We start from the raw sequence: 491218 nt of genomic DNA on the forward strand, positions 1-491218 counted from the left end.
GACTTGGAGGGGCACTTGCAACTGATGGTGTATCCATTGTAGGTTGACTTATTTTTGTACAATTCTTTTGCAATAAGGCCAAAATGTCATTTTCCTTCCTAATTGTGCGTTGTATGCAAACTTCCAGTGCTCCTTGTAAAAATACATCCAAGTCCCTCTCAGCACTAACATGACAGTTTCACACCTCTTTAAAAGGTTCCCCTTTTCCATTCTTATGAACAAAGTGGATAACCTCACACTTCCCATCACTGTATTCCATTTATCATCTTGTTGTCCATTCAGGTAATCTATCTATATCTCTTTTCAGCATTGTTGTGTCCTCCTTACAGCTTGCATTCTCACCTAGTTATGTACTATCAGCAAACTTTGATACATTACTGTTTGTCTAAATTCATTTTCCATCACCTATGCCATATCCCAAATAGTATGGTATACCAAGGGTTCCTTCAACTCCCTTGTAAGTGTCATAAGGTAACTGGCTTCCACTATTGTCCCAGACAGTGTACTTCAGAAACTCATTACCCACTGAGTGCAAACTGTTTTTTCAAATCCCTTTTTGAGACTCCTGCTCCTCACACTAAAACAATGCCCCTTCATGATTGACCTCTCAACAAAGGGGAACAGCCACTCCCTATTCACCGTCCACACCCCTGGTGAATTCATGCACCTCAGTCATACTCCCTGTAGCCTTCTTTGCGCTATAGAAGACAATCCAAGCCCATCCCTCTCTCTATAGCTCAAAAGCCCCAAGCTAGGCAACATCCTAGTGGCCCCTTCAGGTGCATTCACTCCCTTCCTATATTGTGAAGTGACCAGAACTGCACAGTACTCCAATGGTGGTTTAACCAACATTTCATACAGCTCCATTATAACCTCCCCGCTTGTATACTCTGTGCCACAACTGATGAACACAAATGTCCCATATACTGTTGCAATCACTTTATTCACCTGCCCTGCAGCCTGTGATTTGTGAATAAAGACCCCAAGATCCAGTCCACTGAGCTCCTCAGTATCCTGCTGTTCATTAAATTCTCCCTTGTTTTGTTACTCTCTCCAAATGGCATCACCTTGCAATTATAATGGAGAAATATCACTTGCTACTATCTCACCCATCTGACCAACCCATCTATATCTGCCTGTAGCCTACAACCACCATGCGCCGCCCTACCAACCTTGGTGCTATTGGCAAACTGACTGACCATTCCTCCCATTTTAACATCTACATAATTTATGTAAATAACAAACAATAATGGACCCAGCACTGAACCTTGTGGTATGCCACTGGTTACTGTCCTCCAGTCATTTGAACAGCCCTCTGCCACCAGCCTTTGTGTTCTGTTATTAAGCCAGTTTTGGATTTATCTTGCCAAGTTCCCCTGCCTTCCATATGCTTCAGCCAATGCAATTGTTCCCATGTAGCTATGAGGAGAGATTGAATAGGTTGGAGTTACTTTCCTTGGAACAAAAAAGGCTGAGGGATGGTTTGATAGAGGTGTACAAAGTTTTGAGGGGAACTAGTAGAGTGGACATGATAAAATTATTTCCCTTGGTGGAGAATTCTAGAACCAGGCAACATTGATTCAAGATAAGTGGCAGTAAGTGTAGAGGGAACATGAGGAAGAATCTTCTACATATAGAGTGGTGGGTGTTTTGAATTCACTGTCTTAGTTGGTGATGGAGGCAGAGACTCTACTCTTAAAAAGTACTGGATCTGCTCCTTAAATGCTGTAATCTATAGATCATGGGCCAAGTGAAAGAAGGTGGGATTAGAAAGGGCACTTGGGTGTCCTCAGGCTGGCATGGACAAAATGGAGTGAATAGCCTTCTTTTGTGCTGTAACTTTTCTATGGTGCTATGTGGGACCATGTCCAAAGCTGTGCTGAAAGTCATTTGAACTACAGCATTTGCATCTCCCTCAACCACTCGATCGCTTTTTCAAAACATACTATCGAACTCATTAAGCATGACTTCCTCCTGCCAAAGCCATGCTGACTATAGCAAAACAACTCACGCCTTTCCAAGTCAAACACTCTCTTTCTGAAATTTCTCTAACCACTGACGTGAGACTTACCAGTCTGTAATCTTCTAGTTCATTCTCCACCAGCCCCCATGCAGACCCAGTTCCATGGATGCCCACATAGAGTGACAGCCTGGAATGGTTTCCTTATCTAAATTCCTCACCTCCCACCTGGAGCATTGGGCTGCACGGTGGTGCCCCCCAGCCCTCACTCAGACATGAACACGGATGTCTGTGAGCCGTCAAAATGCAAGCAAGAGTCAGACTTCAGCAGTAGCAAGGCAGCAGCATGGTTTGCCTCACAGTGAGTCATCATCATCCTCCTGACAATACAAGCTACTTGTTCACGCAGCCAATCCAGAGAAATAGCACAAAGAGAGGCAGAGAAACTAGTTCAAACAGCAGGGGGAGAGAGAGCAGCTTCAGTGAGAGAAACAGTGTGGGGAGAGGCAGAGAAGCCAGTTAAAACAGCAGGGGAAAGAGAAAGAAACTTCAGAGAGAGAAACAGTGCAGAAGCAGAAAAATGAGTTAAAACAGCAGGGAACAGAGAACAGCTACAGAGAGAGAAACACAGTGTGGGGAGAGGCAGAAACTTCAGAGAGAGAAATAGTGCAGAGAGAGGCAGATAAGTGAGTTAAAACAACAGAAGAGAAAGAAACTTCAAAAGAAAGTGCAAAGAGAGAAGAATTATAACAGCAAGGAGGAAAGCAGCTTCAGGGGGAGAATCAACATGGAGAGAGGTGGAGAAGCCAGTTAAAATAGTGGAGGAAGAGAAATAAGCTTTAGAGAGAGAGGTGGAGAATTGAGTTGAAACAGTGGACAAAGAGAGAGCAGCTTCAGAGAGAAACAGTGCAGAGAGGTGGAGAAGTGAGTTAAAACAGCATGAAAGGAGAGCAGTTTGAGAGAAAAACAGCACAGAGAGGAAGGAGAGAAGCCAGTTAAAACAGTAGGGGAAGAGAAAGAAGTATCAGAGAGAAAAAAGCAGCTTCAGAGAGAGATGGAGAAGTGAGTTAAAACAGCAAGAAGAGAGAGTGTCTTCAGAAAGAGAAACAGTGCACCTACACTGCACTCCTAAATCGTGTTGAGTCCTAAATAGCTAAGGACTGACAGTTTGCCTAATATGAGGGTGAAAATGGAGCCTGTATGCCATACCAGCAGAATCGGAGGCCATGATGGAAGCAGCAAAGGGCAAGTGGCAGGTAACCAATTAAAAAAGGATTAAGATCAATTAACAAAGGCTGACTAAAACTGTCCAATTGGCCTGCCTTCTCTTGAAGTTTTGGGGCAGACCAGGTGCCTGTAAGTGGCCTCTCCAAAAGAGACCTGCACTCCAGTCAGGCTTTGAGGCTTTCTTCACCTAACTGGATACAGGCTACCCTGTGGCGGGGCTACCTCTCCACTATGGTGGCCTGGCAGCCAGAGCCATTTTTAGCTCAAGTTCCTTAAAGTTGCCAAGGCTGCTTCAAGATTGAGGCACCTTCTCTCTTCCTTACCTGCAAAGGCATTGTCTGCACTGAAGAACCTCCTATTGGCTCTCTGCCTTCAATATCCCCCCACACATTATCCTTAATGGAAAGGCTTATGTGCCATTTGGCCACTAATTGGCCAATTCAGAAAACACCATTGCCATGTGACAGTTCCCCATGCAGTGCAAAGTTGGGAGACCCATTTGAAATCAATGTCAGTTTCCCAATCCAAAATTCCAAATTTCACCCTAAGTTTCACAGTGACTATGATGTATATTTGAATTTGGCACACTGATAGTAGAATAAAAATGTTTGATGGGAAATGGTGATAGTACTGTATCTTTTACATTTGTTATAATTAGCTGTCAACTTACAAAACAACTTCTTATTCATTCATCTTTATTTATGTTAATTTCTCAAATATTTAGTAGCATTATAATAGTTTCACATTTTGAAGTAATATTTCATATTCTAGAAATTTCATATCAAAATCACCATCCATTAATACACACGCTATAATTTTTTAAACATCACCTGCAGTTCTATTTTCTAATTACTTTTCAAGTGGATTTTGGAATACTGTTATGTAGAAAATTAAAAACACAGAATAAACCCTCATTTTATGCAAAAATGTAATCACAAAATAATCAAAAAAAACCCTAACATTTGCAGTCAGTCAGAATCCAAGTATTAATGTCAGTTTGAAGTACCTTATAACGTGTATACTTATTTGTGGATGGCATGTTGAACACAAGATATAAATATTTTGGGCAGGATTCTCTGGCCTCCCACAGTGCTTTTCTCATGTCAGGAGGTGACATGCCATTGGCTGGTGGCAGGATCTTCTGTTCCCGTTACTGTCAATAGGATTTCCTATTGGCTTCACCCGATCTACCAGGAAACTCACTGTCAGACGTGCACTGTCAGCAGGACAGAATATCCCGCATGCGTGAACGGCCAGAAAATTCCAGCCTTTATCTATAAAGATAAAAAAACTCTTGTTCACATTTGTGGTCATTGTAGCATAAAGAGTAGTATACAAATGATGAAAATACTAGAATAACAAAAATAGATATGAACTCTGAGTGACACAAAAAAATAAGTTTTTAAGTACTTTCTATTTGCTGAGGAAGTCTGAGTTACAGTTGCTGCCCAGGGAGATATTTAAGTAAGCCATTAACTATTCATGAACCGGTACCTATTTCAAAATACCAGTGTATTAAGTCACAGGAAATCTATTGCTTAGTTCTGCCAAGGTGGTCTTTGCTGTATCACTTTAGTCTTGTTTTTCTGGACTGGTTTTGATGTTCGTTGACTGACATATTTCTCAGAGTTGCCCTGCTCAAAATCTTGTGATTTTAAAGTAGTATTTATGTTTTTGGTGGTGGAATTAGACATCATCAGCGCCCCAGATTGATGTTTTAGAGAAGAAGCTGTTGTAACAGTGGAGCCTTCAGCTGTTAAACTGTTAAGCTCTTCTCCTGTTGCCTCATCTTGTGGTGTGTTAGATACCTTATCTACTTTTATTTTTCCATCTGGTTTGTCTGGCTTTGAGGCAGATTGTGATGCATGTCCACCATCAGTTTGTTTTCCCATCCTCTCTTTTCGCAGATTTTGAAGCGTTTCTAGGGCATGACTGAACTCTTCCTTCAAAGTTTCAAGTTCACTGGTCAATGAGTCTTGTTGTTTTGCACAATCTTTGACACAGCATTCCAAGGAAAGGAAGAAATCTTTCCCAAACTTGGACAGGGCCTCATCACCTTTAAAAAGAGAAAAAACAATACCTGTGTTCAGATTAGAGCAGACATTCTATTCCAGGAGGAACAAGAAAGCATTCTAAGAAAAACATAAATCAACTGTAATTTTGACAGGAGTAGGTATGTTGTTCAATGTTTTTAAATTTCTGCTTTCAATTAACTTTTATAGACACTGGTACAGAACAAAATTGGGAATCAAATTACAAAAATTTTAAATCCTACAGTGTTAACTGTGGCTCAAACAGCCACTCCATGACTTGAGGACAAAAATCAAAGCTGGCACTCCAGTGCAGTACTGAGGGAGTGCTGCATTGTCACAGGTGTCTTCTTTTTGATGAAATGTTAAACTGAAACTCCTTCTGTCTTCTCAGGTAAGACATAAAATGTCCCACAGCACTTTCCAAAAAAAGAGTAGGAGCCTCATCCTGTGTCCGGGCCAATATTTACTCAACAAAAACAGATTATCTAGTCATTATCACATCGCTGTGTGGAAATTTGTTGTATGCAAATCAGCTGCTGCATTTCTGCCACTACAACAATGATGCCACTACAAAAGTACTTAACTGAACACAAGGAATTTTTGAGACACCTGTTGGTCAGAAACAAGTGGCATAACTGCACATCTTTCCTTTTACATTGTTGATTAAATTATAGGAATCAATTAAATTAAATAGCTTGATGGCAATATTCCACAAATATGTATGGTAGAATGCATTATTAAAATCTACACAAGCAGGACCTATGAAATGATCGTTGTTCGGTAGCACCGCATTAACAACAGCATTTGAAGAACTAATAGCGTGTAGAATGCTGGATTTTCCTCAGTGATAAATAGGAAATAGAAAAAATTGTAAAGAAGACTATGGAAAGAGAAATTCTTCTTTGATGAATATGCATATGAACAATAAACAAGAATAGGCCATTCAAACACACAAACCTTTTCCACCATTTAATAAGATAATGGCTGATTTGAAAGTAACCTCAAATTTAAATCCTGCCTACCCTAGATAACTTATCAACATCTTGTTTACCAAGAATCAATTCACTTCTGCCTTAAAAATGTTTAAAGACTCTACCTCCACCATTTTTTCACAAAGAGAGTGCTAAAGACTTACAGTTAGAGTTTAGAAGAATGAGGGGAGATCTCATTGAGACGTATAAGATGATGAATGGGATGGATAGGATAGAGGTGGAGAGACTCTTCCTGCTCAAAAAAGACAGTAGGACTAGGGGGCACAGCCTCAAGATAAAGGGGAGGTGGTTTAGAACGGAGTTGAGGAGGAACTTCTTCACACAAAGGGTGGTGAATCTCTGGAATTCTCTGCCCGTTGAAGTGGTGGAGGCTGCCTCGCTAAATATTTTTAAGAAGCGGGTTGATGGGTTCTTGATAAGAGAGGGGATTAAGGGTCATGGGAAGAGGGCGGGAAAGTGGAACTGAGCCACGACAGATCAGCCATGATCTTATTGAATGGCGGGGCAGGCTCGAAGGGCTAGATGGCCTACTCCTGCTCCTATTTCTTATGTTTCTTATGTTCTTATGAAACAAATGACCACATCTCCATTTTAAATGGATGCTCCCTCATTCTAGATTCTCCCACAAGAAGAAACATACTCTCCACACCACCCTGTTTAAACCCCCCAGGATCTTCTATGTTTCAATTAATTTGTGTCTTACTCTTCTAAATTCCAGTGTTGTCTAACCTTTCCTCATCAGACAACTCACCCATTTCAGCTATTAGTCTGGTAAATCTTCTCTGAACTGCTTCAATGCATTTACATTCTTCCTTAAATAAGGTGACTAATACAATACATGGTTCTCTAAATGTGATCTCACTTGTGTCCTGTACAATATGTAGTATGACTTTTCTCTTTCTTTTAAGTCCTGCTTTCTTCTGCAAGAAAGAGGGAAATTTGCCAGGGAATTTCGCGTAATGTGGTTATCATGGGCTGGGTTTTTCCCTCCATTCACTAAGTGCGTTGGCAGATGGGAAAAGTGGTGCTTTTCTTACCGGTTGCAATGGTGGGATTTGGTACCTTATTGTTCAATTTCCTGCTCATTAGATATCCATCCACCTGAAACCTGTTGGATCATGGGTAGGTGGCCTCTGATTCGTTCCTTAACTTCAGTGGATTAGTGCGTCTGGCCCCATGTTTAAACTATGAACAGCTTTCTCAATTTCTGCATCTCAGGATTGAGATGGCCCCAAAGAAAGAAGCATTCTGCCCTCAAAATCAGTGATGCCTTGCTGAGCCTCTTTCTGGATGCCATGGAGGTCTACACGGAGGTGCTCTACCCCTGTAATGGCTGGTGGAGTCCCACAAACCTCTCAACTGCAACTTAGGAGGCAGTGGCCATGGCAGTGAGCATGTCACCAGCTCATCACTCTCAGCTCCCACGCTCACCAGCCCATTGGACTCCACAGGAATCTCACACACTATCAGCTCAAGGAACATCACCAATCACTCTCTCACACACACCTTCACCTTTACGTCCATCTGGGTTTATATCATGTGTAGCTTGTAACCTCATCTATAGACTGCTCCACTCAAAATCTGTACAATGCAAACTTTCTTATCCTCTGTCTTGCCATGTGCCCTTGTATTCTCTCCAACTGTCTTTATGGAAGACAAGCTCACCCACAATAGATGGGAGAGGTCGCAGGCTGGTGGTGGCATGGGTCACAGAAGATTAGGTCTGTTCATGTGATGACAGTGAGATCGATGGCACACAACCGAATGAGGGTCCTGCACTTTCAATTAATTTTCTGATATCCTGGCATTTGCCCTGTGTTGCAGAATAACTTAGGACACAATACATATGCTGCTCACGTGTCATTTCTTATGTTGATTTTGCAATGGCGTCAGAGAATTCATTGCATCTTGCATTTGTTCAGCATTGTTTTTAAAAGCTGTTAAAAAGTCTCTTCGTGCTGCTTCAGAGGTCATCTCCTTAAGGTTCATATAGATAGGTTATGTGAATGGACAACAAGATGATAAATGGGATGATCTTACAGAGGTCTAGAAAATAATGAGGGGCACTCATCTGCTAGACAGTCAATATCTTTTCCCAAAGGTAGGGGAATCTAAAACTAGAAGACATAGGTTTAAGGTGTGAGGGGAGAGATACAAAAGGGTCCAGAGGGGCAATTTTTTTCCACACAGAGGGTAGTCAGTGTCTGGAACAAGCTGCCAGAGGTAGTAGTAGAGGCGGGTACAATTTTAAAAAGCGTTTAGACAGTTACATAGGTAAGATGGGTATAGAGGGATATGGGCCAAACACAGGCACTTGGGACTAGCTTAACGGTTAAAAAAGGAACAACAAGGACAAGTTGGGCTAAAGGGCCTGTTCCCATGCTGTAAATCTCTATGACTCTGACTTTTCTTTTAGCTGACTTTTCTTTTTACTTCAAACACTCTTATCCTTTCTCTTTACTCAGGTTTCACTTTCCTTGCTCCTGTAGGCAAATCTCAAATAAGAAAAGATGAATTATGTTGTGAGGATGGTGTATTATTATGGGGAGCAAGGGTGGTTATTACCACTCCTGCCAGAAGTTGGTATAAGAGATATAGTGTGCACATCCTGGGATGGCAAAGATGAAGATGCTCATAAGTAGTTACGTGTGGTGGCCCAGGATAGACACTGCCGGTGAATATCCAAGAGTTTACTTAATTGTTGGTGAGGCTTAAGATTGGCAATAAGATAGGGAAGGTGGTAGCGTAGTGATATTGTTACTGGACTAGTAATCTAGAGACCCAGGGTAATGCCCTGGGGTCTCAGGTTCGAATTACCACAGCAGATGGTGAAATTTGGGTTCAATAAAAATCTGAAATTAAGGGCCCGATTCTCCCATCGCAACCCACAACTTTTCTGGCGGACCCGATCGGGAGAAACGGGTGTCATCCTTTTTCTGGATTTGTGCGTGCGCATCTCCCAGAGTCAGAGAACAGTCACAGTCGAGACCACAATGGAAACCGGCAGGAAGAGAGGTAAGTTATTTGGATCCTTTTTAAATGTATCTTAAATATATTTTGCATGTCATTATCGAGCCCAGCTCAGAACTTGCCGGGCTCAATTGCAGCTCCCACCCTGCCAGGAGTACTTCATTTCGGTGGGATTTAGAGTAGCTCCCCACATTCGGGGAGCCAGCGGAAGACCCCGCTGGAATGAAGGGGAGGCAACTGGAGCCCTCCAGGGGTAAGGTGGCAGAGGGTGATGCTCCCTCGGCATAGGCACCCTGGCAGTGTCAACCTGTGCCCCTGGCACTGCCCAAGAGGCACACTGGCACCGCCAGCAGGCACCGGGCAGTGCCAAGGGGATGAGACCTTTAGTGAGTGGGGCCTACTGCTACTGGTGGGGCTGGGATGGTCCCGTTGCCTCTCTGCATTGGGATTGTCTGGGCTGGAGGGAGGCCAGCAATCAGGGCAGGCTGGGGGGGATGGGGGTGGTCTGCCAGGGGGCGGGGAGGGGGTGGTCTGCCAGAGGGGGATGGGGAGCCTACTAGGTGGAGGGGGGTGGGGGGGATCGCCACTGCTGCGGGGATGGGCTGGACAATGGGGCGCTCCAGGGTGGGTCATGGCTGGCCGGGAATTGTTGTGGGGGCCGTGTTTGGGCTGTAGGGGCAGCATTGCAGTGGTTCCAGACTGGCCAGCAACTGAGCTTATACAGATTAGCTGGCAGACTTCCTGAGCTGTCAGCTGCCGGTGCGAATAGCGCCCCCCACCCCGACTTTTTAATAAGATTCCTGATTGTGACCTCTGCCATGCACAGAGTGGGGAGATTCGAGTGTGAAGAAACAGTCGTGAACTAGAACAGTTTTCTCACCAATTCAGCACTTTTGGGAGAATCGACCCTTAAAAGTCTAACGGTGACCATGAAACCATTGTCAATTGTAAAAACCCATCTGGTTCACTGAGGTCGTTTAGAGAAGGAAAACTGGTCTCTTACCTGGTCTGACCTATATGTGACTCCAGAGCCGCAGTAATGTGGTTGACTCTCAACTGCCCTCCAAGAGAAAGTACGGATGAGCAAAAAATATTGGACAGCCAGTAATGCCCATGTCCCAAGAACGATTAAAAAAAAAACTAGTCAAACAAACATAATAAAAGTGAATTACTGCGGATGCTGGAATTTGAAACCAAGAGAAAATGCTGGAAAATCTCAGCAGATCTGGCAGCATCTGGTGAGAAGGAGAGAAAAAAGCTGATGTTTCAAGTCCAGATGGGCCTTTGTCAAAGCTGTCGAACAAACAGTTGTTAATGTATGAGAACAGTGGGTGTATAGTGGATAACAGGATAACTCATAGTTACACATGATCGTGCACACACTTGTCTTTTGTTCATTAGGGAAAATAGAGAGGTTTGTGTCTTTAATTCAACATGAAAAGAGGAATGTTTGAGTTTTGAAATACAACAGTGTTATACACCCTAGTTGGCTTGCTGTTGTCATGTGACCTCTGCCATGAAGCAATCTTCTGTGAGCTGCCATTTTAAATCTGTTCAATAAGGACTCATATTTGAAGGCACTGAGAATCTCTGCAGTCTTTCAACACAAAACAACATGGAAGTAAAATGTTGCACCCATTCAAACTATCAATGCCACACAATATAGTTCTGTAACATTAAACCATTCTGGACGGGACTTTCCGGCCGCGCTTGCCCCAAAACCAAAATATCCCTCCTGAGGTCAATGGATCTTTGCATGGTCTGCCCCTGTCTGTTATGATTCCCTTGGCGGGCAGGACAGGAAAGCTCCCTCCACCCTGTCTGTAATGTTCTGGTTGCTCCTTTACATATCAATTGGTCTGAGATTGGTCTAGAAATGCCTGATATACACTTTCAATTCATTTTCTGGTATCCTGGCATTTGCCCTGTGTTGCAGAATAACTTAGGACACAATACATATGCTGCTCAAGTGTCATTTCTTACCAGCACTATGTTGATTTTGCAATGGCATCAGAGAATTCACTGCATCTTGCATTTGTTCAGCATTGTTTTTAAAAGCTGTTAAAAAGTCTCTTAGTGCTGCTTCAGAGGTTGTCTCCTTAAGGTTTGTATATGAAATTAACACTTCTGCAATTAAAAATATGTTCTTAATAATTATTGTGGTTATACAGAATAAACAAACAAAATTACATTTATAATTGAAGGACTAAGAAATAACGAAGCTCATAAATTATAGCTGTCTTAATATTTTGTGCGGTTGTTGCTTCTGAAAAATAGCAATGCAACACTGTCATGCACTGATCCTTAGGATAACATTGAAAATAACTGAAGATGGGAGCATCATAGAAAACGTAAATCTAGAACATTATCACTGTTACGAATCTGTATAGTAATAGCAGGAACAACAATTTAGCAAGGAGTGATAGGATGATTGCCCAGCAACAGGTGAAAACCTGCTTAATGACAACAGTGTCTAGCATTCAAAGGGGATGATGAGATGCAACCTTTCCCAACAACAAGATTAGAAAGCACCCAGACACTATCAGGTGTAAATAACCCTATCATCAGGAAACAGCTTACCTAGATGACTGAGAGATCAGAAGAGATATACTGGTGCTAATTTTGAATCACAGAATGTGAGAAATGCAGCCAAAGTACATTGAGGAGAAAATCCAACATGAACCAGAGTAGAAGGAGGGAGTTATTTTACATATCACAACCAAGAGGCATTGTAACATCTAAGAGCTAAGAGGCCAGTTTAACATCTCAGAGTCTGAGAGGCAGTTTATACCTCAGAAATCTTCAAGTCAAGATAAACATATCTCGCTTGACTTCAGACTATTCCATTTGCTCTACAGAGTCTGTAGCATGGTTGTTGATGCCATTATTACATTAGTGTAACTATTAACTCATTATACGAGATTTACAATCCATGAAAAGGCCACATAAAACAAGCACTAGATTGGGAAGGAAGAGAAGATCAATTTTTGCAGTGAGAAACTGTTTCAGCTTTACTGATTCCATTTCCATGTTTTCAGGAGATGAAAACTCAGCCCCACATATCCACTACTCTGGGAGCAAAAATCTTTTATTAAGTCTTCTTTCAGGCTCTTAAATATTGAATCCATATTATTTTGTTTTGTGCTTATAATTCATAGGATGATTTCTAACTCACCAAAGGAATGGGTTTGGTCTGGTGAGATACTAAAATTTTTAAAAATCTCAACACTAACCCTCCCACTCGCAGGTTTAATGAGGGACGGATAGGAGGTAGGCAATCAACTCACATCCAGGAGTTTTGCTTCCACTGAGCGCTGATCCTTTTTCTCCTTTTAACATATTCTGCTATTTTACTTTTATGCCACCATCAGCACCTCTTTTAGTCCTTACTGCTATCACTAACACTCCCTTTGCCTTGTGTCATGATATTTTTGAAAATCTCTCCTTAATCCTGACCTATCCTTGACCTTCAATTCTGCCCCACCATCTCCGTCCCCCTCTCCAGCTATATAATCCATTAGAATTCTAGTCCTCTTCAGTTCTAAAGAAGTCATATAGACTCAAAATGTTTACTCTGTTTCTCTTTCCACAGATGCTACCAGATCTGCTGAGTTTATCCAGCATTTTCTGATATAATTTCAGATTTCCAGTGCTTTTACTTCCTGGAAATAGCAAGGCAAGTTCAATATTTTAATGAGGCTGGCAGCCTCGGATTTAACCTGCTCCTAGCCAGCTGAGTCTCTCAGGCCTCAGGAAATCTGACTGCTCAATACAGGAATACAAGAAGTAGGAGCAGAAATAGGCCATTCAGCACCTCAAACCTGCTCTATCATTCTATAAGATCATTGCTGATCTGATTGTGGCTCCTCTCCAATCCCATAACCGTTGATTCCCTTGTTCATCAAAAATCTATCTAACTCAGCCTTGAACATAAGAACATAAGAAATAGGAGCAGGAGTAGGCCATCTAGCCCTTCGAGCCTGCCCCGCCATTCAATAAGATCATGGCTGATCTGTCGTGGCTCAGTTCCACTTTCCCGCCCTCTCCCCATAACCCTTAATCCCCTTGCCTATCAAAAACCTATCAACCCGCGTCTTAAAATATATTTAGCGAGGCAGCCTCCACCACTTCAACGGGCAGAGAATTCCAGAGATTCACCACCCTTTGAGTGAAGTTCATATTCAATGAACCAACCTTTTGACCAGCTCAAGAAGGCAGGGACAGCTTTACAGAAAATGTATGCACCTTTCATGCACTGCTTGTGAGCCAGGAGGAGAAGGAAGTGTTTGCCAACCCACCCAAAACTTACTCCTTCTTTTGGATCAGACACAACCTTTTTCATTTCAGAAGACTATTTTGTCTTTTTGAAGTAGATTAAAGCTGTTAGTACTATGTATTTTCAATAAATACTCCAAATCATGTATTCATGATCATAAATTCTTGATCTCTTTGTGGCTATATAATATTTGTTGCACACTATACTTGGGATTTTATTTAAAGCAGCCGATACCTACTAAACATACACAGACCCCACCACCTCCCACCCCCCAACATCAGAAATCAGAATCCTGTACACTGGTATCACATCACTCCTTTTTGGCTTACTCCCAAACTCCCAGTAGCTCCTGTAGGTCTCCTACCTATGGTTGCATTCATGAACTATAACATTCTCAGCCCAACTGAAAGCCAAGGCTGTCAAACAAGCTGAGATCCAGGTGAGGATTCTGTCAAAGAGTAAAGTTGCATGCTGTTGAGTTAAAACTCCACCACACGTTGGGAAATCTGCTCTTCCGGGGTTCCCTTCTGCCACCTATGCCATCCGCCCATGTAAATATTAGGGCGCATCTTTATTTTGTCTTCTTCTTCTAGATTATGCTTCTTTTCAGTGTTTTTCTTCTAAACAGACAAATACAACCTCTAAGTTTTCCTTTATAATTGAAAGTTCCTTGCTCCAGAATCATCCTTGTTATTTAATATTTCAAAAGTGCCCAGGCAATGGTCCATTTAGAATTAAAAAATATGTAGATTGTACATAATTTGACTTCTTGTATTTGAATTTAGTGGATATGTTAAAGATAGCCACTAATCAAGATTTTTCAGCCAAAAGACCTTACTTTATTTGACACACTTTTCATACTTCTTGTCCCAATATATATAACCTTCTTTTCACGTCCATTATTTCTGTTTTCTAATTCTTGGTCTATCCATTTGATCAGTCTGGATCCTACTGAATACAGTGTTATTTCACTGGAGGATGTATGTTTACAATGTTTACTGAAAAACTACAGTAAAGCTGTGTTTTTTTTAAAGATATCCTAGTTTAAATTAAAGAATCTGTTAATTCACATCCACAAAACACAATAAAACTTGAAAATTTTAATCAAAACCATAATGACATGTTTGAACATAGCCCAGATTGCTGGGTTGAAGATTTGTTGCTGACTGTTAGAATCTAAGCTGAAGATGAACAATCTTAAGCAACAAAAATTACTGTGATTTTAGCACAAAAATTATCAGAGGCACAATAATGGTGGTTGATGCAGGAAACAGAAGTGTCACATTGCTGCAGTGGTTCATGGTCTTTTGCATTACTGGAAACAATGCATGGTTAGGCCACAGGAGTGGGAGATTTACTGACTTTAATCCGTGGCATAGTTCACCTGAAAATATTTGCTGCTCACACTGAATGCCAAAAGTGGAAAATGATTCAATTTCCTTGCACTGACTGATCTGGATAAGAACAGATCTTCATCACAACAAGAAAGTTATAAAATCCCGAATTACAAATCACACTGGCTTCTGTGCTAATTTAGGATCAAGTATAAGGACACATTCAGCAGAAAGCTCAACACATCTTGTTTCTAAACAAAATGTTGCCAGTAAAATAGGGTCAGGCTATAGGGTCAGCTCATTTAGCTGTATTAACTCCATGGTGGCAAACTTAAAGTAGGGACAAGTAGGACTCTGTTCGCCATGTTTTAAAGAAAACATTTTCAACACTCTGTAAAGTTTATGCCTGCAATTTGTTAGTTGCCGAATCTTTACAAGTAATTTTATTGCTAATAATGGCAAGGAAATTTTGGCAAAGGATTTAAGATAAAGTTTCAGCACTTATAAATAAAATCATCAAAATAAATTTAGATATTACACTGCCATTAGAAACTAATTACATCTCCTAATCCAAACTAAGATCAGATATCAGCTGGCAACCTTTCGAAATACTTGTGTTGCACAACGAAAGAAAATTAAACAAAGCTGTAAAAAGCACACTCTCATTTATAAATGTTGCCTATACAAAATGAAAGAGGTTTGTTTTCAGAATACTTTTTAACTTCGTTTGCTAAAGGTAACACTTTTCACTTTCATCTGTGCTAGTCACAAGTTTGTCTTATTACCAAACTGATGATTGTCTTTTATACTCCCAATTATTGAACAATTATTGTTCATTATTGATAATAACTTCATTACTTAAATAGCTTCCAGATTTTGACTTTCATTACGACATTAGAAAGGTAAAATGCAAGAATTGCTGCTAAATTTAGATCTTCATTTGTTCATGTGAGGAAAACAACTTCATTACTGAAAAAGCAGAGAAAATATAGAGGTCTTTAAAACTTAAATAATGTTCCAGTCATCCATATTTGAACTGCTTAAAAACCAATCATTATTTTCTTAGATTCACTTTCAAGTATCCTTTCTTTATTTCACAAAAGTACTTTCAGATGTGAATAGGAGTACTAGTTGTAAACTAATGAACACTAGATATTTCCTTACTCAAGGGAACTATAAAACTGAAATGAGTGTTATATAGGAAGGCCTTGTTGACTGAACGATAAATTATAGTGCTGCACTGTTATGAGAATACGATGCAGAACCAATTGCAATTTTGATCAAATGATTGGGTTTCTTTTTCAGTTTGTTTTTGTAATGTCTTCCTTTTCTCTTTTGTGGTTTCAATGCTTGGCATCCACTGCAGGGTGCATTTTCATCTATCTAATTGTAGTTAGAAACTCACTTGCAATAGATTCTCTTCCTGCACCCATACCGTTGCCACTTGTGTTCCCCAAGGATCTAACCTTGACCCCCTCTATTTCCCATCTACATGCTGTTCCTTGCAACATCACTGAAAGTACAGCATTAGTATTCACATCTGTGTGCCTATGCGAGGATCTACTTCATCACCATCTCTTTCAGCTCCTCCATCGCTGCTATAGTATCAGATTGCTAACTCAACATCTAGTACTAATGAAAAGAACTGTCTTCCAATTAAATATTTGAAAGACTGAAGATATTGTTTTAAATCCCCATTTCAAACTCTGTTTCCTTGCTACTGATTTCATCCCTTTGTCTGACAACAATCTGAAATTTAGCAAGATTGTTCTTAACCTTTGTGTCTCATTTGATCTTGAGATGAACTTCTAACCTCACATCCATGTTATTACTCAGATTGTCTATTTCCACCTTTGTAACATCATTGAACCTTGTACCTGTCTCAGGTTATTTGTTGCTGAAACTTACATTCATGCCTTGTTACGACTCAACTATTCCAACAAATTCCTCCCTGATCTCTCATACTCTGCCTATTGTAAACTCTGTTGCCCACATTTTTAATCACCGCTAAGTCCTGTTCCAATATCACCCTGTGCTCGCTGATCTACGCTGGTTCCCGGTCAAGCAACATCTTGATTTAAAAATTTTTGTCCCTGCTTTCAAATTCTGCCATGGCTGCATTTCTCTCTCTGTCTCAGTAATGCCTTCCCACACCACAATCCTCTGAAATATCTGTGCTCCTCTAATTCCATCCTCTTGTGCATCCCCAATTTTAATTGCTTCACCATTGTTGACCATGTCTTCTGATGCCTCGGTCCATGCCACTGAAATTCTCTCTCTATGCTTCACTGCCTCTACCTCACTTCGCTCCATTAAGACACTCAGAATCATAGAATTGTTAAGGTGCAGAAGGAGCTATTTGGCTCATCATGTATGTATCAAATCTCTGAATAAGCAACTCACTTAGCACCACTTCACTACAACCTCCTTATAACCCTGCACATTCTTCTTTTTCAGACATCTAATTCTCTTCTGAATGCTTCAATTGAACCTGCCTCCATCACACTCAGGCAGACCATTCCAGCTTACAACCACTTATTTTGTAAAAAAAAGTTTCTATTTGTATCACTTTTGTTTCTTTAGCTGATTACTTTAAACCTGTGCCCTCTCATTATCAATCCTTTCATCAGAGGGAACAGTTTCTTTCTATCTACTCTGTCCAAACCCTTCATGATTTTGAATACCGCTATCAAATCCCCTCTTCACCTTATTTTCTCCAAACTTTTAAAATCAATCTCCATAACTGAAGCTTTTCATCCCTGGCCATTACGGAAACGTGGTTGTAGAGTGACCGGGACTGGGAACTGAATATCCATGGGTATCAGACAGACAGGAAGGATAGATAGGAGGAAAAAGGAGGTGGGGTAGCTCTGTTAATAAAGGATAATATCAGGGCAGTAGTAAGAGAAGATATAGGGTCCAAAGAGCAAAACGTGGAATCGTTGTGGGTGGAGATAATAAATAGTAAGGGGAGAAAGTCGCTGGTGGGTGTGGTCCATTGGCCCCCAGATAATAATTTTGAGGTGGGGCGGGCTATAAACAAGCAAATAATTGATGTGTGCAAAAACGGAACGACGATAATTATGGGGGGTTTTAATCTGCATATTGATTGGTTGACTCAAGTCGGACGCGGTGAGCTTGAGGAAGAGTTCTTGGAATGCTGTTGGGATAGTTTCCTTGAACAATATGTAATGGAACCTACGAGGGAGCGAGTTATCTTAGATCTGGTACTGTGTAACAAGGCAGGTAGAATTAGGGATCTTCTTGTGAGGGATCCTCTTGGGACAAGTGATCATAGTATGGTTGAATTTCTGATGCAGACGAAAAGTCTGATGCAGAGAAAGTAGGGTCCCAAACCAGAGTCCTGTGTTTGAACAGAGGGGAGTATGATAAGATGAGGGCGGAATTGGCTAATGTAGATTGGGGGCGCAGATTGGTTGGTAGGATAGCTGAGGAACAGTGGAGGGTTTTTAAGGAGATCTTTTTCGGTACTCAGCAGAAATATATTCCGATGGTAAAGAAGGACTGTAAGAGAAAGGATTATCAGCCGTGGCGATTGAAGGAAATAGAGGAGGGTATTAAATTAAAAGCTGATGCATACAGAGTGGCTAAAAATAGTGGGGAATTAGAAGATTGGGAAAGATTTAAAACACAAGAATGACTAAGAAAGAGACAAAGAAAGGAAAGATAGAGTATGAAGCTAAACTAGCTCTAAAAAAATGATAGTAAAAGTTTTTACAAATATATAAAGAGGAGACTGGCTAGATGAATGTTGGACCCTTGGAGGACAAGAGGGGGGATTTAATGGTGGGTAATGAGGAAATGGCTGAGACTTTAAATAATTTTTTGTGTCGGTCTTCACGGAGGAGGACACAAATAGCTTACCGAATATTAAAGATAGAGGGGTGGTAGGAGATGAGGTCCTTAATACAATTACTGTTACTAGAGAGGTAGTGCTTGGTAGATTAACGGGACTGAAGGTAGACAAGTCCCCGGGACTGGATGGAATGCATCTCACGATTCTGAAAGAAATGGCAGAAGAAATAGCAGATGCCTTAGTAATTATTTATCAAAATTCGCTGGTCTCTGGGGAAGTGCCGGAGGATTGGAAAACAGCTAATGTTACGCCACTGTTTAAAAAAGGTAGCAGACAAAAGGCAGGGAATTATAGGACTGGTTAGCTTAACGTCCATAGTTGGAAAAATGCTAGAATCCATCATCAAAGAAGAAATAGCAGGACACCTAGAAAAGAACAGTTTGATCAAGCAGACGCAGCACGGATTCATGAAGGTGAAGTCATGTTTAACAAATTTACTGGATTTCTATGAAGATGTGACCACTGCAGTAGACAGAAGAGAACTGGTGGATGTGGTGTTTTTAGATTTCCAGAAGGCATTTAATAAGGTGCCTCACAAAAAGTTACTGCAGAAGGTTAGGGTACACGGGGTTGGAGGTAAAGTGTTAGCGTGGATTGAGGATTGGTTATCTAACAGGAAGCAGAGAGTTGGAATCAATGGATGCTTTTCTGGTTGGCAGTTGGTGACTAGTGGAGTACCGCAGGGATCGGTGCTGGGACCTCAACTGTTTACCATTTACATAGATGATCTGGAGGAGGGGGCTGAGTGTAGGGTAACAAAATTTGCTGATGACACAAAATTTGCTGCAGCTGTATAGGGCATTGGTGAGGCCGCAACTGGAGTACTGTGTGCATTTTTGGGCGCCGCACCTGCGCAAAGATATTTTGGCCTTGGAGGGAGTGCAGAGGAGGTTTACTAGGCTGATACCGGAGTTGAAAGGGTTGAGCTATGAGGAGAGGCTGAATAAACTGGGCTTGTACTCGTTAGAGTTTAGAAGAATGAGAGGAGATCTCATTGAGACGTATAAGATGATGAATGGGATGGATAGGATAGAGGTGGAAAGACTCTTCCCGCTCAAAAAAGACAATAGGACTAGGGGGCACAGCCTCAAGATAAAAGGGGGGCGGTTTAGAACGGAGTTGAGGAGGAACTTCTTCACTCAAAGGGTGGTGAATCTCTGGAATTCTCTGCCCGTTGAAGTGGTGGAGGCTGCCTCGCTAAATATTTTTAAGACGCGGGTTGATGGGTTTTTGATAGGAGAGGGGATTAAGGGTTATGGGGAGAGGGCGGGAAAGTGGAACTGAGCAGCGACAGATCAGCCATGATCTTATTGAATGGCGGGGCAGGCTCGAAGGGCTGGATGGCCTACTCCTGCTCCTATTTCTTATGTTCTTATGTTCTTAAGAGTGGAAAAGCGAATTGCGTGGAGGGTGTGGAAAGTCTGCAGAGAGATCTGGATAGGCTGAGTAAGTGGGCAAGGACCTGGCAGATGGAGTATAACGTTAGCAAATGTGAGGTTATCCACTTTGGTAGAAATAATAGTAGGAGGGATTATTATTTAAAGGGTGAAAAGCTGCAGCATGCTGCTGTGCAGAGGGACCTGGGGGTCCTTGTGCACAAATCGCAAAAACCCAGTCTGCAGGTGCAGCAGGTGATCAAGAAGGCAAATGGAATGTTGGCCTTTATAGCGAATATAAAATCAGCGAGGTCTTGCTGCAACTGTAGAAGGCACTGGTGATGCCGCAACTGGAGTACTGTGTGCAGTTTTGGTCCCCTTATTTGTGAAAGGATATATTGGCCTTGGAGGGAGTACAGAGAAGGCTCACCAGGCTGATACTGGAGATGAGGGCGTTAGCTTATGAGGAGAGATTGAATAGACTGGGCCTGTACTCGTTAGAGTTTAGAAGGCTGAGGGGGGATCTTATAGAGACTTACAAGATAATGAAGGGGCTAGATAGGGTAGAGGTAGAGAGATTCTTTCCGCTTAGAAAGGAAAACAGAACTAGAGGGCATAGCCTCAAAATAAGGAGGGGGGGGAGCAGTTTAGAACAGAGTTGAGGAGGAACTTCTTCACTCAAAGGGTGGTGAATCTCTGGAATTCTCTGCCCATGGTTGAGTTTTTGATGCAGATGGAGGATGAGGAAGTAGGGTCCCGAACCTGTGTCCTCTGTTTGAACAGAGGGGAGTATGATAGGATGAGAGAGGAATTGGCAAATGTAGACTGGGGGCGCAGATTGGTTGGTAGGACGGCTGAGGAACAGTGGAGGATTTTTAAGGAGATCTTTTTCGGTGCTCAGCAGAAATATATTCCGATGGTAAAGAAGGAATGTGGGAGAAGGGATAACCAGCCGTGGTTATCGAAGGAAATAAAGGGGGGTATTAAATTAAAAGCTGATGCATTCAGAGTGGCTAAAAGTAGTGGGCGATTAGAAGATTGGGAAAGGTTTAAAAATCAACAAAAAATGACTAAGAAGTTGATAAAGAAAGGAAGGATAGACTATGAAGCTAAACTAGCACTAAATATAAGAAAGGACAGTAAGAGTTTTTACAAATATATAAAGAAGAGGAGGCTGGCTAGAGTGAATGTTGGACCCTTAGAGGATGAGAGGGGAGATTTAGTGGTGGGAGATGAGGAAATGGCTGAGGCCTTAAATAAGTTTTTTCCTCGGTCTTCATGGAGGAGGACACGAATAGTTTGCCGGAGATTAAAGATAGAAGGATGGTAGGAGTTGAGGGCTTCAATGTGATTACTGTCACCAGAGAGGTAGCGCTTGATAGACGAATGGGACTGAAGGTGGACAAGTCCCCAGGACCGGATGGAATGCATCCCAGGGTTCTGAAGGAAATGGCAGAGGTGATAGTGGATGCCTTAGTGATTATTTATCAAAATTCACTGGGTTCCAGGGAAATGCCAGAAGATTGGAAAACGGCTAATGTTACACCGCTGTTTAAAAAAGGTAGCAGGCAAAAGGCAGGGAATTATAGGCCAGTTAGTTTAACATCTGTAGTTGGAAAAATGCTTGAATCCGTCATCAAAGAAGAAATAGCGAGGCACCTAGAAAGGAATGGTTTGATAGAGCAGATGCAGCACGGATTCGTTAAGGGGAAGTCGTGTTTGACAAATTTTTTGGATTTCTATGAGGATGTGACTAGTGCGGTAGACAGAGGGGAACCGGTGGATGTGGTGTTTCTAGATTTTCAAAAGGCATTTGATAAGGTGCCTCATAAAAGGTTGCTACAGAAGGTTAGGATGCACGGAGTTGGGGGTAAGGTATTAGCATGGATAGAGGATTGGTTGCCTAAGAGGAAGCAGACAGTTGGTATCAATGGGTGCTATTCTGATTGGCGGTTGGTGACTAGTGGAGTACCGCAAGGATCGGTGATGGGGGCTCAACTGTTTACCATTTACATAGATGATCTGGAGGAGGGAGCTGAGTGTAGGGTGACGAAATTTGCTGATGACATGAAGATGAGTGGTAAAGCAAATTGCGTGGAGGGCGTGGAAAGTCTGCAGAGAGATCTGGATAGGCTGCGCGAGTGGGCGAGGACCTGGCAGATGGAGTATAATGTTAGCAAGTGTGAGGTTATCCACTTTGGCAGAAATAATAGTAGGAGGGATTACTATTTAAAGGGCGAAAAGCTGCAGCATGCTACGGTGCAGAGGGACCTGGGGGTCCTTGTGCATGAGTCGCAAAAACCCAGTCTGCAGGTGCAGCAGGTGATCAAGAAGGCGAATGGAATGTTGGCTTTTATAGCGAGGGGGATAGAATATAAAAGCAGGGAGGTCTTGCTGCAACTGTACAGGGTACTGGTGAGGCCGCAGCTGGAGTACTGTGTGCAGTTTTGGTCGCCGCACTTGCGCAAGGATATTTTGGCCTTGGAGGGAGTGCAGAGGGGGTTCACTAGGCTGATACCGGAGATGAGGGGGTTGGACTATGAAGAGAGACTAAACAGACTGGGTCTGTACTCGTTGGAGTTTAGAAGGATGAGGGGGGATCTTATAGAGACATATAAGATAATGAAAGGGATGGATAGGGTAGAGGTAGAGAGATTCTTCCCGCTTAGAAAGGATAGCAGGACTACAGGGCACAGCTTCAAGATAAGGGGGGGGGAGGTAGTTTAGATCAGAGTTGAGGAAGAACTTCTTCGCTCAAAGGGTGGTAAATCTCTGGAATTCTCTGCCCATTGAAGTGGTGGAGGCTACCTCGCTAAATATATTTAGATAGGTTTTTGACAGACAAGGGAATTAAGGGTTATGGGGAGAAAGCGGGAAAGTGGAACTGATCCACTTCAGATCAGCCATGATCTTATTGAATGGCGGGGCAGGCTCGAAGGACTAGATGGCCTACTCCTGCTCCTATTTCTTATGTTCTTATTGAAGTGGTGGAGGCTACCTCGTTGAATATATTTAAGTCACGGGTAGATAGATTTCTGATGGACAAGGGAATTAAGGGTTATGGGGAGAAAGCGGGAAAGTGGAACTGATCCACTTCAGATCAGCCATGATCTTATTGATTGGTGGGGCAGGCTCAAAGGGCTAGATGGCCTACTCCTGCTCCTATTTCTTATGTTCTTATGGAACCATTTTCTCTACATTCTCTAAAACCTTCATATCTTTCCTAAGATGCCGCCCCAGAACTGCACCCAGTACTCTAAATAGCTGAACTAGCGACTTATATGAGTTCAACATAACCTTCTTGCTCTTGTGCTCTATCCAAATTAATAAAGCTCATACAGTATGCTTTATTAGCTGCTCTCTGAAACAGTCCTGCTATGTCTTCAGTGATTTATGCACATACAGAAGTTCCTCTGTTCCTGCACACTTATTAAACTTGTTGTCTATATTTACATTATGCCCTGTTCTTTCTATTAAGATGAGTCACCACACACCGCTGCATTGAACTTCATTTGCCAACTGTCTATTTATTCCACTAACTTGTTTATGACCACTGACACTATCCTCCATATAGTTTACAATGCTTCTAAGTTTTTTATCATTCCTTACACCCTACCTCTTTGACCACGCTTATGATCATCTAACCTTTTAGAGTACCAAATCAGAAACCTCAAGGTATATTATGAAGCCAGACCAGACCCCAACACTTTTCTGTTTCGGCATTAATGTGAGGATAAGATGTTTCACTCCAGGTGCAATTCTACTGACCAACTAGTGAGCTTTTATCAAAACAAACTTTATTTTACAACTATAACAAATGGATTAACTTAACTTTTAACAATTGAATAATACTTAAACATGATAATATACAATTTCTAACTGCTAACCTATCACAAAATGTTCTAATCAAGCAATATTTCTCTTATTGACTTAAACCCCTCTTTAAAATTAGTCAGCAAAGCACAGTGTTTGTGCCTTAGGTTAAGTCTCGGAGCTTTCAGAAAGCTTCTGGGGGAGACAGACAGAGTGACACTTCTTTCTTCCACAGCTTCAGGTAGCAATGGCTCTTGGTTTTAAAATGAAAATGAAACTGTTTTTTCCTGCAAGCTTAGCTCTTCCCATGAACTACATTACTCTGTCTCTATCAATCAACCTAATAAAAACTCACAGGACTCCATATACCTTGACTAAAATCCCAGGAGAACCAAAGTAAACAAAAGGTCTATTAACTCCAAAAAGCAATACCTCCCTTGCTAAAATCAGTTGTTATCCTGTAGTCTTAGCACCTGTGACATGCTTCCTTGGACAAATCGACTCCTGTAACAAAACACTGCCTATTAAAGCTGTCCCACCTTAAACATAAAATATATCAAAATAACACAGTGTCATCACAGACCTAATATCTCTTTATGTGGCTTGGTCTCATACTTTGGATGTGAGTGTTTCCGCCTATCAGTAGGTACTGTTGGTGGTGACTATCACTGTTGGGATGGGGCACTAGACAGGGAGGAGAGTAACAAAGAGGTGAGGCGGGTTTGTGGGCCTTAGAAGGTGACAGGGGAAAGAATATAATTCCTCGGGGTTCATGAAAAAGAAGAAGTGGTTTAAGAAGTGGGAACAGTGGGAAAGGATGTATTGGACTAAGCGCGATATGGCGATGCCGGTGTTGGACTGGGGTAAACACAGTAAGAAGTTTCACAACACCAGGTTTATTTGATAGCAAAAGCCACTAGCTTTCAGGCCTCTGACCCTTCGTCAGGTAAGTGGAGAATTCTGAAGGACAGGGGTGTGGGTGTGCAGACCAGAACAGGAAGTGAGGGGGAGGATAGGGGAAAGGTTTCAGAGGCAGCTGTGCTAGCAACAGAAAAGATCTGGGGGACGATACTGAAGGATTTGTTAATAGGAAGGAATCGTGAAGGTTTAAGGGGCAGTGGGAGCTGTAGGGTGAGGGTTTCAAATGGCAGTTGAAGAGGTGCTGAGGGTTGTTGAAGGGGATTATGGAGGGAGCAGCGGAATCCAAGAGTTGGAAAAAAAAGGGCAGACGGGAAATGGGTGTGGATTCTTCAGGAAGGTAAGGGACTTAGATTTTCATCTGCATGGGACAGGCAGTGATGGCAATGAGCTCTAAGGTAACTGGGGGAAAGTCAGATGTTACCCCTGAGGAAGGTCAATGGTTACAGCATGGGGACCGGGCGGGGGGGGGTGGTGGGGTTAAGGTATTTGACTGTACTTCAATCATAACATGAAGCACCACTGCTTGCAACTATCCATAGCCTCATGGTGGAGATGTTAAGTTGTAGTATGAGAGATGGGTTAGCAGGGGTGGGTGGACATACAGAGGTCATCTCAACTGGATAACTGAAGGGAAATCAAACAATGTAATACTTACAATGTTAGGGCATTAGAACAGATAAGGATGTGATGGGCAAATGCTCAGGTTTCTTGCACATAATTTCAAAGGGCCCTAGCAAACACCTTTGCCTTTCCTGGTGGGGCGGCATGATGGCACAGTGGTTAGCCCTGCTGCTTCACTGCCCCAGGGACCAAGGTTCAATTCCAGCCTTGAATGACTGTCTGTATGACTTCACGTTCTCCCTGTGTCTGCATGGGCTTCCTATGGGTTCTCTGATTTCCTCCCACAGTCCAAAGATATGCAGGTTAGGTAGATTGGTCATGCTAAATTTACCAAAGATGTGTAGGTTAGGTAGATTATTGGAGTAAACATGTGGAAGTACAGGGATATGGTTGGGATGGGTCTGGGTAAGATGCTCTGTCAGAGACAATACAGACTTGTTAGGCTGAATGGACTTCTTCTGCACTTCAAGGATTCAATGATTCTTCCACACAGATGATTCTGTGGAACGTAGACCCCGCCTGGCTGTCCCTCTGAAGATTTGGAGGTGCACAGGCTTAATGAGTGAGAGTCGCAATAAAACCACATTAGACATGATTAAAGTGAAAGTATAGTCTACTTATAAAACTGTATGACCATTCATACCCTAACACTGCACTGAGGTGTTCTTTGACCACTGCAGCAGAGGTAGAGGCAGCCTGCTGACCAATATGCCCTTTTGTTCATGATGACTTTGGCAGGTGTCCTCTGTCCTTGAGGTTAGAGGTCTTTGAGTCTTTCAGTCTTTCACTCTGGTGCAGCCAAATCCTCTGCACTCACAGGGGGTCAAGTGCCAAAGTGCAGCCATGCACCCTCCTGCCCTTTCTCACTTTTGCTTGTTGGGTGTAATCCTCTAGTTACTTTTCACCATGTGGAAGCTCCACTGCACCTGGACCACGAGGGTTCTCTGGCAGCATCCTCCAGAACCATGAGCTCATGTATATAAAAGGAATACGGACAAGAAGACATGGCATCTGCTGCACATAGTGAACCAACACCTAGCCAATATTTCAATGATCAGTTGCACTGCATTGTCCATATTGCAAAGGGGAAGGATTCAGTTATAAGCATTCAGCAAGCAATAATAGACCAATGCTGAGAACCAATACTACATCATCGTTAACTAGACTACTTCATTGACAGCTACTCAGATCAATTAAATGTATATGGATGAATATTTGTTAAGGATATGAATATTGTTAAGGGAATGAATATTGGGCGGGATGTCAGAAAAACTGAATGCTCCTTTCAGAAAGTTGCAAGGAGATCTTTCATATCCACCTCAAGTGGAAGACAGAAGCTTGTTTTAATCTCTCATCAAAAAGAATGATATCTCTAATAATTCAGCATTCTTTCTATACTGCACTAAAAAGTCAAACTAGATATCTGCTCAAGTCCAGGTTTGGTATTTGAAGCTGCAAACTTTTAATCAGAGGCAAGTATGCATTTGAAACTGTTCTGAATAAGGTGGCTATATAAAACAGACAGATAGACCTTCCTGCTGACCTTCCATCTTGCTTTCTGCTGTTCAAATATGGAAATAAGGTGGGACTGACATAGGGTGTCCATGCACTCACCTGCACCACCAGATTCAAAAATTAAAATTAAAATTCTCATCCAGGTTTTCAAATTACTCCATAGCCTTTCCCCTATCTTTGTAACCTCATTCAGCTTTACAACAACTTCTGTTCCTCCAATTCTGGTCTCTGGTGCATCTCACTTCATCACACTACCATTGGCGGTCATAACATCAGTGTGTATACCCTAAATTCTGGAATTTCCTTCCTAATACTCTCCGTCACTCTACCTCTCTCCCCTCTTTTAATACAATCTTTAAAACCAATCTCTATGATAAAACTTTTATCACCTGTCCTAATATCTCTTTATGTGGCTCAAATGTAAAATTTTATTTCAAATGGTCCTGTGAAATGCTTTGGGATGTTTCACATGTTAAAAGTGCTACAAAAGTGCAAGTTACTGCTGTATACTAAGAAACAGTGTTCTTTTCTTGTAGGGGTAACTGTGGTTGGAGTTCCCAAAATTTGGATCAAAAGTGATTTTATCAGGAAGCTGTCAGGAGTCTACAGAAAAATGAATATATACTAACACCAAAAGAATTCCTACTCCCTGATTCTTAGAAACACTGGCACACTTATCCCACACTACCAGCACTTCCTGACAAAAAGTAAATGGGAGCTATAGTTAAGTTGTAAAGTTATCATAGACAACTGCTGAGTACTTTAGGTTGCATTTCTCAAATCTGATTTGACCATCAGAGGCCCATAATTCAGAGCAGGAGCAGGATGAGGTATTGAAATGGCAAGTGATAAAGAATTCAGATTTATCACCACCTTTATCACACAGAACAGGAAGTTTTGGATGGAGGGTTGTCTCGCCCCACCACCCCAAGAGTAACCAGCTGCCTTGGAGAAATTTAATGCTTGACAGGATGTTAATTTGCTAAAGGTGAGACTTCTGCCTCATCTGGGGACAAAGCCTGGGAAGCAGCTAGCCTATCAGATGATTGGCAACAATGTAGTAGCACCAATGCCAAATTCCAGAAGTGGCCACTTCCAGGACTGCAGGCTAGTCTTTAAAGAACATAGAACATAGAAAATAGAACATTACAGCACAGTACAGGCCCTTCAGCCCAGTACTATGAGCTATGTTCAATCCCAAGATCAAGCTATCCCCTCCCTATCATTCTGGTGTGCTCCATATGCCTATCCAATAACTGCTTGAAAGTTCCTAAAGTGTCCGACTCCACTATCGCAGCAGGCAGTCTATTCCACACCCCAACCACTCTCTGAGTAAAGAATCTCACCATGAACCTTACAGCTATGTCTCCTAGTAACAGCTACATCCACCTGAGGAAACAGTCTCTGCACGTCCAAGAAGTGGAGCTAGTGAAGCTGGACTGAAGGTAAGCCCAGGATATTGGTGGGACCTGGTTAACCTGCTTCAACACGAGGAGTGATGGGGTTGAGGATTAGGTTTGAGAGGCTACGTAGATCAGGGATCAAAGGGAAAGTGCATTCAATATGCACAGGGGATCCCTCAGGGATGTACTCTCTTCTCTGCCCAATACCAGCGTGTGCCAGCTAAAGCTGCTGGGCTACCTGATTAGCATGGCCCCAACCCCACCCTCCCCCCATCTAAAAATGCATCAGGGGAAAGATAAGGCCATTAATTGGCCATTTAAGGGCTTCAATAGCTACAAAGGTTGGTGAGCTGGCCAAAACCTCTACCTGCACTTGACAAAATAGGAGACAGGTTTGTTTGGAAGGGGGAGCAAAGCAAATGGTTACGCAGCTGGCAGGCTATTGGTGCATTTTACAAGCCTCCGTCCTTCCTTCAAACATGCTCGCCATGGAGCCAGGCACAAATGAGTGATGCTGAGAAATGGTGCTGAGGGGTGGGAATCATAGGGGAAGGGGTCAGCAGTAACCCCCAACCCACCTCGGTGGGGTCGTTCAGTCAGACACTGAGTGCCTATATCCTCTGGATGCATATAGGCAAATTCACTAGGGTTTACTTTCTGGGCTTCTTACAAGGCAAGTCTCCTGTCCTCCGCGTGGTGAAAGCCAGTGGCAAGGTTGTGAGATGTGAATTACCTACTTTAGAGCCTCAATTGATAGAGGACTGTGAAGGCTATCTATGGGTGGGACATTAAATTCCAAATAGAGAGGGAGGCTCAGTAACAAAAGAGTCAGAAGTGATCAAGGTCGGATGGGAATTAGAATTAAAATCACTGAAATTCATGAGAGATGGTAAATCTACTGATGGTCCAATAAAGTCTTTATTCTGCTACTTTCCAAATTGAAGACTAGAAAGAAAATGACAAAACAGGTGATCAAAATATAGTAATATGGGCTTTCTGATCAATTCCTAATTTTCTTTAATTGGAACATAGGAATTAGGAGCAGAAATAGGCAATTCAGCCCTTTGAGCCTGCTCCGCAATTCAATCAAACCATGGCTGATCTCGCCCTGGTCTCAAATCCCCCTCCCTTTCCCATATCCCTTTAACCCTTTTTTAAAATCAGAAATATATATATCTCCTCCTTGAAATCATTAAATGATCCAGATAATAGGCAGTTTAAGGCACATCTCTTATTATCGTAAGGACACAACTATGGAGATATCAGACTGAAAAACTCAGAGGTAACAAACAACCAGAAATACTGGGGGCGATTCTCCTATCGCACTGAACTAATTTTAGCGTGATAGGCCGGGTGAATCGTGCTTAGGCCAATTCGCACATGCAATCCCCCCGTGCGTGCATCTGCGAGTGCCGGATATCTGGCACAGTCGGGACCACGCTGGAAACTGGTGGGAACAGCAAGTAAGTATCTATAATGGGTAAATTGTTAGAAGGTATTGTGAGAGTCATGATCTACAGGCATTTAGAGAGGCAAGGACTGATTGGGGACAGTCAGTATGGCTTTGTGAGTGGAAAACCATGTCTCATAAATTTGACTGAGTTTTTTGAAGGGGTAACCAAGAAGATCAATGAGGGCAGTGCAGTTGATGTTGTCTACATGGACCTTAGCAAGGCCTCTGACAAGCTACTGCATGGCAGGTTGTTGCATAAGGTTGAATCTTACTGGTTCCAGGGTGAGGTAGCCAAATGGACACAAAATTGTCTTGATGACAGAAGAATGAAGGTGGTTGTAGAGGGTTATTTTTCAAACTGGAGGCTTGTCACTAGGAGTGTGTCTGAGGGATCGTGCTGGGTCCACTGTTAGTTTATATCATTTATATTAATGATTAGGATGAGAATTTAGGAGGCATCATTAGTAAGCTTACAGATGACACCAAGATTGGTGGCATAGTGGACAGTGATGAAGGTTATCGAGGATTGCAGCAGAATCTTGATCAATTGGGCTAATGGGTTGACGAATGGCAGATAGAGTTTAATTTAGATAAATGCAAGGTAATGTATTTTAGTCGATCAAACCAGGGCAGTTAATGGTAGGGCGTTGGGGAGAGTTATAGAACAAAGAGATTTAGATATGCAAGTTCACAGCTCCTAGAAAGTGGAGTCACAGGTGGATAGAGTGGTGAAGAAGGCATTCAGCATGCTTGGTTTCAACGATCAGAACACTGAATACAGGAGTTGGGACGTCTTGTTGAAGTTGTGCAAGAGATTGGTAAGGCCACACTTGAAATACTGTGTACAGTTCTGTTCATCCTATTATAGGAAGGACATAATTAAACTAGAAAGAGTTCAGAAAAGATTTACTAGTATGCTACTGGGACTTGATGGTTTGAGTTATAAGAAGAGGCTGGATAGACTGGGCCTTTTTTCTCTGGAGCATAGGAGGTCTAGGGATGATCTTATAGAGGTCTATAAAATAATGAAGGGCATAGATCAGGTAGATAGTCAATATCTTTTCCCAAAGGTAGGGGAGTCTAAAACTGGAGGGCATAGGTTTAAGGTGAGAAGGGAGAGATACAAAATGGTCCAGAGGGGCAATTTTTCACAGAGAACAGTGAGTGTCTGGAACAAGCTGCTCGAGATAGTAGTAGAGGCAGGTAAAATTTTGTTTTTTAAAAACTGTCTTTTAGACAGTTACATGGGTAAGATGGGTATAGAGAGATAATGGGCCAAATGTGGGCAATTGGGACTAGCTTAGTGGTTAAAGAAAAAGGGGCAGCGTGGACAAGTCAGACCGAAGGGCCTGTTTCCATGCTGTAAACCTCTATGACTCTAAGTGATTTAAATCTTAAAATTTTAAGCCCAGGGGTCTCAAGCTTGCCAGTAAACTGCAGGCTGAAAGCTTGGGGCCACTGTGCATGCGTAGGGCCCGGGACAATCAGCCTCTGGTGTGAATAGGCCCCGCCCTCCCGAGCTTTTAATAATATTCACAATTGTGACCTCTGGATTGCGCAGAGTTTGGGAAATTTGAGTGTGAACTCTCATTGAAAAAACAATCATGATTTATATCAGTTTTCCCATGAATTCAGCACTTTGAGAACTTTTTTGGGAGAATCGCCTCCATTGTTTATGAGCACAGACAAAAGTCGTCAACTGTAAGCCATCTTACATTATGGCATTAATTAAAAGTTTCTTTGAAGCCAAAGGCTTTGGTGTCTGCATAAAAAAATGAGGATCTTTATGAAAATTCAAATTATCTATGCAAAAACAAAAATAGAGATTTAATATACAAAGGATTCATTTATCAATTGATGGTCAAAGTACTTTGGTAGTCATCATTCACCAATAGCCTATATTTGTTCCCACGTTAACTTGCAGAAAGTATTTCACTAAAATGTTACTCTAAAATATCCAGTTCATTTCATTAAAAAACATTAGTTATTGAGAAGATGGAGGCTATTTACCCATCAGGCTGTGCTAATTTTTTAGTGCCACATCGGGATAAATGCATGTCAGCCGATTCATGGGATTCCTGCGAGCGTTCATGCCGCACTTACATCTCCCAGGCCTGCATTTCTGGCAGCATCTCTGTGGTGCTGGAAATCACTGGGAGGTGGGGTTAGCATGTAAATATTATTTTACATGCTATTAGTGGGCCTGGGACTGAATTCTCCAGTCCTGCTAGCATCTCCCAGCCCTCCAGAGTGTTTCACTCCAGCAGGGATTACACAAATTCCCCACTTTCAGGCTGGCACACTAGCAGTGCCAGTCTGTGCCTTCTGGCACTGCTCAAGGGGCAAAGTGCCCATACCCAAGGGGGCCCCTTGGCACTGCCCACCAGGCATGGGGCAGTGCGAAGGGGGTAGGACCTATTGGGGTGATTGGTGGGGTGGGTCATGCTCCTACTCTGCATAGGGATCGGTGGGCATTGGAGAGAGGCCAGCAATTGGGGTGTGCTGTTGAGGGGAGGTGGAGATGGGACTGGGGGGTTTGCTGGGGGAGGAGGGAGGCGGTTTGCTGTGGGGGTGGAGTGGTGATTGTCACTGCTGAGGAGCGGCTGGAGATCAGGGTGGGCTGCGACCGGGGGGGCGGGGGGGCACAGGCAGGCGGGGGAGGTGGTACGGGGCTGGTCCATGAATGGACTGGGGTCTGCGATCATACCACTGGGGGGAGGGCAGCACTATGGGGGTCCGGGGCTGGCCAGCAATCAAGAGGATAAGAGGATGACACTTCAGGGTCACTACACACGCGCAGAGGCCCACTGGCTTCAGTCTCTCCAGTGTGAATCGACCCCGACCCCTGAAATTTAATGATATTCACACTGGTGGCCTCTGCATTGCACAGAGTGTGGGAGATTCTATTCTGAATTCACACTGAAAAAACAGCCTGAATTACTCCAGTTTTCCCACTAATTTGACACTTAGGATTCTTTTATCAGAATAGCCCCCTATACTTGGACAATTGTTTTCATATTTAAAAAAAGGAATTGCATTGGTCCTTAAAAAACAGAAAGATGATACAAATCAGAAATCGATAGATAACAAAGGGTTGATTTTTTTGTGGGGAATCGTGTCCCTGTTCTTTCCCTCATAAAGTCAGAGGTGAGCTTGTCTGTACTTGGCTGGCTCGCCGCTAGATATTCAACGGCCATAATGCTTTCAGTTTGCTTGAGGTGATATTTCTGCCATTATCTGAGGGAAGTTTTGATTCCAAGTGCTGACAACCAAACAAAAGAAGAGGAGCCAGGAGCCCGTACAAGGTGAGGCCAGGGTCTCATCAAGGATATGCTGCAAGCCCCTGCAAGAGAGGTGAGGAGTTAGGGTAGACACAGTAGAGAGGGCATGGGTTACTGCAAAATTTGAGGTCCATCAATGGGCACATGTGCCCAAACAGGGAGCAAATCCCCACGCACCAGATTTTATAGGACAGCCTGTATTCTTGATGTATGCCTCCCTGGTTGCAGACGAATACTAGTGGTGGTGAGAGGAGGCCTTTAAGTAACCATTTAAAGGCCTTAATTGGCTCACAGGTGAGTGGATCGCCCAAAACATTCCCCACTACAGGTAAAGTACCCACAAGGACAGATAGTCCACGGGCACAGTACCTTTCCATGCCACTTCATTTTATGCCCATGCCACACCTGCCGTTCTGCCCCAGAAGTAAGATTCAGCCCTAAAAATAACCATCAAGACACATTTTCCAGAGATGCAAGTTGATCATTTCACATTAATTACCATTCTCCAACATACTTTGGTTACAATAAACAGTAATATGAAACGCAATCTCTTCAAGTTTGTTGCTATATGCAGGTATATTTAACAATGTATGGAACATGGAACCATTCTGTATCATCATATTTGCAAGTCTGTCTTAATATATTTTGTTTGAATCCAAATTGTTTAAAAAATAGTTCTGGTCATTCCTCATTGTGTATGGCCTAGATCTTGCGACAATCATCAGACAGCTGCTACTTCCTAGTTTTGCCCACCCCAATGTTGCTCTGCATTTTCGGCAAGATCTTCCAAGACTGTCTTCTTCAGAAATGCAGAGTGCAGCTTCCATTAAAGCGCCGTAGCATCAGAGGGAAGCTTGGACACACACCTTTTTATGGCATTTGCTGCTGTAAGGTATGCTGACATGTCTAGCTTGAATACCAATGAATGGATGAATGAGTGATTGGTAGGATGTGTAACTGGGGAGGGCATAGGATGTAAGGAGCTGGGTGGGTGAAGTGCCAGAGTCAGGTGGATAGGTTAGCAAGATGGTAGGGTGGGTAATTGCTTCAGAATGAAGTCAGATTGGGGTGATTATAGGTAGACTGATAATCCAGTGACTGGAAGATTTAGGCTTATGTTTATTATCATGAATTGGTACTGAAATCTAGTGAAATTGTTTCAATTTATATAAACATGTACTTACCTTGCAGTGGTAAACAAAGGACTTTAGCGATATTTTCTTGAAAAGCATGGTACGCCTGCTTGATTGCATGGAGCAGTGCCTCTGTGGATTTCACCTGAATAGAATATATGGACTTCTGGAAATCCAATTCGACTTGCTGAGCTTTAATCTGTGACAGGAAAGTGTTTATATGAAAGTTAGAATATGTGTTTGCTCAATGAATTATCAGTTCTGATTGCAACAATTGATGACACAATATTGTAAAACTGGGATAATGAAATCAGCTCAATTTAAACCTCCATGTAATATTTAAACATCAGTTAAATTCAATGTCAACCCTTCCAAACCCCTTCAAAACCTTGTATGTTTCAATGTGAGCACTTCTCACCCTTTTAAACTCCAGAGAACATCGGCCCAATTTACTCAGCCTCTTATTGGCCAAATTCCCCTCCAATTCGATTTTCAAGTTCGCTGACGACACCTCCGTAGTGGGTCGGATCTCAAACAGCAATGAGACAGAGTACAGGAATGAGATTGAGAATCTAGTCAACTGGTGCAGCAACAAAAATCTCTCCCTCAATGTCAACAAAACGAAGGAGATTGTCATTGACTTCAGAAAGTGTAAAGAAGAACATACCCCTGTCTACATCATTGGGGATGAAGTAGAAAGGTCAAGAGCTTCAAGTTTTTAGGTGTCCAGATCACCAATAACCTATCCTGGTCCCCCCGACACTATAGTTAAGAAAGCCCACCAACGTCTCTACTTTCTCAGAAGACTAAGGAAATTTGGCATGTCAGCTTTGACTCTCACCAACTTTTACAGATGCACCATAGAAAGCATTCTTTCTGGTTGTATCTCAGTTTGGTATAGTTCCTGCTGTGCCCAAGACGGCAAGGATTTACAAAAGGTCATGAATGTAGCCCAATCCATCACGCAAACCAGCCTCTCATATATTGACTCTGTCTAGATTTCCCACTACCTTGGCAAAGCAGCCACCATAATTAAGGACCCCATGCACCCAGACATTCTCTCTTCCACCTTTTTCCTTCAGGAAAAAAATACAAAAGTCTGAGGTCATATAACAATCAACTCAAGAACAGCTTTTCCCTGCTGCTGTCAGACTTTTGAATGGATTTACCTTGCATTAAGTTGATCTTTCTCTAGCTATGACTTTAACACTACATTCTGCACTATCTTGTTTCCTTCTCTATGAAGGGTATGTTTTTCTGTATAGTGTGTAAGAAACAATGCATTTCTGCAGACTCGATGGGCCAGAGGCCTCTTTCTGCGCTGTAGGGTTTCTATGATTCTATTCTATGATAATACATGTGACAATAATAAATCATATCAAAACATCAGCCAACCTCTTCATCCAGGTATCAATTTTGTGAAATTTTGCTGCACTGCCTTCAGTGCAAGTATATCCTTTCTCAAATATGGAGACCAGTTTGCCAACTAAAATCTAGAAGTGGTCTCACCAAAGCCCTGTACAACTACTGAGGTTATAAATTATGGTTATATAAAATTCTTCTGATGGCCCAGAGTATCTCATGGGTGTCCAGTTTGGAGCTGCTAAATCTGAGACCTATACCATTTAGCATAGTGGTAGTGCCTCACAACACAACGTGTAGTTACAATTAATTGAAAAGTACTGGGATCAAAAGATTTTTCTAACGCATTAAATATTTCAAAGAACGAGAATTCATTAAAATGTTGTTTTAAGATTACAGACCATGAGATATGGGATTGCTGAGTAACACATCATTTTATCTCATTAAAAAACATTTTAAGTTCAAGTAGCACATTGTGTTAGTCAATGCCTTGAATGAAGATGCCAACTTTAATAGTAAAATTTCTATTTTCTATGAATTTTATGATAAGTAAATATAATGTTCATATTAAAAGTTGAAATAAAAAGTTCAAGGAGCTAAATTGAACAGACCATAAATTTGGGCAGAAGGCTTGTGATATGTGATTATCATGTGTCCGATGGCAGTGATGCAGGTAGCATGTACACTTTATGCTGTCTGCTCATTTCCATGAAACTGATAAGACATTGCACAACTCACCAGAGCACCTGTGTTCATGCAAGGTTACTGGACATGGCTTTCTCTCATACAATCTAAGTCATTAACAAATTTGATAAATAGTTGAGGTCCAAAGTACAAATCCTTGAGGGATAATACTAGTCACTAATTAGTGTATTTGTTCCTTGTCTCTGCTTACTGTCTGTCACCTAACATTGTCAATTTCCTGTTCAGGTCAAGAATTTACCTGGAATTCTATATGCTTCAACTAGTCTAAAGCCTCTTTATAAGGAAATGTATCAAATGCCTTCTGGAAGTCCATACAAGTAACTGTTCCCTGGTTCACGACTTTAACATCCTCTGCAAAAAATTCAGTCAAGTTCATTAGGCATGATTCAACCTATACAAATTGATGCTGTCTTTCTTATCAGCTGAAATTTTTCAAACCTCTGCCACCTAAATAGATAAGGGCAGCAAATGCATGGGAACACTACCATCTGCAAGTTCCCTTCCAAACCACACACCATTCTGACTTGGAACTGTATTGCTGTTGCTCCACAGTTGCTGGGTCAAAATTCTGGAACTCCCTCCCGAATAGCACTGTGGGTGTTCTTATAACACATGGACTGAAGTAGTTCTGGGTGGCAGCTCATCAACACCTTCTCAAAGGCAATTAGGATGGGCAATAAGTGCAGACTGAGCCAGCAATGCCCACATCCTGTGAAATAATAAAAAAAACTGGTCTATAATATAGCATAAACAACATATTAACCAGGAGGTCAAACCCAGCTCAATGAGGTATATTAAAGAACATGTCAGGACCCACATCTAGCATACCTAAAAATGAGGTTTCAATCTAATGAAGCTGTAATATAAGGCTATGTGCAGGCTAAGCAGCTGAAGCAGCATTCTGTGGATCAAGTTAAGTGATCCCAGGCCAGTGAATCAGATCAAAGCTCTTCAGACCTGTGGCAGTCCTGCTATATCCAGTCTTGATTGGGGGTATGCAATTAGACAAATAATCGAGGAGGAGGTTCCATGAAAATCACCATTGTCAATGAAAGTGCAGCACAGCATGAGGGCAAAAGACAAGGCCAAAGTTATTTTCACCAACTTTAGCCAGAAATGACAGGAAATGATCCCTTGCAGCATCCTTCTAAGTTCCCCATGATAACTAAAGACAGTCTTCAGTTCATGTGATTTCAAGAAAAAAACAAAAAATACTAGATACAGCAAAGGTTATGGCCCAAACTTCATGCCAACTGTAGCATTAAAAGACTAAAGCTCCAGAACTGGATCTGCCTCTAGCCTAGCTTTTCAGTACAGTTATAAAACTGGCATCTACCAAATAAAGTAGAAAATTGGCCAAGATGTCCTATTTACAAAGAGCGGGACAAATCCTTTTCACGTGTTGGTGCAGATTCAATGGGCCAAAGGGCCTCTTCTGCTCTGTAGGATTCTGTAATTCTGCAAAATCCAATCTGACCAATATTACTCCAGTCTACTCTCATTCGTCAGCAAAATAATGGAAAGTGTCACCTACAAGTCTAGCAATTGATGCTTGCTCATCAATAATTTGCTTATTGATGCTTGGTTGGATTCTACAGTGACCACTCAGTTCCAAACATTATTACAAGCTTTTGTCCAAACATGGACAAAAGAGCTGAATTCCAGAGGCGAAGTCAGAGTGACTGCCCTTGACATTAAGGCAGCATTAACCAAGTATGTTATCAAGGAGCCCTAGTATGGAAGAGTGGATTATCTGTACAGGTGTGGTGAAGATGAAGAACGGAAAAATAGAATGGAGTCCTTATGGGAAGCAGGGTGTGAAGAAGTGGAGTTAAGGTAAATCTGCAAGTCAGTGAACTTATAAAAATTACTGATTGATAGCCAGAAATGGCGGCAGAGAAGTCAAGGAAGGGAAAAGTTGGAGATGAACCATGTGAAGGTGAGAGAAGGGTAGAAAGTTGATGACATTTTCCAGATCAGGACAAGAGTAGGAAATAGCACCTATACAATTGTCAATGAAAAAGTGAAGGAGAAGACCTGAACAGGGCTTGGATAAAGGATGTTCCGCACATCCCACAAAAAGGAAACGACAGTTAGGATTCATGCGGCTACTCAAAGCAACATTTCTTATTTTCACGAAGTGACTTCAGTTGAAGAAGTTGGTATTCAATGTGTCAACGGGTTCAACTAGTCAAAGAAGATGGTGATGGGGACTGGCTAGGCCTCCATTCAAGACAAGTAGTAGAAGATGGGGTCCAAACTGAAATCATGGGATTCTGATTTATATGTTTGAGTGAGGCTCCATCTGCCGCTAATGATGTGGTTAGGATGGCAATATGTTGGAGCACATCTAAGCATTGGTAAGTATCCTACTGCTAATTTAAACACCCACTAATTATGTTGCCAATGTGTTAAATTGACCCTGAGGACATATATTTCCCTGAAACCCTAGAATACTTCATAAAAGTGCAGTGACGTTATGAAAACCATAGAACTCATGTTTTTCTTCAGATAGTGCTGTGGATTTTTAACATCCTCCTCATTGGACCTTTAAGGTAGGCACCTCAAACAATCTAGCATTCCTTCAATATTGCACTCAGCGTACATTATACACAAGTCCAGTGATAGGACCTGACCCTTAGTCTTCTAATAGAGAGAAGACTAAAAGAGAGTGACAACATTTAAATTGACATGGAAGTGAATACCAAGAAGTGAGTTATCAAAGCAGAAAAGTAAGACTTTCAGTTTTGAAGTTCAAAATATGTCAGTGCATTTCTTTAGATATTATAATCTTAAATCTATTTCTGATACAATGCTTCATAAGTTTTAGCTTGGTCACCTGTTGCATAGCCATTAGTCTGGAGTAGTTAGCTGCTTTCACCAAGGCTTCAACAGCCCTCTTCACCTGACGTTGAGTAGCACCTTTCGGAAAATGAGGCAGCACTGAAAGCATATTCTCCACAGAGAATTCCTGGCAGATTGGATATTTCAATTTTGCCTGTAAAAGATTACATAGCCAACCATAATGAATACAGGGTTTCACTCTTCAAAGAATTCATACAAAACTTAAACAAATATGAAAACAAACACATTTTGTACTGGGAAGAATTATGCACAGGGATAGTGAACAACTGTTACAGAAACATAAGAATTTTTTTTCTTTTTGACAGTCCACTATTTACATGAAGCATAGGTAGTACACGCTGCATTTTCAAACACAGGGTTAAATCTTCCCCATGGAAACAGGAAACAGGGATGAGGATTGTTTTAAGATTCCAAACCTAGGACCAATGGAAACCGATTAAAGTCAAGATTTTTCACATGGGTGAGGCTTTAATCAGATCAGAAAAAGGTTCCCTGAGGAATTTAGGGCGGCAGATGGGCTCACAAAGCAGGAGGCCAATAAGAGGCCCACCAGCTTCAGAGAAGCACCCAGCTGCAGTACAAGCTAAGTAACTGGAAGAGTGCTTCAACAAGAATGTGCCCTCACTGCCATTTAAAAAAAAAGTTATTTAAAAATACAAAAGGAAGTTAGGCAACAATTTAGGCCTATGGCTTGGGGGTCAAGTGTACCTTTACAGAGCAGCATTTGGCCACACTCCCACCCTCGTAGGCCTTCCAGAAGTGCTGGCACCCAATCTGCCACATCCTCTGGATTCAATATGAGGACTGTTGAACAAACACTAGCGTTTTTAGAGCCAGCTCCACAAACATTCAGACAAAACTCTTACAAGATCAACTGCAATTGCCTTGACACTGTTTCCAGGTGGCCATGAAGTGTCATCCCTGCCAGGTTTTGATTTCTCAATTCTAAAATGGCTAACATTTCCAGGGAGAAAAAAAAATGTTAACGACACTTTGAAGTTCTTCTTTAAACAGTGACATTGACATTAACAACTGGGAGGAGCTGACTATCAATCATTCAGGATGGTGACAAGCTGTTCATCAGAATACATCATGTTTTTAGTTACAATGTCTTAATGGTGAGACACAGTAAAAGCAGAGATGAAAGGTAGCAAATCCTGCACTCTGGATCACACAATTACATGGGATGTCCTGCCCTTCCTGCCCAAAGATTTATGGGTCAACAATCTGCCTGTTTTGAAGATCCTTGGCAGAAACTGTGACCGAGAAGACATCATCCTCATGAATTAAGAAACATCTGCTGCTAATTAGAATATAAAATGGACGGACGGAACTGAAGCACTTAATAGCTGGATAATACATAAGGTGATGAGATGTGATTTTAGGAAATAAAGAGTAAAATAAATACAAAGCTGTACTCTGTAAAGTTAGAAAAGTAATGGGAAGGAAGGCAGTAAAGTTTTAGATATTGAATTGCGCCGGATCTTCTCTTAATATCCAACTCTATACTGAACCTCTGAGAAGAATGAATCAAAGGATTACTGAATGAGTTGTACACATTATACTGAAGCTATTGCTGGCAACATGAGTTATATATATTTGGTATGGACAGAGAGCGATGCAGGGTAATTTCTCCATTTTCCCGAGTTCTCAACTGACCACACCAAGATGTATATTAGAGAAGAAATGTTTTATCTCCTTGAGTGCTGTGACTTTTAAGAACAGGTGCAAAACAGGCTTCCTTGTAAGAAAATGAAACCTTAAACATTTATTTTTAACAACACTTGAAAATGTATGCAAGAAATACCCACTTCTTGATTCACACAGATACACAAAGATGGTTTCTAAAGGTGTAGCATACATTTAAGATTATTTAAAGTTCCAAAAGTCAACATTACTTTGTTTCTCCAAGACAGTCGTTGTAAGTGTTGCAGACATGGAAATTCTCTTTCAGTCCTTTGAAGAATAGAAGAAATAAGGCCGCAAGTTTCTGGCTTTTCAGTCAAAAACGGTACTTGAGCCTCTGTGTTGAAGAAATATAATCTTATAGTAAAACCAACAAGCTCCTCTTCTCCATCTCTGATGAATTTTTCAATATCCTGTTTTGTACTACATGAGATGGCTTCTTTCTCATCTTCATATCCGAGACTAACACCCGCTAGGCTTCCTTAGAATAAATAGGACAGTTGCTATCTTAGAACAGTTTCTGTTAGCTGACAACTGCATCAATGGCCTGAAATTTGCACATCAGGCATGTACGGCAGGTGGGACCAGAATCAGATGTGACATTTGTTCCCGCCTGCAATCGTAGCCCAACCCTGATTTCACACTGGCTGGCCAATTAAAGGGTGGTCAGCGTGAGTCACAGCCAGTTAGGCCCCATGCTCATGACACGGGTGAGAGTTTGGCAGACAGCAGGTGATTCAGAGGGAGAATTAAAGAAGGTCAAACAGCTGTAATAACGCTGCAAGAGGTGGGAGGAAGGACCTCGTAGCTGGACCAGATATATTTGGAAGTGATCCTTCAGATGGTCTTTGCAACAGGTGGATATGGTAAATGGGCTTCCAATGTTGATGGGCACTCAGCCTCATCCTGCACAGATGTCAACCTGCGGGCATTGGTGAAGGCTTTGAATCTCTGGTGCGATTGTACTAATGCTGCAGGAGGAGACCACTTTGCTAGACCAAGAAGGTTTGACAAAGGTAATGGCCTTGGTGAGCGGGCATGACATAGTGTGGCAGGAGCACCTCAATGATCTGCACTTCACAAGAGTGAGTGCCATGGTGCTCAGTATGGAGACATGAAAGATGAGCACCAGTAGGTGTGCTCAGGGGTTGGAAATGCATTGTGCCAAAGGGTACATTTTGCTGTGAAAGATAAGCATCTTTAATGTACGGAAGGGTGAGGAATCACAGTCTGCTCAGCATTCATGTGGGAGGCTCATGTGGCTGGAATGGTGTCGCTGGAAAAAAATTCACTAATTGGAACACTTACCCATGCTCAGGAAAAGAGAAGCTATAAGACACAGGAGTACACATTATGAATAGTGGAGTGCCCAATCTTGCCATAGTCTTCCAATCTGAGATGGACGCCCTGGACCTTAGGGCAAGTGAGGAGCATAGTCCTCAGCAGTCGGTGAGGCTGAGTGTTGACGGACAGTATGAATTCAGCAAACAAAGGAGAAAGATGGGGAATGTATGGAAATGGCTGAGTTGGTTCATTGTCACTGAGAAGGCCACAATCAGCGATTTCGCCATAGATTTGCTGCTCTGAAAGCCTAATTGAGACATGGGATTGTTGAGAAAAGCTATCAGTGTGCTTAACAAATACTTACTGTACGTTCTTAATGAAGCGCCATTCCCTGAACGCACCGCTGAGCCCGATGACCATCCTATCACAATAGAATATGAGGCTTCAAAGGATGCACCAGCATCACATCCACTCTTAGCATCAAGCACAAGTGCAAAAAGCAGCACTTCGGTGGGGCACAGGGAGAACTGCAGAAGCAGAGAATGTCCAGGCAGCTGGCAGTTGGTGGATTGTTGCAAGCACTCAGCTGCCAGCTGTTGCCTCAATAGCCACATAGGCGCAATCGGTGGAACCTTGGATAATCCTGCATTATCTGTAAAGCTTCTGGCCTGTTCAGCCTTGTTGTCTTGGTCCCTCCCAAAATGAATGAATTAAGGTTGCAATTCATAGATGCTTGTAATGAAGTGATTCCTTACCACCCTTTTTAGTTAAATTTCAAGTTTGTATATGCCAGTTTGAAGGCAACCACTTCATTTGAGTTTCTGGGGATCCAGACAATAGTAACTGTAAGTTCCACAAGCTACCTTGCATTCTAATATTTCATCAATAGAAGGTTCTCTACAAGGACATGCACATTTTAATGACCTTCCAGAGGCACATTCAGATGTGATTTAATCCTTGTCTGTAAGAAATTGAAGCGCAAAGGGACTTAGGGTCCTAGTTCAGGATTCTCTTAAGGTTAACTTGCAGGTGGAATTGGCAATTAGGAAGACAAATGCAATGGTAGCATTCATTTCAAGAGGACAAGAATACAAAAGCAGGAATGTACTACTGAGGCCTTATAAGGCTCTGGTCAGACCACATATGGAATATTGTGAGTAATTTTGGGCCCCACATCTAACGAAGGATGTGCTGGCCTTGGAGAGGGTTCAGAGGAGATTCACGAGAATGATCCTGGGAATGAAAGCTTTGATGTATGAGGAGCATTTGAAGATTCTGGGTCTGTACTCAATGGAGTTTAGAGGAATGAGGAGACATCTCATTAAAGCTTAAAAAATATTGGATGGCCTGGATAGAGTAGGTGTGGGAAAGAAGTTTTGATTAGTAGGAGAGACTAGGATCCAAAGGCACAGCCTCAGCGTAAAGGGATAACCCTTTAGAACAAAAATGAGGAGGAATTTCTTCAGCCACAATCTATGGAATTCATTGCCACAGAAGCTGTGGGGGCCAAGTCATTGAGTGTATTTAAGACAGAGATTGATAGGTTCTTGATTGGTAAGGGGATCAAAGGTTATGGGGAAAAGGAAGGAGAATGGGGTTGAGAAACATATCAGTCATGATTGAATGGCAGAGAAGACTTGATGGGACAAATGGTCTAATTCTGCTCCTATATCTTATGTCTTATGGTCTTAAAACCACAAAAGAAGCCACTTAATCATCTAGAGCCAATTTTGTCAGGGTAAACCATCCATATTTTGTGCTGCATTTTAAAAGTAGTGTCCATCTTTCTAACAGCTTTAACGGAGTGTAACATTCAAAAATCACATGATTTGATTTTAATAAGTCAACGAAGTGAACGAAACCTATGATTAAATGATAATAATACAAAGCACATCCATCAACATCCGAAGAAAAGGCACCTTACCTCAGAATGTTTGCGTTAACATAAACTCTATATTCATGCCCACATTTATTTTTAAATTAGTATCACAAGTAGGCTTATAGTAACACCGCAATAAAGTTATTGTGAAAATCTCCAGATCGCCACATTCCGGTGCCTGTTCAGGTACATAAGAACATAAGAAATAGGAGCAGGAGTAGGCCATCTAGCCCTTCGAGCCTGCCCCGCCATTCAATAAGATCATGGCTGATCTGTTGTAGCTCAGTTCCACTTTCCCGCCCTCTCCCCATAACCCTTAATCCCCTCTCTTATCAAGAACCCATCAACCCGCTTCTTAAAAATATTTAGCGAGGCAGCCTCCACCACTTCAACGGGCAGAGAATTCCAGAGATTCACCACCCTTTGAGTGAAGAAGTTCCTCCTCAACTCCGTTCTAAACCGCCTCCCCTTTATCTTGAGGCTGTGCCCCCTAGTCCTACTGTCTTTTTTGAGCGGGAAGAGTCTCTCCACCTCTATCCTATCCATCCCATTCATCATCTTATACGTCTCAATGAGATCTCCCCTCATTCTTCTAAACTCTAACGAGTACAAGCCTAGTTTATTCAGCCTCTCCTCATAGCTCAATCCCCTCAACTCCGGTATCAGCCTAGTAAACCTCCTCTGCACTCCCTCCAGGGCCAAAATATCCTTGCGCAGGTGCGGCGCCCAAAACTGCACACAGTACTCCAGCTGCGGCCTCACCAATGCCCTATACAGCTGCAGCAAGACCTCCCTACTTTTATATTCAATCCCCCTCGCGATGAAGGCCAGCATCCCATTCGCCTTCCTGACCACCTGCTGCACCTGCAAGCTGGGTTTTTGCGACTCATGCACAAGGACCCCGAGGTCCCTCTGCACCGTCGCCTGCTGCAGTTTTTCGCCACGTAAGTAATAGTCCTTCCTACCATTCTTCCTACCAAAGTGGACCACCTCACACTTGCCAACATTAAATTCCATTTGCCATTTCCTGGCCCATTCGCCCAGCCTATCTAGATCCTTCTGCAGACTCTCCACACCCTCCGCACAATTTGCCTTTCCCCCAATCTTGGTGTCATCAGCAAATTTCGACACCCTGCACTCGGTTCCCTCCTCCAGATCATCTATATAAATGGTAAATAGCTGAGGCCCCAGCACCGACCCCTGGGGCACCCCACTAGTCACCAACCGCCAATCCGAATAGCACCCATTGACCCCCACTCTCTGCCTCCTATTTGACAACCAATCCTCTATCCACGCTAACACCCTACCCCCAACTCCATGTCCCCTGACCTTCTGCAATAACCTCTTGTGAGGTACCTTGTCAAACGCCTTCTGAAAATCCAGAAAGACCACATCCACCGGCTCTCCTCTATCCACTGCCCTAGACACATCCTCATAGAACTCCAGTAAATTTGTCAGACACGACTTCCCTTTAATGAAACCGTGTTGCGTCCGCCCTATCAAGCAATTCCCTTCAAGATGCCTCGCAATTTCCTCCTTAATGACGGATTCTAACATTTTACCTACCACAGACGTTAAACCAACCGTAGAAGAATTTAGCATTGCCAATGCACCTAACCAGCACATCTTCCCGAATGTAGGAGGAAACCGGAGTACCCAGCGAAAACCCACACAGACGTGGGGAGAATGTGCAGACTCCGCACACACAGTGACCCAAGCCAGGAATCAAAACTGGGTCGCTGATGCTAAAAGGCAGCAGTACACTGTGCCACTGTACCACTTAACTGAGAGGGAACCAGGACTCTATAATAAGATATGTAATTTTTGATTTTTAAAGTATACTTTAAAAGGAGCAGACATTGGTCTGGATATTCCTATCACTGGTGAAGTGTCAATGTTCATCACTGACTGCACAAGAAAGTCCGTACATACTTTGTCTGCAGGCTGTGAAACTTGCTCTTCCAGTTGGCTCCAGTTGTGAATAACAGTGAGACATTCTCAGCAAAATATCATCCCCCCACCATGTCATTACTAGAAGAAATCATGCCCCTTTGCTGTGATATCATTTATATGTATATATCTTTAAGGGGGCATTTCTTAAACTGCCGTCAATCACTATCAGCTCAACAGGATATGATGTTGTAGTCCCATAATTTGTCCCATGACTATAAGCAGAAGCAACTGAAATCAAATGTACTACAGCCTCTTGGTAACTCTATTTGTATATATTTCCAGCTTCAAATAAAGAATCCACATTATTGTTTCACCAATCTCTATCATATGATTAGTACATTAAGATCAAAGAGAAGAATGTAACAACCATGATGTCAAGCAGTCAGTCACTCTTCAGGTTGATACTTTAAAATGATTAATAATCGTAGAATCCCTACAGTGCAGAAGGAGGCCATTCGGTCCATTGAGCCTGCAATGACAACAATCCCACCCAGGCCCTATCGCTGTAACCCCATGTATTTACCCTGCTAATCTCCCTGATATTAAGGGACAATTTAGCATACTCAATCAACCTAACCCACACATCTTTGGCTAATGATTTAAAATAGTTTTGGACTTCATTTAAATGTAATCCAAAACTTTTAAAATTTATACAAATATTTAAATACTTTTAAAAATATTAAAAACCAGAGAAAAAACCCTGATGATTTTGACTTTGGGAGGGACTGAGGAATAAGGGAAGCCAGGGGTCAAGTTGAGAGGTGGAGAGGAGCCGTAAGAAAAGATGGGAGCAGGTGAGAAGTGCGTATGAGAAAAAGAGATGGAAGCAGACAGGAAGAGGAGCTAACAGAATCACAAACATTTTTATTGCTAATTGTAACAGTTTACAGCAACAAAGCTTTCATCTACCCTGCCAATTTGCTGACTTATGCCTGTACTTACCAATCGTATCTTTTTGTCCTTAAAAATCTGAGCAAAAAACAAAATTCTCACAAAAACCACCTGTGCTGTATTAAGAATAGGAATGACTGGGCTATCAGTGGGCCTGTCAAGGCACACCACAACTTCCAGATTTCACCATAAGTCATGTCGTTGGAGATTATGATGATATTGTGATCCACAATAGTGGAGAACTTCTCAGCATTTCTGCTATTGAGAAAGGAAAATCCAACCCAATTATTCTGCCAATTTGCTACAACCAGATTTGCACTATGGTCCAAAAGCAAATTCTAACTTTCATTGCAAGCAAACTGAAGAAATAATTACTTGATATGAAGAAATATAAATAAAGGTGCCAATGTATTACATGTTATTGGTGGTTGGACAAACAATTCTATTTCCTGCTGAAAAGTAATTTTAAACATTCACTTCAACCATTCTGGTTCCTGAAGTGAGGAGGATAGCTTTGACCTGAGGCAACAGTTGTTAACATTGCAAGTATTTATTTCTGAAAACTAAACAGTGTGTTTATCCTGTGGTACAATAGTTACCTTTTTATTTGTTCAGAAGGAGTATAATAAACTAGAGTATCATAATATGGTAATATTACAATAATCTCTCATTGAAGAATCACCTTTGATATGGAAGAGGCTGAATTTCAAGTTTATCTGCTTAAGGCATGGTTTTGTTGCTGTTTATCATCATTTTATTTATTTATCAAGGTTGAAGTGTTAACACATAATTTGACACAAAACACAAAGAAAACTGAATAGAAACAAAAACTATTAATCTAGAGGTTAGATATGAAATCTGAATGAATCAAGGCTGTCAAATGGAATTTTAATTCTTCTAAAATTAGATTTTAATTCTAACCTAATAGCAATAGATTAAATAACTTGTCTACCATTCTCATATAATTACTAACTAGACTAGATGGGAAATTTGGCAACAGATGTGAAATTCACAATACATCATTAATGCCTGTTAGCACAATTTAAAGCGATCATTGGCTACTTTCAGATTGATTCCTACAGGAATTTTTTAATTCTTTCATGGCAACTGGGTGTCATGGGCAAAGACAGCTTTTGTTGCCCATCCCTAACTGCCCTTGAACTGAGTAGCTTGCCAGGCCACTTTAGAAGGCAGTTAAAAGTCAACCACATTATTGTGGATCGGGGTCACAATTGACAGTTTTCATAGTTACTATTATTGAGATGAGATTTATTTACTAATTAAGGTTTAATTCCACCAGCTGCTATGGTGGGCTTTGAACCATATCACTGGAACATCAGTCTGGGTCTCTGTATTACTAATCTAGTGATCAAGTGACATTACCACTGCACCACAATCTCCACTGCTGACATGAATGTCTCCAACAAAACTCTTTCCCACCAGGCTTTTGCCCCAGATATGGTCCTTATTTCTGCCCCCATATATCCAAGGGGTACAGGCTTGAGAAGATAAAGAATAAATCTAGCTTTGCCATTCAACCTCAGAACTGGCTAGATCACAAAGTACTCTGGGGTCTGTTCTCATCTGTTAAAACTACTCATAATTCCAGGATCATCCTGAACTGTTAAGATAACCCAGTCTTCTCTTTATTGTAAACCATCTTCAGCTTTTGCTGAATTCTGGGAAAATTCCACCCAATGGCTTTAATCTTCCCAATAATAAATCGGAAGAAATTTTTGGTCATCCAATATTGGATCTGTTCAGGATTTGATACTTTAGTGATGGTGAACATTTGAGAAAGATGGTGGTGAGTTAGAAATGGATGTAATCGGTGTTCGTGTGAAAACTGATGCTGTGCTTTCAGATGATGCCACCGAGGATAGCAGGGTAGATGAGAAATAAAAGGAAGCCAGTGATTGATCCTTGCAGGATAACGGAGGGAACGATCTTGGAGCAGAAAGAGAATTTCTCTGGCTATGATTATATAATGGGACCAGGTGAGAAGACTCCAATGTAACTGGATGTCAGTGGAGAGGAGTTGCAGGAGGATGTGTGATCAATCATGGTTGCAGACATGCTGAGAAGGATGAGGAGGGATAGCTTACTTTTGTCACAGTCACATACGAAGCCTTGTGACTTAAATAAGAATTCTTTTGGTCCTATACCAGGAGAGGAAACCTGATTGAAGAGACTGACATTTAGAAATAAAGGAAAGGTGAATATGGATTTGGGAGGTGACAACACATTCAAGGACTTTGGAAACAAAAGGGAGATTGAAAATGGGATGAGATCTTTGAGAGGATCTTGGCGAGCTGCCTTCTTGAATTGCTGCAGTCCCTGAGGAGTAAGTACACCCATAGTTAGGGAACAAGTTCTGGGATTTTGACCCAAAATCTGACAGCGAAGGAATAGTGGTATATTTCCAACTTAGGATGGTGAATGACTTGAGGAGGAACCTCCAGTTGGTGGTGTTCCCAGGTAACTGCTACTCTTGTCCTTATAGATGGTAGTGATCATGGGTTTGGGAGGTGCTGTCCAAGGAACTTTCATAAGTTCTTGCACTGAATCTTACAGATGGTACACACTGTTCAGTGATGGTGGAGAAAATGATTTTTTGTGGAAGGGGTAGCAATCAAACAGACTGCTTTGTCCTGCATGGTGTCAAGTTTCTTGAGTATTGTTGGAACTGCACTCATCCAGACAAATGAAGAGTATTCCATTACACTTCTGACTTGTGCCTTGCAGATGATGGGCAGGTTTTGGGAGGGTCAGGAGGTGAGATACTCGCTATAGGATTCCTAGCCTTTGACTTTCACTGGTAGCCACGGCATTTTTATGGGTGAGGTCCAATTCAGTTTCTTGTCAAGGATAACCCCCAGATGATTGATATTTCTTATTAGTTTGGAGTCCAGAAATTTTTCAAGCATTGGAGAATGTTATCAATGAATTACATTTTTTCAAAGTTTTTTTTTCCATTATACACTATGGTGTCCATAGTTCATAAAATGGTGTCCATAATTCTATAAAATGTACAGTGAATCAATTGGAATGGAAAGGCCTCAGGGTGGGTGGATAGATATTGAGGGGCTAGAAAAGACACCCTAACATGTCTGCTTCATTTTCCTGGTCAGCAGGCTACAGCTGCAAAGAAAATATCAGTGACATCAGTCAGCATTGACACATGAAACACATACACCCTCATGGACAATGCCACAGCTTTAGATTTGAAAGAAGAACTACTTTTGTCTAAGTACAACTTCCAGATTTCCACCCTTAGACAGAGCCTATCTGAGGAAGTTCAGGTCAAGGAAATCAGTTCAGGTTATACATACTTTTCACATCTCTCCAGACAGAATGAAGGTCTACTTGGACATACTTTGCGATTTCCTCTTTGCCAATGACAATGCAGAAACTGTTGGTTCAGAGCTGAACGTGCAATGTAGCAAATGGCTGAGGGTGTTTGTGTTTTTCTTTTGTTGGGACAAGGTCCCACAGCACTGAGACAGGCCTTTTAAACAGTCTGCTTCGCAGCAACAGCTCCTGTGACGCTTCCCCACTTCTTTCCGGTCTAGCTGGCCTGACTCTAGCCAACACCATTCTTTTTTAGGATTACACTGCTCACCGCCTGAGTATGAAGAAGGGGCTAGAAATAACACCGTAACATGTCTGCTTCACTTTCCTGGTCAGCAGGCCACAGCCACAGAGATTCTATTAACATGGTCATAAGTCAATCTCAGGAAAAGAAAATATCAATGACACCAGTCATCGTTGGCACATGAAATGCATACACCCTCACGGACAATGCCACAGCTTTCAATTTGAGACAAGAACTGCTTTTGTCTAAATACAACTTCCCAATTTCCACCCTTAGAGAGAGGCTATCTGAGGAAGTTCAGGTCAAGGAAATCGGTTCAGGCTGCACATTCTTTTCACATCTCTCCAGACAGGGATCAAGGTCTGCCTGGCCATACTTTGCAACTTCCTCTTTGCCAATGACAATGCAGAAACTGTTGATTCAGAGCTAAACATGCAATGTAGCATAGATTTCAGCCTTATGATCAACACAAAGAAAACTGTAGAAACGTATCATTCTGCTCCAGGAAAGATCTATCTCGAGCCAAAAGTTTCAGTCCATGGCCAGAATCTGTCAGCATGTGTACTTTCACTTATCCTGGCAGTATCCTCTCTCAAGCTGTCATTACTGATGACAAAACACATGCAAGAATTACGAAAGCAAGTGGAACCTATGGCAAACTTCAAACATTAGTCTGGGAATGCAGAGCAATAAACCTACCTATTGAGCAATAGTCCTGCCACACTGCTCTATGCATGCAGGATTTAGGCTGTGTTATCAACATCATGTCAAGAAGCTTAGCTCCTTTCACTTGAGCTGCTGCCATAAGCTTCTAAAGATCAGACGGCAGAACAAAATACCAGGCACTGAGGAGCTCATCTGGGCTGTCATATCAAGCATCCACAGCATATTGAATAAATCGCAACTGAATTGGCTTGATCACGTAGCCAGAATGTCTGACGCTCATTTACAAAAGCAAAACTTCTATTGTTGCAAATATCTAGTTGCTATTTCATTTGTTTTGGAATGTAACTATTAGTTTTGGGAATTAAAGCTTAACAATAGATAAACAGATGCACCATGCTGAGAAGCTGATTAGCAAACCTGAAGTAAATGCAACTCAAACAAGCTTGGTGTTAATTATATTTAAAAATTTGGGTTCATGTTTACTTATGAGGTCATAGCCAACAATTCTTAGAAAGAGGATCACAAAATGCCTTTAGAAATAGAAATTATTCATATGGAAAGCTTTGGAATAGAAGGTAATTAATTTACATTTCTACCTGGGAACAGGCCATTAATGTCACTTTGCCATAGAGTTGGCAATCCAAGGTGGAGCCTTAGTTAGGAGGTTCTTTTATTTATCTGAGTGTCTTTGCTGACAGAAGCAAGTAGTTTGGTTTGGAAACAGAGAGTTGATTTTGAGAACAAAGAGAGGCGGTTATAGCTTTGCTTTGGTAAAGACTGCATGTGACTGGATTGAGACAGCCAACAATAGGTTATAGTCAGTTGTGCCAGCATTTCAAGCAGAGAAGGTTCTAACTTTCACCACATGGAGTGTAGGAAGGGTTGTATTGCATTTTGGATTTTGTCAGAGAAAGGCAGAGGGAATCCAGCTTGTAGCTAGTGGAAGAAATGTACTGTGGTCTTCACAGAACCTTATGGCAGAAAGCGGTCAGCAAAGTTAGTTTGGTAAGCCATGAGAAGTCAGTTGGATATCTGCTGGCAATTCAAACATTTTTCTAAGGCTGGTCCCAGGAAAAGTGAATGACTCTTCAAAGTTTCATCAGATAAAGGAACTCTTGGGGCCCTGGTAAGGAAAAGTAGATACATGAGGTGTTGAAGAAGCAGCAGCAAAAAAGAAAGAGAGAAACAGCCATCATCAGGAAACAGCTCAGCTTGAGATGAAGTATGAAAGGCAAGCCAGGTCGTGTTACTGATTGTTTTCTTTGCTGAAACTTTGCTGAACCCACGTCCTGGTTACTTAACAATATAGTGTGATAATCACTGACCAGTAGGTTTATTGTTGTTGTTTGGGAAAGGAGGTTTCAGGATAGTTTTAGGTGTGGGGGAAAACATATACTTCTGGGTTTTCTGTCTTTGAGGGACTAGGTGCTTACTGTTAATTTACCAAAGTATAAGAGCATTCATTGTAGTGTTTTATTATGTTTCTTCTAATAATACTTTCATTTGTTTGTTTAATGAGAGAGAGGTCTGAGTTTTCACGGTTTCTGCAAATGCTTCTCATTCATAGCCAAAAAATAAATACACCATACAAGACCAATGTTTCAGGTTGGAACGCTCACACATAACATCAGCGAGGTTTCACAACACATTATATGCACAAGAAGTTTGTTTTGTTTCTTAAATTAAAATGAAACCTTGTGGCAAAATCTGGCTAATAAGTGTTTGGATTTTTTTTTTAAATGTTAAAAGTCCCTAACAGGATCATAACACTGTGGAGAGCTTGGGTCCAGGATCTGCTCTCATGCTGGTCAAAGGGAGTGCTATTAGGGCATTGTTATGAGACTTCACTTACAATTTTTGATATCATCTTCAAGTCCTGAGAAAAGCTGGCCGAGGATCACTGTATTATTGCAGCAGTATAAAAAATGTTTTGGCCTCCTTTGAAAAGAAGTGCATATCAGAGGCAGAAAGAAAACATATTGAGAGGAAATTCTGAAACTTATTCAAAAGTTAATTATCCTGTCCTATTTGTATCAGATACTTCTGGGTGTAGATCAGTCTCAGCAGTAACTTATGTACCCACCAGAATCCTATCAAATTCTCTAGATGATGAACATGGTCACCTTCATCTTGAAGGAGGAACAAGATAAACATTATTCATAAACATTTGAAATATCTCACAGTTCTCTGAAAAATGTCTCTAAATACAAATAACATTAGTGAAGAAACAGTTTGAAGACCATAAAGCAGCTAAGCACATACAAATTATACAATGATATGCAAGAACAACTTCCACAATTAAAAAAATAACGAAGTACAAGTTTTGTTCTCAGAGGAATGGAGGGTCTGCCCTTTATCACTTGTGCAGTTTAACCAGATAGTAGAGATCAGACATTACAAAATGCTACATTGATGAAAGAATACAAATGACTGTTGGTAAATGAAATATAAATTCATTTTTAAAATGCTATCCAATTATTTCTTTATAGGAATGCAGGAAAGTATAGTACTGGGAAAAACTATGTAGTCTAGCTGGCTGATCCTAAAAGTGAATAATTTTCAATTGGCTACTGCCTAAAATATCTCTTTTAATTTTTTGCATGCTCTATCCACTGTCTAACTGACACCACTGAATAAAGTTGTGAAATTTATACTTCTGGTGCATCTTCCCTAAGCTGAAACACAAGTCCACTTTAAGAGTCTGTGACAATCTCTAGCTTAATCTATTTATTCATTTAAGGAGGTTGAAAAGCTTAACAATATCTCCACTGATGTATACCTTGTAGTGAGCTAATTCAGCTTTCCAGTTTTTCACTCCATTAAATATAACAAGATGGTTTACATTTTAATAAATAATTACATTCAGTGATACTATACTGATACAGTTCTCTATCATCCTAAGTTCTGTTGAGCCCTGCTTAATGCAAGTCATCAATATGGTCTAATCATATGTACCTTCAAATCCAAGAGGAAATTTATCACCATCACAAAGAATGCTGTGATATTGACGTAAATAATGAGTTACTGCTCAGCAGATTTAACAAGGTGTGTAGTCAATTCATTGTTTGCACAGGACTCTTTAATTAAGTTCTTGAAAAAGTCAATATAATTCCTACTTTTGTTTCCAGAATGTCCTGCTGGACTGATGATAAATCATGAAAAGTCAACCACTCTGCTGATTATTCTTTTTACTGTTTATTATTTTAAATTAGTTTTAATTGTAACCTAAGATTCTGGTTAGACATTTTGTACACGGGAGTGACCTAAATTCTTTGTTGTAATTCATTTTCTTTTCAATTTCAGTACAGTAAAATCAAACTAATACTTCACTCTTACATTTTAAAGAGCATCCAAATTAAAATTCAACAACATAAGTCTTTCAGTAATACACCTAACTTTTGTCAGTAAATTGCAATGTCTTCCTCGTCAAGAACCATGGTAGTCTTATTCTTGTATAGTCCCTCATTTGGTTAGCTGTAGCATTATATGAAGCTCTGTACTAGGAAAAGGAATTCACCTGAATTAGCACTGAAATAGAAGGTACTTCTCTGAAAAGAAGCTGAAGACAGATAAGTTGATTTGAGACTTTAAGCAAATCGCTGAAAAAAAGTACAGGTTTAATGTTAGTAAAAAAGTTGACAAATCATTGTTTTCAATTAATCAATTTGCCTTTCTGATGAGAGATAGAAGTAGAAAGTGAAATTTTTAATATGAACTTCCTTAATGATGATTAGCTGGATGTTAGGGCCTTGTGCCTGTTTACTAAAAAAAAAATCATGTTCTAGGTGAGAGAAGAACAAAACATTTGTTGTCCTTTCCCACCAGGCATGGAGGTCGGTCAACAATGGAGTGCCCCAGGGATCTGTTCTGGGACCCTTGCCGTTTGTAATTTTCATAAATGACCTGGATGAGGAAGTGGAGGGATGGGTTGGTAAGTTTGCCGAAGACACAAAGGTTGGTGGTGTTGTGGATAGGCTGGAGGGATGTCAGAAGTTGCAGCGTGACATAGATAGAATGCAAGACTGGGTGGAGAAGTGGCAAATGGACTTCAACCCGGATAAGTGTGTAGTGGTCCATTTTGGCAGATCCAATGGGATGAAGGAGTATAATATCAAGGGTAAGACTCTTAGCAGCTTAGAGGATCAGAAGGATCTTGGGGTCCAGGTCCATAGGACTCTTAAATCGGCCTCGCAGGTGGAGGGTGTGGTCAAGAAGGCGTTTGGTGTACTAGCCTTCATAATCGAGGGATTGAGTTTAGGAATCGGGAGATAATGCTGCAGCTTTATAAGACCTTGTCAGACTCCACGTGGAGTACTGTACGCAGTTCTGGTCGCCTCATTACAAGAAAGATGTAGAAGCTATTGAAAGGGTGCAGAGGAGATTTACAAGGGTGTTGCCTAGATTGGGTGGCATGCCTTATGCGGATAGGTTGAGGGAGCTAGGATGAGAGGTGATGAGAAGGGTTGAGGTTTGGAAGAGTTGAACGGTGTTAGCATGAGTGGGCGAAACGACCACTACGGACTCAGGGTGAAGTTCAATAATGGCACAGTTTTATTTCCTTTTACGCCGACGGAGAAGCACAGTCAGGACATACAATCGGACTGTCCCGAAAGTGCTCTGCCCGTCCCTCGCAGCAGACTATAGTTATGCCTGAACTTCAGTGCAGTATGCGATTCAAATGCTAATACTTTATTTACAGTATTCGACCTTAGCCATCCTGTCTCGATGTTTCCAAGTGTTGAGGAAGTTGTTTTAGGTGTGTGTTAATTGTTTTGTCTGATTGGTCATTTAATAGCCTAGAATGTCTGGGGTTTGAACCATAGGCATGTCATTGATCTCAAAAGAGGTTTTGAGGGGTCAGGAATGTTTCCTTAACTATGCTAATTTTAGGTGTCTCCATGGGTTGTTTGACTGTTTTAAAGGTGCTGATTTTGATGGGGTGGAGATTTAGTTCCTGTAGGTGCCATCCTGTCCAGCTTCCCTTATGTGCTAGCCCTCATTTGCATTCTAAAAGCATGCTCTTGCCTACTGATCGGTGTCTGTTACTTTGTGATTCTCAGTGGAGGGGCTCTGAGGGTAGCTTTAGTTTGCTTCCATTTTGTGTGCCCAATTTCATAAAATTTGTTGTCCGATAACAAAAGGTATAGATCAGGTGGATTCTCAGAGGCTATTTTCCAGGGCTGAAACAGTTGCTACGAGAGGACAGAGGTTTAAGGTGCTGGGGAGTAGGTACAGAGGAGATGTCAGGGGTAAGTTTTTCACTCAGAGGGTGGTGGGTGAGTGGAATTGGTTGCCGTCGGTGGTGGCAGAGGTAAACTCATTGGGGTATTTTAAGAGACTTCTGGATGAGTACATGGGATTTAATGGGATTGGGGGCAATGGGTAGGCCTAGTAGGTAGGGATATGATCAGCGCAACTTGTGGGCCGAAGGGCCTGTTTGTGCTGTAGTTTTCTATGTTCTATGTTCTATGTAATCAGTGGAAACGAGAAAGGAATATTCACATCAATCTATCCTACGGTCATTGTTTGTTTTCAATTCTGAAATTAAACCATTTGAAATTATTTATTTTGCTGTTTGCAATGGGAGTACTGCCTACTTACAAGAGGGGGAGACAGATGAAGAAAATCTAGTGATTTGAGGAAAAATCAAACAGCATTTTCATCTGAATTTGGAACATTAGAACAAGAAAAGGAGTCAAATGGAAAAGTGGATTGCAAGACTGGACTTGGTTGGATACTAAGCTCTCTCGTGATAAACGTTGATCTATTTCATTTTAAGGATAGACTGGGACTAAAAGCGTTGGAATTTGGCACCTAAACTATGCAACTAATGCAAGTGCTGGAACTTTTAAGTAGAGCTCCAGGCTTCTTATGCAGTGTGGATGGGTACAGTGAAAGGGGGAGGGAGAATGGAATAAAGTATACCAATGTCCTAAAACTGATAATCAGACTTTATTCATCATTCTGTAATACCATGAGGAAATATTTTTAGTACTACATAAAGAAATGGAAAAGATTATTTTTTATTATTGCCAGCAAGAACATCATTGCAAAACAGACTATGATAAAGGGGGCGATTTTCCCAGCTTGCTGCGCTGCTAAAGCATCTCTGGCCCCTGCCAGGAGTGTTTTACTTCCGCGGGGTTTACAATAGCTCCCCACTAGTGGGGAGCTGGCAGCCTGACCCTGCTGGAGTGAAAAGGGCCACGGAGACACCCAGGAAGTCAGGAGCCAGGGGGGTATGCTCCCGGGCATTGCCAGCTTGACAGTGCCAGTCTAGTCCTCCGGTGCTGCTCAAGGGACGAAGTGACAATACCCAGGGGGCACCTTGGCACTGCCCAACAGGCACTGGGCAATGCCAAGAGGGCAGGGCCTGAACCTAATGGGGGCAGGGCTTCTGGGTGCAATCAGTGGGGGTGGGGTGATCCCGCTGCTACTCTGCATTTGGAATCATAGGCAGAGGAAGGGAGGATAGTGATCAGGGCTGGCCAGCGATCAGAAGCTAGCAATCACGGGGCCAGCAGTGTGGGACTATTGCGCATGCACTGATCTCAGCGCTGAAAAAAGCAGTGGGATTTATTCCAGTTTTTATGCAAAGTCGGTATTTAGAATTTTTTTGGGAAATTCCACCCAAAATACTGGCAATGTCAATTGATACTATTCAGCTGTGATAAACAATATTGAGGTTTGCATTAAATGTGATTTTTGCTAGTTTGCAGTGATAAAAAAAATCTAAACTAAGACTACACAAGCAGGTGAGTAAAATATCCTAATATAAAAGTAAAATATTGCCGATATTGGAAATCTGAAATAAAAACTAAAAATGCTAGAAAAACTCAGCAGGTCTTGCAGCATCTGTGGTTAATATTTTGAGGCTGTATGACATTTTGAGCTAAAAAGAGGGGGATTTTGTACTGTTTAAGAGGGGGTGGAAGCAGTGAAGCAAAGTAGGACAGGGTAGGAGGGAGCTAGGAGAGATTTGACAAAGATGTTATCGGCACAAGAGAAAGGGAGTGTTAATGATAGTGTTGAAGACTGAAGAAGTGCTGATAGTGGCATTAAGTAAGGTAGCAGAATGTTTTACATCTTTAAATGGATTTAAAATTTTTTCAGTTTAAAAGATATTTTGAAATATCTATTTGAATGAGTACCAATCCACCTTTTGTTTTCAATCCACTTAAACAACTCAAATTGGGAGAAATACATTATTCCCAATAGAAGTTCACAATATCAATGAGTCAGGAGTTAACTTTAATTTGATTTATTATTGTTACATGTATTAGTACACAGTGAAAAGTATTGTTTTTTGTGTGCTATACAGCCAAAGCATACAGTTCATGGAGGAGGAAACGAGAGAGTGCAGAATGTAGTGTTACGGTCACAGCTATGGTGTAGAGAAAGATAAACTTATCGCAAGGTAGGTCCATTCAAAAGTCTGATGGCAGCAGGGAAAAAGCTGTTCTTGAATCGACTGGTATGTGACCTCAGACTTTTGTATCTTTTTCCTGAGAGAAGAAGGTGGAAGAGAGAAAGGCTGGTGTGCGTGGGGTCTTTAATTGTGCTGGCTGCTTTGCCGAGGCAAAGGGAAGTATCGATGAGGGGCTGGTTTGCGTGATAGATTGAGCTACATTCACAACCTTTTGTAGTTCCTTGCGGTCTTGGGCAGAGCAGGAGCCATACCAAGCTGTGATACAACCAGAAAGAATGCTTTCTATGGTGCATCTGTAAAAGTTGGTGAGTCGTAGCTGACATGCCAAATTTTCTTAGATTTCTGAGGAAGTAGAGGTGTTGGTGGGCTTTCTTAACTATAGTATTGACATGGGGATCAGAACAGGTTATTGGTGATCTGAACACCTAAAAACTTGAAGCTCTTGGGTAAGAGCAAGCATTGAAAATCACAAATCAGCTAGGTCACACTATACCCCCTTTATCCCTAAATTTAAAGACTATCATTAAAATAACTGAGGCTTCACAAATACATGTAGTTAGGATATAATAGGATAATAAGAAACAAGAAAAAGGGATGCAAAATTTAGGCGATGAGAAAACATAATGGTGGCAGCAAGTTGTGAATGTAAATGAACATCCTTGCATTAGAACTACATTTTTTGTGTTAGTGTAATTGATATTATTTTCATTCTTTGTTACTTGAGGGTCCTCTGGAAGATTACAAACATGTACAGCTAATTTGAGTTGGAAACAAACACTCATGCCTCAAAATAAAAAGAACAAGGAGATCAAATAAGTAGTGAGGGATCAATACATTGGCAACATAATTCTCCCTCAACCCTGGGAGATATAAGTAATCCTGGGTGCTAGATTTGGTGTAATGTATCTCAAGCAATTTTTAGATTAATTTCATGTTATAATCATTAATAACATGTTAACAAGATCAAGGAACCATTTTGTACTAACACTGAGATAAGGAGCCATCTTGTGTTCTATCCTTTATAATCACTCACATGTATTAATTAAGGGCTATTACATAACTAGGAACCAGACCAAAACAGATAGACCAAGTGCTGTACCTGAATTAAGTTATAATTGAAGAAACAGTAATTAACCAAATAGTTATGTTAAACCTGGATTTAAAACTTTTTCAATTTAAATGAGTATCAATTGTATTCAGCTCAGTAAAAGCCATGACCCAATAGACGACTGTGCAAAGTCAGATAACAAAAGCCGCTGCAAAAGTAATATTGTCCTTTCAAGAGCTGATGCACATAGATAGTCAATCTTCAATTAAATTAATCAATTATGAAATTACACATACATGATCTGAGATAGGTATTGATAATTTAGGGGATAAAAGCTTTGAATGACATCTTTGCTCGCTGGTCATGAACTGATAGCTCTCGAGACAGAATTTGAAAGAATTGTTGTCAACAAAGGAATGGCAGAACAACCTTATTCTTCAGTGACCTGATCATCATTGGAATCAGTGAAGTCTATGGCGGCGGCGGCGGGGGGGGGGGGGGGGGAAAGGAAGGAAGAAAGAAATTGTCCCACTGTGCTGCTCTAACAGCACGACAGGCTGGTAGACGTCAGCATAGGCTATTCGGCAGGCTCCCAATAGGAGCCACGGTCTCTGCGCAGCTAGGGTTTTTAGCGTAATCAGCCCTGCATCAGAAATTGTTGCAAGGCTGACTTAAATCTTAATGTTTGAACTTACATCCCATTACTGGGTCCAGGACTGAAGTCTCCGGGCCCACTCACATCTCCCCCCTACCAGGAATGGTTCATTCCAGCTGGATTTACAACATCTCGCCACTGATGGGAAACTGGTGGCCAACCCACTGGAGGGATCACAGGCCTTGGGGGCCCCTCAAGAGGCTGGGGGTAAGTGGGGGCAGTGCTCCCTGGACATTGCCGGCCTGTGCCCTGCCACTGCCCAAGGAGAAAAGTATCATTGCCCAAGGGACACCCCAAGCATCAGGCAGTGCCAAGGGGTGCATCAGGGGGAGATTAGTGAGGGTGAGGGGTCCTACCACCAGTCTGCATTTGGAATCAGTGGCAGAGGGAGAGAAGTGGGTGATTGGAGCTGCCATCTGGGCTTGTGTCTGGCGGAGAGGGGAGTAGTTGGGGCTGCCAGGTGATTGAGCTGGCCAGCGATCAGGAGGCCAGCAATGCACACGCGCCAATCTCAGCACTGACAGATCAGCGTATGCGCAGTGGCCTCCTCAGCACTATGCTGCTGGCCTCTCTAACTGCAATATTTGTTGCCCCCTGATTTTCAGTGTGTATTTCTCTGAGACACTCTGCAGTGCTCACAGTGTGGGAGATTTAATTTGAAAATCCTGCTAAAAAAATCGACAGGAGTTGCTTCGGTTTTTCAGCATTTGGAATTTATTTGGGAGATTTTGTGTTGTTAAATATACTTTTTTCCTTTTTAAAATAAATATTCTCTTTTACTACTCAAAAGTCCATCTTGCCTTCTGATTATGTCTTTCAAGACATAATCAAAATATAAACATTATATTGCTTTTGTGAGGGTAATCTGAAATCAGGTAATTGCATAATTAGACTATTATTTAAATGGTAAAAGATTGCAGTACGCTGCTGTGCAGAGGGACCTGGGTGTTCATGTGCAAAAATCACAAGGAGTTGGTTTGCAGGTGCAGCAGGTAATTAAGAAGGCAAACAGAATTTTATCCTTCATTGCTAGAGGGATGGAGTTTAAAAACAGAGAGGTTATGTTGCTGCTGTATAAGGTGCTGGTGAGGCCACACCTGGAGTACTGTGTACATTTTTGATCTCCTTACTTCAGAATGGATGTACTGGCACTGGAGGGGGTGTACAGGAGATTCACTAGGTTGGTCCAGAGTTGAGAGGGTTGGCTTATGAGGAGAGACTGAGGATATTGGGGCTATACTCATTGGAATTCAGAAGAATGGGGGGAGATCTTATAGAAACATATACGATTACGAAGGGAATAGATAAGATAGAAGCAGAGAAGTTGTTTCCACTGGCATGGAGGGGGGCATGGCCTCAAAATAAAGGGAAGCAGATTTAGGACTGAGTTGAGGAGGAACTTCTTCACACAAAAGGTTGTGAACCTATGGAATTCCCTGCCCAGTGAAGCGGTTGAGGCTACTTCATTAAATATTTTTAAGGCAAGTATAGGTAAATTTTTGAACAGTAAAGGAATTAAGGGTTATGGTGAGCTGGTGGGTAAGTGATACTAAGTCCACAAAAAGATCAGCCATGATCTTATTGAATAGCAGAGCTCGATCGAGGGGCCAGATGGCCTACTCCTGCTCCTAGTTCTTGTGTCCTTTTAATTAAGGATTAAGATAAATTAAAATAATCCACATTGAAAAACCTATATTTTGAAATTGTTACTTGGATTTTAGTAAAATTAGTATTGATGCAATTATGATAAAAAATACTAATTTAAGGAAGTGGCTACCTGCCTCAATTTGACTATGGTGTGGACCTTATATGCAATAATGTTTGTACATTTGTACATTTTAATTTATTTTGTATAACTGGAGTTTGTCTTATAGTTATGGAATCAGTGCAGAAGAGGGCATTCAGCTCATTGAGTCTGCATCGATCACAATCCCACCCAGGCTTTATCCCCATTACCCCATGTATTTATTCCAGCTAGTCCCCCTTGACACTAAGGGGCAATTTAGCATGGCCAATCCACCTAACCTGCACATCTTTGCACTGTGGGATGAAATCAGAGCACCTGAAAGAAACCCACACAGACACGGGGAGAATGTGCAAACTTCACACAGTTACCAATCCTGGAATTGAACCAGGGTCCCGAGGGCTGTGAGGCAACAATGCTAACCACTGTGCTACCTTGCCAGCCGATATTCAAATTGCAAGAACATCACATATGAAGAGATTATGTTGCCTACCTATGCTTTATTGCAGGCTTATCAACAGCACCAACATGAATTATCTGGGTTTATGTAATGCTGACAATGCAATCAAACCTTCCAAGATTTTCCACCCTGTGATTCCAGTCAATATGGCCTAAAATTCATCAAGTCATTCAAATGGGTTTTTCACTTACAAAAGCAGGAGTAATAACTATTGTGATATGCCTTTAAAGGATAGCAGAATGACATTAGAAGAAACAATGTATGTCACGAGATCAAGTTTTAATTTCACTTTTCCTTTTGAGCAGAGCATACATACCTATTTCTGCTGCTAATGTCGCCAAATTTTCAAGCCAAATGCCAAAGCCAAATGGCCTCCTTCTGCACTGTAGGGATTCTGTGATTCTATGATACCTATATATAAATGCTCCCTGATGTGCCTTGACTCAGTAAATGAACTCACATGTTTACTCTATTCCTTATGAGTGATATTTATATCATTGTGACATTGTGTGCCTTTATATCATTGTGACAACACAACAAAAACTATCACTCATCACTTTACATTACTGAATGTAAAGTCCCCAAGTCCTACAACTGTTCACCACCTTCTATCCCCAAATTCTCCATTCCCTCAACTCGGGTCTCTTATATAAACCCTCCCACACCTCGTCATAGGTAGTCTGTCTTCAGCCATTTTTTTTCTAAACTCTGGAATTTCCTCCTTAAGCCTCTCTGCTCTCCCTATTTAAATTCAATTTTTCTGACAAAACTCTGGGCTATTCCTCCTAATATATTTCTATGACTTAGTATCCATCTATATCTGATTATGCCTCAATAAAGGACCCTAGAAAGATTTTCTAAGTTAAAGGCATCGTATTGCCTAGAAAGTGTTGTTGATATTGCACATCTTTCTATCGTATGTAACCTTAGGTTAATAAAACATTTCATTTTAGATTTCTGTTGCATTACCCTTGATTTATATAAGTAATTTATTATAGCATTTCTTGTAGGTGCTGTATTTGGAGTTGGCTATTCATGGTGAGGGAAGCTCCTTATATCTGCTGATTCTAATGAAGGGTTGTCTTAACCTGAAATATAAGGCTAGGTTTTCATGCAGTCAGGGACACTCCATGGACAAAAAATGATGACTGGGACCCGATTTCTGACTCCTTTTGCAGGTTTTCCATTTTAACCAATGCCCTTCAACGGCCAAACTGGTTTGGATTACAAGATCGCATGCTACACTCCTGACCTGGCTGGCTACACTGTGGGGACTGTACAATTTTTATGGAGGCAAATCAGTTTTTAAAGAACTTGTGATTCTCAGCACTTCAAAGATGTCATATATCATAGTCTTTATGAAGAAGCCTTTTGAAAGTTAAGTTCAAAAGGTATTACCCATGCCCTCATGCCAAGATATACCTCCACCCATCTCTATGACCCCTCATACTCTCCATGCCATCATGTCTGTCAACTCTCTGAAAGAGAATTGGCCCATTCTAGATAAAGATGTACTTTGTAAAAAAAAACCCTCTAGATGACAGTTTCATGCCCATTTACCTACTGTACACTCTGTATGGAACCAATAAACCCTATTGTGACAAAGAATGTATTAAAAAAGCTTAAAACATCATTCATTCATAAAATTGCTTTTATTACAGCCAATGAATGTGTCAATCATCCAGATCCTTTAAAGTATTAATAACTAAATTGCAAGCGTGTGATATCTCTTTCTTTCGTGTAAATAAGCATTGTGAAATTGACAGAATAGATCAGGGAGCCAGAGCTGTTAATCAAACAATATTATTCTTGGGGCCAGTTGTTTTAGCATTCTCATAGAGGTCTGGGCTGTCAGCCAAGAATACATAGAGGTTTGGCTGAGAGCCCAGAAATTATTTTTGACACCCTGTAAGTTTGATGAGGCACCTTAAAAATTCTAGTTTATTCTTTCTTTAAAATATACGCTGTAGGTACAAAACTAATCACCTTCAATTTTACAAGCCACCAAAAAAACATAAAATATCCCCCATTCACCTTATTTTGATCATTTCCACAGTTACTTTGATTTTAACTCAACTTCAGAAATAAATATCATTCCATGACAAAAACTTGTTGCATGCAAATAGCGGCAAAACACTGTTTAAAAATTAGTTTGTGTGAAAATACATTGTGAAGGGCAAATCAAAATTCAATTTTAGAACAATAAAGTATTCCAAATCATCTATTGGTATCTGCAGCCATCAAACAACTAGAACAGTTCTATAATTACTATACATGAAAGGTGGCAAACCAAACAAATGCACTCACCCAAGGGGCAGAAGGCACAATCAGTGTGAGGGTCAACAGATCTATGCAGCATTCTTCCAGTGATTGATTGCATCTGGTTGCTTGATTCAGCAACCTAGCATAGACGACACCAGGTAGGACGTGACAAATCTGAGCATGAGATCCTTGGCCTGGTGCAAGAATCAGATTCAGTGTATGTTTGATTGCGTTCAGATGTCTGTACAAAGTGCAGAGTTTTGATTCCAGGATACACTACAAAACATTGAAATTAAAAAGAAAAAGTTATGCAATTTAATGAAAATGAAAAATTGTTAAATAGAAGACAAATATTTACTCAATTCTTTCTTTTTACAAATAGAACAAAGGGAATTGAAAATATAATTTTAAAACTAAAAGATCAGAAAACTGCATGTTAGATATCTGAAATAGAATGCGAAAATGCTTGAAAAATACAACACATCAGCCAACATTTGTGGGGTGAACAAATAAGTTAATATTTCAGGCATATACTCCTTCATGAGATACTGAGTAGCCTGCTGTGTGAATCCAGTACTTTCCATTCCATTTCAAAAATAAAGACCTATAAGAGATTCATAGCATGATGTAAACATAATCTCAGGTAGTAGTCACACTGATACTTCAAGTGTAGAAACAAGTGAATTTAAAGAGCAAAAATGTCCTTGTTGCACATTTTTCTCTCAATCTGAAAGAACTATTGGCAGCCTAAATGAAATGAACAAAATTGACATTTTAAAAGACATACGGACTTGGGAAGTTCTGAATACTCATCAGTTTTGTTGAATAATGTTAAACCCACAGAAAATATAAAGAGCAGTCCAGAATTCTGAGTATCCCCAGCAACTCTCACAATGAATACTACCAAAAAGAGGAGTAATCAGCCAAATGCTGCATTTTTAAATCAATGGACATAAAAACCAAGAGAGGTATAAATGTAGTGCTAATTTGCTAACACCAATGGCAAGTAGTGTGAGACATTTTAAATTAGCAAGGCATTGATGCATATTTCGTAGAGAAACAAGCCTTAAAACAATCAGAGTTGAATTAAACACACTCGTTTCTCTCAGAGGGAAAAGTATTTAAGACCAGTGGGAGATACAGGCTGGGATTCAGTGGACTTCCTAGCCATTGGCTGGAATCCGATGGCCTGATGAATTGACATCAGGTCTGAAACAGGATTCGTGCTAGGTGCAGACCTGTTGCGATTCTCCTGGTCCACCCCACCTGCTCCGATCAGGTTCCTGTCCAGAGTGGGCAGGAAACTAATGAATACTCAAAATGACACAGGAAGTCCATTGGGCAGGATTTGGTGCAACTCTTGGACCTGGCACCATGAACTCGGGGGTGGGGGGGATGGAGCAAGGAGGTAAGTGCTGTGATGAACATGGGCCATTATCCAGCTAGTGCATGGACAAGAGGCCCAAGATTCATCATGAATCAGAGTTCCCCAACAATGAACTAAAAACATTAAGTATTTAAGTTTCATTACAAATGTGCTCCTCTACCCTGATAGGCTGCAGAGACAGAGTTCTCCAAGGGATCTGGGGATTGGCTAGGCTGGGCTGTGGGGCTCTCTCCCATGATGGTGGTCTAGTGGTTGCACTTGTCCTTGTCATCTTGGAAGGAGTGGTTTTAATTCTCAGGATGGTGATTTCAGATTCCATTTGGGGAAAGGGATTCATTATTGTCTCTCTCCTTTAAAACCTTTGAAGTTCCCTGGTCACATTCTTCATGGCAACTTTATGAAATATGTAACATATCAAAATGAGCCTGAAGACGCCTGTGCTGATCGGAATTTATCCTAACACCTAATATTTTAGAACATCTTGGGTCTGTTCGATGACATTCTGTAGGATCGAATGGCAGTCATTTTAACAGTTCTCCATGGAAAGCCCCACTAGGATAATCAGCTATTAGTAGCAGGGATAGGCTTTGCCATCAATTAACTATCCTGATACATGCATTAGGACTGGAATGGCAGATATTCACATGATCAAATAGTCATGACAGCTCCTTAAGTACTGGTAATAACATGTTGGTTATGGTGATTTGCATTGTACACTAGCCAGACACAAATGGGAGTCTTTACTGTTTGTAGAATAGATATGTTTTTCTAATTAATTTTGAGTGGCTTGAATTCTATCAATTACATCCTACAACCAGTCAGCTCACAGAATTGGACAGCTTTTCCACCCTACTTTTCTTTTCCTATTTATTAGGAAGAAAATAAATTATAAGTAACTCATGAAGACAGATTGTATGCATTTCTTGAGGCAGCAGTGACTTACTGACTTGATAAGTAACTTGACATTGCCCTGAAGTTGTTATGATCTTTGGCCAGACCTAGGTCATAGAGGGAAATCTGGTTAAGGACCAACAATCTTTGCTTAAAGTAAATTAAGCTTGAGATTTAAGACACTTACTAAGCGACTAAAGCCACAAAATGCCCCAGGTTTTGAACAATAAAGGATGAACTATCAGTTTTCAAAGATGAAACTATTTATAATATCTTTTTATCTTATATCATAACATTCAGGGTAAATAAGTGATATACGTGAATTAACAGGCAACTATGGTCAAACACACCATGCTACAGAATAAATCACAGATGCAACCAAAACAGATTCCATAGATCTATCAACAATACACTCAGACTTTTGCCACATTGTGAGCCAACCAATCTCACTGAAACTTCACCTTTCTCATGAGGATTTTCCACATTTGGAGCTCTGTCCAAAAGTCGCTCTCACTTGGATGACTTCAATAAGTGTTTCAATCTCACCTTCGAAGATTATTTTCCCTGGATCTCCAAGTACACTCAAACTTCAGTTTCCAAACACAATTTCAGAGCTTCAGCCATGCCAAGCAGAACACCACTGCTCCAAAGGGGTACCTTCACAATATGGAATCACCAACGTTCTACTGCCTTCCTGGATCTTCAGGGTTCCTCTCATGCTTACTCCCCACAGCTCTTTCTTGAATTCAGAGCCTAATATTCTGTTTCTTTCTTTAACTTCATTTAATGGGAACTTGCTCCTGTCCCCTGGCTTTGTCCCTTACTTGGGACTTCTATTTGGGATCTTTCCAAATTCCCCTCCCCTGGTTTGAAATCTCTTTCTGCCCATCTCCTCACCTATGTCTTGCTCCCCGGGACATCTACTAGATAATAGTGTTCCAATCCAAGCTATCTGACTTGCCTCTATGCACTATTTTCTCTTTTCCCTTCTGCACAGGCTGGCAGTGTCAGCCTGAAGAACACAAAAAAACATGAACTGCACAAGCCTCCATTTTCCAGTCAGCATATGCACAAGAGTCCCAAGATTCATCATGAATCAGAGTTCCTGACCAACAAACTAAAGAAATTAAGTATTTGAGTTTCATCTCAAAGTATTTAGATATAAAGATGTTTAAGGTAGTGGTGACTTTGACAGAGACTGGTGCTGCTGGAAATAGATCTTCAGTCAGAAGTTGATGCATTTCCCAATAGCTTCTCATATAAGCTGTCTGTGGTTTACGAAAAGCTAAATAAATCTTTTTGTATTTTCACATGTATGGAAGATATGAATTCCATGATGCCTCATTCTACAGCCTCTAACCTGATGATTGGTTGTCCTCATAATAGATAAGAAGGTTGTTCCGTGATGAGAGGCTGATTACATGGAGCCTATATCCTCTGGATTTGAGAAAAATTAGCTCTGATCATACAGGAGTTTAAGGGACTTGACAGAATAGACCTGGATTTTTGTTCCTGAGTCAGGAGTGCACACTGACTCCACAAAAATGACCTAGGAAAAAGTGCCCCAGAAGTTCTGATTTTTGTCCCAGGAAGTGCATGTAAAAATGGGACTCATGGTGGATGATCCCAGAAAGAGTTTTGAGACTCTCGACTCCAGGTGCGATGGTGGACTGATCAGAAGGCTTGCATCTTTTGGCACTTAGTCAAAGATATCAAGAACTGAATAAAACAAAACAACTTCTAGCATTCACCCCTCCTCCAAACACTTCCTTTGCCCCATCCATGACAACTCATGCCCTCCATCCAACATGCTGGCCTTTGATAGCCCCTAAACTAACTTAATGCTTACTCGTATTATTTGATGCCTCCCATCTTTTACCCTTACACCTACCAACTAAGATTAAGTTCTTAAGTGTCTATTAATGAATTACTCTCATCGATAAAAACCCATTTACTATATTTAACTTCTTTTCATTCCTTATGAAATCAAGCATTTGTATTTTCAATCCCATTTCAAAGAGTTTATACCCACCTGGTGCTGTCAATCAAACCATGATAAGTACTACAATGTAATGATAGGTTGTAAAGTCATTCATGCAGCACCAATTCTGTAATGATAGTCTTTGGGCTTATGTCAACAGAGTGAGATTGAAAGTACAATTTTTTATAACATTTAAAAGGAAGGATATTTAAATGCTTTGACAGTGTTCTTGACAGTTGTCTTGACAGTTGCAGTGAGTTTATATGCCTTTTACGCACATTCCCAAAAGGTATCCCAGGACTATATCCAAAAGAATACACTACCTCACCAAAGAACTCCAACTTTCAATCTTCTCTTATTAGGTTTAAAGTACATTTTTGAATCTAGCCCTCTGCTGCTATTTTCATCTCACCATGTGAAAAATATGACCTAAGGGTTGTTTCCCTGACTCTGGAATCTAGAATCTGGAACATAGCCAAGGGAAAAGGGGTCAATCACTTAGGACTGAAATGAGGATAACATTTTCACTCAGACGTTGTAGATGTTCCATTATTGAGTGTATTTAATGCTGGAATAAATTAGGCAAGCAACGGTTATGTGACCGAGTGGAAAGTGGAATTGAGGCTGACTCAAAAGGCCGTATGTCTATTTATGCACCTATTACCTATGCTCTTAGAAAAAAAGAGAAATCTATGTGAAAAATAGTACTTTGAGCAGAGTTTGTTAAATGTAGCAACAAAAGTCCTAATTCAATGCTCAAAGAACTTTAAAGAGCAGTATGAAGGTAAAAAAACTCCACCAATCCTCATTCTGCCAGAAAAACTGACTACCTCAGAGTTACATCTACTGTGGAAAATCTGCCATGGTTACATCTGTTGCACTTGTAACGACATTAATCATTGGAACTATGTGGAAGCAAAAATGGAGACAGTGAGGTAGGTCATGTCCCTTTGATTCATTTACATGCAGTAAAATGCACGTGTGGTGGATCCCTCAGGTGGACAGATAGTGTTTTGAGAAAGAATGCAGGCAAAGCATTTTTGGGAGTCAGATTTGATACAATTTCCTTAAATAACTGGTTCCCCACTTTTTCCTGAACCAAAATGGGTGTTAATTCTGAGCACAGTCCCTCCTAAGGGTAGACACATGGGATTGGATATGAATGTAGATGCAACAATTCTTGGTGAATTGGAAAATCTGACAAAAAGCCTGCACTCAACATTAAGGAGCATGGAGGAGTTCAGCACTAACTTAAAATTGGACTTTGAACAAACGTGGAACTCAGCACCCAGTATTTAAGAGGTGACCAACATTGTTCACACACTCATGGAGCTAACCATCATGTAGCATCTGATGCTCAGTCTGCTGTCACACAAGGCCAGCTTTCTGCCATCATGGCTACAGATTAGTGATTAGATAAAGTGTCACAGCAGCCCAGCAATCTGTCCTCTCAACAGATTTCTAGGATAGCTGAGGCACTATTCCAGCAGAATGGCAACGTCTCGTTGCGACACAAACCTGTTCTCCTTTCAGGATGACTGAATACACTGCATGGCTTCTTATGAGCCAAGTGGTCAGAAGCTGATTCTTCATTTTAATAGTCATCAATTAGTTTGCCATAATGTCTCAAATGTTGATGACACAGTTGCAGGACAACAGTATCATGATCACTGCCAGGAGTTGGACATTGACCTGAATGGTTTTCTGTATATGGTCACACAGTAGCTAGCTGCTGAGGAAATGGAATCCCTTTCAGTTTTCGTGCAAGGGAGATTTGACAATTGGCTCTCGCAACATAATTATATGTAGTCAATGGCATCCTGCACCACAGAAAGCCTGCAATCATTATGCAACAGTGTGTTTACTCTGTCTGCTTCTTTATAACAAGAGGGAATGGAAAGTAGCCAGCTTGCTTTCAGTGAAAAACTTCAGTGACTTCCTTTATGCAACAGGTGTCAGGTTGAAGAACCTACATTCTACATGTAGTTCCTCACTTTAATGTTTCATATCTTGACACTTTTTATCGCTGTTTCAGGAGCACTTTTTCACTATTTGAGGAACAGTTTTTTCCTATTTGAGGAATTATGAGGATGTGTTAGAGGTGTTTAAGGTTGAAATGCTGCCACAGTCCCAGCATGACCATAGGCCACTTGTTCCTTTGCAGGGGAGAGCTAACTCGTAGTGATTTAACTTGAAGGTCACCATACCTCAGGCAAAAGGCAAAGTTGAGAAGCAACTAAAAAGCATAATTATACCAGCAACTAACCTGTAAGTAGTTAATGATTCATTCAAAGTTAAAGTTTATTTATTAGTCACGAGTAAGGCTTACAGTAACACGGCAATTAAGTTACTGTGAAATTCCCCTAGTCACCACACTCCGGTGCCTGTTTGGGTCAATGTAACTAACCAGCACGCCTTTCAGAATGTGGGAGGAAACCAGAGCACCCAGAGGAAACCGACGCAGACACAGGGAGAACGTGCAAGCTCCACACAGACAGTGACCCAAGCTGGGAATCGAACCCGGGTCCCTGGTCCTTTAAAGTTGCAGTGCTAACCACTGTGCTACTATACCACTCCTGGTGGGGTGTCCTTTCTGCTGCTGAAGACATGTTCAGTTAAGTGAGGCTGAGAAAGGGCTTTGGTTGGAGTGTTGTGGTCAAAAATGGCACCATTAGCATCAAATCAGCCTTGCTCTCTGATTGACGTCACATCTGCTTGCGTTGCATACTTCAGGTAGACATCGGCTGTGTGCGTGCTAATGTTCTCACCAAGATGATATTTAACATGATTCATAGCAGAAGTGTGCACACAGACCTAACAGATGCTGTTCTGTACTACTTCAAAATCCATCTATAGTTTATATTTGTATGACTGTATTCAGAAAGAGAAATAGTAACCAAAAAGACTTGTAATGTCTCTGTAATTCCTCACTTTACTTTGTGGGAGCCATACATTTGTGTGGAAACATGTGGTCCCATTCTCCCATCATGACACGCTAATTTTTTGGCATATTGGTTGGGAGATACGTGTGTCGGCCATTTCATGGGATTTGCACATGCGTTCCCGATGCATGTGTGTCTCCCACCACCGGATAGCAGGCGCACCAAGACCATGCTGGAAACTGGAGAGAAGACTAGGTAAGTGATTTTAATCTAGCTGTAATGCAATTTAAATGTCATTATTGAGCCCTGGATTGAATTCTCCAGGCCTGATTGCATCTCCAACCCTGCCAGGAATATCTTACTCTGGCAGCGTTTAGAGTAGCTCCCATGTTGAAAGAACTAGCAGAAGGCACTGCTAGAATGAAGGGGGGTAATCAGGGCCTCCCCATGGGGTTGGGCAGCAAGGGGGTGGTGCACCCTGGGCATGGGAATCTTTGATGTGGAGATGCCAGCGTTGGGCCAGGGTAAACACAGAAAAAGGTCTCACAACACCAGGTTAAAGTCCAACAGGTTTACCTGGTAGCAAAAGCCACTAGCTTTCGGAGCACTGCTCCTTCATCAGGTGAGTGGGATTTCAGTTCACGAACAAACAGAGTATATAAAGTCACAAACTCAATTTACAAAATAATGGTTGGAATGCAAGTCTTTACAGGCGATCAAGTCTTAAAACGTACAGACACTATGAACGGAGTAATGGTTAAGCACAAGTTAAAGAGATGTGTATTGTCTCTAGCCAGGACAGTTAGTGAGATTTTGCAAGCCCAGGCAAGTTGTGCAGGTTACAGATAGTGTGACATGAACCCAAGTTCCTGGTTGAGGCTGTCCTCATGTGGCCATCAGTCTCTGCTCAGCGACTCTGCGTTGTCATGTATTGTGAAGGCCGCCTTGCAGAACACTTACCCAAAGATCAGAAGCCAATTGCCCGTGACAGCTGAAGTGTACCCCAACAGGAAGAGAACACTCCTGCCTGGTGATTGTCGAGTGGTGTTCATTCATCTGTTGTTGTAGTGCGTGCATGGTCTCCCCAATGTACCATGCCTCGGGACATCCTTTTCCGCAGCGTATCAGGTAGACAATGTTGGCCGAGTTGCAAGTATATGTACTGTGAACCTGGTGGATGCTGTTCTCACGTGAGATGATGACATCTATGTCAATGATCCGGCACGTCTTGCAGAGGTTGCTGTGGCAAGGTTGTGTGGCGTCGTGATCACTGTTCTCCTGAAGGCTGGGTAGTTTGCTGAGACGTGGAACTGTCAAACGCCGGCATGAACAGGCCTCACCCTCAAGCTTTTAATGACATTCACGATTGTGACATCTGCGTCACAGTTTGCAAGATTCAAGTCTTAATTTCCACTGAAAAAAGAATTGTGAATTACACTATTTTTCCCACCAATTCAACACTTAGAGGGCCCGATTTTACCATTGCGTTGTGCCCATTTGAGTGTGAAAACTTGGCAAAGTCGGGCGTGAGGTGAATAGTGTGATCTGTGCCCACATCCGTGCAGATTCTCACTTTACCAAGGCCCAAAAATGACTGCAATTGGCACCATAGCCAAAACAGGCACAACGTCATCTTAAACGCATTTGTATGCATTTAAATTGACTTATTGAGCTGGATGCCCAATCTTACCTGCATTTCCCCCTTCACCATCGCGTTTACTCGTCCAGATTCGACGCGAAACAGATGTGCTCGGCAAAGTTCTGTTTTGGGCACTCCAGCTTCTGAAGAGGTAATTCAGAGCTACAAGTGGTTCTCTAACTCTGGTGGTGGTGGTGGCCAGATCATTCTCTGGTGAGGGGGGATGAGGGAGGCGGGAGGCAGGAGCAGGGGTGTCTGCTGCCACTCTATGGGTGATTGATAGGGGGGAAGGGTGGGTCCGCAGCCATTCTGCGGGCAAATCAGGATGGGGGAAAGGGGTCGCGATTGTCTGGATAGCGGTGGGGGGGGGGTGGTAAATAAGGGGGACAGTTATGTTGTGGGGGTGGGGCGATAGCTATGGGGACCATCGCTCCCGGGCTACTTCATCTGCTTTTTGTGGCCACGAAGCGATGTGACAGGGAACGTTTTTCAAATTTTTTTTACTGCACACGCACAGCTGAAGGCTTCAATCAGAGCTGCAGCATTTTGGGCATGATAAGCCCTGCCCAAAGCGTGATTCAAACTTGCAACATTTTTTTCAGGCTGAGTGCGCATGGGTCGCCTGAGAACAGGTTTACAAGTCGGATCGAAATCACGCTCAGATTCAGCATTTAGAATCAAAATGGTAAAATAGTTTCCAGAATCTTTTTGGGAGATGTCACCTTTCACACACATGTGTGAAAGGTGATAATTTGAGAACCTTTTCTCAAAAGTTGCCTGAGTGTCTCAGGGAGATTTATCTGAAAACCTGTGGGCGGGGCCTATTCCCATTGGAGAGGCCACCAGCATAGCACGGAGTGGGGCACTGCATCCACTGATCTCGACTTTGACAGATCAGCACATGCAGAGTAGTCCTGCACTGTCGGCCTCCCAATTGCTAGCCAGCACAGCAACCTAGTAAGAAGTCTCACAACATCAGGTTAAAGTCCAACAGGTCTCTTTGGAGTTCAGAACTCCCACCCACCTGACGGAGGAAGAGCCAGTTCCGAAAGCTAGTGGCATTTGCTACAAACTAATCTGTTGGACTTTAACCTGGTGTTGAGAGACTTCTTACCGTGTTTACCCCAGTCCAACGCTGGCATCTCCACATCAGCACAGCATCCCTCCAGAGACTTCAGTCCCAGGCCTGCTAATAGGATTTAAATGCTCATTATAATATTCAAATCAGCCGCACGCCAAGTTCCAGTGTGAAGATGACGACTCTGGAAATCCTGGCCCCGGAGATGTGCGGAGGCCACGGTTCCCAGCAGGGTGCCTGCGAAAAAGCCTTCGCTGATGTCTCCCAGCCTGCTGCACTGTTAGAGCAGCACAGTGGACTGGGAGATTTGCCCCCTATTTTTCTACCATTCCTTATCCTTTCAGCAGCTGCATCCTGATAGAATCTCCAGTGGGTTTTGATAATTTTTCTTTTGTTTGTGACACTTATTAGGTAGTGTTAATTAATACAAAAGCTATCTTTGTCTTATTTCTAACAATTGTAGTTTTAGATTAACTTTGATAAACATCTTACACACGCCTTGTTTACAGCTAATATTTCCCTTCAAGATGTTGGCAATGGCATGAAGCTAAGCTACTTCAATTGAGTCCTTGGCAGAAGGTCTGAAAAGTAAATTATAGAACAGTCAAATACCACATGATTAGCAAATGGACGCATTTTAAATCATCTCCCATATAGATCTGGGATAACTTATCTTTGCAAGCATTGATGAATGCAGGACATAAAAAGAATTAAAAACCACTGAAAACCATAAAGCAACTGTGGGACTGCTATAATTTCTTCAGCAGGGATATTTCAGAAAACTTGATGTTATTTTCATTATCAAGACTTGTAACGTGTTTACAATTTTGGGTTTCATTGACTGACTTCAATGGTTGGTGGCTGATCTTTTCTTACTCAATCTGGAATGAGTTTAACTGTGTAAGTATCACACATGATATTATGAGGGATCTGCCTAGCAACAGCAGGAACAAAAATTTAAAAAGGCATGATAGGATGCTATTTGTCCAGTAGCAGGTAGAAATCTGCCTGGCAACAGCAGTAGCCAGGATTCCAAAGCATGATGAGATGCAATTTGTCCAATAACAGGATTGGCAAGCATCCAGTCAAAATCAGGTGTAAATTGCCCTATTAGTGAAACCAGCTTACTAAATGAGTGAGAGATCACTGGAGGTACACAAATGCAAATTTCTAGAGTCAAGGAATATGAGAGATGCAGACAGCCAAATCAAAAGAATGAAGTATCAACAGATATTTCATATCAACATATCCCCAATAGAACAACTGCTACACCCTCAGAGGGAAGAGAGCTAGTACATCTGACAGCTTGAGATAAGAGCAAAGTACTGTAGATGCTGGAATCTAAATGAAAACAGAAAATGCTGGAAAATCTCAGCAGGTCTGATAGCATCTGTGGGTAAAGTATAGAGTTAACATTTCAAGTCTAGATGCACTACATGTCAATCTATCCAAATCTTCATTTTATTTGTAAACAATAGAAGTTTATTTATTAAAACAGTCAAATTATGTCCAACACTGATAGGAAAACTTCCTCCTGGCTGGGCTAAAGAGACACAATGATCGAATTCACTTTGCTGAATCATATGAGCTACTCTGATGAGTAGCATCCAAAAGCCCAAGAAGCTAGTTACCATCTAACAGACAGACAGGTCAAGACCTAGGGACAGGCCAGTTCATCTGAGATTCAGAGACAGGACATATTGCAGACATTCTCCTCTTTCATACCTTTGCTGAATTGACAAAAGAAGGTATCTCAGGCATGGTCTTTTAAGCTGTAATGTGTGGTAACTAATAACTGGATTTTACCCAAACAAATACAAAATTGGATGTTGTTTGGGTAAGGGGATGTCCAAGTGAGTTCAGGGAGTGTGAGTATAGTTTGGGAATAAGAGATAATCACTGAGAAATGGTGCATGTTTAATCATCTATATACTTAATCGTCACAATGTATTATAGTCTTTCTTGTCATGTATTTTTATTACATTCTTTTACTTTATATAAACAATTAAGAACATAGCTCAGTTGACTGGACAGCTGGTTACTGAAGCAGAGTGATGCCAACAGCGTGGGTTCAATTTCCAGACTGGCTGCAGTTATTCATGAAAGCCTGCCTTCCGAACCTGAGATATAGCAGTCCTCAGGTTAAATCACCACCAATCAGTTCTCCTCCTCAAAGGGGAGAGCAGCCTATGGACACAGAATCATAGAAACCCTATAGTGCAGAAGGAGGCCATTCAGCCCATCGAATCTGCACCAACCATAATCTCACTCAGGCCCTATCCCCATAACCCCATGCATTTCCCTAGCTAGTCCCCCTGACAGTAAGGGGCAATTTAGCATGGCCAATCCACCTAACCCGCATTTCTTTGGACTGTGGAAGGAAACCAGAACATCCAGAGGAAACCCATGGAGACACGGGGAGAATGTGTAAGCACCACACAGTGTCCCAAGCCAGGAATCGAACCCAGGTTTCTGGTGCAGTGAGACTGCAGTGCGAACCACTGTGCCACCGTGCCGCCCAAGAAATATCTGAACTCCCACCAATCCCATCTGCCAGCACATAGACCTGAATGTTATGATGTGCCAAGTGCTCATCCAAATATTTTTTAAAGGATGTGAAGCAACCCGCTTTCACCACCCTCCCAGGCAGCACATTTCAGACTGTCACCACTTTCTGGGCAAAAACATTTTTCTTCATATCCTCCCGAAACATCCCGCCCCTCTCCTTGAACCGATATCCCTTTGTGATTGGCCCTTATCCACTCTATGTCTCTCATAATCTTGTACACCTCAACTAGGTCACCCCTCAGTCTTCTAATGAAAACAACCCATGCCTCTCTAATGTCTCTTCACAACTGAAATGTTCCATCCCCAGCAGCACCCTGATAAATCTCCTCTGCACCCCCTCCAATACAATCACATCCTTCCAATAATGTGGTGACCAAAACTGCACATAGTACTCTCACTGTGGTCTCACCAAAGTTCTATACAACGCCAACATGAATTCTCTGCTTTGATTGATAAAGGCAAGTGTCCCATTTGCCTTTTTCACCACCTTACTAACATGCCCTTCCGCCTTCAGAGATCTGTGGACAAAAACACCAGGGTCCCATTATTCCACAGAACATGCTAATGTCCTACCACTCATTGAGTGCTTTCTTATCAAATTACTCTTTCTAAATTGCATCACCTCACACTTTTCAGGGTTAAATTCCATCTGCCATTTATCTGCCCATTTGACCATTCCATCCATATCTTCTTGTAGCCCAAGAAACTCCACCTCATTGTTAACCACCTGCCAATCTTACTGTCATCTGCAAACTTAATAATCCTACCCCTTACATAGTCATTTCAGTAAAGAGTTTTGATTTTAAATCACCCTGAAACTTGTGCCGGTGTCAGTTTACAACGGCAGGTTTATGGGAAGCAATTAAATGTGCAAATTTTAAGCATAGGCTGAAGGAAAGTGGAATAAATGTGAAAACATGACAGTCTTAATTTGATAAGGTTAATTAAAATTTGGGATATCTTAAGTGGTTACGAAAATCGTCTGCTGGATTGATCAGAACTTCTTGTCAGCTTGAAAGATATATTCCTGATACAACTGGTAGTGAAAAGATAATTCTAGAATTAGATTCTGATAAATTAGAGTCCTGCATCCTGAATGCTTGATTTTTAAAAAGTGATGATGTAATGACGTCCATTTGAGAATTTTTACTCCGCCCCTTTTGAAACTAGCAGAGACAGCAGATATATTCATTTTTCCAGGAATTGGGAATTACAAACTTTTAAGATTTTGAATTATCAGGTATGTTCAGCTGAACTAATGATGTGGGTATGCCGGCGTTGGACTGGCGTAAACACAGTAAAAAGTCTGACACCACCAGGTTTTAGTCCAACCGATTTATTTGATAATAGACTCACAAGCTTTCGAGGTTTCCCTCTTCGTCAGGTAACCCATTCTGCTCCCAGCAGGATGGATTTGTTTCTTTTTTGTGGCAGCTAACTACAGAGGGTTTAAGATATTTGAGAATTTATTTGTATTCCAGCATGATTGTCCAGCATGGGCAGACAGAGTAAGTGAACCAATTACAATGTTGAGGAAGCAGCTGCTCACAGAACACAATCTGTTGCAAATTCTGAATATGGGAAGGTTGAAAACCATGTCAGATTGAAGTGCACTCAATGGGAAAGCCTCCTCCTGCCAGCAACTGGGTTGTTTACTACAATTAGGGACAATGGAAATAACCAAGTGGGATAGATGAACATTGAAGGAAAGGATCACATACGCAATATGCAGTTAAGATGTGAGGAAATGAACGGGGTAATAGAAGAACGAAGAACAAAGAAAATTACAGCAGAGCTACAGGCCCTTCGGCCCTCCAAGCCTGCATCGACCATGCTGCCCGACTTAATTAAAACCCCCTATCCTTCGGGGGACCATATCCCTCTATTCCCATCCTATTCATGTATTTGTCAAGATGCCCCTTAAAAGTCATTACCGTATCCGCTTCCACTACCTCCCCCGGCACCGAGTTCCAGGCACCCACTACTCTCTGTGTAAAAAATCTGCCTTGTACATCTTCTTTAAATCTTGCCCCTCATGCCTTAAACCTAGAAATTGACTTTTCCACCCTGGGAAAATGGTTTTGACTATCCACTCTGTCCATGCCTCTCATAATCTCGTAGACTTCCATCAGGTTGCCCCTCAATTTCTGTCTTCCCAGTGAGAACAAACCAAGTTTCTCCAACCTCTCCTCATAGCTAATGCCCTCTGTACCCAGACACCTAACCTAGAAAAGTAACCCCAAACAATATGCTCTCACACGGAGATAAGTTCTCAAGGAAGCTTGTGTTCCTGTCCAGTGGTGTCATTGGCAACCTCAACAGCATGCTGCATAGAGTCATAGAGGTTTACAACATGGAACCAGGCCCTTCGGCCCAATTTGTCCATGCCGCACCTTTTTAAAACCCCAAAGGTAATCCCAATTGCCCGCATTTGGCCCATATCCTTCCATACCCAACTTACCCATGTAACTATCTAAATGCTTTTTAAAAGACAAAATTGTACCCTCCTCTACTACTACTCTGCAGCTTGTTCCAGACACTCACCAGTACTCCACCAACAACATATGTAATGGGGAATGGGACCAAAGAGAAAGTGATCACCCCAAAAAGCGTCAGAAGATTCTTACTCTGGATTCACCATAGGACACAACATACCAGACAGAACAATGGATATAATGGGCCGGTGCTGGTGGTGAAAGGGAATGGGAAGAAAAACTGTACAATTTTGTCAGTAGTGCACTACATGTGCCCAGTACAACCCTGGAAAAGCAATAAAAATAAAACCACGTCTCCAGTGTTCTTTTAGAGGATCTTGGGCATAGAGACTGATTTTATAAATCCTTAAGTCCCATGAAAAAAGAAAGCAATATTGCCTAGTAATTATAGATCAATTTACTAGATGGGTGGAAGCATTCCACATGAGAGATTACTCTGCTTTAACAAATCATTGAAGGGGGAAACCAATGCACTGACACGTGGAGACAGAATTTGAAGGTACATTAAATTGAGTGAACAATTTGGTTAAGAAAGAAGTTAGGGACCGATAGGCAGTGCAGAATCTGGTGAGGGGTCAGCAAGTTGAAAAATCAAGAGTATCACAAGTGGGCCACAGGGTGATGGTAAAGTTGGGACTGGAGCATAGTAGTATCCAACTACGATGGCATGGACCATATGAGATAATTATGACAGGTGATACATGTGCGTTTGTAAATACAAGGACAGGAAGTGGGTGGAAGTATTATACTCTGTTAAAAAAGTATGAAGACCCTAACAAACCTGATAACCATCTGACTGGTGGAGGCCAACACTGATGTTTTCACAGGTTCCTATTTACTCTGTCACGGAATCGTGTACATCGGCTACCCACCGGAGGAACAGGAGAATGGATAAAGAAACCCAACATCTGGATATCCGAGGTTCTTGCGTCCTGAGAAAGGCCAGGTATGTCAATCCGAAACATTGATCCAGACTATGGATAGTCTGAATGGAACTCAGAGATGAAAAGGCTCATCGAGTGCAATTTGGGTTTTTAACAAATACACGATTCATATATTGGGTTTTTGGAAATATTTATTCAATGTCACGGGACCTGGCTTTGAGGGCCAGTATAGTCAAGAACTATGTAAACATATAATAGAGTCATAGAGGTTTACAGCACCAAAACATGCCCTTCAGCCCAACTTGTCCATGCCGCCCTTTTTTAACCCTTAAGCTAGTCCCAATTGCCCAAGTTTGGCCCATATCTCTAGACACCCATCTTACCCATGTAACTGACTAAACACTTTTTAAAAGACAAAATTGTACCTACCTCTATTCCTACCTCTGGCAGTTTGTTCCAGATATTCACCGCCATGTGTGAAAAAATTGCCTCTCTGGACCCTTTTGCATCTCTCCCTCTCTCCAAAAACCTGTGCCCTCTAGTTTTAGACTCTACTACCTTTGGGAAAAGATACTGACTATCTAACTGATCTATGCCCCTCATTATTTTGTAGACCTCTATAAAGTCACCCCTCAGCCTCCTACGCTCCAGAGAAAGAAGTCCAGCCTCTCCTTATAACTCAAACCATCAAGTCCTGGTACATCCTAGTAAATTTTTTCTGCACTCTTTCTAGTTTACTAATATCCTTTCTATGATAATGTGACCAGAACTTTACTCACAATTTCAAGTGTGGCCCAATTGATCAAGATCCTGATGCAATCCTAGATAACCTTCTTCACTGTCCACTATACCACCCATCTTGGTGTTATCTGCAAACTTACTAATCAAGCCTACTAAATTCTCATCCAAATCATTGATATAAATGCCAACTAACAGTGGATCTCTGAGGCACACCACTGGTCACAAGCCTCCAGTGTGAAAAACCACCCTCTGTCTTCTGTCATCAAGCCAATTTTGTATCCATTTGGCTACCTCACCCTGGCTCCTATGAGATTTAACCTTATGGAAAAACCTGCCATCTGATACCTTGTCAAAGGCCTTGCTAAAGAACATGAACACAACATCAACTGCACGGCCCTCATCTACCATCTTGGTTACTCCTTCAAAAAACTCAATCAAATTTGTGAGACATGATTTTCTACTCTCAAAGCCATGCTGACTGTCCCTAATCAGTCCTGTGTCTCCAAATACCTATAGATCCTATCTCTCAAAATACCTTCTAACAACTTAACACACTACAGATGAGGCTCACCGGTTTGTAGTTCCCAGGCTTCTCCCTGCAGCCCTTCTTAAACAAAGGCACAACATTTACCATCATCCAATCTTCAGGCACCTTATCTGACTTTCAATGATTCACATATCTATGCTAGGGAACCTGCAATTCCTTCTACAATGTCCTGGGATACACTTCAACAGGTCCTGGGGATTTACGTACCTTGATGTGCTTCAAGACTTCCAGCACCTCCTTCTCTGTTTCTCATATACACTCCTCAAGACATCACTATTTATTTCCCCGCCAGTGGATGTGGTGTTTCTTGATTTTCAGAAGGCGTTTGACAAGGTGCCTCACAAGAGGTTATTACAGAAGGTCAGGGGGCATGGAGTTGGGGGTAGGGTGTTAGCGTGGATAGAGGATTGGTTGTCAAATAGGAGGCAGAGAGTGGGGGTCAATGGGTGCTATTCGGATTGGCGGTTGGTCACTAGTGGAGCGCCCCAGGGGTCGGTGCTGGGGCCTCAGCTATTTACCATTTATATAGATGATCTGGGGGAGGGAACCGAGTGTATGGTGTCAAAATTTGTTGATGACACCAAGATTGGTGGAACGGCAAATTGTGCAGAGGGTGTGGAGAGTCTGCAGAAGGATCTAGATAGGCTGGGCGAATGGGCCAGGAACTGGCAAATGGAATTTAATGTTGGCAAATGTGAGGTTGTCCACTTTGGTAGGAATAATGATAGGAAGGACGATTACTGACATGGCGAAAATCTGCAGCATGCGACGGTGCAGAGGGACCTCGGGGTCCTTGTGCATGAGTCACAAAAACCCAGCCTGCAGGGGCAGCAGATGGTCAGGAAGGCGAATGGGATGCTGGCCTTCATAGCGAGGGGGATTGAATATAAAAGTAGAGAGGTCTTGCTGCAGCTGTATAGGGCACTGATGAGGCCACAGCTGGAGTACTGTGTGCAGTTTTGGTCACCGTATTTACACAAGGATATTTTGGCCTTGGAGGGAGTGCAGAGGAGGTTTACTAGGCTGATGCTGGAGTTGAGGGGGTTGAGCTATGAGGAGAGGCTGAATAAACTAGGCTTGTACTCGTTAGAGTTTAGAAGAATGAGGGGAGATCTCATTGAGACATATAAGATGATGAATGGGATGGATAGGATAGAGGTGGAGAGGCTCTTCCCACTCAGAAAGGACAGTAGGACTAGGGGGCACAGCCTCAAGATAAAAGGGGGGGCGGTTTAGAACGGAGTTGAGGAGGAACTTCTTCACTCAAAGGGTGGTGAATCTCTGGAATTCTCTGCCCGTTGAAGTGGTGGAGGCTGCCTTGCTAAATATTTTTAAGACGCGGGTTGATAGGTTTTTGATAGGCAAGGGGATTAAGGGTTATGGGGAGAGGGCGGGAATGTGGAACTGAGACACGACAGATCAGCCATGATCTTATTGAATGGCGGGGCAGGCTCGAGGGGCTAGATGGCCTACTCCTGCTCCTATTTCTTATGTTCTTATGTTCAAGTTCCCTAACATCCATGCTTTTCTCAACAGTGAATACTGATGGGAAATCTTAATTTAGGATCTCATCCATCTCTTGTGGATCTGCACAAAGTTGACCTTGTTGATCCTTAAGAGGCCCTACTCTCTCCCTAGTTAATCTTTTGGCCTTTATGTATTTCTAGAAGCTCTTTGGATTCTCTTTTGCCTAATCTGCCAAAACAATCTCGTGTCCCCTTTTTACCCTCCTGATTTCTCTCTCAATTCTACTCCTGCACCCCCTATACTCCCCAAGGGATTCACTTGATCCCAGCTGCCAATGTATGTTGTGTGCCTCCTTCTTCTTCTTGACCAGGGCCCCAATATCCTGAGTCACCCAGGGTTCCCTACTTCTACCAGCCTTGCCCTTCACTCTAAGAGGAATGTGCTTACCCTGAACCCCAGTTAACACATTTTTAAAAGCCTGCCACTTACCAGCCATCTCTTTGCCTTCCCACATTCCCCCCAATTAATTTTTGAAAGTTCCTGCCTGATTCAATCAAAATTGGCCTTGCCCCAATTTAGAATTTTAACTTCTGGGGCCAGACCTATCATTCTCCATAGCGATCTTAACACTAATGGAATTATGGTCACTGGTCCCAAAGTGATCCGTCACTAACACTTCTGTTGTCTACCCTTCCGTCTTTCCCTTATAATAGATAAGACTTGACTATAGAGACATTAGATGTTACCAGCTTAATACCTGCAGACATCAAAACCTACCCAATGTCCAAACATGACACAGGCCCTGAGATGGGATTGCGAAAGCTGAACTTTTCTACATGGTGTGACAATGGTATCTCTAGGAGTAATCGACAAAGTTTTGGGTTATTAGCAATATTACATTTCAACATGCCACGGTCATCCTTATGCCATTAAATGGACGTAAGTGCAACTTCAGGGAATCATTGATGATTATACTTACAGAATTGCTCTGAACCACGAATGCAAGATAAAGGGGCATACTGGAAGGTATTAGGGGATTGTTTGGAGTGCAAACTTAGTTAATTCAGTACAATTGTCTGAACTGAATAGCTATTCATGGTGGTACAGTGGTTAGCACTGTTGCCTCACAATGCCAGGAACCCAGGTTCGTTTCCCAGCTTAGGTCATTCTCTGTGTGGAGTTTGCACATTCTCCCTGTGTCTGCATGGGTTTCTTCCGGGTGCTCCAGTTTCCTCCCACGGTCTGAAATACGTGCTGGTTAAATACATTGATCCAAAGGTGCCAGAGTGTGGCAACCAGGGGAATTTCACAGTAACTTCATTGCAGTGTTAATGCATGCCTTACTTATGACAATCAATAAACATTACTTTTACTTTATTATTCATCCTAGGTTGCCACTGACGTTGAAAACGGACTTCGGTATGGAGCCTATGGAATTGAGTATGAACTCATCTTAATCAATCTACAGGGTGAGGGACTCCCAAAAACATTTAATCACGTAATTGAAGGGGTAATTAAGACCACTGAGACCCAGTCAAAGGGTTGGCGAGTAATAATCTCACCAGAGATCTGATAGGTGAGGTTAGGTGTGACATTGAAGATTTAGGATTTGGAATCATTCCCTCAACATTTATTTGTCTGCCTGTATAAAAATAAACTTTTTCAACATTCACGGGACAGACATGAATTAGTAGATACTCAACCAAGAGGAGGTCCAGTGAAGGGGCTATAATACTTATTGACGAAGATTTTGACAAAGGGTCATCTGGGACTCGAAGCATCAGCTCTTTTCCCTCCTTACAGATGCTGCCAGACTTGATGAGATTTTCCAGCATTTTCTCTTCTGTTTATAATATTCATTATGGCGGCGCCACAGGCAAGTACGTCCTATAAGATCTTTAAGGATGGCAACAGATTCAAATCAAACCCTAGAGGTAGAAGAATTGGCTGGGTTCATTCGGCCAAATCTAGAAGGATACTTGACTCATAAGGAGGGCCTGGCATATGTGAGCATGACAGAATGCTGTTCAGAATCAGAGCATTACATAGTGTGTGCTTGTTGGATCCTTGAGCCTCTAGGGAACACCAGCAAGATAACTGTTGAAATCTTACTATTGAAGGAGGCATTTAAAGCAATGTGGGTAGGCCCCATGTGATGGCATAACCAACCTGGAAACAGAAATCATTTCCGGGGGCTGACTTTGTGAAAGTAATTACAGCTTTTGTTTGCAAGTGACAGGACCCATTGACTGTGGGAAGGTTCCATTTGCCAGGAAAATCATTGGAATACGCATTTGGTGCTTGGTGGGATGATTCATTGTACACTGATGAGACACCGGGTAAAGTGGTCTGACAGGCCATGAGACAGGCTATGGAAATTACCCATGAATATGTCAGGAGCTTCAAAGAACAGACCCATAAGGGACATAAACAGGTGAACCTAGCCACTCCAGACTGCCAACAGACTAATTCAATCAGGAACAAACCATTGGTGGGACGTATTTATTCAAGGAACCGCCTAACCAATTGGTAGGAAATAATCAGGACGGAGATGACTGTAGGGACAGGGGTAGTATTGCCACAACACTCTAAATAAAAGGAGAGAAGTTAAAAGCTGAAATTTACAGCAGAATAACTTAAGATACCTCTCAACATCTGGACAGCTGACCACCAGAAGGATTGGGAACCATATTCTCAACATCATATTAGCCTTCTTGAGTGGTCACCCAATGGCCAAAGGAGGGACTGAAAGGGTTAATAGTCACACGAGTTTAAAAATAACACAGGCTGAAAAACAAAGATCTTCTTATAAAAACCTTCACAGACAGACACCAAGGCCATTAGTCTGGCAAAGCACATAAATCAGACATCTGTAACTAGAAAATGGGAGTGATCCACAGATTCAGAAGCAAGCTGACTTTGTAATCAAATATCAACGATAATCCACTACCATCAGACTATGACGTTTTCACGCTGATTGGATATTATAATGAAGTAAGCATAAAGTGATTGTAATTGCTTTATGCTAATTACACAATCGATTTTGAAAACTTATAGGCCTTTATATCTTGGAATATACCACTCTGGCTTGCTATAGGAATGTGAACTGTAGCTTCCCAGCATCCTTGCTATAGTTTGTACCAAAACAGCTGTTTAAGCGAACTCTGTTATTTACCTTGAAGGGTAAAGTTGTGATCAATTAAAAGGCTGACATCAAAGCCCGCACCATGGGTTATGGCTAAGGTTGAACAGCCTTTGACTTGGGAGTTCTGAGGCTTGACTGAGGGCGAGCAGCCTTTGAGTCAGGGCAACCAGGTTTGATTTGGAGGAAAATGGCACAAACAGGTGCCTAATCAGGGGAGGCTGAGGGATTACTGCAGGGTGGGACGGGGCAGGTTACTGAGGGGATTACTCATCAAGACTGGGGGAAAAGGCTCCAAGGAGGCTGGAGGAAGGCTTTGGGGTTTATGGGGGAAAGGAAGAGTCAGGGGAGTCAGGCAGCACAGTGGCACAGCGGTTAGCACTGCTGCTTCACAGCGCCAGGGACCCAGGTTAAATTCTAGCCTTGGGTGACTGTGTGGATTTTGCATATTCTCCCTGTGTCTGCATGGGTTCCTTCTGGGTTCCTCCTACGCTCCAAAGATATGTGGGTTAGGTTGGTTAACCATGCTAAATTACCCTTTTGCGTCAGGGAGACTAGCAGGGTAAATCTGTGGGGTTATGGGGAATGCATCTGGGTAGAACTGTGGTTGGTGCAGACTCGATGTGATGGGTAGGTGGGAGGTATCTGGTGGTGCTTCTGGAGGTGCAATATTCACAAAGGCAAGGCTAAAGGAAAGACACATCAGTGATCCTCATCAGCTGACCCTCATCAATTGACTACTTACGCAATTATATCCACTCAAGCACCATTTACATCTATGATTGCTGTGTTGTATTTAACCCTTGGCGCACTGACCTTCAAAATCACTGGCTGCCAAGATTTGAGAGCACTATGGGCCAGCTGGGCAAGAAAATACATCCCTTAGACAATTTGTAATGGCATACCACCTGAGGAGAGCGCTCCTACGTTTAACTGTGTGCTGAGGTGCATTTTGACAAGTGCTGGTTGCGTCCAAGACCTTGGACTGAAACTTCAAGCAATGCGTGAACCTCAGGTGAGAGCCCAGGATGCAATACTGACCAAAGTTGTGGCCACTCAGTCATTTGGTGTGACTAGGGTCAAATCCCCTAATCACTGACAGAAAGCAAGAAAATTCCACCTCTCCTAACCGAACGTTTATTTATTAGTCACAAGTAAGGCTCACTTTAACTTTGCAATGATGTTACCGTAAAATTCCCCTAGTCGCCACAGTCTGCCACCTGTTCAGGTCAATGCACCTAAACCAGCACATCTTTCAGACTGTGGGAGGAAACTAGAGCAACCTGAGGAAACCCATGCAGACATGGCAAGAACATGCAAACTCCACACAGACAGTGACCCAAGCTGGGAATTGAACCCCAGTCCCTGGCACTGTGAAGCAGCAGTGTTAACCACTGTGCTATCGAGCAACCCCTGAAACCCCATCTTTCATGAGCTATACCCTTGAGGTTTAGTGTCATCAGAGGCTGAAGCATATAGGATGAGGAGGCAGCCACAGTTCAAAATGGTGCAGAGGATACACATGGGCAATGGCTGGAATGAGTGATGCTCCAGTACATTGTGGGAGACATCAGTGAATCTAATGAGAAACAGGCATGACTGATGTGTTCATTCACTGTGAAGGGACATAGCCAATGCAGTGGCAATCTTGCAGAAAGCACTTGGAGGAAGCCATGGACCGATAACCCTGCCTTTTCCCTGTTCAGGCATCCAATTTTAAGATTGGGGCTGGAGGAACACACCTGATCAGAACAAGAAGCCATAGGAAAGATGCAATTAATGAGAATTTATTTACAGAAATGAATGTTGTGCTCAACACCTGAGCCCATGTTGTGCAACTGTTGTTTCTTAACTGTTTTAACATTACAGTTACGTCTTGCTGCATCCCCAACATCCACAGCAGAAGTGGAGGCAACCTATTGTCTGCCCCATTCTGCTGTCTATGATCTTGGCAGGAATCCTTTTTCTTTATTCATTTGGAGGACACGGGTGCCATTGTCTGGCCAGCATTAATTGCCCAACCCTATTTGCCCTTATTCACAGGGCAGTTGAAAATCAACCACATTGCTGTGGGTCTAGAGTTACATGCAGGCCAGACCAGATAAGGATGGCAGATTTTTTTTCTGACAATTGACAATGGTTTCATGGTCATCAGAAGATTCTTAATCCTTGAGGGGTCAGGGGGAAGAGAGACAGAGGGAGACAGTGGGGGGAAGAGACCTGGAGGATGCTGGCCTGCTTTAGGGAGCCTGCTGTGTGGAAGTGCAACCTTCATCAGCCTTTGGAGTTGAAGCTGAAGCAGTCACAGGAAGAAGGGATCCAGATGGCCTGGATACTCCCTTATTTAACTGGGTAGATGGCCCTGGAGTATTGGCCCAGCCAATCCTCCTCCCTATGGTGTCCAAGGGTCCCTAGCTTCATCCTTGGAATATAGGGGCAGCTGGAGTAAGCTGAAGAAGGCCCACCAACCTCTGGTTTTGATATTTGTGGATCCCCGCAAGTGCCCGCACCATGGAGTGCATGTCCTCCAGCAGTGCAGGACAAAAGTCTTGCCCCAGTGTCTCCACAGCAGCTACCACCCGAGCTGTGCTAACCTCATTGCATTGGAATGTCAGCACGATCAGCTCAGACAGGAGCCGGGAGGACTGCTCCATGCTGCTTTTCAATCCAAGGAGTCTAGCAGACATCCCTTCCTCATTTTCCTAAGTTTGCCTTTAGAGCTCCAGCAACTGAGGCATGACCGGGTCCAGAGGCCCATAATCTGACAGGGACTCAGCAGATTTCTGGCCTCCAGCAATCCTCGCAGTTCCGGCACCTGCTTGCTGTGGATTTGAGAGACTGATGTGCTCAACAGATAGTGACCCCAAGGCTGCTATAAAATGTCCCACCAAGGTGCATATGTCTGCGCTGATGGAGGGTGTGGGATAAACGATGCAACAGTTCAATTTCTGGGTGAGAGAAATCATGGTCCATGCTGTTATCAGAACTGGTGTCAAGGACTTGGCCTGCAGACCCACTCGGCTACTTCCAGATGTGCCTGTGAAAGATGGTTCATCAGTGCATGGCAGGGGCTTGCAGAGACAGAAGACATGATTCACAGCATTGTTGTGTTATGGATGACATAGTGCTGTATCCTCGCTTGGTTTATTGCCGCCAACCTCATTAACAGCACAGGAATGGTTAACATCCTCCCTGGCCAGCTGGAGGGCTCTCTTCTCAGTCTGTGAAGACCTTCAACTCTGGCATTCTTCTGCCCTTCTGGGGTCTATCCTACTTATTGTGGGCCAACTTCTCCTGCATTAAAGCAAATGTAGAGTGTAAGCATGATGCATGCCAAGGCAAATGATAAGGATGCCTGCATGTTTGGATGGTGAGTAGGAGCAGCAATGTGACGAGCACACAATCTGCAGGAGAAATGAAGGAATGTGTGGGAGAGCGAGTGGTGGTATCCCTTGAGCAGGTATTGAATGAGATTTTTGTGGATGCATGATAGGTGTGTGAGTTGAGAGTGAAGAGTGGCTTACTTGTCAAAATGGAGATCATTTAAACTTTTCCTGCACTGGATAACTGTCCTCTTCTGGCACCACCTTCAATGCAGGATTGGTGATCTTGCTGACGGATCTTGACCCAGAGCACAAGTATATTACATTATGGCGGGCCTTTACTGCATCCAGCAGGTTTTCCAGCGACGCACTGGTGAATTTCAGGACAGTACACCTTGTAGTTTTCATAGCCATGACTTTGGCAAGTGGCAAATTTGCTAGCAGTGTGTAGAGGCAGCCTTTAAATGTGGCGCCCCAATCATTAAAGTGCTGAGGTGATGGTGCAGGTGAATCAGAGACTGCCAGCTAGTGATAAGGCATGGAATTTGCAAATGAAAATTTTTGGCACTAAGTGCAGCACAACATAGGAAGAAAAACCATCAGTGTAAAACACCACATTTCCCAACTGCCATTGGCCTTTGACAAAAACAGAGAAAATCTTATCCAATATCTTTCTTATCACCAATGTTAAGCAGGTATACAGTACTCTGGACATGTTCTGTATCCCTTATTAAATATAGGTATAATGTTAGCTATCCACCAGTTCTCTGGAACTACACATTTTTTTAACAAATTATTAATTTTGCATTAACTTTCCTCTCGATTCCTATAAAATACACGGATGCAATCTGTCTAGACTAGGAATTTTACCCTCTTTGATGGCATATTTAATATTACTCATCTTTTTATTTTAAATGCTGTTATTGCACTGCCATCATCTTCTAAAGCTGCGTGCAGATTGATATTGCTCTGGTGCTAAGTTCCCAGTATGGTTCAATGTTTTCAATGGGCAGTGGCACAGTAAGTAATTTTCCTAGTTGGCACTGCCAGTAAGGAACCTCAGCTGCCAGCCATGCATATTGGAAATCATAGGCATACTGCACTTCATTCCCCCAAATGAGCAGGCAGGCAGCACAAACTCAGAAAATCTACCCTTGCATGTTTCTATGAGGCTGCAGCTATAGAAGGGTCAAGAAGACTGCGGCCTCAATTAGGGAGCCAGCCACCTTGCAGTCCAATTACATCTTTTTATTATAAATATATATATTTGCAAATAACTATTTTATTTTAAAGATGAATTCTATAGTTTATTTGTCTGACAAATATTCACTGATAAATCTAGTTAAGGCTTACTTTCCTTTAGTATCTCTATTTACCAAATTCCAAAAGTAACCGATAGCAGTGATATTTGACAGTAAGGTACAAAATGCAAACATACTAAAAACAATTAAATATATCTGAACCGAAATTATGTTGAGAGATAAAATTATAATCTTTTCAGTTACTGTGAAGATTCATATGATTATACTGTTTTCTATACCACAAGACTATTGATGTTATTGGTCACTAATAATGTACCATTATTGGTAGAAAATTAACAATTGGACCCCAGAGAATGGGAATAGCCTATTGAACTAGAAAGTTGCATTTTCAAAACTGGTGCTCAAATATAAAATAATACACTGTTGTTATGCTTTGTACATCTTTATGTTGTATTAAAATTAAAAAATAAATACTTTGTTTGAAATTCTAAAATAAAGAGAGGTCAGTTAAGTCTGCTTTGATTAATGATAAAGGGGAGAATTTTGACTTTACATCAATCACTGTTGGCTCTGCTTCCTTCCTACTTTTCTTTGGAGGAAACTTACTCCTGTCATTGGTTGAATGTGTCAAACAGGGATGCAGGAATTTAATGAACTCAACATCTGTTCTCACTGGTTACAGACTGTTTTAAGTTATAAAATGGGCACCAGTCCCAGTCAAGCACATTACTGAAGTATGCTGCCGTACAGAAACATATGGTTCACGGTGGCATTTGTACACAGTAATCATGATTTTCCCATGACGATGCACACAGTGAGACAATATCAAGTGTAACCTTCAGGTGAAATGGAGCTAGAAGGCAGAGGATAATTAGATCAAGGAGTGCAGATGTCATATAGTTAAAAGACTGATTTTGAAGTCAAAGGAGGCAAATTTTCACCTATGTTCACTGTCAGCGAGAATGGCAACGCGGGTGAAAAATCCCGCGAGAGTCAGGAATCAAGATTCTCGCCGGTGAGATCTCAAATCCCAATCTTCCCCGTGCCTCACCAGTGATGTACAGAGGTACGCGCCTGGAAATGACAGAAACCTTATTAACATACATTTTAATGAATTAGATTATTATTAAAGGACAGTCTGTCACATGATTTCTCCCCCCCTTACTGAACATTCAAACCTCACCATCATGACTTATGAAGACTGGAAACATTCAAAAAGATCTGGGGGCAGCAAAGTAAGCTTAGTCCCCAGAAGAAAAGGGACATGCACTTCCAGGTTGATAGGAAGTTCACACACATAAGAATTTTAAATGTATTCCTAGTAAAATTCCTGCATTATTGCATTGTCATTCTCTTTTCTCTTGCTTTTTCTTTCTCTCAAAACAGAAGAATGTGACATTCATTATTATATTGTATCTGCTCCTAATGTTCAAATGTCAAACAAAATAGATGTGAAAGGTAATATGTTATTTAAATCTAAGGAAAATTATAATCACTATAATTCTTTCCAAATAAAACCTATTCACAGGTCCCATCACAATTTTGTAATTTTATTTTCTCCCTTTTCGGATCCTTGTACCATTTTTAACTGAGGTAGTAGGCATACAGCTTTTGTCGAATGGCGCTAATAGGTAAGTGAGCATGCTGAGGGCTCATCTTTCATGCCCTTAAGAGAAACACTTCCACAGAATGGACAGAGACACTTATATCCCATTGCTTCATAATGTGATACTTTAACACTTTGCTGTACAAAAGCAGTTCTTGTATTGCTTACTTAATTTATGCACTAAAAGACACTAGTGAAACTTTCCACGAAGAAATTTATCATGACCAAGTTTGTATTCATTTGAAAATAATACAAAATTTACGGGATCTACTACAAATATTAAATATATTGATGGAATGTAATTTATTGCATATGCAAATACATACTTGAATTTTCACAGTTTTTATTTTCCACGGATACTAGCTTAGATTCAAAGGATAAGCTATTAGTTCATATACCTTAACTCCACAAAGATTAGCAATGCTATTTATAAACTAATATCAATGCATGATATGACTTCTGGCCCACTGAAGTGTTCAAGCCAGCATTTAATGCTGTAGTGTTAGGGAGGAACAGCTGCCTACAGCTGAACTAAGTCCATGGCCATTCCCCAAGGTATTTTTATTTTTTTATTAAGCTGTAAACTAGTTGGAATCTGGTAGGATGAATTCCGAGATATATAACATCATAGACAAGAGATCTTTTCTAGTAAAAGAATATATGTTCCTTACACAAAGAATGTGTGGGATTTTGTTCGTTGGGTAAATGCATTAAAAACTGGCACAAATTTATAAAACTATTATACAATTTTGAGTAGCAATGTTCTACTCTCTTTTTAAAATGCTTCACTCCAATGCTGAAATCAGAAAATCTACATCATTGGCAAAAACATATCTTAGCTCTCTGGGTAATGATATAAAGCAAGGAATCAATTAAAGAACAATGTATTACTTTTCAGACACATCAGAAGTGTTGGAAACGTCCAGAAATCATGATGGAGAGCACTTCATGAATAATTTAACATGGGAATAATTTACAACTTGATAGTCAAGATACAGGTTGAAATAGTGTACTCAAAAGTGCAATCTATGAAAACTGGAAAGTGTCACTGTGAATTTGTTCCAGTTGGAAATTGACAGGTTAGCTCCTTGATACAGGAAAAAAAGCAATGGGCTCTTCCCCCTAGTTTCTATGACATACATTTTTTTTCCCCATCAGACACTTCAAAGTCACTGCATTTGCAGTTAGTGGTGAACACAGCAGAGCTGAAAAAATTGGATTTTATAAAAATCAACAGCCATAAAGGTCACAGACACAGCTGCACAATTTGAACTGCATCTCCAACATTCAATTGTGATTATTGTCATCAGTTCAATTCCATCCCAACTAATAGTAGTCCAGGTAACTCTTGTACTGTGAAGCTCTCTTGCAGCCATTTCAAGGGAGTAAAAAAAATTCAGATTGTAATAGTTATTTGTTTCCTGTGGAATTTAGTGAAACAGCTGAATGTAAATTGTGAACCCCAAAGAAGAATTAAACGATCTGTATGATGCTAATGTTTATATTAGTGAGCAAGGTTGTGCAGTTCTTCCATTGGAAAATGCTGTTTTCCCCTTCTTACAATCCATATTCTAAAACCACGTTGTTCTGAACAATGCAGAAATAGTTGTTTAGCAATATAATTTAAATATGATATTAAATTTAGCATATCATACTAAATATGCAAACTAATCATGAAGATAATCAACAACTTGTATGGCACCTTTATAATCGCACCTCCAGTACAAAAAAACCACCTCAAAGTGCTTTGAAAAGTCTTGAAAAATAGACATTAAGTTTAAGAAAGAGAAATTATGAGGGGTGAACAAAAGCTTAGATAAGGTGGTGAATTTCAAATAGTGTACTTGAGAAGGGGAGGAAAGTGAGAGACAGTGACATTTAGGGAGGAAATTTCAGAGTAAGGGATCATACAAGCTGACAGCATTCCACAATTGGGATGAGGGAGGAAGGAATGCACAAGAAGTCAGAGTCAAAGGAAAGGAGTTGTAAAGCTGGAGGTGGTTATGGAAATTAGGAGGAATGAGGCCATGAAAGGTTTTAAACATAAGGATCCTAATTTTAATTTGTAAGCATTAGGTAATCAAGAGCCAAAATAGGCCAACAAGGATAGGGACAATGGATAAAATGGCCATGGATATAGGTTGCAGAATTTTGGATAAGCTGAATGTAGTAGGCCAACCAAGAAAACTTTGTAATATTGAATCCAGTAAACAGTAAATAATTGTAGGAACATTTTTATTCTTATAAAGTTCAATAATTATCTTGTTTCAGTCATTCATTCAATATTAAACCATTGAGTTCAATACTGACAGGCTAGTTTTAAATCTTAGATTTTCATTCAGACTCACCACTCGCTGAAGGTTCAGGTTATCAATCCTGCCATAACAGAGATCAAGGAGAGTTACAGGTTGATTAATTAGATTCCTCCCTGGCATCAGCCACATCATAGAAAGGTTTTCAACATTTGCTGCCTATAAACAAAATTTAAAGGATATTTGTATGAATAATTAACTTGGTTGGATTTGAATGCCAAAACAGAAAAGAAGATGGCTGCATGAATTCCCATGTACTTGCAACAAATAGCATAATGCAATGGACTTTAATTGTTTGAATTTGACAACCCAAAGTTATGAAATCTCATTTTAAATGTACCAATAGTAAGAGGTAAATAATACTTGCTACGTGATTCACACTTTTTCTTCCCCAGGGACAATCCAACATTTTATTTACTGTATCATTTAATGAAATTACAGATAAATAATTTTAAATCAAGTGAGAAACAGTTTTGTTACTTGAGCTTTTATAGGCAGAATGGCAACGGCAGTTAAACCAAATCAGCCAATGAGTTACTGTTAAAAATTCACAGAAAAATGTGAATAATCTGCTGAATCTGAATCTGTGCTTCCTATATCATCCAGAGTGAATCTGGTATTGTCTACACAATGAATAGACAGTCAAAGTTAAAAGGAGCACTGAATTTCTAAAATTTGAATTTCATGAGAAATGAATAAAAATGCAAAAGAAACAATGACGATCACATCTGGGGATTCCACACTGTGTCCTTAGGGGCTTGGTTACTAAATTGGCCTAAAGGATTCAGTGTTGAAAGAATACAAGCAAAACTATTCACCATATTCAAATGAAAGTTTACAAATATGATTTTCATTTCATTGGCTATCCTATTTGATGGATCAGAAAACATAATAACAAACCCATCAAGCAGTTTCAATTTTTGGTTTAGAGGAACAATTGTCTTGAAGCACTTTTTTCAAAGCCCTTTTCAAACCACCGGGCAAAATTAAGAATAGTCAATGCTTTTCAACCAAAAAAATGAATTTAAAAGTAATCATTCATTTAAGCATATTTTCCCCCTCAAATGTGAGTCACAAGAAACATGGGGAGGAGAAGCCAGCTTGCTAAATGTTTGATAATTATTCTGAAAGTATTTAGAAAAGCCCAAGAAGTCTGAGTACCATTTTCAATCATTCCTCATTCTTCGTGCAATTTTTTCAAGTGTTAGGATAAACGAAAAAGGCCAACATCTATTCAGCTGAATTTCTACTTTCTACTCAGATATACGAAAAGGTCTGAAAATTAGTAGCTGAAGATGATCAGATTTTTTTTTTGACAAGGAATCATGTAATTATAGCAGTTTATATAACCTGAGCCACTCCAATGAATTATTAGACTCCCAATGGGTAGAAACATTGGTTGGAATTTTCTGAATATTTTTTCCAGTGTGTCAATTGGTGGTGTGTAGATTGCCAGCTTCTGCTGCCAAATTTTTTAAATACACTGAAAAGAAATCTTTTAAGGAAGATGCCATAATATCATGATGGCAGAATGGGCTCATTCAACTTCTGACAAATCGGGGCACAGCTTTTAAAGGAAGCCCTAATGTAAAAAAAGATAATGATGAAATAAGCAACATCCATGGACACAGAACGTCTTTCTCCTCCACCTTGAACCTCCCCAACAGAACAACCACTCCCCCGCAGTAATGCCAAAGTACTGTCTGGCATGACTCTCTCCCCTGGGGTCTCTACTTACCTGTGCACCCCAACAGGTTCAGTTTGCCAGTTCCCTGTTTTTAAAACTCGTTGGAAACTCCAGCAATGCAATGTCACATCGGGTGGGAAGGGGCAGCTTTCCCAGTAAGGAGGCCCATTAGTTACACTCAAATGTATTACAGTAGGGTTCCTGACATGGGAATCCCATTACATCAGGCACTTGATCAATGAGGATGAGCGAGGACATGTGCCTCCATGCTCAACTTGCTCGGGGGGGATTGTTTCATAGTGGCCACATTGCATTTCAGGTTGTGGGAGGCCTGTGAGTATGTGTGGGGGGGGTGGGGGCCTGTTGTTGCTCATGGGGTCCAACCTTGGACTCCCAACACGGTCTCGGCTCAGATTGCTGACATCAGGTCTTATTGCTGATTCTGGGGTCATAGAACAAAGGGGGTTACCTGCTCCTGATGGCTGTGAGAGTGACAGCTGCCTTAAATTTTTATGCCAACGGGTCCTTCCAGACTGCCAGTGGAGACCTTTGTGGCACTTCCCAACCATTCGTTCACTAGTGTATCAAGATGCTCTGTATGCACATGGTGGCCAGTATATTAAATTTGACCTGGACCAGGCCCAGCAGAAAGCCCAAGCTGCAGGATTTGTGGCCATCACAGGGATGCCAAATGTGCAGGAGGCTATAGACTGCACCCAAGTTACCACCAAGTACCCTGATGAAGAATCCAGGAAGATTCATAAACAGAAAGGGTTTCCATTCAACACATTTATAGTTAGTGTGTGACCATCAACTGAATATCACATCTGCACCAGACACCCCAGCAACGGGCACAACAGCTTCATTTTGAGGAGTTGTGGTGTCCCAGAGGTCTTTGAGGAGGAGCCCAGGGCGCAGAGTGGGGGACATGAGATACCCACTTCGGACTTGGCTGATGACACCTGTGCTGAAGAGGTCGCCCAGTAGGAGCAGAACGACTGATGATGAACAACAGTACCCAGGCGCTAGAGGCTGGCAGCAGCAAGGATCAGACATGAGAGGGCGGTCCTGATCACCCATGTGCTTTAGTAACTAGGGACCTGTGTTGCTGCACATAGGTTCCATTTCCACCCCCCCAGTCCTTCCTTGGAGTCCTACAAACTCCTGCAACATTGTAACACCAGAGTGGTGGGCTTGGGCACGTTGTGTCAGTGCATTTCTGCGGCAGGCAGGAGGGTGATGATAACTCGTGTGTGCCATTGTAATGATGCCATATGCAAACTAGTCTGACTCCTATCTGAGCTCTGCATGCATGCTGGCACTTGGGAACCTGGGTGGTGGGTAAGGGAGCACTAAACCGCCATGCCCCTGGACGGGTGGTGAAGGGGAGGGGGGGCAGGGCAGTGGCTGTGAATCTCTCATGGGTTCTAGGGATACCATGGCAGATGCTGCCAATGCATGCCACCCGCTATAGCCAGTGAGTTATTTCAGCACCTTGATTTTCTCAGTAGCAGTGCGTTGAGGGGCCACCTCCACTGCTATCAACACATAGAATCCCTCCAGCGGCTGTCGGGATAAGTATATTCCTGTTAGAGGCTAACTAGAGACAAGTTAGTCACAGATGTGGGGTGAAATAATATTTATTGTTGCCAATAATAGTGCTTTCAAAATAAATGAGAATATAAAAATGTGAAAGTGAGACTTTAAACTGCCTAAACATTCTATCTACTTAGTGTTGCCCTTCACCTGTGCCATCTTAGTGTCATTACAACTTGTTAACCTTACGTGGTCCACCATTACATCTCAATGTCTCCCCACAATGTATATCGGAGGTAGCCAGCTGCCTACCACGCTCCATGGCATTTGATGCCCTTGGCTAGTGTCCTCTGGAGGGCCTGTACCTTGAGGGCCCTGGCCAGTTTCCAGGTGTCAGGGACGTATCCATGACACCTCTTCATCCCGCTGCCTCTGAAATGCCCCGGTGTCAGGAAGGTGGCGGTGGTGGGGTGTTTGGGGGATGGGGGGAGCAATCAGAAGGTGTAGCCACAGGCGTAGTCTCCTGCATGGAAGGCCTTGGCATAGGCTCGAGCTCTTCCTTGGAGTTCCTCTGGGCCCCTGGGTCACTCCATGGGGTGGTAGTGTTTTTGCAGTGAGATCCAAATGCTCCGGTGTCATCTGGCCTTGCCAGTCCTGGAGAATCACCTGCGTTCTTGTCATGGTGGTTGAACATTCTGCAATGGCCCTCTGAGTTGGGGATCATCTGTCAATGGTAGCAGCAAAAGCCCTCTGAGTCTGGGCCATGCTCTGCAGGCCCTCAGCCATGATCCTCTGTGACTAGGCCATGTTCTCAGGGCTGCTCATAGCCCGCTGTGTCTCAGCGCTGTTTCACTGGATCTCCTGCAAGCTCTCGAGCCTCGCTACCATGGGCCACAGAATCTCGAGAAACCTGTTGAGGCCTCCAGCTGTGGCCTGCAGAGACTCAGCCATCGCTTGGAATCTGCCACTCATGGTAAGGGATCTCCTGTCTCAGGCTTTCCACCATGGGTGCCATCCTTGCAGTGTTGGCCTGGGAAACACTCATGACAGACAATACCTGAAACTTTGGGATTCCTCCCAACAACCTCGCAGTTGGTCCAATGATGCTGTCAGCCCCTCCTCATTTCCTATCTCCATTGCTACATCTCAAGCAGCTGAGGGAGAATTGATCGCAGAGGCCCTACTTGTAGCCTGGGGCCAGCTGACTCCTCGCCTCCGGCAGTCCCCGCGTGACAGAGGCCTTGAATGTTCCCTCCTCCAACCGATGTACATCAGCAGATGTGTCATGCACATTAGAGTGTGCCCAGATGCCTCGCCACTAACTTGAGTCACCGATGTGAGAGTCTCTGGGATGGTGAATTGCAAGGTTGAAGCTGATGCAAAACTTGTGTCGGCTTCAGAGGTCTCTTCATCTGCTTTCTCCGAGGAGTCTTCTGAGCTGCCGGGGCAAAATGGGTGGGAACAGCAGTGAAGGCTGCAATGCCAGATGGCCCGGGAATGTCGGGGTCCCTTCTTGCAACTCAGGACACAAGGTTAAGTGCAAGGGAGGGAGAGGTATCTGGGCTGCACGTAACTTACTTGAGATTTCTCCAACAAGTGGAGGAGTGGCAGGGGCTCACTTCTACGCTCCAGCCTGACCCTGCTGTAAACTTTAAAGTTTATTTATTAGTCACAAGTAAAGCGTACATTAGTACTGAAATGAAGTTGCTGTGAAATTTCCCTAGTTGCCACATTTGCTCAAGTCAATGCACCAACCAGCACGTCTTTCAGACTTTGGGAGGAAACCGGAGAACCCGGAGGAAGCCAACACAGACACGGGGAGAACGTGCAAACTCCACACAAACAGTGACCCAAGCTGGGAATCAAACCCAGGTCCCTGGTGCTATGAGGCAGCAATGCTAACCACTGTGCCACTGTGCCGTCGCGAATGATCCACATTCGCTCCTCTCCCACAAGTTCAATGTCTGCTCCACAAAGTGGGTGAGGACCCAGATCTGGGCAGATCACCCCCTGTCTTTGCCCACTCCCAGCTTTCATGGGTATTCTTCTCCTATGGGGACAGAAGGAGCCATTCAGATCAGATGGCACGAGACTTGCAGGGTTTCGGGGGGGGCCCTCAGTACACAAGTGTTGTGATACTTTTGGGTGGGAGAAGTGAGGTACTTGGGGTGTCAGGGGCTGAAAGCATGCAAGGTCTGGGCTGGGGGGGAATCTGGGGGTCATTTAGGTGGAATCCTTGCTGCCCAGATTAGGTCATTCAGTTTTTTGCAGCACTGTTTCCCAGTTATTCTGCCCTGCCACTTAACACATGCTGCCACCGCCTCCCAGGAGGCGTTTCTGTCCCTTCCTCTGGGATGGCGTCCTGCTGGGGGGAAAAGGGTGTCCCATCTTGCTGCAATTGGTCCCAGCAACCTGGCCAAATTTGCATTCAAGAAACTTGGAGTTGCCAACCTGGAGGGCTTTTCCACCTGCACTGCCTGCCTGTCCATCCTTGGGGGTTTTATGGAGCTGTCTCTTGTTTAGGGAAGATCATCTGCAGGCAGTTTGGGTGAGTCACATGCCCGTTAGAGCAATCCAGCGATTTGATGCAATTTGCCTTGTTACCATGAAGGGGAAGCCAAGTCAGCACTTGCAGGTGTGCTGATGGAGGGGGAGGGGACTTTGTGCCTTTGCGATGATTGAGGACAAGGGAGAGAGAGAGTCAGGACAGTCAGCGAGCTGTGCCACGGGGTGGGTGGGATGCAGAGAGGTAAGAGGGTCAGTAATTTTGCGGTGTGCGTTGCAGGTAGGGGTGGTGGAAGGTGGGAGGGTGGAGAGGCTGTATCTGGCCTGGGGGATTCTGACAGCAGATCTGTTTTTTTTTCCCCAGTTTTCCTGTGCATGTGCAGTTTGTGGTTCTATCTGTGCTGCTGGCTGTCTGATGGAAAAGGCCCCACCCACTGCCTCTCATGGCTAAAAACAGTCTAGTCTATATTTTCAAAGACCAAGTGCATAAAATTGGGAGGGAAAACTTGCCTGAAAAATGGATCAGCAACTCTCCTGTTTTCACGGTGGCTGGACACTTCGAAAAAATCTCGTAAAATTCTGCTCACTATCTAATTTCCCATGCAAGCAATGGTTTGGCCACCTTTCCTACTTTATTCATGCACCGGACAAGAATAAATAATTGTTGCAGTTCATCCATGTATTCCTAGAATGTTTGCCATTGCCTATCCCTTTAAGTAACATTTCCCAATCTATCATTTCCAACTCATGCCTTATATCATTGTCTTTGATTTGTTTTGGTTTATTATTGTCACATGTATTAACATACAGTGGAAAGTATTGTGTAATTTCCTTTATTGAGCTTCAGGATGCTAACCTCTGAATGAACTATGTCACTCTATCATGCTATGGTTGCTCATCCCCAAGGGGTCTCACACAATTACATCGCCAATTATTCCTTTCTCATTATAGTACCCAGTCTAGAATGGCCTGCTCTCTAGTTGATTCCTGAACGTATTGTTCCAGAAAACCAATACGTCTATACTCCAGGAGTTCCTCCTGTATGGTACTGTGACTAATTTGGTTTGCTTAGTCTATATGCAGATTAAAATTTCCCACAATTAACACGTTTCTTCATCACATGCATCTCTAATTTCCACTGCAGTTTGGGGATCTTCATAAAACCCCTAATAACGTTTTCTGCCCCTTGGTGTTTCTTAGCTCTACCCATATAGATTCCACTTTGTCAGAGCTAATATCCTTTCTCAATATGGTGTTAATTTCTTTTTTAACTAGCAATGCAACTCCACTGCCTTTACCTTTGTGTCCATTCTTCCTAAATGCTGAATACCCCATGATATTCAGTTCCCATCCCTGGTCACCCTGCAGCCACATTTCCATAATCCTGTATGTATCATACCCGTTTACATTTATTTGTGCGATTAATTTATCCACTTCATTAGCAAATGCTCCACACATTAAAGCACAAAGCCTTTAGGCTCATCTTTTTAACATTACTGGTTCCACTCCCATTATTTTTCAGAGGCCAATCTTCACCAGCTACACATCCACCAAGATAACTGTGCTCCTTAAATTCCAGCTTCTTGAGCATCCCTGATTTTAATCGCTTTTACCATTGCCTGCAGCTTACAAGACCCCAACTTCGAAATTCCCTCTGTGAACCATTCTGCCTCTCTCACTCACTTTCCTCCTGTAAAATATTCCTTAAAACCAACTTCTAACCTTTTGGTCATTTCTGCCTCAGTGTCAAACTTTGTTTTATGATGTTCCTGTGAAGCACCTTGGGGTGTTTTATTATTTTAAAGACCCTTTTAAAATACAAATTGCTGATCTTATATTAGAGCTTTGAATCATTGTAAAGGGTTTCTCTGAGCATATGGTGGCAACCACAATTTCCGAACTTATTTAAGAAATGTTCCTAAAATTCATGTTTTCATCTCTTTTTGTAAACTACAAATTGATCACTCAATGGCTGAAATTTTCCAGACCATCCCCCATCCCTGCGTGATGGGTTTTCTGGCAGTGCATATGGCGCACCACTGGCTGCCAGCAGAAACTTCTGGTCCCACTAAAGTTCAAGACCATTTGCTTTGCATGCCGGACATGCTGCCAAGGCAACTGCCATGCGGAGGCAGGGTGTCACCTTTCGCAGGACCAGAAGATCCCGTTGATGGGAAGGGTTGGAAAATCCTGGCCTGCGGATGGAATTCTCCAGTCTTGACTGTGGCAGGACCCATTGCCAGCAAGAACAAGAATTTGGCTTTTCATCTGAAATTCCATTCAATGTCAATGGCACCAGAAAATCCCAGCTATGAATGAGGACAGACAATTCTGGCCAATGCCTATGGGGAAATGATAGCTGTATAGTTGTACCTCTGTAGGATGTTTGCAAACTGCACTCTCTGGAAGTCAGCTGCCAGCCATCAGCAGCAAGGCTCAGTGATATCCTGTCTGCCTGAATACTTCACACTGTAGGCTACATGATCTTAGAACTGTCCCCACACTTGTAGAATTCACACATCACATTCAATCTTTCCATCCTCAAGAGGCACCACATTCAACAGAGTGACAGGTCAATACATTACAAAGGCAGCAGGGACAGGTACACTGCACACACATCCTCCTCTGCCAGATTCAATAGCAAGTCTGTTCACTTTCTGTTGTTGCATTCATAAGTCTGAGTCACTTCAACCATTTTAAAATGTCTAAAGCACGTTATATTTAAAACGCAACTCTGCAAAAGTAAAGGCTGGGGAAATAAAAGGTAACTTCTATGATCCCAAAGCTTGAATTATGCCAAACAATCAAAATTTCTAGTGCCCGCATTGATAACCAGATGGGACATTTAATGGGGCTGCAGTGCAGATGCATCACAACCCATTTGTACCCCACACCGAGTTAATTTCAAACATTTCAGCCATTGCTTGCATTAGAAAATTATTTCCTAAACTTCCTTTCAAATTTGTGAAGTTGATCGGGAGTTGAATTGAAGATTCATACTTCAACTAAGCAGGCTAAGTGATTTGCTATTAATCAAATCCTGTCAGAAACTGGCACTTCCCCAGCCTTTGTCAAACTATGACAAAGTACTTGTTCCACCATAAATTATCTTCACTCAAAACCCGCCTAAAGTCAGTTAACTCCATCTTGTTAGTTAGGTGCCAAATCAGATGTTTAGAAAGTATGAAAACAGAATTATTTCAGCTTAATTGTAATTGGCTGCTTTTCTACAATTGCCAAACTGAATTCATCATTCATAAATATGACAGAGAGAAAATGGCTATCAGCCATAAATTTGATATGTAATCATCTTTGTAGAATCCCTACACTACAGAAGAAGATCATTCGGCCCATAGAGAGTGTACTGACAACAATCCCATTCTATCCCCGTAACCCCACATGTTTATCCTGCTAATCCCCCCAAAACCAGGGTCAATTTAACATTGCTAATTAACCTAACCCACACATCTTTGCACTGTGGGAGTAAACCAGAGCACCCTGAGGAAACCCATGCAGACACAAGGAGAATGTGCAAACTCCACACAGACAGTGACCCAAGCCGGGAATCAAAACTAACCACTGTGCCCAGTCACTCTCCCCCCATTCCAATTATGTTATATAGTTTAGTAGAGAAAATATTCTTTCTAAAAGAGGAAGAACTGACACAAAGTATTCTAAAACATATCACAAAGCAAAAATTACACTAATAAACCAGCAAAAAATTCTTAAACATAGGATTTACTGAGATAATTTTGAATTAGTGCTGCAAGTAGGAAATCTCACCTACAATGCAAATTAGAATCAAAGTACATGTTCTCTATGATTTTGATTGAAAAACCGTATGCAGTACACAGTTAAATTTTCAATTTGCGCTGCTGACTGGTGAGATTTAATTCCCATAAAAGTAGTCTTAGAAAATTTCCTCTTACATAAAACTATAGATATTTATTGGTAATGTGAACAAAGGCTTGCTTCTCAAGATGCTCATGAATCAAGAACAAAGGAAGCTGTTTCATCATTTCTGTCTGAGGCATCTAAAGCATCTAAACTGCAATAGATGATCGCTTGACTTAAATCCAGTTCCTATTCCAAAACTTGCCTTGGTGCCAAGATCACCATCTGGTATGTACCTCTGTGCTGAGCTGGAGTTCAAGCTCCTCAAGAGACTCATTTCCTGAACTCCTCACCCCAGCAGGCAAAAGGACGAGCCATAAACCTGTCAATTTACTGCAGGAGAATCTTTTTGTTGTCACCTGGCAACCATCACCTGAACCTTTTATTCAACTACACAGTTACAGTTATCACACATTATTAAAAGTAACATACAACAAAGTACACATCAGGAACTCACAGACATTACAGGTGGACTTCTCCCCATAAAATTGTAAGTGTCAAATTCACATGAAAATTGGAGTGAATCACGCTGGTTTTTCCAGCATGTTTCCTAAAATGACTTTCCCACACACTGTGCACTGCATAGGCCACTAGCATGATTATCATTGAAAGCATGGGGGCGGGGCCTCTTCCCACTGAAGAGGCTGAAATCGGCTCGATGAGGGGGACCCTGCGCACATTACCGGGAAATCTCTAAAATAACCTCTCAGCATTGAGATTGCTGGTCTCTCACCCCACTCCCACACACTACTGGCCTTCCCTCCACTTCCCGCTCCCCCAACCCCATCCATGAACAATGCTGGCACCTCTTCCCCGACATATATTGCTGCTTCCCCTTCCTCCCCTAGCATGGACATCGCTAGCCTCTATCCCCTCCACTCCCACTTCCTTTCATGACACACATAGCACTCCATGCATTTCAATATATCCATGCTTTCAATCCCCATTAAGTGTGCACAACCAGCGAGAGAGTGCACAGACTGGTGGCGGTGTACCTGAGCTGCAGCACCTGATGACCTGCAAGCAGCCTGCCCTGGAGCTGGCAGGGGGTGAATCAACGCCCAGAATGGTGACCAACAGCCAAGTCAGCGTCCGGCCTGCAAGTGAGTATCAGCTTAACCTTCGTCCTAAGTCTTCTTTGAAGTAAGTGCTATGTTGTACAGGCTGCTTTCCTTCCCTTCCCCTAATGTGTGTCCTTTGTTACAGTCCTGAACCCTGATGCACTAGACCCTTAGGGTATCAGCAACCCGCCTGTTGCTCATGAAGAAACTCTCCAGGACTCCTCGGACGAAACCTTGGAGGGAGGCCCTAAAGATTCGAGGGTTTCAGCACAGGCATCAACAACATAATCCACCATCACAGAGACTATCACGATGATGGGTCATTTTAGTCCTGAGGCTTCTTTGTCTCTTACTGGTGAGCACATCACAGCTGCTGATGCATATTGAGTGAAGGTAGGCACATCCAAGGGCTTGGGCACACAGAAGTCTTCTGGAGTTAAGGAATCAGCAGGCCCCAACCCAGATACCAGGCCTCACAGTTTGTTTGGCCTGAAGCTGGTGGAGATACATCAGAAAACCCATGGAGTTATGGATGGGGTGTCAGCAACCATGTTGCAACTGCAAGGCTGTTAGAGGAGTTACACAGAGTGCTGTCGCCGGAAGTGGTGCCGGCACAACATAGAAACCAGGCCAACACTGCAAGGGTGGCATCCGCAGTAGAAAGTCTGGGTCAGCGATTAGGCCTCATGGGTGACAGGATCCAGGCCATCCTGGAAACACAGTCGACCATGGCACAGAGAAAGTGGGCCACAGCCAAGGATGTCCATGGCATGCAGGAGGCACATCGGTCCATAGCCATGGATTTTGGGGGCATGTTGGAGACACTGTCGGCCATGGCTATGGTCCTCTACAACTTAGCCCAGTCTCAGAGGGCTAATGCTGAACGACTCCAAAGCTTGGCCCAGTCTCAGAAGGCCAGGGTTGAGGGATCATAGACCATGCAGACACATCTGGGCCTCCAAGATGGCAAAGCTAGATGATACTGGAGCTTCTGGAGCTCAGTCCAGCTACTCTGACATCCCGTGGAGTGTCCCAGGGCCCTCTGGGCACCCTGAAGGAAAAGGAAGGACTAGAGCCCATGTCAGGTCCTTCCGCCCAAGAGACTCAGGATGTCCCAAGACCTTCCTCACATTAGGCCATCTCGAGCCAGGTGAATGGACAGGGTGGCACAGAAACATCAGTGTCATCCGCAAGTCAGCCGGGGTCCTCCAGGTCTCGGCCACCGAGGGGACGGCAACCAAGGGCACCACAGGCAACCGGGCATGGATCACAGCTAGATACTCCACCTCTAACATTCATCCTAGCAGAGCACCTAGAAGCAGCATAGGCCACACAAGATTAGAAACTTGTAGAGTCACGAGAGTGCACGCGTGAAGGTCAGCAGTAGTCAGGGTTAAGCTTTGCTAAATGTTAAAAGCACTATAAACTATTATTTTCACCTCACAGCAGTGCCTAATCCATCTCTGATTTTCCCCCCAGAGAGCTGAGTGTTTCCCAATCCCAGGCAATCTGTAACATTTGGTTGCTGACTACTGTGCTGCACCCAAATGTTACAGATTGCCTGCCCTATTTTCCCCGCCATCCACTAGGCCCTTAGTCAAACAGGACCCCCTACCATGTCTCCCCCAGTGACGCCCCTAAGCCATCGCCCCACTAACTTGTGTTCCTAACCTTTATTGCTATGTGGGCCAAGGTGGCACTGTGCATTTGTAGAAAAGGTAGGAGTCATACTTGAGTAGCACTAGGGGCAGGATCCCAGTGCATTTTACAGTGAGTCATTATCCTCCAGCTTTCACCAAAGACTCGCTACCAGTACCAGCCCAGGCACTTTAACCAGTTGTGATGTTTCTCGGGGACGGAGTGGTGGGATGAAAGAGGGTGGGGAAGGGTGGGAGAGGGAGGTGGAATTAGAGAGAGAGGGACCAGTTTGAGGTTGTTGGGGGGTGGCGGATGCAGTATGTGGTAAAAGTGTGTTCAGACAGCCCCCACACTGCACAGAATCATCTACGTGAAGTGAGCTGATGTCAAGGCCTCCCTTGCTGCTCTGCCCTGCCAGGCACCTGCCATCTTTTCATGCTGTACATCCTCTGGCTCCTCATATGGCAGGATGTCCACTTCACCCTGTTGCTGCTCCCCCTCCTCTCTTACCAGCTGGTCTCTTCACTGCTGCACGATGTTGTGCAGGACGCAGCACACAATTATGACGCATGAGGCACAGACAGGATCATATTCCTACATGGGCCAAGGTGGCACTGTGCATTTGGACAAAAGGTAGAAGTCAGACTTGAGTGGCGCCAGGAGCAGGATCCTAGTGTGCCTTATAGCAAGTCATCATCATTGTCCAATCTTCACCAAAGGCTCACTACCAGTGCCAGCCCAGGCCCAATTAACCAGTTTTAATGTTTCTCAGACATGGGGTGGTGAGATAAGAGAGGCCGGGGAAGATTGAAGGGGCATGGGATGAGAGACAGTGAGGAAGGGTCATGTGGGTTGAGGGGTCAGTTTGAAGTTATGGAGGGGGAGTGGTGGCTGCATGGCTCCTGGGTGTGGTGGAAATGTATTCAGAGCAGCCCTCACACTGCACATCACCAACTAGGTGAAGCGGGCTTCCATCAAAGCCTCCCTCGCAGCCTTGCCGGACATCTGCCATTGCCGCATGCCTTCTATCCTTTGGCTCCTCATGTGGTAGGATATTCACTTTGCCCTGTCGCCACTCCTCCTCCTCATCCTGCTCCAGCTGCTGCGCGATGTTGTGCAAGATGTAGCATACAATTATGATGCGTGAAGTATGCACAGGGTCATACTGCAGGGCACCCCTAGAGCGGTCCAGGTAGCAGACCCGCATTTTCAGCAGTCCTACGCACCACTCTATTACGGACCGAATGGCAGTGTGGGCTTCATTATAATGGGTCTCTGCCTCAGTCTCGGGCCTCTGCACAGGCGTCATCAGCCAAGACGTCAGCAGGTAACCCCTGTTCCCCAGCTGGCAGGATGGGTTGGCCTTCAAAGAGCCCAGGGATGTCCAACTGCCTCAGCACAAAACTGTCATGGACACTCCCACAGTGACTTCAGACAGCAGCCTGGCCAGCACTCTGTTAAGGGCCCCACTGCACCGCACCCCACCCCATAGGGCTAGGGTACAGAACCCAAACATCTGCAGGAAGCTCCATACAGAGCAGCAAAACTCCAGGTCCTGTATACAACCTTCCTAACACTCCAGGGGCTGCAGCTTCATCAAATTTACCTCCTTAGTTCTGTTTAACACTGCCATGCCAACTCCCAATGTTGATATATCTAATGTAAATGCACCAGAGTGACATCACGCCAGAGAAAAGGGAAATGATATTGAGGGTGGAGATTGCTGTCTCGGACTCGCTAATCAGATGCTAAGATATGTAAAAGCTTACAAATGACGGTTCTGCTGATTTTTGGCATTGTATGTCAGCATCTATAAGGCGAGAAACCAGTTAATGCTTCAAGTTCACAAACTCTTCATCAGAACTGAGATGGGGGAAGAATGTGTTAGAGCTATAGAAACTACAACAAGTTCACAGATCCTCAAACTGCAGATCTTTGGTTACATCAGAGTGCAGAATTTCCTTTTTTTGCCCTTCTCTGCCATCACTTTGCATCACCATTGAGCCATATGGACTTAAGAGTGATGCAGCTTGATGACCAAATTATCACTATTTTAAATTTCTGGTAGCAAGCTCCTCCCATTCACTAAGGTTAAGGCTGTTGCACTCCAAGGAGAGTTTCAAATGTCTTTGTATCATTTTCTTTGTTCCTCTCTGTTGGTCATTTGATGATTGAGAGTCCAGGAACCTGGCAGAAGAGACAGTTTGCAGCCATCTGTTAATTTTGTAGCAGCTCTGTCTGAATGCTTGTGATTCCAAGAAGGACAGTAGTATTTGTTTGATGGTCCTCCCATTGAATCAGGAGGATGAAGCAAAGGCATTGCAAATGAAATTTCTCTAGTGCTCCGATGTGGTGCTGATACACATTCCATCTGTAATGGGCCTAGGAACACTCGGGGTATGAACGGGCTTGAGCTGCAAGAATAAATTCAAGATTTAGCGTAGGTTTGGTCTGCAAATTTGCACTACTGCAAGAGATCAGAGAGAGAGGGAGAAAGACCCTAATACTGAATACAGCAACACATCGGGGAGAAGTTTAGATTTCACAGTGTTTGGAGACCCTGGGGTTTATATGCTTTATCGGCTTGTTTTAGTTGATGGTGATGGAATACAACTAAAGGATTTGGAGTTAAGAAGGGAGGACATCAACAGGTCAAGATAAAAGCAATGTAATGTGGATGCTGGAATCTGAAACAAAAACAGAAAAGGCTGGAAAATCTCAGCAGGTCTGACAGTATCTGGAAACAGAATAGAACCAACGCTTCAAAGCAGGATGACCCTTTGTCAGAGATGAAAACAAAAAAAAAATGAGATTTATACTGTAAGTGTGAAAGGGTGGGGTGGAGGATCTATAATTGATACAGAGGCCACAAACAAAAAGGCAAAGTGAATGTAAATGACAATGATAAAGGCTAGGAATGGTGCTAATAGCATCCATTATGTGATTGGAATGTGTAAATGGCAGAACAAAGGTACAGAGTGTAGGAATATGGCAGATGGCCCTACTGGGATGAACCAAAACGGAAAGTGAGATTTTAGAAGTGGAAAAAATAAAAATATAAAGTAATAAAAATGGATTAATTACTTGAAATGAAAAATGAAATAAGGTAGAGGTAGGTGGCTTGCACAGAAAGTTCAAGAAGTTTTATAAAGTATTTTCTGTGTGCCATTTAGTTATTTCACTTTGGGTAGCTCAGCAACGAAGTACTGAATCTCCTGTTGGAATGCAGGTAGGAAATCAACAGGTCATGGTACTGAGGCAGCCTCTAAAGAAGCAGAGGGGGTAAACAAGACTAATTGGCGCAGGACACTGGGCAGATGCATGATTATATTACATGTTTATATTTTTCAAGATATAAATAATTCTAACTGTAAACAGAATTGTGTACTTAGGGAGCCAGCAAGTTTAAAGACAGAAGATGGTAGGATGCACTGACAGATGGAATAGCTCAGACTCACATCCTGCAGCCTGCAATGATTTAGGTTAAAGACGATCAATCACCAAGGGAAAGTGAGATATAGGACCTCACTTTCCTTCCAGGACTGAGAAACAGGAGACTGTTTTCAAATCTAAATCCCATCCATAGGAAGAAAGCAATCATATCTTGACTTTCACAGGGGCCAATTGTAAATAGGCTGGAAGGTGAGCTGGGCAGCCAATTGAAAGGGTTTGAAATAGAATGGGGATGATTAAAGCCACAACAATAGTCACAGAATCACAGAATACTAGAAGAGGCCCTTCGGCTCATCAAGTCTGCACCAATGTATGGAATGCGCTGACCTGCCCACCTAATCCCACTTGCCAGCACTTGGTCCATAGTCTTGAATGTTATAAGAACATAACAAATAGGGGCAGGAGTACACCATCTGGACCCTCGAGCCATCTGGCTGATCTTTCTGTGAACTCAGCTCCACTTACCCGCCCATTCACCATAACCCTCAATTCCTTTACTATTCAAAAATTTATCTACCCTTGCCTTAAAAATATTCAGTGAGATAGCCTCAACTGCTTTACTGGGCAGAGAATTCCACAGATTCACAACCCTTTGTGTGAAGAAATTCCTCCTCAGCTCATCCTAAATCTGCTTCCCCTTATTTTGAGGCTATGCCCCTTAGTTCTAGTTTCACCCACCAGTGGAAACAACTTCCGTGCTTCTTTCTTAGCTATTCCCTTCATAATCTTATGTTTCTATAAGATCTCTCCTCATTTTTCTGAATTCCAATGAGTCTGCTCAGTCTCTCCTCATAAGCCAACCCTCTCAACTCTGGAATCAACCTAGTGAATCTTTTCTGCAACCCCTCCAGTGCCAGTATATCCTTTCTCAAGTAAGGAGACCAAAGTTGTATGTAGTACTCAAGCTGTGGCCTCACCAGCATCTTATACATAATCTTGATGTTTTTAAACTCCATCTCTCTAGCAATGAAGGACAAATTCTATTTACCTTCTTAATTACCTGCTACACCTACAAACCAACACCTTGAGATTCCTGCACAAAGACATCCAGGTCCCTCTGCAGAGCAGCATGCTGCAATTTTTTACTATTTAAATAATAGTCCATTTTGCTGTTATTCCTACCAAAATGGATGACGTCACATTTACCAACATTATACTCCATCTGTCAGACTCTCGCACACTTACAGCATGCCAAGTACTCATCCAGGTACTTTTAAAAGGATGCAAGGCAACCTACCTCCACCACCCTTCCAGGCAGTGCTTTCCAAACTGTCACCATCCTCTGAGTAAAAAAAGCTTTTCCCTCAAATTCCCCCTAAACCTCCCACCTGTTACTTAAAACTGTGTCCCCTCGTAACTGATCCTTTAACTAAGGGGAACTGTTGCTCTCTATCCACGTTGTCCATGCCCCTCATAATCTTGAACACCTCAATCAGGCCTCCCCTCAGTCTTCCCTGCTCCAGAGAAAACAACCCAAGCCTATCCAATCTCTCTTCATAACTTAAATGTTCCATCCCAGGCAGCATCCTGGTAAATCACCTCTGCACCCCCTCCAGTGTGTTCACATCCTCCCTATAATGTGGTGGCCAGAACTGCACACAGTACTCCGGCTGTAGCTTCACCAAAGTTCTATACAACTCCATTATGATCTCTCTGCTTTTGTAATCTAAACCCCGATTAATAAAGACAAGTGTGCTACATGCCTTTTTCACCACTCTGTTTACCTGTCTTTCCGCCTTCAGAGATCAATGGACAAAGACGCCAAGATCCATTTGTTCCTCAGAATTTCCTAGTGTCAGATCTTTCATAGTATACTTTTTGTCAAATTACTCCTTCCAAAGTGCATTATCTTACACGTTTCGGGGTTAAATTCCATCTGCCACTTATCCACCCATTTGATCATCTCACCTATATTTCCCTGCAACCCAAGACACTCAACTTCACTGTTAACCACCTGGCCAATCTTTGTGTCATCAGCAAACTTACTGATCCTACCCTGCACAGTTATCTATGTCATTTAGATGGAGGCCCAGCGCAGATCCCTGTGGTATGCCAATGACCACTGCTCTCCAGTCACTAAAGCTGCCATCCCTCTGTCTCCTACCGCTAAACCAATTATGAATCCACCTCGTCAGATCACACTGTACCCCATGTGCATTAGCCTTCTTAATAAGTCTCCCATGTGGGGACTTTGTCAAAGATTTTGTTGAAACCTATGTAAACTATATTAACCACACTATCCTCATCTACTTGATTACATGTTCAAAAATTCAATCAAATTTGTTAGGCATGATCTCCCTCTGATAAAATCATGCTGACTACTCTGATCAAACTTTGCCTCTCCAAGTGGAGATAGATCCTCTCCTTCAGAATCTTCTCCAGTAGTTCCCAACCACAGACGAGAGGCTCACTGGTCTGTAGCTCCCTAGCTATTCTCTACAACCTTTCTTAAATAGTGGGACCACATTAGCAGTTCTCTAGTTCTCTGGCACCTTCCCAGTGGCAAGGGAGGAATTAAAAATTCGGGTCAGAGCCATTTTTGAAGCTACCATTTTAGAGACTTATTTGCTGGAATTATCATGGAACAGAAATAGCACAGGGCCACACCCAACCAGGGCTGCCCCTTGCTTTACAGATGACAACCTAGAGGTAGCCATGATGTGGAGATGCCAGCGTTGAACTGGGGTGGACACAGCAAGAAGTCTCACAACACCAAGTTAAAGTCCAACAGATTTATTTGGTAGCACACATTTTCGGAGCACTGCTCCTTCACCAGGTAAAGCTAGAGCTAGTGAGGGAAAGGGAAGGAGGGAGTTCCTTTCACCAGAAGGTTGCAAGAGATGGACTAAGCAGACTGGAACGAGATGGTGGAGACAGTGAGCAAAGGGTCACAGAGTATTAGCATGCCAGGGAAAACAAGATGGGTAGCCTTAATTGGAAACAGTGACTAGAAGTTAGGACAGATATTTACTGGGTGCATTAGACTCCTGCATAAAGATTCAGCACTACAGGATTCTCTGCTTTTAAAGGCTAGTTCTCATGATCTTTTATGTATCTCACAGGTTCTAACATTGAAGTGCAAAGACTGATTCCTGTACCATCACGGGCCAAGCACTGACAGAGCAATGTCACAGCAATCCCTGTTACCCATCATAAGCACACCCTTCACCAACACAGATAATATCATCTTGGTGGGTCCTGTTGCTCAGATAGATAAGGTAGCACTGGGTGATTAGAAAGTCATGAATGTGTGGGAGGGGTGAGAGAAGCAAATGCTGTGTGAGCAGACCCTGAAAAGATGGAGGAACCATGACTCTGCACAGCTGGATGCAGATGTAAGACCTCATGAGTCACAAGAAATGAGGCTCTATTTACATCAGACACATCAGTTATGCTCCCATATATCAGCGTTTCATGAAGCAGTATAGGGGTGTTGGCTGAGAATGGTAGAGTCCAATACGTTTGTGTGCAACTGTCGCTCAGGGCTACAAGTGCATGAACATGTCCACTGAGAGAGTGGCCAACTTGATGGACAGCCATATGTAGCAGCACTCAGTATGCATGAACACTACGCACTGATGTTCACATAATGAAAATTAAACTATGAAGCCTTGATTGTCAGTGGCACTGACAGTACAAATATATTTGGAGGGGGTGCCCATTTGTGCCAGAACTAGTGATATCTTCCAGCCATCTGAAACACTCCGGCAGTGCTTGACAGTGGTGAAACAGGAATCTACCATCTCCTGCTCCATTTCTTTTTCCAATGAGCTGCGTCCATTGGAGGACCGAAGGGCCTGTTTCCTGTGCTGTACTGTCCAGTGCTTCACCCCCTTCAAGTTCCAAACCTCACTACAGATCCATGTTCTGGAGAATGCAGTAAACCATAACCTTAGAACAGTGCGCTACAGGTGCCAGTCCAGTTGCCAGAACATATCTTCAGAAGCCCAATAGCCTGGGATAACCCAATAGGTTATCCACTTGGTAGAAATAATAGTAGGAGGGATTATTATTTAAAAGGCAAAAAGCTGCAGCGTGCTATGGTGCAGAGGGACCTGGGGGTCCTTGTGCACGAATTGCAAGAACCCAGTCTGCAGGTGCAGCACGTGATCAAGAAGGCGAATGGAATGTTGGCTTTTATAACGAGGGGGATAGAATATAAAAGCAGGGAGGTCTTGCTGCAACTGTACAGGGTACTGGTGAGGCCGCAGCTGGAGTACTGTGTGCAGTTTTGGTCGCCGCACTTGTGCAAGGATATTTTGGCCTTGGAGGGAGTGCAGAGAAGGTTCACTAGACTGATACCGGAGATGGAGGGGTTAGCCTATGAAGAGAGACTGAATAGACTGGCTCTGTGCTCGTTGGAGTTTAGAAGGCTGAGGGGGGGAGTCTTATGGAGACATATAAGATAATGAAGGGGATAGATAGGTAGAGAGATTCTTCCTGCTTAGAAAGGATAGCAGGACTAGAGGGCACAGCCTCAAGATGGGGTTGGTGGGGGGGGGGGGGGGGGGCAGTTTAGATCGGAGTTGAGGAGGAACTTCTTCACTCAAAGGGCGGTGAATCTCTGGAATTCTCTGCCCGTTGAAGTGGTGGAGGCTACCTCGCTGAATATATTTAAGTCACGGGTAGATAGGTTTCTGATAGACAAGGGAATTAAGGGTTATGGGGAGAAAGCAGGAAGGTGGAACTGATCCACTTCAGATCAGCCATGATCTTATTGAATGGCAGGGCAGGCTCGAAGGGCTAGATGGCCTACTCCTGCTCCTATTTCTTATGTGCTTATGCTTGATGGTTGTTCTAGCAAGAAATTTTGCTTGGAGTACCCTTAGTGAATAGGCAGCTTTGTCAGGAGTTCTCAAAGTGGTGTGTAGCCATCTCTTCAAGGAATATTCCTTGGCCCTTCAAATCCATCCATGGAGTCTAGGCTGGTCATGAGTGAAAAAGTCATAGCAGCTGAAAAGAAAGCAAGCGCAAAAATGCAGGAAACTTTTATTTGCAAACCAGCCGAGCATTAAAGGACTAGAAGCCCTTCCTGTTGCTAAATCGTATTGGGTGCTCTTAAGTCAATGCCTCAGTGGACACATAGATGTGATCAATGAGGTCCGGTTCCTGGGGGAATTCAGTGATGGATGCAAAACATACTGCTCCCTATACCTGCAAGGGTCCACCTGGTTGGAATTCTGTAAATTGTCCAGCCCTTGCAAATAGGGCATCAGCGACTTTTGAGATGCAACAATGGGCAGGCACTTACGAGAGGCCACCAAAGTTCATAGTGATCCTTGGAAGGAGCAAGAAACTAATAAGTCCAAGGCTACAGTGGCACTAAGGACTACTACTAGGGCATGACAAGCAGTGTTTTGAGTTGTGATGCCCGGACTGTGCTCTTTCTGTAGATGGGATTGATCCTCATCATCACTGGACTCGAAATTTATGCTTCCATTACCAGATACCGCCTTACTTATATTCTGGAGGTCTCACAATTATGTTTGGCAGCCTTGCCATCTCCTTTTATGAACTCTTGATGCCAGCAAAACCCTGTTCTACCTGAGCATATTGTGAAGGCATTGACAGATTTAAAGCCTGTATTTTTAATTTAAAAAAAAAACCTGAAAGGGGAACAAAAAGTAAAAACTGAGAAAGGAAACTGGTACTCCCAGTTTCTCAGGAAAACTGAGATTAGAAACCAAAATTTCTGGGTAGATTGAACCTAGTTAAAATCATATAAAAGAACACATGGAGTCCTCTGAGCTCAATGGCAGTTAATGAGTCAAATGATGTAGCACAGGGAAATTGAACAAGACAAGAGGCTAAATGCAGATGCTGAAAATAAACAAATACACAGTTCCTGTCATAGCTGTTTGTGTTTGGAACATAATATTGGTGGATCTATTCCATCCAGACTGAACTGAAGTGGTTTGGCAGACATGTGCTATTTTTGATGAAGATGGCACCCATGGGACTCAGATTGATTGTGTGCTGCTGTCAAATGGGGTTCAGGCTACAACCTGGAAGGGAAAGTCAAATTCTTTGTAAGGAAGTTAGAGCTTTGAAAGACTTTTTGTCTGAGTTTCACGATCTATTCACCAAGTAGATGTTCAACCAAATGATAATATCTGTCTTAATTGTATCTGTCATTCAATATGTCATTAATAGTTTATAATTTATTGCAATTTGCTTGTTAATTCATGTTTAACTAATGTTGATTTTGGGTTTTAGAGTTCAGGTGAATAACTAAGATAGTCTTTAATGTTTGCTTTGCTTGACTCTTGTATAATTTTTTTTGCTTTATAGCCAAATCAACTGGTATAAACCTTCATTATTTTAGTAAACAACTGGAATTTGCAATTTCTTCTGCAGTTTTTAAGAAGTTACTGGTCTGTACTGCAATCACAACAATAAACAGACCCCTCTCCCTGGCACCTGTGCTGATCTGAAGGCATTTGTATGCCCCTCTAAGGCATTGTCTCTTTTATGCACCTATCTAGTATGTGGCGGTGGTCATGACTGACTCCCTGTTGTGTCCATTTCGATATATCTAGTTTGTCCCTGATCAGCATGTAACCCATGAATCCCCAGCAAAATTTCAATATGCCTCTTAGCAAGACATCAATGAGCTTTTTAATTACCTTAATTGAACTTATTAACTGATCAGGCAGGTTCTCAGGGCTATTTCCACCATGCCCTTGTTAAACTCACCAGCACAAGAAGTGGACAGGTGGGCCAGCGCAATTTTTTTCATGTCCTGCCCGCTAGTGTTGAAAAAGCAGATAATGAAAGAGTGATAAAAATTCAAGGTAAATTGGACAGGGAGACCAAATACCCCACCTACAAGATCCCAATTTGGTCAACTTGGAGGGTCATTAGCACTTAAAAGTATCTGAGGAAAATCACCCCCATTGTTCTTGTTAATATTTATATTTAAAAAGTTTATGTTCAAAAAAATCAATCAATATTTTGTCTTTATTTTTTCATGGGGTTTGCGCATCATTGGCAAGGCCAGCATTTGTTGTTCATCCCTAATTTCTCTTAAACTATGTGGCTTGCTAGACTATTTTTGAGGGCAATTAAGAGTCAACCACATTGCTGTGGTTCTGGAGTCACATGTAGGTCAGGCTATTGGATAACTGATTTCCTTCTCTAAAGGCCATTACTGAAGCAGATGGGCTTTTACAATAATCAATGATTGTTGTCATGATCACCATTAGTGAAACTAACTTTATATTCCAGATTTATTCCTTAAATTTTAATTCCATCAGCTACCATTGTCCTAAGAGTCATCAACTCATACAGTGCAGAAAAGGCCCTTGGCCCATTAACTCTGCACTGAAACTAACTATCATGCTCCAAGGCAAATTGGTTTGCTCACTATGCGCTGGGGCAGCCTTCAAAAGTGGTGCCCTGATCCTTGTGCTTCTAATTTGATGGTGGGCCGGGCAAATCAGGGGCAAGTAAATTATCCCCTCCCCACAGTGATACATTGTAGAACCTGCGACTTCAATTTTTTTTCTAAGTTCTGCAGTACATAGGGGAGTAAGCTACCTTTGCCATCAATGACTCGAAAGCTACTTTTCCTCTCCTATGCCAACATTGGGAAAAATCCTGGCCTCAGTCTTTCTACAGTTTTACATTATAAAGGCAAATAATGTAGATAAAAACACAAAATAGACAGGAACAGGACTGGGAGCGCAGATTAAATTTCTGCCTGACTATGGGGTTGGGACTGGGGCGGGGGTGTTTAGAGATGTGTGGAAATAATAACATTATAATTATGAACAGAGCAGCTCAAAACCCCTTTCATGAATGGAGTCTGTGAAATAACTCTCACAATACTTGGTTAGCTGACCAACCAAATTGCAAGCTTATGTTTGCCTTGGTGAGGGCTTTCGATACAAAGAATTTGATTCCAATAGGTGGAGGTTCTAGTCCATATCAGCTGGTAAATATGTAGGGATATGGGGATAAGGCCTGGGTGGGATTGTGGTCAGTGCAGGCTCGATGGGCCAAGTGGCCTCTTTCTGCACTGTAAGGTTTCTATGATGAAGATACTATTCTCTACTCGTTGATCTCATACAGTGTTAGTCCAGACTGTTATAATCAGTCCCTGGAATAGGAACTAAACACACATGCTAACAACTGAATCATGGTTGACGCTATATATAATCTGTTCATTTATATAATTCACGTAAAGTAAACCGGTTGATTGGTTCACAAATGGCCTCATGTCACCAAGAATGCTTTTCACTCTGCCTTCTGAGAATACAGGATACACATTGTAACATTATCAAATGGTGTTAAAAAACTCAATCCCATTACCACTAACTTAGAAATTACTAACAGGAATGACCTATACCATTTAACTGAAGAAAATATTTAGTGCAGACCCTTGAACTTGTAACATTGACCCAAAGGTGAATATAACTACCTCAGCTGCAAAAACAGCATAGACCATTCTAGAACTTTTGCCCCATTTCCACCCCTTTCATAATTGTAAAGTTGTAACTACATTAAGTGTTGTGGATTTTAAACAAAATGAAAAGATGGGGTTTGCATTCATTGATTCTAACTTAGAACAACAGATTTATTCCAGGAGCTTTTGCCTGTGCAGAATAGAAACTTAAAAGCTCTTAAAACAAACAGGCAACTGTTCTAAATATATAAAATCCCTTCCCCTTTTCTTCTGTGGTCATAACAACAAATTACTACAATGTTATGCATTGGATAATTCTTCATTGGTTGTATATGACATCTTGGAATTTGGCTGTCCTTGATCCTAGAGGTATGACTTGGAACTTCAGTAGACACTTATCTTTGAACTAACTTCGAATATCATTTCCATGTTGTATAGTAACAAAAACACAATCAGGAAACTCAGCTTCAACTAAGCCTTTCATTGTAGCATTCACAACACTAAGGATTAAAGAAGTTGGTACTTCTGGAGATGATTCTAAGAAAAAGATGTTTCTGAAAAAGCTATTCACACACGTGATAATGACACCTTGCTCTCTTGAAGGTTTAACAGAATGTTTCAAGACTTGAATGAATCTTTCAGCTAGTCCATTGGGTGTGGATTTTATATGCTGAATACCATTTACTTTGAGATAATCATCAAACTCTTGTGAAGCAAACTGTGAACCATTATCTCTAACAATCTGTTCCATTATCTCTAACAATCTGTTTCTTGCAAAACTTTCATCAAGTTTTCCAATATTTGGTTCAGTTGTAGAAGATCTCATAATAACAAACTTTTGGCCACTTTGCGCGTGCACCAATTATGACTAAGAACAAGTAACCCTCAAACAGACCAGCAAAATCAATGTGTAATTGATACCATAGCATTTTAGGCCACTCCAAAGGGTGTAAAGAAGACAACAGTGGTGTATTTCTTATTTGTATACAGGATTGACACAGTCTCACCTTTCTTTCTATCTGAACATCCAGACTAAACCACAATGTCCTTCATCTAATTGTTCAAGAACTCTTCTACACAGAGTAGGAGGAATGATCACTCAGATTCCCCCAATAGACATCCAGCCTGGATGGTCAATTCCAAACTTCTTGAGACATATGGTTTCAAATCAGGTTGTGGACAATACATTACAGCCATAGTTCCTTGTAATACCATATCCATCACCTTCCCCATCATGGGATCAATTCTGCTACGTCTCTGAACTTGAGAAACCGTCACAGACAACTGATTTACTCATGAAAATAAAGAATATTAGCAAAACTAGATGGTAAAGCATCAGCATTAGCATGGCACTTCTGACTGACAATATTTTATAATGTAAAAGTCTGTGGATAAGTTCAGTGACAATTTTTGCAGTGGCTAGTAGCTAACGGTGGTATGCCTTTATATGGTACAAAAATCATTGTTAATGTGAAATGACAACCATATAAAAGAAACTAGAAGCAGGAGTAGGCCATTTGGCCCTTTGAGCCTGCTCCTCCATTCATTACGATCATGGTTCAATGTCCTAATCCCCTTTCCCCTCCATATCTCTTTAACCCCAAGAGGTAGATCTAATTTTTTTCCCCCCTCGAAATTATACAATGTTCTGGCCTCAACTACTTTCTGTGGTGGTGAATTCCACATACTCACCACTCTCTGGGTGAAGAAATTTCTCTTCATCTCAGTTCTAAAAGGTTTACTCCTTATCAGCAAACTATGACCTCTAGTTCTGGACTCCCCCAACATTGGGAACATTCTTTCTGAATCTACCCTGTCCAAAGCTGTTAGAATTTTCTAAGTTTCTATAAGATCCCCTCTCTTTTAAATTCCAATAAATAAAATCCTAACCAAATTAGTCTCTTCTCATATGACAGACCTACCATCCCTGGAATCAGCTAGTAAACTTTCACTGTACTCTCTCTATATAGCAAGGGCATCCTTCCTCAGATAAGGACACCAAAACTGCGCACAAGACTCCAGGTGTGGCCTTATCAACACCATATACAATTACAGTAAAACATCTCTATTCCTACACTCAAATCCTCTCACAATGAAGGCCAACATACCATTTGCCTTCTCTATTGACACACCATTTGTACACTAAAAATTATACTCAAAAGCTTCTTTTACTAGATTATTGTTAGATTCAACACAAATCAGAAAACGCAAAGCAAAAGTTATTGGCTGTTCTTCTCTCAAGGGCATAATGTGTGAAACTACTTCTCCCACTTCGTAAGGTAAAGCATCACAAACAAACAATAGTAGTCCCAGTCTCATGACTGTTTCACATATAGCTACATTATTGAAACTATTGCATAACTTACGAAGTAAATTTGCCATAATAATTTACTAATCCTAGAAAGGACTTCAATTGCATAAGAATCAAACATCAAAGGACAGTACAGCACAGAAACAGCCCTTGGGCCCACCAAGCCTGCACCAATCACATTGTCCTATCTAGGCCAACTGCCTGTATCCCTCTATACCCCATCTGTTCATGTGTCTATTCATCAGACAGTAGTATCCATCTTTTTGGGTGCTTTGTGGAGGCTTTTGCTATCAATGCCATGATCCAAACTAGATTGACATCAAAGTCTTGATACACAGATCTTATTCCAATGTTGCTTTTAAATTTTTCAAGTACTCCTGTCCACTGGACCCTGTAATTAGAATATCATTGTAAACCAGAGGGACCATTTGAAATCTGATCTACCAATCTTCTTAATAGGGCTAACACAGATGTTATTCCAAAAGTCAATCTTTTATGACGAAAAAAAAGTTTGAATCATCCTAGAATCCCTACAGAGGGAGGCCATTTGGCCCATCAAGTAGGTCCTGACCACAATCCCACCCAGGCCCTATTCCTGTAACCCCACATATTTGCCCTGCTAATGCCCCAATGCTAGCTCAGTTCATCATGGCCAATCAACCTAATCCACACATCTCAGGACTATGAGAGGAAACTGGAGCACCAAAGGAAACCCATGCAGACACGGGGAGAATGTGCAAACTCCATGCAGACAGTGACCCGTGGCCGGAATTGAACCTGGGTTCCTGCCGTTGTGAGGAAGCAGTGCGAACCACTGTGCCGCCATGCCTCATGATGGTAAGCAATGGTGGAAATTCAGCAGCGAGGTTCATTTACAAATATACTTGTTAAAGATAAATCTTGTTGAATTTCTGCCCATCTGATAACACAGTAAACAAATCTTCAATTAAAGGAAGTAAGTATTGATCAACACACAAGACAGGATTTATGGTTTTAAAATCATCTGGTTTAATGACAGGTACGATGGGTGTAGCCCAGTCACTCATTGTAACTGGCTCTACTACCAAGAGTAACAACTCATACTAATTCTTCTTCGATCTTGGGAATAATTGCATATGGTGCCGCTCTTGCTTTGAGACTTTTTGGTTGACTATTAGATATTATTTTGAGTTTCACTTGAACTCTCTTTATTGAACCCAGTGTCTCTTCGAATACACTCTTGTATTTATCCAGAAGGCGCTGTAGTTCTGTTTTGATATTAACCAATCTATTGACAGCACTCCAGTTAAGCTTTATCTTCACCAACCATGATCTCCCAAATAGAGTTACAAAAGTCTGAGGACACATACCAACTGACTCAAGAACAGCTTCTTCCCTGCTGCCATCAGACTTTCGAATGGACCTACCTCACATTAAGTCGATCTTTCTCTAAACCCTAGGTATGACTGTAACACTACATTCTGCACCCTCTCGTTTTCTTCTTTATGAACAGTATGCTTTGTCTGTACAAGGTGCGAGAAACAATACTTTTCACTGTATGCTAATACATGTGACAATAATAAATCAAAATCAAATCAAATGGAGCTGGAAAATTACCACTGACCACATGGAAAGGTAATTCTGCTGCTTGTCCACTCAACTCCACATTGATCGTAATGTAGCTTTTTTAAAGGCACAATTTATTTTGTGTATGCTCTAAAGTCAGATCAGCTGATTTTGAAGGAGGCTGCTTCAGCTTTTGTTGGTATGTAATCTCAGGAATTAAAGGTACAGTGACACCATTATCAACCTCCATCCTAACTGAACTTCAAAATCACCTAGAATCTACGTGGTTCACCTTGTATGGATAAGACACTCAGGTGGAGCTTTTCATCATATTCCTGAATATTCTCTTCTTCCACGTTTTTAAATCTTTTCGAAGAATACAACTTGTTCTTCTTCTTGAGGGTATCTAAATTCTTCTTCCAAATATCCTCATCAGGGATGCTGGTCTAGCCCAACAAACTTTTGCACTGTGACCCATTTTGCCACAATTCCTGCAGTGACTTTCCTTGCTTGAACATTCACGCACTGAATGGCCAATTTTGACACATCTGTGACATGCTTGTTGCTGTTTTGACTTCTTGTGAGGAGTTTCCAACTTGTGGATCTTCATTTCTGCACCAACTTGTGAGACTTCTTTAGCAGCACTTTAGCAGTTCGGTAAGCAATCTTCTTTGGATAACCTTATTTTAGAGATCACAAATTGGACAGTCTCAAAGTGTATCGTCAAATGGTTCAGCAAATCCACAATGTTGTGGCAGGCTTTTAAAGGTTGTCACAAGCTGAGCAATGATTTCACCTTCCACTTTGGCTTTGGAGAGTAATCATCTTCAAGGGCCTTTGTCAAACTATTGTAGGTTTTGGTTCCTGGCTTTGCCGGTTGAACTAAGTTCCAGAGCATATTGAAGGTTTTATTTCTTATTGTACAAAGAAAAGCTGGCACAAACAACTCATTTGCTATTCACTTCTACAAAGTATGGAAATCACTCAGCATAGGAACTCCAGTATTAATTTTCTTCATTGAAATGGCCTATGGAGCCTAATTAACCTACCATGTCTCTTTCAGGCACGTGATTTGAAACTGTTCAGTTTTTTTTTACTGTTTTCCCAGTATTCCTCTTTATATCCTGGAGACCGTCGATTTGCTGTCTTTTTCCAAATGACCCCAGCCATACAACAAACATCCCTCTTTTCAAATATACCAGATACTACCTGGAATCTCATCCTTTTCTGATCAGAAAAACCCCCTCTTAAAACTCCACAAAGCTTTTTCTCTTGCTTGGTCTTTGCCTTACTGGCACTTTAATCTTCAATCCTGTGGTTGCTTCTTCCCAGTCTTCTAATACTCAAAGTGCAAAGCCCCATAATGTTTTTTCTCCAATTTAGAATTTTCTCGATAAAAGTAGAGAAGCAAATTGAATGATAGCCTTCATTGCATAGGGGATGGAGTATAAAAATGGGAAGTGAGAGTTACAACTGCACAGGGCATTGGTGAGATCACAGCTCGAATGTTGTATGCAGTTTAGATCTCCTTACTTGAAAGGAATATAGTTGCATTAAAAACAGTTCAGAGAACATTCACTAGGTTGATTCCTGGGCTGAAGTGTTGTCGTCTGAAGAAAGCTGACTTGGTTGGGGCTATACTCATTAGAGTTTAGAAAAATAAGAGGTGATTTTATTGAAACATATGACACTGAGGTGTTTTGACAGTGTAGATGTTAAGAGAATAGAGAAGTAACGGAACAATTACAAAATGAGGGGTATCCCTTTAGCAGAGATTCGCTGAGCAGAGACTGATAGCCAAGTTCCACACACCAGGACGGCCTCAACCAGAATCTTGGGTTCATGTCACACTATCTGTAACCCCCATGACTTGCCTGGTCTGACAAAATCTCACTAACTGTCCTAGCTGGAGACAAAACACATCTCTTTAACCTGTGCTTAATCCTCTCTCCACTCACATTGTCTGTACCTTTAAGACTTGATTACTTGTAAAGACTCGCATTCTAATTGTTATTTTGTAAATTGAGTTGTGTCTTTATATGCCCTGTTTTGTGAACAGAACTCCCATTTACATAGAACACTACTGTTTGTCATTTTTATAAATGACCTAGATGAGGGTGTAGAAGGATGGGTTAGTAAATTTGCTGACGACACCAAAGTCAGAGGAGTTGTAGATAGCGAGGGTGGATGTTACAGTTTGCAGAGGGACATAGATAAGCTGCAGAGCTGGGCCGAGAGGTGGCAAATGGAGTTTAATACGGAAAAGTGTGAGGTGATTCACTTTGGTAAGAGTAACAGGAATACAGAATATAGGGCTAATGGAAGGACTCTTAGTAGTGTTGACAAGCAGAGAGATCTCAGTGTACATGTGCATAGCTCCCTGAAAGTTGGCACCCAGGTTGATAAGGTTGTTAAGAGGGCGTACGATGTGTTAGCTTTTATTGGTAGAGGGATTGAATTCAGGAACCGTGAGGTCATGTTGCAACTGTACAAAACTCTGGTGCGGCCGCACTTGGAGTATGGCGTACAGTTCTGGTCGCTGCATTATAAGAAAGATGTGAAGGCACTGGAAAGGGTGCAGAGGAGGTTTACCAGGATGTTGGCTGGTATGGTGGAAAGGTCTTACGAGGAAAGGCTGAGGGACTTGAGGTTATTTTCATTAGAGAGAAGAAGGTTACGAAGTGACCTAATTGAGGCATACAAGATGATCAGAGGGTTAGATAGGGTCGACAGTGAGAGCCTTTTTCCTCAGATGGTGATGGCTAACATGAGGGGACATAGCTTTAAATTAAGGGGTGGTAATTATAGGACAGATGTCAGAGGTAGGTTCTTTACTCAGAGTAGTAAGGTGGAACGCCCTGCCTGCAGCAGTTGTGGACTCGCCAACTTTAAGGGCGTTCAAATGGTCAGTGGATAGGCATATGGATAACACTGGAATAGTTTAGGTTAGAGGGTAATTAGATTGTTGCACCGACCAGTGGAACCATCGAGGGCCAAAGGGCCTGTACTGCGCTGTAATGTTCTATGTTCAACAGCACAAACAGGCCCTTTGGCCCACAAGTTGCGTCGATCATATCCATACCTACCAGGCCTATCTATAACTCTCAATCCCATTAAATCCCATGTACTCATCCAGAAGTCTCTTAAAAGACCCCAGCGAGACCGCCTCTACCACCACCAACGGCAGCCGATTCCACTCACTCACCACCCTCTGAGTGAAAAAACTTACCCCTGGCATCTCCTCTGTAAAGGAGATGTCGGGGTAAGGAGATTACCTGATGAACGAGCGCTGCTCCAAAAGCTAACGGCTTGTGCTACTAAATAAACCTGTTGGACTTTAACCTGATGTTGTGAGACTTTTTTCTGTGTTTATTCCATTTAGGACAAAGGTCAGGAGGAATTTCTTCCCTCAAATAGTTGATAATAGTCAGAAATCTCTACCCCGAGAGCACTGGGGATTGAGTAATTGAATATATTCAAGGCAGAGTTAGACAGATTTCCGATCTTAAGAGTCAAGGATTATAGGGGGCAGAAAAGAAACAGCAGGCCATAATCAGGTCAGCCATGACTTTATTAAATGGCAGTAGTCTTGAGGTCTGAATGACCAACTCTTGCTCCTATTCCTTGTTTTTCAAAGAGGCTGGCACTTTCTGCTTCCACTTTCATTGGGTCGATTTAGCACCAGAAGTGAAAAATATCACAAGTAGTGTTGATGCATTTTGCATCAACATGAAAATGTGATGTGCATGTCCCCTCTGCACCACCTCCAACCACTCCTGTCCCCATGAGTGACAGGCTGCATTTCCCAACATCAACATTGCGAACATTTACATAGCAATATCAACTTATATGCTGGAAACCGCTCCTGCTCCATCAAAAAAAAATCTATCCACTGCAGCATGACGGCAACAGTGTGATGCTGACTAGTCTCTAAAGGCCCACATCTGGCAAGCAAACTGCCCGGGGGAATTCAGTGCTCATACATCATGTTGCAAGTTTGATGCCCAGGCAATGCCTGGGTAGTAAAAACAGAAAATGAGGGATACCCTTTAGTTTGTAATTATTCCCCACTTCTCCATTCTCTCAGCATCTATCCTGTCGAGCTCCCTCAGAGTTTTGTGTTTCAATAAAATTGCCTCTCATCCTTCTAAACTTCAATGAGTATAGGTCCAGCAGGTCAGCTTTCTTCATGACAACACCTTCATCCCAGGAATTAACCTAGTAAATATTCAGTGAACTGTTTTCAATGCAAGTATATTCCTCTCAAATGTAGTAGGTCTGGTAACATCTGTAGAGAGAAAAACACAGATTTAATGTTTTAAGTCCATATGATTCTTCTACAGAACTCAGTTCCTCTCCCCATAGACACTGCCAGACCTGCTGAGTTTATCCAGGCATTTCTGTTTTTATTTCAGACTTCCAGCATCCATAGCATTTTTCTTTTATTTGAGTGTCTAGGTAACGTCAGCTTGATGCCAAGACAATGTGAGAGGAAATGCTGGGAAACAGCTGGCTGAACTGGTTTGTTTACTGCCTGCTAGGATGGTCTTTAAAACTGGCATCCTGGATCATCCAGTGTTTAAGTGACAACTGCTGCCACTGCTTCTCAGGCCACATTGCTGGCCCAAACGCTGGTTAACAATCGTCTTGGGGGAAAGAGGTTGGCCTTCCTCTCCTCCACGGCATCCTGCAGCCATCCCAACTCCCCTTCCAAAAACCGTGAAGCTGGTCTACAAGGGAACAACTTCTTGGTGTGACTGAGTTTAAATGCAGCTCCCCTTGTTAACAGTGTATAGCTGTGGCCACTTCAGAAAACTCACATGGCTGAATCCTCCAAACCAGGTTGATTTGCGTGGAAGTTCTTTCATTGCACTAAGCATTGAAAGATTGTGAAGTAGAGCATGCCAAAGAGGCCAGTGCAGAAAACTCCAGTTTTCCTCACTGATATGATATTTGTAAATTTTGGGGGAAAATTCAACCCCCTGTTACTTTGTAAATTAATATACAATGTACATACTTAATATACAATACAGAAATGTGAAAATAGAGCAGTTTACAATAAGTATGTTCCAAAGAACATTTTTTCAAAGAAATCATGGTTAACATTTATTCCGAAGTTATTAACATTCTAGCCACATCCTTCGAGAATGTTGAGCTACACAAAGAAATGAGGTCTCTGTAGCCATCTAGTGGAAGTGTAGTAAATAGTAAAGAATACAATGCAACAATGCAAACAAGACTACATTAAACAATGCAAAAGCAACAAGTTAAATCTACATATTATTAGTTCTAATCCAATTGGATTATTCTTTGCATTTAAAAGCAAAAGTTGTTTAATAAGAGACCACAGAGATTTGTTGATAAATTATGGTACACTGGACATAATAGTTTAAATCAAAGTGGTAGTTTCACCTATTTAATTTATTAATATTTTTGAAAATGTAGCAAAGGAGTCTGATGGTGTATGGCAACAGATATTGTGCCATAATATTCAATAAAGGCTATTTTAGTTCCTCTGAAAAGGGTAGAACTGGAAAAATACAAAGTGTAAATCAATGGAAACATTTTATTATAGAGCTGTAATTGGACAAGCAGTAGAACTAAGATGGTGAAGTTGCAGTATCTGCCATCAACAAGGGAAAATCTTCCCTAGGATACTGCAGGAGTTTGTTTTGTGATTTTTGCATTCAATATAAATCATTTAGATTTAGGATTCACAAGTGCAGATGGCTAAATGTGCATGTGATACATAGCTAATGAAGGTGACAGACTATTAAGCCATACAGCATAAGTTACGGAAGAATTGTACATACTCGAGAACAGGGAAAACAGAAGGCTGGTGGAATTCAGTGTAGGAGAATGAATTATGTTCCACCTACGGACAGAATTTCTGGCTGGGATCTTCCTCGATATCAGCAAATGTCAATGTCAGACAGTAAAAGCAACAGCTATGGTGGCTTTGTCCACCATGTAGTGCAAAACTTTCAAGAAAAAACCTCAAGTCAGAGGTCCCACAATGCATTGCTGATGGGCGCATCTGATCTGCCTGCCCTGTCATCACCTTAGACACTAAATGCTCTGGAGTGCAATTTTTAAAACAAGCAAACCAGTTCATTCAGATGCACCCACTGACAGGTATCTAGCAGACCCCAGGCATCAAGTAGGCACTGCCAGGGCAATTCCCAGGTAGTGCCAAATGAGACAAGTGTAGTGCCAGGGCACAGCCTGGGCATCAACACAACCAGGGCATGATTCTCCTCCTGCCCCCCATCTCACCTTCCCCCCCCCCCCCCCCCCCCCCAAGCCCCTGCCAAGCTCTGCACTCACCTGAGCACTCCTGGGAAGTCTGCTCATCAGGTGCATGTCTTTGGAGACCAGTAGGGCATCACACCATTCTGCTATTGCGCCACTGTGGATGGACTTGTTAACGAAGATGATGATTCAGGCATTCAGGCCTAATAATGCTGTTAATTTATCATAATTATGTTACTGACATTGAACATCAGGAAATGTGGCCCATTGATTATGAGGGGAGGGGACAATAATGTCCTACATTCATGCCAATGTAAAACGTGACTTTGCAGTTCTTGCAGTGTTTTCTCCCGTTTTCTCCCATTGCCAAACCTGCCCACCTTAACAGAAGTGGAAAATCCTGGCCTCTTGGTGGGAACTAAGTTACGATGAAAGAATATAATGTTTATGAAACATGAAAAAGATCTATGGGACACAACTGTGGTAGCAAATAAACAAAAATTTTTTTCAGATGTATTAAATGATCAATGTTGAGTCAAATGTGAGGTATTCCAACAACTCAGCAACTCATTATTGTGAACATGGTTAGAAAAATCACATTTCTGGTCACCAGAGGATAAAAGGGCAACGTGAATGACTGAAGGGATAGAGGGATTGTATTATGAGGAGTGATTATGCAAATTGTGCACATAATATAGACCAGTGGCCTCCAAATAGTTGATCATGAGTGATAGGTCGATCCTGGGGTCTCAAAAAGTCAATCGTCATTGGCTGCCAACACGCTGCTGAAAACGAGCTTCTCGTGATGATGAATGGCGGCCAAAATACAGTCAAAAATACGCAGGACTCACTTCTTGTGATGAGCAAATCAGTTCATTGGCCACTAAACAGCTGCCAAAAATGAGTAGGACTCCGGCTCCACATGATGAGTGAATCAGCTTAGTGACGGTCGAATTACAGGTGCAAAAACATGGAAGACGACAAAACGATGAACGAGGAGCTAGGGACCTAGGGCAAAAACCTATCATTTCCACCAGGAATGGGAAAGTGAATTGCTTTTTATGAATGTCAAAGGCATTTGTCTCATTTGTCAACAGAATGCAGTATTGAGTAAAAGAAATCATTTGGAACAGTACCACAAGACAATGCATACAAAATGTCAAGAAAATTTCTATTTAAACAGCGCGGTCAGACAAAAAAAGCTGGGGAGTTAAAGGGAATGATGCAAGCTCAACAGTCACTTTTCAAAATCTGTGGCCAAAGACATAGCAAAGCAGAGTTATTTTGTATTACTCATCTGCTGGCAAAATATAAGAAACCATTTACCAAAGGTGAAGTTGTCAAGGAGGCTACAGTGGTTGCTGCCAACACCTTGTTCAAAGACCTTAAAAACAAAGATGAAATTATGATAGCCATCAAGAGCTTTAGCAATATCTAGAAGACAGAATTGTTATCCAAAGATTGTTACATTATGGGGGGGATCTTAGCAAAGTTGATTCTTTAAGAGCAGATTTCCTGCTGCAATTTGATACTAAAAGTGATCTTGTGCCTAAAAAAGGTTGGAGACCACTGATGTGGACCATAACAATGATTTTTTAGAATAAATTATGGAATGAAGGCATCACTGGCTAGGCCAACAGTTATTGCGCATCTCTAGATGCCCTTCAGAAGATGGTGGTGAACTGCCTTCTTGAACCACTGCAGTCCCTGAGGTGTAGGATAAACTCAGTGCTATCAGACAGGGAATTCCAGGATTTTGACCAGGCCAGAGTGGAGAAATAGTGATAAAATTCCAAGTCAGGATGATGAAAGGGACTTCCAGGTGATAGTGATCCCATGTTTCTGTTGCTCTTGTCCTTCTCAAATCGGTAGTGATCAATGGTGCTGCATAAAGAACCTTACTGAGTTCCTGCAGTGCATCTTGTAAATGGTACATAAGGTTGCCACTGCCCAATGGTAGTGGGATTGAATGTTTGTGGAAGGGCTGGCAATCAAGCAAGCTGCTTTGTCCTAATGGTGTCAAGTTTCTTGAGTGTTAGAGCTGCACTCATCCAGGCAAGTGGAAAATATTCCATTACACTCCCGACTTGTGCCTTGTAGATGTTGAACAGGCTTTGGGCAGTCAGGAGGTGAGTTCCTCACTGCAGGATTCTTAGCCTTTGATCTGTTCTGGTAACCACAATATTTGTAGGGCTGGTCTAGTTCATCTTCTGGTCAATGTCAGGCCCAGGATGTTGATATTGGAGGACTGAGTGACGATAATATCACTGAAGGGGCAATGGTCAGGTCTGCTCAAGTTGGAGATGGTCATTGCTTGGCATTTGTGTGGCACTACTGTTACTTGTCACTGGTCAGCCCAAATCTAAATACTGGATATCTCCACTTTTGACCTTATGATAGAAGGAAGATCATGTCTAAAACAGAAATATCAAAGTGCACAGCCTGTGTTTGAAAAGGATCAAATTAAAAACTAACCTGAAACATTGAGTAATTTTAATCCACTCACAATGGATGGTATCAGGTCAGAAGTGTTTAAGTTGGTAAAAATGTGAATCCCAATCTCAGCCAGCTGAATACTCACCAACTTCCAATTTAACCATGGTGAATTTGAGTTGGCAAAGTATTCTGATCTGAAGAGGAAGATTAGTGGTTATAATATTTAAATAAATTTCCATTCAAAAAAATTTGACAATTGTTTGAATGATGTGTTCCCAAATTTTCATGAAATGTTCCCAGCAAGCAGTCAATTCAGCAATTGCTCATGCGTAGAAAGAATCTTTATTTTAAAGACAAGACCCTAAAGCCTGAAGGTCTGTCTTCTTCAGAGTTAGCATGCAAACCAGTCTTCCTTGGACTCAATGAATCACTCAGCACAGACCTCACTAGGCCAATAATCAGCATCAAGCAGGATTTGTGTTTTGTGCCTAAAAGACTGAGAACATGTGATGATTCCCCTTCAGCAGGGCTCATCCCATCAATGCTTGCAGAACCCATATTTTCTGAAGGGTTTAGAAAAACATGGAGAAAGAAAGGCTAGTATGGTGTTACAAATAAGCTGTAACAGATGAATTGCACAAAATGTACCAGGTTGTCATGCCAAGAATGCAAGTATGTTAAGTGGGAAGAGGAAAGAGAAAAAGGGCAATTATCCAAACATGCAGTTGTATATGTCTTTAGCTTGGCTATCTCTAATGCTGCATTCTCTATGACAATGTTGTCAATGGTTGTATTTTCCACTGGTGTCAAAAATTTCCATGGTGACAGGATCTCATCCTATTATTGTTCTCTCATTTGCTGTGAGCCATTATAATTGAATGAAATGCATGGGATGTGGGGGTTGGAAGAGGCAAAATAGGGTGCTTCAGTGCCTTACAGAAAGTAAAACAGTTTAAGAACATAAGAACTAAGAGCAGGAGTAGGCCATCTGGCCCTTTGAGCCTGCTCCATCATTCAGTAAGATTATGGTTGATCTTTTTGTGGACTCAGCTCACCATAACACATAATTCCTTTACTATTCAAAAAATTATCTATCCTTGCCTTAGAAAAATTAAATGAGATAGCCTCAACTGCTTCACTGGTCAGGGAATTTCAGAGATTCACAACCCTTTGGGTGAAGAAGTCCCTCCTCAACTCAGTTGTAAACCTGCTCCCCTTTATTTTGAGGCCATGCCCTCTCGTTCTAGTTTCACCTGCCAGTGGAAATAATTTCCCTGCTTCTGTCTTACCTATTCCCTTCATAATGCTCCATGTTTCTATAAGATCCCCCCTCATTCTTCTGAATTCTAAAAAGTCTACTCAGTCTCGCTTCATAAGCCAACCCTCTCAACTCTGGAATCAACTAAGTAAATCTCCTCTGCAACCCCTCCAGTGTCAAAATATCCTTTCTCAAATAAGACTAAAACTGTACACAGTACTCTCAGTTGGCCTGACCAGCCCATTACACAGCTGCAACATAACCTCTGTTTTTAAACTCCATCCCTCTAGCAATGAAGGACAACATTCCATGTGCGTTCTTCATTACCTGCTGCACTTGCAAGCCAACTTTTTGTGATTCATGCACAAGGTCACCCAGGTCCCTCTGCACAACGGCATGCTGCACTTTTTTACCATTTAAATAATAGTCCATTTTGTTGTTATTCCTACCAAAATGGATTACCTCACATTTACCAACATTGTTCTCCATCTCCCAGACCCTTGCCCACTCACTTAGGCCATCTATATCCCTTTGCAGACTTTCAGCATCCTCTGCACATTTTGCTCTGCCATCCTCCTTAGTGTCATCTGCGAATTTTGACACACTACGCTTGGTCCCCAACTCCAAATTATCTATATAAATCAAACAATTGCAGTCCCAACACTGATCCCTGAGGCACACCACTAGTCACTGATTGCCAACCAGAAAAACACCCACTTACCCCCATTCTTTGCTTTCTGTTAGTTAGCCAATCCTCTATCCATGCTAATACATTATCCATAACACCGTGCACCTTTATCTTACGCAGCATGGAAGGAAATTTTACTTTAGTAGTTCTGGTGACATTAAATTTCTTCTATTGTTTCCAGGTTCCTGGGACAATGCCATCAGTATTGGATTGCTTACTCACCATTGCGATTGAACATTTGTATGATTGAACATTTCCAGACGTCGCTGGATTCCGGGGAAGTGCCGGAAGATTGGAAAGCGGCTAATGTTACGCCGTTGTTTAAGAAGGGTACCAGGCAAAAGGCAGGGAACTATAGGCCGGTTAGTTTAACATCTGTTGTAGGTAAAATGTTAGAATCCGTCATCAAGGAGGAAATAGCGAGGCATCCTGAGAGGAATTGCTTGATAGAGCACACGCAGCACGGTTTCGTTAAAGGGAAGTCGTGTCTGACAAATTTACTGGAGTTCTATGAGGATGTGTCTGGGGCGGTGGATAGAGGAGAGACGGTGGATGTGGTCTTTCTGGATTTTCAGAAGGCGTTTGACAAGGTACCTCACAGGAGGTTATTGCAGAAGGTCAGGGGACAGGGAGTTGGGGGTAGGGTGTTAGCGTGGATAGAGGATTGGTTGTCAAATAGGAGGCAGAGAGTGGGGGTCAATGGGTGCTATTCGGATTGGCGGATGGTGACTAGTGGAGTGCCTCAGGGGTCGGTGCTGGGGCCTCAGCTATTTACCATTTATACAGATGATCTGGAGGAGGGAACCGAGTGTAGGGTGTCGAAATTTGCTGATGACACCAAGATTGGAGGAAAGGCAAATTGTGCGGAGGGTGTGGAGAGTCTACAGAAGGATCTAGATAGGCTGGGCGAATGGGCCAGGAAATGGCAAATGGAATTTAAATGTTGGCAAGTGCAAGGTGGTCCACTTTGGTAGGAAGGATTATCACTTATGTGGCGAAAAACTGCAGCAGGCGACGGTGCAGAGGGACCTTGGGGTCCTTGTGCATGAGTCGCAAAAACCCAGCTTGCAGGTGCAGCAGGTGATCAGGAAGGCGAATGGGATGCTGGCCTTCATAGCGAGGGGGATTGAATATAAAAGTAGGGAGGTCTTGCTGCAGCTGTATAGGGCATTGGTGAGGCCGCAGCTGGAGTACTGTGTGCAGTTTTGGGCACCGTACTTACGCAAGGATATTTTGGCCTTGGAGGGAGTGCAGAGAAGGTTTACTAGGCTGATGCCGGAGTTGAGGGGGTTGAGCTATGAGGAGAGGCTGAATAAACTAGGCTTGTACTCGTTAGAGTTTAGAAGAATGAGGGGAGATCTCATTGAGATGTATAAGATGGATGAATGGGATGGATAGGATAGAGGTGGAGAGACTCTTCCCGCTCAGAAAGGATAATAGGACTAGGGGGCACAGCCTCAAGATAAAAGGGGGGGCAGTTTAGAACGGAGTTGAGGAGGAACTTTTTCACTCAAAGGGTGGTGAATCTCTGGAATTCTCTGCCCGTTGAAGTGGTGGAGGCTACCTCGCTAAATATTTTTAAGATGCGGGTTGATGGGTTTTTGATAAGGGGGGGAGGAATTAAGGGGTTATGGGGAGAGGGCGGGAATGTGGAACTGAGCCAGGACAGATCAGCCATGATCTTATTGAATGGCGGGCAGGCTCGAAGGGCTAGATGGCCTACTCCTGCTCCTATTTCTTATGTTCTTATGTTATGTTCTTATGTTCCAGCAATTATTAATTTTATTTTTCTTGCTGATCACAGCACCCAAAAGGTTTAAATTTGGAATCTGCTTGCTATTTGTTATGTGAGCTGCAAAGAATATGCGTTATAGTCTCATATATAGAAGTTAGATTCATATTTATAGGTTAATCCAGTAGAAGAAATTATAGATAAAAATGCTAATGCCTAGCAAGTGTAGTGCTAAGAATACCATTCTGTCCAACAGCATCGAGTGCTCTGACCAAATATATATTTTGTATCATCTATGTGATTGTAACAGTTAATGGACTTTTCAGAAAGGGTGAAGCCATTTAATTCTAACAGTCCATGTGGCTGTCAACCTGGTGATTTTTTTTAAAATATAGGTTTGTTTAATAGCCAATCTGAGATGAAGGTATGAAATAGTTGAGAGAGGAGTATTGATACTTTGCAGCCCATTAGATAGGCAACTTTACAGCCAGTATCTGATTTTCACTGATCAGACTAATGCTAGGGATACAAGTCCAGTCTCAAAAACCTAAGTTAGCAAAATAGCCATATAATATGGCTAATAATATCATTACAAGTGTAAGAGAGATAGAGAGATCATGTTTCCCAATCCCCCTCACTTCTTGGCTATCAGCAACAAGAAAAACATTTTGGAAAGTTTTACAACCCTTTTACTGTTGTGACTTTTAGAAATAGAATAGCAGATTTTTGCACAAGTTCATTTCAGAAGAAAAGATAATGTTCACTCACATAACATCCCAAAATGTAAGTCCAACAAAAAAAAAACCTCACTTCCTCATGCGCACAGAAACACACATACATGAAAAGATGAATTTTGGAGAGAAGGCATGCATTTAGATTATTCACAGAAATACTGCATGTCAAGCAAGTCACACGTTTCATTTTTAAGCTACATACCTTCAAGGTCCGGATGTATTCCCTCTCAAAGTTCCTTGGATGAATGGAAGTTGGAAGCCACTGAGTTTCCATAGAGACATGTCTTTGCATGTAAAGATAAATTACCTCCACACTCTAACTGACTGGTTTGATAGGTTGTTCTGGCAGAATTTTATTTCTTTTGTTAAAGGAATGATGCTCTTGTCTTGTTTGCTTAGAGACAGCATATCTTTTCTCTAATCCATTTTTAAGGATGAGGACATCGCTGGCTTGGCCAGCATTGAATGCCCATATCAAGATGCCCTTCAGAAGGTCGTGGTGATCTAAGTCCATGTGATGTAGGCGCACCCAATGTGCTGTTAGAGATGGTGTTCCAGGGTTTTGATTCTGCGATGGTGAAGAAATGGTAATATATTTTCAAGTCAGGACCATGAGTGACTTGAAGGAGAACCTTCAGGTGCTGGTTTTCCCAGGTATCTGCTGTGCTTGTCTTTCTAGATGGTGGTAGTTGTGATTGGAAGATGCTCAAGGGAGCATTGGTGAAGTCCTGCAATGCATTTTAGATGGGGCACACTGTTCATCAGTGGTGGGGGCAATGAATGTTTGTGGAAGGGATCACATTCAAACAATCTGCTTTGTCCAGGATAGTGCTGAGCTTCCTTAGAGTCATTGGAGCTGCACTCATTCAGGCTAGAGGAGAATATTCCGTCACATTCCTGATTATACCCTGTAGATGGTGGACAAGCTTTTGCAAGTTAAGTGAGTAACTTACCATAGGATTCCTAGCCTCTGACCTGCTCGTGGCCATGGTATTTATATGGCTAATCCTGTTCAGTTTCTGTTCAATGGCAACTCCGAGGATGTTGATAGTGGGCGAATAAGCAATGTATATGCTGTTGAATGCCAAGGAGCAATGGTTAGATGCTGTCTTGTTGAAGATGGTCACTTGTCTGGTGCGAAAGTTATTTGTCAGCCCAAGCCTGGTTATTGTCTTGCTACGTTTGAACATGAACTGTTTGAGGATCTGAGGAGTTGCAAATGATGCCAAACATTGTGCAGTCATTAGTGTACACCCCCACTTCTGATCCTATGATGGAAGGAAGGTCATTGATAAAACACGTTGATAGACCGAGGGCAGTACCTTGAAGAATTCCAACAATGATGTCCTGGAGCTGAGATGACTGATCTCCAACCACTTTCCTTTGTAGCAGGTATGACTCCAATCAGCAGAGGCTTTATCTGAGTCCCACTGACTCCAGTTTTGCTTGATGTCACAATCGATCAAATGCTTCTTTGATGTCAAGGGCAATCACTCTCACTTCATCTCTGAAATTCAACTCTTTTGTCCATGTTTGAATCAAGGCTTTTATGTGATCAGGATCTGAATGTTCCTGACAGAATCCTAACTGAGCATCAGTCAGCAGGTTATTGTTGAGAAAGTCCTATTGATCACCCCTTTCCTCACTTCACTGATGAAGAATAGAATAAATGGGTAGTAATGGTCAAGTTGGATGTGTCCTGTATCTAGTGTACAGGACATACAGGGTTAGTTTCCCACATTTCCAGGTACATGTCAATGCTGTAGCTGTACTGGAACAGCTTGGCTACAGACGTTGCAAGTTCTGGAGCACAAGACTTCAGTACTATTGCTGCAATATTGTCAAAGCCCATAGTCTTTGTAATATCCAACGTCTTTAGCAGTTTCTTGATATCATGCAGAGTGAATTGAACTGTGGAGCCTTCTCCTTCAATAAGAGTTATTTAATTGTCCACAACCACTCAACAGCTGGAGAGTCAGGGATCTGCCTAGCAACAGCAGTAACAAGAATTTAAAAAGGTACATGGGATATGATTTGCCCAGAAACAGGTCGAAATCTATTTAACACAGCTGTATCTAACGCTCAACGAGATGCAATTTGTCCAGTAACAAGATTAGCAGGCATCTAGACAGCATAAGGTGTAAATTGTCCTATTAGTCAAAACAGTTTACCTAGACAACTGAGTGAAGATTTACACATGCAAACTTCTCAAATCAAGGAATTCAAGAGATGCAGAAGCCAAATCCACAAAATTAAACATCAAAGAGGCTAAATGGTATAATTGCCAGTGCCCCCAGAAAAGCAGGCCAGTACATCCAACAGTCTTAGAAGATATTTACATTCAACAGCCCGAGTGGCCTGTTCCATCTAACATTTAGACCCACAGCAGGTTGCAGATATTCTCCTCTACAAGGCGCAGTTTTGTACCTTTGCTGAACCAACAAGAGATGGTTTCCCAAACCTGGCCATCTAAGCTATATTGTGTGGTAACAATGAGCTGGATTTGGCTTAGAGTTACAAAATTGGTTGTTGTTTGAGGGTGTGCCGAATGAGTTCAGAAACATGCTTATAGTTTGGGAATGAGAGGTAATTGCAGACAAACAGTGTGTGTTTCATCATTCATGTACTTAAGTTTGACAGTGTATCATAGTATTTCTTATTGTGCATTTTCCTTTTCTTTAACTTTAATAAATATTCTCTCTTAATTGTTCATAGAAGGACTGGATTGTTTTCTCACTGGGTTAAAAGTGGCTCCTCACATTAATCCAGACAAATGTACACCTCAATGAACCAGTGTTTCATGTTGGAACACACTCACATATAACATCAACGGTATCCATAATAGCAGAGTTCAAATTTGATCCACTGGTTGTGGAATTGCCTGGCTCTACCTATTACATACCGCTTATGCTGTTTGGCACACAAGTAGTTCTAAGCTGTAGCTTCACCAGGTTGACATCTCATTTTTAGGTATGCCTGGTGTTGCTCCTGGAATGTCCTCCTGCACTTTTTATTGAACCAGACTTGATCCCTTGGCTTGGTGGTGGATATACTGAACCATGTGGTTACAATGGTTGAGAACAATTCTGCTGCTACTGATGGCTTACAGCGCATCAGGGTTGCCCATTTTTGAGTCACTACATCTGTTCACAATCTCTCTCATTTAGCATGGTGGCAGTGCCACACAAGATGATGGACAGTATGCTCAATGTGTACAGGGGACTTTGCCTCCACAAAGATTTTGCAGTGGTCACTTCTACAGATACTGTCATGGGTCTCTAGCAGGCAGGTTGATGATGATGATGACGTCAAATATTTTTTTCCCTCTTGCTTGTGCCCACACCACCTGCTTGTAATACACCGAGTTCTTCACACCTCTCTTGATTAAGTGCCAAGCCGGCAGAATCTAGGGGACCATTTTGCATTTCCATAAATAGCCAATCAGTAGTAGGTGTAAATTCACAAATGCTTTCACATTTTTAATGTCTTTACAAGGAGGGCTCACCTCAGGTTATTTACATTTTAAGAACTTTCCAGAGACCTGAGAAATTCTTTGAGCAAAAATCATAAAATGTCACTTAATCTATGGTGGTCATCAGGCAGCACGTTGTCCACTTTTAAAAATTGATTTCAAGAAGTCCACTTTGAACAAAGCATGTATCTTAAAGTTAGAAATATGATCTCTGTACTGGGCATGAAAATATGGTTAATGTAATGTTGAGGGTCAGAAAGGAGAAACATCTGTTAATTTAGTAAAGTTTCATTTAAATACACAGTTTCTCCTGAGCACGGTGCACAGGCTTGTTTAGTAGTATATATTGAGGCACAGTCTGATACACTGACAGAACACATTCTTCTTCCTACTGAATTTGTGGTATAATTGAATAAGATTATGGGTAAGTAGGGGACACTTTGGTTCGTAGAAGATGTGATGGTCTGTTTAGTAGAGAAAGGATCTTAGCTCAGACCATCAAGAGGCAGAATCAGTTTCAGAGGAGCTAAATAAAAACAACAAAAATACTGGTGGGAATAGTTTATATGCCTCACCAGCCTGCAGGTGCAGCAGGTGGTCAGGAAGGCTAATGGGATGCTGGCCTTCATAGCGAGGGGGATTGAATATAAAAGTAGGGAGGTCTTGCTGCAGCTGTATAGGGCATTGGTGAGGCCGCAGCTGGAGTACTGTGTGCAGTTTTGGGCGCCGCATCTGCGCAAAGATATTTTGGCATTGGAGGGAGTGCAGAGGAGGTTTACTAGGCTGATACCGGAGTTGAGGGGGTTGAGCTATGAGGAGAGGCTGAATAAACTAGGCTTGTACTCGTTAGAGTTTAGAAGAATGAGGGGAGATCTCATTGAGACATATGATGATGATGAATGGGATGGATAGGATAGAGGTGGAGAGACTCTTCCTGCTCAGAAAGGACAGGAGGACTAGGGGGCACAGCCTCAAGATAAGGGGGGGCGGTTTAGAACGGAGTTGAGGAGGAACTTCTTCACTCAAAGGGTGGTGAATCTCTGGAATTCTCTGCCCGTTGAAGTGGTGGAGGCTGCCTCGCTAAATATTTTTAAGACGTGGGTTGATGGGTTTTTGATAAGAGAGGGGATTAAGGGTTGTGGGGAGAGGGCGGGAATGTGGAACTGAGCCACGACAGATCAGCCATGATCTTATTGAATGGCAGGGCAGGCTCGAAGGGCTAGATGGCCTACTCCTGCTCCTATTTCTTATGTTCTTATTATAAAAGTAGTTGCAATGTCAGCCTATAAATCTGAAAATTAAAAAGGTGCACATAACAAGCATAATGCAATTATGGAAGACTTTTACCTTTGTATAAACTGGGGAAGTCAGATCTGCAATAACAGTGAGGACAAGTTAAAGGAATACATATAAGAATGTACACAGATAGTTTTTTAGATCAGTTGAGGAGGAGATGAAAAAGAGCCTTATAGTAAAGGAGCCTCAAGGAAAACTAAATCACAATAGGATAGAATTTTGAATTGATTTTGAGAGCGATTCATTTAAGTACTAGAGTAGGGCATAAATTTGAACAAAGCAGACTACGTAGGTAGTTTCTTCCTCAAGAGAAAAAGAATTATTTTTATCTTTGTCTTAAATAGGCAACTCATTTTTGAACGGTCACTCCTAGTTCTAGGTTCTCCCACGCAAGGAAACCTCCTTTCCATATCACCACTGTCAAGACCCAAGATCTTATCTGTTTCATTCAAGTCACTTCTTACTCTTCTAAATTTTAGTGGCTACACACCTAATCTGTCCAACCCATCTTCACAAGATAATTCACCCATTCTAGACCTTAGTCTCGTAAACCTTCTCTGAACTGTTTCCAACACATTTACATCCTTCCTTAAATAAGGAGACCAGAATTGTTTACAGCAGTTCAGATGTGATCTCATCAATGCCCTGTGTAACTTAAGCATAACCTTTTATCTTCTGTATTCAATTCCTCTCGCAAAGAAACAATGTTTTATTAACTTTCTTAATTACTTGCTGTACTTTTGCCATTCATGCACAAGGACATCTATATGCTCCTCCTTCTCAAAACTCTGCAATCTCTCATCATTTAGATATGCTGCTCTTTTATTCTTCCCACTGAAATAGATAATTTCACATTTTTCCATATTATACTCCATCGGTCAGACCTTTGCCCACTCACTTACCCAATCTACATTCCTTCGTAGCCTCCTTATGTCCACTTTACAACTTATTTCCCTACTCATCTTTGTGGCATCAGTAAATTCAGCAACCATACCATCAGTCCTCTCATCCAAAACATTTATATTAATTGTAAAAGTTGAGGCTCCCAGTGCTGATTCCTGTGGCATACCAAGAAAGTTTCAGTGGCTGCTGCTGGGGCTGTTAGAGCTGACAGCCAATTGGATTGACCAGCTGCTACAAAAGGTATCACCTCTGTCCCATTCCACCTTCTTTAATTAGCCCTACAGCACTTTTATGGCAACACAGCAAGTCAGTGTGCAGCACCCACCCTGCTGGTTATTTGAGTCCATTGAATGTAATCAAGATTAAGAAGCTGAGGTAAGGTAAAAGTGACTCATCTTGACATCATGGCATCAGTTGACTGACTGTTATGACAGAGACCTAGCAAAATTGAAGTTACTAGAAATCAGCAGGAAAGCTCTCCACTAATTAGTCATAAAGGTTTACAGCATGGAAACAGGCCCTTTGGTCCAACTTGTCTATGCCACCCTTTTTTTAAAACCACTAAGCTAGACCCAGTTGCCTGCTATACCCATCTTACCCATGTAACTGTCTAAATGCTTATTAAAAGACAAAATTGTACCCATCTCAACTACGACCTCTGGCAGCTTGTTCGAGATGCACACCACCCTGTGTGAAAAAATTGCCCCTGTGGAATCTTTTGTATCTCTCCCCTCTCATCTTAAATCTATGCCCTCTAGTTTTAGATTCCCCTATCTCTGGGAAAAGATGTTGACTATCTGATCTATGTCCTTCATTATTTTCTTGACTTCTACAAGATCACCCCCAAGTCCCCAACACTCCAGGGAAAAGAGTCCCACTCTATCCAGCCTCTCCTTATAACTCAAACCCTCAAGTCCCAGTAGCATCCTCAAATCTTTTCTGCACTCTTTCTAGTTTAATCACATCCTTTCTATAATAGGGTGACCATAACTGTATACAGTACTCCAAGCGTGGCCTTACCAACATCTTGTACAACTTCAACAAGATGTCCCAACTCCTGTATTCAATGTTCTGACCAATGAAACCAAGCATACAAAATGCCTTCTTTACCACTCTATCCACCTGTGATTCCACTTTCAAGGAGCTATGAACTTGTACCCCTCAGTCCCTTTGTATGTATTATCTCGCATTTATCTAAATTAAACTCCATCTGCTATTCAACAGCTCACTGGCCCAATTGATCAAGATCCCGTTGCAATCCTACATAATCTTCTTCACTGTCCACTATGCTACCAAGAAAATCATTCTGATTGCTGTCACTACAAGAGTTTCTCAGGGTAGTATCCTATCTGCAGCTTTTTTACTTATTCATAGATTGTGGGTGCCACAAACAGGTCAGCATTTATTTTCCATTGCTAAAAACCCTTAAAAGCTATTAGGGAGCTATCTTCTTAAACTGCTGAAAGCAGTGCTGCATTGGAACATCGAGGATCTTCACCTAGCAACAGTGAAGCAGTGGCAATATAGTTCCAGCTCAGAATGGTGCCTGACAACATGGAACTTGTGGGTGATGATGCTCCCATGTGTCAGCTTCCATGTTTCTTTTTAGGTGATAAGAGTTTGCAAGTTTTGAAGTCACTGCTGAAAGAAACTTGGCAAGTTGTTGCAATTCATCCAATGGAAGGCATTGCTGCCACTATGTATCAATAGTGGAGGAAGTGAAAGTTCAAGGTTGTCAACAGGTAGATTGTTTTGCCCTGGATGATACTGAAACTCTTGGAAGTTGCTGCACCTGCACTCATCCATGCAAGTAGGGAATCACACTCCTGAGTCGCGTCTTGTAGATGATGGTTCGGATTTGGTGAGGAGATAAAGGCCTTCACAATCCCACCAGAAATCAGTGGGAAGGTGCATAAATTATGATAATACTAATTACCATATATATTTAAATGTGATTAGCCAGCCCTGGACTAAAGTCTCCATGCCGGCTAGCACCTACCCCTCAGCCAGAATGGTTCATTCCAACAAGGATTACTATAGCTCCCCACTTTCAGAGGCCTGGTGGCCGAATGCCACTGGACTGAAGGGAAGAGCAATCAACACCTCCAACAGGGTTGGGCACTGGTGGGGTGGTGTCACCTGTGCTTTGGCACCTTGGCAGTGCCAGACTGTGCCCCGGCACTGCCATGGACCTATGGGTGCAGGGGATCCTGTTGCCATTCTGCATAGGGATCTGTAGGAGAGGGAGTGAGGCCAGCGATGCGAGTTGCGGGGGGCAGGGGAAGGAGTGGTGGTGGTCAGCTATCAAGTTAGCCATTAATCAGGAGGCCAGCACTGCGGGGCATCTGCCAAGCTGCCGGCCTCCTGGGGTACAAATTTTGTCTTTTAAAAAGCATTTAGATAGTTACATGGGTATAGACGGATATGGGCGAAATGCAGGCAATTGGGATTAGCTTACTGATTTAAAAAAAAAAGGGCAGCATGGATAAGTTAGGCCAAAGGGCCTGTTTCCATGCTGTAAACCTCTATAAAACTCTTTGGCTCTATAAATTCTGAAGCAAATCACGCTTGTGCACTCTGCAGTGTGCAGAATATGGAAGATTCTTCTCTGAAGTCCCTGAAAAAAAAAACGGCATGATTTACTCCAATTTTCAGGTGAATTCGACACTTAGAATTTTTTTGGGAGCATTTCGGCCATACCATTTTGAAAACGAGGAAATTGTTCTTCTGAATGTTTGTCCCCACCAATTTCCAGTGCAATTGTGAAGGCCTTATCTTCTGCTCCCCAAATCCGAATCATCATCTATAAGACGCGACTTGAGTGTGATTCCCTATTTGCATGGATGAGTGCAGGTGTGGCAACTTCCAAGAATTTCAGTATCATCCAGAGCAAAACAATTACTCTTTCACATTCCTCTCATATTTCTACACTCATTTTGCAGTTTTCTATACAAAACTGATGCTAAAGAATCCTGTCATTCCTTAACTCTACTCCAAAAATGGATATCTTCATATTCAACAGTCTCACCATTTGTTTGACCATGCTTTTACTTTTTGTATTCTTATAAAAGCAATAATTCACCAACTTCAAGAAATGGGCAAGGAATGCTAACCTTGCCAGAAATACCCATGTCCAAAGAATTTTTTTTTGAAAATTTGCTTTTCATTTATGTTCATTATTAGTCTTCATTCTTGTAGTTCATTTCTAAGCTATTCTCTAGATCCTACCACTTCAATAAAAGGATACCCACTGATGCTGAATTCTAATACTAAAAGTACTTTAACATTAAGTCATTAAAGTATAAGTCCAAGATTATTGATTTCCAACAAACACATGACAAATTTTCATATAAAAGGCAATTAAAGCAAAGCAATCTAAAAGAGAAAGCTGGAGTCTGTTAGCTTTGAAATAGCTAACTTGATTCTGTACCTCAGCTAAAGTCATGTTTTTATTCCACATTTTTATAACAAAATCATAGAATGGTTACAGCCCCTCCTGGCTCTTGGAAAAGAGACTGACCTACACCAACTCGCCCATATTTTCTCCATAGCTCTAATGTTTTTGTTTCCGATACATACACATACAAATTAGGAGTAGGCCACTCAGCCACTTGAATCTGCTCTGCCATTCAGTAAGAAGTCTGACAACAGCAGGTTTAAGTCCAACCGATTTATTTGACAGTAAACTCACAAGCTTTTGAGGTTTCCCTCTTCGTCAGGTGAATTCACCTGACGAAGAGGTTAACCTCGAAAGCTTGTGAGTTTACTATCAAATAAATCAGTTGGGCTTAAACCTGGTGTTGTCAGATTTCTTACTGTGTTTACGCCAGTCCAACGCCGGCATCTCCACATCATGACTACTATTGCCATTCAATATCATGGCTGATCAGTTTGTAAATTCAACACCACATTCCTGCCTACTGATAACCATTAACCCCTTGCTAATCGAAAATCTATCTAGCTCTGCCTTAAAAATATTCAAAGACTCTGCTTCTACTGCCTTTAGAGATAGAAAGTCCCAGAGTCTCACGACCCTAACAAAAAACATTTCTCCTCATCTCGGTCTTAAGTGAACAACCCCTTATTTCAAACAGTAACCCCTCATTCTAGATTCTCTTACAAGAGGAAACATCCTCTCCACATCAACTCTGTTAACATTCTTCAGGGTCTTTAAGATTTCGATCAAGTCACCTCTTTTCTTCTAAACTCTACAAATCTAATTTCTCACTTTTCCTCATAAGATTACCCATCCAACCCTGGAATCAGTTGTCAACCTTCTCTGAACTGCTTCTAACACACCTACATCTGCTTCCACCATGCTCTCAGGCAGAATACTCTAGGTCCTAACCACACACTATGTAATGTTTTACCTTGTGTTAACACTATTTCTTTTGCAATCACATTAAAACATGTCCTCCGATTCTCTCCAATGGGAATAGATTTTTTTCCCCCTCTGCTCTGTCCAGGCCCTCATGATTTGGACAAGCTCTATCAAATCAACTGTTAATCTTCTCTTCGCCAAGGAGATCAGCCTCAGTTTTTCTAATCGATCCACACTACGTTCACATCTACCTAAAATATGGTGCCAGAATTGATCACAATACTCCAGTTGAAATTGAACCAGGGTTTAATATAGTTTCCTTATAACTTCCTTCTTTTTGTACTACATGCTCCTATTCATAAAGCCAAGTACTGCATATGCTTTATTAACTGCTTTGTCAACTTGCCTTGCCACATTCAACAGCCTGTACACAGATATTCCTGGTCCCTCTGCACCTGCACCCCTTTTGGAATTCCACACTATTTTATGTTATGTTGCTTAATTTTTCCTACAAAATAAATAATTTTGCACTACTCCACATAAAATTTTATCTGTCACATGTATGCATGACCCTCGTTGACCATCTCTTAGCTAATCAAAATCAGTTAAACACTAATTTTCCTTAACAAATCTATGCTGGCTTTCCTTCATTAAACCACATTTGTGCAAATGTTTATAAGATATGCAACATTGTTAGCATTATTGCTAATAGTGAAAATGTTTTCTGTTCTTTCATATTTTTAATTAAGCCTTCTCTCAGCAGACAAAAGAAAGCATTTGTATTAAAAATGGTGTCTTTCACATTCTCATAATATAGCTAATGAATTACCTTTTACAATGTAAATCACTGTTTGTTATTTGGACAAATGCAACAGCCAATTTACATAAACCATGTTCCTATAAATAACAGTTAGATCAGTAGTTACTTTGTTTTGGTGGAGTTAATTGAGGAATAAATGTTTGTCCGAACACAATAATTTCTCTTCTCCTCCTCATTGTATTCAACATTGAATCAGATGTGTAGCCTGTTCTGAGAAAACTGGGTTCTGATAAAGGACACTTGACAATGGTTGATGTGAAAGGCACATTCCATTAATGTTGAGAGGTTTAGCTAATGATCCTTAAAAGGGATCACTGGAAACATCTAACAACAGACAATTTTTTGAGAGAGTTTTTGAAGATTTTTGAGTGTGTTCCTCTAAACTCCACAAAAATCCTCTGGTGAGCTTCCAATCTATTATGGCCCCCAAACCCAGCATCTTTGCGCCCCCCGCCGCCCCCACACCCCCTTACCTGCCAAGCTGCTGCATGTGACAACCAGGCAATTTTTCTCGCTAGGATGTCCCAAGGTTCAGACTAACCACTTACCTTCCTGGGAAGAAACTACTACAGCACTGCTGCCATCCCACCCATTCAGAGACTCAAATAGAAAGTGTCACTCATTACTAATCTCTGACTTAAATAACATTGTAATTTTTCAACCTTACTGTATAATACGTACAGGAGAAAAGTGGAATAGTCAATCCATTCCATGTTGAAGAGAATCTTTCAATTCACCTGTAATTTAGCATCACTGACGTAATTACTGATAAGTTATTTTTCATGTGTGATAATATTAATGTTTGCTTTGTTATTCATTATGCATTCTTTAGTTATAATCAATTTATATTACCATTTAGACCATTACATGATCAAGTGTAATATCCACAGGAAATTAAATAAGGAAATCATTATAGCCCATCACTGTACTTAGCCCAGCTACTTAGTCATACAATTGATATCATGTTTTTGTGTCATCTTCAAATTATGGATGGCAGAATGGTTAGCACTGTCTCACAATGCTAGGAACTCAGGTTCAATTCTGTCCTTTGATGACTGCAAAGTTTATACGTTCTCCCCATGTCTGTGTTGGTCCTCTCCAAGTGCTCTAATTTCCTGTGCAGGTTAAGTGGATTGGCCATGCTAAATTTCCCCTTAGTGTCCAAAGATGTGTAAATTAGGTGGATTAGCCATTGTAATATGCAGGGTTACATGGATAGGGCATCGTGTCAGCCTGGGTTAGATGCTCTTTCAGAGTCGGTATAGACTCAATGGGCCGAATAGCCTCCTTCTGCACTACAGAGATTCTATCCTGAAGTTGATCACTTATTTTGCTACTTGTGCAATTGCACAAAAAAATTAACACTACTCCAAATCTTGTTTGGCTTTCAACCTACCGTTTGCCATTTTTGCAGTCTTTGTTGGAGTGCTTGGCATGTTCCAATAAGCTGCATCAGTTCAGTGCGTGAAATTGGTACTTCAGATGTGGGACTTTCAAATCTTAATAAGGATCTATGGAGAGACCAAACATTAATAGACTGTTATGAAAACATATCTTACTCTTAGAGGACATTTCTACAATGAATGCATTATGATAAAAATTTACATTCACTGCATTATTTTGACACCATGAGATTATATTCACCTATACAGCATGTGAAAATATTTATATTTATTCATGCATCTAATCAGATGAGAAATTTCAACAAAATTTTGTTTTCTATTCTGCAGAAAATAATTAAGTTATTTGTGATCATATTAATTTTTATTACAAAACACCACATTAAGAAGTAAACCAAATACAAATAGGTCTGTATCAGTTAGGCTGAACCATGTTAATTTCTAACCTAGTTATCTATTTTTGAAGGCAAATGTATATTTTACTGTATTTAGTGTAAACCAAAAAGAGCAGATAAAAAATTAAGCATACTAACATTTAAGATTATAAATACTAAGGATGGAATTTTCCCAAATTTAGCAGAGTGCAATGGTGGGCAGGAAAAACAGCATTCAGCACACTGGCTGCAATGGTGAGTTTTCACAATGCTTTTCAGTGACATGGGAAAAAAAATTTCAGCATGGGTTTCACACCACCTCTGTGGCAGACAGCCTCTGGTCCATCTGACCCACTATCAGTTGAGTGCTTTAATCAGCGGGTCGCTCCCTTTAAAGGCTGCCTTGCCATTCCCGAGCCACTTCTTCTAGGTCCAAGGTATAGGATGGTAGCAAGAAGTCAGTGCCCTGATTCTCAGAGGCCTCCCTCACCAGAATGCTCAATGCCATGGAGGCACATCGTGATGTCCAGCTAGCACGGATACTTAAACAGCATGGCAAGTGCTGGCAACCCTGGTCAATGCCAATTCCCCACAAAGGAGAACTGGTACCCACTGCCAGAAAAATACGAATTATTTCCTTCGTTCCGCCATCTCATTACTCTCAACTCAGACACTCTCACACCCATCAAACACCTACAGAGAGTTCATTCACAGATAGCTCAAGAGAAACTTGCTCTCCCACACACATTTTCATCTCTCCAACAGGTCATAAACTCATTACGTTGCTGCTCCCTTTCACCTTTCTTGTATGTCAGGCATCCTGACCATCTGCCCTGGCAGGTGCTCTTCGTCTTCATGCAAGACAAGTACGCACATTTTTTAAAAAGTTCCCAGACAGGCAGATGAATGCCCAAGTTTAAAGTGCTCACTCAACTCGAGGAGGAATCCACCAGCTGCCTGAAGTGGAATGCAACCATTCCTACTCAGATAAGCTGGCAGTGATAAACCAAGTGAGGATCCAGTACAACATCATCTAGCACACCAAATTGACATGAATCATGCCTCTGTATTTGAAGGCCCCTACCATGAATGAATAAAATCTCCCTTTTCCTGCAAGCGTGAAATGGGAGCAGCCAAGGACTTCCACCAGCCAGGCACAAGACTCCACTCAGAGGCCAGTGATGAGGATTTCTTGGAAGTGGAGATTGAAGAGTTGTCACAGCCTTCATCCACACTCAACTGGTGCAGAGACAAACCTCAACTTGGTACTAAAGAGGTCTCGGGATCACAATCTAGTGAGCACTTCACTCTCTCTGATCCACAGTACGTGGAAGTAAGAGAATTGCTGGAGGCCAGGAATTTGATGAAACCCTATCAGATGACATGCCTCTGGGTGCGGTCATGCCTCAAGAACACCTCCATCGGAAAAGTCAGGAACAACAGGAAGGGATGTCAGCTACACTCCTTAATGCCACAGGGGTTACAGAACAATTTGGGTGCAGTCAATGGCACCCAGCACCTGTGGAAAGAGTGAAATCTAGGTGAATCCCATAGTTCCTCCATCCTGGATAGCCTGATTCTGGTCAAAACTGAAGCAGTACACTCTCGAAAAAATACATCCATCACCTCACTGGTGCACCTCCTTGGGCAGCATGGTAGCACAGTGCTTAGCACTGCTGCTTCACAGTGCCACAGACCCAGGTTCATTTCCCGGCTTGGCTTACTGTCTGTGTGGAGTTTGCACTTTCTCCCTATGTCTGCGTGGGTTTCTTCTGAGTGCTCTGGTTTCCTCCCACATTCTGAAAGACATGCTGGTTAGGTGCGTTGGCCCAAACAAGCGCTGGACTGTGGGGGCTAGGGGAATTTCACAGTAACTTCATTGCAATGCTAATGTAAGTTTTACTTGTGACTAATAAATAGACTTTAAAAACTTGTGTGCAGAAGTTTGTGAGATGCCATAAAAGGTTGTCTGAGAAATCCTGGAAGGAACCAGTCACATAAAAATTAATGGCAGCTGTTGTGACTTTCAAAGCCACAGGAAATGGATGGCCTCCTAGTTCCATGGCACCAACTCTGGTAGAAAGGTGAGCACTTCATTCTCTCTGATCCACAGTATGTGTAAGTTGGAGAATTGCTGGAGGCCAGGAATTTGATGAAGCCCTATTAGATGACATGCCTCTAGGTGCAGTCATGCCTCAAAATTTTATGCCAACATAAAATGCGATGCAGACCTCTAAGAACATAGAACAATACAGCACAGTATAGGCCCTTCGGCACTCAATGTTGTGTCGAGCTATGTCTGAACCCAAGATCAAGCTATCCCACTCCCTATCATTCTGATGTGTTCCATGTGCCTATCCAATAACCGCGTGAAAGTCCCTAAAGTGTTCGACACCACTATCACAGCAGGCAGTGCATTCCACACCCCAGCCACTGGCTCTGAGTAAAAAACCTACCTCGACATCCCTCCTATGTCTCCCACCCTGAACCTTATAGTTATGCCCCCTAGTAATAGCTACTTCCACCCGAGGAAATAGTCTCTCACATGTACTCTATTTCCTCCATCATCTTATAAACATCTATTAAGTCGCTGCTCATCCTCCTCCGCTCTAAAGAGAAAAGCCCCAGCTCCCTCATAAGACCTACCTCCAAACCAGGCAGCATCCTGGTAAATCTCCTCTACACACTCTCCAATGCTTCCACATCCTTCTTATAGTGAGGTGACCAGAACTGCACACAATATTCCAAATGTGGTCTCACCAAGGTCCTGCATAATTGCAGCATAACCCCACGACTCAAACTCAAACCCCCTGTTAATAAACGCTAACCGCTGTAAGCCTTCTTCACGGCTCTATCCACTGGAATGGCAACCTTCAGAGATCTGTAGATATGAACGCCAAGATCTCTTTATTCCTTCACATTCCTCAGAACCTTGCCGTTGACCTTGTAATCCACATTCAAGTCTGTTCTATCAAAATGAGTCACCTTGCACTTATCAGGGTTAAACTCCATCTGCCACTTTTCGGCCCAGCTCTGCATCTTATCAATGTCTCTTTGTAGCCTACAAGAGCCCTCCACCTCATCCACTACTCCACCAATCTTGGTGTCATCAGCAAATTCACTAGTACACCCTTCAGCCCCCTCTTCCAAGTCATTGATAAAAATCAAACAGCAGAGGACCCAGCACCGATCCGTGTTACATCGCTGGTAATGGCCTCCAGTCTGAAAATTTTTCCTTCACCACCATCCCCTGTCTTCTATGAGACAGCCAATTACGTATCCAATTGGCCAAATTTCTTCCTATCCCACACCTTCTTACTTTCTTCGTGAGCCTACCGTGGGGAACCTTATCAAACGTCTTACTAAAATCTATGTATACGACATCAACTGCTCTACTTTCGTTTACACACTTAGTTACCTCCTCAAAGCATTCAATCAAATTTGTGAGGCAAGACCTACCCCTCACGAAACCGTGCTGACTATTCCAGATTAAGCTGCATCTTTCCAAATGCCCATAAATCCTATTCTTTAGGACCCTTTCCATTAACTTAACGGCCACCGAAGACAGACACTCTGGCCTATAATTACCAGGGTCATTCCTATTTCTTTTCTTGAAGACAGGATCATTTGCCACTCTCCAGTCCTCTGGCACAATCCCCGTGGACAGTGAGGACCCAAAGATCAAAGCTAAAGGCTCCGCAATCTCGTCCTTGCCTCCCAAAGTATCCTAGGATGTATCCCATCTGGCCCAGGGGACTTATCGACCCTCAGGTTTTTCAAATTTGCTAATACATCTTCCCTCAGAACATCTGCCTCCTCCAATCTATCAGCCTGTATCACACACTCATCCTCAAATGTATAGCCCCTCTCCTTAGTGAACACTGAAGAAAAGTATTCATTCAACACCTTGCCTATCTTTTCTGACTCCATGCACAAGTTCCCACTACTATCCTTGACTGGGCCTAACCTCACCCTGGTCACTCTTTTATTTCTCACAGAAGAGTAAAAAGCCTTGGGGTTTTTCTTTATCCGACCCACCAAGGACTTCTCATGCCCCCTCCCAGCTGTCCAAAGCCCTTTTTTTTTAAAAAAAAACTCATTCCTAGCTACCTTGTAACCGTCAAGCAATCCAACTGAACCTTGTTTCTTCATCCTTACATACGCTTCTTTTTTCCTCTTGACAAGACATTCAACCTCCTTCGTGTGCCATGGTTCCCTCACCCGGCCATTTCCTCCCTGCCTGACAGGGACACACCTATCAAGGTCACGTAGTATTTGTTCCTTGAACAAGCTCCACTTTTCGTTTGTGCCCATGCCTGACATTTTCTGTTCCCATCTTATGCTCTTATGCAATTTTCCACTCCAATTCCATTCTTGCCTGGAAAAAGCAATCCCGGCCTAAGTACCAGCCTTGGTTCACTGGTAGCCTCTCACTAATGAGTCAGAAAGCTGTGGGTTTAAGCTCCACTCCAAAGTATTGAGGACAAAATCTAGGTTGACACTTAGTGAACTAAGTGAGTACAGAATGATCAGGGATGCTTTCAGCTGAGATGTTAAACTGAGATTTGTTTATCCCCTCATTCAACAGAAAGGATCATACAGAAAAATCAAAGGAGTTTCCTGGTCAATGTTTATGCTTCAACAACATAATTAAAACAGATTGTTTATCTTATTATTATTTGTGGTAGCCTTTGACACAGAAAACAGTAACACTAAGCAACAATTGTAATTTGATTGTAAAATGTTTGATGAGTCTGTAATTTTTTTTATAAATAGTTTGAAAGGACTTTGAAAAATCTGAACTAAGGAAAATGAAATGTGGAAGACAGAAAAAGCAGTAGTAGTGCAGGAGTTCAGATTGTTTCGAATGGCTGTGCACCAAACAGAAAGAATTATATACGTAGGACAAAACTGTGTGTAGAATCTGCTGCCTATGGAGAATCAGCTAAGTCCTTGAAGGAAAGAAACTGAAATTCTGCATGTGTCACTGAAATGGAGACATACAGGCAGAGTGGATTGTCTATTAGATCAGTGAGATAGCCTCTGTTGTATGTGCTATTCCTTGTGTAGTTTCTTGACCATACCAAGTGTAATTTGCCTGTTATTTAATGTTTAGTTTATGTTGATTCTGACTTGCATTAAAGTAAAAGTTACAAAAAGTGAAATCTTGTTAGTAATTTCTGCATTTGGGGAGTTGTTCAGAAAATTTGGTTTCTTTTCGTTTACAGGTCCCCACCAGGGTTGTAACAGTGCACTAACTGGCATCACATTTTCCTATATACAACAGTGTACAACTATCTATGGCTTGCGATTTGACCCTGAATACATGACCAGCACTAAATATATGCCATTTCTAAGAAGCAAAAGCACTAAAAATACAATAAGCTCCATAAGGATACGAAAAGAGAAAGTATGTTAATGTATCTAAAACAGCAACCAAAATTTTAAGTCCTTTGGAGATGGGCTGGAGTGTAAGAAGGCTAATGAAATGGTGGTGAATGGCAACAGGAGGCAAAGGCTGCAGTATTCCTGGCCAAAGAGGTAGGCCACTATCCTTGATGAGATAGTTACCTGAGCAAAATTCTAATTGGCCATTGCTGTTAAAGTTGCTACCGTGATCCCACTGTTTGTCATGCAGACTCAAGAGGCCAGATTTGTCATGACTTATGGTATGCCAACAAAATCACAGCCAATATAAAACTTTCAAACACAAGCAAAATTTAAAACAAATCCATACTAGACAGCAAAATAAACTCCCAGAAACAAACTTTTTCATCCTGGTGCTACTCTGTCTCTCTCTCTCTTTCTCTCCTTCATAGTGCCCATCTTTTTTCCCAGGGTTGGGATGCTTTTGTTCCCAAAGTTACAAGATTCTTCAACAAAGGAACAAGTATCCAAAATAAAGAGATGGCCATGTCCATTTCCTGATAACGCCATAGCACAATTTACATTTTGATTTAAAAAACTCAGTTTCTCCCAAAAACTACCTTATATAATACTTCCTGCATTGTATTTACCTGAATCGGCCATTTAAAAGTTCAAAGGCATTCTCTATCTCCAGCATTTGAGCAGCTCTTGAACTCAGTCCCTCTGTGAGTAGCACCACCTATTTAAAATGGTACAATTAATAATTATGTAGAATACTAGCACACTGGAGATCACAAAAATGATTAATAACCAGAATGCAGGATTAAGAAAACTAGGAATTGAGTTTAGGAGTCGGGAGATAATGCTGCAGCTGTGTAAGACCCTGGTCAGACCCCACTCGGAGTACTGTGCTCAATTCTAATCGCCTCATTACAGGAAGGATGTGGAAGCCATAGAAAAGGGTGCAGAGGACACTTACAAGGATGTTGCCTGGATTAGGTGGCATGCCTTATGAGGATAGGTTGAGAGAGCTCGGTCTAGACAAAGGATGAGAGGTGACCTGATAGAGGTGTACAAGTTGTTGAGAGGTATTGATTGAGTGGATTCTAAGAGGCTTTTTCCCAGGGCTGAAATGGCTGCCACAAGAGGACACAGGTTTAGGGTGCTGGGGAGAAGGTACAGAGGAGATGTCAGGGTTAGGTTTTTCACTCAGAGGGTGGTGGGTGCTTGGAATCAGCTGCTGGCGGTGGTGGTGGAGGCAGGTTCGTTAGAGTCTTTTAAGAGACTTTTGGATAAGTACATGGGATTTAGTAAGATAGAGGGTTATAGATAAGCCTAGTGGGTAGGGACAGGTTCGGCGCAACTTGGGGGGTCAAAGGGCCTGTTTGTGCTGTAGTTTTTCTATGTTCTAGGCTTGAATCTGAAACTTAAGTGGATCTTGTGTAATATTGCTTTTTTTTTTGGAAAATAACTTGTGAAAGGATGAATCTGGGATCAAAGTTGTGGGGAACCAGTGAACCTCAAAAAATAATTTATTTAATTTGGGCCAAAACTTACAAAATTAAAGCAGGAGTAGGCCATTAATTTAAATATTAAACTAGAGATTTTGAATATAAAAGTAATGAGCCCCATGAACACTGAATTCAGGAAGCCTGAGTAAGGATTCTTCAATCAGATTAGTGGAGAAAAACAGTTGCGTGCCCTTTTCACATAGATCTGTTCCACTGCAGAGGGCGTTGCGCTGAAATGGATTTCTAATTACTGCAAGCTCCAAACAGGAGCACGTAGAAAGTTTGTGTAATGAAAAGTGATCACAAAATTCAGACCATAAATTATTCACACTGAACTTGCAAAATGGAAAGCTGTTGACAATCAGATCAGGGCTAGTAAAAATTAAACAGCACGGTGGAACAGTAGTTAACACTGCTACCTCTCAGCGCCAGAGACCGAGGTCAATTCCCATCTTGGGTGACTGTGTGGAGTTTGCACATTCTTCCTGTGTCTGCACAGGCTTCCTTAGGATACTCCTGTTTGCTCCAACAGTCCAAAGATATGCAGGTTAGATGGATTAGCCATGCTAAATTGCTGTCCTGAAATGTGTAGGCTAGAGGGATTAGTGGAGTAAATGCACGATGTTACAGATTTGAGGTGGGGTGGGCCTGGGTGAGATGCTCTGTCAGAACTGGTGCAGACTCAATGAGCCAAATGGTCGTCTCCTGCACTGTGGAGATTCCATGATTCTAGTCTATGATGCCTTACAATCAATCTTGAAACAAAAAGTTAATTTGATCAAAGAACTGCTACAGTGCAGAAGGGGAACATTTAGCCCATCGAGGCTGCACCAACTCTCCAACAGTGCATCTTACCCAGGCTCTATCCCCTCAACCCAACATATTTACCCCACTAATCCCCCTACCGTACACATCCTGGGATACTAAGGGGCAATTTTGCACGGCTTCATCCTAGGTTATAAAATCATTAATTATTGAAACTGAACTTGGAAAAAGATCATTTCAATCTACGGTGGAAAACAGGTTAGAGCCAGAGCAATTCCTATAAAACATAATGCAAGTTGCACCTGATTGCGCTTCATAAGGCACTATTGCTATATAGAATGAAGTAAAAGGAGCAGGTTTAAATTGTTTGTTGTTACCTGGTGCAAATCATACAGAAGTGTCTCCAGTTGCCATTGTAAATAGAGCTAATATGGTATAATCTTTAAAAATGTTCCACATGTGTTCTCTCTCTCTTCCTCTCATAAAAGCTGTTGGCTTCTAAATAGGATTATTTGGGAGTGCAATTTGTACCATATGTGATTACATCATCTCAATGAAATAAAAAAGGTCAAAACATTGATATCACAATTGAAAGCAGACAGCTCAGTGGGTAACAAAAATCCAACAATTCAGAATCCACCAGTTTAGCTTTGAGTTTAAACATTTAGGAGGTAAAGCTTCTGCTTGGTTGTGTGGGTTTTTCTTGTGCAGTTCACAAAGTTAATGCAACTTGTACAAAAGATAGGGAAAGTAAGTGCAATTTACATTCAGTGCAAATTGAGTTTCTATAGGCTGTTGTGCTAGTTTTAAAATGTGTGCTAGAAGTGATCCCACCCACAATTGTGGCCACAGCCCAGATTAAACTAGTCAAAGACATTTCCAGTATCTTAAAATTGGGTGACCCACAAAAGATGGACTCATACTGTGATTAAGGGCTATGGGCAGCAGGCGGGAAAGTGGAACTGATCCACTTCAGATCAGCCATGATCTTATTGAATGGCGGGGCAGGCTCGAAGGGCTAGATGGCATACTCCAGCTCCTATTTCTTATGTTCTTATTAAAATGCTCATATTTGATAATCAATGCATTTTCAGTTATATTAATCCAATTGCACCAAATTACCACTCTTGAATACATAAAATGAGTAGTTATAAAATAAAAGCTAAATTCTAATAAAGTGCTGGATTATACTGCATTATGGCAGATTTCTTCTCATAGTGGGTGCAGTTTCAGGTGCAATTTTCACCCTGATTGTCAACAATGCCATTTAAAAATGACAAAAAAACAAGAACAACCAGCTCTGCACAAGAGGAGACAAAAATCTATAATATTCTCTTGCAAATTACTTTACCTGCCTCTCCAGCTGCATTATTTGAGCCTTCAGTAGAGTTACACGTCGTTCATCATAGCGCCCATTCCACCTTTCTTCCAGCAACTGCTGATATTGCAATCTTTAAAGAAAAAGGCAAACATAACTTTAACAGAAGTTATAATTTATTTTGTTGGAAATGATAGACATGTAAAAATGAAAAAAGTTGAATGTTTTGCTTCCAGGAACAGCTCTTACCTGTGAAAATTTAATAGGAATTTAAAATACAACGTAATAGGCTTTTCAAGTTGTCTTGCACAAAAGGCAATCACATTAGACAACTTGTAAAGAACAATGGAAAGCTGTACCCTCATTTTAGTTAATCTTTTTCCTCATGTTCCCACTAGCTTACTTTCAAACTGTATTTTCCCTTTATTAATCAATCCCTTGTTCCACCTTTGCTGAATTTAAAAAGGTAGTTTTATTTATTAGTCACAAGTAGGCTTACATTAACACTGCAAAGAAGTTACTGTGAAAATCCCCTAGTCATCAGACTCCAGTGCCTGAGCACACTGAGGGAGAATTTAGCATGGCCAATGCACCTAACCAGCGTGTCTTTCAGACTGTGGTATGACAGAGCACCAGAAAGAAATCCACGCAGACACGGGGGAGAACGTGCAGACTCCGCACAGACAGTGACCCAAGCTGGAAATCGAACCCAGGTCCCTGCAGCTGTGACCACCACTGTGCCACCATGCTGGCCATGCTCCTAATCCTCAGGCCTATTGCTTTTTCTTGCCTATCTGTATGCTTCTTTTTTGAATCCAATGCTATCTCTAATTTCTCTTGTAATTCACGGTTTGACCACAGTTCCTTTACTATTTTTACACCAAACAGGAATAAATAACTTTTGGGGTTTACTTATTCATTCCTTGAATGCCTGCCATTGCCGGTCCACTGTTCTTCCTTTCAGTAATATTTCCCAGGCCACCACAGCTAACTCATGCCTCATACCATCATAGCTGCCTTTAGAGAGTCAGAACCCTGGCCTCAGAATCAACTACCTCACTATCCACCTTAAAAAGAATTCTATCATCTTATGGTCTCGCATCTCTCAACTAGACTGCCAACTAATCCTTTCTAATATTAAAACTTTACAAAATTAAGTCCAAAATGTGATTGGCGCAGGCCTGGAGGGCCTAAGGACCTGTTCCTGTGCTGTTCTTTGTAATAACTCAATGGTGCACAAGAAGCTTGTGGCACCCAGTGCACATATATTTAAAGGTGGTATGCATTAGTCAGCTTTATGCAGTTTTGTCTGGAGCTTTCTTGACGATGTCTTTCTTAGCCGCCAGTTTCTTCGCCTTCTTCACCTTCATTGCCTGCTTGGTGAGTTTCAAGGTGCCAGAAGTGCCTTTGCCGGTATAAGTCTACAAATTCATTACTAATATGTCTGAGATCAACATTTTGTTGAACTCTGTGGCATAAGTTGGGGAGCTGGAGAATAACAACTTGTATGGAGACTCTGGGCTTACAAGCGCGAGTCAGCTGCGGGGGTGGGGGTAGGGTGTTGAGAGGGATCAGGAACAGAGCAGTGGAAGAACAATCCAGGGAGGACAAGAGTGGGTCGGGGCAAAGAGTGAAGTGAGAAGGGTCTGGCTTACTAGGTGAAGTGGGTCAAGGTAGAAAATAAGGAGCCTAAAAGACAAGTCACCACTGTCCACGTGGGTCCATCTCAGGATATTGGCTGGCAAGGGGAACATTCACAGTCATGTTCAATTGCTGGAATACCTATAGGTCTCATACACTCAATCTTCCACAAACATAGGAGCAGGAAGAGAGGATGCAACAAAGAAGAATTCTTGTTGATTAACAACTGAGGCTACAATGTCAGCAGTCAGGAGGGGGAGGTTGGTCACGGATGCAGCCATCCTGTGAAGGCATTGTAGAATTACAGAATTGTTACAGTTCAAAAGGAGGCCAGACTATTGTGCCTGCACTGGTTGCCGAAATGAGCATCATGACTTAGTGCCATTCTTCTGCCTTTTCCCAAAACTCTTGCACATTGTTCCAATCAAGTAATCACCTAATGCTCCTTTAATGCCTCGATTGAATCTGCCTCCAGTACAACTCCATTTCAGATCTGAATCACTCACATTTTCTCTCATGTCACTTTTGTTTTTGCAAATCACTCTAAATCTGTGCCCTCTCATTTCAATTCTTTCAGGAGTGGGAACAGTTTCTCCCTATCTACTCTGTCCAGAGCCCTCATGATTTTGAGCATCTCTATCATCTAACTCTAGAGCAGCACCGCAGGCTGGGATAATTGCCCCCCTTTTGTTCACCCTAATGCCAGAATCACCTTCTCTCCAAGGATGACAGTCCCAGTCTCTCCAATCCATCCTCATAACTGAAGTGGTTCACCTCTGGAACCATTTTTGTAAACCTTCCAATGTATCTACATCCTTCCTGTACTGTAGTGTCTAAAACTGTACACAATACTGCAGCTAAGATACAACTGGTGTCGTGTATTAGTGGAGCATAACTTCCTTGTTCTTGTAAATCAATGCCCCTATTAATTAAGCCCTATATTAAATGCCCTCTCCATCTGGTCTCCTACCACAAATGATATATGCATACATATAAATACGCAGGTTTCTCTGCTTGTGCACTCCCTTTTATATTGTCTAGCACTAGTGCATTACCACGTCTTCAGGCCAAGAATTAACAGCCAATATCAGAGAAGCAATGTCAATGACTGAGACTGTGCTGGGAAGCGACCACTGAAATACATGGGATTGTGCAGCAATATCTGCAGCCATGTAGATTTATCAGGAACCCCATTCTAAATGGCCCTCAAGATAACTACATAGCTCAATCTTTCATTACTCATGCTTTCCAAGGCTCCTCTAACAACATATGTGGCTTATCACAGGCTGCCACATACAGGTGCATAAAGGTGATCAATGCTCTTTTCCCTTGTGTTAGTGAAACCATCAATTACTCCACAGATAAGAATAGCCAGGCAGCAAGAGTTTTGGGCTTTGGGTCCATCACTCTTTTTCCCGATAGTGCAAGATGTCATCACCTGCATTCATGGTCATTAGCGAACCTTGGACCAAACAGAGGCATTTCCAAATTGCAGGCACTTTCATTCTTTGTCTGTGATCACAGATCACTTCAAAGAATCATGCTTGTTTCTCAGGGAGCTCTCATCACGCATACATTTTGTACAACTCCTATAGCTTTTTGACGTCTGTGATGATACTGTGTCTTTAAGAAATTTATTTTAGTTATATTTCAGGGTCTGTTCTATGCACTCAGGGCCATTTTGTCAGGATCCAGCAGCACTGTATTGTTATTTCAGTAGCATAATTGATCTTAATTGTTACAATGTTTGTTCTAATCTGGACTAATAACTTTTTTTTGTGTTTCCCCTAGGATGTTGCAAAATAGGGCTTGACAGTGAAGGTCACATGACTGGGTACAGCTAGGCTTTCACAAAGAACTCGAGGCAGTCTGCTTTTTGAGATCTTTAGAAAGAGGTCGCTTTCTCTGTATCTCTTGCTCTGTCTAAAGTAGAGACTGAAATACATCAGGAAATAAGTTTCTGTCTGAGATTCTGCTGTCTGGGGGTGGAGTTTTTCTGGAGGTTACAGCATGAGCATTGGAAGATAGGTGTTTGACTGGAACACTCTCCAGAGGTGTTAAGAGGCCAGATATCTAGTAGCTACATAAGAATATTTCATTTCCTGTGCTAACTGGTTTTAAAGAAAGGACTTATGTCTACGTGGGTATATTGGCAAATTGGAACAATTGAAATAACTAACTGTTAAGAATTACATTTTGCTTGGTTTCAGTCTTTTAAGTTATACTAATTATTTTTGTTACATTCTAACTGTGTTCTTAAACAAAGTTTGCTTTGATAAAAGCTTCCTAGTGGGTCACTTGAATCATTCCTGGAGTGAAATACCTTGGCCGGGATTCTCCCAAACAAATTCTAACTCCCCAATTCACATGAAACAGATGCAACTCCTGCTGTTTTTTTAAAATGGGATTTTCAGACTGAATCTCCCACACTCTTAGAATGACAGAGTGCCCAAGCAGGATTTCCTCTGAAAATCAAGGGGCAGGGTTTATTCCCATCCGAGGGGCTGGCAGCACAGCGCTCAGCGGCTACTGCACATGTGCTAATCTGTCATCGCTGAGATCAGTGCACGTGCAGTCGCTCTGCACTGCCAGCCTCCCGATTGCTGGCCTTCTGATCCCACCTCCCTGCCATCATCTTCCTCCCTCTGCCACCAATCCCAGTGTATACAGTGAAAAGGAAGGACTTTAGAAAAAGAAATAATCAGCCATGGATATCTCAGGAAATAAAGGAGTATCAAATTGAAAGAAAATGTATACAAAGTGGCAAAGATTAGTGGGAAACTAGAGGATTGGGAAATCTTTAAAGGTCAACAGAAAGCCACCTGAAAAGCTATAAAGAAAAGTAAGATGGGCTATGAGAGTAAACTAGCTCAGAATATAAAAACAATAGCAAAACTTTCTACTAATGTATAAACCGAAAAAGAGTGGCTAAAGTAAACATTGGTCTTTTAGAGGATGAGAAGGGGGATGTAATAACTGGAAATGTGAAAATGGCTGAGGCATTGAACAGATATTTTGTGTCGTTCTTCACAGTGGAAGACAAATAACATGCCAAAAATTGACGACAGGAAGGCTATTGCATATGAGGACCCATAAACTATCATTGTCAAGAAAGAGGTAGTGCTGGGCAAGCTAATGAGACTAAAGTTGGGTCAAGTCTCCTGACCTTGATGGAATGCATCCTAGGGTACTAAAAGAGATGGCGAGGGAAATAGCAAATGCACAAGTGATAATTTACCAAAATTCACTGAACTCTGGGGTGGTTCCCGCAGATTGGAAAACAGCAAATGTGACGCCACTGTTTAAAAGGAGGAGGTAGACAGAAGGCGGGTAACTATAGGCTGGTTAGCTTAACTTCTGTAGTAGAGAAAATGCTTGAATCTATCATCAAGGAAGAAATAGCAAGACATCTGGATATAAATTGTCCATTGGTAAGTCAAAGCATGGGTTCATGAAGGGAAGGTCATGTTTGATTAATTTGGTGGAATTCTTTGAGAACATTACATGTGCAGTAGACAATGGGAGACCTGTGGATGTGGTGTATCTGGATTTCCAGAAGGCATTTGACAAAGTGCCATACCAAAGACTGCTACATTAGCTAAAAGGTACATGGTGTTACAGGTAATGTATCAGCATGGATAGGGGATTGGTTAACTAACAAAAAGCAAAGAATGGGGGTAAATAGGTGGTTTTCTGGTTGGAGATCAGTGACTAGTGGTGTGCCTCAGGGATCAGTGTTGGGGCCACAATTGTTTACAATTTACATAGATGGTTTGAGTTGGGAACCAAGTGTACTGCGTCAAAATTCGTAGATGACACTAAGATGAGTGGCAGATCAAAGTGTGCAGAGGGATATGGATAGTCTAAATGAGTGTGCGAGGGTATGACAGATCTGAGGTCATCCATTTTGGTAGGAATAATAGCGAAATGGACTATTATTTAAATAGTAAATAATTGCAGCATGCTACTGTGCAGAGGGACCCAAGTGCGCTCGTGCAAGGATCGCAAGGAGTTGGTTTGCAGGTAATTAAGAAGGCAAATGGAGTTTTGTCCTTCATTGCTAGAGGGATGGAGTTTAAAAACGAGGTTATGTTGCAGCTATATAAAGGCACTGGTGAGGCCAACCTGGAGTACTGTGTACAGTTTTGGTCTCCGTACTTGAGAAAGGATATATTGGCATTGGAGGTGGTGCAGAGAAGATTCACTAGGTTGATTTTGGAATTGAGGGGGTTGGCTTATGAGGAGAGACTGAGTAGACTGGGGTTAGACTCATTGGAATTCAGAAGAATGAGGGGAGATCTTATAGGAAGATATAAGATTATGAAGGGAATAGATAACATAGAAACAGGGACGTTTTTCCACTGGCAGGTGAAGCTAGAACTAGGAGGCATGTCCTCAAAATAAGAGGCAGCAGATTTTGGGGTTGTGAATCTGTGGTATTCCCTGCCCAGTGAAGCAGATGAGTCTACCTCATTGTATGTTTTTAAGGCAAGGGTAGATAAATGATCGAACAGTAAATGAATTAAAGGGTTATGGCGAGCAGGTGGGTAAGTGGAGCTGAGTCCACGAAAAGATCAGCCATGATCTTACTGAATGGCAGAGCAGGCTCGAGAGGCTGGATGGCCTACTCCTGCTACTAGTTCTTATGTTCTTATCCCGAATACAGAATGGTAGCAGGGCCCCCCACCTCCACCAATCAGCCCCCCCAAATAGGCCCCACCCCCTTGGCACACCCAATGCCCAGTGGGCAATGCCAAAGTCCCCCTTGAGCATTGCTTGTTTGTTCCTTGGGCAGTGCCAGGGAGCCAGACTGGGGCTGGCGCTCACCCTTACCCCACACTGCCCAGGGGGAGGGGGAGGGGCCTCCATGATCTCTGTTCCCACCAGCAGGGTCGGACCGCTTGTTCCCCATTAGAGGGGAGCAATAGTAAACTCTGCTGGAGTGAACAACTCCTGGCAGGGAGAGATGCTAGCAGACCTGGAGATTTCAGTCCTGGGCCACTAATGGGATGGGAATTCAAATGTAACTATTGAAATGGCACTACAAATCTTGGCCTTGGAGACACACAGAGGCCGTGGCATCAGTAGGAAGCCTGCAAAATGGCCTCCGCTAATGTCTCCCAGCTTGTTGTGCCTCTACTGCAGTGCAGCAGGCTAGGAGAACTGTCCCCCCTCCGCCCGTTATGTTCATCCTAATGCCAGAATCAAATGTTAAAGTTGGGATCTAGATTACCTTCATAATATATCTGATCTGGTGCTTAACAAGCCACAATGCAGGTTGAAGGCTAGATCCTGAGTGACAAGGGCTGCCCTTCCAGACCTAGTTGGTAAAATCAAAGATTCAACCCAGATCGCAGCAGAAGAACTTGTCAATATAGTGCATAGCTCCACCAGAGCCATCAAACAAACCACAGGCCTGTTGAAAATGCACTTCCCCTGCCTTGACAGATCTGGAGAGTCTCTGCAAAGCATACCAGAGAGGGGATCACAAATAGTTGTAGCATGCTGTGTACTGCACAATGTAACTACACGATGCAGATAAAGAGGAATAGTACAGTAGGTCACCTCCTCAGATAAGCATGAATTCGATGTGCCTGAGGAGGCAGCCATGAATACGTATGAGCATTTGCTGGGTGCTAGGGCCATCAGGAGAAGTGCATGAGATACAAGGGAAATCCCATCACATAGTAGCTTCATGTTACCATGGTCCCAACGTCATAACTCTATTTCCAACTTTGAACATAGACCAACCCCTGCTAGCTTCCCTGCTGCAGCTTCCTCCAGACTTGCATCTGTTGTCACATGGAAGAGAAAAAGAAGCAGAGCTTTGTCACACATATTTGTTAGTTTGTACTTATGCTCCTTTTGGACATATATCAATCAGCCTATCAAAACTTAGAAATTCAATCTTGCACTACCTTTCCAGAACCTTAAGTTAACCTATAACATTTCAATTAGCCTTGCTGAAAGCGATCTCAGACACAGTCTCTCAAAAGCCACAGAAAGAAGGGCCAGCTGAGCCAGCAAGTTCAGCATTGTCCCATAGACTGTCAAGTACAAAACTTGGCACTAACATGAACATTCAATAAAGAGCAAACACTAACACAGAACATTGTTCCTTCCACAACAATGGAAATGTCCCTAACTCCCCTGTAACTATCAATGCGTGCAAACCATTAGATATGCCAGTACATTTAGCTCTTTGACTGGCTAGTCCCAACAAATGACAATAATGTACGCACGAATAAAGTGAAACCAATGTGATATGCAACATTTACAAAATGACACTTCAACTTGAAAAACATCTGTTCTACTTTTGTGCTCTTAAATCTTACGTTAAGTCATTAAGTCAATTTAAATGCATGCAAATACATTTAAATGGCCATTGCGCCTGTTTTGGGTGGGGTCCCTATCACGGTGATTTTCAAGCTTTGGTAAAAGGGGGAACCGGCATGGAGGCAGGCGCAGATCATGCTACTCACCTCATGCTCTGCTTTACCAAGTGTTCGCGCCCAAAAACGGATACAACTTGATAGTAAAATCTGGCCCAAAGACAATTGCAAGATAGTGGTCAGAATGGGAGTCTTTTTTAGGTAATCAAGTCTTTACAGGTACTGAAAAGACTCGCATTCCAACCATTATCTTGCAATTGTAGCTTTGTCTATATATGCTGTGCTTGTGAAACCTACCTCTCCACTCATCTGATGAAGGAGCAGTGCTCTGAAAAATCATGATTCTAAACAAACCAGTTGGACTTTAATCTAAGGTGGGACTTCTTACTCAAACCAGGTTAAATAAAAGATTATTATTAGTGAAGGCTGATTAGTTTTGAATAAAGGACCAATATACAAAAAGATAACAATAGTGTAACTCATGTTAGATTTTTTAATATAATACTGCTTGTTGAAGTATATTTATTCACCTCACACAAAGTCACTGTGTGAACAAACTGTACATGACTGTGGAGAACAGTATCATATGGTTCAACAGCCTAATAAAGGAACAAGAGCTTCTACACTGAATGGCAATTCCAAATGTTAGCAGATTACACAAACAATTGATAATGGGATGAATGAAATTGGAAGTCATTTTGGTAAAGAGGGAATGTTATGAGGAGAAGACAACGAGATTGGGAAAGACAGGTTGAGACGTGAAAAGGAAGCAGAGGCACCAAATATGGCCAAAAGGTACACGTGACGACCCAAGAAGCTCATGGTGGATAATAAACATCAAAAGGTGGGACTTTCAACCCAAAGCTTAGACAAAGAATTCACACCCCATAGGATATATTTTGAAATGAAGTAAATCTTTAAAAGACCAAAAAGATCTTGTTAACAATCCATCCAGATAAGTACTCCTGAGAAAGGGTATAATGCCTTGAGGGAAGATCATTGCAGTAGACAGTGGAAAGGACTAATGGAAGATCCTACTCAAAACCATCAGGGAGGGAGGGAGGGTTGTTAGTACATGCCAGCCATCCTGCCTTATCTGGATAGGCAACCTGTCATGATTGTATATTTTTGCTGGAGAACTTAGACTTAGCTCTTCCAGTGGAATAACAGGTAGCAAGACTCCACCACTTGCCCCAGTTCATCAAAATTTCTTTCATTCCAGCCCAAATGGATATACTACACCAGGTCTCCTTTGGCCAGCCCTAAGTATGGATGATGGTGTCCATTCTACTGTCACTCTAGCAGGCAGAAGATATGTTCTGTCAGCTCCAGTGTGTGTCTCTATCAAGAAGAACAGCAGACACCTCTAACCAGTCTTCTGTAGTACTTCTTTTCTGATGCTCTTTATGTGACACACAGAATCTTATGTAGGTAGTGCTAGTGAAAGATGTCAAACTTACCTTAGCCTTTCTGAACATGAACCTTCTGGAGGTAGGGGAAACGGTTGACATCCTTGATGTTCTGTTGTCTGATGTTAATGGGAGGGCCTTGTTGCCATCCAGTCATCATTAACTTTGACATCACACAGCTAATGCTTAAACCAATCTTGGCATTGCTACTCTCAAGACTAGCGGTCATGTTTTGGTGCCTCAGGATGCCAAAGTCTGCACCCATCATTGCCTTCTTCATGATGAGTGAAGAAGTGGAAAAGGAATGGAGAGTGTATGAAGTCTTGCTGTACTCCTGTGATGATGCTGAAGTAGTCAGTGTAGCCCATACTTGTCTTGATGCAGCAGGTGCTGTCACAGTGTAAGGCTTAGCAGATGTTAATATATTACTCCAGGGGCCATACTTTCTTGCAATGTACTGGAGTGGCTGTTCATGGATGCTATTAAAAGCCTTCTTGAAATCAATTAAGTTGGTAACAAATGGCTTCTGATATTCTAGATTCAGCACTATGATTTCCTGAATGTAAAGATCTGCTTATTAAATAGTCAGCCACCCCAGAAATCACCCTATTCTTTAGGAAAGGTATGGCCTACCTCTGCTTTTAATCTGTTGAGGGGTATAGTGCTGAGAACCTTGCCAGGTAATGACAGCAATGCTATGCCCTTTCAGCTGTTAGTCACTGAGGTTCCTTTTCTTTGGCAGCTTGATAATTTTGTCTCCCTCCACAGTCCCGATTTGCTGTGATGTCCTTGCATGTTTCAACAGCTCTGTTAGTATCTCATCAATCCCAGGTATCATGTTGTTCTTCAAGCTTTTGATGGCCCTTTGGCCCTCTGGTCATTTCTCCCAGATTGAAATTCAGCAACTGAGGTGTGATTGTCATCAAATTTGGATGTGAAACTGAGGTTGGGTTGGTTAAGGAACTCCTTAACGTTTTCTGTCCATTCGCCTCCTGCTCCTCATCAAATTAAAAGTGCTCAACTGTCCTTGCTGCTGATTGGTATAGTGATCTTGCTTCTTGCACCAGTCAACTCCCTTAAAACCCTGTAAGATATCTCAGAGTATTTTCATTTGCTGTTTTTGGAACCTCCTTGTCTTTTAACTCTATCCATCCTCATTTGGTACGCCTGTAGCTCCTCTTCACGGCTTCATCCAATCTTCTGTACTTCTCATTGTCCCCTCATCTTTACTAGTTTCCTTTCATCAATCAACTCCTATGTTAGGTCAATGATCCATCATTCTTTGTTAGTTTCTCTCCTACATCCAATGATGACCTCTACACTCTCCTTAATTTTGAAAATTTCCCACTATTCCTCAATCCTGCCCACTCACTATTCCTCAATGTTGCCCACATTCAGTGGTGCTTCATAATAGCAACACAAGGCCAATCAGAAACTGTCCAATCTGTCATTGGAACTTAGAAAATAGGAGGAGTAAGTCATTCAACTCATTGACCCTGCTCTGCCATTCAAACAAATCATTGATAATTTTACACATTCAGCACCATTTGCAAATCCTCACATACTGAAGTCGTTCATGTCCAAAATGCAGCAAGACCTGGACAATATCCAGGCTTGGTATGGTGAGAAACTTCCATGTCACACAAGTGCATGGTGATGAACATCTCCAACAAGAGAGAATCTAACCATCACCCCTTGATATTCAATGTTATTACGATCACAGAATCCCCTACAATCAACATTGAGGGTTACTATTGACCAGAAACTGAACTGGACCAACCATATAAATACTGTGGTTAAAAGAGCAAGCCAGAAGCCAGGAATCCTGCAGTACGTAACTCACTTCTTGACACCCCAAAGCTTATTCACCGTCTACAAGGTACATCTCAGGAGCATGATGGAAAACTCTCCCATTGCCTGGATCAATCGCAGCTATGTTTCTGGGTGGATTGCCTTGAATATCCCAGTAAATTTTTGTAGGTCACATTCATTCAGACCACATTCAAATGCTAAGATGTCCTTGAAAATCCATTTGCAGATGAGGTGCAATATCCTTTATTGGATAATGCAGATCCTGTTAAATATATAAACTTTTTCAAGAGAGGTCAAATTCTGGAGGCTATACTGTCAGATCACTCCTTTGATCTTTATTGCTGATAATGTTGTCAGTCCAGCAATTGCACCAATTGTCCTTTTTGTCAAAACCTGCAACACTCAGCATCCACAGAGCTCCACAAAGGTTTGCTTGATTTGAGTTGCATCTTCAGTAGGTTCTGAAGATCTTCATGAATTGGCAATTCTAGATTGGTTTTAATGCAGCTAATGCTTCCAACAGTTTTGCTTTCCAGTGCAGATCTGGAGGTGGGACTTCAGACAAGACTGGGGCCATTGTAAAGTATTGATTCCGGTATACCACTGTGTATCCTGATTTAACTCAGTTTATGCAGTAAAACACTAATAATACTACACATACTGAATAAACATGTCAACATGATGCTAGAAATGGGCCTTACCATTGTCTTTTATTATTTATATGAGGATGTGTCTAGGCGGTGGATAGAGGAGAGCCGGTGGATGTGGTCTTTCTGGATTTTCAGAAGGCGTTTGACAAGGTACCTCACAAGAGGTTATTGCAGAAGGTCAGGGGACATGGAGTTGGGGGTAGGGTGTTAGCGTGGATAGAGGATTGGTTGTCAAATAGGAGGCAGAGAGTGGGGGTCAATGGGTGCTATTCGGATTGGCGGATGGTGACTAGTGGAGTGCCCCAGGGGTCAGTGCTGGGGCCTCAGCTTTTTACCATTTATATAGATGATCTGGAGGAGGGAACCGAGTGTAGGGTGTCGAAATTTGCTGATGACACCAAGATTGGTGGAACGGCAAATTGTGCGGGGTGTGTGGAGAGTCTACAGAAGGATCTAGATAAGCTGGGCGAATGGGCCAGGAAATGGCAAATGGAATTTAATGTTGGCAAGTGCAAGGTGGTCCACTTTGGTAGGAATAATGGTAGGAAGGATTATTACTTACGTGGCGAAAAACTGCAGCAGGCGACGGTGCAGAGGGACCTTGGGGTCCTTGTGCATGAGTCACAAAAACCCAGCCTGCAGGTGCAGCAGGTGGTCAGGAAGGCGAATGGGATTGAATATAAAAGTAGGGAGGTCTTGCTGCGGCTGTATAGGGCATTGGTGAGGCCGCAGCTGGAGTACTGTGTGCAGTTTTGGGTGCCGTACTTACGCAAGGATATTTTGGCCTTGGAGGGAGTGCAGAGGAGGTTTACTAGGCTGATGCTGGAGTTGAGGGGGTTGAGCTATGAGGAAAGGCTGAATAAACTAGGCTTGTACTCGTTAGAGTTTAGAAGAATGAGGGGAGATCTCATTGAGACGTATAAGATGATGAATGGGATGGATAGGATAGAGGTGGAGAGACTCTTCCTGCTCAAAGGATAGTAGGACTAGGGGGCACAGCTTCAAGATAAAGGGGGGGCGGTTTAGAACGGAGTTGAGGAGGAACTTCTTCACTCAAAGGGTGGTGAATCTCTGGAATTCTCTGCCCGTTGAAGTGGTGGAGGCTACCTCGCTAAATATTTTTAAGACGCGGGTTGATGGGTTTTTGATAAGAGAGGGGATTAAGGGTTATGGGGAGAGGGCGGGAACGTGGAACTGAGCCACGACAGATCAGCCATGATCTTATTGAATGGCGGGGCAGGCTCGAAGGGCTAGATGGGCTAGATGGCCTAGATGGCCTACTCCTGCTCCTATTTCTTATGTATGTTCTTATGTTCTTAAAGTATTGTCATGATGGCACAAAGGAAGCCATAAATAATACATAGTTGTTTCATACTTGGAAAGAAAAGAGTAAGAAGACAAACTGCCCATTGATAACTAGATAATTTCATTAAATATTTGTCAATTTATAATAATAATACTAGAAACTAAAATAACAAAAAAAAAACTTTTTTTTGGCTGAAAAATCAGTTTATATAAGATATTCAAAGAACAAAGAAAATTACAGCATAGGATCAGGCTCTTCAGCCCTCCAAACATGCACTGTCCATGCTGCCCAATTTAACTAAAACCCCCTACCCTTCCAGGGACCATATCCCTCTATTCCCATCCTATTCATGTACTTGTCAAAACGCCCCATAAAACTCACTACCGTATCCCTTCCACTACCTCCTCTGGCAATGAGTTCCAGGTACCCACCACTCTCACGACAAAATTTGCCTCATACATCTCCTTTAAACCTTGCTCCTCGCACCTTAAACCTATGCCCCCTAGTAATTGACTCTTCCACCTGGGAAAAGCTTCTGACTATCCACTCTGTCCATATTTCTCATAATCTTGTAGACTTCTATCAGGTCTCCCCTCAACCCCCATCGTTCCAGTGAGAACAAACCAAGTTTCGTCAATCTCTCCTCGTAGCTAACGCCCTCCATACCCTCTCCAAAGCCTCCACATCCTTCTGGTAGTGTGGCAGCCAGAATTGAACACCATATTCTAAGTGCAGCCTAACTAAGGTTCTATAAAGCTGCAACATGACTTGCCAATTTTTAAACTCAATACCCTGGCCGATGAAGGTTACCATGCCATGTGCCTTCTTGACTACCTTTTCCCCTTGCAGTGCCACCCTGTGACCTGTGTACCTGTACAGCCAGAGCCCTCTACCTATCATTACTCCTAAGGGCTCTGCCATTTACTGTATTTTTCCTATCTGTATTAGACCTTCCAAAGTACATTAGCTCACATTTGTCCGGATTAAACTCCATTTGCCACCTCTCCGCCCAAGTCTCCAACTGATCAATATCCTGCTGTATCTTCTGATGGTCCTCATCGCTATCCGCAAATCCACCAACCTTTGTGTCGTCTGCAAACTTACTAATCAATCCAATTACATTTTCCTCCAAATCACATATACAAACAGCAAAAGGTCAAAGTACTGATCCCTGAGGAACACTACTTGTCACAGCCCTCCATTCAGAAACACACCCTTCCGCAGCTACCCTCTGTCTTCTTTGACCAAGCCTGTTTTGTATCCACCTTGCTAGCTCACCTCTGATCCCATGTGACTTTATCTTCTGCAGTCTGCCATGAGGGACCTGGTCAAAGGCCTTATTCAAGTGGCCACTTGCTCAATTTAGCACAAAATCTCTTTGTTACTGAGAAAATCACTAAATGATGTTAAATGATAGCAGTGAATGTCTATTTATCAGACTGGATGGAAGTATACAAGTGTGCTGCCTAAGGATTGGTATTACAATCTATTCTCTTTTTGATATATATTAATAATTTACATGTGCAAACAGGACATAATTGCAAAGTTTGCAAATGGCACAAAACTTGGATGACTCAAAACCCAAAATATAGTTAACAATGGGGGAGGATAGTAATAAACATATGGGAAGACACATGCAGCTGCCATTTAACCCGGGAGAAGTGATGCATTATGATAGGGTGAATAAAGAAAAGCAGAATATTGCATCCAGTTACAACCATTGCATTTTAGGGAGGCAGGGGGATCCTTGACGGGGTCCTCCTGCAAAGGAGATTGACCAGAATTGTTCCAGAGATGAGGCATTTTAGATTCAAGGTTGGGTCGGAGGAGCTGGGATTATCCTGCCTGGAATGAATGAGATGGAGGACAGATATAGGTACAAAAGATTGAAACAGATTTGGATATAATCATAGAATCCCTACAGTGCAGGTCATTTGGCCCATCGAATCTGCACTGACTCTCTGGCACAGTGTCTTACCCAGCCCTCTCCCCTGCCATACATTCACCATGGCTAATCTATCTAACCTACACATCTTGGGACACTAAAGGGTGATTTAGCAAGACCAATCCACCTAAACCACACACCTTTGGACTACAGACCACCACAGAGTGTTGAAAGCTAATTCAATAATAACTTTGAAAAGGCAATTTGATAATAACTTGAAGAAATAACACTCTGCGCGCCTATACTGAATGATGTGATTGGATTTATTATTGTCACATGTATTAACATACAGTGAAAATTATTGTTTCTTGCACCCTATACAGACAAGCATACCATTCATAGAAAAGGAAACGAGACTGCAGAATGTAGTGTTACAGTCATAGCTAGGGTGTAGAGAAAAATCAATTTAATGCAAGGTAAATTCATTCAAAAGTCTGACAGAAGCAGGGAAGAAGCTGTTTGTGAATCGATTGGTACGCGACCTCAGACTTTTATCTTTTTCCCCAACGGAAGAAGGTGGAAGACAGAATGTCCAGGGTGCATGAAGTCCTTAATTATGCTGGCTGCTTTACTGAGGCAGAGGGAAGTGTAGACAGAGTCAATGGATGGGAGGCAGGTTTGCATGATGGATTGGGCTACATTCACAACCTTTTGAAGTTCCTTGCGGTCTTGGGCAAAGCAGGAGCCATGCCAAGCTCTGTTACAACCAGAAAGAATACTTTCTATGTTGCATCTAGGAAAAGTTGGCGAGAGTCGTAGCTGACATGCCAAATTTCCTCAAGTCTTCTGAGAAAGTAGAGGTGTTGGTGGGCTTTCTTAACTATAGCGGTGGCGTGGGGAGGACCAGGACAAATTGTTGGTGATCTGGACACCTAAAAACTTGAAGCTCTCGACCCTTCCTACTTCGTCCCCATTGATGTGGACAGGGGCATGAACCCCTTTATGCTTCCTGAAGTCAATGACAATCTCCTTCGTTTTGTTGACATTGAGGGAGAGATTATTATTGCCGCACCAGTTCACCAGATCCTCTATCTCATTCCTGTACTCTGTTTGAGATCTGACTCATTATGGTGAAGGGGAATTTGGCCACACAGTCATAAGTGTATATGGAGTATAGTAGGGAGCTGAGAACATAGCCTTGTGGCGCACTGGTGTTGAGGGTGATTGTGGAGGAGGTATTGTTGCCTATCCTTACTGATTGTTGCCTGTGAGTTAGGAAGTTTGGGATCCAGTCGCAGAGGGAGGTGCTGAGGCCCATGCATGGAGTTTGGAAATGAGTTTTGTGGGAATAAATGGTGTTGAAGGCGGAGTTGTAGTCAATAAATAGGAGTCTGACATAGGTGTTCTTGTTATCTAGGTGTTCCAAGGTTGAGTGCAGGGCCAGGGAGTTGGCGTCTGCTATGGATCTGTTGTGGCAGTAGGCAAACTGTAGTAGATTCAGGTAGTTCGGGACACTGGAATTGATTTGTGCCATTATTAGTCTTTCGAAGCACTTCATAATGATGGATATCAGAGCCACCAGGCAATAGTCATTAAGGCATGCTGCTTGGTTTTTCTTAGGTACCGAGATGATGGTCATCTTCTTGAAGCAAATAGGACAGCAAATGAAGCTAATTGGGTTGCTTTTTTCCAGAGCCAACACAAGCACAATGGATTAACTGCATTCTTCATTGCCATCTCATGAAAGAAGGGATAGACAGGCTATCAACTCAAACAGCATATGCTCAGCCACCTAATTTCTGCAGTTCTAGAGGAAAATGCAAGAAACCTAAACATGCAAAATCTGACTTTTTTGAAAAAGTTTAAATTGAAACAACCAGTGTACATAGCAAATCAAATGCCAATCAAAAGAACTCACCTTAAATTTTCCAGCTCATATTTCAACTGTTTGTTCTCTGCTTTCAGTTTCTAGTGGACAGAATTAAAGCTTTATCTCAACATGAAATATTATAGATGAATATATCAATCACCAGTGTTTCAAATGTCCTTTTTTAATGTTTAGTTTTAACAAGATACAGCATTTCCCACAAGGGTGGCACGAACAAAGCAAACTTAAAGCATTTAATTGGGCATGATGCAGGGGAACAAGTAAGGTGTGATTCTCCCAGCCTGCAGCACTGCTTTAGCAACACAGCAGGCTGGGAGACTCAAGCGGAAGCTATGTAGCGGGCTCCCCGTTGGGCACCACAGCATCCATGAGTCTCCAACCACCAGATTTATGGTGGTGTCCGGTCCGTGATCAACATGAAGCTGCATAAATTATTTAAACGATTATCTTAATCTCACTGGCAGGCCTGGGACTGAAGCCTCTGGGCATGCTAGACCACCACCCCACTGCCACCCCCCACCCCCTCCGTGTTTGACTCCTTGGGGGTTTATAATAGCCTCCCACACTTGTGGGGAGTTAGCAGCCCAACCCCGCTGAAGTGAGGGGGGGGGGGTGGGTATGGAGGTCCCCCAGGAAGTCGAGGGATAAGTGGAGGTGCCCCTTGGCATTGCCAGCTTGGCCCTCTGACACTGCCCAAGAGGCACTGCTGTCCACTTGGCACTGCTCACTGGGCATCAGGGCCTCTGTGTGTGAGTGGGGGGGGGGGGGGGGGGGGGGGGGGGGGCCCTGCTGGCATTCTGCACTTAGTGGTGGCAGAGAGAGGCGCGCCAGTGATCAATGCGGGCCAGCCACAGGGGGGGGGGGGGGGGGGAAGAGGTAGTGCGAGTCAAGGCTGGCTCTGACAAATTTAGGGGATGGCCAGCACTCAAAATGGTGGTAATATAGTGGGGGGGGGGAGGGGAGGGGTCGCACGACCAGTTATATGGGGTTGTGGGGGGTCAGCAGTGCAGGGTTATTGCACATGTGCTGATCTGTCAGCACTGAGATCGACGCATGTGTAGTGGCCCACTCAGCACTATGCTGCTGGCTCTCCAACGGGAATAGGCCTTACCCCCGATTTTTAATGATATTTATGCTAGTGCACTCTGCAATGCAGCGTGTGGGAAGTTCATTTTGAAAATCCCACTGAAAAAACCAGCAGGATTTATTCCAGTTTTGAGGTGGATTCGACACTAAGAATCTTTTTGAGAGAAACCCACCCCTGGTTTGAAATTCAATCTCGTTGAATGACAAACAAGATAAAAACATAGAAATAGGTGCAGGCTGTTTAGACCCTTGAGCCTATTCCACTATTCCTGAAAATCATGGTCATTCAATGGCTTAAGTCAATGTACCTACCTTTGCCCATTCCCTTTAATACTTTTAGATAATAAATATCTATTAATCTCAGATATAAAATTTACAATTGATCTAGCATCAAGAATTTTGAGAATTCCAAACTTCTATCATATTTTGTGTGTGCAGAGGCACTTGCAAATTTTATTAAAAGGTCTGGATCCATTTTTTAATTATGCACCCAGTCCCAGATGGCTCAACCAGTAGAGATAGTTTATTTCTAACTACTCTATTTGTTCCCTGAAATTTGATCAAATCGCCCCAAAACATCTACATTCCAGGCAATGCACTCAATATTCCCTTTAATTCCTGGTGCTGTGCACAGGAGACTCATTGCACTGCTTTAAGATTGCTGTGCAGCAGCTGTGCGTGTGCCATCTTAAAGGGAACATTGCTGGTGTACGGTCTCTTTGCCTCCTGTGGGTTTCTTTTTTTCATTCATGGGTGTGGGCATCACTGGCTGGGTCAGCATTTATTGCCATCCTTAACTGCCTTCAGAAAGAAGGTGGTGGTGTGCTGCCTTCTTGAAATGGTTTTGTTCATATGGTGTAGGTATATACACAGTGCTGTTAGGGATGGAGTTCTAGGGTTTTAACCAAGCATCAGTAAAGGAATTGCGATACATCTCCAAGTCAGGATGATGAGTGACTTGGACTGTAGTGGTGTTCTCCTGTGTGGTATATCCCCAGTTGCTACATTGATATGTAGCTGTAGAGTTTAGAAAATTTTTGAAAACAATTCTAGTCTACCCTCATCAATTAACTCTTGGACTCCAGGTATTATTCTGATATATCTATGCTGCAGTCTCATAAAAGCCTTATATCCTTTCTAAGGTGTGGTGCCTAGAAGCACTGACAGTATGCCAGTAAGGTCTAACCAGGCCTTTGTATTGCTCAAGTATGACTTCTACCCCTTTGTGTTCTAGTCTTCTAGATATAAAACCCAGCATTTCATGTTGTATAACTTTTTTCATTATTTTTGTACATTTTCATGTACTTTAATCCCCAGCCATTTATAGTTTTTCATCACTTAGGAGTATTCTATTTTCTTCATTTTAGATACAGAATGAATAATCTCACATTTGCATACATTGAAATCCATTTGCCAGTTTTTGCCCATTCACTTAATCCAGCAGTATCTTTGTAATTTCATGCTTTCACCTGCAAAGATTACAATGTTGTTTATCTGTGTCACTGGAAAATTTGAATATGTGGCTTTCTATCCCATCATCTAAGTTGTTAATAAATATGGTGAATAAATATAGGTGTTTCCATGTCCTAATTTATCCACTATATCTTGGGTCAGGAGAGCTTCTAATTCCATCTACGATGATTTGAAATGTAATTTATTTTCACAAAAATATGAAGACGATGTGATTTCTTTCATTTTTCTTTTGTCAAGAAACATGAAAAGTCAGAATACCTGTAAATCAATGTCTGCCATTGTAGGTTTTCCAGACTGTAGTTGCATTTGGCTATTACAGCATTGCTCTTCAAAATTCAAGAATGATGAACCGTGGCAATTATTCATGGAAAGACCGCTATCTGGAAGATACTTGAGTGAACTTGTCCCAACCTAAACTATATTTTCAAAATATACATTTTAAAATTGATACTACATACACAATGTTAGTAGACATGATTGGCATGCAATCCAGCATAAGCAATATTACTAAACTGATTTGTAGCACATTTTTGAAAGCCGTTTGAAATAGTCTACACATCCATATCTGTCAGTTACTGAAAAAATAAATCTACTATATACTGTGACATTAACTATTCTAATCAGTCAATGCCTTTTTTAAATCTATTTCAGAAATGAATAATTTGAAGATGCTTATCATTTTAATATTAAAAATAACATTGAACTGCAAAGATAAAACTATAACAAAGACACTTAACCATTTTAAAATAATTGTCATATTTATATAGTCTACATAATCGTCATAATCGCAATGTGCAGCCTTAGGTGACTGGGATTCACCCAGCCCACCGACCCTTGGCGAAAATCCAGACAGCTCATTGAATCAGGCGTCGGATCTAAAATGGGATTCCTTTCAGGCAGCAAACACTCTGCGGAATGTGAAAAAAATCCAGCCAACATCTGCACCAATGTAAAAGTGAATTATTTTTCCTGATCTCGGGATTTTTACTCCTCAAAAGCAGGCTTTATGAATTTGTGTGCAAAGAAAAAAAATTGATTCAGCTTTCTTCAGTAAGAAAGTAAAATGTTAAACTCATGGAATGGAGAATTTATCTGGTCATAGTAATGTCAGCCAACTAGGGACATGAAAAGGTTGCAATCCAATTTTGTAAAGGCCTAAACCAATGAGCTGCATCAAGCACCCGACTGATATCTGGTTTTTATGGAATTGAAGCCCAATTTGGAGTGAGACTTGGGCTGACATTATGGGACATGCTCTACTTTGTTGCAATTTGTAGCACAAAATTAAGTTTCAGTTGTCATTTCTAAAAAGACATTTTTTAATGGTGTTGTCACCTATGATGATGTGTGCACATTTTTATGTTTAGTATATATTCTGTGTATATACAGGTAAAGCTGCGCCTGTGTGTTCCAGGGTAACAAAATGAGAAGTTGAGATTTTTTTCAGCATTAACAACAGTTGCAGTCATAACACATCACAGAAGTAAACATGCAGTATCTTGGTCTTAGATTTTCTGTAGAGTCTAAACGTTGAAAGACCACAGCTGAAAGGTAAAACCTTTTTGAATCCTGTAATGTGATTTTATGGTGGGTTTTGACCTACAAGTAGAGGAAGTTTAAAATTTGCATTTGGGGATAAGTGTTGAAATTAGTACATGGCTATTGCATTTCAAAGAAGTTTTGTAGGCAACAAAGATCATTTGCATCATTTATGAGATTTGTAAGTAAACAGGGGCAGGTGTTTTGAAATTTGATTGACTCAAACAAAGTGGTAAAATGGGAACATGAAAGGTTTTAATATTTTTGGATTCTGAGTTTACAAAGGTGTTAGAAGACAATGATAAAATAAGATGAAAAGGGTATTTATGACAACAGAACTTAAGCTCCAGTGAGTTGCTCTGAGGGAAGTCCCACTGAAAGCCATTTCCTGTGTGTTTGGAGGGTGCTAGAAAAGCTGTGAAAGTATTTTAACTGAAGAAAAGCAACTTATATTTTGTGCCATGAAAATATTTGTCCTGAGAAACAGTTGGTTTGAGTCTCACTTCGGTAAACCACAGCAGTGAGGATTTATTCTGGGAAGTCGCTAAAAAAACTTTTGTTTACAAAAAAGCAATTTTGTGCATTGGGTAATATTTCGTGGATTTTTTGGTTAACAGAATCTGTTGCTAAAGAGAGCATTTTATTGTGTGTCTCTGATAAAGCACTGTGGGGGTTATTTCTTTCTCACTGTTCATCTTTTATCTTGCATGTTTAAGTCTTGTTTTTTCATAAATATTTTAATCCTTCAACTTTTAAAAGTTATCATTTAGAGTCCTGTATTTTTGGATTCCGTAGTTCTTCCTCATTTCTACGATACAGAAAAAAAGATTGCAAAAGAGACGGATTTCAATCTGGGATCTGGTTTGTTCAGTATTAACAACATGCAGCATAATAGCCTTTGAGAGGGCTTCTGATCAACTATTCTCATCCAACATTCAAGCCAAGATAATAATAACTAGTTACTTATGATTGTTGATTCCCATGAAAGATGTATTGCTTTCTGCAATTGAAAACTACTTAGTAGGAGAAGTAGCAGTTCAAGAATTTAAGACGATTATTAATAGTGTGCATCTCCTCATCTTAATTAAGAGAAGTGGATTTAGTTGTTGCTGTGAATTTTTTTTTATTCAAATTCAAAAATTTCTTTTCTCCTTTCATTATCTGGAGGGAAAAGATTAAAATGCAACAGCCAAGGAACAAATTAGTCTTGAGTAAAAAGTTAAACACAGTTAATTAAAAGGCAGAACTGCAACTGGATAAGGATAAGCATATTAATAGCATAAAATATGCTAACTCCCTGATGTGTTTATTAAGTAAGTAACCAATCCATACCAATAAGGAAGGTCAGACTTTCAATTCCTAGTAGTTAAGGCAGCTGCTTTCATGTTTCTGTTATGAGCTTTCTTTTCAAGCAATCATAAAGATTGATAACCACAGAATCGTAAAATTCCTACAGTGCAGGAGACCATTCACCCCATTGAGTCTGCATCAACTCTCCAACAGAGCATCGTATCCAGGCCCTACACCTGCAACCCCACAAATTTACCCCACTAATCCCCTTAACGTACATGAATGTTGTGAATATTTCATGATAGCTACCATCTTACACCATTCGCTTTCCTGCCTCCCAAAATAAAAGCGCAAAAATACTTGCTACAAGAGCAAGTTACAGGCTATAAATCTTGCAGTGAGTAACTCACCTCCTGATTTCCCAAAGCCTATCCACGATCTACAAGGCACAGGTCGGAAATGTGATGGAATATTCTCCATTTGCCTGAATGAGTACAACTCCAATAACGCTTAAGAAACTTGATACCATCCAGAACAAAGTAGCCCACTTGATTGGCATCTCATCCTCAAACATTCACTCTCTCTACCACCAATGCACAGTGGCAGCTGTACGCACCATCTACAAAATGCTCTGCAGGAACTCACCAGGGTCTCACAGCACCTTCCAATCTCGCAACCGCTATCGCCTACAAGGACAAAGTAGCAGACACAAGGGAAGACCACCACCTAGAAGTTCCCCTCCAGCCACTCACCATCCTGACTTGGAAATACATTGCCATTCATTTACTGTTGCTGGGTCAAAATTCTGGAAACTCTCCCTGACAGCACTGTGGGTGTACCTACACTACGTGGACTGCAGCAGTTCAAGAAGGCAGCACACTATCGTCTTTCCAAGGGCAATTAGATATGAGCAATAAATGCTGGCCTAAATGAATAAAAAAAATCACATTTGCATTTCTTTGTATCTCATGAATATTAATTAAAAGACCCATTCACCAGAATTACATTCCCCCTTTAAATTAAAATCTGCTAGTGGGCAATTTATAACTGTACACAAGTGGCACAGACCTGGAAAGCTTCATATGTAGAAACCCACAGAAAATAGGAGCAGAAGTAGGCCATTTGAGCTGCTGCATCATTCATTATTATGGCTGATCAAATTCAATACCCTGATCCCACCTTCCCCTGCATATCCCTTGATCCTTTTAGCCCCAAGAGCTGTATCTAATTTATTTTTGAAATCACACACTGTTTTGGCCTCAACTACTTTCTGTTGAGTAAATTCCACAGATCTCCACTCTCTGGGTGAAGAAATTTCTCCACACCTCAATCCTTAGATTAACCCCTTATCCTCAAACTACGATCCCTAGTTCTGGACTCCACCACCATTGGGAACATTCTTTCTGAATGTACCCTGTCTAATACTGTCAGAATTTTATAAATTTCTATGAGATCCCCTCTCACTCTTCTAAACTCCAATGAATATGATTCTAACCAACTTAGTCTCTCCTCATACGACAGTCCAGCTATCCCAGGAATCAGCCTAGTAAACCTTTGCTGCATTCCCTCTACAGCAACAGCATTCTTCCTCAGTTAAAGGGCTTCCTCATCCACAACTTGAGTTCAGAAGGCACTACTTTTTTGTCTCCCTTTAATATCATAACCACAAAATATCAGGTGCCTGCAGCACAAGCTGTGCCAAGACTGGGCATGGGAGCCACAAGCAATGGGGACAGTAAGACTGAGGTAGAACTGGGAGGCAGCGAAGAAAGAGTTGAAGAATGAAAGACAGTCTAAGGGCAAAAGTTGAAGAACTGCTCGGGAAAGGCCACAGACTGTCCAGGGGCTGAAGCCATGCTGTTGGGGGAATATTTCAGAGCTTATCCTCAGGCTGTAAGGGCCATGCTAGTGGGATCTGCATGGCATGCATGGTCTTATCATGGTCTTCAGTGAGGGAAGGTCTCTCTAGGCAGTGATGGTCATGCACAGTATAGTGTATAAGTATGGTTAGCCAGCTAAGGCATTTGGTCCTGGGGGTTCAATTCATGGTATTGGTAGAAAGAGGGCACAGTAATGTTCAGGAGAGGTATCTGTATCTCACAGCTGAAAAGACATGGAGTTTTCAAGATGTGGGTCTCAAAAATTAGATTTTCATATGGCCTCAAGAATGGAGGGAAAAGGTCAACAAACAGTTTGAGGACATCAACACTGAAGCATTTGGGGGAGGACAGGAATATTGTTTTTTTAAAACTTTATTAGTGTCACAGTAGGCTTACATTAACACTGCGATGAAGTTACTATGAAAATCCCCTAGATGCTACACTCTGGTGCCTGTTATGTACAATAACGGGGTCAATAGTAATGTGGTAGACTGGATAATTAAAGTTTATTTATTAGTCACAAGTAAGGCTTACATTAACACTACAATGAAGTTACTGTGACATTCCCCCAGTCGCCACATTCCAGCACCTGTTCGGGTCAGTGCACCTAACCAGCATGTCTTTCAGAATATGGGAGGAAACCCGGAGAAAACTCATGCAAACACAGGGAGAACATGCAAACTCCACACAAAGTGACCCAAGCCAAGAATCGAACCTGCTCCCTGGCATTGTGAAGCAGCAGTGCTAACCACTGTGCTACCATGCCATCTGTAATTTTTCAGTTACAGGAGGTATGGGAGTTAGGAGATGTCGTCTATGGAGGGGGCGGAAGGAACTTGGTGGGTGATGGGAGTGATGAATGGCAGTTATAAAAATAAGCCTGAAAAAATTTATAGGAGAGTGGTCGCAAGGTCTGTGGGAGCACTTGAACACAACAATTTTGGGCCTTTTGGAGGGACATCCTATTAATTTCCTGCTCAAATCATGGACAGCATGGGTCAGTGAGTGGACTCAAGGGTCTAATGCATAATGAACAAGCTTTACTCCTTTACAAATGGTGTGCATTACAAATGATGAGTGCACAGAGAGGGATGCTCAGCCACCTACCAACTTCCACAACATCAGCCTACAAGAGGTGGCCTGAAGGTGCAATGTACATATCGAGAGGAGCTCATGGACTTGAGATTAGATTGCTCCTTTGGAGATGGAGGGACACCGTTCAAGGGGAACTATTAGTGATGGTTCAATTGTATCCATTCACATATGCACGAATGGTGAAATCAAGCTGTAGGCAACACTACCTTGAGGAAAAGGGTTTGCCACAAGTGCAGCTTCAGGGAAACCACTGTGTTGCAGAGCAAGAGCCAACAGGCCCCAGAAAATCCCAGTTACTCTCAAGGAGTGCAAACTCTAAGATACTTGGTGCAACCATGGTCAACAGAAGCTGCAGCTCATACGTAGAAATAAGAAGACACTGCACCTTTACTTGACTTGGGATGTGGTAGCCCCTTCTCAGTGAGGAGCACATGCTTTAAGAACTTAAGGGCACCTAGGCTGGTTACTTTAAAGGTAAATGCCACTTTTTTTTCTTTTGCCAGCAGATCCCTTCAAGGCTCCGCCAAGAACTTTCAGAATCTCACAAATGCATAGGCCATTGATGCCCTTTTCAATAAAGCTGAGAATTATCTGCAATTCTACATGGATGGCAAAAACCACACTATCTGAACCATGGGATTTGCTGTGATCTCAGACTTCCTGCAAGTATGGGCACCATCGACAGCATATACATGGCCTGGAGAACTCCCTGGCAGCACGTGAGATTCATTAATAGAAAAGTATTCCATTCTCTGAACACACAGCTAATTTATGATCGGGGGGGGGGTGCGGTGCGCGCGCGCAGTGGTATTGTTACTGGGTTAGAAACCCAGAGGTATAGGGCAATGCTCTGGGGACTAAGCTTGAATCCCACCATGACAGATGGTTAAATTTGAATTAACAAAGAGGCTTTACTGAACCATGATGGATATGTATTTTTCTCTTCTGCACTATTGATTCCCTGATCAACACAATGTTTGGCCTACAGTGAGTGAATGACTGTCTGGGTGACATCTAAATTGGCACAAAGACTTTTGATCCCATGAGGTAATGGCGAGGTGAGCAAATTTGACAATGGCTTATACCTCATTCCCTGCTTCCGCTATTCCACCACTGACAACTCCTTTATTCACCATCTACTAACATTGTAAAAGCATGATCACTACAAGGACAGCAGATCACAGAAAATTTCAATACCAGTCCTTTAGCATGTGCAATAAACGTGGCTTTTTCAGCATCACCCAAATCCAGAGAACAACATCTAAAAATTGTCAAGTCATATGCCTCACCCTTTGTAATTTCTTCTCCATCTTTCAAAAGCCTCCTAAAAATCCTGTGTGCAACAATTATTTTATTCCACATACCCTTCTCTCTCTTCAGTGTTCACATTTTGTTCACTGCCTTGTAAGTACCCTGAAACCACTCTTGGGAATGATAGCAATTTTGAAACATAAGTTTTCACTTTCTATTTTGTACTTAATTCTCAACGAAACAGATAATTACTTTTATATGTTATCAGTAATTCACAGAAGTTATGTTATATTCATCAAGAAATTCTACAGCTGCACACAAATGTAATAAAGCATTTCCATATATTTGCATCATGGAACGTGTCATCGATTTTGATCAGTTAATTTAAAGAAAAGCTTCCTGTGAGTTATATATTTTCATGGTATTTTTATATATCCGCAACATAACTTGTTGAAATTATATATATATATATAGTCTCAAACCAAGCATTTTAATTGGTGAGCAGTCCAATATTGTATAAAGGCCTGACCTTCGAAGGAAATAACAAGACATGCAAGGTCTGGTGCTGCAAACTGGAGCTTCAGAGGACAAGGAAGATGTTGAGGGCTGATGTTGGCATATTAAATAAAAGAGATTTAAATCAAGCTGTAAACTGTATTTTGGCATAGTATGAGGCAGCACTGAGTGCACAACACAAAGTTGTCTGGGTTCCAGGTTTTTCTGCATGATTTGGGAAGAGGCATCTACATGGTCAGCTACATTTCTACATCCATAGAGAACAAGTCTCCACAACAAAAGTTCATAATGCAACTATACTTTCAAAATGTGTTCAAAACACAATAGAATAAAATCTAAGTTATATTTTTAATTCTGGCCAGTAAAAAAACTTAAACATTCTACAGACACAAAAAGAATGAACACTTAGCTCCTTCTATAAGGAACAGCATAACTTTGTTGTTGCCTCAATGCTGTACAATTTTCTGATTCAATGATGCTTTGTTTATTCCACTAAATACAGCAGTTATCTGTTTTAAAATTAAGGAGAACTCTTGTATTGTTTTTCAATGAAGTATCATGGGATCTTCTATAACTAAATTTAGGTGATGCCTGTAAATAATTGCTGGTTATTACTTAGTTTAAACGTGCACTGGTAGTCTCTTTCTTGAGATTTATTGACATTCAAAATAAAAATGGATTGTTACTGTTTTTCTCTGCATTTTCAATGTTAAAATACAGAAAAACCAAATGGGTTTTTGAATCAGCAATGAAAACTGACTTTAAAGACCCTTACATGTTAATACTGTGGGACATTAACAATTGAAAATAATTACAAATGTTGCATTCCATACAAATTATATATTATCTGCGCAAATGACACATCAAATTAGTGACGTCTAGGGCTTAATTCAGCAGGAATGTTGCAAACTGAGTTGCATGCCTCCCCTGCAGCTCGGCCAATTTTGTCATTTGGACCTCATTTGTATACTTCCTATGTACTTCCTGATCCAAACAGCCAGGAAAATGGCTGAAAGCTGCTGTTAGATCATTGAATTCAGGTGGCAGTAAGCCACCACTGAAGATTCAAGGGAACATTTCTCAAAATAAATGAAGTGAATCAGTGGAGCTCAGCAAGGGAACTTCACTCTGGACAAAAGGGAAGACCAAAAGTTTTGTAGTAGGGCCCAGAGGAATCAAATTAAAATTTTAAACTTCACTGTTATGACGGCCACGTGGGAGCATTATTCAATTGCCCCAATCAATCAAATGATGCTCCCTTGTGAATACGAGTTCCCCCTATTGTGAATGTAAGTTCACCCACTAGAGAAGGAGCAGTGGGGGTTTTAAAATCAGCTGGCTCCACTCAGGCTGGTAGTCAATAGACTTGAGATGGATCTGCACTCTGTAACCATTGTCTAGCATTCAGGTATCACTGTAACTAAAAGGGTGATTGGTGATGGAAGACTGGCCTTGATAAGAGTTGGTTTGATTGCTGTGCCTGACAGGTTTGGTTCGATGAGGAAACACTTCACTGTTGCCCTACTTCAGCTAAAATAGCAGATACTGGATCTGACGACATAATTTGGAGCCCATCTGCATTTTTAAGGAGGACCCAATGGCTTGGGGCTAATCTAAAATTGCAATCTGTCAGGTTGGCAGGAAAGATGTGAGAAAGTCACCTGTTCCATTTTTAACTGTCTCTCATCTGGCAGCCTTACATATGTTTGGGTGAGAGCCCAGACATCCATTACTCTTGTTGACACAAGTGAGCACCAGAGAACAAATCTCCTGATTGACAGCTCTGGCTTTCTGATCTCTGCAGTCAATTCCACTGTTTGTTTTACATAAAATACTTTAAAGGATCTGGATGATTGACACTTTTATTGCTTTGTAGTGAAGTTATGTTTTTAATATCATGGAAAAGGGTGAATGAAAAGCCTTTCTTAAGTACATTCTAGCATCACTATATGGTTCATTGACCTACTATACATTTATATAATCAATGAATGTGGAAGTGCCATAGATTGGCATATGGGCAAGAAGAGCCATAGGGGATGGGTGGAGTGCCATAACTTGGCACTGGGGAAGTATGAAGAGGTCCTTTACAATTCACTTTCTAAAAGTGTCCCATCATTTATGCTAGGGTTCACAACAAGTTTCAGGTGCTATAAAAACCTAGCCTGATTCCATGAGTATTGCAGAGAAGCAGGACACACCTATTTCCACAATGGAGCCAGCCACGTCAGGAACCCTGGGTGCGAGATTGACAGGAACCAGCCCACAATCTCACACCTTTTAAAAAGTTGAAAATTGGACAGTCCTGGAATGGGGTCAGAAATCCAAATTGGGACCAACCTGTCGTTTTTAAAGGGCTCTCAAGTCAGCTCAGCTGAAAATCCAGCCCTTGGTCATTTTTTGTCTGGAAATATGTTAAGGAATACTCTTTGGAATGTATTTGGAAAGCTGTAAAATATTTCAATTGACTCGTAACAAGAATACCAACAGACCAAACCAGATTGTTGCCAATATGCAAGACGACTAAACAAAAAGCTCACAGCCTTTACACTTCATTATTCATTCTTGAAAGCAGTTTCAAGGATTATTTTGCATATTTCCTGCTGTGCACCTTGTGCAATGAAAATTTGGAAAGACAAGTTTATAGTAAACTACCAATTTAAAATCAAACACAATCCTTCACTGTGGGGGAAAAAAGGCTCACTGGGCTGCTTTTGAAGAGATGAGATCATAAAAAATAATCTGCTTAATTTCCACAAATTCATAATGTGGCTGTACCAATATAGTATTTTATAATGTTTAAGCAAATTTTGATCAACAACTTTCTCAGATATGTGCAACATTAATGTGAAAATGCAAGCGTGCATCTTTTTTCTTCCCACTTTTAAGAGTCGAAGGACAGACCATTAGAGAAATGGAAGTTTCCAAAACAACTTCAGATTTTCAAAACTCATGCTGAGTAGTCAAATGGGACCAAAACGATGTATTCATTCCACTCCCACTTTCTATGCTTTGCTACAATGTTTATATTTTAATATTGCTAGTTACAAACAGCCTGTGGATACAAAGTTTGATTCAAACTTCACCAGTTCTGTTCCAGTGATCTCCAAAATAAGGCACACCATTCTAGCTACTGTTATTCGCTTTATACAAAGCTAACAAATATGCCCCCAAAGTCAGAGTAGCATACTGAAAATCACCATTAACTAGGGAAGTAAAGAGAGTTGAATAGTGGGGATAAGGAATCACATTTGGGAAGATGTGGCAAACCAAAGAGTAGAGGCCAGGCAAGTGAGAAAAGGTATTAAATCGGGGAAATGATAAACGGATAATGGCAAGAGGGAACAGAAAGTATAAATCTAAGACTAAATCTGCAGATAATGCTATATGCTACAAAATAATAAAGATTCAGTATTGAAGCATTCAAAACAAAATGGATGAACTGATAGTGTAAATAGCAATGAATAAGTACAATTTTACAGCGAGTACAGAGACATGGCTACAGGATGAAAGAGATCGGAACCTGAATTTTTAAGAGTTTGTGATATTTAGAAAGGACAAGAAGTTAGGTAAAGATGGAGGGGTGGCTCTGTTAATTAATGATGATAATAGTACGTTAGTGAGGGATGACTCAAGTTCATGATATTGTGATGTAGGAGCATCTTGGGTAGAGATAAGAAATTATAAAATCTTGGGAGATTTTAATCTACACAAAGATTGGAAAAAATCAAATGGGCAAAGACATGGTAGATGAGGAGTTCATTGAATGTTTGAGAAAGTTTCTTAGGACAGCATATTCTGGAGCCAGCTGAAGTGAAGATTATACCAAATCTAGTACTGTGCAATGAGTTTTGATTAATTGATAACTTCATAGTGAAGGCACCATTAGGTAGCAGAGATCATAATATGATTGATTTTACATTCAGTTTAAGGGAGACAAAAGAGTGCATCCAAAACTAGTATTTTAAACTAAAATAAGAGTAGAGTAATTATGAGGGCATGAAGATGGAGCTGTCTAAAGTACACTGACAAATGTGTATAAAGGATAGATCAATAGGAGGTTTAATGGCAGACATTTAAAGGAATACCTCAGAATACACACATTTGGAATTGATACATTCTAAGGGGAGTGCTCAACATGATGTTAACAAGTTAAACACAGCATTACACTTAAGGACAGTATGAAGCTATTTATACAAAGATGGGCAGGTCAGAAGATTGGAAAAATATAAAGAACAGCAAAGAATGACAAAAAGATTGATAAGCTGAAAAAAGCAAGAGTACAAGAGAAAGCTAACTAATTATAGAGTTTCTGTAGATACTTAAATAAGAAACAAGTTAACAAGGTGGTCCTATAAAAAATGTATCTGGGGAATTGATAATGGAATTTAAGGCTATCGTGCAAATTTAGAGACCCAACTCATTCAATATAATTTTTGACATACCATATTTACAATTGGGTGGCAACTGGATTGTGCTCATCCTCTTCAGTCTCTTTCGTTGTCTCTCTCATTCTCTTTGTCTCATCAAATTCTTCTACTCACTCCAAGTATTTCAGAGTCAGAGGTTTACAGCCCCTTTGGCCCAACTTGTCTATGCCGCCTTTTGTTTTAAACCCCTAAGCTAATCCCAATTGCCCACATTTGGCCCATATCCCTCTATACACATCTTACCCATGTGACTATATAAATGCTTTTCAAAAAAACAAAATTGTATCTGCCTCTACTACTACTTCTGGCAACTTGTTCCAGACACTCACCACCCTCTGAAAAATTACCCCTCTGGACACTCCTGTATCTCTCCCTTCTCATCTTAAACCTATGCCCTCTAGTTTTAGACACCTCTATCTTTGGGAAAATATATTGACTATCTAGCTGATCTGTGCCCCTCATTATTTTATAAACCGCTATAAAATCACCCTTCAGCCTCCTTCACTCCAGAGAAAAAGTCCCAGTCTATCCAGCCTCTCCTTATAACTCAAATCATCAAGTCCCGGTAGCATCCTAGTAAATCTTTTCGGCACTCTTTCTAGCTTAATAATATCCTTTCTATAATAGTGACCAGAACTGCACACAATATTCCAAGTGTGGCCTTACCAATGTCTTGTGTAACTTCAACAAGACATCCCAACTCCTGTATTCAATGTGCTGATCAATGAAACAAAGCATGCCGAATGCCTTCTTCACCACCCTACCCACCTGTGATTTCACTTTCAAGGAGCTATGAACAATCACCGCTAGATCTCAATCCACCTGTAACTCTCCCCAGTGCTCTACCATTAACTGAGTAAGTCCTGCCCTGGATCATTCTACTAAAATGCATCACCTCACATTTACCTTTTTTCAACCCTCTTACATTCCTTCTTTCTCTTTTATAGTTCTTTCTGTTCATAAACTGCATCTCCACTCTACGTAGCAGAATCCGGAATTATCTGTTGTGGAGCCTACAGAATGTTGACGGTTGAAGCGGTGTCACTTCCCAGTTGCTTCTTTGCAAGGTTTACTGGTTTATTGTTTAACAGAAGAACATGTATAGCAGGACTAATGCTGAACATCATAGTTAAAAATTAAAATACATTAAAATCAAATCAAAATTAAAATGAAAATATATTGCCACACCAGATCAAAAGGGGAAGAACGCTTTGTTTGAAATAAATCATTTGCATTTATATGGAGCCTTTTATGTCGTCATGATATCCTAACACAAACTTGCATTTACACAGAGTGCCTGGATCACCATAAAATATCCTAAGGCACTTCACTAGACCATTATTGATGCAGAATAGGTTTTCTGGAGGGTCTTAGGAGGAAAGTGAGAAAAGTGGTCAGATTTAGGCAGTGTCTCAGAACCTTGGCAGTGAAGGTATGTTCGAACAATTAAAATCAAGGAGATATAAGAGGCCAGAATTAGAGGAGAGTAGATATCTCAGAAGGTTAATGAGGTGAGGGAATTTACTGAAATGTGTCAGTAAAGGCACTCAAGGGATTTGAAAACAAGGTTGAGAATTTTAAAAGAGGCGTTGCTTAACCAGGAGACAAATAGGACAGCAAGCACAGGATGATAAATGAATTTGATTTGATTTATTATTGTCACATGTATTAGTATACCGTGAAAACTATTGTTTCTTGTGTGCTATACAGACAAAGCATACCGTTCATACAGAAGGAAACAAGAGTCCAGAATGTAGTGTTACAGTCATAGCTAGGGTATAGAGAAAGATCAATTTAATGCAAGGTAGGTCCATTCAAAAGTCAGATGGCAGCAGGGAAGAAGCTGATCTTGAATCGGAGGCTTGATGAGAGTTCAGAATATAAGCAACAGTGTTGTATGAGCTTAAATTTGTGGAGTATGAAAGATAGGAGACTGGTCAGGAATATGTTAGAACAGAGGCCAGTCCAGAAATAACAAAGGCATGGATAAGTGTTTCAGCAGCAGATGAGCAGAACCAGGGATGGGGTCAAGTGCTGTTACAAAAGTGGAAATAGGAATTAAAATGATGGAGTGGATCTGTGGTTAGAAACTCATTTGCAGTCAAGCATAACATCCAGGTTACAAACAATTTAGTTCAGACTTAAAACAGTTGACAGGGAGAGGGATGATGCTCATGGCAAAGGAACAGAATTTTTGGCAGCAAGTGAAGATGATAGATTTGATCCCATTATCAGTTAAAGGGGCATCTGAGGTCAAGAAAGGTGCAGTTTACATGTGGAAACTTGTGTTTTTGGATGACGTCACCAGCAGGGAGCACAGAGATGAGAATTAAAAGGGCAACAAAGACGGGCCCCTGAAGGGGTCACTCACCTTAAGGGAGCAACATTCTGAAAGCTTGTGCTACCAAGTAAATCTGTTGGACTTTAACTTGGTGTTGAGACATTTTACTGTGCCCTGAAGGACAGAGGTATACAATTGTAGGAACAGGAAGATAAGCCATTGCAAGCGACTTTCTGACTAGGATTAGATAGATAAGTAAGGAAACAGACAAGTGAAGTCCTGCCCAATTAGACAATGGAGGAGAAGCCATGGGGAAGGATAGTCTACCATAGTCACAATTGCATGAGAATGGTACTTGCGACTTTGATAATAGCCATCTTGGTTTTGTGCAAGGTAGAAATCTGCTTGGAGGGATTTGAAAATGGGATTCCAGAAAAGATGGGCATGGAGTTGGGAGATACCAGGCTTCTATTCTCACGGTACTTCACAGCCAATTAATTATTCTGGAAATGTTGCCTCTATTGTGATGTAGGAAAATGTAAAATCCTGTTCATGTGTAAGTTTATTTTGCTGTACAGCGAAGGCAGCAATATTGCAGCAAGCCTTCAGTATTGTGGTAAAGCAAAAGTTACATGCTTAAGTCTCTGAAATGGGGCTTAGCCCATGACTTTGGCTCAGAACTGAGTTCTACCACTGAAGTAAAATTTGACACCTGTTACTCTACATCTCCCATTGAAATTGGGAATACCAATAACTGTAAAATAATGCATTCATGAAATGCACTTCATTCTCAGAACAGTAACACAAAGGTTGGAAAATGTCACTTGGTTTCCACTGTAACTGGAGGCACAAGATTCTCTAGGTAGAACCTTGTTAAAATTTCTAATATTCTTATTGTTATGACATTTATTAGAACACAAGGCACAATGTTTGTTCTGGTTTCTTCAGAGGAAGCTCCAGCATTGTATAAATATCTCCCCCTTCTGCCACAAAGCATTTACTACAGCAAAGTATTCAGCATTATTACCCTCAAGAAAATCTCAAAACATAACGATTTAAATTTTTATTCAAGGGATGAAAATTGGGCATGATTTCACACAACTTACAATTTTAAATCAATAGATTGACAGTCATCTTTCAAATGAGACATTAAACTAGGATCCTGTCTGCTCTCCTAGATGGACATAAACAATCCAAGGGCATAGTTGTGAAGGACAGATGAGTTCTCCCTGGTATCCTCGCTAACATCTATCCAATTTTTCATTTGTGTTTGAGATGTGGGAATCACTGACTAGGCCAGAATCTATTGCCCATCCTTAATTGCCATTGAAAGTGCGATGGTGAGTTGCCTTCTTGAACTGTTACAGTCCATGTGACATAGGTACATCCATAGCAGTGTTAAGGACAGAGTTCCAGGTGTTTGACCCAATGACACCTAAGGAATGGCAATATATTTCTAAGCCGGAATGGTGAATGGTTTGAAGGGCAACTTCCAGGTGGTGGCATTCCCATGCATCTGCTGCCCTCGTTCTTCTAGACAGCAGATGTCATGAGTTTGCAAGGTGCTAACTTAGGTATAAACTGCTGCAACCGTGATATTTATGGATGGGGTGCCAAATGAACTGTTTTGTCCTGGATGATGTAAAGCTCTTCTGAGCGTTGTTGAAATTCCACTCATCCAGGCAATCAGAGTATTCCATCACACTCCTGACTTGTGTCTTGTTGGATGGTGGTCAGCCTTTGGAGAGTCAGGAGATGAGTTACTCGTTGCAGAATTCCTAGCCTCTATTCACAATATTTATATGCTTACTTCAGTTTAGTTTCTAGTCAATTGTAACCTCCAGGGTGTTGATTATGGGGGATTCAGCTATGATAATACCATTGAATGTCAAGGAGCGACGGTTAGATTCTCTCTTGTTGAAGTTGGTCATTGTCTGGCACTTACAATAGCGTGAATGTTACCTGCCATCTGTCAGCCCAAGCCTGGATGTTATCCATGACTGCTATATTTGGACATGGGCTGCTTAATTATCTGAGTTGTAAATGGTGCTGAATACTGTGCAATTATCAACAAGCATCTCCACTTCTCCTTATGGTGGAGGGAAGTTCATTGATGAAGCAGCTGAAGATCACAGGACTTAGAACACCATCCTGAGGAACTCCTACATTGATATCCTGGAACTGAGATGATTGAGCTCCAACAACCAGAACCATTGTCCTTTATGCAAGGTATGACTCTAACCAGCAGAAAGTCTTCCCACGATTCCCACTGACTCTCGTTTTGCTAGGGCTTCTTGATATCACCCCCGTCAAATGTTGCCTTGATATCAGGAGCAGTCACTCCCACCTACCCTGGAATTCAGCTCTTATCCAAATTTGAACCAAGGCTGTAATGAGATCAGGAACTGAGTTACCCTGTTGGAACCCAAACTGAGCATCAATAAGCACATTATTGCTCAGCAAGTGCACTTGATAGCACTACTGATTACCCCTTCCATCACTTTACAGATGATTGATAGTTGACTGACAGGGCAGTATTGGCCAGGTTGGATTTGTCCTGTTTATCTGTATGCAGGACATAACCTGGGCAATTTCCCACATTACTGGGTAGATGCCAGTGTAGTGTAACAGCTTAGCTAGGGCCACAGCAAGTTTTGCAGCATAATTCTTCAGTACTATTGCCAGATTATTTGTCAGGGCCCATAGCCTTTACATATCTAGTGCCTTCAGCAGTTTCTTCACGTAGAGCAAGTCAAATTGCTAAGGACTGCATGCCTCGTCCGTATAGCGTGCAAGAAACAATACTTTTCGCTCTAAACTTTACTTGTAAACTTAAGAGTTTTAATCTCTAAACTTTACTTATACTAGAATGGACAAATGTTAATGATTTGCGTCCAGATAAGCAGCTATCATGCAAATATAGCAATTTCATGCCATGGATTTTAAATGAGTCTAGTCAAAATATCATTCTCATGTAGATACTGAAATAGTAAGACAAATGAGACAGCAATTTCCCAACTTTATTACATATGTGCAGTCACCTAAAGTTGCTGTCCAACTTACACTTCAATAACAGTGAAGATGTTGGCCTCAGCACTATTCTGTAACAAAAAATGGCCTTATTGTTTTTCCAAGTAAAGACCATTCCCTCACATGCAACCCCATCCAAAGATACCTCTTTGATCTCAACTTATGGAATTATCTTGGGTTTGACTACCAAACTAATTTGCTTGAAACTATTATTATTTTTACTATTGACTAGAACATAGATGGTACCATACCATAACCGCTATAGTTTTCCCTGGACTTCTCTTTCTCTTGTATTCCTGACCTTGACTTTCTGAAACAATCAGCGGTGGTAATGCCTGGTGCTGTAGACAAATCTGGGACCCAACAAACTAGCTCTTCTGTCACATTCTCATGCAACAGCTGGTGCTGATTTGCTTGCCTTCACCCACTCCAGAAAAGGGGTGGCTCCTAACACATCAATAACCAATTACTCCCTACCTCCAGGTGACTCATGTAAGGCCTCCAATAAGTTTGAATAGCAGAGCGCACACGTTCTTTAGGCAAAGTCTTCAGAATATTTGTGGGAAATACTAGATGGAATGTTGGTGAAGTCTTGGCAAAGTACCCCAAAAAGTCTCCCAATCTGGGTCACAAAAATCCTCTTCAACCACAGTCTAGTCAGAAGAACTCCAGCAGCAAATGAACAGTAAAAGCTGTGCTCAGCACTGACTTCCTTACTCCTGTTCAACTGGTCACAATTAGGAAAAATTATTAACTGCATCACTAAACAGCAAAGTGATGTGCAGGTTCTCTAGTGAACATTTTCAACCAAGTTAATTGTCAATCAGAGCTAGTCTTTTTGACAAAACAATTAAAACTAAATCAAGTTAACAGAGGAATAAACAAAAAGGAAGGTCCGCCCAAAACAAAAGGCAAAGAAGAAAGGAAACTTAAAACATTAAACCAAATATGATTAAAGAGATTGATAATGCACTCCAACCCTTGCTCACAGGTTCGGAAGGCATCAACAGTGCCCTCTGACATCGCATGCTCCCTTTCCAAGGATACCCAGCCATGAATGTAGGCGTGATAGAGGGGCAGACAGTCAGGGCAGACAATCCCCTCGGTCACCCGCTGCTTGGACCTGTTAATAGTACGTTTTGCCAGGCCCAGGTCTTAGTCTTGGTGACTGAACTGGATCAAGTGTTAGATCGAGTCCAAGATCAGGTGCAATGCCTTTTGTTGTATGTCTCTTTTGTGGGTCCATTAATTGGATTCAGTTTGAACCTGAATTGATTTTTGGAGCAAGCAAGGAGATGCTTGCCCTGTCCACTGTGAATAGGCATTGTAACTAAAAAAGGTAAACCACAAACCTAGAGCAATGCTCTGGAGCACCTGGCTTGAATCTCACCATGGTAGATGGTAAATCATCCTGTGGCAGGCATAGATGACCCTGAAAAAGTCTGGGTTCATCTTGTGGCCTAGTGGTATACGTCACTGAAGTAGTAAACCACAAATCTGGAACAATGCTCTGGTGTTCCAGGTTCAAATATTACCACTGTCAATGGTTAAATCTGAATCCTAAACTAAATCTTATCAATCCTTGGCCAGTTTTTCCTAATTTGCGCTTTAACACCTTGACTCAGATGACATTTTGTGCAAAAGACAGGATAAACTAACACTCCAATTCAAGACTTGATCATGGCTACTTGATCATTAGGCTACTTTTAATGCCTAATGTCTCCAGGGAAAATCAGACAGTCTTGTGTTTTAAACAGATCTGTAATTACTCCCATTGTGTTAATACAAATCACATTCTTAACAATGAGCTAGATATTACGCTGAAAGATTGAATTTGTGTGGCAAGCACTACTCATGTATACTAATGATCTGCATCTTTCCTCATCAACACTTGGGCTTTGCATCCACTCAATTAGGTTGCACTCTTAAGTCACTTTATGAATTTCCGTAGTTCTGTTTTTAAACACGCACTTACAATTTTTCATTCTTAGTGATGCAGAGATGTCATAACTCACTATACAGGGCAGTATGTGTTGACTGAGCTCTTTAATCAAGCATTTGGTCATGTGTCCCTTACATGACTATATCAGTGTTTTGTCTGATAACCCTCCCGTGAAGTGCCTTCCAAATTTTACTATATTAAATGGATTATATAAATATGAATTGTTGTTTTTAAGAGATAGTACAATTTTATGGTCCAAATGTTGGTATTATAATGATGTAAAACTCAGTATTCACCATTTTTATTCTGCAAAGCTGACAGCAATTTCTAGTATCCACACATGTGCAGTAAAATGCAAAAATTCAAAACCTGTTGTCACAGAAGGAAATCACTTAGAAATCTGATTTGAAATAAATTTCAACTGTCTATGCAAATAGTCTTAAGTGCTGTTGAATGAGGTAAAACTAGGCTTTTAATAGTGCACTAAGCCAATAACTACTGTTGAACAACCACTCTGATTTTATATGTGAATTTATGTTGCTGAATTTCTCTACTCCATGCAAAAATTCCAAAGATTTGGATTTTTTAAGTTTGTTTGTTTATCTATTTCAGCTTCTACCTCAAACCCATGCGTATACCACAAGCTTTCTTTATACAAAATAAAAACAAGTGAAGGGCAAAACCAGCTCATTACTTCCTGGTTTGCTGTCTGTGAGAATTATTTAATGTGATTGGCTGGTTAGCCTTTTTGATGACTTCAGTGTTACTGGACACCAGAAATTCCCTATAGCTAGGACCAAATTGAAATTAACACTAGAAAACGTGAAAGTGATGCACTGAGTGAACAGTACCATGCTATGTTCCAACCCTGTGTATCCTTGGATTTTTTTTTAAATGCGTCAACCCACCATAAAAGGTTAAGCTCGAGTTAATTTACTAGGGCAGCACAGTCTGTACATATCACAAAACAGTAGATACTGGACATTCTGTGAAAGTCAAGCAACATCTGTGGAAGCGACGTGAGTGGCTGCATCGTTAAATTTGATATGTTTTATGATAATTTTCTATGAGTTATGTTTCACTAAGAGTGGGGGGCTGTTGTTTACTGCTGTGGACTAACACCTGGGCGACCAGCGAAATGTTTGATGTCCAAGCGGCCGTTTCTTTCTGGGTTCTGTAGCTGACCTGCTGATACCCTCTCTCCATAGAGGCTGCCTGACCCGTTGAATAGTTCACTTTTAAATATAAAAAGCAGTAATAATAGAGACTAGCAAATGGACAACGCACCTTTAGTGGCAGGTCTTGCCTCTGATTGATAAAGGAGAAAGAACCACCAGCCCGTCTCCCCCCCGCCGCGCGCGCCGGTTCTAACCGTCCCGCAGGCCCTGACAGCGCGCGCATATATACACACACACACACACACACACACACACAATCTACAGCACCCTCACCCAAACCTAATTAATTTTTTAAATTAAATACAATTAAAATAATTCGTTACTAACATCCGTTTAGAATGAAACGGCGCTTATTATTTTGCGACTCAATTATTAAATTTTATTTAATGTTGGAGGACCTAAAGGAGGAGAGCAGTTAGTGCGCGTGCGCGGCCGCCGGCGGGTCAGGGCCGCTCGGGCTTCTCTTTACCGGATTATTCGGGCGGTTAAAGCTCGAGCCGCAGTCTCCCTGCAGCCAGATCACAGTCATGGGGAAACTGAACGTGGTGCTGCTGAGGTACCTGGAGAGAGATGATTTCCGAGTGCTGGTTGGGGTAAGTCGGCGCTCCGGGCCTGTCATTCCCGGTGTGCGGTGTTAAAGTTGTACATGTGCTGATACGGACGGGACTGAGTGCTTTTCTCTGACGGGGTATTCCCGCGACAAATTCTCCTGCTTTGTAAACTTGCACCGATTGACAAGCTCCCTGATCAGCACAATTTCGTATTTAAATATTGGAGCTAATAAACTCATTAAATGATGAACAGCTCGCCCTATTTGTAAACTGCACATTTGCTAGTATTACGGGGCTCTGATAGGCGGTGAACATAAGTTTTGATGCTTCTTATGTTGTATACAAGTCATTAAAGTATAACACAACTCTTATCTGGCAAAACAGAATTTCCTATGATGTTTATTATCTTGCCCAAGATATCATATCTAGTCAATATCCAACCCTGCTTTTTTTAATAAATAGGAAACAGCAGAAATACTCAGGTGAAGGAATATTTGTGCAGAGCAAATTAAAAGTTAATGTTACTAACTTTTTGCTAGAACTGGATATGAATGGTTTTAATCAAGCTTGGATGTAAGAGAAGGAAAGAATACAAGAGCAACAGGTTAAATGCCAAGTGGGATGAATCATTGTCAGCTGATCAGTTAGGAGCTGAAATTGCACAACTCAGTGCAAGTCTGAAAGGCAGTAAAGTGTCTTACCTAAAGATGAGGTGCTATTCCACTAGCTTATGTTGTGCTTTATTGGAGCAGCAAAGAAGATTGGGGACAGAGCGGTCAGAGTAGGAGTGGGTGGAGAATTAAAGTGATAGCTAACTGGAAGTTCAAGGTTACAGTTGTCATTTGAACTGAGGTGTTCCATAAAGTAGTTACCCAATCTGTGTTTGGTCTTCCCAGTGTACAGAGGATGGCATCATGATCTGCAAATCTACTATACTACATTGAAAGAAGTACTAGTAAATTGTTGTTTCACCCTGGTGTATTTGAGTTCCTGGATAGTGGGAAGATGAAGGGTACTTGTTAACATAAGAACATAAGAAATAGGAGCAGGAGTAGGCCATCTGGCCCTTCGAGCCTGCCCCGCCATTCAATAAGATCTTGGCTGATCTGTCGTGGCTCAGTTCCACTTTCCCGCCCTCTCCCCATAACCCTTAATCCCCTCTCTTATCAAAAACCCATCAACCCGCTTCTTAAAAATATTTAGCGAGGCAGCCTCCACCACTTCAACGGGCAGAGAATTCCAGATATTCACCACCCTTTGAGTGAAGAAGTTCCTCCTCAACTCCGTTCTAAACCGCCCCCCCTTTATCTTGAGGCTGTGCCCCCTAGTCCTACTGTCTTTTTTGAGCGGGAAGAGTCTCTCCACCTCTATCCTATCCATCCCATTCATCATCTTATACGTCTCAATGAGATCTCCCCTCATTCTTCTAAACTCTAACGAGTACAGGCCTAGTTTATTCAGCCTCTCCTCATAGCTCAACCCCCTCAACTCCGGTATCAGCCTAGTAAACCTCCTCTGCACTCCCTCCAAGGCCAAAATATCCTTGCGCAGGTGCGGCGCCCAAAACTGCACACAGTACTCCAGCTGCGGCCTCACCAATGCCCTATACAGCTGCAGCAAGACCTCCCTACTTTTATATTCAATCCCCCTCGCTATGAATCATGTGGTTGCATGGGAAGGCATGATGAGATGGAAAAGGGATGCTCTGAGGAATGGAGAAGGTGCCAGGGTGCTGCAGAGGGAATGGTCCCTGCAAAATGTAAGGGGAAGGGAAGAAGTTTGGTGTGTTATCCTGAAGATGGTCAAAATGATGGAGGATGATCCATTGGAATTGTGGACGCCGATGGGATGGAAGATGAGAACGAGAAAAACATATTCCCAGATCTGGGAGAGTGCAGAGCAGGAATGTAGGAAACAGTATGAACATGGTCAAGGACCCAGTCAACCGCAGCAAAGAGTAATCTTTGGTTTAAAAGGAAGATGTAATGGAAGCACTGATGTGTAAGGTGGCATTGTCAGTACAAATGTCAGAAATGGAGGATGGAATAGAATCCTTAAATGAAGCAGGTAGGAGACTGTCATGGTAGCTGTTAGTGGGTATTCTCACAAATGGAGATAGTCCACGTGGCAGTGAGGGAAGGTGGAATGTTCAGGATAAGTATGGAAAATGGCACAGATCACATCCATTTTTTCCATTAGTTTGATTATAGCGTTATATGGTTGGAGGCCTTGGCCAGCAGATCTCCAGGCGGCCACAATAGTTTAGCTGCCTCAGCTCCATGGATTCTGGTTCGATTCCAGCCTTGGGTGACAGTTCTCCCTGCGCCCTCATGGGTTTTCTCTGGATACATCCACAGTACAACATGTGCAGGTTAGGTGGAGTGGCCATGCTAAATTGATCCTTGGTGTCCCAAGGTGTGTAGGTTAGATCGATTAGCCATGAGAAATCTGTGAGGTTTTGGGGTAAGGCAGAGGAGAGAACCTGAGAAAGATGTTCTGTCAGAGAGTCAGTGCAGACTTGATGGGCTGAATGGTCCCTTCTGCATATAGTCCCTCTGAGATCTATGGTAGTCAAGGAAACAAAGGTTTGGTGGTGTGTTTGTAGGAAAGGCTTGATGGAGGCATCATGGTTTGGGAGAGTTGGGAGGAGATATTAGAGAGTTGGCATTTAGCCTCCACAATGTGGAAGTTGATTTGCCAAAGAAAAGCAGCAGCATGCTTAATGTAAGTCAATGTGAGAAGTCTCACAACACCAGGTTAAAGTCCAACAGGTTTATTTGGTAGTAAGCACCACTAGCTTTTGGAGCACTGCTCCTTCATCAGGTAAGTGGGGAGTTCTCTTACTCCCCCTCACCTGATGTAGGAGCAGCACTCCAAAAGCTAGTGGTGTTTACTACCAAATAAACCTGTTGGACTTTAAATTCCAACAGGTTTAAGGTCCAACACTTACCTGACGAAGGAGCAGCGCTCCGAAAGCTAGTGGTGCTTACTACCAAATAAACCTATTGGACTTTAACCTGGTGTTGTGAGACTTCTTATTGTGTTTACCCCAGTCCAACGTCAGCATCTCCACATCATGACTCCAGTCAATGTCAGACTGACAGTTCTCAATGAAACAACCCAAAGAGGGTAGGAGACCAGAGGGAGGGGTCTAGGTGAAATGAGAATTTTGAAGATGGAAGATGGGTGCACTCTGGGAAAACTGCTGGCAAAAAATATAAGCACGGACGTAAAGGCATTGAAAACAGCTCAGCGTCATGCCATATTCCAAAATTGATTGCGATGGAGTGGAAAGAGAATGAAGCTGACACCTATACTTTGGACTGATCATATGAAATCAAAAAAGGGCAAGGTGAGAGATGGTAGTGAAAGCATGACAAAAGGTGAAATGTAAGGGCTTAGAGGAAAGTAAAGGGGAAGCTAGGCCTGGAGAGACACTGGTATCGAAGAATTGTTGAAGGTTGCGATCCTTAACCTGAAAGGAAAATAAGTTTTTTTTTGTTAAAAGTGCTGGATGGGATGAAGTGAAATTGGAGCATGACAGCTTTAAGAACATAAGAACTAGGAGCAGGAGTAGGCAATTCAGCCCCTTGAGTCTGCTTTGCCATTCAGTACAATCATGGTTGATCTTGTATCAGCCTCAACTCTACTCTCCTGCCTGTTTTCCATAACCCTTCAACCCATTAGCAATTAAAAATCTGTCCATTTCCTCAAAATCAATGCCCTGGCATCCACTGCTCTCTGGGACCCTTTGAGAGAAATAGTTTCTTATCTCCATTTTAAATCTACTACCACTTATCCAAAAACAATGACCTCTTTTCTAGTATGATTCCAATGAAGTAAAATGGTGTTTGAAATTTTCATACTTTATCTACTTAAAGGGGAAAAAATATCTTGGCAGTATTTAAAATAGAGTTCATCCTTTCAAGTCTGCATTTGGGTGGTAGGTGGTATTCCTTGTATAGCATGTTCCTGATCTCAGGAACAGATTAGCAAAGATGATGGTGATTGGATTCTCTTAAGTGGGGAGGAGGTTAACATTTCTAAAAGTAGGTTGTGTGTTCCTGTCAATAGTAATAATTGTGGGACACAGCAGTCTCTAGCAACTCATTTGATTGTCACGAGGGACGGGGAGGGGGGTTTCCTAAGTTTTTCCAAAGCTTACTTTTTTCCCTCTTCCATGGGATTGGAGGTGGTAGGTTGGTCACGTAATTAGCTTGATATTTTTATTTATTAATGGTGACAGACAGGAAGGGTTCAGAATTGATGAGGAAGAACTGTTTGATCAACTGTCAGTACTAAAAGTTGACAAGGCACCAGGCTTAGGTGAAAGGCATCCAAGGATATGAATGGAAGTTGCAGGTCTGCTGACCATAATCTTCCAGTCTTCTCTAGACTCAGGGTGTTCTAGTAGAGTGGAGAATTGTAAATGTTACGCCCTTGTTCAAAAAAGGTTATGAGAATAACCCCAGCAATTACAAGCCAGTTTAACATCAGTTGTGGGCAAACTTCTCAAAACAATTATTTGGGATAGAATTAATAATAACATGGGTTAATTAGGAAGAGCCAGCATGGATTTCTAAAGGAGAAATCATGTTTAACTAACTTACTGGAGGTTTTTGAGGAGGTAACAGAAAGGATCGATGAAAATAATGCTGTTGATGTGGATGTGGTGTGCATGGACTTTCAGAAGGCATTTGATACAGAGCCACATAATCGACTTGTAAGAAAAGTTATAGTTCGTAGAACATAAAGGATAGTAGCAACTTTGATACAAAGTTGCTGAATAATAGAAAGCAGTAGTAATGGTCAATGGATATTTTTGGACTAGGGGAAAATTTGTAGTCATGTTCCCTGGGAGTCAGTTTTGGGACCCTTGCTTTTCCTGATGTATATTAATGATGATGTGGGTGTGCCGGCGTTGGACTGGCGTAAACACAGTAAAAAGTCTGACAACACTTCAACATATCATTGATGAAGACGAACATCTCGCCAGGGCTATCCCCACACCCCCGCTTCTTGCTTTCAGACAACCACACAACCTCAAACAGACCATTATTCGCAGCAAACTACCCAGCCTTCAGGAGAACAGTGACCACAATACCACACAACCCTGTCACAGCAACCTCTGCAAGACATGCCGGATCATCGACATGGATACCATCATCACACGTGAGAATACCATCCACCAGGTACATGGTGAATACTCTTGCAACTCGGCCAACATTGTCTACCTGATACGTTGCAAGAAAGGATGTCCCGAAGCATGGTACATTGGGGAGACCATGCAGACGCTACGACAACGGATGAATGAACATCGCTCGTCAGTCACCAGGCAAGACTGTTCCCTTCCTGTTGGCGAACACTTCAGTGGTCACGGGCATTCAGCCTCTGACCTTCGGGTAAGCGTTCTCCAAGGCGGCCTTCACGACACACGACAGCGCAGAGTCGCTGAGCAGAGACTGATAGCCAAGTTCCGCACACATGAGGACGGTCTCAACAGGGATCTTGGGTTCATGTCGCACTATCTGTAACCCCCATGACTTGCCTGGGTTTGCAAAACCTCACTTACTGTACTGTCTGGAGACAATACACATCTCTTTAAACTGTGATCAGTGCTCCTTCCACTCACATTATCAGCCACTTCAGGTCTTGAACAGCAGGTTAGGTGTAAGGATTCGCATTTTAATCAGTAATCTCTAAACTGTCTGTGCTTTATATGCTCTGTCTGAGGCCAGAACTCTCCATTCACCTGACGAAGGGGGTAACCCCGAAAGCTAGTGAGTATATTATCAAATAAATAGGTTGGACTAAAACCTGGTGTTGTCAGACTTTTTACTGTATATTAATGATCCAGATTTTGGTGTGCAGGGGACAGTTGCAAAGTTTGTGGATGACACAAAACTTGAAAGTATTGTAAACTGTGACGAGGACAGTGCAGAACTTCAAGAGGACATAAACAAGTTGGTTGAGTGGCAGATGAAGTTCAAAGCAGAGAAGTGTGAGATATTTTTGATAGGGGAGACAATATAAAATTCTTGAGAGTGTAGGAGCAGAAGGACCTAGGTGTATATGTACATCAACCATTGAAGGTGGTAGGACAGATGGAGAGAGATATAGTATTCTGGGATTCATTAATAGAAGTATGGAGCACAAGCGCACAGAAGTTATACCAATCTCTTACAAGGCACTAGTTAGACTTCAGCTGGAATATTGTATACAATTCTGGGAGCCAAAGTTTAAGAAGGATGTAAACATATTGCAGAGAGTACAGAAGAGGTTTGCAACCATAGTCCCAGGGATGAAAAACTTCAGTTATGAGAGAAGGTTGCAGAGAGGTTGGGACTATTCCCCTAGAGAGAAGAAAGCTAAGAGGAGATTTAATAGAGATGTTCATAATCATGAAAGGCCTGGACTGAATAAGTAGGGAGAAACTGTTGCTGCTCATAAAAGGATCGAGAATAAGAGGGCATAGATTTAAAGTGATTTGCAAAAGAAGCAAATATGATGCTTTGGTGACACAGTGGTTAGCACTGCTGCATCAAAGCACCAGTTTATTTATTTATTAGTGTCACAAGTAGGCTTACATTAACACTGCATTGAAGTTGCTGTGAAAATCCCCCAGTCGCCACATTCCAGTGCCTGTTCGAATACACTGAGGAAAAATTTAGCATGGCCAATGTACTTAATCAGCATGTCCTAGGACACAGGTTCAATTCTGATCTCGGGTGACCGTCTGTGTAGAGTTTGCACGTTCTCCCTGTGTCTGTGTGGATTTCTTCTGGATGTTCTGGATTCCTCCCACAGTCCAAAGATGTGCGGGATAGGTGGATTGACCATGCCATATTGCATCTTAGTGTCAGGGGGAGTATCATGGTAGATGCATGGGGTTATTGGGATAGGACCTGGATGGGATTGTTGTCTGTGCAGGCTCAGTGGGCTGAATGGCCTCATTCTGCACAGTAGGAATTCTAAGATGTGAGGAAAAACCTTTTTCACACAACAAGTACTTCAAGTCTGGAATTCATTGTCAAGAAGTGTGGTGGAGGCAGGTTCAATTGAGGCATTCGTGAGGGCATTAGATGAGTACTTGAACAGAAACAATGTGCGGAGATATGGTGAAAAGACGTGGGAATGGGATTAAGCTACAGTGCTCACTTGGAGAGCCACTACTGATGTGATGGGCCAAATGGCCTCCTGTGCCTTAACAGTTCTGTGATTCTGTGAACTTAGGGAAGGATGCAGTAACATTTTTTGCTCTGCTTTGCTCTAATAATGCACAGGTCGAAATGGGAATGAAGAATCACGAAATTGTTCCTGCTAGTCTTATTGCTTCAATATCAAACCTTAAACATGGTGGATGCAACAAAGTCCTGCGTGAATTAGTAAAACACAAACTACTGGCATACGAACGAACAAAAAGTAGGTTTCTAATAAAATATATCAGATTAAATCATTTTGTTTGCATTATTTTAACTGTAGCAACTGCCATGAAAATACCATATTTATATTCTTCATGTAAACCTTGACCTTAGCCATATTTTGAAAGTTCAGTTATTTTGTATTTTTCAGCAACAGTACTCTTATATTTGTTTATCTTTTTTATTTTGTTTTTGAGTTAGTTTATGCATTATTGTATTTGATTACCCTTTAAAAGAAAAGACAATACTGAAAAAGAAGAAATATACAGTGCTACAGGAAAACAAAGTGAGATAGTGGGATTTCTGAAAGCCAACATGCCCCAAAAATAATAGCTCATATGACCACCTCTTGTGCAGTAAATTTTCCATGATTTTGTTACTGAAGCAATGGAGAAACACAAAATTGTAAAAAGACATTATGGAAGACCACAAATATAGTTGAGAAAAAATTGTTCCAAATGTAATGTGTCTGAAATTATAAATGAAAACACTGGCAATGATAGGAAAAAATACATCTCTTTATGCAAAAACAAAACAGCATTGTGGATGTACCTACACCATATGGACTACTTTGGTTTAAGAATGCCATTTACCACCACCTTCTCGAGGGCAATAAATATCGGCTGAGCCACAATACCCATATGCTGTGAAAGAATGTTCAAAAGTACCAGTTTTACCGAAATATGCACAAACTAAATATTTTTCCATAATTTGTTGTGTATGGAAGGAAAAATATTAGACTACCTCTTAACCTTTTATGGTACTGAGGTGGATGTCTGTTCCATCATTGCTAAGTCATGTTTTAATAGCTTGTGTTTGTGCAGTAAAGCACATAGAGGACCTGAATATGCAAGTCTAGCATATTTGTCTTCATATTTTGAAGACAAATATGCTAGACTTAGCAATGATGGAAGAGACATGATTTCTACCTGCATAATTGAACTTTGTTTTTATGACTTTAGAATTTGATTGTTAGGCTGTCTGCGCAAGTCATAATTTTGACTGAGTTCAATAAGCATCAGGGCTGGGGATTCTTTTCACCTCGGGGAAAACCTATTTAGATGTACAAATCAGATCAAAAGTGGCAGAGACTGATACTGAATTTAGACCCCATTTATGTTACCCTGAAATTCCCAAGATGTCCTTAAATGGCAGAAGTAGAATCAGGGGATTTTTTCGGGGCTCTCTGGTGTCATGTGTTGATCTGAACTCGGCTAATACAAAAATTCACCAAAGACAGTATGCAGTTAAAGCTGTTCTTTATTGACCAGTATGCATTGGGGGAGAGACAGCCAGAAGATTCCAACTTCTCTTGGTTACAGTATATGTATAACTCTATTGCCTAGCAGCCTTACCAACATAAATCTGTAGATTCAAGGATCGCTCTCACCACCTGCAGACTCTGTCTGCTAGCTACCACTTATCAGTAGAAGTTGAATACATCTATTCACAACAAACAGAAGCTAAGTTCCTCCATTAATTTTAAAATCTTGGTAGCTTGCAGCTGCAGGGTCTCCTACAGATAATAGAGAATATATTCTGTACCTTATTGTTTCCAAAGAATGTGGCCTCTGTAGTTCTGCTTGTTTCCCATTATGCTTTGGGGCAGGTTGCATCTTGGCCAAAGCTTACAAGACACTTAACAATACAATACTAGTTCAAAATTCTCTATCAATGATATTGTCTATGTAGACAATATCTTCACATGAGATATATATGACACACAGAATCTCTATTCTAAACTACTTTGTTTTAATAGTCTTCAAAATCCCAGGAGTTTCTATACCCACTTCTACAAGATGGCTGGGGCATTCCCAGCCTCCCATCTATTTCTTGCAGTTGTGCCTATGCAACTGAAGACACTGTAATGGAATGTCAAAGGACATGTTGAATGAATGACCTTAGGGACCTTGCATTTTGCTGCAAACTCAATGTAGGCCCAAAGTTTGTGGCATTTTTAGATTTTTGAGAAATGGTATGCCAGCTTTTTGACATCCAATGCCTTGAGCCTCTTCTTCCCCAACAGTCAAACATGAGGCCAAGAGCAAACCTGCTCCTCTTCTGCCCCAATTCTTGAAGCAACACAAGGCCTACATCAATGATGAGATCAGATTCTGTTAGTAACTGAGCCTTGCCTACCAATGTGGGATTTTGGGCAGAAGAATCAGCTGTTTCTAGGAAAAAAATCAGAGGCTGGGAATTCTGCAACAAGTAACTCACCTCACATCTCCCCAAAGCCTGTCCATTGTTTACAAGGCACAAGTCAAAAAGTGTGATGGGATACTTTCCACATGCCTATATGAGAGCTGCTTCAACAATCGTTGAAGCTTAATATCCTACAAAACAAAGCAGTGCACTTGTTTGGCACCCTTTTCACCACTTTATAAATACTTACTCCCTGCCACTCCAGCAACCCACCATGGTTTCTTTGACAACAACTCCCAAACCCACAGCACCTACTGCATTGAAAGATAAGGGTAGCAAGTGCATTGCAACACCACCATCTCCTGAGTTACAGATCATCCTGACTCAAGAAACAAGAACATTCTGGTGAGGAATGTTATTGAAGTACAGCAAGACTGGCAACTTTCACATTTGTGCTTTGATCTCCTTTAGAGACTATTAACTTTTAAAAATAAATTTGACCATACAGGTTGATTGCTGAAAAGATAACATCTAGATTTCACAATTAAAACTTTTTACTTTAGTGAACAAGACTAAACGCATATTATTAAACATTCTTTTGCAGGCAACATGTTTAAACTACAGAGCAGAACGTTCGCCTTTTACTTCCAATGTAAGCAATAAACCCACTTCACAAGTGTGCATTCAAATCAGTACAAGCTCAAAGATTTTCTCAAACCAAAATCTCCTTAGTTCTTGAGGATTTATTTTTCTTTTCTTTCTTAAACTAGTAATTTTAACCCAGAACTGTCTTTTACAGTGAGGGTTTTTCATGGTGCTTCTCGCTCTAGTGCACGCTAGGTAAATCTTCTAGCATCTTTTCAAATCCTAAGGAATTTGATCTTTTCAATCCAAGCATAAGTTTCCACTCACATTCTGCAGTGTGAACTACAGGCCTCTAACTGTGCTCTCTCCCAGATCCTAACAGATTGCCTATGTCTGAGAATTTCAGGGATAATTTATAACTCCTTCCCCTCTTGAAGCCCACCTCTGTGGCAACATGAATCACATGGCCTTTGTATCCCAGTATAAATGCTACCCTTGAGACCCAAATCTCTCTATCTTGGAACCAAATAGCAAGTTTTAAAGTGTAACTGACCGTTCTCAACATCTTCCTGGGACTTTGGATGCAAGCAATCTAACCACTGTAAACAGTCATTATTTGCGAACACCTCACGCCTTCTTCCCACAAAAATACCTGTGCCTTTCTTTAATCTATAACAGCCGTCTTACCTAAGTCCATCGTCAGACAGATGCCAAGACGTGTCATGTGATGTACCTTTCATTCCCTTATAAATTAGCATAAAAGTTCCAAAACATTGTGCAAAAAAAACTTGACATATTACAACTACAGAAACTGCTGAAATTAGTTTCACATCACAAAATCTGAAAAGCTGTACTTATTGTTCATTGTATAATAGAACTGAAATAACTCATTTTTGGAAAAGATGAATTAGAGTTAACGTTTCAACATGTGGAAGGTGTTAGACGTTAACACCTTTTTTTGAACAGGTATAATCATGCAGGGGTGGGAATGAAACAGTCAAAAGGTTGTGGTGTCTGAGTAGAAGATTGGAGTAATTAATTGATTTTTATGTAATTGTGCAAAGCAAAATGAGATAATGAGACAGGTATGCAAACAAAAAAGTTTACCCATGTCTACAACAATATGCCAAAGGACAAAGATTATGGGGAAAATCTGGCAAAGATAGGAAGGCTCCAATGACTTAGAATGTGACAGCAAAAAAGTAGATTGGCCTGTTCCTGCCCAGGTTTAATCAGTGACTACTTACCAAGGTGCCCTCTACCCCAAGCACCAGCCCACAATTCATCCATTCCCAGTAGCACCTTTGTAACCAACCTCCACTCCAAGCATCTGCTGTTGAAGAGAAATTGAGAGTGATGTATAAAGTGTTGTACTTGACTTTATAACTCAAGAACTTTAAAATGTGTAGTAGAAAGATGAGGTAGTGTTCCTTAAATTTGTATTCAGCTTCATTGAAACAGTGTAGGATGGAAAAATAAGGTAATCAAAAGCTCAGGGTCACCCTTAAAGAATGAACAAAAATATTCAGCAAGGCAAACACACCTATCCATTTTGGATCATCACACTATTTCTTTTTCAGCTGTCCAGGGTTATCGATTGACAAATACTGGATATGACTACCTAGCTCTGAAAGCTCTTTCTTCACGAAATGTCATTAATTCTGTTGGAAATCAAATGGGTGTTGGCAAAGAATCTGGTAAGCAACAAAAACATGAGCCTTGCACAATATTTGAAAATTAGAGAATAACTTTTTGACTTGTAAATTGGAAGACTGAAATCTGTGATTTGAAGTAAAGGCTGACCAACATCATCTCAGAGCAACAAAAGAAGAGATTGGGGGGGGTGGGGGGAGTCAATTTTTAAAAAAAAGTGCATAGGAGATCTGTTGCATGTACTAAGCACATTGCAAAATGAAGCAGCTTGTATATTTAAAATATTGAGCGTGGCTATATTTATAAAGTCGTAGGGCTGGGAGATGTAATCCAGTTCTGCCTGCTCTGGACATCTCTGAATCTCAGGTTTTGTGAGTAGTACAGCAGGAGAGTTACGTACAGGCTTACTAAAGGTCACTGGGAATGTGTTCTTGAGGTATAATTGCCTTGCAAAGTTCAGATGGCATTTGTAGTTGCTTGTCATGCTAATGCTTCAATGCGTTGCACTCTTTGTTTTTAATATTCTGATTATGCTCTTAAACTAAAACAATTTGGGACAAATAAGTTTAAAGTCATCAGATATTATGTAACATTTTGGTTCATACTTGTTAATGTATATCATAGTTGGATTTTTTTTAATGCATTCTTAGCTTTAATTTTTGTGGTTGGAGAGAAACAAAAGGATACAATGGTACTTTTCTAGACTAGTACTGTTTCCAGCTTAAGAGTTTTTAATTCAAAATGTAGGTATTTATTATGGAGGGCAACTGGTCCATTTGTGGTCCAGCTGCTGCACACTTACTGTTGTGGTTGTAGAAATTGTTATCTCATCCGATATCCCAATAATTTAATTTGCATTGATCTGTTGCAGATATTTACATCGTTGCAAATGAAGAAGAGCAACAGTTTGCTTTAAAACTGCATAGATTGGGTCGTACATCATTTCGGAATTTGAAGAACAAACGTGACTATCACAAACACAGACACAAAATGTCATGGCTTTATCTCTCCCGTCTTGCAGCAATGAAAGAATATGCCTACATGAAGGTATTTGATTATTTTAAAGTGCATCTAAATTATTTTCCAAGATTTGTCCTCTGACTGTATTAGGAATTTTTAATGTGCTTTGTAACTACAGAAAGGAAGTGAATTGCTGTTCACCTGACAAAGTAGTAAGATGGTGTAATTCTTTGGGCCCATTGTTCCCGTTATATATCAAACACAATGACACTATTAATCTAGACAATTGCCAGTAATTTTGGCAAATGTTCTCTCCCTGCCACATAATTTGCCATCTCAAAGGAATGCATCAAGAGGAGAGAAAAGAAAGTGAGCGTGAAATGGAGGGAAGAGGAAAAACAAAGGTAGCTTAAGTAAGAGAGACTCTATTCTTTTCATGGCCTGCCTTATTTGTATTATAAATTCTTTAGCCCACGTTGACAATGGAAACTATAACCTTATTGCGTAACTACTTCCTTCCCTGCCTCCTCCTTTCCCAGCATCAATGCTGACTAAAGGATATCGTTACAATGTGACCAATTGTAAAGGCAGGTGCCATTATAAATTTGGACATAAGAATTTATCATGGGAGTATATGAAAAATAGGATATATAGCTTTAAAGTTGGATTATGTTTCTTGTTCCAATTATTCCTCATTAGCTAAGATCACCCCTTATTAAAGACAACACTTGGTCTAAGTTCTCCTTGTGCATGATCCAACAGTCCAATCATATATGAAGTTCTGCTGCAATATTTACTTAACTATTTGTGGTGGAGCTTTTAACATTGTAAACGCCTACCACTTAACCAGCAGTATTAGTAAATGATACTGTGTTGAGAATCAGCATGCAGTTCCATTGCAAAACCACTGGATGTCGGCACAAGAATTTTAAAATCTTTTTCATGGAGTATTGATTTGAAGACCAGAAGTCGTAGTGTTGTGCAAATAAACAAAATGTGTAATTTAGTTATCTTACCGATAAGTCTTCATACTTCTGTTTAATAGTGTATAACTGCTATTGAGCAGATTGTCATGTCAGGATATTCAATCTTGATTAAATTGCATATGTTCAGTTATAATATTTTATTTGTGCCAAGGCATTATATGACCGAGGATTCCCTGTTCCCAGACCAGTTGACTTCAACAGACATGCAGTGATCATGGAGCTCATAAATGGCTACCCTTTGTAAGTTTCATCATTCTTTCAGAACAAGGTCAACATTTGTAAAATTTCTTCAAGCTATTTTAGATGCTAGATATAGACACTTGAAGCTGAACTGGGACAAAATGGTCTCTGTTAGTAAATGAGAAATTCAGCACAAAACTAGCAGCTGAACTGGGCATCCATGCAGTATGGGCCATTAGCAGCAGCAGAATTGTATGCAACCACAATCTGTAAATCCCTTGCCAAGCATATCCCTCACTCTACCAACAACCCTGGTTCAACGAAGAGTGCAGGAGAACATACCATAAGGAGCACCAGGCATCCCTAAAACTAAAGTGCCAACGTGGTGAAGCTGTAGCACAAGACTATGTACATGCTAATGTGCGCAGAGCTAATTGATTCCACAACAAGCTCTGCACAAATCACTTGTGAATAGTGGTAGATAATTAACCAATTGAGCACAGGAAAAGACTTCCCAAACATACCCACCCTCTGTGATGTGGAGCCCAGCATCACTGTTCTCTCATTTTTTTTCTTGTCTATATGCAGATTGAATTTTATTATGTGTAACAATATCAAAATGATGTGTGCCACCAGTAGAAATTTTAAAAATTATATATAATGTTCAAAAATTGCCCTAGATATAAAAGAAGAAAGTATGCTCCCCTTAGCCATTGACGTGATAACATTCTAGTCCGCAAGTGACCAGATTCGCTTAATTCAACTTTAGATTTACACTGGTAGCATTTGAATTCACAATGTCCAGTTGTTTGTCCTATTATTATCAGATTATGTTATATAGATGAGTGAAATAGCTAATCTATTTAGTAGCTGTAATCATGAGGTTAGACTGATTTTTTTTATTTGAGGGTGGACAAAATCAAAGCCATCGGCATATTTCACACCAACTCCTCTGAAATTCACTTGTACGATGCAAAATAGCACTTTGATTTAGCTAATGAATCTGAAGACTTTTCCATTCCCCAATACTGTTCAGTCCCATGAGCGTGCCAGACATGACAACCTGGCAGCCAAATTATTTCATTTTCACTATCTTTTCAAAACTTAGTCCTATCATCACTCACTCTATTAAAAAAAAATTGTATTGAAAACATATATAACACATGCTATACCATTTTGTTATGAATTGTGAAACTAGCAACACCTTTTGAACTTTCATACAGTCCCCAAATTCAAACCATGGTTCCCCCTAATTCATCATGCCTCTTTGTTGGTATGAATCATGTCGTTTTCCAAAACCAGCTAACTCTAAAAATGGCACAAGTTCTGAAATGTCCCCTTTGCAATGACACTGGCAACATAGAATTCCACATCTTGATGTCCTATCACCCCATCTTATCCAAGGCTGCTGAAAATTGCTGGGACACAAATCCTAGTTTTAACCTTCTCAACTACTTTTGCACACTACAGAACTGGAAAAGTAAGCCCAACATGTGCAGGTATATAGAGTTTTTCAGTAAACTCTTCAGAAAGTTGCTATTGTTATCAAAGCCTTAGGTAATGTATATTTATGGATTTGGAATGCTTTCACCATAATTTTTTTTTCAGCCGTCATATTGGAGTCTTTTAAATATCCGGAGAACATGCAAAAATTTCACTTAAATCGGGGTGCTTGCTAGTTTGTAACTTAAAAACATCTTTCCTTGAAACTAAAAGTTTCAATTTGTAAGGAAAATTAGACTAAGTAAAATGCATACTTCTGTATTGAAAAAGTTAATTGAACATCCAAGATGTTAAAGGGATTTGTTTCCTTCAGGTGCCAAGTTCACCAGCTTGATAATCCTGCAGCAACCTACAGTGAATTAATGGACCTTATTGTGAAACTTGCAAATCATGGTTTAATTCATGGTGACTTCAATGAATTCAACTTGATGTTAGACAGTGAAGATCGTGTCACAATGATAGATTTTCCACAGATGGTGTCCACATCTCACCTAAATGCTGAATGGTAAATAGAAAACCAAAAATTAGATTTTATTTTAATCGCTTTCTATTTTGGTGAAGTAACTGCAGGTTTGAAATATATTCTTTTCTGTTTCTCACATATAATTCAACATTGGTGTTCTGATTTGCATTTTGCCTCTTGTTGCAATTATTTCTGCACTCCTATAAAGGCACATTATCAAAGTATCTTTATGCAAAGTTACATTATCGAAGTTTGCATTTTGTGTGCAATTCTTTGATTCATATAAAGTTCATGGTATTTGTGCACAGTGATTATAATCCAATGGAAAAGTACAAACATAACAACAAAACTGGAAAATGTAAGAAATACATACACAGCGTAGAAGCTCCTGACGAATGTTTTGGGTAGACGTCCTTTTTTTAATTAGGAGTTCTGATGTATGCAGATATTAAGTTTTTTTTTCTCAAGTGGCTGTGGATTCATTCCATGCTTTCTGCTGTTTATATTGAACTTTCAGAATCTCTAGGCTTCTTTCCTTTTTAATTTTATTCTGTTGAGACAGAGTTTCTAGTATTTAGTTTTCAGAGTGACTGGAGCAAATAATGTTAGTGCGGTAGATGTGCTCTCAATTTCCTGCATGATGAATTCTTAATGCCACCTTACATAAAAGGCATGAAGCAAGATACGTTTCAAGAGGAAGAGAAATTAGATTGAAAGAGAGAGGAAAAAGAATCCCTCAACTAATTTTTCTTACAATTCAAATGGCATTCCTATTTTTGCGTGTGAAACTGCATTTGGGAGTGGGGTATAATAACAGGAACATTGGTAATTAAAATGTAAAGCCAAAAGATTAATCATGATTGGGAAATAACACCTTCATTTGCATAAACATGAGCAATTTCATTTTTCTAAGGTATTGACATCCAAATCATGAACTTTTATTGTGTTTCTGCAAATGAAAAAGCAGAATGTTAATGGAATTTTTGTGAAAAATGAAAATCTGCAGGGAAATTTTAAGAAATGGTTTTAATAGCAGCTATGTCCAAGTCTGAAAATGTCAGTAAAATGGTCTTATCCTTTTTTTTCAGGTATTTTAACAGAGATGTAAAATGTATTCGTGATTTTTTTATCAAACGCTTTAACTATGAAAGTGAGCTTTATCCAACGTTCCAGGACATCAAGTTAGTAACATTTGTATAAATTTATTTTATCATCTTGTGGAATTTAATATTGTAGATTTATGTTGACCCTTTTGGATGTATGGTGAGAGTTGTTTATTTACATTAGTCTTAAGATCTTGAAAAATTGTGATTTTTTTTTTTCTGTCCATCCAATAATACACTTCTAACGGTCATTCAACAGTATAAAATTTGAATATTGCTTAAAAAAATGAGACATGCTGCTGAAACGTTTAGTCTTGCATTCAAATACAAGGATGCAAAATTTAAAATAATCACATGTTTGGACCACAGATTAGTTGACAGGCCAATCTGATTCAAATTATCCTAGTAGTACAAATTATCTAAAATTTGAACAACAAGTTAAGCAAGCCATTTCACACTGCTACTATGCAGTAGTGATGCAAAGGAATTTTCCATTAATTGGATGCTGCCAATGCAAAAAGACATTGTCTATCACACAATTGAGCAAGATTGTATGTAAATTTCAGTGCTGATGTGATTCCAGGTACATAGGTTGTGCATCCCATTGACTTGCTGATCAAATCAAACAGCATGTTCTCCAGTTATTCATAATAGGCAGAATACAGAATGTACACAACAGCCCGAGCTTGCAAAACCCAAACCAAAACATCTACTGTTAGATGTGATTCCACTCTTGAGCAGCAGTTGCTCAACGATCCTGAGTGTTAATTGCTACATAAACAACCAGTTTAAAAATCAGTCAAGCTTATGTGGCTTATTGACATTTTATTTGCAAAGAAATATACTCAAGGTTCCTTGAATTACTCTGAAGGCTATATTTCCCTATTGCTTTCTCCATGGTAACACTGTGGCCAATCAGAGTTGAATTGCCAACCAACCCACACCCTTTCCTCATAGCATAAATTGTTATGATCATTTGAATTTGTCTCGAAACTTCGGCAACGTGCCTCTCTTTTCAGCAGTATATAGCTTTGCTGTATGCGAGCCATCTCTTGAGTATTACTTACACCTCGGCACTCATCAGGACAATTTGCAAGAATACCATTAGAAAAGCGAGTAACAATTCATATTGCATGAGAAGAGTGCGCAGGCACAGTATATGTGGATTGACGATAGCCTGACACCCAACGGTGATCAAGAGTTGTTCTGGATGAGGTGGCAGACAGTTACTCCCTGGTTTAGCAAGTTGACTCTGGTAGAGGAATTGCCATGGAGAATGCACCAGAGTACAGTACTCTTCCAAGTTTTAGTTAAAATTCAAACCAGGCAGGTTGACTCAATTGGTCAAGACATTGTCACGGAGCATGAACCAGGGAGTTGCTTTCTCCCACCTCATTCAAAACAAACTCTTGATCACAGTCTTGATTATCGTTGGGTGTCAGGCTATTGTCAGTCCACCTTTACCATGCCTATGCATTTCTCTCCAATTCACTTAACGGAGGAGAAGCATCTGGAAGCTTGTCATTTTAAATGAACCTGTTGGACTATAATCTGCTATCTGTTGAACTGTAACCTGCTGTTGTGTGACTTCTCATCCTGTCCACCCCAGTCCAACACTGGCATCTCCACATTATTAACAAACTAATCAAGTATCACCTATATGCTGATAACACCCAGCTCTTCCTCACTGCCACATTTCTGATTTGTAACAGCATCCAGTATCGGATTAGCAGAAATTACCTCCAAATAAATATTGGGAAGGCTGAAGCCACTGTCTTTAGTTCCCACCACAAGCTCTGTTGCTTAATTACCAACTCCATCCTGCTTTCTGGCAACTGAGGCTGTACCGGACTGTTTGCAATCTTGATATCATATTTAACCCTTAGATGAGTCTCTAACCAAATATCCAATCCATCACCAAAACCACCTACATAACGCCATCCAGCTTCTGCCCCTCTCATTCCCTTTCTTTGAATTATCTACATTGAAACTGTGTCATCCATGCCTTTCTTATCCCCAAGCTTCACTTTTCCATTGCTCTCTTGGCCATGTCCCATCTCCAACTCTTCAGAGACTCATCCAAAATTCTACTGTCATGTTAATTGGGTCAAGCCCTGCTCTCTATCCTCATTAACTCTCAGTGCTGCAACATCTTTAAAATTCTCATCCTTGTTTTTAGATCCCTCCATTGCCTTGCTCCGTTCCTATCTGTGTAATTTCTTCCAGCCTTTACCAACAATCACTCCAAATTTTCTTTGTACACAACATAATTATTTCAGTAGACATTATCTTTACGTTTATTTGCACTGTACCTTAAAGGGACAGCTTACGAGCAGTGTGCGATTTTACTGGCAACTGTATATTTGTGCAGCTTAGAGCGATCATTATAACAATTTGAAATCTCTGCAGTCCTCCAGTTGTGGGTTTTTGCATATTCCTGATTTTAAACACTCCACCATTGTGGTCATGCCTTCAGCTGGCTCGGCCCTTTGCTGTGCATTTCACTTAATAAGCTTTTCTGCTTCTCTGGCTCATTCTTGCCCGAGCATCTTTGTGTGGCTTGGTTTCAAACTTTGTTTACTAACCCTCTGTGAAAACCTGAGGATGCTTACAATGTTAAAGATGTATTATGAAAGCAAGTTAACATCAAGTTGCCTTATCTGTGTCTGAAGGACGTGATTCAATTTTTCACTCCTATTTTGAGTATTATCAATGAGTTTGTCAATGAATTAAAGCAGGAAAGAAATTAGACTAAAAAAAAGCATTCTTGGACCATAAATTCGGTTAAATTTTATTGACAAAAATGACTGGCTAAAAAATTGTACATTAATGGAATTGTTCCTCTTGGTGTCACCAATTCTTTTTTGAAAACCACTTAATGCATTTGTTGGGAGCTGGTGGATATCCCTCTATAGTTTTATGTGAAGTTATCATGCATGCAGGAATGTTTAAGCTTTGAGTACATTAATTCTTATTTCATTCCTCAGCTGTAATACTTATTTCACCTTCCCGCTCATTCCATTCTTGCTTTGCAACAGGAAACAAATTTAGTATTGCTACATGTATTCCTCTTTTGTATTAGCAGTATCTGGATTCTGTCTCCATTTCCTTTAGGAAGGAGTCTTCGCTGGATGTGGAGATTGCAGTTAGCGGTTACACTAAAGAGCTCCAAGAAGATGATGAGCTGCTGCATGCTTCAGGCCCTGAACAGGAAGATGTTGAAACTGAATTTTCAGATGATTTGGATGATGGTGAAAATCATTTTTCAAATAAGACATCTGAAAACAAGGATTTCTTTCCTGAAACTAAAACAGATTCTGAAGAATTTCCTAGTTCTGATTGGAACATTGCTGAAAAAATACATAAGGAAAATTCAGAGAAGAATGAAATTGAAAACGTTGACCTGGGGAATCTGAAAATAAATGTAGATGATGAAAGGCAGTGTACGGAATCATTTTGTGCTGTTGAACTCCCTGGAATTGTTACAGAACATAATCCTGAACATGCCACTGAAACAGCACATCATATAGGTGGGAGTGATGAAGATACAAGAAATGAAGATGAATGCCCAGAGTTAGTTGCTCTGTCAACCCAAAACAAGGAGTTTAGACCTTTCAGGTACACATTCAGCAGTGTAATGTTCCCTGTGTAATGTTTTGTATTTTTTTTGTTCTAGTGTATTAGATTTAAAGTATTTTATATACTATATGTATATGTGTGTGTTATAGATACATATATGTATATGAATTAGGAGAAGGCCACTTGATCCCTCAAGCCTGCTGCGCCATTTAGGTAAGTTCATGACAGATGTGATTGTAACCTCAGCTTCTCATTCCTATCTATCCCCCAAAAACATTTTGTGCCCCCTTATCAAGAAACTAGCTCTCCCTTAAAAATATTCAAAGACTCTGCTTCCACTATCTTTTTGAGAAAAAGGTAGCACAGTGATTAGCACCGCTGCTTCACAGCTCCAGGGACCAAGGTTCGATTCCCAACTTGGGTCGCTGTGAAGTTTGCACGTTCTCCTCGTGTCTGCAAAGGATTCCTCCAGGTGCTCTCGTTTCCTCCCACAGTCCAAAGATGTGCGGGTTAGGTTGATTGGCCATGCTAATAAAATTGCCCCTTAGTGTCCTGAGATGCGTAGGTTAGAGGGATTAGTGGGTAAAATATGTAGGGATATGGGGGTAGGGCCTGGGTGGGATTGTGGTCGGTGCAGACTCTATGGACCAAATGGCCTCTTTCTGTACTGTAGGTTTTCTATATTTTTTTAAAAAAGAGTTCCTTGAGAGATTTAATATATGATAGGAATACTGTTATTTTGTACATACAATTCTTGGTTTGGGAGCAATTTTGAAAATTGAGTTTGTGCCTTAAATGTCCTGTTTGTGAACAGAACTCCCACTTATCTGACAAAGGAGCAGCCATCCGAAAGCTAGTGGCTTTTGTTACCAAATAAACCTGTTGGACTTTAACCTGGTATTGTGAAACTTCCTACTGTGTTTACCCCAGTCCAATGCCAGCACCTTCACATCATGACTTACGTGGATTAGTCATGATAAATGTGCTGGGTTACAGGGATAGGGCGGAAGGGAGGACCTGGGTAGGATGCCCTTTCAAAGAGTCAGTGCAAACTTGATGAATCAGATGGCCTCTTCCTGCACTGTAAGGATTCTCTGATTCTGTCGTTCTATGGAACACTGAATATATAGGCCAAATGGAGCATATTGATTTATGTTTTAGTACATTGTTTCTAAGATTCATCTACAGTAGATCCCATAATATATTTTTATGGTTTATTAATGTGTCATGGAATGTAGTTAATGTGTTGCCAAATTCAGTGATTTGCAAATACTTTTTCCATTCTGTAGAAATGAACTAAGCTTGATGCACACAAATGAGCACAGACAAAGGACCACCAGTACAAGTTCAGCAGGCAGCTTGCTGAGTACTTCAACTATTCCTCCAGTAAGTTTTGTATTCAAAGATTCTCCAAATTTTTAATTTGCTTTTGTAGTAATCAGTGGTACTGTCCTTTAGGCTTCACTATTTCCAACTTGACTGGTAGATTAGCAGGTGGCTTGCTAACAGTGCCATTCTGTATTCACCATTTTGGAAAGGAACATGAGTGACTTCAATACTACAAACCGCTTGGATACTTAACCACCTGAAATTGGTAACTCACTATGAAATGAATTCCATAACTTAATATGAAAAGAGTTTCATACATTAACTCCATCATTGTGTGACACACCATCTCTGAATCCTTATGAACTATATTTAGAAATTGCCTACTGAATGTATCCAACCAAAAATTCACATTTGCTAAAAGTATTCAAGAATTTAAATCCCACCAACTGCCATGGTGTTTAACCTATTTTTAAAATCTAATGTTTATGTAATTCCTCTTTTTCCATTATAACTTACTAAATCAATATTTTTCATGGAAATCTTAATAGATTTATCATGCTATTATTACTATGCTAGCTGTACAACACCACCATTGGCATGACAAGCTTATTTGGGTAGATTCAATTATCAAATATAGACATAAAAAATTATAGCAGGAATATATAAGTTGAGAACTGAACATGACTTTAATTTAGGAGTGAATAACATGTTTCCTGGTCCACTTGCTTCTGCCTGCTCACTTCATTGCAGTTAAAGACCGCATCCCATCCTGAATCTACCACGTCACAAGAAATCGACTAGTTAGATAAATATAGAGGCGATGTTGTCAGCTGAAATATTTTTCCTTGACTTTTTTTTTAAGAAATTAGTAAAGTTTAATGTGATTTGAATGATGTCTGGTTAGTATGGTAAACTTGATCTATATTTGAGGATGAGAATTGTAACTGTTGTGTTAATCTAATTAATCTTACTAGTATTAGTTTGAATGTTTGATAGAGATGTTATTTTTCAATAAACTATCCACAAACTGCATTTCACATTTTTAACTTGAAGATTGGAAATTATAGTACATGCTTATTAGATTCTTTTTCTCTTTAAGAAAATAGCTACTTAATGTTATTTAATGTCCACCCCATGTCACAAGACCTGCATATCGTCTTATACCTCTAAAAATATGGAAAAATAATTTATACAGGTTAAATTATGGTCTGTTTTGAAGCAAAATGTATTTAATGAGCTCAAAGAACTCTTAGAATTCAAATTCTCTCTTCATTGTAGCGAAGACACAACTGACCTCTGAAATGGCCTAGCAAGCCACTCAGTTCAAGAGCAACTAGGGATGGGCAATAAATGCTGGCCAACCAGCCATGCCCAAATCCCATGAATGAATAAGACATTGACTTCTGATTTCAAATCAATCAAATAATGTTGCTCAATGCTTTTGTTTTCAATTTAATTTGTGATTGTTTGCTATTTTAGGATGTCATCAAACGGAAAGTTAAACAACAACTGACCAAACAGCAGAAGGCAGCAACCAGAAGACGTTTACAAAAGGGAGAGGCCAACATCTACACCAAACAGCGACGAGAAAACATGCAGAATATTAAATGGAGTGTTGAAGCTGAAAGCTTCTGGGGTTAGAATGAACCTGTTGTTGTTTCTTGAGATTCTAAAACGTCATTAAAATTAATACAATGTAAAATGAATGTGAAAATTGTTTGGGATTTCTATGTATTTAATTGATAAAATTTCCTGGCTATTGTTGGGGATCAGACCAGAAGCTCCAGTGTTTATCATGAAGTTAGCCGAGATATTAACTTTTTCATTTGATTTTGGCATTAGGGTAACATAAGATATTTCACTCCAGGTATGATCCAAGTGACCCACTAGGAAGCTTTTATCAAAATAAGCTTTTTAAGAAATAATCACAAATGTAACAAAGAATTAGTGAATTGTTACCAATTAAAAGAGTGAAACGTGACAAAATATGATACTTAACAGCTAGCTATTTCTCTTGTTCCATTTAGCAGTTTCCCATTAGACATAAATCTCTTTAGAACCAGTTAGCACAGAAGACAAAATATGCTGATGTGGCTAGTCGGTTTCTGGCCTTTTTAACACCTCTGGACAGTCATAAGAACATAAGAAATAGGAGCAGGAGTAGGCCATCTAGCCCTTCGAGCCTGCCCCGCCATTCAATAAGATCATGGTTGATCTGTCGTGGCTCAGTTCCACATTCCCGCCCTCTCCCCATAACCCTTAATCCCCTCTCTTATCAAAAACCCATCAACCCGCGTCTTAAAAATATTTAGCGAGGTAGCCTCCACCACTTCAACGGGCAGAGAATTCCAGAGATTCACCACCCTTTGAGTGAAGAAGTTCCTCCTCAACTCTGTTCTAAACCGCCCCCCCCTTTATCTTGAAGCTGTGCCCCCTAGTCCTACTATCCTTTCTGAGCGGGAAGAGTCTCTCCACTTCTATCCTATCCATCCCATTCATCATCTCAATGAGATCTCCCCTCATTCTTCTAAACTCTAACGAGTACAAGCCTAATTTATTCAGCCTCTCCTCATAGCTCAACCCCCTCAACTCCGGCATCAGCCTAGTAAACCTCCTCTGCACTCCCTCCAAGGCCAAAATATCCTTGCGTAAGTACGGCGCCCAAAACTGCACACAGTACTCCAGCTGCGGCCTCACCAATGCCCTATACAGCCGCAGCAAGACCTCCCTACTTTTATATTCAATCCCCCTCGCTATGAAGGCCAGCATCCCATTAGCCTTCCTGACCACCTGCTGCACCTGCAAGCTGGGTTTTTGCGACTCATGCACAAGGACCCCGAGGTCCCTCTGCACCGTCGCCTGCTGCAGTTTTTCTCCACGTAAGTAATAATCCTTCCTACCATTATTCCTACCAAAGTGGACCACCTCGTACTTGCCAACATTAAATTCCATTTGCCAGTTCCTGGCCCAGCCTATCTAGATCCTTCTGTAGACTCTCCACACCCTCCGCACAATTTGCCTTTCCACCAATCTTGGTGTCATCAGCAAATTTCGACACCATACACTCGGTTCCCTCCTCCAGATCATCTATATAAATGGTAAATAGCTGAGGCCCCAGCACCGACCCCTGGGGCACTCCACTAGTCACCATCCGCCAATCCGAATAGCACCCATTGACCCCCACTCTATGCCTCCTATTTGACAACCAATCCTCTATCCACGCTAACACCCTACCCCCAACTCCATGTCCCCTGACCTTCTGCAATAACCTCTTGTGAGGTACCTTGTCAAACGCCTTCTGAAAATCAAGACCACATCCACCGGCTCTCCTCTATCCACTGCCCTAGACACATCCTCGTAGAACTCCAGTAAATTTGTCAGACACGACTTCCCTTTAACGAAACCGTGCTGCGTCTGATCTATCAAGCAATTCCTCGCAAGATGCCTCGCTATTTCCTCCTTGATGACGGATTCTAACATTTTACCTACAACAGACGTTAAACTAACCGGCCTATAATTCCCTGCCTTTTGCCTGGCACCCTTCTTAAACAACGGCGTAACATTAGCCGTTTTCCAATCTTCCGGCACTTCCCCGGAATCCAGCGACGTCTGGAAAATAACCACCAAGGCATCCACTATCACCTCCGCCATTTCTTTCAGAACCCTCGGATGCATTCCATCCGGTCCTGGCGACTTGTCCACAAGTCTTCTGTCTTATTCTCATGCAGCAACCTCCAGAGAAAGCGCCACCCCCAAATAATAAGAAACATGACTAAAAAACACTTCTTAAAGGCACAGTATTGTCATACTATATAAAAACAAATTATACAATGGAAGTTCATTTTTTTTTACGCTGATAAAGATAATAGACTTAATAGAGGATTTAAGACCAATTTTCTTTTTAAAGGTTTGTATTCCTATCCATGTACATAACCTCAAACTCTTAGAAACATCAAACTGGTAAATTGTAAAGAGATATTTTGCAGGTTATTTAATGCATGTTTAACAGGTGATTTTACAGGTGATATAGCCACCACTACCAAAGTCACACATCATCCTGACTTGGAAGATATTGATATTCCTTTCTCGTCACTGGGTTAAAATCCTGGAACACCCTCCTAACAACACTGAGTCATATCACCACACCGACTACAGTGATTTAAGAAAGAAGTTAATGACCATCTTCACAACAATGTTTAGTGGTGGGAAATAAATGCTAGCTTTGCCAGTGATATTCACAATGCATGAATAAATTGTTTTAAAAGTGTAAACAACTAATTTTATTTTAAGTAAATTGTTTACTGGAGATTGCATTGAGAATGGCCACGAATTCCTGTTGGTTTGAAAGGCAAAATTATTCATTGTATCATTTTGTCAGTTATGGCTCAGTTGCTAATACTGTTGCATCTTAGTCACAAAGGTTATGGATTCAAGTCCCACTACAGGACTGAGTACAGTTTAGTGCTGAAGGTGTCATACTCTCAGAGGTTTTGTCTTTTGGCCATGTGCCTGCTTTGATGGATTTTGTTCTTTATTCTTTTGTGATATGCAGACGTTGTTGGCAAGGTCAGCATTTGTTGCCCATTCCTAATTGCCCTTGAAATAACTGGTTTGTTAGGCTATTTCAAAGGAGAGTTAAAGACCAGGTAATGATGGCAGATTTTCTTCCCCAAAGAACATTAGTGAGTTTTTACAACAATTGATGGTTTCATGATTGTGATTGTTAGTCCAGTGACATTCGCTATGCCACAATCACTTCATAATGATCCCACGGCTCTGCTGGCATCATGCATGGGGTGCTTGGGTACTGTAGGAGAGAGTAATTGGAGTTGATTTTAAAAAAAGACACTTCCATTCTGTGACCTTTTGTAGTTAACTGATGGGTAACGCAATGTGCAACTTAATAATAAGACCCAGCAATTTTCTTTTGAGCAAGAATTACCCCACCCTACTTGTGTATCTCTGACACTGTGTGGGCTCCTTTCAGGTTTAAAGATCCTGTTTTATATTGGGAATAAAAGAGGAAGATTTTGAGGTTTGCTGCCTCATATTGTGCACTTTTGACCATGACCCACATTGACATTCAAGCATAAACTTAATGTGTGTTATTTACCAATCACTTTTTTTGAATTCGCGTGGACCAGTGGGAAGTCTTGACCCCTGGCAATACAAATTGATAATGTTGGCTTATGCTAGACTGACTTGCTGTTTGGGGAAAAGAAAATCAGCTTGCATGTACACAAAGTTCTAAGTTACAGTGCTGGCAGAGTAGTGCCTGATTGTAGCACAGACTCTCACAATTATTGATTTATGTTCTATGTGAGGTAATTGGTGTTAATCTACACAAGATTTTTAAGAAGGAGCACATGAATTCTGGGGATCTAAAAACATTTCTCCACATCCTGGACATTTTCACAAAAGCAAATTAAGTACTTCAATTTCTTCTCTCTCTGTTAAACAGGTCATGGACCTAGCCAATGTTCATCTTTTCTCATCTAATTCTACTACTGCAACCATCTATTCCCTTCTGAATGTGCTTGTTGAGTTTTAGCTTAAGTGCATTCTATTAATCAGTTCACTGTTACAGTAGCGAGTTCCCCATTCTTGTCACTTTTTGGGTAAAGATGTTTCTTCTGACTTTCTGATATGACTTTGTGATAATATTCCTTTATTCCCCCAGTCCACGTTTGACTAATGGTTCTTTTGTGAATTTGAAGAGAATGGGTTTTGCCAGTTGTGTTAAGAATCCCACTAATTTCACATCTAGGTCTTTATAAAAAATACATTTATTGAAACCAGCCAGAATTTTTCTGACCATTTTAATTGAAAGATCCTGCTATTAGCCAATGACAGACTGCCTCTGCTGCCACAAAACACGCTGCAGGGAGCGTGGGATGTCCTACCCAATTTCCCAACTAAGAAAATTAGGTAAATTGCAACCCACGTTCATAGGCTGCACACATCTATCTGGGCCCACACTTGCAATCATATGCACAGTACAGATGACAGAGTACGAGGAAGGCTTGTAGGATTTTTTTTTACAATTCATGAAAAATGAAACCGAGGATTTCCTTGCTGATCTTAATGCTGTGGTTCCAGGTTGCTCCCTAGTCCTTGATCCCTTGTCTATCAAAAAATAACTTGGCCTTGAATAAATTCAATAACCCAACATCCACTGTTTTCTGGCGAAGAGAATTATACAGACTTGATAATCTGAAAGGAAAAGAATTCTCCATATGTATGTCCTAAATGGGTGGTCTTTTATTCTTGAACTGAATTTCTTGATTTGAGTCACTCCCGAAAGAGGAAACATCTGCCTGGTATCCACAACAATCACATCCCCTCGAGAGCTTATATGTTTCAATAAGATCAGTTCTCACTTTTCCAAATTCGAATGGGTATAAGCCCAGACTGTTCAAACTTTCTTCATAAGATGAGCCCTAACTACAACTAACACTTATCTCCTTTTTCAAGTAAGGAGACCAAGCTATACACAGTACTCCAATCACTTAAACAGCTCCAGTGAAACTTCCCTGCTTTATATTCCATTCCCATTGTAATGTTTGCCTTTCAAATTTATATGCTGTATCTGCAATACCAAATCCTGCTGTACCAGAGTCCTGCAATCTCTCTCCACTGAAATAGCATTCAGTTTTTCTATTCTTCCTGCCAAAGAGGACAAGTTCACATTTTCCTACACCATATTGCATCTGCCAATTTTTCTCACTCACTTGACGTAAGTATATCCCTTTATAGACTCTCTACCTCTTCCTGACAACTTGCTTTCCTACTTTTCTGAAAGGGGTCATACAGATTTGAAACATTAATTGTTTCTCGCTCTAAGATGCTGCCAAATCTGATGAGTTTTTGGAACATTTTCTATTTTTGTTTACGATTTCCAGTAGCTGCAGTATTTTTTCATTCCTACCTACCTTATTGTCATTGACAAATTTAATTACTATATATTTGTTCTCTTCTTCCAAGTCATTGATGTAAATAGCTAACATACCAGGTACTGATTCCTGTGACAATCCACTAGAGTCATGGAAGTTTACAGCATGGAAACAGGCCCTTTGGTCCAACTTGTCCATGCCGCCCATTTTTCTTTTAAAGCCCAATTGCCTGTATTTGGCCCATATCCCTCTATACTAATCATACCCCTTAACTATCTAAATGCTTCTTAAAAGACAAAATTATATCTGCCTCTACTACTAGCTCTGGCAGCTTGGTTCAGACACTAGTTATAGTTTACCAACCTGAAAAGATTCATTTATCCCTACTCTGCTTTCTAATAGCCAACCCATCCTTTATCCATGCTAATATTACACCTGCACCATGTGTTCTTGTCTTGTGTGGCACCTTATCAAATGCTTTTTGGAAATCCAAGTCTGCCACGTCTACAGATTACCCTTTGTCCACTGTGCTTATTACACCATCAAATAATTCTAATAAATTATTCAAACACAATTTCCCTTTCACAAAACTATGTTGACTCTGCCAGATGCTCTGCTTTTCTAAAGAGCCTGCTATAATCTCCTTAATAGATTCTAACAATTTCCACATGACAGATATTCAGCTATAGGTTCCTGCTTCCTGTCTCCTTGCTTGAATAAAGTTGTACTATTTTGGAATCAGCTGTGACTGTTCCAGAAACTGAACAAGTTTGGAAAACTGTAACCAATGTCTCTATCTCTGAAACCAATTATTTTAAGATCTGGCATGCAGACCATCTGATCCTGGGGGATATTCAATGTTTAGGTTCAATGGTTTTCTCAGCACCTTTTCTCTGGTGGTGATTGTTTTAAATTTCTACTTTTCTTTTAATTCTTGATTTTCAAGTATTTTTGGAAAATTTTCTAAGTCTTCCACAGTGAAGAAAGACACAAAATGCTTGTTCAATGCTTCTGTCATTCCTTTGTTTTCCGTTAACAATTCCCCACACTAACTCTGTCGAGAAATGCAGAAAATAGAAGCAGGAGTAGGCTGTTCAACCCTTCAAGTCTGCTGCACCATCCATTTTGAACATGGCTGATCATCAGATTGTTGTTTGTAGTATATATAAATGATCTGGAGAAAAATGTGGGTGGCCTGATTAGTAAGTTTGTGGACGGCACAAAGATTGGTGGAGTTGCTGATAGTGGCACAGATTGTCAAGAGGATACAACGAGATATAGATAGATTGGAGACTTGGAGGTGGAGTTTAATTTGTGAGGTGGTGCATTTTGGAGGATCAAATTTAGGTGTGAATTATACTGTAAATGGCAGAACCCTTAGGAACATTAATGTACAGAGGGATCTGGGCATACAGGTCCATAGTCCCCTAAAAATGGCAACACAGGTGGCTAACTCCTGCAGAAAGAGGATGGACCTCTTTTTAAAAAAAAAGAAAATGCATCTCCAGGAACACTCTGAAGCTGGAAGGTGGACTTCCTTGATGACACTGAAGATGGAAGATCCGCTGATAGATGCTCCCCCACCCACTATAGTCGTGTTCCAAGGTCACTGGTGACTTCCGTCCTGAACGTTGGAGCCATTCTTCAGGTAAGTCCTGACTTCTGCATGCCACATTTTTCTGGACTATTCCCGCTGGCATTGCAGAGAATCGAGCGTGGAGGAAAATTCCAATTGGGCCCTATCTACATCCCATTAGTTGGATGCAAATCAAATTCATGCTGGCAACCAGCGGGTTTCTGAATCCAGATGGTAGGTACCAGCAGAAGATCCCCTGGGGAATTCATAATGGCCTCCTATTAAATTACCCTTTCCCATCATTGAGCCCACCGATGGGTGGATGGAGCATGGGAGAGTTCCATCCAAATCTATCACAGTGGCTGAAGATCAGCTTCCAATTCAATGTCTCTTGAGTCAAAGCTCTTTGAGTGACAGACACTTGCCGCAAATGTGGTTGCCTTGGATCACATTGGTGTCCATTAGAACTTAAATACTCCACCTGCGACTCATCACCTGCTCTACCATCTTTATTAGGCACTGGTTTATTTTTCTTAATTTACTTTAATTAATAACTCCTACTGCCACAATTAGATTTCCTACTGCTAGTAAAACTTACTACTTCTAATGAAAACTTTACAATTACTAATAAATCATATGAATTTTGAAAGATAAGCAAGAAAAATACTCACCAGCCATTCACTTACCTGTTTCCCTGTGACATGAAACTTTGAATACAAGACTGACATAGGCAAAACTTAGAATTTTATATCTTCACTGAGGTGACAATGATAGGAACATTCTCATCAGAATACTGCTGAATGTCAAATATAAATAAAAATGCTGGAAATATTCTGCAAATCAGGCAGCATCTATGGAGAGAAACAGAGTTAAGGTTTCAGGTTAGTGACCTTCCATCAGAGCTGTTGTGATGTAAGATCATGGCCTGAAATGTTAGTCCTCAATAGATGTTCCCTGACCTGCTGAGTACTTCCAGAATATTTTGCTTCAGACTCCAAGCATCTGCAGTGTTTTGCATCTGTATTACTGCCACAACTTAGCTTCACATCAGGATTGTCTAAAATCAGACTCGAACATAAAACGTAAATCAGGTGGAAATGCTACCTTAGGAAATAGATTGGATATATTTTAGTGGGTCTCCAAAGGGAAGCTAAGTGGTAGGCACCAGGAGCAATTCAAATAGTATTTAATAAATTTTTCAGCATTTTGTTCCTCTTTTTAGTGTTGACAATTGAAAAGGGCCAAATTAAGTGAACAATTTGTGATGCGATTGTAATGAAATGTACAGCATGTTGCTTTGGGGTATGCTGAGATTTCATTTATCTGCTTGTGCTGGGGCCAGATCTGGGAATTACTGAAAGCAGTTTGTGACTGTTACATTAATCTTCCAGGGTGTACATCTGCTTTTTTCATTTCCTCCTTTTCCTCATCTTCCTTACTATCACAGCATCTGGGCCTCTTTCTTCTGCTGTATATTTATTGCACTCTGTACATATTGAAACATGAAGCAGTCTGTAACTATTTTGGACACTTTGGCTGGGCAGCAGACTTCTTGCTTTAATATTTGTTTGCATGCTCCATGGTAATTCTGATTAAACTACAGACTTTATTTTGCTATACCTTACTACGCAAGGATTTCTCAGTGGCAGCAGCAGCAACATGGTAAAAGTTAGCCCAGGTTTTCTAAAAAAGGCTATCTGCCCAATCTAGATAAGCGTTCAAATAATTGGTGTTACCAGTTGGAGCCACCTATCCAACCGCCATAACTGAAATCCTACGTAGTGTCTAACAATTTGCATGAAGGTATTGTGTATACAAAACTACAGTGATTTCCATGTTCAACTGCTGTAACTTTGATGGTTGATCCACAGAAACCTGAAAGAAACGGCACAAGTAATTGTTCCAAAAACTAAAACCCCCTCAGTTATTTACTCACTCAAATACCTATCCAAGTCTTCCTTTTTTTCTTTTACTGTTGGTGCATATGACAAGGAAAGAAATCCAAAATGTTATTTTTTGTAATGTTGATAGTGGAAGCTTTATTGACTGTAGTCAGTGGATAGTCAGAAGCTTTGTCCCAGGTGGAACAGTCAATTACTAGAGGGCACAAGTTTAAGGTACAAGGGGCAAGGTTTAAAGGAGATGTATGAGGCAGATTTGGGTACCTGGAACTTGTCGCTGGGGGAGGTAATGGAAGCTGATTTGTAGTGACTTTTAAGGGGTACCTTGATAAATATATGAATAGGATAGGAATAGAGGGACATGGTCCCTGGAAGGGTAGGGGGTTTTAGTTCAGTCGGGCAGCATAGTCGGTGCAGGCTTGGAGGACTGAAGGGCCTGTTCCTGTGCTGTAATTTTCTTTGTTCTTTGTAATGCCAATGAAAATCAACGGGAGGTGGCTGGATTCTCTTTTGTTATCGGCGGTCATTGCCTGGCACTTATGTGATGTGAATGTTATTTGCCACTGTTGCTGCTAAAGAACATTCCCTTCCAACAGCCCAGGCAAGAAATGATGACTGTTACACTTCAGGTAGTCAAGCAAACAAATCGTAAGCTTCTAGCTGGTGGTTTTTCCTTTTTCCTCTGATGGAGAAATCTAGCACGAGGGGGCATGGCTTTAAATTAAGGGGGGGTAGTTATAGGACAGATGTCAGGGGTAGGTTCTTTACCCAGAGGGTGGTGAGGGATTGGAATGCCCTGCCTGCTGCAGTTGTAAATGCGCCTAGTTTGGGGGCGTTTAAGAGATCCGTGGATAGGTTTATGGACGAAAAGGGACTGGTTTAGGTTAGTGGGTCATTGGTTTGTAACTGGTCGGCGCAACATCGTGGGCCGAAGGGCCTGTTCTGCACTGTAATGTTCTATGTTCTATGTTCTATGTTGAGCACACTCCATTGCATCAACTTCCTGTCTATCCAAATATCATACAGTTATGTTTTTTGGGAGTGATTTTTCAGCCCACAGTTGCCATCAGAGTGGCCACCAAGTTCAAAATCTAGAATCGGGAAATGTGATTCACTCCAGAGAGATCACGTTCTGCAATTTTCCCCTTCCCTCACAAGAAATGTAGTGAGGTTCATACCCTCAAAGGGTGAGAACCTCATTTAAATGTATTTTAATATAATTAACAGCACCCCATCCCCCCCGCCCTCCTTCCTGCCATATATTCCCCTCAGCCATATTTTCAAACCTCGCTGACATGATGTGATATATTTAGTAAAAAGTCTGACAACACCAGGTTTTAGTCCAACCTATTTATTTGATAATATACTCACAAGCTTTCGAGGGACGCCCTCTTCGTCAGGTGAACTCTCCATTCACCTGACGAAGAGGGTGTCCCTCGAAAGCTTGTGAGTATATTATCAAATAAATAGGTTGGACTAAAACCTGGTGTTGTCAGACTTTTTACTGTGTTTACGCCAGTCCAACGCCGGCATACCCACATCGTGATATATTTACTCAGACATGAACCTGTTGTGCGGATCCTTCCTGGGATGCAAAGTAAGCATAGCCCCCAGAGGAGAGTAGGTACTGCCCTGCACAGCTCTGCACTGTCAGGTTGCAATGCAACCTATGCTGGGATCAGTGCCGGGGCAGATCCTACTGGGAGCCTCATGAACAGAGTCCTCTGTGTAGTCTAGGATTGGGAAGTGAGGTGGTGGCAAGGGAAAGAGAGAGTGGGAGAGGGTGATATTGGCAATGTCCATTAGTGGCGGGGAGAAGAGAGCGCTGGTGACAACTGTTGGTTGGGGGAAGGAGAGGGTGATGCCAGTTATGACTGTTGGGAGGGGGAGAGAGAAGGTAATACTAGCGATGACGGTTTTGTGCGGGGAATGGGGGAGAGAGACGTGATGCTGGCTTTTGATCTGAATCAGGGCACCCTTTTTAATGGGCTACCTGATACCTGTGGAGCCAGACTTTACCAGCATGTTTAGGCCCTGCCCTTCAAAATGACAGCGTAAAAATAAATCCTTGCATTATTTTTGATAGAGTGCCATGAGATCTGGAGCAAAAACCTACCTATTTCTCTGGAGAGAAACACTCTGATTTTCAGTCGGATTCTGACACTTTACCATTTTTTGGTTAAGATTCTGCCCATTAAGTCTGTACATAAAATTGTTTTCCACCTCTAAAATGCAATTTCTTAAAAACCCTTCTACTGGTTTTTCATTCCCCACAGATTCATCTAAAGTACAGCTACCTGGATTCTATTTTGCACAATACTCTGCAATATGTCCTCTTCAACTATAAAGACCACTTCCGTTAATCTATATTTAAAATTCTCATCCATATGATAACGAAGAAACAATTGCCGATTGCCCATCTGTTTAACTAATGTTCTTCAGGGAAGGAAATCTGCCATTCTTACCCAGTCTGGTTTACATGTGACTTCAGACCCACAACAATGTAGTTGACTCTTCTCTGCGCTCTGAAAGTGGTCTAGCAAGTCATTCAGTTAAAGGGCAATTAGGAATGGGCAACAAATGCTGGCCTAGACAACAACGTCCATGTCCCATGAACGAATAAAAAAAATGAAATTGTTTCACATAAAGAAACATAATAGTAGAATTGCTTGTAATCACACATCACTTTTTTAACTTTTACTATGTATTATTGTAAAAAAAATATAAAAGGCATAAGGCAACAGAAAAATAATGAGGAAAACAGAAACATAGATTATTACTGTGGATCTCCTTACCATCTAAAAGACAATGATAGATTAGAAATCTTTTATTTATATACTTTTTACTTACTTTTATAGATAGATCATTCAAGGGATAATTTGTAGAAACATGATAGGGAATTAGGAAATAACAGATGCGCTAAACTAATTCTTCACATTAATCTGTAGGAATAAAGACTAAAAAATTCCAAACCCAGTCAAAATGGCTTGGAAATCTACAACAAATGCAGAATTCAAAAAAGCATATGTTGCAACAAAATTCAAAGCATCAAAGGTGAATGGGGCAACTGAATTTCAGAAACCGCAAGGAAAAGAGAGAGGAAATAAGCTAGATTCTGCAGCTAATATTTTCAGGAGCTCTAAAAATAGTGTGATCTCTCCTAATTCTAAAACATGTTTACACAATACAGATTGTAAAATAAAGGATAGGACAGGAATCAGGGGATTACCACAGCTAGCTTTAACATGGTCAGAAGAATAAATTGTGCCATTCTATATTACAGGGTGAAATTAATGCTCGTCTACACAGGATTGTGTATTAAGCTTGGCAAACATCAAAAACAAAGCACTCTGGCAACACATTGTTGCTTGTTCAAAAAGTTTCCTATTCCCTGCATCAACCTTGTATTTCAATTTTCAGCAGCAGCAGACATATAACAGACAGCAAGCAGCACATGCAGGCTGAGGGAGTTTTACTTCAACAAAGATCAATGACTATGGAAAGAAAGCACTGGAGAATCTGGACATGATGGAAATAAAGGGTGTTCAGGCGCAGAAAGTTAGGGGGCTCCCTGAAGGTCATGGGTAATACCATTCTTTGTTTTTAATGCTTTCTCTCTGTACTCAGTGTCTCGCGCATCGACCTTCACCTCGATACTCCAGCAGAATAGAACAAAATACCTTACCTTGTAAGTTCTGTTTCAAGGTCTGACTTTCTGCCAACATCGAAACATATCTTCTTCTTGTGTGCTTTTTGAGTGGGCAAGAGTCAGATGGAGCAAAGATCAATGTCTCACTTGATCTCAATCCCACAGCTCCCTAATTCATCAACTCCTACAGAAGCATAAACTTCAGCAGTCAGTTAATTGAGTGGCAGCAGAAAGAATCTTGTGAATCACTGAACTTTATTAAAGTGAAGCAAGTGCAAGTGGTTGTGGAGGAAGTGCAATCTGCTGTCTGGAAGATCTCCTTCAACTATTGAGCCAATCTTTCAACTATTTAGCCAATGCATTGAGACATCATCCAATCTGCCTTCAGATACTGTTTCACAGATTTAAGGGTGAAGCAGAATTCCTGAAATCACAAATCTTAGAGGGAGAAATTCATAGACTTGAGAAAAAAATGCTTGTAGGGTTCTTTTTTATTCATTCATGAGATGTGGGAATTGCTGGCATTTATTGCGCATCCCTAATTGCTTTTGAGAAGGTGGTGATGAGCTGCCTTCTTGATCTGCTGCAGTCTATGTAGCATAGACCCATAGCGATGCTGAGGAATGGCGATATATTTCAAGGTCAGAATGGGGGTGGTTTGGAGGGGAACTTTCTGGTGGTGATATTCCCATGTGTCTGCTGCCCTTATCCCATTAGATGGTAGTGACCGTGTTTGGAAGGTGCTGTCTAACGAACCTCGGTGAGTTCCTGCAGTGCAGTTTGGATTGCACACATTGCTATTACTGTGCTTTGTTGGTAGAAGGATTAAATGTTTGTGGATGCAGTGACAAACAAACAGACTGCTTTATCCTAGATGATGTCAAGCTTCCTGAGTGTTGTAGAAGTTGCACCTATCCAAGTATCTTGAATTTAAAAATAGGAGTTTTAGGACATTAAAGCAAACAGGCAATGGTAAATCAATGCAAATCATTGGCTAGGCAGAAGTTATGAGATGGTTTTAATGATTTGACATTAGGATGGGATGACAGGTTTAAGTTATAAGGGTAGCAGGAGAAACTAACGTTTCTCTAACGTTGATTTCATTAAGGTTGAGAGACAATCTGGTAATGGTTTAAAATTATGAGAGGGTTTTAGAAAGATAAATCAGCAAAAACTGTTTCCACTGGTTGGTGAGTCAGAAACAAGATGCCATAAATTTCAGATTATGGCCAAAAGAATGGAGAACGGTCTAGGAGAATCTCATTGAAATGAACTTTACTGAAACTTTTTAACTTGGTCATGCCATTCACATTCCATTGCTGGGATATTCAACCAGTGACACAGGGCAGGTATGATGATGTGTCAAAACAGTCAAAAGAAGGATTTCTGGTTAAAGAACCCCACTAAGGATCAGAATGGTTGAATTCCACATTGATTTCTGAGGCAGAAAGAGGAAGTGTTATAAATACATAAATGGGTAGAAAGCTGTGCCCTCCCTCCTCCGCAGTGATTTTGTTAGTAGGGGGTTATAATTGGGCAGGAGGGTTGTGAATGGAAGCACTGCCACCTTCCTACCTATATTCCAGTTAAGTCAGTGGCCAAAAGGCCCTTGGACAGTCTTCCACTGCCACTCAAAATCTTTAAATCCCACTTAGGAGCCTCATCCTGATCCGAGGCCTTGGGGATGTCATACTGGTAGCAGCCACTTCCTCCCTGATGGCATAGCTAACTACTGAAGAACTGCCAATCTCTGATTGGCTGGCAGCATTCAACAGGCAGGACTTCTGCCCATGAGGTCCTTGATCCTGCTGGTTTGCTAAGTGCTTGAATGGTACAAGATGCAGTGGGGATCTTTCAGGCTCTCTATAGCTAGTCCCTGAGACCTCCCCAGTTGCCACCACAAGATTCTGCCTAATGTTTCAGTTTGGTGACCTTTCATCAGAACTCATTTCTGATGAGGCATCATTGATCTGAAATCACAAATCTAAATGAGACCTGGGATGAAAGATTAGATCTCAAACATTAAGCTGCAGAAGAGATCTTCCCAGTCTTTGCCTAACATCAGCCTACACAACTAAAGTTACTTTGAACATGGTGTGGGCTTCGTCGCACTGCGGTAAATTATCAACTGGTGGGATGAGAACTTCAAGTGGACATTAATTGGTCACTGAAGTGTCTCAATACTTCCAAGGGTCGGCGGCTTATCCTCGCCTCCCACGTACAATTTCAGATAAATTGGGGTAGGTGGGGAAAGGCTCACCCGTTAGGTTTTACTTTCCCCCTCACCTTGACACCCACCAGTGGGGAGCATAAAATCCAGCCCTACCGAAAGTGTTTCCAGTCTGACAGCATCAGGTTAAAATTCAACAGGTTTATTTGGAATCATAAGCTTTCGAGCACTGCTCCTTCATCCCTCCAAAAGCTTGTGATTACAAATAAATAAATGTTGGACTTTAGCCTGGTATTGTGAGACTTCTTACTGTGCGCAATCCAGATCAACACCAGCATCTCCACATTATAGTGTTTTCATCAGATGATGCAGGCTGGGAATCAAGAGCTAGGACAATGGTCAACCTTCCCCTCAGTAACTCAGAATAATGAGGTCAAATGAGATCAGCTATCTCGGCAGAGACCAGGGATTGAACTTTGCTTATGTAGTTCAAATACCAAAGAAACTCACTAAGCCATCAAAAAGCCCTCCAGAATATCCATTCCTACATTCTTAAATTGTTAGTGTTGTTTTGAAAGCAGTGATGTATAGAGTGTAAGCTGTTTTCCATCATTGATGCCTCAATGGGATAAATTTCTCCTTTCAAGGCAGAGATATTAGAAAGAAATCCAATTGTTCAGTTCTTCTCTGCATGGATAATTTTAAACCAAGAACTCACTCAGCACTTCAGTGCAAAGTTCCAACTGACTTGTTGAGCTTTGGGCTTGTGATCGCTTGCTAGTGGAAATGTGTACAATGCTTGTGAGCTAAATTGGTTAAAAATAATACCATTCCATTACCTTTGTGTCACTACCAGTTGACTTAGTGAAATAGCAGATGGTACTAATAAAATACAATGACAGCAGCAAAAACCGTGGGCTCTGGGCTCCTGCTGACACCCCACTTCTCTGTTGATATAGGAGTTCAGTATCTGTAAACAGTGCGTTGCTAATGATGTAGGTTTTGAGACAAGAAAATCCACATAATAAAGCATGTTGAACTTTCAGATTCAATGCTGGCAACCTTAGCATTTTCATACGAAGCACAGCTCCTTTTGGCTGTTAAAGATCACAATCATGTCATAGGTTCACATCTAACATCAGCTGAGATGGATAAAATTTATAAAAATTTAATAGAAAAATATAAAATAAACCTTTGCACGCTCCCATTTCCACATACACACACTTTGTTTTTGAAGAAAATCCAGTTTTTGGGACAGGTTGAAATTAAGGTCAGGCACATTTTTGATGTAAGGCATAAGCCTTCAGAAATGTCTATAAAATTTCATATTAAAGAAGTTTTGTACTTGGAAGCAAAAGTGTGCGTTCTGGTTACAGGTATGCTTTATCCTTCAGTCTTGTTTATAAAGTAATGTTTATGTTATGTTTGTATGCAATACAGGGTAATCACCTTCAGTAGCTACAAATTTAAAAATTACTTCTTTAATACTAAATTTATATTTGTCTTCCTTTCTTACATAATCAGATAGTGAGTAACACTTTCCACATAACCAAAACAATTGTAAAATAAATACAGCTGATTGAAGAAGCCTGTCTAAATAAAAAAGCTTCACGCATTAAGGTGAATATTTGCTCATTTTTTGTCTCCATATTTCAGCACAGAGAGACATGAATGTTCAAGAAGGTATGTTTGTTTTAACTTTTGCATTATTAGCAATGTCAATGGACAATTTATCCCCAAAATACAACATTGACAGGATTCCAACCATATCTTGTGTCACCAGAGGTCATGAACAGGTTTATATAGCAACTGTATTCATAGTTCCAAATTTACATTCCAAGTGCAATTGTTTAAACATTGTCCAATTTAACAGAATATATCCTTCAGGTGTTTGAAAGTTTATGTCAAGAAGGCTCTCGACATCCTAAAGCAAGTGACTTACTAATATTAAGTCTTATTAATTTATTTGTCAAATTGCATTTAAAAATATTTTGCCAAAATGTAATGCTGATTTGTATTTAAGAATTTAATGTCTTAAAATTAAGTCAGTGGGAATAAAGTCTCAAAATTCTGTTTCCTAACCAAAATCTGCCGCCAACCCATCAATTTTCAGCTTTAAGTGAGCTGTTGGCCGGGTTTCCAGAGTGCCCGGTAACCCGACAGCTTCCTTGATGAATCCTTTTACATTTGCCTCCTGCATCCACGTGCCTGCCTGTGAAATTTCCATGAATAGGCTACGGCACCCCATTCCCAAACCCACAGAGACTTTCCAATTTCACCTCAAACCTATTCATACTTTTTATTCCCTCCCAATCCTGAGAACCAATTTAACCGTCCCTCTCCCTGCCCTCCACTTCACCGCAGCCCCATCACTGGACCTCTGGATCCCAGCCTGAAGCCTCCAGTATCCCCATCACCACAAAGCCTCAACCCACTTCCACCTTCAAATCCCAATTGTTCCCCCATCAACAGGCCTTCAAACGTACCCCTATTCCTCAAAACCTTCTAATCCACTCCCTGTCCTCCAATTTCCAACTGCAAGTCTTTGATTTCCCCCACCCCCTTCCCCAATACCTGGGGGAAACTAACCTCCATCCACAGACCCCATTCACCCCAACTCCCCACCCCAAAAGATCTCCAAAACTCCCCCAGGGCTCCACCATAGGCCCTGCAACATGGGATTTCCAAATGTGACCAGCATCCCACCTAGTTGAATCTCCCTCATCTTCCTCTGATCAACTCCCCATGCCCCCAAATGAACCCAGCCCTTCTCTTTCAATTGACATCCCCTTCCACACATTCACCTTTCCAATCAATCTCCTAGTTTGAATATACTCAGCCATTTCACCCTGCTGATCAACCAACCTTACCACTCTGGTCAGCTCATCCCTTTGACCTCTTGTCCTTAGTGCAGAATGACCTGCAGCCATCAATGTCAGGCTCCCCAACCGACTCAAGGCCCAATGTCAATCAGGCTGCTCTCTGACTGCGGAACCGATCCATGATGTCAGTGACATTCTTTGTGGTTAGTGTATGGTGAATTCAGAGCGTTCCCCACAAACTTTGACCCCTGTAGTTCAGGTCAGTTCAGTAAAGTATCCGCCCTCAACCTTGAAAGAGCCCAGGATTCCATTCACTTCATTAACATCTTTGTGCTAACCTGTCATGCCATCTTCAAAGATTTGTGACTCGCTGTTCTTGCATCTCATTAAATTTGACAGAGATCTTGTTTGTTGCTGAGTTTCAAATCATCTGCACTTTCCTCCAGTTACATACTTGGAAGACTGAACTTGGTCCTCGCTGCACTGTACCCTTGTTATTTGATTGCATCCCTCACCATAGCCATTGTCTTAAGCTGAACCAGATTGCAATCTCATTCAGCCCAGATAAGAACATAAGAACATAAGAAATAGGAGCAGGAGTAGGCCATCTAGCCCTTCGAGCCTGCCCCGCCATTCAATAAGATCATGGCTGATCTGTCGTGGTTCAGTTCCACTTTCCCGCCCTCTCCCCATAACCCTTAATCCCCTCTTTTATCAAGAACCCATCAACCCGCTTCTTAAAAATATTTAGCGAGGCAGCCTCCATCACTTCAACGGGCAGAGAATTCCAGAGATTCACCACCCTTTGAGTGAAGAAGTTCCTCCTCAACTCCGTTCTAAACCGCCTCCCCTTTATCTTGAGGCTGTGCCCCCTAGTCCTACTGTCTTTTTTGAGCGGGAAGAGTCTCTCCACCTCTATCCTATCCATCCCATTCATCATCTTATACGTCTCAATGAGATCTCCCCTCATTCTTCTAAACTCTAACGAGTACAAGCCTAGTTTATTCAGCCTCTCCTCATAGCTCAACCCCCTCAACTCCGGTATCAGCCTAGTAAACCTCCTCTGCACTCCCTCCAGGGCCAAAATATCCTTGCGCAGGTGCGGCGCCCAAAACTGCACACAGTACTCCAGCTGCGGCCTCACCAATGCCCTATACAGCTGCAGCAAGACCTCCCTACTTTTATATTCAATCCCCCTCGCTATGAAGGCCAGCATCCCATTCGCCTTCCTGACCACCTGCTGCACCTGCAAGCTGGGTTTTTGCGACTCATGCACAAGGACCCCGAGGTCCCTCTGCACCGTCGCCTGCTGCAGTTTTTCGCCACGTAAGTAATAGTCCTTCCTACCATTCTTCCTACCAAAGTGGACCACCTCACACTTGCCAACATTAAATTCCATTTGCCATTTCCATCTCAAAAACTACAGACTTTACCAAGGTGCTGGGGGATTTGAGGACTGCTAATATTGTATGGTTGTTTAAAAAGGGAGAAAATAATAGATCGAGTAATTGCAGACCAGTCAGCCTAGACTTGGTGGATAAAACATTCTGAGGCACAAATTAATCAAGGACAGTCAGCGTGATTTTTTGAAGAAACAATCATAGCCGAGATTCTCCAACCTCGTCTGCAGCTGGGATTTTCCAGTCCTGTGAACAGGTTTTAAGATGAGTACTAAATTTCTGTTCTTGCTGGCAGTAGTAGTGGATCATATGAGATCGGAGAATTCTGATCCGTGTTTGATTAATTTGATTGAAATTTTTGCAGAGATAACAAGAAAGCTCAATGGTTTGTGTAGTCTACAAAGATTTTAACAAGGTTTTTGACCTATGTAGCAGGGTGGCCTACAGAGTATAACCAGTCTGCGTTTTAAGGGAAAATAGAAGTTGAATCCAAAATTAGCTGACTGATAGAAAGCAAAGGATACTAGTTGATGGATGTGTTTTTGTGACTGGAATGATTGGATGTTTTCAATGGAGTTCTGCAGGCTACTAGGTCTCTTGATTTTCTTGGTACTTAAAAGTATGTGGAATGACTAAGAAATTTCCAATGATTTAATTAGCCATGTGGTACGGTGGCACAGCAGTTAGCACTGCTGCCTCATAGAGCCAGGGACCTAGGTTCAATTCTGACCTTGGGTCACTGTCTGTGTGGAGTTTGCACATTTTCCCTGCGTCAGCGTGAGTTTCCTCCAGGTGCTTTGGTTTCCTCCCGCTCTCATTGATGTGCAGGTTACGTTAATTGGACATGTTAAATTGCCCATTGGTTTTAAGGGGATTAGCAGTGAAAATATGTGGGGTTAAGGGGATAAGGCCTGGGTGGGATTATTGTAGGTGCGTGCTCGATGGGCCGAATGGCCTCCATTAGCACTGTAGGGATTTTATGATTCTTTGGTTGGTAAGGAGGAACAAAGCTGTAGACTGCAATAAGATATCAAAGGGTTTGTCAGGTGGGCAGAAATGTTACAAATAGAATTCAATGTGGTGAAGATGTATGTTAATGTGTGAGGGTAAGCAAGGCTAGGGATTACACAATAAATGGGAGAATACTGAAAAATATAGAAAAATAGAAAAATTTTGGAATGCATGTCCACAAATCCCAGAAGGTAGCAGGCATGGCAGATAGATGGCTGCTTAAGAAAGTGTACCAAACTTTCCTGCATTAGCACAAGCACAGAATATAGCAGCAAGGAGGTTATGCTGTTAACTAAAGACTAAATAGACCACAGTCAGAGTACACTGTACAATTCTGCTCATCCCATTATGGAAAGGATATGAGCACACCAGAGAGGGTACAGAGAAAGCTTCTAAGGATGTTGCCAGGACTGCAATATTTTGACAATGAGAAAAGGCTGTGGCTGTTTGCTTTGGAACAGAGAAAGCTGAAGGAAAATTTAATGAAATTGTGTAATATTATGAGGAACTGCTGTTGGAGTGAATAATAGATCTATTTCCCTCAACATGGTGTTCTGTATCTGGTGCATGGTATAAAGTAATTGGTTGAAGGATTAGAAGAGACTTAAAGATAAACTATTCACTTGGAGTGTAGTGGAGCATGTATCAAACTTCCTGAAAATATGGTGAAGGCAAGAACCCTTATTGCATTTTTAAAAATACCTGTAGATGCACTTGAAGATCAACAGGGCTAAGACTAAGAGTTGGGAAATTATATTAGGCTGGATATATATTTTGCAACCAACAGTGGGCCAAATTACTTCCTCCAAATGGCCTCTTTCTGTGTTGTTGCAGTTCTATGATTCTATGCAGTAACTTTCTGGATAGAATTTAATGTGAAAGAGAGGTGGTAATTTCACCACAGCCATTCTGAGGTCCCCGTCTCCTCAACCTGATTTAATGGCAACCAGGCAATTAACAGATTGGTAAGTCTGCATTGGGGTACACATCATGATCAGATAAGTATGCCACTTCCACGACATGCCAGCCAGGGACTAGTACTTCTCCAGTACTAACAGTGCCATAGGGAGCATTGGTCAATGTCAGAACTGCAGGAAGCCCAGAATGCAGATCATTGTTGGAGCCTGGAGTGAAGGTAGATGAATGAGGTGAAAAGAAGAGACAAAATGTAATAAAATAAATGGAAATGGGTAAAGGTGGAGGGGGAATTCAAGCTCTGAAGTTGTTGAACTCAATGTTTAGTCTGAAAAGTTATAAAGTGCCCAATTGGAAGATGAGGTGCTGTTCCTCCAACTTGCGTTTGGTTTTACTAACACATTGCAAAAGGCCAAAGACAGATATATGAACAGGAAAGCAAGGTGGTGTGTTGAAGTGGCAGATGACAGGAAAGCCTGGTCATGCTTGTGAATGGATTAAAGGTGTTCAGCAAAGCGGTCACCTCGTCTATGTTTGGCCTCTCTGATGGAGAATAGACCGCTGAATGCAATAGACCAGGTTGAAGAAGGTACACGTGAAAAGAGGTGTTTTGAACCTGGGATGGTGAGCAGAGAGGAGGTGAAGGGGCAGGAGTTGCACCTTCTACAATTGCATGGGAAGGTGCCATGGGCAGGGGTTGAGGTATTGTGTGTGATGGAGAAATGGACCAGAGTGTCTTGGAGAGAATGGTCCCTGCAGAATACTGACTGGGGAAGTGAGGGAAAGATGTGTTGAGTGCTGGCATCATGCTGGAGTTGGTGGAAATGGCGGAGGATGATCGTTTGAATGCGGAGGCTGGTGTGGTGAAAAATGAGGACTGGGGGAATTTATGCTGGTTCTGGGAAGGAGGAAAAGGGATGAGAGCAGTGACCCAGGGGTTAGCACGCATGCGGTTGAGAACCCTATCAACCACGATGGGTGGAAAACTATGATTGAGGAAGAAGGAAGACATATCGGTAGCACTATTTTCGATCGGAAATGTACTATGAATAAATATTGCGCTTTATTTCTATTTCTCTGAACTTGTTTCAAAATACTCAATTTCAAAAACAATGTAGCGGTTCTATGAGTGAAAAATATATCTAACTACCTATTCAAAAAATACACAGAACACATTTACTAATGTCAAGATATGGTTCTGGACAATAACTGTGAAAATTCAAACCTCTCAGTCAGGATATGAATTTTCTAGTTTAGTGTCCTGATGTACTTTTGAGATGTGAGTGGAAAGGCTTTAAAAACACTATTCATTTGGGATCCAGTGCAGGAGGTCTGAACTACAGAATGAAATGGAGGTGATCCATGTTGTCTATGCTTTCATCCAGATCAGCAACAGCTTTATCAAAAATAAGACAGCTATTGAAACAAAAGTCTTTTATTATAGCGAAAGCACAGGATTCAATGTCTAGTTTTAATCTTACTGGTAAATGAAAACCCACTGCACATTTTTTGACTTAAAGTAACAGATCAGATCCAGTTATACTTCATATTTCTAGTAAACTCACCTCATTTCTTTACTGCAGGCACAGAGGTTTAATGTTGACATTCATGATAATTATAATTAAGCAGTTTGAGATTTTCTACTCCCACTAAGCAGACACATAGCTGTGCTCCAAAACACCGAAACAACTAAAGCATTTGACTGCTGGGTCCGGCAAAGAATTTCTTTCACATGATTAAATGGCTGTCAGTGAGTGTATATATCAAATTGAAATGACGCTTGTCAGATAGCCTTCCAGCTAATTAACTCACCATATTACAAAGGTGAGCAAGCCAGGGGTAAGGACCTCTAGTGGGCTTTTTAGACTACTCGATGCCTGATTGGCAGATGTATGCAAGAAGCCTTACTCGTCCACACTGCATCATTAGACTTCCACAGCACCTCAGTGCAAAAGCTAAAGTAATTTAGGCATGAGGGAACTGTGTGTATCTGTAATCTGGAGAAGACCGACACAAGATGGATAATGGAATGAAATCCCTGCAAGATATAGTCTGCTCAATGCTGCCTGACAAAAATCCAGCATTTGTCTTTAAAGACTGTGAGTGAACTTTAAATACAATTTGAAAATTAGTTCTATAAATCTATTCTTTTGCCAATAAGAAAAACATAAATTACTTTAGCAAGTCGACATGCTCATGGTATGCTTTATTTTGTCTGCTTGAAAAACTTATACATATCAACCACAGTATTAAACATTTAACAGAACTAGTAAACCAAAATAGATATGATTTTGAGCTGGTTCATAGAAAGTTGTGACTATTATATTTTTTTCATCTTATTCTTTTTGCTATTCTGTAAACAAACTGATTCTTGTGAAATGGGGCTGTATGTATATCAGCAACATTTCATAGTGATTTGCTTTACCATTAGGATTTCATCAAAAGTATTATGTCAATGGCTAACCCGGTGTGAGCAAGAAATAGCCTTTTTTGAACAGAATGTGCTCAGTTTCAACAAAGCTGAATACTATTGTGTTGTGTAAAGGTAGTTGGTTCTGCTGTGTGGTCTGAAGTGAATGTGTTCAATCAACTGAGGTGGAGTTGCAAGCAATTTCTCATTTGAAATATAAAACATACAACTGCCAGAGGCAAACAAAGGAAGTTATACTAATTCATTAGTTTTATAATGACAGTTTCTGCCTCCATGGAATGTCATAGCTCTCTAGAATTTACAGAAGTAACTGTTATATAATTATATGGGCTACACTTTAGCTAGCACCAAGGGGTACTCCATAAATTAGATTCGTGGTATTTGACCGTGACTAGTCCATATAATGCACACAATGAACTTCAAAGTATGGCAGCTGCAATTTACTGAGTGCTGACAAAATTTTCTGAACTGTGTTTTCATTGTAAGTGGCAGCATGACTTGCAAATAATGCGTGCCTATTTAATAGGCAAAATAAATTGAGCATTACAAAATAAGATTTTTGTGTTAAACTGTGCAGCTACCATTAATGTCACACACATACTTGTTTGTGAATGATTTCAGGATATAAAACACAATTCACCATTCTCCCCTTATCTTTAATAAATAAGTTCATGATGTTAAAGAAAAACAACTAAATGCAAGCAAATTCAGTCACAGAGAATGATAGTTAAACAGGATGAAAGAGGTAAATAAGGATCATGGAGACTAGAACTTCTTCAAGCTTGCCAGACCTGGACAAGAAGTGTCAGGAAATCAAACAGGACAAAAAATGGAATAAAATTGCAAACTCAAGATCCGATTAAAAACAGAGAATGTTAGAAGTACACAGTAGGTCAGTCAGTAATTATAATGGGAAAGGGTGGTTTTGCAACTCAGGTATAAAACTCCTCAGATTTGAGTTTATTTTTATATCTGTGCTGTATTTCCAGCTTTTTGTTTTTGTGTCTCATGTTGCAATATTTGCATTTCTTCAGATTAAAATGTTTATGCCTCATTTAGCTTTTACTGTCATACTTAATATCTGATGGAAGTATTTCTTAACAACTTGCATGAGAAAGGCTCAACCTTGAGCCTGTTGCATAGATTGTGATAATATTGTTTGGGTGGTACTTGATAAGATAAAAGATGACTGATTTTGGGGGGTTTAAATCCTATGATGGTGATGCAATCCATTCCCATGATGTGTAAAGTTGTTTTGTAATCTCCAAGCATCTGTTCCAAAACAGAACAGAAGTTAAACATTGCAGCTGACTGCAGAGGGCTTTAACAGGATTTAATCAAAGACATGATTTGTTTTTCGATTTTTCACTTTCTCCTCAGTCTCAATGTTATCTGCATAGAGTTACTGCCATCAGGAGAAGTAGCCTGAGCAATGGCCATTCTATTTGCTTTTCTAAATATCAATTTTCCTTTGTAATTAGTTTCATATGGTTATCTCAAAAGACAGAATTCATTGCAGTTATAACTTGGATTCCTTTTAAAATTTCCTATGATTAACCTTATATTCTAAACTGAAATGAAAGTTATATGCCTGGCCCATAAGACTAAGTTGTTGTTAGATTTTCATTTTATATTTAACTTTGCTCATTTTGTTGATATCTAGTAATGCTATCCTTCAAGACTGAAGTTCCCATTTTCAAATAAAATTATTAATTGAATATCTGGCATTGATATTGCAGACATTTCTATGAAGACAAGCATGGTGTTAGTTGAAATTTACAATCCTACTGTCATCCATAATACTTGGTTACTGATTGAATGGCAAGATAAGTAATGCAGGATGTTATTTAGATTGGATCTCCCAAAAGCTCTAAACCTAGCACGTAGAGATTAACAAAGGAGTCTGTATGAGTGAATCCCATATTTTTGAAACAAAAGCTAACTGTATTTTTAAAAATGACTACCATCCTTTTTTAACTATGTAACTAATATTCAATGATGATGAAGTCCATAGACTAGTGGAGCACCAATTTTAACAATCACAGCACACTTAAGATTTAAAATACAGAGCCAGCAATGGGAAACATATGCTGTGTATGTATTTATGACTTTCCATATATCAAGCTTAGAGCCTGATATACATAAATACTGCTTTCTCAGCTGCCAGTGTCCTGTCTTAGATCTGACTTCTGCATGTTCATTGATGTGGACTAAGAGGAATTGTTTTGAATATTTGAACACCTCTTTTTTCCTCAGAAAATTTGAAACTGAATACAAGAGAAGCAGATTTTAAAGAAAACTATTGAAAATCAACATACTAATTTCCTTTGAGCCAAGGCTTTGGAGATATTCTGTATATAAAAATCAAGTCATTTGCAAATGGTCAGCGAATAAATGGAAAGGCTTTAAAAAGGCTGTACAAGTGTAGGAAACTAATTAATTTCTTTCCTATTCTTTTGGACATATTGTATAGATTAATGAAAAGTATTCTTGTAATATTTGTCCTTTTTATTCTACCCTTTACTTTAATTCTTTTTTATTATTATTGTCATTCTTCATTTATATTACTCAGAGATAGTGATTGAATTACCTGATTACAGGCCTGGAGAGCAGGCCACAGTACAGAAATAGACCATTCAGCCCGACCTGTCTATGTTGCTGTTAATGCTTCTCTCAAGCCTTTACACATTTTTCCTCATTAAAATCCACCATTATAACCCACTATTCGCTTTTCCCTCATAAATTTATCTAGTTTTCCCTTTACATACTATGCAGTTCAGCCACCCCCTGTTGCAGCAAATTCCTCATTCTTGGGTTTCTTGGTGACTATTTTATATTGATTGCCTCTAGTTGTGCTCTTCCCCACAGGAGAGGGTAATTTTCCAGCCTCGCCATGCCTGACACAGATCGATCCCGGAAAATGGTGTGCAGACCTGAAAATGGGTTTCGAGCCTGGCGCCAAATAGTTTATATTTATCCCGGTCCCTTTCTACAGGTGCACACTAGATCGTGCCCAGAAAGGGTGTGAGGCCAATTAGCACATTTAAAATAGCATTTAAAAATGCTTAGCCTGTTTGACGCCAGATTCTACCAGCCCCTGGGATCTTCTGAGCCTCTGGTGTGGCACGATCCCAGCAAGAATCACTACTGGTCTCTACTAGTGGAGACTACGCGTGATGGCCACACCTTGGCGGGGGGCGGGGGTGGTGCTGCTCAGAAGCCACTGAAGCCCCCGGGTGGTTGCAACACGGCTGCCCATTTTGCAGTACCCACTTTGCACTGTGGCAGCGCCCACCTGGCATCCTGGCAGTGCCAGAGGAAGTGCCAAGGGGGTGAGGCCTGCATGGGACTGGGGCCCGAGCAGAGGATATGACAGGAGGGCTATGATGGGGGGGGCTATGTGGGATGGGCTATGAAGGGGGGCTATGATGGGGAAGGCATAAGGGGTGGGGCATGAAAGGGGGGACATGTCAGAGGCCATGAAGGGGGACCCATTGGGAGAGCCTGAAGCCCCCATGCCAGCAATCTGTGTCAGGAAGAGGATAAGCAAACATGCTGCGCCAGTGAGGGCATGGGTCCCGATGTCCTTGGAGAAGGGAGGGGGTCTCCCAGTGCACTGTGAGGTTGGGGTACCCGCCCATTGAACAACAGCACCCAATTGCTTTGCAGTCGGGCTCACCAATGTGTTTAGGCCCAGAATCAGTGCACAATTCACCAATCTTTCAAAAAGCTGAACAGACCAGCACAGATCGCTCCAGTTTTCTAATCGTTATAACACTTAGTCATTTTTTTGGAAAATCATGGCTATCCACGTGTATCCACTCTATTAAAATCTTTCATAATTTTTGATGCCTGTCAACCCTCAGCCTTTTTTCAAGAGAAAACAGACCACATCTTTCCCTGTTATCTGCACCCACACTTCCCTGGTATCATCCTTGCAAATCTTCTCTGCACTTTCCAGTGTCCTGGTATAATATGGCAACCAGAACTGCACACAGTGCTGCAAATATGGTCCAACCTAAGATTGATATATAAAGTCTCTACTTTCCAATTATGTTCCTCTCGAAATAAAACTTAGCTGCAAGTTTCACTGGTGACATGGGAAATGAATATGTTACAAACAGACAGGGAGGTTTCCTCACTTACAATTGTAAAGAAAATGAGCTAAGACTTGTCATGAATATTAAAAATGTTTCTTGCCAGGGTGTTCTTAAGCCTAGGGAAACAATACATAGTTTTTCGATATCTTCCTTTGTTCCCAAAGCATACCAATATTATTTTTAATTCATTCATGGGATATGAAAATCACAATAAGGTGATTTGTTGAATTTGTTGCCCAATTCCTAATTGTCCTTGACCAAGTGGTGATAAATCTTGAACCACTGCAGTCCATGTGGTGCAGGTATACCCTCCGTGCTGCTAAGGAAGGAATTCCAGGATTTCGATCCACTGACCATAACTAAATATAGTTCCAAATCAGGATGGTGTGTGATTCTGAGGGAAATTACAGGTGGAGGTGTTTCCATGCAGCTGCTGCCCTTATCGCTCTAGGTAATCAAGGATGTGGATGTGGAAGGTGTTATTGAATGAGCCTTAGTGAGTTTGCTGCAGTATATATTGTAGATGATACATGGACTGCCAATGTGCACTAATGATGGGGGAGTGAAGACATAGGATGTTGGATGGGTGTTGACCAAGCAGTCTGTTTTGTTCTGACTAGTTTCTTGAGTGTTTTTGGAATGGTACTCATCTAGGTATTCCTGACTTGTAGATGGTGAACACAGTAAGAAGTCTGACAACACCAGGTTTAAGTCCAAACAATGTATTTGACAGTAAACTCACAAGCTTTCGGGGTTGCTTTGAGGAGTCAAGAGGTAAGTTACTCACTGCAAAATTCCCAGCCTCTTGAAGGCGTAGTATTTAGTTCACCAGTCCAGCTCAGTTTCTGAGCAAAAATGTTGATGGGGAAGATTCCACAGTAATAATACCATTGAATGCCAGGGTTGTAACAGGCACTAGACACATGAAAATCTTTCTATTTTTGAGATACTTTTCTCCCAATTAATGTTGTTTAATAAATGTCACATTTTATTCACATCTGAGACAGTGACTATATGAACTGTTCAAAAGCCAATACCTTCCAGATTAGATGTGGGGAATACACCAGAGTAGCATAAAACTGCCCCTGAGTCCAAATTACCTTCTCTCTGTACACAAGAAAGCCTAACCTTTGCTGTAATGACTACATTTGGTAAGACAATGATGTAGAAATTGGACTCCATTGTATCTACATTATCTTATAGAAACACATAAAATTATGAAGAAAATAGATAAAATAGAAGCAGGGAAGTTGCCTTCACTGGTGGGTGAAACTAGAACTAGGAGGCATAGCCTCAAAATAAGGGGAAGCAGATTTAGGGCTGAGTTGAGGAGTAACTTCTTCACACAAAGAGTTGTGAATCTGTGGAATTTCCTACCCATTGAAGCAGTTGAGGCTACCTCATTGCATTTTTTTAAGGCAAGGATAGATAAATTTATGAACAGTAAAGGAATTAAGAGTTATGGTGAGTGGGAGGGTAAGTGGAGCTGAGTCCACAAAAAGTTCAACCATGATCTTATTGAATGGCGGAGCAGGCTCGAGGGCCAAATGGCCTACTCCTGCTCCTAGTTCTTATGTTCTTAAGTGTAAAATGAGCACATTGAATGTCAATTTTGGGAGCCAATGTCCTGCAATTCAGTATCACCTGAAAGACATTTGAGCAAACATGTGAATGGGTGACCTATTTAGGCATGCTTGCAGAACTTGGATTGGATTGTGAGCCAGGTTGGCATTGCTCAGGTTTCTTCAATAGCAGGTATATCCTATGCAGTCAAGGAATCATTAAAAAAAATCTAAAGAATTGCTAATTTGTCTGTTTGAAACTGTGGCATTGCCTGTGGAGATGCAACTGGCCTAGGCAATAAATCCAGATAACAAGATTGAAATTAAAAGATTATGCTGGATTGGCCTCAAGCCTTCTGGTTCAGTGTGTGCTGATCTTGTGCCACCGGTTATGTGTTCAAAACTGAGCCCAACCAATCTATACCTGAGATGTGGAGGAATCACAGGAATAAACCTTTATCCCTCACTCTTTGAAGAGCCAGCACATGAATTAATGGGTTATGTTCAAGTTCCACCATGGTCATTGTTTAAAAATGACTCTGAACCAGAGAGCGTAAATATTTTTCACTATATTCACCAGGTGTATTAAACAGTTTTTTGGATTTGGAAAACGTGCGTAACACAAACTTCACTTTGCATTGCTCACTCTTAAGATGTTACAGTTTAAATGATTCATATCCAATGCTGAGGAATAAATTTGTTCCTATTTAACTGGTCAACCAAAAAATAATAATTGAAAGGCAATAAGAAATACATTGGCTGAACTTTCCAAAGCATTTTAAGGTGTCCTGTTTTTGTTTTCATACAGTGAACATAGTAGAAACATTGCAGGAGTTTTGGGAGAAGAAAAGAAAGCAAGGAGCTATCTTTAAGAATGGAAGTCTTGTGGTGTATGAATCAGTGCCATCTTCTCTCGCTCCCTATGTATGTTATGTGACTCTGCCAGGAGGCAGCTGCTTTGGCAGTTTCCAGGTAACACTCGTTTACATTATATTTTGCATTACACATGAACATTGTATGTTATAGTCTACACTTTAAGCAATATTTTTCTTCTACAAAATTTCCATCTTATTCTGTTCTTGAGTTTTAGCTTATTTCTGAGGTGCTAGCTGGATTCACCTGTAGAATGTTACAGCCCATTCCTTTCAGATCATCAATTCAAAACATTTTACTATCATTCAACATTTTATTAACATCTGTGACATTTGATATGGTGGTCAAATACAGACAATGTAGGGTGGGATTTTCCATTCTGGAAACTAAGTCTGGTGGGAAGTGGGATTTCCTGTTGGATGGCAGTGTGGGTTCCCATGCCCAATTACATGCTCGGAACCGCATTAATTATGCATAGGTAAACCACTCTCCAAATCACATGGTGATGGTGGGTAGGGTGAAAGGAATGTTCATTTGGTCCTCCTGTCCTCACCTTATGGTTTGAAGAGCCTGTTGCCATATTTAAATGCCAGCCAAACACACATATTTACTTTCTGCAGCCCAGCTGTGTTGTCTGAATTTCCTCAGATGACTTCAGAAAAAAGAAGCCATGAGTCCTCAGTGGCTCTACTCACAGATGTCCACAAATGCCATGAAACCCTCTTTCCCACAGAAAGATCCAGGATGCCCACCAACCTCACCTCTCCAGCCCGGAAGGAGGTTGGAGTAGAGATCAGTACTGATGGGAACCAAAAAAGAAACATTCTGCAGTGCAGGAAAAGGATGAATGATCTAATTTGCTTCGTCAGGGTAAGTCAATCTTCAGCTCACTCCAAACTCTCACTCTCGTAATGACATCAGGTGCTCCAAGGGTAATACTTCTCAGGGATATCACATACTAATGGTGGAGGAGACATCAGCACTAAATGTCTCAGGCACACATTGCCAACACCAAAACCTCTTCTTTCATCCTAAACAAGTGGCATCTTCAGTCCTTACTGGGGAAGGCTCAGCACAAAGAGTAGGTGTGCTTGCTTCCCATTCTCTTTTCCATCTCTTCTCATCATGTTACATCCATTTGTTTCCATGTAGCCAAAATGGCCCACAACAGGAGGAAGAGATCCCACATGGGAAGAGGGACAGCGGACATATAGGATTGCACTTTATTCACAAAGATGGCAGGCAAGTTGGCAAGGCAGAACAGGGATTACTCCTGTGGTGAAGGCTGGATTCGCCTTTCCCAGCAAGGCAGAATGGATGAGACCTCCATGAGTTGATCACATCCTGACATTCACACTGAGTGACATGCAATGTTGCATTCAGCCTGGTCAATAACTAAATCTCTCTTACAGTCACCAGCAGGCTCAGACATAAGTCATCAGCCCCAGTCCCAAGTTCATTTTTAATCAGGGCTATTTGCTGAAGACTTGAGCCTGCATTCACCTGCACCCTCCACCATCTCAGAGATACACACTCCAGTAGGTTATGAATGTAGTTTAGGCTCAGATGACTTTCTGGGGAACACCTCACTGACATGTCCGCACTGCATTCTGAGGCAGTGACATCCCAGATCTCTGGCACTTGGAGAACTGCTGGAAGAGGATTGCTGGAGGATAGCTACCTATTCATTCCATGTCCAATGATGAGCCTCTGGAAACGGCCATCTCTAATCTGCTGGAGATGCAATGACAACGACAGGAACTTCAGGCACAGTTGTGAGAAGCAATCAACAGCCCAGAGCGAAGGATGTCCACATTCTGTCAGATGTTGTGGCTCCAACAAGCAAGCATCTCAAAGTCATCATGGAAAGGGTGGCAGTCACATTGGAGATGCTGGTTCAACAGGTTCTGCCAAATGTGTACTCAGACCTGCACTCCATCACTCTGGGAAGGGGCGGGATCCATCAGCTGACAAGAGGCAAGAGAGGATGAGGCACCTCAAAATTCCTCCAGGTGCCCCTTGTCCTCAAGGAGTCAGTCAGTATCCTTCAACCACCCAAATGAAGGAGGACCATCAGCTGAACAACCTGGGACCATCTACCCAGGAGAATCCGAGTGTCCTGCTGCTCCCAATCTGTAAAGATTGGCGAGAATCATAGCTGACATGTCAAATTTCCTTAGTCTCCTGAGAAAGTAGAGGCCTTAGTGGGCTTTCTTAATTATAGCGTTGGCATGGAGGGACAAGGAGAGGTTGTTGGTGATCTTGACACCTGGAAACTTGAAGCTTTCGACCATTTACACTTTGTCCCCGTTGACATAGACAGGGGCATTCCTGAAGTCGATAATTATCTCCTTCATTTTGTTGACATTGAGGGAAAGATTATTGTTGTCATACCAGGTCATCAGATTCTCTCTCTCTTTCCTGTACTCTGTCTCATCATTTATATGGCTAATCCAGTTCACCTTCTGGTCAATGGTAACCCTCAGGATGCTGATAATGGGGGACAGTGAGAAGAGTGTACATTTGGGTGCATGGGATCCTTAATTATGTGGCTGTTTTTTCAGGCATTGCCAAGTGTAGACAGAAGCAATGGATGGGAGGTTGGTCTGAGTGATGGACTGGGCTTTGTTCCAGACCCTTTGTAATTTCTTGCAGTCTTGGACAGAGTAGGAGCCATACCAAGCTGCAATACAACCAGAAAGAATTTTTTTCTATGGTGCATCTATAAAAGTGAGAGTCGTAGCTGACATGCGAAATTTCCTTTGTTTTCTGAGAAAGTGGAAACGTTGATGGGCTTTCTTAAGTACAGTGTTGCATGGAGGGACCAGGACAGGTTGTTGTTGATCTGGACATCTAGAAATCTGAAGCTTTTGACATTTCCACTTTCTCCTCACTGATGTAGACAGGGGCATGCTGTCCACTACACTTCCTGAAGTCTATGACTATCTCTTTCGTTTTGTTGATATTGAGGGAGAGATTATTATCATCGCACCAGTTCACCAGATTCTCTATCTCTTCCTGTTTATAATTACACAAATAAAAAGATAGTAAGGACAGTGTGGAGGCTGTGAAATGGTAATTTTGTCATTGTTAAGTAGAAGTTAAAGTAGTTATACTTGGTTGTATCTTGGCACATGCCATTTAATGCAAAAATCCCAAATGTGTAATAGGACATATGTACTGATAATTTAAAGGCTGATGTTGGGTTGGTTTTAGGAAGGATGTAAGTAACTCCTACAAGTGTTGGAATATTCTATTTTTTTAGTGGCATGAACATCCTCCCTGCACTGAAGTTGCTCTCTCAATGCAGAGGACACTGGGCCTCCAGTACAGACTGTTAATTTACTGTTACCAGGTTACAAGGCCCCACCTGTCACTTCCCTTGTATCCCAGCAGACAACTGCTTTATTTATTTTCCTACTGATGACAGGAATTCCCATACATAGGAAACCATTGCTCCACAGAATTGTATTATCTTCCATGTTATACAAATGTTCCTTTCTCCATACAGGTTATAACTCACTCATCACTGTAACGGCTGAATTACTTCTTCAGTTGACTTATGAAGAAAATATTCCTACATCGTTCTCATCGGTTATTCTCTACAGTTACAATAATTCATATCATTTCATTTCAAAACCATTTTCCAGGTGGTCTTTACTGTGCTTATCTGGATGGGTCATTTTAAAAAACATTAAAATTGAACATTCGCAGGGCCTCTTCTGTCTTGCCATTGACCACACACTTCATTTCAACTCAGGATCTGATCAATGTTTCACTTTAACTTCTCCCCTCCCAAAACAGAACCCTCCCTTTCCCAGCTCTGCTCCATCCCTTCCCAACTCCGCTCACCCCCCCTTCCCAACTCCATTCACCCCCTTCCCAACTCCGCTCACCCCCCTTCCCAACTCCGCTCACCCCCCTTCCCAACTCCGCTCACCCCCCCTTCCCAACTCCGCTCACCCCCCCTTCCCAATTCTGCTCACCCCCCCCTTCCCAACTCCGCTCACCCCCCCCTTCCCAATTCCGCTCACCCCCCCCTCCCAGCTCTGCTCCCCCCCCGTCCCAACTCTGCTCACCTCCTTCCCGGCTCTGCTCATCCCCCTCCCCAACACAGCTCAATCCCCTTCCCAGCTCTGCTCAGCCCCATTCCCAGCTCTGCTCACCACCTTTTCCAACTCTGCTCACTCTCTTCCCGGCTCTGACCCTCCCCCTACTTCCCAACTCCCCTCACCCCACTTCCCAATCTGCTCACCCCCTTCCCAACACAGCTCACCCTACCTTTCCAGCTCTGCTCACCCCCTTCCCAACTCTGCTCACCTGCTTCCCAACTCCTGGCTCTGCTTGTTTATATGTTACTCTTTTGCCGTTGACAGAAGAAACACAGCACAATAAACGCATTTGTTTATGGATATGTTAAGATACTCTAGGTCAGAACTTCTCACATAAGCATCAACACTTTTACTATGAAGTGATCAATTTTACAGACAGCTGGTTTAACATGTCAGAGATGTTTATCAAAACATCAGTACTAAACATTAACTGATGGGGAAAACTATTGAAATATCTGTGCTGCTGTACATATTGCATTTGCTATTGTGTGAACTGCATTATCTTAATCAAAATCATCACTATGGATTTAAGTTTAAATTTCTAACTCTTTTCAGGAGTTAAAGCTGCCTGAAAAGTCTTGAAAGGATGAGAATAATTCTTTTTAAAGTGCTCATAATTGCAAATACCCATTATGTTAGCAGTAATAATGAATCTAGGCAGGATTTAATCCTTTCGCCCCTGCTCTCATTGTTTGCTTTAGTATTCCGTTTTGTCCCTGCCAAAATAAACGCTGGTATGGCAACTCTCTCTGTGCTCTGGATTTCTCACCCATAATTGCCTAAATGCTGAATGGCTAGCAGGGAAAAAGAATCTCAAAGCTTGACCAACTTAATCCGTGTTTTATGAACACTCTAGCTTTGCTTTGACTATTATCTTGATAAATGAATTGCGATATTATAACTCAGATGTGATGATGGAATTTGCATGAATAATTTGGGTGGGTTTCAGTTCATGATTAAACTCTGGAATAATCTGCCAGTGTTACAAAAGGCACATTAACTTAAATATTTAGAGGGTATCAAAGGTAGCAGCAGAAATGTTAGCTCGCTGCAATTTTTACGAAGAGTCACTTTTTCACTTTCATAATTGGGGATATTTGGATATATAAACTTATTTGACAGCCCCGTATTAGTGAAAACATGGTGGATGAAACAACATTACTGCCTATTGTAAATGCAAGACTCACCAGATGAAGGAGCAGTACTCCAAAATCTCGTGATACCAAATAAACCTGTTGGACTTTAACCTGGTGTCGTGAAAGTTCTTATTGTGCCTATTGTGAATGCAAGACTCACCTGAAAAGTTGAGAAATGGGTTTCTGCAGGAATTCTCTTTCTTTTGCAATATAACTTTAACAAACAAGCCAAGGAAAGCTCAGAAAAATAACATCTTTTATGGATTTTTTCTGGGGCTTTGTGGCCCTTTTGTTGAAGTTCAGATGGAACAAGTGGGAGAACTATCCCGCTTCCCTGCAGAAATTCACTCCCATAATTTTCATTGATGTCTCTACTCATAGTGTTGCCACTATGATTTCTGCTAGAGGTTTGTGATTGAATCTGCTTACTGGCTGGAATAGCATCAACTGCTTTGAAAACTAGAGCAACATAAGCAAAGCAGTGAGCTACCATCTTAGTTTTGGTCTTATCAGTACCACAATGTATATTCAATCGTCCAGATGCAATTGCTGAACATTTCTTTCAACAATTCTTCAATATACAGAAGCAATGAAACAAAAGTGAAGTTGGGTAAGTTGCAGAATCCTAAGATGTCCAGATCATTTTTCACGTCATTGAACCTAATGCTTTTGACATATGCAAATCTCTTTTAGCAACGCCTTCTTAAATATCAATCACACAAAATGTCTATGGATGTAGAAGCTGACTTAACAAAAGGCAGCCCAAACCACATTGTCCCCTTTATCACTTACATTATCCTCAGCGTGGTGCTAAGAGCTTGAAGTGAGTTTTGAAGACTGCACCTGAGGTAGCTTCTCTCTCCCCTCCACTTCAGGATTTAATCCTTTCACCCCTGCTCTCATTGTCTGCTTTAGTATTCAGTTTTGTCTCTGCCAAAATAAACGCTGGTATGGCAACTCTCTCTGTGCTCTGGATTTCTCACCCATAATTGCCAAACATACATTACTCTCACTTTATGTTACACTAAAGCTAGATTAGTACGCAATAGAACTGACATCCTCTAATGCTGCCACATTTAAATAAAGGCAAAATACTGTGGATGCTGGAATCTGAAATAAAAACAAAAAATGCTAGAAAAATTCAACAGTTCTGACATCTGTCGAGAGAAAATAGAGCCAGTGTTTTGAGTCAGTATGACCCTCATCCTGACTCAAAATGTTGGCTCTATTCTCTCTCCAGAGATGCTGTCAGACCTGCTGAGATTTTCCAGCATTTTCTGTTTTTGTTCCACCACATTTAAAATGGGAAGTGAACAGTTTTGAGGTGGTTTGTGTTCAAGATTAAGGTTTCTTTTCATTTTAATATCCCTCTCAATTCAAACATGTTTCAGGGAATTAAAATGATTCCTGCACATTTCAGTAAGCCTTCTTCAATATGATTCATAGAAGAAACATGGTACTGAATTTTACATATCCCTTTCATGTGCATGTAAAAGATGACAGGTGTCCAGCCCACCACCTTACCACCCACCCTGAATTGCGCCCCATAATGTGGCAGGTGACAGGCACTAAAATTGGTAATCTGTCTACCATATTCTTATTGCTTCCTCTTTACTCTACTGTTCTTTGTTCGATATACCTGCCTTGGCATTCCTGTTTTAGTCAATTACGCTTGTTAGCAAATCTATTGACCAGGATAATACTCTGCCCACACCATAATGGTAGGCAAGTGGAATTGCCTTAGTCCCACTGAGGGGAAAAAAACCTATTCTTACATTGTTTAGCCCACCTCGAGCATTTTATTGCTGCAAGCAGACTTCTTTCCACCATTTTTCCAGCATTTTTTTGCCAGCCAACTTTCCTTCTGGGAAGATTTGCTTCTGCACCATATCACTGTTAACATTTGGAATGATTGTGTTGATAGTGTTGTTGTGTGATGGGAAAATATAAGCTTTAATAAACATTCTCAATAGTGAGTTAAAATGACCCAAACAGCCTCCATCATTTGTATTTATCTTGTGAGCCTTTTCTTATTGTCAAACAGGAACATCATGAAATAAATTACTGTTAAGCATCTTTGCATTGCCAAATCACATTGGATTATGGTAAAAATAACATGTGGCTTTTCTCCCTAGAAATGAAGACTGTCTCTTTTAAGAAATTGAGGACCTTAACAGTTCAGGAAACAATGGTATCATTCATTGTGCTTTTCCTGGTTTTATTCTACAAAGCCCAACTGGCAGAACAGTGGCCAAACAACATGCTTTGAGCCATAAATCATTATTTAGCACTAATGCTTCCTCTTTATTTTACTGTTCTTTGTTCGATATACCTGACTTGGCATTCCTGCTTTTTGTCATACATAATCAAACTTCAAAAACTACAACATTCAGATCGCAAATATTCCAAAGTGGGGCTAAATTCTGCTGTGATTTGCTTTCAGAAGTTCCATTGCAGAGGTGAGCAAAGTATTTTCCCAAAAATATACATAATTTACTATTGCTCCTCCAACACTGTGAATGGCACTAAATCTGCATGTTGAGGCTATGACTTTCTTTTAAATCAATCACTGGTGCAGAACCAACATGCAAAGTACAGCTAAAAGTAAATTGGCCAGTAACATTACCACAATGCCACCATCTCCTCTATTTTATATTTAATCCTTTTATCACCCAGATTACCATAAGTAAATGCTTTTATAGATATTTCTGATTGACTACAGCACAACTCTTTTGTTTGGCTGTATGAACTGTAGACAGTAGACTTAACTGAAATAGAAAATGCATCTATTGATTTTTCATTTGCTTTTGAGCATCAAAACTATCTGATTTACTTTCATCTGAATCCTGAATGATTCAATGCACATCATGTTTAAGGCTCCACCATTTACAAACAAAATCAATGCAATAAGTTTCCAAACTCAAGTAACTTAAAACTTATTTGACTCACATCCAATGAAAAGCTACAGTTATTGTCAGGGAAATTACAGCAAATAATTTCCACAGAAATCCTCAGTAAGGACAATGATGTCGGCTATCTCTCCCCATCCCAGTCTGCACTCTTTTGTGCCTGCATGTGGAAGCTTAGCCTGCATGAAGACAAAAGAAAGGAATGTGATGAGAAGGGGTGGAGCAGAGGTTGGTGAGATGCATGTCCCTTGTGTGTTGTGAGCCTTCCCTACAGGATGGAATGGGAGCAACATGAGAGATAGGATGGTAGTAATGTGAAAGTCTCTGTGAGAGAATGAGTGTTGATATATGCCCACCACTAATAGCTGTGTGAGATCCCTAAACAAAGTAGCCATTTGAGTACATGATGCCTTGATGAGATATTGATATTTGAGGGAGTTGAAGGATGATTTACCCTGGTGGAACAGATGAGATCATTCATCCTCTTCCTGCGCTGGATGGTGTTTTGGGCTGACTTGCTCTGTGATGGCGGAGAAGTGAGGTTGGTATGATTCCAGGAGCCATCCCTGGGATACAGAACATGCCTGTATGGCCGAGTTCCTCTAACGAGGATCTCTTAGGCATGGTGGATGAAGGGGTGTTACTGCCTTCTTCTTGAGGCTGTGAGCCTTGTTCTTTGCCTGTCAGACTTCTGTGATGAAGGCTGAAGGGCTGGAGAGAGTGAGGTATTATTGTTACTGGGCTGTTACTTGAATACGGTTCCTGGAGTGTCAACCCTGTCAGCTGACGGGAGGAACAAATCAGCCATCGATCCGCCAGGTGATTTGGTCTGATACTCACCTGTACATGACTAATGAGCTTCCGATTGAGAAATTGGTTGTGAGAGTTCCCATCATTCCAGCGGGGCGGATGGTGTTGAAACTGCTCGCCACCATGCCTAGAGTGGAATTTTCCATTTTTAAGATAAAAAAGCCTGCAGAGCCAGGAATCTTAGACCGGGAACGGCGTCCTGATGTCAAAGTTTGACTAAAGGACTCTTGCCCAGACATTGGGACACCTCTGATGGACAAGGGGAACACCTGTCATGTGCAGGAGAGTAACAACCCCACCCACATACCTCCCCCACATGATTAAGGGATCTGCCACTCATATGCAAAAGAGGTACCCCTGCACATGGAGGAAGGTACTCCTCCCACCATGGAGCCCCCTCGCAATGACACTGACAGTGCTGCCAGGATGCCATGGGTTAATGCCTGGGCATGTTCCTCGCCCTTGGGAACTACAGGCCCTGGGGGTCATCACAACTGGTTTTCATTTTCGCGACTTGCACTCATGTGACATCACATTATCAGGTGGCGGGGGTGGAGATGCGTCGTGGATAAACACTGCAACATCAAGCCCTCTTACGATATAATTTATTTAAAAGTATGCATATCAGCTTTATCCCTTTCTGTGTCACTAGTGTTAGGTGGGGAAACTCAGAAACTCAAACCTTGCCATTGAGATTTGTGTTTCCAAGTTTGTGCGCAATTCAATGTTCATTCCAGGAATCTCCCACAGGGTGAACATGGCTGCTGAATCACAGCCAAAGAGTTTCTACGCATTAGGAAAGATTGAACAGGCTGGGACTCTTTTCTCTAGAAGTGAGAAGACTGATGTGTGACCTCATAGAGGTCTTTAAAATTATGAAGGGTTTTGTAACATCGATGTAGAGGAAATGTTTCCACCAGAACTTGGGGCCTTAAATATAAGATAGTCATTAACAAAAACAATAGTGAAAGCAGAAGAAAAATTTTTTGAGTGTGGTTAGATTGGGAAACGTGATAGCATAGTAAGTAATTCAGGCGATTAGCATTGATGAATGGGCGGCACGGTAGCACAGTGGTTAGCACTGCTGCTTCACAGCTCCAGGGTCCTGGGTTCGACCAGGATTCCTGGCTTGGGTCACTGTCTGTGTGGAGTTTGCACATTCTCGTATCTGCATGGGTTTCCTCCGGGAACTCCGGTTTCCTCCAACAGTCCAAAGATGTGCAGGTTAGGTTGATTGGTCATGCTAAGAAATTGCCCCTTAATGTCCAGGGATGCATAGGTTAGAGGGATTAGTGGATATAATATGTAGGGATATGGGGGTAGGGCCTGGGTGGGATTATGTTTCGTGCAGACTTGATGGGCCGAAGGGCCTCTTTCTGCACTGTAAGATTCTATGATACTCTATGAATGTTACAGGAGGAGAGAGAAAAGAATAGAAAGCTACATTGCTAATTAGCTAAAGAAGAAAAGGAGATGACTCCTGTGGACCATAAATACCTGCATGGATCAGTGGACTAAGTGGTCCATTGCTGTACAGTAAATACCTTGGTCAGTTTTTCTGGTTGTTACCACTGAAGTCTGGAAAATCTTGATGAGGTCAATGAACCTTTGCATGGTCTGTGTCCTGCCTGCTACAATTCTCGTGATGGGCGGGATGGGAAAATTCCACCATATATATCTAGCGCTCTGCAATAAATATGGCATTGCCAGGGTTTCCTACACCCCAAGAACAGTTCAGTAAAAACATCTGGCATAATTATATAATTATAAAAAATACTTGAGATTCCCATCAATAAGTGGTCAATTCAGAGAATCCCAAAGGAAATTCCCAACAATTATCATTAGAAAGTAATTTTCAGATTCTGGTTGAATAACTTGGGAAACCTACATTGAAATTACTGCCTCCACACACAGTTACAAGAATTGTTATTCTCTGCTGGTTCATCAACTGCAAGGGGAGATTAGGTGTCGGGGATAAAGAAACATAGGAAAATCGCAGGAATAGGCCATTCAGCCCTTTGAACCTGCTGTGCTATTCAGTAAAATCATGGCTGAACTGGTTGTGGTGTCAGCTCTATTTTCCTCTCTGTCCCTCCATGAATCTTGACTCCATTGAACAATTTAAAAATAAAGATGAGAACTTAAAATCGAAGTATCACTTGGCTGAGAGCCAGTGTAGGTCAGGGGACACAGGGATCTTGGGATATGGGACTTGGTGGGAATAAGGAAACAGGCCACAATACCTAAGGGGAAAAAGGATGGTAGGAATAAATGTACAATAAAAACAGAAAAGATAGGAAATACTCAGCAAGTTAGGCAACATCGATGGAGAGGGAAAGAGTGATTGCATTTCAAATGGACAACCTCCCATCAGAACTGGGAAAAGTTAGAGATGTCATCAGATTTAAGTGAAAAGGGGAAGGTGGAGAAAAGACCAAAAGGGAAGGTCTATGATATGGTGAAAGGCAGGAGAGATTAAATGACAAAGGGGTTGTCGAGCAGGCCAGACAATGTTCTTATAGGACAATGATAAAAAAAACAAAAAAGGTGCGACTGGAGGAGGTGTAAATAGCAGAACAACAGCCAGCAGAAAAAGAGAAGGGCAAAATTATCAAAGAAGAAATAAAATAAAGTGAGGGCAGAGATTAGGATCTAAAATTGTTGAATTCAATGTTGAGTCCAGAGGCTGTAAAATGCCTAACTGGAAGATGTTGTTCCCTATGCTTGCATTGAACTTCATTGATACATAGCAGGAGGCTGAGAACAGAGATCTCAGAGTGGGAGCAAGCTGGAGAATTCAAATTCCAGGTAACCATAAGCTTGCAGAGTGAATGAAGGTGCTCAGCAAAGCATTCACTCAGACTGTGTTTGGTCTCCCCAGAATGGAGCTGATACATTGTTATCTGTGAATACAGTGAGCAAAATCAAAAGATGTGTATATAAATCTCTGCTTCACCCAAAAGGAATATTTGTGGCCTTGGATGATGAAAAAGGAAGGGGTAAAATGACAAGTGTTGCATCTCCTGTGCTTGCATGGGATGAGAGGGGGGCATTTGGGAGGTGACTGAGGAAGAGACCAGGGTGTTGAGAAGGAAATGGTCCTTCAGAATGCTGGAAGTGGAGGGGAGTTACTTGTTAACCTTCTTTCTGCTGGTATTTATATCATCTTGTTAGTTCTGTTAACTGATATTACCATTCCTCTATGTAGTACTGTTCAACAAAGGCAGAAGCCAGACGAGATGCTGCCAGAGTAGCCCTTGTGAACTCTGTCTTCAATGAGCAGCCATCTCGTATAATCACAGTGGAATTTATCAGAAACAGCATAGAAGAAGCAGCTGCTTCAGTCAGTGTAAGTAAATGACTTGGCTCTGGTTTCTCTTCACTTACTAATCACTGTTATGCATGGAAACCTAACTATTGCTGTACAAGCCGACTTACAAAGCTGTTAGTTTAAAATGTGAAGCCACATATTTTGTCAATGAATTTCCTTGGAGCCTTTCCTGCTCTGTTCTCAGAAACTCCACTTCCAACTCATTCCAGTGAAGTTAATGTGTCAGAACCAGAACAATTCCAAGGGAATTCCTTGCCAAAGTGCTTGGAAAACAAGGCATTGAGCTGCATACATGAGTCTGACATGTGCCATTAAAGCCTCACAAAGAGTTGGGCTGAAAGTGGAAAGTAGCAATGCTTCACAACCCTTTTCCTCTGCATAAACTGCAACCTTTACTTCCAATCTCAAGAATGAGGCCTTCATGGATTTCTTTTCATCTCAACATGTGAAGCCATCCATGCAACTGCTTGAACTAATGATGACAGTTTTTCATTTCCATATGCCTTGCTCACCAAAACATCCACTCATCAGTCTGCACGTTCTCTTTTACATGCTCGTCCTGTTCAAGTGCAATTCCTGTTCTCTTGCTGCACCCAGTTCCTAACTGCTCATGCATCTTTCCTAACTCAGTGGGTTAGGTTTCTTCAGATGCTGGAGTTTCCTGACCCACTGTCAAAAAAGTCAGCTGGGAACACAAACTGCTCCTGACAGCTGCCCCATTGCCATTTATCATTCCGTGAGGCACTGATTGACTAGACGCAGATTTTCAACCCCCATCTGGGAGGAAGTTTCACCCGACTGGCCAGCAGCTCTCCAGTTCCAGCATTACATTTAGATCCAGCAAAGAAGGGACAGGTGGGTGAGTCCTGTGGGCTTCTGACATGGGCAGAGGTGGGAAGCCCTGAGGGGCAATGTTGAGGGCCTCAAGGCCTTTTCTAAAGGCTGATTGCAGAGGAGAAACCCAGGAGGACAAACTTTGGGAGTGCCCAATCAGGAAAGGAGGTCCTGTGTGTGAAGCAAAGCCTGGCTTCCTGCCCAAGCCCAGAACTGTCAGGCCACTTCCCCCAACCTCATCCCTACTTTCACCTGGGATGTCTGGGATTGATCCCTAATATGCTGACTGCTTGGTAAAACATTCCTCAGTGTCGTTGTATATTCAAATTTGCTTTTCACATCCTGATAGGCCAGTTAATATCTATTTGAAGTTGGTTTTCCACCCAACTGCAGTGTGGACCAAATTTAATTCTTTTCAGGTAGTGGCAGGAGTTACAGAGGTGGTTGAGGCCGAAGGTGACCTGCCTGTTTTCACCCCAGCTGAGGTCCTTATGTGACCAATTAAGGACTGCTTCCTGCCCAGTTGCCGCCTAGGATGGGATTGTATATTTAAAACTATAGAACATAGAACACTACAGCACAAACAGGCCCTTCGGCCCACAAGTTGCGCCGATCACATCTATACCTACCAAGCCATAGAACTACCTGTAACTCCCAATGCCATTAGATCCCATATACTCATCCAGAAGTCTTTCAAAAGACCCCAGCGAGTTCGCCTCTACCAGCACCGACGGCAGCTGATTCCACTCACCCACCACCCTCTGAGTGAAAAACTTTCCCCTAACATCTCCTCTGTACTTGCTTCCCAGCACCTTAACCCTGTGTCCTCTCATAGCGACCATTTCAGCCCTGGGAAATAGCCTCCAAGAATCCACCCTATCTATTCCTCTCAACATTTTATAAACCTCTATCAGGTCAGCTCTCAACCTTCATCTCTCCAGGGAGAAGAGACCTAGCTCCCTCAACCTATCTTCATAAGGCATGCCTCCCAATCCAGGCAACATCCTTGTAAATCTCCTCTGCACCCTCTCAATAGTTTCCACATCCTTCTTGTAGTGAGGCAACCAGAACTGCACACAGTATTCCAAGTGTGGTCTGACAAGGGTCCTATAAAGTTGCAGCATTACCTCCCAACTCCTAAACTCAATCCCTCGATTAATGAAGGCCAGTACATGATACGCCTTCTTGACCACATCCTCCACCTGTGAGGCTGATTTAAGAGTCCTATGGACCCGGACCCCAAGGTCCTTCTGCTCTTCAACCCAGCTAAGACTCCTACCATTGATATTGTACTCCTGCATCCTGTTGGTCCTGCCAAAATGGACCACTACACAGTTATCCGCGTGGAAGTCCATCTGCCACTTCTCCGCCCAGTCTTGCATCTTATCTATGTCACGCTGCAACTTCTGATATCCCTCCAGACTATCCACAACACCACCAACCTTTGAGTCGTCTGCAAACTTACTAACCTATCCCTCACTTCCTCATCCAGGTCATTTATGAAAATGACAAACAGCAAGGTTCCTAGAACAGATCCCTGGGGCACTCCACTGGTGACTGACCTCCATGCAGAAAAAGACCCATCCACAATCACTCTCTGCCTTCTGCAGGCAAGCCAGTTCTGGATCCACAAGACCAAAGGCCCTTGGATCCCATGCCCTCTCACCTTCTCAAGAAGTGTTGCAGGGGGGACCTTATCAAACGCTTTGCTGAAGTCCATGTAAACCACATCCACCGCTCTTCCTTCATCAATGTGTTCAGTCACATTTTCAAAGAACTCAACTAGGCTCTTAAGGCACGACCTGCCTTGACAAAGCCGTGCTGACTATTCCTGATCAGTCTAAACTTCTCTAAATGCTCATAAATCTTGTCCCTCAGAATCCTCTCCATCAACTTACCAACCATTGAGGTTAGACTCACCGGTCATTAATTTCCTGGGCTATCCCTGTTCCCTTTCTTGAAAATAGGAACCACATCCACAATCCTCCAATCCTCCGGAACCTCTCCTGTCTCCATTGACGATGCAAAGATCATCGCCAGAGGCTCTGCAATCACTTCCCTCACCTCTCACAATAACCTGGGGTACATCCCATCCAGTCCCAGCAACTTATCTATCTTGATAGAATTTAAAAGTTCTAACACATCCTCTTTCTTAATATCCACACTCAATCTTTTCAGTCTGCCGCAAACCTGTAGTACAACCTCACAGATCACTTTCCACCATGAATGCCGAGGCAAAGTACTCATTAAGCAGCTCTGCCATTTCTTGCGGTTCCTTCACTTTTTATAGGTCCTATCCCTTCTTTTCTCATCCTTTTACTCTTCACATATTTGTAGAACGCCTTGGGATTCTCCTTAATTTTACCCGTCAAGGCCTTCTCATGTCCCCTTCTGGCTCTCCTAACTTCCTTTTTAAGCTCCTTTCTACAAACCTTATACTCCTCTAGATCCTTAACATCTCTTAGCTCTCTGAACCTTTTATACACCTTTCTTTTCTTCCTGACCAGGTTCACCACAACCTTCGTGCACCTCGGCTCACGTGACCTACCAAAACCTCCTTGTCTCATCGGAACATTGTCGTGCATAGCTCCAGTCAAACATTCCTTGAATATCCGCCACCTTCCTTCAGTACTTTTCCCCAAGAACACCTCCTTCTAGTTTACATAGAGGGAGATCCTGTGGTCTGAATAATTTCCTACCACGGTTTCCTCTCCATTATTTGAACATTTATCCTTATAATTTTTTTCTGGAAATGCAAAATTATGCACGCAGCTGCCTCCAATCCCGTCCCCGTATCGGGAGAAAATTCTGCCTCAATAGTAGATATGGATGCAGTGAAAACCCTTTATATTGAGAATGTGTGGCATTCTTAAAAGAAGATGGTATTACAGATGCAGTAAATCATATCTTTCCCTTGAAGAAAACCTGTCATTCATTATGAAAGTTGACAGCTATCTCGCACTGATGCATTGGAAAGATTATGAGCTGGAATGTATCAACAATCAATACATCAGGGGTGAGCAGCCAATTGGCTGATACTTCTAACAGGATTGCCTGATAGTCTGGTCCCTCTGTTGTAGAAGGCTTGAATATTTAGCACAAACAGATGGCACACCTCTTCTAATGCCTTCTCATGAGAGTGGTGCAGTCATCCTGAGCATTACTAATTGCTGGGTTGAGAAACTAATCCTTTGGACTTTGTGTACAGAGGCACGGCTACACACAAGTGAGTGCCAGATTCTTCATTTAGCAGCTGATCAGCCTGGCTTCTGTGTGACTAACATTTCCAATCCAACTTTTCTTCCTTTGCATTGAGTATTCATCAGCAAGGAGTAACTAGTACAGGAGCCTCAGATTATAGGCCTGAATTCTCTGGTCTTGCATGTCCTGCTCCCACTGCCAGTGAGAACAGAGAATTTGGTGTTCAGCCAAATCTCCATTTGCAGCAGCAGCAGGATCGGAAAATTCCAGCTCCAGGGGAGGTTGGAGAATTCCGTCCTACGGTCTTTAGCAGTTGCAGCAGTCAACAGTTGTTAACTCAAAAGTACTTATTAAATTGGTTTCCTTTCAAGAACCAGGTCATGGTCAATAAGAAGGGAAATTCCACACTGCACATTGAAGTGATATTTAAATACAATCTGCATTTGGTGGACGATATTTCAGGGAACATATTCTGTGGTGAAGAAAATTTCAACAGGGCTTGTAATGGGCAGTGTTTTTAACATTTTGATTCCCTTACCCTTTCTCTCTTCCAGTCACCCCAAATCTCCCGTAAAGAGAAGGCAAATCTAGGGCATTGCCTCTATATATTGTTAATAACTTATTGGTTGTATAATGATTTGGATATAGCAGGATGCTATATACCCGCAAGTTCTTTTCCTTCTGGGGGTGAAATTGTTTTTTGGGGGTTGTCCAAACAGGGGTCGAGGGAAGCAGCAGCCTGTTTTGCGTTTTATCTGAATTTCTTTCTCACTCAAGTCAAAGAATAATGGTATGTAAAAGGTTCCATGCCACAAATGTATGTGGCTGACGAACATTATCTGCACCAAGTGGCCACAAAAAAATGTACATACAAATTATTATCAGCAAATGCTAATGGGAAGGCAAACCCAATTTACTAATGGCTATAAGAACATAGGAACATTAGAAATAGGAGCAGAAGTAGGCCATTCAGCCCTTCAAAACTGCTCCACTATTCAATACACTCATAGCTGATCTTCTATCTTAACTCAACCTTCCTGCACTACCCCTATGTCTCTTAATTCCCCAGTTTTCAGTGTTCTATCATCAATTGTATTTAAATTATCTAGTTAGGTAGTAATAAATTCAACCCAATATTCCCATCATATTTTTCAGATCATTTAAAACTGCTACATGCCTTGATTGTTTTACTGTTTTCGCTAATATATGTCTCTCTCCTGGGTATCTCAGACTGGTTGAATGCCTTCATTATTAAAATTCTGATAGGGCAGATACCAAAAACTCTTAATTTTGCAACTTTCTTTTTTCATTTGCATAAGGGTAGCACAAATGATGCAGAGGATCCTACGACAAGCATCGGGGCTTATCACTATATGCTGGAGGCAAATAAAGGCAAAACAATGTTGGAATTTCAGGTAATTCAATCTTTGTCTTTCCTGCCTCACTTTTTATACGTTCATTACGGCTGATTTTCTTGGTTTTTATCACCCTCTAGAATGCCTTTTCCTGAGTATAAAGACAAAAAAAAGTGCGAAGGAACCCATTTCACTAGGTTTCGTTCCCCTTTTCATTACAATTAGATACGCGAAGATTGTGACTGGTCTCTGCTGTCAGATCAATGGATCCCTAATTCAGCTGGCCATTTTCTCTCTTCTCATAGACCATGAATGGTTTCTGTTTGGTGATATACATCCTATTAAATGGCTCATCTGGGGATCAAACACTCACCATGTGAAGTGACACAGTTATAATCCAGAATCATATTTCTTTCCAGTCTAACTTGTTAACATGTCTACCTGCTACTTTGGCAAAAATTCATTTTGTTCAGCGACAATACCATGTATCCAAAATTAGATCACAGCTCCTTACGTACCAGCTTGTTAAATTATTCAATATCTGCTTAACTGTTAATTAGTCAAATGAATGGGAAAGACGAGATTAAGGGGTGATTTGAAAGATGTGTTTAAAATGCTAATGGGATTGGATGAAGTAGATAAAAACATAAATGGTTATTTTATGACAGAGTCACTGCACATAGATATAAATTCAATATAGCAGAACTGGGATAAAATATCAGGAGAAGCCTTCTTCAAGGCCTTGTCTTTGATGGCATGACATTCCAACCCCCAACATAGGTCGCCTGCATGAACCCGCCCCAACTCACCTGAGCATAGGTTGCAAGCTTCATAGCTCTCTCAACTGGTCGTACCATACTCATTGCACCTTTTAGGGCCCACCCCTTGGTTGGCACTACCAAATTGCTGGGGCGCAATGCTAGGGCACTACCTTAGCAGTGTAGAGGATCAGAAGGACATTGGGGTCCAGGTCCATAGGACTCTTAAATCGGCCTCGCAAGTGGAGGATGTGGCCAAGAAGGCGTATGGTGTACTGGTCTTCATCAATCGAGGGATTGAGTTGAGGAGTCGGGAGATAATGTTGCAGCTTTATAAGACCCTTGTCAGAACCCACTTGGAGTACTGTGTGCAGTTCTGGTCGCCTCATAACAGGAAGGATGTGGAAGCTATTGAAAGGGTGCAGAGGAGATTTACAAGGATGTTGCCTGGATTGGGTGGCATGCCTTATGAGGGTAGGTTGAGGGAGCTAGGTCTTTTCTCCCTGGAGAGATGAAGGATGAGAGGTGACCTGACAGAGATTTATAAGATGTTGAGAGGTATAGATTGGGTGGATTCTCAGAGGCTATTTCCCAGGGCTGAAATGGTCGCTACAAGAGGACACAGGTTTAAGGTGCTGGGGAGTAGGTACAGAGGAGAGTCAGGGGTAAGTTTTTCACTCAGAGGATGGTGGGTGAGTGGAATCGGCTGCCGTCAGTGGTGGTGGAGGCGAACTCATTGGGGTCTTTTAAGAGGCATCTGGATGAGTACGTATGATTTAATGGGATTGAAGGTTATAGGTAGGCCTAGTAGGTAAGGATATGATCAGCGCAACTTGTAGGCCGAAGGGCCTGTTTGTGCTGTAGTTTTCTATGTTCTACCTTGCCATGTGTGTGGTCATCACACCTCGTCTCTGTTTGTGGAGACCAGTAGTACTTCCTGTTGGTTTTACACCATGCCAACAGTGGGAACATAAGGTGTTCCTGGAAAGTACGCCATTCAGCCAGTTTTGCACATTTAAGTGCTTTTAAATCCATAGTAATCAGCTTCTGATGATGTCTGCTGAGAAGATCTGGGAAGATCATGAACTGATTCGCACTTGGTGTGAATCTTGTTTTAGGTCTCTTGTTGAATTTACCTGACATAGTGGAATTTGTGCCAAGCATAACGGGGTTGGATAATTATCCCCATCATTCTTAAGGGGCTCGACAGGGTATGCTAAGAAAATGTGTTCCATGACTGAGAAATCTAGAACGTAGGGTCACAGTGTTGGCTATTTAGGACTGATATGTGGAGAGATTTCTTCACTCAAAGGTTTGTGAAACTTTGGAAGTTTGTACCCCAGAGAACTGTGGATGCTCAGTCATTGAGTATATTCAACTCAGAGGTCAGTAGGTTTTTGGGTATGAAAGGAATTAAGGGATATGGGGATAGTACAGGAAGATGGATTTGAAATAACAGGTCAGCCATGAGCTTGTTGATGACACAGCAAGCTCCGAGGATCAAGTGGTCTACTCCAGCTCTTACTTTCTATGTTCATATTCTTTCATCTAAACAGAGCTCGTTGTCTTCCTCCTTTTGCAGGAACTGATGACTATCTTTCAACTGTTACACTGGAATGGAAGCCTGAAAATTCTGAGAGAAAGGAAGTGTTCCCGTCAGGTAATGTTTCAGCTACCAGATGGGCAAATGATCTGCAACCAATGCTTATGCTACCAAACTAAATAAATTGGAGCTTAGTATATCACTTTTAAAACATTGGAAACTCAATGTCCATCCTGCAAATAATGGGCATGCTCAATAGCTTTAACTCCTCATTCCTTTGTTCTGATTCACTCTCTTGCCAGTCTGCTGCTCTGAACTTTGCTCTTCTACTGAGGCCGCTGCTCAATTTCCTTGACTTTTGATTCAGCCCTTCAACTTTCTTTTTACTGCTGCATCCTTTCTCTAGTTTCTATCATCTTCCCTTAACTACTGAACAGCCCAGGACAAACACATCCTTACCTTGCTGCTACGTTTAGCAATGGATGTATCTAAGTGTGGTTCTCACATCTGTGCACCCTTGTCACAATTCTCAGTTCATATAGTTCAATATCCTGTTAGCAGAGAATGTATTTTAAAATCAGAACAGGCACTAATAAAGCATAATAACTGTTTATCAAAAAGACACTTCATGCAAAAGTGAAAAATGATACAACAATAACCACTTTATAAACAAGTACTATGCAACTTATCATCTTGTCTGAATAATTTTGAAATATTCCTAATTGATTTTTGTATCATGGGTGATAACGCCCACATTATAGAACAACTGCACCATTTGCTTAAAGAGTCCTTTTCATTTCCACAGGATGTCATTTCTTATTATTCCAAGCAATCTTTGGATGACTGTATGAGAAGTCAGATGGCATTAGATTGGATTTTGAAGGAGAAGATGATATCAGGAATTATCGCTCAGGAGCTCCAATCTTCCCTCAAAGACCTGGAGAGGGCCAGGGAAACTGGCCGTGAGTTACGTTTCTACAAAGAAAAGAAAGAAATTCTTACACTTGCTCTCAGCCAGATCGGGTCAGGCTCTGACCATGTTCAAATGTGTGAACAGAACATGTGTGATCCCAGTTGGTTAGGATTGTGCACAAATTTAGAAACCTAGCACAATTCACTCAAAACAGGAATTGCAGCTCTGATCAAGATAAATCGGGTTTTCTCTCCATGAATGTTGCTCTAGATCAGGAATCAATGCCTGGACCGACCATGGAGACCAATATCTTCAGAAAACCTTGCAATTGCCACATTGACATGTGAATGTCAGGTTATGTACAAGACAGTATAATAATTCATCTAGGAATTAGATGAATTCCTACACAATGAAACCACCTAAGGCCATTGGATTCTAATCCATGACATTGGATTCTAATCATATTATTTGCTTGTGCCATCATGTTTGTATTATTATTGTTTTTGTTATAATGTTATTTATGCCATATGTTATACAAACCTGGTTCAGATATTATTGCATTAAGCAATATTACAAGATAACAAAGATTCACACTGCATATAGAATTACACACCCAGTCTATGTTTACCTTCAGCCTCAGTAACAGTTTGAATGCCCTACACTCATCTTTTTCAAATTTCTCTTCTCTTTTCTCTCAACCGCCTATATAGCCTATTCTTAAATATTAATACACCAGGAATATCTGTGGACCTTCTCCTGTTCCACTGGCTTAACTGTGGCTGGAGTATAGCAAAATGCCTGATATTAGGTCTTGGTAGGACTGGAAACAAAGATGGGGTGCCAGGGTAACTTGCACCACCAGTTTGCATGCCAGTTCTCCAGCTCCATCTTACCGCTAGGCCATTTACATTGAGGTATTTGCCAGCATGTGGTGAGGAGCTGATCAGGCTCATTAAGGGCTACTTAAAATCACCTGAAGAAGACAACTGGGATTTTCCAGTTAGCCTTCAGTTCTTGGCAAGTGAAGGGGACCAGATTAAACATCTGGAGGTGGTTTCCTGGTGACGACATTCCTAGCTGTAGCATGGCTCTCATTGTAAGAAAACCCATTCCCGAGTGGTCAGGTGGTGGGGGAGAGCCATTAGCTGTGTGTGCAGCAGGTAGATCTTAGCACCAAGAAACCATCCTCTTCTTTGACATGGGGATTAGAAGATGGCTGGATTGGCAGATTGGCTCAGTGACTGGATAATGGGAATTCACCCAGCATGATGCTCTCAGCATATATATATACAACTGCATATATTTTCCCATTGAGATGCAGCACACATAGAGCCATGTATGTGCAGTTTATGTCTCTCTTCACAATAGGGTAGCCTCAGAATTTCAAATTCCAAAGAATTCTGTTTCTTGGTTCTTAGAAGGAAGACAATCAAGCCTATCTTCTGGAAAGCAGGGCTGTGATTGCCAAGGTACAGTGATGAAAGTGAGCTGCGATATGTTGACAATGTCACTGGCTCCAACTTGGCAGGATCCCTTAGCGTAGAAATTAAGGGTCATGGTAACCTTGACAGCAACTGGTAGCACCATTCTCACTCCATTCTGAGGCTGCAAGCATAGTTCAAGCAGGTACCATAGTTCTCTAACCACATCCTTGGTGAAGCACAGCCCCTGATCCTGGCTGAGGTTCAGTTAGGAGAAATATTCTCTGAAGATTCAGTGGGAGAATCTAGGAGGACAGGGCATAATCTCACAGGAAGGGGGTCATCATTTAAGACAGAAATGAGAAGGAATTTCTTCACTTAGAGTGTAGTGAATATGTGGAATCCTTTATTGTAAAGGCTGGATCATTAAATATGTTCAAGGCTGAGATATATTTTTAATCAGGGAATCAAGGATTATGGGGATAAGGCAGAAAAGTAGAGTTGAGGATTATCATATCAGATCAGTCATGATCTCCTTGAATGGCAGAGCAGAGTCGATGGGCTGAGTGGTTTATTTCTGCTCCTTCGTCTTAGGGTCTTATGATGAACCACACCTGGAGTGTTGTGTAGAGTTGTGTGTATCTAAGAAAGAGTCTGTCAGCTTCTTCAACAACACAGGAGTTCCACTTATTCCTGCACTAACAAGTAGATAATCAAGAGCATCTCACCCACAAGTTGGATGATGATGCCTTTAAATAGCACTGGTAGGGGCAAGGCCCCTCATGCAGCTGAAATTATGTTTAAGAGACAGAAGTAAGAGGAGTGCTGAAGCCCAAATTGGCAGGTCAAGCTGCAGCAATCAGCATTGGATCCTGACTGACTCCACAATCTACTCACTCTTCCCATCCCACGCAGAATACCCATACTACAGTGTTCCACAAGGTGGCAAATGGCACTAGTCATTCCAGACATGGTTGAGTGCCAGTATTTTGTATATAATAGTTCTGTAGAACCCAATTTTGTAGCCAAACAGTCTGTAAAGGAATACATAACCATGCTAACTATACCTGCGAGGGTGTTCCAACTTGAAACATTGGGTCATGGTAGTATATAGTTTTTTTCGAATATTGTGAGGAGTCACGTAAAACCCGATGAGGAATCAGTCCAGTGATCATATAAACAATTATTAATGAATAATAATACACAATGAAAAGGACTACAGTACTTAAAACACTTACATACATGAATAACTATCACATATACAACAATGTAGAAATTACCCTTTGTTCTAAAATATATCCATGAACTCTGATCTCACTTTCCTTTCCCAAACAACATCAAACTTAAATAATTCTATAAGTAAATCCAGCTTATAGTTATCACACAACACAGGGCTGATGATCAAGTCTAGGAAACATCTTTTCCTGGTCCAGCAAAGATATTTAAACTGCCTTTGTGAAGGTTTCCTGCAATGCCTTGGTCCTAAGGCTTGGATGCAACACAAGAGCATTTCTGAGAAACAAAAGATGTTACAGGATCCCTTGGCTGTGAAATGGGTCCCTGCCACCTGGCTGTGAGATGTGGACTGGCCTCTCTGCTCCTGGTAACAGTTATACTGTTTCCCATTTTGTTATTTTAAACTTGAGAGTGGGCTGTCAATATATCTTGAATTCTTTCTTTTTGTGGAGCTTAGCTTTTCTGTAGCCCTGCATCACCCAGTCACTCAAGGTAAATTGTTTCTGCTTGTGGAATTTAACATTTCTATAGTGGTCATCTAAATAATCTATTTTTACCACTGAAACAATTCACACCTAATCATCTTCTGATGCTTTCATGCCTTTGGAATGCCCTGAATACCTTTAGAGACTTGCCTGCTCATGGAAATCCTGGTTGTTGTTATTGTTTGCTAGGCAGATTACTATCTTTCAGACCTGCTAAATAATTCCCTCACAGTATGGTGTTTGGGACTAGAAGGCTACTCAATTTGGTAGGGAGAATAGAAACACAGACTGTTTCTTAAATGGTGAGAACCTAATAAACGTTGCTGTTCAGAAGGATTTGGGTGTCCTTGTATACAAAACGCAAGAAGTTAACATGCAGTTACAGCAAGCAATTAGATTGGCAAATCACATGTTGGCCTTTATTAAAAGGAGGCTGGAGTACAAAAAGTACTGCTGCACTTGGAATTTGGTGAGATCACATCTTAAGTTTAAAGTTTCTTTATTAGTGTCACAAGTAGGCTTACATTAACACTTGTTGTGATTTAAATCTCAGATAATTTCGACCAGTTTGCTTACTCCAATGTTTTACCCCAGTGCCCTTATTTGCAAGATGGACAAAGGACAAACACAAGTAAAGGTTCAACAAGTTTATTAACAATAACACTACTAACCCTTAAATTACCCACATAAAACAAGAGGATACCCCAGATTCAAATATACTTCCCACAAAGATGGTTTGGTTAAAACTACAGGCTCGATTCTCTGAGTCCCTCTGGTCTGTCATCATGAAGGTGAGTCTCAACGGCAGCTTCTTCCTTCCTTCCTTCCTTCTCTGGTCAGTCTTCTGAATAGTCAAGGATCACCTCTCTCATCAAGTCTTCACTGCTGGTGTCGGAAAATGTGTTCCTCTATCCCCTGCCTGCTTGCCTTTCCAGAACCTTCTCTGGCTTCCAGCCAATGAGATCTCATGAGGGGGTACCAATACCCAGTGGGTTTTTTGATGTCTGCCTGACAGGACAGCAGGGTCTGCCCCCAGGTGTCCATCTCCATTCTGTTGTTTACATGTAACCTGTTATCAGATTAAGCCAACTGCAGGAACTTGTGGTGACAAAGTCTGGCCCAATCTGAGCTTCTAACAATAGGCTGATGCATTTCAATGGGGTGCAATGATCTCCTGCTAAATACAGTAAAAAGTCTGACAACACCAGGTTTTAGTCCAACCTATTTATTTGATAATATTCTCACAAGCTTTCGAGGGGACAGCCTCTTCGTCAGGTGAATGGAGAGTTCTGGCCTCAGACAGAGCATATAAAGCACAGACAGTTTAGAGATTACTGATTAAAATGCAAATCCTTACACCTAACCTGCTGTTCAAGACCTGAAGTGGCTGACAATGTGAGTGGTAGGAGCACTGATCTCAGTTTAAAGAGATGTGTATTGTCTCCAGACAGTACAGTAAGTGAGGTTTTGCAAACCCAGGCAAGTCACGGGGGTTACAGATAGTGCGACATGAACCCAAGATCTGTAACCCCCGTGACTTGCCTGGGTTTGCAAAACCTCACTTACTGTACTGTCTGGAGACAATACACATCTCTTTAAACTGTGATCAGTGCTCCTACCACTCACATTGTCAGCCACTTCAGGTCTTGAACAGCAGGTTAGGTGTAAGGATTTGCATTTTAATCAGTAATCTCTAAACTGTCTGTGCTTTATATGCTCTGTCTGAGGCCAGAACTCTCCACTCACCTGACGAAGAGGCTGTCCCCTCGAAAGCTTGTGAGAATATTATCAAATAAATAGGTTGGACTAAAACCTGGTGTTGTCAGACTTTTTACTGTGTTTACGCCAGTCCAACGCCAGCATACCCACATCACTCCTGCTAAATATCAGTGGGGTGCAACGACCTTTGATGGGAGATTGATGAATCAGGCCCAGACAGGTTTGTGTATTGTACAATTGGCCTGCCTGAGGTTTGACTGTTTGATTTTTAATATGCCCGATTCTTTAGCTATCCAATCAGCCTTAAAACAAGGCCCTATTTATATTACACACTGCAATGAAGTTACTGTGAAAATCCCCTCGTCACTGCACTCCGGTGCCTATTCAGGTACACTGAGGGAGAATTTAGCATGGCCAATGCACCTAACCAATGCACCTGGAGTAATGTGTACAGTTTTAATCACTTGTGCCTAAGGAAGGTTATTGACTTCCCCTAAGAAAGATGCATCAAAGGTTCACTAGATTGATTCCTGGGATGAGAGGATTGTCCTATGAGTAGAACTTGTCTATATTCTCTGGAGTTTAGAAGAATGAGGTATGATCACATTGAAATGTATAGGACTCTAAGCAAGCTTGACTGAGTAGATACTGTGAGGTTATTTCCCCTGGCTGGATAGGACTAGAAGAGTAAGAAGTCCAACAACACCAGGTTCAAGTCCAACCAATTTATTTGATGGTAAACTCACAAGCTTTTGAGGTTTGTGGAAAGCTCGAAAGCTTGTGAGTTTACTATCAAATAAATCGGTTGGACTTAAACCTGGTGTTGTCAGACTTCTTCCTGTGTTTACCTCAGTCCAACGCCAGCATCTCCACATTAGGACTAGAAGACCCAGTGTCAGGATAAGGAATTGACCATTTAGGGGAAGATGTGAATCTTTGGAGTTCTATGCCCCAGGGGCCTGTCAATGTTCAGTTGTTGAGTATTTTAAAGACTAAGATTGATTGATTTTTGATTCCAGTAAAACAGGGAAGTAAGAATACTGGTCTGAACGGTTCTTTTTTCCTTCTTGAGGGATTGGACTGGAAAATGGAATTGTAGTCAAAGATCAGCCCTGCTCTTAATAAATTGCAGGGCAAGCTAGAGTCATAATGGTCAATTCCTGGTCTTATTTCTTACCTTCCACCATTAAATATACAACAGAGCTAGACAATGGGTGAGGAAAGCTGCAACGGTAGAAAATAATTTTTTGCTCTGTTATTTCAGTAAAACTGTTAACCCACATATTTTATCAGGATTATATCTTTCGTGCAATGGCGCAGGAAGGGATTTCACATGATCGTAGGAGTTAATCTTAGCTCACAATAATTATAAGACTCCAATGCGTATTCAGAAGACACCTCCAGTATTTAATCAGTGTGCTTGTCTTACTTATCTGTAGGCTGAAATCGGCAGCTTATTCAGCTTATTGCAGTGCTAGCCAGCAAGATCAGTTGCAACCAATCAGCTGGGTCACAGCTCACAAACCATGACTCCCGTCAGCAGCTTTCAGTGTGCTGATCTCAGCAGTGGCGTAGGCTTATAAATTCAATTTTCCAGCTGACAGACTTTTAAATCACCAGACTGGGGAAATTCAATCTTTTAGAAAAGGCAAATTTTTGGCATACATTTGATTTTTTTTGGGTGGGGGGGCCACGGTGGTGGGGGGATAAAAATAGGGTTTAGAATTTTAAAAGAAAACAACCAACTTGCCAAACATCTGGGTGGTCAAGCTGGTGGCTCATAAACTGTGGCATTAATATTGGTTTCAACATCGAAATGTGAAAACATATTGAATTTACTGAGGAACTTTATATGAAGTTCCAGCTTAGGAATGAAGTTGGATTTGATAACTTCCAGGCGAGTAATGGCCAAACTTTCAGAGTGGTCAATTCCATTCCATTGCATTCCATTCTACATGTGCTCTTCCCAAAGGCTGCTCATTATCTGAGAGGGTTTAATCCTGAGCCATTTTTCTTGGCAGGTTTTGTCACTGGTGGTTTGGCATTGCATTTTACTCTCAGGGACAGGATGAGGAGGCAGCTCCCAAGACAACGTCAACTGGAATGGGAACTGAACCCCAATTGTAGACATTATTCTGAATCACAGGCCAGCCATCTAAGCTAACCAGCTCCACTAGTGGTCAAATGATGTAGGTTCGATGAAGCTGAAGATGGTATACTAGAAACTTGAAATGCTTGGTTTTAATTCTTCCAACAGAAGATCTAAAGTTGAGCACTGGTTTTCTTTCAGCATTTCCTTTACAATTTGAAAGCATGCATATAACAGGGGCATCAGGCACAGCTACAAGGAATAGACACAGTCCACATCAGTAACAAATATACAAATACTACCGAAGTAGATTCACAATGACTCAATGATCGTGAGAGCAGGCTAATTTTGCCAAGCTAAACTGTTTCAGACAGCCAGTTTTTTGTTGCTGCTATAAAAACACATATGGCTGAGGGGGAGGAGGTGAATGCAATCCTGAACCTTCAATCTTAAAATGAGTAAAGTTGAAGTCATAACAAATAATCCTATCCTATCATGTTGTTTGTGGGATCTTGCTGGGCACAAATCCATTGCCATATTTTCTATGTCACAACATTGCAATTCAAAAGCGCTTCACTGACATTAATGCCCTTTGGCACGGCGTCCAAGTGGAAGGTGTCCTATAACATGTGTTTTTGAAAAAAAGTGTTGAATCTAAAATTACAGAAAAACTGGAGAAACTTGAACAACACAAGATGAGTGGGAAAGGGCCAAAGGGTGGGGGTTTAATTGAGAAACCTAAAACTTGTAGCTAGTTTCTGTTTTAAGTAGAGTGGATTGTGGGGTTGTGGAGGATCAAGGGCAGGAGGCCAGAAGAGGGTGTAGGTGAGTGAACTGGTCTTGTGAGGAGAATATGAGATTCAAATATGCTAATTAAGACTCCATGCCTCAGATTTTAACCAACGTTATATTTAATGGCAAACTTGGCTGCTGAAGGGAGGCAGTGCATTTTCAGCTTTGTTCCTGGGCCAAGAGGAGGACTGCTTCCTCCCTGTCCCCTTTGGTTCCGTAAGAAGTCTCACAACACCAGGTTAAAGGTCCAACACGTTTATTTGGTAGCAAGAACTTTTGGAGAGCTGCCTCTTTATCAGGTGAGTAGAGAGTTGGGTTCACAAACTGAGCATATATAGACACAGGCTCAGTGGTTCCACACACTGATCTGCCACAATTGGCCCACTATCAACCCTAACAAGAACTGCCCCTGATCTTCTTCCCACCAATATTCATAACGTCCTTCTCCTGACCTACAATCTTTCCCTCCTCAACAATTTCCACACATACTTTTTTGTCCAACAGCCTTTTCATCTCTGGTAGGCTTTCAGTAACACAGGACAGCGCCTTGTTACTATCATGCGGGAGATCAGGGTTCAATTCCTTGAAGAGGAACTACGAAGTTTATCTGACCATAGGGCATCTTTTTTGGGCAGCATGGTGGCACAGTGGTTAACATTGCTGCCTTACAACACCAGGAACCTGGGTTGGATTCCTGGTTTGGGTTACTGTCTGTGCGGAGTGTGCACATTCTCCCTGTTTCTGCATAGGTTTTCTCCAGATGCTCCAGTTTCCTCCCACAGTCAAAAAGACATGCTGGTTAGGTGCATTGGCTATGCTAAATCCTCCCTCAGTTTACCTGAACTGACGCTGGAGTGTTAATGTAACCTGCTTATGACACTAATAAATAAACTTTATTGACCAGAAATGAAGAAAATAAATTCAAGCGAAGCCTTGCTGCACTTCTGAATATTTTGGCCATTACCAGCTCATCAGCCTCTAAACTTCCCTATAAATATCAAGGCTGTAATGAGTTCTTAAAAATCAGCTAACTCAACCAGGCAAACTCCAGTCTGCTGAAGTATAATAGCTATTATTCATGAGAATGGGTTAAATGGCCTTCAGATGAATGAATCTATCTGTCAACATGCTCTGTCTGCCACAGTGATCACTCCACCAAAGGAACATAAGTTCTGGCTTCACTGTTTTGTCACTTGGATTAGCAACTCTGCACCAGGAAATTTAAGATTAGACTTTTCCTTTCTAAGGAATGGAATTGTGTCCTTGTTGTACAGGGAATATGTAGAATATTTAATGATCACCTCCTGAACTTCTTTGAACACTATATTGGCCCAGATCCTCACATTTCTGGATAGTCCAAGGCCTAAAGTACCCCGGAAGGTGAACTGCAGAGCTCCTTGGGAGTCCCAGTGCAAAGACTCTGTGGGAATTTCCCAGAATGTTTGAACTCCCTTTGGACAATTTCCTTGCTTCTCAGATCCTCTGCAAAGCTTTTAACACTGAGTTAAAGTGAGACTAGCCTCTGACTTACTTAGCTGGGTAGTTACCCCGAAAATGTTAGCCAGGGAAAAGCCGAGTCTAACACCTGAATAAATATACAGTTGATCTCCCAATCACTCATACTGACCATCCCAGGCATGTACTACCTGACTAGCTCCTGGTCTGACCCAACTAGGCCCCACTACCCAACTCGTCCCTGATCCATGACTCTGCACCAACCTGATTCCCATTTGACACAAACTGACCATCCCCAACCCAAACTGACTCCCCATCAACCCACTTACCTACCTGCCACCAATCCACCCATATCAACCACCCACCTCCTTGCCCACCTCAACCATCTACTACCATACCCAACTGCCAACTTAGCAATCCTCTCCTCTTACCCACTGACCTTACACACTTACATTCTCTCCGTAGCTGTTTTCAAAGCAGCTTTGAATCAATTAAGCCCTTTATTTATTATGGAAGGTAAGTGTGCACATTTTAGTCTGAACACAGTTGGATATGATTTCTGATCCTGATTGGAAGATATGGACCATAGTTGAAAGGCCTCCAGGCTCAGATACAAATGGATTCCTACGTGTGGACCTGTTCATTTTTCAGCACCTACCTATAGTGGAGTTGGGGTTTGTTCAGGTACCCGGTTTGGAAAATGATACCTTGAGGAATCTATACATTGACTTGCGGATCAGTATATATTCGTCAGGAGTTACTGAGTCCCAAAGGATCAAAACTGTAGGTGTATTACTGAATATCTTACATGTGCTACAAATCCTTCTGGGAGTGATGACTGCTGCTTCCTTGCTGAGATATTTGCATGGAATTTAGAGATACAGTAATGAATCATGTAATCATGAAGAACTTGCAGCTCTGCCTTTCCGGTTATATTGTTCATCAGCTCTGGGAGTTCAGACCAACATTTACATTCAGTTTTGGAAATGTGAAACCAAGGGAAGAATGTTCCAGACTTCCCAAGGGCAGGTTTAACAGATGAGCTGGGGGGAAGAATATAGTGAGAGCAGAGAAGTTGGTTTCCCACCAGCGTGATATGGAGGATTGCCTTTCCCACCAGAAACCTGCATGAAACCATTTTGCATCCACTTAATTGAGTGCAGATGAAAACCTGCCCCAGCGTTCCTGTCCACCCAATCATCCACACCACTGGCAGGTTTTTACGTTAGTCCAGACCATATCTGTCAAATATGATACCAATATGTTGAGGGAGGGCTGGCATTGTGGTGGGGGGAGGGGGGTGAAGCCATTCAGCATGTCCTGCTGTGCAAAGCATTGGGAAACCCCAGATTGATTATTTGTGTCACACATGATACATGGTAATTCCCAGCAGCTTTCATGGCAGGAAAATCTCCTCTCCCCTGACCATGGGACTTAGACCAGAATGGAAAATTCCACCTTCAGTCAATTCTCTGTGACACTCAATAACCTGGAAATGTCAGGCATCTCTGCAGTCTGCTAGTTCTCTGTTAATGATTCACCAGGTAGCCTGGCTCACTAATGAATCCTGAAAGGTTAAATCTATTGCCTATGGAACTGGAACTCTTCCCACTTTACCCCTGATAACACTGCAAGTCATTATGGTAGGAATAGCATACTTTGAATTGTACAAGGCTCTCTAATGGCCTGTTTGGTGTGGTTTTTATTGGTTAAACTACAAAAATATCCCTGTCCGTAAGCCATGGCTCAGCCAATGCACAACAAAATTTGCCAGCTTAATTTAAGAGGATTATGCACTAATGCAGTGGAGAAACATCTATGCAGAATTAGAAAGACAGAAATACTTTTGGTACAGGTTTTTTTTAGCTATTTGCATTTGGAGACTCAAACATGAAGATGGCTTTCTGCACGTCAGACACTCTTTATAAGCTACAAATATTTGAGTTTCTAAAGGTGGCAGTTGAATTTGAGTAATAGGCACGATTAAAAAGAATTTAAATTTTTGCAATTTTCATATTAGTTTTTATAATATGGGCATTCACTGCCAATCCCATGAGCAGGTAGTGGTGAATCACTGCAGATAACAATCTGATACCATGCCATTACATTTCTGAGTCACTACAGAGGATAGTTAAGATTAACCCATATGGTAGTTTGCAACTCTGATACATATAAGTTAGACGAGGTAAGAAAGCTTTCCCCTTGATGGCACTTAAATAAATCTCTTCAGCTTTTACATCAGTCTGACAGCTTCATGATTAATTTTACTGATTGTGTTTCCAGAATTTTCAGCTGAGCTTAAATTACACGCGAAATAAATCAAGAATCTGAAGCATCTGGCTTCAGCTCTAGATCCAAGCCCATTATTCCAGTCACTCTCCCTTCCCCCTTCTTGGCCTCTCTTATTTCCATGGTTTTAATTACAGACAGGATTATGTTCAACCAATTCCTCACATTCCTCATCACCCACATACTTCCATCACATTAGAACCTCACCTCTATCCCAGAAAAAACACTCTTCAATCCCAATTGCATAACCAATGGTCTTCCATTCAGCATCATATTTCTACATCCATTAATTTGCTCAACCATTCCATCCGCTTCAACTTTGCCACCTTTGTTCCAAGACAACAAAACCTTACTCTCCAGCTGCGCCTCATGTCTCATGCAAGGCACAATTGGAGAGTAAGAAATAAAGGCCCTCCTTAAAAACAACCCCTTTGTCAAGCTTTCAATCATTCCTTCCAACACTTCCTTCTCAGAGTGGCAAGTGTTATTCTTAACTGCACCCCGGTGAAGCACTTTGGATGTTTCCCTACATTAAAGCTCCCATCCATGAAAAGGTAAGGTTTGCTGCTCAAATAAATGGAGGAGAGTTCCAACTTCAATTGCTGGAATTGAAAGATGAGGGAGTAAGTGCCAGCCTGAAGTGGGGGAGGAAAGGATATTCCAAAGTTTATCAAGGTGAGCGGGCGGATAAATGTAGATTGAATCGGGCAAGGACCAGAGGAAGAAGAGGGCCAGTTTTTTTTTTATTCGTTCATAAGATGTGGGCTTCACTGGCTAGGCCAGCAATTATTGCTCATCCATAATTGCCGAGAAGCTGGTGAAGAGCTGCCTTCTTGAACTGCTGCAGTCCATATTATGTAAGAACACCCACAGTACTGTTAGGGATGGGATTCCAGGATTTTGACCCAGCGGCAATGAAGAAACAGTGATATATTTCCAAGTCAGATAGATTCTAGGATTTCGAATTTAGAATGAGTGGGAATGTGATTTGGTGGAAAAGTGTGCATCTGTGAAGGGGTGGTGAGCCATATCCCTTAATTCCCTAAGAGAACAAACATTTATCACTTAAATATTGCATCCACAATAACATGGATGGAGAGTTTCTAAGATTCACAACTTTGAGTGAAAAAAATTCTCCTCATCTCTATCCTAAATGTACCCTTCTCCTGAGATCCTACTTCCAGCCAATGGAAAATATCTCTGTCCATTCTGTCAACTCTTTCAGGGTCTTTAAAATTTCAATGAGGTCACTCCTTATTCTGTTAAATTTCATAGAGTATGGGCCCAATTTACTCAATCTCATCATCGGCCAACCCTTTCATCCCAGGAATCAATCTAGTGAACCTTTGCTGTGATGCCTCTACAGCAAGTATATCCTATCTTGGCGGCACAGTGGCACAATGGTTAACACTGCTACCTCACAGTGCTAGAGACAATGGTTAATGCTGCTGCCTCACAGTGCCAGAGGCCTGAGTTTGATTCCAGCCTTGGGTGACTGTGTGTGTGGAGTTTGTATGTTCTCCCAGTGTCTGTATGAGTTTCCTGTGGGTGTTCCAGTTTCTTCCCCCAGTCCGAAGGTATACAAGTTAGGTGGATTGGCCATGCTAAAAAATTGCCCCTTAGTGTCCAAAGACGTGTAGGTTAAGTGGACCAGCCATGGTAAATACATGGGGTTACGGGGATAGGGAGGAGGGGAGGGAATGGGTGGAATACTCTTTTGGAGAGTCAGCACAGACTCAAAAGGCGGGATGGCCTCTTTCTGCTCTGTCGGGACCCTGTGGACTACCTAGATATGGAGTACTTCCAACATGGACTCACCAAAGCCTGATACAAATGTAGCAAGACTTCTTTATGCTCGCATTCCAATTTCCAACAGACCCCAGTTTGAGAACCATTGTTTAGAGAAGCAATGATCTACTTGGTCGTTTGAAAATCCAAATGTCATCTTTAGTTTTTTGTTACTTAAAAGTCTGTCAAGTGCTTAAAGAATGCTTCATTTTAATGTAAGCACTCAGAATTTAATAGGGCAGCAATTTTGTACAATTGACATTTGGCGCACAACCTTTAGACTTCCATTTACTAATGTGTGGCCAAGTGGCATATGACTTAGCAACTAGGCCCGACACAGAATTGGACAATCTAAATTTAAAAGCAGTTAAAAGCCTCCACAGCCAGGCCTGATGGGAATTCAGACAGGCCAAATTTAAACACAGACACAGGTCAGAAGTGAGCAAAGGCAAGACTGGACTTACTCTGAAGGCTAGAACCAGAGGTGCTCAACCCTGATCAAATAAGGGCAACATTTGTGTATTCCCCAGTTTCGGCCAGACCATCAGGCACCTCAGATTCCCACCACTGCCTTAAATGGAAAGAGGTTACGTGCATCCCGTGCCCGAGGATGGACATCTAGGGGGCCCTACCATCTTCCAAATATGGAATCAGCAATCACATTGGGTGCTGCCACCTCCACCCGGTAACTCATCGGCTGGCAACCAGAGAACCTTCCAGAAGGGCACAAAGTGAGGGATAAGATGAGATACCTGGAAGCCACCCCCAATCAACACCATCCTGGTGAAGACTCAACCTAGAGAAAAGACAAGGCGGAGATCAATGATGACAGAAGAGATCGTATGAGACCACCCTTCGCGAAGAAGGCCCCAAGTTCGAGAGAAGACAGAGCTCAGCAAATGGGACCCACCAACTCAGTGAAGTTCATTGAGATGGGTAGCATTAGAAAACTCAGAGAGATGGAGCAAAAAGTATTATGTTATTGTGGGAACTGAGAGCTGTTTTCGTGAAGAGTTTGTATAAGAAGGATTTGTTAATAAAATTGGATTAACTGTGAATTAACTTCTGTCCTTTGTTTGTCTCATGAGTAAGAACACCTGGGTAAATGAGTTTAGTACAAACTGGTTGAAGTTTCTAACTTCCAGACAACAAATATTTTTCACCAGTGTAAATTGAGAAGTTTATGTATTTCTGCAGCATAAAGTACCCATGAAACTATACGCTTCACGCATCAAAAGCTTATAATTAGGGACGTTTTCTAGTTCTCATCTTTTTTTGACAAACTTGGTCAGATTTTAATCATTTGCTAAGTTGAAATGTGTGTGACTAAAATGCAATCTTGAATTAGAAAGCAGGAGCTCAGGTCCCTTCTAAAATATTTGCAGGAAAACAAAGTAAAATCCTTTTTTACACATAATTTCATATAAGTGTCACACCTTCTGCTTTGTAACAGGTTTGACAGTGACCTAGGGAGTACTCTGATATGTATATTGCTCAGATGAAAGAAACAAATGTCACCAATTATTGGTGAAGAGCCATGGAGCCTTTGCTTGCACGCCACTGAGGAGTGGTTTCAGAAGACTTTGACGGGCCACGTGAGTCACTTCATCCCAAGAGTTGCTGTTTTCACAGATGTTGAAAGTGGGATTCGCTGGATCCAAAACAAAAGGTCTGGAATGGAAACAATTAATATCATTTACTTTTATTGGACTCTGAAAATCCTCTGACCAGCAATCTTGACATTTATACCAGGAACATTCAGTGCTGACCAGTGAACTTGTTCAGGTCAAGGGAAAGTCCTAGCTCACTCATTGCTAAATTTAATGAAGTCACTTTTGCAACTTGCCAAAGGGAGTTTTGAACTCACAATAAGAGGATAATAAATAAGATGAAGAGTGGACCATATGGCCTATCAAGATTGCTCCACCATTCAGTATGATCAAAGATGATCTTGGGCTTCAGTTCTACTTTACAGTCCGTTTCTTGATTCCCTGAGAGATCAAGAATCTGTTTATCACAGTCTTGAGGCATCCCCAATCTCAGGGACACAGTATTTCAAGGATCCACAACCTTTTAAATGAAGAAATTTCTCGTTATCCTAATTTTATAGAATCATCATAGAACTCTACAGTGCAGAAAGGAGCCCTTCGGCCCATCGAGTCTGCACCAAACACAATCCCACCCAGGCCCTATCCCCATATCCCTACATATTCCCTCTAACCTGCACATCCCTGGACACTAAGGGCCAATTTCTTAGCATGGCCAATCAACCTAACCCACATCCCAGGGTCCAACATTGTGAGCTTTCGCTGCACTGTCTCCAATACAAATATATCCTTCCTTAAATACAGACACCAGATTTCACAGTATTATTGCTGTGGTCTCACTAAAGACCTGTACAATTGTAGGAAAACTTCTTTATTCTTGTACTTCAAAAACCTTTGCAATAAAGGCCAACATGCCATTTACTTTCTTAATTACTTGCTGTACTTGCATGCTAATGTGTGTGTTCCTTGTATGAGAACAGTCAAATCTTTACGAATATCAACATTTACAAATTTAAATTTTTTAAAAAAATGTTCTGCATTTATGTCCTTTTGACCTAAATGAATAACATCATGTTTTGACACATTATATTTTATCTGCTATCTTGTTGCCCATTCATTTTATCTGTCCATATTTCTTTTACAGCCTTGTTGCATCCTTCCCACAGCTTGCTATCCCACCAGTTTTGTATCATTATCAAACTTAAATGCATTACTCTCCACTTCTTCACCTAGGTCAATAATGTAGACTTAAATGGCTGAGATTCCAGCACAGCAGCACAATGGTTAGTACTGCTGCCTCGCAGCACCAGGGATCGGGTTCAATTCTCCCTGTGACTGCATGGGTTTCCTCCGGGTGCTCCGCTTTCCTCCCACATTCCAATTGTGCGCGGGTTAGGTTGAGTGGCCATGCTAAATTGCTCCTTCGCATCAGGGTGACTAGTAGAGTAAACACGTGAGTTACAGGGTTCGGGCCTGGATGAGATTGTTGTCAGTGCAGGCTTGATGGGCCAAATGGCCTCCTTCTGCCCTGAAGGGGTTCTATGATTCATTGATCTTTGCAACACTCCATTATTCAGCGCCTTGAAAATGGTCCTTTATCTCTTGTCTCTGCTTTGTGGACATTAACAAATCTGCACCCCACCCTCCAGGGTTGTTAGTCCATTATGATTAACATTTCATTATGGTCTCCCAAGGAACATTTGCTTAAACATCTGCCATTTGAATTTCAATACATTGTGTTGTAGGTGCAGGTGCATCTGTAGCCATTTCATCTATGCAAAAGAATTTGAGTAATGGTTTACAGACCAAAGATAATCTCACAAGATATTTAGGTTTATGTTTCTCTCCCTTCTGTTTCCCAATCTCTGCTGAAGGTGTTGCATTCTTGCTCTGCTTTGGATTTCTGGTTACCAGGAACTCTCTGGGTTACTGCTCAATTGGATGTTCTTCACTGGCGAGCCTAGACAATGACTTTTGGTGGCCTCTTCAAAGAATTTCACTGTCAAACCAAATCTATTCTCACTCAATATTCACACACATATATTTCCCCACCACGGTCACTAGATCATGGCCATTCTAAAGGGTAGGAATCCTTAGTGATGTTCTACTTTCTAGTCCAGGCACAAATACAACGCTTCAATTTCTGCAGTGACTGAGATTCACAAACCCAGCATCAAGTATCAAATCTGTAACTTTCTGGTCTTCAGGGTCCAGTGTAACATCAGACAGTTTCTATATCTAAAAGTCTTCTTGCGACAGCGTTAAAAAACTGGTCACCTAAACACTGACAGGGGGGAAAAAAAGAAACTCAATGCAACTAAGTATCAATTCAATTAAGGCCTCAGCAAATTTATGCTTTAGTTTTGTTAATGTATTCTTAGTTATTTACCTGCTTTGTTTCTGAAGAGCTTTCTTCACAATGTGAGAGGTTTTATTATAGTGTTCATACCAGATGATGAAAATACCAGTGCTATTTACCAGGAATTTCAGCACTGCTCGGAGGCCCTGGACAAAACTGAAAAATATGGGCTTTCCTGCCAACTGCCAGACATATATGGTAATCAGTTCCATGGCATAGGAAGGAGGAAGCCTCCGGAATCTATAAAAGAATATTAGATTGGCAAAGTAGTCACTACTGAATTAATGTCAGGCTGAACAAGCCTTTATGTTATAGCTTAAAAGGGCACTACTCCATCTCATACATCAGCACATTAAGGTCACTGATACTGAATTCAGATTGATTGCCAGGAGTACATTCCACATCAGCATCTCTTAACCAGAGAAACATGCCAAGGCAACTTTAATCAAAGTCACTGATATCCCACTCCCTGTAAGGACTCCATCCCATTCTCCCAGTTGCTTTGCCTCTGTTTCAATGATGGCACCTCTGAGATGTCTGCCTTTTCCCTCAACTGAGATCCCCCCCCAACTGTGTTTCTGTGCACTTTTGCCCCACCCCCTCCCGCTCTCCTAGAACCATGATTGGATCCCCTTTTCCATCCCACCAACCTCCACATTCAAAGGAACATTCTCTGCCATTTCCACCAACTCCAGCATAATGTCACCATAAACGACATCTTGCCCTCACCCCCGCTGTCAGCATTCTGTAGGACCATTCCCTCCTTGATACCCTAATCCACTCTTCTACCACTCCCCAGCTCCTCATCCCTTTCCGATGGCACCTTCCCTTGTAACCGCAGAAGGTGCAACACCTTCCCCTTTATCTTATTCTTTGTTGTCCAAGAACAAAAGCAGATGGGCAATATTTCACTTGCAGCTCTTTCCATTTGGCCTCCTGTATTCTCCTCTCCTCATGTGGTCTCCTCTACATTGGAAAGACTAAATGCAGACGGGGTGGCCACTTTGCAGAACACCTTTCATCAGACCAAAAACATTATCCCAGCCTTCTATTCACTTGCCATTTCAACTCAGCATCTTCCTCTCATGTCCTATGTCTGTCCTTGGCCTGTGACAATGCTCCAGTAACACCCAATGCAAACTGGAGGAACAACACCTCATCTTCCAATTTGGCCAGTAACAGCCTTCTGGACTCAACATTGAATTCAACAACTGTAGACTATGAACCCTCTCCTCTATCTTGAACACTTTCTTTAAAATCCCATTTTTTTTGTCCCAATTCAACATGCCACTCCCACCCCCAACTTCTTATTGGCCTCCTGAACTCTTCCAGATATAAACACCAGTTTCACCAAGAGTCTACAGGTCATATCTTATCCTTCACTAGGTCTTATTCATTCATCAACCCTGTTCTTACTGGTCTCCACTTTTTCTCCTTTCCCAAGCATACAATCCTTGTTCTCATTTGCCAAACCCTCAGTAATTTTACTTTATCATATCTCCATTAGCACTCCATCCAAATCTGTCCTACAGTTAACCGAAAACAGGTTAAGGTGTAATTTGAGCTTTTAAATCTTCTTGCCAAATTTCAAGGCTGAGTGGAGAATATTTGAAATGGAAACAGTACTGATTATCTTTATGTCTAGATGAGATAACAAAGTCATATTTCTTCCTGTTTCCTTTCATTAAATGATTGGAATAATTTTATTAAATAGCTTTAGACAACTAGATTTTGAAATTAATTCAAGAGATGTGGGGGTCACTGGCTAGGCCAGTATTTATTACTGAGCACTAATTACACTTGAGAAGGTGGGGATGAGACATCTTCTTGAACTGCTACGGTCTATGTGGTGCAGGTGCATCCACAGTACTGTTAGGGAGGAGTTCCAGTGTCAGTGAAGGGACAGTGATATATTTCCAAATCAGGATGGTGAGTGGCTTGGAGGAGAACTTCCAGGTGATGGTGTTCCCATGTGTCTGCTGCCCTTGTCATTCTAGACGGTTGTGGTTATGAGTTTGGAAGATGCTGTTTAAGGTGCCTTCATGAATCCTTGCAGTGCATCTTGTATATGGTACACAGAGCTGCCACTGCTCCTCGGTGATGGAGGGAATGACAATCAGCTGGGTTATTTTGTTCTGGATGGTTTTGCACTTCTTAAGCCTTGTTGGAATTGCATTCATTCAGGCATGGGGGTAGTAATCAATCAGCTCCTGACTATGCTTTGTAGATAGTGGACAGGCTTTGTGGAGTCTGGAGCTGAGTTACTGCAGGAATCCTGGCTTTTGACCTGCTCTTGTAACCATGTGAGGCCAGTCCAACTAAGTTGCTGGTCAATGATAAGCAACAATGTTGATTGTGCCTCAGATTGTAACTGATCCCTTCACACTATACATTTTTGAATTAGGAGGTGTAAAACAGTAGTACTAGAATTTCAAAAGTACTGAATAGGTGATGTTATTGTGGAAATGCTTAATTTGCCCATATCAAATGGCTCTCTTTGCAATTTTTCTACATTGCAACAATGAATAAACTTCAAAAGTTTCATTCATTTTAAATACTTGAGATATTTGAGGTAGTCAAATATAAATGAATATAGATGTATATATATAAAGACTATGAAGGCGATCTTGAACTCATACGTTCTATGGCGGGGCCCAAAATCTGGAAGTCACTGTTCTCACCAGCGAGTTCACTATTTTGCCCCTTACCAGTGATGTCATAACAGGCATTAATTAAATTTATATGAATTTGAATGTATTTAAATGTTATTAACCTGCCCCTTCACCAGATATTGACCCCCCCCATATATTGATATCGTGTCAGTGTGTTTACAACAGGCTCACAGAGTTGTGAGCCTGTTGTGGGGGTCTTCATGGGGGGCAAAGATAAGTAGTATAACTCCCGGAAGAGGGGGACATGGCCTTACTTGCCCGACACTTCCCCTTGGCCCAAAGTGGCATTGTCAGATTGGCATCATGCTAAGAGAAACACGCCATTTTCCTTGCCAGTAACAACACTCTGCCATTTTTTGGTCAGATTTAGCCCTACATATCCATAACATCTATTTATTTAATCTGTAACATTATCTCAACTCCAATATCCTCACTCCTACAGTTTTGGTGTCTTAAGCATTTCCAATTTTAATGGCTTCACCATCAGCAGCTGAAGCTGTCAAGGCCCAAATCTCTGAAATTCTCTCCTTAAATGTCTCCTCCTCTCTAAGGGGCTCTTTATAACCTAAACTTACACCAAGTTTAGAGTCATCAGTCCTAATATCTCCTTGTAGCACATCATCAAATTTTGTTTCAGAACAAAATTCTTGCCCAGTGTCATTAAGTCTCATTAAGCAAAAAGACTTGGAGTACTGTGCGCAGTTCTGGTCGCCTCACTACAGGAAGGATGTGGAAGCTATTGAGAGGGTGCAGAGGAGATTTACAAGGATGTTGCTGGATTGGGAGGCATGCCTAATGAAGATAGGCTGAGGAAGCTAGGTCTCTTCTCCCTGGAGAGACGAAGATTAAGAGATGACCTGATAGAGGTTTATAAGATGTTGAGAGGTATAGATCGGATGGATTCTGGAAGGCTATTTCCCAGGACTGAAATGGTTGCTACGAGAAGACACAGGTTTAAGATGCTGGGAAGCAAGTACAAAGAAGATGTCAGGGGTAAGTTTTTCACTCAGAGGGTGGCGAGTGAGTGGAATTGGCTACTGTCGGTGGTGGTAGAGGCAAACTTGCTGGGGTCTTTTAAGAGACTTCTGGATGAGTACATGGGATTTAATGTTATTAAGTAGAGAGTTATAGATAGGCCTGGTAGGTATGGATATGATCGGCGCAACTTGTGGGCCGAAGGGCCTGTTTGTGCTGTAGTGTTCTATGTTCTATAACACCCTGTGAAGTGCACAGGAATATTTCTCTCTCCTGAAGGTGCAGTACAAACCTTAATCATTTATTTTTAGGAGATTAATGCCTCAGCTAATCTGGTGCAGCGAGGATTCTGGCTTAGCATTCACATCATAAACAATAATGATTGTATCTTTTTGAATAATTATCCAAGTTGACATCAATTTTCTGAAGATAAATAGTCACATTACACTTCTACTAATAATTACAATATCAACAGAAACAATCTGGTACAAATAGTGCCAACCTGTTGGCCTCAGTGGGCTTAGCAAATGAGGTCCTAAACCAATGTTTAACTAGACGAATCAGATCCTTCACACCAACTGTAGATGACTTCACAAAATCCACCTGATATTGCAGCAGAGCGATTGAATAAAGCTGGATTTTTATATCATCCCCACAATTATATAATTGCCAGTATATATTCCTTTTAACATCTGGACAATAAAAGAAATCCCACTTAAAGACATTGTGACAGAAACAAAATCAGTAACGTAACAATTACAATTATCTTGTGCCTTTTGGACAATTCCAATCATCTCAAAGTGCAGTATAATGACTTACTCTTTCACACAGCAATTGCTTTTAACTCAGACAAACAGAGCTGCTATTTTGTGCACAACATCCCACAGACAGCAGGGAAATAAGCAGTTAATTTATCTTTGGGTTACTACTTGACAGAAAAGGGCTGGACAGAATACTGTGAGAAATCCAAGCCCTCATAAATAACATCAAGGTATCTTTCAAATATAGGTGCAAAAGCATCATGGGTATGTTGCTAGATTAGGAATTCAGAGGCTGGCACTAACAGTCTGAACATATATGTTCAGCTCTCAATGGAATCATATAATCATACAGAACAGAAGAGGCCCTTCAGTCCACTGAATCTGCACCAACACGAGAGAAACATTCGAGCTCCCACCTAATCCCATTTACCAGCATTTTGGCCCAATATGGGGAATTTAAATTCAGTTAATTAAACAATTCTAGAATAAAATACTAGTATCAGTAATGGTGACCATGATACTATTGCATTGTTGTAAAAATCCAGTTGGTTCACTAATGTCCACTGGAAAGGAAACAGCTATCCTCACCCAAAGGTTGATTCTTAACTTCCTCTAAAATGATCCAGGAAATTACTCCCTTGTAATTTTGGCTATAAAGGGGGCGATTTTCCCAAAGAAGGTCTAAGTGTCCAATGGGCTGGAAAACGGGAAATTTTCCCTCCAGTTTTTTGGGTGTTTTTAGTAGGATGAATTTCTGGCACTCTGTGCTCCACAGAGTTCACCGGGGGATTCACACTGGTAAGCGAGGGGCAGGACCCGATCCCACCTAAGAGGCTGGCATCAGCATGCTGAGCGGGTCACTACATACGTGCTGATCAGTCAGTAGGGAGATCTGCGCATGCTCGATGCCCCCCTCCACTGCCAGCCTGCCAATTGCCAGCTTCGATTGCTTTCCCAGTCACCAACTCCTGATCACCAGCTTCTCCAACCCACTGGAGGAGCGCAGCAGGCTGAGAAAATCACGCCCAAAAAGTTTATTAGGAATAAAACCAAATGGACAATGATGGCACCAGATATAACAAAGGCACACCCTGCTCAGTTGACATTGGAAAATCTTCCTCATTAATATTTAGGGACTTGTGCCAGGATTTGGAGAGCTACTTCACAAACTAGTCAAGCAGTCTGTGACATGGCACAGTGACAGAAACAATCTTCTTAACCATCATCTGGGTCTGTCCTGCCAGTGGCACTGTGGTATACAGTTGAGAAAGAATAGCCCAAGAATCCTCGTCACCGACTCCAGGTCCCATAAAAACGTATGGCATCAGAACTGACATGGACAAGGAAACCTCTAGCTGATTATCACCTACCACACTCCATCAGTGAAGAATCCCTGCTCCTTCATGTTGAAGACTACGTGGAAAAAGCACAGAGTAGAAAGGGCACAGAAATGTGATCTGGATGGGGACTTCAATGTCCATCACAACAGGGTTTAGTAATACCACCACCAGTAGATCTAGAGAAAACCTGAAGGATGTGATTTGTGTGGGCCTATAGCAAGTGGTGAGAGATCCAGCATGAAATTAGAAACCTAACTTAATTCCTCAGCAATCCGTGTGTCACACATATATCTATCCACGATAGTCTTGGTAAGAATGATCATTGCACAGTTCATGTTGACGTGAAGTCGCATCTTCACAGATAGGTTATGCTCCATTGTGTTGCAAGCCGCTACCATTCCATTAAATGGAATGGTTTCAGAACAGAGCAACAGAAAACTGCAGAAGGTAATTGTTGTCATCTTGCTTCCAGAATTTAGACCTTTGATTTATGATTAGACAAAGACTGTAAATAAAGTCTGGAGCTGAATGGTCATGATTGTTGCCAGAAAAGCTGACAGGTTTTATTTTTGATATATTTTGTCATAGTGAATTGGTACAACAGAGTTTCTTGCTGGGCCATTACAAGGAGCTGTTAAGAGTCAACCACATTGCTCTGGTCTACAGTCACAAACAGGCCACAATGGTAAAGATAGCAGATTTCATTCCCAAAAGGACATTAGTGGACCAGCAGAATTTTCACAGCAATTTGTAGTCTTGCGTCCACATTTATTTTTTTAAAATCCAGATCTATATCATTCACTGAATTTAAACTCCCAGTTGCTGCATTTGGATTTGAATTCAGATTTCCTGATCATTAGCGCTGGCCTCTGAAATATTAACTAATAACATAATCACTATGTACATATTCAGGTATTATTAATCAATTTGCTACAAAGTGTAAATTGTGAGTATGCAAACCATAATATAAAATAAAACATGGAACTTTTTTATGGAAAAAATATTAAAACAGACAGATAGGGAACTAAGTACATTGTCCACAGCAAAATGCATTAGGTGCTCAAATCTAAGTAACAGTGGAAAATAAAGTACAAACCTTTGGATGGAATTGATCCTAATAAATCATAGCAAAGCATAACATCAAAGTGGTGAATATGTAGTTCTTTGAAACACTTGAACTGAAATCGAAGAGAAAGCGAGGCCTTCTTTTCCATTAATATTCTAAAATGACAAACAATTTGAATCATATACTTGCACCATTAAACATTAATGGTGTATCTTCCTTTATCCAGAATTAACATATTTTTTAATATAATGCAGAATTAACACAACTTGTACTCTTGAGAGTACAAAGGTAAAGGTAAACATCTCTAATGAAAGGATTTGGGAAGAACCTTGTAAGAGATTTCCTCAGAGTATGGTAAATTTCCCTTTTGATTGGAAAGTCAAGTTTTCATTGTCTTCTGTGGAGTTCTAGTTGGTTTAAAAGATGGGTAGAAGGGATTGGAAAGAGCTCAATAACAGAAATGGTCAAATTATAGTGGGAATGTGTGACCTTAAAGTCAAGTTCCTCTGTATTTCAGGCTGTATACTAGCATGGGCTGCTTCAATACCAAAAGGAGCAGTAGAAGTTGTAGATCTCCCTCGTATCGGTCAGATGACCTGATCTACTCCTTTAGGATGCCAACAATCGACTCTTCGAACCTCATTGTATTAGCTTTCAACCAAGGCTCAAGAGCTGAACGTGGGTCATAGATTCTGCTCACAGAGGGTAGGCCTAATTTCAAAGAAGCCACCCACAAACCAGGCTATCAACTACAACTAGTAACGGATTGTGTCAGGGATTCAGAGAACACATGACAAAAAACAATACTAGCAAAAATAGAGATTACTAGAAGCATACAAGCAAGCTAGTGAGCAGCAGAAAGAGAAAATGAGGTTAACTGATTGGGCTGATGAAGGATCCCACACAAAGCAAATGCAACAAATGTGTTTTGCGTTTTCCATTTTCCATAATTTTTGATTTGATTTTAAAATTTCTGACATTAACAATCCTTCATTTTTAATTAGCATTTCTTTGTCTCACCTGTTGGCCATTACAGATAATTTCAGCTTATTTTCCAGGCCACACAACATATATGGTATCTTCTCCTTGCAGTCATCAAGGCTCATAAATGAGGAGCTGAATATCACAACATCGATATCAGACCAATCTCTGGTGTCTGTCCCTTTGAAATAAGAGCCACCCTGTGAAGATATATGGCAAAAATTACACAATAGGACAGAATAGGGCAGTACTGTGGCACAGTGGTTAGCACTGCTGTCTCACAGCACCAGGGACCCGGGTTCGATTCCCGGCTTGGGTCACTGTCAGGGCAGTGTTCTCCTGTGTCTGTGTGGGTTTCCTCCGGTATCCTCCCATGGTCCAAAAGACATGCTGTTTAGGTGCATTGGCCATGCTAAATTCTCCCTCAGTATACTCGAATAGGCGCCGGTGTGACGCGACTAGGGGATTTTCACAGTAACTTCACTGTAGCGCTAATGTAAGTCCACTTGTGACACTAATGAACAAACTTTAAAAGAAGAAAGATTTGCATTCACATAGCACCTTTCACAGCCCAAGAACATTGCAAAATGCTTTACCATCAATGAAGTACATTTCAAGTGTAGTCACTGTCACTGGACAGGAAACATGATGGCCAATTTTCACAAAACAAAGCACACAAACAACCAATGAAATAAATGAACAGATTATCTACTTAGGTCCTAGTTGAAAGATAGGTATTATCCAGGACTTCAGGAGAACGCATTTGTTTTCCATCAAACGGTGCTGTGGGGTTTTTATGTCTACCTACAGGGATAGATGAGGCCTTGGTTTAACATGTCATCTGAAAGATGTACCTCCAGTAGTGCAGCACTCCTTCAACACTGCACAGACATACCAGCCAAGATCATCTGCTCAAATCACTGGAGTGGGACTTGAAGCAACAATCTCCTAATGCACGCTCACCATAAACATTGAAATAATTTGCTAAAAATATTAGAGATATTTCACAGGTTGACTTAGTGATTTATTTTCTAAGACCAATAATTTATAAATCTTAAAGTACAAAGTTTTTAGGAATTTAGGTAAAGGCAATAAATCACTTAAATTGTTGCTGGCACAAACCTCTCTAAGTATTAATCATAGTTGATAACAGTTTAGTCTGAAGTCACCTTATCCTTCGGATGATTGATTACTTGGTCCATCAGTTAACTGGAGGCTTGCAGTGCATCCCTGTCTGGAACCCTCTTTCTGACTCATTTTATTGCTTAGCATAGCTATCCAGTAAGGTTACTGTGGAGTCTTGCGTTAGTAGAATATATAATTACTAAACATCAGTACACTAACATATACTACTGTGGTGTGTAGATACAGTGGAATTACATTTTATAAGTTTCACTTCTGTCAGTTGAATATAAAATCTCTTTCAAGCTTACAAATTCATCCATTAATACTGGCCATTTAGGTTTGAACCCACATTGATAACAAGACTTGGGCATTTCCAGCTTGCTTTCGGAGTGGAGTGTTCATCTGTGAGGAATCTTCAAACAACTTACTGACTTCAACCAGTTGCTGTTAATTCACTAAGGTGATTCTGCCTCATCAGACTAAGTTGGTAAATATACGAGTTGTTAGCCTAAATTCCTCAGAGTGATAATCAGCAGTGGAGTGACACTCCATACCGACTTAGATGCTTTTAAATTCCACAGTACCTGTCTCATCTGGCCTTCTGGATTCAGGTTGGGTGAGACTCGGGCAGTAAGAATGTCCCTGGCTGTAGCAACGAGATGGAGTGGAACAAAGGAGGAGACATCCCCTTTTTACAGCACTAGCTGCCATAAAGCAGGTTTGAAGGTCTCACTGAAAGAGTGAAGATTGGTTTCTGAGGTAAGTGAATAAGATGAGGAGATGGGGGAGGGGGTGGTTTGCACACAGGTGGTGGGGATGTGGATATTGAGAAAATGGAGAGTTGGACATTGGAGGGCAATTGGGAGAGGGGGAAGTCAGGGAGCGAGTGTGGGCTGGAGGTGTGAGGCTGGGTTGGGTACATTGGGGTGGGGTGGGGTGGGGATGTCCAGTTGGGGAGGTGGAATCATTTGAGTCAGGGAGTGAAGGGGTGGGTGGGCCAATGTAGGATCAGGCTTGGTCGGGGGGTGGGGGGTGGGGGGTGGGGGGGGGGGGGAGGGTCAGGACAAGTTGGAGGCGGTGGGGGTGGGTACGTAAGTGTGTACAACGTGGGGTCTATTTTGCATCTTTTGTGAGACTGAGCCTGGAACATTATATGCAGGTTTGGTCTCCTTGTCTGCGGAAGGACGTTCTTGCTATAAAGGAAGCGCAGCGAAAATTTACCAGGTCGACTCATGGGATGACAGGCCTGATGGATGAGAAGAGATTGTGGTGGTTAGGACTGTATTCCCTGGAGCTCAGGAGAACGAGTGGGGGGAAACTGAAAGCAGTTGAGGTCAAAACATTGTATGTTTTCAAGACGAGTTAGGTGTAGTTCTTGTGGCTAAGGGATCAAAGGATATGGGGTGGGGGGGGCGGGGAGGGGAGAGGGGAGAAGCAGGAATAGGTTACTGAGTTCATAGAATCCCTACAGTACAGGAGGACGCCATTCAGCCCATCAAGTCTTCACTGACTCTTGACAGAACATCTCAGCCAGGCCCAACACTTGCACTATCCCCACATTTTCCACATGAATCCACCTTACCTACACATCTTGGACTGCTAAAGAATAATTTAGCATGGCCAATCCACCTGACCTGCATATCTTTGAATTATGGGAAGAAACCAGAGCACTCAGAGGAAACCTATGCAGACATGGGGAGAATGTGCAAACTCCACACAGTCACCCAAGGCTGGAATTGAGCTTGGGTTGCTGGCGCTGTGAGGCAGCAGTGCGAACCACTGTGCCATCGTAGATGATCAGCTATGATCATAACAAATGACGGAGAAAGTTTGAAGGGCTGAATGGCTTACTCCTGCTTCTATTTTCTATGCTTCAATATTTCTATACTCTATTTTGAGGGACTGCCTAAAATGAGGATAAAGGTGAGAACAGAGAGTAACAAGGGCATGCTAAATTTGAGGGAGCAAATAATATACCATCCTCCACATTACATTTTCCATTTAGTTTTCACTTAAGATACTGAAAGGCTATCAACCTGCTTTCAAAACATAAGGTATATCAACCTGCAAAAAAAGTGTCCTTTATGAGGATCCAAAATTATCCCAATCAAGAGTCCCACACAAAGTGAAATAATTCAGTTCAACCAAAAAGACAATATTACCTTAACTATAGCTCTTGGAGCTAAAAGGATCAAGGGATATGGAAGGAAAGCTGGATCAGAGTACTTGATGATTAACCACGGCAAAATGAATGACGGAGAAGGCTCAAAGGGCCAAATGGCCTACTCTTCCTTTTATTTTCTATGTATGTTTCTAACTTTTTCAAATTGTACATATTTGAACTGTAGTGACAGCCATAAGAAATGGGAAAGATAACCAATGTTACCATATGTCACCAGCATACATCAGAAAATTATCACTAATGGAGGCTGATCCATAGTAGACCCAAATTGGATTGTGAATTTGCCTTTATATAAACAATTAATCAGTAAGTTCTGGGAATGGCTGAGCACAGTGTTTAGCATCGCTGCCTCAAAGCGCCAGGGATCTGGGTTTGATTCCAGCCTTGGGTGACTGTGCGGAGTTTGCACATTCTCCCCATGTCTGTGTGGATTTCCTTCAGGTGCTCTGGTTTCCTCCCACAGATCAAAGATATGTAGGTTAGATGGATTAGCCATGGGCAGTGTGTGGGGATAAAGGGATAGTGTGGGAGAGGGCCTGTGTCGGAGAGTCATTGCAGACCAATGAGCCAAAAGGTCCCTTCTGCACTATAGGAATTCTACAACTCTTCCAATCCTCAGTTGAAGAATCTGTTAAAATAGGCCAACCAAATGCTTTGCAACTAAGATATACAAATTGGGTCCACAGAAAACCACACATACTGGGCCAGCTAAGTGCTGGATCAAGACGTAAAACAGATCCGAGCCCAGAATCCCTGTTCCAGCACGCCCATAAGCTTTTTGCCGGCTCCAATCCATTCCGCGCTGCTGGAACGATTGGAGCTCTGAACTGCGCATGCACTGTTTGAAAAAAATCTGAAACAGCACGCCCGGGTGCGAAAGACAAAACAGGGAGAGGGGGGTAGGGGGGTAGTGGGGGGGGGGGGGGTAGGGGGTAGTAGGGGGGGTAGTGGGGGGGGTAGTGGGGTTAGGGGGGGTAGGGTAGGGGGTGGGGGGGTGGGGGTGGTGGGGGTAGGGGGGTGGGGTGGTGGGGGTAGGGGGGCGGGGGGGTGGGATGGTTGGGGGGGATGGCGGGGGGGGGATGAGCCCCCCCGATCAGACCCCCCACGATCACCCACCCCCCCCCCCCCACCCCCCCCACGATCACCCCACCCCCCCACCCACCCCTCAGCAGAGCACACCTCCAACCCACCTGGATTGCTGCTTTCCCTCCACCATCCTTCTGACTTGCACTCATTGATGTGGAGATGCTGGCCTTGGACTGCGGTAAACACAGTAAGAAGTCTCACAACACCAGGTTAAAGTCCTGTTGGAGTTTAATCTGGTGTTGTGAGACTTCTTACTGCACTCGTTGGACAACCTGAAGTATCTTCCTGGCCTTCTGCTGGTGTCTGCCAGAGGAGGGGGGCGCGCTCAGATGGATCTCTGCTTGGAGGGGGAGGGGAGGTGGAGGATGGGGGAAGGGTGGACTTGGGAGAATCTCCACTACTCCACTACTGGGCTGGGGGGGTTGGTTGGGAGGGGGAAGGTCTGCCTCCGGGGGGGGGGAATCACAGGAGGGTGTGCTTCGCTGAGGTGGGGGGGGGGGGGGGAGGGGGGGCCTCCCAAGGGGAGTCCAATCGCAGGGGGGTGAGGGGGTCTGCCTCCCAGGGGGTTCGGATCGCGGGGGAGTGGGTCTATCGGAGTGGTTAGCAGGGCATCTGCGAAGGGTGTTCGAGGGGGATGGGCTTCAGAGGTTCCCTTGCAGAATAGGAATCCGCTTCGGATTTTTATTCTGCAGGTTGGTAACAGTGTGGATCCGAAACAGATCTGAAGACGGTAAAGTGGGATTTGGCAGTAGAGTTGGCCACGCAGTTCATTAAGTTGATTTAAATGCACGCTAATACATTTAAATCGTCGTGCCACCCAAATCGGGTGTCGGTAAAGGCGAAATCTGCTCGGTTTTGGGTGCAGATCGCATTACAGGCCCGACACCCGAATTTACCGCAATTTTGCAGAATTTTTGGTAAAATCGGGCCCACTATTTCCATGTTTTAAAAAATTACAGAACAGCTACAAAGTATCTCAGGTTTCTCATACTTCACTGCCCCCTCATAAAACATTTGTGAAGATAGAATCCATTACCTTGATAAGTCGGGTCACAGATGTGGGACAACATTCTTGAATTAAGTCAATAAGATTTTCTACTTCTCCAGCACAAGCCATCCTCACAAACCCCATTTCTGGCCTAAGGTTTGCTTCCATAAACTTTTGTAATAGCTGTGGGTGACTGAGCTCCAGTACACTATCTGGGGAGAATGCCGTTGACATTCTTGCTATGAAAATATAAAAAAAGTCAATTTTTTTCAAAGAAATGACACAATTGATAAACGAAAGCTATGTAAGTAGTTGGTTGATGAAAGCTCTTATCTCTGAATTTCTAACTTTTTCCTTAATATTTAGGTGGCCTTTCCTGACTGAGCTTCCAGATTTGAAGAGAAATTTACTGCAACCCAATTGGATGGAAAATTCACCTTCCCACTTTTCCATTTCCAGCAACCTGAATGGTTATTTTTCAAATATTTTCTTTGATTTTAATGCAATCTTTACTTTTTAAAAAAGTGACTTTTCTTTAGCAAATCCCAAACGGCTGTGCAGTTAGATTCATCACAAAAAAGACAGAGCTGCCAAAGGAAATTAAATGCCATTTAGATCATGAGAAGATAAAGGCCTCAACTCTTCCCCATAAGAAATGGCTGAGGGTCATTCCCAGAATTGTGACAAGACAGTATGCATGCTTTCCGATCTGGAACTGAGGTCCGGGCAACATCATATGACATTGTTCACATCTCTACTCCATTCTATTGGGCCAATTTAATTTGACTGCTTTGAAAGGGTTTCTGTGATATTCCTTGTATTGGGGAAGCTTTCTGATGGGTGCAGGACAGGGTGCATCATTCGATTAGCTGTTTAGTGGCTTAAAAGGAGGGGCCTGCCATTTGTTTGGTGCAAGAAATTGTACACCCCAGACCCAGTGTAAGTGAATGGAACTGCACCATTCATCATTGTCACATCCATTTCATACTTCCCATCACAATGTCCTCTTGGCCAACATTCAACACTAAAAGCCATCAACAAAAACCTTCACAAAACAGCTTTATAGAGCAATTCATCCACTTGCACAAACAGAAATGACAATTCACCCTTATGCATTTCCTTGGTGCTTACTTTGACACACAAAGTCCAAGTAATTATGGGTATTGACCAAAGTTCCCAATTCAGACATCTTCACATACCAGCCTAAACTGGGGTACAAAGAGCTAGGAAGAGCAATGGGACCTGTTGAAGCTGGTATCAACTGGGAACCTGATTGCACTTTGAGGGGGGGAAGATTTAGAGGTGGGACTGTGGTTACAAGGTAATGACTGATAAGATATTGAGAAATTAGACATGTTGCTGTCACTTACCTGTGGACTTCTACTAAATCTACCCAGATGAAAAAAAAACAAGGTCTAACAGTTCAACTAACTGAAAGACTGACAAGTTTTACATTCATTTACCCATCCCAAAAGATCTAAGCTGGTACACAACAACTATCTTCGAGTAAGGGGATTTTTGGATGTACTTTACCTCTTTGGCTAGCTGTAAAATGATGTTCTTGTCTCTCATGTTGCTCCCTGCTGTGGATGGTTCCAAACACCCTGCCACACATCCGGCAAGACACACTCTTTTCTGATGCCACAAACTTGTCCTCTCGTTGTAATGGTTCATCCCAGTACAGATGCTCACATGACAAATTATGTTTATCTTTGTAATGTACAGTCTGCAGATGGGCACAATATATTTACTACAGACACTAAAAATGTTACTTTCAGCAACCAATTTTGATTTGATTTATTATTGTCACATGTATTAGCATACAGTGAAAAATATTGTTTCTTGTGCACTGTACAGACAGAGCATACCATTTATAGAGAAAGAAATAATAAAGTGCAGAATGTAGTGTTATAGTTATAGCTAGGATATAGGGAAAGATCATGCAGGGTAGGTCAATTCAAAAGCAGGGAAGAAGCTGTTCTTGTGTCAGTTGGAATGTGACCTCAGACTTTGTATCTTTTTCCCAACAGGTGTGTGGGATCCTTAATTATGCTGATTGCTTTGCAGAGGCAGCGGGAAGTATAGACTGTCAATGGATGGGTGGCTGGTTTGCGTGACGGATTGAATAACGTTCATGACGTTTTGTAGCTTCTTGCAGTCTTGGGCAGAGCAGGAGCCATACCAAGCTGAGGTACAACCAGAAAGAATGTTTTCTATGGTGCATCTGTAAAAGTTGGGGAGAGTCATAGCTGACATGCCAAATTTCCTTAGTCTTCTGAGAAATTAGATGTGTTGATGGGCTTTCTTAACTATAGTGTCAGCTTGCAGGGGGGGGCCAGTACAAGTTGTTGGTGATCTGGACACCTAAAAGCTTGAAGCTCTGGATCCTTTCTACTTCGTCCCCATGGGATGTAGACAGGGGTATGTTCTCCTCTACGCTTCCTGAAGTCATTCTCCCTCATTTTGTTGACATTGAGGGAGAGATTATTGTCACTGCACCAGTTCACCAGATTCTCTATCTCATTCCTGTACTCTGTCTCGTCATTGTTTGAGATCTGACCCACTACAGTGGTGTCGTCAGCAAACTTGAAAATCGTGTTGGAGGGGAATTTGGCTACACAGTCGTAGGTGTATAAGGAGTATAGTAGGGGGCTAAACCAATGTATAAAACAAAGTCAAGTTAACTATAAACTTACTCATTTGTTGTGATATTATACTGCAATGAACAATATTCCTTTGTACATTATAAATTATATAAAAGCTGCAAATTATTTTGCCCAATTTTATTGAGATCATTATATTTTAATGAAGATTTTGCAAAAATATCTTAACAAAGCACCGAAATTTTCTATAAGCAATGCTTAGAAATACAAAGGATTTTGTTTGCCAATCCTTTTGAGATTATTTTTATTGCCTAATTTTTCAATTTAGTTTTCATCAGAAACAGGATGAGGCTATTTAACTCCTCAAGCATGTTCTGCTGCTGAGACTAAACTTGGTCTACCTGTCTGTATCCCATTTCCATGATTACCTCTGGTTTACAAATATCTATCAATCTCTGAACTATTATCAATTGACTAAGCATCAACTCTATCTGTGGAAGAGTGTTTCAAACTTCTAACACCCCTTACATATAAAAGCATTTCTTAATTTAACCCCTGAAAGGCCTGCTTTTAACTGTTAGGCTATGCCCCTCATCCTAACTTCCTAGTCAGCAGAAATACTTCCCCTTTATTTACCTGATCAGTTCGTCTTACCATTTCAAAACTTCAGTCAATTCACAGCTTAATCTTTGAACTTCCAGCAGTGCAATTCTAAGTTGTGAAACCGTTGCTTGTAACTTAACCTGGAGTTCAGGTTTCATTCCAGTAAATCTATGCTGCACTCTCCCTGTACTGATAAATCCCTCCTCATGCCCAAAACTGAACACAGTAATTCAGGTGTGGTCTAACTAAGACAAAAGAAAAATAATATGAATGCTAGAATCTGAAACAAAACAGAAAATGCTGGAAAATCTCAGCAGGCCTGACAGCATCTGTGGAGAGAGAGAATAGAGCCAACATTTTGAATCTGGATGACCCTTCATCACAGGTCTGTTGAAGGGTCATCTAGATTTGAAACATTAGCTCTATTATCTCTCCACAGATGCTGTCAGACCTGTTGAAATTTTTCAACATTTTCTGTTTTCATTGTGGTCTAACTAAGGCTTGGAATAATGAAATATAATTTCTACCCACTCTATGCCAGAATCCTCTAGATCTAAAGACCAACACTTTTTGATCATTTTTTGTACCTATCCATGATATTTTAACAATTTATGAATACGGACTCCATAAATTTCTCTGAACTTCCACTGTTTCTAGCTAGTTACTACTCCCAAAGCATTTTGGTCCAAAGTGGATGACCTCATATTTGCCCACATTGAAATCCATTTTCACTAGTTTTCCCATTCATTTAATTTTTTTAACAACATTTTGTAATTTTATGCTGTTTATAACAGGGCTTGAGTCATCAGCAAACTTGAATATGTGACTATCTCATCACCTAGGTTGTTAATAAACAAGTGAATAATTGTGGCCACAACACAGATACCTGTGGAATACCCATAATGACAACCTGTTGGCCTTTTGGTTAACATCAAATCAAGCCTAAGGTCAGGTGTAATGCCTTGTCAGCTTAGATCTTGTATGTCTCTCTTGTGCGGACCATTACTTGGATTCAGTTTGAATCAGAGTCAGTTTGTGGAGCAAGGAAGAAGATAGATTAAGGGCTTGCCGAGTCCAGTCCGCACATTGGCTTTGTAACTTTAAAAATGGAGTGAAATTTTTAAGAATTAAAAAAAACAAATCAGTTAAAAAAAAACCATCTGGCCAATTAGAGTTCCAGCCCATTAATGTCACTCTGCCTCCTGCTACTCAGTGGGTTTTGTAACTGGGCCAACATTTGCCTTCAATTCTATAAGCTTCAATTTTAGCTAAAAGTCTCTCATGAAGGACTTTATTGAATGCCTCCAAAGCATGGCACAGGTAATTAAGAACTTTTGAAATGTAATCACTGTGGTCATGTCAGAAACACTGTACCTAATTTTGCACAAAATAGCCCAACAGCATCATGATAATGACCAGATAATGTTATTGACTAAGATATAAATATTTGCCTGGATGCCAGCAGAAAGCCTCTGCTCTTCTTTAAAACATTGCCAAGGAATCGCTTACGTCCACCTGAGAGGATTGACAGGGCCTTGGAGGCTTTTGGAGTGGGAACTGCAACCATAGCCTCCCAGTGCAGAGTGGAAAGTGCTACCATTGAGCTGTGCCTAACACGAGAGTCAGGCACACAAAAGACCCAGTTCCAGTTAGGTATTACGGCAGGTAAGCCAACAAAAGCCGGATTCCAGATATTTTTAGTGCAACAATAGTTTAAGGAAGGAAAACAAAAGCTGTTTCCAGTTTTAACAATATTCTCCACAATATTATCAGTCCAATTTAGAACCACTGAAATATTAAATGTTGAAATAGTGATGTAACAATTTCAAAAAAATGTTAAGAACAGTCTTTGCACCCATAAAAAAAGACACACTGTTTCACTCAATGGTCGATGTTGATTGAATGCAGGAAATTAATTTTTCTCTTTTAACCTTATTCCTTTCCACTCTATACCAGATGATAATTCATCAAGAATGCTTCTGGACACTCACTTGTTCATGTTCCTTCAGTTTTTCTCTGAGTACTTCAGTTCCACACTTGTCACAGTATACTCTTCCAATATGTTTTGTTTGAAAGTGATGTTTTAGGGCTGTCTGACTAGCAAAGTCATTGCCACATTGCACACAGTTATAAGATTTGATAGTCTGCATGACACACACATCAGCTTTTGAAGATCAACTAGAAATTCTGCAAATATTCAACAAACATCAGATGAAATGTGAAAAGTAAAATTGTCATTTGATTGAAAATAGCACAAAAGTTGAATTAACTGGTGTGGCTACTTGCATATAAGAAATTCTAGGTGGCCTTTTTATATCTGTTTTCACTTAAAAATAAACACATTTGAAGAACATTTTCAAAGGTGATGGTAAAATTAAAGGTTGAATTTCTGAGATGATTTTCTAGAATATTTATTGTAACTTTGAAATAAGATTCACAGAAACCCTGGAGAGAAAAAAAAAGTGGAGGAGGTGCTGTAGTGACAACTAGTAATCCAGAGATCCAGGCTAATGTTCTGGGGATGTGGGTTCAAATCCCACCAAAGGAAGTTAAATTCAATTTTTTTTTTTTTGTTTACTTTATTCCAATCCAATCAAGTCACATTAAAGCCAATTCAGAGTCCCAACAAGTTGGGACATTCCTGATCCAAGCTGACAAGACAGGGCTCTCACCTCCTGTCTTGGGCTTGATCTACATGATCCAAGCTGATTGGTGAAGGTGTAGCTCCTCCTCCAAGACTTGATCTTATCTGCATCTTAGCCAAAAGGCCGAGATGCCACTTTAAAAAATTGCTTCAAAAGAAGCTGAAATGTAACCTAATGACTTCAACCAAGTGCAGCATGTCAATACTACACTTGATCTGAGCCAAAAAGAGTGAAGAATATATCTAGTGAGGAACACTCTTACTGAATCTGGAGTTAAAAGTTTATCTAATGGTGAACACAAGACCATTGTCACAGAACCCATCTGCTTCGCTAATCCCCTTTAGGTGAACAGAACTTGCTGTCTGTACCAGGTCTGAGTCCACATCTACACATGACTCCAGATGCACAGCCATGTGATTCTGACATGTCCTAGCAAACCACCCAATTGCATCGTCATTATGAAGTCGAACCAAATCGGCCAGACCAGCTGGCATCCACTAATACACTGGAAACAACTCTTGACCCTGCACACTCCTAACATCTGGGGGTTTGTACAAAAATTGGTAGAACTGTCCCATAGACAGTCAAGCAACAGCCTGACATAATCATACTCTCAGAATCATATCATCTGAAAAATAATGTCCCACATGCCACCATTACCATCCCTGGTATGGCCTGTCCCACTGGCAGGGCAAACACAGCAGAGATGGTGAAACAATGCTCTACAGTAAAGTGGGAGTCCTCAACTGGGAGTTCTGAAGCCCTGAAGTCTCAGGTTAAACATGGCCAAGGAACCACCTACTGATTACCACCTACTATGATCCCACTCAGCTGATGAATCAGTACTCCTCTATGTTAAGTACCACATGGAGGGAATACTGAAGATGATGAGGGCACAAAACGTACTGTGAGTAGGGGAGTTCAATATCCATCACAAAGGATGGCTCAGTAGCAGCATTACTGATGAGTTTGTGGAGTCCTAAAAGACATAACTGCTGAACTAGATTTGTGCAAGTGGTGAGGAAACCAATGAAAAGGTAAAAGCCTACTTGAACTTTCCCTGAGTAACCTACCTGTTGAAGATGCAAACCCCCATGATAGTACTGATGTGTGTGACGTGGCAAAGAAAAGGCCAAGTCCTTTCTTCACATTGAGAATACGTTCCATCATGTTGTGTGGCACTGCCACAGTGCTAAATGATCTAGTAATGCAAAACTGGGTAACCATGATGTCATCAGCAGCAGCAGAATTGTACTTAACCACAATCTGTAACCTTATGGTCTGCCATATCTCTCACTCTACCATTACCACCGATCGAGGTGTTCAACTGAGAGAGTGTAGGAGGGCATGCCAGTAACAACACCAGGCATACCTAAAAATTAGATGTAAACTGGTGAAGGCATAATACAGGACTACTTGCATGCCAACAACAGAGGTAACATGTGATAGAAAGAAGCTAAGCCAACAGATCAGATCTAAGCTCCACATTCCTGCCACATCCAGCTGTGAATGGTAGTGGACAATTAAACATCTCACTGGAGGAGGAGGTTCCACAAATATCCCATCCTCAATGATGGAAGAGCTTAGCGCATCACTGCAAAAGACAAGGCTAAAGCACTCGCAACAAGCTTCAGCCAGAAGTGATGAGTGAATAATCCATCTCTGCCTCTTCTGCAGGTTCTCAGCATCACAGATGCCAGTCTTCAAACAATTTGATTCATTCTATGTGACATCAAGAAATGCTGAAGGCACTGGATGCTGCAAAGGCTATGGGGCATAACAATATTCCAGCAAAAGTACTGAAGACCTGTGCTCCAGAATTAGTGCTCTTAGCCAGGCTATTTTAATTCAGCTGCAACACTGGCTTCTACCCACCAATGTGGAAATTTGCCTACGTATGTCCTGTACACAAAAGGCAAGACAAATCCAACCCTGCCAATTACTCCCCCATCAGTCTACTCTTGATCATCGCCAAATTGTTGGAAAGTGCGGTCAGCAGTGGTATCAAGCAGCATTTACTCAATAATAACCTGCTCATGGATGCTCAGTTTGCATTACACCAATACCACTCAGCTTCTGACCTCAGGTTTGGTTCAAATATAGACAACCAAACTGAATCCCAGTGGTGAGGTGAGAGTGAATGCTCTTGAGGCAGCATTTGACCAAGTGTGCAATCAAGGAGCCCTGGAAAAACTAATGTCAATGGGAACCAGGAAGAAAATTTCACTGGTTGGAATCATGCCTAATACAAAGGAGGTTAATCATCTCAGTCCCAGGATAGCACTGTATAAAACAAATTATTTGGTCACTATCACATTGCAGTTTTTGGGACCTTGCTGTGCACAAGTTGGTTGCAGAACAAGTGATTACATCTGTCCTAGGCCCAAACAGTGGTTTCATAAATGACCTTCCCGCCAGCATAAGGTTAGAAATGAGGCTATTTGCGATGACCGCACAATTTTGGGTACCACTTGCCTCAAATACTGAATTCCGTCCATGAGTAAATGTAGCAAGACCTGACCAATATTCAGGCTTGGGCTGATAAGTGGCAAGTAACCTTCGCGACTCTCAAGTGCCAGACAATGACCATCTCCAAGACGAAGAATCTAATCATTACCTCTTGACATTCAATGGCATCACCATCACTGAATCCCCCATTATCAATATCCTGAGGTTATCACTGACCAGAAATAGAACTGGACTAGCCTGGCTACAAGACCAGGTCAGAGGCTGGGAATTCTGCAGACAGTAACTCACTCCTGACTCCCCAAAGCCTGTCCATCATCTACAAGGTACAAGTTGGGAGTGCAATGAAATAATCTTCACTTGCCTGGATGGTATTATGTAATTGGCAGGGTTGGATTTGTTTTGCCTGTTGTGTACAGCTGTGGTGAATTGTACATGGTATACACACTGCTATCACAATGTGTCAGTGATGAAGGGAGTGAAAGTTTAAGGTGGTGGATGAGGTGTCAATCAAGCATGCTGCTTTGTCCTGGATGGCATTAGTTTCATGTGTTTTTGGAGCTGCATTCATCCATCAACGTCATTGGGTCAAAATCCTGGAACTCCCTCCCTAACAGCATTGTGGATGTACCTACAATACATACCCAGCAGTGTTTCAAGGAGACAGCTCACCACCATCTTCAAGGTCAATTAGGAATGTGCAATAAGTACTGGCCTAGCCAACAATGCCTACATCCCATGAGCGTGAAAAAAAAACATTTGTACCATTTCTCCAGATACCTTTAAATCATTTGTTAAAATTACAATAATTGGTGGAACCTCAGCAGCATTTCTCCCCTCTTAAGGCAAGAGAAAATCTAAAGACAGAACACAATGAAGTCTGGAACAAGGAAAGGCCCATCAAACCTAATGCTTCTACAGACCATGTATAATTTGCACTGCCATATATCTTGCTTAATTAGCCAAATATAAAGTTATGTTAAATATCTGCTTGATAAAATCCCATTAATTTCATTTTTCAACACTGACCAAAAGTCATTTGTAGCCTTCTCTATGTAGCAGGATAGGCACTGGTATGTTTCATGCAGTATTTGATAATTTGCCTATTCTTAGACCTGCATGATCAAACATATTAATAAATTTCTAGAATGGGGGTGTAAATGGTGACTGAATTTGAATATAGACAATTGCAAGTTATTGCATCTTGTTGGAGGTAGGAGGAGATAACCTAGTCATTGGAAGACAAAATTCCAATTGGTGAATTGGTTGTGGACACATACATGTCTGTTCACTGAGCAAGGAAGAAAGAAAAATAGAGAACTTGCACATAGATAAACCCTTTGATGATCTCAGAATATTCCAAAGAACTTTAACCAATTAAGTACATTTGAAATGTAATCACTGTTGTTCTACAGCCAACTTGTGCACACAAGAACCTAGAAACAGTAATGTGATAATGACCAAATAATCTTTTTTTTTAAGAGAGAAACAAATATTAGCAAGGAGACGCGATTGCTTCACTGGCAGATTCCTGGTCCAGAAGGTACTGCCCAAAAGGATAGCGGAGGCAGCTTTAATAGAAACTTTCCAAAGGAAATTGAATAAATACTTGAAAAGGTAAAAGCACAGGACTACATGGTAGGGGCAGCAGAATGGAACTAATTTCATGGTACTGCAGTGAATTGGTACAGGCACGATGGTCCTTCTTCGGCACTATATCATTCAATTATAAAAAACATACTCAGAATATTTCAAAATTTATAATCAAATGCCCTTGAGGTACAACCCAGTGTCTTACTGTTCAGAGTTTCATATTATCACGAAAGTTCTGAATCACCATTTCCTTTACTGTCTTAATTCAAAATACTGTCTAATATAACCAAGATATGTACTTTTTAAAAGTTTATTTATTGTCACAAGTAGGCTTACATTAACAACGCACTAAAGTTACTATGAAAGTCTCCTGTTCGCCACACTCTGGCGCCTGTCCGGGTACACAGAGAATTTAGCATAGCCAATACACCTAACCAGCACGTCTTTCAAACTGTGGGAAGAAACAGCAGCACCAGGAGAATAGCCACGCAGACACAGGGAGACCGTGCAGACTACACACAGACAGTGACCTAGCTGGCAATTGAACCCAGCGCTGTGAGGCAGCAGCGCTGATTAACTATTGTACCGCCATGCTGTCCGACTTCAACATTTAGCTTGAGATCCTACACCAGCAGATCATACTGGATTTATCCCGATTCTTTATAAGAATACTCACTTTTGCTGTTGGTGTGTGCTCCGAGTTTGGTAACTATTGGAATAGCGGAGCGACTTTTCCTGCTCTTTGTTTACACTGGTAGCCAACACCTGAAGCCTGAATCTGAGAGAGGGTGTTTAGAAGGCACATTTATACAAGCAAAACAACAGGTTAACTGAAAGATAAACAAAACATTGTCCATGTAACTACAAATGCAGAATAAATAGTAACAAGAAACATTGTCAATAACATTGGGGTCCAGTAAAAATGATACAATATTAATAGCACCTCACTGCCAGTTGTAGCTAGTCTATGTGTCTGGTTACCAGGGAGATGCAACCAAAGCAGTGTCTATGCTTCCCCCTCCTGGGCTAGCGCAGAGTGCAGCAGCTTTTTCTCTGTCTGGTCCAATGTGCTTCTTACACTGGCACCTCCTCTTACACTTGTAGCATTTAATACAATGGCTGCACCCCCTTATAATGACTGTTCATCCGACACTGAAATCACCAGTTACCCTTCCCTCTCATATGCATTGCTCCGTATGTTTGACTGGTGAATGAATACAGCTCCACCAGTAAGCTGTGCTTATCTGCGGGGTGTTAGCATGTAAACTGGATCACAAGATCAAGTGTTTAGGTGAAAATACATGAATTTTAATGAAACTACAAAATTGAGCAGTACAATAAGCAATAAAAAAATTACCACACCCGCACGAGCAGCACAGTGGCACTGCTGCTTCACAGTGCCAGGTACCCGGGTTCAATTCTCAACTTGGGTCACTGTCTGTGTGGAATCTGAACGTTCCCCATGTCTGCATGGATTTCCTCCGGGTGCTTCAGTTTCCTCCCACTGTCCAAAAGACGTGCTGGTTAGATGCATTGGCCATACTAAATTCTCCCTCAGTGTACTGAATCAGGGGCTGGCGGGTGGCGCGTAGGGGATTTTCACAATAACCTCATTGCAGTGTTACTTGTGACTAATAATTAATAAACAAATGGAAACTAACTCCTTGCCACAAGAGGGCAATAACATATAATTGCATGTAACAGTTACAGTTTCTCCTGTTGTATTCCAAGATTATTTACATTCCTTCCCCCAGAGTGAATATTTTGCCTTCGCTCCCTGCGAGTCTCACCAGTTGCTGTGTGAGATTCCGCTGATAGCTCAGTGTCCTCTTCAAGCTACTCATTGTAGCTGGGTTTACAAAGGTCACCTATAGAACTTAGACAAATGCTGCCCTTTGTAGGTGCAATTCAAGACTTTGGCCTGGCTTTTCACTCCAGATGTGAGCGCGCAGAATTAGAACATCTTCTGTCTAGCCATACCCACCTCCAGAAAAGTGCCCCATATAGTGGGATTTTCATTCCAGGGCAGGGCTCAGATGTGTGCTAGAGATGGACTTGCTATCCCAGCAGCAGACTGGAGGCAGCCACAGAGGTTGTTGACTATTAAAGCAAACTGGTTAAATGACTTGCCTCAGTTCTCTGGGATCTAGATCTTCGAGCCCACACCCCTCCCACCCTATTATACCCTTTCCAAACTAACTCATGCCAACACATGCAACTCCATCCACCCCAATGACCCCCTCATACTCTTTTTGCTGACACAAACCCCTCTACTCATCCCCTTGGCCCCTTATAGCCTTTATTTCAACCCAGGCTCCCCATTCATCTTCATGGCTCCCTGTGCCAATCCAAGTTCTCCACTCAACCACAAGGCTTCTTACAGCCTTTTAGTGCCAACCCATGTCCCCTACCCACCATCCTTTATCTTTATACCCACCTTGTCAACTCAACTAGTGTCCACCACAGGCATAACTCAGGAGCCATAGTAAGATTAACTAAAATAAAGTCGTAAGTATCCATTACAGACTTATATATAAAAATACACACTTCCAGAAAAAGTTGATTCAATTCATTTACATCTTAAGTATTTAATCGCCTGCAAAAAATTGCATTCATAACCCTGCAAAGACAGTTATCCTTTAATAACCACTTTGAGCTGTCAGTCAGATTGTGAACTTCTAGCCTATCACTGTGAAAATGATAGGCTGTGATACAACTACAATGATGGCATCTAAGATATGTCAACAAACAACTGAAACTGAAAGCACAATTCTTTTCCAGATCAGTTTTCTTTAAAAAAAGTTCAAGGGCAGGGAATTTGGAAAATTGACAGTTCATAAGACCATCTTTCCAATGAAAATAGAGTCTACTTAAATAGTCCTTCTGAGTCCATGGCTCTCCCTACTGGCAAATATAGGGTATATATTGGAAGTTATGGTATGACTTAGGGATTCATATTGCCAGGACGACTTTGGATAAACTGTGGCAGACTCAATGAAAACTTAAGCATTCGAGTCCAATTGTAGAGAGAAACATTGCTGAAGCAGGCAACACTTAAAATTAGAATGCTTCAATATTTTAGGGAAGTAAGAAGACTCGGCTCAGAAAAGTAAATGAAAATCAACTTGGAAACCCTTCTACAAATTCAAAAGCAATTCACTCACACTTCACTTGGGATATAAGTGCACCATGAAAATAGAAGTTATTTTTACCCAATGAATAAAACTACTACATCGGAACAGGACAAGGCCATTCAATCCCTTGAGCCTATCACATCATTTAGATTGTGTCTGATCTATTCCTCAATTACATTCACTTTTTTTTTATTCATACATGGGACATGGGTATCGTTGGCTGGCCAGCATTTACAGATGTGGAGATGGGGTTGGACTGGGGTAAACGCAGTAAGAAGTCTCACAACACCAGGTTAAATAAACCTGTTGGACTTTAACCTGGTGTTGTGAGACTTCTTGCAGCATTTACTGCCCATCCCTAATTGCCCAAGGGCAGTTTAGTCGGCCAAATTGTTAGGGTCTGGAATCACATGTAGGCCAGACCAGGTAAGGACAGCAGATTTCCTTCCCTCAAGGACATTAGTGAATCAGATGGGTTTTTCTAACAAGTGACAATGGTTTCATGGTTGTCAGTAGACCCTTAATTACAGATATTTTTTACTGAATTCAAATTCCACCATCTGCCATGGCAGAATTTGAACCCGAGTCCTCGGGAAATTACCTGAGTTTCTGGTTAATAGTCCAGCAAAAATACCACTAGGCCATTGCCTCCTGCCTCCATAAACTTTAATAAACTTTCCCACTAAAAAAAAATTGATTTCAGTCTTGAAAGTTTCCATTATCCACAGCCTTGTGGAGCAGTTAAATTTCCCACTGTGCACTGCCCAAAAAAGCATTTAGCATTTTCACTCCTCAATTGCTTAGCTCCAGTTTTCAGATAATTGCTCCTTGCTCACTTCAGCTCCTCTGCCATTAGTCAGATGTTTACAGCATGGAAACAGGCCACTCGTTCCAATTTGTCCATGTCGCCCCTTTTTTTAAACCACTATATTAGTCCCATATCTCTCTATACCCATCTTACTCATGTAACTGTCTAAATGCTTTTTTGAAAGGTAAAATTGGACCCGCCTCTACTACTACTTCTGGCAGCTTGTTCCAGACACTCACTACCCTGTGTGTGGAAAAAAATTGCCCCTCTGGACCCTTTCGTATCTCTCCCCTTTCACCTTAAAGCTATGCCCTCTCTAGTTTTAGACTCCCCTACTTTTGGGAAAAAATATTGACTATTTAGCTGATCTATGTCCCTCATTATTCTATAGACCTATTTTAAAACACTGATTTGATCATCCCTCAACTACCTAACCGCAAAGGAATACAAGTCAGAATTCTGCAACAAGCCCTCGTTACTTTAGCTTTTACTTGCTGGTATAATTCTCCTGAATATGCCCAGTGTCCCATCAATGCCAAATATACCCTTACTGAGACGCGCTGCTGAAACGCAGAATGCATTACTGCAGATGGGTTTGATCAAAGCTCCATTGAAGCATTTCAATTAAATTGCTTGCAGATTGAGGTCAATATTCCATCATCCTGTCAAATTACCTTTTTGTACCTTTGTTCATTTGTGTGGGTAGATATTCAAATCCCTTTGCTCCCTCACAAATTCTGGACTCTCATCATGAATAAAATGTTCACATTTTTCCAGATCAAAAGTGGCCACATGCTTCCTCATATTGATTTCCACCTACCATAGCTTCACTCACTCAGTTACGCAATTGAAATTTCAGCAAATGTGCACATTTAAATAGTTATTTCCACTTTGGTACAACTTCCCCCAGGGTGTTAATTGATTGAAACTCTGCTGTTCATCTAATTCATGATATTTGCAGTTTTGCCACTGGCTCAAATATACACAGTCTTCTACCTTTATGTAATTTTGTTATAAGAAATACATATACATTAGAATTATTTAAATAGTTTACTTATAAAATTGCTGTTCATGTATTCAAAACAATTGCAAGCAGCCAGTATGTAATTTTTTCCATTTCCATTACTTGCAACGACAGAGGGGGCAAGGGGAGAAGCTGCCTAAGAATGCAGCACAAACAGTGGTGTCCCAGGGACACAGCCAGAGTAGTGATGAACTGGGAATCTTAGACATGTTACTGTTTTTTTTGCACCATTTGTAACCTTTTTTTTGAATCTAATACTTGCTGAGCGAGCGATGGATGGGATTTGTTGCTGATTCTTATGTTTCAAATGGAATTGTTGGACTTTCAAAATGGTCTCTTAAAATATTCCCCAATATTCATTTACCTCCATACCTTTTAGGCTATTTCCCTAATGAACATTAGCCAATTCTTCCCTTTTACCTGTCAAGCAGACAATTACTCATGTTTGCAATGGGAGTGTGCATCTTCCAAACTTCACATTGAATTCAGTTGTATTAGGATCACTGCTTCCCATTATTTAAAAATTTAAAATCGATTCCAACCAAGAGGTCAGCGCTTCCCTTCTAAACCCATCGTTACAGCAGCATTATAACTCTTTCTAAATAAAATATGGATGGATCTTTGAGTCTGTTTTTCAATACAGTGCATTTTTGTTGTGCCTTTTGAATTGTTTCTTTAAACATTTTCTATCATCTATTTACCATGATATAAGTCAAATTACCCAAACAACTTCTACCAGTTCTCCTCTCATATCTGCCTGTGTTATTAGCTTTGGTTAAGTTTAAAATTCTTTTTTGTGATTGGAATATGTTGTTTTCAAATTTAATGTGAAATTTGTGAATAATGTGAAATTGAACCATTATTTCTCTTCGGTGTTCACACAGGACGATATGAATGTAGCTGAGGAGGTCACTGGGGTGAAGGGGTGTAAAATAGAAAGTATTGTAGTTGATACAGAGGATGTGTTGGATATTCTAGAAGGGTTGAAAATAGATAAGTCCCCTGGTCCTGACGGGATTTACCCTAGGATTCTATGGGAGGCAAGAGAGGTGATTGCAGAGCCACTGGCTCTGATCTTCAGGTCGTCATTGGTCTCTGGTATAGTACCGGATGATTGGAGGACAGCGAATGTTGTCCCATTGTTTAAGAAGGGGAGCAGAGACTTCCCTGGGAATTATAGACCAGTGAGTCTTACTTCTGTAGTGGGCAAGGTTTTAGAAAGAATTATTAGGGATAGGATTTATAGTTATCTGGAGAGTAATGAATTGATTAGAGATAGTCAGCATGGTTTTGTAGCGGGAAGGTCGTGCCTTACTAACCTTATTGAGTTCTTTGAGAAGGTGACCAAAGAGGTGGATAGGGGTAAGGCAGTAGATGTGGTATATATGGATTTTAGTAAGGCGTTTGATAAGGTTCACCATGGTATGCTTCTGCAGAAAATGCAGATGTATGGGATTGGTGGTAATTTAGGTACTTGGATCAGGAATTGGTTAGCAGATAGGAGACAGAGGGTGGTGGTTGATGGTAATTATTCATCATGGAGTTCGGTTACGAGTGGTGTGCCTCAGGGATCTGTTTTGGGGCCACTGCTGTTCGTAATCTTTATTAATGATCTGGATGAGGGTATAGTTGGGTGGATTAGTAAGTTTGCTGATGACACCAAAGTCGGAGGTGTGGTAGATTGTGAGGAAGGGTGTCGAAGTTTGCAGGGTGACTTGGACAGGTTGCAGAGCTGGGCCGCGAGGTGGCGGATGGAGTTTAATGCGGAGAAGTGTGAGGTAATCCATTTCGGTAGGAATAACAGATGTGTTGAGTATAGGGCTAACGGGAGGACTTTGAATAGAGTGGAGGAGCAGAGGGATCTAGGTGTATGTGTACATAGATCCCTGAAAGTTGGGAATCAAGTAGATAAGGTTGTTAAGAAGGCGTACGGTGTCTTGGCGTTTATTGGTAGGGGGATTGAATTTAGGAGTCGCAGCGTCATGTTGCAACTGTACACAACTCTGGTGCGGCCGCACTTGGAGTACTGTGTGCAGTTCTGGTCCCCACATTACAGGAAGGATGTGGAGGCTTTGGAGAGGGTGCAGAGGAGGTTTACCAGGATGTTGCCTGGTATGCAGGGGAGGTCCTATGAGGAGAGACTGAGGGATTTGGGGTTGTTTTCACTGGAAAGAAGGCGGCTAAGAGGGGATCTTATAGAAACATATAAGATGATTAGAGGTTTAGATAGGGTGGATGGTGATAGCCTGTTTCCTCGGATGGAGAAATCTAGCACGAGGGGGCATGGCTTTAAATTAAGGGGGGGTAGTTATAGGACGGATGTCAGGGGCAGGTTCTTTACCCAGAGGGTGGTGAGGGACTGGAATGCCCTGCCTGCTGCAGTTGTAAATGCGCCTAGTTTGGGGGCGTTTAAGAGATTGGTGGATAGGTTTATGGACGAAAAAGGAGTGGTTTAGATTAGTGGGTCAATGTTTTTTTTTAAAAATAAGACTGGTCGGCGCAACATTGTGGGCCGAAGGGCCTGTTCCGCGCTGTAATGTTCTATGTTCTATGTTCTATGTTCTATTTAACGGTACTATGAGCACTATTTCCCAGAGGATCTTTTACAATGATATTAGACATTAATCCTGTCTCATTGCACAATATTAGGCCTGAAGTAGCTAGTTGGTTCAGTGACATATTGGTCCAGGAAACTATCACAAAAGCATCTTACATGTCCATCACTTTACACAGATAGACAGATGCCAATGATGAGGGTACAGCATAATTTGCCATTTCCAATAGTTTGCTTTCTGTCAGAGATAATTCTGCATTACACTCGCAATATAATGTTTCTTTGCATATTTAGTTGCATTTCCTATAAGATGTCAACTTTATTTGTGCAGCGATAGGCAGCTGGCATTGTCAAAAATGCAGATTTAGAAGGTAAAAATATGTTTGGGTGAAATATCTTGGAAACGTCACAGTGATATAATATAACTCAAACACCCCAATCGGTCTAAAACTTTCAGGCTACAATTTGGAATTGAACAATCCAACTTATATTTTCATATCACATTAATTCAGTATGTGTACGTAAGAGTTCATAGAATTATAGACAAACCAATTTCTGGAACTGTCTACTTAGAAACGCCATAACTTACTTCTACCTCACAAAATGCACAGGTAATTTTGCATTACATTTCTTTGGTGGAATTCTCCAGCGGGTTCAATGTTGGTCGGTAGGGAAGAGATTCACACAGGCATGAAGATACCATGGGACCTTCCACTAGTGCTCACTAATGGTAGAACAGGAAGCCCACTAAAGACCAGCATGAAATTGATTTGCACCCTGCTAATGGGATGCAGACGAAGCAACGACCACCCATGCCCGATTCTTTGCAATGCCAACAGGAAAACACACTGGTGCAAAAGAATTCTGGTACAACGCTTGCAGATGCTGGGACTCACCTGAACAATACCCACAGTTGCCTACAGAATTCAAGATAGAGACTGCTAGTAATCCCGGAACACCTCAGCAATGTGGGGGGAACATCAACAGGAGAGTCTTCCAAATTTGGTGTCCTTGAGGAGATCCATTCTCAGCCTTAATGTTCCTGGGGATCCATCTTCCTTTTGAGGGAGATCTATATTCAACAGTGGGTCAGTGAAGTTGCGTGCCTTTCCAATATGGTGCCTGAATAGTATGGCGACTATGCATCATCAGACCTGCCCTGCCACGGAAATGGTGCAAAACACCCAGTTGCATAATTAATGAGGTCATGGCCAGAAGATACGGCATGTTTTCTCCGAGGCTTCTGCAACGGAAAACACGCCATGTCCCCGGCTCCGCCACGGGACTTTGTCCCAAATGGGAGAATTCCACCCCTTGTTTGCAAATAAACAAATGCATTAATCCAAAATTCCAATAAAATTTATTAATCAGCCTCATGGGAGACAAATGAAAAAGAATAGTACTTCAAACATGTTTTTCATTCTTTACAATAGATCTATCTTAATTATAAGCAAAAATATTGTGCAATCAAAGGAGTTTAAAAGAATACAAACCAAACAGCTTCCATACATATAACACTAAATTTTAACAGCTAAAAGATACGTGAAATTTTATAAAGCAACTGCAAATTGAAATTTATATAATTCATATATTTTTATTAAAATCTCAAAAAATAACTTGTAGGCTTCCAGCTTCAGTTTTCACTCTAACCATTAAATTCTTACAAACCACAAACATAAAGTTAATGCTTTACACCTGAGAGATGAGCAATATCAATACAGTAGCAACATTTTGGGTACCTTTCCTTTGTTTTGCAACTTTATGAATATGGCTTCAATTTAAGGTGACACACAGATTGGGTAAACTATTTACTTTGCATTTCTAGGTTTTCCATGAAAAACAACTTCAACAATTAGAAAGTAAGTTTTGGAAATTTGCTTGTTAATTATAAAGCAAAGAAAGTGTTCACTTGATGGTTAAAAAGAAGAATGGGAATAAAGGTCAATGCACAAACTACTTGCGCCATTGATGCACTTTTGTGGATTAATTTCTTGTGAAGCAGTATCATTTGTGCAGGTGCTTTCATTTCCCTCAGACGGCTTACTGAGAACACGGTTCTTTGCGTTACTTGCAACCAGCTGGACTGGTCAGTTAACATCCCATTTATCATTTCTTAATCCACATTATTGGCAGTACCTGAGGTTAATAAATGAACTGAACATGAGCATTAGCTACATTCTTTACGTACTATTTAGATCATTCGCACTGTTTAAAGGCAATGCCTAAAAGCTATATTGTGCAAATTAATTTTGCATTTTTTGACAATTATTTTTTAAGATATTCATTTCAGTACATTCTGATTGATGGTACAGAAGTAGCTATTGTTTAAATAAAAGACTATCCTGTTAAGTGTTGATTGTGCATTGTACAAGGCCAATCTCCAGTTACACTTCAAACACAAATCTGCCAAATAGATATAGATGGCCTTCAGTAACAAATAGCACTAATTCGTTTGAATACATCCGATGACAGCATACCTCATGGTAGCAAAGCTCAATAGGTCATCACAAGTTGCAAATAAAAAAAAACTGGCATTGTAAAGTCAGAGCTTCACAGTTTTTCATAATATATAGTCTATAGCATTTTTAAAAAAATGTACATCAGTCAGTGCAGACTGCATGCAGCAGATGATGGAAAACTAATTAAAATGTATAAAAGCTAAGGCTGCTAGTTTGTGATAACTGGATTAAGACAATTTGTTGTTTTGTGCAATTCTAGAATTTTCTTTTAAAAGTCATATTGGTGATGACATTCTTTTCTGCCAAAACAGTGGCCTCAATAAGGATGTAGCAATTCGAGTTATATGGGTTCATGTAACAGGTATGTCTAATGCAGTCCGGGGAAATACACCATACACTATATATTATGACTGTTTTTGTGCTGTAGTCATGACCATGCTTTCCAAAGGATTGAGTATCCACTTTGCAGTAGGCGTTATAATTATAACGGACAACTTCAATATGCCACACAAAACACTGTACACCAAGTCTAATACCTAATGAAAAATAAACACCCTTTACTATAGAGCGCATGGTAAAATAAAGTTAAATTGGTAAGCTGAACATTCTGTCTTTATGCTACATGGTACACATTCTTAACCTCCCCACTCACATGCTAAATGGTTAAAACCAGGAACTCATTCATGACCATTTTGCTTATTTTGTTTCTGCAAATACATTCACCCATCACCAGATTCCCAGAGTTGGTCTGCAGCTCCTCATAATTACAATTAAAATTCAATGATTGAACAAACAGTAACAGTTACCCTGAGCTAACTACAACCCTCCAATAGTGCAAACTGATGTTATTGTGAGTGACAACTGACATTATCCTGTTTTATACTACTGCAATTTAGCATCACTTAGCACAGAGGTGTATTTAATTTATTGAAGAGAAAATAGAAAACAAGTCCTATAGCCACACTTCCAGATTTTTCAAATTTTTGTCCATCCATTGAATGTTCAGGCGAATTATCTCAAGCGCCTCTTGGACAGCCCGCAACTGCAAACCCTTGTCCATCAGTGAATCAAAAAATGTTTGAACCTGTAATTAAAAGAAATTAGTTGCTTTTTTTAAAAAATGGGAAATAAAAAACAAAGTCCTTGGTTAAAAGATAAACACAGGGCAACTTTTTTTTGTGGCATTTGCTTGTGTTCACACCTTCTACTTAGATTTACTCCATAAAGTTTCATAAACTGCTCTAAGTAGTTATCCATTGATAATCTCAGAACACAAGCATTAAGAGCAGCAGTCGTCCATTTGGCTCATTGAGTCTACTCCACCATTCAATACAATCTTGAACGATGGAGTAGACTGATCTTGGGCTTCAACTTCATTTTCCCTGCCCATTCGCCATATCACTTGATTCCATGAGAGATCAAAAATCTATCTATTCCAGCCTTAAGCATATTCAATGAGTTGCATCCATAACCCTCTAGATACAGAATACCAAAGGCTTACCATTCTTTAAGAAAAGCAAGTTCTCCTCATCTCAGTTCTAAAGGATGAGCTCCTTATCCTGAGTCTGTGCCCACATGTTTAGATTCCCCTGACTTGTACCCACCCCGTCAGACCCCTTCAGAATTTTGCAGGTTGCAATGAAATCATCTCTCATTCTTCTAAACTCTAGAGAACATAGACAAAATTACTCAGCTTCTCACAATAGGACAGCCCCTTCATAGCAAGTGAACCCTTGCTGTACTAGCTCCAATGCAAGTATATCCTTTCTTGAACATGGAGAATAAAACCGAACATGGTACTCTAGCTGTGGTCTCACCAAAACGTTGTACAACTGCAGCCAGGTTCTTTATTTCTGAATTCTGGTCCCTTGTAATAAAGGCCAACATGCCATTTGCCTCTAATTGCTTGCTACACATGTATGTTAACTTTATGCTCCTTACATGAACACACTTTAGTCTCTCTGAACATTTTTAAGTTAGACGAGAAAAGTATTTTACTTCTCTATTATTACAATCAAAATGAGTAACTTTCACATTTCCCCACATTATACTCCAACAGTGATATTAAACAGATCCCCGTGATAGCTTGAATGACCTCCATCTCCCATCCTGTTGCCCGCTCACTTAACCTACGTATATCGCTTTGCAGCCTCGTGTCCTCCATGCAGCTTATCTTTCCATCCAGCTTTGTATCATCAGTAAAGCCACTAATATAGGTGATAAATAGCTGAGTTCCCAACACTGGCCCATGCTGCTCTCCACTATTCACTGCCTGCCAATTTGAAAAAGCCCCATTTATGCCCATTCTTTGCTTTCTGTCTGTTAAGCAACCTTCCATCTATCTATTACTGCCAACTCCATGAACCTTTATCTTGCCTATTAATCTTTTGCATGGTACCTTATTGAAAGCCGTTTGAAAATCCAGGCATACAACACTTCACAAACTGTCTATTTAAGCTTACAAGAGATAAACAGATAGGAGGGAAAAGTCCACAAGTCATCACAGCACAGCCAATTGAATTCATACAACTTCTCTAAGAAATGCTTGTAATCCCTGTATAATTAAGATGGCACTGACCTCAGACTCATGGCTCTTTGTTGAAAACTGTGATGTTGTCTTAATAATAATGGCTTGAATAGGAAATGATCCAAGGTGAAACCTAATAATGAGTTTGCAAAATTAAACATTTTTAAACAATAACATTACAATATGTTCAATAGAAACAATACTTCTAACAAACTTTGATCAACTTAAAAGAGCATGCCATTATGCAACATCTTTAACACAAGAAAACACAACATTTTAAAGGTTCCACGAGAAAGGCCACAAGGAGAAGATAAGTGCCGACGCAAATGAGAAGATATCAGAGGAGTGACCGAAGGTTTGGTCGGAGAGAGAATATAGGTCAACTGAGACTTGGGCAGCAGGTGAGCAGGACTAGGTGAAAAAGAATACGAGCAGTAGAGTTTAGCATAAGCTAAAGTTTACAGACATTGGAAGGAAGCTCTGGGAGAGTACTGCATTGAATGCAGTTTGGAGATAACAATAAAAAAGTGGAAGGCCACTGCTACAGCTCAGGTAAAAGGTGGGTAACGTTACAGAGCTGAAAGAAGGCAGCATGGTGATGGTGATATATTATAATACACAGATGGTGCTGACCTGATACAATGGCTGCAAAGGGAGATAGGAGCAGTGGCAAAACATGTGAAATTTGTGGAGAATAAAACTTTGGTCTTCCCAGGATTAACGGGGGTGGGGGGAGGGGGGTCTTGCAGTTTATCCAGGGTTGGTTGTCAGACAAGCAATCAGAAAACAAGGCGGTGGAAGGGTCAAGAGAGGCTCGAAATAGAACTGACTGTCCTCAAGTGTGCCTATGGATCTAATGTCATGGCTTTGATTTTAAATTCAAGTCTGGGCAGGGAGGACAGGGGCTGTTAAAATGGAATAGGCAACCTAACTATTCCTTTTCCACTTGATCTGATCGACTGTATTTTTAAAATCAGTTGGTTATCAACGTCTCTTGAACTTGCTATGTGCCAGCTGTGTACACTCGGCCTGCCTGTTCAGAGCTGTGAACAATGTGTCACGTTCTGACATTTACTACTGAAAAGCCTGTAACAGCCCCACCTACTAGTGTAATAGGTACTGCAGTTCAGTACTGAGTTTTACAATGCATCTTATCATTTAAACACCGGCCAAAGGCCAGAGTGGAAGCAATAATAGAAGAAACAAAACTATTCTCCAAATTCAAAATCATATGCATGAGAAATAAGAATTATTTCTAGCAAATATCATTTTGGGAACACAGTAAAGCATTCACAGTCCTCAGAGCATGTATTGTTTGAGCCGCTTGATTACCTCTGGCTTAAATCATTGTTTATTGTCTAGGTTATACTTTTTAAAATAAAACAAGGACAAAGTTTATCCATGCAAGCATTATCAAAAGGGTGACTATCTATATTGAAAAATGGTCTGACAGGCATTTTCCATGATAATCAAACAGTCCAACACAATTGACGCATAATTGCATTGCCACAGTGCCTTAAAAAACTCAGCTGGAGGGAGATAGGGAATTAAATGTGTTATATTGTAAAGGATAAAAAGGGGGAAAAAAAATTCAATAAATTTAAATTTGGGTCCAACTGAATTCATCCCAAAATCAAAAGGAAATTGACTGAAGGTGGTGGTAGTGGTGTCAGAGTGAGGGAGGAGATAATATCTCCTTTGGGGTGGCACGGTAGCACAGTGGTTAGCACTGCTGCTTCACAGCTCCAGGGACCTGGGTTCGATTCCCAGCTTGGGTCACTGTCTGTGTGGAGTTTGCACATTCTCCTCGTCTGCGTGGGTTTCCACCGGGTACTCCGGTTTCCTCCCACAGTCCAAAGATGTGCGGGTTAGGTTGATTGGCCATGCTAAAAAATTGTCCCTTAGTATCCTGGGATGCATGGGTTAGAGGGATTAATGGGTAAAATATGTAGGGATATGGGGGTAGTGCCTGGGTGGGATTGTGTTCAGTGCAGACTCGATGGGCCGAAGGGCCTCTTTCTGCGCTGTAGGGTTCTATGATTCTATGATAAGTGCTGATGCCCCAGAATCTTTATTTTAAAGGTTCAACTGAGTGTGGCAGGTATACAAACTGGCCAACGTAATACGCACTTTTAAAAAGGGAGACAAAGCAAAGCCACCACAGTTAACATCGGTGGTAAGGTATTAAAAAAAATGCCTAAGAATGATACGTTCACACATTTAGATAGGGAGAACAGTCAGATGTAGATAGCAAAGATTTCAAAAGAAACCACTATACTTGCTAATCCTCTAAACTGTTTGAGGAGTTAACAGCTTTCATCTCTGAATGGAAGCATCCCTGCTGTGAAGGAGCAGAGGGATTTGGGACTACAGAATCACAAGGCATCACAATTAGCACCTCAGATTGATAAAGCCATTAAAAAAATTGTTTATTTTTTTCAAATCACAAGGTAGAAAAAGCCAAGAGGTAATGATAGGTGTATAAAGCGTTTCTTGTGCAATGCATAGCTTGTGGACTAATATGAAAATTTTCATGAAAGGATCAGATGGGACCACAATCATGCACATGTTTAAGATGAATTTTATTGCAGCAACTGAGAGAACAAAAATAAAACACAAGGAACCTACTTTTCAACTAGATCATCCCAGTTTTCCTTCACAAAATCCCATGCAGGAAGGTATCCAGCTAGGGTTCTGCTGGCAGTAGCAAGGATGAAGGGTAGTTCCTGTGTCCTTATTATACTATGGTGCAAGCTCTGGTACATTAACCTAGGAAATAAAGCATTAATACTGTGTTCAGAGTCTGCAAACAAATTCATAAAATTAAGCAATACATATTATAGAGGAATAATCCAGAGATATACAGGTTATTAAAACCAAAAGACAATTCAGAAATTCAAGCAAAACTTTTAGTCCAGAACTAATTTATTTAGTTAAGAACTTAATCCCTTAATTTTAAACATACTAGAGGAGATTTCCTCTGTGCAATTTGCAGAGGAATGCTAAACACTTTCTTTTACCTAAGCAGCTACAGTTTCTTTGCAAGAGTAACAGGGGAAATCCCCTTCCAAAAACATCTTCCTTTCCAATGACAAATGTGTCTAAGAGGATATGCAGGTCTCATCACAAATATTTTTCTAGAGTGTTGAGGATGTCACCTTTTATTGCTGGTTTTATGGCGGGGGGAAAAAGCTGCGTGTTGTTTTGTCCCTTCAAATAATTTTTATACTGTTTTGTTTACTCAGTGAATATTATTATGATTCAACATGCAGTAGTCAAATTAAACACTACTGAGGTTCATATTTATCCCACCCATTGACTATCTACACTTCCTGCTGCCTCGGCAAGCAGCCAGTATAATCAAGGGTCTTATACACCATCTTCTGCCGGGAAAAGGATACAAATGCCTGAGATCACGTACCAACCAACTCAAGAACAGCTTCTTCCCTGCTGCTGTCAGAATTTTGAATGGACTTACCCTGCGTTAAGTTGATCTTTCTCTGCACCCTATGACTGTAACATTACATTCTGCACTCTCATTTCCTTCTCTATGAACAGTATGCTTTGTCTGTATGCGTGCAAGAAACAATACTTTTCACTGTATATTAACACATGACAATACTAAAACCAAATCAAATAATACTGGCCCTTACAGACAAAGTTAATTCAGTATTTCTTAATCAAAACAAAAAGTGTTGGAAACACTGGAGGTCAATTACACTTTGAGAGAACTCATAGGAATTTGGGAAGTTAACAAGATTAACAGCTGAATTTCAGGCGAAAGCAAACAGTAAAATTAACAGGCGTTTAGAGAAATTGAGATGCAAATTGCCATATCAGAAAAATGCTTACCAGAAATCTGTGAGGTTACACAAATGATTGCTCAAATTCCTTGCGTTTAGCAGTTATGCAGACAGTCAAATCCGCAGGGTGGAATATTAAAGCGACTGAACAGTATAACTGCTCAGTATAATCCTCACTAGGAAAGAATGCTTACTTTCCATCCAACAGTCAGACAAGCCATCTCCATTTAATCTTCAGAGGGGCCAGTTCCCCAAAGCAAATAAGGTCTGTTCCAACTAACATTTAGAGACATTGCAGATATTTTCCTCTAAAAGACACAGTTTCATAACATCACTGAACTAGGAAAAGACATTTTCCAAGACATGGTCATTTAAGCTATACTGTGGGGTAACTATCAACTGGATCTGGCTTACTGAGTTACTAAATTGGACGTTGTTTTGGAAAAGGGATGTCACAGTGAGTTCAGTGAGTGTGTGTATATTTTGGGAATGAGGCGATTTCAGATAAAATGGTATGTTTAGTTATTTATAACCTTAAGTGTCATAGTGCATATTATTCTTAGTTGGCATGTGTTTTTATTTTCTTTTACTTTATGACTTGTTTACACAACAACTGCACTCATTCCTCACTGGGTTGTACATTATTCCTCCCATTACTCCAAACACTAAGAACCAGCGTTTCAAGTTATCACAAGTTTTGAGACACTCGTAGATAACATCAGCAGGATTCTTCATAGAACAAAGTAACATTCGTGCAGATCTCTTATCAGAGTTGAAACACATTATAGACAAAACATCTCAAAATGAACAGAACAGAAATGGAAAGGGGAGGGGGAAACACGTTAGCATTGTTTCCACCATGACGGATTCATAAATGGCTAGTAAGCATGACCAGGTAAAGTTGATGTTCTACAAACCAGATAAGCTGTTTAGCATTGCTGCTTTTTGTCATGGCTCTCAGCATTTTGCTTTTCTCTGTCTCCAACTTCAAACTATTATATACATTGAGTACGGATTCCCATCCCTTGACTTCACGTGCTCCAACACTGTAGATCGTTGTTGAGAGGTCAGATGGTAAGCTGCAATAAGAAAGCCAGAATGATACACATAAATATACACTAAAAAAAAGACTAAGGACTTGAGAAAGGATTAACAAACAACATGGAAAAGTTACTGCATTGGAAGAGAACTAGTAAGACATGGTTAGAAGATAAATGTGCATTATCTACACAATTGTCTACTATCCCAGTGAATGTGTTACAATTGAAGCATTCAAAAAAAGGGGAGAAGCAGCAGGTGTTTAAATGTATTATTGGAATGCACTCTGGACATGAGTTTAAACAGGATTATCTTTTCCCCTCCATTTTACAAACCCTTTCAAAAGCTCAGAACATTCCAGTTAGTGATATTATCCACAGCTAGGCCAGCAGTTATAAGACTGTTATGCTAATAATTTTAGAACAGTTATAAGAATTTAATGAACTTTTCAATGCCTGCCTAGATACTTATCTAATCAGGCAGATTATCACTGCAACCCTCAAATCTCATCACAAGATGATCATTGAGAGATCATTCAGCCACAACATGTAGCAAATCAAATCATCAGTCAGGACACTGCTGCTAAATGCTTGATGTCAAGTGAACATTCAATGCATAAACTTCACATTGTGACAATAGCAAACTTCATACAAGAAAACGGACTGCCAGCCAGATTTAAATCTCAGTGAATGAGCTGAAAAATTTATAAACTGGTAGTCAAACCCTCCAGAAAACCAACCCAGGGCAGGGGAGCTTGAAGAAAAGCAGGAGTTTGCTGTGAACAGTTTCACACACTTGTCTTTCTTCACAGCTTCCTTGGCCACTCCAGAAGAGGTCTCATCTACAGTGCATTTCTAGTGATGACAACTACCCTGCAGAATTGCAGTTCCTGTGCTCTCAGCTAAGAGTGCTTCCATGACACTCACAATGCCTTAGAGAGGAGGCTTCCTTCATTTCCTCTGAGGCAATATGTGCCAGGAGCATCACAAAGGAGTGTTCAAGCTCAAAAGGTACCGGGTATTTCAATCAACAAGGGGTTCATATGTGCTGTCATATCTCACATTAAGTACACCACTTCATTCCTTTTCTGAAATTATACTACACAGAATAAAAGGTGGATGCACGTGTCAACGTGCTAAGTGGCATCTACAATGATTGGGTAGACATACCAATGTCACTGAAGATTGCAGTCAGAATTCCATCTCTCAGTCACCTGACAGTTGTGATCAAATCCAGGCATGTCCATCATAGTCAAACTGGATGCTCAGTGAAATGTGCACTGCCTACAGCAATTAACCATGGAATTTGGGTGTGGTGGCCAATTGGCATTTATTGCCCATCAGAAGGTGATGGTGAGCTGCTGTCTTCAACAATTGCAGTCCATATTGAGTAGATACACCCACCATGTTCTTAAGAATCAAATTCCAGGATTTTGTCTCAGTGACAGTGAAGGAACAGCAATATAGTTCCAAGTCAGGAAGGTGAATGGCTTGGAGGGGAATTTGCAGTTGGTGCTGTTGCCATGCATCTGCTGCCCTTGTCCTTTGAGGTGGTAGATATCATGAATTTGGAAGGTACTGTTAAAGAAGCCTTGATGGTGAGAACATTAATGGTGAAGGGAGAGACGGTTTAAGGTGCAAAATAAGATACCAATCAAGCAGGCTGCTTTGTCCTGGATGGTGTCGAGTTTGAGGGTTTTTCGAACTGACTTATCCAGTCAAGTGGAAAGTATTCCATCACACCTGTGCTTTGCAGATGGTGGCTTTGGGGAGTCAGGAGGCGAGTTACTTGCCACAGGATTCTTAGCCTTTGACCTGGCTCTGGTAGCCACAGTATTTATAAGGCTGGCCCAGTTCACTTTCTGGTCAATGGCAACCCCCAGCACCTTGATAGTCAGGGACTCAGCAATGCTAAAGCCATTGAATGTCAAGAACAGGTGGTTAGATTCTCTCAAGTTTTAGATGGCTATTGCCCAGCACCTGTGTGGCAGTAAGGTTACTTTATGCTGCCTAGTCAATTTCTGTTGGTGCATTCATGATACCTGCATGCTGGAGTTTCAACTGCACTGCACAGGAGCACTCTTCACATTAGGGGCTAGGCCTCAATTAGTGACCAGGTGGTATCTTCACTATATTTGACAATCCCCAAAGAACTAGACCTCTGTTACAAAGCATCTCATGGTCAGTTCCTGAAGATAGCTAGATGTTAACTTACAAAGGTGATGATTTTAGCCACAGGATCTCAAGGAAAACTTTTAGATTTTCTGTTGTAGTGGAATAGAGACCTCCTGAAAGATTGCAGATGACAATGATATTAAAGGCACTGATCTAACATTGGCTGGACAGTTGCAGCTAATTCCTGAATGCTGCTGAGGTAAAACATTCACTCTGTCCTCCCTGTTCTGTGCTGAGCTGGTGCCACGTACTCGGATACACTTCTCATCGTTTTTCTCCATTGCCTCTCTCAGTTACATACTCATCTAAGACAGATGGCTGTATCACTTTTTCCCCCAAAGAGCAATCTACTTCGCTGGGCTCTGAGTTTTGTACCTTCTGTCCCTCCAACGCGCCATATTGTGCAGCAAGCCATTACTGTCCTTGACAATGCAATCTATCACACTCTATACTTGTGAAAAGCTGAATATTGCTCTTCGGCTCTGGAGCTCCATAGCTGTTTTGAAAATTAATTTGCCCCCAACCCTAGCAAAGAAGGCAGTTCTCACTGCTGCAGATTGGTGCATTACAGCAGTGCCCTGGAAGGAACTGGCTGTATTAACATTGAGGCCATGGTAGCTTCCACTGCAATTGGCAAACTTGGGCACCTGTTGTTTGAGGCATCAGATCTGCCTCCAACAGAGCGCAGGCTTCTCTCACCACTTTCCAAGACATCTAAGCCTTTGCCTACACCACATTTTGAGGAATCGATACCTTCTACTTTGCCCAATGTAATACCTCACTCTCCTTGCTACTCTAACTGGGATCTATGCTACCTCATCCCCAGGTACAATGGCTTTCGCCACAGTGTTGCCTCTCCTCTACATGAGGCATGTGTGGGGATCATGTATCTCTTTCTTCAACATGTCTTCCTTTGCAGACATAACTCTACACATCCAGCAAGACCGACTGTCCAAAATGTCACTGTCCTAATTTACATGGTAAAGAATGATGAAGAGGCGCTCGTTTCCAACCACACCAATCCTTCTCTTGCCTGAGGTCATACAGCATCCTCTATCTCAGAAGGAAATTCAGTTTAAAACTCACACAGCTTTATATAAGGATTAGAATTCCATTCGCCAAGCCTACAGAGCTGTTCACATTTCTGGAACCAACTCTTGGGACACGCTATTTCTGCAGCTCTCGACAATGAAAATCGTAACTTTCTGTTCTCTTCTACCCCTTCAAATGGTCAGGCTGAGTTTTAAATGCCCCATGTGTACTTCTGTTCCTCCTCTAACAACAGATAGATCTGTAACTTTGTACTGATTGAACTCATGAACCGTCAGTTATTTCTAGAAGGACAAGTTAAAGGGCCAGGCATACACACTCATCCAAAGTTGGGATGTCACCTCAATTCTTTATTACACTCGAGCACAATCATATTTTTAATTGCCTCTTCCCAAAATTCAAAATGTTTTGTACTCAGCAAGCCAACAAGAAGGGCTTGTGGCAGTGCAGAGTTCAAGAGACCATGGAGGATTAGTACATAATAAGAGGTAATTATACTTCAAATAGCTGGCCTGTTTAATATCGTTCAAGTAGTTTCTTTGTAATTGACACCTGTCATAAGAGCAAATGGCCCAATGTAGGCCCAATCGCTTCTCGGCTTTTTGGCTAAGATCAAGTGTAGTATCAGAATGCTGCGCTTGGTTGAAGTCATTAGGTTACATTTTAGCTTCATTTGAAGCAATTTTTAAAAGCAGCATCTCAGCCTTTTGGCTAAGATGCAAACAAGATCAAACCTTGAGGGAGGAGCTATGCCTACTCCAATCAGCTTAGATCATGTAGATCAAGCCCAAGACAGGAGGTGAGAGCCCTGTCTCGTCAGCTTGGATCGGGAATGTCTCAACTTGTTGAGACTCTGAATTGGACTTGATTTGATTGAATTGGATTTAAAAAAATAGCCCAATGTGGGTGACTGAGATAACCTGGGACGATGGATGCAATGGGGATGTGTTTGCAGAGCAGGGTGAATTATTAGAGTTACAAATTATTCTGTAATTTGATACACCACAATACAGTGTACATCAAAAATACTTCCACCACAATACAGTGTACATCAAAAATACTTCCTCATTGGTTATACAGCACTTTGAGCGTCCTGAAGTTGTGAACCTTATCTCATTTCAGTGCAAGTTCTTTCCTTTTATCTCTCGATTGCACATTTAAATGTAACGGAGCTGCATTCAGTCTGGTGGAACTATTCTAAGCAGATAGTATTTTACATGATCAATAATATGTCACAATTGCAAGGTGCTCTGAATAAATCACAGGTGCAGTTCAAGTGCAAAATCTTGATCTATTTCTATAAACAATATCAAGGAAAATAACGATTCGAGATCACAATTGAACTGATGAGCATTTTGATACTAGAAAATGCAAAACAGCAAGAAAATCATGTCAGCTTCACTTACTCGCTCATCTTTTTGGTCATCTCCCATTTAGTAAACAGCCCTTGTGCTTTCTGGACACAGTCACCATAGTTGTAATCACAAGCAACATCAAGAAGAATGGATCGAAGTTGCCTTTCAGACAATGATCCATTGTTACTCCAGGTCTGATTATTAATCAGGTCTCCAAAAATATCAATAATATATTTCTGCAATACATGAATATACAGTTTAGATAGAGGAACACAAGCTTTATTCCACAATAGTTATATTCCACAACTCCAATTTCCTGACCAAACTGAGGTCTATAACATAATCTACAGATAAACATAAAGACCCTGGAAAACCCTTCAGAAAACTTTCATATAAAAATGGAATGCTGGCAGAGTGGGATTAAGAAAAAAATATTGGCTACATCTAACTTGTGTTCAAAACAACACATTTGCATAAACAACATTACCTACAACGAGAAAGCAGCGAAGAACAATAAAGGCATTTTCCACATTTACATTTACCATGTTATAATTCACTGTCCTTCACTTATGCTTAGCGGAGCTACAGCATTGGCAGATGGAACAAGACGGCTACACAAAAACTGCTCCAAGACCAAATTAAGTCACAAGGCACGAAGGATAAAAATAACAACTACCTTCACCCGACCAGCAAGCTGCAGCATTCCCCTCTTTTGTACAAGACGGTAAATATGCCTAAGCTGAATCAATGTTTCACTTATCGGAGCGGTATTATTTTCATTCTTCATGTACTTGGTCATGGACAATGCCTGTTTCACTGTGATTTTCCCTGCACTATGAATGTGAGAAAAACACATGAGTTCACACAACTCTGAAATCATATATTTTTAAATGGCATCACGGCACATGAAGCATTACTGACAGCCACAATAGCATTCTGTGAATTTGAGGAGAAAGGGAGGCCTTCCTGCCTGTTATAACTGTTCAGATTATTTGAAAAGGGCTATACAATTAATCTTTTGAATTTTTGTTCTTTCCCTATTACCTTGCAAGATTTTCTTTTTATCTCTAATTTCCTCTTGGAAGTTCCGTAGAATGTGCTTTGATCATCCTTCAGATAGTGAATTTGGAATTCTAACAAAATGCATCCTCATCTCATCCCTGCTTCTTTGGTCAATGACCTGACATCTATCTTATTTAGTTACTGATCCAAGTCCAAACTGTTTCTCCCATGAAAGCCCACATCAGGGACCGGCTTCGCAAGCATAGTGGGATAGCACTGCTGCCCCAGCGCCAGGGAACCAGGTTTGATTCTTGGCTTGGGTCATTGTCTGTACGGAGTCTACATGTCCACCTGCTTCTCTCTCTCTCCCTGCCCCACCCCCCCAACACACACAAACACACACACACAGTCTGAAAGATGTGCTGGTTAGGTGCATTGACCATGCTAAATTCTCCCTCAGTGTACCCAAACAGGTGCCGGAGTGTGGCGACTAGAGTATTTTCACAGTAATTTCATTGCAGTGTTAATGTAAGCCCACTTGTAACACTAAGAAATAAACTTTAAACAATACTGCCATTAAATTTCCTCTTAGTCTGTCTATAGTTTAATTCCAGTTTTTCAGGGTGGCATGGTGGCACAGTGGTTAGCACTGCTGCCTCAGTGCTGGGGACCTGGATTCAATTCCAGCCTCAGGTGACTGTGTGGAGTTTGTATGTTCTCTTCAAGTCTGCATGGTTTTCCTCTGGGTGCTCTGGTTTCCTCCCACAGTCCAAAGATGTGGGGCTTAGGTTGATTGTCCATGATAAATTGACCCTTAGTGTCAGGAAATTAGCAGGGTAAATATGTGGGGTTACAGGAATAGGGCCTGGTTGGGATTGTGGTCGGTGCAGACTCGATGGGCTGAATGGCCTCCTTCAACAGCACTGTCGGGATTCTACAGTTTTCCATTTTCCTCACAATAATGTACCTCATCTCTGGTGTAATTCTAATAATTCTCTTTTCCACCCCAAGGCCTCGACATCCTAAACTGTGCCCGGACTGGGACACAATTATCCAGTTGAGACAAAGCACTGATTTAGAAATGTTTTGCACAATTTCTTGCCTCACTTGTATGTGTCTCTATTATAAAAGCCATGGATTCCATAACTTAATTTTTAAAATTGTTTTACTTTACTGAAATAAGCTTTCATTGTTAATGTTCACATCCTCTATTGGATTTGTTAGTGACTATCTTCTGTTTCTAGCCTTAGTTTTGATCTCACTTTCAACTGGAAGTACCTTCTCTATACCTGGTCTACCAAATTCTTTAATAATCTTTCGAACTTATTCTATTGAAGAGGCCCCCAGCCTGTCCAATCTTTCTGGTAATTATAACCTCTCAGTCCTGGCACCATTCTAGACGTTTTCTTTGCATCTTCTCCAGTGCGTCTATATTTTTCAGAATATAGAACTAGAACTGTTTAAAGTACACCAAATGTGGTCTAACCACTATTTTATACAAATTTAAATTTTATCCCTCTAGAAACAAACTCCAGTGCATTGTTTGTTTTTTTTTTAAAACAATCCTTATTAACCATCTTTTAGTGATTTGTGTATCCCAGATTCCTTTACCCCATTTAGACACAAAGAGGTGTGCAGATTACCATGCTCTGATGCAGCTAGCACATACATTGTGCTGTCTGTTAAATTAAATGATTATAATGTGCAGGCAGCGGTAAATGCATTGGGCGGCTGTTTACTTGAGCAGGGTGTCTAGAATTGATAGACTATCACCAGTTTAAGTTAGAATGTGTCTCTTACAGGGGAGGTACAATATGGTTAGAGTAGGTGCTGGAAGTCATTCTCAGTCAGTTTGACCTGCAAAAGACACATGAATAGCATAACATAGCAGAAAGTGGACTCCAATGTTCTCTGACTCAACACTGGAGGCCTTAGCTCAGGAGGCGAGAGGTTCTCTAACAAGAGCAGCCAGGAAACCAGCCAAACTCTGAAAAGGCAGGAAGCTGTACCAATTGATGCTGGCAGTCTAACCCCCAAGTTGGGATGCAATGCCAAAACAAGTCCAATGATGGGTGATCAAGGTCAGTGAATTAATCTTTGAATTCCAGATCCCAACATTAACCTCACACACTGTCACACCTCATCAATCACCTACCTACAACTTCTGTTAGTCAGGATTCTTACTTACCATTTGCAGTTTCACTTCATGTCACATTTAGCATGGTCTCATATCCACATCTCACAGCTTAGCCCTGCTATCCGCACACCACAAAGCTGAAGCCAGAACATATCCTCATCCTAAACCTTGATGTTGCTTTCCAATTTCACTTAAACCCATCTGTATGTCACTTAAACTCCATCTGTATATCAGCGACTCTAAGAATAGCATCTTCAATCAAGATAATTATGGGCTGGCCCATTTTGGTAGGGTACACAAGGAAGCCACGTACTTCTCTGAAACCAGAGCTGCAAAAGTTAATTCCACAGCAATGTCTTTCGTTTTGTATCCAAATCTGTGTCGGCACCACGCACATACTTCTCATGTGGACTGTGCGAGACACCATTTTGGATAGGCAGGTAGCGCTGGCAGCATGCAATAGTAGAAGGAGGTAGATTGTAATGTTGGCCATGTTCAACCTCAATACTCTGGCTAACATCCTATCTTGTCCTTGCAAAGCTAAACGTTCATCTAGCAGCAGGAACGAGTTTCACCAGTACTATATAAAGGGAGCACCATATTTATGTTGATAGCTGATTGATTTCTCCAGGTTGTCACTGAGTTAGAAGTGCTTAGAGTCATAGAGGTTTACAACATGGAAGCAGGCCCTTCGGCCCAACTTGTCCATGCCACCTTTTTGTTTGAAACTCCTACGTTAATCCGAATTGCCTGCATTTGGCCCCTACCCCTCCGCACCCATCTTACCCATGTAACTATCTAAATGCTTTTTAAAGGACAAAATTATACCCGCCTCTACCACTACTTCTGGCAGCTTGTTCCAGGCATTCACCACCCTGTGAAAAAATTGCCCCTCTGGACACTTCTGTATCTCTCCCCTCTTACCTTAAACTTTTGCCCTCTAGTTTTAGACTCCCCTAATCTTGGGAATTTTTTTTTGTTTTTATTAGCTAAATAGTCAATATCTTGGTTTGTACTGATGCATAAAATCAGTAAAGTCTAGATTGATGTTGAATACCGCATTTCCACATTTAAGAACATAAGAAATAGGAGCAGGAGTAGGCCATCTAGCCCTTCGAGCCTGCGCCGCCTTGGAGGTAGTGCAATGAAGATTTGTTCCTGGGATGAGTGGGTTGTCCTATAATGAGAGGCTGAGTAAATTGGTCCTATGCTCTCAGGAGTTTAAAAAAATTAAAAACGGTCTCACTGAAACAAGATTCTGAGGGGGTCTAACAGAGTAGACACAGATTGTTTCTGTTGGCTGGGAAATCGAGAACAGTCTCAGGATGGGGGCTACCTTGCTAAATATTTTTAAGACGCGGGTTGATGGGTTTTTGATAAGAGAGGGGATTAAGGGTTATGGGGAGAGGGCGGGAATGTGGAACTGAGCCACGACAGATCAGCCATGATCTTATTGAATGGCGGGGCAGGCTCGAAGGGCTAGTTGACCTACTCCTGCTCCTATTTCTTATGTTCTTATAAGGGGCCAATTATTGAGATAAAGAAAAATCTCCTAAACTCAATAGAGCATCCATTGTGGATGTTCCATCACTGAATAGATTTCAGGCTGTGATGGACAGAATTTTGGTTTCTCAGGGAATTAAAGCTATGGGAAACAGGTGAGACAGTAAAGCTTGGGCAGATGATCAGTCAAGGTGGTATTGAATGGGATGTCAGGCCTGACAGGAAATATGGCCTACTCCTGCTCCCACTTATTAGGTTCTTATTTAAATCACCTTCAAAAGCTTTCCTCAAAACCAGTGTTTGTTGGGGCATAAAATCCCACGATGTCTATAGCATTAGGAGACTTCCCACTGAAATGAGATTGTGTTTATTTTTGTTGGAATTGGTGGGGATGGGAGGGAGAGGAATATAATGGGAAGAAAGACCTTAACCCAATAAGATAATTATTTAACCAAGTACAAAACAACCAAAGAAGTAGAATAACTAAAAACCATCAAATGCTGAAAATAAAAAATTTAACCAACAAACACGAAAATCTGACTCAGATCAGATCTTCCGACAGACAGAAGAAATACTATGACGCTGATCAAGACTTCATGTAAAGTACTCTATTGCCAAAATGTTTATAATTAGTTGCTCAACATAGTTGACTGAAACAGCAGTAATGTTGATTAACCAACAAGAGATATATACCATGTCCTAAAAGTAAACAGAAATCCTAAAGATAAAAGCAGCTGATTACCTTGCAAGTATAAAGGCATTATTGATGAAGGCAGCTCGGTCATGGTCACTGAAAACTAAATGATTATTTTTTAATAATCCAAGTAATTTCTTGAAGGTGCTTTCTTCATAATGTACGATGTAATATCCATTCATATGCAAGTTAAACTTCACCCAGGTCACATTTGGTTCTTTAAGATAAATGATGTCTAATGGAAAATGAAATAAATAAATAATTCTGTGAAACAGCATGTTTACCTTTACAATTGGACTTTCAACATACAAAGCCAAAACATTGGCTGATTAAATGCATTCAAGTATACAAGAATATACGTTCTATGCATAAACCCTCAAAACGACTGCATTTTGAGCTCGTCTTTCAACTCAGTCTTCTGGATTCAATGATATGGAGATGCTGACATTGGACTGGGATGGGTACAATAAGCAGTTTCACAACAACAGGTCCAACAGATTTATTTGGAATCCATGAGCTCTCGGAGCACTGCTCCTTCATCAGGTGAGTGGAGAGGTAGGTTTCACAAACACAGCATATGTAGACGAAGACAATTGGAAGATTGGAATCCAATTGGAATTCCAATTGGAATGCAAATCTTTACAGGTACAGACAGTGCGAGTGGAGAGAGGGATAAATCACAGGTTAAAGATGTGTGAATTGTCTCAAGCCAGGACTGTAAGTAGGATTTTGCAAGCCCAGGCCAAATACTGGAGGTTACACATGGTGTGACGTGAACCCCAAGATTCCCAGTTGAGGCCGTTCTCATGCGTGTGGAGCTTGGCTATCAGTTTCTGCTTGGTGAGTTTGCATTGGTGTGTGTCTTGAAGGCTGACTTGGAGAACACTTATCCAGATTGGATTGCCCTCGACTGCCGAAGTGTTCCCCAACAGGAAGGGAACAATCCTGCCTGGTGATTGTCATGCTGTGTCCATTCATCCATTACTGTAGTGTCTGCATGGTCCTATCAATGTATCGCACCTTGGGACATCCTTTCGTGCAGTGCATCAGGTAGACAACATTGGTCGAGTCACATGAGTATGTACCGTGTACCTGGTGGATGGTGTTCTCACATATGATAGTGATATCTATGTCAATGATCTGGCATGTCATGCAGAGGTTGTTGTGGTAAGGTTGTATGGTGTCATGGTCACTGTGCTCCTGAAGGCTGGGTTATTTGCTGCAGTAAGACATTATTTGCTGCAAACAAAGCCTACTTGAGGCTGTGTGGTTGTTTGAAGGCAAGTAGTGGGGGTGTGATGATGGCCTTGGTAAAATGACACACTGAAGGCTCCGAAGTAGATGTCATAGTTTCTCCACTCTGGGGAAGTAGTGGATGATGTGGGTATGCCGGCGTTGGACTGGCGTAAACACAGTAAAAAGTCTGACAACACCAGGTTTTAGTCCAACCTATTTATTTGATAATATTCTCACAAGCTTTCGAGGGGTTACCCTCTTCGTCAGGTGAATGGAGAGTTCTGGCCTCAGACAGAGCATATAAAGCACAGACAGTTTAGAGATTACTGATTAAAATGATCGCATTTTAATCAGTAATCTCTAAACTGTCTGTGCTTTATATGCTCTGTCTGAGGCCAGAACTCTCCATTCACCTGACGAAGAGGGTAACCCCTCGAAAGCTTGTGAGAATATTATCAAATAAATAGGTTGGACTAAAACCTGGTGTTGTCAGACTTTTTACGAAGTAGTGGATGACAAAGGTCCTCTGTCACGTCCCGTGTTTCTCTTCTGAGATCAGTGTGGTTTTTTGCAGTGGTGCATCTGAACCGGCAATCAATGAGTTGAGTGCCATATCACGTTCTTACATTAATGACATTTTCTTCCTTTGGACTCATGGCGAAGAATCGCTGAAACAATCATACGATGATATTAATAAGTTCCATCCCACCATCAGACTCACTATGGACTACTCTCCAGAATCAGTTGCATTCTTGGACACATGCATCTCCATCAAGAACAGTCACCTCACCACTTCACTGTACTGCAAGGCCACAGATAACCTCACAATACTCCACTTCTCCAGTTTCCACCTTAAACACTCTAAAGAAGCCACCCCGTATACACAGAATCTGCTCAGATGAGGAGGAACGCAACAGACACTGACAGACGCCTTTGTAAGAATGGGACTTGACGTTTGACTCATCGATCGACAGTTCTGACACAGCACAGCGAAAAACTGCACTGACCTCCTCACAAGACAAACATGGGACATGACAGACACAGAGTACCCTTTGTCGTCCAGTACTTCCCTGGAACGGAGAAACTACAACATCTTCTTCAGAGCTTTCAATATGTCATTGATGAAGATGAACACCTCGTCAAGGCCATCCCCACGTCCCCACTATTGGCCTTCAAACAACCACCCAATCTCAAATAGGCCATTGTTCGCAGCAAATACCCAGCCTTCAGGAGAACAGTGACTACGACAACACACAAGCCTACCACGGCAAGACACGCCGGATCATCAACATAGACACCACCATCACATGTACCTCGTGGGTAGAGTTCTCACATGGTATATACTCATGCATATCAGCCAATGTTGTCCACCACATATGCCGCAGGAAAGAACGTCCCGAGGGGTGGTACATCAGTGAGACCTTGCAGACGCTAGGACAATGGATGAACATACACCGCGTGACAATCACCATGTTCCCTTCCAGTCAGGGAACACTTCAGCAGTCAAGAGCATTCAGCCTCTGATCTTTGGGTAAGTGTTCACCGAGGCAGCCATAAAGACACATGACAATGCAGAATCACCAAGCAGAAATGGATAGCCAAATTCCACATGCATGGGATCTTGGGTTCATGTCACAAGAAATGATTCACCCTCAGCCAGGAAAGTGGTTTGATTTTATCATCAGCCTACAGCCTCAATATGGAGAGAGGTAAATAAGTTAGTTAGGCTTCCTGTTACTGAATGCTATCCAGAACTTCTAATAGAGGTCCGCATGTGTGGACATCAAGTGAACTCAAGGCCAACTTTAACCATGACAGGACCTATAGTGAAATTCCCTGGTAACCATAGAAAAGTTCATTAGAAAACTGGAAGAGAACTGCACTAAGAATGTAACTTTCTTTGTTGGAGTGGGCTCTGCAGTTGGTGAGAGCAGGGAAAAACAAAGAGACTAACATGTAAATCATTTTGCTGGGATGATCATCTGAGGTTGTAAAAATTATGGCATTTAAACCAATGTCATAAAGCACATGCACTGCTCAAGTGGCTTGCATAGTCAGAATGCCAAGATTGTGCATTAACTATTTACATACGGCAAGTCAGTTTTATAAAAATTTATACAAAATCTTGTCTTTCCCCATAACTGCTCTCCTGTGCCTCTGCAGAAAATTTCCCCTCTGATTTTGGTGTTCTGAGTTGACTGGTACTTGTCCTTCCTTTCTTCCAGGTGGGACATTCATGCTCTTGCTCTGCAAATTCCCACTGTACAGGTTGCCAATTCATCAAGTGCAGAATCATGAATGGCGAGCTGTGTGTTACTGTTCTGGTATAATAGTGTTGCAGCATCAATACATTGTACTATCACATCACCAACCCTGATTTCATTTTAATTTCAACACTGCTAATTATTCACTGCCACTTGGATTCAGCTTATGTGTTAGGAAGGGGCTGAAGCATTCATGGCAGCCAGTGTTTTCTGGTGGAAAAGTCATCAGAGGAACATAGAGAGGAGTAAACTTTTCGCAGCAAGTGTAGATGGAAAATAGAACAGCAAGGAGCTAGGGTGACATCACTAAATTAACATTGTGAGACTGATACCACAATGTTATAATTAATTCAACTGTATTTAATGTTAAAAGCTAATTACTGCGGATGCTGGAATCTGGAACCAAAAGAGAAAACGCTGGAAAATCTGAACAGGTCTGGCTCTCCGAGAAAACTTACAAAGGGTCACCTGGACTTGAAACGTTAGCTCTTTTCTCTCCTTACTGATGCTGCCAGACCTGCTGAGATTTTCCAGCATTTTCTCTCTGTCACAAAAGGTTGCTGCAAAAGGTTAGGGTGCACGGAGTTGGGGGTAAGGTGTTAGTGTGGATAGAGGATTGGTTGTCTAATAGGAAGCAGAGAGTTGGAATCAATGGGTGCTATTCCGATTGGCGGTTGGTGACTAGTGGAGTGCCGCAGGGATCAGTGCTGGGGCCTCAACTGTTTACCATTTTGTAGACGATCTGGAGGAGGGGGCTGAATGTAGCGTAACAAAATTTGCTGATGACACGAAGATGAGTGGAAAAGCAAATTGCGTGGAAGGCGCGGAAAGTCTGCAGAGAGATCTGGATAGGCTGAGTGAGTGGGCGAAGACCTAGCAGATGGAGTATAATGTTAGCAAATGTGAGGTTATCCACTTTGGTAGAAATAATAGCAGGAGGGATTATTATTTAAAAGGGCGAAAAGCTGCAGCATGCTACGGTACAAAGGGACCTGGGGGTCCATGTGCACGAATCGCAAAAGCCCAGTTTGCAGGTGCAGCAGGTGATCAAGAAGGCAAATGGAATGCTGGCCTTTATAGCGAGGGGGATAGAATATAAAAGCAGGGAGGTCTTGCTGCAACTGCACAGGGTACTGGTGAAGCCGCAACTGGAGTACTGTGTGCAGTTTTGGTCGCCGCACTTGTGAAAGGATATATTGGCCTTGGAGGAGTACAGAGAAGGTTCACCAGGCTAATACCGGAGATGAGGGGGTTAGCCTATGAGGAGTGATTGAATAGACTGGGTCTGTACTCGTTGGAGTTTAGAAGGCTGAGGGGGGATCTTATAGAGACATATAAGATAATGAAGGAGCTAGATAGGGTAGAGGTAGAGAGATTCTTCCCGCTTAGAAAGGATAGCAGAACTAGGGGGCACAGCCTCAAAATAAGGGGGGGCGGGGGGCAGTTTAGATTGGAGTTGAGGAGGAACTTCTTCACTCAAGGGTGGTGAGTCTCTGGAATTCTCTGCCCACTGAAGTGGTGGAGGCTACCTCGCTGAATATATTTAAGTCACGGGTAGATTGGTTTCTGATAGACAAGGGAATTAAGGGTTATGGGGAGAAAGCGGGAAAGTGGAACTGACCCACTTCGGATCAGCCATGATCTTATTGAATGGCAGGGCAGGCTCAAAGGGCTAGATGGCCTACTCCTGCTCCTATTTCTTATGTTGTATTCAACGTTAAATAAATTTGACTGCAAATTGTTGAACAATGGCTATCCTCCACATTAAGAAAATAGAAATATCTATCCCTATTAACAAACAAAAATATAACTTTTGAATATAACAGTGCTGCATAACTAAAAACATTTCTGACAATGCAAAATGTTGTATTCATTTTCAAATAGTTTAATAACTTCTGTGTTCACCTTTGGCTGGATACTTTTATCCGATCAATTGGGATAAAATAGTGTTCAGCTCTATTTAAAGGAGTGAACTGAAACACACTTTGTTAATGAATCATTAAATCAGACTGAACATTAGTAAATTGTCAGCAACCATTAAAATACAAGACTGAAAACTTTATTTTTCAGTTCAATAAAGTAACATTCCAAGAAAGAAAGAAAATGTGCCTGTCCAAATTTTAAGGGAAAGACATTTAATTAGAAGCATAACATGCTTAATTCTGGAAACAGCATGAGACTAAAACTGGGATAATTAAGTCGAACTTGAGGTCAGTCTCATATTCCAGCAAAACATCTGTATAATCACTAACCAAAGCACCAGCAAAACCAAACAAAGCCCCACTCAAAATTTTTGAAGTCAAAAACAATTACCTGTTTTGTTCTTCAGAAACCACGTTTTGATACACTTGGACTGGGTATAATCACTGCAGCTACTGGTGATGTACGTCAGCGGAATGTGCCACAGGTAACTGAGAAAAATCAAACCAGACTTTCAGATCAGCTTCACCTTGTTTAAAACTAATAGAACAACTAGACTAGAGAAAGAACAAATTAAACAAGAGAATCAATCTCAGGTATTGAGCTGAGGCACCTGAAACCACTGTTTCTCAGATGTAATAGTCACCTTTTGTACTAAAGTAGATCATGAAGAACTTTGTATATTTATGCATCAAAGTATCCCAACTTATAAGTTACAGCATATTCAGTCATGTTAAAATTTGTACCATGTCAACTCTGAATAATAGGACAGTGAAATAGCCAGTCTCTTACGAACAACTCATATCAATACAGTTCCAAAGAAGTCACATTGGACTCAAAACATTAACTCTTTCTCCCTTCCCAGATGCTGCCAAGTTTTTCCAGGACTTTCTGATTTTATTTTATATTAATACTGCTTTTTACTCCCCGATGTATCTTTACAGGTAAGGGCAAGGACATACGACAATCATTTATTGCATCCTCGCTGCTGTGTGTATCTCAATATGTTAACCACAAGGTCAGTTATAACACTTAATATTTTTCTTCAGGAAGACTTTAGGAGCAGATGTTGTTGTCACAGTTTTAACGTCCAGCTCTCTAATCAGTCCAATTTATTGCTGGTCATTGTGTAAATGTAACTCTAGAAGATTGTCCTCAAACTTGAGTCAGGGGACAGTGTTGGCATGCTCCATAATTTGGTCAGGATTTCTGCAGTTGCAAACACGTGAGGTTATGAGGCGTCACTTGTACATCAGATGGCCACACGAGCCATGTCTATTCCACATTTTATTGAGGGCTGTTCACATGCTTTAGGGGAGATTGAAGCCTGGTCGCTGAGATGTTGGGTCAGAGACAATGGCTAGGATTTTCCAGTCCCAGCTGTGGCAGGAATTATTGCGTGCTGTATGAAAAATCTGATGGACCAGCCAAAAGCACAGGTTGTCATTAGCAGTTTAGGCTACGCTGTAGCCTGATTATTCTTTTATTGGAATCTGGATATCGTTAGCAAGGCCAGCATTTGTTATCCATCCAATAATTGCCTTTGAACTGAGTGGCACGGAAGAATCAATCACATTACCGTGGATCTGGAGTCACATTCGGGCCAGACTAGGCAAGGGTGGCAGATTTCCTTCCCTAAAAGAAGAAAACTGGATAGGTTTTTACAACCATAAGTTACAGTTTCATAGTCATGATAGATAAGATCAGCTTCATATTTCAGATTTTCTGAATTTAGTTTCAACTCCGCCGGCTGCTATGGTGGGATATGAACCCATGTCCTCAGAGCATTATGCTGAGCCTCTGGATTAGTAGTCTAGTAATATGCCCAGTACAGCACTGTTTCCCCCCCTCCCTTACTGGAGTATAGATTATATAGGATATATCTGTCCATTTATGGACTGAAATGGATGGATACCACTTCTGGAGTGCTCCTTTCCACTTCGCCAGATAAACCTTTCTCTCATCATTTTCATACGAGGGGCGTAGCGGGGTGTTTAAATTTCCACTGTTCAGCTCCCAGTGCCTATACAGATGTGGCAGGGTTACCAATCCTTCTGGACAATAGATGCTGACTGGCCTGTTGAGTGTTTTCAGCATTTTCTGCTTTCATTTGCTGTTGCAAAGAACTGACAAGCTTTGATTTCTCAGAGGTGGAAGCAGAAACTGCAATTCTTAGGTGAACATCAGCAAAGTATCTGAAAGAATTCACAGGATACTTCCCAATACCCAGTTAACCTGCCAGTGAGTAAACACAAAGACTTATGGCACAGTAGGAAGCCATCTCATTTGTGTTGGCTGAAAGAGAGTTAGCCAGCCTAATCCCACCTTCCACCTCTTTGTCTGCAGCCCTGTAGGTTACACCACTAAGTAAATATTCATTTTTTTAAAGTGATGTTTTTGCTCTACAAACCTTTCAAACCGAGTGTTGCAGATCCTACTCACTCTCTGGATGTAAGGGAAATACTTCTCACTTCTTCTATAATCATTCTACCTGTCCCCCCTGGTTATTGCTAATGGAAAATTCCATCTAAGACTCTCATAATTTTATATACTTCAATTAAATTGCTTCTCAGCCTCCTTTGTTTCAAATTAAACTTCTTCAACTTGTCCAATCTGCTCTCATTATTAAAATTCTCCATTCCTGGTACTATTCTGAAATCTCCTCCGTATCCTTTCTAGTGTGATCACATTCTTTCTGTAAGGTGGTAACCTGAACTGTACACAGTTACTCTCTACATCTATTCTTCTTTACAGCAAATTTACAAACAAAACAAAATTGAGTCGCGAGGACCAAATACTCATGACCACAGGAGCGCCTGATTAGGTAAATGGAATAATTTTTGCAAACAGCTGGTAACTGTCATATCATCAAATCTTCCTGAATACATTCAACCAGACTGGCAAACTACAGATCTTGTTCCATTTCCCCATGTCAGTTTTCACATGGATCATAGTAATCCTGTTCACCTACAGCCAACAAAAATCTTTTTACTGTGTCAGGCTGATCTCATTCAAACGCAATTCCAGGGGTTTAAAGAATCATGTAATGCATTTATTTACTTTGAATCTTAAGTATCAGTATAAAATTCTTTTCAGGAATTATACTGGTTGTACCTGGAATCAGGCGAGGATGACGGTTCCTGTGAAACAGACATCCTGAGGAAACGTTCTTGACAGAGATGAATTTTACTAGCAGTTGTGTCTAATTTAACAGTGACCATGGGGAACCCTGCCTGAAGTGTCCAAGTATTCATCATTTCTTTCACGTTTAAATCCACATTTTTAACCTGTGAAACAAACATACCGGGAGATTAGACCAGTCAAATCACTCAGCTAAAGAATAATTAGTGATTGCATTTGGCATATTGAGAAAGCACATTTATTAATTTAATTTACTACTAATACCAAGACTAGCTACTGGTGAAATATTTGTAATTTGAGAAATAAAACTAAAAATTAAATCATGCAGGCTTGTGGAAAAAGGTGGAGCCAAGTTCCATATTTAGGATACCAAAGAAATAAGCACTATTTGCACAGTTAATTTAACAGAGTTTTGGCACTGGGAATGCACACTGATGATGGAATTCAATAGGATTGTGGCACTACAGTGGTTTCTCACGGTAGTGTCTGAGCAGAATTGAAAAAACAAGAATTGAAAAGGTCTCACAACACAAATCCATTTTTACTAGTACTTAAAATAGCAACATCCTCTGCGGGATTTTCATTTCCATTCAGTTAGCTTCTGCGCAGACCTTACCCAGTTCACAAAAAACTGTTTGTGTTTTTTACATTTGACGGGATGTGAATGCTGTTGACTAAACTAGTATTTATTGGCCCATCCCTAATTGTGCTCGAGAAGCTGACGGTGAGCTGCCTGCTCGAATTGCTGCAGTCCATATGGTGGAAACTTGTATACCGTGCAAGGGCTACACGAGCACTGTTGGATTACAATGTACAACCTAAAGGTAAAACTGCTAAATTGGCAGCCAAGAACACCTACGTTAGCTTATGGGACCTGTAGATGCTTATATTTTCCTTCCTCACATTGGCTCCACCTGTACACTCAAACCAAAGATCAATGTTCTTTATGAGGGTCAACATCAGCAGACTATTTGATTAGAAATGGGAGTTATCATTTCCTTATGTGATATATGAAGAAGCACATTTCTAATAGGATTTGTTGGGCAGCAGCAAGGAATGGGAAGCCTGGCATATCCACCACCCCAGTCAGCCCCCCCCACCAAGGAGTACAGAACAGTTGTAACACTACTACTGCAGGCTAAATTGGTTTAATTAAAGGCAATTAATCAAATGGAACACAAAACATTCTACTTGTTTCATTAATTTTCTGGTGGAGGGTGTGATGTGGAGGAGAAAGAGATTGAGAAAAAAATGCAATTTAAACTTGAGCAATTCACCATGAGCTGTTGAAATGTTTTAATGGTTGTACTGTTATTAGGTAATCATCTTAATGCAGTGCTAAATTCTGCATTTAGAATTTATTATATATAAATAGTACGTACGAATTACAAGGCATTTATCTAAGGACAGATGATAAAATATAATACTCCTACTCACTTCTCCCTATTCATGCTTAGTGTGATGTTTATTATCCAAAGCATTAAAGATGGGTGATTCAGAACATTCAAGAATAGAACATTCCCTCCAAATACATTGTTAAGAATTTGGAGCTTTAATTGGGAGAAAATGTCAGAAATAGATGAGTACCATAGCCTCTCATTTAGAAAGTTGAGATTACATTAACCCCATGAGGGGTTAAAGTTTAGCTCAGTTAGCTGGACAGCTGTTAGTGATGCAGAGCATTAAATCAGGTACAGAGAGAAGCGGGGAAAAGAAAGACTAGATTAAATGAGCAATAAGAATTAAGAGCCAAAAAAAAATAATATATACTTTCCTGTAACTAAAAATCCTCAACAACTTGCATTTATACGATTGTGAAGATAGGTTTTTTTTAAATAACTGAGGAATAGTGTGTTATTCTGTAAAGGCTGCGTGTGTGTGTGTACATAATTTAGTTAAGCTGGGAAAAGGTTAATGGAAACCATTTGCCTGCAAGAGTTGAGGGATGAAATTTGTGAAGGTGTGAAATACATGCATTTATAAAGTTTGTAGGGATCTGTGAGTTAACATAGATAGGAAGGTGAGAAGCCGTGAAAATGTTAAAATCCAGACATTGCCAGATCAGAAGCCAACGTAGGCCAATGAGCGCAGGGGTGATGGGTGAGTGGCACTTGGTGCAAGGTAGGTCTCGGTGTTAAGGGTTTTGGATAAGTTAAGTTCACGTTGTGAAGACGACAGGGAGTCGAGCAGGATAGCACTGGAAGAGTCAAGTCTAGATGTAATTGAGGCATAGAAAATGACTCCAAGAGTAGATGAGGTGAGATAAAGGCAGATAGTGTTCTGGAGATTGAAGTGGACATTTTTAATGATGGAACAAATGTAGGGTTGAAATTTTAACTTAAGGTCAAATGTATACCATCAACAACTTACTGTAGGTGTGAGATTTTATAGTTTATATTGCTCCCTTTACGGACTAGAGAGTTTGATTGGCATTGTAGAAATATATATATTATGAAAAGGTACTTATGCTGTTAAGTAGCAGTCCTAAATTTCTGCAGTGAATTTAAGGGGCAACTTCATACACATTAGCGGGTGGTTGAAGATAAGTTGCCCTTTGTGTGATGTTACCAGCAAAGCAGTGTAAATTGTCTAGCTTCGAAAATTACCTGATTTACAATTCATATGGTAGATTTTCCGCATGATAAATCCATTTATTCTGGATTTACAATCAGCATTAAGATTAGAGTACTTACGTCAATAATGCTGTTCCACAGGTCTTCAGTTTTAGTGTTCCCATACTTGTGTTCATTTAAGTATCTCTCAATTCCTTTCTGAAAAACTGTTTCGCCAAGAAAACCCTGCAGCATCAAGAGAATGGCAGCCCCCTGAAGGAGAAAGGGAGAAGATTGCTCATTTTGAATGTCTTCCTTGAAATACAAAATATTTTGAACCTGGATTATTTGGATTTTACACCAGTCTGCACTGCAGTTGCAAATACGAAACAATACGTGGTCAGTTGTGAAGCTTTCGTAGACAGATTTTTGCTGCACTTGACAGTAAATTAATAGAGTTGGAAAACTGAAGACTAATGTCTACCTGAAAGATGCAAATATGAGCCAGTTGGAGCATTAAACATTTTTGTATGCAAGGATGTCACAAATAGCATTTGCCTGGATCTTGTGGTCAGTGGCAAAGTGGAAGTGCAAAAAGCTAACTGCAGTTAAACTACCTTCTCACCCTTTTCTGAAGCTGTGGCAGGAACTTGCTCACCAGCTGCAGTTTGAATCCATCAACAAGGTAAGCTGGGAGGTCTAGCAGCAAGGTGCAGCTGCAGTGAGACCATGTCCCTTTTGACATCACAGATTAAAGACACCTTGTGATGACTTTAATTACACACCCCTTGAGGTCTGTCTTCAGCTCCATCACAGGAAATGTTGTGTTTTCAGTCATTTTAATGTCTTTGACTTTTAATTCTAGCCCACCCATCCCCATCCTGTCAACTTCTCCCCCCCCTCCCAATCAAAGCCCATCATAGTCATCAACTCTTCTCCAACATCAATAGGACAAAAGAGGCATGGGTGATGTGTCAAGGAATGCAGCGACAGGGTGCTTTAATTTGATAAATAGCACAGTGGTTAATATTGCTGCCTTGAGGCACCAGGGACCCGGGTTCGATACCCAGCTTGGGTCACTGTCTGTGTGGAATCTGCATGTTCTCTCCATGTCTGCCTGAGTTTCCTCCAGGTGCTCCGGTTTCCACCCACACTCCAAAAGATGTGCTGGTTAGGTTCATTGGCCATGCTAAATTCTCCCTCAGTGTACCCAAACAGACATCAGAGCATAGTGACTAGGGAATTTTCACAGTAACTTTGTTGCAGTGTTAATGCAAGCCTATTTGTGATACTAATAAATAAACATAAAATCTTAAACAAGTGGCAGGTTGGTACTCCCACTTACCATTCTGCAAGGACAATGAAATATAAACAAACTTATGCCTGGAAGCCCTTTTAAAGCCCTTTTTAACTTCCAGCTGATTAAAAGATACCAACAAGTTATTCTTGTGTGTGCACTATGTACGTTGGCATAGCAGTTGGTGCGTGGTGGGTTCGTTGATTGTCACCTCTTGCTTTCAGCTCACAACCTCTGACTAACAGAATAACTATTCTGAAAAGAACTGAGTGCATAACTCGTTATGGGAAAGAAAGATCATCCTGCCTCAATGGTAGCTACTGTCCACCCCAAGCCTGGGCAGGCCCCACTCAATTAGGTGCTGTGTCACTACAACCTGCTTACTTCAATGACTGCGTGGAGTTGAGTCATCCCTCAACGTGGAGGGCTTTTAATCTATGCACCAGGAAAGCTGGATGTAAGAACCATGCATTCTGGCCTTCCCAATGACCTTCTATGGGTTGGTGATGCATGCAAAACATCTGTCATTGACAAAGAGCTTATGAGGTGCAATGTGGAGATTGCTGTCGAAAAATTCAATACCCATTCATTGTGGTTGTCTGGCAGGGAAAATTCAGAAGCAACATGCGAATATGGAACACTATTCATGATGACCGGACTCTTTGCTTGTAAAGAAGCACAGGCCCATTAACCTCACGTGCACCTAGGCCTCAACACTTGCCTCCACCTCAGATGTCAAGTGAGGCAAGGGACATTTCCATCAGCAGGATTCCTGGCAGCAAAGGGTTGTATCTTCTAAAGAACTTCATTGCAAGGGTGGGTATTATGCAGCTTGGCCAATGTGCAAAAGGCACCAGTGGATTCAGCAGCATGAATGAAAATAGGGAGAGGTTGCTGGGCCTTGCTGATACCATGGACTGAATGTGAAGACGTCCAAACTAAGCCATGCCCAAAGATGTCCTCAAGACATACAAAATCACTCCACTGGCACCAGCTCAATCTCATCGTCACCACCTTCAACAGCATCCTCATTCTGGCTATGACAGCGCTGATTGTGACACCAATGTGTGGCAAGGTCAGGCTTCAGCCAGGGTAACTAAAACTCCAAGGAGGAAGATTGTTCTCAAATCAACACTTTACGTACCACCGATCCAGAAGGACACAGGAGTTTCTCAACATCCTTGGTTAGGTTCTTTTGAACAACAACCAAGGCCAGAGTACAATGTCAAAGTGGGATCATCTCTGCAGTACCATCTGTAACTCTGTACTCACTGCGTAGAGGGTAAAAAGATTCAAAGAAATGTTGACTAGTTTGAGACTCACTGATTGAAATGGAGCCAGTTACTACAGCCAAAATGACAGTCCCCTTGCACTACCTGTAAGGCCGCTACAGACTGCTCAGCGCTGCACCAATCAATACTGCTTGAAACTCTAACATTATACAATGTGCTGCTGAATTTGGGATTATGAAGGATTGATGAAAGCAACTGGTGCAACAGTAACCATAGCAGCTTCTATGGTTACTCTTGTTATTGACAGAGAGCTTATGAGGTGCAATGTGGAGATTGCTATGCATCATCACTGAACGTAGCTAGGAGAAGGAAAGTGAAGCACTACCTCAGCCTCCACAAAACAGTGATCATGGTCATTGAAGAGGCTCTCTGCACCGTTCCAGACCTTCCTATTGAGGAGGAGCAATACAGCTCACCACACACAACACACCAAGGTTACTAACTATCTTACTACTGGTTGAGGAGCCTTACCAATAGTAAGATGGTCAGTAGCCTTCAGTGAAGTCCTCAGGAAGTGATGGCATTCCACCTAAAATCAGCAAATGTGGAAAACCAACACTGCTACAGCATTTCCCTGAATTTTTATCCCTTTGCTGGAAGGAAAAATCTGTTTCTAAAGATATGTGAGATGCAAAAATAGTCACCTTGTATCACATTGTACATAAATAAGGAGGATGACACTGGCTGCAACAATTACTGAAGGATCCCCTTGTTAGGATTGCGGGAAAGGTCTTTGCTCATGTTGCTCTGACCAGATTGCAGAGGTTGGTGTCATGCATCTACCCCGAGTCTCAGTGCAGCTTCAGAGCTAGCAGATTGACAGCTGAAAAGATTTCCTCCTTCGGCAGTTGCAGGATAACTGCCATGTATAGACCACTCTGCATCATCTTCACATACCTCACCAAGGCCTGTGGCCTTGTCGGCAGGGACAGACTCTCTAAACTGCTGGGGAAAATAATCCACCTGCCTGGACTCCTGGGCATCATTACTTCTTTCTCTGAGCATATACACAACTTCCTCAGTTACAATGAAGCATCATTAAAGGTTTGCAAGCGCAGCAGTGGGGTCAGGCAGGGCTGTGTCCTGCTGCCAACTCTTTTTGGCATACTTTCTTCATGCTGCTATTGTTTGGGTTAGGCAACTCCAATGAAGGTGCCAGCCTGCATACCAAAGCTGAAGGCAGGCTGTTCATAGAATCATTCAGTGCAGAAGGAGACTATTCAATCCACCGAGTCTGCACTAACCACAATCCCACTCAGGCCCTATCCCCATAACCCATGTATTTATTTATCCTAGCTAGGCCCCCAAAACTAATCCACCTGAGCCCCACATCTTTGGGCTGTGGGAGGAAACCAGAGCACATCCACGCAGACTAGGGAGAACATGCAGACTCTGCGGAAATAGTGACCCAAGCCTGGAATTGAACCCAGATCCATGATACTGTGAGGCAGCAGTGCTAACCACTGTGCCACCCACTTGGTAGGACCACATGCCAAAAACAATGTTCTATATCCACCACTCCTACCCCACAAATTTGGTGTTTCAGCAAACTTAATACTATTTCCCTCAATTCTCAAGTCACACATGTAATAGGAATGTTTGAAGCATGCATCTCTGAAATATCACTCAACCACACTTGCTGCTCAAAGTTGTTTTAGTGTTACACTTTGCTCTCTGCCTTCCATCCAAATTAATATCCACGCAGAAAGATCCTTTTCAATTTAATGCTCTATTATCTTTGCCATAAATCTGTCATGATCAAATGCTTTTTGGAAATTCACTGTAGTTTTTTAATCTTCTCACCCCACAAAATAGATTTCAGTGGCTTACAAACAACAGAAAGCATTGCTAATTGGCTTATAATTCCTAAAGTTATCTTTGTTTCCTTCTATGAAGTCAGACAATCACATTTATATTTTTCTTTCCATAGTTTGATTGAAAGACCTGGTAAAGACATGACTGCCTTGTGTATGTTGAAATGTAGAGAGCTAGATCTTTGTACATTTTAGTTAGTCTCAATGCCTTCTTTTCAACAGGAAGGCAATAGGATGAAGGGGACTTCAGGGTATTTAAAGAACAAGGAGTCACTAGATTGGGCCCTGTGAGTGAAAGCCAGTTCTGCAATACTCAGACTGACTGGAACTATTTTAAGTACACCTGATGATTTGACCTGGCAAGACAGGAAGAAGGGAAAGCTGGGATTAACTTAGGACTTAAATCTTGTGTTGCTGCACATCTGCCAGAAATACGGTAAAAACAATTAATTAGAAACATTTCAGAATCATTTGAGAGTGTGAAAATACCTTTCGGTATATTGTTAATTGTCTGTTGAGTAATGTTTAGTCAAAGTTGAATTCAGTTTGTTACACCAAAATGTGAAATCTTGCCCTGCATTTTTTGCCTTGGTCATTAGAAAATTAATCATTTGTCATAAAGTCATTGGTTTTTACAGGGACTGTATCATTAGTCAGAAGCTGCACTCCATAAACTTGAGCACACAATTTAGGCTGACGATTTGGTACAGTATCAAGGGTAAGACATTAAATGGAGATTCTGTCTGCTTTCATATCACAGACTGCCCAAGAATAGTTAATATTAAGTGGGTGGGACCATACAGCCACAATTAAGATTTACTATATTAAAAAAAGTTGCTGTGATGGGACAACATGCACTCCAGTCTTTGAATGTCATTGTTACAATATCCATCTGGTATATTGCTAGCATTAAAATTGCCAAATAGCAATTCCACGTTGCAGGAATTCTGCTTTGTAACAGTGCTGCTCAGAATTAATTGTAACTACTTCATAAATTTTCAGGGAGAAAAATAACTTAAACATGTTAAAAGCCAATAAGCAACTAAAGGAAGATTTTACGATTATGTTCATACAATCCCATACCAAAGATGGACAAAAAGGTATTTGTATGTTTAAATAAAAATCTAAAAAGGTACTATTCATTACATCTTCCAGAAGGTGAATGGGTAAGAGCATGGTGATGCCCTCCACCATTTGTAAGCAATCCTTGACCCACAAAACACGTATAGAATGAATATTTGGGAAAGACATTTGGAGGTTTACTGTACCCAGAAAAATCAACAATTAGCAAGTTAGCATCTCCAGAAAAAGGTGGGAGGAAAGGAAAGAAAAGAAAATAGGGCAGAGAGGAGAAGGAAGTAAAACAAATAACCTTAATTCCCAAGATCAAGTTGAAATTCAATCAAAATTGGTTTCAAGACAAGTGTTTCATCTTCTGCACCTCCACTATTGTTTCTGGCGAAAAATGGATGGAAATGATGATGGAGGGACGAGGAGGAGGAGGAGGGACAAAGAGGAGGAGGAGGGACAAAGAGGAGGAGGAGGAGGAGGGACAAAGAGGAGGAGGAGGAGGAGGGACAAAGAGGAGGAGGAGGAGGAGGGACAAAGAGGAGGAGGAGGAGGAGGGACAAAGAGGAGGAGGAGGAGGAGGAGGAGGAGGGAGGAGGAGGAGGGACAAGGAGGAGGAGGGAGGAGGAGGAGGAGGGACAAGGAGGAGGAGGAGGGACAAGGAGGAGGAGGAGGGACAAGGAGGAGGAGGGAGGGACAAGGAGGAGGAGGGAGGAGGAGGAGGAGGGACAAGGAGGAGGAGGGAGGAGGAGGAGGAGGGACAAGGAGGAGGAGGGACAAGGAGGAGGAGGGAGGAGGAGGAGGAGGGACAAGGAGGAGGAGGGAGGAGGAGGAGGAGGGACAAGGAGGAGGAGGGAGGAGGAGGAGGAGGGACAAGGAGGAGGAGGGAGGAGGAGGAGGAGGGACAAGGAGGAGGAGGGAGGAGGAGGAGGAGGGACAAGGAGGAGGAGGGAGGAGGAGGAGGAGGGACAAGGAGGAGGAGGGAGGAGGAGGAGGAGGGACAAGGAGGAGGAGGGAGGAGGAGGAGGAGGAGGGACAAGGAGGAGGAGGGAGGAGGAGGAGGAGGAGGGACAAAGAGGAGGAGGAGGAGGAGGAGGGACAAAGAGGAGGAGGAGGAGGAGGAGGGACAAAGAGGAGGAGGAGGAGGAGGAGGGACAAAGAGGAGGAGGAGGAGGAGGAGGGACAAAGAGGAGGAGGAGGAGGAGGAGGGACAAAGAGGAGGAGGAGGAGGAGGAGGGACAAAGAGGAGGAGGAGGAGGAGGAGGAGGAGGAGGAGGAGGAGGGATGAGGAGGAGGAGGAGGAGGAGGGACAAGGAGGAGGAGGAGGAAGAGGAAGATCAAGAGATCCGATCTAGCTACAGCAGGCCTACTGATGACCTTTCAGTTCCACCCACAGGCAGAATTCATTCTTCTTCACTTACCAACACTAGCTACCCTGGGGAATTGAAAGGTCAAACATTATATATCAGTAGTTTCAGATAGAACAAAGCTTTTGCAGTCATTAATAGTGAAATGCGAAGCAAACACTTCAAAGTGTTATATACATCAACTAGGACAGAGCTTTAAAGCTCTGTCCTCCATTCCCAGCAGATGGCAGCTGTTTCTAATTGTGGAGCCTAAGGTTGTAATCTGAGCTCAAAAACATTTCAAACAATTTGAAAAGGATTTCTCAAATGGGCAAACACTGCTTTAATTTGACTGGAAGTGATGTAATAATTTCCAAATACAGCAAATTACATTTCAATGAATGATAATTCCATCAATTATTCCAGAGATGAAGAATCAGCAGCAGATAATAAATATTTTTCACGTAAATCACTTTGTCTAATTGGAATAGGTGGTTAAAAAGCCAGAGGGGCATTTGGGACAACATTTGATTTTAAACCAACTCTCAACCAATACTACATCCAAACAGAAACGGAAATGGTTAGGTGTCACAAGTGAATCATAGAGGTTTACAGCATGGAAACAGGCCCTTCAGCCGAACTTGCCCATGCTGCCCTTTTTTAAAACCACTAAGCTAATCCCAATTGCCTGCATTTGGCCCATATCCCTCTATATCCATCGTACCCTTATTATTGTATAAATGCTTTTTAAAAGACAAATTGTACCCACCTCCACTACCACCTCTGGCAGCTTGTTCCAGACACTCATCACCCTGTGAAAAAATTGCCCCTCTGGACACTTTTGTATCTCTCCCCTCTCATCTTAAATCTACGCCCTCTAGTTTTAGACTCCCCTAGCTTTGGGTAAGATATTGACTATCTACCCTGTCTATGTCCCTCATTATTTTATAGACCTCTATAAGGTCACCCCTCAGCCTCCTACACTCCAAAGAAAAAGTCCCAGTCTATTCAGCCTCTCCTTATAACTCAATCCAATCCATCAAGTCCCAGCAGCATCCTAGTAAATCTTTTCTGTACTCTTTCTAGTTTAATAATATCCTTTCTATGATAGGATGATCAGAATTGCACACAGAATTCTAAGTGGCACTGGGCAGCAATTCTGCTGGGCGGCACAGTAGCACAGTGGTTAGCACTGCTGCTTCACAGCTCCAGGGTCCTGGGTTCAATTCCTGGCTCGGGTCACTATCTGTATGGAGTTTGCACATTCTCCTCGTGTCTGCGTGGGTTTCTTCCAGGTACTCCGGTTTCCTCCCACAGTCCAAAGATGTGCAGGTTAGGTTGATTGGCCATTAGTGTCCAGGGATGCGTAGGTTAGAGGGAATAGTGGGTATAATATGTAGGGATATGGGGGTAGGGCCTGGGTGGGATTGTGTTCGGTGCAGACTCGATGGGCCGACGGGCCTCTTTCTGCACTGTAGGGTTCTATGATTCTCACTGTGAAATGCCAATGTCATGTACAACAACAAGTGCCATACCAATGCTGTGTACGACTTCCCAACTTCGGTATTCAATGTCCTGACCAATGAAACCAAGCATGCCGAATGTCTTCTTCACCACTCTGTCCACCTGTGACTCCACTTTTCAAGGAGTGAAGAACATGAACCCCTAGATCTCTTTGTTCTGTAACTCTCCCCAGTGACCTACCATTAACTGAGCAAGTCCTGCCCTGGTTCAATCTACCAAAATGCATCACCTCGCATTTGTCTAAATTAAACTCCATTGCCATTTATCAGCCCACTGGCCCAATTGATCAAGATCCCTTTGCCATTGGAGATAACTTTCTTCACTGTCCACTATGCCACCAATCTTGGTGTTATCTGCAAACTTACTAACCATGCCCCGTATATTCTCAACCAAATCATTAATATAAATGACAAATAACAGTGGACCCAGCACTGATTCCTGAGGCACACCCCTGGTCACAAGCCTCCAGTTTGAAAAACAACTCTCTAGAACCACCCTCTGGCTTCTGTCAAGAAGCCAATTTTGTGTCCATTTAGATACCTCACCCTGGATCCCGTGAGATTTAACTTTATGCAACAACCTACCATGTGACGCCTTGCTAAAGTCCAGGTAGACAACATCAACTACACTGCCCTTATCTACCTTCTTGGTTAACCCCTCAAAAAACTCAATCAAATCTGTGAGACATGATCTTCCACTCACAAAGCCATGCTGACTGTCCCTAATCTGTCCTTGTGTCTTTAAATGCCTGTAGATCCTGTCTCTCAAAATACCTTCCAACAATTTACCCACCACAGATGTGAGGCTCCGTGGCCTGTACTTCCTTGGCTTTTCCCTGCAGCCCTTTTCAAACAAAGGCACAACATCTGCCACTCTCCAATCTTCAGGCACCTCACCTGTGACTATCGATGATTCAAATATCTTGGCTAGGGGACCCACAATTTCCTCTGTAGCCTCCCACAACGTCCTGGGATATACTTCATCAGGTCCCAGGGATTTATCTACCTTGATGTGCTTTAAGACTATCAGGACCTCCTTCTCTGTAATATATACATTCCTCAAGACATCACTATTTATTTCCCCAAGCTGCTCAACATCTATGCTTTTCTCAACAATAAATACTGATGCGAAATATTCATTTAGGATCTCACCCATGAAGTGAATTTCAAGTCATGAGTTTTAAGGATGATTTCAACATTGGAGACAGACTACAAGGAGCTTAAACCAAAAGCTTTTAAGTGTAGGAAGTTGCATTAATTTGCAATTGTTGATGAATTTAGTAGCAATTTTGTGTTAGTACTGGACAAGAGCAAAATTTGGCCAGTACATCAGAAGAGATACTAAACTTTTGCTAAATATCACAGGAACTTCTACATCCCGAGTGGGAAGTCAAGACCTCAATTTAATGTCTCATCCATCAGATGCATAAAAATGTCAGTGTTGATATTTGATTTGACTTATTGTCTGTACAGATGTCTGTACAGGTGTTATCTGCAAACTTACTAACCATGCCCCATATATTCTCAACCAAATCATTAATATAAATGACAAATAACAGTGGACCCAGCACGATTCCTGAGGCACATTGGAATACAGTGAAAAGTATTGTTTTTTCCACGCTATACTGACAAAACATACCATTCATAAGACATGTAGGGGTAAGGGTAAAAAATAGGGTACAGAATACAGTGTTGCTCTAACAGGTTGGGTGTACAGAAAGCTCAACTTAATATCTGATAGGACCATTCAAAAGTCAGATGACAGCAGGAAGAAGCTGTTCTTGAATCTGTTGGTACGTGTTCTCAGACTTTTGTATCTTTATCTCCACAGATGAAGGTGGAAAAGGGGTGCTTGGGTTCCCTAATAACGTGCTCTGGAAGTAGTAGTCCTGGAATTAGGCTTAAATTCATAACTTTCTGACACAAAAAAGGTACAACAGGTAGGACGCAAGGCCCGATGGGGTGGTTTGAGGAGTGCACAAAGTTTAAAAGTATCAAGATTACAAGGGAATTTGAAATTCAGAACAAGAATTTTAAAAGTGATGTACTAAGTGATAGGATGCCAGTGAAGATTGGCAATGACTGAACTGATTGGTCTGAATGAAACCCTTTTTGCTTGAGTACACATAGCACAGCTCTGGATAAAGCTCGTGTCTAAGAGACTAGTATTTAGGATTACAGCTGTTTGAAAGTTAGGGAGAACAGTGATTGAAGAGAGGAAACAATTAAGGAAGAAGGGATTGCTTTTATACTATTTTTGTTTGGATACACAGAAACCTATCATATTTTCAGATTTTTCAAATCAAGCTATTTAGACAGCTGCACCAAAATGTTGGAACTTTCTGTTTACCCAATTTGGAATGCCCAATCTTCCATTGAGACACAACCCACTAATGCAATTCTAGACAGCACAAGCACAGGTTGATAGAATCAATTCTTCAGAGCTCATTCAAGGTGCTTACCCTGCTCTGGCACCCTGTTCCTTGGGTACTCCCTGCAAATAACAGTGGCAAAATGTGTAGCTCATCTCAGAATCAAACATGACATTGAGGTTGCTCAGCTACAGTCATTTCAAATATCAACTGGAGATAGATTAGGACGTGATGAATTGCCTTCTAATCATCTGTCCCTCTCTGTGAAGAAATACTTTTGCTGCCAATCTCAATGAATATTCAGCCACAATAGGATATTTCACATGTGGTCATTGGGTTTGAACTATTACTTGCTAGAGGTAAGCAAACCTACATTGAAGTTCAACTTCATTAATATAAAAAAAGGTCTTTACTGGAATACCTTTTGATATGAAATTGAATCAAACATCTCCTCAATTTCCTCAACGTTTTCAACAGAAGTGGATAGAGGGTGGGATGAATTCATTGAATCCTTTTCCATCACCTTAAAGCGAGTAGTCAAAAAGCGATCAGCCTGTAAACAAAGAAATAAAAAGGAATCAATTGCCTTTCTAATTCGTTATTATTTTGCGTGCCACAATTGTAAGTACCATATGGAGTAGCCCAACTGAAAAATCAGACTGTATTTCAATAACAACTTATATTTATATAAGCAGACATGTTGATTAGCTTTCTTAACTATCCTTCAGCATGGAAGGACTAGGACAGATTGATGGTGACCTGGACACCTAAAACTTGAAGGTCTCCACCATTTCTACTTCGCCCTATTGATAGACAGAGGCATGTCCTTCACTGCGCTTCGTGAAGTTGATGACAATCTCCTTCATTTTGTTGACATTGAGGGAGAGATTATTGTGGTTGCACCAGTTCACCAGATACTCTATCTCATTCCTGTACTTTGTCTCATCATTGTTTGAGATCCGACCCACTATGGTGGTGTCGTCAGCAAACTTGAAAATCGATTTCGAGGGGATTTTGCACACAGTCATAGGAGTATATGGAGTATCGTAAGGGGCTGAGATCACAGCCTTGTGGGGCACTGGTGTTGAGGGTGATCATGGAGGTGTTGTTGTTGCCATCCTTACTGATTGCGGTCTATGAGTTAGGAAGTTCAGGATCCAGTTGCACAGGGAGGAGCCAAGCCCCAGGCCATGGAGTTTGGAGATGAGTTTCGTAGGAATAATGGTGTTGAAGGTTGCACTGTAACTGATACATGGGAGTCTGACATAATGTCTTTGTTATCTAGGTGTTCCAGGGTTGAGTGGAGGGCCTGGGAGATGGCATCTGTCATGAACCTGTTGCAGCGGTAGACAAACTATAGTGGATCCAGGCAATATGGGAGGCTGGAATGGATTTGTGCCATAACTAACCTTTTGAAGCATTTTATAATGATAAACGGCAGAGCCACTGGACGACAGTCATTAAGGCACGCTGCCTGGCTTTTCTTTGGTACTGGGATGATGGTCATCTTCTTGACGCAGATAGGGACCACAGATTGTTGTGAAAACAAGTTGAGGATGTCTGCAAATACTTCCACCAGCTGGTCTGCACAGGATCTGAGTGCTCACCTGGTACCCCATCAGGCCAGTCGTTTTCTGTGGGTTGACATTCGAGAAGAGTGTTTGGATGTCTGCAACGGTGACCTTGGGGTGGAGGGCTTGCTCTTGCTGACTTCTTGCTCAAAATGGGCATAGAATGCACTGAGCTCATGGGGGAAGGGTGCATTGTGCCAATGCTTTTACACGCCTTCATTTGTAGCCTGTTATGTCTTGCAGTTCTTGCCATTGTCGAAGGGGGTCTGTCAAAAATCACAACATCTATCTGATCTAACTTCCTAATTTCATTACCGCAACAGATATCATTAGCACGTTAACAGCAATTTAGAAGTCATTCTTTCAAATTATTTTATTTGTTCTTTGTACAATTTCATAGAATGTTCAAACCGTGATTTATTGATTTTAACTACGGACTTAAGGAATCCTTTCTAAGTGTCAACTATGGAAGAAAAATTCTGATTCAAACCAGAGGACTAACTATATCATTAATTCTACGGCCCTTGACTCAGAGTACTTGTCAAATGCTTTTATGTTCCAACAACTAAACTGAAACTGGTGGGTATTCAAGAGTTCCCAAAATGCAGCACTGACCACTGCTCTGAATTTTTCAAGTACTGCCTCCTGCTTCCTTCCTTTCCTCTGCTGAAGGACACGGCTAAATAATCTTGATCCACTATTTTCCAGTTGGCAGCTCCATTATGGTGAAGAAGGCATTCAGCATGCTTGGCTTCATCGGTCAGAACATTGAATACAGGAGTTGGGATGTCTTGTTGAAGTTGTACAAGACATTGGTAAGGCCACACTTGGAATAATGTGTGCAATTCTGGTCACCCTATTATAGAAAAGGATATTATTAAACTAGAAAGAGTGCAGAAAAGATTTACTAGGATGCTACCGGGACTTGATGGATTGAGTTATAAGGAAAGGCTGGATAGACTGGGACTTTTTTCTCTGCAGCGTAAAAGGCTGAGGGGTGAACTTATAGAGGTCTATAAAATAATGAGGGGCACAGATCAACTAGATAGTCAATATCTTTTCCCAAAGGTAGGGGAGTCTAAAACTAGAGGACATAGGTTTAAGGTGAGAGAGGAGAGATACAAAAGTATCCAGAGGGGCAATTTTTTCACACAGAGGGTGGTGAGTGTCTGGAACAAACTGCCAGAGGTAATAGTAGAGGCAGGTACAACTTTGTCTTTTAAAAAGCATTTAGATAGTTTCATGGTACGACGGATATAGAGGGATATGGGACAAATGCGGGCAATTGGGATTAGCTTAGTGGTTTAAAAAGAACAAGGCGGCATGGACAAGTTAGCTGAAGGGCCTGTTTCCAGGCTGTAAATCTCTGACTCTATGAAGCAGTGCTGTTGAGATTACCAATGACACCACTGGACAGGAACATATGCTTCCTTGAGAACTTATCTCCGTGTGAGAGAATATGTCTGGGGTTACTGAAATTTTCTAGGTTAGGTATCTGGGTTACAGCAGACTCATAGGTGGATGCACAACACAGCCAGCTGCTACGAAGGTTGAGCAATCACTTCTCTTTTCACAATCACCTGCAAGTAGAATTGGCCATGGTGGCACACTGATATTAGCACAGTTATACAGATTGCCTGCTTTCCAATTAGGTAGTAAAGAACTACCGTCCAACAGTTCAAATACACTAACACATTTAAGAGCACTTACTTTCTGCCTGGTGCAAAGAAAATAAATATTGGGATGTGAAGTATATTCTTTGTCTTAGCTTTGAAGTTCCTTAATGAGCTGTAGTTATGTGCAAAAATTGAAAATCTTGAAACAACCCCTTCCCTCTTTCATGGCAACAACATACCCCTTACAAACAAGTTAAAGGTTGTTTCACTTACCACCTTGAGCTTGGGGAATACTTTTTCCAGTGAAAAATATTCCATAAAGGTGGCAAATCCTTCATTTAACCAAAGGTCATTCCACCATTCCATAGTAACCAGGTTACCAAACCACTAAGGAGAAAAATAAAACAAATTCAGGAAAAGAAAAATTCACAATAAAGCTGGTATGAACTCCCCATTAAAGAGATTAAGCAGCTCACTGCTGACAAACTCCAGAGATGTTTGGAAAATCGTCACCTAATTCTAGCACCAGTCCTTAAGAGAAAGATTACAGTTTATAGGTATTGAGAATTGTGAATTAAAGTTAGTTGAACCAGTTAGGGAGTCTCAACTCTTTCATCACTGAATTCATTAGCCAACATCACTAGAGATGTTGAACAGTTAGACATCTTGTCAAAGATAGTTAATAAATACAGCGCAAATCAGCATGAGAAATACAGTAATGAATATTCTACACATGTGGGCATGACACAAATGTCTGCAGAAAACAGGTTCTGCAAAAAAAAAGGTCGTTGGCATCTTTAACAAATTTATTTACAAGCCGCTGCATGAGGTGGTGTCAAAAACTCCAGGCAGCAGGCTCTTTTCTGTGGCCAGAATATAAAGAAAATAAAAAAGGAAATCCCTGGGGCAGAGGTGATGGGTTCGAACAAAGGATTGACAAACACAGCTCTTGGCCTGAAGATGCAAGGTTAAAAATGCAGGAGATCAGGTTTTACAATTTGAAGTAGAATGAACATTTACATTATTTATACTTAATGGAACATTTTCCCCCTTAAAAACTGAACCATGACTCATTTCACATGGAAGAGGAAATGTTTAATACACTGCTAATTCCCTCTGATCTGCAGCATTTCCAGTATTTAAATGTCAGTGGCTAAAAGCAGTTTTTGATGTAGATATTTTCCACTTACTGAACAGGGGAGCAATTGCTGTGGAGAGATCAAAAGATTCCCAACAGCCAGTTAGCTATGTTACAGCACTGTTTGAAATTATGATCAAATATATGCTCTCTACTGTCACCCCAATACACCCTAAATATTGTTATCCATAAAGCAAAGTAAACCAGTTTATCAGTATAGATTGTGCTCAGTAAAAAGGTTTGTGCAATGTATTCACACTAGCCATCAGGACAGATTTTCAGAATATTTCACCTTCCATTTTTCTCCCAATTTACAGCTTTGACCAATCTTTTTTGCAGGGATTTTCTGTTCTGATGGTCTTTTGACATCCCAAAAGAATCATCACTTTTAGAGGAGCCTTGCAAATTTGATTAATTTCTCCCAACTTCAACAAACATTACAGAAACATTATCTGGTCAGTGTCACATTACTGCTTTATGGGAGCTTGCTTCGTACACATTTATCTAATATGTTTTCTGCAATACAACAGATTACACTTCAAAAGCTTATCATTTAATAAAGATGTCCAGTGATTGTGAATACATTATATAAATACAGATTTTTTTTCCATTAGCAATGACAAATTAAGCAGGTATGATAGCAGCATTGAAGGGGCAACTGGATGAATACATGAATAGGATGGGAATGGAAGGATACGGATTCTCTAAGCGCATGCGGTTTTAGTTTAGGCAGGCATCATGATTGGCGCAGGGTGGGAGGGTCAAAGGGCCTCTTCCTGTGCTGTACTTTTCTTTGTTCTTTATTTATTAATCACAAGTAGGCTTGCATTAACCATTGCAATGAAATTCCCTATTTGCCACACTCCAGCGCCTGTTCAGGTACACTGAGGGAGAATTTAGTCTGGCCAATGCACCTAACTCACACATCTTTGGACTGTGGGAGGAAATTGGAGCACCTGGAGGAAACCCACACAGACACAGGGAGAACGTGCAGACCTGACACAGACAGTGGCCCGATGCTGGAATTGAACCTGGGTGCCTGGTACTGTGAGGCAGCAGTGCCGCCCCATTGTGGAAGGGGATTCCTAACCAGCTAATAAGTTTTATTGGCAGAATGTAGTCTTTCAGAGGACAAGAAATTACTAAAGAGTTAAATGATTCTTAAGACAGCTAACACAAACAATTTTACAAATATGCGAATGCGGGAAAACAAAATTTAAAAAGTAGTTATGATTTCAAAACATATATGCTGATATTTTATGATATTTTAAGGTATTTCAAATGCATTGTTCACTTTGGTCAAGCTAAGTTACCAAAAGATATGGTGGTAAATGTCATTAGTTTAAAGCCAAAAGTCTGGGAACTAGTTAGTCAGCAGCATTCTTATCGAAAGGATTCCATAAAGAAACGTATCTTGCACCTTCCACAGAGGGGTGGTATGGTGGCACAGCGGTTAGCTCTGCTATCTCACAGTGCCAGAGACCCAGGTTCGATTCCAGCGTCGGATCACTGTCTTTGTGGAGTCTGCACGTTCTTCCTGTGTCTGCGTGGGTTTCCTCCACATGCTCCAGTTTCCTCCCACAGTCCAAAGATGTGCAGGTTAGATGCACTGTCCATGCTAAAGTCCTGTTCCATGTTTTATGTTTAATAAACATTTTTACATCTTTGCACAGAGATATTTGCCTTGTGAGTTATCATATGGTTAACTGAGGTACTTGACAGAGATTTGTATTGATGTATCATCGTTAAATGAAATTGATTTTAAGCTAATGAAAGGTGAATTATTGATTAGAAAAAAGTATAATTGACCCGTATTTGACTATGTACTTCACATCTTTCAGAGAGGTTATGTCACTCTGTTCCAGAGCTATTTAAGGCTCCAGTTGGCTGGACATTTGTATTGTCTCATTCTATGTTTTATGTTTAATAAATTTTGTTATGTCTTTGCATAGAGATATTTGCCTTGCGAGTTTTGTATTGTCTTAGTTTAAGATACAATTGGCCAGCTTTTAAAATTTCCCCACAACATCCACTAACCTGCTGCACCAAGTAAGCTGCTAATTATCTCATACTTAGTTAGGTACAAAAGCAAATCATTTATATAGATGTTAAACGACCCTATTCTGCGTGTGAAAAAGGCATGACTAGGCACAAACAAGAACGTAAAATGTTAATAAGAGTAGTGCTGCAAAATTAAAAATACAAAATGAAAAGTAACAAGATTCCTTTCACTGCTTTATTCTTGCTAACACTGTATCAATGGCCGAGCTCCCAAGTGCCTGAATTAGATCAGCACTCCAGTAGGTTAGTGCAAGACTTCAAATAAAGCTTGTAGGCTCCAGGGAGCCACACGCTGAACATCCGCAGGAAATAAGCAAGCATATAATCTTCTAGACAATGAGGCTTCCTGGCAGTTTGAAACGCAAGTTGTTTACATCAGAACCTAATTAACGTCACAAAGTTATCATTCAATTTGCCAATAACTATTCCTATCTAATGAAACAGACAGTATTTTGTTAACAAAGAGAATTATTCCTGTTGTGTATTACAGCTTGAGCCCGAACATTTAAAGCAACATAACACACAGAAACTGAAGTCAAAATGTTAGGTAATCCTTGCCCAAACTCTTGCTGCCTGTGCAATAATGCTCCAGAAACAAGCATGATCAGACAAAACAAACTAATACCCATTATCCAACAGAAGGATAGGATTACTGAGACGCTAAAAACATACTGTTGTTAATGTGGCTGATCATTCCCAAAAACCAAAATCTGAAATCACTTAAATTCATACTTTTATTGAGAAAGACTGCAGTTGCCTAGTACATCATGTTTATTTTGTTACTTTTATGCAATGAACTGAACTGAAATCCCTCACACTCTCGCCACTTTTGTAATTTCCTTTAGCTCTACAATCCCTCACCCCCAAATGATTAATTGCTCCTCCAACTGGCCTTTGGTGTATTAAGCTCATTCCCCCACTTCCGCTCCCACCAAAAGATGGGAGCATATTTTCAGCTACCAAGGCCTCATGCTGAAATCCCTGCCAAAATTCTATGAGCTCTCTGTCTCCATGTCCTCTTTCAAGACTCGACATGAAACTTATTTTTAATGGAAGATCCTTCTGGTCGCCTTTCATAATATCCCTTCATCAGCATCCATTTATTCCTGATTACCCTAGGAAGCTCTTCTACATTAAAGGCATTATATTTATGCCAATTATTCCAAATTCAAAGATCCTGCTGATTTGATTTATTATTGTCACACATATTAGTATATAGTGAAAAGTGTTGTTTCTTAAGCGCTTTACAAAGCATGCTGTACATAGAGAAGGAGAGAGTGCAGAATGTTTGTATCATACAAACATGAGCATAAGTTGCAAATCTGATTATCTGTGGCTTTCCATTATGTAGCATGGAAAGGCATCTCTCCATTATGGGAATTCGATAGAACATATTTTGCCTTCATCACACTCAGATTTTAAATAGGTTTTGCTTCACACCAATCAATGCAGGAAATGTCCAAGGTGCTGGTGAATATGTAAAATACCAAACATGTAAAACAAAGACCATGGTATCATTGCTGCTCATTACAAATATTTGTTTTCCTACACAGCATGTGGAAATTCACTAGGGCCATTCCTGGCCTAGATTCAACACTGACTATTGGCATCTTCTGTAAGTCACTTGCCTCATTAATATTTCCAATTATGCCATAACCCCTCCGCATAGACCTCACATTTTGGAGAGAGGAAAATCATACCACCCCATTGGATTGCTGCACAAGTCCCAGAGGTCAAATGGTGGCACTTTAATCCTCCATGCCCTCTTTCCTGCCACACCCTATCTCCAAAATAGTCTTGGTCAATCAGGTGCTTCAAATCAAGAAACTAGAACCCAAATTAATATGGGTATAATTCCAATCAGTCTATTTCTTTTCTGTAGTTAGCAAGTATTTACTCATGTCCTAGCAAAGAACAGCCCCTGGTGCAAAATCAGAGTAGCAAAATTTCATAAGTTCATAAAGATATAGGAGTAGAATTAGGCCATCGGTCCATCAAGTCCACTCCGCCATTCGTTCATGGTTGGTATGCTACTCGTTCCCATTTTCCTGACTTCTCCTCATAACTCTTCAACCCATTACCAATTAAAAATCTGTAACTCCTCCTTAAATTTACTCACTGTCCCAGCATCCATTGCACTTTCAGGTAGCAAATTCCACAGATTCACAACCTTTTGGGAGAAGTAGTTTCTCCTCAACTCTTTTTTAAATTTGCTACCCCTTATCCTAAAACTATGACCTCTCATCCCAGAATGCCCCACAAGAGAAAGCATCTGCTCCACGTCCACTTTATCCATACTTTATATCATTTTGTATATCTCAATTTGATCTCCCCTCATTCTTCTAAATTCCAGACAGTATCGGTCTAAACTGGTCGATCTGTCTTCATATGACAAAGCCCTCATCTCTGGAATCCAGCTAGTGAACCTCCTCTGAACTGCCTCCAATGCCACTACATCTTTCCTCAAATAATGGGACAAAACCTGCGCACAATACTCCAGGTGTGGTTTCATCAATGCCTTGTATAGTTGCAACAGTACTTCCTTACTTTCATATTTTATTCCTTTAGCTATAAATGCCAACATTCCATTTGCTTTCTTTATTGTCTGCTATACCTTCATGCTAGTTTTGTATGACTCATGAACGAAGACACCCACATCCCTTTGCACCAGAGCACCCCAAAGTCTCTCCCCATTTAAGTAATAAGTCACCTTCCCAATTCTCCAACTATAATGTATGACCTCACTTATTCATGTTAAACTCCATCTGCCACATTTTGGCCCACTACCCTAACCTATCTATATCCATTTGTAAGGTTCTTATTTCCTCATTGCAACGGACTGTCCCATCTGCTTTAGTGTCATTTGCAAATGTGGCTAGAGAGCCTTCTATCCCTGCACCCAAGACATTAATAGATTGTAAATAGCTGGGGCCCAAGAACTGAACTCTGTGGCACCCCACTTGTTACTTTTCTCATCCAGAGAAACAAAATTATCCTGACTCTGTCTTTTGTCCATCAGCCAGTCACCTGTCCAAACTAACAAATTACCCCTAATCCCACGTGATCTTACCTTGTGAATTAACACTGACAATTCTTTTTTGTGCAGCTATCAACGAACTTTAGATAGGAAAAAATTGTAGCATCCATTTTATAGTAACTTCATTGCAGTGTTAATGTAAGCCTTACTTATGACTAATAAATAAACTACTTTTACTTCATTCAAACACCATCAGGTGGTGAACATAATGAAAGTTAGCTCGCTTTGTAGACCTTATTTCGGCAACAAAAGATGGGGAAAATCAAAAGATTGCAATGGTAATGCATTTTCTGCAAGCAAAATAATTGAGAGCTTACAAGGAGCAGGGCATGAGTCCTCAGTCAGCCTCAAGATGCATATAACAAGCACTGTACACAGAAGCTAGTACCATCAGAACGTGGTGGTTTCAGGCTACAGAAATATTCACACAAATTACTGAAATAGCAATTATCATACATTTTATTGCCCGTTTAAAACTTATACTTCAAAATATTTGAAGCTTGACTAAAATACCTGATGAGCCAATTCGTGAGCTATCACTATGCTAATTGTCTGTTTGTCCAGTATTGATGCAGTCTCTTCCTCGTAAAGGAGGATTGCTTCTCTGAAAGTGATTAGGCCCCAATTTTCCATGGCTCCTGCTTCAAAATCAGGGACAGCCACCAAATCTAGGAAAGGGAGAAAAACTTCAATGCAAGGAATTCCAAATGAGAATATATTGCAGGCACATGTAAACAATTACTAAATTACTGTCATGCTTTCCAAGATATAGTGTGCTAATCCCTACCTAATGAACAGAGCACATTACAAATAAATGTTATATCATAAAGTGATTTTGCTTTTTGACAAAACCAAAATGCTATGTGGGTGATGGAAGTCTGGAAAAAAATCCAGAAAACACTGGAAATACTCAGTGGGTTAGGCAGGATCTGCGGGGAAAGATCAGCTTCAATGTTTCTGGTCAATGATCTTTCATCGGATTATATTTATATTGTATCTACTAGACCATTAAGTCAAGCAGCTTCTATAGGTGAACGTTTGCAAAAACTTTCCTCAGTTTGGCATTTAAGTTTGCCGATGACCCTAACGTAATCCACACGGGCAGTGGCACATCTGTAGGTAGGTAAAGTATCAAGGATTATCAAAGGAAGGAAAAACAGGTCGAGTTACAGATGAGCCTTGATCTTGAAATGAACGGCAGAACAAACCTGGTGGGTTTGTTTCTGTTCCTAGGTTCAATGCTACACCATATTTTTTTGTAGTGAAATATAATTTTTAAATCCTACGTTGCACATGAAGTGGAAAAACCTGCTTAATTCACATCATCCTGTTTAGTCATGTTTATTTAAGCAAAGAATAAAAATCTGATCGAAGTGACAGAAGACTAATATTTTGCATTGCTGTAGTGCTTTCAAGTTGTGTAGGTTAGCTCTGAGAGAATAAATAAATAAACAAATAATAAATTTAAACCCAGCATCCAAAGTGGGCTATTTCCCTCAAGCTATCAGAGTTTACCAGTTTTAAAGCTCAATAACAGGTAGTATTTTGCCCCCTCAACTGTAAAACAAAATCAAACTGTTCCACTGTGAAAGTGATTGAGAAATTAATTTCAATTCAGACCCTTTCACGGCACGGTGGCACAGTGATGCCTCACAGCACCAGGGACCCAGGATCAATTGTGGCCTTGGGTGATTGTCTATGTGGAATTTGCATGTTTTCCCAGTGTCTGCACGTGTTTCATCTGGATGCTCTGGTTTCTTCCCACAGTCCAAACACAGGCCGGTTTGGTGGATTGGCCATGCTAAATTGACCCTTAGTGTTTGCCGGGGGGCGGGGGGGAACGTGCGTGCGAGGAGGAGGAGGAGGTTAGCATGATAAATACATGGGATTACAGGGACGGGGCCTGGGTGGGATTGCTGTCAGTGCAGACTTGATGGACCAAACAGCACTGTAGGAATTCTATGATTCTAACATCGGTGAAGACTTCCATCCTACTGGTATGTACTGACTTCATGCTCTGTTCTGGGAGATGAAAGGAAAATGATCACTGTACCATCCATTCCCTTGGCACTCATCTCTATTTAGTATCAGTACAAACTTAATAGAATTCTGCTCAGTCTTGGTGACATTCTGAAACAGCTGGATCTAGAATTGTCAGTCTATTTGAAATGCTCTGCAGTAAAGAAGCAGCTTTCACGGCTCAGTTGAGGTTGCAGTTTCTCAATTACAATGTCTACTGAAGTAAAACTGAAGACTGTTCATTTAAAAGTTACAGCTGACATTCTGCAAAGCAATTTCTAACATGCACAATTAATCTTGAACTCTGAATGCCATCATATTTAACAACACGAGAAAAGAATTTGGCAGTATAAAACAATCAGCTAAGATGAAAGTTACATGGTGTGATAACATGGTCAGGCCATGCAGTAATGCCTTCAAGGGCATACCTTCACACAGAAGGCAAGGGAATATGGAAGGTAGCCATGACTCCCTCACAAATCCAAATGGTGTTACTTCAGCAAAATCAAAACATTTCAGGGTGTTAATTTTGCTCAGTTTTGTTTTGTAAATCACATCCAACTGTTCCTTCAGGGCTGAAGACTTTCCTCAATATGCTGAATATATGTAGGAGTGGGGCATATTCTAAGCACGAAGATTCTACGTTCACAGGCCGTTACATAGGCAGTAAGTTAAAACCTGAATGAGATCATATGCATGATCCCCTTTTAAATATTTCAGTGTTAGGAAACGCCAAAATGTAATGTGGAGGCACATCATATGACAATCAAATACTTGGCCAAGTACCATTATACAGTATAGATATTATCAATCTCAGTAATGTATAGACCGCAGCAGCTTGTCCAGGCTCTATTAAAACGTATTTTTATTCTAACTTACCTAGTTTCTTTAAGGGATAGGATATATTGAAGAAGTCCTCATAAAACTTCAGAAGCTTCACTGCCGATTCTAGCGCATAACGCATTTGATCCATCTTGTCAGGAACAGCGTACACAGATACCTAGTCACATTCAAGGGAACAAGATCAGAAATACTAAAACAGAGTTACATCACTAGAAAACCACTTGAATGGGCTGAGCCTACAGGGCATTAGCCTTTTAAAGATGACCTCACCTCCACGGTGAGGACATCCTTGGTTGTGTAGTGGGACAATACTGCGCTAAGTTGGAGAGGCAAATGACAGAAGGAGCAATACTGAGCATTGATGAATCAATGTGGGCAATGAGCAACAGCAGCGATATTGTGCATGCAACGTTAGAATCCAGTGCATCTCTTACTCTTTTATCCAAAAAATTGGGAAGCCTACAATTAATGCATCAAGGAAAACTCTGTACTTTTACCAGATCCTGTTCGCTGTGGTGTTGGGACAACTAGGTAATCAGAATGAAGAGGTGGATGAATGACTATCCACATCCTTAGGTGGTAGAGCCTAACACGTGTGTATGAGACTCGGCCAAAACTGTTGACTAGATAGCTCTACTTGGCTTTCTCCCGAGGTCATATATATCAGTGTCCAGCTAATTTGGCTCACTTGACATGAAATTAAGCAGCCGAGAGCACTGGGTGCTGCAAAGACTCTACTGCCAGCTGCTCTCTGAGCCAAGCTGCTCTAAAGAATCATGGCATTTGTGAAAGTTTAAAGTTATCAGGCATATCACGTCAACAAAAGAGAGAGAAATCTAACTTGGCCAATTCCCATCCTACCAGTCTTTCTTCAATTATCAGTAAACTGATACAAGGAGTAATCAACAGTGCCATGAAACAACACCTACTCCTAAAACAATCCATTTACCAATACTCAGTTTTGATTTCACTCAAGCCTAAAATTCTGGCCTATGATTCCAGGCCATTACGGCAGGACTTTGAGAGAAGTATCTTACTCAGTTAATGTTCTGAGGACCCAGGTTCAAATCCCACCATGGCAGATGGTGGAATTTGAATTCAATTTAAAAATCTGGAATTAAGAATCTATTGATGACCATGAAACCATTGTTGATTGTCAGAAAAAGCTCATCTGGTTTACTAATGTTCTTTTGGGAAGGAAATCTTCCAACCTTACCTGGTCTGGTCTACACGTGACTCAAGTCACAACAATGTGGTTGATTCTCAACTGCCCTTGGGCAATAAATGCTGGCCCGCCAGCAAAGCCTGTGTCCCACGAATGATTTAAAAAAAACATAGCGTACTGGAATTTCAAATTCAATCTGAGGGCAAGAAACTGGAGCTCAACATTCGCATTATGGAGTTAAACAAACGAAATATCACAGACATGAGGGCAGATTGGTCCTAGTGGAGTGAGCAGGAAGACTAAAAACTAGGACAGTTGATGAAAGAAGCAGATATTTAAGGAGATATCCAAGTGTTCCCAACGAAAATATATTCCAGAGAGGAGGAAAGCTGGTGAGAGGGATGGAGATGGGGTAAATTATGAAAGAAAACTAGTGTAAAATATAAAAACGGACAGCGAAAGCTTGTATAAGTACAAAAAGGGAAAGAAAGTAACTTAAGTGAATGATGGTCCCTCGGAAGAAGATAAGTCTAAGGATTTAATAGCAGGGAATGCAGAAATGGCTGAGACAATAAATCAATATTTTGCCTCCGTTTTCATAGTGGAGGACACAAGTGCCATCCCAGTAATAAGAGGTAATGCAGAGGTTATAGAAAGGAAGGAACTTAGAACCATCATGATCACTAGACAAATTTGCCGAGCAAACTATGGGATTAAAGGCAGACAAGTCCCCAGGGCCTGATGGCTTGCATCCTAGGATCTTGACCCATTAGTTACAATATTCCAAAATTCCCTGGATGTGGGAAAGGTCATGATGTGGGTATGCCGGCGTTGGACTGGCGTAAACACAGTAAAAAGTCTGACAACACCAGGTTTTAGTCCAACCTATTTATTTGATAATATACTCGCAAGCTTTCGGGTTAGCCCCTTCGTCAGGTGAATGGAGAGTTCTGGCCTCAGGCAGAGCATATAAAGCACAGACAGTTTAGAGATTACTGATTAGAATGCGAATCCTTACACCTAACCTGCTGTTCAAGACCTGAAGTGGCTGATAATGTGAGTGGAAGGAGCACTGATCACAGTTTAAAGAGATGTGTATTGTCTCCAGACAGTACAGTAAGTGAGGTTTTGCAAACCCAGGCAAGTCACGGGGGTTACAGATGGATCTTGGGTTCATGTCGCACTATCTGTAACCCCCGTGACTTGCCTGGGTTTGCAAAACCTCACTTACTGTACTGTCTGGAGACAATACACATCTCTTTAAACTGTGATCAGTGCTCCTTCCACTCACATTATCAGCCACTTCAGGTCTTGAACAGCAGGTTAGGTGTAAGGATTCGCATTCTAATCAGTAATCTCTAAACTGTCTGTGCTTTATATGTTCTGCCTGAGGCCAGAACTCTCCATTCACCTGACGAAGGGGCTAACCCGAAAGCTTGCGAGTATATTATCAAATAAATAGGTTGGACTAAAACCTGGTGTTGTCAGACTTTTTACTGTGGGAAAGGTTCCAGTGGATTGGAAAAATGTAACTCTCTTATTCAAAAAGTGAGGGAGGAAATTATGTGTCAGTCACTTAACATCCATCATTGGGAAATTGTTATAACCCATTATTAATTAATAACAGGACATTTACAAAATCATGGTTTTATGAAGAGTAAATCATATTTGACTAATTTGCTTCAGTCCTTCAAAGATGTAACCAGCAAGCTGGATAATGGGGATCCTGTTGATATGGTATAACTGGACTTTCAAGAAGGCATTTGATAAGATGACACACAAATGGTTAATACATAAAGGTTAGTTCACATGGGATCAAGGATAATTTATTAGATTGGATAGAGGATTGGCTATCCAGCAGAAAATTGGGATAAATGGGTCTTTTTCTGGTAGGCAAGATATAACAAGTGGGGTTCGGTTCTCAGGCCCCAACAATTTACAATCTAATGACTTGGATGCAGGGATAGTAGTACCTTAGCCAAGTTTGTAGATGACACTAAAATAGTGGGATGGTAAGTTGCAATAATAAAATAACCAATTTACAAATGGAGATGGATAGGTTAAGTGAATGGGACACAATTTGGCAGATGGATTTTAATGTGGATAAGTATGAATTTATCCATTTTGGTAGAAAAAAGGCAAATTTTATCTAAATGGAGAGAAACTTCATGGTGCTTTGGTGAAGAGGGATCTGGGTGTCCTTATGCATGAATCACAGAAATCAAGTATGTAGGTACAACAGGTAACAAGGAAGGAAAATGGAAACTTGCTTTATTGCTAAAGGAATACAATATGAAAGTAGTGAAATATTGCTGCTACTGCGTCAAGCATTAGTGAGACCACACTTAGAATATCATGCACAGTTTTGCACCCCTTTCTGAGGGATGTAGTTGCATTGGAAGTGGTCTAGAGGAGGTTCATTAGGTTGATTCCAGAGATGAGGAATTTCTCATACAAAGTTTAGGCCTATACTTCCTGGAGTTTAGAAGAATGAGGGGATATCTAAAAGGGGATTGACAAAGAGGTTGTTTCCTTTTGTAGGACAATCTAGAATAAGACCTTTTGGTTTTAGGCCAAGGCTTGGTACATTTAAAACAGAGACAAGGAGAAATTACTTCTCTCAAAGCATTGTGAGTCTGTGGAATTTATCACCCCTGGGCTGAAGTGGACTGATTTTTAATCAGCAAGGACTTGAAGGGCTATGGTGAATGGGCAGGAAAGTGGAGTTGACGCCAAGATGAGATCAGTCACGATCATATTACATGGTGGAGCAGGCTCGAAGGACTAAATTACCTACTCCTACTTCTTATGTTTCTATGAGCTCTACCTATCAGCTCAGTTGGCTCGACTGCCGGTTCATGATGCAGAGTGATGCCAACAGCATTCCTGTCCCAGCTGAGGTTATTCATGAAGGCCCTGCCTTCTCAACCTTGCCCCTGCCCGAGGTGTGGTGATCCTCAGGTTAAATCACCACCAGTCAGCTCTCTCCCTCTCAAAGAGCAGCCTATGTTCATCTGGTGACTTCACCTTTTTTTACCATCAGGAAAAGCAAGCTTAGAAATATTGTTGGAATAACATTACTTCAATGTTATGATATCTTCTTGATTTGAAGTAGATTGTTTATTCATCATAATTGCTGGTCAAAGTCCTGAAATTCCTACCAATCATTATGGGATTACCATTAGCACAGAAATGACAGTAATTCAAGGAGAAGGCCCTCTGCCACCACCTTGGAGGAATGTGGATAAATATAGCCTCTTCTCTACCTAAAAAGTAATAGGGACCACAAAAAAAAATTAGTAAGGACTTACCAGAGTTCCACTTGCAGTTGCTTGGCTGACATTCTTCAAGTCAGCAACAATAAATGCCACCAAATATGTGCTCATTTTTACACTTTTCGCAAATGTGTCTTGAAATAGTCCATCGGCAAATGGAGTTGTGGCATCCTATAACAGATTTCAGACATGAGATTAAACACTGCAGATGTTTTCAGTGGTCAATCATATTTTGCAGTTTTAAAGCAATCTCAGCTTGCCTAAAGGAATACGTTCCTTGCGATTTTAACACAAGGTAAATGCAATTATCTAGCCTGTACCTAAATTACCAGTCAGTTGGAGAAGCAAGTTGAAATCTACACTGAAGCTGTGCAGAGGAGATGCAGCATTTTTTCACAACTGCCTGCAGAAACATGACGCAGCTCAATTTACTCCTCCACACTGTCACTTTTTGAGGGGAAAGTTACAAAGAAAATCAGAGAGATTTTTTACTGCTGAAAAGCTGTTTTTCAAATAATACCTTGGGAATTCAATTGGCTTTTTTATGAACTCTCATCACATTATAGTTGAGTTCTGCTCAATGTTACAAACAGCAACAATTCTTCACCTGGGTGCATCAGCTTTAGATTCTTTTGCTGAACCTAGTGCCTGCCACATATAAACCTAGCACTCACTACAAAGAAACACAGACAAACATAGCCAAACTCAGAGACTGCATTACAGCTCAACTAAAATCAGGTTTTAAAAAGACAATAGCTAGTCAGAGGAGATTAACCAATTAAAACTGCACAAGCTACCAGTGGGTAAACATTATAACTGGTCAAGTCAGAAACACTGATAGATTACTGTAACCTGGAGCAAAGTGGAAAGAACCCGTAGCCTCCAGTGATAAATCAACCCCACAAAATCCCATTGGTACACCCTGGAGTAGTACAAACCAACTTTTCTCAGATATCAGATTAGAGTCTGTAACTGAGTATAGAGCCAGTTCCTAAATCTCATCACAAAGTATCATCCTGGAATCAATCACTGTCTGGTGATTTGATTGCTGAGCTACGTGTTTGAACACACGATGGGAGTTTTTGGAGTAAGCATCAAGAATTTTAATGCATATTAATGAACACACTGCGCATAGGTATAGTTAACATGTATAAAAGGGGTCAACCTAAATGCAGGGCAAAAATCGTTAAAATTACCAAGAGGAGAATGAGGCTGTTTATTACAGGAGTACTGAAGAGAGTCCAGTGCTTACACTGTCACAATTAGTATTTGATGTTTACCAGAATCGAAATAAATTCAGAGCTTGGCAATCAGTTGAAGAAGCACTCAGCCAATTTCTGTACATGAGCAGCAAACAGGTGGTCACTGATCACACAGGGGAATTGATAAGGGATTCATGCAGAAGTGGAGGCACTTCTTTTATTACCATTTAATCACTCATCTGATGCCAGACACAGCTAATATACTGAGATGGAGTCACCTCTGCTATGACTGCAGAATTGAACAGTTAGTTACACATTAGTGAAGACAAGCAGTGAATTCCAACAAAAGTCTTCAATCTATTCCACATGCCAAAACAAACAGCAGGAAACAATTTTTTTTCATTATAGTGTATGACCTTTAAAAAGAAAGGAGTAAATGGGAACTCCAACAGAATTCTTTCCCATTCTATTCTGACCACTTCAAAGCCTTCTATTTTGGATCCTCCTATTTCTAAGTCTCCAGCCTAGTTCAATGGCTAAAAATAAGTCTTCCTCAGCATTCGCATTTTCAGCAGGGAAACACATCTCAGGCCAACAGGGGAGCTAGAAGAAAGGAAATGTACCATGTGACACCACAGAAAAGTTTGAATAAGTTGAATGCACAAATTCTTAAGAACATAAGAAATAGGAGCAGGAGTAGGCCATCTAGCCCTTCGAGCCTGCCCCGCCATTCAATAAGATCATGGCTGATCTAAAGTGGCTCAGTTCCACTTTCCCGCTTTCTCCCCATAACCCTTAATCCCCTTGCCTACCAAAAACCTATCTACCCATGTCTTAAATATATTTAGCGAGGTAGCCTTCACCTCTTCAACGGGCAGAGAATTCCAGAGATTCACCACCCTTTGAGTGAAGAAGTTCCTCCTCAACTCCGTTCTAAACTGCACCCCCCTTATCTTGAGGCTGTGCCCCCTAGTCCTACTGTCCTTGCTGAGCGGGAAGAATCTCTCTACCTCTACGCTATCCATCCCTTTCATTATCTTATACGTCTCTATAAGTTCCCCCCTCATCCTTCTAAACTCCAACGAGTACAGACACAGTCTATTCAGCCTCTCTTCATAGTCCAATCCCCTCATCTCCAGTATCAGCCTAGTGTTTTGAAGTTCACGTTTTAATAGGCTTTCATTTAGAGAGAGTACCTTGGATGCATTCACTTTTCAAATAAATGTATATGGGCACACACAATGCCAAATATTGGTTTGTCAATATAGCAGACACCATGCTTATGGACACTCAGTAAAGAACAGTTTCAGACAGTTACATGATTTGATATCTAGGGAAAAGGATACACGTCTTTAGCCCAGTCCAAACATAGAAAAGATCGAGAAGAGATATGTTTCAAGCAGAAATGCAAGTTATAGATTGCATAACACAATTTCTTCCTCTACATTCTAATGTGAGGCACAGAGGTGAGATAAACAAAAAAAAATCGTGCAATCCATCCAAGGTAAGCTAAGGGAAAGGAATGTTCGGTATCTATTTATTGCTAAATAAAAATTAATACGATCTCGGAATTCATGTATGCATGGCATTCCTCAACTTCTGGTGCATTTGCAGGAGAAATAGCATGGAAAGCAGAGATGTGTGCAACAGATTGAAATCTCCATACGTGAGCACCATGGAAAAACCTGCAACAGCATTATAGAGAAAAGGACTGTCAGCTTGACCACTCAGAATCACTGCTCCAGGATAGTGGGGGTAAAAAAGCAAACTAATTACTAATGAACTGATCTAGCAGAGTAGGTCATGGTAAATGGATAGCAGCATCTTGCTGTGACCTACATTTAGAGCAAGGGTAGTTCTGGTTCATCTCACTGCATGAGTCAGCAATCACTGCTGAAGTTAAAATAGCACTCACAACTGGACAAAACCTGCACTAGAACCTACCAAGTCTGATCAAGATTCATTAGAATTCCAAACTAAGTAGTAAAAACCATAGTGGTTCATGGCCTCTTCTTGCCCTCTGTGGGATTCTCTATATTGTTTGGATTAATTGAAAGGCTTCATTTTGAGTATTTCTGCCTAATGTGACTAATTGTGCTAAGCTTTAAAGTTAACCTAAGCTAGCTTGGCCACATTTTAAAACTGACCTTGGAATTTTGGGTTTTGGGCTTAGAAATTAACTATAATTGAAAGTACAACGCAAGCAAAATTTTGCATAAACGGAAGCTTTCACGGTTTGGTTTTGAAAGCTGGAGACTGCTTGTACTTAGTATTTTAATAACAAAAGATAATAAAACTCTTATATTGTTAGTAGCAACTGTCTGGTTTTTGCAGTTGTTATTCAGTCAAATGCTGCAAGATTTTTGGGTCTGGCTGCAAAGTCAGCCCCCAAATCTGCCTCTCTTTTTCTTTCAAGTAATCCTCTTTATATTCTGTTGTGTTATTTTCAAATTATATTCAATAAATCATTTCTTTAAAATCGTACCAAGTGCCCACGCTCTATTTGGAGGAATGAATGGATCCTACACCCTCCCACTCCAAAATATGTAAATACTTAGACGATTCTGTTCTTCCAGTCCACTCCTCCTTTCCCCTGCCATGCTAAACATCTGCACTTAGGGAAAATGGCACAAAGGCAATGTAGTCCTGGACCCCTACCAATTCCGCTTCAACAATTGCAAAAACATATGCTGTTCAAAAGATACTTCAGTACAGAACTTATACTTCCTGCACCCATTCTCTCTGAACTGCCACAATAAAATGCTTTAAAAATCTCTGCTGGTTACTTATATTAAAAAAAAGAAAATGCTGGAGATATAATGCTCATAAATAGAAGAGACAAGTTAATGCTTTGGATTTTTTTTCTTTTTACAAATGCTGAGTATTGCCATTTCCAATTTTTGTTCCTGGTTTATGGGTTGGCTCTGTTATAAGAGGAGTAGTGATGAGGGGGACTGACACCAAATTGTCTTTACAGATATTCTCTAAAGCATGTACAGGATGCACTTCCCAACATGATGATTAGCACTGCTGCCTCACAGTGCCAGGGACCCCGGATTGATCCCCAGTTTGAGTCACCGTCTGTGTGGCGTCTGCATACCCTTCCAGTGTATGCGTGGGTTTCCTCTGGGTGCTCCAGTTTCCCCCTCACTGTCCGAAAGATCATAGAAACCCTACAGTGCAGAAGGAAGCCATAAGGCTCAACGAGTCTGCACCAACCACAATCCCATCCAGACCTATTTCCAGTAACCCCCACATATTTACCCCACTAATCCCTCTAACCTACGCATCCCTACTAAGGGGCAATTTAGAACATAGAACACTACAGCACAAAACAGGCCCTTCGGCCCACAAGTTGCACCAATCACATTAAGCGCAGCAAACACACCTAACCTCCATATCTCTGGACTGTGGGAGGAAACCCATGCAGACACAGGGAGAACATGCAAACTCCGCACAGGCAGCGACCCAAGCCGAGAATCAAACCCAGGTTCCTGCAGCCGTGAGGCCCAGGCGTGCTGGTTAGGTGCACTGGCCATGCTAAACTCTCCATCAGCGTCCTGAACAGACACCAGAGTGTGACGACTAGGGGATTTTCACAGAAACTTCATTGCAGTGTTAATGTATGCCTTACTTGTGATATTTACTTGTGACCTTACTTGTGAGGTAATAAGCCGTGGATAACGAAGGAGGTGAAGGAAAGTGTTAAATTAAAAGCGGAGGAATTTAGAGTAGCTAAGAGTAGTGGGCGAGAAGAGGATTGGGAGAGGTTTAAATGTCAACAAAGGTTGATAAAGAAGAGTAGGAGAAACTATGAAGCTGGGCTAGCACTTAATATAAAAAAGGATAGCAAGAGTTTTTATAAATATATAAAAAGGAAGAGGCTGGCTTGGGTGAACGTTGGTCCTTTAGAGGATGAGAAAGGGGACCTAGTGGTAGGGGATGGGGATATGGCTAAGGTATTGAATAACTTTTTTGTTTCTGTCTTCACGGAGGAGGACGTGAATAATTTGCCGGGTGTTAAGTGATGGAAAGGTGGTAGGACTGGAGGGTCTTAATGACATTACTGTTACTAGAGAGGCGGTGCTCGACAGACTGGAGGGGCTGATTGTGGACAAGTCCCCAGGACCGGATGGAATGCATCCGAGGGTTCTGAAAGAAATGGCTGAGGTGATAGTGGATGCCTTGGTGGTTATTTTCCAGACGTCGCTGGATTCCGGGGAAGTGCCGGAGGATTGGAAAACGGCTAATGTTACGCCGTTGTTTAAGAAGGGTGCCAGGCAAAAGGCGGGGAATTATAGGCCGGTTAGTTTAATGTCTGTGTTAGGTAAAATGTTAGAATCCATCATTAAGGAGGAAATTGCGAGGCATCTTGAAGGGAATTGCTTGATAGAACAGACGCAGCACGGTTTCATTAGAGGGAAGTCGTGTCTGACAAATTGACTGGAGTTCTATGAGGATGTGTCTAGAGCGGTGGATAGAGGAGAGCCGGTGGATGTGGTCTTTCTGGATTTTCAGAAGGCGTTTGACAAAGTACCTCACAAGAGGTTATTGCAGAAGGTCGAGGGACATGGAGTTGGGGGTCGGGTGTTAGTGTGGATAGAGGATTGGTTGTCAAATAGGAGGCAGAGAGTGGGGGTCAACGGGTGCTATTCGGATTGGCGGGTGGTGACTAGTGGAGTGCCCCAGGGGTCGGTGCTGGGGCTTCAGCTATTTACCATTTATATAGATGATCTGGAAGAGGGAACCGAGTGTAGGGTGTCGAAATTTGCTGATGACACCAAGATTGGGGGAACGGCAAATTGTGCGGAGGGTGTGGAGAGTCTGCAAAAGGATCTAGATAGGCTGGGCGAATGGGCCAGGAAATGGCAAACGGAATTTAATGTTGGCAAGTGCGAGGTGGTCCACTTTAGTAGGAATAATGGTAGGAAGGATTATTACTTACGTGGAGAAAAACTGCAGCAGGCGACGGTGCAGAGGGAACTCGGGGTCCTTGTGCATGAGTCGCAAAAACCCAGCCTGCAGGTGCAGCAGGTGGTCAGGAAGGCGAATGGGATGCTGGCCTTCATCGCGAGGGGGATTGAATATAAAAATAGGGAGGTCTTGCTGCTGCTGTATAGGGCATTGGTGAGGCCGCAGCTGGAGTACTGTGTGCAGTTTTGGGCGCCGTACTTACGCAAGGATATTTTGGCCTTGGAGGGAGTGCACAGGAGGTTTACTAGGCTGATGCCGGAGTTGAGGGGGTTGAGCTATGAGGAGAGGCTGAATAAATTAGGCTTGTACTCGTTAGAGTTTAGAAGAATGAGGGGAGATCTCATTGAGACGTATAAGATGATGAATGGGATGGATAGGATAGAGGTGGAGAGACTCTTCCCGCTCAGAAAGGATAGCAGGACTAGGGGGCACAGCCTCAAGATAAAGGGGGGGCGGTTTAGAACAGAGTTGAGGAGGAACTTCTTCACTCAAAGGGTGGTGAATCTCTGGAATTCTCTGCCCGTTGAAGTGGTGGAGGCTACCTCGCTAAATATTTTTAAGACGTGGGTTGATGGGTTTTTGATAAGAGAGGGGATTAAGGGTTATGGGGAGAGGGCGGGAATGTGGAACTGAGCCACGACAGATCAGCTATGATCTTATTGAATGGCGGGGCAGGCTTGAAGGGCTAGTTGGCCTACTCCTGCTCCTATTTCTTATGTTCTTATGTTCTTAAGTCTTAAACAGTGAAAGTGTGGGGAAAGGAAATTCATGGGGAAAAAGAGACATGTAAAACACTATATAGCAGGCACTATTTTGAGCATGGAGAAGAAAAGAAACCATCCTTACACTTTTCAACATGTACAAGGCTTTCAGATGCTAAATGCTGAAAACAGTCTAATCGTTATTACCAGAAACCACGACAGCTTTGGTCTTTGCACAATTAGGCTGTCAGGTATAATATTTCACTTCTTCACATAAAATTAGTGAACATTTGTAATAGTGATTCCAATTTTAACTTTCTGCCAATGTCGGACGTTTTAGGAACTTTCAAGCGGTTATTGGATAGGCACATGGAGCACTCCAGAATTATAGGGAGGGGATAGCTTGATCTTGGGATTGGGCATAACTTTGAGAACCAAAGGGCCTGTACTGTGCTGTAATGTTCTATGTTCCATGTCTCAATGCAATCTTTATAACAAGATTTTTGTCAACAAGAATTTGTTACCTAATTTGGTATTGGAAATGTTTGATGGGAGAATTTTAAGAATTTTAAAACCTGCTGGAATGGCAGTTTCTTCCATGCTCACACAAATATTGTACTAGGGACCTTGGATAGAAGGCAAACAGCTTGTCGATAGCACACCCTGCCTCTCATTGTTACTGATCTCCATATTGGTCTCTTGTTCCGTGCTAATCGTTTGTTATTCCCAGTTTTAAGCTCTAGGGAATGCATTAACTACAGAACCGTGATTAATTTAGATGGATTTCTTTAACAAGCCACAATTTGCCTCTAATTACAACAAAAGAAGCCAATTCTGTAAAATGTACAACAGCAGCAATTAAAATGATCACCATAATTCACATGCAAGAAGGGTAGTTCTCATTTTTAAATGAACATACAGTCACACAGTTAATAAAAAGCAAAGTATTGCAAGTTCTGGAATCCAAAAGAAAAACAGAAAAGGCTGGAAACAGCAGGTCAATATGCCACACTGTTGCACATTGTTATTACTGAATGCATTAATCTGCCGATGCCCATTTGCTCATGAAATGCTGTTATTAGACTCTGATATTAAACGTTCTAGAACAATCATATACCATCTTATTTCAAGGAGGACATATAACGGCTTTTAGAAAGGAATTACAGGAATAAATATCAACTTCACTGGTAGACATGCATGAATGATATAAAAATTGGGGGGGTTAAAATGTAGTTTCCCTTCTTATTCCAAAGATATCAGTTGTTACAAAAGAAACAGTTGTCTGGTGTTGAGAATCTTCAGACACCTTGCTCAAGTTGCCAATTTTCGTGCAAATGAACACAAAGATTAATTGACATCACTTAAGAAACAAACATCACAGCCTCTCGTGACGTTTAAACATGTTCTTTAAGAAACCTTCATGCTCTTTCCTCTTCCGAGCCAAAGAATTCTAAGTAGGCTGCTTGAACTGCATGTCTATTGTTGATTGTGCCATACTAGAGAATACATTTAGATTACAATTGATAATGGCTGAAGGCACTTTTATTTCTAAAAAAAAAAGTACCACAGATATAGTTCTGCCCTGACACATGCAAGCAATAACAACATTTGAATCCTAGCATTAATTATAACTCCAAACACTGTTGGCAAGGTAAAGTAAAGCTTATTTATTAGTCACATGTAAGGCTTAAATTAACACCGCAATGAAGTTACAGTGAAATTCCCTTAGTGGTTCTCCCTATTCCACTGATTTTGTCCTCTTTTTGCTTTCTCTAAAACTCCATATTGAGATATAGATCCAGACATTATAACCTTGTCAAGTGGGGAAATAATGAGGCCAACTGCATTGTCCAAATCTGTGACTTGCTGGCATGTAACTATTATCTATAATCTCTCTTTCTAAAGCCTTTGAACATGACAGCACTTTCTAAACCTAGGTCTATCTTCCCAGTGACTCCATATGCCTATTACATCAATTATATTGAGATATAGATCTAGACATTATAACCTTGTCAAGTGGGGAAATAATGAGGCCAACTGCATTGTCCAAATCTGTGACTTGCTGGCACGTAACTATTATCTATAATCTCCCTTTCTAAAGCCTTTGAACATGACAGCACTTTCTAAACCTAGGTCTATCTTCCCAGTGACTCCATATGCCTATTACATCAATTAAATTTCAACATCACTATTACAATCCTAGCTAAAGACACAAATAACATCCTCAGTGTCTGTGGTGCACTATCCTTCCTCTCCCTCTTCAACCTCTTTTGCACCCTTTGAGAATCAACTATGTTATCCACCTCCAATATCTCTTGGCTATTCTCTAACTCAACCAAACTTCCCTCATCTTGTCCATCCTTGCCTATGCAATTATAGCTAGAACATTTCCAGCAGTCTCTCTTTCCAAACCTGCCCCATTATCTCTGGTTAAACAAGATCCATCTATTGTCTTGGCCTTTATAATCCAAAGATAGGCATGTGGTTCCACAAGCATGCTTATCAACAGTTAGCACTACCTCACTGGACCCTTCCACAGCTTTTCCAATATCCTTCCTAACTGAGCAGAAACTCTCAAATTAAACATGGTCTTCGCCCCTGCCCGTGAACACTATCACGGGCAGGGGTGATAGTGCCACTGATGTCACCATCCTACCTAGCCACCTGCAGTTGAATTAGATTATTTGCATCCTATCAGATCCCAAGCTTCCAATCTTGTATTGTCTCATCACAAAAACTGTATGCTTGCACCTCTGTAACACCTCTGTCACCAGCCCCATTTCCCTCTATCTCCTGTCTACATCTTCATTCGCTTGCACCATGAAAACTGTATCTGGTGTTTAACCTTCCTATAATTTTCATGGAGTTATTAAATTTACATATTAGTTGACTATTAAATTCATAACATATATTTAATTTTAGTAATTATCAGTGCAAGTACCTTCTTAATACCTTCATAATTGTTAGTAATCTCCTCTTGCCCAAAGAGTAAAAGTTAAGCATGAAGCCATTTCAGCCTCTAAATCGGGAAATTTTTAAAAAATCTTCCTGTTATTTTCCCTTTGTCTCTTTTTCTCCTCTCTCTAATGCAATCTTTCTTTCCTTTGCAATTTGCCTTTCTGAACCTGAATGAATTTATCCAATCTAATTCACTTCCTTAGTGTTTTCTCTCTATTTTCCAGTAACTTAATCTCATTGATCTAGGAGATAGACTTTTTGTCCTATGTTCCAGATACCCTATTTTTACTGTTGAGCAGTTATCAGCTAAAACTTCCAGAACATTATGAACGATAATTTTGAAAATACAAATTTACAGTTTTAAGTTTAACTAGCGAGGTTCACTCTAACAGAAACTGGAACATGTTTTTTTGGGGGGGATATGATAACTAAGAAAGGCTTTTCCTTAAAGGTACCTTCTGCGTGTTTGATAGTGAGATGTGATCAGCTTCCCTGATTATCTTGATGCTAAACGTGGCCTTAAATGCTGGTTCATCAAAGCATGGGAAAGCATTTCGGGCTGAAGTTGGCTCAAACTGAGTGGCTGCCAATATTCTGTGAAAGGAAAGAAGAAGATGATCTATAGGTTCTTTGAAAATAAACTCTACAGCTTGCACAAATCTAGCAGTTTGATTGAATTCCTGATTTCAAAGCTTGTATTTTCTTCTCTTGAATGATCCTAGCTGAAAGAAACATGAAGATTCCGTTTCTCTATCAAAACTAAAGCCAAAACTGAAACTTCAGGTTTTTGGAGAAACTGAAGCTGGTTGAAACCAGATAAAAGACACTGAGCCAAGTTCAGGTCAATCAGTGCCACAGTGTAGGCAGGCTGAAGAAACTGAAGACTGGATCCAGGAGCTGGCAACGAGTAAATACAAGGTTGTTGCAGTTATTTTTGTTACGTCAAGTAATTGATTCTTCAGTCTCTGCCACAGGGTTATCACTGGGGATTCAGGCAAATGTAGTATCGATGGAGTTAAGACTGTGTGCAGAGCTGAGGTGGCTCTGGAGAGGTGTGCCATTTTAATGAAGACTGTTCCCAGATTACTCGGGTCAGTTGGGTGCTACTGTCAGACGAGAATCACTGGGTAAATCCTTGGAAGAAAAGGAGCCAGAATTCTACTTGAGCAAGTTCAGAGCTTTGAAGAACTTGCTGTCTTAAATTGGTGCCATATATGGTGAGTGGGCTGCAAAGTAAATCCGAGAGATCTATCTTTGTTATATGTTATTTAATGTACAATTTTCAATACTTATTGACCATGATTTGCTAGTCAATTTATGTTGATTTTGGCTTGATTGTTAAAGTTATAAGAATAATGTTCATTGATAGTCTCATTGGGGTCATTTGGTGAATTCAGCTCTTTTGCATTATTGATCACCATAGGATCATAACCAACTAGATCAATTTTAGGACTACAATGATTCTTCATGCAAGGACCCCATAGGCTGCCACAAATCTCCATAATGACCAAGTCTTCCTTAGTCACTCAGACCCTGTCACTTAAGGCTGTTATAAAGAACCATTTTATAAAAGACAAAGTAGATATAAAAAAACATGCCAACCAAAAAATGAGTCTGGGGCTCTGTAGTGAGTAGAACAACATCCTTTTGAAATGTCACTAAACCTTGTCACCACCAAAAAAGATGTTAAAAGGGATAACATTCACTTCATGCCTTAAATAAAAAGAACCCCACATTTATATAGCCCTTTTCATGACATTGGGCTGTCCCACACTGCTTTGCAGCTAACAATGTACTTTTGAATTGTAGTCATGGATATAACATAGTAAACGCAGCAAATTACGCTTTGACAGCTGTCACAAACACCATTGTGATAATAGCCAGACAGAGTGTTTTTTTCAGTGACTTTAAGGAGAGATAAATATTGATAGCTGGAATAATTCCACTGTTGTTGTTCAAAACATTATGTTGATATTTTATATCTGCCTGAAGGGGCAAATGTAAAGCTTAAATTCTCATCTGACAAATGGAGACAAAGCAGGGAAGGAGGACGGAACCAATCTCACACTGTTCCTCTTCCATGTTCAGTAAGTACAAGGCAGGGGAAAGTTAAAACCCCTTCTAGATTATTAAGCCAATGGGTGGATTTCTTTTTCCTCACCAAATATTAACCATCCATCAGCTGACGTAAAAATAGTTTAGCTGCCAAGAGTACGATTCTCACCACAATCACACCATCAGTATCAGAATATCCAGTCAGCACTATGCCAGAAATATGGGTAAGATGCTCTTTCGAAGAATTGATACAGATTCAATGGGCTGAATGGTAAGTGGATATAGAAGGTGGTGGTCCTATTTTCACCTTTCTTCTAAGAAAAAAATCTGTTGGAAAATGCTGACAGAGTTATACTTATTGCCCATCTCTCAGACACTTCAGAAGGCACTAAGAATCAAATATGTAATGTGCACTCAAATCATGTCAGGGATAGACTGATTTGAAATGTTAGGTTTTGTTTCATGAATGAAGCACTAGTGTTTTTAAATGCCAATTTGGCAACTTGTGTGGCCAGGTTTTGAACATTAACCCACAAATGAACAGATTTATTGAATTCACATCAAACTGCTTTTGTCACTACCCAAGACACATTACTAATATTGAATGGCGTACTTTGAGAAAAGCAAGACATGTATCAACACGTGCTGTAAAACAATGGTGCAGAATAGATTAAATCAAAGACAAGTGAAAAAGGTTTATTTCTTTCCAAGTGCCTTCTAACAACAATACACAAAGGAACCTGTCAGGAAATAGTAATTACATTTAGAGAAGTACACTGACAGCAGATAGTTTACCTTGTTTTGTTTTTATCTTGATAACTGCTTTTGTAAAATCCAGAAAAACCATCTGACAGATTTGCTGAATATTCCAGATTCAGTATGTGTGTTTCTCCATTCAACAGCATTGAGTCAAGTTTAATGGCAATTTGATGATGTGGTCGATACTCCAAAATCTGGACATCCTTTTGTTGACTGGATCCTTTTGAAGAAGTAATGGTTGCTTTGGTGATTTTGAGATCAAAACTGTGCAGGGTGATGTTGTTGGTATCCTCTTTGACTAGAAGACTAATTTTCACAATGCCTGTGAAACTCATGGTGGTGAGATTGGGATGCAAAGTAAGATCATAATGCACTGGTACAACAGCAGTAGGCAATCTTACTTTTGGCCAGGGAAATACCTGGCCATTGGTAGCCAATGGATATACGAGTGTTAAAGTTGTGTTCTTTTTATGGCAGCCTTCTTTGGTGAAGGTACACTTTGGCAGAAAGTAGACTACCATCGCTATTGAAAGTATAATCACCACAACAAATGCTCCAACAAGTACAGTCCGAGCAGAAGACAGTGAGCAAAATCCCCCTGATGGTTCCTGATTATAAACCCCTGCCATGTTGTTGCGGTGACTGGAACTCCTGTTCATGAATGACATGCCTAACAACCTTGCAGATGATTCATAGTCTTCTTCATCATCCTCCAAGTCATGCTCTCCCAAGCCACGTACCAACAACCGTGAACTACGTGGCTCATATTCAACTTCATCAGGTTCCAAAGGATGAAGGCGTGGTTCCTTGGCCAAGTCAACTACATCTGGCTCCTCTTCAAACATGCTATTTTCAATCATGTTTCTGGGCAACTGGGCCCGCTCTGAAAGACAAAACGGTTTCAAATATATTCACCGTGTTTTACATACACTAATATGACACTAATTAGCACCAGCAGGTTCAAGGCCAAATGATGCACTGGTGAAAGTCAACTTTGTTTCCAACAAACCACAAAAGGAATATTGTATTCTATACATCATGCAACAAATACTCTAAAGATTATAGGTCAATCCTTTACAACAATTATCCATTATATTAAATTGACATTATATGGGGATAAGTTGGGGCAGGGCAGGGGGTTGTGGAATGGGGGTGCAGGTTGGGTTGTATCCCAAGCAGCAGGAGTCAAGTGTTCTGGGAAGGAGACAATAAATTGGGTAAGGAATAGGAGATTCATTGTAGCCAGTACAAAAAGTAATATGGCAGTCATACTATTTCAGAGAAAAACAAAATTGAAGTAATATAATTTCCAATGTCCATAGAATCATAGAACCCTACAGTGCAGAAAGAGACCCTTTGGCCCATCGAGTCTGCACCAACCACAATCCCAACCAGGCCCTACCCTCATATCCCTACACATTTACCTGCTAATCCCTCTAACCTACACATCTCAGGACACTAAGGGACAATTTTTAACATGGCCAATCAACCTAACCCGCACATCTTTGGACTGTGGGAGGAAACCGGAACCCACGCAGACACAAGGAGAATGTGCAAACTCCACACAGACAGTGGCCCAAGCCAGGAATTGAACCCAGGTCCCTGGAGCTGTGAAGCAGCAGTGCTAACCACTGTGCTACCATGCCGTCCAAAACTAGAATATTTGACAGAGTTGAAAATTATTACGGAATTTGGATGACATGCAGCTAGTGAAATTCTAGGGCTCAAGTGCCAGAATGGCTGAAATGTAGAATGGAATCAAGCAGCAACAGCAAGTCCTGTAGTTATTGTTCACAGTTAGCTCCTAACATAACATGTTGATAGCTAAAAACGTGATTAATGAAATAAGTGTTACTGGATGGTGATCAGAGCAAAGTGATTGGTTCATCCCTTGCCTTCTTACCTGAAGACCGTAGTGGCCTCTCTGCTGAAGCTAGGAAGGCTCTAGGACTAATCTAGAGAGACGGTAGGTTTAAAACTGAAAATGAGAACTACCACTTGGTGAATTTGTGGAACTCACTACCCCTTGGCACGATGCAGCCTGAATCATTAAATGGTTTTAAAAAATATAGGTTAAAAGGGATTTGGGGAACAGGTAGGGAGGTGGATTTGAGGCCAGGATGAGATCAGCCATGACCCGATTGAATGGAGAGCGGGTTCAAAGGGCTGAATTGCCGACTCCTGCTCCTAATTCCAATGTAACGCCTGTCAATACGAACTTGAGGATAAAACCTGGATCATGCTGTGAAACAATGGCATAATATCATGGTACCTAGTGTCAAAGTTATAACCCAAGGTATCTTTAACATTGTAAGTATGCTGATACACAAATATGAAAACAATGCACAAAACTAACTGCCCTATTGGCTAAGATCAAGTGTAATATCGACATGCTGTACTTGGTTGAAGTCATTAGATTACATTTTCGCTTCATTTGAAGCAATTTTTAAAAGTGGCATCTCGACCTTTTGGTTAAGATGCAAATGAGAGCCTTGGAAGAGGAGCTATGCCTACTCCAATCAGCTGGGATCGTGTAGATCGAGCCCAAGAGGTGAGAGCCCTGTCTTGTCAGCTTGGATCAGGAATGTCTCAACTTGATTTGATTGAATTGGAATATAAATTTAAAAAAAAATCACCAAGACAGCAAAAGGCATGCTCCACAAGTTTCACCAGAGACAAGAATACAAATGTATCAATTTAAGTAATAGTACTGGTATCTTGCAGCATGGTGGCACAATGGTTAGCAATGTTGCCTCAAAGCACCAGGGGTCCGGGTTCAATTTTGGCCTTGGGTCGCTGCCTGTGTGGAGTTTACACATTCTCCCCATGTCTGTGTGGGTTTCTACCAGATGGTCTAGTTTCCTTCCACAGTCCAAAGATGCGCATGTTAGATTGGCCATACTAAATTGACCCGTTCTGCACTATAGAGATTCGATGATCTTAATGCACTGATATGCATTTTCCTAGCAAAAGTCCAATTGCAGCAGATACAGTACAAGCCCATGTTCCAAAATGTCAACAAGTGAAAAATCTTCTAGACAAGTCTACACAAATTCAGATACCTGCAATTATAATAAAAACTAACAAATCAATATGCTAGCATCAGTGGATAGATTAAAGTTAAAGGGGAGGCAGGACTGTTTCAAAAGATGGAGCACAATTTCTAAAAGTTTGTAAAATGGTCAAAAATAGATCTACCTATTCTCCGTCTACCTAGAATCCATCATCTGACTTCAGTGTTTAAACTACCAGCCATTGGTACAGTTCAATAATCTCAAATGAGCCAATAACATTACTCTCCTGACACTTAACTCTATTCTCAAATACTGGTGCCCCTTGTCTAAGGTACCAAGCAAGAGATTGCAGGACAGATAGATGCCAAGTAACCTCGTGAGCTGCTGCAGCACACCTAGGTAATAATACATAGTGTTGATGGTGGCGGAGCTCAATCAAGCACACTACTTTGTCCTGGGTGACGTCAACAGTTGGACTCATACAGGCCCGCACTGAGCTTTCCATCATATTCCAAAGTCAAGAATGTCAACAGTGAGGAAAAAAAAGTGTGTTGAAAACTGCACTGAGCTAATTAAAATGGTTAAATCTGACATGGAATGCTTGTTACTCCCCTGAAGAACTTTACTAGGTTGATATCACAAAAATAAAAACATACCACAAACGTGAGAGTTTCTATTGTGAAGTAACTAAGACATGTTGAATATCCAACGTCCAGGGCTACTTGCAACAACAGACACAAAAAATTCTTGTCACTGAAGCAACCATCTACAAACAATAATGCAGCTTCAGCATGATACAAATCAAATGCAGTGTGTGCTCAGTAACAATTTACTCTGAGACAGCCTTTCATCTTGTAAAGCGATGGTTTGTGCCATGAAACTTAAACCAGGCAGCTTGACCCTGATCAGGTCATATAGAATTGCATATCACCCAAAATCATCACTTTTAGTTCTCAAAAGTGACCAGTCTACCTCAGATTACCCTTGAAGGAAAAGGCATTTCAGAAAGTTGGGAGATTTGATAGAAGTATTCAGAATCATGAGCGTTCTAAAAAGGATAGATAGGGAGAAACTGTTCCTGTCGGTGGTAGGTGAAGAAGGTGGCAAAGATTTAAGGTCTTTGACACAAGAAGCTATGGCGATGTGAGGAAAGCTTGTTTCACACGGTGGCTGGTTTGAATCTGGAACGCGCTTCCTGAGAGTGTGATGGAGACAGATTCAACTGAGGCAGTCAAGGGAAAATTGCTTCAGTAGTACAGGGCATAGGTGACACCACTCAGAGTACAGTGGATGTTTAGCTCTCCTTGCTTCTGGAGTGGCACACTTACATTGGAAACAGTTCAGAGGAGGTTCAATAGGCTGATTCCTGGAATGAAGGATAGGAAATATTGAGCAGGTTATGGTTAAACTCATTGAGATTTAAAAGAATGAGAGGTGATTTTACTGAAACATTAAACATTCCAAGGAGCCTTGGCAGGGTAAAAGATGAGAGAAATGTTTCCCTTTGTGTGGGAACCTAAAACTGGGAGGCACATTTTAAAAGTAAGGGATCTTCGAGGAATTTCTTCTCATAGCGGGTTGTTAGTGTTTGGAATAAAGCAGTGAATACATTCAAGGCTGAATTAAATAGATTTGTGTTCTATAAAAGGAGTCACTCATTGTGGTAGGCCATCGGGAAAGGAAAGTTAAAGCCATAATTAGGTTGGCCATGACCTTATTGAATGGTGTGAATCAGGCTCGGGGGTTACTCCTGCTCCTACTTCTTATGATCTTTTAACCTTATGTTAGACTGCCCCATCAGAAGAATCAGTTTATTTATTTCCTCCGTTGCATGCTAAAAGCACCTTAAACACATAAATTTGATCACCTCAGTTTTTTTATTCTCACTAGAGTACAAGCCTAGTTGCCCTCAATTTAATCATCTTTACCAGTTGAAGCAGATGGGAAAAAATGTTTAATTGAAATCAGGTTGTGCATAATTTGAAAATATAACAAAAAAGTAACACAAGAATGTTAAATATCAAACGTAAAAATAAAATGATTATAGAGTCGATATCATTTGAACATTCTTGAGTCAATAAAGGTCATTTAACCATTGCATCCATGTCCGTATAAAGTAAATACGGAATCACTAACACTATGTAGCTATTGTTCAGTTGAGAGTACTTTCACCCATGTCAGAAAACTGTGGGTTCATTCACTCCAGCACAAAAATCTACACTGACAGTCCAACACAGTAACAAAGGTACTTTTGCATGGTCAGAGCTGCCATTAAATTGAAAAGAAGCAAGATGTACCTCTGGTTTCCTGGTCTTATCTCGCAATCTACATCACTAAAATAAAACACAGGTTATCTGATCATGAGAGCTACTGTTTGGAAGAGCTTGCTGCATGCCATTTGGTTGCCTGATTTCCTACAATGACCAAAAATACAAAAAGCTCATCTGTTCTGATGATAATACCGTTGAAATGGAGATTCTGGCTTGTCTGCCTTATTCCTTAACTGAGGTTTCCCATTCAAAGCTGAGTCCTGTAATGTTTCTCATCCACCTTAACGTCCTTTTTCATATCTTATACATGTTTTCTCTCCCCACAGATGCTGCCAGACCTGCCAAGTCTTTCCAGTATTGTGTTACTGGATCAAAAATACTTGATCAGTTGTAAAAAGTGTCACATTATTAAGGTCATGTTGGACACAGGCCTTTCTTTCTTTTAAATGCTTGCTTACAAAATGAAGCAAAACAAAACACTGACCAGAAATTGGTATAGTCAGAATCAGCATCAAAACCCCAACTGCAGATGGTGCAATATAACAGCGACATGTCTCTTTTGTTTTGAAAAAATCATCGTTGTACAGCACCACACTCGCACACTATTTTGTTGTCGAAGACCATTATTAAGCTTGTAGTTATCAACACACCATCTAAGTTCAGAAACATGTGAATTTCGTTAGAAATTATTTAGGAACTCATTTAAAAACCACACTGTGAGCATTTCCTTTATTTGACCCAGAAATTTTTCAAGTAAACTAAACTGTTTCAATAAAACATCAAACGTGGGTTTGTGCTGTCTACATTACTTAAATGCCACTTCCCACAGTTTAACAACAGAAAAGGGCGAATGATTTTATTTCTGATACTTAGCCAAATATTTCTCAGCTGAAACTATTATTAGCTATTGGTTAGATTGCCTTCTTCCTATATAAAATTGTAAAATCTTCCCAGTACCTCAAAATAGCAATTCAACAACTTCTAGTCCTATTTTCGGTTCAACTGAGACAGACAGCCTAAAAGGGCCAAGAGCCAACATAAAGTTACTTGCAATTCTAGCCAATAGGTGAACCACACAGCTCAAAATACAAAACCGCCAGCTTGAGACTGTAAGCAAAGTGGGTGATTTCTGAGGAATTTCTACCCTACATACATGTCGAAAATTTTTTTTATTCTTGTGTGGAGTACACTATGCTGTATTTGCAAATAGGCTCCTTTTTTAAAATGGTTTTCTCCAATCCAAGATAGCTGGAAACAATTAAACCATCCTATGCACTTTTTTGGAAGCTTAAAAGTTATAATTTAAAATATATTAGGAAAGTCACATGCTCAAAAAGAATCATGTTCAAATAATTATGAGAAGCAAATTCCATTAAGGCTTTACATCAACAATTTCATATATTAAAACTTTACTGCTGTGACTAATGTACATGCTGCACTAAGGATGCCTGAACGGGACTACCCTATTGGCTTTTTTAAAGAGAAATCGGAAAAACCTTTTTAAAAAGCAGAACAGTGCAACAGCAAACTGCATGACAGCAGCTAAATTTATCCAAAATGGCCACATAGCGCTTCCTCTCTATCACCTTCCTAAAAATAAAACTATTTGATAGGGTTTGTTTGCTGAGTGCAATAGGTCAGCCAGATTCAACTACTAGCAAACAGGCAACAGTCCTGAAAACATTTCCAACACCACTTAACACAAACACACACACTTAATGAGCATGGGTGGCACAGTAGCAAGCAATGCTGCCTCATAGCTCCAGGGACCAGGGTTCGATTCCCAGCTTGGGTCACTGTCTGTGTGGAGTCTGCACATTCTCCCTGTGTCCACGTAGGTTTTCTTCAGTGTCCTCCCACAGTCCAAAGGTATGCAGGTTAGGTTGGCCAAGTTGTCCCTTATGTCCCGAGATGCATAGGTTAGAGGGAGTAACAGGTAAATTTGTGGAGTTACAAGCATAGGGCTTGGGTGGGATTGTTGTCGGTGCAGACTCGATGGGCCGAATGGCCTCCTTCTGTACTATAGGGATTCTATAATGAGTTTTCAGAGAAGGATGCAGCAATTTTCCACTGGAGGAGCTTTGAGGCACAGTAACAGCAATTAGCTCAACTGTAAAATCAAAGAAGCAGGTTTTATGAACATATAAATTTGACTGCCAGGAAAAGGCAGCTGATCCATCCAGCCTGCTAGTATCACAGAATCAATGCTGGGATTAATTTATCAATTTACATAAATGACTTGAATGAAGGGATGGATGGGATGGTTGCAAATTTGGAAATGACACAATGATAGGTAGAAAGGTAAGTTGTGAAGAGAATACAATGAGGCTATAGGAAGATAATTGATAGGTTGAGTGTGTTGCCAAAGAACTGGCAAATGGAGTATAGTGTGGAAAAATGTGAAACTGTCCATTTTGGCAGGAAAAAGTAAGAGAAACATATTATTTAAATGTGACAGACTGCAGTGTCAGGGTACTGTGTACAGTACTGATCACCTTATTTAAGGAAGGATGTAACTCGGTTGGAACAGTTCAGAGAAGAAATAGCTGGAATTGGGTGTGTTGTCTTATGAGGAAAGGTTAGACAGGCTAGGCTTGTATCCGCTGGAGTTTAGAAAAGTAAAAAGTGACTTGATTGAAACATAGAAATTAGAAGCAGAAGTACGCCATTCAGTCCTTCGAACCTGTTCCACCATTCGTTTTGATTTTGGCTGATCAAATTCAATATCCTGATCCCGCCTTTCCCCCATACCAAAGAAAAATTGCCCTCCAAGCTTGCACCGACCATGCTGCCCAACTGAACTAAAACCCCCTACCCTTCCAAGCATATATCCCTCTATTCCCATCCTATTCAAGTATTTGTCAAGACGCCCCTTAAAAGCTACTGTATCCGCTCCCACTACCTCCCCCAACAGCAATTTCCAGGCACCCACCATCTGTGTAAAGGATTTGCCTCATACATCTCCTTTAAACCTTACACTTTGCATCTTAAACCTGTGCCCCCTAGTAATTGTCTCTTCCACCCTGGGAAAAAGCTTCTGACTATCCACTCTGTCCATGCCTCTCATCATCTTGTAGACTTCTATCAGGTCACCTCTCAACCTTCATATTCCAGTGAGAACAAACCAAGTTTCTCCAACCTCTCCTCATAGCTAATGCCCTCCATACTAGGCAACATCTTGGTAAATCTTTTCTGTACCCTCTCCAAAGCCTCCACGTTTTTTCTGGTACTGTGGTGATCAGGATTGAACACTATATTCCAAGTGTGGCCTGACTAAGGTTCTATAAAGCTGCAACATGACTTTTTTTTAGAACATTACAGTGCAGTACAGGCCCTTCGGCCCCCGATGTTGCGCCAACCAGTGGAACAAATCTAATGGCCCTCTAACCTAAACTATTCCAATGTTATCCATATGCCTATCCACTGACCATCTGAACACCCTTAAAGTTGGCGAGTCCACAACTGCTGCAGGCAGGGCATTCCACAACCTTACTACCCTCTGAGTAAAGAACCTACCTCTGACATCCGTCCTATAATTACCACCCCTTAATTTAAAGCTATGTCCCCTCGTGTTAGCCGTCACCATTCGAGGAAAAAGGCTCTCACTGTCCACCCTGTCTAACCCTCTGATCATCCTGTATGCCTCAATTAGGTCACCCCTTAACCTTCTTCTCTCTAATGAAAATAAACTCAAGTCCTTCAGCCTTTCCTCATAAAACCTTCCCACCATACCAAGCAACATCCTGGTAAACCTCCTCTGCACCCTTTCCAATGCCTCCACATCTTTCTTATAATACAGCGACCAGAACTGTACGCCATACTCCAAGCACAGCCACATCAGAGTTTTGTATAGTTGCAACATGATCTCACGGCTCCGAAATTCAATCCCTCTACCAATAAAAGCTAACACACTGTACCCCTTCTTAACAACCTTATCAGCCTGGGTGCCAACTTTCAGGGGTCTATGCACACGTACACCGAGATCTCTCTGCTCGTCGACACTACCAAGAGTCCTTCCATTAGCCCTATATTCTGTACTCCTGTTACTCTTTCCAAAGTGAACCACCTCACACTTTTCCGTATTAAACTCCATTTGTCACCTCTCAGCCCAGCTCTGCAGCTTATCTATGTCCATCTGCAAATGGTAACATCCATCCTCACTGTCTACAACTCCTCTGACTTTGGTGTCATCAGCAAATTTACTAACCCATCCTTCTATGCCCTCATCTAGGTCATTTATAAAAATGACAAACAGCAGTGGCCCCAAAACAGATCCCTGCAGTACACCACTTGTAACTGAACTCCAGGTTGAGTATTTCCCATCAACCACCGCCCTCTGTCTTCTATCAGCTAGACAATTCCTGATCCAAACTGCTAAATCACCCTCAATCCCATGCATTTGCATTTTCTGCAGTAGCCTACCATGGGGAACCTTATCAAACACTTTACTAAAATCCATATACACCACGTCAACTGCTTTACCCTTATCCACCTCTTTGGTCACCTTCTCAAAAAACTCGATAAGGTTTGTGAGGCACGACCTACCCTTCACAAAACCGTGTTGACTATCCCTAATCAATTTATTTCTTTCTAGATGATTATAATTCCTCTCTCTTATAATTCTTTCCAAAACTTTGCCCACAAAGTTTTTATAAATATATAAAAAGGAAGAGGCTGGCTAGGGTGAACGTTGGACCCTTAGACGATGAGAGGGGGGACTTAGTGGTGGGGGATGGGGAAATGGCTGAGGCCTTGAATACCTTTTTTGTTTCGGTCTTCACAGAGGAGGACGTGAATAGTTTGCCGGGTGTTAGCGATGGAAAGATGGTAGGAAGGGAGGGCCTGAATGACATTATTGTTACTAGAGAGGCAGTGCTCAACAGACTGGAGGGACTGATTGTGGACAAGTCCCCAAGACCGGATGGAATGCATCCGAGGGTTCTGAAAGAGATGGCGGAGGTAATAGTGGATGCCTTGATGATTATTTTCTAAACCTCGCTGGATTCCAGGGAAGTGCCGGAAGATTGGAAAACGGCTAATGTTACGCTGTTGTTTAAGAAGGGTAGCAGGCAAAAGGCAGGGAATTATAGGCCGGTTAGTTTAACGTTTGTTGTAGGTAAAATGCTCGAATCCGTAATCAAGGAGAAAATAGCGAGGCATCTTGAGGAGAATTGTTTGATAGAGCAGACGCAGCATGGTTTCGTTAAGGGGAAGTCGTGTCTGACGAATTTATTGGAATTCTATGAGGATGTGTCTAGTGCGGTGGATAGAGGAGAACCGGTAGATGTGGTCTTTCTTGATTTTCAGAAGGCATTTGATAAGGTGCCGCACAAGAGGTTGTTACAAAAGGTTAGGGGGCATGGAGTTGGGGGTAGGGTGTTAGCGTGGATAGGGGATTGGCTGTCAAATAGGAGGCAGAGAGTGGGGGTCAATGGGTGCTATTCGGATTAGCGGTTGGTGACTAGTGGAGTGCCCCAGGGATCGGTGCTGGGACCTCAGCTATTTACCATTTATATAGATGATCTGGAGGAGGGAACCGAGTGTATGGTGTCGAAATTTGCTGATGACACAAAGATTGGTGGAATGGCAAATTGCGCGGAGGGTGTGGAAAGTCTGCAGAGGGATCTAGATAGGCTGGGCGAATGGGCCAGGAAATGGCAAACAGAATTTAATGTTGGCAAGTGTGAAGTTGTCCACTTTGGTAGGAATAATGGTAGGAAGGACTACTATTTACATGGCGAAAAACTGCAGCATGCTACAGTGCAGAGGGACCTCGGGGTCCTTGTGCATGAGTCGCAAAAACCCAGCCTGCAGGTGCAGCATGTGGTCAGGAAGGCGAATGGGATGCTGGCCTTCATAGCGAGGGGGATTGAATATAAAAGTAGGGAGGTCTTGCTGCAACTGTATTGGGCATTGGTGAGGCCGCAGCTGGAGTACTGTGTGCAGTTTTGGTCGCTGCATTTACGCAAGGATATTTTGGCCTTGGAGGGAGTGCAGAGGAGGTTCACTAGGCTGATACCGGAGTTGAGGGGGTTGAGCTATGAGGAGAGGCTGAATAAACTAGGCTTGTACTCGTTAGAGTTTAGAAGAATGAGGGGAGATCTCATTGAGACGTATAAGATGATGAATGGGATGGATAGGATAGAGATGGAGAGACTCTTCCCGCTCAGAAAGGACAGTAGGGCTAGAGAACACAGCCTCAAGATAAGGGGGGGGCAGTTTAGAACGGAGTTGAGGAGGAACATCTTCACTCAAAGGGTGGTGAATCTCTGGAATTCTCTGCCCGTTGAAGTGGTGGAGGCTACCTCGCTAAATATATTTAATTCACAGGTAGATAGGTTTTTGATAGGCAAGGGGATTAAGGGTTATGGGGAGAAGGCGGGAAAGTGGAACTGAGCCACGACAGATCAGCCATGATCTTATTGAATGGCGGGGCAGGCTCGAAGGGCTAGATGGCCTACTCCTGCTCCTATTTCTTATGTTCTTATGTTCACAAGAAAAGTAAGGCTCACCGGTCTGTTATTCCCAGGATGGTCTCTACTCCCCTTCTTGAACAAGGGGACAACATTTGCAATCCAACATTGCTGGACAACACTTGCCAATATCCCACCATCCCTTTAGCCCTAAGAGCTAGATCTGATTCCTTCCTGAAATCAAACTATGTTTTGGCCTCAGCTACTTTACATGGTAGTGAATTCCATAGACTTACCACTCCCTGGGTGAAGAAATTTCTCCTCACCTCATCCCAAAAGGTTTGCCCCTTATCCTCAAACTATGATCCCAATTTCTGGACACTCTCACAATCATGAACATTCTTTTTAGAACATAAGAACATAAGAAATAGGAGCAGGAGTAGGCCATCTGGCCCTTCGAGCCTGCCCCGCCATTCAATAAGATCATGGCTGATCTGTCGTGGCTCAGTTCCACATTCCCGCCCTCTCCCCATACCCCTTAATCTCCTGAATCAATGAATGGCTTCAAGAGGGAGACAGGTAAATTTCTAATAAAAAAAGGGATAAGGGGATATGTGGAACAGGTGGGAAGTTGGCGGGGGGGGGGATTTAAAATGAGAAAGAAATTAGCCGTGATCTGATTAAATGGCAGAGCAGGCTCGAAGGGTTGAACTTGCCTACTTCTCCTTCTAATTCTTATGTTGCTAAGAAAATAAAGCACAAACTATTTATAGAGATACCACTTCAAATTAAAAATAACTAAATCAGAACAATTAATTATATGTATTAATGTTCACAGCATTCAGTGCTTCCATTGTGGCTATTTTTGTTTGTTGTGAAGATATTCTGGAACTTACAAAATCAACTTGTTTTGAGCAAAGTAATAACCTTTGTTTTGAATCAGTGACCTCTGGTAACCAGGTTACTGTGGCTTAATGCAATTTCAGGAAAATTAATTAGACAGAGATCCTAGGGTCAAGCAACAGACTGCAATTGAAACATACTTATTTCAACATCAGACTCCTGTATGTGATGGAAGGTGTGGGAAAGAGATGTAACCTTGACATGGACTTTGGACAGCTCAGATTGAATTTATACCCATCAGTTTTATGATAGCTAGCCTGTCAACAATCTATTCACCTGTCCAAGTCAATGCAACCCACCAGTCAGCACAATGTCAATTTCTAATAGAATTTGAAGTGATTTTAATATCAGAATATTTTCTATGTGATGACAGAGGGTTGATTCCGGTGACAAAAATCCGACTTTTGGTTTGGAGAAAGTTCAGCTATTCAAGATAGATTTTGCTGCTTTTGTCACACAGTCAGCATATCAGGCAATTTGATTTCTCCACCCAATTTCCAGTAAGGTGTCCAATTTATTGAAAGTCATCTTCTTTTCCATTTCCTCTTAGCAGTTAGGGAAGGAAAAGTCTACCATTAAGTTACACATCACTTACACTGAAAATGCACTTAGATCTCAAGCAACGTTGCATCGAGTCAGCTACTAGATTGTCCATGGAGTAGGTTTTGGGAGTCTGTTTTGGGAACAGACTCCCCCATTATTCCTCTCTGTGCAGAGACACTTAACTCTGCTTAATATTTCCTCAAACAACACAGCAGAGTGCAGCATCTCTTCAAATCTGCATCACATACCATCCATTAATGTTTTAATGTGCTGAAACACTCTCCATTTTTAAAAAGCTTATAAACAGCACTTAGTCCAATTGCTAGCCAATTCTACTGACCTTAATGTACTTTAAAACCAGATAAAGGAATTCTACTTGGTGAAGCCTGGTGGTGAAAGATAGAACTGGAACTTAATGTTTGTAAAAAGTGTGTAAAGATTATTTTATCAAGAAACACAATATAAAACATCCACCTCTTTAACCAACACAGTTTATAGGAGCATAAATGAACTCCCAGCTAATCACAGAGTCCCTACAGTGCAGAAGGAGGCCATTCGGCCCATCAAGCCCAACCTGTATATAATTAAATGAAGTAACTAACTAGTTATTCTTAGTAAATATGATCATTAAACTATCAAGATTTCATTAAAAGCCATTCTGTTCACTAACGTCCTTCAGGAGGGGAAATTTGCCATCCTTACACGAGTCTTCAGATTCAGCTCTAAAGCTGACTCTTAACAGCAGTTTGAAATGGTCTAGCAAGCCAGTCATTCAGCTGCATCAAGGTGCTACAGTACCATAATGGTTCACAAAGGCACCTCACCACAACCTGATTGAGGGCATTTAGGGACTTGCAATAAACTCTGGCTTAGCCAGCAATGCTCACATACCAAGAACAAATTTTTTAAAAGTGCGCTAGTTATAGAAAATTGTGGTACTCAGTTAACAATTAGCAAATTTTATTCTGGATCCTCCTCATATACTTCCCAAAAGTTAAAACAGTTATTTGTAATTCAATCAGAAGACTAACTTCTATGCACTTAGTAAACATACAAAAAGGAACAAGACAGATATGCTGCAGATAAGGACACCGGGTCACTATAATTCCTACACAAAGCTTTATGACTTTGCTATTGGACTACTGGGGACAAGGCACTTAAATATCCCAAAAATAGAGATCGCAAAACATTTTTATCTGCTTACGTAGTTGAGTGCAAGTGCCCAAACCAATATTAGTTTTATGACTATTTTTTCAAAATGTAATCAAATATATAATTGAAGCTTTTCAGCAAAAGCCATTTTTAAAAATACAGTTCTATATTTTTCACATTGTTCCGGAGAATTTTAAACTCATAATTCAAGACCCAGTCACCGATTGTATCTTTAAGCTGCATTTACACCTCCTCCCTTATCAAGGCTGCTGTATTCTACTCTGCTGGAGAAATATTTAGAATATGTCTTTAACCATCCGAGTTACATAGTGTTGCAAATATCTAGTTCATAATTCAAATATTTTAGAATGAGTTTTAGAAAGTAAAATTTTATCCATTTGAGTATATGAATTATGAGCAGTAGGTGATTTGGCCCCTCAAGCCTTCTCAATAAGATCAGGGCTGCAATAATTTTAACTTCACATCCTTGCCTCCCCTTGATAACCTTTCCCCCTTTATGAAGGATCCATCTATTTCCGAGGATGGAAGACTTTTTCCCCAGGGTCGAAAAATCAATTAAGGTTTAAGGTGTGAGGGGCAAGGTTTAAAGGAGATATACAAAGCAGATTTTTTTTGTTAAACACAAAGTAGCGGATGCCTGGAACTTGTTGCTGGGAGAGGTAGTGGAAGCGGATACAGTAGTGACTTTTAAGGGGCAACTTGACAAGTACCTGAATAGGATGGGAATAGAGGGATATGGTCCCCGGAAGGTTAGGGGGTTTTAGTTAAGTCGGGCGGCATGGTCAGTGCACGCTTGGAGGACCGAAGAGCCTGTTCCTGTGCTATAATTTTCTTTGTTCCTGCTTTGAAGATATTCAGAGACTCAACCCTCAATCATCTTTTGGAGCAAGAAAATCCCTCAGTGAAAAAGTTTTTCCTCATCTCTGTCTTAAGTGGGTGACCCCTTATTTTGAAACAGCAGCCCGTATTTCTTCCACATCCACCCAACAAGTCACCTCAGGATGATATAGATTTCAATCAAGCTGCTTCTCATTCTGCTAAATTCGAGCATATACAAGGATAGCCTGCCCAGCCTTTCTTCGTAAGACAAGCTGCCTGTTCCAAATATTAATCTAGTAAACCTTCTCTGAAGTACTGTCAATGCACTTATATCTTTCCTCAACTAAGGACACTAGTACTGTAAACAGTACCAGATGTGGTCTCACCAACACCTTCATAACTGAAGCATAACCTTCTGACTCATATTCAATTGTCCTTGCAATAAAATATAAAATTCTAATAGCTTTTCTAATTACTTGCTGTACTTGCATGTTAACCTTTTGCAATTCATGCACCAGGACACATAGATTCTTCTGCATCTCAGAGCTTGACAATCTCTCATCACGCAGGCAATATGATACTTTTTAAATTCTTCCTGCTAAATTTATACTTTCCCACATTATGCTCAATTTGCTAGATCTTTGCCTACTTACCTGTATCATTTTGTAGCCACCTTATGGCCTCTTCACAACTTACTTTCCTACTTATCTTTGTCATCAGCAAAGACAATAACCAAACCATCGGTCCCTTCATCCAAGTGATCTATATCAATTATAATGAGTTGATCCCTATGACACACGTGTCACATTTTGCCAACCAGAAAATGGCCTATTTGTGCTGTTTCCTGTTAGCTTTCCAACTTCTATCCACGTCAATGTACCATCTCCTACACCATGAGGTTTTATTTTCCACAATAAATACTTTCAAGTGCCTTCTGGAATTCTAAGCTACATCAACCAGTTCAGCTTTATCCACAACACCTGTTATTTCTCCAAAGAACATCAATAAATTGGTTAAACATGATTGCCCTTTCATAAAACCATGCTGGTTCTGTTTATTAACGTGAAATTATCAAAGCACCCTGTTATAACATCTTTAGTAATAGCTTCTAGTGTTTTCCCAATGACAGATGTTAAGCTAACTTTATTACACTTAAAACTTAGTCTATGTTTATTCAATAGTCAAAGTGGGAACACATGAATTGACTGTCAGGCTTGTGGGGGTCTCCAATTACTTCAATAAAACATTTAAATTCTGTATGTAGTTCTCAAATAAAAAGAGGCTGGGGAAGGTTGTCAACAAGGGAATTCCTTGATGAGGACAGAAATTTGTAAAATCTATTAGCATAATAAAATTATTCTTCTGGATAACAGAATCAAAGGGTTATGTTGAAGGTAAAATAATTAGTTAACATTTCTGTTTTGAGAACATGCCAAAGTATCACAAAAACAGGCTGCGAGGTTAAGGAGGTTCTTTAATTTGATTGGGTGTTTCCTACAAAGATAGTTGCAGCTTTGGCCTAGGTTTAGGCTGCAATTCATTGGATTGAAATTAACAGGAGAGAAATGTTGATGAGGCCTGCACTTTAAGCAGAAAAAATGCTTACTTTTATAGGTCTGCCAAATGCAGGTGGGTCTAAAGCTCAGTTTGAATTTTGTGAGGGCAAATGGCAGCTCAAAGATTTATCTAGTTTAAAGCTGGAAGAAGAAAATGGCAACCCTTAGCTGAAAGCCAGAAGTTTGAACTGTGGAGTGCAGTCGAGAATTTGAAAAAAATTCACTGCTTAAAGCTAATGGAAAGATCCCCATGAAATTTAATATATTGGAGAAAGCAAAAATACGAAGGAGAATTAGATTAAATTCCAGAGGGCTGCAGCATACCTTTGGGTTGGTCCTAAGAGAAAAGTGAATGATTATAACGTATAAGAGAACTCTTGGGACGGAGGAGTGGGGAAAATGAACAGTAAATCACAGTTTATAACTAAGTAGTTGTTATTAATGGTAGCATTAAATTAATAGTGTTTGCACTGTTTAATTCTTTTACAACAAACAGTCAAGTTGGTTTTTGTATGAATGTGTGAAATCCAGTGGAATAGCTCTGTCAGTTAATCTTGGTATGTTCAGATTTCTCCTTAAGCATTAATGGTCCCCAAGGTCATAACAATAGTTACATAAAAACATAAAGAATAGGTGGAATAGGCCACACAGTCCCTTAAGCCTGCTACATCAATATGGTCACAGCAGAACTTCTACGCCAACTTCACATCCTCTCATTGCTTTAATATCTAAGGTCTATTGGCCAGCCTTAAATGTACTCTTGGCATTCACGGCCCTCTGGGGAAGAAAATTCTTAAGATTTACAATCCTCTGAGTGAAGACGTTTCTTGTCCCTGTCATAAATGGCAGCCCCTTATCCACAGACTACAACCACTAGTTCTACAACCAGGACATATAGCCTCTGCATCTATCCTGTCAAGCCCCTTAAGAATTTGATACAATTTAGTGAGATTGCCAGTTGTGTTCTAGAAATCATAGAAACCGTACAGTACAGAAAGAAGCCATTCGGCCCATCGAGTCTGCACCGACCACAATCCCACCCAGGCCCTACCCCCAAATCCCTACATATTTACCCACTAATCTTGCTAACCTCTAAGTAAAAATTAGCTTATCCTTCTATACTTCAATCTCTCCTTATCAGACAGTACCCTCCTTACAAGAAGGATTATTTTAGTGAACGTTTGTTGCGCACCATCTAAGGAAAATATATCCTTTTTTGTGTCCTGAGATTAAAACTGTGCACAGTGCTCCAACTGGGGATCTGTGTAATTGCACGAGGATGATTTTATTCTCATACTTCAACTCCTTGCAATAAAGGCTAACATATTATTTGCGTGTTAACTTTGTGACTCACGTACAAGGATAACCAAATTCCTACAACGATATCATGTTGCACGACTGATCTAGCTCATAGTTGGTAAATTTTCTTGTGCAAAAAACCTTGCATTTATATACTGTCATTAGTTTAGGATAAATGTCCTGAGATGCTATACAGATGCAAAAACAAACAATATGAAACCAGTTGATGGAGAAAGTATTTGGAGAAATAGCCACAAGTTTGTTCAAAGAGACAGGTTTAAAATAGATTTTAAGGGAAAGCAAGGGAGAGTATTCCAGAACTTTGGACATTGCCAAAAGTGAAGTAAAAGAATGATACATAGATAGTCAGAGTAACAGAGCTGGCAGTGAGTTGTAGGGACTGGAAGAGGTCACAGTAGTAGGGATAGGCCTCAAATTAATTTGAGCATGGGGATTTTAATTGATGTAAAAGATTGGAAGCTAATGTAGGTCAGTTAGCATGGGGGGGGGGTGTGGGGGGAATGTTGTGAGGGTACGGACAGAGTTTTCAGTGAGCTCAAGTTAATGGAAGTTGGAAAATGGCAGACTGGTCTGAAGAGCACTGGAATGTCTGTGTCTGGAGGAAATAAAAGTATGATTGAGTGTTTCAGGAGACACGCCAAGGCAGAGGCAGAGACAGGTGACATTACAGAGCTGGAAGGTAGCAGATATTCTGCTAGAGAGGATATAGGGTTGAAAGTTCAGCTCGGGGTCAAAGTGGATGCTAAGGCTGAAAACGATACAGTGCAGAATGTCCATGAGTAGAGGGGGGGATAGAATCAGTGGTACAGTCTTGGGTCAGCATTAAACTACATGGTCCAAGTCCGGACACCAGGACAGAGAAATGCATGGAGTCTATGTGCAGAATACATCACTGACTTTAGAATCTTTATTGGTGCAGATCAAAACAGGCCGATTTAACTTGCACGTTTTTGATTGCGAAGTTTGATTAGCTCATCCCCTTAGGACGTAGGAGCTAAAAAGACTATTTGCAAATATGCAATCACACAAGGAGGCATGTTTCCTACAAGAGTTTTTGTAGACTGTCTCTGGATCAGCAAAGACCAAGAAACAGCTGCATGCACCGATGCTTCACATTGCCAGGGACCCAGGTTCAAGTCTGGCCTTGGATGATTCTGTGTGGGGTTTGTACATTGTCTCAGCATGTTTCCTCTGAGTCCTTCAGTTTCCCCTCTCAGTCCAGAGATGTGCTGGTTAGGCGAATTGCCCCTTAGTGTCCCAAAAGTATAGGTTAGATGTATTGGTCATGGTAAATATGTGGGGTTACGGGAAGAGGGCAGGAGAGGGGGCCTGGGTAAGATACTCGGTCAAACAGTCAGTGCAGACTCAATGGGTCAAATGGCCTCCTTCTGCACTGTAGGGATTCTATGAAATTGGAATAAAAGAGATGCAGAAGAACCCTGTGCAATTATAGCATATAAAAACCGTAACAACCATGAATGGAACTCCATCTTCAAATAACAAAATGATCAGAACATGTTCAGTTTGTCAATACTGTCAATAATTGGTCATAAGGACAAAGATTGCAAGTGACATCTGTTCCTATTAAATCTATAACAGCTGTTTCAATATACATTTGTTCAAGTTCGACCCATCAGAAGATTTACCAGCAGGATTATAAAGAGATCTACATGTTGGATCAGAGAGTATCAGCAATACAAATGAAATAACATTTGAAAAGGTAGGTGGGGAGTGATGTTTCATACAAACAAGTTAAGGCATACAGTCCCAAGGCAATTAATCTTACAATGTAATCTTGGAAGGGGATTCTTTATTATTCTCCTTACAAGCCACGATGATGAAAAGGGAAATACAGTAAGCTGATAAAGCATGCTGGAGAGCTAAAAAGGAAGGAAGGAAATCTCAAGTGATGACAGATTTCCTGAGGTTGGAAAGTGCATCCTTGCTCATCTTAAATAGGATGCTCATCCAGAACAGAACCAGCTAATATGAAAGCAGGTGCTGACAGCTCATGACTTGTATTCACTGTGACGCATTAACCAGAGGCATTTTAAGTAATTACATATATGGCCTGATGCTGGTCCCTTCTAGCAGTCTGAATTAAACAGGCCTTAATTAATAATAGCATTCTGGATAATTGCCTATTTGTGTGTGTATGCGAGGGGAAAATCAGGCTGATTATATTATGTTATCACTGTGAAGAGAATCATTGTTAGCTGGCAGTTGGAAAATGGGCTGTAGATGAATCCTATTCTTGGCACCACCTGAGCAAGCTCAGAAATGTACCGGTTTAGTTTGAACATTGAAACTGTTGACGTGTGTGCCACAAGCAAAAACAAATTCCATAAGCATTTGCAACATTTGCTGCCGTAGAACCTGCACAACATATTCACATAGGTGCAGATTTCATTAGTTCTGACAACTTAAAATAGAATTGGGAAGGGAAAGCAGAAACCAATTAACCAGTCGTGCGCGCTAAACAGGTTTAGCTTGTAAACAAGATAATACCCATTCTCTTGCTATTTGAGAAGTCTCTATGGTTTCAGTAATAATCTGTAAAGCTTCTCAACTAAAGCCACTCCATCGCTATTCAAGTTCATTGTAAAAGATAAAATTTTACCTATTGCCATCTTCATCACATTGAAGATGCAGTGAGGACCAGACATCATTCACAAAGCATGCAGTTCTTTCAGATATTTATTTTCTACCTCCTCTCCACCATAGTCCACCACCCTCCAACACACACACACACACACACACACACACACACCTCCCCATCCCATCAGCTACATCCCAACCCAAAGTAGCACATGACTTGCTATCAGGTCTCTGGAAATGCCACTTAGTATATCAGCGATTAAAAAAAAGAGACAGTGGGTAATCAGTTCCATGATTGACAGCAGGCAAGACAACATGCAGGAGATGCTTCGACTGACAGTGAAAAGAGGACAGAATAGAGAGGATCTTGGTCCAGTACCTTCAGAAACCATTACAAAGAAAAGTTAACATCTTTCAGTCTTTCTGAATAACCAAACATAGCTCACTATTCATCTAGTTGGTTAATTTATAGAACTTTCCAGCTGACAATATAATCATTATTGCATGTGATCCACAGCATAATAGGAAGCTATTGCTAAAACAAAATCACATTTCAATACAAATTCTCTCTCTATTTATATTAGAAAAGGCCAAATATATCAGTGTCAAGACTTTATATCTTGGTTTGGAACTTTCTTCCCAATATATGGTTGAACTTGAAGACTCATTCTTTGAGCAGGCTTGGAACAAGTCTATGATCCACAGATCAAACACTTGTGCCGCCCTGTGTTCTGATATTGTAATACATAGAATTCTAAGTTTCTACCAGCATTTTAAATAAAAAGCCCGATGTTAGTTTTTAGAAAACGTAAACTGTTACATCATACATGTTTTAATTTAATTCCAAACACTGAACTTTTACACAATAAGCATTTTTTTTTGTTTTACCTACTTCATAAAGTTACAAGCATATTTTCAAAATACATCAGCAAAAATAGTATTGTGGCTTTGCATTTATTCCTACAGCCCTGTCATGCAACTTGAGATAGAAGACAAATAGAACAATTGTGTCTTGCTCGAGTGATGAAGGATGGTACTGGCCAAATGCCAATCTGGCTCAAAATGTCATATGGTGTACAGTTACATGTCCCAAATGTCATCCTGACTTTCAGCTACCTTACACATTACACAATTCAATACTTTGTTTGCAGCTAATGGATGTAGGGAGCCAAAGCAAGGTGACAGGAAGTTACCTTTTAGCACCTGAAGTTTCAGACACAGCAAGAATGAAGTAGCCTCCAGGACTTCTGCCAAACTAATTCTAAAAACAAACCTTCTCTCCATCTTAAAGATCAGGCGAGATAATTGCTCAATGTGCAGCACCATTCATGACTCCTCAAAGGCTGAAGTTGCCTGTGTCTAAATTGAACAATATTCAGGCTTGGGCTGATAAGTGGCAACTAACATTCATACAAGACAAAGGCCACCTATAATCCTCAAGTACAGTAGGAGATCATTCGGCCCATTGAGCCTGAATTTACAACAATCCCACCTGGCCCTATTCCTGTAACCCCACGTATTTATCCTGATAATCCCCCTGACACTAAGAGGGCATTTTGTTTAGCATGACCGATCCACCTAACCCACACATCTTTGGACAATGGGAGGAAACCAGAGGACCTGGAGGAAACTTACTCAGACATGGGAGAACGTAAACTCTACACAGACGATCATCCTAGGCCAGAATCAAACTGGGGACCCTAGCGCTATGAGGCAGCAGGGCTAGCCACTGTGCCACCAAACCACCAATTGCTAGATTCTTTCCAACAAGATAGTTTCAGCAATAGTACTGCCAGATTCTAACATCATTATGACGGGTACCACTGACCAGAAACTGAACTGGAACAGCCATATTAATACTGTGGCTACAAGAGCAAATCAGAATTCTTCACAGAGTAACTCATCTTCTCACTCCCCACAGCCTGTCCACCATCTACTAGGCACAAGTAGGAGCGTGATAAAATAATTTCCACTTGCCTGGCTGAGTGAAGCTCCAGCAACATTCAAGAAGCTTGACACCATCTAGAACAAAGCAGCCAACTTCATTGGCACCCCTCCACCAGCTTAAACATGCACAAACAATACACAGTGACAGCAGTGTATACCATCTACAAGATGCACAGCAACAATTCACTAAAGTTCCTTTAACAGCACCTTCCAAAAGCAGTAGATGCATGGGAACACTATCACCTTGAAGTTTCCCTCTAAGTCACACAACGCCTTGATCTGAAATTGTACAATCGCTCCTTCCCTGGATCAAAATCCCAATTCCTTTCCTAATGGCTTTATGGGTGCTCCTGCAGCACACAGGCTACAGTGGTTGAAGATGTCAGCTCACCACCACCTTCTCAACAGCAACAGGGGATGGACAATAGATGCTGGCCTAGTCAGTGATGCTCATGTTCCATGATCAAATAAAAAGATTACAGGTGCCTCAAAAGCTACATTTTTGGAGGAATGCTGGAGGCACACCTAACTAACAGGAGGACAATAAAACCATGTGTTAGACAGTGCAAGGCGGCCCCTTCAGATCAAAGAACTTGTAGAGCAGCAGTGAGGAAATTCTTGGGCAAGCTGGTTAAGAACAAGAGTGAGTGCGTGTACAGAGCTGCATCACTGGAGCTGGAAAGCCGCCAGCAGTCCTAAATTTCTCCCCATGTGTGCAAACACTATCCGTCTGACATTTACTCAATTTATTTTGATGAACAAAATCCAGAAACCAAGTCCAACCTCTTCATCCAAGTTCTTGCACGACCTAACGTACTGGGGTGGGGGTGGGGATGGGGGAGGGAAAGGACATGGGAAAAATCCCTCAATGTAAAGGTTTTCAAATGGATATCAGGAGATTCAAAATTAAAAGCTGAAAAATATATTGATGAAACTAGCCAACAATTTGAGACGTGAAAGGACTGTGTGGGGTTGATTTATTTCGCTGCTGCAATTAAACAAGTTTTGTTACAAGGTAGTTCAATCATGGTTGACCTTTATACAGTTTTATTGCATCTCTTAGCATCACACAGCCAAGAAAAGGGATCACTGTGCCCAGTCAGCCAGTTTTTATATTCCACATAAGCCTACTCCCATTATAATTACCTCCCCCCCATCTACTCAACCTCTGTCTTTATTAAAAATACAAATGAACCATTCAGTCCTCAAGCCTGCCCTGCCTTTAATGGCAAACCTAATGCCTCAATTTCACTTTCCAGTCTACTTGCTAAATTCTTCAACTTCCCCAAATGATCAAAAATCTACTGATCTCCATCTTGAGTAATCACAATGAAGAACTGTTCAAACTATGTGGGATAGGCAATATTAAAAAAAACTGAGTAAAATTCAATTTTAGCCCTAAAATAATTAGCAACTTTTCCTAAGGTTGTGTGTCCCATGTTCAACATTCTCCAAGCAAAGAATCTCTCAGTGAGTCAAGATCATTCAGAACGTTTCCACGGGATGACTGTTTATTCTTCTAGACCCTAGAGTGTATAGGTCCAATTTAGCTTAGCTTAATTCCAGGAACCAATGAAGAATTGCTGTCCCACCTCCAAGCCAAATACATTCTTTCTTGGATGTGGACCAGATTGGCACACACTACTCCAGGTAATGGCTCACCAAATAATTGTGTAACAAGGCATTTTTTTTACTCTACATACTAAAAAGCAACACACAATTTGCCTTCCTAACTGCTTGCTGTACCAGCATGCTAATTCTGTGCTCCTTACAGAATACATCCAAGTGTCTATGAGCACCAACATTCATTTACTAGCTTCATGCCTTTTAAGAATAGGAAAGCAGAATATCTTTTATGACAAAGGGAAAAATCTCTCACTTCCCCACGTTATATTCAATCTGTCACTTTGTTGCCACTGACATATCTTCTTGCAGCAACTTTCCATCCTCACAGCTTGCATTCCCACGAGCTTTGAATATGAAGCTTCGGAACACTACTCTTGGCTGCTTTGTCGAAGTCATTAATAGATTGCAAATAGCTCAGTCACCTGCACTAATCCTTGCAGCAATCCACTAATTAGAGCCTGCCAACTTGAAAATGCCCAATTTATTCCTGTCCAATATCTAATTCTCCGTCCACGTTTATAATATTACCCAACTCAATAGGCCCTTGTATAGACTAAAAGCATTGATAAGGATACCTTAACAAAAATGTTTAACATTTTTATGACAACTGATGTCAAGCTAATTGGTCTGCAGTTCAGCTTTCTCCCTTCCTTCTTTCTTTCTTGAAAATTGGTGTTACTTTTACAAATTTCCGATCCACAAGAACTGTTCTAGAATGTAGGAAATAATGCAAAATCATAACCTGCGTATCCATGATCACTGTAGCTGCCTCTTTTAGAGTTTGAGATATTAGGCTATCAGGTCCTGGGGGTTTGCCAGCTTTAAATGTTTAAAACATTTTTCCAACACTTTTCCTCTATTGATCTCAGTTTCCTAAGTTCTTCCTCTTTTATTAGCCCCTTAGTTCTCCTCTATTTCCGATATTCACTTCTCCCTCATATATGCATGTGGATTCCATTTAAGTGCATCATTGCGTAAAGCAACACTATTACATAGAAAGTGCAGTAATACAAGCAAGCACGAAAGCCATTTTGATCACAGCAATATCTCTCAACAACAGTAAGGCAAATGATCAATTAATCTGGTTTTCAAGATAATAATTAAGGAATAAATATCAGAAACACCAGGAAATCTCCCTTCTCTTCTTCAAATCCTTGCTTGGAGTAGAACATCAATCTAAACAACTGGAAGAGACAATTAGGCTTTGGTTTAAAATTGCATTTAGAAAGGTGCAACTTCTTTGACAACATCAAATTTAGTCAGTACTACACTACTGGAGTGTCAGCCTAGATTCTGCGCTAAACCAGAGTAGTTGAAGCCGTAACATTCTGACCTAGAATCCAAGCTAACACACTCGTATTAATACTTACACACAAACTGAAGAACCTGAGATTACTAGCGTAAGTAGGTTTATTGAATTGCAGAAATGTAACCCTGACTGCAACCCGACCAAAAGTTGAAGAAAAATTGATTTGTAAATTCATGGAATGGTCATATCAAATATATGTCCATTCGTATTGCTGACTTCAATGTAATCAACATATTGCACAGTTACTTTGCAACTTTTCAGTGATCAATACGCCCAATTATACAGTGGAAAGGCTACAGTGTACCCAAATGACAGCAAACAACACATTGTATCTATAGTGTAGCACAGCTGCCTCACAGGACCAAGGTTCAATTCCAAGCTTAAGACATTGTGCAAAACTCCACACATATTCTCCGTGTCTGCATGGGTTTCCTCCTGCGCTCCGACTTCTTCCCACAATCTGAAAAACGTGGCCATACTAAATTTTCCCCTCAGTGTACCCGAACAGGCGCCGGAGTGTGGCAACTAGGGGATTTTCACAATAACTTCATTGCCGTAAGCCTACTTATGAGACTATTAAAAAATTTAAACTTCCCAAAGTGCTTCACACAATACATAGGAATATTATCAAGCCAAATCTGACAAAGTCATAGATGAGATATTAGGTCAGATGACCACATGCATGGGCAACGAATCAGTTTTAAGGAAGATCTTAAAAAGAGAAAGGTAAGTAGAAAATAGAACATGTAACACTACAGCACAAACAGGCCCTTCGGCCCACAAGTTGCATCGATCGCATCCATGCCTACCAAGCCATAGAACTACCTGTAACTCCCAATCCCATTAAATCCCATATACTCATCCAGATGTCTTTTAAAAAAGGCCCCAGTGAGTTTGCCTCTACCACCACCGATGGCAGCCAATTCCACTCACTCACCACCCTCTGAGTGAAAAACTTACCCCTAACATCTCCCCTGTACTTGCTTCCCAGCACCTTAAACCTGTGTCCTCTCATAGCGACCATTTCAGCCCTGGGAAATAGCCTCCGAGAATCCACCCTATCTATTCCTCTCAACATTTTATAAACCTCTATCAGGTCGCCTCTCAACCTTCGTCTCTCCAGGGAGAAGAGACCTAGCTCCCTCAACCTAACTTCATTAGGCATGCCTCCCAATCCAGGCAACATCCTTGTAAATCTCCTCTGTACTCTCTCAATAGCATCCACATCCTTCCTGTAGTGAGGCGACCAGAACTGCGCACAGTACTCCACGTGGGGTCTGACAAGGGTCTTATAAAGTCTTAGAGAAGAAAATATAGTTCATGTTTCAACTCTTTGACCTTTCATCAGAACCAGAAAGGTAAGAAATGTAATAGGTTTTGGAGCAAATAAAAAGGGGGGCGGGGGAGAGGAATAGAACAAAAAAGAGAAATCTGAAATAAGGTGGAGGGCAAGTGAAATTAAATGATAGAAGAGTGCAAGGCCAGGAGTGGTGATGAGACAAGAAACATAGGATGTATCTAGAGGAGTGAATGGTGGGATCATGAATAGCTGTTGTTGCAAGAAAAGAAAGAACAGAGAGAGAGGAGAAAAATGAGAGAATGCTTAGGGCCAAGGAAGCTGAAAGCAGTCATCAATGACAGAACAATTAAAATTGCACATCTACAAGAGAAAAAAATTGATAAACACAGAGCAGAGTGGTGTAGGGCTGGAGGAGGTTACAAAGTTAGGAGGAGCAAGGAAGGATTTGAAAACAAGATGAGAATTTTAAAACTGAAACGCTGCTCACTGGGAGCCCATGGCAGTTAGAGAGCACAACAGTGTTGTGTTAGGGCACGTGCAGAGTTTACAGAGGAAGATGGTAGACCCTCAAGTTTACAGAGGGAGGAAGATGTTAGGCTGATCTCAGTGTGTTGGAATAGACTAATTTAGAGGTAACAAAAACATGGATGGATATTCTAGCGGATGAGCTGAGAAGGGGTGGATTTTGGTGATGCAAGTAGAAATAAGTGTTCTTAATGATGGCACACATTTGTGGCCAGACATCCATCTGGGGCTCAAATGGCTAATTGTAGCGAGATGGAGTCAATGTCTAGAAAACAAATTTGTATTGGAGACCAAAGTCAATTCCCAATATTTAGTTGTAAAAGGCAATGCTCATACCCATAAAATCTGCCTTTAATGTTTTTGATAATGATATTAGCGCAAATAAAACCACATTTCTGAAAACTGGTAAACTACAATGAAGATATATTCAAATTACAGTGCAAAATATAATTCAAAAGTAAAGCAATGGCAATGTTTCAAATTAGCTGTTAAGTGCACAGGATCAGTATTTACTAAATGATCATACTTAAATATAGTCACTTGAAATGTTTTGGTCAGCCAAGTTAACAATAAAAGCCAAATGTTTCAACTTCCAGCAACATACAAATTTCATTCACTGTTTTTGGAAATTATTTCCTTGGCAGTCAGTCCTGTCAATGTTTCTTTATTAGTGGTGAGTGAGCGGCAATACTTAAATACCAAAGCCTGGGATGCTCTGTCAATGGTCAATCTTGTTGTCTATTCTTTGGAGACCAACCTATAACATTCACTCACCTATGAGACAAAACCATCTAGTGATTAAAGTGCATATCACCCAGAAATAAAAAGGTGCTGAATAGGCCAAGCTACAAGGCAAAAAAAAGTAAACATTCTCAAAAGGTGCCAAAGTGACTTCAAAACAGATAAGCTGTGGAGGGATTGAAAACAAGGGGAAAATAAAAAGAATTAAGCTGTTACTAGACCAAGAATCAATGCAAGTCAGTACAACATCCATGGATAAATGGGATTTATTGGGAGCTCAGGCTGCAACTTCAAAGTGGAACTAGCCTCCAAACAATGTGTTAATAAAAGCAGCTCAAGAGACAATTAAAACACCAATAATCATTTATCTGTTCTTAATGATTCATCACTTCCACCTGTCCACAATACAGTCCAGTCATAGCCTCATCAGATACTAATTCACATTTGGTGTTTATGCTCCCTAACCTTCTTCAGCTGTTGCTGTTTAATGTAGATAACATTAGCTCACATGTTATGAGCTAATGTAGATAATCAAGTGCAAGGGATACAGAAACAGGAATGCATTGTGTTGTGTGAATATAGAGAAAAAGGTCAACATTTACCATCTTGTATTCCTTCCGGTTTCTATAATAAGACCCTCCCCTCTTATCTCAATCATGCAATTGCTTGGCTGAGCACATTTGATACTTCATCAAGGTAAGCAGTACTGGAAACTGCACAAAGATGTATTGTTACTGGATTCTACTCATTTGCTATTTTAATTCTCAAGAATGTGAATTTAAAAACGAAAATCATTTTGGATTAACTACAGTGAAAACTTGCAATTTCTAAGTCCAGTAGACCTAAACCAAGATACTCTAAAGACACACTGGGGCGTGGATCAACAAAATAAATGCGTCCCCAGCTGGGGTGCGGCTCACACATCAGAAACACGATCAGATGGAACAACTTCTGACCTTTTAAGGGGAGTTAGGCAAACAATAGTGCCCTCTCACGAAACACAATGTTCATCTGCTCTTATAATCCATCATTTCAAATCGGGAGTGACAAACCAAATTAAAGGGATATACTGATGACTAAATTATCGGCTTTTTTTCAATCACATGAATATTGCTTTAAACTTGTAATTCTGACATTGCTGGTTTTCATTGTTGTAAAAAGATTGCGTTGAAATATTTGCAGCAAAATGTACATTTTGTGCGGCTGTATTTCATTACTTCCTTCATTCAGATCATAAATTGGGGTGTTACAAAACCAGTAATTTGATTTTATAGTTTAACATACGTTCAAATCATACAGAACTTTTGCTGCTGTTCCATGGCACGTTACCTGAATAATTTTACTATCGCTATCCATTTTCTCTTTGCTATTATTCATGAGCAATGCTAGTTTTGTCCTACAGGTCTACATTGCGAAAACAAAGGAAATAGAGGATGTTTTGCAAAATTAAAGGCTCAGTCTCAGTTATGACTAGCGTCGATCGGCCAAAAAAGTCAGAAGTAATGAATATTTTTAAACAGCATTAGAAATGTGTTTATAAAGCCCTCCTTTATCCCATCAGGGTCAATACGTTATTAAATACCACCTCTAAGTTAACTGTCCCGGTGCTGGACAGTGGAAGACTTGAGACAAAGATTCTTTTTATTTTAAAATGTGCAAGGCTATGGTAAAGTTCTTCAGAAAACGTATCCGAGTCATAAACCGGCTACACTATGTGGGTGTGCAACAGATCTCTTGCATATAACATTTCAACCACTTATGAGTTATTGTTTGATCCTGGTCCCCAAGAAATCCCATCCGTTCCCCACGGAGGGGTTAAAGTTCCGTTGAAAATTAACCCCTGGGGTGAAGATTGAGTGAAACATGAAAACGACCGGGAAATTGGAAACAGACTGATTTTATCTAATCGCGCCAGTTTAAGCCCCAAATTAGGACGTTTACACATTCTACGTATTGCAAAAAAAAAACCCCAAACAAGAACTAATCTAAATTGTCTCTCGAAATGAAACATAAAAACAGGTTTCACAAAGAAAGCCACAAGTGCGAAAGATTTAGCTTTGCAAAATACCCTGCACAATGTCACTGGATGCTTATTGTTTTTCTTCGCCAGTCTCCCTCGCCCAACAGTTGTTACCAACTTTGCAACATTTGTGTTTGATGCAATGTTAGTGCCACAACATTCACTTACCGCTGTGAAAGCCTGGCTCCATGGCTGTGGCCGGGGCCTTCGCTCTTGGTTCCGATCCTTCTCAGCAGCTCCACTGAACAGGCAGCTCAATGTTCTAAACACTGACAGTAATAAACAACTCGCACTTGCTGCAACAGCAGTCAGGCTAAAGAGGAAAACACAGCATTCCCATCTGAAATTTAATGCCACATATTCTTCTCTTGCGGGAAATGTCTAAATGCACAAAGCCTCCTGAAGGATGGGAGAATTTTTTTTTCTCTTATGTTGCCATCTCTTTGCAAACTGCACGGTTTAAAGGCAGCTCGCTGTCGACCATCTTAACTCGTGTTTTCTTCCTCTTTTTGCTCTCATAAGCTGTTCTCCTTCGAGACAGGCTCTATAGGTCGATCGACGAATTGCACACACTGCAGAGACTGCCACTCTGCTCAAGTTTCAGATCCCTTCTTTCACAGACCAAGTGCCTTTCACTGAGTCAGTCACTCAGTCCTTCCAATGTTTTCTTCTCCATTGCCATGTGACTAAATCATTTTTTTAACACAAGAATCAAACCACTTCCCAGTATTGGAGCTGCAGTGTTTTAGTTAGAAATAGGATTCAAACATGTTACCAGCTGTATCAGTGGTTTCTTCCACAACCTCGCTTTTATTTGGAAGAGGGAGAGGTACGGTTATATTAGGTTGCACAATGTCAGTTTACTTATATTTTCATGATGGTTAGTTATTAATTTACTCAACTCCCAAAACATTGAGTTTCACCTGACTTTCACAGACATCGCAGGATGTATGTCTCCCTCCACTGTCTCTGGTTTAGTAACACCAAAAATAATTGCAGTACTTTACTCAGTTAATTCTGTTCTAACCATTGTGGATCTTCCTCGTTCTGTATGACTCAACACATCACATGTATTTACCCCAGCCAAAAATTGTTAAACTGCAAATCATCTTTTTATTCACTTTAGTGTTTATCCTGAATGCCTAAATATTATATTTCTAAGGTTGTTTACATTGTAAAGTATTTTAATGAAGATTTTAAGATAGATTGGAAATTAATCAGCAAAGTTGTCAATCAATTGCTTCACATACAAAATCTCTTTGCTGCTGGTTTAACTCATTTAGCACTCACATAACATTACCAAATGAAAGTTTACTGTATGTTACATTTTTAGATACTGATTTATTCTTTTGCAGAATGTGGGTCTTGCTGGCTTGGTAGGTATTTGCCCTTAAAGGTGGGGTGAGCTGTCTTCCTGAACCACTGCACCCATAGTGGTGCACTCCTGGAAGGATTTTAGTATTATAGTGGTCTGTTGCAATCTCCATGTTGCAACCCTCCAGAGAGGGATGGGTGTTGAGGACAGCAAGTTCAGAAGGAGACAACTCACTGGGGGAAGAGCAGGAGGTAAGAGTGGTGGAGGAATTGGAAGTGGAGAGAGATGACACTAAGCAGGGAGGTACCTCTGTTGCATCGTGAGGTGGCCTTTCCATGCCACCTTCTGGGAAGAGAACCTCCCTCGTCTCCCTCACAGCCTCCACTATTAGATCCATATTAGCATTGATGAAGTGAGGGTCTGTCATATCCTGGGTGCCAGCCTTCCAGTTCCTCTGAGCTCTCACTTCCCTCTGGCTATGTGGAAGGCTTGGACAATCAACAAATCTCACCCTCAGGACATTGAACAACCTGTGTGATGTTTAACAAGTTCTTCAGTCAATTGGAATGACTTTTGTCCTCTCAAGGATAAGAGGAGCTGAAAGGAGAGTGGGGTTGAAGCTTGATGTCAGCCATAATCTTATTGAATGGTGCAGCAGATTCAATGGGATGTGTAGTCTACACCTACTTCCATTCTCACGTTCTTAATTGTCATGGGGCTTGAGAGGAAAACAATTTCTTTCCACAGTCAATCACAAACAAAGACACTGCAGTGGGTAAGAATCAAACAGTTTATTCCATCAGTTAGAAAGCAACAATATGAGTGAAATATGCTGAGCACTTTACTGTCTTCAACATGGAGTGTTTTGTAAACACAAGAATCATAAAGAAAATGTTTGATTTGATTCTGATAAGCAAAGCCTGCAAATTCCAAACTTTGTCAATATTTGAAGACCTTCTTCAAAATGACTGGCGATTGGAATTAAGCAGTGAAAGTAGTCAAGACAAAGATTAGTTGAACGTAGTGTGGAGAAGTAGGACAAAATGGAGGAACTGAATAATGTCAGAGAGTCATAGAGCAATACAGCCCTTCAGCCCAACCAGTCCATTCCTGACCATGGTGCCCTCCCAGCTAGTTCCAATTGCCCACATTTGGCCCATATCCTTCAAATTCTTTCCCATCCATGTACTCATCCAAATGCTCTTTAAATGTTGCTCTTGTACCTGCCTCAACAACTTTCTCTGGCAGCTCATTCCATATACACACCACCCACTGTGTGAAGAAATTGCCCCTCAGGTCCCTTTTAAATCTTTCCCCTCTCACTTTAACTTTTATGTCTCCTGGTTTTCAATTCCCCTACCCTGGGAAAAAGACTATTTACATTCATCCTATTTATGCCCTGCATGATTTTATACATCATGTAAAAAAAAATTGTCAAGCAGCTTATTTAAAAAATACTTCTGGAAACATTAGTTAATATTTTCCTTTCAGATGCCCAGAGCCAAAGCATGAAATGATTGATTTCTGGTTGCAAGAACAGAATTTATTTTTAAATTTGATTCAAGCACTGCAAACTGAACTAAACTACATTTCAAAAACGGGTTCCATCTGTGAAAATCTGAATTTTGGCAATACACAATATACATGTAAATAACCTTCCAGAGTATTGAATAAATAAGGAAATATTCTATTTGCTATGGACAAATGATTGATTTAATGAATGCTTCTGGGAGTTTGTTATTATTTGTCTTGTGTAACACTGACAGGTGAAGCAAAAGCCGTGATTTGGTTTTAGTGTGGTTTTATGATTGTAGAATAATGTTTCACTGCAGGGATAGACAGGATTCATGTGTTACACAATAGCATACCTGTATCACTTTCTGCAGCCTGATGACCATTGCTTTAACAATAATTACATTGACGAGTGTGTTAAAGCCGATATTATGGAACTACAAATTAGATGAAAGAAATAAGCTGCAAATAAGTCTATACCCTGTCAAATCTTTTATAATTTTGCAATTATATTCAGTAACCAGTTCCTGAGAATATCCAGATTCCTCTCCAGCCACTGGATGTTCTTCTGAATGCTTTCCAGGGCAAGCTGGGTGCACCTCAGTTGGGAGCTCTGCTCCTTTATGGAATCAAAAAACAATGCCACCTAAAAAAACAAAACATTTGAGTTATTGTTATGAACAGGAGTATATATAACCAATGAATACATACTTAGAAATGTTAACTTGCTCTCCTTCAATAAAATGTCAGCATGCTGTTTAACAGCAATATTTATTGCTGTTATATATGGAGCAGCTGTTTGCATATTGCCAGTTAAGAACCTTGAATAAAGAACTGGAGGAGTATGTGGCAAAGTAAAGTGAATTATAATGTCTTAGTAATATTATCATTTATACCAGAGAGGTCAGCAACTTGCAAAAAGCTCATTGCACCGTAGAAAGACAGATTGTGGATTCATGCTTGTGCTTCCTTGCATGCCAGTTCATGAAGTCAACTGTGGTGTCACATGCAGTTGCTGGACACAAAGTGAAACCTGGTATGAGTGCACAGGAGGGGAAGAGAACTAAAATCATTTTAAAAAATAATTTTTTTTTTCTTATTCATTAAGAGTAAGGACTGGATTTCCCTTGAAGTAGGCAAACATACAGAGAAACACAGGTGTTTGACAGCCTTTCCTTATTTGGGCAGAAACATTTAGATAATGGCATAGAAGGTGGCCATTCAGCCCATCAAGTCCATGCCAGTTCCCTGTGGAACAAATCCAGTGAGTCCCATTCCTGTGCTCGATCCCTGAAACAAGTTAACTTCCTTCAAGTAACAGCCCAATTTGTTTAAAATAATTGGTCATCTCTGCTTCCACAACCTTTGTGGTAAGGTATCACTTGCTGTGTAAAAATATTTCTCCCTCACATTCCCCCTGCATTTCTTGTGTCCCCCAGTCCATTTTCAATCTGCAAGTAGGACGTTTTTCCTTGTCTACTATACATAAGCGTGTCATATTCTTGTACACGTCAATCAAATCTTCCCTCAATCTCCTTTTCTCCAAGGAGAACAATTGCAGCTTTTCCAATCTAACTTTTAGCTAACCATCCCCCACCCCTGCCACCCAACCACTCTCTAGTAAGTCTTAAAAGTTTATTTATTTGTCACAAGTAGGCTAACATTAACACTGCAATTAAGTTACTGTGAAAATCCCTAAATCCTACACCCACCAAGATCTTCACATCTTTCTCAGTGTGTGGTGACCAGAATTGGATGCATTGCTATAGTTGGGTCCCAACCAGACTATTACATAGTGTTACAGATAGGGAGGGTTTAATTTAAACAGCCCTGATTTCTCCTTTCTTTGCCTGTCTGTAATGCGGTTGTATTTCCCAACTTCTCCATTTTGATGTGATCCCATTTCTATTAGTAACTTCACAACAAACTCAAAATAGCAAGAACTCAAAGGGTTAGTTTATTTGTATTTTACAAAACTTATTTACCACACTGAGTAGTTAGATACAAGCATTGTAGAATTGTTTTTGTGTTCTTTATCACCTTTCTTAGTCCATTCCTATCTAATATGTTGCTACTTCCTTCTCTAGCACTGTCTAATGCTCTCACTTCATGTACCTTATTATTCTTTTCTACTTTTATGTGGTGGTGCTCATCCCCCTGCCAATTTAGTTTAAATCTTATCTAACCACACCAGTGAACCTCCTTGCATATGCATTATTCCCAGTCCTGTTGAGCTTCAACCCATCACTTTTGAATAAGTACCTTCTGTCCCAAAACTGGTCCCAATACCCTAAGAATCTGAAGCCCTCCCTTGTATACTGTTTCATGCCATACATTGATCCTCCTTAACATTACTCCACCCTGGCTAGGGACTCCACACTAGGTATAATCCAGAAATTAAGTCAACGACATTTCTGTGGAGCCACATGTAGGCCAGACCAGTAAGGGTCTGAGTTCAATAATGTGATGTTGTTAGTGACCAAAATCAAATAACTTTACATTCTCATTGAATCGACCTCAGTCTGCAGTGTATCAGTCCCAGCAGTCTCTAAGACTAAGGCCCCGCAAACTCTTACACTATCTACTTCTTCCTCATCTCCCAGATGTCCATCCACCAATTACTCTGATCTCTCGCCGCCTGTAGAGTGGCCAGCTCCTAAAACGTACGATCTAGGAAACTTTCATTCTCCTTGATCTGCTGTAGTAACACCAGGTTTCCCTCAAGCTCAGAAGCCCTGAGATTAAGTTGGAACAGTTGAAGACGTTTCCCACATACACACACTTCTCAAATTTCCAATACTTTTGTGTGGTATCATGAAAGAAAATCCAGTGTTACAAGACCAACTCCTGGACAACTTGACATGAAAATTAACCATTTGGGAGCCAACCTCAAATGACTGTCATGGAGGAAGGTATCACATCAAAATAAAATGAAAAGCAATCGACTTTCAACTGAGTGGTCGACAAAAAAACCAGAAAATTGTCAAAAATGACCTTCATAATTACCCCAAGTAAGGGTAAAATGGGTATTGAGGGATATGGGCCAAATACGGGCCTTAGCTTAGTGGTTTTAAAAAAAAAAAGGGTTGGCATAGACAAGTTGGGCTGAAGGGCCTGTTTCCATACTGTAAACCTCTATGACACTAAGTACTGCAAGATGGCTCCAAGCGCGGTGACTTCTCGCAAGATGTGCCCTGCATACCCTATAATTCTATCTTTTACTCTCATTCTATGCTTTTAAAACTCTACTTCAACTTTTTTATGGATTACCTCATATTAAGTTGATGTTTCTCTACACCCTAGTTATGAAGAAACACTACATTCTGCACCCTCTCCTTGCCTTCTCTATGTATGGTATGCTTTGTATAGCGTGCAAGAAAATATACTTTTCACTCTATACTAATAGATGTAGCAATAATAAATCAAATCAAGTCAGAAATAATTTTTTAAAGAAATTCTGTTTTAGTTCTGTAATTGAAACTTCATTACTGCTATTGGTAAATATTACAAAACTGAATAGAAGATGCAAGGGGGAAGTAAAAGGAGCATAGCAGTTTATTTTAAGTTAATAACCAGTACTTAAATGCTTCAATATGTACAATGCCAACAGTAAATGGAATTGCAGATCTTTCAGGAAGAATATTTAGGCTGAAGGAGGTGGAAAATGTCAATATTTTACTCTCTCTATTGTCAGTTCTAAGCATACTAGTCACAAGTAACAGAAAATATTTGTAGAATACTGCTCCATCTCCCTTCCTTTGTAGGGCAACTTTATTTTGTGCACCTTTTGGTATTTCATTCCAAATCAAAACTTCAATTCAAAACAGATCCAAGCTGACAAGACAGGCCATACCTTCCATCTTGGGGTCGGTCAAACAAGATCCAAGCTGACAAGATGCGGCATTGCACTCCCTCACGGACTTGGTCCAAGCTTTATCTTAGCCAAAAGGCCCAGATGGCTTTTCAAAAAATTTGATTTTGGTGAAGCTTCAGTATAACCGTATGGGCCAGGACCAGGATCAAAAACTACATTAGATCTTACCCAAAGGCAATGACCAAATCCAGATAACTTTACATCCTCTGAGTGAGGCTTAGAATTAGTGGTAAATTCTGACCAGCAGGTCGATACTATTGAAGTTAACATGCGGAAACTGCAAAGCAGGAACTTGTATTACATCATTTGTCAGCAATTCAAAGAGGTGGATGGGAAGTGTGAAAATTCATTCAGCCTCCTTAGTCCTTCTCACTTTGTAAACACGTTATTTGAGATTTTACTGACCTCTTCCAGTTCTTCCTTTGATGAAAATCGAGATGCTGTTCCCAATATAATCCATCGTACAGTAAATGAGCCAAGTTGAAATCTGCAGTGATATAAATGCAACTTTAGTAGTTTCCCCACAGGTGAGTTTTAAAGAAAAATATTCCTGTTTTTGGTACCAATTAGGTTAGATTTCAATTTTCTAAAAGAACTGATCCAAATCTTTCAGCTTTCTGATTATTCCAGTTGCTAAAATATCTGAAAGTCATTCTGTAGACAGAGTTGAGGTGGCTTCAAAGTGTTGGTGCCTTTTCATTTTTTAAAAATGGTTCAAAGTACAATATAGGAAAAAAGAAAAACACTGACCTGCAGGAATTGAGAATATGCAAAAGAGAGAAAGAAAAATTAAATAGTATGGAGAATAAAATTAAAAAAAAAACAAATTTCAGTTAAAATGAACAGAAAAGATATTGGATTCAAACATTAACTCAGTTTCTCTCTCCATAGATGCTGCTATACTTGTTGAGTTTCTCCAGCATTTTCTGTTATTATTTCAGATCATCATCATTCATAGTATTTTGTTTTATTAGAGAAAGAAGAGTGGAGCAAGAGCATGTTATAGAGATTTTAAATATGATATAAAAAATGAGAATGCTAAAATAGTTTTTATTGGTTCAATTCAGTTTGACAGAATCTAAGAATTATTCTCTTACATTTTTAAAATATAAACCAATTAACACATGAGTGAAACAGGTCTGTGTGTTTTTGAGATCACTCTTAATCATTTTCAGTATCAGTAATATTATGTGTATTGACTCTGGGAGGGGAATGTCGAGGGAAAGAAAGACAGGAGAACAAATATTATACCTTCAAATTCAAACTTAAGCAACTGATAGATATAATTACTACTTTCAACACAAACACTGCTCAGGTTTGTTTATGTTAGACAGCTTCAACCTTCAAGTCTGAGGAGGATTATCTTAAGATGTTCATGCAAACAACTGCACTAATAGCATTAGCATGAACTCAAAAACAGAAAATGCAGGAAAATCTCAGAAGGACTGGTAGCATCTGTGGAGAGAGAATATAGCCAACGAAAAGAAACATTGGCTCTACTCTCTCTCCACAGGATGCTGTGATTTTCCAGCATTTTCAGTTTTTGTTTCAGATTCCAGCACAACCAGTATTTCGCTTTTATTTTAGCAAGAACTTATCTGTGGGAATCAAAAACTATGGTAGAATAATGGGTGATATGCTGAACTGAAGCATCAAATTTGTTAAAATGCTAAAATATAAAAATGTGGTGACATCTTCAGAAGTCAGTGTTGTAATTTTGCTCTCCAAATTGATAATACACCCTTTTGTTCAAAGGAAGCAATGTTGGATTTGCATGTGTAATTGTATAACTGAATGGCCTATTAAGCAACTTTTGATAACATTATTAATTAACTACTCAACGAGGTCTGGAATTAGATGAAGACCAGACTGGCTAGTTTTGGCAGGTCTTTTTCATTGAAGAATATTAGCAAAATATTTTATCAGAACTGTGACAACTTTCATGGTAATTTCTAGTGCTACTTAGAAGGCGATAGCCTAGTGAATTTTTGCGAGACGATTAATTGAGAAATCAGCTAACGTTCTGGGGACCCGGGTTTGAATCCCACCACGGCAGATGCTGGAATTTGAATTCAATTAATAATATCTGGAATTAAGAATTTACTGATGACTATGAATCCACTGTTGGGAAAAACCACCTGGTTCACTAATGTCCTTTAGGGAAGGAAATGTGCTGTCCCTACCTGGCCTGGCATACACGTGACTCCAGAGCCACAACAATGTGGTTGACTCGCAAACTGCCCCCTGAAATGGCCTAGCAAATCACTCAGTAAGAGGAACTAGGGATGGGCAATAAATGCTGGCCAGCCAGCAATGTCTATGTCCCATGAATGGGTAGAAAAGAATTTATTTATGAAGGTTGGGATTTCACTTTTGGGTTACTAACATAACTTGCATAACCTTTGAACAACTGTTTTCCATTGCAAGTGTCCATAATAAGAGCACATTCACTTATCTTTAAAAATGTATTTATTAGTGTCACAAGTAGGCTTACATTAAAACTGCAATGAAGTTACTATAAAAATCCCCTAGTCGCCACACTCTGGCACCTTTGAGTGCACTGAGGGAGAATTTAGCATGGGGAAAAAAGCTCTGATTATGATTTCTACCATAATTTTAAAAAATATTTTTAAAACTTATTATTGTTATTCTACTTTGGTCTGTAATTGCAAATGTGTGGTCATCCAATTCGAATCTGAAATTTGGGAAAGACAAATCCTTGAGACTAGGAGCTGTGCTGTATTAGAGTGAAGGGACTTAAATGGAAGTGCACACAAACACCAAAAGATAGTGCCCAGATTATTTTTTTTTTAAAAGTCAAGATGATGAATGCAAAGTCTGTCTTCATTACAAAAGGATTAAAATTCAAAGTGGAAAAGGTAATGGTTGGCATTCTCCAAATCTTGATCGCCCACTGCCATTACCAGCGAGAATAGAGAATTTGGCTCTCAGCCAAAACACTGTTCACTGCAGCGGGACTGGTGAATCCCAGCCGCAAGTAGGTCAGAGAATTCCAATATTTCAATAATGAAAACCGAAATACTGTAAATACTCAGCAGGTCTGATAGCATATGTGGGTGAGAAACAGAATTGGCGTTTTGGTCAACCACCTTTCATCAGATGTGTAATGGCAAATGATCGTTCAATTGTGCAGAGCCTTGGTCTAACCCAGTCTGGGCACTGCACACAATTTTGGGGTGGCATAGTGGTTACCATTGCTGCCTCACAGTACCAGGGACCCAGTTTCAATTCCTGGCTTGGGTCACCGTCTACACATTCTCCCCATGTCTGCGTGGGTTTCCTCCAGGTGCTCCGCTTTCCTCCAGCAGTCCAAAGATGTACGGGTTAAGTGGATTGGCCATGTTAAATTGCCCCTGAGTGTCAGAGGGACTAGCTAGGGTAAATGCATGGGGCCTGAGTGGGATTGTGGTCAGTGCAGGCTCGCTGGGCCAAATGGCTTCCTTCTGCACTGTAGGATTCTATGATTCTAATCTTAAACACTGAATCTTTGGAAAGATGTACCACAAAAGGAAATGCAGCACACCAGAATTACACAAGGGCTCAAGGGTCTAATTATGAGCAAAGGTTGCACTAACCTGTCTTGTATTCCCTTGAGTTTAGAAGATCGATGGTGCTCTAATTGTGGCATATGAACTGACAGAGTAATTCAATGGGCTAGATATAACAAAACCTTTTCCTCTGCTAAGGGAATTCCAGGATTAATGTTAAAATTGGGATTAGGTCATTCTGGAGTGAAATCAGGAGGCATTCTTCCACAAAGGGTAGTGGAAATCATAAACTCTATCCCTCCCAGGAATACTGGATCAATTGAAATTTTCAAGAACGAGTTTGATATGTTTTTTTTCACGTGTAAAGGTATCAAGGGATATGGCGCAAAGGTGAATGAATAGATTTGAGATACTAACCAGCCATCATCTAACTCAGTGGTTGTCAAAACCGTTTTGGGTGAAGGACCACCTTTTGAATGAATTAGTAATCACTGACTTTCCACATTAAAATTACAATGCTCTATTCCACTCCTCAATGTCGCATGTGAAACATATTGTGAATACTTTTAACAAAGCAGTATTTACTTAGATGTTAGTGACATGGGTATGCATGCTTCTCACTGCAGAGCCTGTCTACCCTCAGGGATGTGGAGAGAGCAAGTGCCCATTGAGCAGAAACATGGAAGGCACAAGGGCAGGCCTCCAGATGCCACTCACCCTCTTACTTTGACCATGGTGCCCTGGGTGGTTGTCCACATCACATACCTACTGACCGTTCCTACAGGTTGTGGACATCCTGGAGGGTTGCACTGAACCCTCAGGGGTCCACAGATCCCAATTTGAGAACTATAGATCAAACTGAACAATGGAACAGGCTTTAGGAGCCGTAAGGCCTCCTCTTGCTACTGTATTGTTAATGTGTGTTGTGGTTCTGGCTGATGTGAGCAGTAATACTAGTACAGAAAGAAAAGAAACAAAGACCGTAAAACTCCAAAAAGGTACCAACTTCTCTATCAGTTTGCTCCAATTTTTTTTCACAAAATTCCAGGCAAGGAATTGTCCAGATGGATTCCTGCTTACTCCCACAATGACATGGGCAAGATTCTGCAACTTGATGACATCGCCTTGCAATCCAAGTTCCAACAAGCTGTTGATGACAGAAAAAAAATGAATCTATTATTCCAAGTGTTACAAATTTTTATTTATAGAGCTATCTTTCTTTTGAATGTTTCAATTGTTTCCATTATGTTCATTATGATTTTCAAGCTGTACCTTTTCAATATGGTGCTGCAACGATAATGTCACTAAACTGGATATCTAAAAGCCCAGGCTGATACTCTAGGGATGTGGGTTCAAGGCTTATCATGGAAGCTGGTGTAATTTAAAGGGCGACACTGGCACAATGGTTACCACTGCTGCCACGCAGCGCCAGGGACCTGGGTTCAATTCCGGCTTTGGGTGACTGTCTATGTGGAGCTTGCACATTCTCCCTGTGTCTGTATGAGTTTCCTCTGGGTGCTCTGATTTCTTCCCACAATCCAAAGATATGTAGATTAGGTAGATTGGCCATGATCAATGCCCAGGGTTACATGGATAGGGTGGTGAGAGTTGGCCTAGGTAGAGTGCTGTTTCAGAGGTTGGTGCAGATAGGATGAGCTGAATGGCCGCCTCCTGCCAAAACACAGCTTCACAAAGGGTTTCCTGGCAGTGCACGTATACGGGGGGCAATGCCTGGGCGTGTTGCTCACTGCCCAGGGACCTGTATGCCCCCATCATGGTCATCTCAGCTAGTTTTTGTTTTTGAAAAATAATAATGATTTGCACCAGCGTGACACTACGCCAGCTGGGGAGGTAGTTAGGATGAGGGCAGAAGCAGCAGCATCAACGTGATGCTAATTTATGCAAATGAGGTTCACACCCTTCCTGGGCATGAACCTGATCACGTCACCGGCAGGGGCCGGGGAAGATCTCAAACTGAGCTATTGATGGCATAACTTCCATTTCTGTGTCTCCCGAGATTTAGTGCCCATTATGGGATTTACGGGACTGTTAGATTGCAGCTTACTTCTATATTGGCAAGAACCCATGAGTATCCTGATTTCAGTAATCTGATTGGAATCATAGAATTATGAATTTGAATATCTATCAATAATCCTCATTTTCCTAATCTATCATCATGAACTACTGGAACCATCCTTGTAAAGATTTTCTGCACACTCTCTAAAGCCTTTACATCCTTCCTAAAGTGTGAGTATGTTAGACTGAATTTCTGTCTGCGCGTGGAGGTAGATTACTTTTTGTGGCCACACTTTTTTTTTGAGGAAATCTGATTTTCTTCCACATCATGACTCTATGCCATTCTCGCCTGACCTTTTTGCAGGTAGGGATGCCTAGTGTAAAAAATGTACACTCATCCCCACTGAGGTTGCGTTGCCTATTTTAAATAGGGGACAAATTCAGATTTCTTCCAAAACATCATTTTCATCTGGTAGTGAAGGGTTTTGGAAGACCACTTAAAAGAACACCAGGTTTGAGAGAACGCATGCCTGCTGAGGAACCGTGAACATTCTGAAAGGAAAGTATAAAATATTTTGACACCTTTGAATGTCATTATTTAATGCTGTATTGTAATGTAACTGTGTTTTAATGCCATGATTCATCACTAGAATAGGCTCTTTGAAGCTCATTTGACTGTATATTGATTAGCCATGTATATTTGTTCACATGCATTACTGTACTTTTCCAATGGAGAAAGCACTATAATGCAGTGAAAATGTTAGAAAATTTTCTGTTAGCTACACTGGGAAAGAAAATGTACACTTGGGAAAAGTCTAACCACCTGTCCCATCAATTGATTGACTGGCACTCTCCTTTTGAAATTGTACTTGATTGTGGTGATTACGAATGCATGAGTTTGAAGTGCTAATGGATATTAGCATAGTCCATGATCCATTAAATGGAGAATGAATGACAGTTTCAAGAGGTTGTAATTTCAGATTGTACCACTACTGTGGTTTCTGGTTTGTTGACACAAGTTAATAAGATTACAAACATGGAAAGATCTTTTTCACGTGGCAGAAAGTAGTTTTAGTGATAGCGTGTTTGATGAAGGCATTTGTTATATTTGAAGAAGGCTTTTCTTAGCTGGTGAGCAGTTTATCTTTACCCCGATGAATGTGAAATTTTATCCATTGATACTACATGGAATCCAAGGACTGGAAGTACTGCATACAGGATGCATGGGTCATGGGGGTGGCAGGGAGGAATCTAAGGAGGCAAGGGGAAGACAGCGGGTGTCAGGGAGGTGAGGGATTAGAGCTTTTAGGGGAACTGTTATTGAGGTTACTCAGAATCAAGGTGGGTCACCTCCGCACTCAGATCCAATGGCATCTGAAGTCTCACGTGGGTCAGGTTTATTATAATCTCTTTGGTTTCATATTCAATGCCATAATTTAGAAAGCCCAGGATCCTGTTTGTCCTTTTAATAAATTTAGAATCTGCCCTATTACCTTCACTAATTTCTGTACGTAGGCTCCATTGCTGGAATTTTGCTGGCATGCCTATCCCAGATTCAGGGCAGACGAGGCTTGCAGAATGGCATTCTCCATTGGCTTCAGGCAGAATTTTACGAGCCTCAGGCTGGTGAGGCGGTAAAAATCTGACACATGTCCCTCTGCTTCTGCGCACTTTTTTTTTTGTTGCCTTACCTCATCCTTGTATCACTTCACATTTCTCTGCATTAAATGGGCATGTTTACCTATTTCCCTAGCTTGTCTAAATCCTTGAGTGAAGGAAAGTGTTAAATTAAAAGCGGAGGAATTTAGAGTAGCTAAGAGTAGTGGGCGAGAAGAGGATTGGGAGAGGTTTAAATGTCAACAAAGATTGACAAAGAAGTTGATAAAGAAGGGTAGGAGAAACTATGAAGCTGGGCTAGTGCTAAATATAAAAAAGGATAGCAAGAGTTTTTATAAATATATAAAAAGGAAGAGGCTGGCTAGGGTGAACATTGGACCCTTAGAGGCTGAGAAAGGGGACCTAGTGGTAGGGGATGGGCTTATGGCTAAGGTATTGAATAACTTATTTGCCGGGTGTTAGCGATAGAAAGGTGGTAGGAATGGTGGGTCTTAATGACATCTGTTACTAGAGAGGCGGTGCTCGACAGACTGGAGGGGGCTGATTGTGGACAAGTCCCCAGGACCAGATGGAATGCATCCGAGGGTTCTGAAAGAAATGGCGGAGGTGATAGTGGATGCCCTGGTGGTTGTTTTCCAGACGTCGCTGGATTCCGGGGAAGTGCCGGATGATTGGAAAATGGCTAATGTTACGCCGTTGTTTAAGAAGGGTGCCAGGCAAAAGGCAGGGAATTATAGGCCGGTTAGTCTAACGTCTGTGGTAGGTAAAATGTTAGAATCTGTCATTAAGGAGGAAATTGCGAGGCATCTTGAAGGGAATTGCTTGATAGAGCAGACGCAGCACGGTTTCATTAAAGGGAAGTCGTGTCTGACAAATTTACTGGAGTTCTATGAGGATGTGTCTAGGGCAGTGGATAGAGGAGAGCCAGTGGATGTGGTCTTTCTAGATTTTCAGAAGGCGTTTGACAAAGTACCTCACGAGGTTATTGCAGAAGGTCGAGGGACATGGAGTTGGGGGTAGGGTGTTAGCGTGGATAGAGGATTGGTTGTCAAATAGGAGGCAGAGAGTGGGGGTCAACGGGTGCTATTTGGATTGGCGGATGGTGACTAGTGGAGTGCCCCAGGGGTCAGTGCTGGGGCCTCAGCTTTTTACCATTTATATAGATGATCTGGAGGAGGGAACCGAGTGTAGGGTGTTGAAATTTGCTGATGACACCAAGATTGGGGGAACGGCAAATTGTGCGGAGGGTGTGGAGAGTCTGCAGAAGGATCTAGATAGGCTGGGCGAATGGGCCTGGAAATGGCAAATGGAATTTAATGTTGGCAAGTGTGAGGTGGTCCACTTTGGTAGGAAGGACTATTACTTACGGGGCGAAAAACTGCAGCAGGCGACAGTGCAGAGGGACCTGGGGGTCCTTGTGCATGAGTCGCAAAAACCCAGCTTGCAGGTGCAGCAGGTGGTCAGGAAGGCAAATGGGATGCTGGCCTTCATCGCGAGGGGGATTGAATATAAAAATAGGGAGGTCTTGCTGCGGCTGTATAGGGCATTGGTGAGGCCGCAGCTGGAGTACTGTGTGCAGTTTTGGGCGCCGTACTTACGCAAGGATATTTTGGCCTTGGAGGGAGTGCACAGGAGGTTTACTAGGCTGATGCCGGAGTTGAGGGGGTTGAGCTATGAGGAGAGGCTGAATAAATTAGGCTTGTACTCGTTAGAGTTTAGAAGAATGAGGGGAGATCTCATTGAGACGTATAAGATGATGAATGGGATGGATAGGATAGAGGTGGAGAGACTCTTCCCGCTCAGAAAGGATAGCAGGACTAGGGGGCACAGCCTCAAGATAAAGGGGAGGCGGTTTAGAATGGAGTTGAGGAGGAACTTCTTCACTCAAAGGGTGGTGAATCTCTGGAATTCTCTGCCTGTTGAAGTGGTGGAGGCTGCCTCGCTAAATATTTTTAAGACGCGGGTTGATGGGTTTTTGATAAGAGAGGGGATTAAGGGTTATGGGGAGAAAGCGGGAAAGTGGAACTGAGCAGCGACAGATCAGCCATGATCTTATTGAATGGCGGGGCAGGCTCGAAGGGCTAGATGGCCTACTCCTGCTCCTATTTCTTATGTTCTTATCATTATCATCCTCCCAGCTCACAAGATTTCCAAGTTGTGTAACCTACAAATACTGACATTCTATTTCGTACACCAAGTCTAAAGTAATAAATACATATCAAGAAAAGCAGTGTAACCCCTGAAGAACACCACTGTATATCTTCCTCCAATCTGAAAAACAACTGTTCACCACTAATCTTGGTTTCCTGTCACTCACTCAACAATTTTTCATGCCACCACTTTACCTTTCATTCCATGGGCCTCAATTTTGCAGACAAGCCTATAATGTGTCAATTTATCAAATGCCTTTTGGAAGTTCATATACTGCACATCCCTTCAGAAGGGGAAGAGCTGCAGATACATGGGAATACCACCATCTGAGACGGCAAGGAAAGGGCAGGAGGTGCTTTTGGGGGGGGGGGGGGGAAAGAGGGATTAGGGCCTTTAGGGGCAATGTTAGGAGAGTATTGCTTTTGCTAAGAATCAGAGTGGGCCACATCCACTGGCAGGTGCAAGTCACTACTGGCTTGGAACTATATCACCATTCCTTCACTGTCACTGGGTCAAAATCCTGGAACTCCTTTTCTAACAGCATTCTGGGGGTACCTACATGACATGGGTGGTTCAAGAAGATGGCCTTTCACCACCTTTTCAATTAGGGATGGGCAATAAGTGCTGGTCTAGCCAATGATGTTCATATCCATAAAATTATTTTTTTTAAAATGTACTCTTAGCAATCCTTTCTTGTTACCTCATCAAAAAATTCAATAATGATTTGCTTTTACCAAATCCAAGCTGGTTTTCCTGAATTAATTCAGGTTTGTCTAAGTGGCTGTTCATTATAGGATTCATTTGACTTTGAAATTAAATACCAAATAACTTGTATTTTTTAATATTAACTGATGGAAATCTACCTAACCAGAATTTTATAAAGATAAAATCTGCAAAAATAAGTTGTGACACAGGAAGTGGGTTGTGACAGACAAGAATTGCTTGTTAACAATGAGGAGGGTACTTTAGCTGGAATCTTATCACCGTTCATAGTGGGGGCATTTTCTCATCTTGCCACAGTGAATGGAGATTTGGCTGGCTGCCAAATTTTCCAACCTTGCTGCAGTGAGTGTGTGGAGTGAATGGCATGCAAGATCCTGCCCTACATGTTTAATAAAACAGAGACAATATGCATGTAATGCAGGATTTATTATTCCTTTGGTAAAGTTGTGTCCTCTTAAGGCCACAAAATCTAAATGCTGTTAAATAAAAAAAACAGAAAATCTCCACACGTCTGCCAGCATCTGTGGAGAGAGAATAGAGCCAATGTTTCGAGTACTGACATCCTGACAAAGGGTCATCCAGACTCAGCGTTGGCTCTATTCTCCCTCCACAGATACCTGCAGAGATTTTCCAACATTTCCTGTTTTTGTTTCAGATTCCAGCATCTGCAGTATTTTGCCCTTATGCTGTTAAGTAAACACTAGTCAGAATGCATTTGCTCGCAGGTTGTAGGTCAGATCTCTATCTTTATCCTTTTAAAAGTTTGGTTAGTAGAATTGCTTAGAGACATTCTAATTGTTGTGTCATTGAGATATTTTCAACTGATGGGGGTCTTTCCCCACCTCAGGATGGTGGAGGTGTGGGTAGGGGAGGAGGTTTTCTTCTCCTATTCTTTCATGGGATCTAGGTAGTCATAGAGACAATGCTGGGGTGATCAGTACTACAGACCACCAACATAAGACAGTATTTCACCTGGAATTATTAAAATGTGGAATTCCCAACCACAAGGAGTAGGTGAGAATGACAAGCATAGATGCACTTAAGAACTGAACTAAAAAGAAAGAGAAAGGTATAAGAGGTTACGTTCATAGCGATGGCTGAAGATGAGAAGATATTTTTTTCAGAAGCTGGCATGGACCTGCTGAACTGAATAGTCTGTTTCTGTGATGCAAATATTCTGTAATTCAATGTAACAACATAATGTAGTCTATTATCTCAGAGCATACCTATAGCTCATTCCAAATCCTACGTCTACACTTTTACACACCAGAAATTTCCCTCTGCAATACCATAATCTTTGACTCACTGTGTTTGATGCCATAGGAAATTGGATGACATTTAAAGCCCATACCGTTGCAGTTTTTCAGTGTCTCTGCTACTTGCCAAAGCAGAGACAATCTTATTCTTCTCCGCACCAGACACTGACTGGATATATTTCTTCAGAAGATAGTCCCATCCATCACTACTCTGGGCACCTACAGAATACACAACCTCCAGGACATCTGTTGGCAAACTGCAACATCAAAAGTAATGTACTCAGTAAAATGGGTAAAATTGCAATTAATCCTGTTTGCAGCTTGCAACTGCTTTGAACCAGCCATCAGGACAGTGGGTGGCTTCATCCTCAGATAGGTTTTTAAGCCAGGAATATAGTGGTGGACTACAGTGCCCCATATGATCCATTCACAAATCTGTGGCCCCACTTAATTAAAATGATGGATAACCACCATGATGTTTTTTCTCATCATTGAGTTCACAGCACCTTTCATTAGGTCATAAATATGCAATAATTCCAAGGCATCCATTAAACACAAAATAATCTTTCAAATAATTTATCAAGAGATAAAACTCAAATCTGTTGCGTAACTCAGTACAGGTTTTAAGCTTGCTGAACTGGTGACCATTCTTACTTGAGTTAGAAATTTACAGAATAAAACTCCACCCCAGTGCAGAATTGGGGCAGTGCAGTGCTCAAAGGTTCTGTCCTTCAAATTAAATGTTAATAATGAAATGTGTACATTGTCCAAGTGGACAAGTAGTAGGGCCAATGGTCTTTTTCTAAAAGCAGAGGGGTCTCCTGGCTATTAATTCTCCTTCAATCAGAACTACTCAAAGCAGTTGATTGGGCCATTATCTCATTGCAGTTGTGAGATCTATTATGCACAGTAACACTAGTGACACTTAGAAGTATTTTAGAATTTTTCAAAGCGATGCAATAAGTGCTAAGTAAAAACAATTCTATTTTTCCATTCCTACTGTATCACAAGGCAGAAAGCAGATGTATTTCAATCTTTACTAACTTCATGGTACCGTTAGACTTCCTCCACTGATTAAAATAATCTGATGCTTTCTGAACACAAGGAGGGTATTGGAGGTCACAAACAAGTTCCAGGAGATTGGACCGCAGTAATCGCTCCGACACGGTTCCATCATCACTCCATGACTGCTTATCAATCAGGTGTTTGAAAAACTGCAGGATATATGCCTGAAACATCAGCAACAGCACACAGTAAGTTTCTTACATGAGGGTAACAGTCTGCGGCAAATTTCAGAAAATGAACACTCTTCTACTGGGAATATCAAAAAATGCATAAAATTCTTGGATAAATTCACAAAAGGTTAGAACAGGTAAGTACAGAGCTCCCCTACAGTTCACTAGATAAATAGAACATCTGACATATTGCTGGAAGATGCAGACCATCAATGTTGCAGGATCCATTACTTGTCAATGCTGAGCCATGTGATCAGCAGGCACATGATAACAAGCTCAGTGCTCCCTACATATGGACTGGAAAACCAAGCGCGTTTCCCTCTCCTGTTTGCTCTATAGCAACCCTTCTGGATGTTGAGTAAGGAATGGATTTGGCTTTGATCTGATGCTACCCATGACTGAATGATCTGCTGCCATTCACTAATAGATGAAGTCTGATTAATTGGAAGGGAAAAAAATAGATGAAAGCAAAAAAGAGCAGCACTTCACCAAAAATCCTTAGACAGCATCTTCCAAACCCATGACCACTTCCATCTCGAAGGGCAACAGCAACAGATATATGGGAACTCTGCTACCTGCAAGTTCCCCTCCAAGCCACTCACCATCCTGACTTCGAAATAATTTACCATTGCTTGCAGGCACTGGGTCAAAGTCCTGGAATTCCCTCCCTAACGGCATTGCGAGTTGACCCACAGCATGTGGACTGCAACAATTAAAGAAGGCAGCTCATCACCACCTTCTCCAGGGCAACTAGGGATGGGCAACAAATGCTGGCCAGCAAGCCACGTGTCCCATGAATGAATTTAAAAAAAAATGCAAGCATTGCAAAGAATGAGTTTGTAAGCTTTATAAGGTGTGTTTAGAAAAATGTCCAAGTTCTTTGGCACCTTTTAATTTGGTTGGTATGTACAAGCAGACTGTTCATAAAATCTGAAAAATAAAAGTGGGTTCTTACTCGTACTGAACCAAATTTATAGCAAATAGTGCCAAACGTTCAAAATGTTTCTAGTATTGCAAAACAAAATAGTTGCGCAATCAGGCTTGTTTTTGGATAATAGTCAACAGTGGTCAATGTAGCCAGCTATAGCCAAACTATTCCATGAGATTAGCCAGCGTATTTGCATGAAACTCCTCAGACAGGTGGAACGCAAATTACCAAAATTTCGATGTGTGTCACAGTCTACAAAATAAGAACCTTCTTATCTTTCTATGTCTCCTTATCAATTTGGTTCTCTTTTGATCTCAGCACACTTAAATATGTTTAAGAAGTTCGACATTAATGTTAACTGTCCAAATTTGTATCATAAAGCTTCCAGATGATTCACGGGCTATATTTTCACCATTATTATTTTTATCTGAATGAATGGACGTTAATCAAGTAACTTTTAAGGGTTACAGAAACTTACCTTCAGGTTTACTGCAACATCAGAGATGTTTCTGCTCAAAACCATTTTGTAGTATACCTCCAAGTAACCCAGACCCTGCAATACTGGTATGATTTTGTTCTCATGTCTGAGGTAACGGGTCAAGTCAAGGGCTCGGTCAAGTGACAACTTTCCTGCACTAAACACAGGAATAAATAGTTCATTAAAAATTTCCAGCAAAATCAGAGGTCAAATTTCCTCCCCTATCTAACTCATTCTCTCCCTAACATGGGATAATCATTGATTGCTGAAGAATAGGGCAGATAATTTGGGCGGCACAGTGGTTAGGACTGCTGCTTCACAGCTCCAGGGACCTGGGTTTGATTCACGGCTTGGGGCACTCTGTGTGGAGTTTGCACATTTTTCCTTGCGTCTGTGTGGGTTTCCTCCGGGTGCTCTGGTTTCTTCCCACAGTCCATGATTGGCCATGCTAAAATTGCCCCTTAGTGTCCTGAGATGCGTAGGTTAGAGGGATTAGCGGGTAAATGTATAGGGATATGGGGGTACGGCCTGAATGGGATTGTGGTCGGGGCAGACCCAATGGGTCAGATGGCCTCTTTCTGCACTGTAGAGTTTCTATGATTTCTATGATAATTCACATGTGGGCTGCTGTTACTGTGTTCATGCACAGGAGAGCAATCTGAATGGCTGAAGAAATGAATTTCCTCCTTTTCTTGCAGATGTTCATTTATCCTTCATTTAGTATCTCTTTTGAAAAGCTGAGATGTATCATTTTATTTATATTGGCACATATTTGAAGTCTCCCATCTGGATGTTGCAGGGCTGTGCCTTAGACATGTTGGGGGGATGAATCATTTAACACGCCATTCATACTCTCGTGTTGCCCTAGTAATCCTCCTCTATTTGCCATTGGATGGCTGCATTAGGTGACAGGCTTGTTTACACTGGGGTCCTATGACATACATAGAATACTGATTACATTTAGGGGAGGTGATGGCCGAATGGTATTATCGCTAGACTATTAGTTCAGAACCTCAGCTCGTGTTCTGGGGACCTGGGTTCAAATCCTGCCACGGCAGATGGTGGAATTTGAAATCAAAAAAAAAAAATCTGGAATTAAGAATCTACTGATGACCATGAAACCATTGTTGATTGTCGGGAAAACCCATCTGGTTCACTAATGTCCTTTAGGGAAGGAAATCTGCCATCCTTACCCAGTCTGGCCTACATGTGACTCCAGAGCCACAGCAATATGGTTGACTCTCAACTGCCCTCCAAGGGCAACTACGAGTGGCAATAAATGTTGGCCAGCCAGTGATGACCACATCCCATGAATGAATTAAAAAAACATTTTAGTAAAGTACCTGGCTGGGTACCTGCCAGGACCCACAGAAAAGTCTAGATTTATTTTTGTGGGGTGAGGAGGGCATTTACCCAGAAAAAACATTGATTTCAATTGCCTGCCTGGACTCATGCCCATTCGCCCACCTTCCAGGAACACCCTGCCAGCTTCCACTGGGGTTTGTTGGCCAACATTTCTATGACTCAATACTGGCAAATCTCGGGATAATTGTTGGGCATCTAGTTTGCTCTCAATGAGGCTTGTTTGCTGCAAAGTGGTTTTCCATTATTTGATCATCTTAAAGCTTTACGTTTTGGAGAAAACAGTAACACCATCAATTAGGACTTGTATCACTCTCTCAGTATATCTAATGTAGAATTACTTATTGACACCTTTCTTGCTCAGAGCCCTTTGTCTGACAGCTCATGATTGCCAGAGTCAACAGACGAAACAGCACTGGTGGGGAGTAGGTCAGTGACCAAGGATGAAGATTTTGAAATGATTGCATTTGTAACAGGAGGCAATAAAGTTAGGCTGAAGGAGTGGAGATGAGATGATATTTCTGGAGTTCAAACAAATATCCTTAGCAATAGAAAGGATATTGTTTAGTTTAAGTGAGCAAACACAGAGGGGATTGGAAACAGAGTTCTGAATATTGCTTCAATCTCATTCATGCTCAGTTGGAGGAAGTTTATAATTCAATGTAAAATAACTGGGCAAGCACAAGAAATAAAGAATTCCCATTATAAAGGAAACCTCAGTGCTATTTTTAATTTTTTTTAAAACTTTTTTTTCATATGTTGTTGGTCTATTTTTCTCAACTTAGTTAATCAGAATTTGGTGATGGATCACAAGTACTAGTTTAGTGAGCAAGAGAAAAACAAAGAATTCACATTTATGCATTTCAAGGTCTCGGGGAGGCAACGTAGTTAGCACTGCTGCCTCACTGCACCATTTCCAGCCTTGGGTGACTGTGTGGAGTTTGCATGTTCTCTTGTGTCTGTGTGGGTTTCCTCTGGGTGCTCTGGTTTCTTCCCACATTCCAAAGATGCGCAAGTTAGGTGGATTGGCCATACTAAAAACTGGCCCTTAGTGTTCAAAGATGTGTAGGTTAGGGGGAATTGGCAGGGTAAATACATGGAGTTATAGAAATAAGGCCATGGTAAGATGCTCTATCGGAGAGTCAGTGCTGACCCGGAGGCCAAGCGGCCTCCTTGTGCACTCTAGGGATTACATGATTTGTGATTTCAATATGTAATAGATAAATGTAGTAGCAACAACATTCCACAATACCTGACGAGTTGGAAAGCATTATGGATCAGATTCGCTCGGTCCTTCTGACTCAGAAGTGTGTGGTTCTGCTGCAGCAGATTAATCAGAGCATCCCAACCAGTACTCTTGTAATGTACTATGTAATATCCATTCATGTCCACATTAAATTTTACCCATTCAGCTTCTCCATCTAGTTTAATATGGTCTGGTTGAAACAAGATAAGGGATAATGAAGCTAATTTGTAAAGAAATCTCACTGCTGACAAATCAAATAGAAATACAGAAGGATTTATTGTACAGAAGGCAGTCGCTTGACCCATTGTGTCTATGCTGGCACAATAAAAATGCAACGCATTAGACTCCATTCTTGTCCTGTCTGGGAATGGATGATACAGTGAATCAAGCAATGTCAGAACGACAAATTTACAACTATGGAATGTTCTTGTTCCTTACAAGTAATGAATTGATTATGTAGATGAACACAGCAGCCAATTTAATAATGGCAAAGCCCTGGAACCAACAATGAATTAATGACCAGTTAATCCATCTTTAACGAGTGTTTATGGAGTGACATGAGGGGAATACCCTATTTTTCTTATGGGATATTTTGCATGCACTTAAACAAATAGACCCTCATAAATTTCAACACCTCAAGCACTTGGGGTGAATGGGATCAAAGGTTATGAGGAGAAAGCAGGATTAGGCTTTTGAGGTTGACGATCAGCCATGGTCGTGATGAATGGCAGAGCAGGCTCAAAGGGCCAAATAGCCTCCTCCTGCTCCTATCTTCTACATTTTCTATGTAAGGCCTGACAATGCAGCACTTCTTTGCTGAAGTGTCAGTCCAGGTTAGGTGCTTCATCAGTAATGTGAACTCCAGCTAAGTCGTTAGCAGTCCAGCTAAATCAATCTGCCAAATATACAGTAACTTGAGAACAAGACATTTCAGTGGGAACAGGTGCCATTTTATTTTCAAATGTAAGTGATAGCTTAAGCTAACATGCAATTACACTGTGCATTGTGTTGAGTATCATACAATAAAACCAATGTTACAGTGATATTTTAAATACTGACCAGGGTGAGGAAATTTTAAGTTAGGTCCACATTAAAATATATTTCATTAAAAATCCCTATTTTAAGGATTAAAGTTATTTATTTTTGAGATGGTGCTATTATTCATAAACCACAAACAACCAGCATTCTTACCTGATTTTGTTTTCAGTAGGTGTCTACCAACAGTTTTTGAACTGCTTGTGATATAAGTTAATGGGACATGCCACAGATAGCTGCAAAAAGGATGAAGAAAATGTTTTTGATTTCCAAAATGTCACATATTGCACCTAAGCTTTACTTATACAACATATTATTATTCTTCTTTTTAATGAATTGTGATAAGAATACAACTGAAACAAATACCCAGATTGCAACGAGGCCCAGGTGGGGTCCTCTGGAAGCACTCCCTTGAGGAAGCGTTCCTGTTGTAGCCTGACTGAACTCCCATTATGCTCGACAATTATCACTGGTATTCCTTGCTGAAGTGTCCACGTGTTCATAATCTCCTTGACGTCTAGATGTTCCCCTGCATAGAGGTACTAAGGAATAAAAAGGCACAAAGGGCAGTTTAGCATGAAACATTTTTCTTCTCACCTCCGTTTGTAAAAAGAGTTAAAACAGAGTATGAGTATAAAGTGCACAAGCATTGACATTTATTTTTCACCCAGTGGTTGAGCCTATGAATTGTAAGTTATTCAGTTGCAGGTGTTTGGGTAAGGATGGCCCTTATCAATTAAGATGTAATTAGGGATGCATTACATGTCCACACTTTATATTCTATTATGCCCCTATTGACTGATTATATACCTAGTTCTAAAGTAGCAACAAGTTCAACTTTTACAGGCAGAAAAATGAGTAAGGGGTTTAAAAAAAAATCGAGAGGCTAAAAATTTAAGAAACTTTAAAAACATGAAATCCGTCAGACTCAATAGATCCTTTTCTCTTTAAATTACTATCAATGTAACTGCCTGATATACTGCATCCTGACAACTTTTCTGAGTTCCCAATATTATTTAGATGAATTCCTACATTAAAACCTGAATTTTAGCAGAGTCTAAGGCAGTTATGCAATCCCACAGATTGTAATTGTAGGGTGGCAGAGTGGCACAGTCGTTAGTACTGCTGCCTCAGTGCCAGGGACCCGGGTTCAATTCTCGGCTTGAGTCACTGTCTGTGTAGAAGCTGCAAAGTTGTCCATGTGTCTGTGTGGGTTTCCTTCGGGTTCCTCCCACAGTCCGAAAGATGTGCTGGTTAGGTGCATGGGCCATGTTAATTTTTCCCTCAGTGTACCTGAACAGGCGCCAGAGTGTGGTGACTAGGGGGTTTTCACAATAACTTCATTGCAGTGTTAATGAACGCCTACTTGTGACATGAATAAATAAATTTAAAAAATAAACTTAACTATGTTGTACATAGGATATCTGTAAGATTTTACAAGTTGAGTAATATACAGGTGTCACTGGATTTCTATCGTTCAACTAAGTCAAAATGAAGCAAACCTTACAGCATTTTTAGCAGCTTGTGAAGTGCTGTAACAGAATCCACCGGAGGTGAAGTCTTCCTTGGTACAAGTCTGTTGAGAATTCAAAACAGAGATTGATTTTTCTATTGCCTTCAACTTATAGAACCTCAAAAGATCATTTCAGATTGGAAACCAAATTTTCTGGAAGATTTTTGCAAATTTCTTTTTCTCAGAATTCTTTTACATGTGTTTATTAAATTGTAATTTTATTTCTTGAATAGCTAATGGGTGAAGAGAAAAGCCATGGAAATACTTTGATTATATTTGCTGGTTATTTTCAGTTCTTGCTTTTTGAGGAAAATGAACTTTTTTAAGAAAGGTTCTAAAGCTTGTGAGAAAATAAACTTTTAAAAATAATTTTTTGTTAAAAAACGGGATGCAATTTTTTACTCTATGGGAATGCCGATAATTTTCCAATCACCTACTTCCTATACTTTATCTTATAGACACTTGCCTGCTAAAATATCTGTGTGGGAGATTGTATTATACTTTCAAATATATTGGGTTAAAGCTGATATCTTCATTTCTCAATAGTGAGCTAAATGCAGTTAAACACATTAGTCAATATAATTAAAATGTACTGGCATGATTATTTTATGAAAAAATTGACTATTTCCAGCAATCTAAACTTCACCTTGCATCATTGAAGGTTATGCCAAAAGACAATGGCCAGAATTTTTATATATACTTTTGTGACAGAAATATTGGGTCAGATTGTCCGACGTCACCCACAGTTGGGATTCTAGAATCATTGAGATACACAGCACGGAAACAGACCCTTTGATCTAACTCGTCCATTGCTGACCAGGTTTTCTAAACTAGTCACATTTGCCTGCATTTCTCACTACAGTGAACGGAAATTTGGCTGAGCACCAAATTCTCTGTACTCGCTGTGTATGATCAGCCAGAGAAATCCAGCCATCATGTTTTGTTTTACTGTCACACTGCATCGAATTAAAAATCAAATTCGCTCAGAGGAAATGCTAAATTATGATACTCTAGCCTCACTGCAATAATCTGAATACTAATACATTCTTGTGAGAAAAATATCTGGAGTAAAGCTCCCAAATTAAACAATTATTAAAAATGATTCAAACTTTGCTGAAAAGTGGTTAAAACACATGATAGTCAGATAACAATGGGCAGGCTCTATACAAAATGCTGGAGCTAAACTATCAATATTGCAACACTAGCTGTTAAATTGAATGACGTAACGATACAAATGACTTCAATCTTTACTTTTTCCAAAAGGACTGGAAAGATTCACATTTAATGGATAAACCAACTTAGTTTGAAAGTGGTCAAACAATTAATATGGATCTTGTTTTAAACATGCTGAGCTTTTATTCAAACAATTGCAGAAACTCTCACGTTTGCCATACTGTTCCACAGGTCTTCATTCTTGGCATTTTTATAGCTGTACTTTCGTAGGTAATGAACTAAGCCTCTTTGGAAAACCTCCTCTGTCAGAAAATTTCTCATCATGTGCAGAATGCAAGCTCCCTATAGTTAATAAATTGCAAAAAGTGAGTTACATATTATGTCTGCATTTAAAGGAGTGCATATAGGAGAAAATAAAATTGGAAGCAAAAATAATCTTCAAGTTTATTCAAACCAACTCTGAAGATTAAAAACCAAGTCTAACTTTCTGACACACCTAGGTCTGTTTCCTACTCATGTCTCAACTTGTTAAAGATTAGATACACACACACATTAGTGCTTACCAGAGATTAGGATCTACTTTTTAAATAGTCAGTGGAGGCATGTCCTTCATTTGGACCACATGATTAAACACTAAGGTATTTACTTAAGGTTGCATTTAAGTTTTGCACATAAATTTCAATTGGAAATGCAAAATAACTTCCACCTATTGTTATGAGCCCAGGGATGTTGTTAATACTGGACAAGACAGACCCCAGAGTGAAACCTGGCTTGATAGATCCAAATTGTTACTTTTTTTAGAAACCGTGGAAGTAAATTATTGAACAAATTCTCAGGAGTTTACTGAAGAACTTTCAACCCAAAGAATAAAACACTCATTCAAACAAGGAAAATTAAATATATTAACCCAGACAAAAGGTTGGAAAGATCTCAACACAAACGCAAAAAAGTAATTCAAAAATTGATCATTCCTTCACCCCAGGTATTTCTTTACAAACACTTGCAAATTTGGAAAATAAAACAAATTTATCCTATCTATCTTCTATGTTAATACTCAGTGTAAGTACACAATGCATCTAAATTAAATAGGTGAAATATGGTCAGATGCTCAACCCCAACCAAACAAGAGATAGATGCTACCAAGTCACCATGGATCACTCATTATGTTGTAAGCCAGTCTCAGTGAAACTCAGGGAGCAACTCTCCCAGCCTGTTCCACTGCCCTAGCAGCGCAATGGGCCGTGAGACATCAGCGGGCTCCCTGGTGAACTCCATCGCCTCCACGCGTTTCCCAGGCTAGGATCAAAGATTTGTAGTGTCATCAGCTCTGCACCAATTTTTCGTGCAGAGGGAGGGAGGCTGGTGATTGGGGTGCTGGTGGGGAGGGGAGGGGGAATGCAGATTGGGAGGTCAGGGCTGGCCCGGAGATGTGTGGGAGGCCAGCAACCGCAGTGCTGACAGATTGGCGTATGCACAGTGGCCTGCTCAGCGCTATGCTGAGGGCCTCTTGAGCAGGAATAGGCCCTGCACCCTGATTTTCAGAGGGAATCCTGCTAAGGTACTCTTGTGCGCTCAAAGTGTGGAAGATTCAAGCTGAAAATCCTGCTAATAAAACCAGCGAGAGTTAAGTTATTCCAGTTTTCATGCAAATTGGGGATTTTGAATTTTTGGGGAGAATCCCGGCCTTGGTTTTTGTCAGAAGGATTTCCAATATCCACAAGAACTGACTTGGAAATTCTCTCCCACACATCACCTGCACAGCTTAAACTAGATTGCAACTCGCACTCAAGCTTTCTCAAAAAGTAATTTTATGGGATATGTGCATCGCTGGCTAGGCCAGCATTTATCCCAGTTGCCCTTCAGAAAGTGCTGATAAGTACACCTCTTGAACCATGGTACTCTCTGAGCTGTATATCCACAGTGCTATTAAGGAAGGAATTCCAAGATTTTGACCCAGCAATTATGAAGTAAGTCTTTTTGATGGTACACACAACTGCTGCTGTCCATTGGTGGTGGAAAGATTCAATGTTTGTGGAAGGGGTAGCATTCAATTGGGATGCTTTGTCCTGGATGGAGTCAAGTTTGTTGAGTATTGTTGGAGCTGCACTCATCCAGGCAAGTGGAGAGTATTCCATCACACTCCTGACTTGTGCCTTGTAGATGGGTGGCAGACTTAGCGGGGGTCAGAAGATGAGTTAGTCATGCAGGATTCCTAGTATTCCTAGCAAAGGATCTAGCAGATCCTTTGAACTGCTCTGGTAGCCATAGTATTTGTATGGTTAGTGCAGTTGAGTTTCTGGTCAATGGTAATTCTAGGATGTTGACAGTGGGGCTGTCATTTCTGCCATTTCAGTAATGGTAATACATTGAATGTCAAGGAGTGATGGATAGATCCCCTCTTGTTGGAGATGGTCATTGCTTGGCACTTGTGTAGTGTGAATGTTACTTGCCACTTGTCAGCCCAAGCCTGGATATTGTCCAATTCTTGTTGCATTTGGATATGAACCCACTCTCCAAAAGAGTATCTTACTGCAGTCCACCCCACTGCGTTATCCCCTTTATGTATTTACCATGGCTAATCCATCTAACTTTGTCTTTGGACTGTGAAAGGAAACTGGAGCAGTTGGAGGAAACTCAAGCAGACTTAGGAAGAACACACAAACTCCACACAGGCAGACAATCATCCAAGGCCAGAACCAAATCTAGGTCCCTGATGCTATGCAGCAGCAGTGCTAACCACTGGGCCATCATGCCACTGATTTATCCCCATATTCCCTTGATGTCTTTAATAGCTAGCAATCACTCTGTCTTGAACATACTCAATGACTAAGTCTCCAAATCCCTCTGGGTAGAGAGATTCATCACCCTTCAAATGTCCTAAATGGCCTACCTCTTATTATAAGATTGTGTCCTCTGGTTCTATAACACCCCTCCCCCTCACCAGGGGGAAATGTCCTTCCTGCATCCAGCCTGGCAAGACCTGTATGAATTTTGTAGGTTTCAGTGAGAACATCTCTCAATCTTCTAAACTCTACAAAATATAGGCCCAATCTCCTCAATCGCTTCTCATAGGAAAGTCTCATCAGGAACCAGTATGCTGAAACTTTATTGCACTCTAGACTTCATTGCAGTAGTAGACAGCTTTTTTAAGTTTATTAGTGCTGCAAGTAGGGTTACATTAACACTGCAATGAAGTTATTGTGAAAATCCCCTAGTCACCACACTCTGGTATCTGTTCACATACACTGAGGAAGAATTTGGCACGGCCAGTGTACCTAACCAGCACATCTTTCAGACTCTGGGAGGAAACTGGTGCACCCAGAAGAAACATATACAGACACAAGGAGAACCTGCAGACTCCACAAAGACAGTGACCCAAGCTGGGAATCAAACTGTGTCCCTGGCACTGTGAGGCAGCAGTGAGTAGCTAAAGAAAGCTGTAAAGTACCAAGAAAATAAATAAAGGATGTGTGGGTGGGTGCCATCTGGCATAAAAACCAGCTTGCACACATCTGGAGCCTCCCTGCTAATGCCCAAACATCTGGGATACAGTGGAGATCTATCCCATCATACTTTTGGACGGTCGCTTTTCCTGCAACACTTGGGGTGCATATAGAAAACTTGTTTAACAGGCTGCAAAATCATCTGAATGCTTTCACCACTGGTAATGTGGTTCCCCCATATATGGGGGCAATGATTTTAGAACTCATCCTCCTCAGGGGTACAGGCATGGTTTACGGTCTTGACCTTTAGGTGAGTCTCACGTCTGCCACCTGGGTGCCTTTACGCCTGCTTTCGGGACAGGAGAAATTTCTTCACCCAGAGGGTGTTGAATGTGTGGAATTCACTACCACAGAAAATAGTTGAGGCCAAAACGTTATGATTTCAAGAAAAAAGTTAGATATAGCTCTTGGGGCAAAGGAATCAAGGGATATGGGGGGAAGGCGGGATCATGAAATTGAATTTGATGATCGGCCATGATCAAAATGAATAGTGGAACAGGGTCAAAGGGCCGAATGGCCCACTCCTGCTCCGACTTTCTGTGTTTCTGTATTTCACTTAGCATTCCAATTGCCAATCTTCCCATTACCAGCTAAGTGGGTGGGGATACAAAGTCCAACACCTCCCACCCATTCTTTGCCCCCTCTTTCTCCACTAGCTTTGTAAGGGGGAGGGGGACAAGGTTGTGTCATATTTTCTTCCAAGCCCTTAATTGGAGATTGGGATGGTGTTGGAGGTACTATGAATTTTGGTTACCAGCCAGTTTGAAATTGGAAACCAATAAAGGTTAATGCATTTCATCTGACAAGTATAGTCTACGAAGTGTATCTTAACTTTAACAGCCTCTAAACACAGTGGAGGTGCCAAATATTTAAAAAAAAAATTGGTAGCGTTGAGTTCATACCCTGTATTTAAGTATTTCTGATATGTTCTAGCAGGAAGACTAGTTTTTACTATGAATAGTACATATATAATGTCTCCTTTGAAGCACACTGTCTGTTGTTAATTGAAAAGTTAGTTAGAAAACAACTGAGAAAAATGACTGTGACATCCCCAGAGATGCAGCTCCAGGATTCTGGAGGAAAACAAATCACACAAGGCCGAAGCAAACCAATCTGTTCCAAAAAGAGAAGTCATTCATCTTATGCTCTTTTAAAGGACTCATGCCCGAATCCAGGTTGTAAATTGTATTGTAATCCCAGACATTGCAGATACCTTTGTCGAATGGAAACTTGTCGATTACTGCAATAGTCAGACAGATAAAGCACAATTGTAATTTGAGTTTAGGTGCTACTGACTGACGGTAAATATTTAAACATTTTACTGTAATCATTAAGTCAAGTAGTGTGAATTTATTCAGCTCTGTATCGAACTTCACCTTTGTGGACTCTGGGAAGTATAAGTTAACTAGTCTGCTCAGTGCTGTGCTGTGGGTCTGCTGTGGTTGATTTACCTTGGTTGGTCTTTAGTAAATCTGGGACATTGGGTATGTGGGAGAAAGGTGGCCTAATTTAGATATCTTTTAATCCTTACAACATAAACAGTTGTTCTCTTCCAGCGTACGAATGCGTTCATGTTAGGACGGTGGGGAGGGAATAATTAATCTGATACATGTGATCTAAATGAAAGTAAATTACACATTAAAATTTTTGATACAATGTAGCTTACACGCAATTTAACCTTCATCTATCTAACAATGTCTATTAGGATATTAGCTTGATTAACAGCAATAGTTAAATATCTCTCTAAGTCTGGAAATAAGTCAACATTAGATAACATGTTCCAGTAATTACCCTGATTACCTTGTCATAAGAGAGGGTATCAAACATTTCCTTTATCTGAGTTGGATTTTCTGCAGGTGTGCTTATTGGACGTGATGAATTCATTGAATCCCTGCCCATTGCTCCAAAACATGTGTTCAAAAAGTTATCATCCTGCAAAGATCCAACATTAAAATAAAGAATTAAACAGAGTCACGTATCCTGCAATAAAGTGACCAATAATGAGAGAGGTTTACTTACAACTTGCAGCTCTGGATAAGTGGAATTGACAGAGATAAACTCCATGTACCTGGCAAATCCTTCATTCAGCCAGATGTCATTCCACCACTCCATTGTCACCAAGTTTCCAAACCACTAAAGAAAAGGAAGGTATTTGTTAGGGTTCCGATGAGCATATTTTTTAAAAAAAAGTCAATTCTAATTCCATATTTATCGAAGTAATGTACTGTGACTTTCCATTGGGCAGAAAGTTATTGATTAATATTTTCAAGGTCATGCTTCCAATTTCATAAATGAAACACAAGGGGTGGGATTTTACAGCCTCGCTTGAGCGATACAGAAATTCCTGCATGAGGTCAACAGAGATTTCCATTGTCGGACCCTCGCCTGTGCTGATTCTGTGGCCAGCATGTGGTAGAGTTCCAGCCAAGCATTCTTAAAAGGACTACATACCCACCTCTCCACTAATGGTCATGGTGTGATAAGATGCAGATTCTAGTTTGAAAACTATTTCCTAAAAGCTAATGAATCATACAGATATCAGCATATTCTTATCCAGCAAAGACAATTCAATCCACATGCTGTAACGCGGACAGCTTTCTCTCAATATACTGCCTATTTCTTTAAAGATAAATAAAATGAAAAGCCTGACCTCAACCGACCTACTTCCACTTTTAAAAGTGGTAGGTTGGAAGAATGACAGGAGGGGCAACAATCCATTCTCGCATTAGTCACTAAAATATTTTAATGAGGATATCTGCCTTCATTTAGCTTTATTTTTATATCTGCAGGCTACGATTCCTAGGCATTGAGAAACTCAGCAGATGAAAGGAGACAAGAAGATCCTTTATTGCACTGCCTGTGGGCTTCCTACACGTGCAACAAGCAAATTTTGTTTACCAGGATATTTTGAAATATCCCCCATTCAGCCATCCCTTTTGACTGGACCTGTGATCCAAACCCTGATTCATTTGAAAACTCCTCAACCCAGCAACACCCAACCTTTCTCTAACTCTTTCCCCGAAATTCAATCACAAAGACCTTTTTTAATCTTTTCCCAATCCTTTTTGACGCAATTTCTAAAATTCTACATTCTTCAACTCCATTAATCCAAACCCTAAGTCCCTGATTTCTTCCCCATTGCCCCAACCCAAATCCTATAGACCCTAATTTCTCCCAAATCCTTGATACAATCTTGAAACTTCTGATCTCTTTCCACACCCCCTACCCAAGGTTCAAAAACCTCTCATTCCCCAGCCAATCCAAATCTGGAAGACTCTGATCATTCTTCAACTTCCTGATACAAACCTCATTCGCTCTTTGTTTGCTTTTCTGCAAATAGGCAGGCAGCCTATGAATCTGATTGGCTATTGAATAGGAAACCTGCTAACAATATTTAAAGGGTGTCCTTTTAAAATTCAGCAGGGCCTGTGAGAAAGCCTTCCCTCTGGGTTTCCTAACCCTGCTCTCTTCCTATCTCACAAACATTATTAGGGCATTAGTTTCTGATTTTCCTTTTGTGTTACATAGTATTTCTTCTACCTTGTCCAGCATATTCATCTTGAGCTGATATTGGCAATGGGTGCCATGTTACAGAAGTAAATTCAATTCAAACTGGTACAAGTATTTCTATACATTGAGAAAATATCATTCAGCAAATTTGTCCAGTAAGTAATCCAGCAATATAGAGCAGGTTGGTTCAACTTTTGATTGCAAATCAGTGATCATTTATCTGGTAATAGTGTTATGTGAAGCTTCAGCACCCTGCATTAAAAAAATTTGTGCCATGGACCTAATATTTGAAATTACCAAATGCACAATTGTTAGAAATGTGGGAGTGGTAGGAAGTTACTTCCGGGAAACTGGAAATCTCTTTTAATATAAAAGAGGCATAAAGTTAAATTACACAAAAATGATCCTGTTGAACTTTGAATATCTTAGAATATTCTGACTGTAAGAAAAAAGACACAGCACCTTTTCATGTGCATAGAACATACCAAAGCTAATAAATTACTTCTGAAGAATAGTTACGGTTGTAATGGGGGTAATGCAGCATCCAATTTTGAACACAGCAAACTTCCACAAACAGCAATTTGCTCTTGATCGGATAATGTGTCGTGACCTGTGGCTGAAGGACACATACAGGCCAGGAAACCAGGGATATCTCATGGGCTCTTTTTTCAAATAGCATCATGGGAATTTTTGCATTCCCCCACAAGAGCAGACATGATCTCGGTTTAACATCTCATCTGAAAGATAGCACCTTCAGAACTCCTTCAGTACTGCATTGCAGTGTTAGCTGAGATTTTTGCGCTCAAGTCCTGGAATGGGAGTTGAACTCATAGCTTTCTGACTCAGACGTATCACTGCTACGACAGAGCCATGGCCACACAAAAAGCATGTACAATAACTGTTGGATGGTGATGAATCTACATTTTTAAATCTGAAACCAATTGAACATTTTTGTAGATAGCTTCTTGGGACATTTTGGATATTCTTCAATGCTAAATTTAAAGAAATCAAACAGGTATGTAATGAGAATCCGTGCTCTGGACCAATGTCTTTTGAGTGAACCTGTTGCTAATCTTATTTAGCGAATAATAAAAAAATTATAATAGTGCACAACAATTTGTCAACTATTATGTACTAGGTACAGAAAAGTATGTGGTGGAATTATGAGGCCAAATAACATGTAAGAAATTTATGAAGTTGGCTACAGGCTTTGATCAATACAGGTTACATGAGACAGACAATACCTGATGAGCCAGTTCATGACCTATCACCATGGTAATCCACAGTTTATCTGATGCTGAGGAAGTTTCAGGATGATGCAGCAAAGATGTCTCCCTGTAAGTCGTTAAACCCCAGTTCTCCATGGCTCCTGACTGAAAATCAGGAATTGCAATCAAATCTAAAAATACAACATGTCTCATTTTATTATCTCTTAATGTGCTCTCATTTATATTTTGTACCAAGTACAATACCACAATGTAAGATTTTAAAGAGAAATAAGTTGCACTTACTTTGGAATTTTTAATACAATAAAATGTTCCCTGGCACTTGCATTAATATTGCGCCTTTCACAACCTTAGGATATCTCAGAGTACGTTAAAGACAATTAAGCACTTTTGAAGAGAGATCACTGGAGGGATCAAACACCAACCAGGAATGCACCTCATAATTTTTCAGCCTTTGCTCCCCTGTCCAATTCCCTATTTGTGACCAGTCTCTTCCAAAAAATCCTTCCCTCATCACCCTCCCATTGGTGCCAGTAAAGGGGAGAGTAGGAATCCAATTTTCCCATAACTTCCTAACTTGTTTAACTTATTGTACAATGTATTTTTCTTCATGTCTGTACAGAAAACCTGTATGTGACTTACCCTGCTTTGGAAGTGGGTAGTAGATATTGAAGTAATGTTCATAAAACTCTAATAGTTTCACTGCTGCCTCCAGTGCATAATGTGTTTGATTCCATTTATCTGGAACAGCATATATAGATACCTGTTGGAATACAAGATTCACAAATAAAAGTCATATGCCTGTGTCCTTAAGAAGCAATTATATGACAGACTGGGGAAGTCTGGAGAATGTGTTTCATTTTATTTGAAGAGCAACATCTTCCCCTGAGCTTTAGGAATTAGATTTCCAAATGCCAGAGTGAGTTAAGAACATAAGAACATAAGAAATAGGAGCAGGAGTAGGCCATCTAGCCCTTTGAGCCTGCCCCGCCATTCAATAAGATCATGGCTGATCTGAAGTGGCTCAGTTCCACTTTCCTGCCTTCTCCCCATAACCCTTAATCCCCTTGCCTATCAAAAACCTATCTACCCGCATCTTAAATATATTTAGCGAGGCAGCCTCCACCACTTCAACGGGCAGAGAATTCCAGAGATTCACCACCCTTCTGAGTGAAGAAGTTCCTCCTCACTCCGTTCTAAACTGCCCTCCCCTTACCTTGAGGCTGTGCCCTCCAGTCCTACTGTCCTTTGAGCGGGAAGAGCCTCTCCACCTCTATCCTATCCATCCCATTCATCATCTTATACGTCTCAATGAGATCTCCCCTCACCCTTCGAAACTCTAACGAGTACAAGCCTAGTTTATTCAGCCTCTCCTCATAGCTCAACTCCGGTATCAGCCTAGTGAACCTCCTCTGCACTCCTTCCAAGGCCAAAATATCCTTGCGTAAGTGCAGCGACCAAAACTGCACACAGTACTCCAGCTGCGGCCTCACCAATGCCCTGTACAGCTGCAGCAAGACCTCCCTACTTTTATATTCAATCCCCCTTGCTATGAAGGCCAGCATCCCATTAGCCTTCCTGACCACCTGCTGCACCTGCAAGCTGGGTTTTTGCGACTCATGCACAAGGACCCCCAGGTCCCTCTGCACCGTCGCATGCTGCAGCTTTTCGCCATGTAAGTAGTAGTCCTTCCTACCATTATTCCTACCAAAGTGGACAACTTCACACTTGCCAACATTAAATTCCATTTACCAGTTTCTTGCCTATTCGCCCAGCCTATCTAGATCCATCTGCAGACTCTCCACACCCTCAGCACAATTTGCCGTTCCACCAATCTTTGTGTCATCAGCAAATTTTGACACCATACACTCGGTTCCCTCCTCCAGATCATCTATATAAATGGTAAATAGCTGAGGCCCCAGCACCGACCCCTGGGGCACTCCACTAGTCACCAACCGCCAATCCGAATAGCACCCATTGACGCCCCCCCCCCCCCCACTCTCTGCCTCCTATTTGACAGCCAATCCCCTATCCACACTAACACCCTACCCCCAACTCCATGCCCCCTAACCTTCTATAACAACCTCTTGTGCAGCACCTTATCAAACGCCTTCTGAAAATCAAGAAAGACCACATCCACTGGTTCTCTTCTATCCACCGCCCTAGACATATCCTCATAGAACTCCAATAAATTTGTCAGACACAACTTCCCCTTCACGAAACCATGCTGCGTCTGCTCTATCAAACAATTCTCCTCAAGATGCCTTGCTATTTTCTCCTTGATTACAGATTCAAGCATTTTACCTACAACAGACGTTAAACTAACTGGCCTATAATTCCCTGCCTTTTGCCTGGCACCCTTTTTAAACAACGGCGTAACGTTAGCTGTTTTCCAATCTTCCGGCACTTCCCCGGAATCCAGCGAGGCTTGGAAAATAATCATCAAGGCATCCACTATCACCTCTGCCATTTCTTTCAGAACCCTTGGATGCATTCCATCCGGTCCTGGGGACTTGTCCACAGTCAGTCCCTCTAGTCTGTCTAGCACTGCCTCTCTAGTAACAATAATGTAATTCAGGCCCTCCACTCCTACCATCTTTCCATCGTTAACACCCGGCAAATTATTCACGTCCTCCTCCGTGAAGACCGAAGCAAAAAAGTTATTCAAGGCCTCAGCCATTTCCCCATCCCCTACCACTAAGTCCCCCCTCATCCTCTAAAGGTCCAACGTTCACCCTAGCCAGCCTCTTCCTTTTTATATATTTATAAAAACTCTTGCTTTTTTTTATATTTAACGCTAGCCCAGCTTCATAGTTTATCCTTCCTTTCTTTATCAACTTCTTCGTCATTCTTTGTTGATATTTAAACCTCTCCCAATCCTCTTCTCGCCCACTACTCATAGCCACTCTAAACGCATCAGCTTTTAATTTAATACTCTCCTTTACCTCCTTCGTTATCCACGGCTGATTATCTCTCCTGCTACGATCCTTTTTAACCATCGGAATAAACTTCTGCTGAGCACCAAGAAAGATCTCCTTAAAGATCCTCCACTGTTCCTCAGCAGACCTACCTTCCAATGTGCTCCCCCAATCAACATTCGCCAATTCTTCTCTCATCCTATCGTACTCCCCTTTGTTCAAACAAAGGACACAGGTCCAGGAACCCACTTTCTCCTTCTCCATCTGCATCAGAAACTCCACCATACAATGATCACTCTTCCCAAGAGGATCCTTCACCACATGGTCCCTAATTCTACCCGCCTCATTACATAACACCAGATCCAAGATAGCTCGCTCGCTCCCTCGTCAGCTCCAACACACACTGTTCAAGGAAACTATCCTGGCAGCGTTCCAAGAACTCTTCCTCAAGCCCACCGCATCCAACGTGGGTCCACCAATCAATATGTAGATTGAAATCCCCCATAATTATCATCATTCCATTCCTACACGCCGCATTTATTTGCGCGTTAGTAGCCTGGCCCACCTCCAGATCATTATTTGGGGGCCTATAGACCACACCCACCAGTGTCTTCCTCCCTTTGCTGTTCCTAATCTCCACCCACAATGATTTCATATTCTGCTCATTGGCTCCTATATCTTCCCTTGCTACCACCCTGATGCTATCCTTAATCAGCAGAGCTACGTTTTTTGCCCCCCCCCCCCGCCCTTTTTCCTCCTGCCTATCCTTCCTAAACACTTGATACCCCTGGACATTCAGCTCCCAGTGCCTGTCACCTTGCAGCCACGTCTCTGTAATGGCCACCAGATCATATCTATTTGTGCTGATCTGCGCCACCAGCTCATTCACTTTATTCCGAATGCTTCGTGCATTTAGATAAAGTGCCTTCATCCCAGCCTTCACCTGTACCCTATTTGTAGGAACGCTACCAACCTTACTCATGCACCCTACTCCCTTTTATTACTGGGGCATCCTCGGCCTCTTCCCGAACTTGTACCCTCTCCTTAACTTTAGACCCTTTACTTTAGTTGTCAGTCAGTGATCCTTAACACATAAAAGTAGCAAACACTTCCATTTGTAATTGCTGATCTAGATGCTGGATTGCGCATGAATTCTGATGCAGTATATGTGTCTCAAGTGGCCAAAGGTAGGATCACAGGAACTTTCAATAATCCCTCTACAGAATATTGGCTTGGCTGCCAAGTGCCCACGTAGAGTGACTGCAGAATGCAAGTTGGGCTCAGTCATAAATACACTTTGCAAAGACCCTCTTCAAAAGCATTAAAACCTCAATTGTGCATGTGAAAAATCTTAGTGCCTGCTTTATGTGCTTGCCCTGCATGCTCATGCAACAGCCTTTACCAATATGGTTGGCAGTGCATTGCAATGTAGAAAGCCTGTCACCCCACCATAATTGAAGTTGACAATACAACTTCTAGGCTTTTTTTTAATGCCCTTTAATAGGGAGCCTGATTTTGGCCTCCCAACATTGAGCAAATCTGTGTCACGTGGCTAAAAATGGAAGTAGGGGACTGGGAATTGAAATTTCCCAGCCGAATCCTGCAGGTTGCTAATTTGACTGACTGCAGGAAGCATGACAGGTCACGACCCAATGCACAAAGTGTCATAGGTTTTAGACTTTTAAATGCCTGCCTCAATTTTGAATTTCCCTGAATTCAAAATTTTTAGTGAAGTGGGTGGGTTCCTCGAGCTTTTAAGTCATGGGATTTTACGGCCTTGCTCGTCCTGAGACCAGAAAATCCTGCCCAAGGTCAGTGGGTATTTCCATTGTCTGCCCCTTGCTCACTCCAATTCCATGGCAGGTAGGGCAGTAGAACTCTGGAGTACTGGTTAGTCAGTTTGTGAACCATGGGGGAAGCCTGTTGTGCAGTTGAGAACCCTTTGACAGGCAAGTTTAAAAGATGTTGCAAACCTCAAATCTCATAATTAGTGTTGTATGATAAATTAAGAATGCTTTTAATGCAGTGGTGATAATATATGCTTGTGGATTTATATGGGCGGCACAGTGGTTAGATTCCTGCCTTGGGTCACTGTCCTGGGTTCGATTCCTGGCTTGCGTCACTGTCTGTGTGGTGTTTGCACATTCTCCTCGTGTCTGCGTGGGTTTCCTCTAGATGCTCCAGTTTCCTCCCACAGTCCAAAGATGTGCAGGTTATGTTTGGCCATTCTAAAATTGCCCCTTAGTGTCCTGACAGGCATAGGTTAGAAGGATTAGCAGGTAAATGTGTAAGAATATGGGGGTAGTGCCTGGGTGGGATTGTGGTTGGTGCAGACTCGATGAGACAGATGGTCTCTTTCTGCACTGTAGAGTTTCTATGATTCTATAAACGTAACATGGAAAATGGCCTGCCTTTGATTCTCCACCCAAGGTATTTGTGAATTATTGATCAGCAACATTGCCAACCTCATTTTTCATAGGGTAACATAGTTAAATGATTATGGAAATGGACAACGGCACAAGAGATTGCAAGTTCAAATTTCCCTTATGACAATTTAAAAACACAATGAATCCTCTAATTAGTAGGCTAGCACCAGGAGAAGAAAAACAAAGCCCATCTCAAACTGATCATTATGCTCCACACACACACACACACACACACACACACACACACACACACACACACACACACACACACACACACACACACACACACACACACACCCCTCCTTTCCTTTTGCTACCTATTTGCTTTTCCTTTCCCCCTTTTTCTCAATTTAATCTCTCTCCCACTCATCTCCCCTCTACTCCACACCTTTATCTGTCACAGCTTACCCACTCATTTCAGCTTCTCTGCCCTTAGTCTTTCACAACTTCTATTCTCTCTATGGACTGCCATTAGTAGCCTTTCCCTTTGTTTTTGTGGCTATGATCATCTTTCATTCCCTCACCTTACTGTGTAAATATCTCCCACCTTCTATGCCTTTTAGCTTTGACAAAGGGTTATCTAGACTCAAAACATCAGCTCTTTTCTCCTTACAGATGCTGCCAGATTGCTGAGATTTTCCAGCATTTTCTCTTTTGGTTTTACATTCCAACATCCACAGTAATTTGCTTTTATGACTCCCAGTTCTCTCTCTCATCAATGCCTCTACTTTCTCAGATGACTGAGAAAATTCAACATGTCAGCTACGACTCTCACCAACTCTTACAGATGCACCATAGAAAGCATTCTGGTTGTTTCACAGCTTGGTATGCCTCCTGCTGTGTCCAAGACCACAAGAAACTACAAAGGGCCATGAATGAAGCCCAGTCCATCACGCTAAACAGCTTCCCACCCATTAACACTGTCTAAACTTCCAGCTGTCTCAGAAAAACAGCCAACATAATTAAAGACCCCACGCAACCCGAACATTATCTCTTCCACCTTCTTCCATCGGGTAGAAGATACAAAAATCTGAGAACATGTACAACCCAACTCAAGAACAGCTTCTCCCCTGCTGCCACCTGACTTTTGAATAGACTTACCTCATATTAAGTTGATCTTTCTCTACACCCTAGCCATGACTGCAACACTACATTCTGAACTCTCTCCTTTCCTTCTCTATGTATGGTATGCTTTGTCTGTATAGCACGCAAGAAACAATACTTTTCACAGTACACTAAAGCATGACAATAATAACAAATCAAATTAAAGCATTGCATTCATTTGAAAAAGGCAGGAAAATAATACAAAACATTTAGACCACTACAAGGAACATATATCTTGTAAATACAATTTTACAAGATGTAGCTGCCAGGCGAGATCCTTATCCCCTGGATTAAGTTCGGTCTGGTGTTCAACATTAGAAAACTTACAGAAAAGTCTTTGTGCGTAATGAATTGAGAGATGTGAGGCAAGAGTAGATGTTGATGCATTACAGGCCACTTCAAAAAGTACAAGCATTTTTATTGTTGCAACTATCTTTACTACTAAACAAGACAGCTTCTCAAACTGATTCTCCCGTTAAGTAAAAAAAAACAAGGTGTTTTATTAATCCTGGATAATGACCATCCATAGCTAGACACGCAAGAAAGGATTTTGAAGGCAATCATAGTTGAGGAGAGGGAGTGGGACAGAGGATAACCAAGATTTCTTTTTACGGCCCCGAGAAGGATTCCTGCTTCCTGGCCCACAAAGAAACTTTGTGAAAAAAATTTAAATGAAACTTTTCCAGACCTCATCTGGAACAGGTTCTGCTTCCTGTCTGCTTTCACCATCAGTTCTGTCGGTGGTATCGCTGCTATTAACATCATGTCAGGGTCTGAATAACGTAATTGGATTTAGATATTTAAATATTGAGGTCCCTGCTCTCCCAGAGTAGGCAACCCAGTCACTGAAATAGTGGTGACAGCGAATGCTTTGACAATGCACAGGTAAGCACCCATCTGCCAACTACCAAACTACCCCATTTTATTTTAAAATTGGTCTTTCAGCCAAAAAGAATAAATGTGTAGATGAAGATAACAGCCCTGACATAAATAACGGCCATATTGGAAATGGTAGAAAGAAACATATGAAAATGGCATTAGCTTTAGACACCAAAAAGGCAACTTGTTCTCTTTAACTTTTTAAACCAGCACCATGTGTAGCTTAGCGACTGGATTGATGTGGAGTTGTCAATCCCTGAACAAATATCTAGCAATTCAGGAAGCTACATTCAAATCCTTTTAGACAGACAATTAGTGACACTAATACAAAGCTTACCTTAATTCCTGTTGATGTTACTGCACTGACAGATGTAAAGTCACAGATAATGAAGGCCACCAGATATGTACTCATCCTTACACTCACATCAAAGTGGTCTTCAAAAATTCCTCCGACCGGGAAAGACTTAATCTTAAAAAAAAAACAATTTTTTTCAGAAAAGATACCATGATATATTTCCTCTCATTATATCTGTGATTTTGAATTTATAGCCATCTTACAGTCAAAATGTATCAGTGGATATATAGACTCTGAAGTCCCTCAGTTTGCTTTTCTGTTGGTTATGCTGGATAACAAGTCCTATTGCTCTGCAACACTGATTCTGCCCGAGTTTGTGGTACACTATTTGTATAAGCCAGACAGATACAAGTGCTAGCATCTCTGGCACCTCCCTACCAATGCCTATCACAAATTCCAATGTCTGTCCACCTGCCCACGAGGGCAGGTATTGACCCCAGTGAGGTGGCTGATTATCCTAAGTATTTTTTAGATAAAACATTCCCTACTATTCCAGCCTAATGGTAAATCCCACATATATCCTTACAGAGGTCAGTAACCTTACTTGTTTCACTTAGATAATACTTCAATGATATACCTCACCATTATAATAGTGGATCTGCTTCCACAGTAAGTAGCAGAAATTCGTAGCTTAAGGAGTCCCCCTACCTTGAGCTTTGCTCCCTGGCCATTCCTTCTCTTTTGAATGAGCAGATGGAAATTTATGCCATTATAAATTAAAAATTAAACTTTGTGATATGGTAAAGGCCATGCAGTAGAGTTTAAGTTTATTCATTAGTGTCACAGGTAGGCTTACATTAACACTGCAATGAAGTTACAGTGAAAATCCCCTAATTGCCATGCTCTGGCGCCTGTTTGGGTACACTGTGGGAGAATTTAGAATGGCCAATGCACCTCTGATCTCCTGCCACATACAGTCCTGTATAATACTGTTATACAGTATTATACAGAAGGTTCACAAGGCTGATAACGGAGATGAGGGGGTTAGCCTGTGAAGAGAGATTGAATAGACTGGGTCTGTACTCGTTGGAGTTTAGAAGGCTGAGGGGGGATCTTATAGAGACATATAAGATAATGAAGGGGATAGATAGGGTAGAGGTAGAGAGATTCTTCCTGCTTAGAAAGGATAGCAGGACTAGAGGGCACTGCCTCAAAAAGTGGGGGGGACAGTTTAGATTGGAGTTGAGGAGGAACTTCTTCACTCAAAGGGTGGTGAATCTCTGGAATTCTTTGCCCATTGAAGTGGTGGAGGCTACCTCCGTTGAATATATTTAAGTCACAGGTAGATAGGTTTCTGATAGGCAAGGGAATTAAGGGTTATGGGGAGAAAGCGGGAAAGTGGAACTGATCCACTTCAGATCAGCCATGATCTTATTGAATGGCGGAGCAGGCTCGAAGGGCTAGATGGCCTACTCCTGCTCCTATTTCTTATGTTCTTATGACCTGCGATGGTCACAATGGAAACAGCAGAAACAAACATCTGAAAATGGCTTTAACGTTAGGTACTAAAAAGACAGCTTGATCTCTTTAAACCAGATCAAAATGTAGTTATTGATGTTTTCTAAGTATTAGGTAGAGTGTGCCATTTATTTGTTCAGAATAAAACTTATTCTATAAAATCTGCATTCAGTGACTACTTAGTAATTAAACCATGGCACACTCGCACTACAAACCATTTCTGACTACAGGTGAGGCTATGAAAATCCAAAGGTAAGAAACATTGAGATTACAACAGTTAAATTACGGAACAGAGGAAAAAAAAACATACCAAGGGCATGTTGGACAGTGCAATATGCTGCTTTTCCCTTCTTAGCTTAATTGAGAAGTTGGCTTTGAAAAATGGCTCATCAAAACATGGAAAGGCCATCCGTGCTGATGTGGGTTCAAAATGGGTAGATGCAAGAATTCTATAAACATATAAGCAAATAAGTAAAAAGAACTGAATTTAAAGTAAACAAACATGAAACAAACTGGAAGACATATTTTTCACTTCACTTGTGTTTTTTCTTTATTTTGTAGAAGCAACGGATGCCTGACTCATAGGGAAACTCATTTGGAATGTCACCTTGAACAATTTTCTATTGATGAAATAAACGTCACACTTAAATTATCAATGGAAGACATAAGGGGATACTTACTGTGATAACCTCACAGGACTTGCATGGGGAAATCACTGATCTCTCAAGTTCTGGTAGAATATAAGCTCCTTTTGTGATTGGTAATTACTTACTAGTTGGAGCTCGTATACTGAGGCCTCTGTAAAGCAGGCCCCTGAGTTGGTCCACTATTGTTTTGCCCAGGTTGTGACCTTTTTGTTTGCCATTGGCTGGTGGTTTTGCTTTATTTTGTTTTGTGCAATAAAAACTGTTCCTTTTACAGCTGACTTCTACAATTATTATACTTGCATATTAGAATATTTCTAATGGAAACGATCTTAAGACGATCAATAAGAGCAATTATTCAATGTTTCTCATAAGTTACAGAAAAAAGATAATGCAACTGAGAAAAGAGAAAAATCCCTAACAGCACTGTAGATATACCTTCACAACACGGACTGCAGCGGTTTGAGAAGGCAGCTCACCACCACCATCTCAAAGACAATTAGGGATGGGCGATGAACCTCACATCCCTTGACTAAATTTTTTAAAAAAATGATTACACAGTAAACATAAATAATTGAGATGGGAAGTGAAAGTTGTTCCCTATTACAATGGGGATGCTATTTAAATTGATATAATGTTGTATTAAGTAGAGACAATTACACACTGCACTTTCTGCATATCTACCTATTCTGAGATCAAATGCTAATACTATTGTGAAATGTGATGCAATGTAGAAATGCCATTTTTATCTCTTAGAGATGATTTCTAATGCAATAATGGAATGAATGTTTCTTCCTCTGCGATCACCATGGTGCAAAGTGAATTTTGTCCTGGCAGACAGACCTAATTCCTGATATGCATTAATTTATATTAAAGCACATATTAGCAATCAGAATCACAGATAGATAATGGAAGAAGTAGGTTACTGTGCAGTATGTTTGTTTAAGCTATGGCAACAGCACACTGCTGGGGCTCACTCTGCATTTGTCCAATGTAGTTTTCAATTTGCAAGTCCTTTATATCAAATTCCTAAAGTAAAGAGAACGGCTGGAATTCTCCCATCCTGCTCACATGGGAATTGTTGCAGGCAGAGGGCAGACCATGCAAAGGTCCATCGACCTTGGGTGGGATTGTCTGATTTTGAGATGAGTGCAGCTGGAGAATCCCATCCAAAGTATTTCATTTCCAGCACCAACATCTAGCACTTTTGAACACAGGGAAATGAAAAAAGCCTTAGATATGGATACAAAATGGAACAGTGTTACACGCCTTAACACAATTATTACTCAGAGACCAGAAAAAGGATAACAAAATGCAGATTTTATAATCAACAATCAAAAACTGCTTTTATGATGTGTAAATTAGTTATTATAACCTGACAGTTACTTCTAACATTTTTTGATATAAATTCACATTTATAGATTGTTTAAATTATTTTGTCCATTAACCATGTCATCAAACATCATCCATCTGGGTATGTGGTAACATGGTTTCCAGTAATTATGGCAACATATTTGCATCAACATATAAATGGATGATAGTTTGAGTGTATTCCTTTGTGTAGGAAAGCTCATCATATTTAGTGACATTTGGAAATAAGTCATGTAGCAAGTAGGCTCTTTTGAGGCTGTTCCTTGATTTTGTACAACGAATCAACCACATTCTTATTGGATTAAATTAAATCCTTGGGGAAGATATTTATATGAACTAGCATTTAGTAAATCTCAGTTGTAACTTAGCTTGGTTTTAACTGTTCCAAATTTGGGTTCTCTCTACAAAATCTGAAGTTCAAATTTTAAGGTTTATTATCAGGTATGGGACCATCTCTTAAAACCTCGGTTGCTCTTGCTTTAATATCTCATATTTGTCATAATAAATATTTTGATAAGTGCCAGGAAAGTTCATTAATCAACATTTTTGGTTTCCTCTTTCTAGTTACTTCAGTCCGAGGACAAAATATTCAGAAACCTATGTGCGTGTAATGCAGCTTAATAAATAATTACACACAAATGTTTTTGGCGACAAGGTGGCACAGTATGGTTTTTAGAAAAATACTAATTCTTTCTAAACTGAAATGCACTGTCGGCTTACCTGGTGTTACCATCTGCTGTTCGATAGCTGCTTTTGTAAAAACCATAGAAGCCATCTGATAAATTTGCTGCATAGTAGATGTTAATAATATATTCCTCGCCACTGGTCAGAGGCTCGTCAGACTCCAGTGCAATTTGTTCATATGGTGGGTGCTCCAAAATGTACAAACTGTTTTCCAGGTTGGTAGCCCCATTGTTTGTTGATGTAATAGTTGCCTTGTTGATTTCTAGATGCTTGCTATGGAGGATGATAAACCTGGTTTCTTGTCTAACAAAAATCTGAATCCTAGCTAATCCGGTAAAGTTTAGAGTAGTCAAATTTGGATGTATCAGAAGGTCATAGTGGACTGGGAAGATGCTATCAGGTAGCCTCATCTTGTTCCAAGGAAACTTCTGACCATTAGTAGCTGAAGGAAAGTCTTTAATATCATGGTCACTGGTGCACAGCATGGCCTGGCACAGCACTCCAAGAGCAAGGACTAACATCTTCTGTTTCAACAGAGTTCTCCAACTTACAAAGGGATCTAAAAAGCAGAAAACATTAGTGCTGTAATAATGTAAAGTCAGCAATCTGAATAAATATTATTGCAGTCTGCAAGTTATCTAACCCAATTTAATAGGCTACTGCTAAAGAATCAGGGACTGGAGTAACCTCTGTACAGCTTGCAGTAAAGTACCTTTTACACACATGCATGAACAATGGCTTTGGTATTATGACCATCCAGTTGGTGAATAGCTAGAGTTTTATTGGTGATCAAATCCTGTGCTCAACAACAAATGTTCTCCTGGCAACCATACTGCAACCAGTTTATAAGAAATTTGAACTAAACTTTCAACACATTTTCTACTGCTTCAGCAATAATAAACCCTTTTTTCCAGAAGTAGAGGAGTGTTTCCTGATGTGTTTTCGGACTGAATCTTATGTCTCATTAGCGATAATTTTTTTATTTCCATGAGTTTCATGGCGTTGTAGCCATGTTTTCCATCTGATTTGCCCACCCCCCCAATGACTTAACTGCAAGCACTGGGGCATTCCATATAAATGGCTCCCCAGTATTGGGTATGGGTCCAATAGTTCAGGATAATGAATCCAACCCAAGCCAGGAATTGAACCTGGGTGCTAACCACTGTGCTGCCAATGTTACTAAATCTGAGGACTCAAAGTGTCAAAATTTTATATTTAATTAATAACTGTTTGTGTGGAGATTTATTAAATACACTTTAGAAGCTTATGTAGTGGCACAGTGCTGTAGAGTTTATCATAGCTGACTTGGGTTGCCCTAAATTAGGAGTAAAACTGTTCATCAGAAATGTGAAAACACCTAGAACTTGTGTAAGAGATTTCAGTCAAACAATGCTGTCATTTGCACTGAGATATGGCAACCTTGACGTACGTACTTACATCTGAATTATATATCCATCTGTTTAAAAAAAAATGCTGCAATGAATCAGGCTTAAGGCTCGATGCACTGTTATTCAGCCCCACTTTTTAACCATGATATACACATGCATCTGAAGAAAGGATTTCTGGGCAACTTAATTTCCTGAACAGATAGGCTAAAAGCAGAGTCCAAGGAACCACCTTCAGTTCCGGGCTAATACCTCCTTAACCATCACATATATAAAATGGCGCGAACACTTTCTTAGTAGTTATATTGAATAAATGTGCGATTACTGACTCTCGAATGAGATGGTCCCTCAATTAATTCAGATGTCTATTAAGACTTGGAGTCACATTAAGTACAGGTCGGTGCCTTTGGATATGGGGGAGCTAGGTACAGAATTTACATCCGCCCATCCCGCAACGGTTAAGCTTTAAACACTCTCTAACCCATTGCAATACTAATTCCAGCTTCGCTTACGATTCCTTGCGGCAGCCCAGCTCAAATCCTCACTGTCAGCCATTCACTGTTAGCGATCAAACTGCATGTGTCCGAGAATACTTTTATTTTCACTTTCGGCTCCTATCACCCGGATATACATTATTTTCACTTGTTGAACTTTTTATTTTATCCACAAACCATGTTTTTTTTTTAATGCATATGCAGTTTTACAATGATTATTTTCTGACTAGCTCCGGAATACTGGGAAATTGGAAATGTTTCTATCAGAGGCTGACTGAGACCTGGAAATTGAGGAGAATCGCGGGCGGGGGCAGCAGTATCTATCAATAAAACAGGTGCAGTATGTGGGAGCTGAAACCTCATAGTGATCAGCTTCCTGGAGGGAACACTTTCGGGAAAGTTATCGAAAAAGAGATATGTTCCTGAAGCTTTTCATCTTGTACCCATCAGGATAAATACAGGAATAACAAATTTCAAACTGTTACAATTCATACCACAGAGGAAATGTTTCTTTTGACGTAGAAAGTTGTTTGTCCCATTAAATGGTTAATAGAGAAAGTTCAGCACTGTTCATTATCCTTATTAATTTTTTAAGCCGACTTGTACGTTTGCCTGCGCCAAAAACTATAAAGCCCAAATTAGGATCTAAATACCTATCCAATGCATGATTCTCCTCTCCAATGTGTTCACTTCCCTTTATCCTCACTAAGTAATACTAGGTGAAGGCATCTGTGATCACTTGCTTGTTTCACCTATCCCACTGGGGTGTGGGGGTGGGGCGGGGAGGTTGAGAGATGGGGTAGGGAGGCTAATGAGGGTCTTGGTGGGGGTGAGGACGAAGGATTGGCAGGGAAAGAGATGGGCATGACTGGGGGAAGGGGTGGAAGTGGGATAGCCCATGGAGAGCTGGGGTGGTGTAGAGGCTGACAGAGGAAGGGGAGTGGCAGGGGATGGGGAGAAGGGGGACATGGAGGTGGGAGAGGGTATATGGGGATGGATGGGGACACAGGGAATACGGGGTGATGGGGGAAAAGAGGATGGGGAGGAAATATGGGGGCAAGGGGAACCAGAGTGCAAGCGAACGGAAGTGTAGACTGGGTGACCACTTTGTGGATCAGGAGGAAAGATGGTGACATATACTACTGAACTCATAATCCAGAGGTCTATAGGCTATTGCCCTGAGAACATAGGTTCAAATCCCACAACGGCAGCTAATGAAATTTAAATTCAATTGATAAAATCTGGAGTGTGAAGCTAACCTCTGTAATGTTGAACATGAAAATAACATAAATTGTAAAAACCCATCTGGTTCACTAATGTCCTTAAGGGAAGGAAATCTGCCAATCTTATTTCGCCTATATGTGACTCCAGACCCATAGCAATATGGCTGACTCTTAACTGCCCTCTGAAATGGCCAAGTAAGCTACTCATTTCAAAGGCATTAAAGATGGGCAACGAATGCTGGCCTTGTCAATGATACCCACATCCTACAATAATTTTTAAAAATCACTTATAAATATGACTCCCAACCTTCCAGTTGCTTACCATTTTAGTTCATCATCTTACTCTTTAACTCACATTTCTGACCTTGGCCTGTCGCAACAAAAGCCTTCAGAAAATTTGAGGTACATCACCTCATCTTCTAAATAGGCACTTTCTTGACCTCCTAGGCTTAACATTGATTTCAAAACTTCATACCATGAACTCTGGCCTTCATTTTGATTTTGTTTTTATTTGCTATGTGCCCACCTGAATTTTGTTTTCATTTTTCGTTTGCTTTCAGACAAAGCCATCAAGAAAGCCATTCACCACCACCTTCTGAAGGGCAACTAGGGATGGGCAATAAATGCTGGTCTAGCCAATGACATCTACATCCATAAATGAATTAAAATTCTGCTGTAAACACTTACTCTGAGTCAATGCTTTATTTCTTTACTACCACTCCTTTTGTCATTTATTGCATGACATCTTTGTTATCTAATTTCTCTCGCCCTTTAATTTGTCCCAGAGCTTCCCTTTTATTCTACCTGATCTCGCAACTTATTCAACATCATCAGACCCAACTCTGCAGTTCTGAAGAGTCCTGTTGGGCTCAAAGCATTTGCTCTGTTTCTCTCTCAATAGATACTGCCAGACCTCTGGAGTTTTTCCAGCACTTTCTGTTTTTATTATTTAAAATACGTTCAAATTGTTGGCATGTATAACACAGTCTGGGCATAGTGAGTTACAGGACAGATGGCATAATGGATAGGAGGTCGGTTGCAAAACAGAATTGCTGCTGAGCTGGTTGTTGCTCTCAAATTGCATGGATGATTTGGACTTGGGAATAAGGAAAATTTCTAAATCTGTGGATAACACAAAGTAGGTGATTTAATTAATACAAATAAATATTAAGATAAAATACAGGAAGAGATTAATAAACTTGTAAAAAGGTGTGTAATTGGCAAATGAATTTCAAAATAGTCAGTGTGAGGTAGTACATTTTGATAGAATAAAAGGCCCACATAGTGCTTGGAGTCTGCACGGTGTGTAGTAGCAAAGGGATCTTGGGTTACAGATACCCAAATCATTAAATATAGCAGAACAGGTTGAGGAGAAAATATCTGAGCTGGCCAAAGAGGAGAAAGACCCTTTGTCAACAACGTCCCCTATGAGCCTCTAGCATCTGTGATGTTGCTCCCACAATATCCAGCCCAGCAACCCCTCATCTGCAGGGTGCTGGTCCTGGTTTTGTGCTAATTATAATTGTCATTTTTGGATTGTCTTCAATTACATCTTGGCCAAGATCCTAATATCCTGGCCAAGATGTAATAAAACCAGTCTTGCCTACTTCTAGGGCTGTTGTTTGCCTTTTTGAGGGCCTGTGCAATATTCTATACGGGATCCCACATTTCACTAGACAGCAATGCTAAATACTATCCACTTAATCTGATGTGAACTTCACACAGGTATGAAAAGGCATGTTTGTAGTAGGCCATATAAAAATAGTTGAGAGAATGAGAAGTGACAGATAACAAAGAGTAAATTACATTGAATATAATGGCCTAGAAACACCCATGTTGTTTCAGTGTATAAACTGTTTGACTTCTCGAGGTTACTTATTTGTGATTTAGCCACATTGAAATTGTGTTTAATATTTGATTGATAAAGTGATGCTAATTGTAAGAACTAAATTTGATTTCTATCACTGTGCAAGACTTTGGTAAGGCCACATTTGGAGTACAGTATATAATTCTGGTTACCCTACTGTAGGAAAAATGTATATTAAACTGGAGAGGCTACAAAAAACATTTACAAGGATGTTACTGTAACTGGAAGGTTCAAATTATAAGGAGGGGCTGGATAGACTAGGACTTTTTCCCCTGGAGCATAGAAGGATGAAGAGTGACCTTATTGAAGTTTATAAAATCATGAGGGTCATAGATAAGGCCAAGGTCTTTTCCCCAGGGAAATGGAGTTCAAAATTAGAGGGCATAGGTTGAAGATGAGAAGGGAAAGATTTAAAACTAACCTGAGGGGCAACTTTTTCACCCACAGGGCAGTGTGTATATGGAATGAGCTGCCAGAGGAGCTGATAGAGGTGAGTACAATTACAACACTTAAAAGGCATTTGGACAGGTACATGGATAGGAAAGATTTAGAGGGATAAGGGATGAGTTCAGATTAGGAAACCTGATTGAATTGGATTGATGGGCCTGTTTCTGTGCTGTGTATCCCCATGACTCTATGATATTTCAGCCATGTCTGCAGCAAAGTGAGGAGGTGTGATGAGGTTTGAGTTTGTTACAGGATAAACTCTGTCAGCTCAGTTGCAATTTTATCTTGCCCTGACTTGTATTCATTCTCACTGTCTCAGTAACTCACCATTTTATTTATTTTCTCACATTCACTCATGCTCCATTTCTGAATCATCCTAGTGCGCTTCTTCACACAGTGATAATTACACAGTAATGTGTGGACACAACAAGAACAAACTGAGTTTGTTTTTGGTATTAGGACACTTATGTTTAACAGCACAACTGCTGACGTTGTGAAATCCATTAGTTAACTGTCAACATTTTTCCAATGCATTCGCAAAAACTTTTGCACCAGAGAAAAATGATTACATGTTAGTTACTTAAACATGTAAAAGCCATGCAACTAACAAACTATGCAATGAATATAAATCAAAAGCTATCACATACATCCTTAAGGTTTCTACTTACATTTCACATTAAACTCATGTTCCGCGCTATTAAATGCCTAAAATGTTGGTTTGTGGTGTAAAGTATATTAATCGTAACATAAGCTTTCCTTATTGTAACAGGGGCTACTGAGTGAAGCAGTTAATCTCTTGCTGGATTTAGCAAATATGATGCCAAACTGAAATCTGTGGACTAACATAACTTCATTAGCCCATCTTACATAATATGATTAATGATGAGATTAAATATTAATAAATATGAAAAGTACTTTAGTAGACACTATTGACTGTGAAGTGTTTAAATGTTTTGACAACATAAACCTAGTTCCAATGTAGCTGAAGCTGAAGTTCAGCTGTTTATATAAAATTACTATGGCTGACCTATGATTAATGAGGTTATTTTCCAGTTAATTTTATTATATAGCCAATATGTTAATAGCTTTGTTATATTTTGCTCATATGGTGCTATTTTTACACATTGGCTGGAATTTTACCACGCTGCCCACTTTGGGCAGGTGAGGGGCAGAGCATGGGAAGATCCATTGACTTCGGGCAGGATTTTACGATTTTGGGATGAGCAAGGCCATAAAATCCCTCCTCTCATAGCATCAAAACTATCTTTTTAGAATTGCTGATGTCAAGGAGGCAAAATAATAGTGTAATGTGCCTAATTGTATTTAGAATTCTCATCCTTGTTTTCAACCCTCTTTAAAACATTTTTCAACCTCTGTGCTACAGAATCCCTGGAGTGTAGAAGGAAGCCATCTGGCCCATCCAGTATGATGTGACTCTTCACACGAGCATCTTACCCAGGCCCCTTCCATTCCCATAAACCAGAGCACCTGGCGGAAACCCACACAGTCACGGGGCGAACCTGCAAACTCCACACAGTCACCCAAGACCAGAATCAAACCTAGGTCCCTGGTGCTGTGAGGCAGCAGTGCTAGCCACTGTGCCACCCAAAAATCAATAATAGCCATCATTACAGAACTTTCAATTCCAGACTTTATGAATTGAATTTAAATTCCTGCAGCTGCCGTGGTGGGAATTGAACCCATGGCATTAGCTTGGGCTTTAGGATTACTAGTCCAGTGACATTGTCATTACACCACCACTCCCCAATCACCTCCAGTCCCAGAACCTTTTGAGATATCTGTGCTCCTCTAATTCTAACCTATTGACCATCCCTGATTTTGATTGCTTCATCTTGGGTAATTGTGTCTTCAGTAGTTTAGACCACAATCTCGGAAATGATTTCCTTAGAACACTCTATTTCTCTTTGTTTCTTTAAGCCAAGTCCTTACAACTTATCTTTTTAACCATGCTTTTGGCCATCTGCTCAAATATCACCTTATGTGACTTTCTCAAATTTTGCTTTATAATGTTCCTGTGAAACACCTTGAGGTGTCTTGTTCCATTAAAGGCCCTTTATATACACAAGGTTATTATTGCTGATGTTGCCTGGACAGACTATCTCAGCAGTTGCAACAGTATATTAATGCTCATGCGCATGTCTGTCTTTGTGTAGCAAGTTGAAAATTGTGTTTCTAGAAGTACAGGGAGCAAGTTATTCATCACCAACACTAACCTTGAATCCTTTCATTATTATGGAATCTCTTGGAATAGAAAGACGGGAATCTTTTTCATGCTTCTGCCTTTCCCCATAAAGCATATCTAATTAAAATTACTTGGCTGATCCTTCCAATCAATTCAGTGCATTAAACCATGTTACTAGATTACTAAAAATAGGTCTTGTGACAGACTGTGTATATTGTACTAACCACACACTGCATCCATTATTGATTAAAATAACCTCATGCTCTTTGACCATATGGTGGAAATTAGGGCTCAGTGTAAGAGAACAGAGCAGAGCCTTTGAACAGAGCCGTCATAATTTCAGGACTGCTTGCCTGTAATGTATCTGTAAGAGCTGGAGTATATGTCCCCAGAATTTAATGGAAGTAGTTTTTGTTTTTGACAAAAATAAATTATAAATTTCCAACTAGTACTTGGAATAGGCGTGTTACAAATCAAGACTGCCACATTAAAAAGAACAAGGAATTTGGAGAAGGAAATCCATATCATCAGAGTAGAAGACATTAATTGTAGTTAACACTAACATGTCAAATATCAGAAAGGACAATAAGTGAAGAAGGCTAAGGTGATATGGTGTTGACCAAGACCCTGCTTGACTGGCGATTAAAAACACCTATATTGTGTAGAACTCTATTTTATTCAGAAGAACTAGCTTAAGTGCAATTTCTGAGATTATAGTACAGAGACAACTCAAGTTCACTACTGACATCTAGGTATTACCCGTACTGGTGAAGGAGCTGGCCAGGCTTCAGTCACTTGAAAAGGGTATTCTTCTCTGAGTTCCACGCTCAGGGTTTTCTTTCTGTAACAATTGTTCTTTTCTGAGCTCACTGTCCTCATTTTGTAATGGGGGTCCCCAGGTTGTAGCACTCTTTGCATGCTCCAAAAGCCCTTCTCTTATACAGAGTCAGTAAAGTGATCAACTACAACATGTTCTGACTTGCCTCTGTCGGGTTTCTGCTCTGTTCTCATAAGATGTCCTTAGTTGGCACTTTCCTGCTATATTCTCCTGTCCACCTGTTAAAGAGATGAACAATATGCTTGCACAGATAAATATTGAAGAGGCTTCTCAACAAGGGAAAAATGCAGGATTGAAGGATCTGTCATATGGTTGGGTGGCACTGCCCTCTCCTACTTCTATTCCTATCTAAGCAGTTGGATCTGGTTACATCTGGAACTTCCCAAGGATTAATTATTTGTACTCGTACATTTCTAATCTACCTGTTGTTCCTTGTTAAAAGAAACTTAAAAACATGTTGTGTTCCAGATGTGTGTAGAAATTACTCAAATCCACCTCACAACTACCTCTCTCAACCCTCCACTATCTCTAACTTATCACACTGCTTATCAAACATCCAGTGTTAAATGAGTAGAAATTCCCTCCAGCTGATATTGAGAAGGCTGAAGCCATCTTCTTCAATCCCTACCATATTCCTCTTTCCCATAACTCATTCCCTCTCTCTTTGACAATTGTTTAAGTCTTAACCAGACTGTTTTCAAGTTTAATTTTGTATTTAGCTCGGAGGTGGCCACATATCTGTTCCATCATCAAGACTGTCAACTTCCACCCCCATAACATTTTACCACTAAATCCCTGGCTCAGCTATTCCGCGGCTGCAATTGTCATCCATGCCTTTGTTATCTCCAGAATAGATTATGCTAAACTGAATCTAAATAAAGGAAACTATGAGGATTTGAGGCATGAGTTGGCCTTGGTAAATTGGGGAGAGTTACTTAAAGGGATGTCATTGGATAGGCAATGTCAAACATTCAAGGAACGTATGGGGGAACTACAGCAACTGTATTCCTGTCTGGCACAAAAGCAAAATGGGTAATAGGGCCAATCATGGCTTTCAAATGAAATTAGAATGAGTATCCAATCTATGGAAAAAGCGTACAGATAGGCCAAGAAAAGTAATAGGTCTGAGGATTGGGAACAGTTTAAAATTCAGCAAAGAAGGACCAAGAGATTGATTAAGAAGGTAAAAATACTATATGAAAGTAAGCTTGCTGGCAACATAAAGATTGACACTGAGTTTCTATAGATATGTGAAGAGAAAGAGGCTGGTGAAGACAAATGTAGGTCTCCTATAGACAGAAATGGGGGAAATGTATAATAGGGGACAAAGAAATGGCTGACCAGCTGAATACACACTTTGGTTCTGTCTTCACAAAAGAGGACACAAATCAAATGCCAGAAATGTTGGAGAATGCAAGATTTAGTGAGAGGGAAGAACTGAGGGAAATGGTGCTGGGAAAATTGAGGGCATTGAAAGCGGATAAATCCTTACGGCCTAATAATCTACATCCCAGAATATTTAAGGAAGTAGCTCTAGAAATCGTGGATGCATTAGCAGTCATCTTCCAGGATTCTATAAACTCTGGAACAGTCCCTGCAGATTGGAGGGTAGCTAATGTTACTCCAAAATTCAAAAAGTCGGGTAGAGAGGAAACAGAATTATAGACCAGTAAACTTAATATCGGTAGTGGGGAAAATTCTTGAATTCATTATCAAAGACTTTATAGCAGAGCATTTAGAAAGCAGTGGCAGGATCAGACAGAGTCAGCATGGATTTTTGAAGGGGAAATCACGCTTGAAAAATCTGTTGGCATTCTTTGAAGATGTAAGTATAGTTAATAAGGGGAGACCAGTCGATATGTATATTTGGACTTTCAGAAAACTTTTGACAAAGATCCGCATTAGAGATTATCATGCAAAATTAAAGCACATGGGATTGGAGGAAGTGTATGGTGATGGATAGAAAACTGGTTGGCAGAGAGGAAACAAAAAATAGGAATTAAGTTTTAAAGTTGGCAGGCAGTAACTAGTGGGATGCCACAGGGATCAGTGCTGGGACCCCAGCTATTCACACAATATATAAATTATTTAAATGAGGGAACAAAATGTAACATCTCAAAGTTTTAGATGATACCAAGTTAGTTGGGAGTGTGAACTGTGACGAGGATGTAGAGATCCTTCAGAATTATCTGGACAGGTTGGGTGATTGGACAAATCAATGGCAGGTGCAGTATAATTTGGATAAATGTAAGCTTATTCACTTTGGAAGCAAGAACAAGTAGGGTGATTTACTACCTGAATAGCTGTAAATTGAGAGAGGGGAATGTGCAGCAGGAACTGGGCATCCTTGTGCACCAGTCACTGTAGGTAAGCATGCAGATGCAGCAGGTGGTAAAGAAGGCAAATGGCATGTTGCCCTTCATTGAGAGAGGTTTTGAGTATAGGAGCAGGGATGTGTTGTTGCAATTATACAGGGCCTTGGTGAGGCCACACCTAGAGTATTGTATGCAGTTTGGTCTCCTTTTCTGAGGAAGGATGTTCTTGCTCTCGAGGGAGTGCAGCAAAGGTTTACTATGCTGATTCTGGTGATGGCAGGACTGATACATGAGGAGAGATTGACTAGGTTAGAATTGTTTTCACTGGAATTCAGATGATTGAGGAGAGATCTCATAGAGACTTAAAATTCTAACAGGTCGAGACAGGGTAGATGCATGGGGGGTGTTCCCAATGATTGGGGGGGGGTCCAGAACCCAGGATCAGAGTCTGAGGATTCAGGGTACACCATTTAGGATGAGATGAGGAGCCATTTCTTCACCCAAAGAGTGGTGAGTCTGTGGAATTCATTATCCCAGGAAGTAGTTGATGCCAAAATTTGGGATCAAAAGTTAAGGGGGAAAAAGCAGAATTAGGCTATTGAGTTGGACGATCAGCCATGATCATAATGAATGGCGAAGCTGGTTTGGAGGGCCAAATGGTCTCCTCCTGCCCTTATCTTCTATGTTTCTCTTGGCCAGCCTTCTCAGCTTCCATCCTACATGAACGCGAGCTTTTCCAAATTTCTGCTGTCCAATCTGAGCTCGCATCAAGTCTTATTCACCCATCATTCCTGTGTTCACTCCACTATGTTAGCTCCCAATCTCAGTGTCCTGATTTTTCAAGTTCTGATCCTTATTTTCAAACTTCCCTTTGACCTTGTGCTCCCTTGCAACTGCAAACTCTCTAGTCCTACAACATCGGCATTGCTGCAATTCTGGCCTCTCGAGCATCCTCGTCAGTCCAACTTTGTATTTTCAGCTGTCAAGGCCCCAACATCTGGAATTCTCTAGTTCTCTATCCACCTTTTATGAAATAATTGGAATATTATGAGCAATTTTGGGCCCTGTATCTAAGGAAGAATGTGCTGGCTTTGGAGAGGGTTCAGAGGAGGTTCACACAAATGATCCCGGGAATGAAAAGCTTAATGTATGAGGAGCCTCTGAGGTCTCTGGGTCTGAACCCGATGGAGATTAGAAGAATGAGGGGGGATCTCATTGAAATTTTCAGAATATTGAAAGGCCCAGATAAAGTGGACAGGGGAAGATGTTTCCATTCATAGGAGAGACTAGGATCCAAGGGCGCAGCCTCAGAGTGAAGGATGGGGAGGAATTTCTTCAGCCAAAAGCAAGTGAATCTATGGAATTCATTGCCACAGAAGGCTGTGGAGGCCAGGTCATTGAACATAAGAACATAAGAAATAGGAGCAGGAGTAGGCCAACTAGCCCTTCGAGCCTGCCCCGCCATTCAATAAGATCATGGCTGATCTGTCGTGGCTCAGTTCCACATTCCCGCCCTCTCCCCATAACCCTTAATCCCCTCTCTTATCAAAAACCCGTCAACCCGCGTCTTAAAAATATTTAGCGAGGCAGCCTCCACCACTTCAACGGGCAGAGAATTCCAGAGATTCACCACCCTTTGAGTGAAGAAGTTCCTCCTCAACTCTGTTCTAAACCGCCCCCCCTTTATCTTGAGGCTGTGCCCCCTAGTCCTACTATCCTTTCTGAGCGGGAAGAGTCTCTCCACCTCTATCCTATCCATCCCATTCATCATCTTATACATCTCAATGAGATCTCCCCTCATTCTTCTAAACTCTAACAAGTACAAGCCTAATTTATTCAGTCTCTCCTCATAGCTCAACCCCCTCAACTCCGGCATCAGCCTAGTAAACCTCCTCTGGACTCCCTCCAAGGCCAAAATATCCTTGCGTAAGTACGGCGCCCAAAACTGCACACAGTGTATTTAAGATAGAGATAAGAACATAAGAACATAAGAAATAGGAGCAGGAGTAGGCCATCCAGCCCTTCGAGCCTGCCCCGCCATTCAATAAGATCATGGCTGATCTGTCGCTGCTCAGTTCCACTTTCCCGCCCTCTCCCCATAACCCTTAATCCCCTCTCCTATCAAAAACCCATCAACCCGCGTCTTAAAAATATTTAGCGAGGCAGCCTCCACCACTTCAACGGGCAGAGAATTCCAGAGATTCACCACCCTTTGAGTGAAGATGTTCCTCCTCAACTCCGTTCTAAACCGCCCCCCTTTTATCTTGAGGCTGTGCCCCCTAGTCCTACTGTCTTTATTGAGCGGGAAGAGTCTTTCCACCTCTATCCTATCCATCCCATTCATCATCATCATATGTCTCAATGAGATCTCCCCTCATTCTTCTAAACTCTAACGAGTACAAGCCTAGTTTATTCAGCCTCTCCTCATAGCTCAACCCCCTCAACTCCGGTATCAGCCTAGTAAACCTCCTCTGCACTCCCTCCAAGGCCAAAATATCTTTGCGCAGATGCGGCACCCAAAACTGCACACTGTACTCCAGCTGCAGCCTAACCAATGCCCTATACAGCTGCAGCAAGACCTCCTACTTTTATATTCAATCCCCCTCGCTATGAAGGCCAGCATCCCATTCGCCTTCCTGACCACCTGCTGCACCTGCAAGCTGGGTTTTTGCGACTCATGCACAAGGACCCCGAGGTCCCTCTGTACCGTCGCCTGCTGCAGTTTTTCGCCCGTAAGTAATAGTCCTTCCTACCATTCTTAGGTAGGTTTGGGGGGAGGCAGGGGGGAACAACAGGAGAATGGGGTTGAGAAACTTGTCAGGCATGATTGAGTGGTGAAGCAGACTCGATGGGCCAAATGGCCTAATTCTGCTCTTATAGCTTATGGTCTTATGGTGTTCCTTAAAGTATTTGGTCATTCATCCATCTCTCTCCCTGCATGGTTTAATGTCATATTTGATAATGTTATTGTGGAGAACCTTGAGACACTTTGCTATGTTAAAGGTACTAGATTATTATAAGTTACTGTTGTTGGTTTGTCCATGAAATAGAAGGATCCGCAGAAAGAAGAATGGAAAGCATATGCTGGCAGACACTAATGATGTTTGTGTGAGACAGTGCAAGATAACGTACTCAGGAGGTTTTAACAGCCTGAAATTTATGCTGGGTGAAGCTCGGTGATTAGCTTAGGAGAAGCCAAACCTGTAGGTGGTGATGGGGTGTGTGTGTGTGTGTGTGTGTGTGTGTGTGTGTGTGTGTGTGTGTGTGTGTGTGTGTGTGTGTGTGTGTGTGTGTGTGTGTGTGTGTGTGTGTGTGTGTGTGTGTGTGTGTGTGTGTGTGTGTGTGTGTGTGTGTGAGGGTTTCAGCAAGTTGGTGGAAGATCTGAGGGTGAAGGCAAATGGTGTTACGGGGAGAAATAGATGGTCTCTGTGATTGATGAAGTTCAGCTTTTTATTAAACATAATACCTAGTTTGTGCACTATTCTGTTCAATATGCAAGCAGTTGTAGAAATGAATGGAACCAAAAGCTCAAAAGCAGCTTGTAGTAAGAGCAGTACATTGGCTTGATGATGATAAATTCTAAAGTACATGATACTTCTGACAAGTGCCATTCATTCATTCTTGAACTCCAGGGTATTATGTGGCTGTTTTCCCTGGTTTGTGTTGATGTTGATGCAAATAGTATCATTGTAAATACATATTATAAGAGTTTATCTAGAATTGTCATTGTTTTACAGAGCCAAGAATACAATCTTGCGATTTGCATTACTGGGAAGTTGAGAAATGCAATTAAGATTAACGGGAATACCAGACTCTGGAATCGCTCCTCCATCTCTCCTTATAGCGTACCACATAAATTATTTTAAAAAATACATTATTAAAGTGTAAACTATGAATTCCCCTACCCACAAATTTTGATTTGATTATTATTGTCACATGTATTAGTATACAGAGCAAAAAAAAAACTTTATTCTCTGGTACAAGTAATTATTGTGGATAAAAATGAGCTTTCATTGGCCTTGAAGAGCTGCCTATTTCCATTTAATAAACTGGAATGACACATGGTCCTTGAAATTGGCAGAGTTCATTTCTTCATTGATTTCCAGTTCCACTTCCCTCAATGAATGGAATAAAGCTAATATTCTGTTCCTGTCTTAATTCACTTTGTTCATTTTCAGATTCTGACATGTTTTAGTGTGTTTGTTTTCCCATTTGATTGAACTTTATCCAGCTATTTAGCTTATTTTACATATATTTTCTTTCTCTCAAAGAGAGTGCAGCTACTGGATGTCAAATGATTGGTTGATCTATTTGTTGAATCAGCTTGTTTCTATTTCCTCTCTTTATTTGGAAGAATCCTGGTTCTGTTTGTGCCTTCCTAATTATACCGCTGAGACTTTAAATCAGCACTGCGTAAAACGGGAGCAGACACACATTTATTGAATTTTCCATGCTTTCCCATTTACATTGACTTTTCAGAATTTTTAAACTCCTGAGAACTTGTAAAGCATTCTGTATTTTCTAAGATTAATGCCAATTACATACATTTCATTTTCAGGCTCACCATCATCTGGCATCTAGCAAAAGAGAAAAGAAAGCCAGGTTACAATGGGATTCTTGTGAATAGATTTCAATTAGCTTTCAATAGCGATGAGATAGCAAAGGGTCTCAATGTATGCTTTGCTGGCTGTTGTTGAATGAAGTTGGAACAGCAGAAGTTGATAGTTAACTGTGAATTGTTGCCTGTATACATTCTTCTTCCACATCAGACACACTCTCAGGCCTTGATTCTAAATATTACAAGGTTTTCTTCCTTATATGGAGTTGGTAGTTTAGTGCATGGTTTTGCTGGCCATGCAGTTCTACTGAAGGGTTCTTACACGTGTCCTCACCATGCATGCTTGGCTGAAAGCCCAGATTCATAGATGGATTTGTTTGGTTTGGTAGGGGGGTTTTGTTTGACAACTGGAGAGAACTGTTGATTTTGACAGATGAGCAAGTTTGAGTTATATTAAGTTACTCCTTCCGTGATGTCTTTTGCCAATGTCTCAATGTTTATTTGCATTAGATTAATAGGTATGAAGCGTTTGAAGTTTCTGTCATTGATACTCTACTGGTCTGTCTTACTGACCCTTTATGGAGTTGTAGAAATTGCAACATTTCAAGGGAAGATTTGTAGTTGGATGTTTTTTTTCTGAGAAGTTCCAAACATGCCATTATTACTATCCTATTGATCTGGCTACTTAGGTTTTCTTCTGAGGTGAGAATATTGCTCTTGCTCATAATGACTCCTCTTGTCTTATTGAGATCATCAGTTGTCATAGAAGTCCATCATCCTTTTCCGGCTAGTCCGCTAAGGTTTTCCTTGATGATGTTTATGTGTAAGATGAAGTTATGGGCAATGCAGCATACTCTTAAGCCTTTGAGAGGCAAGTTTTCAAAATTACTAACAACTTGCAGATTAGGCCAGCTCCCTGAATAGGGGCTTCAACAGTTAATGGTGTGCTTGACTTTTGGTGGAAGTCCGCATTTGTTTACACTTTTGTGTTCAACTGATTGGAATGCCTGAGAACTGTTATAACCTCCAAATTTCCAGAGGATGGCCTTAAATACCCAACAGCTGTGCTGTTATTTTCCAATCTGGGTCAAATCTTGGTAGCACAGTGAACTGCCCTTAGAAGAAGACGTTGCGGCAGATATCTGGGAAGAGAGCACTGACTTGCATAATGTGATAATGATGGTTACAAATTAGCTTAACGTTCAGCAAATATAATCAATTCCAATTTGAAAAATGAAGTGATGAAAGAGAGCACATATAGCCACATCAGCAACAACAATAACTTATATTCATATAGCGATTTTAACATAACAAAATGTCCCAAGGTGCTTCACTGAAACATTACAAAATAAAATATGAGACAAAGCTGCGTGATGGGATATTAAGTCAGATGAACAAAAGATTGGTCAAAGAGTTAGGCTTTAAGGAGTGTCTTGAAGATAGGAAGTGAAGCAGAGAGGTGAAAAGACAGAATTTCACTGAGGCAAGTGAAGGCATTTCCACAAATGGTGGAACAACTTAAATTGGGTGTGCACAAGAACACTAACGCTACAGGAGATGAGAAATGGGAGGAGACCAAGGATCATTGTTTAGGGTCACCAGAGGTAATAATGCAGGAGTGGGAAGGGTAATTATTATTACATAGCTAAGAATGGAACCAAGTGAGAGCAGTCCCATCCAGCTGGATGACAGTAGAGAGATGTTAGATGGGAATATTGTGGTCATCCATGTCAAAAAGTACAGACAGGTTGATAAGTTCAAGGAGGGAAAGTTTTACTTTGCCACAGGAGAGTCAGGACAGCAGATTTCCTTCTGTAAAAGACGTTAGTGAACCAGGTGGGTTTTTACTTTAATCACCAATATGTCATGGTCATCATTAAGCTTTTAATTCCAAATTTTTACTGAACTTAGATTTTTTCATTGAATTTAGATTTCACCATCTGCAATGGTGGTATTTGAACCTGGAGAATTACCCTGGATCCTTGGATTGCTAGTCCAATGACCATGCCACTGTACCAGCACCTCTCCATAGATGGCAGGGTCAGGTGGGTGAACATAGGTTCAGGGAGTTGACATGGAGGGAGAGATTCAGGGAGGATAAAGGGGCAGTGAACTTAAAGCAGGCAGAACCTGATGGAGATTAAAATCACTAAGGATGAGAAAGTCATTCAACACTGAGGCTGAGGGAAGAAAGCAGTGAAGATATCTCAGTGATAATGGGTGGAATTCTCCCAAAAAAATTTTAAGTGTGGAATTTATGTGAAAACTGGAGCAATTCACAATTCTTTCAGTGGGAGTTCAGAAAAAAATCTCTCATACTCTGCAGAGGCCACTAGATGAATATCATTTAAATTTTCAGGGGTCAGAGCCTATTCCCACTGGAGGGGCTGAAATCAATGTGCTGAGCGGCTACTGCGCATATGCCAAATCTGTCAGTGCCAAGATTGTGCATGTACAATGGCCCTGCACTGATGCCCTCCTTGATTGCTGGCCAGTCCCACAACCCTGCTATGCAAGTCCTCTGTTTCCCCCATAGCCCAATTGCTGTCACCCCTGACCACTTCCAGACCCAGGCCCCCTCCCCCCCCCACCCCCCCGACCTCTCTGGCCTGCTGCAATCTCCCAGCCCCCACCCCCCTTCACTGGTTTTCCCTCCCCAACAGTAAAACCAACCCCCCCCCCCGACCCCAGGCTGACCCAACCCCCTTACCCACAGCCCGCCCCGGTTGCTGGCTTCTCTGCTTTCCCCACCGATCCCTATGCAGAATGGCAGCAGCACACTCCACCCCATCAGGCCCTGCCTCCTTGGCACTGCCCCATGCTTGATGGGCAGTGCCAAGGTGCCCCTGGGCATTGACACTTTGCCCCTTGGGCAGTTGGCTCTGTCAGGGTGCCAATGCCAAGGAGGCAACACCTGCCACCTGACCCTCTGGAGGGTTCTTTACTCTAACGGGGTCAGGTTGCTAGCTTCCTGAAGCAGGGAGCTACTGTAATCCCTGCTGGAGTGAAATGCACTGGCAGGGTGGAAGATGCTAGCGGGCTTCAGTCCTAGGCCCACTAATTGTATTTAAATTCAATGACCATGTAAATGGCCTTTGCGCCTCCTGCTGATTTCTGGCACGGAGCAGATGCCACTGGAAGTCCAATACAGGCACTCCAGTTAGTGAGGAGGTAAGTGTCTGATGGCTCTCTGCTTGAGATCGGTGTGGGGATGGTGGGTTCGATGGCTCTCTGCTTGAGATGGGTAGGGCGGGGATGAAATGGGGTCCGCTGCCACTCTGCCTGAGATCAGTGAGGGAGAAGAGGGTGTCTGCTGCCACTCTTCCTGTGATTGGGGGCAGAAAAGGGGGTCCACTGGAGAGGAAGGGGGAGAGGGGCTTGCGATCAGTCTGGGTGGTGGGGATAAGGGGATCAGTAAAGTTGTGGGGGTGGGGCAATGTCTGTGGGGGTCATGGGGAGGCGGTATGTGGCAGGGGAGCAGAATTCTATGATCTCTTTTCTGTACATGTGCAATTAGAGGCGCCAAATGAAGCTGCAGGATTTTGGCGCGTTAAGCCTGCCCACAGGCTTGCGGAACGCAATTTGGAATTGCTGGTATTTCTTCAGGCAGAGGTCTCAAAGTCGGATCTGAAACACTCCCAGGTTCAAGTCTGCCCAGAACTTAGAATCAGAATGGTAAAATAGGGCCCAAGGATGATATTATAATCAGGTAAACGTGCACTAATTATAATTTATAAGGGTGACAGTGACACCCTTATATTACACATGATAGATAGTTGTGAGTGGATATAGATAACTTCTGTGCAAATATATATCTTTGATAAACATGTGCTAATTTCTTGTAATTGGCACTTTAAATGTCTGTGCAATCTTTGAATCAGGGCTCCCCCAAACTGGCAACAGTTGGAGCACTGGTGCCATTATTATGAACTATAGTATGTAATGGCACCAGTGCTCCAACTGTTGCCAGATTGGGGGAGCCCTGATTCAAAGATTGCACAGACATTTAAAGTGCCAATTACAAGAAATTAGCACATGTTTATCAAAGATAACTTCTGTGCAAATGTATATCTATATCCACTCGCAACATGCATAATATAAGGGTGTCATTGTCACCCTTATAAATTATAATTAGTGCACATTTACCAGATTATAATATCAACAAAGACGCAGTTCTTTCTACTTATCCATTAACTTCTGGACTTGATTATGAAAGCTATATTTCTAACCAGTGGTATATCAAATCCCCTGTTCCATTGTCTCTTGTTAGAATAGACACCTGACAAGCTGCTGTTGTGCATAATTCAATGGAGTTCTTGTGTGTATGCTGTGTGACTGAATAAGTTAATATTTGACCTCAGCTATAGTATTGAGTCCAGTTCTAGGTGTCAGCCAAAGTGCAGATGGAACAGACGCAGGAGATCTGAGAAAACCATAACCCTCTGGATATGTGCTTTCAGATAAAGATTTGAACTTCTCCTGTCAATCTTTACTAAATCAAAAAAGACGATATTGAGTTGTCCCTGTCTCACATCTCTATAACATTTATGGAGGCACCACTAACGTGATTATCTAAATGCAAATTTTAATGAATTAAAAGAAGATTATAATTCTAAATTAGAATATTACTGTTGTGTAATTCACTATACCTTGCAGTGTCCACCGGTCACAGAAAGTGATTGCCCACTGAGGACATGAACTGTTGGTTTGAGCAAACAATGCATCTATGACTTATTGCACGCATCTGTCTACAACTGACAGCATGTTTTTAATCCCCCTAGTGAAAGCTAAATTAATGCTGACACACAAGTTCAGCTTATTTGTCAATTTTACAGCCACAAAGTGCTGTTAGCGTGGAACGTGGCCATAGGCCTGTTCACAGCGTGTGGCATTATTGCATTGAGGCTTTCCTAATAAAAGGTGAGAGATCCTATGTATGCTTAGCTCTGTTTGCTTCACTGATGCAAAGACTTAATTTTAAGATATTTCTGCCTATGTAACTAACTCTGCTCAGTTTAAAAAATTAACTGACACTTGACTACATTTTAAATTTGAAAGACATGCTGGGTTAGCTAAAAATTGACTGCATTCCTTCAAAGTACATAGCAAGCAACAGATGCAAGACCTGTGTTTGCCAGACAGAGACAGCTTGCGGAAAACATTTACAATAATGAGATAAGGGTTGAGATATGTTTTGGTTACAATGTGTATTTGTGCAGTTTTGTTTTCAGGATGCTGTTCAAGCTCAATTTATTCCAGATATGGATGTATTGCCTTACAATGTTCAATTAATGCATTTAACTGAAATTAAATCCTTAGCTGCCATAGTGGGATTTTAATTAATCTCCTGACATGACAATCCTGCCATCTCATGAGTAAAGACAGAAACTCTTAAAAATCAATAAATTTATTTTAAAATTTATTTTAAAATTTATATGAATTGCTTTTTTTTTGTCTCAAACATAAACTGAACTGGATTGACAATTGACAAACAGCACAGAGGCAGCAGAAAAAGCCAGTCTCTCCAACTTTACTCTGTTTCTGTAATGATTTAATTTTCTTTCATTTCTGTTCAATAAAAGAAATTCATTTTAAACTCTGTACCAGTGCTATCTCATCTATTCAAAGGAATGAACGGACCCTACACTTAAAGACATTGTTCTTGGTAGTAGTGGAGGTAGGTGCACCTCTGATATTCAGGCATTTGGATGTCTGTAGATGGGTACAGGGTATCTGATACTTCCACTTTAACTGTTGGTGACGCCCCAGTTTAAATTCCTAACCTTCCAATTCTGCTTGTTTGAGGGGTTTACATTATCAGGACCAGATTTTCAAAACCTGTAGGAAATAGAATGATTTTTGGATCATTTAATTGTAATTATTAATCCTCATTGGCACATGCTCTGTCTTTTTTTCCTTTGATTACATTTTTATGTCATACAAGTAAATCATTATAAAAACTGAAAAGCTTCCCTAACTGTAGATTCATATAATGTGCGTGAAAGATGGATAAATGAGATGAATCTTGAATCTGAATAATCAAAGAAGAAACACACTGTTGTGAGTTTGTTATTTCCTTTGGTTCTGATTATTTACACTGATGTACGCTTATATCTTTTTTTCCTTCACAGTATGAGGCTATGTTTGGTAAGGCCAGCCTTTATCACCCATTCCTAATTGCCCTTGAGAAATTAGGGTGAGCCATCTTCTTAAATACAATTGAATGGCAGGCTCAGCCATTTCAGAGGACAGTTGAGAATCAGCCATTTTGCTATGTGTTTGGAATCACATACAGGCCAGACTGGGTAAAACAGCAGATTAATTTCCCTATTTACACTTTGATTTGTTGTTTCCCTTGACATTGGAATTCAAGCAAATTGCCCTGATGAATGGGGATTTGGTTAGCTCAGGTGGCCAAGTGGCTAGTTTGAGATACAGAGTGACACCAACAATGCAGGTTCAATTTCCATATAGCTGTGGTTATTCATGAAGGCCTACCTTCTCAACCCTTGCCTGAGGTATGGGGTCCTCAGGTTAAATCACCACCAGTCAGCTTTCCCCGTTAAAGACATGAGCAGCCTGTGGTCATCTGGAAATATGGTGACTTTATCTGATGAATATAAAATGAAAAGCTTTGACAAATAGTATCTTTTTTCATCAATATTCAAATTCTGTACTACCAAACAACTGAAGGACGTTAGTAAACAGGTTGTACATTACTGATACTGCCATTTATTCCAGATATGGATGTATTACCTTACAATGTTCAATTAATGCATTTAACTGAAATTAAATTCCTTAGCTGCCATGGTGGGATTTTAACTAATCACCTGACATGACAATCCCACCACCTCATAACTGAAGAGAGAAACTCTTAAAAATCAAGAAATTTATTTTAAGATTTATATGAATTGCACACTAGACTTGATTTATCTGGTTCTTGTTCCGTTAATATATATTCAAGATTCCTTGTTTTGGCCTGAAGTAACGGCTTCTCCCAGGAACTGTAGCCTAGGTTCAGCTACTAATTTTATGGAGAGAGAAAATTATTCTTCGAGATTTTTGGCTAAACAAAAGGGTGGTGCAGTGGTTAGCACTGGTGCCAGGGACCCTGATTCAATTCCCAACTCAAATCACTGTCTGTGCGGAGTCTGCATATTCTCCCTATGTCTGCATGGGTTTCCTCTGGGTGCTTTAGTTTGCTACCATAGTCTGAAAGACATGCTGGTTAGATGTGTTGAACATGCTGAATTCTCCCTCAGTGTTCCCAAACAGGTGCCGCAGTGTGGCAACTAGGGTATTTTCACAGTAACTTCATTGCAGTTTTAATGTAAGCCTACTTGTGACACTAATAAATAAAGTTTAAAACAGCACAAGGCTCAGTTAATATGGTGAAACTACACCTTATTTTGAAGAATGGGATTCACTAACACAGGAAATGAGTAAGACCCGATGAAACTTGAACATGCAGGGCTTAGGAACAGGAGTAAACTGTTTGGCTCTTCATGCCTGTTCCACTATTCAATAGACTCATCCGATTATGGTCTCAGCTTCACTTTTTCTTGTCTGCCCCCCATAACCCTCATCTCTCAAAAATCTGTTCAAGTCAGCCTTGGATAAATGGAAAGACACAGCTACCACTACTGTCTGGGGAAGAGAATTCTACAAACCAACAATTCTCTAAGAAAAAAAATTCTCCTGTGTTACTCCTATAAACTTCCTTATTTTGTCCTTTAGGGAAAGAGACCTATTGTTCTTACACATGACTCCAGATCCATAGTAATGTAGTTGACTCTTAAATGCCCTCTGAAATGGCCTAGCAAGCCATTCAGTTCAAGGTCTATTAGGTTTGGGGAATAAATGTTGCCCGA

At 41.2% G+C, this 491218-nt stretch overlaps 6 protein-coding genes and 1 pseudogene across 6 annotated transcripts; 3 read left to right on the top strand and 4 right to left on the bottom strand.

Moving 5' to 3' along the window:
- Positions 1-3886: 3886 nt before the first annotated feature.
- Positions 3887-197695, bottom strand: LOC145343138 (uncharacterized). The gene is made up of 12 exons (XM_080189082.1): positions 197639-197695; positions 177359-177516; positions 174572-174621; positions 157592-157691; positions 154615-154703; positions 148220-148334; positions 94911-95033; positions 64715-64945; positions 39092-39250; positions 34237-34384; positions 11166-11309; positions 3887-5243 (listed from the first exon to the last, which is right to left on the bottom strand). Exons 2-12 carry the CDS (start codon positions 177464-177466, stop codon positions 4726-4728), a joined length of 1785 nt encoding a protein of 594 aa, XP_080045208.1. The 5' UTR covers positions 177467-177516; positions 197639-197695; the 3' UTR covers positions 3887-4725.
- Positions 197696-197940: 245 nt separating this feature from the next.
- riok2 (RIO kinase 2 (yeast)) lies at positions 197941-221693 on the top strand. The gene is made up of 10 exons (XM_080189083.1): positions 197941-198122; positions 205364-205502; positions 209812-209928; positions 210756-210931; positions 211982-212070; positions 213827-214018; positions 215065-215157; positions 218194-218697; positions 219948-220044; positions 221467-221693. Exons 1-10 carry the CDS (start codon positions 198057-198059, stop codon positions 221626-221628), a joined length of 1635 nt encoding a protein of 544 aa, XP_080045209.1. The 5' UTR covers positions 197941-198056; the 3' UTR covers positions 221629-221693.
- Positions 221694-244341: 22648 nt separating this feature from the next.
- Positions 244342-272387, top strand: LOC145343466 (protein limb expression 1 homolog). The gene is made up of 6 exons (XM_080189708.1): positions 244342-244423; positions 251226-251389; positions 263466-263606; positions 268943-269038; positions 271319-271396; positions 272085-272387. The coding sequence occupies exons 1-6, from the start codon at positions 244342-244344 to the stop codon at positions 272385-272387; spliced, it is 864 nt and encodes a 287-aa protein (XP_080045834.1).
- An 11041-nt stretch (positions 272388-283428) lies between these two features.
- On the bottom strand, positions 283429-313232 carry LOC145343467 (2'-5'-oligoadenylate synthase 1-like). The gene is made up of 9 exons (XM_080189709.1): positions 313135-313232; positions 307746-307941; positions 304082-304274; positions 302597-302787; positions 297207-297367; positions 296217-296341; positions 293522-293711; positions 289403-289612; positions 283429-287137 (listed from the first exon to the last, which is right to left on the bottom strand). The coding sequence occupies exons 2-9, from the start codon at positions 307902-307904 to the stop codon at positions 286981-286983; spliced, it is 1386 nt and encodes a 461-aa protein (XP_080045835.1). The 5' UTR covers positions 307905-307941; positions 313135-313232; the 3' UTR covers positions 283429-286980.
- An 8089-nt stretch (positions 313233-321321) lies between these two features.
- On the bottom strand, positions 321322-421664 carry lnpep (leucyl/cystinyl aminopeptidase). Its single transcript, XM_080189084.1, has 18 exons — positions 421165-421664; positions 390956-391802; positions 388561-388699; positions 378307-378441; positions 373867-373987; positions 371482-371636; positions 365006-365119; positions 361967-362098; positions 350975-351106; positions 348255-348427; positions 345534-345631; positions 339769-339955; positions 335061-335217; positions 334436-334620; positions 329685-329846; positions 327593-327733; positions 325016-325097; positions 321322-323521 (listed from the first exon to the last, which is right to left on the bottom strand). The coding sequence occupies exons 1-18, from the start codon at positions 421184-421186 to the stop codon at positions 323390-323392; spliced, it is 3114 nt and encodes a 1037-aa protein (XP_080045210.1). The 5' UTR covers positions 421187-421664; the 3' UTR covers positions 321322-323389.
- LOC145343621 (U2 spliceosomal RNA) lies at positions 333616-333757 on the top strand (annotated as a pseudogene).
- A 1423-nt stretch (positions 421665-423087) lies between the features above and the next one.
- erap2 (endoplasmic reticulum aminopeptidase 2) lies at positions 423088-470175 on the bottom strand. The gene is made up of 19 exons (XM_080189085.1): positions 469915-470175; positions 468054-468576; positions 465629-465767; positions 463843-463974; positions 456821-456941; positions 456197-456351; positions 453462-453575; positions 453243-453374; positions 448150-448281; positions 446761-446829; positions 445620-445795; positions 445410-445489; positions 444225-444408; positions 441611-441767; positions 440014-440198; positions 439065-439226; positions 432213-432353; positions 428103-428184; positions 423088-424469 (listed from the first exon to the last, which is right to left on the bottom strand). Exons 1-19 carry the CDS (start codon positions 469955-469957, stop codon positions 424317-424319), a joined length of 2880 nt encoding a protein of 959 aa, XP_080045211.1. The 5' UTR covers positions 469958-470175; the 3' UTR covers positions 423088-424316.
- Between the last annotated feature and the right edge of the window lie 21043 nt (positions 470176-491218).

The sequence above is a fragment of the Carcharhinus amblyrhynchos genome, chromosome 5 (genome assembly GCF_965287045.1).
Source record: "Carcharhinus amblyrhynchos chromosome 5, sCarAmb.v2.hapA, whole genome shotgun sequence".
NCBI classification, from domain to species: domain Eukaryota; kingdom Metazoa; phylum Chordata; class Chondrichthyes; order Carcharhiniformes; family Carcharhinidae; genus Carcharhinus; species Carcharhinus amblyrhynchos.

What these genes read in the sequence shown, in the direction of transcription:
- LOC145343138 (XM_080189082.1), bottom strand. Translation starts at nt 177,466, where the DNA reads ATGAATAATTGCCACGGTTCATCATTCTTGAATTTTGAAGAGCAATGC. An exon ending in TGGCAGACATTGATTTACAG is followed by an intron (nt 174,622 to 177,358) that starts GTATTCTGACTT and finishes TCTGTCCACTAG; the next exon opens with AAACTGAAAGCAGAGAACAA. An exon ending in GACTGCAAAAATGGCAAACG is followed by an intron (nt 95,034 to 148,219) that starts GTAGGTTGAAAG and finishes TTTTGTTTATAG; the next exon opens with GCAGCAAATGTTGAAAACCT.
- lnpep (XM_080189084.1), bottom strand. Translation starts at nt 421,186, where the DNA reads ATGGAGCCAGGCTTTCACAGCG. An exon ending in CAAGATAAAAACAAAACAAG is followed by an intron (nt 388,700 to 390,955) that starts GTAAACTATCTG and finishes TTCCTTTCACAG; the next exon opens with AATATTGGCAGCCACTCAGT. An exon ending in AATGCCTTTATACTTGCAAG is followed by an intron (nt 335,218 to 339,768) that starts GTAATCAGCTGC and finishes TCACATTCATAG; the next exon opens with TGCAGGGAAAATCACAGTGA.
- riok2 (XM_080189083.1), top strand. Translation starts at nt 198,057, where the DNA reads ATGGGGAAACTGAACGTGGTGCTGCTGAGGTACCTGGAGAGAGATGAT. An exon ending in AAGAATATGCCTACATGAAG is followed by an intron (nt 210,932 to 211,981) that starts GTATTTGATTAT and finishes ATTTGTGCCAAG; the next exon opens with GCATTATATGACCGAGGATT. An exon ending in CCAACGTTCCAGGACATCAA is followed by an intron (nt 215,158 to 218,193) that starts GTTAGTAACATT and finishes CATTTCCTTTAG; the next exon opens with GAAGGAGTCTTCGCTGGATG.
- LOC145343467 (XM_080189709.1), bottom strand. Translation starts at nt 307,904, where the DNA reads ATGCAGACTATCAAATCTTATAACTGTGTGCAATGTGGCAATGACTTT. An exon ending in AACTGAAGGAACATGAACAA is followed by an intron (nt 304,275 to 307,745) that starts GTGAGTGTCCAG and finishes GCCCATCTGCAG; the next exon opens with ACTGTACATTACAAAGATAA. An exon ending in TTATCTGTAATGGCCAACAG is followed by an intron (nt 296,342 to 297,206) that starts GTGAGACAAAGA and finishes TTGTCATTTTAG; the next exon opens with AATATTAATGGAAAAGAAGG.
- LOC145343466 (XM_080189708.1), top strand. Translation starts at nt 244,342, where the DNA reads ATGGATAATGGAATGAAATCCCTGCAAGATATAGTCTGCTCAATGCTG. An exon ending in GCTGCTTTGGCAGTTTCCAG is followed by an intron (nt 251,390 to 263,465) that starts GTAACACTCGTT and finishes TCCTCTATGTAG; the next exon opens with TACTGTTCAACAAAGGCAGA. An exon ending in AAGCAGCTGCTTCAGTCAGT is followed by an intron (nt 263,607 to 268,942) that starts GTAAGTAAATGA and finishes CATTTGCATAAG; the next exon opens with GGTAGCACAAATGATGCAGA.
- erap2 (XM_080189085.1), bottom strand. Translation starts at nt 469,957, where the DNA reads ATGGCTGACAGTGAGGATTTGAGCTGGGCTGCCGCAAGGAATC. An exon ending in TGTGGAACAGTATGGCAAAC is followed by an intron (nt 446,830 to 448,149) that starts GTGAGAGTTTCT and finishes AATTCTCAACAG; the next exon opens with ACTTGTACCAAGGAAGACTT. An exon ending in TGGGCCTCGTTGCAATCTGG is followed by an intron (nt 445,490 to 445,619) that starts GTATTTGTTTCA and finishes TCCTTTTTGCAG; the next exon opens with CTATCTGTGGCATGTCCCAT.